Here is a 574,433-nt window from a genome sequence, read left to right as displayed (position 1 = left end):
GGTGAACTCAGTTTCCTTGGGACACCCCCCCAATAGCTGACTTGAGCTCTGGCTTCTGGGGCCCACAGTACTCAGCCCACCCCCTTCCCAAAAGAAGGGGCCCGGGGTCCACCGCCCCTCCCCCAGTCCCACCTATGCACCCAGCACATGGGCCGACTTCTTCCTTTCCACCATCTGGATGTCTCAGGCGCTGGCTGGGATGTGGGTCACCAGGGAGTAACCTGGAGGACACATGACGGGCGGTGAGCAGTGGGGGCCGCCTCTGGGTGCCCTCCATGGCGGCACCATCCCCCAGGGAGGACGAAGCCCAGCTGGGGGATCACCACCAAGTGAGGGAGGGGCAGCAGCTGCCTGTGGGCTGGCCCAGTCTCCACAAAGGTGAACAACACTTGAAACAGGTAAGGGCATTGTGACGTAGTGGGTAAGGCTGCCGACTGCAACTCCAGCATCCCATATGAGTGTCAGTTCAAGTCCTGGCTGCTCCACTTCCAATCCAAGTCTTTTTTAGTGGCCTGGAAAAGCAGCAGAAAGCAGCCTGTGTCTGGGCCCCTGCCACCCACATGGGAGACCCCAGCCGTTGGTTCACCCTCCAATGGCCACCGTGGCTGGCGCACTGTGGCTGGCGCATCGCGCTGACCCGAAGCCAGGAGCCAGGTGCTTATCCTGGTCTCCCATGGGGTGCAGGGCCCAAGCACTTGGGCTATCCTCCACTGCACTCCCGGGCCACAGCAGAGAGCTGGACTGGAAGAGGGGCAACCGGGACAGAATCCGGTGTGCCAGCGCCTCAGGTGGAGGATTAGCCTAGTGAGCCGCAGCGCCGTCCAAAAACACTGACTTTCAAATGAGTAAATCTTAAAACACACACACAAACATTTAATAAACCCATATTGTCTGCTACAAATCCATTGTTTGCAGAGAATTCTGGAGAATGATTTGGGATTTAGAGCAGGTTTGCATGATGGAGGAGGGAACTTAGAACAGCAACCTGCCAGTGACCACAAAAAGTTTAGGGGATTCTTGCTTCACGTGGATATAAAGAAAATTATCTCATTCAGCTGGTCGTATAAGTGTTGACAGAAAAGCTCTCTTCCTCTTAAAAAAGAAAATCTTGAAATGAACAGCTCTCACTGGACTGAGTTTCTTGGCACACTGCTAAATCTAATGCATCTCTCTGTGCCTGGTACTCAGTGTGTTTGACACGGAGCAAAGGGTCAGAGTGCCCTAGATGAAGGGGTAAGTGACCATTCAGCCAGGCCCAGATGGAGGCCTTTAGAGGCCTTGAAGACGTCGGGGTATACCCACCATTCCTGTTTAAAGCTCAGTGTTAAGTGTAAGGAAATCCAGTTTTGTTCTATTTTATGAAATATTAGATGTCAAGTGCTTTTGGTGTCTGGCTTTGCTGGAGCCTGCACCTGCCCAGCTCTGCCTATACCCTATCTTCCCAGTGAGCTCCTAAACTGCCCCCACATGTCCTGCCAGGCTAGTATATCGTGAACACAGCCTCAGACAAGGTGAAGAGTGTACCTTCTTTTAAGAAGCATTTTGATGTCATATTGAAACATTGCAAACATAAAATTTGAAGCTAGAGTTGGAACACTAAATTTTTTTCTAAGTTTATTTTTATTTTACTTGAAAGACACAGAGACAGAGAGAGGATCTTCTGTACACTGGGTCTCTCCTCCAAATGCCTGCAACAGCTGGATCTGGGCCGGGGAGAACCCAGGAACTGGGAGCTCTATCCAGGCCTCCCACAAGAGTGGCAACCACCCAAGCATTTGCCTTGGGCTGGCGCTGTGGTGCAGCGGGTTGACGCCCTGGCCTGAGCGCTGGAATCCCATATGGGTGCTGGTTCTAGTCCCGGCTGCTCCACTTTTGATCCAGCGCTCTGCTGTGGCCTGGGATAGCAGTAGAGGATGGCCCAAGTCCATAGGCCCCTAAACCCACACGGGAGACCCAGAAGAAGCTCCTGGCTTTGAATCAGCACAGTTTCGGCCATTGCGGCCAACTGGGGAATGAACCATTGGATGGAGGACATCTCTCTCTCTGCCTCTCCTCTCTATGTGTACTATGACTCTCAAGTAATAAATAAATAAATCTTTTAAAAAAAAAGTGGGAGTTTGCCACTACGGGGTTGGGGGGTAGAGGTAGAAGGCAGATTGCAGAAGAGTTGGGCGCTCTTTGAAGCCTCTGGGAACCTTCCTCTTATCTGTTTCACTAGCTGCCCCGTGCAGCTTATCTGTCTGCCAGGTGCTTTGCAAGGAGTCTGGAAGGGTCTGGTTTAGCACCAAGGGTCTCACTAAAGGGAGAAATGGGGTGGGGGGAGAAGGGGCGACATGCCCTATTTAGGGATCCATTACACACCCGCTACATTCTTTCTTAAAACTACAGCTTTGGGGAATAAAGCACTAGAACATAAACATGATAAGAAAATAAAGAAAAACAAAATTATACATTACCTGAAAAAATAAAGGGAATAGAAAATATCAAGAAAATTCAAAAATAAAGGGAATAGAAAATATCAAGAAAATTCAATTAAGAACTACAAATATCGCAAATGACCACATTCACAATAAGAATATCTGCTCAAGTTGATACTGCAGTTCTAATCACTATATAAAGCTGTTTCTAAAAAATAACTCATCAGGGGCTGGAGCTGTGGCATAGTATGTTAAAGCCTCTGCCTGTAGTGCTGGTACCCTATATGGCTGCTGATTTGAGTCCCAGCTGCTCCACTTATGACCCAGCTCTCTGATGATGGCTTGGGAATGCAGTGGAGATGACTCAAGTGCTTTGGGCCCTGCACCCACATGGGAGACTTGGAAGAAATTCCTGGCTCCTGGCTTCAGACTGGCACAGCTCTGGCTGTTGGGGCCATTTGGAGAGTGAACCAGCAGATGTTAGACCTCGCTGCCTCTCCCTCTGTGTCTGCACTACTTGGAAAGGGAAGACTGCCAGTACATACTTTGGAGACCAATGGGACATGCAAAGTGCCTGCTGTCTCCTTCTTGGTGAAGTTGTAAGGAAGTGAAAGTACTAAGATATGTGGTTCCTCTGTTTATAGAAACAGACCTGCAGGAGCACAAAGGTCATTTTAGAGATAACAACCTGGTGATGAAACTTAAAGATTCAATATATTGTAAAATCCACACTAGATCATCAAGTGAGATGCTTCTGTGCAAATAAATAAGCCCACATTTTTGCTGTCCTCACAGCTGAAACGCTCATGATGACAAACTGCAATGTAATTTTCATGGGCACATTTTTCAAGTTAACAATTGAATGCCAAGAACAATCTTCCAGTATCTTTGTTTAAACTATTGTTTAAATGATATCACTGGGTCTCAAGTGCACATACATGAAGTAACTACACTGGCCATTCAGAAATATCCAATCATTCTTCTGTGTACTCCCTACCACACTGCTGGGTGAGCAAACCTCGGTATCAGATATGCTCCTAGTGAGCATATTTTACTGTGAATTCTGTTAGAGAAATGACTCTGGCATATGTGTGCAAATATATATGCACACGTATGAAAGCAAAATGGACCTCTTCCTTCTCCACATAGAAACTATGTGCAGTATTTCATTAGTACCTTAGGTGATGCAACCAAGATTATACGTAGCATTTACAAACATATTACTTTTGATGGCAAGGCAGAATATCAATGCTCCCCACTCACCTGTTCTGCATTTCTGTATATGGGCCACCATGAGTGAAGATGGAGGTAATCCTACTGTAACATGCCCTAGGGGTTTCTGTCTCTATGTACCTCATATCTATCGGTGGGTTCTTGGCCCTTTTACCAAGAACAAAGAAGTAAAACAAAGTCAAGATTCAAAGACAAAATATACCTATCTGTATTTAAATGAGCAACATTTTCCTCTGATGAGACATTCTTCCCCTCATTCTGAAGTTACAGATACCAGTTTCTTCTTTATCCCATAAGTGAAACAGAAAAGGCAAACTAGCATTAGATTTAAAAATTTAGGAGCTTTCATTCTTGTCTAAACCATTCCTGTTTTAAAAACTGTTGAAATTTTCACATATAGCTAAAATTTCTAATACCCGCGCTTTGCAGATGCTGTTGTCGCCCGCAGCTGCTCTCCGTCAGCCATGGTCAACCCCACCGTGTTCTTCGACATCGCCGTGGACGGCGAGCCTTTGGGCCGCGTCTCCTTCTAGCTATTTGCAGACAAAGTTCCAAAGACGGCAGAAAACTTCCGTGCTCTGAGCACCGGAGAGAAAGGATTCGGTTATAAGGATTCCTGCTTTCACAGGATTATTCCAGGGTTTATGTGCCAGGGTGGTGACTTCACATGCCACAGTGGCACCAGCGGCAAGTCCATCTATGGAGAGAAGTTGGAGGATGAAAACTTCCTGCTGAAGCACACAGGTCCTGGCGTCTTGTCCATGGCAAACGCTGGGCCCAACACAAATGGCTCCCAGTTCTTCATCTGCACTGCCAAGACTGAATGGTTGGATGGCAAGCATGTGGTCTTTGGCAGAGTGAAAGAGGGCATGAGCATTGTGGAAGCCATGGAGCACTTTGGGTCCGAGAACGGCAAGACCAGCAAGAAGATCACCAATCCCAACTGTGGACAACTCTAATGCATCTGAGTTTTACCTCACCCACCTGACCATTCCTCTAGCTCAGGAGAGCGCCCTCCGCCCCATCTGCTCGTGACGCCCTGAATTGTGCTCTCCCTGCAGGTCTTTGGTTCCGTGTTTTCCTTACTTCCCCTCCAAGTCTAGTGGAATTGCAGAGTTAAAAGTTATGATTATGAAATAAAAATATAAACAACAACAACAACAAAAATTTCTAATACCCAGCAACTAGGAAAACACTTGAAAACCCTAATGTTAACTTCCTATAAAATGTTCCCAATGCACTGAGCCTGAGGTGTGTATAATATGAACATCAAAGTGTTATAGTTTGTCTTTTAATTTGAATGAAGACAAAGTTACAGTTTGAATTATCATGATGTACAATAACTGAGTTTTTTCTTTTCCTTTGGGAAGAAGTCTATCCTTCAAAATGAGATTATATTTTCCCTCAAAATCTGGCCAATTTGAGACTCATGCTACTCTAAGGGCCACCTCTTGTAAGATCACCAATATTCCAGCCCTTGAACTGCTAGAGGAAGTTTATGGGCTACAAGTTTATTGAACTGAGTCTTTGTGATTAGAGGCCACATTGTCTCCGGTATTAATCCGGGAAAACCACCTAGGACAGGAGCTACTGTCTGTCATCTGCCTCTTCCTCCCCCTGGACCCTCCTGTGTTCACCTGAGGCTTTGTCACTCAGGCCTTAGCTTAACCTGCTCTTCCTCACATTTCTGCTCCTACCAATGTTCGGCAGTCCACTTAGGCCTTGGCTGAGCTTGTCTGTATAGTTTCCTAGTTTCTTCATGCCAGTCCAATCTGCAAGCAAGGAGAAGGCCACAGTCTGCTTCCTCTCATGGTTCCTGCTACTTGGAAGGCTGTCAAATGAAAGCCTCTAATGTAACTTAGGATGGCAGTGTTGCCATCTGCTCCTTTATGAGTACAATGGTCCTCTTGTTGCACAGAATGGCCAACTAACTATGTAACCTGATTGTAGGGTGGAACAAGTCACTAACATCTAAAAGTTACTATCTGGGGCTTTAGGGGCAGCAAACTTACTTTGCCTGATCCATTGTTGCCTTACTTACCTCTGCAATTTAACTTCTTTGAGTCATAGCATCTGGCTCAACGACAAATTCAGGATGAATTCCTAGATTACTTTCCTTATCTACTGGCTCTTCCACCTGTACTTATTCCTATGACTTCTTCCATTGTTGATTTCCCCTTAGCTCTGAGGAACAGGTAGGTATGGCATCCTAGTCTTTCTCAGGGAAGGGTGCAGAGGCCAGAGAGCTGCTTACATAGCCCCACCAAGTCATTTGTTCCTCTGCAGAGGCTCACAGCCCAGGTGGCCATTGGTATCTGGAGCTGTGAACAAAGTGCCAGCTCAGCAGGATGAGTCTCTGGAGGAAGGCTGAAGTGTGATAGGGAAGAATTATTTCGCTAGCTACTTGATTTTCATTAGAGGGGGTTAGTATGGTAGTGAAACTCTGCAGCTTCACAGGCAAAAAAGCAGAATATGTGTGGGTGGGCAGATGAGTTAGGGATCTACTTTCCTTTTGTAGATTTTGTTTTGAACATCATAGTGAACTCCTAACCTCAGCTTTAGTGTCCTGGAACTTCATGCTTTTCTGATCTCTCAAAAAATAAACCTGTAGCTCCCTGAGTCATGTTAAACCTAACTGCTGGGGTATGTGGAGTGGGATCCTCTGCAGACTTCCTGACAATATCCATTGATAGTATTCTGCTCCACATCCCACTCAGTCTCAAGGTTCTAAACCTCTCCAGAATTCTGGGAGGCTGGGGCAATCTGCCCAGAAAACTCCATTCAGCTTGGATTGTGGTTTCCTCTGTCTCTGTCCATCAGCTTTCTACCATCTAGGTATATACAGTTTTCTTGATCACCCCTTGCCCTCTCATTTGTTCTTGCTGTGGGTTCACACCTTTAAAAATGTCCCTTTACTGGTATGTGGCAGGGAAGAGAACAGTGTGCCACCTTTCTTTGGAACAGTCCCAATGGTTTACAGAGATCTGACCCTGTGGACTTGGGCAGAAATGAAGAAAATGAGATTAAAGACCAGAACAGTCAGAGATGAGGTGAACTTTATTTCTCTGGGCCATGCACATTTGGGCATCCAGCACAGGGACTGACTCTACTCTGGCAATGCTGGGTGTGGCTGTTGTCTTCTCCCAAGCCCCACATTTTAGCCTTGCACTGTGTGATGTCACTGTCGATACTGAGGTGGAAGCAGCTCAGTCTCTAGTCATGGAGTTCAGGTTAGACCTTGAAAGGAGGAGCAGACATGGAATATTTGTAGATCCTTTGCACGTGGGGCATGCACAGAGTCATTTGAGGGACCAAAGGAGGGTCCATGCAGGGCAAGTCTGGCTATGGCAGCCATCCTTGTCCTTTCTGTCCAATGTGGTGAGCCTGCCCTCCGAGATCCAGGAGACTGAAAGACGCAGCAGTTCCACACAAGTGCTTTTATCCATGATTGCCAGGCTTTCACTATTCCAGAAAATTAAGAATCATTGATTTAATCACCTGCTTTTCATACTATTTCCTGGAAGTTGTCTGATTATCTAACTTGGATGGCTTTTATGTCTACTCCAATCTTCTTTCCTTTAGAGCCTAACAAGAATGATCTAATTGAATGATCTAATTGGCCACATTCTTGTTAGGCTGTCCCAACCTCATTTTCAACTCAGCCTGACTTCTTTTCATCTCTGCATTGTCCAGTGTTAGTAAAAATCTACTAACAAAATCAAGTTCATCTTGCATTACTAGTCAGGTAATGTCTCATCCCCTTATCTGCCTGTTTCTGCAGTCTTCTCTTATCCCCACTATTACCTCTTGGTAATTCTGCATCCACTAACCCATATACCTTGCTGAAGGCAATAAATTCCCTCGACTATGCTCCCTATTTGAAATTAAGCTCAATGCCCTTCCCTCACCTCGAAATCCTATCTGGTGTCTGCATCTACAGGGACAGTTACTGCCTGGAATAGTTCTCCTTCTGATACTTAACAACTGGATAACTGACCCATGCATTTTTTTCATATCCAATCATCTTTTGTTGGATATAGTAAGTCAGCCTCCCCTTCCTCCTGTTCCCATTTGACCTGCCTTTTCCTCTCTAGTTCTGTGACCATCTCGCTCTAGAACTCAGTCCTTCCTTGTCAAAGTGTTGAGGTTTCTTGCTGGATTTCCTTCCCTGTCTCCTACAGTCTTCTCTCCCCAAGGTGATATTCCACTTGGAAAGAAACTACTACAAACAAACAGCTTGCTTAGTCTCTTCCTCACTGGTAAAACCATGACTCACTGAGCCATTTATTCAAAGTTCCATAGAGACAAGAAGACCAGTCTCCTGTAACACCTGAGATGGGTAACGGATTTTCAAATAAATAAATAAATCTTTAAAAAATGATTAAGGGATCAATTCAATAGGAAGATGTAAGTATTATAAACATATATGCACCTAATTACAGGGCACCTGGCTATTTAAAATAAATGTGAAAGGATTTAAAGCAAGTCTTAGACTCCAATACAATAGGACTGGGGGAATTCAATACTCCACTTTCAGCAACTGACAGATCAACCAGACAGAAAATGAACAAGGAAACAGCAGATTTAATCAACACTTATAGACTGAATGACCTAACAGATATCTACAGAACTTTTCATCCTACAGTTGCAGAATACACATTCTTCTCAGCAGTGCATGGAACTTTCTCTAGGATTGACCACATACTAGGCCATAAAGCAAGTCTCAGCAAATTCAAAAAAATAAAAATCATACCATGCATCTTCTCAGACTGCACAGAATGAAGCTGGAAATCAGAAACCCAGAAATCTCTAGAGCATATACAAACACATGGAGACTGAACAACATGCTCCTGAATGGACAATGGGTCATAGAAGAAATCAAAAACTTTCTGGAAGCAAATGAAGATAACAACAAAATGTATCAAAACTTATGGGATTTACCAAAAGCAGTAAGAGGAAAGTTTATAGCAATAAGTGCCTACATCAAGAAATTAGAAAGAAACCAAGTAAATGAGCTATCAATGCATCTAGAGAATCTAGAAAATCTACAGCAAACCAAACCCAAAACTAGCAAGAGAAAAGAAATAATTAAAATGAGAGGAGAAATCAACAAAATTGAATCCAAAAAAATCACAAAAGTCTGCAAAACAAAGAGCTGATTTTTTGAAAAGATAAAATTGACACACCATTGGCCCAACTAACCAAAAGAGAGAGAAGACCCAAATCAATAACATTAGAGATGAAAAAGGGAATGTAACAACAGACACCACAGAAATACAAAAAATCATCAGAAATTACTACAAAGTGCTGTATGCCAACAAACTGGGAAATCTAGCAGAAAAGAACAGATTCCTGGACACACACAGCCTACCGAAATTGAACCATGAAAACACAGAAAACCTGAACAGACCCATAACCAAGACAGAAATTGAATCAGTAATAAAGGCCCTCGCAACAAAGAAAGCCCAGGACAGGATGGAGTCACTGCTGAATTCCACAAGATATTTAAAGAAGAACTAACTACAATTTTTTTCAAGCTATTCAAAACAATTGCAAAAGAGGAAATTCTCCCAATTTATTTCTACGAAGCCAGCATCACCTTAATTCCTAAACCTGAAAAAGATTTAGCAGAGAAAGGGAATTACAGACCAATTTCCCTGATGAACATAGACACAAAAATTCTCTTTTATTAAGTCTAGCCAATAGAATCCAATGATACACCACAACAATCATCCACCCAGATCAAGTAGGATTTATCCCTGGTATGCAGAGATGGTTCAACATTCTCAAATCAATCATCGATTGACAAAGTGCTGAAGAAAAACCATATGATTATCTCAATAAATGCAGAGAAAGCATTTGATAAAATACAATGCCCTTCCATGATGAACACTCTAAGCTCTCAGAGGCACAGGCAGCCAAAGCCAAAATTAAAAACTGGAATTACATCAAATTGAGAAGTTTCTGTACAGCAAAAGAAACAGTCAGGAAAGTGAAGAGGCAACCAGCAGAATGGGAGAAAATATTTGCAAGTTATGCAACTAATAAAGGATTAATAACCAGAATCTACAAAGAGATCAAGAAACTCCACCACAACAAAACAAACAACCCACAATGAAAACCCTTTTTTAACTCAAATATAAAACTGATGTTTCATATTTGATAAAGCATTCTTATCAACATGTTCAGAATCATTATTGTGACAAGACAGAATCACCTTTCCTATGTCAAGCAACTTGGTGATTTTATATGAATTTATTTTTTTTTAATTATGATAAGGCCAGCGCCGCAGCTCACTGGATTAATCCTCTGCCTGCGGCACTGGCACCCCGGGTTCTAGGCCTGGTCGGGGCACCGGATTCTGTCCCAGTTGCTCCTCTTCCAGTCCAGCTCTCTGCTGTGGCCCCAGAGTGCAGTGGAGGATGGCCCAGGTCCTTGGGCCCTGCACCCACATGGAAGACCAGGGGGAAGCACCTGGCTCCTGGCTTCAGATCAGCGCAGCACACCGGCCACACTGGCGTAGCAGCCACTTGAGGGGTGAACTAACGGGAAAATGAGGACCTTTCTCTCTGTCTCTGTCTCTCACTGTCCAGTCTGCCTGTCAAAAAATAAATAAATAAATAAAAATTATGATAAAATACACAAAATGTAAATTTTAGTAAAAATGTAGTTCAAGAGAATTAAACATATTCAATGTGTGAAACTCATCTCTAGAACTTTTTATACCCAATAACATTCCATTTCCCCTTCCCTTCAGCCCCTGGAAACCACATTTTACTTTTGATCAACTTGACCCCTCTACCTATCATGTAGGATACAGCATACTTTAAAAGCAGCAAAAAGAGGTCTGTCACACAGAGTACACCCAGCTCTGGTTTTAGTAAGCGCCTCCACACTGACTCTACAGCCTATGTTCTTCCCACTATGTATTCTTCAGTCACTCCTTCACTCAGAACAAGGATTTTAGAACTGGGTACATCAGGGAGACACAGTGTTAAACATGGGAGTTGTGTGGACATTTCTGTAGTTTCCTATTTGTGTATTCCTCAAGTTAGCTTTGTTCTTTGGCTTGAACAGCTCTTTCCCCCTTGTCGTTTTGAGAACACCCACCCAATGTTAATATGAGCTCAGGCATAACCTTTCAAAATCCATCATTCCACACACTACAGGCCTTAGTCTTATTTTTCTTTGTCCCAACACCTTATTTCTTGGAACCCTATTCCAAGTACTGCACCATTCCAGTGAACTCACCTTTCTGGCCTTCTGTGGATCTAGCCTTAGTATTAGACCTACCCTGGATACCACCAATGAAAAGATCATGGTTACATGACAATCCAGGGAGTAACTGTGTGCTGACTGGACACAACCTACATCAATCACCTAATAAGAAAGATTTATGAAGGATTCATAAACTTCTCCCACCTTAAAGTACCTATCTAAAGTGAAAATAATCTTTGTCTATTTTACAGCAAAATATGTATTAATATATGCACTTATTTATTTCTAAATTACTTGAGAATAAGAAATGTATCTGATCCATCTTTGTGTTCCCAATACCAGGTACAGAATGGATATATGAGTGCTTTGGCTGAATGCCAATCAGTGAACCCATGGTTTCCTCTGCTCCAACCATTAATAAACCTTTACACCATTCTGAAACATAATCAGACATTATCACATGTTGGCTGAACTAGATAAGGACTTTTACCAGTTGGCCTTGTGAATCAAGCCTAGGTCCCTTGTCCCTTATTCTAACATGACTGAGAAAGCCCCTGATGTCTTCAGTACATTCCTAGAGATAAAACAAAAATCAACCATCATTTTGCTAAGAAGCCACAATGTTAGACTGCAGATAACTAGCAAGACACTTAGTGCCCTGCCAAGTGAGCGTTCATCCTGGGCCCAGCAGATCAGCAGACCTCTTCCCATACAGAGCTGAGGCTGGGGCAAGGCAAAGGCTCACTTTTTTATTTATTTATTTTTTTCTCTTTTACAGTTTTAATTCTCTTCAGAAAAAATTTAAAAATCTCTCAGGAGTTTGCCCTGTTTTAGTACTTGGGAAGTCCCAACCCTATGTATTAACAAATGTGTAGCCTGCTAGTAGGTAAAAGTAATCACATACAGTATTGGGATTTTTTTTATGTTCTTTTTTTAACTTTTATTTAACAAATACAAATTTCCAAAGTACAGCTTATTGATTACAGTGGCTTTTCGCCCTATAACTTCGCTCCCACCCGCAACCCTCCATCTCCCACTTCCTCTCCCATTCCATTCACATCAAGATGCATTTTCAATTATCTTTATACACAGAAGATCAATTTAGTATAGATTAAGTAAAGCTTTCAACAGTTTGCACCCACACAGAAACACAAAGTGTAAAATACTGTTTGAGTACTCGTTATAGTATTAATTCACATTGTACAACACATTAAGGACAGAGATCCTACTTGAGGAGTAAGTGCACAGTGACTCCTGTTGTTGACTTGACAAATTGACACTCTTGTTTATGGCATCAGTAATCACCCTAGGCTCTTGCCATGAGTTGCCAAGGCTATGGAAGGCTTTTGAGTTCATGGACTCTGATCTTATTTAGACAAGGTCATAGTCAAAGTGGAAGTTCTCCCCTCCCTTCAGAGAAAGGTACCTCCTTCTTTGATGGCCTGTTCTTTCCACTGGGATCTCACTTGCAGAGATCTTTCATTTAGGGTTTTTTTGTTTTGTTTTGTTTTGTTTTTGCCAGAGTGTCTTGGCTTTCCATGCCTAAAATACTCTCATGGGCTCTTCAGCCAGATCCTAATGCCTTAAGGGCTGATTCTGAGACAGATAGAGTTAGACAGTGAGAGAGTGACAGAGAGAAAGGTCTTCCTCCCATTGGTTCACCCCTCAAATGGCTGCACCGATATGAAGCCAGGAGCCAGGTGCTTCTCCTGGTCTCCCATGCGGGTGCAGGGCCCAAGCACTTGGGCCATCCTCCACTGCACTCCCAGGCCACAGCAGAGAGCTGGCCTGGAAGAGGAGCAACCGGGTCAGAATCTGGCACCCCAACCGGGACTAGAACCTGGGGTGCTGGCACCACAGGTGAAGGATTAGCCAAGCGAGCTGTGGCGCCAGCCAAAGGCTCACTTATAAATAGAAGTTGTGATCCCTTTAGTTTCATTTTTTTCCTTACCCCCAAAAACACAATCAAATTGCTGAAAACCAAAAATATAAGCATCTAGGCCGGCACCGCGGCTCACTAGGCTAATCCTCCACCTTGCGGTGCCAGCACACCGGGTTCTAGTCCCAGTCGGGGCGCCGGATTCTGTCCCGGTTGCCCCTCTTCCAGGCCAGCTCTCTGCTGTGGCCAGGGAGTGCAGTGGAGGATGGCCCAAGTGCTTGGGCCCTGCACCCCATGGGAGACCAGGATAAGTACCTGGCTTCTGCCATCGGATCAGTGCGGTGCGCCGGCTGCAGCGCGCTGGCCATGGCGGCCATTGGAGGGTGAACCAATGGCAAAAGGAAGACCTTTCTCTCTGTCTCTCTCTCTCTCACTGTCCACTCTGCCTGTCAAAAAAAAAAAAAGGAAAATATAAGCATCTAGAGGCAAACAAAGGGACACTGTAGAGAATAACAAATATAGTATTACATTTTTAAATGGAGTTTGGATATTCTTCCATTGTCATATAGATTACAATCAGCTTGTGAGATCCAAGAAAACATCTATGGAGGTTGATGAGTAGCATTGTATTGTATCTGTATATCAGCTTGAGGAAACTTTTTTTAAAAAAATAGGTCATTCCAATTATGGTATTGTGTGAGTAGGATTTAGACATTTTCTTGCCTTATAGATTCACCTCCTGGGGTAGAGGCAGCAAACAGAGAGCCTGAAACTTTACAGCTTTGATGAGAACACAATGAAGGGGCATACTCCCTTCTTGCAGGGAGAAAATCCTGGGCATGATTTTGGAATCCACGATAGAGAAAAAGAACCTGGGATTGAACTGGGCCCAAACAGCATCCACAAACATGACCCCAAATAAAGCAGTAAAACAAACGGCACTACAAATTATTAATCCCCTTCTATCTATACCACTGTTCCTGTGTTCTCTATCCTCTCAGGACTCATCATCTCTTTTACTACTTGAACTCAGAACAACAAAACTTACCCTCCTGAGACTAGAGTAGACGATTCCTCTCCTCACGGTCCCCTCATCACTGGTCCTATATCTTGCTCTGTGGTTACACAAGTAGACCACAGTTAGAGAGTCTGGTGTAGGCACGTTGTTCTTGCAGGAGAGAAAATCAGTCATGTCTGGAAAAACAGGAAGCGGGTGAAGGTACTTTGGCATCTGCAGAGAGAGAGAGAATGAGACGGAGATGAAAGCAAAATACAGATAGCAGTCACCTAACCAGGCTCTGTTCACAGGAAGGGGTCCTGTAACTGGCTGAGATAACATTTCAGGATGAGAGTTGACTTGCCATCGCTCTGTTCCCTATACCCACCAGGTCAGGCTGCTCAGATCCAGAGGTTTTTCAATTCTGAGCTTCAAAAGAACTGTCCCAGAAGGAGAGAAACTCTGCCCGGGATGAGATTTGTGAATCCTGAAGTCTGGAAGGGTGGCTGGATTTCCATCGACTAGGACAGTGCATGTAGCTATTAAGCAGGGCTGTTAGGAGGGGTTGGGGCTAAGACAGAGGAGTAACGGGAAAGGCGAGGAAAATGCACATGGCGGTGACTGGGTGGTCCAGCTGGAACACAGGAAGAGCTGGGCATGGAGAGAATTAAGGTTGGATAGTGGTAAGAGTTGTCATTAGTCAGAGGGAGGAAAAAAGTCGGGCAGAAAACAGTTAGATGTGGATCATAATGGAGAATAGCATCAGCACCAACAAAATGAGGTGAATAGGAAGCACGGGGGCTTATGGGACAATAGTAGGGAGTACTGGAAAGACGGTGATGCCCGGATGGGTGATTTGAAGGAGGGCGATACTGGCATGCAGGAACAGAAAGAGGGTGAGACCAGGGTGAAGGATCAGGACGGTGTGGCTGGTGTGAACCTGCAGATGGAGCAGGACACTGGGCTAAAGTATCAGAACAAGGGTGAGGTTGGGGCACAGGGCCAAAAGGAGGGTGAGGAGGGGACAGAGACCAGAAAATCTGAGATAACTTTTTTGTCATTTGTTTTAAGACTCTGTTAGTTGCTCATCTTGTCAAAAATGAAAATGAGTAACTGTAATTTTCCAGGCCAACTGTAGCCTTTATGTCATGCTCGACCACCATTGTTGCATGACATAATGCCCATTATGAAATACAGAGGTCCATCTCCCCAGGCTACAGTGTGAAGGCCCCACTCACCAAGAATGTGGCCCCATGGCATAGGTTGAATAGTGAGTACGGGACATGTGGATAGGGAACAAGTGGATCTGTAATCACAGTCCCTGTTCTTGAGATAACACAGTTTTGACTCTCAGTTACCAAAGGGAATGGACATGCTTAAGGGGTCAGGGCCCCTTAGGAGAGAGGTTCTTTTGTAGAACTGGGAAACAGAGGAAGAAGTCAGTGTTATAGAAAGTGCAGTCCCTGTCCTTCGTGCTGAACCAAGGTAATGAGGATAGATTGAGAGTCTATTGACAGATGAAGACAGTAACACAGTCCGTCTCAAGTACTACTATCTTGGTGAGTGAGGGCAGCCTGTGGTTTTTAAAGAGGCTGTACAAGAGGTTGGGCTGCTGAACCAGTGTAAAAGCCTGTTGCAGGTCTCATAACAGTATATCCCAGATGTCAGTGCAATTTCATGAGAAACTTGCTTTATGGCCTGACCTCATTAGGAGGAGGGGATAGCAGCATGCTCTGCAAAAACTAAGTATTCAAAATCTTATTTCACTGGTATCTGAAAGAGACAAAGATTTGTGTTGAGCCTCCTGTGTTTATCAATCAGGATGAAGTCCACTCAGCCAAAGCCCATGCTTACTGTGTGTGCCCTTAGTCATTTGTCACCTTTTCATTCTGTTAAATTGAAACCTCTGGTCCTGCTGACCAAGGAGGGCAAGATTACTTCACAGCTTCAGCCACAATCTCCCAGAAAGGACTTGAGGGATGACCTTTACTTCTTCTTCTTTTTTTAAAAGATTTATTTATTTATTTGAAAGAGTTACAGAGAGAGAGGAGAGGCAGAGGAAGAGAGGTCTTCCATCCGTTGGTTCACACCCCAGATGGCTGCAATGGCCAGAGCTGGGCCGATCCAAAGCCAGGAGCCAGGAGTCTCTTCCGGGTCTCCCACATGGATGCAGGGGCCCAAGGACTTGGGCCATCTTCTGCTGCTTTCCCAGACCATAGCGGAGAGCTGGATCAGAAGAGGAGCATCCAGGACTAGAACCGGTGCCCATATGGGATGCCGGCGCTCCAGGCCAGGGTGTTAACCCACTGCACCACAGCGCCAGCCCCTGATCTTTACTTCTTTACCTCACCTCTTGAACACTACAGTCACTTGGTCGGCTGCGTGACTCCTACTTGGATCCTGTAACTCAAGGCAGAATCTAAAGGACAATAAGGTTCACAAGAATGTCTCCCTCCCCCAATCCCTCCCTCCTGCCAGAGACCCCCCATAACTGTGGGAGATCCACTCATGACCTCTCATATCCCCTTGCAAAACAGCTTACAAAGAAGCTTGCTAAACAGGATAAGCAAAAGGCCTATAAGGCTTCTGGAAAGCTCCTGGAAGCAAGTTCTCTCTCCCACCAGTGGCAACTTCCCTTGACAACCAGATAAAAGCCCAGCCCTACATGTGCCCTGTGTGCAGTCTCTTTGCAAGAACAGACTGCCGCCCCTCTGTGCTTCAATGAAACAACCTGTCTCTGTTGAGGTTGGTCCCTGTCTCTTTTCTCCACTCCTTTCTGGGGGATACAAAAAAATCAGAACCCTGAGGTGTTCATAACCTGATAAAAGCTAGTAGAATGGCTGCCAACTCCTGAGTGTTAATGACTAGGTGTGGAGCCAGGAGCTTCATCCAGGTCTCCCACATGGGTGCCATTGGCCTGAACATTAAGTAATCTTCTGCTGATTTTTCCAGGCCATTTGCAGGGAGCTAGGTCAGAAGTGGAGCAGCCTGGACGTGAACTGGTGCTGACATGGGATGCCAGCATTGTAGGCAGAGGTTTTACCTGCTATGCCACAATGTCAGCCCCAAGTGTGGACTGTTGTTTACTACTTAAGTGATTCCAACTATTTTTTATAGTTTAGAGTGTGCAAGGCTTTAAAAAAAAAGAATATTTATTTGAAAAACTGACAGAGAAGGAGGGAAAGACAGACATCAAGATTTTCCCCAAATGGCTGCAAAGGCCATGGCCAGGCCAGGCTGAAGCCAGGAGCAAGAAAATCTAACCAAATCTCCAATGTGAGTTGAGGTGGCCCAAGTACTTGGGGCATCTTCAGCTGCTCTACTAGGCACATGAGCAGGAAGCTGGAGAGGAAGCAGAGCACTCAAGACTTGAACTAGCACTCCAAAATGGGATGCCACCATTGCACACAAGTCTTAACCAGTGTGTCACAATACCTGGCCCACTATACACATCTAATACTTCTTTCCTTAAAATTTTCCTAATTTTTTTTCTTTTTTGGTGTTATAATAAATAAAATTTGGTTAACTTGTGTACTGGTTTTGTATCCTCCAACTCTGCTGAACCCATTTTACAGCTCTAATGTTTGAAAATTTCTCAGGATTTTCTCTATATATGACACTATCAATCGAAAATACATTAGTTTTTCATCTCCCTTTGTAATCTTATTACTGAAAGTCTGGTCCTTGCCAACGGTATTGAATCAGAATAATGAGGAGGAGGTTTGAGGATAAAGGAAGGAGGAAATTCAGTCCACTGATGATAAGGAGGGCAGTAGACTGAAAGTCTCAATAACTATCATCTTACCCTGTGAAAGTGGTCTGGGCTTTTAAGGAATGCAAGAGAATTTGAGCTGAGAACATGATTAATGGAAAAATCAGGGTCAGATAATCAGGTCCTGAAGCCAGTGGCTGGCCTGTTTTCTTTTCAACTTAATACTTCATTAATTTTTTGAGATAATATTTTAGATTTACATTACAGTCAATGAATTAATGATCTACTAAAATAGACTTCAATGTTCAGAAACAAATAGGCAAGGCTGGTGCTGTGGTGGAGCAGGTTAAAGCCCTGGCCTGAAGTGCTGGCATCCCATATGGGTACCGGTTCTAGTCCTGGCTGCTCCTCTTCTGATCCAGCTCTCTGTTATGGCCTGGGAAAGCAGTAGAAGATGGCCCAAGTCCTTGGGCCCCTGCACTCATGTGGGAGACCAGGAAGAAGCTCCTGGCTCCTGGCTTTGGATCAGCACAGCTCCGACCGTTGCAGCCATCCGGGGGAGTGAACCAGCAGATGAAAGTCCTCTCTCTCTGTCTCTACCTCTCTCTGTAACTCTTTCAAATGAATAAAATAAATCTCATTAAAAAAAGAAAATAGGCAAGGCCTTTTAACAGTAGAAAAATACATAGATCTTCAACTTCAATCCTATGAAGTAAATTTTAAAGTAGTCACAAAATAATTGGAGCCATGAGTACATAATTTTAAATGATTTTTAAATGTAAGAAACACATCTACTAAAACGTGTTTCAAAATGTCTACCCATATAAATTCCCATTTTTGGCCAGCACTGTGGCTCAACAGGCTAATCCTCTACCTAGCAGCGCTGGCACACTGGGTTCTAGTCCCAGTCGGGGTGCCGGATTCTGTCCTGGTTGCCCCTCTTCCAGGTCAGCTCTCTGCTATGGCCTGGGAGTACAGTGGAGGATGGTCCAAGTCCTTGGGCCCTGCACCCCATGGGAGACCAGGAGAAGCACCTGGCTCCTGCCTTTGGATCAGCACGGTGCGCCGGCCGCAGTGCGCCGGCCACAGTGGCCATTGGAGGGTGAACCAACGGCAAAAGGAAGACCTTTCTCTCTCTCTCTCTCTCTCTCTCTCTCTCACTGTCCACTCTGCCTGTCAAAAAAATTTCCCATTTTTATAGAAATGTTTTCATTGGCTCTTGAATTTTTAAAAGTATAGAACAGGGGTCATAGCTGTGGGGACTGGGGATTTCTCCCTCTGACAAAAACCCCCAGAGGCACACTGGCTGCCAGTGCCTCCACTCCCCTTATTCTGGGAAGATGGCACTTTCCCACCTATGGAGTTCTGTGGGCGTCTTGCCTACCTTCAATTCGCCTGCCCACCGGGATTCAAAGTCGATGGAGACTATGGGTTTCTCCCTCTAACAATACCTACAAGAGGTGCACAGGCTGCCACAGCCTCCACTCGCCTTATTCTAGAAAGGCAGCATTTCCCTGCTGGGGAAGGGGGGCAGCAATGTGTCCTCCACACACAAAGTGGGTTCTGCCCCCTGACTCGTCTGCCTGGAATCAAAGTCAGTGAGGACCACGAGTCTCTCCCCCAGACATGATCACCTGTGGAATCCTTTCCCCTCACTCTGGGAACGCGGCCTCACTGCCAGTCGCTGGCTGCAGGAACCACCAGCCACGGGAGTTGCTGGTGGTGTACAGCCAGCTGCTGCATGTCTGTGCAATCCTTGCTGCTCCATAGAGCCTCTCTTCTTACTGTAAATTCTCACTGGAAAACCTCTCCAACTATCTCCATGGGACACAGATCCTCTGTTATTCTCTGGTATTTTCCCGTGATCAAAATCAGCACACTCTTCCCTACTCAACCATCTTAAAACCCTGGTTAGTTTCTTAAAATCATATTTTATATGTAATAACCATCAATTTTTCTTTTAATGGTCCTCCTATTCTCCTTTAACACTGAGATCTAAATTTTGTTCCAGTTTTAAGTTAACCCACATAATAACCACTGCCCAAAAATCTAGATTGATATGAAAATACAAGCCTTCAATTTTTGGTAAAAGAAACAGGTATAAAATGAACATGCACTGTTTTGTGGTCATAATCCTATGTATAATTTCAGTTACACAATTCATGTGTGCATACACTATGTTGAGATCTACCACTTTATCATTTATATTTAGTAGAGAGAGACACGATTCCTTGAAAGCTAACTGAATCACTCCAGGCTACTCCCAGATACATTTACCTGGGAAAGCTCAGGCGGAAAAGTTGATTCTGCTCTAGGGAAGTCTTTATTCTGGGGACACAGAGATTATCCACTGGGATTAGCTGGGAGTCCACTCTTAGGAGTATTATATGTGGGAAATCTTTGAAAATAAAATCATATGACATCCTACCTTTGGGATGTTTTCAGAGAGGCATTGCTATGATTATCTCACCTTGGGAAAAAAGTATAGGAATAGGTTCAGATGGGGTGCTATGTTTAAAATACATTTCAGGTGAATCAGAGGGATCTTTGCAATGATTCAAAAGATTCACAACTTAAAAATCATCATTGCACTTTGTGTCCCTGAGTCCTAGCAAGCAGCTGTGCTCAGGACCCAAGCCCTCTGACCAGGTCTTGGGACAAAATAAGTGACAAGCATTCTTCTCCTGCTGTTTTTAGCATTGGGGCTCTGCAGCATCAGCTCGCACCTTCTAGGTGAAGAGCACTCAGGATAAAGTCCACCTCTGCCAAAGCACGGCCTGCTTACTTAGCTGAAGGTCTGATACTCAGCCCTACCTCTACCAGTGCCCTGGGAACAAGAGATTACTCCTAGGAGGCATCCTGGCACAGGACAGTCATTTCAACCCATACATCCCATGCATCTCCAAGAGAACAAACCTATATTAGGAGATGAACAATGTTGAGCTCAGAAACACGGACAACCATCTGGATATACAACTTGCTTCCTTGCTGCACATCCAATCAACAGTGTTCCCACTCTGTGCTTAAAAAAATACTCACTTGTTTTAGTCAAAAAGAAGAGATACAGAGAGACACACAGATATCTTCCATCTGCTAGTTCAATCACCATATGCCTACAATAGCCAGGACTGGAACAGGCCATAGCCAAGACTGGAACAGGCCAAAGCCAGGAGCCAGGAACTCAATCCAGGTCTATCATGCCAGAGGCAGGGACTCAACTCCTTGAGCCATCACCTGCTGCCTCCCAGGGTGCATATTATTAGGAATATGGAATCAAATATGGATACAGGATTCAAACTAAGGCTCTGCCATATGGAATTCAAGATGTCCCTTAGGACATCTTAACCACTATGACAAATGCCCACCCCTCAAGGCCTCTTTTGACATGACTTAGTTCGACAGTACCCACAATATGCAAAGCCAAAGGAGCAATGGAAGACTTCTGGTAAGCTATGCTATGGTTTGGATATGGGCTGAGTGCTTCCCTTGAGGGTTCATGTACAGAAAGTATGGTCTGCAGAATGGCAATGTGAGAGGTTACGGGGCCTTTAAGGCGTGGGGCCTAGTGGCAGGTAATGAGAGCATGCAGGCATCACTCTTAGAAGAGAAAGGTGCTGGTCTCATGGAGTGAGTGAGCTATTTTGAGCACTGGTTGTTATAAAGCCAGGCGCTCCATGCACTTGACCTTTCTGCACATGGCTGGTTCATTTTCCGCTGTTCCATGACACCATGAGGCAGCCAAGAAACCAAGCAGATGGGGATGGGGGTGCCTGATCTTGGGCTTTCAACCTCTAAAATGGACTTTTCTTTAGAAAGTACTCTGATTCATGTATTTTGTTAACAGCCACAGAAAACAGACTAGTACAAGCTGCTTCCTACCCACGCCTCTAACCTGGGAGAGCCATATGCATGATATGCTGGGAGTTCTCGAGTTACTGGAAGACTTAATTTGTTTCCTGTATCTTTCAATAGCTAAGACTCTGTGCCTAAACTTTCCACTGGCCATTATATGCAATGAAATCATTCAACTGTACGCATGGATTGAGGACCTCCTGGGTATCTGATGCTGAGGCTTTGATGCACGCACACAGGAGAGTGATCATATCTTCTGAATTCCAAACCAAGTCACTGACAAGTGAGGTGCTGATGACAGCAAGAAGTGGTGAGAAAGGTTTGGTCTGTGGGGTCAATCGCAACTGAGTGCAAATTCATTTCTTCAATCTAGCTCTGTGGCCTTTAACATCCTAGAGCTTTGCAGGACATCTTTTCTTTTTATTTATTTATTTATTTATTTATTTATTTATTTTTGACAGGCAGAGTGGACAGTGAGAGAGAGAGACAGAGAGAAAGGTCTTCCTTTGCCGTTGGTTCACCCTCCAATGGCCGCCGCGGCCAGCGCGCTGCGGCCGGCGCACCGCGCTGATCCGATGGCAGGAGCCAGGAGCCAGGTGCTTTTCCTGGTCTCCCATGGGGTGCAGGGCCCAAGCACCTGGGCCATCCTCCACTGCACTCCCTGGCCACAGCAGAGGGCTGGCCTGGAAGAGGGGCAACCGGGACAGAATCCGCCGCCCCAACCGGGACTAGAACCTGGTGTGCCGGCGCCGCTAGGCGGAGGATTAGCCTAGTGAGCCGCGGCGCCGGCCTGCAGGACATCTTAATCCCTTATCCAAACATGTTCTTCCCCGCTGTCTATTAGGATTTTTGTCATAATAAATGTGTTGCATTCCAGTTCAAAATGCCAGCTGGCTGGCAGTTTCTGATCCTTCCTTTTCCCTTGTACAAGGTCCAATGGGGGGAAGAGAATTTCACAAAGTAGTGGTCATAGTATCACACTTAGCAGGATGAGGTGCTGCAGTGAGCCAGCAAGAGAAGCAATGGGGGAACAGCATTCCACTTGATGTTTAAAGAAGCCAGTGTAGGAAAGCATCACACTTAGTGAAACAAGCCAGTCCCAAAAGGACCAATGCCATATGTTCTCCCTGACTTGTGATAACAAATAGAGCACACAAAAGGCAAGATATAGAAGTGAAATTGACACTTTGAGAAGCAACGACTTGCACAGCCCTTGTCCCGAATGTTGAGGAAGGATTTTTTTCATAATATTTGTTGAATAATCATATATGTATAAAGTTAATTGAAAATAGATGTTAGTAAAAAATAAGAATGGGAATAGGAGAGTGAGGAGGAAGAGGGGTGGAAGCGCGGATATGGTGGGAAGAATCACCATGTTCCTAAAGTTGTAATTATGAAATATATGAAGTCTGTATTTCTTAAAGATTTCTGGGGGAAAAAAAGAAGCCAGTGTACATCACCTAGAGAGTAATTACACTAAAATGAATCAAACCTACGCAGCCAACTACCAGTTCCCAAGAGAAACACAGGAAAGGGAAACCTGTTAATCGGCACCAAGGGGTATACTCAGCAAAACCCCAATCATGGCAGACTCTGTAGTACAAATGATCAGGCTTCTTCTCCTAATAACACTGAACTTAATCTCCATCTCCCCTGTGGATGGCAGGAACCCAACTGTGTGAGCTATCACCTGCTGCCTCTCAGGATTTGCCTCAGCAGGAAGCCAGAGTCAGGACTGATATAGGGCACAGATATCTTCACATGTACCTTGACTGCCACTAAGCCAAACATCCCCTCTATGGTTAATGTTTTAAAGTCATGATATTGTGATAAGGTATTGTGATTATGTGAATAAAAATGACCTCTTCCATTAGAAGTATATAATAAAATATTTGCAGATAAAATGAAAATGATGTTTGGAATTTGCTTTAACATAATCTCTGAGGAGAGGGCTAAAGATGAAACAGGGGGAGGGGAGTGATGGTCATATATGGAAGATCAAGAAGAATGACAGACTCCTAACCTGAAGTTAGAGACCAACACCACAGTGCCTTTTCCAAAGGAAAAAATATTTTTAGCCTGAATTTTGATGGGGAATGTGAGGATAACTTACTATTAGAAACACATAAAACTACATAGATGAAAACAGGCAACTATTAACTCTAGGAAAAACAAAGGTTGTAGAGGGAGGGAAAGCATTTTTTAAAATACACTTACTCATAATAGAAGCACTAAATGTTTTAAAATGAAGGTTACGTTGGGAAGTATTTCTGTGTGTAGAAGGTCAGACAGAGTAGTACATTTCTAACACTGGGCAATGCGGCTACATACAGCAGCATGAACACACTCTGGAGGCACATGTAGCTAAACATCTAAAGCAACAGGTGTGTTCCTGGTGGGAAGTGGAACGCTGTTTTTCACTTACAACATCTATAATGCAACCATGTATACAAGCAGGGTTTTTTCTATTTATTTCATTGGGGTGAAAACCAGGTAACATAAAACTTAACATCTTGAACATTTTACATTGGTGACACTGAGTACACTCAACAGTTGTGCTACCATCACCCATGCCCCTAACTCTTCTCATTTTATAAAACTGGAACTCTGCACCCATTAAATAATAGTCCCCCAGCACCTGGAAACTACCATTCTGCTCTGTCTCTATGACTGGGACTACTCCAGGCACTTTACACACTGCAATCATGCAACATTTCTCTTTTTATGATTGGCTTATTTCCCTTAGTAGAGTGTCGTTAAGGCTTTTCTTTGTTGCAACATGTTGTAACTGCCTTTTTTCAAAATTAAATATTATCCCATTGTAAGCATATATCACATATTATTTATCCAACCATCTGCCAATGGACACTTGTCATTTTCACATCTTTGCTATTCTGAATATTAATTAATGCTGCTGTGATTAATGCTGCTATGAACATGGATGTACAAATATCTTAAGATCTCACTTTTTTTTTTGACAGGCAGAGTAGACAGTGAGAGAAAGAGACAGAGAGAAAGGTCTTCCTTTTCCGTTGGTTCATCCCTCAATGGCCGCTGTGGCAAGCGCACCGCGCTGATCCAAAGCCAGGAGCCAGGTGCTTCTCCTGGTCTCCCATGTGGATGCAGGGCCCAAGGACCTGGGCCATTCTCCACTGCACTCCCGGGCCACAGCAGAGAGCTGGACTGGAAGAGCAGCAACCGGGACAGAATCCGGCACCCCGACCGGGACTAGAACCTGGGGTGCCAGCGCTGCAGGAGGAGGATTAGCCTATTGAGCTGCAGCACTGGCCAAGATCTCACTTTCAATTATTTTCAGAACATAACAAGAAACAATTATTGAATCATATAATTCCATTTTTATGTTTCTGAGAAACTGTGATACTGTTTTCCCAAGGGACCATACCATTTTACATTCCCAGTAATAGTGTACAAGAGTTCCAATTTCTCGACATGCTCACCTCACCAACACTTGTTATTTTGTCTTGGCTTTCTCTCTCCCTCTCTCTTAGAGTAGCCATCCTAATGGATATGTGTAGCTTTGATTTGCATTTCCTAATGATTAGAGCTGGTGACCTTTTGGAAAGTATTTTTCAGATAAATACATGATCTACAAGTATTTCTTCCCATTGCATAGGCTGTCTTCCTTCTGCTATTATTGCCCTTTTTAAATTATTTTTTATTTTTTCACTTATTTTTAAGGAATACAAATTCCATAAGTACAGCTTTAGGCATATAGTTACTCTTCCCACAATACCTGCCCTCCCACCTATACTCCCACCCCAACCCTCCTCCCTCTCCCCTTGCCAGTCCCATTCTCCATTAAGATTTATTTTCCATTAACTTTGTACATGTAAGACCAACTCTATACTAAGTAAAGATTTCAACAATTTGCACACACACACACACACACATAAAACTGTTTGACAACTAGTTTTACAATTAACTCTCATTTTACAATTCATTAAAGACAGAGGTCCTGCATGGGGAGTTCTTAATTTAACAATTAACACTCTCATGTATGATGTCAGTGACCACCCAATGCTCTGACATGAGCTGCCTAGGCTATGGAAGACTTTTCAGTCTATAAACTCCATCAGTATTTATACAAGGACATAAGCAAAGAAGTTCTCCCCTCCCTTTAGCGAAAAGTACATCCTTCTTTGATGGCCCCTTCTTTCCAATGGGGTCTCACTCAGAGATCCTTCATATAGCACATTTTTTAACCACAGTGTCTTGGCTTTCCATGCCTGAAATGCTATCATGGGCTTTTCAGCGAGACAAGGAAGACTTAAGGGCTGATTCCTAGGTCAGAGTGTTACTTAAAGTGATTCTCATTCTGTAAGTCAGCTGTATGGAGAGCTTCCCATGTTGGAATATTCTCTCCTTTTAAATTCTATTTATTATTATTACCAGACACTTGATCCTATTTATATGATCACTTGAACACTTAATCCTATCTATATGTTCACTTTAACACTTCATGTGATCACAATATTTTTCTTTAATTTGCATGTTTTAATTTCAGTGACATCCAATATGTATATTGTATATTTTTTCTTCTGTTGTCTGTGATTTTGCTGTCATGTTCAAGAAATCTCTTCTGAATTCAATGTTACAAAGGTTTTAACCAATGTGTACTTCTCTTTCCCTTTTTTAAGATTTTTTAAATTTATTTATTCAAAAGAGAGTTACACAGAGAGAAGAGAGGCAGAGAGAGAGGTCTTCTACCTGATGGTGCACTCCCCAATTGGCCAAAATGGCCGGAGCTGCACTGATCTGAAACCAGGAAACAGGAGCTTCCTCCAGGTCTCCCATGTGGGTGCAGGGGCCCAAGGACTTTGACCATCTTCTACTGATTTCCCAGGCCATATCAGAGAGCTGCATCAGAAGAGGAGCAGCTGGGACTAAAACTGGCACCCACATGGGATGCTGGTGCTCCAGGCCAGGGCGTTAACCCACTGCACCACAGCACCGGCCCCCACCAATGTACACTTTAAAGAGTTTCAATAGCTTCAGCTTTTATATTTAGGTCTTCGATCTACTTACAGTTAGTTTTTGTACATGTGTAAGAGTTCCATTTCATTCTTTTATATGTGAATACTCGATTTTCTCATCCCCATTTGCTGAAAAGACTCTCCTTTCCCTTTTGAAGGATCTTAGCACCTTTGCTGAAAATCATTTGACTTACTCATATATGCCAAAAGTCTATTTCTGGCTCTCTATTATATTCCACTCTATATTCTAATGCACACTTTTCTTTACACCAGTACTATGGTGTTTTGAAATCAGAAAGAATGAGTACTCCAACTTGATTCTTGCATTATTGTTTTAGTCTTCAGGGTTCTCTGAGATTCCACATGAATTTTAGGATAATTTTTCTTTTTCTGCTAAGATGTATTTGGGGTTCTGATAGGGACTGGGTTGAATCTGTAGATCACTGTTGGCACATTGATGTTTTAGCACAATCAAGTCTTTCAATCCATGAATATGGGATGCCCTACCATTTAATTACAGTTGACTTCTCATCAGAAACCCTTCAGGCTAGGAGAGAATGTCAAGATACATTCCAAGTCTTAAGAGAAAAGAACTGTCAATCAGAATAATGCACACTGCAAAGCTCTCATTTATGAATGAAGGTGAAATAAAGGCCTTCCATGACAAACAGAAATTGAAAGAATTTGTCACCAGTCATCTAGCCCTACAGAAATTGCTTAAGGAGGTGCTGCACACAGAAAAACAGAAACATGGTCATCACTACCAAAGAAGGGAAAGGAAAGAATCTCCCAGTAAAAGCACAACGGAAATCCAAAGTAAAAAATAGGAATATTTATGGGAAAATGGCAAGGCAAAGTCATTACTTACCAGTAGTCACCTTGAATGCAAATGGCCTCAACTCTCTAGTTAAAATACAGACTGGGAATGGATTAAAAAAACAAAACCCATCTATTGGCTGCCTACAAGACACACATCTCACCAAAAAAGATGCATGCAGACTGAAAGTGAAAGGATGGAAAAAGATATTCTGTGCTAACACAAACCAAAAAAGAGTTGGGGTAGCCATCCTAGTATCAGACAAAATAGACTTTAACACAAAAACTGTTTTTAACAGAGACAAAAATAACAATAATAAAGACCCTCCCAACAAAGAAAAGCACAGGACTGGATGGCTTCACTGCTGAATTCTATCAGATATTTAAAGAACTAACTCCAATTCTTCTCAAGTTATTCAAAACAACTAAAAGGGAGGGAATCCTCCCAAATTCTTTCTATGAAGCCAGCATCACCTTAATTCCTAAACCCAGAAAAAACACAACAGAGAAAAAAAACTATAGACCAATTTTTCTGATGAACATAGACACAAAAATCCTCAAAAAAAAATCTAGCCAATCAAATCTAACACATCAGAAAGATCATTCACCCAGACCAAGTGGGATTTATCCCTGGTATGCAGGAATGGTTCAACATTTGTAAACCAATCAATGTGATAACATCACATTAAAAAACTGAAGAATAAAAATCATGGTTTTCTCAACAGATGCAGAGAAAGCACTTGATAAAATACAGCATACTTTCATGATGAAAACTCTAAGCAAACTGGGTATAGAAGGAACATTCCTCAACACAATCAAGGAAATTTAAGACAAACTCACGGCCAGCATCATATTGAATAGGGAAAAGTTGGAAACATTCCAACTGGAATCCAGAACCAGATAAGGATGCCTGCTCTCACCACTGCTATTTAATATAGTCCTGGAAGTTTTAGCCAGAGTCATTAGGCAAAGAAAAGAAATCAAAGGGATAAAAATTGGGAAAGAGGAAGTCAAACTATCCTTATTTGCAGATTACATGATTCTGTATATAAGGGATCCAAAAGACTCCACCAAGAGACTACTGGAACTCATATAAGAGTTTAAAATATAAAATCAATACACAAAAATCAACAGCCTTTGTATACACAGAAAATGCCATGGTTGAGAAAGAACTTCTAAGATCAATCCCATGCACAATCACTACAAAATAAATCAAATACCTTAGAATAAATTTAATCAAAGATCTCTACAATGAGAATTACAAAACATTAAAGAAAGAAATAGAAGAAGATACAAAAAGTTGGAAAAATCTTCCATGTTTATGGATTGAAGGATAAATATCATCAAAATGTCCATTCTTACAAAAGCAATTTACAGATTCAATGCAATACCAATCGAAATACCAAAGATAGTCTTCTCAGATATAGAAAAATGATGCTGAAATTTAAATGGAAACATAGGAGACCCCCAAATAGCTTAAAGCAATTTTCTTGGTGTTTTCATTATTTATTTGACAGAGTTATAGACAGTGAGAGAGAGAGACAGAGAGAAAGGTTTTCCTTCCGTTGGTTCACTCCCCTAATGGCCGTTATGGCCGGCGCTGTGCTGATCCAAAGCCAGGAGCCAGGGGCTTCTTCCTGGTCTCCCATGTGGGTGCAAGGGCCCAAGCACTTGGGCCATCCTCCACTGCCCTCCCGGGCCACAGCAGAGAGCTGGACTGGAGGAAGAGCAACCGAGACTAGAACCCGGTGCCCATATGGGACGTCGGTGCCGCAGGCGGAGGGTTAACCAAGTTACCCATGGCCCCATCCCCACTGAAAGCAATCTTACATCAAATTGAGAAACTTTTTATTACAAAAGAAACAGGAAAGTGAAGAGGAAACTGATAGAATGGGAGAAATTATTTGCAAACTATGCAACTGATAAAGGATTAATAACCAGAATATATAAAGAGATCACAAAACTCCACAACAACAAAACAAACAACCCACTTAAGAAATGGGCCAAGGACTTAAATAAACATTTTTCAAGAGAGGAAATCCAAATGGCCAACAGACAAATGAAAAAAATGCCTAGGATCACTAGCCATCAGGGAAATGCAAATCAAAACCGCATGAGGTTTCACCTCACCCCAGTTAGAATGGCTTTCATACAGAAATCAACAAACAACAAATGCTGGCGAGGATGTGGGGGAAAAGACAGCCTAATCCACTGTTGGTGGGAATGTAAACTGGTAAAATCAATATGGAAGACAGTATAAAGATACCTCAGAAATCTGAATATAAATCTACCATATGACCCAGCCATCCCACTCCTGGGAATTTACTCAATGGAAATGAAATCAGCATATTAAAGAGTTATCTGAACTCCCACGTTTATTGCAGCTCTGTTCACAATAGCTAAGATATGGAATCAACCCAAATGCCCATCAACTGAAGACTGGATAAAGAAATTATGAGACCTGTACACCATAGAGTATTACACAGCAGTAAAAAAAATGAAATCCTGTCATTTGCAATAAAGTAGATGAAATTGGAAAACATCATACTTAGTGAAATACACCAGTCCCAAAAGGACAAATACTATATGGTCTCCCTGTTCTGTCATAACTAATAGAGAACCTAACAGGTTAATCTATAGAAGTAAAATTAACACTTTGAGATGCAATGACTTTGAATAGCCCCTGTCTCAAGTGTTGAGGAAGTTGGTTTTTTTTTTTTTTTTTTTGACAGGCAGAGTGGACAGTGAGAGAGAGAGAGACAGAGAGAAAGGTCTTCCTTTTGCCGTTGGTTCACCCTCCAATGGCCGCCGCGGCCGGTGCATCATGCTGATCCTATGGCAGGAGCCAGGAGCCAGGTGCTTTTCCTGGTCTCCCATGGGGTACAGGGCCCAAACACCTGGGCCATCCTCCACTGCACTCCCTGGCCACAGCAGAGGGCTGGCCTGGAAGAGGGGCAACCGGGACAGAATCTGGCGCCCCAACCGGGACTAGAACCCGGTGTGCCAGCGCCGCTAGGCGGAGGATTAGCCTAGTGAGCCTCGGCGCCAGCCCAAAAGTTTTTTTTTCTATACAATTTGTTGAACTCTTTACTTAGTATAGAGTAAATCATGAAAATAGATCTTAGTAAAAAAATATAAGAAAAAGATGGGTTGGAGTTTGGATGGGAGGGTGGGTACAATGGGAAGAATCACTGTATTCCTAAAGTTGTATTTATGAAAAGAATGGAGTTTGTATTCCTTAAATAAAAGGTTTCTGGGGAGGGGAGAGTCAAAATATCCAGCTTTGGAGGGAACACTGTGCATAACAACTATGCACATAGTTGTTATGGACATAGAATTCCACATAGAAGGCCAGTGCCGCGGCTCAATAGGCTAATCCTCCACCTTGTGGCACCGGCACACTGGGTTCTAGTCCCGGTCGGGGTGCCAGATTCTGTTCCGGTTGCCCCTCTTCCAGGCCAGCTCTCTGCTGTGGCCCAGGAGTGCAGTGGAGGATGGCCCAAGTGCTTGGGCCCTGCATCCACATGGGAGACCAGGAGAAGCACCTGGCTCCTGGCTTTGGATCGGCGTGGTGTGCCGGCCACAGTGCACCGGCCACAGTGGCCATTGGAGGGTGAACCAACAGTAAAGGAAGACCTTTCTTTCTGTCTCTCTCACTATCCACTCTGCCTGTCAAAAATTAAAAAAAAAAAAAGAATTCCACATAGAATGGAAATAAAACCAAGAACTTGGACAAAGATAACGGGAAATAGTGGCATCTTTGAGGAGTGTGTTACAGACCACCTAACTGCACAGCAGATGTGGTCATGTTTGTAGTGGAACACAAAATTAGTACAGAGATAAGACAACAGGACAACCTTAATATTCATTTCTTGCATCTGCTTGAAATGTACCTTTTTTTTTTTTAAAGAAAAATGTATTTCTTTGAAAGAGATAAAGAGGGAGAAACAGAGAGAGAGAGAGAGAGAGAGAGGTCTTCCATCCACTGCTTCACTCTCCAAATGGCCACAACAGCCAGAGCTGGGCTGATCTGAAGCCAGGAACCAGGAGCTTTTCCAGGTCTCCCACGCAGGTGCAGGGACTCAAGGACTTGGGCCATTCTCTACTTCTTTCCCAGGCTGTAATAGAGAGCTGGATCACAAGTGGAGCAGCCAGGACTGGAACCGGCACCCATATGGGATGCCGGCACTGCTGGCAGCTTTGCAAAAGGAGTAGCATGTTTAATTCATTTCACAGATGAGTTCATCTTTCAAAAGTTAGAAAAAAATACTGAACTTAAGTGTGAGCCACAAGAATAGGGTAGGGGGGCCCACATCACGGCATAGTGGGTAAAGCCGTCACCTGCAGCACCAGCATCCCATATGGGCACTGGCTTACATCCCAATCCAGCTCCCTGCCAACAGCCTTGGAAAGCAAGGAAGAATGGCCCAAGTGCCTCAGCTGTGCACCCACATGGGAGACCCAAAAGAAGTCCTGCCTCCTGGCTTCAGATTGGCCCAGCTCCGACTGCTGCAGCCATTTGGGGAGTGAGCCAGTGGATGGAAGATCTCTCTTTCTCTCTTAGTCTCTCTCTGTAACTTTGCCTTTCAAATAGATAAGTAAATCTTTAATAATAATTAAAAAAAGAATAGGGTGGTAATTCAGCAATGACAAGCATATTTTGGGAGGAGTGACCACTTGGCACAGTTAAAGAGAAAACATCATTAAAAATTGTTTTCAAGCAATTTCAGGGGTGGGTCTTTGGTAAAGGGGATAAGCTGCTGCTTGGGACACCCAGATCCCAGATCTGAGAAGTCTTGGATGCCGTGCTTCCTGCTAATGCACCTGGGGAGAAGCAGTCGATGGCTCAAGCACTTGGGTCCGCGCACCACCCATGTGGAAGGCTCAGATCAAGTTCCTGGCTCCTGGTTTCAGTCTGGCTCAGCGCTAGCTGATGCAGGCACATGGGGTGAGAACCAGCAGATGAGAAATCTCTCTCTGTCTCTCTCTCTTTCTCTGACACTATGCATTTAAATCAATACATTATACACACATATGAACAAAAACAAATTTGAGACAGAAGGAAAACTGATATAGAACTAAAGAGCTCTTGAAATGTAGAATGGTTTTACAATTCTTAAACGAAATTCATGGGGCCAGCGTTGTAGAGCAATGGGTTAAGACACTGTCTGACATCAGCATCCCATGACCTGCTTATTTGAGTCCTGGCTGTTCCACTTCCAATCCAGATCCCTGCTCATGTGCCTGAGAAAGCAGCCAAAGATGGTCCAAGCGCATGGGCCCCTGCCACCCACATGGAAGATATGGATGAAATTCTAGGCTCAGGGCTTCATTGTGTTCATCTGGGGAGTGAATTGGAGGATGGAACTCTGCCTTTCAAATACATAAAATAAATCTTTAGAAAGATAAAATTCTGACTTATTTTCACAAATAATCACAGAGCAAAAAAGGAGAAATGCATCTACAGGAAGCTCTGGCTAATCTGGAAACTGTTTTTGATGTGTTAAACTTTGAAAGTCCACACGTAAACCAAAGAACAAGGTGGTGGCAGAGAGAATGCCCAAGGCACAAAACAAACTGAGGCTGGGGTGGGCATTTGGCCTAGCAGATAAGCTGCCTGTTGGGATGCCCACATTCCATAACAGAGTGTCTGGCTTCAAGTCCCAGCTCCACTCCTGATTCCAGCTTCCTGCTAATGTGTACCTGGGAAGCAGCAGGTGATGGCTTGGGTCCTTGTCATCCATGTGGGATCCTGGATTGAGTTCCCAGCTCCTGGCTTTGGCCTTGGCCCAGCCCCAGCTGTTGTGAACATTTTCGGTATGAACCAAAGGATGTTACCATCTGTCTGTATCTCTCGAATAAATAAAAATTTAAAAAATTAAAAATAAACGAAGGCTGGCCCCCAACATACATACACACACATCAATGTGTACATACATATTTATTATCTAGTTAAATATATACTTAGATATTATATTCACTAACAACATGTCATTAGGTTTATATAACTTATGTAAATACGTATTTTTAGCCATGTTCAAGAGCGATAAATTGATAGCACATGGTTTAAAGTGGTGATGGAATTTTTTTTTTTTGAATCTTAGATTTGAGGGGCCAGCACTGCAGTGCAGCGGGTAAAGCTGCTGCCTAGAGTGTTGGCTTCCCATATGGGCACTGGTTCTAGTCCCAGCTGCTCCACTTCTGATCCAGCTCTCTGCTATGGCCTGAGAAAGCAATAGAAGATGGCCCAAGTCCTTGGGCCCCTGCACCCACGTGGGAAGACCTGGAGGAAGCGCCTGGCTCCTGGCTTTGGATCGGCACAGCTCTGGCTATTGCGGCCAAATGGGGAGTGAACCAGCAGATGGAAGTTCTCTCTCTCTCTCTCTCTCTGCCTCTCCTTCTCTCTGTGTAACTCTGACTTTCAAATAAGTAACTACATCTTTAAAAAAAATCTCAGATGTGAAAGGTTCTCATTTGAGGACAGAACCAACTGTTGGGAAATCTCTCCTTACATTGAGCAAAATTGACCAGCCTCTCCCTGCTGCCGCAGGAATTCACAGATTTAAACACCAGAAGGGATTCTGCCTGTCTCAGAAGTCACAGAGCACACTGCTGCCATTCAGTGGGTACTATACGTGGCAAGAGATCAGGCATGAAGCAGCAGCATCTGTTGGCCACATGGTGGCCTGGAGAATGTATCCCCATCAGAAGAAAATTTAATTCAAATTCAAAATTTAGGTACTGTGTTTCCCAAGCAAAATACCTTCAGCTTCCCCCTGAGGGCCCCCAGTTTGCAATCCCTGCTTCAGAGGGTTTATGAGACTCAGAAAGGCAACATGATTGGCTCCAAACCTTGAACCAACCAGGAAAAACACACAGAAGATGTTAAATACCACATACAATCACCCAGCTTGGCTGACACCATAACCCGACTCACACGCTGAGGGTTCCAAATTGGTTTTTCCATTCGAGTGGTTCTACAGAAACAAACTTTACCTTGGGGATGTGAATTCACCACGAACCTAATCATCGCCTTCAATACTGCTTCATTCAGAGGGGTACTCTCCAGACAAGGGTTCCAGGCCCATTCTGGCTGCTCTGGTCAAGGCCACGTCCACTGGGTCCCCAACACCCAAGTCTGCTCAGGTGAAAGAGTAAGAAGAGGGGCTGGTGCTGTGGCATAGCAGGTAAAGTCGCCGCTTCCAGTGCCGGCATCCCATATGGGTGCCGGTTTGAGTCCCAGCTGCTCCACTTCTGATTCAGCTCTCTGCTATGGCCCGGGAAAGTAGTAGAAGGTGGCCCAAGTCCTTAGGCCCCTGCACCCGCGTGGGAGACTCAGAACAAGCTCCTGGCTTCTGGCTTCGGATCGGCACAGCTCCTGCCATTGCAGCAATTGGGGAGTGAACCAGCGAATGGAAGCTCTCTCTCTCTGTCTCTCTCTCTCTCTGCTTCTCCTTCTCTCTGTGTATCTCTGACTTTCAAATTAATAAGTAAATCTTAAAAAAAAAAAAAGAAAGAGAAAAAGAAAACAGATCCACCTTCTCACTGGAATATCTTCTGTTTTCAGTTTTTTTTTTTTTTTTTTTTAACAGGCAGAGTGGACAGTGAGAGAGAGAGAGACAGAGAGAAAGGTCTTCCTTTTTGCCGTTGGTTCACCCTCCAAAGGTCGCCACAGCTGGCGCACTACGGCTGGCGCACCACGCTGATCCGAAGGCAGGAGCCAGGTACTTATCCTGGTCTCCCATGGGGTGCAGGGCCCAAGCACTTGGGCCATCCTCTACTGCACTCCCTGGCCACAGCAGAGAGCTGGCCTGGAAGAGGGGCAACCAGGACAGAATCCGGCGCCCCGACCGGGACTAGAACCCGGTGTGCCGGCGCCGCTAGGCGGAGGATTAGCCTATTGAGCCGCAGCGCTGGCCCTGTTTTCGGGTTTTAAACCTGTGCTATCCAACCCATGTTCTATGTATTCATTCTAGAGATTGATTTTTAACTATCTGCTTACTCGTTAACTCAAGAAAAGTTGGCCAGCCCTAAGTACAACTAATATCAAAGGATTTCTCGGTACCTGCTTGCCCTGAAATTTGTTGCTTCCTAATTTCTCTGGGTCAGGGAGAGAGAATTCAAACAGCTGGGCAGAAAACTCCTGGAGTAAAAACAAGAACTGGAGGGGACTGGCAGCACAGGCTTCAGTTCAGGGCTCGGCTGGGGCTGGGGATTAAGTGAGAGACGCTCCTGTGAGCTGGGCCTCACATCCCTTAGATTCACGCTGCAAAGCTGAAGTCTGCTATCCTGGCTTTCTTGTAGCCATAACATCCACAGCAATGCAAAGCTGACAGGTGAACATGACTCCAACAGCTGTGGGAGTTCCCTGTGTGCCTTCCAAATTAATAAGAAATAGGATAAGAATGCTATTGTGAAATATTTTAACTTTTTTGGAAAATGAGCATAGAACATATCAGTTCTGTACTAGGGTTCTCTATATCAATATTGCCAAAATATTTAAGGAATTCAAGTGTATTCCCTGCCAATATATCCTGCCTTTAACAGTAACATTTTACTATAACTCACAATTTTCTTAAGAGCAAATGTAAGAGATTTAATAATAAATGATACTCTTTTCAGTATGTTTATCTAAATTGGTCATCAAAACAACCCAAAAGCAAAAATTATAACAAATTCAAATGAAACAAATTTCACTTTGGCTGCATAGGAATTAGTCTTTAAAATAAATTTCTGTAACATTAACTAAGAGCTAAGCTTTCTAACAAATTCTTCTTTAAAGACTTTATTTATTTATTGGGGCTGGAGCTGTGGCATAGTGGGTTAAGCTGCCAGCTGCAGTGCCAGCATCCCATATAGGCACTGGTTCGAGTCCTGGCTGCTACACTTTCAATCCAGCTCTCTGCTATGGCCTGGGAAAGCCGTGGAGGATGGGTCTAAGTCCTTGAGCCCCTGCACCCACATGGGAGACCACAAGAAGCTCCTGGATCCTGGCTTTAGACTGGACCAGCTCCGGCTTTACAGCCATTTGGAGAGCGAACCAGCGGATGGAACACCTCTCTGTCTATGCCCCTCTGTAACTCTGCCTTTCAAAGAAGTAATAATACAAAATAAATCCTTTTCTTTTAAAAAACTAAAACATCAAGAGCTAATCTAACAAATTTTTAGGGAAATTTTATTCATTTACTTGAGAGACAGAAAGGTCTTCCCTCTGATAGTTCACTCCTCAAATGGCCACATCGGACAGAGCTGGGCCAATCTGAAGCCGGAAGCTTCTTCTGGGCCTCCCACGCAGGTGTAGGGGCCCAAACATTTGGCCATCTTCCTCTACTTTCCCAGGCAACAAGCAGAGTGCTAGATTGGAAGAGGAGCAGCAGGGACTAGACCTGGTGGCCATATAGGATGCTGGCGCCACAGGCAGAGGATTAACCTACTGCACCCCAGCGCCAGCCAGTGCCAAACTCTGACATTAACCCACGACAAAGATTTAAGGCTTTTTCCTCCCCTTGTCTCCTCATTTGTAAAGACACTGACCATTCCAGCCTTTCTTCCAGGATACTAGATGCATGGGTATAAAGTGAAATACAGAAGATAATCGGCTTTTTCACCTCCATCATTGCTACAAAGGCTCGGAAGTGCAAAGATTCTACAGAAATGACTTTTACTTTCTGCACTGTATTAAAATATTGCAAAGTATTTGTTATAAACACCGAGGATTGGACCGCACAGGGCTGAGAACGGCTGATCTAGGGGTGTGGGTGCATGAGTGAAAATGAAATGTACACAGCATATCCATTCTTTCTGTGTGTTGCTTTAGGGTCCCAGCGTGTGTCTATGAATGACCGATGACAAGTGCGTTAGATTGGGACACGTACGCACGCGCTGACGTGTGTCACACTCGAGCTTCCCGGTCTCCCGAGGGCTGTGTGAGCGGGGAACGGGCGGAAAGGCTCAGGCGGGCAGCGCTGTCTGCGACCCCAAGGCCAACACGGATGTCGCTGCTCTTGCACACGCGGTCTGCCTCGTTTCCTCCTTACACTTCCCTAAGTAACATTGTGAACGGACCCACACCCGCAGCAAACGCTGAGAGCAACTTCTCAGACACGCACAAAGGAGCTGAGCGCACAAAATGTTCTGGTCATGACGCAAACTTTTCTAGAAACCTAAGCGTTCGCTCACACCTGAGTCTACAGGAATCTTTCCCAGGCCAGGCGCCGGCGTCAGCGCGGAAGTTTCTAGAAAGCCCGAGGGCGCCATGACAGGCTGACCTGGGCAATGACCCCGGGGCTACGCGGAAACCGGCCTTGCCTGCAAGTACCAACAGCTAATTTGGCAGAGGGGACTACACACACACACTCACGGGCCCCGCACACGGAGACACGCACACGAGTGGGCCAGCTGTCCACCGAAAAACCAAAACCGGTACCTGTAGCCGGGGAAGCCTGTCCGAGAACAGGATGAAGGGACGAGGTGCGGCCGGAAAAATGGACCAGTACCTCTAGGACAGGTCCACGACGGAAAAAGAACCCAGGAGCGACACTAGGAAGTAACGTCCCTGGCGGTCCACCTCCTTTTATGGGGTTTGCCCCAGGGTCCCGATGCAACAGGTGCGTCACGGGGAGCCACGTGGTGTAACTGACAAGCAGAGGGGCGGGGCGGTGGCTTGTGACTTGTGGCGCCACAGACTTCACTAGCTTCGTGCCTCTCCCTTATCAAACCCAGAGGCCAGCGGTGGTGACAAGGGGCCACCATAACTCAGGTAAAAAGACGAAACTCGGAGACCCCCGCCCGGTTCCCGCCCGAGGGCGGCGGCGCCCCGCAGTGCGTGCACAGCCAGGTTCAGGTCCTGCACCCCGGCCGAGATGGGGCAGGAACGCGGGTGCAGGGAAGCAACGCGGGGCGCCCCGCCGTGGGCCCCGAGAGCACGCGCGTCCGCGAGCCCGCAGGAGACGCCGCAGCCGCCCGACACCGCCCGTGAGCACCCGCAGCCGCGCGGCCACGCCGGGGTCTCCGCCGACGGCGAGCGCGGGGGCAGGGGGCGAGGTGGGGCGGGAGGGAGGACGGCGGCGGGAGACCCCGCGCCCGCGCAGCCCCGCACTCACCCGCCTCCCCGCGGGCTCGGGGCCGAGGGAGCCCGCGCCGCCCGCGCCTCCTCCGAGGCCCGGGACTGCGCTCGGGGCCTCTCCCGGGCTGAGGGCGGCCCGCGGGGCGTTCTCCTCAGGACGCGCGGGAGCGCGGGACACGGGGGACCTGGCTGGGCCCGCGCCTGGTTCCGTGCGCTGCTCCGGGCCGCGCCACAGACCCCACCGCCACCGCCGCGAGAGTGCGGGAGTGCGGGCGGCGCGGGAGCCGGTGTTCGGGGCGCGGGCCCGGGGCGGCGCGGGTGACGGGGGCCGCGGGAGAGCGGGAAACGGTGTTCAGGGCGCAGGTGATGGGGGCCGCGGGAAGCGGTGTTCGGGGCGCGGGCCCGGGACGGCGCTGGTGACGCGGGCCGCGGGAGGCGGTGTTCGGGGCGCGGGACCTGGGCAGCGCTTATGACGGGGGCCGCGGAAGCGCGGGAGGCGGTGTTCGCCGGGGGGTGGGGGGTGGGTGGACCGCGGGAGGCGGTGTTCGGGGCGCGGGCCCGGGGCGGCGCGGATGACGGGGGCCGCGGGAAGCGGCGTTCGGGGCGCGGGCCCGGGGCGGCGCGGGTGACGGGTGCCGCGGGAAGCGGCGTTCGGGGCGCGGGCCCGGGGCAGCGCGGGTGACGGGGGCCGCGGGAGGCGGTGTTCGGGGCGCGGGCCCGGGGTGACGGGGGTCGCAGGAGAGCGGGAAACGGTGTTCGGGGCGCGGGTGATGGGGGCCGCGGGAGGCGGTGTTCGGGGCGCTGGCCCGGGGCGTCGTGGGTGACGGGGGCCGCGGGAAGCGCGGGAGCTGGTGTTCGGGGCGCGGGCCCGGGGCGGCGCGGATGACTGGGGCCGCGGGAAGCGCGGGAGCTGGTGTTCGGGGCGCGGGCCCGGGGCGGCGCGGGTGACGGGGGCCGCGGGAGGCGGTGTTTGGGGCGCGGGCCCGGGGCGGCGCGGGTGACGGGCCCTCTGGAGCCGGGGCTGTCCTGGACGCGGGAGGCGGCTACGCGCAGAGGCTGGGGTGGCGCCGCGGGGTGTCGGGCCGCCAGGCTCCCAGACGTGGAGATGCGGGCAAGAGGTGTCAGGCCTCGCTTCGTTTGGTCTGCGATATTTTCCCACTCTTTGAAGCTTAGAGACCTTATGAGGAGTAGAAGAGAAAGGGGTCTATGCCGGTGGGTGCACAGGATCCTCCAAGACGTGGATGAATCACAGAGGAAATGGGAGTTAGTTAGTAAGGAGCAGAGGCCGGCCCTCGGGGGGTGCTAGAACATTCCTGGGAGCCTCTTGATCCATCTGTTTCACTTGCACGTTTTAATCATCTGTGTGCTACAACGGAACATGACCGGAACCACCATGGACATCTCTGATACTGGTTTGAGAAAGTGATGCCTACTTGGGGGGTGAACCAACGGAAAAAGGAAGACCTTTCTCTCTCTCTCTAACTCTGCCCATCCAAAAAATGAAAAATAAAAAAAGAAAGTGATGTCTAAGGTGTGAGCATCCATGTCTTTGCCAACTTCAGGCCAAGTGCCAGAATCTACCACTGGGTCATCACATGCCACAATTTGAATTTATTTTTGTTTGAACTTTTCTTTTTCTTTTTTTAAAGATTTATTTACTTATTTAAAAGGCAGTTTTAGAGAAAGAGAAACAGAGATAGTCCATTTGCTGGCTCATTCCACAAAGGCCGGAAACCCTGGGACTGTGCCAAGCTGAAGCCATGAGACTGGAGCTCCCTCCGGTAGCAGGGGTAAAAGTACTTGGACCATCTTGTGCTGCTTTCCCAGACACATTAGCAGGGACTTCTGTTGGCACTGGAGCAGCCAGGACTCCAAATGGTGCTCATATGGGACTCCAGCGTCCCAGGCAGAGGCATAACCCAGAGTGCTGCAGTGCCAGGCCCCTTACCTGAAATTTTCGAAGGGGAAAACACAGCCTGGTATTTAAATTTGAAGCGGTCCCAGCTGACTTTGTCTATTTTTTCCTCACCATGTTCGAACACTAACTAAACTGGCCAACCTTGGGCTGTCAGCATAAATGACCACTCATTAGGATGCATTCCCAGCCACCCAGCCAGAGCCAGCTTCCCAGTGACTCCCTGAAGGGCTCATCAGGGCTTGTCTTTGCCTTGTTGCCTGTGCACTGCCACTCCGAGTTCAGCTCAGTGACAGCAGACACCTGCCTCCTTCAAGTCTCTCACTAAATGGCACTCCCAGTTCACCTCAGTAATGACAGACACCTGTCTCCTTCAAATATGTCACTAAATGACACGTGGGTGGATCAGAATCAACAGATCACTGCGTGAAAGGTGGTGGATCGACCCTGACCGTCTTACTTGAACCAGAAAGATGAGGCCTGTATTCTCTTGGCCACAGTTGATGAAAACCAGTTGGAGAATTCAAAGTGGCTGTGTTTCTGGAAGGGGGACTTTAACTCCGAAAGTATGCCCGGGAGTTTGGTGTAGCAGAGGCCCCCTCCTAGCACTGCCTGCCCCTAGAGCAAGGGCACATGACCCAGTTCTGTCCAGTGGAGCTTTAGAGAAAATTCACCAGGGGCTCCTGGGAGAGACTTGAAAGTTTGTGTTCCACCTCCACAACTTAAGGTCAGCTGAACATGTAGCTGTTAAGCCATGCAGCCTGGCTTAGGCAAACCAGGCCTCTGGTGCATAGAGTGATTCAAGCACCAAATAGCGGTGTGCAAGGACTGACGGTAACAAGGTACCACAGACTGGGTGCTTAAACACAGAAATGTCTTGTCTCGCAGTTCGGGAGCCTGAAGTCCAAAATCAAAGTGTTGTCAAGACCAGGTTCTTCTGAGGGCTGTGAAGGAGGGATCGCTCCAGCTTTTCTCTTTGACCTGCCAACGGCTGTCTTCACTGTCATGTGATATTCTCCCTGTGCACCTGCCTCTCTGCGCAGATTTCCCCGTTTTGTAAAGGTGCTAGTCATGTTGGATTAGGACCTGCTCTAATGAACTCATTTTAACTTGAGTACCTTGTAAAGACTCTGTCTCAATAAGGTCACACTCCAAGGTACTTTAACAGGAATTTTGAAGATGACACAATTCACACAGCTTTCTGTATACTCATTAGTCTTTGTTTTAAGGGCTCATTCATGTAGGCTGGGCTGGGGTCAACTAGTGAGGCAGCCAATGGAAACTTATGCAGGATGTAACTAGAGAGAGAGAGGCAAGGCTGGCTTGAGTGCCCATGTGCTCCATTAGGAGTGGACCTAGGCAAACCTCCTGGGGCTTGCAGGGAAGCACAGTGACTTACACTGGACAGCAATGAAGTTAAGTCTTATTACAGGGCAGGACCACCTGTCAGTGGGATTATCAGCAGGAATTTTCATGAGAGAAAAGTTCATGGAGTCTTAGGGCATCCTAAAGACCCAATTCACCGATTCCTAGCTTCCCTTACAGATCAGGACCATGCGTCAGAGACGTCCAGCCTGTTACCTCCCTGTGCCTGAACTTATTTCTCAATGACACCCTGTGGACCAAGGCCCGTGGTCTACAAATACAATGGCTTCTTCTCCTTAGACTGTGACCTCCTAGACATTCATTTACTCAGTGAATGCCTTTGCATACCAACATGTGCCGGGTACTCTGTTGGCAGAACTGGGTTATCAGTTTAAGTCCTGGCCAAAAAAAGAAAAAAAAAATGCCACCCAGGAGACTCTATTCAGAATCCCTGGAACACAGGGAATGGGCATGGAGCATAGGAAGCAAAGGAGCAAGTGCAGAAAAGGAGGAGTAGATGGGTAGGGGTGCATGATGTGGGCCCTTTAAGCCGTGATAGAGACTGACATGTTATTCCAAGAATAAATAAATAAAAGCATCATGTTCTGATTTGTGTTGTAAGACAGCCATTCTGGTTATACTGTAGAAATCGAATGCAGAGGTGCAAGAGTAGGAAGAGTAGTAACAAGGCACATTAGGTAAGGTTCCCTGGGAGACAGACTCCAGGATCAGATGTTTAGAGCCCCGGGGCCCGGAGGAGGATTCCTTGGGTGCTCTTAGAATCTCCGTATTTTGTGATAACTGTGACAGGTGAATCACAGTCTGGCCAGGCCGAGGCAGCTCAGGGCTCAGACCCTTCAGAGGCAGCAGTGTGGGTCGTCCCACTGCCAAGCATCTGAGGCCAGAGACCAGCCAAGGTCTGAGGACACAGAATGTGTGAGCAGCTGTGCCATCCCCCAGACCTTCCAGGTGAGAAAGGACAGGGAAGGGAGAAGAGGCAAGAGGAACAGGAACTTTCGAACTCATCGGGCCCCATCATAAGCCGGCTTTGCCTTCTCTGAGCATGGCCTGAGTTGCTCTTGTGTCTTGTGGGTGCTTCCCGGCTCTTCAGACACCTCGCCTCACTGGTGCCTTCCTGGGGCCTCCACCCCTCTGAGAGCAAGCTTCTCCAGTGTGGTTCTAGTCTCGGCAGTGGGGCAGGTCAGTCCAGCTGCCACCTGCCGAGGTCCTGCAGCTGCCCTCCCACCTCCACCTCCCGCCACCTGCGGATTTCCCCCCACTGGTCCTTAGGCAGCGTTTCCATGGCATTTGCCCAGGGCATTCTGTGCTCTCCCACCTCCACCTCCTGCCACCTGCAGATTTTCCCCCACTGGTCCACAGGCTGCATTTCCATGGCATTTGCCCAGCACATTCTGGACATGAAGGCCTGTCCTCAAGTAGGGGTCAGGCACCTGTCCGCTCCGTCCTCCTCACCTCCAGCCACAGGGCCGAGGACACATGTTCAGCTCTCAGTGGTCTCCTCCAGGAAGTACCTGTTCTCCTCTCCTCTCTCAAGGGAGGCTGGGAGTAGAGGTGTGGGAGTGGAAGTGACTGATGTGGCTCTCTCCCTGGCAATCCACTCATTTCCCTTCTCTAACTGCAACATGGGGGAGCTGGGTAATTGACTTTCTAGTTACTACCATTACATTTTAATTAATTGATTTGTTTGAGAGGCACGTGCACACTGACATACATACACAGATGTCTTCTATCCGTTGGTTCACTCTCCAAATTCCCACGACAGCCAGAGCTGGTCCAGGCTGAGGCTAGGAGCCTAGAACTCCATCCAGGTCACCTATGTGTGTGGCAGTGGCCCAAGTACCTAGACCATCTGGTGCCTTCCCAGGTGCATTAACAAGAAACTGGGCTAGAAGTGCAGCATCCAGGACTTGAATTCCTGCTCCAATATGGGGTACAGGTGTATGAATCAGCAGCCTAACCCACTGCACCACAGCAGTGGCCCCTAGAAAGACTTTAACCTGGAAAAATAATGGAGAAACTTGGATTCTGAGAGGAATACACAAAGCTAGCCAGCAGTACTGTCAAAAGGCAAGAGTACTCAATGACAGGAAACACTTCCATCCTTAGTTCCTGCTACCTCCAGCTCTTTTCCACACAGCAGTAAGAGGCATCTGTAAAAATCTGTGTAAATCTGAATGGAACTTGGAACCTCTCAGGACTTTACACTAAACTTGGAATAAAACCCCCAAACCCCCTGGATGATCTCACTCCTACTCACTGGGTCGTCCCTCGTGTCAACTACATGCTCCCTTTGCTCTCTGTATTCTGTCAATACTGATCTGACTTTCCTAAAACCCCATGCTTTTGACAACTTCAGGATGTTTCACTTCTGGTTCCTTCTGCCTGGTTGGTTGGACCGTTTTCTTCACTGGTCCCAATAGAGTTGAAGCTTTTTCTCACCACCTTACCTACAGTTATTTGACCTTGATCTCCGCACTCTCTGTTTCCTTCATAGGACTCATCTGAATATAAGTTTTTACTTCTTATTTACTTGTTTATCATCTGCCTTTCACCCAAGAGTTCAAGCTCAGTGCGGTGAGGCTTGATCTCTGCCCTGTTTTCTGTTGAACTGCTATTCCCCATGGCTGATACGGGTAGATGGGTGGATGGATGGATGTGTGGGTGGATGGATGATGGATGGATGTGTGGGTGGATGGATGATGGATGAATGGATGAGTGGATGTGTTACTAGATGCTAAGTGGATGGATGGATGTGTTGATGGATGAATGGATCTGTGGATGAGTGGATGGATAGAGAGGTGGATACAGAGGTGAATGAATGACTAAATGGATGGATAGCTAAGTCTTCCGAAACCTTGACTTTGCTTTCTCTACTGGCACTAGCAAGCTCTTATTTAACATACAGTTTGTTTGAATTATGCTGTGCTGGGCACTGCTCAAAGTTTCTTGGCACTTCACAGCTGGAGAGAACCAAAACAATTAGAGACAAAGCAGGAAGTGATTCGACATGGAGGAGAGGTCATTTTTTCATTCCTGAATAACTACTGCAGAAATAACAGCTGTTACATGACTTGTTTTAGAATTTAAGATTTGCCTCGCCAAAAAGCAAAAAGGCCAAAAGCCTAATTTATTTGTAAAAGTGATTATACACACTTTCTGTGTGTGTGTGTGTGTGTTTATGCATGTGTGGCCTCTGCATACACAACAGAAGGATTCAAGGCTCACAGAAGTTTCATACCACGTGCTTCTTTGTGTAAACGGAATGTTCCTACTTTTCAGAATGCCAAAAAATTCCAGGCAAATCTGGAAAATCTGTTTTTGTCTAAAACCTCTTCAAGCACTTTCTCAAAGATTTATGATGTCTGAGAAATATTATATTTCGAGACATTGAAATCCAAGATGGGCAAAAATTAGAAAAAGTCATTGGAAAGAATTCTCCCTCTCCACACCATTCCACCTCTAAATGTGTTATTTCGTGTGGGTCTAGGAAAGTATGTAGGAGAGGAAAAACTCCTCTTACCTAACTATACAGTTTATAGCAAGGTGATCCTAGACAAGGAAACAAAGGCCCATGACAAAGCCACCGAAATGGTTGAGGAATGACAGCAAAGAAAGGACCACCACAGGCAGAACCAAGGTGAGCCTGGGTGCAAGATTGCACTTGTGATGAGTAACAGCCTTGACTTTGCATTCTTTTTTATTTTTTAAGGATTTATTTTATTTATTTGAAAGAAAGAGTTACAGAGATAGGTAGAGCCAGAGAAAGATAAATGTCTTCCATTCTGCTGGCTCACTCCCCCAGTGTCCGCTGTGGCCAGAACTGAGCCAATCCGAAGCCAGGAGCGTCTTTGGGTCTCCCACGCGAGTACAGGGGACTAAGGAGTTGTGCCATCTACTGTTTCCCAGGCCATAGCAGAGCCGGATCGGAAGAGGAGCAGCCAGGACTAGAAATAGCGCCTATATGGAATGCCAGCGCTAAAGGCTGGGGCTTCAACCCACTGTGCCACAGTGCCAGCCCCTGACCTTGCATTGCATTCTTAATTATCTGGATTCAAGTCTAGGCATGATCACTCTCTGACTATAGAGCCTTGTTCCTTGTTCTGTATAAGTCTCTGTCTCCTGCCTTGTACAATTGAAATGATCATCATAGATATTTGTAATACTGCTATTATGAAGAATAAATGAAAAGCCACTGTGCATAAAGTCCTTAGCACAGCACACCCGTTAGAAAGCCCTTAGTGCCCAGGAAGCATGCAATAAATATCCACCACAATCACTTGTCAAACTCAGCACCATGCAATAGAGAAATAATTGAAAATTAAATGGATGGAATCAATTTATGTTTTCAAGGCTGGTATTGTGGCACAGTGTGTTAAGCCATCGTTTGGGACACCATCATCCCATATCAGAGTGCTGGTTTGAGTCCTGGCTGCTCTACTTTTGATCCAGCTTCTTGCCTGGAAAGGTGGCAGATGATGGCCCAAGTACTTGGGTCCCTGCCACCCATGTGGAAGTCGGGGATGGAATCCAGAGGGAGTTCCAGGCTCCTGGCTTTGGCCTGGCCCAACCCTGGCTGTTGCAGGCACTTGGGGAGTGAAATAGAAGATTGAAGATTCTCTCTCTCTCTCTCTCTCTGTGTGTGTGTGTGTATGTCTGTCTGTCTGTCTCTTCCTCTCTCTAAAACTCTACCTGCGAGTCTTACAGGAGACTGTCTCCCGACCACAGGATCAGAGGGATTTCTTGCCATACCCAAGGTTCCTTCTAGAAGCCAGACGCTGAATTAACACCATCAGAGACCCAACAAGTTCACACTTCTCCCACCTGGGAGATGACCCTGCTACAGCAGTGTTTTCCTGCTTTCCCGCCTTTGCATGCCGCAAGGAACCAGCAGAGGGCAGCCTGGTACTTTGTTCATCGCGTCTCTGCCGTGGGCGCTGAGAAGGGCAGCGGGCGAGGTTGGGAGTCTGTGAGGAGGACTTGGGATGAGGCAGGCAGAGGTGGGGATTCCAGCGATGCCTCAGATCCTTCCGACTGCTATTTGGAGGGCCCTCGCGATTCCTTTTCCAGCTCAAAGGGTGATCTGCACAATGTGAATGGTGGCGTCACGCACACACCGTGACTAACATTTGAGCAGTGCCCGTCTCCTTTATCTAATATAGCATGAGCTCTCTGACAGACTTTTTAAAAATAGTCTTTTGTATTTTTTGAAGATTAAAATCTATTTGAAAGACAAAATGACGGAGGGGGGACCCACACACTGTGATAGGTAGAGATCTGCTGGTTCACTCCCCCGGCGTTCACAACAGCCAGGTCTGGGCCAGGCTGAAGTCAGGGGCCTGGTCCTCGTCCGGGTCTCCCACATGGGTGGCAGGGGCTCAAGCACTTTGAGCCATCCTTTGCTGCCTTTCAGGGACATTAGCAGGCAGCTGACTTGGAAGTGGAGTGGCCTGGGCTTGAACCAGCACCTCAGGTGGAATGCTGGATTGCAATGGTGGCTTACCCTGCTGTGCCACGATGCCAGCCCCTCTCTGACAAAGTTTTTTAAAAAATGCTTGTCTTGGGTTGGAGGGAAGTTATGGGGGGGGAAAGCCATTATGTCCATAAGCTGTACTTTGGAAATTTATATTCATTAAATAAAAGTTTAAAGAAAGAAACTGAATAGTCCATAACTTAAATGTATGACAAAGATGAAATATGCCTCTACATAATCACAATAAAAAGTCTGCAACCATTAAAAAAAATGCTTGTCTTACGTAGTTGGATGGTACTAAGGAGTCCTTGTTTGCAAAATCTGAACCTTCTTAAGCAATCTTTGCTTAAGAAAAGGCTTAGAATTCCAAGTCATTATTTCCACAATTAAATAACTTTGCACAGAGTGTGGCATCTCTGAGGGAGAACCAAATCCTGCAGATACCAAAATCACATCTCTGATGACACAGTTAAGTAACAGAAATAAACCATCACGTGGGTCAGTTTTTCCTTCCAGCAAAAAGTATAGACTTATTTCAATCTAAAAGGAGAGTTAGATAGCATTTAGACAATTGGATGATTATAGTGGAGTTTTTTTTTTTTTTTTTTTTTTTTTTTTTTTTTTTTTTTTTTTGCCTACGCTAACAGATAATGTACATATACTCCTTAAGGAGTTTTTTAAACATTGTGAAAATTAGTTACTTGCAATAAAAGGTATAAAAATAAAGGATTCTGAATCACATCTATTATTATGTTCACTTGCTGACTTCTCATTCCCATATTTACTACATTAACTGTTTGCTGGGGGCCATGTTTGGGAAGGTGGCTGAGTTACTGATTAACATGCCTGCCTCCCATGTCAGAGTGCCTGGTTCAGATCCCAGCTTCTCTGCTTCTAATCCAGCTTCCTGCTGATGCACACCCTGAGAGGCAGCGGATGATGGCTCAAGTACTTGGGCCCCTGCCACCCAGGGATACCCAGATTGAGTTCCAGGCTCCTGGCTTTAGCCTGACCCAGCCCTGGTTGTTGCAGGCATTTGGGGAGTGAGCCAGTGAATGGAAGATCTCTGCCTTTCACACAAAATGAAAAGTGGGTGAATTTTTTTTTTTTTTTTTGACAGGCAGAGTGGACAGTGAGAGAGAGAGACAGAGAGAGAAAGGTCTTCCTTTGCCGTTGGTTCACCCTCCAATGGCCGCCGCTGCAGCCGGCGCACCGCACTGATCCGATGGCAGGAGCCAGGATCCGGGTGCTTTTCCTGGTCTCCCATGGGGTGCAGGGCCCAAGCACCTGGGCCATCCTCCACTGCACTCCCTGGCCATAGCAGAGAGCTGGCCTGGAAGAGGGGCAACCGGGACAGAATCTGGCGCCCCAACCGGGACTAGAACCCGGTGTGCCGGCGCCGCAAGGTGGAGGATTAGCCTATTGAGCCACGGCGCCGGCCCGTGGGTGAATTTTTTAAGATACATTTACTGGATATCTTGTCTGTAAGAGGCCTTTGCTGGTTCATGGACATAGGAAGATGGTCCTTTCTCAGAATCTTTTAAGATTTACTTATTTATTTGAAAGTTAGAGTTACAGAAAGAGGGAGAGACACAGGGAGATCTTCCATCCACTGGTTCACTCTCCAGATGGCCACAATGGCCTGGGTTAGGCCAGCCTGAAGCCAGTAGCTGGGACTGTCTTCCAAGTCTCCCACGTGAATGCAGGGGCTCATGCACTTGGGCCATCTTCCACTGCTTTTCCCAGGCCATTAGCAGGGAGCTAGATCAGAAGGGGAACAGCTGAGATGTGAACTAGTGCCCATATGGGACACCAGTGTCGCAGTTACTTATCTGCTATGCCACAACATCGGCCTGCCTACTCAGAATCTTAGAGCGCGGAGGGATGTGGCATTTGAGATGGTCCTGAAAAGACAGATGCATCTGTAGATGAATAGATATGTAAATGAAATGTTACTCAGCCGTCACAAGAAGGGAAGTCTCAGGCCCCAGATGAGCAAGCCTTGGACACGTCACACCACGGGAAGTAGCCAGAGTGACAGTTCATTCTGGGTGTGACCTGACTGGACCAAGTGGTACCCAGATCAACAGTATTTCTGTGTGTGTCCGGGGGGCTGTTTCTGGAGGACTTTACATGTGAATGGTTGGATCGGGTAAAGTGGGTGGCTGTGTCCTAGACACGTGTTCATTCCTTGGGCACTGAGGTCTTAAATAGAACAAATGGTAGCAGAAAGAGGAATTCTCCGTGCCACCCCCAGCACCCCTTGCTTTTGTTTGCTCTTGTGCCAGGGACAGGAGTCTGTGTCTAGCCTGGGGTATCCACCATCGACTCCCCTGGTGCTCTGTGGGATACACCTTGGCTCTCCTGAGTCTGCAGTTTACAGACAGCTGACGTCACACTCCCTACAATTGTATGAGCCAATTGCTCATAATAAATTCCTTCACATATATACACACACATATACATACATAAATGATACACGAGTGCCTCAAAAATGCACATGATCTTTTAATTCCCCATTTTCCATGAAATTTTTAGGACTCTCTCATATAACCCATTGGCTCTGTTTCTCTGGGGGAATGCAAATACAATTAGATGCAAAACGACCACTATTTTATGCTTCTACTCACATGAAGTATCTAGAATTGGTGAATTCATGCAAACAGAAGACTGGGGCTGACTTTGTGCAGCACCTTAAGTCACCACTGGGGATACCTGCCTCCTACATGGGATACCTGATCTGAGTCCTGGCTGTTGTGCTTCCAATCCAGCTCCCTGCCAGTGTGCCCCCTGGGAAGCAGTGGGTGATGGTTCAAGTACTTGGGTCCTTGCTATCCACATAGGGGACCCGGATGGGGCTTCCAGCTCCTGACTTTGACCTGGCCCAGCACTTGGCTGTTGTGGGCATTTGGGGAGTGAACCAGCAGACGGAAGATATCTCTGTCTCTCTACCTTTCAAATAAAAAGAGAACAAATAAATAGAAATGTTTAAAACCCAGTGGATTCCAGGGTCCCAGCAGCTGAGGGGAAGGGCAATGGAGAGTTACTGTTTAGTAGAAAGCATTCTGGAAATGGATATGGTGGTGGTTGGCAGCACTAGGAATGTTCTTATGACACTGAATCATATTCTTAAAAATAAACAGTAAGTTTGATGTTCTGTATACTTCACCGCAATAAAAAAAAGTGTTTTATAAAAGGGAAGACAGGCAGAGAGCTTGTGAGTGTCCACTGGGATGCTCTGAGCAAAAGCTACAGCGACAGCAAAGACTGCGGGGACAGGACAAATGGAGGAAGCTCAGTTCTGGCAGAAACAGAGCCCCACGGGTACCCGATTTGCAGTCATGGCCACACGAGGCTGCTGGGGCCCTGGGCAGGTCTGAAAGAGTGGGTGTGGGCAGCGGTTCGAGTCCTGCTGGCTCCAGGCCCAGGCCGAGACATCCAGGGAGGTCCCACTCACCAAGCAGAGAGCCTGCTGGGAAACGTGATTGTAGATCCCACGCAGACAGCAAGGGGCCAGGAGCAGCACTGGGCATGTCTGGCCAGAGCTGGGGAGGCCCCAGAGTGTCGTTTGTTTGGGGAAGTAAGAAGCACAGAGGGAAAGCGAGCAGAGCCAGCACTCGCTAGCTCTCCTGCCGCAGTGCTGCCAGTGCCCTGGGAGCCTTCCTCCTGGCGCCTGGGCTCTCAGCAGCCACTGACAGTGAAAGTCTCAGGGCAGTGCTCAGGGCCTAGGAGATCTGACCAGGCCAGTGGCCATGGGTCCCCAGGGTGCAGGAACTGACTCCAAGCCACCCCAGATGCTGGGCCCGGGCTGCTGATTGGCTGTTGATAGGATTAGCTTGGTACCTGGGGAGCCGCACAGAGTTAGCAAAGACGGAAGAAGGTGCTGGGATCACAGGAAACAGAGGGAGGATGTGGCAGAAAAGGCTGCCAGGAACTGTAGGGTCAGACTGGACAAGTTTAGTGCCAGGGTGAAGAGTATGGCTCGAATGCCAAGGCAGAAAATTCCAGAACAGGGAAATGGCATAACTGCCGTGAGAACCCTGCCAGGGCAAGTGTTTGGATGCCTCTTGGGATGCCCACATCCGACATCAGAGGCATGGGTTCAAGTCCCAGCTCCTCAGCTCCTGATTGCAGCTTCCTGCTAATGCACAATCTGGAAGGTAGCAGGTGGTGACTCAAGTGTGGATTCACCCACACGGGAGACTGAGTTCCTGGCTTCTGGCTTCAGCTTGGCCCAGACCCAGCTGTGGTAGGCATTTGGGAAGTGAACCATTGGATAGACGATCGAGCAATCTCCCTCTCTCTCTCTCTTTCTCTCTCTCTGCCTTTCTAATAAAGTAATAATTTTTAAAAATAAGGAATAAAAGCCTTTAAAAAATTACCAGGGGCCGGCACTGTGGCACCCGGGGTTACACCACAGTCTGCAGTGCCGGCATCTCATATGGGCGCCAGTTTCAGTCCTGGCTGCTCCACTTATAATGGAGCTTCTTGCTATTGCGCCTGGCAAAGCAGGGGGAGGTGGCCCAGATTCTTGGACCCCTGCACCCATGTGGGAGACCTGGAAAAAGCTCCTGGCTCCTGGCTTTGGCCTGGCCCAGTCCTGGCCTTTGTGGCCATTTGGGGAGTGGGCCAGCACATGGAAGCTAGCACGCGCTCTCTCTCTTTCTCTTTCTCTCTCTCCCTCTCCCTCTCCCTCTCCCTCTCCTTCTCTCCTCCCTCCCCTTCTCTCCATAACTCTGCCTTCAAGTAAAAATAAATTTAAAAAAGCTTTTAAAAATTAATCTGGTATGTAAGGTGGTTATATGAAAATACATTTAAAAATTAGTGGAAAATGGAATTAAAAGATGTTTCTTTTGGTGCAAAATAATTTTAAATCCATGCATTGCTTTTTCAAGTAAGCATTTTCCTTAAACTTTTTTTTTTTTTGAGGTTTGTTATTCATTTTAAAGGCAGAGAGAGAGAGAGAGAGAGAGAAAGAGAGAAACTGACTTCCATCCACTGAAAGGTGCTTGCAACAGCCAGGGTTAGGCCAGGCCTAAGGCAGGAGACTGGAACTCCATCTTGGTCTCTCAAGTAAGTGGCGGGGATCCAAGTATTTGAGCCATCACCTGACACCTCCCAGGGTGCGCGTTACTGGGAAGCTGAATTGAAAGCAGAGCTGGGATTCTGTACCAGGCACTCCTGTATAGGATGCGGCATCCCAAGTGCAGAGCTAGCCCACTGTGGCCTCACACCGACCCTTTTCCTTAAATTTCCTGAAGATCCCTCTATATGTGGGTTTCAGCTTTTCTATGGCACCAAAACAAATTTGTCTTTTAATTCCATTTTCCACAAACTTCTGGAATTCCCCTCATATAAGAATCAGTAAGTAGACTGGTGATAGTAACAGAATTCATGGGAGAAATGAATGGAGGATTAGGTGTATAAGTTATTTTTTGTTGGAGAGAGTGAAGTGTGTTGCAGTTGTTTTCCGTGTTTTAATTTATTGCAGTCATTTATAAGTGAAATGCAAATGTATTCATTTTTCATTATAAATATTATACTCATCCTAGGAAATTTGAGAGATAAAAATAGAGGTTAGAAAATGATATTCCCCTCAGTTTTTCCTGCACCAGGATAACCACCACTGATATTTTAGTATATTTCCTCTAAGTCTTTTTTTTATAGTGTCACTTTTAATGTGGTTTTGCCTATTTTTTTTCTTTAAGATTTATTTTATTTATTTTAAAGACAGAGTTACAGAGATAGGTAGAGACAGAAAGGTCTTCCATCTGCTGATTCACTCCCCAAATGGTCACAATAGCCGGAGCTGAGTCAATCCAAAGCCAGGAGCTTCATCCAAGTCTCCCACGTGGGTGCAGGGGCTCAAGGACTTAGACCATCCTCTGCTGCTTTTCCAGGCACATTAGCAGAGAGCTGGATCGAAAGTGGAGCAGCCAAGATTTGAACCGGCGTCCCTGTGGGATGCCAGCACTGCAGGCCGAGGCTTTAACCTGCTGCATCACAGCGCCGGCCCCTAAGTCTTTTTTTTTTTTTTTTAAGATTTATTTACTTGTTTGAAAGTCAGAGTTAGAGAGACAGAGAGTTAGAGAGAGAGAGATCTTCCATCCGCTGGTTCACTCTCCAGATGGCTGCAATGGCCAGGGCTGAGCCAGGCTGAAGCCAGAAGCCAGGATTTTCATTTAGGTCTCCCACATGGTTCAGTGGTCCAAGCTCTTGGGCCATCTGCTGCTGCTTTCCCAGACACATCAGCAGGAAGCTGGATCGGAAGTGAAGCAGTCAGGACTCGAACCGGCACCCGTATGGGATGCTGGTGTGGCAGTCGATGGCTTTACCTGCTATGCTACAACTCTGCCCTCCCCACCCTGTGTTTTGCTATACCTAGTTATATACATTGTTTTCTTGTTTTCCTCACATAGTTGTGATTGTTATGAATACAATTTTGGGGGCCTGACACTGTGGAACAGAGGGTTAAACTCCACCTGTGGCACCGGCATCCCATATGTGTGCCTGTTCTGGCTGCTCTACTTCCAATCCAGCTCCATGCTGATGCACCTGGGAAAGCAGCAAAGGTGGCCCAGGTCCCTGGGCCCCTGCACCCACGTGGGAGACCCAGAGGAAGCTCCTGGCTCCTGGTCTCACTCTGGCTTAGTCCTGGCCATTGTGGCCATTTGGGGAGTGAACCAGCAAATGTAAGATTCTCTCTCTCTCTCTCTCTCTCTCTCTCTCTGGCTATGCCTTTCAAATAAATAAAATTTTAAAAAGAATGCAATTTTGTATCAGTTTTTCACTTTATACAGTCTTATTTTCTAGTGAGAACTTGTAGTGGTTAAGAGTATAGACCCCAGAACCAGACTGCCCAAGTTCAAATCCAACACCTGCCATCAGCCATCTGGGTGACAGCCTCTCTGCGCCTCAGTCCCTCCATTATAAAATGGTAGTAACCGTGGTAATGACATCAGAATGGTTAGGACAGTTAAATGAGTTAACATTTAGAAAGCTTTTAGCATCTGGCATATAGTATCTCTATGTGTTGGGCATTTTACTAAGCAATTATAAACGTGTGAGATATTTGGGAGTTTTTTTTTTCTCAAAACGAAAAGTAGATGAATTCACAAAGAATTATGCTGTCATTAACATTTACAGGAAAGCAGGAATAATGGTTTTGGAGGCAGCAAGGAATCTATCTATCTATCTATCTATCTATTGATTAGAATAATCTATTGATTGAATCACATTGAAGTCCAGACAAAAAACAACAGGTGGAAATACCTTGGAGCGCTTGGAAGTACAGAAGAGAAGTTGGGAGCAGACATGGATTTAGGGGCTATCTGCCTAGAGGTGCCAGATGATATAAGAAACAAGGTCACTAAAGGGAAAGGAACTGTTGAGCTGAAAACTGAAGAGATGTGTTTAGGGGTGCAGCTGGGTCACAGGCCAGTTGAAATACAAATGTATTTAACATTTGAATGAAAGCAGGGCAGCTGTCATGGCTCGGTGCCTTAAGCCAGCTTGGAGTGCATACATCCCATATGAGAGTGCTGGTTTGAGTCCCAGCCGCTCTACTTCCAATCCAGTTACCTGTGAATGCACCAGGCAAGCAGCAAATCAGATGTCAGGTACTTGGGTTCCTGTCACTCATGCTGGGGAGACCCAGATTGGGGTACAGGCTCCCAGCTTCCCGCCTGGCCCAGACTTGGCTGTTGCAGCCATTTAGGGAGTGAACAAGAGACAGGAGGTCTCTCTCTCTCTCTCTCTGTAACTCAGAGAGGGAAGTTTGGTCAGAGAAGCCAAATGTGTACCCAGAGAAAGGTCCTCTGATACCTGCCCCTTCCTCATCTCCTCGCCTTGCAGATGCTTGGGGACCACGGGGTCCTTGTACTGCACAAGACAAAAAGCAAGCGTCTCAATCCTCACCACAATATGTTATTCTTATGTTACAATTTATTAAAAAAAAATTTGTTGATGCCACTTGAAAGGCAGAGGGAGGGAGAGAGATCTTCCATCTGTTGGTTCACTCTTCAAATGGCTGCAGGAGCCAAGGCTGGATCAAGTTGAAACCAGGAGTCCAGAACTCAATCCAGGAAGGGCTCCAGCTACTTGAACCATCACCTGCTGCCTCCCAGCGTGGGCATGAGCAGGAAGCTGGACTGGAAGCAGGGCTGGGGAATTGAACCCAGGAACTGCGTGTGATCTGGGATGCGGGCTTCCCGAGTGGCATTTTAATCACCACAACCCACGCAGTGTGAGAGGTTCTACGAAGGTGCAGGAGTTAGAGCACGGTGCAGAGTGGAGCTTGACAAAGAGGATGTCAGTGTTTGAACAGATAAGAGGAGTCTGAACACACACAGAAGTACCCTGATATGCAGAGGAGGGTCCAGGAAGAGCTCCTGTAGGGTGATGGGGACAGGAGTGGGGTCAGAGTGGAGTCTGCAGGTGAGAGACACCAACCCTGGACACACACACACACACACACACACACACACACACACTGGGTCTAAATCCCAGGTCAGCCACCTCTTAGCTAGGAGGCCTTGAGGCATGTCCTGCAGAGGTCAGTTTCTGTATCTGTAAAAGAAATGAAACAAGAGTGGCAGTGATATTTTTACGTCCCCATCTTGTTGGACAAATTCCTATACCCTGTATGCTAGCTATTTTTATTCTGGATCACTAGACCAAGGTGGGACAGATAATCTTGGGAAAACCCAGTGACAGAGAACAAAATCTACCCAGCTTCATCAGCTGTGACTAAGCAGCCAGACAGGCAGCTCCAGGGAGCCTCGGGCCTGCTTTAATTTTTCATTGGCCTTATCACCCTCTGATTAGATGTTTGTATATCATGTGCATTACACATTTATGTCTTATGCATATATAATACGATCAACCTTCCACCATTAAAAGCGTAAGTTACCTGATAACAGACAGCTGGATCTGTTTCCTTCATGGTCAGCACAACAGTTTTCAAAGTCAGGAACTAGAGACGCATTCCTTGTAGGGAAGCTTGTTCAAACCTGAGGCTGATTCCACAGGACACAGCACAGCCAGGGAGGGGCGGGTGGAACAGAGGCCTTCGTCCAGGAAAGGCCGTGGCTGGCTGAGGTGGGGTTCTTGCTGGGGGAAGCCAGGGGATGAAAGAAGGGCGGAAACCAAGGGTGGAAGTTCAAGTCGCAGGGACGTGAGCCGCTGCTTTCTCTCTGGAATGTTCCGGGAGGGTTTCATGGGGCCTGGGCCAGGGAAATGCAACCCTGTATGGATGTGTTCCATTGTGTATCTCTCTTCTTGTTGATTTTTTTAATTCATTGGTCTAGTTTAAAAATACAGATCACAATGAAAGTGATTGCTTCTCATGGTTTCTTATTTGTCTAATCTGTTCCATCATTTTTCTGCCTCTACTCGGGTTTTTTTCTGAGTTAAAATTTCAGGACTTCATCCATGTGGATGGGGAATGATCTTATTATAGGAACCCCACCTTCTTCATTCAGTGATTGTCCTGGTTTCTGACTTGTTCATTCAGACATCATGCCGGTTTCTTGCGTTGGACAGCATCAAGAGGTTGCTTCCTTCCCTTTTCTGGCATCTTGAGTGTTTAAGAGTTAACTCACGAAACAACTCTGTTGTTCCTGACACTGCCCTCTGTGGCTTCCCCAGAGCCTGGGTGAGGTGCCGTGGAGGAGGGCCGGGCCGAGCAGGCCTCCTGGATTTACACCGCAGATGCTCACAGATCCCAAAGTACTTCTATCTCTTTCGCAAACTCAGTTGCCTCGAAATCCCCTCCTTTTGTCGTTTTAAGCACGGTGCGGCTTTCTGTGCTCCACCCTTCTGCCATGCCCACAGCGTCCCCTGGGCACTTTTGCAGCCCTGCCAGCCTAGTTTTGCAGGTGACACAGAGGAGAGCCCCTGGATTTAAGTGATGCTGGGTTCCCATCCAGCTCCGCTACCTCCAAGCTGAATGAGTTTCCTCAGGTTGTCTGACCCCAAGCCTCAGTCTCCCCACCTGTGAAATGGGTGTCATGATAACACTGCCTCGGAGAACAGCTGTAGGCATTAGCAGAAAAAGTCCATCCAAGGCTTCTCAGGATGGAAGCTGGGCTAAGCAAGTGTGTTACTTTTCCCGAAGGGGTCTCACACCCAGGTTTTAAATGTCACTTACCCAGCATCCTGAGGCTCAGCTATGATTCGAGACACAAAGATATTAAATGCAGTTTCCATGAACGAGGTGGTGATTGCAACTTCAGACTCTTCATTCCCAGCCTTGGCTGTTTCTAACAGGTTAAGTTGGTTCTCAGCAAAAACCAGGAGATAACCACTTTTTTCATGCAGCGCCCGATGTCCCCTCCTCACATTTGCTCACTGCATCCTGGAGCCTTCGTCCTCACACTAAAACCTTCACAGGTGGAGCTTAACATGTCACCCTCCTCTGGCATTTGTACTTTATCAGTGATTTCTTTTTGTAAAAAAAATATTATTTATTTGACAGACAGAGGGTTATTTCCCATAGGATGGTTCACTCCCCAGATACCTGCAACAGCCAGGGTTGGGCCAGGCCAAAGCCAGGAGTCAGGACCTCCATCTGGCCTCCCACGAGGGCGGCAGGAGCCCAAGGACTTGAGCCACCACTGCTGCTCCCCAAGGTGTGCATTGGCAGGGAGCGGGACCTGGAGCAGAGACGGAGCTGGAACCCACACCTTCTGTTGTGAGACGTGGGCAGTCCAGCTGCGTCTTCACCACTGACCAGACACCCACCTCCAGTGCATTTGTTTAAACACCAGAAGGCCCTCGAGGGGCGAGGAATGGGTGTCTAAAGGAAAGTGTAGGCTGGCAATGCTGAGCAGGGGCCTTCGCAGGGAGTGCACCTTTTATCACCGCCTGTGGTGGACAGAATAACGGCGTCCTAATCCTTGGAAGCTGCCATCTTGCCCCACAGGGGGAAAGGGTGGCAATGAGCTGTGGCGGTGCCTTCAGCCTCTCCCAGGCAGACTGCAATCATCGGTGGGTCAGAGTCAGGAGGAGATGGAGAGAGAGACAGAGAGAGAAATGGGGGGGGTGGTTGAAGGTGTTGTGGGATCTGGGGGTGTTCCCAGCTGGGTTGGTTCCCAGTGTGTGTTTTGGTGCGAGAGACAAGTTCAAAGCAGAGGCACAGATAAAGTGCAAGACTGGGAGTGAGATCTGTTTAAAGGTACTAAAAAGAGCACACCCTCAGAGATAAACAAGGCAACCTCCTGGGGGAGAACTGCTCAGTTACGTCCTTATCAGCTGGAGGGGGCGGGGTGGTGTCCTAACTGAATCCACAGCTGGGATGGATTTGGCAGGGTTCACTGTGCGTGGTGATCTCTGGGGAGGTCTCATGCCGTCTGCACGCAGAGCTCACATATACGTGTTCATCACGGTGTCTTCTGCCTGAGCGGGGAGTGAGGCTCAGGTGCATTATGGGAGCATGGCTGTGCAGAACCGGCATGGAAGGGGGTGGGATGTTAGCAGCACCCGGTTCAAGCAAGACAGCTGGCAGCCTCTGAGCACCACTGCTGCCTCTGAAGATGGAGGAAGGAGCTGCAAGCCGGTGACATCAGGCAGTGTCTAGAAGCTGGGAATGAAAGGAAATGACCCACGCCCCAGACTTTCTGAGGACACCTCGGGTCCAGGACATCTGGCCTCCCAGGCTGAGAGAGAACACACTGGCATTGTTCTCAGCCACTGTGTCTGTGGTGACCTGTTCCATCAGTCACAGGAAGCTAACACACAGTTCCTGCTCCCTCCGTGGTCAGGCCAGCTCTTCTTCCCCGCTCTGCTCCCACGTGTGCATGATTTCAAACACAGATCCAGGGCACGTGGTGCTGTGCACGTGTTGCAGAGAGAGCTCTTGCTCACAGTCAGTGCAGAGTTTGTTCGTGAAACCCTTGACTTGGGCTGCCCAAGTGTGCCTGGCCAAGGGCACAAGCGAGAGCTAAGTCCAGGCCAAGTCACATCCCCGAGCAAGGAGAGGCATTTGCCCAGAGGAGGGGACACCTTTTTCTCGTTTGCCCAAAGGCCCCAGATGGACTAGCAGCGTGCTAGAACACTGATCATGGTTCCACCCAGGACCACTGGGTGTGAACTGTTCCAGTTACCAGTTTGGATGGCAGCTATAATTGATTAAATAATGCACCTCTTGGGCCTTCAGTTCCTTTGATGAAGAAGGAGACTCCAGATGCGATGAACTCACTAACCTTATTCCAGCCTGCTGGCCTTCCCCTCGCTGTTCCTCAGGCATGCATCTCCTGCCTCAGGGCCTTTGCACTCACTGTGTCCTCCTCCTTCCTTACCTCTCTGCTAAGCCACTGGAAGGGCATCTAACCGGACAAGACTCCGTTCATCAGTCACCCTACTCAGTGGCATCACCCTGTGCTTTCTTCCCTCACTCCACTCAACTGTCTTCCTATTTCTTCTCACTAACATTGCCCCATGGGAATCAAAGTCCAGAACACTGTTTCATGCGCCATTATAGCATCCCCCAGTACCCCCTTGCCTGAGCACATAGGAGCTGTTCAAGAAACAGTTGCTGGCTGGCGCCGCGGCTCACTAGGCTAATCCTCCGCCTTGCGGCGCTGGCACACCGGGTTCTAGTCCCGGTTGGGGCGCCGGATTCTGTCCCGGTTGCTCCTCTTCCAGTCCAGTTCTCTGGTGTGGCCCGGGAGTGCAGTGGAGGATGGCCCAGGTGCTTGGGCCCTGCACCCCATGGGAGACCAGGAGAAGCACCTGGCTCCTGGCTTAGGATCAGCGCAATGCACTGGCCGCAGCACACCGGCTGCAGCGGCCATTGGAGGGTGAACCAACGGCAAAGGAAGCCCTTTCTCTCTGTCTCTGTCTCTCTCTCACTGTCCACTCTGCCTGTCAAAAAAAAAAAAAAAAAAAGAATGAAATAGTTGCTGAATGCATTGGCATTTCTTATTTTTCAAGCTAATTAATTCATTTTCATTTATTTGAAAGGCAGGTGCACGCACACACACACACACACGCTCACATTCAGATCTTCCATCTATTGGTGCTCTCCCTAAATGCTCACAATAGCCAGGGCTGGGCAAGGCTGAATCCAGGAACCCAGAACACAACTCAGGTCTCCCACCTGGGTGGCAGGGATCCAAGTACTTGAGCTGTCACCTGCTGCCTCCCTGGGTGTGCATTAGCAGGGAGCTGGATCAGAAGTGGAGGCTGCTTGGTTAATCCTCTGCCTGTGGCACCTGCATCCATTATGGGCACCGAGTTCTAGTCTGGGTTGCTCCTCTTCCAGTCCAGCTCTCTGCTGTGGCCCAGGAAGGCAGTGGAGGATGGGCCAGGTGCTTGGGCCCCTGCACCCGCATGGGAGACCAGGAGAAAGCACCTGGTTCCTGGCTTCAGATCAGTGCAGCGCCGGCTGTAGCAACCATTTGGGGGGTGAACCAATGGAAGGAAGACCTTTCTCTCTGTCTCTCTCTCCCTCACTATCTAACTCTGCCTGTTAAATTAAAAAAAAAAAAGGAAAGGAAAGGAGAGGAGAGGAGAGGAGAGGAGAGGAGAGGAGAGGAGGGGAGGGGAGGAGAGGAGAGGAGAGGAGAGGAGAGGAGAGGAGAGGAGAGGAGAGGAGAGGAGAGGAGAGGAGAGGAGAGGAGAGGAGAGGAGAGGAGAGGAGAGGAGAGAAGTGGCGGCTGGACTGAAACCCCGGCACTCCGGTATGGGACGGGGACATCCCGAGCAGTTGGCTTACCTGCTGCGCCGCAACGCCCACCCCATAGTTAACCTGCCTTGCACAGCAGCACTTTTGCATGTTTCATAGTGTGTGTGTGAGAGAGAGAGAAAGAGAGAGAGAGCAAGCGAGCACACGGAGTGGAGTGGTCAGTTCGTGCTCCTTGACATCATGGAAGTGACGGGGAGGTGAGAGTGACGAGTGCTCTGGCCCTTTCTTGCCGTGTCAGTTTTCTAGGATGTGGCAGAATGAGGAAAATCACAACATGAGACATCTGCCTAAAATCGTAATATTCTACGTGACCCGTCTCCTCCCTGCCCCTCAGCGTCACCTGGAAATCTGCTAATTCTTGACAAACTGTTGCTGACCCATGAGAAGCGCTCATGCTCACAAATTCCTTCCTTTTCCCTCCAGACCCCAAGTTAGTACTGGAGAAAATGCCATGGTCCCCTCTGTCCTCAACCCTCCCGTGACTTCCCTGTGCTGGTCCAGCTCTGGGCTGCAGCCTCCCGCCCCTTCCGCCCAGGGGTGGCACCTGTTTAGATGCCCCAGTGTGGAAGCTCGCCAGCTCCCTGCTCTTCTGTGCCCATTCCTTTGGTCTGCTCACTTTCACTCAGGTGTGCGCCAGGGCAGCCGGGTCACCGCATGCCAGTCCTCTTAGGGTTCTTTCTCGTTGTAGCAGAAATAACTTCTGCCTCTGCTGCTTCACTCCTTAGACGGTGAGGATCCCTGGTTGGGGGAGGTCTAGAGAGGGAGCCGTGGCCACAGAGACGCGCACCGTATAGTTTTTGCTGTCCTCGACTCCTCGTAAGCAGTGAGTCTTTTCAGTGTGTGTTCCTTGACAGGAACTCCATGGCGCTGAGTGGCTTTCCCTGGGAGATTGGCATCTGTTTAACATAGCATGGTGGCAGACACCTGACCCAAAGCCACCACCCCCTTCCCTCGCCGGTTCAGCAGCGGCCACTCAGACACTACAGACTCACGTTTGCAGTGTCCCGAGGGAATGCTGAACGTCTGACTGGTAGGGTCCTCTGTCAGCGACAGGCAGAAAGATCTGGAGAGAAACTGAAGTGCGAGTGCTTTCCGGGAAGACAGTAACTATCGCCATCCCAAGGGCTTTGTCCCCACATGGCTGCATTGCGGGCCTCTGAGACAGACAAGTTCGCCATCTGAACACGGTGGGAAGTTCACTAATTCCGAATGGAAAAATTAATCAGCTCAGAAGAGGATGGGTGGGATTTATGTCTTCCTCCTTTTCCTGTCAATTAGAGGGACATGGTTCAGGTGGAAAGACGGCTTGGCAAGAAGTCTGAGCGTCCAAAGAATGAGAAGAGCTAAGTTGTGGCCACCCAGAGAGGAGGCCCCCCAGGGAGCCCCGCAGAGGGTGCGTGAGGGCATTCGATTGGTGAGATGGCGTCCAGGCTGCTGCCGTCACAACAGGGCATCAGGGGCCAGTGGTCCCTGGCAAGTGCTGTCTGCAACTTTGCAGCCATGTGTGACCAGGGGCAAATTTCCATCAGCAAATCGCTGGTGTCTGCTCTGCCCAAGCCAAGGTCAATGTCGTGTGGTGCACAAGCTGAGGCTGGGAGAGGACCAAAGGGCATTTACAAGAATGTCTAGCTTTTCCCACAGTGTGAAGGACAGCAAAACAGGAAACCCCCCAGGGTGCAGGCCCCAGTCTGCAAAGACAGAAGCATGCTCTGTGTAAACACCGTCTGCAAAGCTGCCCCGGCCACTTCCCTTTCACTGAGTGTGCATCACTCCCCCTTCCTCATCCTTTCTTTCTCTCCTCCTGTTGTTCTCAACCTGTTTCATTTTTTCCACTTTTTTCAACTCCTTCTTGTGTTCTCTCTTTTTTCTTTTCTTTTCTTTTTTTTTTTTTTTTTTTGAAATTTATTTATTTTGGGAGTCAGAGTTGCAGAGAGAGAGACAGAGAGACAGAGAAACAGAGATCTTCCCATCTGCTGGTTCACTCCCCAGATAGCCACAACAGCCAGCGCTGGGTTAGGCAGGAGCCAGGAGCTTCTTCCAGGACTCCTATGTGGGAGGCAGGGGCTCAAGTAGTTAGGCCATTATCCACTGCTTTCCCAGGCCATTAACAGGCAGCTGGATTGGAAGTGGAGCAGCTGAGACAGGAACTGGTGCCATCTGGGATGCTGGCATTGCAGGCGGTGGCTTTACCCACTACACCACAGTGCCAGCCCCTCTCTTTGCTGTATTTTAAAATTCATTCATTTTTCTTTTATTTTAAAGACAGAATGACGTACACACACACACACGCACACACACAAATCTTCCATCTGTTTGTTCACTCCCCAAATACTCACAACAGCCAGGCCAGATCTAGGAGCTGAGAACCCCATCTGGGGCTCCCATGTGGGTGACAGGGACCCAAGAACTTGAGCCATCACTGCTGTCTCCCATGGTGTGCAGTCCAGAAAATTGGATCAGAAACAGGGCTGGGACTTGAACCAGACACTTCAGGGTGGGATGCCAGCATTACAAGTAGGGTCTTAACCATGAAGACAAAATCCTGCCCCAGGTTTCTGTTTTCTTATTCTCTTTCCTTGTTTTCTCTCTTAGCCTCTCCTTCCTCCTTAATTTCTGTTGTCTACAGCAGGCGGTAAAGAGTTCTGGATCTAAAGTCCTCACCATCTGAGATTGGATAAGGATTTTAAGTCAACTTCATTCACACGACGGCAGCAACTGTCTTTTTTTTTTTTTTTTTTTTTTTGACAGGCAGAGTTAGACAGTGAGAGAGAGAGAGACAGAGAGAAAGGTCTTCCTTCTGTTGGTTCACCCCCAAAATGGCTGCCACAGCTGCCACGCTGTGCTGATCCGAAGCCAGGAGCCAGGTGCTTCTCCGGGTCTCCCATGCGGGTGCAGGGCCCAAGGACCTGGGCCATCCTCCACTGCACTCCTGGGCCACAGCAGAGAGCTTGACTGGAAGAGGGGCAACCAGGACAGAATCCGGCGCCCCAACCGGGACTAGAACCTGGGGTGTCAGCGCCACAGGCGGAGGATTAGCCTAGTGAGCCACGGCTCCAGCCAGCAACTGTCTTTTAAACATTTATAGGAACTTGATCAAGGAAGTGCTTAGGGTAAAACCTCTTCTGTGTTCTCTGCATTGTCTGCTGGAATTAGAGGAGTATTAAAAATGGCACCATTGGGGTCGGCGTTGTGGTGTAGCTACATTGTGCCCAGCCTGCGATGCTGGCATCACATATGGGTGCCAGTTTGAGTCTGGATGTTCACTTCCAATCCAGCTCCCTATTAATCCATCTAGGAAAGCAATGAAAGATGGCCCAAGTGCTTGGGACCCTGCCACCCACATCGGAGACCTGGAAGAAGCCCCTGGTTCTTGGCTTGGGCCTGGCTCAACCTTGGCTATTGTGGCCATATGGGGACTGAACCAGCAGATGGAAGATCTTTCTATTTCTATCTCTCCTTCTCTGTAGCTATGACTTTCAAGTAAATAAATAAGTCTTTAAAAAATGGCACTGTTATTATACTCATTTGAGATAAATATAATTTAAGAACTTGGAACTTGTAGATATTTCTGCATGATTTTTAAAACTTGGCTAAGGTATGTGGTTGATTCATATATGAGGTAAATTGATGTTATTTATAATTTTTTATATTTCAAAAGGTTTTTCAGAATAGCTGACATCGTACATCATAGCCGATTATCATAGTACCCAGGATATAAGGTTTCGCCATTATAGTTGCAAAGGTGACTAATCACTCAGGTTGTTGAAGCAATTATTTGATGAGGTTGAGTTTTTAACAGATGTCAACAGCACACCTGTGTTCCCTCTTCTTTTTGGAATATTTTATGAATTGTGTTACAGGGAGCCCTGGTGTGAATTCCAGAACCCTGCAGGAAATGCCGGTCCCAAGCGCGATATCCCCTGTGTTGCCACAGCCCTTGCTGAGTAGCCCCGTGCCCATGTCTTGTTGACAACCTGTCATAGCATGGCCTGGATCCGAGATCCACTTGGCCCCATTCCCGCCAGTGACCTAGATGAGGCCCCCACCAGTGGGGTGCAGGGTGCTCACGATGGCTCCTTGGGAGTTCTGGACCCCATCAGTGTGGTGGGTCCCAGGTGAGGGTACCCAGTGTTGCCTGCACAGTCACCCTTTTGCCCCGAAGGGAGGTTCTGACTCATTTCTCTTCTCCATAGGAATGCCTCCAGACCATGGAAAACGTGTGAGTCAAGCAACACACAGTGTCATCTTCCAAAGACAAGATGGAAATAGAGGTTCGCTTGAACTTTTCAGATGTCTGCTCTACATGATGCCGACAGCAAACACTTGGAATCCTGAGTGGACTCAGCACCGTATGCACGGGACATGTTATGAGCTCCTTATAAATGTTGAATAAGTGCACAGAATACAGCAAGTAGGTTCCAATGACATTCTAGAAATTCAATATTGATAGAGAGACTAAGCTGAAAGAGTAAAACTTAAGAATTAAATTAATTTAATGGTAATTTAAGACTTGCTATTTACTGTATTTGGAACAAATAATTAAGTAAAGTCAAAATATCATCAACATATGAACCTTCACTAAAGAATATTAAATGAATCACAAATCTAAAGTATGCAACAGCAAACATTTTTTTCAGATAGATTAAATGACAAGATATATTCAGAAGTGCATCACTTTTTTTTTTTTAAAGGTTTACTGATTCATTTCAAAGGCAGAGCAACAGAGAGGGAGGGAGAGACAGAGAGAAAGAGACCTTGTAACCTCTGATTCACTCTCCAGATGCTCACAACAGCCAAGGCTGAGCTACACCAAAGCCAGAGCCTGGAACTCCATCTGGGTCTCCCACTTGGTCCATCTTCCGTTGACTCCCAGGTGCATTAACAGGGAGCTGGATCAGAAGCAGAGCAGCCGGGACTCAAACCAGCGCTCCAATATGGGCTTCTGGCATTGCAGGCAGCAGTTTAATCTGCTGTGCCACCATGCCAGCCTCCTTTTCTTTCTCTAATAGTTCCATTGAAGTCCACTCGCCATACAATAAACTTCATGCATTTTAAAATACACAATGCATGATTCTTGATACAGGTAGACACCCTTGAAGCCATCAGTATGTCAGATAATGTGTTCATCACCCTTGAAAGATAGCCCTCGTTGTTTTGTAATTCCTCCCTCTCACCCTGTCCACTCTCTCCCCAGGCCCAGGAAACCTCTGAACTGCTTTTTGTCACTCTTGATTGTTTTGCATCTCCTAGAATTTATGTACATATACAGAATGGCCTCTTTTTTGTCTGGGTTTTTTCACTCAGTGTAATACAGTGCTGCTGTGTGTGTCAATACTCCACTCATTTTAAATGCACGCCTGCTGTTCCATTGGGTAACTGCACTGCAGTGTGTTTCTCCATTTATCTGTTTGGACATTTGGTTTGTTTCCAGGAGCAAAGTCATTCCAGAGGCAGGCGCTGTATCACAGCAGGTTAAACCACAGCTTGGTACACCTGCATCTCATACCAGAATGCCTGGGTTCAAGTGCTCACCACTCTGCTTGCAATCCAACTTCCTGCTGTTACATGTCCTGACAGGCAGCAAACGATGGCTCAAGTAGCTGTTAGGTCTCTGCCACCCCTGCAGGAGACCTGCATAGAGTTCCAGGCTCCTGGTTTTGGCCTGGCCCAGCCCTGATTGATGAGGGCATTTGGGGAGAGAATCAGCAGAAGGAAGATTCCCTCCCTCTCTCTCTCTCTCTCTCTCTCTGTGTGTGTGTGTGTGTGTGTGTGTGTATTGTTCTTGAGAAAGCAGTTATATATTTATTGTTGGTGTAGCATGCTTTCCAGTGTAGTTTTACCATTTTTCATTCTTACCAGCTGGGTATGAGAATCTTACTTGCCCCACATCCTCTCTAACACTTGGTGTGATCAGTAAGTTAAATTTTAGCCAGTCTAGTGGGCATCACATTGGGGTTTTAATCTGTACTTTGTCAATGACTGATGATACTGAATCTTTTCATGGACTTTTTGCCATCTGTGTATCTTTCTTATTTATTTATTTATTTTTGAAGATTGATTTATGTTTTCAAAAGGCAGAGTTACAGAGGCGGGGGGGGGGGGGGGTGGAGAGAGCAACAGATGCCATCCAAGGTTCACTCTGCCAAATGGCCTCAATGGCTGGGACTGGGCCAGGCTGAAACCAGGAGCCAGGAACTCCATCCAGGTTTCCCATGCAGGTGGCAGGGGCCCACGCACTTGGGCCATCCTTCACTGCTTTCCCAGGCACATTAACAGGGAGCTTGATGGGAAGTGCAGCAGCGGGGACTCGAACGAGCACCCACATGGGGATGGCTTTAACCCACTGTGCCACCATGCCAGCCACTATATATCTTCTTTGGTGAAGTGAATGTTCAATTATTTTGCCGTTTTAAAAATAAAATTGTTAATTTTCTTATGATTGAGCTTTAAGGGGTCCTTATGTGAGCATACTTCAAAAAGTTCCTGGAAAATGGAATTAAATGATAAATTTGTTTTGGTGCAAAATATTTTTGAAATCTCACTATTTCATTATATACCTTTTTTTGCTTTGGAAAGGGCCCTTGTAAATTCTAGACACAAAACCTTTATCAGATTTGTGGTTTGTGGTTTGTTTTTTTGTTAAGATAACAGTGTAATTCGGCTGGCACTGCGGCTCACTTGGCTAATCCTCCGCCTGCGGCACCTGCACACCAGGTTCTAGTCTCGGTTGGGGCGCCGGTTCTGTCCCAGTTGCTCCTCTTCCAGTCCAACTCTCTGCTGTGGCCTGGGAAGGCAGTGAAGGATGGCCCAAGTCCTTAGGCCCCTGCACCTGCATGGGAGACCAGGAGAAGCACCTAGCTCCTGGCTTCGGATCAGCACGGTGCACTGGGGGTGAACCAATGGAAGAGGACGACCTTTCTCTGTCTCTCTCTCTCACTGTCCAACTCTGCCTGTCCAAAAAAAAAAAAAAAAAAAAAAAGAAGAAGAAGAAGAAGAAAACAGTGTAATTCAAAAAGTGTAAGTTATTCATTTTGATGCATTTCTATTTATCAGTTTTTTCCCTTTATGGATCATATCTAAGATATATTTGCCCAATCTAAGGTCATAAATATTTTCTCCTAGAAATTTTCTTTGAGAAGTTTCTGTTTTATGCTGTATCTGGTTATAAGAGCTGTTCTGAAGGAATTTTTGCATATGTCACATGGTGTGAATCAAAGCTCATTTTTCTGCACATATTTATTAAATTATTCCTGCACTATTTTTGAAAAAAAAAACTTTCTTTTTATCATGGAATTTCCCATGTGTTTTGTTGAAGATTTACTTTTGGGTTCTGTTGCATTCTACTGATCTACCTGCTTGATTATGCTCTGTTTTTATTTTTTTTAAAGATTTTTTTTAAGATTTATTTATTTATTTGAAAGAGCTAACACATAGAGAGGCAGAGAGAGAGAGAGAGAGAGAGAGAGAGAGAGAGTATTCCATCTGCTGGTTCACTCCCCAATTGGCCACAACCACTGGAGCTACACCCATCCGAAGCCAGGAGCCAGGAGCTTCTTCCGGGTCTCCCATGCAGGTGCAGGGCCCAAGCATTTGGGCCATCTTCTACTGCTTTCCCAGGCCATATCAGAGAGCTGGATCAGAAATGGAGCAGCTGGAACTCGAACTGGCACCCATATGGGATGCTGGCACTGCCATGCCACAATGCCCACCCCAATGCTCTGTTTTTATTCTTTAATTTACAAGTTTTGGGTTTTTCTACTTCAATAAGAAAATGGAAAACTTCATTAAAAGCTATCATCAATTAAATTTTAGAGAGGATTCATCTTGGAGAAATGTTTGCTAATACAGATTGAGGTTTGGGATTTGTTTTAAAATAATCTAACCAACTTTTTAATTTTTATTTTTTTTTACATATTTATTTATTTGCAAGTCAGAGTTACACAGAGAGAGGAGAGGCAGAGAGAGAGGTCTTCCATCCGGTGGTTTACTCCCCAGTTGGCCACAATGGCTGGAGCTGCACCCATCCAAAGCCAGGAGCCAGGAGCTTCCTTGGGGTCTCCCACATGGGTGCAGGGGCCCAAGGACCTGGGCCATCTTCTACTGCTTTCCCAGGCCAAAGAAGAGAGCTGGATTGGAAGTGGAGCAGCTGGGTCTCAAACCGGAGCCCATATGGGATGCTGGCGCTTCAGGCTAGGGCATTAACCCACTGCGCCACAGCCCCAGCCCCCTAATCAACATCTATTATATAACTGGGGATTCTCAGTGGCCTCACACTTCTCCCTTCTGTATCTTCCTTTGATTTCCTGCTTCCCCTAAATTCTTTTTGGCTTAAATGTGTGTATTTGAGAGAAAAAGAGAGCATTCCTGTCTGCTGGTTCACTCCCTCAACAGCCAGAGCTGGGCCAAGTGTGAACCAGCAGCAGCTGTTCAGTCCAGGCTTCAAACGTGGGTGGCGCATGGCTGCCTCCTTGGGTCTGCATTAGCAGGAAGCTGGAGTTAGAACCTGACACCAGGAGCAACAGTGGGGGAAGTGGACATCTTTAACACTTGCCCTACACTTCCCTAAACTCTCATCTCAGCCTCGTGTCTCCTATTCCGTGTGGGCTCTCCCTTGCCTGTGTGATGATTCCAAAACGTATCCTCATTTTAGAGAGAAAGAATTTAAAGCTGCCAGAAGCTACCTTGCTAGAGAATACAGCAAGAAGACCTCATCACAGGGGCCAGTGTTGTGGGTAAGCCGCTGCCCGTGATGCTAGCGTCTCATATGAGCACCAGTCCACGTCCCGGCTGCTCCACCTCTGACCCAGCTCCCTGCTGATGGCCTGGAAAAAGCAGTGGGAGATGGCCCAAGTGCTTGGACCTCTGCCTCACACTCATGGGAGACCCACGTAACTCCTGGCTCCTTGCAGGCGTACACCTTCCGGATAGGTTAACGCCGGCGAGACCTCGGAGACACCAGACGCGTTTATCGGCTTTTCAGCTTTCACTTTATTTTTCAGCAGACTCGCGTTACATGTCGCGAACGCCCGCCCTGTTACCGGCATTCATTCACAACTCATTCATTCACAACTCCTTCATTCACCACTCCTACTTACTACTCGCATTCATTCACAGCTCCCGCCTGTTACCGGCGTTCATTCATAACTCCCGCCTGTTTCCGGCGTTCATTCACAACTCCGCCTGTTACCGGCGTTCATTCATTACTCCGCCTTTTACTAGCGTTCATTCATTCCTCCGTCTTTTACCAGCGTTCATTCATTCACTCCCGCCCACCGTCCACCTATTTATATATATCATTCACGGAAAACATGTTACCAACTAAGTGTGGGAAACATGCAATAACAGGATGCTTAAAGTCAAAACAGGATCTTGCAATTAGCAACGGGCAGGGTGGAAAAAGCCCAGCACTAAACTTCTTGTCGGGAGCGGCACAGCTGGCCAGGCTGTCCCGTTCCCCGACAGCTCCTGGCTTCAGTTGTGGCCATCTGGGGAATGAACCATCAGATGGAAGATCTCTTTCTCTCTCTCTAACCCTGCCTTTCAAATACAATAAAATAAATCTTGAAAAAAGAACTCACCATGAAATGCCCAAACTTGGGATCTGCTGGATTCAAGAAAGTTATGACTTTAAGGGCATAAGCTGGGGCAGCAACACCCTGGGGCTGAGCTTGAAATGGAGCTGCCTGGGCTTTGCCGAGTACCCTGTGGGGACAGTAGCTGGACACCACGGCCGGTGGGCACCACCTTACACTCTGAGCCTTGCACTGGTGCAGAAGCCATGTGCACTGGTTCCGTAGCAGCCTCCGCAGTTTGCGTTGCCACCCTTTCCTGGGCTAGCACTGTGCGTGAGGGGTGCAGGTGCTCCTAGTGAGTCACGTGATCGCGGGAGCCGTCACCGCTCTGCAGCCGCTGTGTTGCTAGCGTTCTGTGGATTGAGGTATTTAATACTTTCCATGAGTCATGCAATAAAGTATCGCAGAATAGGCTTTGTCTTCCCAAATGCCATCAGAGTTTTCTAAACCACAAATCTGATCATTTCATTAAAAAAAAAAAAAAAAAAAAAAAAGCTTTGGGGGCCGTCACTGTGGCGCAGCAGGTTAACGCCCTGGCCTGCAGCGCCGGCATCCCATCCCATATGGGTACGAGTCCCGGCAGCTCCTCTCCCCATGCAGCTCTGCTATGGCCTGAGAAAGCAGTACAAGATGGCCCAAACCCTTGGGCCCCTGCACCCGCATGGGAGATTGTCGCTCCCCCTCTTCGCGGAGGAAGGACACAGGACCCTGCGCTGTTCTTTTGTGTGCTCGGCCCTTCCCGGGTTTGCTGCTGGTCCTTCCCGGGCTGGCTGCCGTCCTTCCACCTCCGTGGAAGGGCGGTTCTCCCTGCCACATTCCCCACTTCCGCGGGGGAGTGGCACACCGCTGGCCGGCTCTCTCGGGGGCTGCTCAGATGTTCCTCTTAGATGTTCCTGGTGCATGTTGTCTCTCCTCCTTTATAGTCCTCTTCCGCCAATCCCAACTCTGCTACCCACACGCCGAGTATGCTGCTCTCCTCCAATCAGGAGCAGGATCAGCTCCTGCAGGTCATCACTCAAGTTGGCGAGAGGCAGCTGCGTAGAAGCTGTTTCCTCCTCTCCCAGCGCCATATTGTGGGAGAGCAGATGCATAGAATAAGTCTTAATTCCAGTAACTCAGTCTAGTCCGAGTTGCTCCCCACAGGAGATCCAGAAGAAGCTCCTGGCTCCTGGCTTCAGATCGGCACAGCTCCAGCTGTTGTGGCCACCTGGGGAATGAACCATCGATGGAAGGCCTCTCTGTCTCTGCCTCTCCTCTCTCTGTGTAACTCTGACTTTCAAATAAATAAAATAAATCTTAAAAAAAAAAGCTTTGTTTATTTCTTTGAAAGAGAGAGAGGGAGGGAAGAACTGGGTGGGGATGAGGAGGGTGAGCAGGATCAACCATCTGCTGGTTCAGTCCCCAGATGGTTGAAATAGCCAAGGCTGGACTAGGCCAAAGCTAGGAGCCAGGAATTGCATCTCCCATGTGGGTGGCAGGGGCCCAAGCGTTTGGGTTGTCATCTGCTCTTTGACAGGTGCACATCAGGACTGCTCCAATATGGGATGCTGGAGTTACAAGTGGTGACTTAACCAGCTGTACCCTTCAAGTCGTGTTTTTTTTCATGAAGCCTGATGAAGCTCCTTAGCCTCGGCTTCATGTTCACTTCTTTTCTCATTTTAGAAAATCCCTTAAGAGCTTGGGGCTCCTGGACATGTGATAATTCATCCTCCTCATGTGCATGGATTAGGAGTTGGATTTTGCTGCCTGTTACACACACCCGATGGCACGGGCTTAACCAAGTTTTTCTCACACTTTACAAGAAATCTGGGAGTGGACAGTCCTGCGCTTGTTGAGCTGTTAGGGAAGTTTTAATGGAGCCAGATTTCTCCTGCTCGTTATTAAAACCTGCAGCCACTCACACCAGCATACACGGTAGAGCTAAGAGCTCAGACCACCTGTGTCAACTACTGGCTTAGAGGATTTGAGGTCAAAGACTGCATATAGAAATATCCAGTTCACCAGGACTTAGCTGTTGGTGCTGGGAAGACCCTGCCCATGGCAAAGAGTGTAACCAGCGAGTAGCTTCCCTGTTGCTTTGGGAAGTTTTCCACGTGAATCTGTTACGGTAACAGTCACCTTCAGCTATGGTTACTTAGGAAGACCCATGGCAAAAGCGCCACCTTGCTAGGTGCACCTGCCCTCAATTAGTTAAGTCCTGAACTTGGCTCCATCCAAACCAGATGAAACCAGTTAAGTCTAAACTCAGATTTAAATCAAATTAAACAATTTGAGTCTAAACTCAAAGTCCTGTAAGCATTCTTCCTTGATGGTCCTACACCGGGACATTGCTCAGACTCTGTGAAGCAGTGCGCCTGAGTGAGGTTGTGTTGTTACTGTGAAATACACAGAAATTCCTAAGGCAGTCGGGAAAAGAGCAGTATTTAATATTTCTATGTCAGTTCAGTGTTTCAACAAGATCTATTGCTTTAAATAATCTTTTTATTTATTTTTTTTATTTTTTGACAGGCAGAGTGGACAGTGAGAGAGAGACAGAGAGAAAGGTCTTCCTTTGCCGTTGGTTCACCCTCCAATGGCCGCCGCGGCTGGCGCGCTGCAGCCGGCACACCGCGCTGATCCGATGGCAGGAGCCAGGTACTTATCCTGGTCTCCCATGGGGTGCAGGGCCCAAGCACTTGGGCCATCCTCCACTGCACTCCCTGGCCACAGCAGAGAGCTGGCCTGGAAGAGGGGCAACCGGGACAGAATCCAGCACCCCAACCGGGACTAGAACCAGAGATTCCCATCCACAGATTCGCTCCCCAAATGCCTGCAATGCCACCAGAATCAAGAGCTGAGACTAGAACCCCAGTGTCCCGTGGGAGTGGCAACATCAACTGCCTGAACCAGCTGCCTGAGAGGTCACTGCTGCCTCCCAGGGTCTGCATTAAAGGAAGCGGGAGTGAAGAGCCAGAGCCAGGTATTGAACCCAGGAAGTCTGATGCAGGGTGTGGGCGTCTTAACCACCAAGTTAAATGCCCACTCCTGGGGCTGGCATTGGTTGCAGTGGTCCAAGCCACCACTTGGGATGCCTGCATGCCATTTCAGGGTGCCAGTTTGAGTCCCAGCTGCTCTGTTTCCGATCCAGCTCCCTGCTAAAGCACCTGGGAAAGCAGTGGATGATGGCCCACGTGCTTGGGCCCTGACCACCCACACGGGGGCCCTGGATGGAGCTCCTGGCCCCTGACTTTGGCCTGGCCCCACCTCAGTCGTTGTGGGAGTGAACAAGTCAGTGGGAGTTTCTCTCTCTTTCTCTCACCCCCTCTCTCACTCTGCTTTTCAAATAAATAAATACATCTTTTTAAAAATCTGTTTGCCCCTTTTTAAAAAATCTTAATGTGGCTACTGAATAATTTAGAATTGTATATGCAGCTCTGTTGGACAGAGGTGGCTTAAACTATAATTTTTTAAAAAGTTTATTTATTTGAAGGGCAGAGTGACACAGCGAGAGTATGAGACAGGCACACACACACACACACACACACACAGATCTTCTATCCACTGGTTCAGGTCCCAAATGCTCACAACAGTTGGGTCTGGGTTCAGCCAAAAGCAGGAGCCAGGAACTCTATCCAGGTCTCCTGCATCGGTTGCAGAGGCCCAAGTGCCTGGGTCGTCTTCCATTGCCTGCACATTAGCAGGACACTGGATTGGAAGCAGAGCAGTGGGAACTTGAACTGGAACTCTGATATGGGATGCTGATGTCACCATATCACTGGCCCACCCCCAATTTTAATTTTAATTGAGTTGATTATGTTATTGCCTTACGGTGGCTCTTGATATATCAATATGTATCTTTTTATAACAATATGTATAGCAAATATTTCTCTTCAGTTCTGTAGCTAACTTCTACCTTGAGTCACAAATCCCCCTGATATGCAAAAGTTGTACATTTTTTAAGAATCTGCCCATAAATTTCTTCACTGCTTTTGGGTTTTGTGGCCTGCTAAGGAAACCTTTCACCACAACAAGGTTACAAAAATAGCTTCCTGTGTTTCCTTAAAGTCATTCTTTCTTTAACATTTACTTTTTTAAGATATCTGGAACTGATGCTTTTGTGTGTTGTGAGACAGGAAGTTTGTAGCTTGTTATTAAATTAGAAGATCCATAAATAAAGAAAAGAATACAAGTCGGATGTGAATGGTTGGATGTCGTTTCAGCGAGAGACAGTTGTTTGAGCGTTTGTTACAAATGTAACCCAATTCTCTGAACACCGTTTATGGCGCCTTCTCTTCTCCACTGCTGTTGAGTTTTCTCTTTTTCCATGAACCACAGCATTTCTGTAGCACGTGAAGCACGATGACTCTCGGTGTCATCCACACACGTGCTCATTCGTGCACGAGAATCTCACCATCTCAATCACCTGGGAACGTTTCTATGTCTAGAAGAGCAGTCCTCTTAGAAATCGTGTGCACAGCGTGCCCTGTCAGTGACCCTCAGAATCAGCTGGCCGACACACACATCAGATCCCGTTAGGATTTTCATTGAGGTTTGCATTCAGATCTGGCTGAAAAGCCCATGAGACTATTTCAGATATGGAAAGCCAAGACACTCTGTCAAAAAAAAAAAAAAATGACCTAAATGAAAGATCTCTGCGAGTGAGATCCCAGTGGGTGATTACTGATGCCATAAACAAGAGTGTCAATTTTTTAAGTCAACAACAGGAGTCACTGTGCACTTACTCCTCATGTAGGATCTCTGTCCTTAATGTGCTGTACATTGAGATTTAATGCTGTAACAAGTACTCAAACAGTATATTTCACTTTGTCTTTCTATGGGGGTGCAAACTGTTGAAATCTTTACTTAATGCATACTAAACTGATCTTCTGTAAAAAAAAAAATTATCAATTCCCAACTTGACTCTCACTGGGATTAAACATGATAATAGGTCTGATCTGATTTCATCATCATTTAAAAAATCATCTATTATTTTTCACTTTATGTTTCTGTGTGGGAGCAAACTGTTGAAATCCTTACTTAATGTATACTAAGCTGATCTTCTGTATATTAAGATAATCGAAAATGAATCTTGATGTGAATGGAAGGGGAGAGGGAGTGGGAAAGGGGAGGGTTGCGGGTGGGAGGGACGGTATGGGGGGAAGCCATTGTAATCCATAAGTCGTACTTTGGAAATTTATATTCATTAAATAAAAGTTTAAAAAAATGTGGACTTTTGGAAATATTAATGTTATTATTAACATGCATATGCAGGAACACAGTATATCTCTTCATTTATTCATGTCTTCTCTTAAAATAAACTCATCCCTTTTTTAAAAAATAAATTTATCTTTTAATTCTATTTTTTCTTTTTTTGGAGTTTATTTTTTAACTTTTATTTAATAAATATAAATTTCCAAAGTACAGTTTATGGATTACAGTGGTTTGCCCCCCATAACTTCCCTCCCACCCGCAACCCTCCCATCTCCCGCTCCCTCTCCCATTCCATTCACATCAAGATTCATTTTCAATTCTCTTTATATACAAAAGATCAATTTAGAAAAGATTTCAACTGTTTGCACCTACACAGAAACACAAAGTGTAAAGTACTGTTTGAGTACTAGTTATAGCATTAATTCACATTGTACAACACATTAAGGACAGAGATCCTACATGAGGAGTAAGTGCACAGTGACTCCTGCTGTTGACTTAACAATTGACACTCTTGTTTATGGCGTCAGTAATCTCCCTAGGCTCTTGTCGTGAGTTGCCAAGGCTGGAAACCTTTTGAGTTCACCGACTCTTATCTTGTTTAGACAAGGCCATAGTCAAAGTGGAAGTTCTCTCCTCCCTTCAGAGAAAGGTACCTCCTTCTTTGATGGCCCGTTCTTTCCACTGGGATCTCACACACTGCCCCAAACAGTAGAGTTAATTCTATTTTTTCATGAACTTTTTTGTTTGAGATTTATTTACTTGAAAGGCAGAGTTACAGAGAGAGAGAGAGAAAGAGAAAAAGAGAATCTTCCATTTGCTGGTTCACTTCCCAAGTGGCCACAACAGCCTAGGCTAGGACAGGACAAAGCCAGGAGCCAGGAGCTTTATCGAGGTCTCCCACATGGGCGCTAGGGTCCAAGTACTTGGGCCACCTTCTACTGCTTTCCCAGGCACATTTAGCAGAGAGCTATGCAGAAGTGGAGATGATGGCATCCTAGGTGGTGGCTTACGCACCCTGTGCCACAATGCAGGCCCCAAGAAGTTTTTATGTAAACAGCTCTTGTTGCTATTGTGAATTTTTGTTCTTTTTTCATGTGTGCCTCTTTATTTGTTTCTTTTTTTAATATCTATTCTTTTTTTTCTTTTTGAGACAGCATATCTTTAATTTACATTGCCAAAGGCTTAATGCTTCATTAAGTAAAGAGATCAACAAATAAAAAGTAAAAAGACCCTATAGTCCAGTAGGAAAATAGGTGAGGGCTGTAAACAATAATCAAATGAAAACATGTTCAACTTCACTCATATAAGTACACTCTAAAAGGTCATAAAATCATTAAAACAATAGTAGAATATAATTTTTAACAATTTGACAGAGATTTAAAACAAATTGACAGAACGCTGCATTGTGCCTGAGCAAGTACAAACAGAGGAGAACCACACATTGATAAAATTTGACACTCCTTTATTTGCTAGAAGTCAAGAACAGGCTCATGCCCTAAAGAACTCTCAATCCCAAAGCTCAAAGCAACAGGGTTTATAAAGGCAAAAACCGCCTTTCCGTCTGCCGGCAGCCATCAGGTAAGCCAGGATGGGCGTGTACAAGTACATCCAGGAGCTATGGAGAAAGAAGCAGTCGGACGTGATGCGCTTTCTCCTGCGGGTCCGCTGCTGGCAGTACCGCCAGCTCTCGGCGCTGCACAGGGCGCCGCGCCCCACGCGGCCCGACAAGGCGCGCAGGCTGGGCTACAAGGCCAAACAAGGTTATGTCATCTATAGGATTCGTGTGCGCCGTGGTGGCCGCAAGCGCCCGGTTCCCAAGGGTGCGACCTACGGCAAGCCTGTCCATCATGGCGTTAACCAGCTCAAGTTTGCACGAAGCCTTCAGTCTGTTGCCGAGGAACGAGCTGGGCGCCACTGTGGAGCTCTGAGAGTCCTGAATTCTTACTGGGTTGGTGAAGATTCCACGTACAAATTCTTTGAGGTTATCCTCATTGATCCATTCCATAAAGCCATCAGAAGAAATCCTGACACCCAGTGGATCACCAAGCCAGTCCACAAGCACAGGGAAATGCGTGGGCTGACATCTGCAGGCCGCAAGAGTCGTGGCCTTGGAAAGGGTCACAAGTTCCACCACACTATTGGTGGTTCTCGCCGTGCAGCCTGGAGAAGGCGCAATACCCTCCAGCTGCACCGTTACCGCTAACTCAAGTAATGTTTGTAAAATTCATACCTAATAAACCATTTAGGACAGTCAATGTCTGTTTAAAGGTGTTATTTGTCTGTTAAAACTAGTCTGCCAATAATTTCATGAATGCTTTGTCAAATTATGAAAGTTAAAAGTACAATAATGTTTGGAGACTGGTGTATCTTGTTTCTAATAAGGTAAACTTTCATCTTATTAGGGGATTCATGTGTCAGTGTTTAAAACATGCTGTGTGGTAAAATAGGTGTAAAATAAACTCTTTAAAAGAGGAAAAAAAAATAAAGGCAAAAACCACAAGGAGGGGAGTGGAAATGCATGGTTGCTAGGGTCAAGCTGACCTAAAAGCATATGCAAATCTAATATCAATTGTAGTCTTGATAATACCAATTACAGTCTTGACATTAGTCCAGGTACTGACCTAAATCCTGTGTGGGGCCGGCGCCGCGGCTCACTAGGCTAATCCTCCGCCTAGCGGCGCCGACACACCGGGTTCTAGTCCCGGTCGGGGTGCCGGATTCTGTCCTGGTTGCCCCTCTCCCAGGCCAGCTCTCTGCTGTGGCCCGGGAGTGCAGTGGAGGATGGCCCAAGTGCTTGGGCCCTGCACCCCGTGGGAGACCAGGAGGAAGCACCTGGCTCCTGCCATCGGATCAGCGCAGTGCGCCGGCTGCAGCGCACCAGCAGCAACGGCCATTGGAGGGTGAACCAACGGCAAGGGAAGACCTTTCTCTCTGTCTCTCTCTCTCTCACTGTCCACTCTGCGTGTCAAAAAAAAAAAATCCTGTGTGGGGCATAGACCAATTACAATCGTGATGTTAATCCAGGCACAGCCTGTCTGAAGCTTGAGCAGTCATGCTAGAGGATGTCTGTGTTTTGCCAAGCAGGATGCAGAGCACTGTCATGGTCTTAGTTTTAGACCCTAGTTAGTCCAGACCATAGTCTCGCGGTGGGGGTGCGTTCTCAGGGTGGAGTCTCGGGTGCTCTAACCTGGAGTCCCTGCTGTCAGTCAGGCGTCACTTCAGCTGCACTTGCAGCCTAGCAGTACACACCGGCATTTCTTTCTTCCTGCATTTATTTCATTAAAAAAATTAGCTCCCACATATGAGGGAGAACATGTGTTGTTTGTCTTTCTGCGTCCAGCTTATTTCACTCAACATGATGCCCTCCAGTTGCAAACATTTTGCCACAAATGGTGGAATTTCACTCTTCTTTACAGATGAATGATATTCCACTGTGTACAAATACCACATTTTCTCTATCCATTCACCTGTTTTTTAAGATTTTATTTTTATTATTTATTTGAAAGTCAGAGTTACACACAGAAAGCAAGAGAAGTGGAGAGAGAGAGAGAGAAAGAGAGAGAGAGAGGTGTCTTCCATCCATTGGTTCACTCCACAGTTGGCTGCAATAGCTGGAGCTGTGCCGATCCAAAGCCAGGAGCTTCTTCTGGGTCTCCCGCATAGGTTCAGGGCCCCAAGTACTTCCACTGCTTTTCTAGGCCATAACAGAGAGCTGGATTGGAAGTGGAGCAGCCCAGTCTTGAACTGGCGCCCATACAGGATGCCAGCATAGCAGGTGGCAGCTTTACCCCATATACCACAACGCCAGCCCCTGTCCATTCATCTGATGATGGACACCTGGATTGGTCCCACATTTCGGCTGCTGTGAGCAGTGCTGCTGTGAACATGTTGGTGCAGCTATCTCTCTGATTCACTGTGTTCAAGTCTTTTGAGTATATACCCAGTAGTGGGCTTACTGGAGCACATGGCAAGTCTAGTTCTAGTTCTTAAAGAAATCTCCACCCTGTTTTCCACAGTGGCTGCACTAACTTACATTCCAACCAATAGCATATAAATGTTCCCCGCTGGGGCCAACGCTGTGGCATAGCGGGTAAAGCCACTGCCTGCAGTGTCTGCATCACTTATGGGCACTGGTTCGAGTCCCAGCTGCTCCACTTCCAATCCAGCTCTCTGCTACGGCCTGGGAAAGCAGTAGAGGATGGCCCAAGTCCTTGGGCCCTTTGCACCCACAAAGGAGACCCAGAAGACTCTCCTGGCTTCGGATTAGCGCAGCTCCGGCCGTTGTGGCCAACTAGGGAGTGAACCATTGGAAAGAAGACCTCTCTCTTTTTCTGTCTCTTTCTCTCTCTGCCTCTCCTTCTCTCTCTGTGTAACTCTGACTTTCAAGTAAAATAAATAAATTTTTAAAAAAAGAAAGTTCCGGGGCCAGTGCCGTGGCTCGCTTGGTTAATTTTCTGCCTGTGGCTCCGGCATCCCATAGGAGCACCGGGTTCTAGTCCTGGTTGCTCCTCTTCCAGTTAAGCTCTCTGCTCTGGCCTGGGAGGGCTGTGAAGGATGCCCCTGCACCCACATGGGAGACCAGGAGGAAGCACCTGGCTCCTGGCTTCGGATCGGCACAGCGCCAGCTGTAGCAGCCATTTGGAGGGTGAACCAACGGAAGGAAGACCTTTCTCTCTGTCTCTCACTGTCTATATTCTACCTGTCAAATAAAAAAAAATAAAAGTTTAAAAAGTTCCCCGCTGTCCAATTCCTTGTCAGCATCTGTTGCCCTCTGTCGTTTGGGTAACAGCCGTGCTGACGGGAGAGGGGAGAGCTCATTGTGGGAACTGATGCTCTTTTCTCTCCTCCTCAAGTACATCCCAGTCCAACCACTGCTCTCCACAGATCTCCCCGCACACCTGGCTCCCATCCTGGCTGTGGCCTGGCCCAGCTCTGGGCCATTACAATGGGCATTAGGGTATTGAAGAAGTAAGTCGAAGATTCTCTTTCTCTCTCCCCCCTCTCTCTTTCTTTCTCTCTCCCTCTCAAATAAATAATGATTTTTGAAAATTAATAGGAAGTGAACAGCTATAGAAGCAGTCAGGGAAAGTGGCCCCAACACTACGTGCAGGAAAGAGACGTGCATCCAGTGCTTTAGGGAAGACTGTTCAGTTCGACAGTACATGTTTATCAAACACCCGCTTTGTGTGCCGGGTGCCGGTCTGGCAGCGGTCACCACAGAGTCCCTGCCCACAGCCACGGAAGCCTGATGGGGACACGGAGACCTGGAGCCCGGCCAAAGCTTCAGATGACTGCTGCCCCAGTTGACAGCTTTGTGAATTTTTATTTATTTATTTTTATGTAAATGGGAGAGAAAAAGAGAAGGTTTTTGCCATATGCTGGTTCACTCTCCAAATGCCCACAAAGGCAAGGAATAGGCCAGACTGAAGCTAGGTGCTAGGAACTCAACCAGAGTCTCCCACGTAGGTAGCAGGGACCCAGCTGCTTGGGCTATCACTGCTGCCTCTTGGGGTTTGCATTGCAGGGAGCTGGACTCAGGAGCCAAGCAGGGACTTGAACCCAGGCACTCCAATATAGAATGTGGGTGGCCCACGGGGCATCTTAACAGCTGCACCACACATCTGCCCACCAGCCTACATTGAGATTGCAACCTTGGGAGCCACCCTAAACCAGAAAATTTTAACTAATCTGCTCCCCAATTTCTGACCCCTCTCCCCTACAACTGAGATTCAAAAAATGTTATGTTAAACCCCAAGTTTTGGAGTTGTTTGTTATACAACAATAGGCAATGAATATAATTTTAAAACGCATTTTATCTCATTGCAACAGGCATTTGGAAGGGAAAGAAAATGTATGCGCTTAATCTGTCATCTTGAACCAGAACCCAATCATTTGAACAAAAAACACTTATAAAGTTAAAAAAAAATAAGGTTTAGAAGTAGAGGTCCAGAAAGGAAAAATTTTAAATATAAAATTCCACAGAACATTTTAGCCCCCATCAGTGTATATGTGTCGTAAGGTAGAAAATCATTTGCATCAAAACAAATAAACCTGAACACTGGGGGAGATGGAAGAGAGCAAGGAGGTGAAACTGTCGCTTGGCAATGAAAAAAAAAAGAGAGAGAGAGAGAGAGAGAGAGATGAAACAGCTGCTTGGATCAGACCCTGGAGCCACCTTCTCCCCCAGGACAGAGTTGCTGTGTGGGGTTGACTGTTCCCTGGAGGCGGCAGGGGGTTGTCTGTGGATGCGTCCTTTTTGTAGGTCTGGATCAAGTTTTACTGACAGTTCAATATTTTGCTTCAGCACATTCGGTGTTAATTCCTCTCCTTTAGTTGTTTTAAAACTCTATCTTAGGAATTCTCCTCTTTAACTTCTTTTCTCCCCACCTCATTGATTCTCTCCTCCAATCCTCTCTCTTGCCCTCTCATGCCCCACTCCTCACCTAACACAAAATTTCTCGCAGCCCAAATGTCACTAGTTCATGACAGTTTAGAGGTTCGTGAGAATGCTCTACATTTCTTCTGTTTCCAGATCTAAGTATTGATCCCAGCCACATTGCACTTGTTCTCTCTGAAAAATGTATCCACCCAGGCCTCTCGTCAAATGCAAACTGTTTCTTCAAAAAAACCTTTGGAGCAAAATTAACGTTCTAAGAAATGAGATTAAAATTGCTTGCACTGCCAAGTTTTGAGCAGACGTCAGTTACATTATTTCCTGTGTTGTTACAGCTTCACCAGTGTGTGATGTTGCCTAATGGAACATCACAGAACTGCCTGCAACCTTTTCCTGTTATTTGAGTGTTTCATTTCAGCTGAAAATTTATGGCCCCTGTAATTACAGACCTCAGGAATCTGAGCAGGGAATTCCAGAACGCTAGCATTTCAGCACATTTTGTTCAATCAGGTGGATCTCACAGTGTCATAACGAAAGACTGCAGCCCGGACACAGATGTGTCCCACTCGACGTGAGTGTCAGCTGCTGGACACTCGGCGTGCTCCGTGTCCCCTCTGTTTCCTCTGCATACAAAGCAGATGTAGTATCCACTCTGCAGAGTTCTGCGAGGGTTAAGTGTGGTGCCATACTGCAGAGTATGTACCACATTTTTAAAATGAAACGTTGATTTTGTACACACACATACACAAAGAATGGAACAAGCTTTTCCAGCTATAAGAATTTTTAAATTTATCTATTGTTATTTATTTTAAAAGTGTGGGGTGGGGAGAGAGAGAGAATTTCCCACCCACTGATTCACTCCCCCTATCCCCACAGCAGCCAAGGCTGAGCCAGGCAAAAGTCAGGACCTGGGAACCGTCTGGGTTGCCCACGTGGGTAGCAGGGACCATTTGAGCCATCACCTGCTGCCTCCCAGGGTGTGTGTTAGCAGGAAGCTGGAACTAGGAGCCCATCATGACTCAGACCCAGGCGCTCTGATAAGGGATGCAAGCATCTACGATGACAGCTTCGCATCCCATAGAACACCCACCTCTCTGGTGTAAGGGTTTCCAACAGCTGATACTACTCCTATTCTAAATCACCATTAAGATCCTAAAATGCATATAAACTGCTAACTGTGAAACAGTAACTTTAAAACTTCCATGCATCAAAAAATTGTAAATCACACCCCTTCAGCTTTAATTTGTGTCATTTATTATTAAACGGAGTGAGGGCAGAATATAGTTAGGCGATCACTAAGGGAGACGGCTGGGAAATAGAAACACCACATCCAAGGTAAGCCTTTTGCAAATCATTCACTACACACACACACACACACACACACACACTTGACAATTGACAATGCATTTGTCTCAGTTACTACCCAGGTTGCTTAAAGCGTACTGTTAGTGAAGCAAAGATCTGTAGATCGCTCCCTTTCTGCAAGAATAAAACCTCCCCAGCGTCTTCTGGCGGTTGGAAGAGGGACCAGGGGAGAGGGCAGGTGGAGTAACCCACACCAGGACTGCAGCTGCATAAACAGAGCAGGCGCCTGCTCACTGAGCTGCGACTTAGCGGCACCACATCCCCTTGTACACTATAGGGTGGAACGTATCACTTCTCAATGTCGAAAACCTGGAATTAGCACCTGTGACTTTAGCAATCCCAAGAGAGGAAATGTGGGAATAAAAGTCCTCATTTTCTGAGTAAAGATAATATTTTTATAGAAGCGAGCATTTGGCCTGGCAGTTATGACACTGCTTGGGATGCCCACGTCCCATATCCAAGCATCTGGATTTGGGATCTGGCTCCATTGCAATTTCAGCTTCCTGTTAATGTGCGGTGGCCTGGGAGACAGCAGGTGATCACTCAAGTATCTGGGCCCTCGCTATCCACGTGGGAGAGCTAGATTGAGCTCTGGGCTCCTGGCTCTGGCCCGGCCCAGCCGCAGCTGTTGTGGGCATTTGGGGAGAGAGCCGGCAGATGGAAGGTATTCTCCGTCTCTCCCACCCTCTCCTCCCTCTCCCCCCCTTCTCTCTCTCCACTTGCCATCCCCTATCTCTCTGTATCTCTCTGCCTTTCCAAAACAAAATAAATAAATAAATAAATAAATACCATACAAATTAAAATCACTTTTCTAAATATCCTCTTTAGCTTGTATTAAAATTTCCATTGCAGGCCGTCACCACGGCTCACTAGGCTAATCCTCCGCCTAGCGGCGCAGGCACACCGGGTTCCAGTCCCGGTCGGGGCGCCGGATTCTGTCCCGGTTGCCCCTCTTCCAGGCCAGCTCTCTGCTGTGGCCAGGGAGTGCAGTGGAGGATGGCCCAGGTGCTTGGGCCCTGCACCCCATGGGAGACCAGGAAAAGCACCTGGCTCCTGGCTCCTGCCATCGGATCAGCGCGGTGCGCCGGCCGCAGCGCGCTGGCCGCGGCGGCCATTGGAGGGTGAACCAACGGCAAAAGGAAGACCTTTCTCTCTGTCTCTCTCTCTCACTGTCCACTCTGCCTGTCAAAAAAAAAAAAATTTCCATTGCAAGCTGACTGGCTAAAATATAAGTGAGTGAGACCAAGTATTGGAGTTAAATATTGCACAATGAGATTGAGTGCATAGTTATTGCCTTACAATTCATGTTATAATTTATTTGAAATTATTTTAAGTAGTTCCCAGAGTCTTTCCCTTGCATTTTATGTAGGAACTTGCCCTTAGAGGTGTATGATGGTGCTTTAAACAGTTAATGAGAAAACAGAACTGGGCACCAGCATTGTGGCACAGTGAATTAAGCCACTGCTTCTGGCATCCCTTATCAGAGTGCCAGTTCGAGTCCTGGGTGATCCACGTCTGATCCAGCTCCCTGCTAATGCACTTGGGAAGGCAACATAAGATGGCCCAAGTCCTTGGGCCCCTGCCATCCATGTGGGAGACCCAGATGGAGTTTTTGGCTCCTGGCTTTGGCCTGGCCCAGTCCTAGCTATGGCAGCCATTTGGGAAATGGATAGAAGCAGCAGATGGAAGATTTCTCTCTTTCTGTCTCTCTGTCTCTGTCTTTCTGCCCCACCCCCTTGCTCTGCCTTTCAAATACATAGACTAAAAACTTTAATTAATTAAACAAGAATAGGGGGCTGGCGCTGTGGCACAGCAGGTTAACGCCCTGGCCTGAAGCACCAGCATCCCATATGGGTGCCTGTTCTAGTCCAGGCTGTTCCACTTCCAATCCAGCTCTCTCCCATGGCCTGGGAAAGCAGTAGAAGATGGTTCAAGTCCTTGGGCCCCTGCACCCATGTAGGAGACCTGGAAGAAGCTCCTGGCTCCTGGCTACGGATGGGCACAAACCCCAGCCATTGTGACCAATTGGGGAGAGACTCAGCCGATGAAAGACCTCTCCCTCTCTCTTTCTCTCTCTCTCTTTCTCTCTCTGTAACTCTTTCAAATAAATAAATCACTAAAAAAAGCAAGAATAGGACTAAAAGAGGTTTTTCATAGTACACAAATATTTTAAAATACACATATAATACATCTCTTCCATGAATATTTTGAAGATGCTTTGTATGCAAGGATTTCAAAATTTTTTGCACTGGAGCCAGCACTGTGGCACAGTGGGTTAAAGCTCTGGCCTAAAGCGCCGGCATCCCATATGGGTGCCAGTTCTAGCCCCAGCTGCTCCTCTTCCGATCCAGCTCTCTGCTATGGCCTGGGAAAGCAGTAGAAGATGGCCCTAGTGCTTGGTCCCCTGCACCCACATGGGAGACCCAGAGGAAGCTCCTGGCCTCGGATCGGCACAGCTCTGGCCATTGCGGCCATCTAGGGAGGGAACCAGCAGATGGAAGACCTCTCTCTCTGTAAATCTGTCTTTCAAATAAATAAAATAAATCTTTTAAACATTTTTTTGCACCAAAGTAAACTCATCTTTCCATTTCCTATGAAATGTTGAAGTGCTGTCTCACTTATGGGAGGCCCCTCCCCTCAGAGCCATTAGCGTAGGGAGGAAGAGGAGGAGAAAGCCACCGAAGGCAGGGTCCACTCAGTGAGGAGCCACGGAGCTGGGAAGTGGCAGAAGACCTAACTGAGCTTCAGTCCTTTATCAGGTGCTTGCTGAGCACCTACTCTGTGCTGCATCTTGAGTGCTCACTGAACTTCCAGTGAACACACAGGACTTCAGACTGTCCCCTGTGCTACCCAGTGACTAGTAGGCTGCACTGGAGACTCAGGGAGGTCAGCTTCAGACATGGAGGGTGAGGAAGGCCTGCCCAAGGAAGTAGCGATCCAAGCTGAGAACAGGAAGAGGAGGAGTCAGCCCTGTGAAAATAGTGGGGGAAGATCACCCCCACAGGACAGAGTACCTCCTCTGTGAAGGCTCCCAGGGGGAAGAGGAAGGGGTCCCCATAACATCTTAGTCCACAGCATTTTGGTGTAGATGGAATACGATAGACAAGGTGAAGACTTGTAAGAGAGGAGGTGAGAGACACAGAGACAGTGCTAGTTGGGCAGTGAAAAATACAGATTTTGCTTTGGGGTGTGATGGCCGCTGTTGTGGTAAGCAGGCAAGTGAGATCTGTGGTTGATGCGTGGAGAGAGGGGAAGGCAGACAAGAGTGGGGAGCAGAGAGAGCGCAGGAGGAGCCATTCGCACAACTCCAGAGAGAGGGATGGTGGCAGCCCAGAGGAGAGTGATGGCAGAGGAGAGGGAAGAGGCACAGTTCCTGCTGGGTTGACTGTGGGGGTGAGGGAGAAGGAGGAAGCACAGATGACTCCCAGGTTTCTGTTAAGTCGTGAGTGGGCTACCCCTGGCTAGGATGGGGAGTCATGAGCCTGGTGATGGGGGTAGATGTTTGGCCTAGTGGTTAAGTCCTTACCTGGGACACCTGCATCGCATACTGAAGTGTCCGTGTTCAAGTCCTGCTTCCTAGTCCAGCTTTCTGCTTATGTGCACCCTGATGGCTCAGGTACTTGGGTTCCTGCCGCCCACCTGAGAGTCCTGGATGGAGTTCTAGGCTCCTGGCTTCCACTGGTCCAGCCCTGGCATTTGAGGAGTGAACCCATGGCTGGAATATTGTGTGTGTGTGTGTCCATCTGCCTCTCAAAGAAATAAAATGAAATCTTGAAGAGTTTGGTTTTGGGGAAAGTGAAGGACCAAAGGCCATGGCCCTGTGTCTGCCTGGACGTGTGGTCGCATTTGAAGGGACTAGGGCTGGGACAGACTGCACCTTGCCACCCCCTGCAAGGACACCACCTCTCAAACCTGTGGTCTTGCAGCCACACCTTTCTCCCCTAGGTCCTTCACTTCCTCATCCCAGCCATCTCTGCTCTCTCATCTTCTTGAAATCTCCACTTTCCTAAGCCCTAGCAGTCCTCTTCTCACTGGCCTTTGTGCTACCTTACACTGAACCTGTGCTCAGCGACGTGGGCCACGTACTCAGCAGCACTCTCAACTCCCCGTGTTTCTTTTTCCTTCAGAGTCATCCCTTCATTTCAAAAAAAAAAAAAAAATGGGATGCCCTATTTGTTGGGGAAGCATAGTTTTATTGCTAAAACCTGAAGCCACCTCTGTAAAAAATTATCTGTGCTTCCATGGCACTGTCCCTTTCATTAATGATAGTTTCAGTTGCAATGTCCAAGATACAGGGTTGAGCTCAGATGGGGAGGGAAGTGAAGAGATGGCCTAAAATAAGCCGACCCTTCAGGAAGCAAGGTCTTTTGGACACAGCTCTAAGAGAGCTGATTGACAGCGTGGGAGGTAGTTTGCCAACTGGGGAGTCTATAAACTTGGTTGCTCAGATCCTGTGTTTGAGTGGAGTCCTCACAAGCCATGCAGCTCTGTCTTTTCCCTCGGCTTCCCTGGGTCTTTGCCCTCACCCCTCATTTTTTCTGTTTCTTCTCCTAACATTTTCTGTTTTTTTCCAGACTGAATAATTTCTATTTGTTTGTGTTCAAATTCACAGGCTCTTTTTTCTACCTTTCCAATCTACTGTGAAGACCATCCAGGGGTTTTTAAAATTTTAGATGTTAAACTTGTTGGCTCTAAATTTTCCATCTGATTTTTCCTTAAATAGCTTCCTTCCTGCTACTAAGATTTTTCCCATCTGTTCACCTTTTATGACCAGCTTTCCCTTTAATCTCTTGAACATGTTTGTATCTTTATTAGCTGCTTCAATGTTCATGTCTGCTAATTGCAACCCTTGAGTCACCTCAGAATGTATTTCTGTTGGCTGGTTTTTCTTTTACTTGTGCGTTACATATCCCTGTTTCTTTATCTTCATAGTAATTTTTTATTGTATATAAGACATTGTGACTGATACATTCTAGACACTTTGGAATCTCTTATATTTCTTGAAGAATACTGACTTCAGTTTCAACAATCAGATAAGTCATTGCTGATCCATTTGTGGAAGCCTGGTGCTACATGGTTTTAGGAAAAGGTCTATTTTGGATTTACCCTTAATCCTGGCGTTAACCCCTTAGTCCTGGAACATAGTTCTTGCTTGTAAAATGAGGCCCTTGGATTGCAAAGAGACTCCGGATGTGTTTACCAAGCCCTTCTAACTTGCAGGTTTCCAAATCGCAGCTTTGTTTGCTCTGCGGTAGCAGCTGTAATCCATGGGAGCTCTTTAGCCTTTCAGATACAGATTCCTGCTGGGCTCCTTGGAGTTCGCCCCAAGTATGAACAATTCAAGTCAGCAGAGGCTTTGGAGAGAGCTGAGATCCACCTTTGGTTCCCTCTACTGCAGGCTCTCCACCCTCACTATCCAGCTGCCCAAGCAACCCCATGTGTCATCTCTGGCCCCCAGACCAGCACGATGATGGCTTTCTGCTTGAGTTCCAGCCACCCCATCCTGCGGGGCCAGGACTGTCCCAAGAGGAAAAGCCGCGTCGCTGACGCGCTCTCCCGGTTTCTGCCGCTATGTCATTCTCCAGTGCCTCCAACTCTTGAAAATCTGTTCCGCAGTGGAAGTTGTGGCCTACAGAAAGGCTAGCCCAGTAACAAGCTACCGCACTGTTGCCAGTCCTGACACTCGGTGAGACGTGTTCTTGTTGGTGACTATTAGCAGAAATGTGTTTAGTAGATGCTACGTGGTATCTCCACTGGTAAGCAAGGAAGAGCATCTCCCTTCATAGTCTCCTTCCTCCTCACATCCCCTCAAAGAAGGAGGGAAAAGGCAGTCTGCCCTGAACAAAAGTGGAAATTCATAACAAAGAGAAGAGGAGAAAAGTGCTCACGGTCAAAGAGATTTAGCTAAGGAGCTGGGAGTGGCCTTCACACCTTCATATTTGTACTGCTCCTACTGGACAAGATGAGAGTGGTAAAGCATCTTATAAAATGTTGAAAGGCAGAGAGAGAGCTAGGAGAGAGGTCTTCCGCCCGCTGGTTCACTCTCCAAATGCCTGTAACAGCCAGGAGCCAGGAGCTCCATCCAGGTCTCCACTGTGGGTGGCAGGGGCCATCAGCTGCCGCCTCCCCAGTGTGCATTATTAGGAAGCTGCAGTTGGAAGCACAGACAGGACTCAATCCCAGGCACACTGATAGGGCAGGAGGGCATCCCACTGTGCCAAAAATGCCCGCCCCGTGTCATTGTACGCTAGTGAGGCTTACAGAAATGTGTGTCTATCTTCAGCTACAGAAGAACCTCGTTCAGATTTACGTTTTGATAATTTAAATTAGAAGTGATACTCAATTTTGCTTTATTAAGGAAAAGTTTCTCAACTGAGGAACTAACAGAAATGTCAAAAGCATTAGTAAAGCAGTTGGCTTCTAAGATAACATGCAAAAATCACTGCTTTCTAAACAAAATACACAATGAAAACATCAAGGAAGAGAGACAGCATTCACTCAGTCACCCACAAGCCAGAACCACAAAATCGGGGCTGGCTTTGTGGTGCAGCAGGTTAAACCTTCACCTGTGAGGCTGGCATCCCGTATGAGCACTGGTTCGAGTCCTGGCTGTTCCACTTCCAGTCCAGCTCCCTTCTAATGTTCCTGGGAAGGCAGCAGAAAGTGGCCCAAGTGCTTGGGCTCCTGTCATCCCCGCGGGAGAACCGGTGGAGTTCCAGACTCCTGGCTTCAGCCTGGCCCAGCACCAGCCTCTTGCTGCCATTTTGGGGAACCAGTGGGTGGAAGATCTGTCTCTAACTCTGCCTTTAAAATAAATAAATCCTTTTAAAAAGTGCATAATCTTTAGGAACTAGTAAGGCAGTATTCCAGGAATATGGAATTTGTTTTTGTTTTAGAGTAAGCAATGATTTGAAGTAATAATAGTCTTTTTTTATTTTTATTTTCAAAACATTCTTTTTTTCTTTTTTTTTTCTTTAGTAAATATAAATTTCCAAAGTACAGTTTATGGATTACATTGGCTCCCCCCCCCACATAATTTCCCTCCCACTCGCCCCCCTCCCATCTCCCGCTCCCTCTCCCATTCCATTCACATCAAGATTCATTTTCAATTATCTTTATATATAGAAGATCAATTCAGTATATATTAAGTAAAGATTTCATCAGTTTGCCCCCACACAGAAACACAAAGTGTAAAAATACTGTTTCAGTACTAGTTATAGCATGAAGTAATAATAGTCTTTAAGTTAATAAATAAATCAACAAAGATGTTCCAATCAGAGGAGAGGAAGCAGGCAATATGACTTGAGCTTCAAAAAATAGCCCAGATTTTCTGGAGAACAATAGAACAAAGCAATACCTTTTATAGTACATTTAAAAAAAAACTGTATTTATTTGAAAGGTAGAGTGACAGGGAGAAAGGCAGAGAGAGAGAGTGAGAGAGAGAGCTCTTCCAACTGCTGGTTCACTCCCCAAATGCCTGCAACAGCCAGGTCTGGGCCAGGGCAGAGCCAGGAGTGAGGAACTCCATCCAGGTCTCCTACCCGGGTGGCAGGCATCTAAGTACTTGAGCCATCATCTGTTGCCTTCCCAGGTACATCAGTAGGGATCTGTAAAGGAAGTGGAGCAGCTGGGACTCAAACCGGCACTCAGATATGAGATGGTGAAGAGTTAAAATTGTATATGTGCGGGTGTAAAAAGTTAAGCTTAAGCTTACAGGTTTAAACCTTCCTGGTACAGCTGTAAAAATAAGACAGAGTGAAGTAGCACCTTGACAGTAGGGATTCCATTTTGGAGCACTTGAGACTCCATTCTGAGAAAGCACCCCCCACCGTGAGACTCTGGTCTGTAACTATGATCTCAAATAATCGGACAATAGCAGTGCACTACATCACCCTTGGCAACACACAAAAACCCCCTAGCATGATTGCTCAAGCTTAAAAGTAGAAAGGTTGCACCTGGGTTACCTGGGCTAATAATGAAGATGTGATTTGTCTGTGTCTTACATTAATGTCAAGTCCTAATTGCTGATTGTAATATTGTAACTGGTATTGTCAAGATTATGATAAATATTAATTTCACTTAGGTTTTAGGTTATGTTGACCCCAGTAACCATATACTCTCTTTTGATTTTATGTACTCTCTTTTGATTTTAGCAACTGTGTATAGCAACCGTGCATAGCAACCATGTATTCCCCCCTTCCCGGTTTTGCGGTTTTTGCCTTTATAAACTCTAACCTTTGGTTATTCGGGGCTGCTCTGCTCATGATGATCAGACAGCCCCAGCATGCTGGATAATCAATAAAGCTTCCCCTTGCTGTTTGCATAAGAGATGTCTCTTGGTGACGTTTTTCGGGCAGTCGACTCTAACAATGGCAGCCTCATAAGCTGTGCTTAACCCACCACACCACACCACCATCCCCTACGGTACATGTTAATTTTTAATTATTATTATTTTTTATTTTATTTATTTATTTGAGAGTCAGAGTTACAGAGAGAGAGAGAGAGAGAGAGAGAGAGAGAGAGGTCTCTCATTCGATGGTTCATTCCCTAGATGGCCGCAACAGCCAGAGCTGTGCCGATCTGAAGCTGGGAGCCAGGAGCTTCTTCCAGGTCTGCCACGTGGGTGCAGGGGCCCAAGGACTTGAGCATCTTCCACTGCTTTCCCAGGCCATAGCAGAGAGCTGGATGGGAAGTGGAGCAGCTGGGTCTCAAACCGGCACCTATATGGGATGCCGGCGCCTCAGGCCAGTAAAGTCTTTCTAATGTAGCAGAAAAGTACATCAGCTTTTCCTCTCTGAGGCAGAAAATGAGATCAGGAATACGAAGTTTATCTCTTTGGAAAAGAGATCCACTTGTTCTTGTTGTAATTTGGAAACGCCCCTGAGTCTGATTCACGAAATCATTCATCAGGAATTGTGGAGGTGGATTCCAGAGCTGCACACCAGTGACCGAGCAGCAGGGACAGCGAGTGCCCTGAGCCACCCTGAGAAGCGGCGGCAAGCACACACTTCCAGGCTCGAAAGCTGCCGTGAACCCTGGCTGCACACGGGTTTTCATTCAGTCCTGCATGTGCTCCGTGAGTTCTTCCCCATCCGTGCTTTTCTCCTTCCCAGCGCGAGTGCCCACCCCGGTTCTGCACTCAAGAACTCCTTCCCAGCCTTTGTCCAGCTGTAGCCAGGTGGTGACCTCCTTGTTCAGGTGAGTGTCCAGCCAGATGGTTGGGCCCTGAACTTTCTCCTGCTGCACCTGCTCCACGTACATGGCGTCTGTCTCTCTGTGACCCTGAGCTACCTTGCCGGTTTGCTGGCCTTTGTGGTGTCGCCGAGTCACCGGGACCTCGTCCTTGCACGTGGCCTGGCGTGGGTGTTGTACTTCTGCCCCAGCACCTGGGAAGACAGGGGAGATGACCTCTTTCTGCACACCCCTGTGTGAGCAGGGAAAGTGGCGTTTGTGAGTGTTGCTGCAGTCTGAGGTCAGGAAAAGGTTAGACTTTCTGACCACTGGGCACCAGAAATCAACTGCTAATCAAAAAGCGGTTGCTTGTAGGGAAAAGTCTCAAGGCAGATGCATTTTTTTTGTCTGAACTGTGAGCAGAAAAGCTCAGATTTCTACCATAGTTTATTCCTGAAACTTATGAATTTGGGGCCGCTGCTGTGGCACAGAGGGTTAGGCTGTTGCCTGTGCCACTGGTTTCCCACATCTGAGCACCAGTTCGAGTCCTGGCTGCTCTTCTGATCCAGCTCCCTGCTAGTGCACCTGCGAAAGCAGCGAAAGATGACCCAAGTGCTTGGGTGCCTGCCACCCACGTGGGAGACCCAGAGGAAGCTCCTGGCTGCTGGCTTCATCCCGGTCCAGTTCTGGCTGTTGCAGGCGTTTGGAGAATGAACCAGTGGATGGAAGATCTTTCTCTATCTCTCTCTTTCTCTGTCACTCTGCCTTTTAAATGTGAATTTGAACACTGCACCTTTGCATGTAGGTAAAAGTCAGTTCTAAATAGATTTGATTTTAATTCATTTTTTCTTTCAAAATTCAAAATTAAATCCAAAGGCTGAAGTTTTGTGTTAGCCATCCACCAATACTTTATGATATTAATGAAGAACTAGAAGATTGAATCAAAATAAGAAAAGTATTCATGATTCTCAGGACAGAACAACTTTGTCCATGAGAACAAGAACTTCTTTGCTGATTGAATGTGGATTGAAGACTGAATCAATTTCTACAACTGAAAGATACAAAAGCATTTTCTCATTCCCCAGCTCAGTGGACTGGGGGAACCCCGTGCTAAATGCCATTTCTTTTCTTGTCTCTTGTAAGGCATCATTATCTCAGCTATTTTTGGTCCGTGGAACCCTTGCAGTCACCCCCGTTCTGTGTCACACCATCAGTGCACACGCACGCGAACACGCTGTCAGAGCACAAGGGCCGCTGGTGTGTCCCGCCTCAAGACTGTCGCTCGCAAATCCGAGTTTCACCTGGTTCTCGACTTGAAGACGTGTGTTCTGACCGTGTCCCTAGACCACCTGTGCAAAGCTTCACACCCAGCAGCAAAAACAGAACACTTGCTGGAACAATGGAAAAGTGAGGGGATGGTGTCCATGAAATAAGTGATGGGATCAACAAAGCAGAACGCAGACGAGTCTGTGAATTTGGGTCTTTAAAAATCACCCATGAAAATAAAACAAATCGCAGGCTTTCCTTTTTCTCTCTGACACCCTTCCGTTTAGCCTGTGCATGTGGAAGTTCTTCACCGCGTTGCTATGCCGGTCGGCCAGTGTCTCGTCTCTTACGGTCAAACAAGAAAAAAGACAAATATTTTCTTTCCCCCAGCTGCAAATCTTTTTCATTCTTTTGCTGATGTCAGTCAAAATGAGTTTTGAATACGTTCGGTAGAAGGTGGAATATTCATATTTTTAAGCTCTCTTTCCAAAGCAGCTTCCCACAATTGAGTGAAAGTTTTTTTTTCTTTTTACCTCTGTGGCAAGTTGAAGTCAGAACCTGAGAAGCTGAGAGACCGTGCCCAGTGTGGGCTGTGCTGTATGATGAGCTATTTTTACCCCAGGCTTGCAGCCATCTGGTTTCCCTGCAAAGATGCCCGTTGGTATTTCTCAGTGCATGCAGCTGGTCACATGGGTTCTTTGCCCAAGTAAAGGCTGCTGACCCGGGGAGGAATGTGTCCACACTGCGGGCATCGCAGGACCTCGCCATGCGCTGAGCCCTGGCCTTCCTGCAGCTGAAAGCTGGAGTGAGTTCCCTCTTCCATGGGAGCTGACAGCAGAGAGAGCCTGGGAGCTGGGATTCACAAACCCCGTGCGAACCTGCGGGGACTGACCCAGACCTGTCACACGACCCCTCCACCTCTGGCTACTCTGCTTTGCCGGTGGGAGCAGTGGATCAGGTGAAGTTTAGGGAACTGAAGGCCTGGTCACAGCAAAACTATGCCGTGGACAGGCAGCTTTTTGTAAAAAAATAAATAAATAAACAAAAATGCATGGCCAAAGTTGACGCTGGGGAAGGGATCCATTGTCTGACTGCTCCACTAGCCTCCGCCCTCATGGTGGCCGTCACAGCACCATCAGGAAAAGTGTCTCACCGTCCTGGACCCCTTTGCTTGTCGTCTTAAGGACTGGACTGTGGGGAGCAAACCGGACTAGACTGAGTTACTGGAATTAAGACTTATTCTATGCATCTGCTCTCCCACAATATGGCGCTGGGAGAGAAGTAAACAGCTTCCGCACAGCTGCCTCCAGTTCAACCAATAAACTGTAGGACTTGCTACTGATTGGAGGAGAGCAGTGTACTCGGCGTGTGGGCAGCCGAGTTAGGATTGGCGGAGGAGGACTATAAAGGAGGAGAGAGACGGCATGCACCGGGAACATCTATGGGGAACATCTAAGGGAACCCGTGCAGCCCCCGAGAAGAGCCGGCCGGCGGTGTGCCGCTCCCCTGCGGGAGTGTGGAGTGTGGCCAGGGGGAACTGCCCTTCCACGGAGGTGGAAGGAATAGTAGCCAACCCGGGAAGAACCAGCAGCAAACCCGGGGAGGGCCGAGCAGACGAAAGAACAGCGCAGGGTCCTGTGTCGTTCCTCCACGAAGACGGGGAGCGACATAATGGTGCCGTGACTCGGATATGAAGCCTAGGCAGGGTTTAGTGTCGCTCCTCCACGAAGAGGGGGAGCGACATAATGGTGCCGTGACTCGGATAGGAAACCTAGGACGGATAAAAAACTTAGGAGGGAAGAAACGGGAAGAAACGGGAAGAGCTGGGAAAATACCGGAGAGAGAGACTAGCAAACAGCCTAGGGAAAAGCCAGACAAAAAGGGTGCCGGAAGAAGCTATTGAAAGCCTAGGCATAGACTCAGATACGGACTACGGGGGGAAGCTGGGAGAAATCTCTAAGGTCGAAAGCGAAAGTGAAAGCTAGAACAAACAGACTCGGATGCGGACTGTGGGGAGAGGCCAGGAGAAATGAGGGAGGAATATCGTTGGAGGAAAGTTTGGGGAAACATACCGGGTAGAGAAAAATGTTAGGGAAATTGAAGCCGCGGGGGGCAGGCCAAGGCGGAAACGGAAGCCACTTTGGGGTTCTCAAGTTAGCCCGGGAATAGGGGGCGAAAAGTTGAAACCAGAAGCTGAAACGTAAGCCAGATTGGGATCCGTCTGATTAGCCCGGGGAGCAAAGGACGGGAAGCCAGATCGTGGGGCGGAGACGTATGCTGGGTTGAATTCGCCAGGCTAGCCCGGGGAACTTAGATTGAATGCTAGTGGCGGACACGTAAGCTACGCTGTGTTACTCGTGGAAGCCGCCGCGTGCAGAGAGAGCACGGGGCGTGAATAGATAGGGAACGGGGCTGGCGTAGGCCGTGGTGCAGACGTGAAGGGCGTGGAGACCGCGGAGCGCGCGAAGCCAAGCCGCGCAAAGCCGGGAAGCTGCGCAGATGAGAGAGGCGCGCGGGCTGAAGCGGCTCAGCCGGAAAGCTGCCGAGAAGTAGCCTCGGGGCGGGCAGCGGGAAGCCGCAGGGATAAGAGAAACAGAAGTTTAGAAGTAAAAGAGAAATAGGAATGCTGGAAGATAGAAGTAAAATGGGAGAAATAGGAATGCCCGGAGATAGAGAAATAGAAAGGCCTCCCTACAACACTGCAATGTGAGAGCTTGGATTCGGTCTGCCTGATTAAGTGAGGCGATGAGCACGATGAGCACCTGCGGCGGCTAGCAGCTTATGCGCCGCAGGTCACCGAAGACAGGCACGAATTAACATCAGTAAGGCCTCCCCACAAAAAGGCAATGAGAAGGCTTGGATTCGGTTTGCCTGATAGGGCTTGTAAGCCCCTGCAGGCTCGACCAGAGCATGCGCTGCAGGGCACCGAACACAGGCACGCATCAGCGCCTAAAAACCTCCTCACAACATGGCGAAGAGAGGACTCGGATTCGGTTTGCCTGATTGATAGGACTTGTAAGAGCCTGTGGCAACTCTAGCAAGTAGAGCAGAGTGTGTGCCGCGGGACACCGAAGACAGGCGCGTATCAACGCCAAAAAATAAAAAGAAAGGGGGATCTGTGGGGAGCAAACCGGACTAGACTGAGTTACTGGAATTAAGACTTATTCTATGCATCTGCTCTCCCACAATATGGCGCTGGGAGAGAAGTAAACAGCTTCCGCACAGCTGCCTCCAGTTCAACCAATAAACTGTAGGACTTGCTACTGATTGGAGGAGAGCAGTGTACTCGGCGTGTGGGCAGCCGAGTTAGGATTGGCGGAGGAGGACTATAAAGGAGGAGAGAGACGGCATGCACCGGGAACATCTATGGGGAACATCTAAGGGAACCCGTGCAGCCCCCGAGAAGAGCCGGCCGGCGGTGTGCCGCTCCCCTGCGGGAGTGTGGAGTGTGGCCAGGGGGAACTGCCCTTCCACGGAGGTGGAAGGAATAGTAGCCAACCCGGGAAGAACCAGCAGCAAACCCGGGGAGGGCCGAGCAGACGAAAGAACAGCGCAGGGTCCTGTGTCGTTCCTCCACGAAGACGGGGAGCGACACTGGACCTGCAGGGCTACCAGTCGCCATTTGGAGAAGTGTCGGTTTCTTTACCTTATCAACGCCTTTCAACCCGGCGACTATTTATAGAGTGCCTGAACCAGCGCCCTCTGGCTTGGCAGGTGCCACAGATGGTGGCAGGCGGCCCAGCAGCTGCACTCTGTTCAGGGGTCCTTTTATTCCGCCATCCTGATTTATGTGCTACAGGCCTTTGGGTGGCAGTGCCCACTGGAAAGAAAACTGCAGATAATTAAAATGGGATTGTCCGAATGAAAGTAAGAGAAGTCCACAGACTTCAGAACCTTTCCGTGCATTCTCACGCCCACTGACACACACAGTCCTCGGCGGTCATCTGTGTGACAGGTTGTCACAGCCAGGGAGCAGTGAGAGAGAGCAGTGAGTTCGTGCACGCATCGGAGACGTAGAGGGATGGGCGAGGAGAGCTTTCTCTTTAAGGAAGTTCTCTCTCTTTCTCTAAGTGTATTTCTTTACTTGTATTTGAAAGGCAGAGTGGCAGGAAGGGAAGACACACACACACACACACACTCACAGAAGGAGGGAGAGAGAGCTCGCACCTGCTGCTCACTCCCCAAATGCCCATACAGCCAGGGTTGTACCAGGAAACTCCAAGGGATGCACTCACCAGAGCTCTGACATCGCACAAAATGCACCCAATATCTCTCCGAGTTTTTCAGGAAAGCAAGTGTTAATCTTCCGTATCTCCACAGCTAAACGCCGAAATGCCTCCAAAAACAAGTAATAGCTTACAGTCATAGTTCAGTGCAAGCAAAGCATTTAAAACACGTTTCTATAAAGAGAGCTTATCTGCAGGGTTTCGGGTAATAGCTAAGCATTTTGGCTTGGACATGAGGCAGAGACAGGGTTGATTCCTAGCTCTGCCACATACTGATCATTTAAACTGGGGCGGGGCTGGCATTGTAGTGTGATAGGTTAAGGTGCTGTCTGCATCACCTTATGGGCACTGGTTCAAATTCCTGGCTGCTCCACTTCCAATCCAGCTCTTTGCTGTGGCCTGGGAAAGCAGCAGAGGATGGCCCAAGTCCTTGAGCCCCTGCACTCAAATGGGAGACCCAGATGAAACTCCTGGCTCCTGGCTTTAGCTTGGCCCAGCCTTGGCTTTGCAGCAATTTGGGGAGTGAACCAGTGGATGGAAGATTCTCTCTCTCTCTCTCTCTCTCTTTCTCTAACTCTGCTTTAAAGAGTAAATGAATACATTTTTTCTTATTTTTTTAAGATTTATTTATTTATCTGAGAGGGGGAGAGAGAGAGAGAAAGAGAAGGGGGGAGGGAGGGGAAGAGAGAGAGAGAGGTCTTCCATCCGCTGATTCACTCCCCAAATGCCCACAATAGCCAGAACCAGGCTCAATCCAGGAACCCTGAACTCCACCCACATCTCCCATGTGGACGGCAGGGTCCCAAATACTTGAGCCATCACCTGCTGCTTCCCAGGGAGTGCCTTAGCAGGAAGCTGGATCAGAAGCAGAGATGAGACAGCATCCCAGGCACTCAGATATGAGACGCGGGCGTCCCAGGGTGGCTTAACCTGCTGCACCATGGTCCCTGCCCCCAATTATTTTACTTTGAAATAGTCTTCCTCCACCCTAATCTTCCTAAAGTACCATTTTCCTCAAAAACAAAAACAAAAAATCTTATAACAAGTCCTACTGGTTTTGGGGTCAGGTCCAAGTTTCTTGGCCCGGAAGTCTAGGTCTTTCCATGATTGTCCAATCCCTCCGCCCCTGCCGAAGAACTGTTTTATTCTGAGCTGACATCCCCGAGTGTGTACAAGCACACGGCTCATTTCTGCCTCAGAGATGTTCCTCTCCTCGTACCCCAGAATTCAGCACCCCCCACCCCCGCTAAGATGCCTTCTCACCAGGTCAGACTTCTCTCCCTCAACTCATTTCTTGTCCGTTGCTCTGTGATCGTCTCCAGCGACACTGACTCCTGTGCATGGAGACACCGTGGGCGATTAGGAGACATACATAAAGGCCCCCCACGCCCACCCCGTGCCTAAACACATTCCTGCCCTAAGCCATCCAGGGGACAGAAGAATACTTTGGAAAGATAAGCTGTGTATCTGTATACAACACTCTGCGTTTTGCATACTTAGCACCCCATCTGAATTTATACCCTGAATCTGTTTTATTGCAGCCATCTCTGCCTCCTGGCTCACCCTGGGGGCCCTCGTCTACACACTAACTACATTAACTTAAGATGTGAAATCTTAGGCCAGCACTGCGGTGTAGTGGGTAAACCTGCTGCTTGCAGTACGCACATTCCCCGTGGCACTGGTTCCCGTCCCAGCTGCTCCGCTTCCAATCCAGCTCCCTGCTGATGGCCTGAGAAAGCAGCGGAGGATGCCCCAAATGATTGGGCCCCTGCACCCATGTGGGAGACCCAGGAGAAGCTCTTGGCTCCTGGCTGCGGATCATCCCAGCTCTGGCTGTTGACGCCATCTGGGGAGTGAACCAGCAGATGGAAGATACTCTCTAACTCTGCCTTTCAAATAAATAAATAAATCTTAAAAAAAAAAAAAAAAAAGAAAGAAAGTGAACCAGCAGATGCAAGACTCTCTCTCTCTCTCCCTCTCCCTCTCCCCATCTCTCCACTGTAAATCTGCTTTTCAAATAAATAAATAAGTACATCTTTTTTAAAAATTATGCTGCTTGGGATGCCTGTACTTCATATCAGAATGTCTAGGTTCGAGTCCTGATTAATTTTCTGATTCCAGCTTTCTGCTAATGCACACCCTGGGAGGCTGCAGGTGATGGCTTAAGTAGTTGGGACCCTGCCTCCTGTGTGGGAGACCCAGATGGAGTTCCTGGATTCTGGCTTCAGGGCTTTGACCTGGCTCAGTGCCAGCTACTGTGGGCATTTTGGAAGCAAACCAGAGGACGGAAGATCTCTCTGTCCCGGTCTCTCAAGTAAATGTTAAAACTTTCTTAGAAAAAAAACCTAGGGGCACTTCAGCCAGGGAACCCCAGCTTGTGAAGTAGCCTGGCTTCTGGGGGTGCAGCCTGACGCACCGCACGCTGCTCCTGGCTGGGGCCCCCATGGTGAGTATCTCAGTGCAGTCTCTCCTTACCGGTGTCTGCAGCCGCTGTGAGCCACTGGCGCCTCTCGGGTTTCAGGCAGGGTCTGCTTTCCAGGTCAGCACCGATTAATTAACAGTGCTCTGTAGCAGAGTTTCCGGGGTGACCCAAGTAAGCCAAGGGAACCGTGCTGGCCTCGCCCCCGGGGAGCTCCACGTGGTGAGCACAAAAGGACGAGGCTTAATTGATTGTGAATTCCTATCCACTCATCTCCAGCTCGAAGCGTATTTTTTTCCTCCAATTTTTCTCTGTGTCCGCTCTGCATGTAACATACTTATCCCAACCATATGTCTTAACAGGTGATGTTCTTTAGGTCTCTTCTTACATAATGAGTATGGCTAAAAAGTGATGATGAGACCACTTTTTAGAAAAATATTTATATATTTGAAAGGCAGAGAGAGAGGGAGAGCACCACAGGGAGAGATTCCACCCACTGGCTCACTCCCCAAATAGCCTCAACAGTCAGGGCTTGGCTAGGGCAAAGCCAAGAACCCCAAACTCGACCTTGGTCTCCCCCATGAGTGGCAGGGACCCAAGTGTCTGGGACCATCGTCTGCTGTCTCCCAGGCCCATTAGCAGAAAGCAGCATTGGAAACTTGGGGCAGCTGGGCCTTGAACCAGCACTCAGAGATGGGTGCAGATGTCCCAAGTGGTGGTTAACCTGCTGTGTCACATGCTTCCTTGGGACTGGAGTTGTGTGCTTTTTTTTTGTACTATGCATAAATGTTTTCAGTCTATATTCATGCCAGAAAGATGTTTTGTCTTTTTTATGAAAGTTAAATTCAACTAAAAACATTATTTTCTCATCCCAAGTTCAAACACTACAGATATGAAGAGTGTTTTAAAATTACTCTGGACTACTTCAGATTTATAGCTTTCCAGACTCGGGAAATTGGAAAAAGACGATTATTTGGTTTCGATGAGAATCTAGGAGTTTTCTATATCTCTATATATCTATATCTATCTATCATCTTTCTTTGTACTTCAAACAATTCATAAGAAAAAGACTTAAAAGCATTTAGGCACAGAAACTTTTGAGATCCATGCATCTAAGGGGGTATTCAAAAAGTTCACGCAAATGAATATTATGAGAAAAGCAAGCCAGGGCAAGGGAGTTCATTGTCATGGATATGCAAATAGCCCCTAGTTCATTTCCCTGCTGCAAACAACAGATAGTGCCATTCCTGCACATGCGCACTTCATAGCATTTCGAGGGTCAGTCAACAGTAGTTGCAGGACTGGAACTGAGTGTGGTGATGGTGACAAAGCATTTGTGTGATCTGATGCGGCAGCAGGAAGTGCAGACCTCAAGCCAGATCCTGGGAAAGCAGGAGTAGTGGCAGGAGCTGGCAGGAACTTGTCCCTACCAACAAAGCGCCACAGCCAACACAGCCAGACGCGAGCGTGTAGTCCCACCTGGTTGTGTTCATGAACTTGTAGCAAGGGAGAGTGTGCTAAGACACCACAGAGGCCCTCAGCAAACAAAGGAAGAGCAGAGTTATTTTAGGATTTGGGAGAGGGGGTGGGATTTGGGTGAGATTGGGAGGAAGCAATGCTGGGATGGACTCAGCAGAGTAAAGTTGTGCACAACACTTTCATAACATTTAGTAATTGATTGACGTGAGATTTGGCTTGAAAGATTCAGAGCCCCATTTCCTTGGGAACTGTAGAGTTAGGATAAATGTGGCCTTCTGTGTCCCCAAATCCCTGACCTGAAATTCTGCACCTGGGCTGGACACCACGGCTCCTCCCTGTGTCTGGTGGCTCACGGGCTGCCAGTGGTCTAGGCAGTCAGAGGAGGCAGGTCCATTCGTAGGGATATTCAAATAACAACCTCTCTGACCATACGATTTTGGAGATCTTTTGGTGTCAACCGACAAAAGCACTTTTTACAGAGTCATACTGGCAGGATGAAAAGGAAACCTCTGGTGGAGGCAGCAAGAGATGACAGATGTGACACTCTAAAGGTGGTTCCAGGGGTGGGCATGGTGCTAACAGCGGGTTAGGCTTCCAGAGATGGAAGCAAATCTTCAAAGGAAATTCAGTCACTCAGTGACTTAGAAAACAGTATTTATTTACTTAATTTATTTGAAAGGCAAAGAGACAGAGCTCTTTCATCTGTTGGTTCACTCCCCAGATGCTCACAACGGCCAGGCTGAAGCCAGGAGGCAGAAACTCCACCTGGGTCTCCCACGTGGGTGCTTGAGCCATCATTACTGCCTCCCAGGGTGCCAATTAACAGGAAGCTGGAATCGGGAGTGGAGCCAGGCTGGAACCCAGGCACTCTGCACAGGATGTGGACATCCCAAATGGCATCTTAACCACTGTCCCACACACCCACACCCACTCCTCATTCAGTGACTTTTAAAAGTCCCTCACCGAAAATATGATCACAGAAGGGCTGAGGAAACTGGGTTTAAGAAAGGGTGCTGTGAGTCCCGCCTACACAGTTCTTCAAGGTCATCCTCATGGAGGGTCTCCCAGGGCACTGGGAAAGTCCCAAAGCTAAAGGGCCTTGCAGCCTGCCCAGCTCCACCCAGAAATGCAAATCACCTAACTGGGAAAACATGTTGGATCATGGGAATACTCACCCTAACCAAGGAGAGACTGACGTTACAAGTCTAACCTCAGCCTATAGCCCATATTGTAGCAGTAGGCAGCTTCTAGTTGTCCTGTCTCCTACTCCATTATAGCGTGTTCAATAAGTCTAACTCTGCTCACTCTGACTTCTCTGATGAACTCCTCTGCACCTGTAATGCTGTCTTCAGTGGGTCGCTCTCTGGGACAATCCTCCTCAATCTCATGGGGGAGGCAGGCAGGCATCAATAGGACCAGGAGGGGTGGTGGTGCTGTGGCATAGCAGGTAAGGCTGTTGCCTGCAGCGCCAGCATCCCATATGGTCACTGGTTTGACTTCTGGGTGCTGTACTTCTGATCCAGCTCCCTGCTAATGTACCTGGGAAAGCAGCAGAGGATGGCCCCACTGCTTGGGCTCCTGCTACCCACATGGGAGACCCTTAGCTTCTGGCTTCAACCCAGCCCAGCTCTGTCCGTTGAACCAGGGGATGGAAGACCTCTCTCTTTCTCTCTCCCTCTCTGTAACTGCCTTTCAAATAAATGCATCTTAAAACACACACACACACACACACACACACACACACAGGAATAGGAGGGCAGCTGGATGAGAGAACTCTAGCATTTGGAGGGTCTGACCTTGACTGGACAAGGAGAGGGCCGAGAGGTGAAGACACTGGTTTGAGCAGTAGTCACGGAGAGGGTTGAAAGGCTGAGGACACTGGTTTGAGCAGCAGTGGGCGGGAGGGTGGCGAAAGGGAATATCTAAGGCACGGAATCATCTGTGCCTCTGCAGATGGGGTAGAGTGTGGCTGGATATTCCCTGAGACCAGAGAAGACGCACTGGTTAGTAGCACTGGCTGCAAATGTTGAAATCCTGCCCCAGAGGAACACAGGGAGAGGGCACAGGGCCACGCCTCACCTCTCCACCAACAGAGCAATCTGCATGAAGCAACTAACAGCACCAGAAGCTGCAAGGCCTGGCCCAGACCCTGACAGGGACACTCAGATGTTCCAAGTGCAGGTCTCTAGGGACATCAGACATTCCCCCAGGAGCAGGGACGTGCAAGCTGTAGTCACTGGCCAGGCTCAGGGGGCAAACTGTTTTGGCCACAGCTCCAGGCGGCATGAACACACTGTCCCTAGAGTCTTTTCCCTCGCATTGCACAGGAGCTTGGAGGACATCTGAGGGGTGGGGGAGAGGAGGAGCCCTTTCCTCTTTATGGCCCGGGGAACGTTGGCATCGGGAGCCCGGCTGCAAAGTTGGGGTAGGCCTATGCTGCTTGAAGCGTGGATCACAGTCGTGACCTTTGAGTATAAACCGATGACCTTAAACACAGCATGCGTCCTAAACTGACCAAAGGATCTTTATGGCCCGAGCGCCACCAGGAAAGTGAAGCGTTTGTCCAAGTTCTCTGCCAGGACGGGCTGCAGAGCTCCCATGCCTGCTTCCCTCCCACTCACCCTACTCTCTGGTCTCGTCTGAGCCAGGGACAGTGGGCTGCTCACTGGCACTCCCCAACGTGGCAAGTGCATTTGCTCTCTGCAATGAGTTGAGGTCAAGAGGTGCACTTCAGACAGGGACAAGGCAAGCCCAGGGAAGAGCTGTAGGGCAACGCCAAGCTGAAGCCAGCAGGGACAAGGGCAGTGGTCTGGGCACCGAGTGGAGGAGACAGGTTGCCGGTCACCACCACGACCTTTGGCCTCGGTGCCTGGGTCTTGATTTGACTGTAAAAAGCGGTGAAGGCTTCCACAGAGCAGGATATGAAGTCCTATTCAATGGGGACTGAAAAGTCGGGGCACAGTGTGTGCCTAGCCGGTAAAGTGCCCTTGCCTCTTCTCCAGGGAATCCCTGCCCCCTGGTGGGGACAGAGCCTGGCAGCCATGCCCCGCCCCCTGCACCCCATCCCTCATCATGGGTGATGGGGTGGGGGCAGCTGAGCCAACTGTATTTTCTCTCCATAGAATCTGGGATTAGGGGGGCCAGCACTGTGGCATGGTAGGTTAAGCCTCCACCTGTGGTGCTGGCATCCCATATGAGCACTGGTTCAAGTCCTGGCTGCTCCACTTCAGACCCAGCTTCCTGCTAATGGCCTGGGAAAAGCAGTGGAAGGTGGCCCAAGTGCTTGGGCCCTTGCACTTGCATGGCAGACCCAGAAGAAGCTCCTAGCCCCTGGCTTCAGATTGGCGCAGCTCCGGCTGCTGCAGTCATTTGGGGAGTGAACCAGTGGATGGAAGACCTCTCTCTTGGTCTCTCTCTCTCTCCCTCCCCCCCCCCCCCCCCCGTAACTCTGCCTCTCAAACAAATAAATCTTAAGAAGAAAAAGAACCTGGGATTAGGTCAAGGATATGGGAAGCTCTGTCACACAGACATAGGGGTCATGAAAACTTGTTTATTTTTAAGATTTATTTATTTATTTGAAAGGCAGAGAGAGAGAGACAGAGAGAGAGAGAGAGAGATGGATCTTCCATCTGCAGGTTCACTCCCCAAATTCCTGCAACAGCCACGGCCAAAGCCAGAAGTCAGAAACTCCATCTGGGTCTCCCACGTGGGAGGCAGGGACTCACATACTTGGGCCGTCCTCTGTTGCCTCCCAGGTGCATTAGCAGGGAGCTGGATGAGAAGCAGAGCAGCTGGGACTCGAAAAATGGGAGGCGGCATTGCAAGCTGTGGCTTAAGTCGCTGTGCCACAAGCCAGCCCAGACAGTGAGACTTCAGAGCAGAAACGTAGACAGTGCACCAGGTTTGGAGACACACAGAACCCAGCTGAGGCTGCCTCATGGTTTAGCAGGTCCCGGCTCCCGGCCTACCTGAGGACAGACTTACTATTCGTCGTTGCAACTTTTGGCTTGCTTGTGATTATCAGCTGGGCGGGCTGAGATACTTGGACACACCCTGGCTTCCAGCATTTTGTCTTTGTGGCCCTGCCACAGGACCTTCTCAGTGTCTGCTAGTGTTGGAAGGTCAACTGATGAAGATGCAGAAGGCTATGCCAGAGAGGAGAAGACAAGGCTAAACGGAGAGTCGATCTCTCTTCCAGGGGCTTCTGCCCACGTGGGAGACCCGCACTGCAGGCAGCAGTTTCACCCACCACGCCACAGCGCTGGCCCCACACATCACTTTCTTCCTGCCTCCGTTTCCCTATGCCCTGCAGCTTTGTCAAGCTGGTGTTTCCGTGTTGAGGTGGCATTTCACATCTCTTTTCTCCCTGAAGTGTTTTGGAAGTCTGTTTCCGTTCTTCCGGTTGCTTTTTTCTCCTCTTCTTTGTCCTCTCCGCTCTGTGAGTTTATCTGTTTCCCAGTTCCAATCTGTCTCCTCACAAGCACAACTTCAAGTCTGTCTTGTTTAAGGCTGCACTCTGAGTGCTTAGTATCAGGTGATCGATACGGGTTGCATGTTTGACAAGTAAATGAATAATCTCAGAGATAAATGATTTTATCCCAAAGAAAGGATGTTAATGGTGGAATTTCAGGCAATGTTGTAGAAAAAAAAAAACTCTTGGGTGGTATTCTTTCTAATTTGTTCATAGTAGGCAATGCTAAATTCTTCCTTTCCCCACTTTGTACATAATTTTAAAAATATTTGGATGTTAACTCTAATTCACCTGCTCAGATTTCTTATTTTTTTTTTAAGATTTATTTATTAATTTGAAAGGCAAAGTTACAGAGAAGCAGAGAGAGCGAGAGGTCTTCCATCTGCTGGTTTACTCCCCAGATGGATGCAAGGGTCGGATATGCGCTGACCTGAAGCCAAGAGCCAGGGCCAGGAGCTTCTTCCGGGTCTCCCATCCAGGTGCAGGGGCCCAAGGACTTGGGCCATCTTCTACTGCCTTCCCAGGCCATAGCAGAGTTGGATCGGAAGTGAAGCAGCTGGGCCTGGAACCAGCGTCCACATGGGATGCCGGCAGTGCAGGTGGCAACTTCATCTGCTATGCCACAGAGCCAGCCCCCGGGGTTCCTGTTCTAATACAAATTTTTGGGCTACTGTTTAGGTTTCTGTTTAAGAGTTGTTTTTTTTTTTTTTTTAAAGTTCATTGTTAGGTACTAAGGTCATTTTTTCTTCCAAAGAGCTTTACTTTATTCTCAGGAATTAAGAGGAAATAAAAAATTTGTCCTGTTTTTTGAATCAGCTTCTGTGGTCTTTGTTTTTTGAGAGGCAGAGAGACAAAGAGCTCCCATCCTCTCCTCTCCCCAAATGCCCATTAACAGCCAGGCTGTGGGTGGCAGGCACCCAACGACTTGGGCCGGCACTGCTGCCTCCCAGAACCTGCACCAGCAGAAAGCTGGGATAGGGAGTGGAGCTGGGACTTGGACCGAGGTAGCGGATGTGAGTGTCCACACGGGGCCAAACACTTGCCCCCAGAATGTGCTTTTGATGCTCCTCAGCTAACAGGGGTGTCTGGAAGTCAGGCAGGGCTGGTTTTCCAGAGGTCAGAGCTGGGACTGGAAGCCGGGCACTTTGGCAAGGGAGGCAGGCATTGTCACTGCCGGGCTGGATGCTGGCCCCCAGCCTCACTTGGTGTAGATGTCAACCGCACATTCCTCTCTTTCCCTAGGCTTGATTTTCGTCAACCGCCTGTTTCTTTCCCCCTTCACTATTATACAATTCCCAGAGTTGTTGGGGGAGGTGCCTGGCTTAGAACTCCAAGGCAGCTGGAGAGAGTGAGGGCAGGTGGGGTTGGAGAGCTCAGATGAGTGTAATTATGGGCCATTGATACTGGCCGTTTGGTTTCCAAAGTCTGTTGTCACGTTTTTGTTTTAATACATTATTTCTCCTGCTTAGCACTATTCAGAAAAAAACCCTTTTTTTGGATGCTTGTATTTATTTGAAAGGCAGTGTGGGGGAGGAGGGGAGAGAGAGGGAGGAGGGAGAGGCAAAGAGAGAGAAAGGGAGAGGGAGAATGAATCACATATCTGCTGGTTCACTCCCCCCAGATGCCCACAATGACCAGGGCTGGGCCGTGGGGTGACCAGGAGCCAGAAATCCCATCCAGGTCTCCCCCATGGGTGGCAGGGGCCTAAGCACCTGGGCCACCCTCTGCTGCCTCCCAGGTGCACCCGCAGGGAGCTGGATTGCAAGCACAGGGGCTGGTAAACGCTGTCACTTTCTTGTCTTCCTTGTAATTTCCGGCTTCAGCTGAGCTTCCCGATTTGTATCTGCGGAATTTCTTTCTGCAGCTTGACTTCTTCCTGGCTGTTTTTTTTTTTCGCGGCCTTTGCAGGCTTTTGCTCTCCTTGGCTCACATTTGCAGGGCTTTTCAAGGGGCCGAAGGGGTTGACTGCTCATGGTTTTTGGTGGCCCCCAGGTGTCCAGCACGTTGACTGTTACTGTACTGAGGAGGAACCCGTCCCCTGGAGACCCTCCTCCCAATTTTTAACATTTTTTAATTAAAAAAAATTTTTTTTTACCATTCTCTATGTCTTACAAATTTTTTTTACCATTCTCTATACTTACTCATTTTTCTATTTGTTTTTACCATTCTCTATACTTCTCTAATTTTTTTTTCTGATTACGAAGAGATGCAGGCTCACTAAGGATCTAAGCAGCCACGTCACCTATCTCACCTGGGTGACAACACCTGCAAGGCTGCGAAGCCTCGGGCGGCGTTTCCAACAACGCCATTCTCCGCGTTCACACGCAGCTCTACGGCCAGCGGGCGAGCGAAGCTGGGGGGTCCTGGGCTCCCCCAGACAAGCAGCGCACCCCACAAAGGCCCGGGAACCTGCGGGAAGAGAACCGGGCGGCCGGGGGGCGGAGTTAGCGCTGACTGCGGCTGGGAGGGCGGAGCCTCACCGCCGTCACCAATCAGGGCTCCGCTTTGTTTTCTCCGCCCGGCCAATGAGGGAGTTCCACCGGAGGGGCTGTCTGCGAATTTGAGACGCCTACCGTGGCCGCAGCCTATCAGCAGGCGCCTCTGACGCAGCGTCCGCGAGGCTCCCGCCCCCCGCGGGTGGCTGCGGCCACGCCCCCGCGGCCTCAGCACCGCCCCCCCGAGGGAGGGGGCCCAGGCGGTTCCTCCCCGGGCTGGAGGTGGGGGCCGCCGGGCTGCCGCCGGGCTCCAACGTCTGCGCCCGCCGCGGAGTCGCCGAGCCCGCGGGCTGCTGATTGTTCCCTTTGGCGGCGCCTCCGGAGCTGCGGGACCCGGGGACTCGCAGCGGCCGGAGCGAGCGCGCTCCCCCACAGACCACCGCCCGCCGGGAGCCAGGTACTTGGGGGGCGCGCGAAGCCGAGGCGCGGGGTCGGAGCGCGGGTTTGCAAGGTCGGCGGCGGCCGGGCCGAGCGGGGCGGCGGGGCCCCTCGCCCTCCGGGAGCCTCTCCCGGCGCCGGCACCTTGCGCGGCGGTGGGGGTGGGGTGGCGCGCGTGCAGGTGCGGGGCTCCGCGGGACGCGGGCGCGGGCTCCCGGCGGGTGGGAGAGCCGGGAGCGGGGAGCCGGAGAGCGGGGTAGCCGGGTGCGGTGTGTGTGTGCGCCTGTTTCTTCCCCGCCTCGGGTCATGTTGAGGCGCCCTGCGGCGTGCGGGGTGCTCGCTGACGTCTTCCACTCGTGCGCTGCGGTTAGAAACTCAAAGCGGCCTTTCCCGCGAGCTGGCCCGGGGGCTTCCCCCGGCGTGGACCCCCGTGGCGTGGCTCGCCTGTGGGTGGGCGGGGCGTGGGCCCCGCCCCGGGGGACACCTGGCCTTCCCCGGGTGTGCCCGGGTACACCTGCGCCCAGGTACACCTGCCACCCGGGCGGCGATACTTTGCCCGTGGTGGAGTATCAGCGAGTTTGCCTCACGGAGGGAGAAGCCCCACGCGCAGGGTGTCTGCAGCGGTGGCCCCCGGGGAGAGACAGCGTGCCGTCCACGCGGGTTCACTTGGGTCCCGCGAACTGCGTGTCCCTGGAGGGCGTCTCCCGGGGACGCTCAGGGCTGTGCGCTCCTGGTGAGGCCCATTTCACAGCTGACAGCTCCGCAGGCCTCGGATTCCCGCCCTGTTTGACCCCTGAGCGCCTTTAATCCCAGGGCTGGGCCAGGGTTCCCACAGCCCAGCTGAGCTCCTACACCCAGATCTGATCACGTGGGTCCAGGTGATTTGCAAGTAAAGAAATCCTGGTTCTTAGGGCTTGTTCCCTTGTCTCTCCCCCCACCCCCACCACCCCACCCGCAGTTTGCTAAGATGTTTGGAATTTCACCAGAAAGGTAATTTTCCACACAGGCAAAAAGAATCCAAACCAAACACAACTTAGTGTTCTTGTGTGCAAATCTGTGTTTTAAATTTTGGGAAGTTTACGTGGTCTGGCTTCTGAATTGACTTGAAATAGTATGGTAAACGCGGATGGAGCCTACTGCACTTTGACTTCTGGCTTTGGTGTGTGAAGTCTCGATGTTTGTAGAGGGCGGAAAGAATAATTTCCTAATTGGAATAACTCAAGGGTGTGTGGGGGTCAGGGTGGAGCTGGCGTCCACGCTGGGGTGATGTCAAGGTTTCGGAAGCTCCAGGGTACTGCTGGGTTATCCGCCCACTAATGTGATTAGTTATAGGAACAAGGGCGTGCCTTGTGGATGACTGGATGGGAACTCCACTGAGGGGGAAGCAGTCCCTAGTTTGCCCCCAACCCGTGCAGTCTGCTACGTGTTGCACGCACATTTTGGCATTACTTCCGCAGGCCTGTGGGGTGTAGCTCTGCCTTGATTTCCCTGCTGGCTTATTTATGCTTGGTCGCCTTTTCCTTAACGTTTTACTCTCCTGTCAAGTTAAAGCTGCCAGCGCCCAAGCACACATTTCCATTAAGAATCCTGCCGCCTCTGTTAAAGGAAACAGTTCTTCTCCTGGTGACTCCAGCCTGGTCATCCAGTTTCTGTTGGTGAAGTACTTGCCTGGATTCTTGCCTCACAGCCCCCAGATGCTCCCTGATTTTCAAGGATTCTGATTTGTTTCTTCTCCCTCTTTGCCCTCCCTCCCCCTCTGTCTCCATTAAAATTAATCAATCACAACATGACTTGGCTTCCATTAGAGGGTGCACTGGATGCTGCTAATTGGAGATTTCAGATAGTTTTTTTTTCCCCTCTTTTTCAAGATTTTATTTATTTATTTGAAAGAGAGAGAGAGATTGAAGGAAGCTTCTCCTGCTGGTTCACTCCCCAAGTGGCTGCAACAGCCAGGACTGAGCTAGTCTGAAGCCAGGAGCTTCTTCCAGGTCTCCCACATGGGTGCAAGGGCCCAAGCACCTGGGCCGTCTTCCACTGCTTTCCTAGGCCACAGCAGAGAGCTGGATCGGAAGTGGAGCAGCTGGAACCGGCGCCCATATGGGATTTACCCGCTACGCCACAGCACCCGCCCCCAAGACGATTCTTTTTCTTATAAACATTTCATGGTCAGAGATGCAGACATACTGCAACATATCTGTCATCACTGCACTCAGAATTGCCATGAGTACCTTTGTCCCTTCAGGGGATTTTCTGAAATGAAATGATGTGGAAGGAACAAGTAGCTTAACTTAAAGTAAAGGAAATTGTTAGTAATTTCAGAAAAAGCCCCTGCTAAAAAGCTCTTTAGTTCTCCCTGTGGGTTAGGAACCCAGATCAGAATGTAGATTTATTTGTCTTTATTATGCATTCTTATATATTTTTAAATGGATTGTGTTTTATTTAAATCTACATTTTTAAGGATTTATTTATTTGAAAGAGTGATGGGGTGGGGGAAGGCAGAGTGAGACAATTTTTTTTTTTTAAGGTTTATTTATTTACTTGAAAGAGTTACACAGAGAGAAGGAGAGCAGAGAGGCAGAGAGAGGTCTTCCATCTGCTGGTTCACTCCCCAATTGGCTGCAACAGCTGGAGCTGCCCTGATCCAAAGCCAGGAGCTAGGAGCTTCTTCCAGGTCTCCCATCCAGGTACAGGGGCCCAAGGACTTGGACCATCTTCTGCTGCTTTCCCAGGCCACAGCAGAGAGCTGGATTGGAAGTGGAGCAGCCAGGACTCAAACCAGTGCCCATATGAGATGCCGGCCCTGCAGGCAACGGCTTTACCCACTACGCCACAGCGCCGACCCTGAGACAGATCTTCTGTCTGCTGGTTCCCTCCCCAAATGGCAACAACTGCAACTGGGCCAGGCTGAAGCCAGGAGTCAGGAACTCCATCCCATGTGAGTGGCAGGGACACAGCACTTCGGCCATCCTCTGCTGCATTCTCTGGTGTCTTACTAGGGAGCTGGATTGGAAGTGGAGCCGCTGGGCCTTGCACACTGGGCTCTGATATGGGATGTTTACTGGGTTACAACACCTGGCACTTGTAGGTTAAATCTTAGGTGCATTGGGACAGAGCTCTGGGGACACTTTGCTTTCTTAGATGACTGATTCAAGTGGCAAAGTGGGTGTATAGTGAGATTATTTGATACCTACTAGGAACGGATGCAGAAGTGAAAATTTACTTTTCTAGGCATGTAAAACTTTCTTGAACTTTCATTTGATAAATATATTTTTTTATTATAATATGTTTTTTGAGGATTTACTTATTTATTTGAAAAGCATGTTACAGAGAGAGAGAGGCACAAACGCAAGAGAAATCTTCTATCTATAGGTTCACTCCCCAGATGGACGTAATGACTGAGTTTGCCAGGCCAAAACCAGGAGCCTGGAACTCCATCTGGGTCTCCCATGTGAGTGGCAGGAGAATAAGCACTTGGGCCATCATCTGTTCTTTTCTCAGGCACATTAGCAGGGAGCTAGATTGGAAGCGCACCAGCCGGGACTCAAATCGGTGACCCTGGTACTCATATGGAATACTGGCATTGCAGGCGGTGGCTTAACCTGCTGTGCCACAGTGCTGTCCCCACTGTAATCATATTAATAAGCGGCTTGCTTAACTTAATAAAAGAGAAGGGAAGTGTTCGTCTCTCTGGCTGCTGATAGGAGCCCGTCAGGCCAGGCTGGTGACAGAATGAATAGGAAACAGCTGTTGCTTTGATAAAAAGCCATATACATCCATTTTCAGTACGGACACGGCAATGCTCAAGCCGCGGGAGGACCCTCGGGGATGGCTGCATTTTGTGAGGTGTTCCAAGAGCACACTGGATCAGAGCTGAAGCCAGACGAGCTCTTTCGGTGGTTGGCGCGTGTTTATTTCCTTAGCCCTGACACCAGGCTGGGGAGGAGAGTCCTGGTAATGTTTCTTAGAAGTGCGCCTGGTTCCAGGGTGCTGGCGACGTGCCAGGGGGAATTGGAAGCAGGCTGCGTCTTCCAGTGAGGTGCTTCTTGGCCATGTGGCCAGGCCGTGGTGGGGCACGGAAAGGCTGGTGGTCGTGAATAGCTGGACGTGTGACAAAGCCACCCTCAAGTCAGCTTCTCTCTGAAGACTTCATGCTGGTCTAGAAGCATCTTAAGTCAGGTTTCTTTAATTTAGAGGTCTGTTCTATTTATTTGGAGGTCAGAGTTAGAGGGAGAGATGGAGAGAGTGAGTGAGTTATCTTCCATCCGCTGCATCACTCCAGCCAGGAACTCCATCTGGCTCTCCCACGTGGGTGGCTGGGCCATCTCCTGTTTTCCCAGGCGCATCAGCAGGGAGCCGGATCCCCTAAGGAGCAGCCAGGACTTGCAGGCAGTGGATGCCTGGGTTTATAACACGCCTGTGGTCCAGCCTGGGGCTGGGTACTCTTCAGTCTTCAGAGGTGCAGTTTCCTCTCTTGAAGAAAGTAGAATCCTGACTGGCGCCGTGTCTCACTTGGCTAATCCTCTGCCTGTGGCACCGGCACTCCGTGTTCTAGTCCCGGTTGGGGTGCTGGTTCTGTCCCGGTTGCCCCTCCTCCAAGCCAGCTCTCTGCTGTGGCCCGGGAGTGCAGTGGAGGATGGCCCAAGTGCTTGGGCCCTGCACCCTCATGGGAGACCAGGAGGAAGCACCTGGCTCCTGGCTTTGGACTGGCGCAGTGCCGGCCGTAGCTGCCACTTGGGGGATGAACCAACGGAAAAAGGAAGACCTTTCTCTCTGTCTCTCTCTCTCTTACTGTCTAACTCTGCCTGTCAAAAAACAAAAAAGGTAGAATCCTGAGCTCTATAAAACGAATGAGCAGTGTGCAGGTGAGTCAGACTTTCAAGCATTCTCTGGTTTCCAGTATGTTCTCGAATTGCGGTTTGGGCTGGAGTGCACTTTGGTTTCTCAGCATCTTTGTCTTCCCCCACCCCTTTGAAAAAGCCCCTTTTAGGAATAGATCCACTGTAATCCACACAGGTCACTGGGCCTGGGGAGAGTGAGCTTGTTGTCTCGACACTTGGAAACGGCAAGGACCAGGTAGGAGGCTACAATATGCAGGTATAGGTGAATGGCAGGGATATTCCGGGTGCCTTTTCCTGTAGTGCATCTGGTCAACCCTCCATCTCTTTGCTTCTGCTACAGTAACAAAGTGGCATCTGTACTGACCAGATTTCCTCCTACCTGATAATAACTGTGCGTACACCTTAAAATTAGTTACCATGAATCATATAGAGAGGATTTGAAGAAGGAACATGTGCATCCGGTTCCATGAAGATCCTGTGCCACTTTATATAAGGGACGGGAGCATCCATGGATGTTGGCGTGGGGTGTGTGTGGAAGATTCTGGATCCAGTCTCCCATGGACACTGCGGGATGACTGTGTCGGAGCAGCCTCTGATGTGTCCTCAGGTGCTGCTTAGCGAGACTCATGATAACAAGGCTCTCTCTGAAAGACGGTTCACCTCTGTGTGTATTCAAAAGCGGTTCGAGTCCTGAGACTGAAACATTCCGGAGCGCTTTCACTTCTTTTTTGGCAATGGAAGTTTGCTGAAGGGCTGTAAGAATTTGGAGTCGAGCCCGGGGTTAAAAAGGATTATGGCATCACAGCCTGAGATCTGTCAAGCTCCTCTGGAGATCCTCAAACTATTTTTTTGCCCCTTCCTAATATGGCTCTGATTTTGCTTCCCAGGAGTCGGCGGGTCGGCCCTGACCTCCACGCTCCTTGCCATTTCTGAGTTTGATTCAGCACCCAGGAAGGGCCTGTGATAGCACACTGTGGTTAGGTGGTGTGCTCAGGGTGCAGGCCGGGCATTAGGGCAGGTGTGGGGCAGAAGTTGGTGGGCTGTGGGTAGTGAGGCAGTAAATTCACATCACTTAGATTTGCATGCAGTCATTTTAAATTGGATAGCAATGTTACATCTTGGGATTTTCAAAATGGGAATCCTTTGGCCCTTAACATTCAGCTTGGTATGAAGAACTGAGACCCCCTGGTTCTGGAACATTCGCATGGAGGACTGTGCAAGCTGGGTTCCTGGGTGTCTGACAGCAGATCTAGGTGGGTCCTGACAGTTTGCAATTTCTACTGCCTTCCAAGGTCATGGTGGTGCTACAAGTTCAGGGACCACGCTGAGTAGAATAGGGGAGAGCTCCCAGAAGTTTGTGAAAAAACTAGGCATGGATTTCAAAAATGTTTTGCCCCAAAATAAACATACCTTTTCTTTCCATTTTCCATGAACTTTGTGTAGTACCTGAGTCTGAGTGGTTGATGTCAGATTTGAACTTGAAACATCAGGGTCTGAATCCCTGCTCTCTCACTGACCTGTTCTTTAAGTGAGTTTTTTTTTTTTTTTTATTGATTTATTTGAGAGGCAGAGTTAGAGAGATTGATCTTCCATCCATTAGTTCACTCCCCAAATGGCCAAAACGGCCAAGGCTGGGCCAGACCTAAGCCAGGAGCCAGGAGCTTGAGCCATCTTCTGCTGCTTTTCCCAGGGGCCATTAGCAGGGAGCTGGATTGGAAGTGCAGCAGCCAGGACTCAAACTGGTGTCCATATGGGATGCCCATGCTGCAAGCAGCAACTTAACCTACTGCGCCACAGTGCCAGCCCTACTCAGGCAAGTTTGTTAGCCTCTGTTTTCATCTCAAAGGCGAACATGTTGCATTATGTTGTGTGTTGACTGAGCTCAAAGGTGTAAGAACAGTGGCTGGTAGGCACCCAGTAGTATATGAAATAAGTAGAATTCTGAGTTTTATAAAATTGAGTTGAGATCTTTAAGGACAGGGATTTTATATTAATCCTCATTTCCTAGCTCTGTGCTGGGGAGGGCAGGGGGCAATGCAAGTACTCAATTACTATGTAATGAGTGAAAGAAAAGTTTGTGAATCTTTTCCAGAAACATTTAAAAAATTCATTATATAATATATTTTTAATTTATGTATTTCCAACTTTTGAAAGGCAATGAGATGGAGAGAGAATAGGGAAACAGACACAGAGAGAGAGAGGGAGAGACAGAGACAGAGGGAGAAAGAAAGATCTTCTGTCTAGTGGTTCACTCTCCAACTGGCTGCAACAGCCGGTGACAGGCGAGGCTGAAGTCAGGAGCCCGGAACTCCATCTCAGTCTCCCAGACACACAGCAGGGGTCCCAAGTGCTTGAGTCGTCATCTTTTGCCTCTCAGGGTGTGCACATTAGTTAGCAAGCTCGATCGACAGTGGAGTAGATGGGACTCGAACCGGGTACCTGGACATGGATGCGGGCGTCCGGAGCAAGACTCAAGCCACTGCACCAAACCCTGGTTCCCCTAGATGGAGAATTTTGCTGTTGGGGGTATGCTTCCATTCCACCTTCTCCAAAACACACACACGTGGAAAAGGTGGACTGGTTGGGTCAAAGCATGCTGGACCCTCATGCTAATCCTCGTAGTCGGCTCTTTGTTGTTCCTGCGAGTTAAATTACAGGAAGTGTCCGAGAGTCGTCCTCATGACAGTCTTGACCCCGTCCTTGGTGACCTTGAAGGCAGACAGTCCTTGGAGCTCCCTCCTGCCTGAGTGCTGAATGCCCGATTCATTTTATTTATTTATTATTTATTATTTTTTTTTTTTGACAGGCAGAGTTAGACAGTGAGAGAGAGAGAGAGAAAGATCTTCCTTTTTCCGTTGGTTCACCCCTCAAGTGGCCGCTACGGCCGGTGCATTGTGGCCGGCACGCTGTGCCAATCCGAAGCCAGGAGCCAGGTGCTTCTCCTGGTCTCCCATGCTGGTGCAGGGCCCAAGAACCTGGGCCATCCTCCACTGCACTCCCGGGCCACAGCAGAGAGCTGGACTGGAAGAGGAGCAGCTGGGACAGAATCCGGTGCCCCAACTGGGACTAGAACCCGGGATGCCTGCGCCACAGGCGGAGGATTAGCCTAGTGAGCCGCAGCACCGGCTCTGATTCATTCTCTTTCTGCAGATCCCCGGGAGCCCACCCCTCTTAGCATTGTTCTCTGCAATCACTGGTTTTATCTGCTTTGTATCACATTCTTATCATGATGTTACTTGTTGCCTTTTTATGGTTTCCCTCACTATGGGGGGGGGGGGGCTTGACCTTTGCTATTGGTGCTTAGCAGGGGCACACGATACTGGTAAGTCAGGTTCAACAGAGGGAGGTGCGATGTGGAGTCATCTCCTTCTGTCCATCCCCAGAACACACCCCTGTTGTGGCTCTGTGCACAGTCTCTGCTTTATTTCACTGTGTCTGTCCCCATCCTCACCTGTCCCCATGCCTATCTGTCACGTGTATGCATCATTGCATTACTCGCGCCAGATGGTTACCGGAATGTCTGTCCTGGGTTACACTCTCTCCAGCTGCTGTCTGCCACAGTGTCCTTGCTGGCACTCGTGACTTTATAATTTTTTCCGATCTGATGCAACAGGTGGAGCCGTTCTTGTTTGCAGGTCTCTGATTGCTAACGTGGCTGGGTAACTTAGCACTTGCTGATTAGCCTTGTGGGTATCCCCTTTTGTGCCCTGGGCATTTAGATATTCTTGGCCTTGTTTATAATTTATTAGGCTTGCCTAGCTGCTTCTTCCTTTTCTGTCCTAAGATACAGGAGATGTTTGGTATTTTCTAGATGTTAGTCTAATTTTAGCTGTTGCAAATATCTTATTTTTTTTTATTTGACAGATAGAGTTATAGACAGAGAGAGACAGAGAAAAGGTCTTCTCTCCGTTGGTTCAGTCCCCAAATGGCTGCCATGGCCGGCGCTGCATTGACCTGAAGCCAGGAGCTGGGTACTTCCTCCTGGTCTCCCATGCGGGTGCAGGGGCCCAAGCACCTGGGCCATCCTCTACTGCCTTCCTGGGCCACAGCAGAGAGCTAGACTGGAAGAGGAGCAGCCGGGACAGAACCCGGTGCCCATATGGGATGCCAGCACCGCAGGCAGAGGATTAACCAAGTGAGCCATGGCGCCAGCCCCGAGGAAATACTTTTCTACTCCTGGTTAACAAATGGATGTTTCAACATTTTCTTTACTGAATAACCTAGTGGTATGAATTGCTGCCTCTATTACATATCAAGGTATATCCCCATCCGTGATGTATTCTGATCAGTTTATTCTGTTGTAAATCCACAGTGCTTTTTGTTTTTAATGTTTATGTATTACTTTTTTTTCTAAAGATTTATTTTATTTATTTGAAAGACAGTTACAGAGAGAGGTAGAGCCAGAGAGAAAGAGATCTTCTATCTGCTGGTTCACTCCCTGAATGACTGCAACAGCTGGAGCTGAGCTGATCCAAAGCCAGGAGCCAGGAGCTTCCTCCAGGTCTCCTACACGGGTGTAGGGGCCCAAGGACTTGGGCCATCTTCTACTGCTTTCCCATGCCATAGCAGAGAGCTGGATAGGAAGTAGAGCAGCCGGGACTTGAACCAGCACACATATGGGATGCATTTCCCAACCAGCTGCCCTGGCTTTTTAGAAGTAAATCTCGAGGGACCTGTTGCAGGGTACTGGAAGGCTGCCGCTCTGCCCTCCGTGGCCCTGCTGAAATGAACTCACTGTCCACCTCCATGGCCATGCACAGCGTGAGAAACCAGGGAAGAGTGGAGGGGAGGGGCGGGGGCTTCTGGAGGCCACTGCACAGGGGGAGTAACTGGGTTTTAGGGAAACTGAGTGAGCCCAAAGCACAGACAACAGCTTCTCAGAGATTTTCCTGGGAGTTGAAGGACAGACAGTAGCGTGGGACAGAGTCTCATTGAGGTGTGGTGCCATTGCTCAGTCTTCCCTCCCGTGATATGGGTGCAATCCCTGGCCATTGAGATGTCAGGTCGGAGGAAGCCCGAGACACCTGCGTTCCTTGTGGAAGAGCTTCCTTCCATCACTCAAGGGGGCTTCGAGAGGGCGCTCCTGCCTGCACCTGGGGAGAAGGCAGGGGGTGTCGGGGGAGGTTAGAGTGACCTGGATTCTCAGACAGTCTCTGAGGCCTTCCCGTGTTCTGGAATCCACGGTTCTCGGCCGCCAAAGCACCACACTTCGGGGTGTCGTTTTCTGAGCCCTGACACTACCAGTATAAGGAGAAAAAAGTAGCTTAGTGCATTGGGAATTTAAAACAATGGTAGAGGAGCTGGCGTTGTGGTGCAGTGGGTTAAGCCACCACTCACAATGCTGTCTTCCCAGATGCCAGCGCCTGTTGGAGTCCTGGCGGCACTCTTCCAGCCCAGCTGCCTGCTAATGTCCCTGGGAAAGCAGGGGACGATGGCCCAAGCACTCAGGCCCCTGCTACCCATTGAGAGCCCAGGTGAAGCTCCTGGCTGTTGGCTTCAACCTGTTGCGGCCATTTGGGGAGTCAATAAACACATGCAAGATCTTTCTCTCTCTCTACCTTTCCACCTTTCCACCTTTCTCTCTCTCTCTCCTTACCTGTGTCTTTCCCTCTCTCTGTTTCTCTGCCTTTCAAATAAATAAATATCTTTAACTATATATATATATATATATGAAAAATAGTGGGAACATCTTAGGGTTGTTAAAGGATTTGGAATTTTTCTGAACTAAAACTATTTTTTGTGCCTTTAGAGTCATGTATATATGGCATAGAATTATCCTTTTAAATGTTTTGACTTCTGAGAGCAGATTTGAAAAGGTGTAAGGCCAGCCTTGCCTTCAGGGTACTTCTAGTAAAATAAAGTGGGCGAGAAGTTGACATTTATTATTACATGAATTCGAAACTGGGTAGAATGAGTTAACAAATAAAAGTTAAATTTGTCGCGATATACAAGGTTGAAAACCCCGGTGATAGAGAATTTAGAGCTTTCTTTGGGAGAAAAAGACGCAGTAGGTGATGTGGATCCTCTGGTGGACAAGTCTTGCGGATCCTAAGAGGTTCTGGGTGGGGCTTGGAGGAACAGGGCTGGGAAGGCAGAGCCCAGAGCCACCCGCTGCAGGCTTTGCTTACTTTACTCCTGCTGCTGGCCAAACCTGTTTTACACTGCCCCTCCCACCCCATTCCTTTTCTTGGTCTTGAGTGCTTGCTGAATACACAAAGCCTGCCACTGGGACAGCACAGGAGGGTGTGGGTGTCAGTGGGCACCTGTGAGCCCCTCCTGGGGGCTGTGATGGCTGCGCCCCAGCGGCAGGTGGAGTCACGCACACCCTGTGTTTTCCTGTCCTCTTGTCTATTTCAGAATGGGCTCCTTAGTGAAGCACCCAGGTATGCACTGATTGTTAGTAATCTCATCAGAGCTATTTAGTTGCAAGGGGTCGAGAGGGAAAGAGATCCATCTTCCATCTTCCATCTGCTGGTTCACTCTCTAAATGGACACAACAGCTAGGACTGGATCAGACTTTGAAACCAGGATCCAGAAACTCCATCCAGATCTCCTCCATAGGGGCCCAAGCACTTGAGCCATCATTACAGCCTTCCCAAGTTCACGAGCAGGAAGTTAGATTGCAAGTGGAGCAGCTGGGACTTAAACCACTACTCTGGTCTGGGATTTGAGCATCGCGTCCTGGGTGGTGGCATAACCTGCTGTACCATCTCTTTCAAATGGCGGCTTAACCTGTTGTGCCACAACGCCAGCCCCAGTGCCTTGCACTTTATAAAACACCCACTGTGATTTTGATGTGGCATCTCTGGTTCTAGGTCATTCTCACCTGCAGATGAGTCTAAAACTGGGTAATGATAGGTACTCTTGCTTTTGCACGTGGGGCTGAAAGTGTCTCTTGGGACATGAACAATATTGCAAAATTCCTTATCCAAACGGACGCATTGCTGCCTGTTCATTTTGGACTTCATAAAGGCTTTGGGATGCTTTAACAGAAAAGGACAGAACTGCAGTTTACAAGTTCCAGCGGCCACGGCCTGATCCCCTGCTCTACTGCAGGCCCAAGGTGAGGCCTCCTTCGACGGTCAGGCTGAATTCCCCTAGCAGCCCTGTGGGAATTGTTAGGTCCATTCTACAGATGGAAAAACTGAGTCACAAGGCAGTTAACTAGTTTGCCTTTGAGTCATAGAACCAGGAAGCAGCGAGACCAGGATTCAAACCCAGGCCAGCCCTGGTCCTGTGGAGTGGAGACCAGTGTGTGAGCTTTGCATTCTCATTGGGAGCTTCCTCTCCTTTGAATGAATTTGATCTTTCCCTCTCTGGCTTTGTGTATTAATCTGCATAAGCACGAATCTCACTTGGTTTGATTTTAGTGCTCTAAATTTTCTGTTTTCCACCGAAGCATACCCCTTTGAGTCAGAAGTTTGCCCAGAAGCTGAGAGACCCCTCAAAAAACAGCTCACTGCAGGCATGATACTGTTTGGGGTCTTACGTTTGATTTAATGGATTAAAAGCCATTTTCCATTGCATGTAATTGACATACCAGGAAGATGCATCATTTTTTTTATGCCGACCCCTGAATCACACTATCAGCTTTTTGATGCTACAGTGAAATTCCTGAGACAGGCTCCTTGAACTCACAGTGTTAGAGGCTGAAATTCCAAATGGCATGATACAGACAGTAGCAAAAGCTTCATGGTGGATGTGGGGCACCTGCAGAGAGAGAGGGAGGGAGGGGTGGGGGAGGGAGGTAGAAGGAGGGAGAAAGGGAGAGAGGAGAGGAGGGGAGGGAGGGAGGGGGAGAGAGGAGAGGAGGGGAGGGAAGGAGAGGGAGAAAGGAGAAGAGTGAAATGGACAGGCCCCAAATCAGGCTTCCCCTAAGGTTTATTTTTATTTATTTGAAAGACAGAATGACAGAGAGAAAAGACAGATCTTCAATCTACTGGTTCATCCCCCAAATGGCTGCAACTGTAGGTGCTGGGCCAAGGCTGAAGCCAGGAGCCAGGAACCCCATTTGGGTCTCCCACATGGAGGCAGGGAGGCAGGGACTTGGGCCACCTGCTGGTGCTTTCCCAGGACCATTAGCAAGGAGCTGAATCTACAGCAGAGCAGCCAGGACTTGAACCAAGCTCCTATGTGGGATGCCGGCATTGCAGGTGGCGGCTTAACCCACTGCAAGCAGTGCAGCTGTGTGGCTGAGCGCTGCTATCCTAGGTAGGTGGACCCCAACCCCCCCTTCCACCCACCCAGGCCACTGTGCCTTGGAGTCTACTCCATCCCTGTTGGATGAGCCAAAGGTGCAGGGACACTCTGGGAGGTGGGCAGCCACTGGGCTGAGACGTCCCCTTCCTTGGGGCTGGGTTCCCAGGGAGGCGTGCACCTGCCAGCAGTCATGCCGGGGTGACATCAGAGATGCACTGGAGCATACAGGAGCTCCCCGTGCACTTCCTGCTGCACGCAGACAGCAGGTTCTGCTGGGTCTTGCACGCTGCTTTGCTTGCCAGGGCCCTCACTGCGGTGAGGAAGAAGGGTTGAGTTCTCTTTAACAGTGACTCTGCCCGTCATCTTGCAGGGCCCTGGAGAATTTGCCTCCACTTCCCTTCCTTGTTCCACCCGTGTCCATTATCGCCCTGGCACTCAGCCAAAAGCCTTAAGGCTGTTGTGTGCCCTAGTAGCTAAGGAGGTGGATGCTCACTGCAGGTCGGCTGAGCGTCTCCAAACCTCAGTTTTCCTATCTGAGGTAGCCTGGTCCCCATACCTGCTGCGAGCAAAAGTCGCGTTCTTCTGTCAGATGACACAAAGCTCTTAGTATGGTCCCCGGCACACATTGAAGCCCATACGTGGTGAGAACTGGTCACTATTCACAGTATTGATGTTAACAACCCTGGAAAGCTGATTGTTCCCATCTGTCAAGTTGGTGACCAGCGGCTGGCATCTCCTCCTGCCTCATCGCAGGGTGTCCTGCTGTCATTTTTCTTCCTGTGTTACTGTTGCTGCCTCCGGGCCCCAGTATTTGTGACAACACAGCAGTTACAATGTCTTGTTGCTGTCTGTGCTCTCTCTGGTCTAGAAGTCATCATCCCTTTTATTTTATTTATTTATTTTTTATTTTATTTTATTTTTTTTATGTTGAAAGAGAGCGGGAGAGAGAGAGAGAGAGAGATCTTCTATCTACTGGTTCATTCCTCAGATGGCCACACTTGTCAGTGCTGGGCCAGCCTGAAGACAGGAGCCAGGAGCTTCATCCCATGTGGGTGGCAGGGGCCCAAGTACTTGGGCCATCTTCCACTGGTTTTCCCAGGTGCATTAGCAGGGAGCTGGATGGGAAGTGGAGCAGCCAGGACACAAACCAGCACTTATATGGGATGCCAGCGTCGCAGACAATGTCTTTACCTGGTGCGCTGCAGCGCCAGCCTCCTTTATATCATCCTTTATAAAAATGCCTTTGATGCCTCGAATCTCACACACGAGGTCTAAATTGCTGTTTGCATTTAGAGTCTGTACTCTTGAGGCCTAGATGTGGTCATTTTCCACTATTTATTTTTTTCATTATTCTATGCATTCGTTTCTGGCCAGATTACTCAGCCTGAATGTAGACTTGAATTTTGGGGGATTTGATGATGAGGAGGAGAAATTATTGGAGATGTCTTTGAAGTTTGGGGTTTTCCCATCATCTAATATCCCTGGTGCGTGCCTTGTGTAAATGATTAGTGTGTAAATGCATGGATTTCTTTCTTTCCTTCTTTTTTGTTTTTAAATGTATTTGAGAGACAGAGAAAGAGGGAACTCTACCATCTGCTTGTTCACTCCCAAAATGCAACAGCCTCTGATTGGGGCTGCAGCTGGGGAGTCAGAAACTCAGTCGAGGTCTTTTCCACGTGTGCGATAGAAGCCCAGTCACTTGAGCCATTGCCCTGCACCTCTGCATTGGCAGGAAGCCGGAGTCGCACCCTGGAGGTGAGACTTGAACCCAGCACTCCCGTGCAGCATGTGGCCATCTCAGTCACTAAAGGCACAGCAGGTGTTTAGGGGCAGCCGTTATATCACGGCTTGGGACACCAGTGCCCGAGTTCAAGTTCCAGTTCTACTCCCAGTTTCAGCTCCTGCTAGTGCATTCCCTGGGAGGCAGAGGTGATGCCTCAAGTACTTGAGCCCCTGCCACCCATGGACGTGGTTGACCTGGATTAAGTTCCTGGCTCCTGGCTTCAGCCTGGCTTAAGCTGGCTCCGAGGTGGCTGCTGTAGGCATCTGGGGAACAAACCGGCAGACAGGAGCGCTCTCTGTCTCTTCCCCGTTCGTCCCTCTCCCCATCTCTCTCCGTCTCTGTGCTTTTCAAATGAAATGTAAAGTGTAAAGAAAGAAATCCTGTGCATTTCTGTTGTGAGCAAACGACGAACCTGCAAAACCAACTCTGAGGTTCAAGTCTTAGCAAAAGCGAGTGAGTCGCTGGCAGACCGTGTGGCCCACGATGCTGGCTTTGGGGGAGGGACTTAGACGGGGGAGGGAAAGGCTGGGGGTGAGTGGGGAGGCCATACGTTATTATCTTGTTCCCCTTGGCTTCCTGGAGAGATACTGATGCTCCTGTCATTTCCTGGTTCCTTCCCCATAGATTGGCTGTGGGAGCCATTCTATTTCTAGACATATTTTAGGAGCCCCAAATAGAAACTGGCCGCTCGGTGGACGTCCGCCTCCCCCTGCTTGCCCTAGAGTTAATTGGGAAAGGCACGTCAGGTATGTTTTCAGTGGTAATTTCATGACGTCAGAGATTTGAGTCCTTTAAAAAAAAAAAAACAGTTGGAGGGCAGGTGTTTTGGTGCAGCGTGTGAAACTTTTGCCGCTTGGGCCACACACACCCCGTATCAGAGTGCCTGGTTCGAGTCCTGGCTACTCCGCATTTCTGATCTATTCCTGGGAAGCCACAGATGACGGCCCAAGTACTTGGGTTCCTGCCACCCACATGGGAGACCTGGATGAAGCTCCTGGCGCCTGGCTTCAGTCTGGTCCAGCCCTGGCTGTTGTGGTCATTTGAGGAATAGACCAGTGGAGGGAAGATTCTTTCTCTGTGCGTGCCACTCTGCCTTTCAAATGAATAAGTAGATCTCTTGCAAAATGGGTGAAGTTTCAGGAATATTGACTAGCAAAGTGAATACTCTAAACACACATCTGACCAGAAATTAACAGTGACCTAACTCTTGGGCCTATTTGTTTCGAATTATTATTAGTGAAAGCAATGAAACAAGCCGGCGCCGTGGCTCAATAGGCTAATCCTCCACCTTGCGGCGCCGGCACACCGGGTTCTAGTCCCGGTTGGGGCGCCGGATTCTGTCCCGGTTGCCCCTCTTCCAGGCCAGCTCTCTGCTATGGCCAGGGAGTGCAGTGGAGGATGGCCCAGGTGCTTGGGCCCTGCACCCCATGGGAGACCAGGAAAAAGCACCTGGCTCCTGGCTCCTGCCAGGATCAGCGCGGTGCGCCGGCCGCGGCGGCCATTGGAGGGTGAACCAGCGGCAAAGGAAGACCTTTCTCTCTCTGTCTCTCTCTCTCACTGTCCACTCTGCCTGTCAAAAAAAAAAAAAAAAAAAAAAAAAAAAAAAAAAAAAAGCAAGCAATGAAACATTACAGAAAAAGTTGAACTATACTTTGTTCCCCTTCCTGATCCTATTCCCTTTTTTCTCCAAAAATGATTGCTAATACAAATTTGTGTATATCCTTTCATCATTTCTTGAACACAAAAACATTTATTTATTTATTTATTTGAAAGGCAGAGAGACAGAAGAGACAGAGACATCTTCCATCTGATGGCTGCAACAGTCAGGTCTGAGCCAGGTTGAAGCCAGGAGCTAGGAATTCTGACTGGGTCTCTCACATGGGTGGCAGGGGCCCAAGCACTTGGCCTGTCACTGCTGCTGCCCAGGTGCATTAGCAGGGAGCTGGGTCAGAAGTGGAGATGCTGCTGTCGCAGGCGGCTGCTACGTCACAGTGCCAGTGACGGGCCCTCCCACTTTCACACACAGGTCCACCTTTTTTTTTTTTTTTTTTTAAGATTTATTTTATCCTTTTGAAAGAGTTACAGAGAGAGGTAGAGACAGGATTCTTCGGACTGCTGATTCATTCCCTAAATGGCTGCAAGAGCTGGAGCTGAGCCAATCCAAAGCCAGGAGCCCAGAGCTTCTTTCAGGCCTCCCACGTGGCTGTAGGGGCCCAAGGACCTGGACCATCCTCCACTGCTTTCCAAGGCACATTAGCAGGGAGCTGGATTGGAAGAGGAGCAGCCGGGACTCGAATCGGCACCTGTATGGGATGCTGGTGCTGCAAGCCACTGTGCTCCAGCGCTGGCCCCTAGGTCCAGTTATGATCGGCCTGGTCTGTGTGAATGGAGCCGCTCTCCTTTCCATGTTTAAGGTGAGGAGCTGTGGGTTCCCACGGTTGGCCATCCTGCTTTGTCCGTCTGTTCACCTCTGGCCCGCATTCTCCAGCTGTTGCTTCCCTGAGCGTGTCCTCACTTGCATCGCGTTGTTTTCTTAGGGGACTTCTCTCCATCAACTTGCAAGGGCTCCTCCATTCTATCCCAGATCGACCAAATGGCCTGGGGCAAATTGTCAGTCTTTCTAAGACTGCATTTCTGCATTTGTCAGCCAACGTGGGAAGAACAGCATTTCAGGTCTGTGGCTGTAGCAGACTCTATGTCAGCATGCAGCCGATTCTGTCGCTGGCACAATCAGGCGTTAAGCCCATTATTTTTAATCTTATCTAGTCTTAATCCCTTTGCCCAGATTTCGTTGATGTTTATATTGTTTTGCCCTCTGAGTATCCAGATTTTACCCTTTTAGAAACATAAGCCTGTTGTGTAATGAGATCCATCTCTTTGGTCCTTATTCTCTTCTCTTAGAATAAAATCTGTACTTGCAAGACAAGTGTTCCAGCAAATAGACACACCCATCCGATGGCATCTTTCCAAAGTTCCTCATCTGTAGTGTCTTGTTTTTTGTATATTCTACTCATTCTTTAGTAATCCTTCAAAGACTCTTTTTGCCACACCAACTTTAATATATTATTTTGTTTGTGTAGTGCTATCTTGTTGGTTTACTACCTGAACACAGGAGCTAGTTCTTCATCCCAACTATAGCTTCCTTCTGAGCTATGGCTCCTATTTTGGCTTAGTGTTTAGCCTAACCAATACCAAGCATCTATTATGTTTCAATAAAAGCTTCATCCTTGGTAGTGTTTGTGCTCAGGGTAGAAAGCATGTGACAGTCTTTCGGTTGGGAATATTTAAGGGGCCAGCATCATGGTGTAGTAGGTTAAGCCTCTTCCTGCAGTGCTGGCATCTTGTATGGGGGCTGGTTTAAGTCCCGGCTGCTCCACTTATGATCCAGCTTCCAGCTAACACACCTGGGAAAGCAGTAGAAGATGGCCCAAGTGCTTGGGTTCCTGCACCCACATGGAAGACCCAGAGGCAGCTCCTGGCTGCTGGCTTCAGATCGGCCCAGCTCTGGCCATTGCATCATTTGGGGAGTGAACCAGCGGATGGAAGACCTTTCTCTCTGTCTTTCCCTCTCTCTGTCAGTAACTCTGCCCCTCAAGTAAATAAATTAATCCTTTTTGAAAAATAAGGTGAAAAAGAAGGATATTTAACCAAACAGTGAGTACTGTGGAACTTCCATGCACGAAACGCTGTAGCAGGATCAGTGGTTGACAAGATAGGCAAACTTTCTGCATATACAAACACAATTTTTTCCAGTCTCAAATTGTTTTATTTACTGTTTATAAATTAAAAGCTGTTACTATATGTGTTTTTGACATACAGCAATTGCACGTCTGTGGGTACAGCATGGCGTCTCCAGCCATGTAGACGGCATGCAGGGATCCAGTCAGGGTAGCTGGCCTCTCTGTCACCTCGGACTCGTGTCATTCCTTCCAGGATGCACTTTTTTAGTTTAAAGAGTGTTCTTTAGAGTTGCTGTGTAACCAGCAGGTGGGCGGCTTATTCTCAGAAGCATTGCTCAGGAGTTAGAGAACAGTGGCTTGGGCCAGCCTGTTGGTGGCCCAACCGTGGTCAGTTGGTGGACTCAGCAGTGGCCAGTAAGACTTCTGACTCGGCCGTCCGTTCCTTGAGAGAGGATCAGTTATTGGGAGAGCATGTCTCAGGGAGGTGGTGGAAAGAGATGTTCATCTTTTAGACAAAGATTTATTTATTTATTTGAAAGGCTGAAAGACAGAGGAGAGAGAGAAAGATCTTCCATTTGCTGGTTCATGCCCCTAAATGGTCACAATGGCTGGGGCTGAGACAGGCCAAAACCAGGAGCCTAGAACTCCATCCAGGTCTCCCACGTGGCTGGCAGGAGCCCAAGGACTTGGGCCATCTGCTGCTGCTGTCCAGGGTGTGCATTAACAGGAAGGTGGATTGGAAGTGGAGCAGCCAGAACTGGAAGGTGTTATAAGAAGTGTTTTAACCCACTGTGCCACAGGTCCCTCCCCAGCCCCCACAACAATTTTTTATTTAGTTTAATCCTTAGACTCTAAGTTCCTAAGAAGGCAACTACAAAGGTTTTTATGTTTGTATATGTCCATGGTCTGTCTCTGGGCTTTTCAAATAATAGGAATCCAGGAAAATCGGGGTGAGCTCAGTCTGTTGAAATGCTGAGGTCCAGAGTGAGGAGGCATTGTTGGAGCCCAGAATTCACCCTCAGTGGTCATCTCTAAGATGCCGTCCCCAGGGCCTGTTGCTACCTGAGACCCACCATACCAGGAGTGCCTGGTGTTGTGGTGTAGCAGATAAAGCTGCTGCCTGCAGCACTAACTTCCCATATGGACACTGGTTCAAGTCCTGGCTGCTCCTCTTCTGATCCAGTTCCCTGCTGTGGCCTGGGAAAGCAGTGGAAGATGGCCCAAGTGCTTGGGCTCCTGCTATCCACCTGGGAGACCCAGCAGAAGCTCCTGGCTTTGGACTGGCTCAGTTTTGGCTGTTGTGGCCATTTGGGAAGTGAACCTTCTCTCTCTCTCTCTAATTCTCTTGTAACTCTGACTTTCAAATAAATAAATAAATAAATATATTTTTTAATCTGGGTCATGGCATCCAGATTGAGTTCTAGGCTTCTGGCTTTGGCATAGCCCCATTGTGGGCATTTGGGAGTGAAGCAGAGGGTGGGAATTTCTCTTTCTCTCTCTTTAATGAAAGCAGGCTGAAATATTATGGGAAAGACAAAACTTGAGAGTAGCTTATGGTTGCTGGTTATTTATGCTGCAACATTTGATAGCCTTGAGAGTGCCGGGAGGGACTGGAAAGAGCATGAGGTCCCAGGCATTTAGGCTCCTTCTCCCCCTGGCAGGCCCTGCTACAGGGTCCGAGTTCTGTGGTTTGTGCTGTGTAGGCCCCGTGTCAGCATTGGGTGGTGGATAGGATTGTCCCATAAATCCGTTTTCTCAGTGGTTCTGTTAGTCTGGGAGTCACTCTTGTAATGTATTAGAAAATCGGTAAATTTTATGAAGCTGTTCCTTGTTTGTTTTGTTTCCATGGTGTTTCTGTTTTGTGGAATTATTTTTTAAAATATTTATTTATTTATTTATTTATTTATAAGCCAGAATTAAAGCGAGAGAGAAAGAGAGAGAGAGAGATCTTCCATGTGCTGGTTCACTTTCCAAATGGCTGCAACGGCCAGAGCTCGGCCGATCCGAAGCCAGGAGCCAGGAGCTTCTTCCAGGTCTCCCATGCGGGTGCAGGGGCCCAGACACTTGGGCCATCTTCTGCTGCTTTTCCCAGGCCACATTAGCAGGGAGCTGCATCAAAGTGGAGCAGCCAGGACTGGAATTGGTGCCAATATGGGATACTGGGGCTGTTGATGGAGGCTTCGCCTGCTGCGCCACCCCACCAGCCCCTGTGGAATTCTTTTGATAACTAATAACGACAGGACAGAGTTTGTTGAGTGTGGATCACTATAGACGGTAGTACTTTGTGATTAACATCCTGCGATGAGTGTGGATCACTATAGACGGTAGTACTTTGTGATTAACATCCTGCGAGTCACAGGAGGGAGCTCAGAAAGTTCATGCATATTCATAGGCTGGCACAACTTCGCGGTTTTAAAAAAATGTTTTTGCACCAAAACAAACATTGTTTAATTCCATTTTGGAAATCCCTTCAGGGATATGGATAGAAATCCGTGGAGTGTAGCCCACACAGAACTCCGTGTTGTTCACGCAACAAGGGATTGTGTTCTGCAACCGGGAGGGGGCTCCTTTCCTTGTGTTTGCATCCTTTGCTGCCGTTGGCTTTGAAACGGACGTCTTTTAAGTGTTTTGCTGTTCCAGGGTTATCTCTTATCGCTTCAGCAGGAAGGCGAGTGTGGCTGAGTGAACTGGAATGTGAGGGTGGGGAGTCTCCTCATTTCACTGAGGTTACTCTTCCCTGGCTGAGTCACCACTAGGGTGGGTCTCCCGTTACCTGGTAACCACAGGACCTACGAGGTCAGCTGTGACATCTTGACCAAATACCAGAGTATTCGGTTCTCAATGCTTTTAATCTTTCTGGGACTGTGATCTCTTCCTAGATAGATTTCTTTTGTAATTGTGCTGTAAGGCCCACAAGAGGGCCTGGCGATGTGGTGCAGCAGGTCAAGTCCCTGCTGCTCCACTTCTGATCCAGCTCCCTGCTAATGTGCCTGGGAAGACAGTGGAAGATGGCCCAAGTGCCTGGGCCCCCGCACCCATGTGGTAGACCCAGTGGAGTTTCAATCTGCTGTGACCATTTGGGGAGTGAACCAGATTATAGAAAATTTCTCTCTCTCTCTATTACTCTACCTTTAAAATAAATCTTTATTTAAAAAAAAAAAGAAAGTCATAGAAGTTGTTTCCTGGTTATTTTGGGGCACATCGACTTACAGTTTCTTTTAGACTCTGGATGCCTTTGGCATTGTTTGATAGCATTTATTTTTGTTTGTGCTGTGAAATGATACTGTGGGTTGTCCCACTTGATCTATAACAAAATCATTATTTTTCATAGGTGATAACAGATGAGTAAGATTTAATAATTAAATGTAGCAGATTACAAAATGAAACTATGCCAGCTTCCCCACACACAGGGATTTCCCCCCAATATCCTTTTCCTTTTCTGTTCTCTCTCTCTCTCTTTTTAAAGATTTATTTATTTGAAAGGCAAAGTTTCAGAGAGGCAGAGGCAGAGAGAGAAGTCTTCCATCTACTGGTTCACTCCACAGATGGCCACAACAGCTGGAGCTGGGCCCATCTGAAGCCAGGAGCCAGGAGCTTCCTCCAGGTCTCCCATGCGGGTGCAGGGACCCAAGGACTTGGGCCATCTTCTACTGCTTTCCCAGGCCACAGCAGAGAGCTGAATCGGAAGTGGAGCAGCCGGGACTCATACTGGTGCCCAATAGGATACCGGCACTACAGACAGAGGCTCTACCCACTACGCCACGGTGTTGGTCCCTTTTTAAAAAAAAATCTTTACTTGTTGTTAGCAGAGTTTATATAAAATTAAAACCGAAGCACGTCTTCAGGTCAGCTCAGTTAATGAAAGGTGCAGTCCAGTAAAAGGGGTCCTTTACCTGCATCTGATAGTTGATGATTCTCCAGCACTTACTACTGGGACCAGCTCGTCTTCTAGAAGACATTTCCAGCCATGAATATATGTTCTATTTTTGTTACTGGAGGCTCTATGAATGCCTTCCCTCTGTTCATCACTCTGTGTACATGTGTGTATTATTGTATTCACATGTAATATGTACAGAGGTAGAGTTCTATAAAATGACTTACTTTTGTAATTTTTTTCTATTTTTTGAAGTTTTATTTATTTGAAGTGCAGAGTGATAGGAGCCATACACGATACACACACACTCATGCACATATCAGATCCATCTTCCATCCAATGGTTCACTCCTCAAATGCCCACAACACCAGGGCTAGGCCTGGAGCCAGGAACTCCATCTGAGTGTCCATGTGCTTGGGCCGTCATGTGCTGCCTCCCACACACACACTAGCAGGAAGCTGGATCAGGAAGTAGAGGCGGGACTCAAACCAGGCGCTCCAGTATAGGATGCGGGAATACCAAATGGCAGCTTAACTGCTATGCTACAATGCCTGCCCCTTAAATAAACTTTTAAAAAATAAATAAAACACATACAGAACAGTGCTGTAAGTGCACAGTGTCGTGAGTTTTCAGGAATTGGCCACACCTGTGTACATGGCATGTCTGGGGATTGTGTTTCAGAGATAACTTCCCTTCATATGTGTGATGGGCACATGCATCCATTCAAGTCATACATTTTAGTTTGGCAGGGAGTGTGTGGTTCTTCCTACCTCAGCTGCTTTTCAGGTTTAGGTGCTCATAGTCAAGCTACATGGACTGAGGCCACACACACACACATGCACATGCACAGAGCTTCCACCCATGGGTTCACTCCCCAAATGCCTTGGGCCATAAGCCAGGAACTCAACCCAGGCCTCCCACCTTGGTGGACTTTAGTGATTGGCCATCACCTGCTGCCTTAGAGCACATATTAGCAGGTAGCTGGGATCGAGGGTGGAGCTGGGACTTGAACCCAGATACTCCAGTGTGGGACGCAGGTATCCCAACTGGCAACTTCACCACTGTGCCAAATGCCTGCCCTGCACACTGGGCTCTGCACACTTGCTTCCCTCAGCTCCCTGTGAGCTGCGTTCTCTCACTCTATATCAGTGTCAGCCCCGCAGCTTTCCCAGAAGAACCTTAGCCCTGCCTTAGGGCTCTCGTGGAGGCCGGGGGATCTGTGTATGTTTAGAGACTTCTGAGCTAGGCTCCCCGGACCCATCTGAGGGAGGACAGACACCTCTGAGTGTCTTCTCACAGTCTTGAGGGCAGCAGAGCTCAAGGACAGGCAGATCATGCATTATACTAATTATATTAAAATACAGTCCTGGATCAAGCCCGCTTAGAAGGAGATCAGTATCTACATCACGGTTTAAGGGCATACAACGAGCTGTTACAGAGTTGTCAGTCACCGTGCTCTTAGCCAGAGTGGTCATGGCTAACACTGTGGAAACCTCCTGAAGGTCTCAGAGATCCATGGACCCCACCACCGAATGTTCTGAGTTCTCAAGGGAGAGCAGGCGGGTTTCAAGGGCTCACGGCGGCTGTCTGTCCTTAAGTGAAGTATCCTCGGGTTCCTCCGCTCCTTCCAGACAGATAAGCCGCACACACGGATGGGGAAAGGCGTGTTGAGGGCTTGTTGCTTGGACTCTGTTTGCTAGAAGCTGTGTTCATGAGCTGCCTGTGGGTTATGCCCGTGATCTGTTTAATAGGATGCTTAAGAAAATGAAAGCACCCCAGCTGCAGATCATGGCGAGGTGGGTCAGGTCTGCCTTTACCGTGAGTCCACTGCACCCGTATCGCCAGCCCCAGTCTTTAGCTTATGATGGTGCTAAGAAGTCCAAAGGGCGGATGATCGGGGTGACCCCACGAGGGGATCCTGACGTCACTCACTGTCACTAGAGGAAGAGTGACGTGCACTTATTCCCAAGGGCTGTGGTCTTCAAAACCACCCTTAAGCTTCCTAACACCCTTCCCCAGAACAGCAGCCGGAGCAGTGCAGCCTTGGTGTTGGAGGAACTCCAGGTCGACAGGATGCCCCAAGAGGTTTTTAAATTGTGGTTTCTGGTCATTTTTATGCATCTTTGCCGATTAAGATTGAACTCTCATTTCTTACTGAACACCGAAAAGAAGCACGGTGGCTGTTAGGTAGAGCCGTGTAGATGGAGTGCTGACTCAGGCAGACAGGCCTCCCGTGGTTCAGCACCAGGAGGAAGGTGGAGGGTGCTACCATGGGGTTTCCTTTTCTCTTTCTCTCTCTCTCTTTCTCCTTTTTTTTCCCCATGAAGATCAGGGTTTGTAAACCCAGACAGTTTCAGAACTGTGGCGTTTCCTGTGCATTGTGGTTAGGAACATGCAGATGTGTTGGGTGTTAGATCTTGCCAAATGCAAGTGTAGCTGGAGGTTTTGTCAGCTGCGATTTGCCTGACCTTCACCTCTGTGTGTGTTGAGGTCCCTGTGCTGGTCAAGGACAAGCTCAGATACCTCCTCATCCTCACCCTTTGACCTGCACTGGCTGTCTCCCGGGCCGCCTGGCATCTGCCAGCCTCCACCCACCAGACGGAGGCGTTGAAGTGGATCTCGGGATTCATCTGGTTGCTCTGTTAAGCTTTGCAGGTGAGGAAACCTGGCTCCTAGAGGAGCAGAGACTGGCCGTGGCCACATCGTTGTATCTGAGTGAACCCGTGAAACCAGACTGCCCCCTGGCTCCAACGCCTGTCCCTCCATAGCCTCGCAGTGTGTCCCGTGAGAGTACCCCAACCCAAAGCTCTGTATATCAGTCACGGCCGGAAATGAAATTCCAGCTTTTTGTAGCTCGCCGTGCTGCCACGTAGTTTTCTGCTTAAAACTCTTGCAGCCTTGCAGCCCCGTTTCTCTGCATCGCCCATGAGTTGACGTTAGTGGTGATTGAGTTAGGAGTGATGCCGCATTCACTTCTTTTATGGCGCCATTGAAGGAGACGAGACAGAATGGCCACCGCAGGGGCTCACATGCGCTTGGCCCCAGATTCTTGTGGCGTTCAGTTCAGATCAGCCACAGTCTGTTGGGCATTTGCTGTTGTCGCTCGCTGTTGCGGGCATTGAACAAGCACTGTGTGGCACCTGCTGCCTTGGCGCCTGGGAAGGGAAACCTAACTCCTTCGTGCTGCCCTTCCCTTCTCATTCCTAGAGCAGGATTACGACAGCCTCCTGCAAGCCCCTCCATCAGTCCGGTGAGCACAGTGTGTACAAGGAAGAATTGACAGCATCACTGATTTCATCGGCTCTTCCACATGCAGGAAGCTGTTCGTGTGTGGAGTCATCAGGACAGGAGCTTGTTTACAATTCGTTTATTTACTTATAAGAAAGACAGAGATCGAGAGAGAGAGATCGAGAGACAGAGAGAGAGAGAGAGAGAGAGAGAGAGATCTTGCAGCCACTGGCTAACTTCCCAAATGTCAGCATGAGGGAGCCAGGAACTCCATCCAGGTCTCCCACATGGGTGGCAGGGACTCAAGTGCTTGAAACCATCTTTTGCTGCCTTCCCAGGCACATTAGCAGGGAGCTGGATGGGAAGTGGGGCAACTAAGACTTGGACCAGGCCCTCCAATGTGGGTGTCCCAAGTCACAGCTGAACCCACAGCACCCCAACAGCTTCCCCATTGGCATCTCATTTTCTCTTTTCTTTTCTTTTCTTTTCTTTTCTTTTCTTTTCTTTTCTTTTCTTTTCTTTTCTTTTCTTTTCTTTCTTTCTTTCTTTCTTTTTTTTTTTTTAAAGATTTTATTTATTTATTTGAGAGGTAGACTTACAGACAGTGAGAGGGAAAGACAGAAAAGTCCTCTGTCCGTTGGTTCACTCCCCAAATGGCCGCAGTGGCCGGAGCTGTGCCGATCCGAAGCCAGGAGCCAAGTGCCTCCTCCCGGTCTCCCACGCGGGTGCAAGGGCCCAAGGACTTGGGCCATCCTCTGCTGCTTTCCCAGGCCATAGCAGAGAGCTGGATTGGAAGAGGAGCAACCGGGACTAGAACTGGTGCCCATATGGGATACCGACACTGCAGGCAGAGGATTAACTTACTGTGCCATGCACCGGCCCCAGCATCTCATTTTCTATATAGTCGGGTGCTGTACCGTGACACTTACACCAACGAGGCACTGACTACATTGTGGAGGCCCCATAGGATTATAATGGAGCTGAAAATCCCTTCTAGCCAGTGATATCATGGCACCCTAACACTGCAGCTCAGCGTGTCACTCATGTGTGTGGGGTGACGTCAGCACAGACAAACCTGTTCTGCCAGCTGTGTGAAAGCACAGCACATAGAATTACTCCCTGTGCCTGATACGTGGTGGTGAGACTGTGCTACTGGTTTATGAATTCCTAAGAGTACACTTTTGAGAGTTGCCTGTAATTAAAAAAATAGTGTATCCAGGGACACCCTGTTTAGGCCAGCAGCAGGCTCCCACAGCTCAGGCTAACTGCATCTCCCGTGTGCATGCAGAGCCGTGTCCAGTGCCTGACCTAGGTTTGCTCTCAACAAGGCCTTCCTAAGAGTGCATTCCCGCCATTCACCAGTGTGCCACTGTTTGAATCGGTACTAATGGCAGCTTGTGAACTGGATTTTTTTCTTTTCTTTTTCAAAAATGTACAAACTGAAAGTCCCACCCTCAAGGAAGTGCCTTGGAAGGTGGGTCAGTGAGAGTGACATAGTGGCCGGGAGGCACTGTTAGCAGTGGTTAAACCCCTGGGCTGTGCTACGCTGGGCCAGCTGCTCACCTGCTCTGTGCCTCAGTGTTGTTCTCTGTGCATTAAGGACCCAAATAGACTTCATGCTTTGTGTGGGTGGAGGGGCAGTGAATGAGTTGATACGGGTGAGTTATTTGTAATACTTTATTTTCTTAAGACTTATGTATTTATTGGAAAGTCAGAGTTAGAGAGGGAGGGGTAAAGAGAGGGAGCGAGAGAGAGAGAGAGAGAGAGAGAGAGAGAGAGAGAGAGAAAGAAAGAAAGAAAGAAAGAAAGAAAGAAAGAAAGAAAGGAAAGAAAGGAAAGAAAGGAAAGAAAGGAAAGAAAGAAAGAAAGAAAGAAAGAAAGAAAGAAAGAAAGAAAGAAAGAATATCTTACATCCATGGGTTCACTCCCCAAATGGCTGCAATGGCCAGGGCTAGGCCAGGTGGAAGCTGGGAGCTTCACCTGAGTCTCCCGTGTGGCTGCAGGGGCCCGAGTACTTGGGCTGTCTGCTGCTGCTTTCCCAGATGTATTAACAGGGAGCTGGACTGGAAATGGAGGCAGCTGGGAAACAAACTGGTGCCCATATAGGATGCAGCTTAACCCATTACACCACAGTGCGGGAACTTGGAATACTTTTCGTTAGAAATACTACCAATGTTCTGCAGAAAATCTTGGTTTTGCTATACAGAAGAGTAAATAAAAAACTTCAGTAGAAGTTTATTTGTAGGAAGTCCGAGTCTCCTTTACTGAACACATCAGCCACATATCCATACTATGCAAGTGTTTGCTGGGTGCAGACCTTAGGGGAGAGAGAGAGAGAGAGAGAGTGAGTGAGTGTGTGTGTGTGTGTGTGTGTGTTTTGTGGATTAGGCAAAGTCCGCGATTTGTTGGGGAGCGCTCTTCGCCCAGCTCTGATGAGAAGGCAGCAGTCTTTGCAGCAGTTTGTTTCCTGAATCCCAGTGAAAGGCAATGAGAAGTTGTGGGCCCAGCAGATGGTGCTGGCAAAGGGAAGCCTTGACTCTTGTCCTGCTAGGTGGCTTGGTGCGCTCGCTCGCTGTTGTTGATACCTCTGAAGGAACAGGGCTTTTGTGAGTTGGAAATGTTGGCTGCTTTTCCCCAATCGTATTTATAGTAGGAATGCTTTCTTAGCATTTAAAACTGGGATGCACATTTCAAAAGGGCCTACCAGGTGCTTTTGCACGCGGTCCCTGCTTCTGTTTGTGTGGTCAGATTTTCTCTCCTTTGCTTTCCATTCCAGCCGCACCTGCCTGGAGCCCCCTGGGCTCTCAGCTCCTGCGGGACCTGCTCTGGCTGCAGGACCCCCACCTCCTCGCCACCCCCTCCTGCCTGCCTGCGCCATGAGGCGGGTCTCCATTTACCTTTACCTTCGTAGGGAAATGTCCCCTTCCACCCACACTCCTTATCCATCAAGTAGTCCCACGCACATTCCCAGCACTGTGTCCGTCACGTTTGCTGGTGTCCATTGGTCAATTATTTATTTGGCCACTGTGTGAATTTTCTCTTCTTCGCTCTCCAGACCGTGAGCTATGTGAAGCCAGGGCTGGGCCAGTTTTGCTCACCACCATATGCTGAGCCCCTGAAGGCCGTGCCTGATCGGAGTAAATATTCCAGCATTCCTGAACTCACTGAGTGGCTCCAATGAATGCAGACATCCGCAAATGCTCTCTGCAAGGGGCCAGACTGCAACTATATTAAGCGCTGCAGCATGGGGGTGCCTGTTGTAGGACTCTCCTCTGCCCCTGTGGCACAGGCAGCCGCACACAAAGTGCGCAGGAATGAATGAATGAACCAGAAGGGAATGAATGATCCAGTGCCCCTGGATTTCTGGACAAAGTACAGGCCTTGTGCTGCGGTGTGCCGGGCTCTGCCCACACGTGGTTTGCACGTGGAGTGGTTTGACTCCCCCCCATTTAGGACCACATTTGATGAGCCTCCTGTTGAAGTTTTTTTTTTTTAATTTTTAATTTTTCAAAAACATTATTTATGTATTTATTTTCATTTTATTTGGAAGGCAGAGAGACAGCCAGACAGATCTTCTATCCTCAGACACCTGCAACAGCCAGGACTGAAGCAGGCAGAAGACAGGAGCCGGAGCTGGTCTCTCACGGAGGTGCCGGGGACCCACGGTCTTGAGCCATCACCCGCTGCCTCTCGGGGTATGCATTAGCAGGAAGCTGTGTCAGAAGCAGAGGAGCCGGGGCTCAAACCGGGCACTGTGGTATGGGATGTGGGTGTTGTAAGCAGCGACCTAACCACAGTGCCCAATGCCTGCTCCGACAGCGATGCCTTAGAACAGAAGGCAGCCTAAGCAAGTCAGTGATAACCAGAATTGACTGCAGCACGAAACCCCTTATTGAGCACTGACTGTATGCAGTATGCACTGGAAACCAGGACACAGAGCTAACGCTGAGCAGACGCTTACTCATTAAGTAGCGTGAGGAGCAGTGCGAAGCCCACAAGTCAGCTGGCCTCATACACAGGGACACGAGTGAGGTTAGAGGTAAACCAGGTGTCTGAGGGAGCCGGAAGGGGCAGGACTGTGGAGCAGGAAGACCAGGTTTTAAGAACAGTGATTGCAGAAGGGAGAGAAGGCTCTGTGCCGTGTGTTATCTACACTCTCCCCTTTCTCTTTATTTAAAAGATTTGAAAGAGAGAGAGAGAGAATCTTCCATCCACTCATTCACTCCCCAAATGCCTGTAACAGCCGGGGCTGGTCCAGGTGGGAGCCAGGAGCTTCTTCCTGGTCTCCCACATGGGTGCAGGGGCCCAAGCACTTGGGCCATCTTCTGCTGCTTTCCCAGGTGCAGTAGCATGGAGCTGGATCGGAAGTGGAGCAGCGGGGACTTGAACGGGCATCACAGGTGGTGGTGTAACCTGAGCCACAATGCCGGCCCCCCCACAACCCCTTTTTCTAGTTCTTTGTGGCAGAGCTCTAAAGAGGATATTGTATGGACCTGAAGCTCACAGTGTGCTGGGAGATCACGGAGGCTGACACCTGCATTTGAGGATGTGGAAGCCTTTATCGGCAGAGCTGGACTCGAGTTCAGATGCCTGCTCTCCCTGGCTGTTGACGTGGGCAGGTGTTGGGTCTCCAGGTTGGGAGCGCTGCAGGTGCAAGCCTGTGAGAGAGTGTCACTGGCCACTCAGAGCCGAGCCCTTGAGCCCGGGAGCCTTCCAGCAGTGCTATGGCTGTATCGATGGTGATGAGCTCCAGAGCCGGCTTGGGGTTGTTCCAAAAACCCGTTCTTTTCTCTCCTAGCTTCTTATTTTTTTCAAATTGAAAAATGCAGGTTGTGTCAGCGTTCATTGATTGGGAATGGGTGTGTGGCCCGGTGATGAAGGTACCCACGTCTACACTGCAGTGTCTGGGTTCAGTTCCCAGCTCCAGCTCCTGATCCCAGCTTCCTGCTACCGCAGACCCTGGGAGGCAGCAGGTGAGTGATGGCTCCGGTACCTGGGTCCCTGCCACCCAGCTGAGTTCTGGGCTCCTGGATTTGGCCCAGCCAAGTGCTGGCTGTTACAGGAATTTGTGGGGGAGTGAAACAGCCTGTGGGGCTCTCTGTCTGTCTCTGGCTCAAGGAAATAATACAAAAATGTACTGATCTGACTTGATTAAGCTAGGAAGCCTGTGGTATGTATTTCTGGGTTATGGAACAGTAGCATAGATACATTATTAACAGGCTGAGTGATTTATAGGGATTTTACACTTAGAAACTATCCATTTGGGAAAGAGAAAAGTAAAATTACAGCTTGTTTGGATGTGAGAGCCCTTGATGGGCACTAAGCTCGTGACTGTTCTTATAAACCACCCCCGTGCTTTGTATTTTTTTTTTTCTTCATTTACCCAGTGTTTTTTCTCACATCTTCAGTTTTTGGCTCCTGTCTGCCGGTCTTTAAAAGCAGCATCAGCAGCAATAAACAGACCCTGTGCTAGGAACCTCTGGGCACCGCTCTTGCCCGCTGTCACGCGTGACTCCCTCTATGGGCTGTGTGTGCTCATTGCCTCTGCTCTCATCTGGGCACCGCTCTTGCCCGCTGTCACGCGTGACTCCCTCTATGGGCTGTGTGTGCTCATTGCCTCTGCTCTCAGCCTGCTGCTGCTGCTTAAAGATTTATTGATTTTTTTGAAAGGCAGGGTTAGAGGCAGAGGCAGACAGAGAGAGAGAGAGGTCTTCCATCCGCTGGTTCACTCCCCAAATGGCCGCAACAGCTGGAGCTGCACCAACCTGAAGCCAGGAGCTAAGTGCTTCCTCAGGGTCTCCTTCATGGGTGCAGGGGCCCAAGCACTTGGGCCATCTTCTGTTGCTTCCCAGGCCACAGCGGAAAGCTGCATTGGAAGGGGAGCAGCCAGGATGTGAACCGGTGCCCACATGGGATGCTGGCACTGCAGGCAGAGGCTTCACCTGCTACACCATGGTGCCAGATCCCTCAGACTGTTTCTGAAATTCTGTCTTTCTTGCCACATCCAACTTCTTCTTCTTCTTTTTTTTTTGGACAGGCAGAGTGGACAGTGAGAGAGAGAGACAGAGAGAAAGGTCTTCCTTTGCCGTTGGTTCACCCTCTAATGGCCGCCGCAGCTGGCACGCTGTGGCCGGCGCACCGTGCTGATCCGATGGCAGGAGCCAGGTACTTATCCTGGTCTCCCATGGGGTGCAGGGCCCAAGCACTTGTGCCATCCTCCAACTGCACTCCTGGGCCACAGCAGAGAGCTGGCCTGGAAGAGGGGCAACTGGGACAGAACCAGCGCCCCGACCGGGACTAGAACCTGGTGTGCCGGCGCCGCAGGCAGAGGATTAGCCTAGTGAGCCGTGGCGCCAGCTCATCCAACTTCTAAGACCTCATCCTGAGCACGGCCTTTCCCGGCAGCCCCTCTCCGCCAGACCCACTGCTCGGGCTGGCATTCGAGATCATTCTTGTCCCCTCTAACTCCTACTCATACGCTAACATTTACTGTGATTTCCTCCCAGCTATAATAAACAGTTTCCGCGGCAGGTTCTGTGCCTCCCACTTCCATATGTTCTCCAGGCTGTTGGGCACACAGGGTAGATGAATGCTTGCTCTCTGTGCATTTCTTTGTGAATTTGAAATTCTTTTTTTTTTTTTTAAAGGCAGAGTTGCAAAGAGAGAGAGGGAGATACCCAGAGAAAGTTTCCATCCACTAGTTCACTCCCCAAATGGCCACATTGCCAGGGCTGAGCTAGGTTGAAGCCAGGAGCCTGGAACTCCATCTGGGTCTCCAACATGGGCTGTTGGGGCCCAAGCACTTGGGCCAATCTTCTGCTGCCTCCCCAGGTGCATTAGCTGGATAGAAGTGAAGCAGGCGGGACTCCACCTGGCACTGCCCATATGGGATACTGGTGTCTCCAGAGACAGATCAGCTGTGCCACAACATTGGCTGAAATGCTGAAATGACGTTTTATTTTTAAAATAATCCCAATGCCACGGCTGACTTTTTTTTTTTTTTTTTATGTCCATCCTGATTCTGAGATTGATCAAGGCAGACACATCCAGAAGCAGTGGGCGCTGTCACTGTTGTCCCATCTGCAGGGTCTAGCGATTCAGGGTTGAGCACCTGTGTGTCTTCCTGCCTGCATTGCTCCATCAGCCCTCCTGACTTGTAGCCAGGTTGCACACGAGGCTCCTCCTTGCTTCTCTTCAGTGGATCTTGGGTGCAGTGAGGACTTGGTGCATTTTCCCACTGTGTGTGTGTGTGTGTGTGTGTGTGTGTGTGTGTGTGTGTATCTCTCTCTTTCTCTCTTTCTTGCTGCAAAGTATGCCCTCAGCGTAGGGCCTGGGTCCTCCCTATAATCTTTGGGTCCCATGTAGATAGGTCCCATTCAGTAAGACTAAATAGGACTAAAACCAGGCACCTAATCAGTCCTGAGAATAGTAGAAATATACTAGACTGTCCTTTGTCCAAGGTCGGGCAAACTGCAGACTTTGTAAACTGGTCACCTAAAACTCGTGAGGCCCAGGGATCCCTGAGCCGTGACAGATGTCCCCTGGAAAGAAAGGACTGGCCCTAGGGCTCAGTTCTCACAGTGCCCAGCAGCCAAGGCCAGCTGGGTGTAGTGGGGGAAATGCCCAGTGGATCCACAAAGCCAGAGCACTCTCTAATAGACACCTGGGGGAGGAGGACACAGGTTGCGTGCCCTGAGTGCACCTTGGCCATCAGTGGAAGGGGTGGGGTTACAGGAAGCAGGGGGAGTTTCGGGAGGGGCCGGTCCCTTGGGGAAACAGATGTTTCTGGAGTGCTGGGGGCTGTGGGCAGGACGCAGTGGTGCGAAGAAAGTCACGCCAGGGTTTGAGTTAAGGCGTGAACTTCCCTTCAGGAAGGTGAAACACACTGTTCTAGAATGTGTAACTCTGGCTATTTAGGGAGCATGGGTTTTGCCTCCTGATGTGCAGCTCGGACCGCTTGAGGGTTTTTGTTGGTGTACATGCCACGCAGCCCCAAGTCTCCTGCCCGTTTACAGAGATAGCGTTGAGGAAGATGGGGCAGGTGGAGCCAGGGGATCTGGACCTGCCCCTGTGTTCACTCCCCAAATGGATAAACTATTTAAAAATCTGCTTAGGGGCCAGTGCTGTGGCATAGTAGTTAAATCTTCTGCTTACAACACTGGCATTCCATGAGGGCGTCAGTTCGTGTCCTGGCTGCTCCACTTCCAATCCAGGTCCCTGCTAATGCTCCTGGGAAAGCAGCAGCAGATGACTCAAGTCCTTGGGCCCCTACACCCATGTAGGAGACCCGGAAGAAGCTCCTGGCTCCTGGCCTCTGCTTGGCTGAGCCCCAGGTGTTGCAGCCAGCTGTAGAGTGAACCAGTGGACAGAAGACCCTTGCCTCCTCTCACTGTCTGTAACTCCACCTCTCAAATAAATAAATAAAAATCTTTAAAAATAATTTAAAGTGAGCCGGCGCCGCGGCTCACTAGGCTAATCCTCCGCCTAGCGGCGCCGGCACACCGGGTTCTAGTCCCGGTCGGGGCGCCGGATTCTGTCCCTGTTGCCCCTCTTCCAGGCCAGTTCTCTGCTGTGGCCCGGGAGTGCAGTGGAGGATGGCCCAGGTGCTTGGGCCCTGCACCCCATGGGAGACCAGGAAAAGCACCTGGCTCCTGGCTCCTGCCATCGGATCAGTGCGGTGCGCCGGCCGCAGCGCGCCGGCCGCGGTGGCCATTGGAGGGTGAACCAACGGCAAAGGAAGACCTTTCTCTCTGTCTCTCTCTCTCACTGTCCACTCTGCCTGTCCAAAAAAATAAAATAAAAAAAAATAATTTAAAGTGTTTATTTCTACAATGGAAGAATTGAACCTAATTAAATTTTATTTGAAATTAGCTTTAAAGCTTAACAAAAGTAATTTTCCCAAATCCCCTTAATCACATATGAACATAATTTTCTAATTTACCACATTTCTAGAATTTTATTATGTTAAAGTGAGTACTTTGTATCTTCCTATTTTACCTACTAAGTAACCTGAATTTTTTCCCATGGGATTATTTTAAACATTCTTAGAATGAAGGTGACTTAAAATGATTTGAAAAGTTCTCCTCGGGAACTCTAAATGCCCAAGACCTCTTTAGATCTCGCTGTTCTGTTGGAGTTACTTATTTTCCCACCCTCTCAAGAAGCTTCTGGGTCTGAGGTTGGCAGGAGCAGGTTAGTGCGATAAATGTAGGAGCCTGCAATGAAGAGTGCCCGGGAGCTAATGGTTAAAGACCAACCCTGCCCTTGACCTTGCCTGCCTTGGTAACCCTCCTCATCCTCACCCTCAGCGCCTGGTTTTCAGAGAATGTTGTCCTTGGGAGCGGCGATACCAGACTGTTCTGGGACCTAAAATGTCCATTTTATGTTGAATAAGATTTTAACGTTTGGGGTTGGCATTGTGGCGCAGTGGGCTAAGCTGCCGCCTGCGAAGCCAGCATCCTGTGTGAGCACTGGTTTGTGTCCCGGCTGCTTCACTTTCCAATCCAGCTCCCTGCCTAGGAAGGCAGCAGAAGATGGCTCAAGTGCTTGGGTCCCTGCACCCATGTGGGAGGTGTGCACAGAGTTCCAGATCCACGCCTGGCCCAGCCCCAGCCCTGATTGCCGACATTTGGAGAGTGAACCAATAGATAGAAGATGTCTCTTTCTCTCTCTTGTCTCTCTGTCTCTTGCTCTCTGTGTCTCCCTCTCTCTCTGATACTCTGCCTTTCAGATACATAAAATAAATCTTTAAAAAGATTTTAATTTTTTTAGAAAAAGGTTTATTTATTTTTACTTGAAAACCAGAGTTACAGAAAGAGAGACAGAGAGCGTTCATCTATTGATTCACTCCCCAAATGGCCTCAATGGTCAGGGTTGGGCCAGGGCTGGACAAGCTGAAGCCAGGAACCAGGAGTTTCTTCCAGGTCTCCCAAGTGGGTGGGAGCATTTGGGCCATCTTCCACTGCTTTCCCCGGCAAGTTAGCAGGGGGCTGGATCAGAAGTGGAACAAGGGGACTAGAACCAGTGCCCCTTGGGATGCCAGATCGCAGGTGGGGTGTTCACCAGCTGCACCACAGTGCTGGTCCCAAGACTTTAATTTTTTTTTTTTTAAACAGTCTGCAAGAGCTAAAGCAGCAGCAGAATTCCTTCATGAGTTCAGTTGTAACTCACACTGAGTCACGGAGCTATTTATAGGGTCATGCAATTAGCCGTGAAGTGCGGGCGCATTCTCGTGCTCAGAAACACGGATCCTGCTAGTGTGCCAGGGAACTCTGAGCGCTGGTAGACACCAGTGGCGAAGGACAGTGGAATGTTTTCCTTCTCAGCGATATTCTTGGTGGGCCTGTTAACGAACAGTGCAATCACAGAGGGACAGCTCTGGTCCTGGGCATTGCTGCAGATGCATCCACTGAAGTTAGCCACTGGGGTTTACCTGATGCTGTTGCCAGAACCCTGGAAGACGTGGGTGCCTGGGAAAGGCAAGGTTTTGTTTGGAAGATACAGAAGCGCACACTGAGTTTTGACGTATTCATTGTGCTAAGTGCATATGTGGAAGCAAGTAACAGGCTGTAAAACACTGTACTCGTTTGTTGATGTAGCTGTTAGAATAGAAAGCGTGAAGCTTGTTCTGCAGTCTTAGTTGTCTTATGTCTTACTCGTGGAGAAGCTTTTATATAAAAGTTTGCTGCAAATTTGACTGCTGTACTGAATGATGTTATAAAAACAGTGACTCTAACAGTGCCATAGCCCTGAAAGTTTCGTTCAGACCCCAGATTTTTTTTTTTTTTAATTTTATCAAAGAGATGGAATCTCTATACAAATACCTGCTGTTCCATAACTGAAGTGTGAGTTGACGAAGCTGAGTGTCTGTCAGGAGTTTGTGTATTTGAATGGTGATTTTCAGTTTGTAGTTTTGTGGAGGGATGGTTACACTGAAAGAGTGTTTCCTTAGGGAAAATGGTATGATCAAAATGACACAATTGAACATCCCGATGAACTTAATACTTTACAAGGACTGTGTATGTATGCATTACTTTTTATTGACAGTTTATTGATTAAAAGCAAAAATTTAACTGGGGAACAGTCCTATTAAAAATGGGCTGTTTACTTCTATTTCTTGGGCCCGGCGCTGTGGCACAGCAGGTTAACACCTTGGCCTGAAGTGCCGGCGTCCCATATGGGCACCGGTTCTGCTCCCGGCTGCTCCTCTTCCCATTTCTGCTATGGCCTGGGATAGCAGTAGAAAATGGCCCAAGTCCTTGGGCCCCTGCACCCACGTGGGAGACATGGAAGAAGCTCCTGGCTTTGAATCGGCTCAGCTCCGGCCATTGCAGCCATCTGGGGAGTGAACCAGCGAATGAGAGACCTCTCTCTCTGTCTCTCCCTCTCTTCTGTAACTCGTTCAAATAAATAAAAATTAAATCTTAAAAAAAAAAAGGACCAGTGCTGTGACGCAGCTGGTTAAAGCCCTAGCCTGAAGCACTGGCATCCCATATGGGCGTCAGTTCTAGTCCCGGCTGCTCCTCTTCTGATCCAGCTCTCTGCTATGGCCTGGGAAAGCAGTAGAAGATGGCCCAAGTCCCTGGGCCCCTGAACCCACATGGGAGACCAGGAAGAAGCTCCTGGCTCCTGGCTTGGATCAGCTCAGCTCCGGCCGTGTGGCCATCTGGGGAGTGAACCAGTAGATGGAAGACCTCTCTGCTCTACCTCTCTAACTCTGTCTTTCAGATAAATAAATCAATCTTTAAAAAAAAAGGTTTATTTTATTTTATTTGAAAAATAGAGTGGGAGAGACAGAGACAGAGAGAGACAGAGATCTTCCATCTGCTGGTTCACTCCCCAAATGGCCGTAACGGCCAGAGCTAAGCCCATCTGAAGCCAGGAGTCAGGGGCTTCTTCTGAGTCTCCCACATAGGTACAGGGTCCTAAGGACTTGGGCCGTCTTCTGCTACTTTCCCAGGTGCATTAACAGGGAGCTGGACTGGAAGTAGAGCAGCCAGGTCTCTGTCCGACGCCCATATGGGATGCCAGTGCAGTAGCCTGGGCCTTTAACCCCCTGTGCCACAGCCCCACAAAACATATTTATTAAGGAAGGAATAGGAATAGGAGAGCCTATTGAATTTTTGATTGTATCGTATTTGATTATATATCAAATGATTATAAAAATGATTTTAAATTCTCTCTCTCTCTGACATTCTGCCTATCCAAATAAATAAATCAAGAGATCTTAAAAACGAAAAAACGGGGGCCAGCATCGTGGCACAGCAGGGTAAGTGACCTCCTGCAATGCTGGTTTCCCATATCTGAGTGCTGGTCTGAGTCCCAGCTGCCTCACGTCTGATCCACCTCCCTGCTGATGTGATTGATGTGATGGTGGCCCAGGTGCTTGGGCCCCTGCTGCCCATGTGGGTGACCCGGGGTGGGGTTCCAGGCTCCTGGCTTTGACCTGGCTCAGCCCTGGCCATTGCAGCCATTTCAGAGAGTGAAGCCAACGGATGGAAGACCTCTCTTTCTGCCTCTTTCTCTGTAGCTCTGCCTTTCTGAGTAAGTGAATGAATCTTTGCATGTTTTTTCACCTTCTGTGGACAGAGTTTTATTGCTGATCCAGGTCCATGAGAGACGTGCAGAGCTCAGGAGTGGAGCCTTTCCAAGCACGGGACCTGATAGTATGAGAGTTATGTCCAGGGAGCAAACCTGGGTTTGCATGAAAATACCTGAGCAGGTTGTCTTGGGACATGTATTTGTCTCTCTTCCATCACCACAGCGAAACAGCTGAAGCTGTGTGCATGGCACGACGGGGAAGCCATAGAGCAGGGGAGGGCCAGCAAAGCCCCCCGAGTGGGCCCCACCTGTCACTGCTCCCTCTCTCCACCACCATCCCCACGCCGAAGACCGAGCTCTCCAGGCACTTAGACCGTGCAAACCACACTGGGGAGTTTTGTATTCCATCTTTTCCCGCATGCTTCGGTTTTCAGTGTTGTTAATTGTACAATAAGACTTGTTTCACCAGGCCCTGGCTTCCTGCCAGGCCCCGGATGAATGATAGGACACCCCATTTGTGCTGTGATGTGAAACATCAACCTGTACATGTTGCTTCTCGGTGCTCTGCGGACTCTGCCACTGTTGCTGCATTTTCACCTTCTGTGACCTTGATCTCACTAATCCAGAACCTTCTAAAGGGTTGTAGAAATCTCTGAAAGTCGTAGAGTTCCTGGGAGGTGTTTTTTTTTTTTTTTTTTGGTATTAGTTTGTTATTACCACAGTGAAATACCTAAGAAAATCTACTTGTGGAGAAAGGAGGTGGATTTTGGAGGTTTGCAGTCTCCGATCCAATGGTTCTGGTGAGGCTGGAGGAAGATGGGGTGGGGTGTGTGCAGAGGACGGGGTCTCGGGTAGAGCCGGGGAGCAGGCAGAGTGCTGGGCTCAGCTCGGCTTCTATAACCAAGCCTCTCATGGAACTGCCTTCCTAGGGCACTCCCTGGGATCGAGCGTGCACCCTCAGTACCATCCACTTAGGTCTGTGGGGTCTACGTGTGTGCACGTGTCTGGGAGCCATCTCCTGCTTAGACCGTAGCCCATCTGTGTCCTTTCTGTGGACCAGGCTGGCATGGCTCAGAGGACTTCCAGTGACCATGGCCAAGTGTGGTTACCTGCATAGCCCTGGGTCTTTGTATTCATTTGTTTATTCTCAGCGTACAAGCGGCAGGCATCTCTCTGTGCCGGGTATTGTAGAAGATAATTATTGGGACTGTCGCTGTGGCATAGCGGGCCAAGCCTCCACCTGCAACACTGGCATCCTATATGGGTGCCGGTTTGAGCCCCGGCCGCTCCACTTCCAATGCGGCTCTCTGCTTATGTGCCTGGGAAAGCAGTGGGTGATGGCCTAAGTGCTTGGGCCCCTGCACTCCCTTGGGAGACTCAGAGGAAGTTCCTGGCTGCTGACTTCAGACTTGCCCAGCCCGGGCTGTTGTGGCCATTTGGGGAGTGAACCAGTGTGTGAAGGAGCTCTCTCCCCCTCTTTCTCTCTGTAACTTTGCCTGTTGAAAAAAAAAAATAAATCTTTATAACAATAACAATAGCAATAACAACAAAAACAAGATAGCTATTTATCTTTCCTTAAGGAATTTATAATTCAACGGAAGAGAAGGACACATAGGTACTTACATAAAGGTATAAGATACAATGATAGATTACATGGGTCCTAAGGTTCAGGATGGAATTGTATGCCATAGTTGCTGTTTAATTTTTATTTTTTTCCCTCCATTTTTTAAAAAGATTATTTATTTGAAAGTCAGAGTTACACAGAGAGGAGAGGCAGAGAGAGAGAGAGAGACAGACAGACAGACAGAGGTCTTCCATCCACTGGTTCACTCCCCAGTTGGCTGCAATGGCCAGAGCTACGTCGGTCCAAAGCCAAGAGCCAGAAGCTTCTTCCAGGTCTCCCTTGTGTGTGCAGGGGCCCAAGGACTTGGGCCATCTTCTGCTGCTTTCCCAGGCCATAGCAGAGAGCTGGATGGGAAGAGAGCAGCCGGGATTAGAACCAGCGCTTATGTGGGATGCTGACCCCGCAAGCCAGGGCATTAACCCGTTGCGCCACAGTGCCGGTCCCTTCCCTCCATTATTAAAAATGATTTTATTTCATCTGAAAGGCAGAGTTACAGTCAGAGAAGGAGAGACAGAGAAAAAGAGAGTTCTTCCCTCTGCTGGTTCACTCCCCAAATGGCTACAATGGCCAGGGCTGAGCCAGGAGCCTGGAACTCCATCCAGGTCTCCCACATAGATGGCAGTGGCGAATTAACAGGAAGCTAGATCAGAAACTGATGGGACACTCATGGCAGGGACTCAATCCCAGGCGCTTAGCCTGCTGCACCACTACGTCCACCCTGCTATTTAACCTTCCTAAGAGTGTTGTTTTATTTTAAAAACATGTTTGTTTGTTTTGATTTATATCAAAGGTGGAGAGAAAGAGAGAGAGATTTTCTATCTACTGGTTCACCGTCCACATTTCTGCAACAGCTGGGGCTGGGCCAGGCCAAGGCCAGAAGCCAGGAACTACATCTAGGTCTCCCAGGGGGGTGGCAGGGACTCAGTATGTGGGCCAGCACCTGCTGCCTCCCAGGTACATTAGCAGGGTGCTGGATTGGAAACAGGCTCCATCTCATTCCTCTGTGGGATTGTCAGTATCCCAAGTGGATAACAAGAAAACAATAATAAAAAAAAGTCTTGTTTTTTTTTTTTTTTTGCCTCAGGTTTTAATTATGTAAGATTTGAATACTCATTATGAAATTTTAAAAAGGACAAAGAATATAGACTAAAAATTTAGTCTCATTTTACATCCCAAACCCCCCACCCTGTTTGACTTTTAGTTGTTCATTTATTTTATTTTTTAAGATTTATTCATTTCAAAGAGTTCCAGAGAGAGATTTTCTAATAGTTGGTTCACTCCCAGGTGGCCACAAGGACCAGGGCTGAGGCAGACAGAAGCTAGGAGCTCCATCCGAGTCTCCCACGTGGGTGGCAGGATCCCAGACACTTGGGCCCTCTTCCGCTGCTTTCCCAGGCCATCAGCAGGGAGCTGGAATGGAAGTGGAGCAGCTGAGACTGGAACCGGTGCCCATATGGGATGCCAGCACTGCAGACAGTGGCTCTGTCCCATCCATCACAAGCCGGGCCCCTCATTTACTTTCTTCTGTAAACTGTTGCCTGATTGGTGGGCATTTGAGCCCCTTACTTTTTGCTTTTCCTGCTGTCAGCCATCCTTATTGAGTTCCTTTGCACCTGTGTATGAGCATGCACGGGTCGCGAAGGCTCTGCAACAGTGTAAGCTCACCTGTTACTTGGTTTTCCGTGAGCATTCTGACCTCCCCTTGAACCTGCCGCGCCCTTGAGTACGTTACCTCTACGTACTGTTGAGGTCTTTGGCCTAATAGACTTTTTTTTTTTTTTTTTTGATAGGCAGAGTGGACAGTGAGAGAGACAGAGAGAAAGGTCTTCCTTTGCCGTTGGTTCACCCTCCAATGGCCGCCGCGCCAGCACGCTGTGGCTGGGGCACCGCGCTGATCCAAAGACAAGAGCCAGGTACTTATCCTGGTCTCCCACGGGGTGCAGGGCCCAAGCACTTGGGCCATCCTCCACTGCTCTCCCGGGCCACAGCAGAGAGCTGGTCTGGAAGAGGGGCAACCGGGACAGAATCCGGAGCCCCGACCGGGACTAGAACCTGGGGTGCCAGTGCTGCAGGTGGAGGATTAGCCTGTGAGCCGTGGTGCCGGCCATGCTTAATAGACTTTTATTCCAAACCTAACTGAAAACTCAAAAGGCTGGTGGAGTGTGGGGTTGGCCCTCACCTTGTCTACTTGGGGTCTGCAGAGGTCGGTCCTGTGGCTGCATTTGACCTTGGCTGCGCTTCAACTCCCTCCGTCCACCTTCCCCTCCTCTCCTGCCACTTGTACCCCCGTTGCTCCCATGGCATCGAGATGTGCTCCTTCCCACATTGTCCCACATTCCAGAATTTCTCTTTATACCGTGCCGCTGGTGTCTTGTTGACCTGACTTGGGCACAGTCCCGCTTGTCAGGTTGGGGGAAATGGAGCAGGCGTGTCTGTCCAGTAAGTAGCGTTTTCAGCATTCCATTCCTGGATTCCCAAAGTGGATTTCCGTAGAGTGAGATTTCACTGGTCCCCAAACAAGTAAGATGCAGACTGTTTAGGATACTGCTAACGTCTCCCAGAACTCCCAGAACACAGGTGTTCATTCTATAAACTTGAGCAAGCGCTCTCTTGGATCCAGAAAAATGTCCCATTGAGCTCTGTGATTGGCGTTTTGTTATAATAGGCAGAGAAAAAATAGTTCCATAATAAGCTTGTAGAGTTAAGAAGAAAAGAGTATCCCTTTTCTATACATTTTTTTTTAAACTTAGTTCCTTGGCATATGGAACAATGAGGACACAATAATCCAGAGGCTAGGGACAGTTGTGGTGCAGCAGGTTTAGCTGCTCCTTGGGACACCCGCATCCCACATCGGAGTACGTGGTTTGAGTCCTAGCTACTCCCCGCTCCTAATCCAGCTTCCTGCTAATGTGCCTTGTGGGCAACGGCAGATGGCCCAAGTACTTGGTTCCTGCACCCACGTGGGAGACTTGGATGGAGTCCATGGCTCCTGACCCAGCCCTGTCTGTTGCTGTAATTGGGGAATGAACCAGTGGGTGGAAGACCTCTATCTGCCTCTGCCTTTGTCTCTGTCTCTCCTCTCTTTATCACACTGCCTTTGAAATAATTAAGTAAAGAAATAATCTTTAAATATTCAGAGCACAGAAGGGATAAAATGCAGCAATCCCCAGTTTCCATTTTACAACAAGTTCGTGTTTGTTAGTTGATACAGCTTCCTTCTAGAATCTTCCTTCTCTGCCACTATTCGATACTTGTTCTCAGAGCCACAATCCAGAGCTGTTTCTTAGTTTGCCCCGTAGGAGGTTCTCCCCTTCATTTTGTGCAGATTTCTGGATTGCATGAACCCATGGGTTCTCCTCGAAGTTGTGTGTGTCCATGCATGCCTGCGTGTGTGTGTGCGTGCGTGTGTGTTGGGGCACGCAGCCTGGTTCCCCGCCAGTTCTGAGCTGCAGTGAGTAAGGTGGCAAGTTTCATCTTGTTTCAGCTCTCAACCATTCTTGTGGTTGTGAGACGCACCCACCGTGTAGATAGCAGATTTGTTCCGCCCAAGCTTTGGTTCTGAGCTAGACCTGATTTCTAGTTATCTGTGTCATCCTTATTAGTTACATTTTGGATACATCTGCTGGGTAGGTTTTAGTAATTAGTCTCTCTTTTTTGCTTGTTATTTAAGGAACCGATTTAGGAATTCTTGGTACTAAAAAAGATAAGATCAAGCGGTTAGCTCAGGATGAGTCAGTACAGTTTCATTAGTTGCATTTGGCGTACTGTTGCAAAATTACTACTTAAGAGCAAGAAGACAATCCCTCGCCGGAACCTTTGTTACCGTAATGGCCTTCCTGAACAAGCTTTTATCTTCTTGGGCCCTTTCTTCCCTCTTTCCATCCCAATTTGTTCTTGAGGGATTAGGACAGAGAACGCTTAGTGCTCCAGCAACCCAACACTGCCATTTAGCCAGCTGCTCCCGACTTGCACAGCCATGATTCCACTGCCAGCGATTTTAGCTAGTTTGTGAAATTAGCAGCCTTAGAATAAATGTTCCCCCCGCGGTTTACAGGAGAGGAAAAAAGAGTCTTTTTGAGACATCGGTCACAGTGTCTTAGTCCAAGGAGATTTTATATCTGTATCTATCTATATGTATAGATATATATCTATAGTGCAATTGAAGATAATTCACAGAGGAGTGGATAAAGCAGAAATAGCCCATGTGAGGTCTCCAGGGGTCGTGCTGTGTCACGTGCAGGGAGAAGTTAAGGAAGTGGATTTTATTGTTGTGAATTTTCACAGCAGCCTGGGGGGGGTGGTGGAGAATTGTGAGCGTTTCTCCACCAGGGTCTTCGCAGGGTTCCTGGGTGTAGACATCAACGTGTGCTGTCTTTTCTCTTTTCTCTTTCTCTTTTCTTGAGGTTGGCCCCAGGTCTCAGGTGCTGAGAGATCAAAGAACTCCTGGTTTGTAGTCTCCCTCATCTTTGTAGTTTTTCGTGCTTATCTCCTGAGCTCTCCTGGCTGCCTCTTCTCACTCTGGCAACCTGGGGAGGGGGGGCCATTTGTGGCCACAAATCCTTCTGTCATTGCTGTCACTTTCCCCTGGAGGGCTTATCTTTTACGGAAAATCAGAAACCATCCCGATCTTCAAAGAAATGTAGATGAGACACGGAGAAGATCTCCTTTCTAGGAAGTGCAGCAGCTGCTAGCCTGGGGGTTTCAGCCCTGGGGGGGGGGAGGGGGGAGGGAGGGAAGCTTTTGCTGGTTGATGTCACTTAAACAGGTTCCACTTTTAAAGAGCCCTAAGCCTGTTGATCTCCTCCTTAAGCGTTGATGTGGTTGCCCTCTGACACTGGGTTGTTTCTTGCCTTTTTTTCTGCTGAAGAGGACAGTGACTTCCCCGCAGGTTGCCTGCAGAGTGGCCAATCTGGATGGGAGACCGAGAGATGCCAGCTTCCCATGGTACAACCCAGGCTTCAGTGAGACCTGGTTTTCACACCTGTTAGAAAGCTGGGACATTCCTAGTCTTCCTGCTGGCTTAAAAACTTTTTTTTTTCCCAAATAGTCTTAAAATTTATTTGATTTTTGGGCCGGCGCCACGGCTCACTAGGCTAATCCTCCGCCTAGTGGTGCCGGCACACCGGGTTCTAGTCCCGGTTGGGGCGCCGGATTCTGTCCCGGTTGCCCCTCTTCCAGGCCAGCTCTCTGCTGTGGCCAGGGAGTGCAGTGGAGGATGGCCCAAGTGCTTGGGCCCTGCACCCCATGGGAGACCAGGGAAAGCACCTGGCTCCTGGCTCCTGCCATCGGATCAGCGCGGTGCGCCGGCCGCAGCGCGCTGGCTGCGGCGGCCATTGGAGGGTGAACCAATGGCAAAGGAAGACCTTTCTCTCTGTCTCTCTCTCTCACTGTCCACTCTGCCTGTCAAAAAAAAAAAAAAAAAAAAAAAAAATAAATAAAAAATTTATTTCATTTTTGCTTATTTGAAAGTGTGTGTGTGTGTGGGGGGGGTGTCTTCGTTGTACCCCCCACCAACCCTCCCCCCACCCAGTTCACTCTCCAAACACCTACAACAACCAAGCTGAAGCCAGGAGCCTAAAACTCCATCCGGGTCTCCCATGTGGGTGGCAGGAGCCCAAGTCCTTGGGCCATCACTGCTGCCTCCCAGGAGGCAGTGGAGCGGGGACTCCTCCCTGGTGGCTGGGGGCATCCTGACTGCTCATTCGGTTCCACCTCTCCTCCCTTTCGCGAGGGAAGAAACCTCGCGCTGATTACAGCGAAGACAGCTCAGATGGCCTCTGTCGGAAACCTCGGCCGCCACGGCCCAGCTTGAACTCCTGAAGCTAGGAACAGAACCGCACAGTTCCGTCTCCATCTGCAGAGCCTGAAATTCAGAAGTGGGATTGATCTTAGGATAAGGACATCTGGATGGATATGCTTGTCATTTGGCATTCTCCATTAATAAGCCATGTAGGCTCTTGCCACATGTTAACAGAATTCTGAATACTGGCACAAATAGACCAGGCAGTGTGGTAAGTTTTTAAGCTTTTTATTCAGTGAGAGCAATGCCTAGGAGAGTGTCGGCCCTATCTGAGAGAGAGAGAAATCTGGATTCATACCGAGCATAGAAGCCAGCCACGTTGAGGAGCATGCAGGCCAGGAAACCTGGAAGGGCTGGGCCCACCATGTTCCAGGCCTTTAATCCACTTCCAAAGGGGAGTGGTTAATTAGACTGATTGGCAGGTGGGCACACAGGTGTGGCCAGGTAGGGGCATGAAGTCACACAGGGGGTGTGGTGAAGGCATGGTCTTCCAGCTCACAAACCTAGTAACCAATTTTATCCTATATGCCTGCCTACAACGCAAGCACTTTGGCCACTTTCCACTGTTTTCCCAGGCCAGTAGCAGGGTGCTGGATCAGAAGTAGAGCAGCTAGGACTCGAACCGGTGCCCGTATGGGATGCTGGTATTGCAGGCGACAGCTTTACCCACCACACCACAGTGCCAGTCCCCAATAATTATGTGATAGCTAACAGCAGTGTGCAAGTCATGTCCCCAAAGGAAAGTCTCGCAAAGCTCCAGGCCCATTGTCGTGTCTACAGTGGAGTTAGTGTTAGTTTCTGAAATCGCAGAGGCAAAGCTGAAAACCAGACCAGGAACTGGCTTAAGCAAGTCTAGGCTAAAAGTCAAAGACGAGAGAAGTCTCTGAAGTTTGAATAGAGGGTGCTGGGGAATGTGGAGGGGCCTCAGGTGGGTGGTGCAGGCGTGCCAATGCCAAAACACCTTAGTTCCCTGCAGATGTTGCGGGTAACTACAAGAAACGATTCTTCCGTTACATTTCAATGTAAGTCGATCAACGCACTGTTGCACACCTGTTTGATTATTTCCTAGGGTAGATTTCTACAAATTAAATTAGTGGATCAGAAATTATTACTTTCCAGAACTATAACGTATTATCATATGGTTTCTTTTTAAAATAAAAAAGGCATCTCCTCGAATTAAGTCCATATTAAATGTCTACTTTTATTGCCAAATTCTGTATTTATTAGCAGTGTATATTCTTTGAGCCTTCACAGACTTTTTTTTCCAAAGCTAGGGAGGGAATGTTTCTTTTAAGGTTACCTTACTTTTCCTTTTGAAAAATAAAATGATGGCGCCCTCTGCTGATTTTGAAAGGAATTGCTGCATAGCAAATGATAACAGATTTGAAAAAGAGCATGTGCGTTTCTTTCTCTTTATTTTAAAGATTTATTTATTTGAAAATTGGAGAGACAGAATCTTCCACCTACTGGTTCACTCCCCAAATGGCTTCATCACCCAGGACTGGGCCAGGCTGAAGCCAGGAGCCAGGAGCTTTTGGGTCTCCCATGTAGGTACCTGGGGCCAAAGCACTTGGGTCATTCTCTGCTGCCTTCCCAGGCCATGAGCAGGCAGCTGGATGGGAAGTGGAGCAGCTGGGACATGAACCAGCGCCCATATGGGATGCCAGCACTGCAGACAGCGGTTTAACCTGCTGTGCCACACCGACAACTCCATGTGCGTTTCTGATTACCCTCGTACTGGCCATGTGGCTAGTTTTGGGCACACCGCCTGGTGCCAGGGGTTCTGATGGCATCCATGGGTTAAACCCACCCTCAGAAGCAGGCAGGGAACCACAGGGGACCAGTCCACAGAGACGTGACATGGCATTCCTGCTCAGGGATGGCGTCGTGCAGCAAATTCGAAGGTAGGCACCAACGTGAGACACAGGCAGGCTCAGAGGGCGTGTGTCACCACGCGTGTCATCGCAGGGGGGCTGCCGAGCCACCGCTGGGTTTGCTAGGGAGATGAAGTTAGGATTGGGGGGTGCAGAGCATGGTTCCAGTACACGCAATGAGAGGAACACAGAGGCTTGGGTTTACCGTGATCAGTTAGCAGTTATGTGCAGTGGGTTAAAACAGGAAGCTTAAACGTCTTGATCAATATGCAGAGACTGGTTCTCACGGGGAAAAGCCCGACTTGATACGGAGTTGTGCGTATTACACATGAGTGGTGCTTTGAGAACACGTGTTTCATCATTGTTGATAGCTTCAAAAATACACGTGTAAATATGCGCAGACACAGCCATTGTGTGCTGTACTTAGTGTAACTTTTTAAGGCTGGCCTTTGAAAATACTTAATTATAAGTTCATTATTATGACATCAATATTTAACAAACTGGAATTGATTTTTGGGAAGCTTAACAAACTGGAATTGATTTTTATTTGAGGTTGTATTTTTATTTGAGGTTGGGGAGAGGTCTTTTATCAGCCCATTTACTTTTATCTGCCCAATAGCTAGGTCTGGGGTCAGGCTGAAGCCAGGAGCCAGGGACTCCACCTTGGTCTCCACGTGGGTGGCAGGGGCTCAGGCACTTGGGCCACCTTCTGCCGCCTTGCCAGGCACATTAGCAGGGAGCTGGATTGGAAGTGGAGCAGCCGGGACTTGAACTGGTGCTCACTGTGGGATGCTGGCTTCGCGAGGGATGGCTTAACCTGCTGTGCCACCATGCAGGCCCTGAAAGCTTGTTTTTCGACAGCTCTGGTGCAGAGTCTAGGAAACTGATGAAGCTAGACGGTTTGGGTGATCTGTGTTGTCCAGTCGGTGTTCGCTGGTACCCAGCTTCCTCGCAGATGCTTCTAGCAAGGAAAGAACAGTTGCATTAAACCACGCAGCACTAACCAGCACCCAGGAAACAGCAATGAAAACACCTAGAGTGAATTATTTATGTTCTTTAAAAATCACACTGCTTGGGCCAGCGCTGTGGCACAGTGGGTTAATCCTCTGCCTGCGGCGCCAGCATCCCATATGGGCGCCGGTTCTAGTCCCGGCTGCTCCTCTTCTAACCCAGCTCTCTGCTGTGGCCTGGGAAAGCAGTAGAAGATGGCAGAAGACCTTGGGCTCCTGCATCCACATGGGAGACTGGAAAGAAGCTCCTGGCTCCTGGCTTTGGATCGGTGCAGCTCCAACCGTTGCAGCCATTGGGGAGTGAACCAGCGGACAGAAGACCTTTCTCTCTGTCTCTCCCTCTCATTGTCTGTAACTCTACCTCTCAAATAAATAAAATATTTTAAAAAAAATAAAAATCACACTGTTGATTTTTACAAACGAGCAGTCTTTCAGTCATTATGGACTTGGCCTTGCTTGAGTAGCCAACAACCCGGATGACAAATGATTTCTTGCTCATACTGTATGTCCTTTGCTTGCTGCTGGCGTGCCCTGCTCCCTGTCGGGGACTTGAGCTGAAGGAGGGGCCGTCACCCAGGACATTTGCATCTCCCTGCAAGTGACCAGCGACCCCTCTTATTCTGTTGGCCATGGTGAGCCTTAAGACCTCAGCTAACCTCAGGTGGGTGGAGTGTAGTGTTTCTCTATGATGGGATGGAGAGGTCAATGAAATATTTGCTAGTGGCACTATTTTGTTTGTTTTTTTTAAAAAATGCAGTTAGAAAAATTCCCTAAATCGACAGATATGGCCAAGTTCCTTCCACTGGTGACTGCAATAGCGGTTGGCTTTTGTGCCTGTGACTTGGTGATGCCACAATGCCAGTCTGCAAGTTCTCTGATTGTTTTTCTCCTGGGTTGTGTCGGCTATTGAGTCCATCTACTGACGTTTTCAGTTCATTTACTGTACTGGTAAGCTCCCAGCTTTTGTTTGGTTGCAGTAGTTCCTGTCTCTTGGTTGACACGGTTATTCTTGTTCATGCATTGTTTTCCTGATTTTGTTTCTATTTGCTCATTGAGCATCCTTTATCTTTTTTTTTAAGATTTCTTTATTTGAAAGGCAGAGTTATGGGGGTGTGTGTGTGGAGGGGAGACAGAGTCAGAGAGATCTTCCATCCACTGGCTCAAACCCCAAATGGCCACAATGCCCAGAGCTGGGCCGATTAAAAACTAGGAGCCAGGAGCTTCTTCCTGGTCTCTCGCATGGCTGCAGGGGCCCAAATACTTTGGCCGTCCTCTGCTGCTTTCCCAGGTGCATTAGCAGGGAGCTGGATTGGAAGTGGAGCAGCCAGAACTTGAACCTGGATGCTGGCACTGCAGGCAGCCACTTAGGGTGCCACTCCACAGTGCCTGCCCCAGAGGGGAGATCTTCCACCTGCTGGTTCACTTCCCACAAATGGCCGCAACTGCCAGGGCTGGGCCAGGCTGAAACCAGGCACTCCTGCGTTGTGGGCATCCCAAGTAGCATCTTAACCACTACTCCAAATACAAGTCCCTAAATTCCACTCTGTGTAATTACATGTATACCACTTAGCCACATGTTGCCTTTTTTGACAGTGTTAATTTATGAAGATTAAGATGTTAGCAGTAATATAACCAGTGAGTCACTTTTTTTAATTTTTGTTTTTTTTTAACAGGCAGAGTGGACAGTGAGAGAGAGAGAGACAGAGAGAAAGGTCTTCCTTTGCTGTTGGTTCATCCTCCAATGGCCGCCGCGGCCGGCGCACTGTGGCTGGCGCACTGCGCTGATCTGAAGGCAGGAGCCAGGTATTTCTCCTGGTCTCCCATGGGGTGCAGGGCCCAAGCACTTGGGCCATCCTCCACTGCACTCCCTGGCCACAGCAGAGAGCTGGCCTGGAAGAGGGGCAACCGGGAAAGAATCCGGTGCCCCGACTGGGACTAGAACCCGGTGTGCCGGCACTGCAAGGCAGAGGATTAGCCTAGTGAGCTGTGGCGCCGGCAACTTTTTTTTAATTTTTAAAGACTTATTTATTTACTTGAGAGGCAGAGTTACAGACAGAGAGAGGGACAGAGAGAGAGAGAGAGGACTTCCATCTGCTGATTCACTCCACAAATAACTGCAAGGGCCGGCGCTGGGACAATTTGAATCCAGGAGCCTGGAACTGTCCAGGTCCTCCCACATGGGTGGCAGAGGCCTTGATACATGGGTCATTTTCTGCTGCTTTCCCAGGCGCGTTAGCAGAGAGCTGGATTGCAAGTGGAGCAGCTAGGATTCCAATATGGGATGCATCCCAAGGTGTAGCTTCACCTGCTGTGCCACAGCACCGGCCCCCCTATCTTGCTGTCTTTAGACCATTCCCCAGGTGGCTTTTTTATCCAATAAACAGGCCTCCAAGTGACCCTGTTCCCTCTCAGTATAAGGGAGCCTATCTGAGAAGGGTTTGTTGATAGAAACCCAAATGGTAGACATTGAATTTTCTGGGTTTCCATGGGGGTAGGTGCCCAAGCATGTTGGCCATCTTCTGCTTTCCCGGGCCTTAGCACGGAGCTGGATTGGAAGAGGAGCAGCCGGGACTTGAACCGGTGCCCATATGGGATGCCGTCACTGCAAGGGGAGGATTAACCTACAGCGCCGGTCCTCAGTGGGTCACTTTTAAAGACATTCTGTGAGATTGATTGAGAAGTCTGTTCTTGCGTGTGTTATCTTACTGCTCCATGAGATTTCTAAAATGTACCTGTAGAGCATTTTTCTTGGGTGGGATAACCCATAGTTGGATTCCTGAGCACAATTATTGTCTGCTGATGATGGACAGGCTCTTGATGGGACTCAGTTTATCACAATGCCAGTTAACCAGCAGTTTTCATGTTCTGGAACACTCTCCCAGATGGAGAGGAACCGTGTTTGGGAGTTACTTGGTCTCTTACTCCTAGGCACGAAGTACATGCTGTTTTTGTAGGTGAAGTGACTTTTTTGCTGTACTGAGAACTCCGCGCTCTGTGGCAGACACTTGCAGTTCTGCGGTTGGCCACTAGATGTCACGAGTGCCCTAGGAGCAGGGCAGGTCACCCAGTTGGGTAGAAATGGAACGTTGGGAGCTCCCAGACCCGTGTTTCCACATGGTGGATGCCAGAAGAACCTGATACAGTGTGATATATAGAAGCAAGGTACAACTGGAATAATGAAATTTCAAAAATAAGCCCTTTTAACGGAGAGCTGCAGTGGTTCCACCGGGTATTGTAAATGCGTCAGGTGCACGGGGTACTGGTGTTGCATTCCTGGCACTGAGGTTCGACCTCTCTTTTATGGAAAGTCGGATTGAACTTCCATTTAAGAATATTCGGTAATCCCTCTCAGGACACACTGCAACAGCTGGTATTTTTGTGTTGTAGTAAATCGATCCCATACAACAGTCAGTAATAATTATGGCTGGGTTCTGACAGATTCCAAAGCATTTTCAATAAATTTAGCCAAAGAAAATAACATCACTGCTACAAAAAAAAAAAAAAAAAATTAACTCCGTTTGAAAGTTAAAACTCACAACACTGCTTCGTTTCATAAAACACTAAGTGTTTTGCTGGTTAGGAATCTATCACACCCTTTGTTTTGTTTTGTTTTGTTTTAATCTATCTCTTCTTGGGGCCGGCATTTTGCCGAGTGTGTAAGATACTGGTGGAGGCATTGCATCCATATCAGAGCACCTGGGTTCGAGTCCCAGCCCTGTTCCCGGTGATTCCAGCTCCCTGCTCACGTGCATCCCGGGAGGCAGCAGGTGACGGCTCAAGTGCTTGGGTCCCTGCCACCCACATGGGAGACCCCAGTTGAATTCCGGGCTCCCAGCTTCAGCCTGACCCAGCTCCAGCTGTTGTGGGCATTTGAGGAGTGAAGAGTTCTCCCTCTGTGTGTCCCTCTGTCTCTGCAATAAAAGAAGAATAAAAAAAAATCTACTCGTGTACGTTCTGAGAAAATAGTGCATTTATGTTTAGAAGATGATTTCTCTGTGGCTTTGGAAAAAACGTAGCCGTGAGTTCTTTATGAAATGAAACACGAGATGCTTAAGGCCCTCACATATGGCGACGTCAGTTTGAGAGGCTGTTTTGATTTGGAAAGCGAGGTCTTTAGTTTGAATGGAATGTGAATGCACCAAATTGTATCAGATTTTAATTTCGCTTGCCGTAACAGCATAAATTGGTTTATTATATGGCGTATGTGGCTTATAAAAGCCAAACATTGTAAGTTCTTGAGGCCACAAAGAAAGTGTTGGGTTTCGTAGTATGGATTATATAGTACATATGTATAGATTATATAGTATGCGTGTTTCCATAGTCATAGGAACAATCTATGCCACTCAAATAAGGAGTTTTCGGATGGCAGAAAGAGCTTGCATTGTATATACACACACGTATGATACATACCTACCTGGATCTATACATGTTTATTGCCTTGTATATGTGTATATACACATGTTTATGTGTAGACATGTATATGCTTACATTTTACAAATTTTTTTATGAAGTTAATTCTTGGATTTCTGAATACTTTATTTTATTTTATTACACACAGAGAGAAGGAGAGGCAGAAAAAGAGGTCTTCTAACTGCTGATTCACTCCCTAATTGGCCGCAGTGGGCAGAGCTGTGCCTATCTGAAGCCAGGAGCCAGGAGCTTCTTCCCGGTCTCCCACACATGGGTTCAGGGGCCCAAATACTTGGGCCATCTTCCATGCTTTCCTAGGCCAGAGCAGAGATTGGGAAGGGAGCAGCCAAGACTCAAACTGGTGCCCATATGGGATGCTGGCTCTGCAGGCGGCGGCTTTAACCCACTACACCTCAGTGCTGGCCCCACATTATACAAATTTTGATAGGTTTTTCTAATTTTTTTTACATGGTCGGCATAAGTGTGCTTATATCTTACACATTTTAATGGATCTTCCTTTTTTTAGTTGGCAAAACCAACATTTAACATCGAATGCATTCTTTGAATATTCATGGTCCATTTTGGACTTTGTTGAGTTTGAATTCACTGCAAGCCCATTGTTGTGTAAGGAGCATCTTTGCCACTTGGAGGCTGACTCCTGATTGTTGGAATCATTTATGGAAGTGCAGCTGGCTTTGGCCTTTTCAAGCTACTAGGGAAATCGGCTTCAGCAGTGGGCATGAGTGGACCCTCACTTTGTCTTTTTCTCCCACCCCTTTTTTTTTTGGTTGTTGTTGCTGTTTTTAGCTGGGCCGTTTATATTTTTCCCCTGGTATTTGAAATAACCATCCTTTTGTTAGCGCTCTGTGACGTCACTCTGGAAAGCAGAGATGTCCCAGCACCGAGTGCGGTCCAAGGTGATGGCCTCTGCTCGGCCTTGGGACAGTTAGAAAGTGCATTTAGAAGGCTTCCAGAGGACCTCAGCATTCGGGTTTTTTTTTTTTTTATTTCAAGAAGAGGTTGACCAGCCCCGTTGTCTTTATTCTGTGATGTGAATCAGCAGCTTGCAGACTTCCAGAATTGGAGTGAGCCAGTTTTCCTCCATGTCCAGGTTTCTCTTTCTCCGCTGTCACTAATGTATGATAAAATACGCTTCCAAATTTCTGACTATGCCAGGTAGAGAATTGGGGCAAATGCATTAAAAAATGAACTTGAACACATTGTGTGGTTCTTGTGAGTTTTTATAAAAATGTAAGTGGAGTGCATTTTCCATTATTAGGCGGTGGTGAACCAAATGTAAACCACATGGCCTCTTGCTAGGTGTCAGGCCAATGTAAATTTTAATCTCGCCGCGTTCTCCACTGTTTTCGTTTCATAATCTCATTACGTGCATTTAAAAAACCCTGGGCGTCTAGCGAGGACTCCTGGGGATCCCTGGGAATGTTTTGTTTTTCATTTGGATGTTGGTTATGAGCTGGTTGGCATTCAGAAAGCTCATTTATCTGTACATGTAGGTGCCCGTCTTGGTATGTTCAATAATTTTTTTTTTTAAAGAAATCCCAGTCATAGCAGCCGGGGTTTATTGTTTGCTCGCTGGGTGCCACGGTCTGTTGTATACCTCGCGTCCTGAGTTACCAGACGACCACTTGTAAGATTGACTCTGTCGTGCAAGGTCACGGCTCTAACAGGATTGCAGATTAGGCCAGTGCTGGCGCCCTGGCTCTTAGCTGTACCCTGAGCTGCCGCTGCTGGTTATTTTGGGATGTAATCATTCCTTAGGGCGGTTATTGAAAACAGTGCTCTGATCTCGCAAGACGCGAGCTGACTTTTGTGTAGTAGCTGGGGTCGTTCGGTTTGCTGTGGGTGACTGACACGTGTGTGAACCTGCGATACCATCTCGCTGCTTCTGCAAGGTCATGTGCTCCTCCAAGGTCATGTGCCGGCTTCCGATAGAGCACTCCGCCGTCGTCATGTGAGGATGAGCTGTCGAGCAAATACGGTTCTGTGTGGCCGAACAGCCTCTGTTGTGTGGGACAGGCTGTACCGCCTCTGTTCTGCATTAAGAAGTGGAGTTTAGAATTGTTACAGTAACAGCGGGAAAGAGCGTCTCAGGGCTCTCCCTGGATCCAATCAGAGGTCCCCAAACTAAATGTGAAAACCTTTAAGGAAGCCTCCATACCCCATACAGCACGCTTATGTTTTCCATTAGAAATCTGCGTGTCAAACTCAGACGCTCCTCCACTCACTGTTTGCCTGTAGCCTGTAGGAAAAAACACAGCTAAACTCTAGAAGCCAGTGATGGCTCTGGGGGTATGTGGAAATCAGAATTGTGATTTTGTTAAAGGATGTCCTATCTGAATGACACTATTTTTCTTTCTTTCTTTTGTAATGCAAGTGTTTCTTTTCTTTTTAGAGTCAGCCTTCAAGATCTGAGTCTTGCAGTGGGTGTGGCCACAGGCCGGGGACTGGAACTGCGTGTGGCTCGCCGGGGCCAGTGTGTGGAGCTGTGGCATCATGCCAGCCTTGGCCACGGGACCTGGTACTGACACAGGTATGCGAGCCCAGTGGGGCTGTGTCCCTGTCCCCTTTTCCTTAAATGTTCTTGTTCACAGTGGAGCGAGCATCGCCTTAAGTTAAGTGCAGACGGGTCCTACTTGGCTCTCTAGCTAACACGAGGGCCGTGAGCTCAGCTTGGGTCTGCCCTACTTCCAGAAAGGTAACCTTGGGCAGGGCTCTGGTGCGCCTGCTGTCCGCACACAGGAGTTACCTGGGTGACAGCGTGCATTTTAAGAGCAACCCTTCAGTGTTTTAAACATGCAAAATGTGACAGGTCCCACTACCCCCACATGGCCTTTCACTCACTCTTAACAACAGATAGGGACTTTTTACTTTTTTTTTTTTTTTTTTTTTTTTTTTTGGTGGCCACATTTGCCTCAAACTCTTACTTTTTTCTTTAAGGCAGAAAAATATTATGCCTACCGCAGGTGTAAAAACTATCTAGAAATTGCTGCGATGGGAGCCAATTAAAACTAAGAAACAGTTTCTACCTTGTTATGAGTGGTGAGGCTTGGAGATGCATCTACTGAATATTTTAAGAAGGGGGAAAAAAATCCCCATGGACACACGCGGGCATGTGTGCGTGTGCGTGTGCACGTGTATGTGTGTAGAATCCCCTCCTGCCTGTCTGGGTCAGGAGGTGGCTGGGACGGAGGCTGCCCTGGCGATCCTGCCGGCAGGACTAGGAAAACAGCACATGGGTGGGAGACCCCTCCAGGAAGCAGCGGCCCACGCGTGGGTGGCCCTGAGCTTGCGGGGTTGGGCTGTCCCTGGCCACCCTGCTCTCCCTAGCTGGGACAGCTGTCGCAAACTGGACGGTTGCAGCCACAGCACCCCTCACCTCCGGAGGCTGCTTCGCGGATTTGATTGTGTGTGGCCCGCGGGGTGTTACTTCGCCTCTTTCGTTTGCATCATTTGTAGGCATTCTTAACTGTTTTATCAGATTTTGTCCTGTTTTTATCCAGCACGATCCGTCGATTGTTCAATTACGTAGCATTTTTCTTTCTCAGGATGCTAATTTGGAAGCCAGGTCCTTTGGAAAAAAAAAAAATCCTTTTTCTTTTTCATGTTTATGTGGTCCCACATTGTATTTTTATATATTTACTGTATATAAAAAAATGAATGGTTTAATTTTGCAAAGCCATTTGGGAAATCATAGATAACATCGATTTGAGCTATAAATTTACTCTCGTAGGGTCTGGATAGATTTTATACCTTGCTATGCCCTAAAAAATATGCCGTGGTTTGGTTGAACACAAATCATTGTTGCTTACAAAGAACACAAGGGTAACAAAAATGGGGGTTTTATAGTTTACAGGGGTTCAGTGTAGGCGTCAGTTTTTAAAAATTGCCTAGGCCATTCAGAATTTTAAAAGGGCTTACCCCCCTACTAGGCTGCCTATCTGCCTTGCTTTGCTGTGTTTGTTGACCTTGAGTCGACACGGTGCCGCCGCGGTTATAGGAGCCCCAGAGCACAGCGCCGTGGACACCATCACTTGTGTGTCGTAGCCCCGTGGGTCCATGGCCGCACAGTGCCCGTGATGTTGTCCCCGGGAGGTCTCCAGTGGGCCAGAGGCAGAGTGAGCCTAGAGCTGCAGAAAAGCTCCCAGTGGGCAAAACGCTTCCAGCGTCAAACTCTGCCCGCTTCTCCCTCTGTCCCTTTGACTCCTTTTGCTAAAGGAAAAGAAAATTTAATTACACAATTCCCGCAGAAGAACATTCGCCTCTGCCTGACCTCGTTCTTTCTTTCTGTTTGATAAGTACCCTTCCAGAGTTTTCCTTGCATTAAACACATGTGGATGTACAGGAACAGTTTTGAGTCCTTTTAGTTTTCTTTGCCTTTTAAGCACTGAGTTTTATCAGAGCTTATGGATCCCACTCTCACTCTCTAGAATAAGCGTGTGTCCTGGAGGGGTATTTCCGTGGTATATGTAGCAGTGAGTGCGTTTCTGTGCGTAGTTAGCCCCGTATACATCTGTGTACCTGCGCAGCGTTGTGCATAGACTCCCAGCCTAATGAACCACTGCCCTGTTCACGAATCCCTCGTTTCCTCCCTTCTGTAAATACCTGCGAAGGGAAGATGCATGTGCAGTTAATGAGGCTGTCAAATCGCTCTCCAGAGTGGCTAAACTAATGAATGATTTACGGACAGCGCGTTCAAGATTCTTCCCGCCCCCCACCCCCAACACGGCTGCCAGCGCTCAAGACCTTCAGCCTGTATCATTTTTGCCAGTCCAGTGGGAAAACACGTAGCCCTTCGAGTGTGAAATGTGTGGGCGCTGCCGCCGCTGCCCCAGAGCCTGCCCCTCGTGTCTGATGGCCGCTCCTCTCTGAGTTACCCACCTACATCCTTTTTCCGGGATGGCACTGGTTTAGCGTTTTCTAATTTGTTGCTGGAATTCCTTTGTTGGTGTTCTGTGCGTGAATCCCTCAGGCCCTGGTAGGTTGAGCACCGTTTTGAGTGACCCAGTAGTTACCCTTCTGTTTTCTTTAAACGCTGTCATTAATTTTATGGACGTTGAGAACTTTCATGTGGTCAAATCACTCTTTTCTGTAGGACTCATGACTGTTTCTTTCTTTTGTTTAAGAAGGCCTGCCCCACCCCAAGATCGTGAAGATTTTTCTCTAAGGTGTTCTGATAATTTTACAAATTTGGTTTTGCACATTCGGAATTGTAATCCAATGGCAGTGTGTATGTGGAGAGAGAGAGGGGCAGTGGTCTAATTTGATTTTATTTCCCCACGGGGACTGCCAGTTCTCGCAGGGTCACTTAGGCAATAATCCATCTTTGCCGTACAGACTTGCAGTATCCCCTCTGCCATCCGCCAGCATCATGCATGTTTTGGGTTCTCTTTCTTAGCTGTGCTGATGTTGATCTTTTCCTACAAACATTTACGAGAGAATCTTTCAGGACAATTTTAGAATTACAGAAAAGTCACGAAGACTGTACAGAGTTCCAATATGCCTCACACCGTCTCTTCCTTTATTAGTGCCTTGGTTTTGGTTTTTCCATCAGTGACCCAAGAGCGATACGTTCTTATCGACTAAAACCTACGCTTTGTTCAGATGTCCTCGGTTTCCCCGAGCATCCGTTTTGTTCCAGAATCTTCCCTGGGATATCCTGCCACGTTCAGTTGCTATGTCATGTTAAGCTCCTCTGGGCTCTGCTGGGTTTCTCAGACTTGGCCCTGATTTTGGGGACGTGCGTTGGTCAAGGAACCTCGTCATAAGATTCCCGTCTGTTGGAATCTGGATGTTTTTCTCACAAGGAGACTGGGGCTGTGTGTTTCGGGGAGTGCCATGCTGTCATCTGGCCTGACACCGCTGTCCATGTCTGCACTGTAGTCTTTGGGAGGAAGTCTACATGCAGCCCACACTGCACAGGTAAAGGGTGAAGTAGCTCCAGAAATTATTTGGAAGTTCTGTCCTCCTCCTCCCTCGTGGGTTCCTGTCACTGGAGACTCGCGGGACATTGAGTCTGCCCCGTGCGGTTCAGTCCAGCAACGCCTTTCTGTATTCTGACGCTCAGGTTGTCCCAGCCCTGGCTGTGGGGGCCTTGCTGTTGAGTGCTTCCATCCTCTCCTCCCCCCCCCCCCCCCATCATGTGGCCTCGTTTGTGTGGCTCTCGTGTGTCCTCACGCTGGCGCTAGGGACGCCCCGGGCTCATCATCAGTTTTCCCTGCCCGGGTGCTGGAATCAGCCATGTCCCTGCAGAGCCCTGCTCTCTGTTAAAGAGAGTGAGCCTGGAAGCCAGGATCTGGGCGCTGGAGCTGCTGTCTCTTGTCTGCCCCTCCGCCGACAGAGCAGAGACGTGTATGTGAATATACCAACCTGTGTGTAAGCACACGTGTGTGTCCAGCGGTCGGTGTTTCTGGGTGTAGTCACTGGTGCAGCGTGGAGCTCAGTACGAATTCTCACTGCCGCCTCCAGCTCTCAGCTGTTAGCGCACAGACGCAGTCAGCGCAGACTCCCTCCTCGCTTCCCGGCAGACCCCAGCCGGCACGGCCCACCGCCCGCGTACTTCATGTCAGTCCTGGTCTCAGTGTCCACGGGATCTTCAGAAGGTTCCTGACAGAGGCGTGCTGTGCAACACTGCACGTGGATTTCGATGCTTGGCGTTACGATAAATTTACTTCTTCTTCTTTTTACAAACCTTTTAAGGACCCTCTTAAGACCATTCTCGTGAACACATAGGAAACAACCCTTCTCAGCGAGGGAGTGGATCTTGTTTTTATTCCTGCACAGTACGGGGCTGCTCATTCCTTTCCTGCATAAAACCTCTGTGAGTTTTGCTTTTCTAATTTCATTAAGAAGGATTTTTGCAAACAGCATATAATGTGAAACATAATATATGTGCAGAAACGCATGTAAAACTTTTATAAGTGCAGTTTTAAAAGTGGGTGTAAGACCCACGCCCACGTGACCCACCACCTAGGCGAGGAAATCGGACATGTCGAGAGCAACCGTGTTTTCCTTCACAGCTACCCTCTCCTCTGCCTCCTTAGAGGTGGACAGTAAAATAAATAATAAATAAAAACAAAGAGGAAAGAAAAGAGCAGAGCAGATTGTGGGGCCTATGTGGTGGCACAGTGGGTGAAGCCACCTCCTGCAACGCCAGAATCCCATGTCGGAGCTTCGGTTAGAGATCCAGCTGCTCCACTTCCACGTGGAAAGGCAGTGGAAGACGGTCTAAGTCCTTGGGTCCCTGCCACCACGTGGGAGACCCGGGGTCCTGACGGCAGCCTGGCCCCGCCCCAGCCATTCTGGCCATTTGGGGAGTGAGCCAACGGATGGAAGGTCTCTCTGTGTGTTTCTGTGTCTCCCTCTTTCTCTGTCCCACTGCCTTTCAAATAAATAGCATAATTTTTTTTAAAAATAAGATTCTTACCGCACAGCATATGTTAATAATGATTTTGTAAGCATTCCTAGGCAGTATACTCTAACTTTGCTTGTTGTTGAGCCTTATAAATACATGGAATTATGCCAGGTTTTTATTTTAGGTTTAAAATGAACATTTACTTTTACAATTTTAATTTATTTTAATTTATTTGAAAGGGAGTAAGCGAGCAGAGAATCTTCCATTTGCTGGTTTGTTCTCCAAATGCCCCCATCAACCAGGGTTGGCCCAAGCTGAAGCTGAGAGCTAGGAACTGCATGTGCATGTCCCTTGTGGGTGGCAGGGACCGAGTACTTGAGCCATCGCCTGTTTCACTGATCTGGAGCCAGGAGCTTCCCCCTGGTCTCCCACGCAGGTGCAGGAGCCCAAGGACTTGGGTCATCTTCCACTGCTTTCCCAGGCCACAGCCGAGAGCTGGATTGGAAGTGGAACATCCGGGACTTGAACCAGCACTGGCACTGCAGGCGGCGACTTTACCCACTATGCCACAGTGCCGGCCCCTCTTACATGTTATTTTAAGAGAAAAGAAAGGCAGTGCAGCTCCTATTGTACTGATCACTTATTTTTTTTAAAGATTACCGGCCAATTGAAAGAGAACAGCACACATCTTTGCACAGAAATTCTGGAAAATTTCCTTTTGCCTGGTTCCCAATAAAAAGAAAAATGCCCACTGTGTGGCTTTGCATCTTTCCCTGCGGGAAGAGCGTTTGCTTTTTGACCAGGTCTAGCTGAGAATAGGGAGTCCCCGGCCTGCAGGTTCAGAGCAGAAACACACTGCTGGCTCCAGCACGCCCTCCTGGCTCCTGCAGCACAGGCCTGGGCCCTCCTGCCTCTCCCCGTCCCAGCCAGCACAGTCGACACGGTGGGCTGCCACCGTGAACTTGAGAAATCTTTTTCCACTGGATGGCCGACAGTAATTTAAACATATACAGGGCTAAGCAACTCTGTAACTAAGCCCGCTGTGTAATTACCTTCCCACTAAACCCAGATCAAATTTATCTTGAAAGCAACCCATCTTTAATTAGGTTCCCCTGGGCGGCCACCGGCCAGCGCGCGTTCTCAGAGCGCCCCGACCCTGCTGTGCTGCTCGCTCAGGTGCCCAGCGGCACTCATGTCCTCCAACACCATTTTGCTGTGTGATTGGAGACTTCGGCTGTTTGTTCCCGACTGTGCCCTTAACTTGCTTTTGCCTTTTCCAGTGCTCTCAATCGATGCTGTGTGGGAGGTGGGCCAGGGTTCTCCCAAGTTAATGTTTTCCCGTGTGAGTGCCCAGCTGTTCTGCCGCGTCCTAGGCTGCAGGCTGGCGCTTCCCTGTGGCTTGCAGCCTTCACCAAAAGGTTGAGTGCGAGAAGAGGGACTGAGGAGCCTTGAGTGCGTTCCAGATCGCAAAGACATTGTTCCAACATTTCTTCTTTTCCTGTTGGTTCTTTTTTTCTTTCCCCTCTGTACACTCAGTATTAGATCAAGGACGCTTCCTGGTATGGTGGCTGCTTTTCTTCCCCCTTTTCCTTTCCTTTTTTTTCCCCCTTTTCTTTTAGTGACTAGCCTTTCGACTTTAAATTCTATCAAGTGCATTTGACTGTTCCAGGGGTCATCTGAATGGCTTCCTCTTAGTCCCCTGACCTTTAGCAAATTGTGTTGATGTTGGAACGTTAAACCAACGTGCACTTTGCCATTTGGTGGTAGTTGTAGTGGACTGTTCGTTTCGTAGACTGCTGGGTCTGGTTTGCTCGTCCTGTGTTTAGGATTTTGCAATCCGTGTCCAGGAGGGATCTTTAGCCTCTATGTCCCTTTCTCGTGCTTACATTTTTGCAGAGTCATGCTAACCTCTCACCGTATGCTGGGGAGGAGGGATCTTTCTTTTTGGAGAAGTTTGTTAGCTTACCTGTTAGGCTTGCTGGGACTGGAAATTGTCCTTTTGACAGAGTTTTGGCAGCTGGTTCGCTTATTGTAAACACTCTGGAGAACAGCCGTTCTATGCCTGAGTCGGTTTTGGTGATTTTGTTTTTCTAAGACTCAATCCATTTCATCAAAAGTTTTGAATTTGCTGTGAAATAATCACTTATAATATTTTATGTCTGTAGTTTCCGCACTGATGCTTTTAATTTGGTGCCGACCTTGGTAATTTTTACCCTCTCTTCTTCTCTCTGCTTAATTTTATTAGAGTTTTGTTGTTTATTAGTCTTTTTGCATGTACAGCTTTTGGCCTACTGTGCATTTGGTTTTATTTTGTTAACTTTTATCATTCTCTAATTCTTTGAAATACTGCATTTCATAAATACACAGTCTTCTTTCCTGTTACTAATCTTCACATTTACATATTTCTGAGATTATGTCATGCTATAATTTTAAAATATTTTCTAATTTCATTCAATATTTGTTTTATTTCATAATTAGTAATTGAATATTTAGAATGTTTTAAAATATCCAACTAAGGACGTAAAATTTTATTTGTTACTGATTTTTGCTTTAATTGATTTGTGGTCAGAAACTGGATTTGTATTATTTTAGTTCTTTGAACTTTTTTGGACTTATTTTAGTAATTGTTCTGTATGTGTTTAACAATAGGGTGCTTCAAAAAGTTCTTGGAAAATGGAATTAAAAGATTATTTTTTGCAAAATTTGTTTTTGAAGATTTGTTTATGTATTTGAAAGAGAGTGACAGAGCAATAGTGAGAGCATGTGTGCATAGGAGGGAGGGAGGGAGACAGAGAGAGAGAGACGGAGAGAGAGAGACAGAGAGACAGAGAGAGAATTCCATCTGCTGGTTCACTCCTCAAATGGCCACAGTAGCCAGGGCTGGGCCAAACCAAAGCCAGGAGCCAGGAGCTCGGTCTTAGTTTTCCACTAAGGTGGCAGGGAACCAGAGACTTGGGCCATTCTCCACTGTCTTCCCAGGCACATTAGCAGGGAGCTGGATTGGAAGCAGAGCAGCCAGCACTCAAATTGGCACTAATGGGATGCCCATATCACAAGTAGCACCCAAGCTCACTGTGCCACACTCCAGGCCCTGCAAACCATTTTGAAATCCATGCATTGATTTTTTTTTTTTTTAGATTTATTTATTTGAAAGAGTTACACACAGAGAGAGGTAGAGACAGAGAGAGAGGTCTTCCATCCACTGGTTCACTCCCCAACTGGCCGCAATGCCAGAGCTGCACCGATCCGAAGGCAGGAGCCAGGAGCTTCTTCTGGGTCTCCCACGCGGGTTCAGGGGCCCAAGGACTTGGGCCATCTTCCACTGCTTTCCCAGGCCATAGCACGGCTGTAGCTTTATACAACCCATATAAAGTATAGCAGAGAGCTATATTGGAAGTGGAGCAACTGGGACTTGAACCAGCGCCCATATGGAATGCTGGTACTGCAGGTGGCAGCTTTACCCCACTATTCTATAGCGCCAGTCACCATGCATTGATCGTTTATAATAATGCTTTTTGCACATTTTGAAGATCCTCCTTGTGTGCATTGATTTTAAATTTTTTTACACCAAAGCAAACTTACCTTTTAATTTATTTTCCACAAGCTTTTTTTGAAGTCCCCTCAGTTCTTGAGTTATTCAGTGTTATTTGCACGTTGCGGCCATTTTGTTGAATGAATCATCCAGGTATTCTGTGTTTTTATTGTTTTTGTTGTTGATGACCAAGAGAATCAGTTAACAAAAAAGTCTCCCTTAATAACTGTGCATTTCTCTTGTGGCTCTGCCGGCTTTTGTTTTCTGGATTTACAGTTGCTACTTTTACTGTTGAATTATACTTTTTTTTAAAAAAAAAAAAAAGATTTATTTATTTATTTGAAAGTCAGTTACAGAGAGAGGTAGAGACAGAGAGAGAGAGAGAGGTCTTCCATCCGCTGGTTTACTCCCCAGATGGCTGCAACGGCCAGAGCTGCACCGATCCGAAGCCACGAGCCAGGAGCTTCTCCCAGGTCCCCCACGCGCGGGTGCAGGGATCCAAGGACTTGGGCCATCTTTTACTGCTATCCCAGGCCAAAGCAGAGAGCTCGATGGGAAGAGGAGCAGCCAGGACTTGAACTGGCGCCCACATGGGATGCTGGTACTTCAGGCCGGGGTATTAACCTGCTGCGCCATAGCCCCGGCCCCTCTCTGGATAGTTCTAACATTTTCTTTCTCTGCGTCTCTGCAGTTTCACCATGATGTGTCTAGGTTGTGTTTCGCTTTCTGTGCCTTACTGAGAATTCTTTGGGCTTTTGAAATATGTGTATCCATGTAGTTTATGAATTCTGGAAAATCCTTTCCCATGGTCTTTTCCATTATTCCCTACATGCATTGCAGTTTCTCTTTCCTCTCTGGTATGCAGTTAAACACGGGTAAGTCTTGGCCTGAACCTGTATCTCCCATACTATGTGTCCATAGTTCCACCTTTTTGCTTTTTCATTTTGTTCTCTGTGTAATTCTCACCTATCTTCCATTTTTATTTTTGTTGAAAGATTTTTAAGCTAATTTACTTACTTGAGAGGCAGAGAGAGGCAGAGATACACGGAGAGATCTGACACCCACAGAGTCACTTCCCAAATGCCTGCCTCAGCTGGGACTAGGTCAGACCAGAGCCAGGAGCCAGGAACTCCATCCGCTCTCCCACATGGCTGGCAGGGACCCAAGCACTTGGCCCATCACCTGTTGCCTCCCAAGGGTGGGCGTTGGCAGGAAGCTGCAGTCAGAAACAGAGCCAAGGCTCACGCCAGGCCCTCTGTTATGGGATAGGGGGGGTCCTAAGCGGCGTCTTAACCGCTGTGAATCACTTGGCCCTTTTTGTCCCATTAATTGCTTTTGTGAGCTATAAATGACCCCCTTTAGTTGTTAGTATTAAGTTTCTAATTTCAGTGACACATATTGTTTATAAGAAGTTCTGTTGAGTTTCTTTTAAAAATGGTTAGCCAGTATTCAAGCTGTCTGCATCGTGGACCAGTCTGGTCAGGAGATGCTCTTCACCGTATTTCCTGCATCAAAACCACGATGCATTTGTCTTTAACGTGGTGGTCTCAAGTTGTACGGAATATGTCACCAAGATTCTCCCTACAGGACATTATTTAAAATCATGAAAATGGGCTTTATTGCTATTGTTAAGGACATGAAAATATTTTCTTTCTCATCTTTCATTAAAAAACAAAACAAAACAAAACAAAAAACCTTGTGATTTCTCCCCTTGATAATATGTCGATTTTTGTTGTGGAAATGTAAGGTCTTGAACTTGCTGGCTTTTTTTTTTTCCCAGTTGTTCCCTCAAAGAAACTTCTGATTTGACTCATGTTCATGAATTTTTCAGGTTCTTCCACAGCCACTCAAAACCATTAGGTGCCTAGGTGACTGCTAAGTGTTCCTTGTGAACAAAAGGTGACATGTGGATTGGCACTTAGGCACGGCTTATTTTTGTAGGTGTAGACAGACACTGAATCAGCACACCTATTCTCGTCCTTGTCACGGTTCGTAAAATATTTAGGAACCAAGCAAAAAAGCCCTCTCAGTGTAACAGGCATGGGTTTTCCAGGGCTGCAGAGAAATGTCACTGCTCTTTTCTCCTCTGTGCAGTGTGTCAACTTGTATCCTATCAAGAGTGCCCTCTCCGGTGCCGTAGTGCAGTGGGTTAATCCTCTGCCTATGGTGCCGGCATCCCATATAGGCGCCGGTTCTAGTCCGGGCTGTTCCTCTTCCAGTCCAGCTCTCTACTGTGGCCTGGGATAGCAATAGAAGATGGCCCAAGTCCTTGGGCCCTTGCACCCACGTGGGAGACCAGGAAGAAGCACCTGGCTCCTGGCTTCGGATTGGGGCAGCTCCGGCTGTTGTGGCCATTTGGAGAGTGAACCAGCGGATAGAAGACTTCTCTCTTTGTCTCTGACTCTACTTCTCAAATAAATAAATAAATAAAATCTTTTTTAAAAAGAGTGCCCTCTAGTGGCCAAGGAAGTGACTGCGGGCAGGTGTCCTGACAGCACCTGCTCTGCCAACTCAAGTGCCCTGGCTGTTAAGAAAAGCCTCCGGGGCCAGCACTGTGACATAGCAGAAAGAGCAGCAGCCTGCAAGGTGTCCCATGTGGGCACCGGTTCAAGTCCCAGCGTCTCCACTTCCGATCCAGCTCTCTGCTATGGCCCGGGAAAGCAGTAGAGGATGGCCCAAGTCCTTAGGCCCCTGCACTTGCAAGGGAGACCTGGAAGAAGCTCCTGGCTTTTGACAGGACCAGCTCTGGCCATTGTGGCCATTTGGGGAGTGAATGAACGGATGGAAGACATCTCTCCCCCTCTCTCTGTCTGTCTCTCTCTCTGCCTCTGCCTTTCAAATATATAAATAAATCTTTACAAAGAAAAGAGAAGCCCCCAGCAGTCATTCTAGGTAAGGATTTTGCCCGAGATTTTCATTCGCTGTTCGATATATGCATTTCATTTTGATGCTCATTTTATAGTCTTTTTGGAAATAATGTGCTGTAGCGAGCGCAGGCTTTACTGGGGGCTGTGTAGCTTACCCTTCAATTAAGTTTTCAACACTGAGATAAACACATATGATATAAAATTTGCCATTTTAACCATTTTTAAGCACACAGTTCAGGGCATCGACCACATGGTCGTGTGACCGTCACCACCATTTATAAAAAATTCTCGTCATCCCAAATGCAGGCTCTGTGTCCATCAGGAGGAGTCGCCCATGCAGCCACCCTTCTGCATCCTGTCCCAGCCTTGGTCTGTTTCAGGTATCTCATGGGCTTTCCATTTATTGACTGACTTGCTCCACTTTGAGTGTTTCTGAGGGTCACCCATGTTGTCTGTAGCACGTAGGAGAAATGTGTTCCTTTTTAATGCTTGAGTAGTATTCCACGGTAGGTATATATACTGCTTTTTGTGTAGCCATTTATCTGTTGGTGAACACTGGGATGTTTCCATCTTCGGGCTGTTGTGAATAATCCTGCAGTGAACATCACTGCACAGGCGCCTGACCAAGTCCTTGATTTAAATTCTGTGGGCAGGTGTCTGGGAGTTCAGTTTCTTGGTCAAACAGTAACTCTGTGTTTAGCTTTTTGAAGACTTGCCAAACTGTATCATTTTGTACTTCTACAGCAATGCATATAGGGGTTCCCGTTTCTTTACATTCTCATCAACATTTGTCATTTCCTATATTTTTAAGAACTTACATCCATTCTAAGTGTGTGACTTGGATCTGCATTTCCCTGGTGATGAATGACATCAAGTGTCTTTTCATGTGCTCGTTGGTCAATTGTCTGTTTTTATTTGGAGAAATGTCTATTCAAGTCCATTGTCCATTTCTAAAATTGGGTTGTCTTTTTAATGTTGAATTTTAGCAATTCTACATATATTATAAGTATTAAAAACCACCATTATGAATTAGTAATTTTTTTTTTTTTTTTGACAGGCAGAGTGGACAGTGAGAGAGAGAGACAGAGAGAAAGGTCTTCCTTTTGCCGTTGGTTCACCCCCCAATGGCACGCTGTGGCCGGCGCACCGCGCTGATTCAAAGGCAGGAGCCAGGTGCTTCTCCTGGTCTCCCATGGGGTGCAGGGCCCAAGCACCTGGGCCATCCTCCACTGCACTCCCTGGCCACAGCAGAGAGCTGGCCTGGAAGAGGGGCAACCGGGACAGAATCCGGCACCCCGACCGGGACTAGAACCCGGTGTGCCGGCGCCTATTGAGCCGCGGTGCCGGCCGTAATATTTTCTTATTTTGTAAGTTGTCTTTTTTACTTTCTTGATATTGTCCTTTGATGCACTGAAATTTTTAATTTTGAAGAAGTTCTGTTGTTACTTTTTTTTTTTAAGACTTTATTTATTTGAAAGGCAGAGTTAGAGAGAGAGGCGAGGCAGAGAGAGAGACATCTTCCATCTGCTGGTTCACTCCTCAGATGGCCCAAGGCTGGGCCAGGCCAAAGCCAGGAGCCAGGAGCTTCTTCCAGGTCTCCCATGTAGGTGCAGGGGCCAAGCACTTGGGCCATCATTTGCTGCCTTCCCAGGCACATCAGTAGGGAGCTGGATTGGAAGTGAAGCAGCCAGGACTCCAACTGGCTCCCATAGGGGATGCCAGTTCTGCAGGCAGTGGCTTAACCTGCTGTGCCGCAGTGCTGGCCCCCTGTTGCTGCTTCTTAATGACACGTGAAGAATCCACTTCCAAATCCAAGGTCTTACACATTTACCCCTATGTTTTCCTCTGAGAGTTTTATGGTTTTTAGTCTTACATTTAGATTGTTGATCCAGTTTGAGTTCATTTCTGTGTCTGGTGTGAGGTAGGGGTCCATCTTTCCTTTTAACCTGTGGAAATCCAGTTGTTCCATTACTGCCTGTGTAGTTCTCGTCTCTGTGTTGAGTGATCACTGGTTTTCATCCTAGAAGGCATTTGCCTGTGCTTTATCTGGGAGCTGTTTGTAGTAGAGCTCAATGTCCTTTGTTCAGAATTACTGGAAAGCTTTGGTGAGTTTATGCTTCTGCTGGACAGAATTTCTTCATTGGCAGAGCACTGTGGATAGTGGGAAACTGTTGGGTTAAATACAATCTAATTCTTACTGTTGTGTTTTGTATTCTAATTATTTCGGTCCTTTTTTTTTTTTTTTGATTGACTAGATGTGTTTCTGTTTTTCCCAGTACAGGTAGACTCACACTGTTTTTTTGTTTTGAGATTTTATTTATTTATTTGAGAGGCAGAGTTGTAGACGGAGGGAGAGAGGCAGAGGTTCACTCCTCACATGGCCACAACTGCCAGAGCTGGGCCATTCTGAAGCCAGGAGCTTCTTCCAGGTCTCCCATGTGAGTGCAGGGGCCCAAGCACTTGGGCCGTCTTCTACTGCTTTCCCAGGCCATAGCAGAGAGCTGGATTGGAAGAGGAGCAGCCAGGACTTGAACTGGTGCCCTTATGGGATGCCGGTGCCACAGGTGGAGGCTTAGTCTACTACGCCACAGCACCGGCCCCTACAACGTGTTTTAAGACTGGAATCCTCCATCAGGTGTGTGGCCTAGTAGTTAAGATACCGGTTATGACACCCCTGACCCACATCCAAGTACCTGCATCCTGTACCCACTGCCAGCTCCCAGTTAAAGCCTCTGGACAGTACAGACCCTGGAGGGCAGCAGTGATGGCTCAAGTACCTGGGTTCCTGCCATCCCCGTGGGAGACCCGAATTTAATTCCAAGCTCCTAGCTTTGGCCTGGCCTAGCTCTAGTCTCTGTGAGCATTTGGGGAGTGAGCCAGTAGATGGAAGATGCTCTTTAGCTGTTATTTCTCTGGTAAATAAACCAGTCAATTAAAAAGGCTCGTCAACTTATAAAAATATTCTAATCTCCTTGTCTTTCTCCCTTGATGGTGTTATTCTGAGGTCGGTCCCTGCTAGCGAATAGAAATGGATAACAGAAAAGGGACCTTTAAAATTAAACCACATTGAACAGGCGGTTAGATGGAGCATAGAGAATCATGGGGGAGAGAATCAGAACTTGATCCAGAAAAAGGAAACAAAACTGGGATCATATTCTTAATTTAAGTAAGTTGGAGGTGATAATCTCAACTCTGTGCCGAGTTATAGAACAGATAAAGAATGGATCCTGCCGAACTGTTATTAACATAAGATGCTTACAGCATTTTAATTGACTTTTCTGGCAAGATAATGAAATGGGTTATTTTAAACAAAAATAATTGAAGGCTTTGGTTTCTCTATAGATTTTTTTTTTAAACTTTGATATCCGTATCGTTCCTTTTTGATGTTCAGTACATTGTAAAGCTAGTTCGTTTTTGTCTTGCCTAGTTGTCAGCTGGCCAGGCTCTTTCACAGTCTAGTCCGTCACCATTACTGTTTGTGGTTAGATTTTCTCAGCTTTGAAAAATCCTGTATTTTTGCATTGTTGTTTATGGCATCTGAGACCAATGACGTTAGCGTAGTGGATCTGTCTGAGGTAGGAAGCTATGTTTGAAAGAGGCTTTGTATTAGACATTTATTTGTGTATTTGTAATTATCTTTATTTATATTTTCCTTTGTAAACTTTTAGCACTTCGGACTCAGATCGCTAATATTGAGGAGGCTGGGAACACCCATGTTTGTGTTTAAACAAAGATTTATTTTATTTTATTTGAAAGAGTTGGAGGGAGAGGGAATCTTCCATCTGCTGGTTCACTACCAAATGGCTGCAGCAGCCTGGCCCAGCCAGGTGGAAACCAGGAGCTTCATCTGGGTCTCCCACGTGGGTGCAGGGGCGCAAACACTTGGAATATCCTTTGCTGCCTTCCTAGGTGCATTAGCAGGGAGCTGGATTGTTAGTGGAGCAGCCAGGACAGAGAGAGAGAGAGGTCTTCCATCCACTGGTTCACTCCCCAAATGCCCGCAACAGCTAGAGGGCGAGGATTGTCCGGCCCTTGTGCCGTGTAAGGCACGTGATGTCATTTGATCTGACCCAGCCGAGGCAGCTGCAGGCGGGACTCAAAGTTCCATAGATCTGTTGCAGACCAAGTTCTGACATTGCTAATTTTGTGTGGGCAGCAACTGATGTTACAGATATCCAGGTGGCGCTTGGCAGCAAAAAGGCTCCCCACCTCCTGATTAAGCCCTCATTGGCTGTCTGCTGGAATGCATTAGCAGGAAGCTGGATTGGAAGCAGAGGTACCAGGACTCAAACCCAGGTACCCTAATACAGGCGTCCCTGGCGGTGGCTTAACCTGCTTCATACAACGCCTGCCCTGCACTACAGTGATGCCTGTGTGAGCCAAGCCTGAAATTCTGTTTGTCATTTTGTGAAATGTTTGGTTAACCTGTAATATCAGTACACGTGTGTGGGCCCTAGTGCAGTATTTCACTATCTCGACACAGTGTACTCTAATCAAAGTAGGCATCTGGCCTTTCCCTGTCTTTGTCTTTTCTTTGTGTTTGGACCCTACCAACACTTCTCTTCCAGTTCTTTGTAGCACGAAATCCATCACTGTGAACAGCAGCCACCCTCCTGTGCTGGGGGACTCCGGACCTTCTCTCTTCTACCCAAGAGAGGTCAGGGTTTTTCTGTAAGTGTTGCTGGTGAAACTAGGTGTGCATATGCAGAAGATTGCAATGAGACCCGGCCCCCAGACCGAGCGCCACTTCTCGCCCTGTACAAAACACAGCAGCCATAGATGGAAGATCTAAATGTGGGACCTGGGTAAACACTGCCTGGACGCTGCTGGCTTTTAGAGTGAGCCCCCCCAAAGCACAGACAACAAAAGCAAGACTAGGCAAATGGGATTATATCAGACCCAGAGCTTTCTCCACAGCAGAGGCAAACAGCCCACAGAGTGCAGAGACAGCTGACAGAATGGGAAAAGACGTTTGCACACTGTTCATGTGACAAGAGATTGAGATCCAGAACATTGGGGGTTTTAAAACAACTCAGTAACAACAACAACGAATACAAATAATCTAGTTAAGGTGTGGGCGAAGGATCTAGGAACTGATTTTGATTTTAATCTGTTTTTGTTAATAAATATATGGCTCCATATAATTGCAGTTGTGCAAAAGTACATTAAATTCCGAAATCCAAATGGCAGTTAGCAATCAGAAGTTAATTGGAGGGCTGGTGCTGTGGCACGGTGGGCTAAGCCTCCAGCTGTGGTGCCAGCATCCCATATGGGTGCTGGTTTATGTCCCGGCTGCTCCTCTTCTGATCTAGCTTCCTGCTGATGGCCTGAGAAAGCAGTAGAAGATGGCCTAAGTGCATGAGCCCCAGTACCCATGTGGGAGACCCGAAACAAACTCCTGGCTCTTAGCTTTAGGTTGGCCCAGCTTTGCCCATGGCAGCCATCTGGGGAGTGAACCAGCGGATGCAAGACCTCTCTCTCCATCTCTCCCTCTCTCTGTCTGGACAGAGACTCTACCTCTCAAATAAATAAGCAAAATCTTAAAAAAAAAAAAAAAGTTAATTGGAGGAGCTGTGAGAAGACATCCCCTCTGTAGCACTTGTACAATGTCATGTAACAGTGCTGGGACTGGTTTCTCCGAAAATCATGAGTGTATTGCAAATGTGAACATGAGTGCACAAAATCTTAGTGACTTTTCCTTCAGTGGTGCTGAATTCTTGGTGAGAGTGTCCTATGGACCATTTGAGAGGCCACTGGGGCCTCTACTGGACAGTTTAAGAGTGCTCTCCTGCTCTGATTACTCAGAGGCTTGGAACCCAGGAAGCAATTTAGAAATGCCCATCCAAGCCAGCGTCGCGGCTCAATAGGCTAATGCTCCGCCTTGCGGTGCTGGCACACTGGGTTCTAGTCCCAGTCGGTGTGCCGGATTCTGTCCTGGTTGCCCCTCTTCCAGTCTAGCTCTCTGCTGTGGCCAGGGAGTGCAGTGGAGGATGGCCCAAGTGCTTGGGCCCTGCACCCACATGGGAGACCAGGAGAAGCACCTGGCTCCTGCCTTTGGATCAGTGCGGTGCGCCGGCTGCAGCAGCCATTAGAGGGTGAACCAATGGAAAAGGAAGACCTTTCTCTCTGTCTCTCTCTCTCTCACTGTCCACTCTGCCTGTAAAAAAAAAAAAAAAAAAAAAAAAGCCCATCCTTGGGGCCAGTGCTGTGGTGTAGCAGGTAAAGCTGCCTGCAGTGCCAGCATCCCATATGTGCACCTGTTAGAATCCCCACAGCTCCACTTCTTGTGCAGCTCTCTGCTAATGCACCTGGGAAGGCAGCAGAAGATGGCCCAAGTGCTTGGGCCCCTGACATCCACATGGGAGTCCCAGAAGAAGCTCCTGGCTCCTGACTTTGGTCTGGCCCAGCCTTGGCTGTTGTGGCCATTTGGGGAGTGAACCAGCACATGGATGATCTCTCTCTCTCTCTCTCTCTCTCTCTTTCTCTCTTTCTCTCTCTTTCTCTCCATGTGTGTATGCGCATGTGTGTCTCTCCATGTACCAGGCACATTAGCAGGGAGCTGGGTTGGAAGTGGAGCAGCCAGGACCTGAACCAGAGCTCATATGGGGTGCTGGTGTTGCAGGCCGTGGCTTAACCCACTGCACTGCAACACCAGCTCTGTTAATACGAATTTTTTCAGTAGATTTGTATTTGAGATTCCAAGGATGTGATTGTTTTTCCTTTGAGGAGGGAACTTTCGGGCTGCAGGGTGAGCTGTCCAGTGACACTGGAGATCAGACCTTGAAGATGACTTAATTCAGTTAGAAAACTGTTGCAGAGCTGTCAAAAATCTTGTAACAATTTAAAAATAACCTGTTTGCCAACATTCACATTTAAGCATTCAACCTCTCTCTTTCTGTTAGAATGCTCTTGAATCTCTCAAGATTTTTTTAAAACTTATTTATTTGAGAGGCAGAAGGAGAGAGAGAGAGAGAGAGAGAGAGAGAGAGAGAGAGAGAGAGAGAGAGAGAGAGAGACACTTCCCACCTGCTGGTTTACTCCCCAGATGCCGGCAACAACTGGGGCTGGGCCAGACCGAAGCTAGGAACTCCATCCCTGTGGGTGGCAGGAACTCAGCCACTGGAACCATCATCTGCTGCCTCCCAGGGGATACATTAGCAACAAGCTGGCCCAGAAGCAGAATCACTGGGCCTCAAACCTGCACTCCCAAGCAGCAGAGTAACTCGGTGCATCACAATGCCTGCCTCACCCGTTCTTCGTCTCTGTTGGTTATGGCCACGGTCCTGGGAGAAAGCTCTCGTTCTCCTGTGGCATTCTGTGCAGCCAAAAAGCCATTTTCTGCTTCTCTGGTTTTCTCTTGCCGTTCCTCATGTCTCTGATTGAGGTTGGGACCTGTTGGTCTGTTACTTATCATGGCACACACGGAGATGGAGGATGCTGCCTGCAGCGTAAAACAAAATCCAGATCGACTTTTCAACCTGGTCCAACTCCACAAGGTGTGCTTCACTGTAAATGCATACTGATGGAAATAAGTCTCAGCCTAGGGTATTGTGCCGTAAAGCAAGTGCAGTGTTGTAGTTTTTCTAGCAGGTTCTGCAGGACTGGTTGATTGTACCATGAATGGCATCAGCTTTTGGAAAGGACAGCCATGGGCCGTCATTTGTAAGGGTTTTAGAGATAATTTTCACTTTGCTATGGCTTTTCTCTCTTGGGTGTGGACTGCAGAATATTAACATGCCATGCAAAACTAGACGAGGTGATTACGGATTGGAACCCGTTTCGAACTCAGAGAGGAAAGTGAAAGTTACACACAGGTGTGTGCACTTGCCCTCTCTCAGCTCATCTGATCTTGTAGACTTTTTAAGTTAATTGTGGAACGTGTTATTCAGCAAACCGCATTGTTTAATTGTTTAAATTGTTTTGCTCATTCACCAGCTCAGTTTGGGAAGTGCTTTCACAGGTCATTTGCAGCACGGGTCATTTGTCTTAGAGTGTAAGACAAAGAATGCTTCTGTCACTTGTACCCAAGTATTTCGGGAGTATAGCTACACTTGGAATCAAAACAGACTTTAAATGAGAAAAATCGAAGCCTGCTATGAATGGCACTGACTACCACTGATTATTTTACCTTTGACAAAGTGGAAAATTGAAAGCTTGGTGTATCCCATTTTATTAATATAATAAAATTTTATAGTGTTGTTCTGGGCTTCAATATATGTTCTTTAGTGTTTATTAGCCCTAGGTTATAGTAAAGCGTTTTTGGTCCTAACTCTGTCTACACTGTGCAGAATGCAAATAAAAAAAGAAAAAAAAACTAAGCAAAAACTCCAAGAAATACCTCGTTTGGCTTTTCTGCCTCTCAAGTCTCTCCCTGTGTCATTTCTAAATAGTTTGCTTGCTTCTGCTATCTAATATGATTGAACACAGAGCACATCTTTTTTTATCATTTAGCACAGGTTTATAGCTTCCCCAGACTTGTTCTAATAATGAAGCTATGAGGGCTATGACAAGAATGGCGATATTGAATTTCTCTAGACTCACAGTAAATTTTTCCGTTCTGATGTCAGGAATGCTGAGGCTGTGGAGCCGGCAAGCAGGGTGAATGTGTTCACTGTGGGAACACTCGCATCCAATTCTGAGCTGCTTGCTCAGTTAGGAGCTGCTACCGTCTTTTACAGAATATTCTGGGTTTCTTCAGAAGCAGTTTTCTGGAACTGCAAAAATGTCTTCACTTTTTTTTTTTTTTTAAATGCTTTCGTGTTTTAGATAGGCAGTTTAGGGGGGAATGAACGTCACAGCTTGGCATTATATCCATTTCTGTAGGTTTGATAACAACCTATATTTGTTCAAATACAGTGAAAAGGCAGAGGAGAGTGAGTCTTTGAAACGAAAGTTTCTTTATAACTGATGTAGGCGGGTCTGGATCTGTGGTCTTAGATTTTCAGATTATCTAAGTAGACCTGGACTGGGGCTCAGATGTGTTGCTTTGCAGAGTGCAGTGGAGATGGAAGGGAAGAACGGGTGTGATTCTCTGTTGTCCATTTAGTTTTGGTTAAAACATTTTTGGAACCAGGAGTTGGGGTGTTTCAATAGCCCTAGATCGTGTGGTGGCTAAGTATACATTGGCATAACTGTCCTGTTTTGTAATTTTTTTAAAATTCTCATCGTTTTAGACAGCTGACACTTTCCCCTGATTTAGCAGATTTTTAACTCTGAATTGGCCACCTCCCCCGCTCCCAGAGTCTTGTGTATGGGGCTGGCCGTGCTAACACTGCTGGACTGTGGCTGAATGGCCGTGGGTAACTTTGCCTTAAAATCTGGGCCTGATTCGTGGATCACCAAGCTTCCCGTTGAGTCTTCCTAGTGTCTTCGTGTTCTGCGAATACCTAACACACGTTTAAACCAACATCATTGACTTAAAGAGAGCCGCTCCCCTTCTCTTGCCTTCCCCGAAGCTAAGCTGAAGCTGCGAGCCTGGAACTCCATTGCCTGCTCGCCTGATGCCCCAAGCAGGCACAACCCACAGGGCCATAGGGGACAGCAGCAGCTGCTGCTTGAGGCTGAGAGTCATACCTGCGCTGTGACACCAGGCCACATCCCGTTCTGCCCTTCCACAGTCACCCCCTGCCCTCCGGTCCCGCTGGCCCCAGCTGAGCCAAGGCTGCTTCTCCAGGGGGCTTTACTGCTCTCTTCCTTACTCATTCCATATGAGCCAGCAGATGGGAGCCCTGTCGTCTCTCTGCCTCTCCAGTAAATAAAATCAGGTAATTAAAAATTAAATGATAGTCATACTCCTTGAGTCGAGGCTTGTTACGGACTGTTTGGGCCTACTGCTCCGAATTCAGCCTGGATTTTCTGAGTCTTAGTTTTGACAAAAAAGAGAGGACAGTAGTAGATACAGAATCGATCTGGTATCTAAGTGGACTGTTCTCCGCGCCCTTGAAGAGTTCGGTGCGCGCGCTGCGGAGGGATTGAGTGCTTTGAATGAACACCTGGTGTCAGGCGGGTCTGTTCCGAGGAACACCATCTCATATGGCAGCACTGGTATGCCACAGGGGGTCACATCCAGGGTGTGTCTTCATTATGTCTAAAACTGACAGTCTACCAGGAAGGGAAAGTCACTTATAATTATCTCAGTGCAAGGATTAGCATTCCTTTTTCTTTGGAAAAAAAATTCATGTATTTGAGAATTAGAGAGAGAGAGATGTCCTATGCACTGGTTCATTCCCCCGAATGTCCATGTCAGTCAGAGCTTGGCTAAGCTGAAGCTGGGAGCCGGGAACTCCATCCAGGTCTCCCACATGGTGGCAGGGACCCAAGCACTTGAGCCATCACCTGCTGCCTCCCAGGGTGTGCGTTAGCAGGGCGCTTCCGTCCTCCTTCTGACTCTAGATTCTACTGTTTGTGTCTAGACCGAGCCAGGCTGGGAGATGCAATCAGTCTTTGTTCCTCTCCGATTCACACTTTCCCCACCCAGTACCCGGAGCCTGTGGCTGCCTGTCCTTATAGTCTATTACAAAAGCCATTTTCCTGCCTCAAGGGTTTGCCGTGGCATAAACTTACGATTTGTAGCGTGTCTTTTGAATAACTTGGGCATGCTCACATATTTTAGCTTTGATTTTTGTTTAAAAGACACTGCCGTGGGTTTTAAGCAAAGTGAAGCATCTTTCAAAGCTTTGCAAAAATACCTCTCCCCCAGCCCCCCAGTCCTTGTCACTGTTCTGTGTGGTTAGTACCCCTGCACCTGCTCTGCAGATTCACGCCTTTGTCACAGGGCTGTGAGGTCAGGTCTTCCTGTACCTATCCTGTAGCAGGCGGAATGAATGCACAGGGAACCCGTCCTGTAGCAGGCGGAATGGATGCACAGGGAACCCGTCCTGTAGCAGGCGGAATGGATGCACAGGGAACCCGTCCTGTAGCAGGCGGAACCCGTCCTGTAGCAGGCGGAATGGATGCACAGGGAACCCGTCCTGTAGCAGGCAGAATGGATGCACAGGGAACCCGTCCTGTAGCAGGCAGAATGGATGCATAGAGAGCTTTTCTCTTTTGGCCAGTTGCAGAACTGGCCTCTGTATCTGTGCCCATTGGCTCGGGTCTAAGCATCTACCCCAGAGCTGAGGCGGGTTTTTGGCGCCCCTACATGGGTGCCTCCTGGTGCCTCTCTGCTTCCCTTGGCTCCACCTTGGGGAAGTGCTCTGTGCAAGTTCTCAGAGCCCAGTCACCACCTCTGCTTCCAACTTGGTAATATCTGCTGTGTTCCCCTCGTCCCGCCCTGGGCTCCCCAGCCTCGCACAGGGCGATCACTCACTGAGAGAGCAGCGAGGCTAGGAGAGGGGCAGGAGGACTTGCGAAGCCTGGCAGAACCCCCCGGAGTTGCCAGCTACCTGAGTGCACCCCCTTTGATGTGTTAGGTTGTGCTGAGCCCGCCTGGGGCTTTGGGGCCAGCCTGTCACTGTGATCGGTAATTTCAAGGGTCCCGGAAGGAGTGGACTGTGACAGCAGTGGCGCAGTCATCAGGAAGCTGATTAACTGGAGCGTTAGCGTGAGGGTGCTTGGATAGGATTTCACTTCAGGGAACAGCAAGCAGCAAATCCCCTGTGGCCAGGGCAGAGTTGCAGGGAAGGTTCTGAACTATGCCGCTGGAAAAGAGTCTGCATCAGATTGACCCCCAAGCCTAATTTTGAAGATGCTAAAAGTGGAGTCTATCCTGTCAGAAGCACAGGGGTGTAGAACAGGAGTGCAAGGAGTTGTCTCCTGTCACTTGGGATTTTTTTATCCAGATAAGACATGGAGAACGACTGGATGCAGATCCTGCAGATGCGTGCAGGTGTTGGCACAGCTGGTAAACCTCCAAGTGGAGCTCCTGCATCCCATGTCCTTGAGTCCCCACTCCACTCCCGATTCCAGCTTCCAGCTAATGGCGCACGCTGGGTGGCCTCGGTGGAGTTCCCAGCTCCTGGGCTCAGCCTGACCTAGCCCTGGCTGTTGCAGGCATTTAGGGAGTGAACCTGCAGATGGAAGAACTCTCTCTGCGTATCTCTGTTTCTCTTCCTGCCTTTCAAATAAAGATGCGTACATACATGAATGAATAAATAAATTAAAAATAGGTCCTGCAGATGGCCCTCTTGGACCTTAGAATTAGTGAGTGAATGAATAGTGGTGAATTTCTGGATCAAGGAGAATGCAAGCTTCAGGTTTTCATGTGGCCAAGAATTTATGACCTCCCTGGATTATTCATTTTTCCCTTCTCCCAACCTTCTTCTCTTTAAATTTTTGAGTTTTTAAAAAGTTTTATTTATTTAAGAAGGAGAGACAGAGAGATCTTCCATCTGCTGGTTCACTCCCCAAATGCTTGCAACAGCCAAGTCTGGGCCAGCTGAATCCAGCAGTTCTAAACTCAACCCAGGTCTCTCCCATGAGTGGCAAGGACCCAACTACTTGAACCGTCGACCTGCTGTCTCCCAGGAAGCTGTGAGTCGGGAATGGAGCTGGGGCTTGGAGCCAGGCACTCTGATGCAGGACTGGCCATCCCAAGCAATGTAGCTTAACCACAGCACCAAATGCCAGCCCCTCCTCCCTGCCTGGCTCTCAGCAGGTGCATGATTACTCCACAGGGGAGTAGTAACCACGTCTCCCTCCCCCCAACACTCCCTCCCTGACCTGCCCTCTCCCCCCTGGGACAAGAGTGAGCTACTGCGTTTCCACCCCAAGTGGTCCCCTGCCTGCCAACCTGCTGAGGGAGCAGCTCTCTAGCAAACGCCCCCCACCCTGCATCACCAGAATTTCTCCCCGTAGTGCACCCTGGCCGTTCGCACACGAATTTGCTACTGGTGGTTTTTTTCATCTCCAGAAAGTGTCTTTCCCCTGCTTCCTTTACAACCAGCAGTTTTCTCTTCCTGAGAGTTGGCTGTGGTCGCCGTCTCCCACGTGTCTCTTCCCATTTTCAGTTTTCTCGGCCAAAGTTGAAGCCCTTGGTGGAGTCTCAGTGCTCACGGGGCTTGCTTCGTTCATGGCATTAACGCTGTGGATCGTTCGTTCTTCCTCGACACCCCTGGTTTCTGGCTCATCGCCATCCTGGTCCTTCCCTCAGTGGCTGTGCGTCTCCTCCTCTCTTCTGCCTCTCCAACCCTGAGACTCCTCTGCTGTCTGCACCACGCACTCGGGCAGTCTCAGGGCTTTAAACACCATGCATATGCCAGCCTCCCCCCCCCCCCCCCCAGCAGTCACACCGTCAGCCCACCCTGCCCCGGTGAGCTCCTGACTCCCAAGTCTCCCTGCCCACTGCATCCCTGCTGGTACCCAGGAGGTAGGAGGGCACCCAGTGAGTTTATGGAAGATAGAATTCGAGGCCAGTGCCGTGGCTCACTAGGTAATCCTCCACCTGCGGCGCTGTCACCCCGGGTTCTAGTCCCGGTCAGGGTATTGGACTCTGTCCGCGCTGTCACCCCGGGTTCTAGTCCCGGTCAGGGTATTGGACTCTGTCCCGGTTGCTCCTCTTCCAGTCCAGCTCTCTGCTGTGGCTCGGGAGGGCAGTGGAGGATGGCCCAAGTGCTTGGGCCCTGCACCCGCGTGGGAGACCGGGAGGAAGCACCTGGCTCCTGGCTTCGGATCAGCGCGGTGCGCTGGCCACAGTGGTCACTTGGGGGATGAACCAACGGAAAAAGGAAGACATTTCTCTAATAAAAAAAAAAAAGAAAAAAAAAAAGAATTCGAAGGTGAGTTCATTTCAGTACAAAAAAAAATTGAAATCCCTGGCTAGTTTGCTCCTACCACCCTTTTTATGAACTCTTCGAAGACTCTCTGTAGTCATGGCTTTAAAACACGTTCACACCAAAATAAACTGATCTTTCAATATTGTTTTGCACCCTCGTGTTTTAAATTCCCCGTGTCTAAAACAACTTCCCCATTACAGTTGATGATAACTTAAAAAATAGCCTTGCAGTGTTTGATGCCCGTCTGTTTTGCACAGGCCTGTTCCGTCCGACAAGATTTCCTGTTTCATTCTGCCCTCCCAGTCGGTCCAGAGTTTGAATATTTCTCCCAGGGTTCAGCAGCTGCTACCTGGGGCCAGGCAGCCATCCCTTCCTGCTGGGTTTGCCACTCCGACCCTGGCACCTGCTTCTCTGTCTCTGCCATGGGCTCCCTGCCGCGTAGGCTCCGTTCAGCAGCCTGACCTCTAAGTCAGATCTCATCCCTCCTTTACGCAAAACCCTGCAGTGGCCTTTTCTCTGTGAAACAGAAGCAGAGGAGGGCGCTGTGGTGCAGTGGTTAAGGCACTGCTGGAGAGGATGCCTGCATCCCGTACCCGAGTGCCGGGTTCCGGTCCTGGCCCCTTCCCTTCCACCTGGCTCCCTGTTGAAACGCACCCTGGGAAGCAGGAGGCGATGGCCCAAGTGCTTGAGTCCCTGCCACCCCTGTGGGTGACCTGGATGGAGACCTGGGTTTCTGGCTTGGGCCCTGGCCCAGCTCCACCTGTTGTGAGCATTTGGAGAGTGAACCAACAATGGCAGCTCTCTCTCTCTCTCTCTCTATGCCTTTTGGATAAAATGAAAATAAATAAGTAAAATGTTTAAGAAATAAAAGTGAAAATCCGCCCAGGATTAGTGCAGGCCCCGTCCTCTCTCACAGCCTCTCCCTGCCTCTCCGTCTGTTTCAGACACAGTAGGTTCCTGCCCTTCTTCACATACCCCAGCTTTCCCTGTCTCACAGGTTGGTTGGTTTGTGTCTAATGTAGTCTGATCCCTCTGCCTGAAATGCTTGTCCATTGTATCCCCAAGTGGCAACTCTGCCTTCTTCTGCTCTCTGCTCACGCGTCCCTGGCTCCTTGTGGTCCACCCTGACCACCTGACTTGGCTAGGTTGGTGGCGCCCGGTTGTCTGTAATCCACCTCACACAGGGCTGTGTGGTCTTTCTCTGATCGCTCTTGTCACTTACTGCGTAGTGTACCTGGGATGCTTATCATCTGTCTTTGCTGTGGAAGACAAGAGTAAAGATTTTTTTTTTTTTAAACAGGCAGAGTTACAGAGAGAAAGGTTTTCCTTCCATTGATTCACCCCCCAAATGGCCACTACGGCCGGAACTGCACTGATCTGAAGCCAGGAGCCAGGTGCTTCTTCCTGGTCCTCTATGCGGGTACAGGGGCCTAAGGACCTGGGCCATCCTCCACTGCCTTCCCGGGCCACAGCAGAGAGCTGGACTGGACTAGAAGAGGGGCAACCGGACTAGAACCCAGCGCCCATATGGGATGCTGGCGCTGCAGGCAGAGGATTAACCAAGTGAGCCACGGCGCTGGCGCCGGGTAAAGATCTTTGTCTCTGGTTCACTGGTGGATCCTCAACCCCTTGAACAATGTCTGGTGAGAAGAACTCCCAGTGGCCAGGAAATGCTGTGTTGAGTGAATGGTTATGCCACCAAGTGACCGCTGGCCTTATCAGCATGACCGGTACTGGCCGTTGGCAAGCTTCCTTGTTTCCTAAGTCCATAGGAGGCAAGTTCTGTGCTCTGCTTGACTTTGCTTTAATCGTTTGCTAGATGAAGCATTGCTTTGTGTGTTAATGTCGTCTGCCTTTCCCCCCTAATTATGTTCCATTGCCCATTTTGCTGGGGTTTCTTTTATCTTCCAGTGTGCTTCATAGCAATTGCTTGCTTGTTACAAACAATTTTTAGCAGTTTCCAACCTGAAAATCTTATTTGTTATAAAATCTATCAAATGTTGCAAAGTCCATTGTCATGCTAGGCAGAGCTTTTTTTTTTTTAAACTCCAACATGCTATAAATATCTGATAAAATCTTCTGGCGTGATCCAGCTATAACCCTAGGTTTGGCATTTAGTTTTTCCTCTGTAGGTAGCCCTTGAGATTCTGGGGTAGAAGATTGAAGCCGTGTGGCATTATGAGAGGAGGCATCAGGCAGAGCGGAGTTCAGGCACTGAGTAAACCACCCACGGGCTTACTGCACATCGTCCTGGAAATGGGGTCTGTGACAGCACCTGCGTGGGGCACTGAGTGAGTCAGAACCTGTGAAGTCCATACCGAGGCGAGGTCTTCAAAAAGTTTATGGAAATTGCATAATGTGGAGAAAAAAAAAAAAACAAAGCTTTCTCGTGCCAAAGCAAGCATCTTTTCGTTCCATTTTGCACAAACTTTTTGAAGTGCCCTGGTATATGCTGTAGCTAAGTATTAATTATGATTAATAATGCTAACTAGGCATTGCTACCGATAATAATTATTACTAAGTATTGTTTTAGGGCGCTTTATCAGGCTGTGGTAGGAGGGCTAGATTAAAGGCAGGGTGGGATGGGAAGAGGCATTGTTTTTAATAACTGGCTTTATTAGGCCAGGTGAAAATTGTTGGAGCCCCAACTATGACAGTGAAACTTACCCACAGTTACAAGTGCTGTGCTATGTCCCAGGAGGTTGAGTAATTTTATTAAAAGGTGATGAAATCTTATTAATCCAAAATGACAACCCTTTGTAATTATCTTCATTTTTTTTTTTTGAAGAAATACTCTTTAAAAACGCTCTTTGGACCCTCAGTGGCTCACATGATGCCCCCAGTGTTGGTGAGGTTGGAGTCTCTCTCTCCAGCATTTGCTGATTCAAATGCCAGTGTCCTCCAGAAACACTCTCACAGACATGCCCCCCAAAATAATGTTTTCCCGGCAATCTGGGCATCTCTTAGCCCAGGCAGGTTGACTTGTAAAATTAACCCTCACAGGAGTGCTATTGAACTTGGAACCTCAGCCTAATTAATGCCTCCCAGCTGAGCTGTCGGGGTCCAGGCCGGGAACACCTGAGAATGGGCAGGCACTGTGAGCAGAAGCCTTTGGTGTAGTCGTGTTTGCCCTTCACTGATCACTGTTAAGTATTTTTTCATTGTGCCCCCAATTCCAGCCACCCTGAAGCAATGGCAGGAAGACAATATCCTTCCCCGCTAGAGATAAGAGGCACCTCACATCCACACACGTCACACCCACATGCACACATGCACACATGCACACACATGTGTGAGCACACACGCACAGCAGATTGAGCCGGTTACCATTTCATTGCCTCTTATCCGCAAATCCGCACTTTGCCTGCTCTGTGCCCTTTTCGCTGCAGGCACGGTTGCTAAGGCCCGTCAGTAGAGGGTGCTGGAGGACAGTGCAGGACTGGCGGTCCATGTGCTGCGTGGGGGTGCGGCCATAGTCACCTGCCTTGATCGTGAATGACATCCTGGGGTCAGATTCCCAGCACATCCCGGAGCGTCCAGGGTCTGACTTCCTAGCTCTGATCGCCCGCACCCTGGAGGGTGCCGGGTGGTGATGGAGCAGCTCTGACTCGGGGGCCCAGCCGTCTGGTGAGCTGCAGACACCCCCACTACGGAGCCCCGAGTCCCAGCCCCTCTTCCAGGGCTGCTTCCTCCCTGGGTGCTGTCCTGCTGCCTGGGTGTTGGTAAACCGTCACTTACATTAAACTTTCCCCATCCTAGTTACTGCCTCACTCCCATCTTCAGATTGGACAGTGGCTGGTGTGCGAACATGCAAAGCAGAAACTAGGTGCTGAGTGTTACAGACATTCGATGCACTAAAAATATGTGGATTTACATAATGATGATGATGATTCTCATGATTTTTTTAAAAGAGATTATTTATTGATTTGAAAGGCACATATAAAAAGAGAGAGAAGAGAGGGAGATCTTCCATCTGCTGGTTCACTCCCCAAATGGCCACAACGGCCAGCACTGGGCCAGGCCAAAGCAGGAGCCTGGAACTCCATCCAGGTCTCCCACAGCGGTGGCAAAGGCCTAAATACTTGGGCCACCTTCCACTGCCTGCCCATCCACATTAGCGGTGAGCTGGATTGGAAGTGGAGCAGCGGGGGTGGGAACGTGGCACTCGCAGGGGATGCTGGCATCGCAGGCAGCAGCGGCACCTGCTAGACCACAGCGCTGTGGCCCAGCTTCCGTGGCTGTTGCTGGATTTCCCACTCACGTGGCCTCCAACCTCAAGTGGTCCCTTCTGGGCCCTGTTTTCCTCCTTTGAATTCCAAGTTCAGCATTTTCTGCCTTGCCTTGGTTGCATCCCGTGCATCGTAATCAGGCTGGCCCTCGGCATATTTTGGTTTTGCCGAGTTGCTACCTTTTTTCTCAGGATAGGAGATACACAAATTTGGGGCCGGCATTTGTGAAAAATGTAAATAAAATGGTTGTGTGAACCGTGCAGGTGGGGGCCAAAACAAATACTGTCATGACTGTATTTTCCCTCGGAGGTAAAAGCATGTTTTCCTAATGCAATTGTAACCAGATGTTTTCAGGAAGCATGAGCATTTTATCAATGAGATGTTTGAATTATGAATTAAGCAATTAAGAAATCATTGATTGGATGTCTTTCAATGGGAGCTTCCATATCTGTGTGTTTACTTGGAAGAAAATGTGTTTTAAATATTTTTCTGGGAAAATAGGAGAACCTCATGTTTTGGACTGCTCTCTCTCTGTCTCTGTCTCTGTCTCTCTGTGTGTGTGTATGTATGTGTGTGTGTATGTGTGTGTGTGTGTCTGGTGTCTTCCCAGACTGTGGGGTCTCTGGGGGCCGAGGGAGTCCTGCCTTCTACACTTGGCTGTGTCCCCAGTGACCAGCACAGTTCTCCAAGTACATTCCTCAGCCTCCGTGGTTGCTGATTCTTAGGCACATGGCCTGGGCAGGTTACCCCGGCCTGCATCACATGTAATGGACAGAAACCTGTGGCCCTGGGTGCTGTAGGCTGAGGAGCCCAAGGTGGGAGGGGCCAGCAGCTGGCAAAACTTTCTGGTCACGTCACCCCCATTGGACGGAGCAAGCGAGGGGGTACAGAATGGCAGTGAGAGTGATCTATCTCGCTCTTCAGTAAGGAGCCCACTCCTGAGATAACTGACCCACTTCTGAGACAACCAACCCATTCCTGAGATAACCAACCTGTCCTGGAGATAATTAACCCACTTCTGAGATAACCAACCTGTTCCTGAGATAACTAACCCACTCCTGAGATAACTGACCCACTCCTGAAATAACTAACCCATGCCCAAGATAACCAACCCATTCCTGAGATAAGCTGTTCCTGAGATAACTAATCTACTCCTGAGATAACCAACCCATTCCTGAGATAACTAACTCATACCTGCAATAACTAACCCACTCCTGAGATAACTGACTCACTCTGAGGATAACTGACCCACTCCTGAGATACTAATCCACCCTTGAGATAACCAACCCACTCCTGAGGTAACTAACCCATTCCCAAGATAACCAACCCATACCTGAGATCAACAACCTGTTCCTGAGATAACTAATCTACTCCTGAGATAACCAACCCATTCCTGAGATAACTAACTCATACCTGCAATAACTAACCCACTCCTGAGATAACTGACTCACTCTGAGGATAACTGACCCACTCCTGAGATACTAATCCACCCTTGAGATAACCAACCCACTCCTGAGGTAACTAACCCATTCCCAAGATAACCAACCCATACCTGAGATCAACAACCTGTTCCTGAGATAACTAATCTACTCCTGAGATAACCAACCCATTCCTGAGATAACTAACTCATACCTGCAATAACTAACCCACTCCTGAGATAACTGACTCACTCTGAGGATAACTGACCCACTCCTGAGATACTAATCCACCCTTGAGATAACCAACCCACTCCTGAGGTAACTAACCCATTCCCAAGATAACCAACCCATACCTGAGATCAACAACCTGTTCCTGAGATAACTAATCCACTCCTGAGATAACCAACCCATTCCTGAGATAACTAACTCATACCTTCAATAACCAACCCACTCCTGAGGAAACTGATCCATTCTTGGGATAACTGACCCACTCCTAGGATAACTCACTCACTCCTATGTCTCTGGCTTAATCCTTTTTTTTTTTTTTTTTTTAAGATTTATTTATTTGAAAGGCAGAGAGAGAGAGAGAGATCTTCCATCCCTTCTCCATTCTTGAAGACAGAGCCTTCAGGGCCATTACCTTCCCGTGGGTCCCACCTGCCTGCACTGTTGTGTTAGGGATGCAGTTTCTAACACGTGGACTTTAGGGGATGCGTTCAGACCCTGGCCCAACCCTAACCCCCCAGTTGCTCCTCCTTCCCCGCAGCCTCTGCTGACGATACGGCCCTCCTTTGCAGGATTTGAGCCCCTTGCCTCTGCAGCAGTGGTTACTGGTGCACCTGCCTGTGCTGGCCTTCCCTGCCGTCCACGCTCCAATGACAGGCGCCAGGGCTGCTGTGTCTTAGGTCGCGAGCCCTGAACAGTGTTTGATCATGGCTGCCGCACCTGCTTGGGGAAATGAATTCTTCACCAGCTTGAATGGCTACAGGATGCTGGGGAACTGAGTATGTTTAGGTCAAAATTTAGAAAATAAACCCTGCCACCTAAACTCCTGTTACTTGTATTCTGAATCTCTAGGACCAAAACTATTTGGATTTCATGGTATAATTTGCTATTGGAACTGTAGAAATTGAATCCCAGGAGCGTTTGCAAACACGTGTCACAACCCAGACACATTTTATGAATGGGCTAGGGAGTTTTTTTAAGGGCCTCCCAGATCTCTTTGAAGTGGCTGTCTGGTTACCTTCATGGAGACTGCACACACCTCTGGCCTGGGAGCTCCTGTAACTGTGTCGAACCGCAGGTTGGCACTGTCCTGTGTCTTCCGGCTTCAGTCATGGTTACCAACGCGGTAGCTAATGGGAGGAACTGCTCTTGTCCCCAGGGTGCCACATTGTGGCAAAGAAATTAGAACTGCATCAAGGTAGCAAAAAAGCTGGTAACTTAGGTTCATGAGCTTCAGGTGCTAGAAAAAAAAATCAATAAAAATCAATTAAAACCCATGCAAGAAATTTGTCTGGAAAAGTTGCATTTGAAAGGTAAGTTCATTTTGTCACAAAACTGTTGGAAGCTGTGCATCGTTTTTTTCTTGAAGACCCCTTGTGGCCGTGGGTACCCTTGTAATATGGCTTATCCCCACAAACCTTAAGCAGTACTTGGGTAGAGTTAACACTTTCCATATGTAAAACACTAGGGTGGCTTATTTCTTAGTGTGGCAGCGTACCCAGTTGGAATGTATAGTTAAGCTGTTGTGTTGACTTTGAACCTTTCTGTTGATTTGGCGTGTTTGTTATAGTGGAAGCAGTATTAAGGAAAAGGACAGCACAACTTTCCACTGGTGCCAGCCATGGTGCTAAACGCTGCCATGTGTGTATTCCATTGGGTTCTCACAACAGCTGTATTTATCGCAGTTCTTTCTTCTGGGTCAGTAGATAGTTCTGATTCGCACGCTGCTGTAAGAAACAACCCAGAGAGAGCCCACGTAGCCCGTACCCATCTCCTCCAGCACTGACGTCTTAGTGGGCTCCAGTAGAAAGCACCATAAGTAGGAAGCTGTCATTGGGCCAGGCCTCTGTGGTTTGGATGTGGCGTGTGTTGGAACTCCCAACCACGTTGCAGCCATGCTGGGGGGTGGGATCCAGCAGGGGGTGATTAGCTCATGGGAGCGCCCCCTCCCCCCCATAAATGGATCCATGCTGTTAGCATAGGAGTGGGCTGCGCACCGTGAGAGCGGCCTTGCTGTCAAAGTCAGTTCTGCCACTTTGTGCTTGCTGGCCCTTGCTGGCTTTCTAGCCCTTCTGCCTCTGCCATGGAATAACACAGGACAGTGGCCCTGAAAAGATGCCAGCCCCTCAATGTGACTTCCCGACTTCCAGAGCTGTGAGCCGAATGGGCTTCTATTGCCTGAAACTTACCTGTTCTGGGATATTCTGTTGTAGCAACCTATTGTGGACCAACGCATGGCCCTCATTCAGATTTCATCAGTGTTCTGTGTGCTCATTTGTGTGGGTGCATGTGTGTTTGTATATTTACATTTTTTTAAAAAGATTTATTTATTTGAAAGAGTTAAGAGAGGGAGGGAGGGAGGGAGGGAGAGAGAGAGAGAGAGAGAGAGAGAGAGAGAGAGAGAGAGAGAGAGAGGTCTTCCATCTGCTGGTTCACTTCCCACATGGCACAACAGCCAGGGCTGAGCCAGACCGAAGCCAGGAGCCAGGAGCTTCTTCCAGGCCTTTCATGCGGGTGGTAGGGGCTCAAGCCCTTGGGCCGTCTTCTGCTGCTTTTCCCAGGCTCATTAGTAGGGAGATGGATCAGAAGTGGAGCAGCCAAGTCTCCAACTAGCACCCATATGGGATGACAGCATCACAGGCCGTGTCTTTACCTGCTACAGCATAACTCCGGCCCTGTGTAGTTAAAGTTCTGTGCAGTTTTACCGCCTGTGCAGGTTACCATTGCTTTTCAAACACACGAGGGAAACAAGCATAGGTAAGTTATTTGCAGTGCTCTCTGTATGCGTGGAGCTGAGGTTTGAATAATAGTAATAATTAATAACAGCGTCTGAAACTCACCAGGTTGTACATATTGAGAAATTACCCTTCCCGGTTGCCCCTCTTCCAGGCCAGCTCTCTGCTGTGGCCAGGGAGTGCAGTGGAAGATGGCCCAAGTGCTTGGGCCCTGCACCCCATGGGAGACCAGGAGAAGCACCCGGCTCCTGGCTTCGGATCAGCGCGGTGCACCAGCCGCAGCGCGCCAGCCGCGGCGGCCATTGGAGGGTGAACCAACAGAAAAAGGAAGACCTTTCTCTCTGTCTCTCTCTCTGTCACTGTCCACTCTGCCTGTCAAAATAAATAAATAAATAAATAAATAAATAAATAAATAAAAGAGAACTTACCCTTTGGTACTATACTTTTAATCCTTCCAACATTCCTCTTTGTAGAATGGTTTTTTTTTTTTTTTGAGTGAGGGGGGTGCGCTAAATATAGTCCCTAAGGAATGTTTGAATTTAATCAAAAATTAAATCCTTCCAACAAGGATTTCATGTAAATTGTTTCACAGTTGAATTAGTATCTTTAATTAAAGTCACATATTGCCAAGGAATAGGTCATTATTTTTACAGCTCCTGGAGTCAGCAACAAAATACTGAAATTCCATCCCCCTCCACCTCCTTTTTTCTTTCTCTTTCTTTCTTTTTTACATAATTTCACGTTTTGAACCTTTGACCTTAGCCAACTGACCTTGGTGATTGTTGATTACTTTTCTATTTATATAAAAATATAATGAGAGCTGTATGATTACAGATTGAGTTAGGTCGAGATAGCTTAAAAATAGTTTTATTAAGTTATAAATGAGAGTGCGTATAGGCAGAATGCCAGGTTTGGAAGGGGATAAATGAAAGCCACCGAAGATTGGGAGAAGTTTGTTTTTTGTAGAGTGGTTTTTTGTTTTGTTGTTTTTTTTTTTTTGAGTGGGGGGGGGCACTAAATACAGTCCCTAAGGAATGTTTGAATTTATTCAAATTTCCCAAGTAACCTATCTGATTTTCAAAGTGGTACCTCAGTGTGTCTGATGGTGAATGCCCACTGATTAGCAGAATATTATAATGCTTCAGGAAGATCATAGACCAATCAGCAGCCCGTAAGTTACCATTCCTTGCTCGTTAAATATCTTGTAAAGCTGTCTCTCGGATGCACAGCACCACTTATTCAGATAAAAATAACAGCAGTGCCGTGTGCTGAGATCCCTGGAGGTCCTGCTGTTTTTGTAGACGGCAGACAGAAATAAAAGGAATTTTGTCCTTTTTACCTCCTGTAATCCCAGTGGAAAATGAAACATGTGCTACGAGTTGATGCTGACTCCTGCCAGGTCCCCTCCCTAAAGAGGCTCGGGCGAGCCCTGTTGCAACACGCCTTGGACAGAAGTCTGCCGGCCTCTGATGGAGATGGATGGTTTAGGTAGCGCGCTACCGAGGAACACTGCACTACTGTGTACCCCAGGGCGCTTCGAGGAGCGGGGAGGGGCGCCTCCTGTCACTTGCATCTGTTACCTTAACTCTTTCAGGGGTGTGAGATCAACTTGCCAGACTTTGAAATTGCCCTGCCCCGCCCCACTCAGAGCGCCAGCACCATGTGGGTTGATTTCATCTGACTGGGTAGAACTTTGGCTGTTCCACCGTGCAGATGTTCTCAGAGCCATGTGTTATAGGAACACAATTTGTCCTGGGAACTACAAAGCCGTTTTTCATGGGCCACTCGATCGCTTTTCTGCTCTTCTAAGGAAGTTTTTCCTATTCGTGACTCACTGCACTCTCTGGCTAAGGCGGAGAGAAATGTAATAACAATCAGGGAAAGGAATGTGCGCGCTTTTCTTCCTTCTCGAAAACCTGTGCACGCTTTCTGTCTTGGTTACGTAAACTCGGACGACCTAGCACGCCGACAACAGTGGAAGGTAAAAGACTGGTCCCTGAACGCACACTTCTCTGGAATCTGAAAAATCAAGAAAGCCCCCCTCGCTTCTTGGGGAGAAGCGTTTTGCTCTTACGGCTCAGAGCACAAGTCCAGGAGGGAGGGCGGGTTCCAGCCGTCACTGCCACACACCTTCAGCGAAATTAATGAGATCACCCTGAGCTGACGCTCTGTTTTATTTTCATTTTATAGGTCTGTGTGAGCTGTTGGCTGCTCTAGCAGCACAGCTGCAGCCACATGTGGACAGCCAGGAAGACCTGACCTTCCTCTGGGACATGTTTGGTGAAAAAAGCCTGCATTCACTGGTCAAGGTAAACCCTGCCCATGTCAGGTTCTCTTTGCAAAAAAAAAAAAAAAAGGCATATGGAAAAATGTTTTGCACGCCATGTAGTAAACCAGAGATCGAATTGTTGCTCCCTGCAAAAACAAGACAGCCTCTTTCCATTTCACTGACAGGCGTGGAAATTGTTAAAGATTCTACCAAAAATACCTAGATGATTTCACTTAATGGGGGTGATCCGGCTGTGCCTACTAATACAGCAAACATGTGGTTGCTTTTGTTTAGGAAAAGCCTATGAAATAGTAGCAGGAAGGCTTACACTCCTCGAAGGTCAGCATTCACGAGCTGGAATTTAACTTAAATAAATAAATGTTCACCGTCCAAACGAGCAGGAATATATTTTCTGAGGTCAAGAATGGCAGCAGTTCAGTAGCCACATTCATTTAAAATAATTTCCTTTAACAAAGTCAACTGAAATTCTAGTAAGCTGTTCCCTTCCCCTGGCACAACTCCACCGAAAATGGTATTTTGTAGATAAATAACACCGAGGCGAAGTATGAATAAAAACCGTTTTTGGAGACAGTGGTAGGAAAGCATCACGGCTTGAAAATGATCAGCCACCAGGAACCAGATCCGGGCGCAACGCTGGGAGTCATCAGGCCTCTTAAAATAGGAAACCGAGAGCGAGAAGCTCACTGGAAAATAGGCCACTCTTGCTTCTGGAAATATGAATTGCATTTCTCTCGTTTTGCTCGGGCTGAAAGGAATCGAGAGTCTTTCCTGTGTCCGTAGGAGGTGAAAACCTCTGCCCCTGTGTTCCTCCGGCCCATAATTAATTAGCCGAATTTGTTGTGGTTGCCTGTCACCACACGAGGCCTTTCCTGGAGGTGCAGCGTTTCAAAGTGAGCGAGTTTGGAGTTGCTGATTGCTTCTCAGAATGGAATAGTTCTGTTTTTTTTTTTTTTTTCTTTTGTTTTTGTTTTTTTTTTTCCTTGCTACATTTTCTGAAATTTGTGTGACAATTCTCTAGGAGTGAAAGTGTCCACATGTGACATTTTCCTAGCGCAATACATGGAAAGACAAGAATGTTCATTTATTTGTTTTTCCTTAACAACAGAATTGCCAGGGTGCTGTGTTTCATGAGTGAATTTTAGGTTGTGAGCTGCTCTCTGGGTATTGGTTGGGCATGGTCTCAGGATTGTAACTGATGATGCTTACGACTTGGTGAGGCCGTCCCAAAAAATAATCCTGTGAAGATTGGAAGTACACCAGCTAGGGACCTATTTCTATTGATTTGATCTTTTGATAGGAGGAATAAAACATATTTGAATTGCTGTTATCATCCTGTAATCATCAAGTAGACATGCCCCCAAGTGACGAATGCTTTCTCGCTAGTATTTAGCCACAGTATAGTTGCTATCTCAGTTTTCTGACCTGGAAAGTGGAAGTCATAATGCCCATTACCAAGGTTGTGTCTAAGTTTCAAATAAAGACCTCAGTTCTTCCATGGTCGTGTAGCTTAAGCAAAATTTAAGCAGTATTAAGTGTTGAGGAGAAAGTGACACGGCTTAAAGATGTACAAAAGCTACAGAAATGGTTGTTATTTTTTGTTTAAAAAGTGAAACTGGTGCGTGAAAACAGTTCTTAGTTACACCGGCTGTCGGGTTTAAGTGTAGGCTGTTTTCCAAAGTACATGTCAGTGATAGGTGGGTGGGGGGCATACAGGAGGGTGGTGGTGTCCAGTTTCTTAAACACGATGAAGCAGACCACTCGATGTTGTCAGTACTAACACAGTACTAACGCAGTCTGAATGTTTTCCTCTAGTTACAAGAAAGTGTCCTTTTGCAGTTGTTTTTATGACATTCCTCTAGTGCACTCTGGCCTGCCATCGGACGCAGACTTGCAGTCCTATTTGTTTCAGCTGCGTAAAGTCTGAATGCATCCAGGAAGCACGCTCCTGGGATTGCAGCTCTAAACCACCCAGCTGTGTTCCAGGCGCCTCTGCTTAAGGCTGGCAGGGTAGAGACCTTCCACCTTTCTGCGTGAATCTTTGGAAAAGACTTGGCTTTTAGGCTCTTTTGCCTGCACTTGCAGCTGTGATGTAGAACTGGGTGGACGCAGTGTGCCCCTTTTATTCTCACATGCACCTTCCGTAGCCCTTGTGTTTTGTGTTTATATAAAACAAATTGTAAATCACATCACAGTATGAAATACTTTTGTTGTAACGCGACATACACATAAGAAGAGATGATTTGGGTACGACTGACAGTCGGCCTGACAGGGACAGGTGCGGCCCAGTGCCTCCGCCCAGGAGCCACTCTCCGGCAGGAACCCCGCAGGATAAGACAGTGTCTATGGAAAGAAATAGTTACCCTATAGGATGTCAGCTGGGGATATTTTTTAAAAGAAAAAGGTTCAGATGAGCAGTTGAAGAATAATAAAGACTTTGAGCATGAGATTTTAGAAGTATCAGGAGGAAGGCAGCACTGAGAAAAGAGAAGAACAGATAATCGATGGAAATACACACATTTACAGGGGTGGCAAGACGAGGATATTAAAATCTTCATGACCTGGTGACTAGGATAGCCTGCCCATGAGTGAGACCTGTGTTTCTGACCCAGCTTCTGCAAATCTACAGGCCCACGATGCATGTAATTGTGTCCTTTTTTTTATTTAAGGTTTATTTATTTATTTGAAAGAGAGAGAGAGAGAGGTCTTCTATCCAGTGGTTCACTTCCCAAATGGCTCCAATGGCTAGAGCTGTGCCGATACAAAGCCAGGAGCCAGGAGCCTCTTCCAGGTCTCCCACGTGGGTGCAGGGGCCCAAGGACTTGGGCCATCTTCTACTGCTTCCCAGGCCATAGCAGAGAGCTGGATCAGAAGTGGAGCAGCCGGGACTCTAGCTGGCACTCATACGGGATGCTGGATCTGCAGTGCCAGGATGCACTCCACCACAGTACCGGCCCCTAAAATTGTGTTTTAACCACATTTCTCGACTTCCTCTCTACTTGTGTTTTTCCCTGATGAGATTTCCTAGTTTAAATTTTCTTTTGCTCGGTTATGTTATGAGTCTGATTATACATGGATTTCAAGAAATTTTTATGGCAAATTAAACTTACCTTTTAATTCTGTTTTTCCATGACCCTTTTAATTAATTCCCCTCGTGTTTTTGTGATCTTGTTTAAATTTATTTTACAGCAAGATGTGGCATAAAGACATGCTTAAATATTGTATTTCTTTTAAATAACAGTGCTAGTTCTGTTTGCTCAAGAGGTTTTTGTTCCTAACTCACAACTGTGTTGGAGTTCTAGGATAAGACTGTGAAATTGTTAGGACGTGTTAAATGGTTGCGTCTCTTCCTCTGTTTTTTTTACGTAGTCTTATATCTGTTTGAGGGTAGAAGGAAGAAAACGCATCAATCTGAATTTTATCTTTTTGGAGATTTTGAAGCATTTCCACAAACACAAGTTGCTATTTTGGAGAAAAATTTTTTCTAGTATGGTTGAATTAGTATGTGTGTTTCTGTGATGCAAGTCTTAAAGGGCTAAGGGTGAATACTCAGCTAGATTCTTTTTTTTTTTTTTTTTTTTTTTTTTTGACAGGCAGAGTGGACAGTGAGAGAGAGAGACAGAGAGAAAGGTCTTCCTTTTGCCGTTGGTTCACCCTCCAATGGCCGCCATGGCCGGCGCGCTGCGACCGGCGCACCGCGCTGATCCGATGGCAGGAGCCAGGAGCCAGGTGCTTTTCCTGGTCTCCCATGGGGTGCAGGGCCCAAGCACCTGGGCCATCCTCCACTGCACTCCCTGGCCACAGCAGAGGGCTGGCCTGGAAGAGGGGCAACCGGGACAGAATCCAGCGCCCCGACCGGGACTAGAACCCGGTGTGCCGGCGCCGCTAGGCGGAGGATTAGCCTAGTGAGCCGCGGCGCCGGCCTAGATTCTTTTTTTTTTTTTTTTAACAGGCAGAGTGGACAGTGAGAGAGAGACAGAGAGAAAGGTCTTCCTTTTGCCGTTGGTTCACCCTCCAATGGCTGCCGCGGCCAGCGCGCTGCGGCCGGCGCACCGTGCTGATCCAATGGCAGGAGCCACGTGCTTCTCCTGGTCTCCCATGGCGTGCAGGGCCCAAGCACTTGGGCCATCCTCCACTGCACTCCCTGGCCACAGCAGAGAGCTGGCCTGGAAGAGGGGCAACCGGGACAGAATCCGGCGCCCCAACCAGGACTAGAACCCAGTGTGCCAGTGCCGCAAGGCGGAGGATTAGCCTAGTGAGCCGCGGTGCCGGCCTCAGCTAGACTCTTATAACATTGGATCATGGCTTTAACTTTCATCATTGCTTGATTGATTTGTGTGCTATTTGCTGAGTCCTTACTCTGTACTGTTCCTGAACGGATCCCTAGGACTCAGATGTCCACCATGGCAGGTGCAGTCCCTGGCCTTGTGTAGTCTCCACTCCAGTTTCCCAGAGGGGTTACCCACAAGAGGTGAGCTACTCCATAATAAATCATGCTTAGGGCTTTCTTTTTCTAAGAGGTACAAGGTGCCCAACCAGCTCAACAACTGGTCCCAGCGAGCGGCCCATGGCAGCTTTGGTGTCTTTGGCATGAACTTGCCATGTTGAATGGGAGTTGCTCATTCATGGACATTCATGGGAGCGGTTGGGGATGGGGGGGATAGGGCAGGCCAGGGTGAGCCCAGTCCCTCCCGTGGAGGCTGGCAGCTTCTGTGGCTGGTGTGTGAAGTGAGGAAGGCCATGGGCAGCACAGTGTGGCAGGAAGGGTGAGCAGAGGCCAGTTTTTGAATGGCTTGTGAACCACATAGGGTGCGTAGACTTAATCCTAAGACAGTGGGCAGCATTGCATTGAAAGGCATAAAGCAGCAGAGTGAAGGTAGCATATTTTTCTTGTGGAAGTCCGTCGGCCAGCTGTCTCCAGTAGGGGGCATGAGATGTCCAGGTCAGAGATGATGGTGGCAAAATGTTGGGAGTGGGGAGTGGATTTGGACTTGGGAGAGGGGGCCTGGTCTTCAGCCTGGGCTCAGCAGCCTGTGTGCTGGTTATGAGCGTGTTGAAACTCCTCCTGCTGTGACACCCAGCCAGTGTATAAGCCTGGCTACTGGGGGTCAGGAAAAGGGATCCAGGAGATCTCCAGAAGCTGCAAGATCCAGGTACTAGATCTTACCTATGCGAACTCTCTTCAGAGGAGACGAAAGGTGATTTTAGTTTTCCTTATGTTGATTGGCTGTTTGGAGCATGAGCCAATATCCCACCGGATAATACCAATCTTGAACGGAGCCTAATTATGTCCTAGGTTAGAGATACTGGACCTGGGAGTAAGGCTGCCAGGTAAAATACAGGAAAACATCCAGTTAAATTTGAATTTCCGATACATAATGAGTATGATATTGATGTTTTCATTTGGGAAACCCAGCCACTCCGTTAGGGATAGTCATCAACATTTAGGTGGAAACAGATTTGTCAAGTTATAATTGAGTCAACCCATTTAAAGCATCCAATTCAGTGGGCTTTAGTATATGAGAGTTGTGTGGCCATTACCACGATTTGAATGTTTTTATTACCTCCTTGCTGACCCCTGCCAAGCCCTGCGTCCTCTCTTTAATCCCAGCCCCAAGCAGCCTTGGATCTTCTCTCTGCATTGACAGAGACAGGTCACATGTGTGCTTCACTGACTGGCTGCCATCGCTTAGCCTGCTGGTTTTTTTTTTTTTTTTTTTTTTTTTGACAGAGTGGATAGTGAGAGAGAGAGAAAGGTCTTCCTTTTTGCCGTTGGTTCACCCTCCAATGGCCGCCGCGGCTGGCGCGCTGTGGCCGGTGCACCGCGCTGATCTGAAGCCAGGAGCCAGGTGCTTCTCCTGGTCTCCCATGGGGTGCAGGGCCCAAGCACTTGGGCCATCCTCCACTGCACTCCCTGGCCACAGCAGAGAGCTGGCCTGGAAGAGGGGCAACTGGGACAGAATCCAGCACCCCAACCGGGGCTAGAACCCGGTGTGCTGGCGCCGCAAGGCGGAGGATTAGCCTAGTGAGCCGCGGCGCCGGCAGCCTGCTGTTTTCAAAGTCCGCCCACATGCTAGCCCGCACCAGTGCACCGTTCTTTTTTGCGGCCACATAGTACCGTGTGTCGTACCGAGTTCTGTTTACGCTTTTAGTCATTGAAGCACACGCAGGCTGTGTCCCCTGAGGCTGTTACGAATTACTGTTGCACAGAACCTCTGTGTGCACATTTTTGTTCCTAGTTTTCGGTTCTCTTGTGTATGTATCAGGGAGTGGAACAGCCGAGTCAACTGATACATCCATGCTTCACGTTTAAGAACCTGCCCAACTCTTTCCCAGAGATGCTACTCTGATTTGTTTTTCCATCTGCAGGGTATGACGGTTCTGATTTCTCTGCATCCTCACTGACATATTTTTAAAGTTCATTTATTTTTATTTGAAAGGCAGAGTGTCTCACACACACACACACACACACACACACATATCTTCCATCCACTGGTTCACTCCCCAGATGACCACATGGCCAGAACTGGACCAGGAAGAGCTCAGGAACTCCATCTGGGTCTCATACGTGGATGGCAGAGACCCAAGTACTTGGGCCATTATCTGCTGCTTCCCAAGCAAATTAGTAGGAAGCTAAGTGGAGGTGGGACTCCATCCCAGGCACTCTGATATGTGGTATTCCCCCCAGCAATGGCTTAACCATTGCACCACAGTGCCTGTCTGTACCGCATATGTGAGTATTTATACACACACACACACACACGCACACACACACACACACATATATATTTAAGATTTATTTATTTATTTGAAAGGTGTGTGGGGGGGAGGTCTTCTATCCACTGGTTCACTTCCCAAATGGCTGCATTGGGCAGAGCTGTGCCAGTCTGAAGCCAGGAGCTTCTTCCGGGTCTCCCACATGGGTGCAGGAGCCCAAGCACTTGGGTCATCTTCCCTGCTTTCCCAGGCCATAGCAGAGAGCTGGATCAGAAGTGGAGCAGCCGGAATTCAAACTGGTGCCCATATGGGATGCCAGCATTACAGGCAGTGGTTTTACCTGCTACACCACAGTGCCAGCCCCGCACCAGATATTTTTATCTGAGTTTTTGATTCCACCTACCCTAGTGGGTACGTAGTGACATTGTGATTTTGACTTATATTTTCCAGATGACTGAATGATGCAAGCCATCTTTTCATGGTTATCGGCTACTTGTGCATCTTTGGAGAAATGTGTGTTGGATTCCTTGTCAGTTTTTCCCCATTAGATTCTTTTTAGTGAACAGACTTTCACTTTTTAGAATGGTTTTAAATTTACAGAAAAGTGAAGCAGGTGGCATGTATAGCTTCCAGAATATTCCTTCTGCCCCAGTTCCCCTTATTATTAACCTCCTGCATTAGTGTGGTATGTGCATAATTAATGAACCAATATTGATCTCATTATTGCGTGAACTTGGAGTTCACTCTGGGCAGTTCTGTGGGTTTTGACAAATGCGTAGTTGTGTGTCTACCATTGTGGTATCATACAGAATAGTTTCATCTCCCTACAAACTCCCTCTACTTTCCCATCCCCTCTCTCCACCTTGGCAAAACTGATCTTTATAGTGTTTGAACTGTCTTATCTTTTGCAGAAGTCACATAGTTGCAGTCAAGTGCAGATAGCAGGTAACCTTTTCAGATTGGCTTTTGTCACTTAGAAATATGTATTTAAGGTGCCAACTAGTCTTTGTAGGGCTTCAATCCCTCCTTGCCTAGCTGAGTAGTCTTCCATTCTAGGTATGTGTCACAGTGTGTTTCATCATTCACCTGTGGAAGGTCGTGTTCATTGCTTCCAGTTTTGAGCACTTACATATGAGGCTCCTGTAAACATTTGTGTGCAGGCTTTTGTGTGGCTGTAGGTTTTCAACTCTTTGGGGTAGGTACCAAGGAGCAGGATTGTTAGGTCCTATTTGGGTCATGTGGTAAGAATGACTTTCTAAGAAACTTCCAAATTGTCTTCTGAAGTGACCCTTAGCATTTTCACTCACACCACTAATGAATGTGAGCTCCTGTTGAGTGATGAAACACTTTAAATTGTTTTTTTAAAAGGTGTGAGTATTGTGTCTTCGTTGAAATGTTTGCATATGAATAGCCTGTTGTTCTAAAATCATTTGTAGAGAAGGCCATTATTTTTCCATTAAATTGTCTATCCTCTTCAAAAGTCAGCTGATTTTATTTGCTTGGGTCAGTTTCTGGGTGCTCTTTTACATGCCATTACCGATTTCTCTCTTCTTTCACCTTTTCTATGCTGTATTGATTACTGAGGCTTTAAAGTAAATCTTCAGTTAGGGTGGTGTCAGTCCTCTGACTTTTTTCTTCTGTATTGTGCTGACTCATGTGAGTCTTTTGTCTTTTTTTTTTTTTTTAACATTTTATTTGTTTACTTGAAAGACTTACAGAGAGGCAGAGGCAGAGAGAGAGAGAGAGGTCTTCCATCCACTGATTCACTCCCCAAATGGCCACAACAGTTGGAGCTGTGCCAAACTGAATCTAGGAACAAGGAGCTTCCTCTGGGTCTCCCATGTGGGTGCAGGGGCCCAAGGACTTGGGCCACCTTTTACTGCTTTCCCAGGCCATAGCAGAGAGTTGGATCGGAAGTGGAGCAGCTGGGACTCAAACCAGAGCCCACATGGGATGCCAGCACTGTAGGTGGTGGCTTCACCCATTATGCCTCAGTGCCAGCCAGCCCCCTTTCGCTTTTTCATAGAAACTTTAGAATCCATTTGCCATTTTCACAAAATAACTTCCTGGGATTTCTATTAGGTTTGCGTATTTTCAAGATCAATTAGGAATAGTTGGCTTCTTAACAATATTGTGTATTCCTGTCCATAAACATGGTACAGCTCTCAATTGAGATCTTTGATTTTTTGAAAACCACAGTTTTGTATTTTCTTATTTATATTTTGCACATATTTTGTTAGATTTATACTTAAATATTTATTTTGAACACTGTAGCTTGGAAATGATACTATATTTTTAATTTCTGATTTCAGTTGTTCAGTGCTGGTATACAGGAAAGCAGTTGACTTTTGTATATTAACCTTGTATCCTGCATTCTTGCTATAATAGTTTTTTAGTGTCCAGAGTTTTCTTGTTGTTTGGGATTTTCCTATAGAGTCAATCACATCATGTGTAAACAAAAATAACTGTATTCTTTCTTGGTCCGTATGTCTTTTGTTTATTTTCATTGTCTTATCACATCAGCCAGGACTCTACAATGTTGAATAGCAGTGGGGGAGGCTATTCTTGCCTTGTTACCAATCACAGAGGAAAATTATCTAGTTTCTAATCAGTAGTGCTATGTTAGCTGTAGATAACCTGTACATATTCTTTACCAAGTTGAGGGAGTTCTTTCTGTCATTAGTTTGCTGAGGTTTTGTTTTTAAAATCATGAATGGGTATTGAATGTTTTTGGTAAGTACTGATATGATCATATGATTTTACTTTTTCAGTGTTGCTGTTATGGATTACATTAATTCTTGAGGTTGAGCCAGCCTTTGCAAACTTGTAATACATCACACTTAATTAATCCTATACATTGCTGGATTTTATTTGCTAATGTTTTATTGGGGATCTTTGCATCTGCTTATACAAGAGTCTGTGGATTTGCCTCCTTATAATGTCTTTGTCTGATTTTGACAGTAGAGTAATACTGGCCTTGTTAGGAAAATGGCTCAGTTTTATCTATGGTGCGATCTACACCCTGACAACCATCCTAGGTTCTAGACCCCACCGCCATTGCTGGAAGCCAGGTGGCCACATGGCCCAACCACCGCTGTCAAGCTCCACCCCCATCCTAATGGGATTTGCTGCTCCTGCTTCCCTGCCCGCCCTCTGGCGAAGTTTTAAAAGGACCTGTTCCTGAACACGTGGCTCTCTCTCTTACAGTCTCTCTGTTCTCTCTTGGCTTCTCTCTCGATCCCCTCTCCTCTCCTTTCCCTCTCTCGGCTGCTCTCTGCTCTCTGCTCTCTCTCTTCTCTCCTTGCTAGCTCCTCTCCTCTCTGTCTCTCTCTCTCTCTTACACTCTCCTTTCTCTTTTTCCTTCCTCGCCCCTTCCCTCCGGTCTGCAGGTTTTCCCCAATAAACCCTTTCCTTTACTCCAGTGTCTGGTGTGTTTTGTGGCGGCCTTACATTAGTGCCGAAACCCAGGACCTTACGGGCCTCACAGGATAAGCTAGGAAGTGTACTCTTTGTTTGATTAACTTTTTTTTCTCCCTAACAGAGATAGTAGAGAATTGATAAAATTTATTCCTTACATGTTTTCTAGAATTCATCAGGGAAACCGTCTAGGTCTGGTGCTTGTTGTTTTAGAAATCTATTAATTTTTGGTTCAGGTTCTTTAACAGATACTAGTATAGACTTATTCAGATTTTTAAATTTCTCAATTTTCAAATTTGAGAATTATTCATAATAATGCTTTGTTGTGCTTTTATTGTCTGTGATGGTGCCTCTGTCATTATTGGTGTTAGTAATTCCTGTCTTCTTTCCCTTTGCTTGACTATCCTGGTTGTAGATTTATCAATTTATTGATTTTTAAAAGAAACAGCTTATGATTTTGCTGTGTTCCTGTTTTCTTCCTCTCTTTCTTGTTTTAGTGTCATTGAGTTCTGCTCTAATTTTATTATCTTTTCTGTTTAGTCTTCTTTCTGTAGTTTCCAAAGCTGGAGGGTTAGATGATCAGTTTTAGATTTTCGTGTTTTTAATATCTGCATTCAGTGATATAAATTTCCCACTAACCACTGCCTTTGCAACATTCTGTAAATCTTGATGTTACATTTTCATTTAGGTAAAAATATTCTTCAGTTCTTTGGAAACCAGCATTGTGGAGCAGGAGATAGAGCCACTGCCTGTGACACTGGCATCCCATATGAGCACTAATTTGAGTCCCAGCTGCTTAACTTCTGATCCAGCTCCCTGCTAGTGCTCCTGGGAAAGCAGTAGAAGATGGCCCAAGTGCTTGGGTCATTGCTGCTCACCTGGGAGACCCAGATGGAGCTCCTGGCTCCTGGCTTTGGCCTCGCTCAGTCTTGGCCATTGCAGCCATTTGGGTAGTGAACTAGCGGATGGATGGTCTCTCCCTCTCTCTGTAACTCTTTCAAATAAATGACATAAATATTTCACCCATGTGCTGTTTAGAATCATTGTTTACTCTCTAAATGCTTGGAGATGTCTCCTGCTGTGTTTCTGAGAGTGTGTGCTGTATGATTTCCATTTTTTTTTTAAAGATTTAGGTTGTGATTTATAGCCCAAGGTGTTATCTAGTTTGGTGAGTATTCCATGTGAACTTGAAAAGAATGCATATACTGCTATTATGAGAGTAACTTTCGTAAGTGTTAGTCAGATGGGGTTGATTGATGGTGTTACGTTCAGCCATATCCTTACCGATTTTCCTCCCTGCCGGATCTGTTATTTGCCTGTGGAGGAGTGTTAGAGTTTCTGAGCACAGGTTGAGTGCCCCTTATGCGAAGTGCTTGGGACCCAGAGGCGTTTAAGATTCTGCATCTCTGTGAATTGTTTGCAGAGGCTTCCCTGGTTGGACATCCCTAATATGAAATCCAAAATGCTTTGAAATCTGAAACTTGTTGAGTGCCATGTCGGATTGTTGTACTTGGTGTGCTCAGCCTGTATGGTGATGGATTTGTTCATTGGTCCTTGAGTTTTATTAGTTTTGCTTCATGTATTTTAATGTTCTATTGTTAGGTGCATACACAGTAAAGATGGTTGTGTCTTCTTGGAGAATAATCTTGGAGAACTGACCATAATCATTATGTAATGCCTTTCTGTGTTCTGTATTTTTGATAATCTTCATTTTGAGGCTCCTGAAATACACACACACACACACACATACACGCTTCTGCTTTCTTTTGGTTAGTATTATTGTGGTTTATCTTTCTCCTTCCTTTTTCTTTTTAGCTGTCTGTACCTTTATTTAAAGAAAATTTCTTATAGACAAGATATAGCTAAGTCTTCCTTTTTGTCTACTCTGACAGCCTCTTTTCATTGGTTTATTTATACCATTCACATTTGGAGTGATTGTTAATATAATTGGGTTAATATTTCCCATGTTGACAACTGATTTTCTTTTTTTTTTTTTAACAAAGAAGGAATAGATCCTTTTATTTATTTATTTATTTTGACAGGCAGAGTTAGACAGTGAGAAAGACAGAGAGAAAGGTCTTCCTTCCGTTGGTTCACCCCCAAATGGCCACCACGGCTGGTGTGCTGCGCCAATCCAAAGCCAGGAGCCGGGTGCCTCCTCCTGGTCTCCCACGCGGGTGCAGGGCCCAAGCACTTGGGTCATCCTCTACTGCACTCCCGGGCCACAGCAGAGAGCTGGACTGGAAGAGGAGCAACCGGGACAGAACTGGCGCCCCAACCGGGACTAGAACCCGGGGTGCTGGCGCCACAGGCGGAGGAATAGCCAAGTAAGCCGTGGTGCTGGCCAACAACTGATTTTCATTCTTTACATTTATTTATTTTGATTGCTCTCTTTCTGTCCTCTTTTTTTTTTATTTCTTTTTAAAGGTTTATTTATTTATTTGAAAGGCAGAGTTAGAGGCAGAGAGAGAGGGAGTCTTCCATCCACTGGTTCACTGCCCAGATTGCTGCAACAGCTGGAGCTATGTCGATCCAAAGCCAAGAGCCAGGGGCCCAAGCACTTGAGTCATCCTCTACTGCTTTCCCAGGCCATAGCAGAGAGCTGGATCGGAAGTGGAGCAGCCGGGACTCGAACCCATGCCCATGTGGGATCCTGGCACTGCAGGCTGCAGCTTTATTTGCTATGCCACAGCACTGGCCCCTGTCCTCTATTTTCAGTTGAACCTTTTCTATGATTTCATTTGTTTTGCTGCCTTAGCATTTCTACATACTTTTAATTTTTTAACTTTAATTTTGAAAATGTTTATGTAAGAGAGAGGCCGGCACAGTGACTCACTAGGCTAATCCGCATCCTGCGGCACCGGCACCCTGGGTTCTAGTCCCGGTCGGGGCGTCAGATTCTGTCCCAGTTGCCCCTCTTCCAGGTCAGCTCTCTGCTGTGGCCCGGGAGTGCAGTGGAGGATGGCCGAAGTCCTTGGGCCCTGCACCTGCATGGGAGACCAGGAGAAGCACCTGGCTCCTGGCTTCAGATCAGTGCGGTGTGCCGGCCGCAGCGCGCCGGCCGCGGCGGCCATTGGAGGGTGACCCAACGGCAAAGGAAGACCTTTCTTTCTGTCTCTCTCTCACTGTCCACTCTGCCTGTCACCAAAAAAAGAAAAAGAGAGAGAGGGCTCCTGTCCTGTAGTTCATTCTCAAAACGAAACCACCTGGCCCCCAGCTTCCTCTCCCACGTGAGTGACAGGAGTCCTCACCAGGCCCTTTCTGGGTATGCACTGGTGGAAACCTGGTGTCCGGAGCAGGGTCGGGTTTCACACCCAGGCCTCACAATGTGAGGTGCTGGCCCTTCCCTGGCATTTTAACTGCTGGGCCAAGCACATACCTCCAACATAGTTTTTAAATGAAATTTTTCATGTTTGTCATATGTCAAACATATGTCTTTGTTCCGTATGTAATGCAGGTCCCCTTTCAAGCCACACTCCCCTGTTTCACAGGTAGTACAGGTGTCGCGTGTCAAAGCAGTCTCAATTTTTCCCTTCCCATCCACTGTAACACTGCTGCCCTTCTTTCATCTGCACGTTAGTAACCCAATACTATTTTTTTTGCTATTATTGCTTTGAATAATATTGTTTCATTTTCATTTATTCGTTTTCTGACCTTCAATTCTCTGTGTAAGTGTCTGACCTATGGCTTTTTTCCTGTCTCTCTGAAGAACTTCTCTCTCTCTCTCTCTTTTTTTTTTGTTTTTTGTTTTTTTGGTTTTTTGACTGGCAGAGTGGATAGTGCGAGAGAGAGACAGAGAGAAAGGTCTTCCTTTGCCGTTGGGTCACCCTCCAATGGCCGCCGCGGCCAGTGTGCTGCGGCCGGGGCACCGCGCTGATCCGATGGCAGGAGCCAGGTACTTCTCCTGGTCTCCCATGGGGTGCAGGACCCAAGCACTTGTGCCATCCTCCACTGCACTCCCGGGCCACAGCAGAGAGCTGGCCTGGAACGGGGGCAACCGGGACAGAATCTGACGCCCCGACCAGGACTAGAACCTGGTGTGCCAGCGCCGCAAGGCGGAGGATTAGCCTACTGAGCCGCGGCGCCGGCCAAGAACTTCTCTTAACTTGTCTTGAAAGACAGGTCTACTGGCAGTAAATGCCTTGAGTTTTTATGTGTGTGAATGAATTTGTTTTCACGGGGGCCGCTGCTGTGGTGTAGCGGATAAAGCTGCTGCCTGCGACAGGCCAGGTTCTCGTCCCGGCTGCTGCACTTCTGATCCAGCTCCCTGCTAATGCTCCCGAGAAAAGCAGCCGAGGATGGCCTCAGTGCTTGGGCCCCTGTCATCCACATGGCAGAGTGGGGATGAAGCTCCTGGCTCTTGGCTTCAGTCTGCCCAGCTGTGGCCATGGTGGCCATCTGGGGAGTGAACCAGCGGATGGAAGATCTCTCTCTGTCATTCTATCTCTGGCTTACAAAATACATAAATAAATCTTTAGAAATCGCTTTTATTCCTCCCTCATTTTCATCTCACTGGGTAAAGAATTTCAGAGTGGTGGTTTTTTCTTCATCACTTCAACTATTCCACTTCATTCTCTCATGGCTTCTAGTTTCTGATGAGTCTTCCGGGGTGATTCTTAGCCGGGTCTTCTGGAGGTCCATGGTCCTGCTAATCCTCCAGTGGCCTCTTTGGAGATTTTTATCTTCGTGTTTAGTTTTCTGCAGTTTGAATGTGATAGGCCAAGGTATAGCTTCTTTGGCGGTTACTTTGCTTGGTATTCGTTGAGCTTCCTGGATTTGTGCCCCAGTATTAGTTTCTAACTTTGGAGAGAAAGTTAGAAAAAACCATCATTACTTCAGGTGTTTCTTCTGCTCTTTTCTCTCCTTTTTTTTTTTTTTTTAACTTGTTTTTCTCTCTGCTTCTGACGTTCCTGTGATATATACGTCACACCTTTTTTTTAATTTTTTTTATTTTTTTGACAGGCAGAGTGGACAGTGAGAGAGAGAGACAGAGAGAAAGGTCTTCCTTTGCCGTTGGTTCACCCTCCAATGGCCGCTGCAGCCGGCGCGCTGCGGCCGGGGCACCGCGCTGATCCAGTGGCAGGAGCCAGGACCCAGGTGCTTTTCCTGGTCTCCCATGGGGTGCAGGGCCCAAGCACCTGGGCCATCCTCCACTGCACTCCCTGGCCACAGCAGAGGGCTGGCCTGGAAGAGGGGCAACCGGGACAGAATCCGGCGCCCCGACCGGGACTAGAACCTGGTGTGCCGGCGCTGCTAGGCGGAGGATTAGCCTAGTGAGCCGCGGCGCTGGCCACGTCACACCTTTTGTAACTGTCCTTGGGACAAGTTCTCTTCCTTGTTTCTCTTTGCATTTCGGTTTGGGAAGCTTCTGGTAGCGTATCTTCAAGCTCTCCCTGGGCACGTGCAGTCTCCCGATGCACACATCAAAGACAGTCTTCATTTCTGTCCCAGTGTTTTTTATTTCTCGTGTTCCACGTCGCTCCTCTCTCAGAGTTTCCGTCTCTGTTTCACATTACTCATTCTCTCTTGCCTGTTGTGTGCTGTTCCCGTTAGAGCCCGTCGTATACTAATTAGTCCCCATTAGATTAGTGGCATACTAATCCTGCTTGTATTAAATTCCCTGCTTCATAGTTCTAAAACCCGGGTCCTGTCTGCGTCTGCTTCGGATCCTCGGGTTGTCTCGTCCGACTGCGTTTCCCTTGCTTTTTATCATGCCTTGTAAATTCTTGTTGAAAGCGAACCGTGATATATGAGGTACCAGGCACTGAGCTAATTAGGCTGTTAGTGTGAGTTTTTATGTTAATACGGCTTGGACCTGGGCTGTGTTTAGCGTTCACGGGAGCTGTCAGTGCCAGGGAGCTTGGCTTCCATCATGCCTTCCCCGGCCCCCTAACCTGGTGCCTTTGGGCGCCTGTAGAAGTCTGTCTGCAGATCTGCGTCTTGTAGCTCTCCCAGTTCTAATCCTCTGACACTTTATTGGAGCCCCGCTGATGGTGATGAGTTGTCGGGGAGAGGAAATGTTCCATAATCTTTTAATTAAATGTTAGTGTTTTACCGGCCCGAGTCCCTTCCCGGGCTGTGACTTTCTGAGGCATGTGTTAGCCGCTTTTTTGTTTGCTTGTTTGCTTTTTGTTTCACTCCGTTAGGCGAGGCAAAATGATAGAATGGGGGCTGGCGCTGTGGCATAGCAGGTTAAGCCGCCGCCTGCAGAACCGGCATCCCATAAGCGCGCCATTTCGTGTCCCAGCTGCTCCACTTCTGATCCAGCTCCCTGCCTGGGCCCTTGCCAGCGTGTGGGAGACCTGGAAGAAGCTCCTGGCTCCTGGCCTTGGATCGTCCTAGCTCTGGCCGTTGCATCCATTTGGGGAGTGAACCAGTGGATGGCAATCTCTTTGTCTCTCCCTCTCTCTCTCTGTAACTCTGCCTCTCAAATAAATAAATCTTTTAAGAGTGATAAAATGAGTTATAGTTGTCTCATTCATTACCTTTTCCTCACATCAAGCAAAGCTCTGGGAAAGCAGTATTTGCCTGCCCTTCCTCCCTCCTCCCTCCCTCCCTTTGTTAATTTGAAAGGCAGAGGGGCGGAGAGAGAGAGAGAGAGAGAGAGAGAGAGAGGGAGAGATCTTCTATCTGCTGATTCAGCAAACCCCACCCCCCACCCCCAAAGGCTGCAGTGGCTGGGGCTGGGCCAGGCTGAAGAGCCGCGAACTCCATCCAGGTTTTCCACCTGGTTGGATGGAACCCAAGCCCTCGGGGCATCTTCTGCTGCTTTCCCAGATACGTTAGCACGGAGCTGGGGGGAAGCAGAGCAGCTAGGTCTCAAACCAGCGCCCCGATAGGGGATGCCGGTGGCACAAGTGGTGGCTTAACTCCACTGCACCACAGCGCTGGCTCCAAAGCAGTTTCCCTCTGAGGGCAGGGCCTTGGTCTGCAGAAGGCTCTAGGCATCTGTATGGCGTGTGTGGTGAAATGGCTCCTGTTCCTTTCCCCCGGTGGAAACAGTAGGGGATTTTCCCCCTCTTCACCTGTGAGAACTTGGTGGGGCTCTCGGAGGAAAATGGGGCAGGAGCCCTCCGAGGCCGGCCCCCAGCAGCCCCCCCAAGTCTGCATTCAGGGTCCCTGGCTGCGGCAGCTTCTGCACCCGCTGAGCCCACCCCCACCCACACCCATCGCTCTAGGGTTTTACCTGTGTTTTCGGGTCTCTGTTCAATCTGGGACAAGCCGTCGCTTTTTCAGTGTGCTCTGCCTTCTTGTTATCAGGACTGCAGTGGTGACTTCCAAAAGGTCTTTGCGTGTTGGAGCCGACCCGGGAGACTCCCGGTGCCAGCCTTCCAGTTTGGTTGTTTTCCTTCATATTACTGACTTTGTAAGAGTTTCTGTCTTCACTGTGGACACAGGGTCCTCATCAGGTGTATAGTTTGCAAATCTTCCCTCACATTGTGTGGGTTATGTGTTTTCCTTTCTGGTGGGGGCCTTTTGGTGGGTTTCTTTCTGAACTTGAAAACTTTGCAAATTAAGCTAAAAGGAATTCACTTTGCTTCCTGTCTTGATCCGTTTCATTCAAAGAAAACAGGGCTCCACACACCTCAGTAGAAGAAATCATGGGCCGGCGCCGCGGCTCACTAGGCTAATCCTCCGCCTAGCGGCGCCGGCACACCGGGTTCTAGTCCCGGTCGGGGCACTGGAGTCTGTCCCGGTTGCCCCTCTTCCAGGCCAGCTCTCTGCTGTGGCCAGGGAGTGCAGTGGAGGATGGCCCAAGTGCTTGGGCCCTGCACCCCATGGGAGACCAGGGTAAGTACCGGATCAGCGCGGTCTCTGAGGGTGAACCAACGGCAAAGGAAGACCTTTCTCTCTGTCTCTCTCTTTCACTGTCCATTCTGCCTGTCAAAAAAAAAAAAAAAAAAAAAAAAAAAAAGAAGAAGAAGAAGAAATCATGGCTATGTCACGGTTAATCTTTCTTTCCTCTAAATTCTGTAATTTATTGACCAGTCTGCTCTAAACCGCAGGACTACACATAACCTCGTCCAGGTGATAATCTCTTAGCTGCCTCTGTCTACTCCTTTATCCTAACAAAGATGAACACTCTTTTGGGGTAACACAGATTCCCAGTTTTATCTGTAACATGACAGGAATCCCCACTGCTTAATATCATGGAGAAATTGTATTTGTAATCCAAAATACCCAGTTCCTCTTCTAAAGCATGTCCTGATTTTTAAAAAAATGTTTATTTGTTTTTATTTATTTGAAAGGAAGAATGACGGTGACGGAAAGAGCGAGTGAGAGAGAGGAAAAGAGAGGGAGGAAGGGAGGGAGGGAGGATCTTCCACTTGCTGATTCACTCCCCAAATGCCTGAAGCAGCCAGGGTAGAGGTGGGCCAAAGCCAGGGGCCCAGAACTCAATCCTGGTCTCCCATATGGGCATCAGGGACTCAAGTCCTTGGGTCTTCATCTGCTTCCTGCCAGCCTGCACGTTAGCAGGAAGCTGGACCAGGAGCGGAGTCAGGACTCAATATGGGATGTGGGCATCCCAGACGGGCAGCTTAACCCACTGCACCACAGTGCCCAGCCCTGAAATGTTGATTTTCATGACATCCCTGAAGTTGTGGGCATTAGCTGAACTAGTAGGAGAAAAGTGTGAAGGTTTTAATGCCTGTGAATTCTGGTTAAACCTAAAAGTGAATATCTTAGTCTTGAGTCCAAATGAATTCTGAACCTATGCTCATAGGGCCACTTGTGAACAAAAATATACTTTTAAAATGTGATTATCTCCAACCTGGAAATTTGAGAAAGTGGAAAACCAGTTTGAGGGTTAATGCCTGATCTCCCGGTCTTTCAGTAATTCACATTTTGTTAATAATTAGCGCCATGAGGTTTCCCTTGAAGTAGTTACTTCCAGGTTAATTGATATAGTCAAGTTATTAACAAAAGAAATACTTCTACTGAGCTCTGATTTCATAAATTCCTCCTTTAAGGCACTTCAGTTCCTCTCGCTTTTTTTTAGTCTAGGAGCAGCAAAAGGCATCCCGCTAAGAGGCAAAGGACACTTTTGTGTAGTCGTGAGTCAGATTTAAGGCTCAAAGAGGATTTCACACGACACTGGGCCGACACAGACTGTGCCGTTTGGGGCAGGGAGGGATGACTTGCGTCTGAAATACTGTTTGCCTTGGGTGGGAGGAAAAAGACAGCCAGACGTCGTGAGTGACACGTGCCCACCTGTGTGACGCCAGGCACCCTTGGCTGTCCGCAGCTGGTGAGGGCCCTTGGCCAATCAGAGGTGACCGTGCAGCCAGCCATGTCGGAGCAGCCGGAGGAAGTGCTACCTTCATTAGCGTGTGCATGTTTGTTTTTTCTCAGGTGCAGACAAGTGGAAAGGCCGCTGAAGACAGGAATTCCTGAGCCCCTGGGTCAGCTGTTGCCCCTTTTCATCATCCTCTCAAAACAGCGGCCATGTGCCGTCCCCTTCTGGACTCTGGCTTGGGGTGGGGCTGAGGGGGATTGGAGCCAGATGAGGGAGCACTTGATGAGGCTGCTGTGTCTTCCTGCAGGCATTGGCATGGCGTGTTAGGGAGGGATTGGAGACCCATTGGCTGCTCAGTGCCAAAGCAGCCATCTTCTGCTTGGGTGCATCTGTGATTCAATCACGGAGAGTCTGCATGCTCCCCCAGAAACAAGCATGGGGCTTTCTAGAAGTTCCCGACTTAGGAACAGTTCGTTCGCGACCTGCATGAAGTCAGGGAGTCTCCCACACCCCGACTTCCTGTCTAGGTGGTTTCTGTTTCTCTCTGGTTGTGGAGAATAGGAATTCCAGTAGGGAGGGAGGCTGTGTCTGTGCACATTCCACCCAACAGTGGGGTTGCTGGGCCAGGGAGATGGCTTCTGCCACCACACGCGGGCTTGCCAAGGCTCTCCTAAGGGATTGCCCATATCCGGTAGAAGGACCGGGTGGGTGAGGTGTGTGTGTGCCCCGGGTTTTTCCCTCTGGGTCCCAGTCTCCAGCTTGCACAGTTTTGGGTCCAGGCTCTAAGGCAGGGCAGGTGGCGGCTCACATCCCACTGCCAGGCAGCACTGCACAGGGTGGTCCTGGCACCCACATTGGTTCTCCAAGTACGTCGACCCCGGGACATTTTGGAATCATTGCAAACAAATCAATCTCCATGATTTGTTTTCCTCTGGCTAAGAAATCTTAAGACATCTCAGTTCTTGTCCTCACAAACTTGCTTGGGGGAGATGGGGTGACTTCTTTTATTCTATTTAAATTATTCTCTTAAATGTTTATTTATTTATCCATTTATTTATTTATTTAACTGAAGGTGGGATGGGGGGAGAGAGAGAGAGAGAGAGAGAGAGAGAGAGAGAGAGAGAGAGAAAGAGATTGATTGATTGATCTGCTGGTTCACTCTCCAAATGCCCACAACAGCTTAGACTGGACCAGGCTGAAGCCAGGAGCCAAGAACTCCATCTGAGTCTTCTACATGGATGACAAGGACTCAAGCGCTTCAGCCATCATCTGCTGTCTTCCTAGGTGCATTAGCAGGAAGCTGGATTGGAAGCTAAGCAAGCTGGGACTCGAACCAGTGCTCCAAAATGGGATGCCAGCATCAGAGGCAGTGGCTTAACCCGCTAAGTCACAACATCAGCCCCAATTTAAATTATGTATAGGATATCTAACTGAATTGCAGTGATTTCTGTATAGAATGGAGAAGCATCCATTTCTAATGTGCTCCGTACAGAAAGCTACACTGTGTCTGATAGGAGTCCATGTGGAAGTGACTGACTGCATAGGCGTTAAGAAGAAAGAGGGCCTAGACAGGAGAGGACTGGGATGGGATGTGGCACGGAGGACATGTGTACAGGCTGTTGCACACCTCTCACAAGTTCTGTCCAAGGAAAACTCAAGGTTAGATGTGGCACAACAGGTAAAGCTATAGCTTGGGATGCCGCATCCCATATCTGGGTGCCTGGAATCAAATAAAATCTCTGGTTCCCTTCCATCCTCCTGCTAACGTACGCTCAGGAAGGCAGGTGATGGCTTAAGTGCTTGGGTCCCTGTCACCGATGGCAGACACCCAGATGGGGTTCAGCCTTGGCTTAGCCCTAGCTGTTGTGGGCATTTCTTGGGTGTATGTAGCCAGGGCTGGGCAAAGCCTTAGCCAGGAGCCCAGAACTCCACCAGGCTCTCCCACGTGAGTGGCAAGACTCAAGCACTTGAGCCATCATCTGTTGCCTCCCTGGGTGCACTTTGGCAGGACGCTGGATTGAAAGTGGAGGCAGAACTTGATCCTAGGCATTGTGATATGGAATGTAGGTGTCCCAAGCGATGGCTTACCCTGCTGTACTACAAGACCCATCTCCATAATATTGTCATACTATTTTACTTCACTGCCTTACTTGCCTTATACACTAAATGGGGATATTACTAGTACTGACTTTGCATGGTGGTTGTGAGCGTAAATAAATTACTACATGAAATGTGCTTAGTGTCTGGTACCTAGTAAATCATCATTATCTTCCTCCTCCTCATCCTCCTCCATCGTCATCCTCCTCCATCGTCGTCATCCTCCTCCTCCTCCTCCTCCTCCTCCTCCATCGTCGTCCTCCTCCTCCTCCATCGTCATCCTCCTCCTCCTCCATCGTCATCCTGAATTTCTCGTCTTGGATTTTGTTAGACATGAGATGCCAGGGTTCCCACCCTTTGACTACGTGGTTTTTCCGGGATGACATTTTCTTGCCTTAATACATTTTTGTCCTTGCCTTTTAATGTCCTTGGTCTTATTCTATAAAATCACAGTGAAAATCAGTGCAGTTCATGATTAGGTGTTCCTGAAAAGTCCTCGAGTTGGCTAAGTGCGCTAACTTCTCCTCCACTTTCAGGATGTTGTGGAATACTCGGAGCATTCAAAATGAGAGGGAGAGAGAAAGTGTTGCCCAAATGTGACTCTTCCTGTTCCTTTGCTTCACCTGCTAGAGGTAAACTCCCAGCTGGAGTTTAGATTCACAAATAGCATGAGCTGTTCTTTTGTCTGTTTTAAACTTTGTTCTGTGAAGACTTAGCACATACAGTTGCTTTCAGCCTGTTTAGTTTTTGCTGGTACAAAAAGCTCTTATGCAGACATTGATGTTGCTACATTTGGCATTACACAAAGACGAGATCACAAGTGATCTGTTCTCTGGGACCCGTGTAGTGGTGCAGTGGGTTAAGCCACTGCTGCAGTGCCAGCATCCCATATGGGCACCAGTTCGAGTCCCAGCTGCTCCACTTCCAACCCACCTGCCTGCTAATGTGCCTTTGGAAAGCAGTGGATAGCAGCTCAGGTGTTTGGGTCCCTGCTGCTCACATGGGAGAACCAGACTGAGTTCCTGGCTCCAGGCTCCTGGCTTCGGCCTGGCACAGTCCTGGCCATTGGCGCCCATTTGGGGAGCGAAGCAGTGGATGGAAGACTTCCCTTTCTCTCTCCCTCCCTCTCTCCTTCCCTCCCTCCGTCTCTGTAATTCTGCCTTTCTCAAATAAATGCATCATTTAAAAATATTCTGTTCTCCTGCTAGTGAATAATATTTTCAATGAAAGTTGTCCTATGTGTCCACAAGTCCCATGTTCTGAGACCATCTTTTTGTTGTTGTTGTTGTTGTTGTTTCCTTTATTTGAAAGTCAGAGGGGAGAGAGAGGGAAGGAGAAAGGGGGGAGGGTTTATCTTCCATGCACTAGTTCACTCTCCAGAACGCTGTAATGGTCAGCACTTGGCCAGGCCAGAGCCAGGAGCTTCTTCCCATCTCCCATGGGGTGCAGGGGCCCAAGCACTTGGGCCATCCTCTGATGCTTTCCTAGGCGCATTAGCAGGGAGCTGGATTGGAAGTGGAGCAACCCGCCGGTGCTGCAGGCAGGGACTTTACCCGCTGCTCCCCATCGTCACGTCCACGTCACTGTTAGAGGTCCTGCAGTGTATGACTCGTGTGTACATCCCTTTGAGAACCTGTGTGACTCTCCCTCAGCCTCGCCCCCAGGAGAGGAGTGGCTGGGCCTGGGGATGTGCACCCTGCAGTTTGCTAGTTTGCGCTTCTGAGTGATCCGACCAAATTCCAGTAGGAGGGTGCCAACAACTTCCCGTCCACTTGCTAACAGTCCAGCCTGCATTTTGTCCAGCAGGACCATCTGCCGTGATGCCTCCTCATTCCAGTTTTCTGTTTACCTAAAGACTGAGAGTGGTTTTGGGGGCCAGCTTCCTTTGTACACCCCGTGCCTGTTCCCCTCAGCCCCTTTGGGTCATTTGCCTGTTCCAGTTGATTTATGGGAATTCCTTTCCGTGTTCTGATCCCGGGTCCCTGTTTATATATTCTGAATAACTCCAGGTGTGTGCTGCTGCCCCTCCTCCCGGTCATTCATCCTAAGTGTGAAAACGTACATCCATACGGAAAGTCTGCCTTCTGTCTGAAACGCAGAAGGAAAGGGCGCATTTATGGAGACACCGTGCAACCCGGGGAGCTAGTCTGGGAGGCTGAGGCGGGTGTAGCCCCCGGCCAAGTCTGAGGTCTGGTTTATTTTTATGTGCTAGCTCCCAAGGGCTCCCCTGGTGCCGCCGCGCTGATCTCATGTTCCCCTTTGGTGGCGAGCATCTATATCACGTTTTTTCGCACCTGGCCCAGTAATGGGTACAGTGGTTCAGGGAGTGAAGCTCCCCTGGGCAGGGTGTGTGTGTGGTTTCTCCTTGCTACATCCATGTCACCCCAAGCATCCTAGATGCTGGGGAGAGATTGCTTGACTGAGAGGATTTGCGTACTGAAATATCAGGGTTATGCACAGAGAACTGATGAATGTAGTTTTTTTTCCCCACCTACTCGTTTGTTTGTTTGTTTGTTTTTTTTTTTGACAGAGTCAGACAGTGAGAGACAGAAAGGTCTTCCTTTCATTGGTTCACCCCTCAAATTGCCACTACGGCCGGCGCTGCACCGATCTGGAGCCAGGTGCCTCCTCCTGGCCCCCCTGCGGGTGCAGGGCCCAAGCACTTGGGCCATCCTCCACTGCCTTCTTGGGCCACAGCAGAGAGCTGGACTGGAAGAGGAGCAACCGGGACAGAATCCGGTGTTCCATCCGGGACTAGAACCCGGGGTGCTGGCGCCGCAGGCAGAGGATTAGCCAAGTGAGCCGCGGCAAATGGCCCACCTACTCATTCTGACATCTTTATGACATGACAATACATTTTTTTTATCCAGCTGGTTTAAAATGGAAAGTTATTGTTAATAGGTCAGTTGTCACTATGTCCTATGACTGACAGGTCAATAAAGGAAGTAGGAATTAGGAGTGTTGAGTGGTGATCATGGTTTAGAAGGAACACACCATCCAAGGAAGCAGTTGAATTACATTGGTCTTATGGCTTTCCATTTTCACATAAAATATTTTTAAAATCTTCAACATTTTTAAATTAAATATTTTTAGCAGTTTCAAAATGTTACTTAAATATCTCATTATAATTGATTGTATAAATAATATATTAGTGTAACTATTATTAATAAAAATCCTGCAAGTGAAATTATACGATTTTGTGTAAATTTCAAATTATCTATTGTCAGTCAAAAAAGTATTTCATATCTTTATCTGTCTATCCACCCATTATCCACCCATGCATCCATCTACCTGTCTGTCCATCCATCCATCCATCATCTGCCTGTCTACCCATCCACCTATCCATCCACTCATCTACTCAACTATCCACCCATCCATTCATCTATCCACACATCCATTCCTCCACCCACCCATCCATCCACCTGCCTATCTACCCATCCATCCATCCACCCAACCATCTATCTATCCCTCTATCCACCCATCCATCCACCCATCCACACATGCATTCATCCACCCACTCATCACCCACCCACTCATCACCCACCCATCACTCATCCATCACCCATCCATTCATCCATCCATCATGTTCTAATGTTCACAGATGCATGTGAGATTGGTCTTCCCTGCCCTTTGATGTCACTTATGGTCACATGACTGGTGTAATCAAGAAAACTTAGGTGGATGTAAAACGTGTCCCTGATGGTCAGAAGCCTTTAAGAGGAAGACACTGGGGGCCGGCTCTGTGGCACAACAGGTTAAGCCAACGCTTGCAGCGTGTGCATCCCTTATGGGTACCAGTTCAACTCCCAGCCACTCCATTTCTGATTCAGCTCCCTGCTAATGCACCTGGGAGGGCAGCAAGCAAGGGTTTCCTGAATCAAAGTACAACACACACACACACACTCCTGATGCAGAGCCTTCCTACTTACCAAAAATCATGTAGCTTTCAATGTCAAACTGTGTATTTTCATAGGCAGTCAGTATTTTAATTATAACTTCATATTCTTTTGTACCTTGGAGGCATAGCCTGCATAATAACTTTTTTCCTCATACTTTTTCTTTCTGAGAAGGCATTTTCAGAATTAAAGGGTGTTAACTGCTAACATGAAAACTTGCTTGTGAATTTCCTCTATTTCAATTGGTTGGTTATAAATGATCTAGATAGTAAAAATGGGATTTTCATCCCCTGACGCAGTTGAACATGCGTCTTTGGCTTTTCCTTTGAATAAATCTCTAGTTGGTCCCCCTGGCGTGCTTGGTGAATTTGGGTAATGTCTCCAGATACCTTTCAATCTGAGGTGCTTCCACTAGATGGTGCCCATTGCTTTAGGAAGCCCGAGACTCAGCCGGGAGATGCTTGTCCGTCTGTCAGTCCACTGGGCTAAAAAGAAAAGAAACAAACCCGGGCCATAGCCCTGTGAAAAATGCTTGTGAAATTTCCTTGGGTCGCATAAAGAGCTTTGTGGCGGTGGTATTTATGATTAATAATGTAGTTTGTTTCCAAGGGATGGAAAATGTTACCTGGCTCATTGACGTAAAAGGTATTCAAATGCATGTCACGCGTCGTGTTAGGTGATGCGGCTCCGGTGGTGAAAGCCTGTGTGGGGGTTGACGTTGTGGTACAGTGGGTTAAGCTGCTGCCTGTGACGCTGGTGTCCCATGTGGGCGCTGGTTCGGCAGAGTCCCGGCTGCTCTTCTTCTGATCCAGCTCCCTGCTGATGTGCCTGGGAAAGCAGCAGAGCATGGCCTGAGTGCTTGGGGCCCTGCACCCACGTGGGAGATCCAGATGGAATTCCTGGCTCCTGGCTTCATCCTGGCCCAGCCCCAGCCATTGCTGCCACTGGGGAGTGAACCAGCAGATGGAAGATCTCTCTCTTTTTCTGTCTCCCTGTCTCCATGCATCTTAAAAAAAAAAAGAAGAAAAAGAAGAAGAGGAGGAAACAACTTGCATGGTGGTCTCTTGGAATTGGTCCTCAAATAATCACTTACTTAAGTCTAAAATGATAACTGAGATGCAGACAGGTCCTTGGGGCTTAAATTGTCTGTTTCCAGATAGTAGACAGAGGTGGCGGTGGCGTTTGCTCTGATTCAGGGAGTTTTGGTAAGTAAGTGGCCGCGGAGCCCGTTGAATACCATCCCCTCTAAAGGCTGCCTGAGAATTCACCAGCCAGAGTAAAGGAGGCCACGGGTTGGGGTCGGGGGCTCCTCGTCTGCTTTTGACCCCAGCCGTTGTCCTGTCTGGGCCCTTGTGTCCTTTGCTTCTCACCTCTTTGGTGAGTTACGTCCCCTTTGCGTTTTTTCTACCTTTCTGCACACCCTCTTCGGCCGATCTTAGTCTTTCTGAAGCAGGAATCTACCTGTCATCCTCTGCTGTTGCTCTCTGATCCTCCCCTTAGCTTTTGCTTCCCTTCTGCCTGTTGAGTTTCTTAAAACGCGCTGTCAGAATCTGAATTGTGATCGGTTTGGGTTGGGTGCCTCTGTTCTCTTTTCGTAACATCCTAGTCTTCCTTCATGGGTACAGTGTGGAATCTTTCTGAGGACAATTCAAGTAAACCCCTCATGTATGGGTTGCTCGCTTGGTTCCATGTGCTTTTCAGAGTTCCAAGTACCTTGTTTAGTTCTGTCTGCAACCCTCAGAGATATGCAGAGTTATAGAGATTTATTTATTTATTTGAAAGTTGGAGTTACATAGAAAGGGAAGGAGAGGCAGAGAGAGAGGCCTTCCATACGCTGGTTCACAACCCAGTTGGCCGCAACGGCCGGAGCTCACCAGTCCGAAGCCAGGAGCTTTTTTGGGGTCTCCCGCATGGGTGCAGGGGCCCAAGCACTTGGGCCATCTTCTACTGCTTTCCCAGGCCACAGCAGAGAGCTGGATTGGAAGAGGAGCAGCCGGGACTCGAACTGGTGCCCATATGGGGTGCTGGCACTGCAGGCAGTGGTTTTACCCTCTATGCCATGGTGCCGGCCCGGAGTTCTGTGCTTTTAACCTCAGGCTGTTCTGCTTGCTGGTGGGTGGAGACTCAGTGGCTTGGTGTGGGTTATATTTTGGGTTCTCTTCCTTTTGCTCACAATCCCTGTTTACTCTGGGATTTTTTTCCTCCTGGTTTCTCTGCTTGGTGTTTACCCAGCAGAGACTCCCTGCAAATGTCGTCGTCGTCTTTGTAAAGTGAGATGCTAACAAGCCAGAGTAGAGGCTCCCTATTCCTGGGAGGACCGGGGCTGGTGGACTCTCTGCAGCTGTGGTTTGCGACTCCCCATGACGTTTGCTGGTATCTGGAGACAGTCGCGACCTCAGCGTATTAAATTAAAATCCTGGGCTCACATTTTATTTTTAGCTCGTTACTTCTTCAACTTAGGGCATAAAATGTTTCTTTCTGATGCTGGGAGGCAAGAGCCACAGCTCAAGTAATCGGGTTCCTGGCCCCCGCATGGGACACCTACATTGAGTTCCTGGCTCCTGGCTTTCAGGTGGAGGCCCTCTGAGGCATTTGGGGGAGTGAATCAGCAGATGGGAGCTGTTCCTGTTAGCCCCTCAAATGATAAATGTTTTTAAAAACCAGCCAATTCCTCAAAGCTGGAATTAAAAAAAAAAAAAAACCTTTATGGGTAGTTTTGCCTGTTTGTGGCATTGTATTTAAAGAGAGCCATAAACGGCTGCTGCATATACCTGTCTACTTTTTTTCCAAGTGTGTTTATGTAATTTATTTATTTTATGATTGGATGCATTCATTTTTGTTGCTGCATAGTATTCCATTCTATAATTGTGGTGCAATCCACCCATTCACCTGTTGGGGGATGCTTTGGCCGCTGGTGGCCTCTCAGGGTCTGCGCTAGCAGCAAGCTGGGAGTGGGAGAGGGAGCCAGGAACCCTGATAAGGGACATGGACATTTCAGCTGGTGTCAGCCATGTGCCTTCCCTCACCTGGAACTTCCACAGCTTTACTTGTAGGGTTTTTTTTTTTTTAAAGATTTATCTATTTATTTGATTTATCTTTATTTATTTGAAAGGTAGAAATACAGAGAAGGAGAAAGAAAGAAGAGAGATAGATAGATAGATAGAGATATATAGAGAGAGACCTCTTCCACCTGCTGGTTCACTCTCCAGATGCAAAAGCCATGGCTGGGCCTACCCGAAACCAGGATCCAGGGCTTCTTCTGGGTCTTCCACATGGGTACAGGAGCCGAAGCACTTGGACCATCTTCTGTTGTTTTCTCGGGTGCATTAGCAGAGAGCTGGATCAGAAGTGGAGCAGCCAGGACTCGAACTGGCACCCATATGAGAGGATGGCGCTGCAGGTGGAATCTTAACCTTCTACAACACAGCACAGGCCCCTGTAGGTCTTTTGTTTGTTAACAATGCCAGTTTTATTTCTTCAATCACGGTCTCTATTCTGCCTGTATATCTGTCCATCATTTTGGTCATATGGCTCCGTCTGGGATCTCCAGTGCAGTATGGAGTGGTGTTTGGATAGTGGATCTCTTTGTCTCTTTTCCCAGCCTTCTTCCCTGTCATTATCCCTCACCCATTGCTCTGCACCTCCCCTCCCGTGTGTCCTGCTCGCTTTCATTCCCCCGGGAGCAGTCTCTCCCCTGGCTCTCTCCTTTTACATAGGAGCTTCTACCACTGTCTTACCTCCCCCTGCCTTCTGTTGGATTTTTTAAAGACACTTTAAAAGATTTCATTTCATCTCAGCAAACCTATGATAAGTGGGCAACCCCACAGTGTGGAAATCCTTATAGCCCTAGGAGTGTTGAGAAGATTAAAGGGATTAATTTAATCATCTATATGGTGTATACATTCAGTGTTTGCTGATTTTATAATTAGCAGTAGTATTTAGAGAGTGCCATGTTCATTCACCCAGCAAAGTAAATAACTATTTGAATAAAGTATTAAAACTGGCAGTGATTAAAAGAAAAATGTGGTACGTAAGTATAATTTATTACCATTTACTCAGATTTTTGGCAAACACGAGTAATTAGATACACAAGAAATAATCAGTAATATAACCAGTATAATTCCTATAGCTTGGAAAGTATTTCTTTTCAATGTTAAGGTCTTTTTTTTTTTTTTTTTTTTTAAAGATTTATTTATTTGAAAGAGTTACAGAGAGAGAGGTCCAATGGTTCACTCCCCAGTTGGCCACAATGGCCAGAGCTGCGCTGATCCCAAGCCAGGAGCCAGGAGCCAGGAGCTTCCTCCAGGTCTCCCACACAGTACAGGAGCCCAAGGACTTGGGCCATCTTCTGCTGCTTTCCCAGGCCACAGCAGAGAGCTGGACCAGAAGAGGAGCAGCCGGGACTAGAACTGGTGCCCATATGGGATGCCAGCGCTTCAGGCCATGAATGTTAAGTTATTTTGTGTTTCATCAGATTTATTTTTCTCCTTTAGAACCAGATGAAAAGTGTTATTTCACCTTAGCTAGAAAGTCAACTTTGTGCCACTGCTCATGTTTGTCACACCCACATGGCCTGGGTCAAGGTAGTAAAACCCGAGACCTTCCATAGGAGAAACACGGTATGAGGAAGCCTAGGGCGGAGCAAGCGTCTGGATCCAAGTAGGAGTTTACTACTGAGGCCGTTTATCCTGCATCTAAGTCAGCAGTGAAGATAGAATAGGGTAGGCATGCATCCCTTCTTGCGAGTTTTTTTTTTTTTTTTGGGGGGGGGGCGGTGTCATACAATTCCAGCAGCACCTGTTTCTAAATCACACCTCATCATATATTTATTTCCGCTGAATTTTAAAAATCCATGGCATGTTGAGGTCCTGACTTGATTTTGATCAAAGAAAAGCCTGAGACTCATAGGACAGTTTGATTTGGTGCCTTTGCAGCTCCACGAACGTGTGATGCCAAGGGCTGTGACATTGTCCTCTCCGAAGGCCACTGCAAGGCCATCGCATCCTCTGGGGTCTGGTGGTGTGTGAGGCTGGCCGAGACCCGAGCACACGCTCTCGTGCTGCCGGGGCAGTAGTGGCTGCGGCTTTGGTGAATGTACGGAGTGCATCCAGAGGAGGACTGAGCCACGGTGTTAGGGTGACTGCAGGCACCCACAGACCAGCCAGTCTTCCCCTGCCTCCTTTTTTCCCAAGGTGCACTCTCTGGAACACAACCTGGGCCAAAAACTCAGCCGAGCCAGCAAGAGGAGACAGAGCAAAGCCGTAGAAAGTCTGCGAGGAAGGAAAAGTGGGTAAGGTCACAGGAGCAGTGTTCCAGCATCTAGATGGGTGGGCTTGTGTGACCCAGGGTTTGTTTATCCAAGGAGCCCACAAAATTCTAAGGTCAGCTCCCAAGCTTAAAGTATGATGTGGTTCAAAAGCTTGGCCCCATGCATGCACCTTGAACAGCGTCCATGTTACAGGTATCAGTGCGTGTACGAGAAGGCCTAGCTCAATTCTGCTTTCCCTTCCTGTGTGATCATGTGTTTTGCCTTTTGTGTGTGTTCTTACTCTTTAAATTCTCTGCTCGCTTACAGTTCACTTGGCCTCTGTCACAGGCTGCCACCAAGCCTAACTAGCAATTTTTTTCCCCTTAGCCATTAAAATATAAAGTTGTAAGGAAAATAGCCTTTTTCCACAGCACAGAATTCTGAGGTTAAAAATAAAAAAAAAGGAAGAAGTATACACAAACATTCTCCTTACTTTCCCTCTGGTTTTCTTTCTTTTCCCTCACGGACGTCTGTTTATTTTCTTTTTTTGAGAAAATTGGTTAAAAAGCGAGGTAGAGGCAGACACCTAGCATGGCGGTGAAGACTGCCCAGGACACGAGCATCCCACGTCTCTCGTCTGGGAGGGCCTGAGTGTCAGTGCCAGCTCCTCTCCTAGTTCCAGCTTCCTCCTGATGCAGACCCTGGGAGGCAGCAGATGATGGCTCAAGTAGTGAGAGACCTGGGTGGAGTTCCTGGGTCCCGGCTTCAGCCCCAGCCACTGTGGGGAGTGAAGATCTATGTGTGTGTTTCTGTCTCTCTGTCTCTCTCTGCCTTTCAAATAAATAACATAAATCTTTTTTTTTTTTTACAATTCCTACCTCACACCATACATTAAACATAATTACTATTTTTATAAGCATTCCTAGGCAGTATACTCTAACTTTGCTTGTTGTTGAGTTTTATATAAATAAATGGAATTATACCAGGTTTTTTTTTTAGGTTTAAAATGAATATTTATTTACTTTTACAATTTTAATTTATTTGAAAGAGGGCAGAAAATCTTCCATTTGCTGGTTCAGTCTCCAATTCTCCCAGTAACCAGGGTTGGTCCAAGCTGAAGCTGAGAGCTGGAAACGCCACCCGGGTCTCCCACGTGGGTGGCAGGGACCCCAGCACTTGAGCCATCACCTGCTGCCTATTGGAGCCATGTGGATGGCTGAAGCTGTGTAAATCTGATGTTGGCTAACTCAGAATATAGATTGTAGTGATAGACCTGTTACCTCCGGCTGTGAGAGAACATGTTTCCCAGTCTCTCACCCGAGTTGGGCTCTGAAAGGGACGAACTGAACAAAACGTATAAATGACGTCACACCCATGAGCTGAGGGTCCGAGATGATTGGGGCTGAAGAGGCAGATATGGTGGGAAATGTAACTTTTGAAGATGGAATCCTTAAAATAAAGAGCTCAATGACTAAAATTGCAGATTAGGTATCCCTGGGCAAAATTTGTGAACTTGAAAATGTGTCTGTGTGTCTGATGGCACTAGCCAGAGAGGAGGCATCTGTGTGTTATAATTACACAGTAATAAAAGCGGTGGGAAAGGCAGGATGAGAGGTGTGAAGATTAGGGTTAGAGCATCTCACCCGGGCTGAGCTGGAAACCCAGAAAACAGAGAGAGAAAGGAGGAGAGAGGACATGAGAGGCAGAGTGCTGTTGAGTTCCTCCTAGAGCGGAAGAGAGGCCAGGACTACAGTCAACAAACTCAACGCACTCCTACCACAGTCAGCACACATGCACACTTACACACATGTGAAATCAGACACATTCACACACGTGAAATCAACACAGACATGTGAAATCAAAACACATGCTTACACACACGTGAAATCACACACTTACACACATGTGAAATCAGTACACTTACACATGTGTGAAATCAGACACATTTACACACATGAAACCGACGCACAAAACCGACATACACATTCTCACACATGTGGAAGCAACATGCGTGAAAACACATGCTTACACACGTGAAATCAACACACATGTTTACACGTGTGAACTCACATCTCACAGACATTTGGAGAGTGAACTAGTGGATAGAAAACATTTTCTCCCTCTCTCTCCCCCACCCTCTTCCCTTCCTCCTTCTCCCCTCCCCTCCTCCCTCCCTACCTTTCTCCTCCCCTCCCCCTTTCAAGCAAATAAAAATAAACCTAAACAAAGGAGTTGAACTGATACATTTTAAAATAAGGGGTAAAAGAGCTGTAGAATAACCACTCATCGCCAGCGCCGTGGCTCAATAGGCTAATCCTCCGCCTTGCGGCACCAGCACACTGGGTTCTAGTCCCGGTCGGGGCGCCGGATTCTGTCCCGGTTGCCCCTCTTCCAGGCCAGCTCTCTGCTGTGGCCAGGGAGTGCAGTGGAGGATGGCCCAGGTGCTTGGGCCCTGCACCCCATAGGAGACCAGGAGAAGCACCTGGCTCCTGCCATCGGATCAGTGCGGTGCGCCGGCCGCAGCACGCCGGCCGCGGCGGCCATTGGAGGGTGAATCAATGGCAAAAGGAAGACCTTTCTCTCTGTCTCTCTCTCTCACTGTCCACTCTGCCTGTCAAAAAAAAAAAAAAAAAAAAGAAAACAAAAACAAAAACAAAAAAAAAACACTCATCTCCCGCAGAAGGCAGGGACAGAATAGGGAGAAGCAGGTGCCAGTAGTACAGACAGAGAATGAAGAGTCCAGTGAAGCCAGGAATCAAGAGGACTGTAGCTCAAGATCCAGTTCACAGATTTCAAGGGGAGCAACGTGAAAGCCATTAGGGCAAGTCATTTGAAAACCTCGATGAAATGTGAGAATTTCTAGAAGAAATAACTTTCAGAATTGGCGAGAAGAAGCCTGAACTCAAGATTAGATAAAGAAAGCATCAGGTTCAAATGTCTTTACTGCTGTAGTCTGCGCCTCTCTCAAGGATCCTCCTCAGAGTCTTCCAGAAAGTATGATGGTACCTCAACAAGTTCGTGGAGAACAGACAATGTTACGTTTGTTTTGGGTGAAAAAAGAATCTGGAACCCATGCACAAAGACCTCTTGCATGCATGGCTTTCAAGTTTTTGGCACCAAAGTAAACCTCTTTTAATTACGTTTTGCACAAGGCTTTTGAGGCGTCCTCCTATGGAAAGCGTGTGTCTCTCAGGCCATGAGACTTGGCCTGGCCTTGATACAAGAGCCCGACAACAGTATGAGTGAGCAGCATTCTAGGTCAGCCCGAACTCCTGCAAACACAAGTCAAGTCGCCAGCCAGGGAAAACCGGCAGAGAGGCTGTGAGTCACATACTGTAACCGGGTTGGGTATAACATTGGGAAAAATGTATACCTGCTACATATAATTATTCTCATGTAACGAAGGCAAAGTTGATCATGCGACTATTTATTTATTGGAGACATACACACAAACACACACAGAGCATGCTCCCCTCTCTAGTTCACTCCCCAGCTCTCTCGGCAGCTGGAACTGGGCCAGCCTGGGAGGCGGGAATGCCATCCAGGTCTCCCACGAGGCGGGGGCAAGGACCCAGCTACTTGAACCATTACCTGCTGTCTCCCGGGCTTTGTATTAGCAGGAAGCTGGAATTGGGAGCTGAGCCAGAAATCGAACCCGGAAATGGCTCCTTGGCCACCGGACCAAATGCCCACCCCGGCGTTTCGGGAGGATCAGGAAGGAGGACCCTAGTAAAATCTACGATAATCTGTATTCTCAACGGGAAAAGCTGAAAGCATTCCTGTGGACTCAGAAGCAGGGACTGCCATTAAGACACCCGCGTCCCACATCATAGTGACTGGGTTTGAGGCCTGCCACTGGCTCCTGCCTCTGCTAATGCAGGCCCTGAGAGGCAGCAGTGACGTCACACGTAGTTGAGGCCCTGCCACCCACGGGAGGCCTGAATTGAGTTTCCAGACCCTGAATTTGGCCCTGACTTCCCTCAGTCATTACAGGCATCTGAGGAGTGAACCAGCAGATGCGAGTGCACGCTCTCTCTCTCTCTTTTCTTTCTCAAATAAAAGTATTTTTAAAAAGATGTATTAATTTACTTGAGAGGACAGAATTACAGATAGAGAACGGGAGAGACAGAGAGAGTGATCTTCATGTACTGGTTCACCCCCCAATTGGCCTCAATGGCCAGAGCTGCACCAATCCGAAGCCAGAAGCCAGGAGCTTCCTGCAAGTCTCCCACGTGTGTGCAGGGGCCCAAGGACTTGGGCCATCTTCTGCTTCCCCAGGCCACAGCAGAGAGCTGGATTGGCAGTGGAGCAGCTGGGACACAAACTGGGATGTCGGTGCCACAGGTGGAGGCTTAGCCAACTATGCCATAGCGCCAGCCCTCCAAAAACATAATTTTTTAAAAAGTCAGCAACAAATACAAAATGCTTCCTATCAGCAGTTTTAAAAGCAAACACCTTGAAAAGGAGATTCTCAGGTTGACTGTAGGATGGGACACTGGGAGAAGTATTGGAAAGGAAGAAGGGTAGCTGTTGTCATTCACAGGATACCCATTGTCCCCACATAGCCCAGTGGGGGAGTTGGTGCTGGGTGGCCAACCATGAGGCCTAAATTTTAAAAATCTGTGGTTTCTGATTCTCAGCAACCGACAGAAAATGAAATCCAGCATTTTTTTTAAAACAGTGTTTACAGTAGTATCAAAACCCTGGAGTTATCTGGGTGTACATGCCCAGGAAAGTTGGGAGAGTACTGAGACACAGACAAGTGGAGAATGGTTCTGTCTCCTTGATCTAGAGGGAGGCTGGCTGTGCAAACCCAGGGCTCCACTTTGGAGGGCCCCAGAGCTTCAGGGTGAGTACAGGAACCCCAGACAGATGCCACCCAGAGCCTGCACCCACCCGATGGTGTCAGGTGTCAGACATCAAGGTTTGTTTTAAGACTATGAAAGTGAACGCATGGGCCAGGAGCTGGAGTGCTCTGAGCTACAGCTGCGGGTGTTGGGAACCAGACAGCACAGTCAAGAAAGAAGGATGCTGACAAAATAGTTTACCCATTTAAAAAGAGTAGGTTTTGGGATTGGCATTGTGGCATAACAGGTAAACATCTGCTGGCATCCACAGGGTCGTTGGTTCAAGCCCCCGCTGCTCCACTTCTGACCCAGCTCCCTGCTGTTGTCCTGGGAAAGCAGTGGGAGATGAGTGCTTGAGCCCCTGAACACACATGGGAGACCCAGATGCATTCCTGACTCCTGGCTTCCGCCTGGCCCAGCCCTCGCCATTGCAGTCATCTGGGGAAATGAACCAGCAGATGGAAGATCTCTCTGCCTCTGTCTCTCTCTTTCTCTCTCTGCAACTCGGTCTTTCAAATAAATAGAATAAGTCTTTTTTTTTTTTTTTTAAACGTGTAGGTTTGGATCCCTACATTACTTTATAAATGAAGTCAGTTCTAGGTGGACTGTAGGTCTAAATATGAAAGGCCAGACTTGGAAACTCTTACAAGGTGAAACGGAAAAGTATCTTTTAAAAAAAATAGTGTGAAAATTTACTCCATTAACACTTAGAACTTTATTGCCCATAAATAAGTGAAAAGATAAGTGACAGATTGAGAGAGAGAATTCTAACACTTAGAATTGACAAAGGTCTGGGCCAGTGCTGTGGTGTAGTGGGTAAAGCCGCCGCCTGCAGTGCCAGTATCTCTTATGGGCACGAGTTCGAGTCCCAGCAGCCCCACTTCTGATCCAACTCTTTGCTATGTCCTGGGAAAGCAGTGGAAGATGGCCCAAGTCCTTGGGCCCCTGCACCCATGTGAGAGACTCGGAAGAAGCTCCTGGCTTCGGATTGGCACAGTTCCAGCCATTATGGCCAATTGGGGAGTGAACCAATGGATGGAAGACCTCTCTTCCTCCCTCCCTCCCTCCCTCTCTCTCTCTGTAATTTTGCTTTTCAAATAAATAAATCTATAAAAAAATTGACAAAGGTTCAATTTCATAAAAGTATAAAGAATACCTCCGAAAGGGTAAGATAAATACTTTAAGAGAAAAACAGGGGGCCGGCGCCGCGGCTCACTAGGCTAATCCTCCGCCTAGCGGCGCCGGCACACCGGGTTCTAGTCCCAGTCGGGGCGCCGGATTCTGTCCCGGTTGCCCCTCTTCCAGGCCAGCTCTCTGCTGTGGCCAGGGAGTGCAGTGGAGGATGGCCCAGGTGCTTGGGCCCTGCACCCCATGGGAGACCAGGAAAAGCACCTGGCTCCTGGTTCCTGCCATCGGATCAGCGCGGTGCGCTGGCCGCAGCGCGCCGGCCGCGGCAGCCATTGGAGGGTGAACCAACGGCAAAGGAAGACCTTTCTCTCTGTCTCTCTCTCTCTCTCACTGTCCACTCTGCCTGTCACAAAAAAAAAAAAGAAAAAAGAAAAAAGAAAAACAGGGGACAGCACCAGAAACATGTAGGGCCCCGCGGACATAGAAAATAGCATCTCTGTTGACAAAAATTGAAGAATTCTGTTAATACCAAGTGTTGTTGAACCTGAGGATCGACTTTAAATTTTACGAGTGAGGGGCAAAGAAGTAAGTGTTTTGGAAAGCAAGTTGGTGTCCACTGATTAAGTTAAAGATGATTTCCCGAGTCCCAGTCATTGTTTTCATGGGAATACACGTTAGGAAACCGAAGCAGAAGCAGATGTGGTACTCAGTCTCGGGTACTCTGCTAAGGGATGCAGGGGTCCCAAGTGATGGCTTAAGCCGCTGCACCCACAATACCTGCCCCTCAAAATGCTTTATTTTTTTTTTAAAGATTTTATTTATTTGAGAGGTAGAGGTACAGACAGAGACAGACAGACAGAGAGAAAGGTCTTCCATCCACTGGTTGACTCCCCAAATGTCCACAGTAGCTGAAACTGGTCCAGTCCAAAGCCAGGAGCCAGGAGTTTCCTCTGGGTCTCCCACAAGGGTGCTGGGGCCCAAGCACTTGGGCCATGTTCCGCTGCTTTCCCAGGCCATAGAGAGGAACAGCTGGGACATGAACCAGTGCTCATATGGGATGCTGGTGCCACTCTGCCGGCCCCTCAAAAATGCCTTTGTACGTTCTCATTTGATGTGGTGAATGGATCATGGCTGCCCTTAAAATGTCTCAGGCCCAGGTAAGTCCAGTGCAAGCACGAGAGCCTTGTGATAGGGGAGAGAGTTGAGTGGAAGCCTAGAGATTGGCAGTGGGGTGAGCGCAGGGGTTCTTAGGATGAAAAGCTTTTGTACCCTATTTCAGTTCATTGGAATCAGGTCTCTAGGTGGGGCCCGCATCCACAAAGACGAGATGACTGGGGAGAATAAAGACAGAGGGAGGAGGCCCTGGGGAGCTCTTCTGGGGACTGCCTACCAAACTCGGGAGATCCTTGCTGCATAATGAACGTGCATCCTGCTCGCCCCTCTTCCCACACCTGTGCTTCTCTGGGCCCCAGTCCACCTGTCCACCTGTCCACCTGTCTCAGCAGGCCCCTCTTCACCTGTGAGGACAGGTGTGGGGATTCAGGAAGGCTGCTATTTTATCTTCATGTTCCCGAGAAACGGGGTCAGTGTTTGCTGGGCTTCGGCTTGAGATTTTTCTCCTCTGGTGCCGTGCGTTTTGAAAAATTGTCTACCATTTGCTCATTCCAGTGGGATTTTGAGCAGAAAATGCGGGCGATTTGTGAGCTCAGTTGGCGGCTGTGAAACACGCTCGCTGAGAAGGCTGTCCTTTCGCCCCTCGAGAGAGCAGTCCTTGCATGCTGCGACCCAAAGCTGGGTTCACGGTGGTTTTGATGTTAAGCACAGGTTTGGTTTGAACTGGCCGAGGAGGAGATTTCAGAGGAGGAGAATTTGATCGGCTCAGCCGTGGAGGGTGAATCCAGTTGCAGTGTGCATTGTGCTGTGGATTTCTGTGAGCCTGAATGATGTCAGGGGCTGGCGCTGTGGTGCAGCGGGTTTAACGCCCTGGCCTGAAGTGCTGGCATCCCACATGGGCGCCGGTTTGAGACCCGGCTGCTCCACTTCTAATCCAGCTCTCCGCTATGGCCTGGGAAAGCAGTAGAAGATGGCCCGAGGCCTTGGGCCCCTGCACTCACATGGGAAACCCCAAAGAAGCTCTTGGCTTCAGATTGGCACAGCTCTGGCCTCTGTGGCCAGTTGAGGAATGAACCAGCAGATGGAAGACCTACCTACCTCTCTCTCTCTCTCTCTCTCTCTCTCTCTCTGTCTCTCTCCCCCCGTCTCTCTCTCTCTCTCTCTCTCTCTCTATAACTCTTTCAAATAAATAAATAAATCTAAAAAAAAAAATGATGTCAGTGATTGTGTCTTACACTCCTGGGAATTTGAAAAGAATGAGGTTTTTTGTGCCTTTTGGTATGAATCATGAATCATGAGGTTGCTTTAAACCTAGTACAGTGCTGTAAGAATTTTATAATTTCATTCCTCTAAGTACATCTTAACACAAACATATAGAATTTTTCTCCAGATTTATTTATTTACTTGAGAGGCAGAGTTGCAGATAGAGAGAGGGAGAGACAGAGAGAGAGGTCTTCCATCCGCTGGTCCACTCATCAAATCGCCATAGTGACTGAACTGCTTTCCTGTGCTGTAGCAGAGAGCTGGATTGGGAGAGGAGCAGCCAAGACACAAACCAGCACCCCCTCTAAGTAAGTTTTGACAAAAACATATACAATTCTAAGGACTTTATTGAGTGACAAGGTGGGAAAATGGTATCCTTAGAAAACTGAGTTTTCACATTTCATTAGAAATAAATTGGAAAACATATTTAGCTTACACTTTGGAAGTCTGGTTAGGTTTGAAGGGGATAGGAGACATTGTTTTGAAACAAGATTAAAACAGTAAGTTTTGTTCCGTATTCCTGTATATTACTGGTTTTTGGTTTTTGCTGCCTGAGAGGTATATTTGACTATTCATGTCTGCCAAGGTTCCTTTGCAAGGGGGGACGTCATGGTCTTGGTGAAAACATGGAATTGAAGGATAAGTCTGTTCTGCTTTGAAGCAAATTTGAAATCCATGCATTGTTTATTCATGTTATGCACTTTCTGTGAACTTTTTTGAATTCCTGTCATATGCATGGGTTTCAGAACTTTCTGCACCAAACTTATCTTTTAATTCCCTTTTCCATGAACTTTTTGAAGTATCCTCATATAATAGCAGCTTTGACTTTTCTGTTTAAAAAATGAATTCACAGTGAGAAATGTTTTTCCTAGGAAGATAAACATTTTAGGTAACTCTGCCAGGAATAAGGGCGGCACGGGGGCCGTGTAGAACATACACCCTGGGAGAGGGGCGTGCTGTTTTTTGGGATGTGCTGCAATATATATTTGAATGCAATAAAATATCCCAGCTGTAATGATAGCAAGGCAAGGAAATAACACTCTATTTTATTATTCAGAGAAGAAAAAATAGGACAGCATTTTAGAACATGAAAATAATGTGCAAGAAAAATACCACGTTGAAAAGCTTGCCTAAACATGCAGTAAAGGATAGCCTGGAAAGATGATGCCAACAGCCACGGTCAATGCCAAGGGCGCGTGGTCTGGGGCAGTGAGGTCCCTGGTGCTGACCGTGACAGCCAAGGGCCAGAATGAAAGGCGTCAAGGAAGGTCTGGAAGAAACGTAAACGAGACATTAAAGGGATTGGGCAAACTGGAGTTCATGAAATGCTAAAGCCTGCTCTAAGCGTACTAGTCTTTTCTGTAAAGCTTCCTGTCACCACTTGTCAGACCTGCAGGTCACCATTCTTATAGAAAAGTGCCACCTGGCTCAGAGAGTGACACACTGTCTCTGGGCTGGGCTGGGGATTCCAGGTCAAATGCCAGAGTCTAAAGAAAACGTGCGTAAGATGAAAAGTTTCATCACCGGTGCCGGGTCGTGTGATTTCACTGTGAGCTGTGCAGCCATGAAGAAATGTCCCATTCCCTTTCATTCCCTGCGTGTACCTTGTGATATACAGCAGTGGTTCCCAGTGTGTGGGCTGTGGAACCCTGCGGGTACCTGAGACTGCTGGGGGATGATGGGGAGGGGTATACGAAGTCGAGACTATGTTCATGATACGATGACCCTGGTTTTCTCACTGGGTTAGTGTTTCTGTGTATGGTTTAAAAAAAAAAAAAAGCACTGGTGGGTAAAAGTGCCATCATGCAGATCAAGACCAGGGCACCTGCACAGCTGTCAGTGAGTCCTCAAGTTCATTGCCATGCCCTCACAGGAAATCTAGTACACGCCAGTGTTACTGATGTGCTTTTTGAAGCAGGAAAAATTATTGATTTCCTGCAATCTTAACCAGTGAGTATGTGTCTTTTTACTATTTTTAAAAAAGATTTATTTATTTATTTTATTTATTTATTTATTTATTAGAGAGGCAGAGGCAGAGAGAGAGAATGTGTGTATGTGTCGGCTGGGGGGGAGGGTTGGTCTTCCACTCACTGGTTAACTCCCCAAATGGCTGCAGCATCTGGAGTTGGGCCAATCTGAAGCCAGGAGCCAGGAGCTTCATCCAGGTCTCCCATGTGGGTGCAGGGGCCCAAGTCCTTGGACCATCTTCTACCATAACAGAGAGCTGGATCAGAAGTGGAGCAGCTGAGACTCAAACCAGCACACACGTGGGATGCTGGCACTGCAGGCGGCTTTATCCACTACGCCACAGCACTGACCCCCTCTCAGATCTTTTTAATGTAGAAAAAACGGGAAGTTTCCTGAAAGCACTTTGGTGCAAACCAGACTTGTGGTTGTCATGGGGATGAACAGCCACGGGCTTAATTTGTGATCTCCAGTGTGTGATTTGTTCATAGCACACCTAGACACACTCTTCTTAGTCAGGTTCAGTGGTATTGGAAGGCCTCCCCCCCCCCCAAACACCTGAAATGAGCCTGTTCTTGCAAAAACAATGATAAATATTGTCAAGCATAAAACGCAAGCTCTCAAGCAGATACTGGAATTTTGGGAAAGTTGTGTCTGCTTCCGTGAGGTAAGCATTTGGGAAATCTGCGTGACTCAGTAAGGCTGTACTTTCCAAATGACCCATGTGCACTAGAACCGAATCGTGCTTGGGCAGGAGAGGTTAAGAGAACGCAAGGACGACGGTTGGCTGATGTGATGGGCAGTGGAAGGCTCGCGGGTGTGACTGCGGAGTTCACACCGCACCTCTGGAGTTTGGGTGTGGTATCAGCGGAAGCCTCTAATTACCTGGAAAGTCTACTGAAATATTTCTCCTGGGCGAGGCCTGTTTCACGCACTGCATTTCACCAAAGCTGCTTGTACCAGCAGATTGAAGGCAGAAGCAAGGGGCATCCAGGTGTTCTTTTCAGCACAGAGAAGAGATGTTTGCAAATTTGTGAACCAATGTCACTTTTCCAAAATATCTGTTTTGAAAAAACATTTATTTTTTACAATGTTGTTTAGGCATACTTATGTTAAATGAACCCACATATTTAAACAAATAAATATAAATACATTTATTTAAATAAATTAATTGGAACAAATTTATTTTAAGTGAGTCAGTGTATATATATATATATATTTTTTTTTTAATTCCTGTTTTTACTTTCAGTACTGCAATACCAACACAGGTTGACTATCCCTTACCCAAAATAGTTAGGACCAGAATTGTTTTCAGATTTCAGAGTTTTTATAGATTTTGGAATATTTGAATAGATTTTACTGGTTGAGCATCCCTAATGCAAAAAATCTGAAAATATTCAATACACCAAAATCCAAGAGTGTCTGAGCACCACGTCAGTGCTCAAACAGTTTTGGATTTTGGAAGATTTAGAATCTTGGATGTCTGGGTCAGGGGTGCTCAACAACTTAGACAAAACCCAGGTAAGAACTCTTTGGGACATGCCCTGATTTTAAGAGATTGAAAGGATCTCAAGACCGATGAGTTCTCAGAACTCTTGATCTTTATACTGTTGTAGCCAATTACTGAACGAACGACTCAATTCAAGTTAAGAGGCAGTCTTACTTTTCTCCAGTTGTGGTGGCCAAAATGTGTTTCACCCCAGCTAAGTTTCCTATCTGTCTCTTTTTTATTTGACAGGTGGAGTTACAGAGAGAGAGAGAGAGAGACAGAGACAGAGACAGAGAGAAAGGTCTTCCTTCCATTGGTTCACTCCCCAAATGGCTGCTACGGCCAGCGCTGCGCCGATCCAAAGCCAGGAGCCAGGTGCTTCTCCTGGTCTCCCATGCGGGTGCAGGTGCCCAAGCACTTGGGCCATCCTCCACTGCCCTCCCAGGCCACAGCAGAGAGCTGGACTGGAAGAGGAGCAACCGGGACCAGAACCCAGCGCCCATATGGGTTGCCGGCGCTGCGGGAGGAGGATTAACCAAGGGAGCCATGGCACCGGCCTCCCATCTGTCTCTAACACAAAGTCTCTAGCTCCCAAGACCTTTCCAGCTATTAGAAGGTCAGCTTCATACTGCTGCTGTCATGTCTGACTTAGCTCTTCTCCCTCCCTGGTGCTAGCTGGTAGGGGAGGAGTTGTCAGGCCTGGCACACAGTGTGTGTGCCTTCATCTCCGCTTCCCCAACTTCCCCAGCACTCTTTGGGAAATGGACCCGGTTTAGTTCTGCAAAGAGATCCAGCTCTTCCGGGGCGCTGGGTTTGGGAGATGAAAGGGAAAGGTACATTTCTGTCCTAACAGCCGCATGGTCACTGCTTCTCCCGCTAGCACGGGCTGGCGTCCTTCGTCTGTGTGGCAGGTGCCTGCACCTTGCGTCTTGCCCAGGATGCACAGTTACAGGGCTGTTGGCTGGATGATCAGCAAGGTGGCTGGAGCCCAGCTGCCTTCAGTGGGGTCCACATGACCCCTGGGAAACCCCAGCATCCTCTGGAGGCCATGCAGTAGTCTCCCCCATCGTCCTCTGTCTTTATTCTGCTGTGTCTCTCCTCCTCCCTCCTCCCTCCTCCCTCCTCCCTCCTCCCTCCTCCTCCTCCCTCCTCCTCCCTCCTCCCTCCTCCTCCTCCCTCCTCCTCCTCCCTCCTCCTCCTCCTGCTCCTCCTCTTCCCTCCTCCTCCTCCCTCCTCCTCCTCCTCCCTCCTTCTCCTCCCCCCTCCTCCCTCCTCCCCCCTCCTCCCTCCTCCTCCTCCCTCCTCCTCCTCCCTCCTCCTCCCTCCTCCTCCCTCCTCCTCCCTCCTCCTCTTCCCTCCTCCTCCCTCCTCCTCCCTCCTCCTCCCTCCTCCTCTTCCCTCCTCCTCCTGCTCCTCCTCTTCCCTCCTCCTCCCCCCTCCTCCCTCCTCCTCCTCCTCCCTCCTCCTCTCTCCTCCCTCATCCTCCCTCCTCCTCCTTCCTCCTCCTCCCTCCTCCTCCTCCCTCCCCCTCCCTCCCTCCTCCTCCCCGCCCCCCCATAACTAGGTAGGCACAAAAGACCAGTCAGCTGGGCTGGAGAGTGTCTTTTCCATCCTTGTGTCTGCAGGCTCCTGTTCTCTGTTCTCTGTGAGAGATTCTGTCTTAGAGATTTACCCCTGTTAACTTGACTCTTCGCTGGGCTGTAGATCTTGTCTTCTGTTCTGCTGTTTTGGTAAGAGTTTTCTCTGGGCGGGGGAGAGGGGTCCCTTAAAGTTTATGGAAATCTCTATTGCACAGAAAATCTATGCATGGATAATAATGGAGATGGCTGGTGGTTAGGTTTCAGCCATTTTTTTAGGCTCCAGAGAGAGGTATATATTTCCAGTTATTGGAAGTTTCCCTTAGAATGTGGCACACTTAATTCTTTTTCCTCAAGTCTGGGCACTACTCTTAAGTTTTGGGGCAAGAAGGGAAAAAAAATCACACTCATCACCCCCTTATGCTGTGATCCCAAAGCCTTACCAGGTGTCCCAACTCATGACTCATGCACTAATGACAGATACCACTTTGGAGCACCTGTTTTATGTGAGGTATAGGGATGCAGCGGTGACATGGAGGGAGGTTGTCCCTCATCGGTAAATTTCATTACCCGTGGGAACGGGGGTAAGCCAATAAGTACAATACCGCTGTAGATACAAAGTCTGATCATGGAAATGAACTAAAAGTGTGGGGAGCTGTCAGAACTCATAACAGAAGAGCATTAGTTTTGATTGCATTGGAACATTGGGGAGTTTGAGTGACATCTCAGCTGTGACCCGAAGATGGAGTGTAGATACCCCCCCATAGCTGGGAGAGCCCAGTGAGTCTGAGGCACTGACATAGGGCTCCTGTGGCTGGGTCTTGGGGTGGAGTGGTTTGAGATAGAATCCAGCAGGTGCTGGGCCGTGCTGGGCCCCGGAGCGAGCTGAAATCGGCACAGATACCTTTAAGCTCTAGTGCAACAGCAAGCCGCAGAAGGGCTCGTGTCAGGAAGTGACAGCCGATGTACGATTGCCGGAGGGGTTTCCACCGTCAATGCAGGCGGTTGCTGTCCAGTCCCCATTTTCCATTCAGTCATGCTGGAGTGCGCGCTCCACTCCCAGCCCAGGTCCTAGCTCATCTGAAAACTATGTGAGTTTCCTCAGCAGTGTCAACACAGTTAGGGACTGTGGGCAAAGGGTCTGTAACTTGCCATCGGGAGATGAGAGCAGACCACAAGGAAAGCTGTGGGTGATGCTGTCTCTGAAACCATTCCGACGGTGGCTCTTTTTTTTTTTTTTTTTCTCTAAGATTCTTTCCGTGTAGCTGTTACACTTTTCCCTGCATGAAGATTTCATTGTTCTCTCCACTGACAGAGCCTTCTCCTTTGGGAACAGGCCAGTGAGAGCTGTGTGTTGGCTCTGGGATGGTGGCTTACCCCACTGTTAATAAACATGTGGATTGAGTTCTTCATCCCAGACCTCTGCCTGCCTGGAAATCTGATGGCGATTCTTCTTTTCTTTCGAGATTCATTTATTTATTTGAAAGGCAGAGTTACAGGGCAGGGGGGAGAGATCTTCCATCCAGTGGTTCACTACCCAGATGGCTGCAATGGCCAGAGATGGACCAATCTAAAGCCAGGAGCCAGGAGCTTCCTACAGGTCTCCCATGTGGGTGCAGGGGCCCAAGCACTTGGGTCATCTTTCACTGCTTTCCCAGGTGCATTAGCAGGGAGCTGGATTGGAACTGGAGCAGCCAGGACTTGAACCAGCAGCCACAGGGGATGCCGACACTGCAGGCAGCAGCTGTACCTGCTACGCCACAGCACTCGCCCCTCACTGATTTTTCTCTGCTTCCTCTTGCATACTCGCCCTCAGTTGCCACTTACTGTGGTCATGATCTCTCTTCTGCCTCTGTCCAGGCATACTTCGTTCAGGCCCCGTCTCCTTTTACAGAGGGGTGGTTTAGCATACTCAGGGATGCATTTTCTCTGTGCAACAGCCAAGGCCACCAGTTCTGCTTTGACTTCTGTCTTTTGCTCATGCTGTATGTGTCGTGCACCATGATGTCATCAATGGAGACGGTTCTTTCTTTCTTCTAGAACTATCAGCGGAAGGTAGAGGGCAGGCAGGACCATTTCCTGGGTAGCTGCTGCTTTCAGGGAGAGAGCCTGAGGGTCTTTCAATGGAGACTTGAATTCTGACAGTTAACTCCTGTAGGAGGCGCTGTTCTCCTGTCCTAAGTATGCACAGCCCAAGGCTTAGTGAATGAAGTGCATCCTGCGTTGTGGAGCAGCAAGTAAGGGGCAGAGCTGGGCCACGCCCTCTGATGCCTTTGACTTTGAGGCGCTCAGTCCATGACACTGATACCCTTTTCACACTGTGCAAATCGTATCAACTCCACAAGTTTATTTTTCTTTGTCCTTGTCCGTTTCTCCCCGTGTGGCTAGCAGTAAAATCCCTAAAACGTCGGGGGCCTGTGTGCGTTCCTGGGGACTAGCGAGGGAAACAAGAGCTGGGGAGGGGACCTCCTGCTGCACGGAGTGAGCCCGGGAGGACTCAGCAGTCACAGGCGCCCAGCAGTCACGCGTCCTGTTGGAATTTCTTACCCCGAAGCAGTCTCCCCCTAACTGGCTTCCTGTTTCCAGTCCCCATCTGCACACGGACGTGGAGCAAAGCACATCCCTCGACCGTGTCTCTCCTCTTCTCCCATGGCTTGTTATTTTTTTAATGGATAAAGTCCAAGCCTTTCAGCAGGAATCAACCATCTGTGTTCTGGATTATTTTCCTAGAAGAATACATGTAAACACTTTTGTGTATGGGGGCCCGCCGAGAGATACCCCTGAATTCTCCTGGCCCCATGGGGGTCCTGGATACCTGACTCCCCACTTTTTAAGGCTGTTCATTTTTGTCCCTAAACAGTTTTTATTTTAAAGCCATAATTGTAATAAGTGTCAGTTAAAATGTAAACTGTGAACATGTGTGTGATACAATCAATGGCTATGAACACGTGTGATATAATTACGGCTGTGAACATGAGTGTGCCGTAACTGAAGGCCGTGAGCATGTGTGTGATGTAATTGATGGCTATTTGTGGGTATATTAAAACCTGTCCAGATTCCTTGACCTGATTGTTAATACCATCCCCTACCATCATAAAAAACTGAACGGTTTCCAGCTCTTCAGTGATCATTGAAATATGGGTGGGGCTGGTGTTGTGGCATAGTGATTTAAGCCTCCGCCTGCAGTGCCGGCATCCCATATGGGTGCTGGTTTGAGTCCAGGCTGCTCCACTTCCGATCCAGCTCCCTGCTAATGGCCTGGGGAAAGCAGCAGAGAATGGCCTAAGTGCTAGGGCCTCCGTACCAATGTGGGAGACCTGGATGGAGCTCCTGCCTCCCGACTTGAGCCTGGCCCAACCCCAGCTGTTGCAGCCATTTGGGGAATGAACCAGCAAATAGAAGATCTCTCTCTCTCTCTCTCTCTCTCTTGCTCTATCTCTCCCTCTCTCTGCCTTTCAAATAAAAAATAAAAAAAATTTTTTTTAAAAAGGAAACATGGGTATTTGGAGTGGCAGATCTGGTCATTGTCAGGCAACGAAATTTGTGTAATGGGAAAAATGGGGTTAATAGATGAGCTTAGTTTGGTGCAAAAAGTGTTGGAAGTGAATGCATAGCTTTTTTTTTTTTTTTCAGGGAAAGAGTTTATTGGTGGGGAAACCTGACAGACCAGAGGGAAGGGGCGAAGAAGGAAAAGAAGGAGAGCGTAAGAGAGGTCGAGAGAGAGAGAGAGAGATCAGGAGGCAGAGAGAGAGGGTGAGACAGGGAGAGCCAGCCATGTATTCAGGAACAAGGTCCTGTTACACCTTTCCCTGGGGGCGGGGCAGGGGGTAGGGTGAGCAGGGAGGCAGGAGCAGCACATCCCATTAGGATGGGGGTGGAGCTGACATCGGTGGTTGGGCTGTGGGGTCACCTGGCTTCCAGAGCCCAGGATGGTGTCCAGGGTATAGATCGCACCGCAGATAGGACTGCACCATTTTACTAGCATTCCCCTCTTTTGTTTTTTATAAACAAGAGTTGTATGGGATTACATCAGCCCCAAAGTCTAGGAGGGGTAAAGGGATGATGATCAGTCTTTAGAGCTACTTCCTGCTGACTTGGGGCAACAGGTACTCTCTGCTGGCATGGGGTGATGTCTCAAGCCATTGTCTCCTGGGTGGGAAGCCGAGTATATCCCTGTAGCAGCATTTGGTTGACTGCCTGCTTGGTGAAGGCCTTGGTTCGTTCCATCATCACTTCCTATAAACACTTAAACAGACACGGTAGTATAAAAGACAGGGTAAGAATAGCAACCAGTCATCCTAAGAGTGGCATTATTAACCAAATAATGAGAGGATTTCATGGAAGAGTGGAAATGGGGGGTGGCTCTCTGGACCCTTGTGCAGACTGTTTGATGGACATGGTTTGAAGCTAATCCCAACCAAAACTGGGAGAAAGGCCACTCATCTTTTGTGGGTAGAGGGGTTTGTCTGTAGAGAAATTCTGAACAATCATACAACATTGAGTGGGGGAGAGGACCATCAATACACACAGGTCAGGAGTAGAGCCACTGATCTAAGAGTAGAGGCTATGATTATAAAGTAAAGAGGCCCAAGTGGGCTAGACAGGGTCTAGAACAAAGGACAGAGTCATTATTAGAGGACCTAAGAAAGGTGCTGTCTAAGCCATGACTAAGTTCTCCAACTGAGAGGCAAATAGAAACAGAAGGGGCCTGATAATCATCTGGTGGGCTTTAAGGCCTTGGCAGTTATGAGGCCCAGACCTATCTATCTCTTCCCATGGGGTACATCCTAAGAGAGGTGTGAACCTCCTTGGGGAAGGCACCCTGTTGACCTCCATTACCTAGCTGGCCTGGGAGGAGAGCTGGCCAGGTCAAGGCAGGTGGCATCTTCTGCCTGCAGTACACACATAGCTTTTTGTAATAAAACGCTCCCTGTGATCTTTCTGCTGCTCCCTCGCATGCACAGATACTGGGTTGCTTCACAGTGGGACGGATGACGTCCTTCTGTGTAACTCCAGTTCACTTTTGTTGTTGTAAGAAATGTTGAACGCCCCGGCCCCGCCGTTCTCCGGGATTCTGTTCTGAGAACTCAGGGAACCCGATCTGTGGAGAATGTTCCGAGAAGTGATGTCAAATGGAATCACGACGTTTTTCAGCCGAAATGGGAAAGGCGGGTGGCTTGCTGCTTTTCAGTAGTCTGACGGACGTCTGAGTTATTTTTAGTGCTTCTGTTTTGCAAGACTTTATAGCCATGCCCCTCGGGAGAATTACTCCTCTCTGTAGGGATTTGCCCAGCTGTGTGCTTTTTAGCTGTCCTTATGAGCACAGTTGCGCTCACCAGTTCGGCATAACACAGGGTATCTAAGCACAAAAACCTTGTAAGCATCTCTGTTTTGACTTGAGAAATTAACTCCCAATTAGGCAAACTATTATTTTCAACAACAACAACAACAACAAATGCACTGAAATTCAATAAAACATCTACCAAATGAATCGCAGATGTGAAAGGTCTTGCTCCTAAGGGCACCCCTACAAATGCACCTGCAATTTTCCCCCTGAAAATAAAAAGAGATGTTTCCCCCCTTTCACAATAATATTGCTGGAGAGAACTGGCTGCTGGCCTCGTTAGAAGTCAGAATTTACTTACATTAATTAATCAGTTTGGGGCTAGCTTTATGGCACAGCAGGTAAAGCTGCCGCCTGCAATGCCGGCATCCCATAGGAGTGCTGGTTTGAGACCCAGATGCTCCGTTTCTGATCCAGCTCCCTGCTAATGCACCTGGGAAAGCAGCAGAAGATGGCTCAAATGCTTGGGCCCTTGGTGTGCACACAAGAGACCGGAAGGAGTTTCTGACTCCCGGCTTAAGCCTGGCCCAGCCTCAGCCATTGCAGCCTGTTGGGGAGTGGAATCTTCCAGCAGTTGGAAGATCTCTCTCTCTGTCTTTCCTTTCCCCTCCCCTTCTTTGTCACTCTGCCTTTCAAATAAAGTAAACAATAAAGAAAATAATAATCAACTCAGCCTTCCTGCCCGAAGCATCTAGAAATGCTGGGAAGAAACTGCAGACATTCTTTTTAAAAAAAAAAAAAAAAAAGATTTTATTTATTTATTTGAGAGAGGGACACACACACAGAGAGATCTTCCATCTACTTGTTCACTCCCTAAATGGCCTCAACGGCTGGAGCTGGGCTGATCCAAAACCTGGAGCCAGGAGCTTCTTCTGAGTCTCCCACTTGGACCATCTACCACTGCTTTCCCAGGCCTTAGCACAGATCTGGATCGGAAGTAAAGCAGCCGGAACGCGAACCAGTGCCCGTATGAGATTGCCCGCGCTGCAGGCGGAGGCTTATCCTACTGTGCCACAGCGCCAGCCCCAAGAGCTCTCTCATCTTTGAGCCACAGGAGTAAAAATGATATTCATTAAAAAGAAACCAAAAGTCTGTGGATAGGTTCCTACGAGTGTAGACACAGTTTAGGAGACAACAGCGAGCCGGCGTCGCGGCTCACTAGGCTAATCCTCTGCCTTGTGGCGCCGGCACACCGGGTTCTAGTCCCGATCGGGGCACCAGATTCTGTCCCGGTTGCCCCTCTTCCAGGCCAGCTCTCTGCTGTGGCCAGGGAGTGCAGTGGAGGATGGCCCAGGTGCTTGGGCCCTGAACCCCATGGGAGACCAGGAGAAGCACCTGGCTCCTGCCATCGGATTAGCGCGGTGCACCGGCCGCGGCGGCCGTTGGAGGGTGAACCAGTGGCAAAGGAAGACCTTTCTCTCTGTCTCTCTCTCACTGTCCACTCTGCCTGTCAAAAAAAAAAAAAAAACAAACAAACAAACAAAAAAAAGAAAACAAAAAAAAACAGTGATGTGGAAGATAAACAAGAACAATTCCCAGACTTGAGAAAGATGGGTTGAGATACAACAACTTGGTTTTCCAATTTGGGTTGCTGGTAAGGTGATTCTAAAACTAATTGAGAAGCTTTGCTTTACGAGCTATCAAGAATGTAGGTTAAACTATACTAATGGCTTTGGCTCAGGTAGAGACAAATCAGTGGTCACAGCAGGTACCGATACAGACAGTGCTATGGGAGAGTTTGGTAAATAGCATCAGTCAGTGATGAGCAGATTCAATAGTGCCATCTTTTTTTTTTTTTTTAAGCTTTATTTATTTATTTGAAAGTCAGAGGCAGAGAGAGAGAGAAAGAGAAAGGCTTCCATCCTCTGGTTCACTCCCCAAATGGCCACAGTGATGGGAGCTGTGCCGATCCAAAGCAGGAGCCAGGAGCTTCTTTCAGGTCTGCCACGTGGGTGCAGGGGCCCATGGACTTGGGCTACCTTCTGCTGCTTTCCCAGGCCACAGCAGAGAGCTGGATAGGAAGTGGAGCAGCCGGGACTTGAACCTGTGCGCATATGGGATGCTGGCACAGCAGGCGGCGGCTATATCCTCTTGAAAAAGATAAAATTCCTCATGGGTGTGAGTTAAGATGAGCAAAGAGGCCCGCGTTGTGGTGCAGCAGATTAGGCTGTTGGCTGTGATGCTGGCGTCTCCTATGAGTGTCAGTTCAAGTCCCGGCTCCTCCACTTCCAGTCCCACCCCCTGCTAATGTGCCTAGGAAAGCAGCAGAGGATGGCCCCAGTACTTGGGCCCCTGCACCCATGTGGGAGACACGGATGGAGTTTTGGACTCCTAGCTTCAGCCTGGCCCAGACCTGGCCATTGTGGCCATTTAGGGAGTGAACCAGAAGACCGAATCTCTCTCTCTCCTTTCTGTCTCACTTTATCTCTCTCCCTCTCTCTCTTTAACTCTGCCTTCAAATAAATAAATCTTTTTTTTTTTTTTAAAGAAGAATTGAGCAAAATGTTAATACTTTTTCAGGATCACTGGACAATCTGTTTCTTACATTAAGATAAGAAATACTTTGTTAAGATATAAAATGTATAACTGTAAAGAAAAAGCTATGTTTCTTTGTCTATATTAAAATACCAACTGTGTTTGCCAGTGTATTATATCAGGTAGAATAAAAATTGACAAATCGTCCCTAAAATATAATGGGTTAAGTACTATCCCTCTTGGTAATCACTTGCCGCTCTGGGGGGCTTTCCTGCCCAAGGCCATGGTCATTTGGATATTAGTAATGTTCTCAGGGCACACACAATTATTGCTTAAAAATTAACCTGCTGTAGATTTACTGAATTTCAAGTCCCACCTACGGTTGCCTTGGCAGGGCCAGACCAAATGATTTCTCAGGCTTTGTTGAGCCCCAGGTCTGAACGTTCCTCCTCTTGATTTAGGGGACATGCCAGGTTGGTGCCCCCACTCCCCTTCACATGGCGTCTTGGAGACTCAGGTTCTTTCTAGCTGGTGGCTCTGCCGTGTCGGAGGCCCTTGTCATGGGCCTGGCGCAGTTTTATTAGTAGGCATCTGGGAAGGGAACTAGTGGATGGAAGATATCTCTCTGGCTCTCCTTCTCTCTCAGTCACTCTGCCTTTCAAATAAATAAATAGAAAAGAATAAATTTTTAAAAAGCAGAAGAATGACTCAAGGTAAAAATAGAAAAGTGAAACATTAGAAAACAGTGGTAAGACTGGTAAGTCTCCAAGGTGATTCAGAAGAAACCAGATTTAACTGATGAAGAAGGAAAACCAAGAAAGCACGTACACACACCAAATAAAAAATGGTCGTGGAGAAAAAATTAGTTAAAAATTTTCAAAAAATTTGAGGACTAAGCTGCTTAAATAGATTTAGAAAAAAAAATTTAAAGATTTATTTATTTATTTGAAAATCAGAGTTACACAGAGAGGGAAGGAGAGACAGAGAGAAAGAGGTCTTCCATCCACTGTTGCACTCCACGGTTGGCCACAATGGCTAGAGTTGCGCCAATCCAAACCCAGGAGTCAGGAGCTTTTTCCAGGTCTCCCATGTTGGTGAGGGGCCCAAGAACTTGGGCCATCTTCTATTGCTTTCCCTGGCCATAGCAGAGAGCTGGATTGGAAGTGGAGCAGCTGGGACTTGAACCAGCACCCATATGGGATGCTGGCACTGCAGGCGGTAGCTTTACTCATTATACCACAGCATCAGCCCCGAAAAAAAATTTTTTTAAACAACCAGATAAAAATAATTTTCTAGGAAAATACCGCTTTGTGCAGCTGAGCCTAAAGAGACCGTCAACTCTCAGTGGAGAAATTCCCATAAAACAAGCCAGAGGAAATTAAGTTGGAGATAAAGCTGTTCCCCCAAATATGTCAGACGCGGTTGTTTTTGCCAGGGAGCGCGCTCAGGTCTTCAGAAAAGACCGCGTTCTGGTGATGTCGACCCGTTCTCAAGAGGGTCTTGTAAAAAGACAGCGGGCGTGCAGAGTTTCCAAAGTAGCAAAATGAACATGGCATTGGTACCCAAACCCCGTGAGGACGGGGCCAGAAAACCAGCGTCAGCCTCTGTTGGGGATACTGATGCAGAGCTTCTGCATACCCCACTAGCCAGTGGAGTGCCGCAGCAGGTCCCAGCGGCAGGGTAGGAGCTGCAAAGACAGTGCGTGACGCTGAACGCTCATTCTGTTACAAAACCCTTGATGCGTGGAGACTGCGTGGGTTCTGACCTCCCGGGATGACCCAGGTCTTTGGCAGCCACACTGCTTCCCGTTCAAGGCAGGAAGAAAAGGAAGGTGTGTGCTCTCCTGTTGCTTTCCTGGAGGTATTGAACAAGGAGGTTAGCCAGATGACACTGGTGGTGTGAAATTGGAATGCAGGCTACGGTTAGCACTGTCGCCTCTGCCTCCTCTTTATTGCTGCTTTTCTCTCCTGACCTCTATTTGGGTTTTTTTTCCCCCTTTTGGAAAAAAGAGCACTATATTTTTAAAAGAGGAGCCAACTATTACTTTTTAATTCCTAAACAACATAATGTACAATTTCCAGCTCTTTCTGGCTATAATTGTGCCCCCCAAGTAGTTCTTCTTTTCAAAGGTTTATTTGTTTATTTGAAAGGCAGAGTTAAAGACAGGGCTGGGCCAGGCTGAAGCCAGGAGCCAGGAGCTTCATCTGGGTCTCCTGTGTGGGTGCAGGGACCCAAGCTTTGAGCCATCTTCCACTGCTTTCCCAGGTGCATTAGCAGGGAGCTGGATCAGAAGTGGAGCAGCTGGGACTTGAACCAGCACTCATATGGGATTCTGGCATCACAGGTGGCAGCTTAAGCCACTGCCAGCCCCCTGAGTATTTTCTTGTTTATTACTCAGCATCTCACCGTCAGGTTTTAAGTGAAGAAGGTAGGTGGTTGGTGTGTGTACGTCTAGTTCTAGACTGGGTTCTGATATTAACATACTAGAAATTCACATGACTGAGCACTGTACCTCCAGTGCTTTTTTTGTACTTAGAAGCCAGGAGATGTATTCTGGCTTTGTTTTATGTCATCATTCAGACAGCCGTGGTGGAGTCTTGCAGTCCCATACCTCTGCACACCATCAAGAGCTTTGAAACAAATTAGTGCCTTGGGACTTGTTAAGCTTAAAGGTTCGTCCTCCGGTGATTGAAGCTCCATTTTAACAGAGTTCTACTTTCTTTGTATGTGTCACTCACTTTCGATTATTGGCACCAGAGTCCCTCCGTAAAATCAAACTTCTACTTTCAGGCGGTAACGGTAGCTCTCTTTTGAGAATCAGTCGTATGGAAACATGACTTCAATTTTAACTTTTTCTGATTACACAAATAATTTTAGAAAACAAGCCCATATGAATATTTAGTAGCACGTAATATACCTGGAGTTGGAACTGCCCTTTGCTTCATGGTGTACTTTAAATATGTCAGCATGTCATCATTAGCAGGCGCTTACTCGGGAGTGACCGTATGTCTCTCCGTCGTATGAAATTAATTTAGCCAGGGTCTCTTCTCGGCAAACATCTGCAGCCTTGGCTCTGTTTTTCTTCCAGCCCTCTCTCTCCTTCCTCCTTGGGTTACTCATGGGAGAAAAATGAAGTAGGCTGTTATGTCGTGGTTGAACCTGCAACGGGAAATGTTTAGTTAAAGCAAATGAGATTTTCAAGGTTTGGCTGTACCTTATGTTTAATCGTCGTTGCTAGTTTGCTTATTGATATTTCAGCCACATCTTTGGTTCTCTGTCTACTGCCTTCACAAATGTTCCCACTCAGGGAAATGTGCCAAACTGCCTCGCGGTGGATTTTTCTGGAATGGGTAACTTACAGAATTTAATATAAAACGATGTCCTATTTTATCATGGGGAAGCTACTAGCCACATGTGGACATCAAGTTTAACTTACCTTAGGTTAAGTGAAATAAACTCAGTTCCTCAAGTGTGCTATCCACAAGTGTCTGTGCGCGATGCTCACACGTGGCTAGCAGCTCCCTTACTGGATGGCAGCTGTAGAACACAGTGGGTGGACTTTATAGAACATTCTGTCGGCCAGCCTTGGAGTCAAGTCCATCCTGTGTTGATACAGGCAAGTCTAGGACCACTGGGAGGTGTCAGAAGGAAGAGCTACTTGGATGTGTGGAAAGACACCATCAGGTTCCTCTGGGGGTGGAAGACAGTGGCTCCCGTCTGTCCTGTGTCTGGGTTCACACCCTCCATGCCCCTGACACAGGTCGTATCTGTCCATGAGACGGTGAGTGAAGCCAGGAAGGAACACATTTTAGACTCCTTAAAGACTGTAGGACTGGTTTTACTGACAACCAGTATATAAGTCATAGAGACACATGGCGTGCTTTGCTAAGTATGGGCCTCTGTATTTATTATGGCAAGGAAGCACACACTTGGGCCAAGTTATTGTAATCAAGTCAGATGAGGTTAGGAGAGGGTAGGCTCAGTGTTCTGGGATGGTGCCTCTTGAGATGACCTGACTCTTGATGGTTATTTAAACAAACAAAAAGAATTTAGCTCTTAGGATGGTTGGTTTTTAGGTTCTGCTTCCTTGGTGTCTCAAATCAAATCTGGACTTTTTTATTGCTTGTATTTTTTTTTTTTTTTGAAGTTGTTTACCTTGATGCGATAAGGGTTTGCAGATTCCAAGATACGAAGTAGAAAACCTTGGCCAAATTATTATGGTAATGTCATAAGTGTCAAAATCCTCTCCCTGGTGCCAGACGTTAAGTTCCCTGGTTGCCAAGAAGGTAATGGAATCCTCTCTCAGCAATCACATCTGGCTAATCAGAATAAAATCTATCTTGCAGACTTTTACAAGGGAGTTTGGTTGGCTCTGAGTGTAATTAGGAGTATATACTTGGTACCTGTTAAAAACAGGCAATTGTGAGGTGCAACTGGTTTGCACGTCTACTGGGGAGTAGTTTTCTTCAGCTCTGAAGACGCTAGAGTGAGTGTAAAATGGTAAGGACACCCACGCAAGAGCTGCGATGGGTGAATCTGGGAGACTGACAGATCCACATTTGCCACAGCATCTCCCATTTCTTAATGCTGTACTGCTGCCTAACTGCATTAAAACAGATTCTTGTTTTTCTGTTTCTTTTTTCATGGTGATGACGAGTGAACGACCAGAATGCTTTTTTAAAAATTTATTAATGTCATTGTTTTATAAATGATATTATTTAAGCTAAATAGCTGTAAGACTCCTTCGGCTCTTTTCTAAATTTGAATTTGGGGGAAAATGGGCAATTGGAAGCAAACGCTGAAGAAATGAGGGGAGCAGTGAGCTTGATCGGGTGCTGTGGACTTGGCGCCCACGTGTGCACAGCGCCAGTGTCGCCCTCGTCCATGCCAACCTGTCAGAATGTGGCTGCCAGTTTATGCTGCACCGTACTCGTAATTTATGTCCCTAGCAGGAATGTAAGCTACAGCTGATGCTTGAGGCACTGAGGCAGTGGATCTTAGAAATTCTACGTGTTAGAAAATGGACGTCTGCCGGCGCCGCCGTAGCTCAATAGGCTAATCCTCTGCCTGCGGCGCCGGCACCCCGGGTTCTAGTCCCGGTCAGGGCACCGGATTCTTTCCCAGTTGCCCCTCTTCCAGGCCAGCTCTCTGCTGTGGCCCGGGAGTGCAGTGGAGGATGGCCCAAGTGCTTGGGCCCTGCACCCGCATGGGAGACCAGGAGAAGCACCTGGCTCCTGGCTTCGGATCAGCTCCTGGCTTCGGATCAGCGGAAAAGGAAGACCTTTCTCTCTGTCTCTCTCTCTCCCTGTCCACTCAGCCTGTCAAAAAGAAAAAAAGAAAGAAAAGAAAAGAAAACAGAAGTGTTTATCCAGGGGAACATCAAAGGCTTTGTTTTTATGTGAATTCCATTTGATGACCCCATGTTGGATACACTGGACCAGAGTGACAGATGAATTCCACGGGCACATATGTGCGTGCGCACACACACACACACACACACACACCTGTGTCATCTATAGGTTTACAGAATTGCATTGCTTTCATTGAGAATGTTCTAGGGATTGGGCTGCATGTGCAATCTTTAAAATATTTCAATACCTGAGATGGTTTGCCAGCAGGCAAACTGACACTCATTTGATTTTCTTCCAGATTCACGAGAAACTCCACTACTACGAGAAGCAGAGTCCCGTGCCCATTCTCCACGGCGCGGCAGCCTTGGCCGGTGACGTAAGTGTCCGAGACGCGTCTGCCCCAGACCTGGCCCAGGCAGAACCCGTCGCAGTGCCGACAGATGCAGGCAGTCCTAGGACTGCAAACCAGGAGAAGCTGCGAGAGTTTCCAGAAGTCCTGTCATCACTCAGCACATGCTGATATTATGTTGATTTTCATTGACTTTCCTGTTCTGAAGATTCTGCTTGTGGGCAGTGCTCTTGTCCCACCGTTGTAACTGCGTTACAGCAAGTGTAGGCTCCACACCCTGTGGCTGCGCAGGAGCTGTCAGCTCCCAGTATACTGAGAATACCATAGACAGGCGGAATGCTTTGGAGAAATACACAAATGAGATCGCTGTGTTGCTGCCAGGACTGAAAACAGACAGATGCTGGTATAGGAACGAGACATACCAAACACATAAAAAAAAAAAAAAAAAAAAAAGACAGGATTATTTTTTAAATGGATTATAAAACACAGTAATGATTTATGGATATTAGACCTTTCCAAATTACCTTCATAACCAAAAAATAAATTTTAGAAGCAGTTGGCATTGATGGAGTAGTTAATTTCCTGTAGCTATAATTTTATTTTGAGCCCAGAGGAGGGGCACTCACTTGCTGATTCTTGCTGTTAACTCTGGGACGCGGATGAATTGAGAGCACACCTGGGTAAACTAAAAGGCTGCTAAGCCCGGCGAGATGAATGTTGAGTGGGAAGGCAGGTTTTAGCGATACCCTGCAACACACTCGTAGCTTTTTTATGTTGAGTTTTATTAGGATAAAACATTTAATCAGTTTAGTAAAATACGAGGGCGGTCGCAGGATGTTCAAAAGGACCACCTTCAGAAAGTGGATTTTCTTTGATATATTTTCTCTGTTCTGTAGAAAATAAAACGGTAACATGATAGACAACCCATGTGGTGCACTGTTTGTTTAGCCTGCAAACATTTCCCCTCCTGTTTTGTTGCAGAGGTTCTAAGCGTGTTTAATCCATTGAGTCCCAAGTTTTCAATCCTGTGAGTGTTTCAGCGGCATACTATGTATTCTTACAGTGCTGTGATTGATTTATTGCTTGATTTAAGTCAGTGTAGTTGTGCTACATATGGAAAGATGGGACTTAGCGGGTTAGTATGCAAGCTCACTTTGCATTTTAGAGCCAAAACTTGGGAAATGCAGGTGAATATAAATGTAGATGCGTGGTTGCAGCAATAAGGGGCAGTTGCCACACAAGAAAACCCAGCTTTAAAACGTGGACTGCTAAGGCCTTTAGAGGTGTGTAAAAGCCAGTGAGATTGACGCCCAATCGCATTACAGCAATACTGCTCTTAAAAGTGCGACTCTCCTGGGTAAGTGTCAACCGTAGAACTCACGGGACTTGCCCAAGGAATCTATTTATGTGTGACAGTGTATTATTAGGTTTTATGTGGCAAAAGAGTGGAAAGAACCTTTGTCTTTTTGTAAGTTTACCATTGTGCCTTGAAATGGCACAAGCAATCTTTGAAGTGTAGTGAATGAATCTGGCACTTTTCTCCCATCTTAAATTTTTATGTGTAATTTATATTAGGTCCTTCTTTTAGAAGTGAAGTCCTTTTTTTTTTCAGAGATAAGAACAACTATTTTTAGCTTGGTAAAAACAGCAGAGTCAAAAGAAAATTTCATGCAGTGTTTTAAGAAGGTTTTTTTTTTTTTAAATGGGAATATATATATATATATATATATATATATATATTTGAACGATATACTCCATAGTAAATAATTTGAAAGGTTTTTCCCGTTTAAATCTTGCATTGCTACTTACAGGAATGATACGGCCCTTCCTATAGTTCTAAAACCGGGTAGAAATCTTGGTAGAAAGACCTCTTAATGGAAACCACGAGGCAGGTTCTACATTCCAACAACCTTCTCTTTAGATAGAGCCAGCAAAATGGAAATTCTTGCCACTACAGTCAAGTGCAGTCAGCATTTTTTGGTACCTGGGTAGTTGTCAGCCTCTTACAGGTCACTTTATGATTAATTCATTAACACTGAACAGACTTCTTAGTCGGTGTAGATAAACATAATAAAAGTTTCAGACCGTTTGCTCTACTGGGGCCATTCTAGTTCTTTCTACCCCAGCTCTAAACACCATAGCTCCCGTGGGCTTTTGGAAAACCCTGTGGGTTTCACCACCTCGTTCAGAAGATTTTTTTTTTTTTTTGGTGCGTGTGTGTGCAATGTCAAAGCCTGATCCAGGCCTTTTTACCTTTTTACAAGTAGTCCTTTGTCTGCGTGCAAGAGACCATTCATGTAGACGAAGTGCTGCATTTGCCCTCGTTGCAATAAATCAGAAGCCGATCCAGCTGATAGGATGCCTTGAGCTGCCCTCAGCAGAGAGCCTGGGCTTGGCTCTGGCCTGGGAAGAAGAGCTCTGATGGATGGGTCTGATGTCTTTCCCGCTGGTCTCTTCCCAAGCAGTGGGAAGCGGCAGCCCTGAGCACGATGGGAGCCCCGCGGTTGGCTGCCGGGACCGCACGGTGCTCACTGCAGGCTACTGATGCCCGTGTCATCTCCCTTGCAGCTGGCCGAGGAGCTTCAGAGCAGGCCAGGCAGCAGCGAGATCCGAGAGCTGTTGAAACTGCTGTCCAAACCCAACGTCAAGGTGAGGCTGCGTTACGCCCGTGACGGACACCTTCCACAGGGACCGCTCTCTGAGCCTGCAGAGGAATTTTGTTGTGGGTATCAGTTTTCAAGTAAATGTGTTTTCAAATAGTGCATAGTATTTTAATAGCCCAGATCCCATTAAGGAAAAAGAGTGAATCTTTTGACTACAATGTTGTGAGAAACTTAGAAGATATGTTCGTTGGGAAGCTCGGGATTTAAGTTGGCAAATGGTATGTAGCTTCAGGGTCATTTTCCTTTAAATGAAGGTAAGAGCGCAGAATACAGAACCTACTAGCAATTTTGCTAAGGTTCATTTTACTTGGCCACTGTGCATTCTCATATATTTGGCAAATAAAGTCTACTGTTCTATGGAACTGTTTCAGCGTTCCTCTTCTTCCTCCTCCCCATATTTCGCTCTTCGGTAGACTCGGAACACTGCAGAGCAGAGTGGTGTTCTGATTCCAGGTCCCAGTGTGGTCAGGGGGCTGGTGCAACAGTTGGGGTGCTACATGGGGCTCCTCGGTCCCAAACCTGAGCGCCTGGCCATGTGTCCTGCCTCCACTTGCAGTTCCAGCTCCCTGCTAATGTGCACCCTGGGAGGCGGCGGGTGATGTCTCCAGTGCTTGGTTCCCTGACACCCACTTAGGAGACCCACTTAGGGAGTGAACCAGCAGATGGAAGCTCTCTTTCTGCCTGTCCATCTCTGTCTCTCTGCCTTTCAAATTAAAAGTAAAAATTATAAAATGCCAGTAAGTATTGCTAGACAAGGCTTCAATTCTCCCATCCATTTCCTCCAAAATGTATCACTTATTTTTCTTCCAAATGCGATGAGCCTACTGAAGGCATTTCAAAATGTTCTTGGTATTATTCTAATGTCATTAGTGCGTGAGATCCTGTAAAATAAACATTTTGAACTTGCATATAAAATATGCATTATTTTTACGGGTCAAAATTGCATCTGAAATGTATAGTGATACAGTTAAAATGATCACTGAACTTCCAAGGATTATTGGTAAGCATACATGAAGTGTTGAATGAAACTTTATGACCAGATTTTAAAACAGGTTGTAATCTTCTTTGAGAGATGTCCTTCGGAACCATGCTGTATTTGGTCTGAAATTTATGTTCCAAAAAAACGAGATAGTGTGAAATGAAAGATGAAGGAAAAACACACATGAACGATAGTACCTACTCTCTGTATGTCAGTGGAAATGGTACAGGACTGTAGTCTTGTAGAGAGTGATTGGATACCTTAGTAAAATGAAGGTAGTGTACTTCCAGTTATTCAGAAGATTGATTGCGTTTTTGTTCTAAAGGAGCAGGATCGGGTTAGGGTAGAAAAGTTGCTTGAAGTTGAAGGAATGTGGGCAGACGCTGAGAGTTCCAGACAGAGAAATGCTGAAAGATCTCTCCTTCCGTCTCAGATGTCCCGTGTGAAGTTACTGCCAGCCAGAGCAGGGTCAGGTTGGTGATCTTGGCTTGGGAATATTTGAAGTGAAAGGGATGTTCCGGGGAAAGAAAAGCGATTTTGCAATTCTGGTATTCTGTTCACTGGTGTTTGAAATCAGCGTAGCTAAACTAGATTATACTGGATGAAAGCTGGCGTTTGTCTACTGAGGGAAGGTGTGACTTAAGCTGGTATTGGGACGGTAGATTTCATAAAATTGCTCCACACTGAATAATTAAATTGTAGTATGTGGGAGATAATTTAGATGGGTAATTTTGATGATTTTTTGTGATCATACAGCAGTGTGACCAAAGAATGGGTGAGGGGGAAATCTGCATGAAGTCTGTGCATATGAGAAATAGGCGTAGACAGCGGATGAGACTCCACACACCAGTGCTGCAGTTGGCAGTGGTAACTTGGAGCTAGCCAGTCTCAGGAGGATGTGTCTTTCTTCTCTTTCTGACCTAACAGTTAACTTTGCTTTCCTTGAAGTCATTTATGTGAGCTGCCATCACCTCAGATCTCACTTCTATCAAAGCTCAGCCCCAAATACATTCTAAACTGTTTCAGAACAGAATCAGCCAGTCCTTTTTCTTTTTTTCTTTTTCTTTTTTTCTTTTTCTTTTCCTTTTTCTTTCCTCCCCTGCCCTCCCCTCCCCTCCCCTCCCCTCCCCTCTCCCCTCCTCTCCCCTCCTCTCCCCTCCTCTCCCCTCCTCTCCCCTCCTCTCCCCTCCTCTCCCCTCCTCTCCCCTCCTCTCCCCTCTCCTCTCCCCTCTCCTCTCCCCTCTCCCCTCCCCTCCCCTCTCCCCTCTCCTCTCCTCTCCTCTCCTCTCCCCTCTCCCCTCTCCCCTCCTCTCCCCTCTCCTCTCCTCTCCCCTCTCCCCTCCCCTCCCCTCTCCCCTCTCCTCTCCTCTCCCCTCCTCTCCCCTCTCCCCTCTCCCCTCCTCTCCCCTCTCCTCTCCTCTCCCCTCTCCCCTCCTCTCCCCTCTCCCTTCCCCTCCCCTCCCCTCCCCTCCCCTCCCCTCCCCTCCCCTCTTTCTTTTCTGTTCTGTTCTATTCTGTTTTTGTCCTGGGAAGGAAGTGAAATATTTGCTGTTTTATTTTTCTCATTTAAAGCAGAAGTGAGGTTTGATAGAAGATGGCATCTATACATTTAAGTGATCACCAAATTGCAATTCTGATGTGTTCATATGAATAATGTTCATTTTTCTAAGATTTATTTTATTTACTTGAAAGGCAGAGTTACAGAGAGAGGGAGAGACAGAGAAAGAGATCATTCATCCTCAGTTTCACTGCCCAGAAAGCCACAACGGCCAGGGCTGGGCCAGGCCAGCGCCAGGAGCCAGAAGCTTCATCCCGGTCTCCCATGAGGGTACACTGCTTTCCCTGGTACATTAACAGGGAGCTGAATTGGAAGTGGAGCAACCGGGACTTGAACTGGCACTGATGTGGGATGCTGATGTAGCAAGCGGCAGCCCTACCTGCTATGCCACAGTGCCGGCCCCATGAGTAGTGTTCCTTCTAATGGACAAGGGAAATTATTTATTTTAAAGATGGCTACTCTATTTTCAACATTTAATTCACTGTTCAAGAAACCTGAGGTGTACCTCCAGAATAATAGGACTTTAAAAAAAAAAAAACACACAGATAGATGAGAGCTGTTCAAAAAGTTTACAGAAAATGGGTTTTATGGAAAAACTGAATTTCAAAAAATTTTTCATACCAAAGTAAATGTAACTTTTAATTCCATTGTTCCGTGAACTTTTTGAAATATTCTCGTGGACTGTCAAAGAAGCAGTCACTGTGTAAAGATATCATGCGTGTCCCACAGGTTTACCACATCGTGGGTTCTTTTTTTAAGGATTTATTTATTTATTTGAAAGGCAGGGCAACAGGGAGATACAGGGAAGTTCTCTGACTTACTTCAGTGATTTGTTAGTATCATTATAGACAGATTTTCCTCCATTCTTAGGTATTTCTTCCATGCCTACTGTGTGCCGGGTCATCTGGATACAACTTGTAGTAGCAGTCTGTTGGTTAATAAAGGGGTAGGAGACATAATTGGGTAAAAAAAGGAATTCGTGAGTTCCGGCGCTGTGGTGTAGCGGGTAAATCTGCCACCTGCAACCCCAGCATCCCATACGGGTGCCTGTACATGTCCCGATCCAGCTCCCTGCTAACGTGCCTGGAAAAGCAGTGGAAGATGGCCAAGTATTTAAGCCCCTGCTACTGGTGTGGGAGACCCGGATGAAGCTCCTCCTGGCTCCTGACTTGGGCCTGGCCCAGCCCTGGCCATTGTGGCCTTCTGGGGAGCGAACCAGCAGGAAGGTGTCTGTCTGTCTGTCTCTCTTTCTGTAACTCTTTCAGAGTAAATAAATCTTTAAAGGAAAAAAAAGGGAGGAACACATGGAAATGATGTGGAACACACAGGAAAAGCACCAGATTCAAGCCTAGGCGCTGAAGGAGGTTGACGGAGGAGGTGACTCACAAACTGAGAGCTGCAGATGGGGCCCGAATGGACAGGCGGCAGCAGAGGACTGTGTCCGAGTGGCAGAAGCCCACACAGAAATTAAACGCACTCAGCCTGAGGCTAGGAGGTCGTCTCCATGTCACAGCTGGAGCTGGGCAGTCACGCCTGCAGAGCAGGGCCCGCCCAGGGGGGTCTGGTCTATGCTGTAGTGCCGGCATGGCTGTCGGTGACCTCTCTTTCCCTTCTAGTCATTTCCCTGTTTCAGTGATAAATTAATTATATGGCCATGTAACCGCATATGCAAGAGACTAGATTTCCTCCTAAGCGCAGGGAACAGCCATGGAAGGGATTTAGGCAGGCAGGAGACACCCTCACGCCCATTGTCACCCAGACAAGTGTCTGAGGTAGAGGTGGCATGGGGCAGGAGGACTGGGGTTCTGAATGCAAGGAAGGAAGCTTCTAGAAAGAATTGAGGTGGACTGTGATATGGCCCTAATGGAGGAAGCAGGGCATGGGTGGCTTTGAAGGGTAACTGGTTAAATCATTTGGGGAAAAATAAGAAAATTGTCTGCTGGAATGAATTCCAGCAAGATTTGAGATTTAAGTATGAAAATATTGAACCAGAGAATAGTGGCAAGAAAGTTTCTCTATCATAAGATAGAGAAAAAGTATTCAGAGCCAGAGACAGAAGGACACAGAAACATGTATACACACGCACACACATGTGCACACACATACAAAAAAATAACGGAGAAGCTTAAAAAAAAAACCCTGTAAGTGAAGTTGAAAGGAATATATCTATAGAAATGATTCATGATGTTACCTCCTTTTTAATTTTACCGTTTACACAGTGACTTGATAAAGACTTAAATTCAAATAAGGTTTTTTGATAATACATGATTATATTTAAAGATTATTTATTTATTTGAAACAGTGACAGAAAGAGATGGAGAGAGATTTTTCCTCTGCTGGTTCACTCCCCTAAATGGTCACAACAGCCGGGGCTTGGCCAGACTGAAACCAGAAGCCAGGAACTCCATCCGGGTGTCCCACATGGGTGACGGTGACCCAAGCACTTGAACCATTATCTGCTGACTCCCAGGTACATTAGAAGGAACTAGTTAGGAAATGGAGGCTGGGTTCAATCCCAGGCACATTAATAGGCCACGTAACAAGCAGCGGCTTCCCCCACCACACTTACACAGCCTGCCCCTATGATTATATTTCTTTTTCAAGATTTGTTTATTCATTTGAAAAATAGAGTGACAGAGAGAGGAAGATCTTGTATCTGGTATTTGTCTTTTCTATGTCTGGCTTATTTCACTCTACATAATGATCTTTAGGAAGCCAGGAGTCAGGAACTCCATCTGGGCCTCCCACCTGGGCAGCAGGGACTCAAGTACTTGGGCCCTCATCCACTGCCTTCCAGGCCCAGTAGCAGGGGGCTGGATGGACAACATGGAGTACCTGGGATTTGAACCAGGCTCCTGTATAAGATGCTGCACCACAACACCTACCCCGTGTGTTGTTTTTATTACTGCATGGAGTAGTCTTATTTGTCTCTGTCTCTCGCTCATACCCATGTGCCTGCAGCATAACAGGCTTCCAGTACATTGAATTCAATGTAATTATTAAATGTTGCAGGTTTTTGTTCCACTTTAGCCTCTTCTGTCTCCTCAAATAATTCTGTAGTGTCTGCAATAGTTGGGCTTTTCCCTCATGTTCTCTAACTCACAGTGCACCACACTGGGGTCCTGTTCACGCTCTCCTTAGGAGTCTCTTCAGATAAGTGCTGAGACTCTTCTTGAACCATCTGTGCCCTTCAGCTCTCCAACAGCTGGGAAACGGTTTGTCATTCTGTAGCAATAGTCTCTCCTGAGGACTGTCAAAGATTGAAAAATTTTGTCCAGTGTGAGTTGATCAATCTGTTACCACACTAAAAAAATTATTCTTATTAAGTCAACAATGTCTACAAAATCTGACCTTACTGTTCAAGTCTTTTTTTTAAATTAATTAATTTATTTCAAAGGCCGAGTTCAGAGAGAGAAGAGGTAGAGAGAGAGAGAGCTTCCATCCACTGCACTCCCCACAAGGCAACCATGGCCGGGACTGGGCCAGGCCAAAGCCAGGAGCTTCTTCTGGGTCTCCCACATGGGTGTAGGAGCCCAACTACTTGGGCCATCAGCAGTGGAGCAGCCGGTACTCGAACCAGTGCCCAGATGGGTTGCTGGCGTTGCAGGCGGTGGCTTTTCCCACTGTGCCACAGCCCCAGCCTTTCAAATCTTGAAGGGTAGAAGAAACGACAGATGGTGAGAAAAGGGGGGATGTAGTGAGTAGCCCAGCAGAGAGAAGCGAGTGTGACTTTACCTTCCAATGGTGAAGTCAGCAAGAGCGGTGGTGCTACCAGGGGGGCACTGCTGAGGGCTGCTGACTGACTTGTCTCGAGACTGCTTCCGGGGGAAGCAGAGACAGTCATTCTGAAGTGAGAGAGGCGGATCGACCTTCTGCATCATCATTCTGGGGCTTGCTTTGAGAAAACGAAGTGACACCCTCCGCAGAACATGGCATCATTTAGGACGTCAGGGAGTGTTTTGTTTTGCTGAAAAGGTTAAAAAAAAAAATTTGTTGTACTTTTTTGATTTTTCGTAAGCATTCACTCCCCTGATGTTGCTCCCTGCAAGAGCAAGCAGAATGAGCTAAGGCTAAAGGAGGAAGTTAGGCGTCCTTCCGACGCTAAATGAGTGTCGCTCACGCGTCTGAGCTGGACACTGAATTCTGTGGCCCTGACAGATATGTAGACCATAGAGTTAACTCCAGGGGGTCCCAGGCAGTGAGAGTTTGTGAGCCTGATGACTTACAAGGCCACGTTTCAATTTCCTGCAGATCCTTTCGAGCAACAGGTAAACCCATCAGTTGGGATGGGGTGGTGGTTACGGCATATGGAAACACAATTTTCATCTCCCTTGTTGCCCTATGAAAGCAAAGTCTGTATATTGAAGAATAAGATCCCTACCGTGAGTATAGGAAAGTGGAACATAAAATGACTTGTAGTTGTCCAAAATATAAAGGCTGCTCACCAGAAATACTTGTAAAGCAAAGCTAATAACACAGGTGATCTTGATATCTATAAAGCTATTTTGGAATCCAAACATGGAAGTGAGTCCAGTGCTAAGGAGAAAAGAATATCTATGGCTATAACTTATAATATTGCAACTATAGTAATTACATTATTTTAAAATATTTTTATTAGCTGTCTCTATTTTTCTTTACTCTGGGCAACACAGTAGCTGTAGGTACCCAGATAATGGGTCTCTCTCGTGTTGCTCATTCCATGTTCCCATCTGCTGTGGTTTTCCTCTTGTCTAAAGACTTCCTACAGCATTCCCTGCAATGCATGTATTGATGCTGACATGTCTTTCCCCGCCCTTGTAAGTCTTTAGAAAGTCCTCGATGTTCCTTCATTTCTAAAAGATATTTCTGCTGGGTATAGAATTCTAGGTTGACAGTACTTGTGTTTTTCTTTTTTCTTTTCTTTCTTTTTTTTTTTTTTTAAGACTTTTTAAAAAGATTTATACTTTGTTTTATTTGAAAGGCAGAGTGACAGGAAGAGAGAGAAACACACACACACACACACACACACACACACACACACGGGGCGGGGGGAGATCTATCCATCTTCTGGTTCACTGCCCAAATGGCCGCAGCAGCCGGAGCTGGGCCAGGTTGAAGCCAGGAGTCTGGAACCCCATCCAGGTCTCCCGTGTGGGTGACAGAGGCCCATTGTCCACTGCCTTTCCAGGCTTGTTGGACCTGAAGCAGTGTTCTGATACAGGATGCTGGTGTCAGGCGGCAGCTTGGCCTGCTTCCCCACAACTCTGGCCATGTACTCATATTTTTCTTGGAGTTTTTTGAAGATGTTTTTCTGTTGTCTTGTGGCTCATATTGTTTCTGATGGAAAATTATGTCATTCTAAGTAATATGCTTTTTTTTCTTATGATTTTAAAATTTTCTGACTAATTTCAAGTAATTTGGTCTTATTTTTCTTATTCTTGGGAACTTTGAATTTTTTGGCACATATGGGCACATATATATATTTTTTAACCAAATTTGGAGCCTTTTGTTATTTTTTTAGCATTCCCTCTTTCTTTAGAGATGCCAATTTTAATACCATTTAATGTTGTCACAATTCATTAATGCCCCGTTCATAATTTTTCCATACATTTTTTCTCTATGTTTCTTTTTGGAGAGTTTATATTGCTCTGTGAGTTTACTTTTTCTTCTGCTTTGTCTAATCTGTATTAATCTCATGTGGTATACTTTTTTCATTTCCTACATCATATTTTTCATTTTAGAGCTTTGACTTAAATGTTTTTTATGTATTTCTTATTCCCTGGTCAGTCTTTCTCCAGCCTTTTTGAGATTTAGAGTATAGTTGTAAAAATAGCTTTTAACTTCCTTGTCTGCTATCTGTGTAATTTCAGGGTTTGGTTCCATTGCTTTTTTTATTATGTGTAACAGTCTCTGTTCTGTTTGCAGGCCTGGTAATTTTTGCTTGACTGCTGGTAATGAGTTGTACCTTGTTTGAGGCTGGATACTTTTGTGTTTCTATTGATAATATTGTTGAACTTTTTTCTGTTATACAGTTATATGGAAACATTTTAAGCCTTGATTTATTTGGTAAAGATTTATTTATTCAAAAGTCAGAGTTACAGAGAGAGCAAGAGTGGGAGAGCGTGCGAGAGAGAGAGAGAGAGTTCTTCATCCTCTGGTTCACTTCCCAAATGTCCCCAATGGCCAGATTGAAGCCAGGAGTTTAATCTGGGTCTCCCTTATAGGTACAGGGACCCAAACACTTGAACCATCATCCACTGCTTTCCCAAGCACATTAGCAGGGCGTTGGATCAGAAGTGGAGCTGCGAGGACTCAAACTAGCGCCTATATGACATGTTGGTATTTCAGGCAGTGGCTTAAGCCCATTACACCACAATGCCAGCCCCAATTTGCCATTTATTTATTTATTTCATATTTGCTTGATTGTTTGCTTTTAAAAGCTTTAGGTGAGACTATAGTGCGTTTAATCTTGGGCTGATTTTTTTTCCCTGTATTGAAACAGTATCAATGGTATTACTCTCCACCACACCATGGGAATTAATAATGTTTCCCCCTCTTGCTGGTGAAGTCAGGAACCATTCCCACCCTGTGCAAGTCTCAGGGACTGTTCTTATGGTACAGGGATTTGTCAGCTTGGGGGCTGATGAGACATGGGGGTCAGGTCATTGTTTGGGGGGTAGGGACTGTCCTGAGTGCAGCCATGGGTGGAGGTGCGTCCTTGGCCTCTGTGCACGGTCTGGGAGTAGCATCCCTGAGTTGTGACCACCAGAGGTGTCTTCAGATGTTGCCTGGGCATCAGACAGCCCATGGCTGGGAACCATCACGCCAGCCCTTGACGGTGCTTTCTTTCACACGTGTGCCGCACACAGGACTTGGCTCAGGAGTCCAGCAGGGCCTCACCCAGACCTCTGGAGTTCTGCTCTTCTTCCACTGTCTCCCCCGCGCACCTCAGCTCCTCGACTCCCTGCATTCCCAGTTTGCTTTTCCCACCTCAGGGAGACCACTGGGTTCCGTGGGGATTCCTGGCCCCCCGTTGCAGCCTGGAAGCCGTCTCTAAGCTTACGGGGCAGCCGTGGGCCCCCATCACTTATTTTTCTCTCTCAGTGATTGCTTCAGAACCCTTTTACTTATCTTTTTATTTATTTATTTATTTTTCGAGTGAGTCCCTGTTAATTTCATCCTGGCCTTTGTTTCTCATTTTGGTTTTTAGATTTTTTTTTTTTTTTTAATTTGAAAGAGTTGCAGGGAGAGAGGGGCTGAGACAAAGACATCTCCCATCTGCTGGTTCACTTCCCAAATGGCTGCAATGGCCAGGGATGGTTCAGGCTGAAGCCAGGATCCTCATCTCCTTCCGGGTCTGCCACGTGGGTGGCAAGGACCCAAGCACTCAGGCCATCTTCTGCTGATTTCCCAGGTGTGTTAGCAGGGCTCTGGATTGGAAGTGGAGCAGCTGAGGCTTGAACCAGCCGCCCACATTGGGATGCCAGCATCACAGGCAGCTGCTTAACATGCTGGCCCCCATTTTCATTCTCGAAAAATGCTTTTATGGGACCTTAATTACACAGACAACTAAAACATCAATTGTATTGACCAGTTCCTTATTTTTATTTTTTTTTTCTGATGGGGAAAAAAATTAGGGAATAAAATATCTGTAGAATTCCCTTGTTCCTGCTGGCTCATTGACAGTATATCTATAGCCTTGTCTCTCCCTCCACTGACCCTGCTCCCATCTGCCACCCTTCTCAGGAGAAACCAGGGGCTCTGCTGCCTCTGTAGTCTCCATCCAGGTCTCTCTCCCCCATCCTCCTACCCCCCCACCCACAGCTGTTTGACAGTTGGCTTTGAGAGTACTTGGCTTCCTACTTGCCATCATCGGGTCAAAACGGTAACACTCTTTGGGGGTCCTGGGTTTCGTTTCTATCCTAACCAACCTTTGAATTTCGTAGGCTTTGCTGTCTGTACACGACACTGTGGCGCAAAAGAACTATGACCCGGTGCTGCCACCCATGCCCGATGACATCGACGATGAGGAAGACTCCGTGAAGATCATCCGCCTGGTCAAAAACAGAGAGCCACTGGTGAGTTGGGAGTCTCCATCTCCCTCTCAGCTACGAGTGGGCACCACGGTGAAGCCAGATCAGGTGGCCGCGCACCGTGTATCTTCTCGACATCCCTCACAAATGGGACATGTGTACCTGAAGAGTATGATGTCCAGGAATGATAACGGAGCCCCATAAAGTGGCAGGCATTCTCTTGGTGATTGAGCAATCATTCTGAATATGCGTTCCCCTCCCACCCACCCCCCCACCCCCGGTTGACACCTATAAAGGAAAGCTCCATATGCCCCCAGTACAGATGATTGGTGCATAAGTGGTGCAGCTTATAAAAGAAATAGCTGTTGACCGTTCAGGCAAGCCAATTTATTCTCAACTAATGAAGAGAAATGTATCAGGTATCAGAGGTTTCAGATATAAATAGAACCACCTACTGTAGCGGCAGGATTTATTAGGACGTTGAACCACACCAAGGGGTCTGTGGTAGGGAGGACACTGCCACCCTCCCCAGCCCTGTCCTGATCCCCAGGCTCTGTGAGTGCGTCATCTGACCCGGCACAATGGGCGTGGCGTGATTACATTCCTGGTCTTAAAGACGAGGAGATTGTCCTGGATTATGCCATGGACCCCACCTAATCAAAAGGGTTCCCGCAAAAGTGAAAGGGGAGGCGGTGGGGTTGGAGCCCAAGAAAGAAGTTGGAATGACGGCGGCAGAGGCTGGGGTGATGTGGAGACTGGCACAGGGAGTGCGGGAGATCTCTGGAGACCGGCAGAGGCCAGGACTGCGTTCCTGGAAGGCTCTGGGTGGGAACTGTGCTGGCCCATGTCTCGGCGAGTGACACTGAGGCTCCGCGGTTACCATCCACGGCCGCCTCCAGCGCCCCCTGGTGCCGTGAACCGTGAAGACTCAGTGACAACAAAACTTCCTGTGAAAAACAGACCAGCTGGCAAGTCTTGGTCTGCAAATCTTCTGATATTTTTTTATCCCTGTAGCATCCATGTTGGCTTTCTGGCCTTCAGAGTGATGAGATCAGAAGTTAAGAAGTTTGTCTTCTTTTCAGCCACAAAATTGGGTTTCACTTAGCAGAGCAGCAATAGAAGATAAATCCAAGGCCTATCCATTATCTTTATGGAACTACATTCAAAAGAAACATCATTAAGTATCATTACTAAGCACTTGATTTTAAATGGACTCACCCTGAAATGCATTTTGTGTGTGTATGATCTGAAAGCAGATTGTTGGTACTGTGTTCAGTACTTTACATCCATTATATTTAATCCTTGTGGTGGGTATCATTTTTCTGTATTTTAAACCAGATAGCTATATCCAAAAAAGCAAAACACCTCCCCCTGCCCCCTACCCCATGTCACTGACAATGAGTGGTAGACTAGAACCCTGAACTCTTGATCTTCAAGTACTAGTTTTCCTTCTATACAGTATTATGTCTTTGTCATTTTTGCTAATTTTTATTTACTTGTGTGTGGTATATTGATAAATAACACTGGATACTATTACTCAAAAAAAACAAGTGAGTTTGCTTATTTGATAAGGGGATTGATTGAGTCCTTGTCACCCACCTCTGACATTCTAAGACTCTTTATATTTCTGATTAGGATTGTTTACTTTTAGTTTATAAAACATGTGATTTTCATCCATGCCTGTAAGTCTAGAAGAGTAACCTAAGTATCTCTCTTTTTTATTTTTATTTATTATTTTTTTTTGAGAGGCAGAGTTAGTGAGACAGAGAGAGAGAGAGAGAGAGAGAGAAAGGTCTTCCTTTTTCTGTTGGTTCACCCCCTAAGTGGCCACTACGGCTCGCTGCGCCATTCTGAAGTCAGGAGCCAGGTGCTTCCTCCTGGTCTCCCATGCGGGTGCAGGACCCAACCACTTGGGCCATCCTCCACTGCCCTCCCGGGCCACAGCAGAGAGCTGGACTAGAAGAGGAGCAACCGGGACAGAATCCAGCACCCCAACTGGGACTTGAACCCAGGGTGCCGGCACCACAGGCAGAGGATTAGCCTAGTGAGCCGCGGCGCCAGCCAATCTCTTGTTTTTATAATAAGAGTGGATGGCGGCCAGCGCTGTGGCTCGCTAGGCAAATCCTCCGCCTAGCAGCACCGGCACACCGGGTTCTACTCCCGGTTGGGGCGCCGGTTCTGTCCCGGTTGCCCCTCTTCCAGGCCAGCTCTCTGCTGTGGCCAGGGAGTGCAGTGGAGGATGGCCCAAGTGCTTGGGCCCTGCCCCCCATGGGAGACCAGGAGAAGCACCTGGCTCCTGGCTTTGGATCAGTGCGGTGCGCCGGCCACAGCGGCCATTGGAGGGTGAACCAACGGCAAAAAGACCTTTCTCTCTGTCTGTCTTTCTCTCACTGTCCACTCTGCCTGTCCAAAAAAAAAAAGAGTGGATGGCACTCACATAGGGTCCAGAGGAAGCTGTCTCAGGGACCTGTCGTTGAGAGTGACTCATTCTTGGTGGATTCTGCACATCTATTAATAAGAAATATTTTTGTTTGGATGAATTCAGCCTCTTAGGTATTAAAAGACTGGCTATACTGAGGACTTAGGTAAAACATTAGTAATAATTCTCTTTTTAAAAGCAGATTTATTTGAAAGGCAGAGTTACAGGGAAAGAGGGAGAGACAGAGATCTTTCATCCAGTGGTTCACTTCCCAAATGGCCACAACAGCCAGAGCTGGTCCAGCTGAAGCCAGGAGCTAGGAGCTTCATCCGGGTCTCCCACATGGGTGCAGGGGCCCATACACTTGGGCCATCCTCTGCTGCTCTCCCAGGCACACTAGCAGGGAGCTGGATGGGAAGTGGAACAGCCGGGACTCAAACGAGCACCCGTATGGGATGCCTGCATCTCAGGTAAGGCTCAATCCTCTGTGCCACAACACCGGCCCCAGTAATAATTCTTCGATCAGTGCTCCCAGGGGCCACAGTTTTTGGCGTGCTGGTTTGGTGAGCTGATATTTAGGCAGTCAAACACCAGCCTTTAACTTCCATGCCTCTGACCCACTGAGATTTCTCACAAGTTTTTCTGTAGCTGAACCTGCCGTAAATCTGTTTAAATAAAAAGAAGTTGAGTAAGCATAGAATGTGCTATGCTCATTTGTGGTTGACCGTATTGTCCCCTTTTGCTTAGAAGCCGGTTAGAACTCCCGGAGCTGGCTTCAGCTGGAGGTGGTAATTCTCTGTTAGCCTGCTTTTCTCACAGTTGATGGGATGGGACTGTGAGCTTGGGTCACAGCAGGAGCGTCCGTGCTCAGTTGGAGCTGAGAGGACCAAGCAATGCATGGGCAGGAGGACAAGAGCAGTCACTCAGTAGGAGTTTAGAAGAACTTTGCTTTCAGTTAGCTAGAATAGAAGGGAATTCAAGATAATCAAAATGTGGAGTTTCTTGAGGAGTCTGATGGAATGATAGTTGTTAAAAAGTGAATGTTTGCTAAGTGTGAAGATACAGTGTTTGTACATTTAGAGCAAGAGCGTCTCTCCAGATTGCTCATTCTCGTGCTAGTGGAATGGGATGCGATGTAGCAGCTGGGTAATGTACTTGAGAGCCTACTCGTCTGTATAACATTTAAGGTGTGTTAAAAAATGTTAATTCTACCTCATTTTATTCACAGTTCTCATTCTGTCTGCCCATTTTGTATATGAATTTAAAGGTTTTTTTCTCTCTCTAGTTTTCAGTTAATGATTTAAAACTTTATTGCCACACAATACTTCTACATGTGATACTCTGATGTGTATATACGTAATGTGTTTTTTGAAGATTGATTTATTTTAAGTGAAAGGCAAGAAGAGAGAGAGAGAAAGCGAGAGAGAGAGAGAGGGAGGGAGACAGAGATCTTCCATCTGCTGGTTCACTCCTCAGAAATGGTGCAACATCCCTGGCTGGGCCAGGCTGAAGCCAGGAGCCAGGAACCCAACCTGGTCTCCCCCGTGGGTGCAGGGCCCAAGCACCTGGGCCATCTTCTGCTCCTTCCCAGGTGCATTAGCAGGAAGCAGCCGGGACACCAACTGGCACTCTGATATGCGATGCTGGCATTGCAGGCAGCAGCTTAACCTGCTGCCCCACAGTGCCGCCCCCAGTGAACAATACATCGTAATCAAGGTGGGGTCACTAGTGTTTCCACCTCCTTAAATAGCAATCACTTGTTTGCATGTGGAGCCTATGGAGTCCTCTCTTTATAAATATGTAGCAAGCTGTTGTAAACTGTAGCCCGATACTGTGCTGTGTAGAGCACTAGAAATGATTCTACTTGTCTAACTCATTTTTCAGTTAATTATTTGAAAGTCAGTTTGGAGCAGGTATTGTGATACAGTGGGATGCCCACGGCTCTTACTGAAGTGCCTGATTTGAGTGCTGGCCGTCTTGCTCCTGATCCAGCTTCCTGCTAATAGACACCCTGGGAGGCAGCAGGTGGAAACTCCGATGGAATTAGAAGCTCCCGGCCCAAGCTCTGGGTGTTGCATCTGAGGCATGTGCCAACAGATGGAGTATTAGAAGATGGATCTCTCCCTCTCTGTCACTGCCTTCCAAATAAATAAATACAAATAACTAAAAATTTAAAAGTTAAAAATCTAAAGGTAGATTGGGAATGTCTAACCACGCAAATGTATGCAGGTAGTTTCTTAAAACTCTAGTTTTAGTTCTCAGTATTTAATGTAACCTAAAGTTAACTTAAATGTTTACAAGTTGCTTTACCTATAAAAATTGTTTTAACCATGATCTTCCTACTCAGTTACAATTTTATAGCTGTATTTAAAAAAATAATAAATCACCAAAAGCTTTGTCTAGAAAAATAGAACCTCTAACTGGAGTGGCAAAAATTCCAAAATTACTTGTTCTTATCCAGCTGTGTCTTTGGGGTATTGTCTTCAGTTTAACAGTTGCTGTGAAGGCAAAGTGAATAAACTCAAAGTTTAGGGGCTGGCGTTGTGGCACAATGGACTAAGCTCCTGCTTACAATGCCAGCATCCCTTCTCAGAGAGCTGGTTCGAGTCCCAGCTGTTCTGTTTCCCATCCAGCTTCCTGCTAATGCACCTGGAAAGACAGCCAGTGATGGCCCAAGTACTTGGGCCCCTGGCATTCATGGGAGAGACCCAGATGGAGTTCCTGGCTCCTGGCTTCAGACTTGCCCAGACTTGGATCCTTGTGGCCATTTAGGGGGTGAACCAGTGGATGGAAGATCAATCTCTCTCTCTCTCTCTCTGTCGCTTCACCTTTGAAATAAAAAATAAAATAAAAAAGAGATAAATTTCCCAAACAATAATAGCTTAAAAAATGCACTACACAGAGAGTTTAGAAATATTTTCCTGTCAATATCATTTGTCAAATGACATTTGCCAGCTTGGAGAGGTTATTGGAGCAGCCATGAGACTGCTAAAGCCTAACAAAAGGCACACGGAGAGATCCGGAGTCCAAGTGTCATCAGGAGAGTGAGTCCAAGCTGCAGAAGCAGAAAGAGACAAGGGGCAGAAGCCGAGCTGGAGCAGAATGATGTGCAGTGGGTCAGGAAATGTCCAGCAAATGATTCACAAAGAAGGCTGTGAGATTTAGCAGCCGAGGGGTAGCTTATCGGAGTCATTTAAGAATGCAGTTCTGCGGCTGGTGTTTGGCACAGTGGTTCAGATGCCACTGGCGATGCCCGCATCCCATGTTGTAGCGCCTGGGTTCCTGTCCCGGCTCCACTCCTGATTCCAGCTTCCTGCTAGTGTGCATCCTGGGAGGTAGCAGGTGATGATTCAAATGCTTGGGTCCCTGCTACCCGTGTGGGAGCCTTGGGTGGAGTTCGTGGTTCCTGGCTTCAGCCTGGCCTAGCCCTGGATGTTGTGGGCATTTAGAGAGTGAATCAGTGGATGGCAGTAAGATTAAAAAAAAAAAAAATAGTGCAATTCTGTTTATAAGATGCAATAATGGCCGGCACCGCGGCTCACTAGGCTGATCCTCCGCCTTGCGGCGCCGGCACACCGGGTTCTAGTCCTGGTCGGGGCGCCGGATTCTGTCCCGGTTGCCCCTCTTCCAGGCCAGCTCTCTGCTGTGGCCAGGGAGTGCAGTGGAGGATGGCCCAAGTGCTTGGGCCCTGCACCCCATGGGAGACCAGGATAAGTACCTGGCTCCTGCCATCGGATCAGCGCAGTGTGCCGGCCGCAGTGCGCCTGCCGCGGCGGCCATTGGAGGGTGAACCAACGGCAAAGGAAGACCTTTCTCTCTGTCTCTCTCTCTCACTGTCCACTCTGCCTGTCAAAAAATTAAAAAAAAAAAAAAATCCAATAATAACATGGTGACACGAGCACAGGCCGGACTGGGTAGTCTCAGTAGGCATGAGGATTCTGGCACTTGTTTGCTGTCTGTTCTGCAGTGACAAGTCACTGTATCAGCATTGGGTTCCTCGTCAGAAAACCAGGAGGGACCTCTTCAAATGTATTCTGAGCATCAGCTGAGATGCAGTGTGTTTGAATCACTCTAAAAGATGAGTTCAAAGCGTCATCTAAAGGTTACATGGAATGGTACAGGCCGAGGCCAGGTTAGTGCCATCATTCAGGGAAGAGTGGTCCCCTGCCCCCATTTGGCAGTAGAAGGAAGACAGGACATTAGTGTGAGGGGACTTGAGGCAGTAGGTAGACAGTGACGTGATCAGGATACAAGGAGCAAAGCTCCCCTCCCTCCCTTGTGAGTTTGGAGTGATCTGCATTTGACTTATCTGGAAAATTAACTTTTAGAGACAGCTGAAGAAGATGAAATTCTGTCTATTGGTGAGCGCATTTTGATCCTCAATTTTCGGTGTTCCCTGCCTGGATTGTCCTCTTGCTTCTTTGCAAACAGGTTACTGTATTTTCCTTAATGCAGACTTCTGTGCTGTATCCTGAAGGATTTGTGTCACTCAGGAGGAGCCGGGGAATTTGGATTTTAAGACAAGTCTGAGGTGTTCTCAATGCAAGGATTTCATAAGACCACACTGTGATCGCAGTTACTACAACGACTCAACCTGAGATTATGCTACCTACTGTTGAAAATTTGTAGGAGATGACGTTTTTACTTAAGGAGATCATCATAGTCTAACCTTAGCAGTTATCTCTCAGAAACCATTTTATAGAATTACCAAAAATCTAACCAGAATTTTAACCTCTCAGTCTATCCTGAACCTCTCTATGTAGCTTTCATTTTTTGTTAAGAAGAAAAATCACCTAGAATAAATTTGAAATAATAATGTTAAAAAATACGTAAGTTCCAAAATACTAGATTCAGTTTTAATGCGTTTTGCATTTACAAACAGTGCCATAAAAACATCAGCTTTTTAATTTTTAATGATTTATTTATTTAAAAGCAGAGTAGCAGAGAGAGAGGGGGAGAGAGAGAGAGAGAGATCTTCTATCTGCTTGTTCATTCCTCAAATGGCCACAATGGCTAGGGCAAGGCAAAGCCGAAGCTAGAAGCCAGGAGCTCCATCTGGGTCTCCCACACGGGTGCCAGGAGCCCAAACACTTGGGCCATCCTCCAGTGCCCTCCCAGGTGCATTAGCAGGGAGCTGGATCAGAAGCAGGGGAACCATGCCTCAAAGCAGAAGAGCTACTATGAGATGCTGGTGTCCCAAGCCCAGCTTAACCTGCCACGCCACAATGCTGGCCCCAGTCAGCTTTACACAGTCCCACACATATGTGCTTTGTATGATTGAGTGTTAATCTGATTTTCACACACTACGTTGCACTAATCACACATCAGGGGATTATGATAATGAGGGTCTGGAAGGCAATATGGAATTAGAAGTCTTCAAGCATTCAGGGTACACAATGAAGATTTGAGTCAAGAGGAGTGAGCTTCTCAGGTCTGTAGCTCACCCTCCAGGGAAGCAGAACCAGCAGACAGCAAGCGCAGCGCCCCATCTCTAACAAGGTGACCCTTCCGCGTTGGAGTGTTCCTTTCAGTCCACACCTCCTGCAAGTGCTTTTCGTCGTGTGGAGCTCTCACAAAAACATCTGTGTGTCAGTGACTCCCGGGGCTATTTCTCTTCCAGACCCTTTCTTCTGATCTTTAAATTTGTGTATCCATCTGTCTACTTGATTTTTACATTTGGCCGCCTAATAGGTATTTCAGTCTTCACATGTCCAAAAATAAACTGCTGATCTTTGTCCCCAAGTGTGTTCCACCCAGAGTCTTTCTTTCTTTCAGTTGATGGCAATTCCACCTCCCAGTTGCTCAGCCAAAACCCATCCAGTCCATCTTTGACTCTTCTCTTTCTTTGCGCATCCCACAGCCAACCCACTGGGAAATCCTTTTGGCTCCACTAACAGCACTTGCATATCCAGACCACTTTTCATCACCTGTACCCCTGCCAGTCAGCTCCAAGCCCCATCATCCTTCCCTGTGGATCCGGGCAGCAGCCTGCTCTGTGTGTCACTGCGTTCATCCTTGCCTTCTGCTGTAGTTTGAATGTGCTCTGGCCCTCAAACCCTGCAGACATTGAAGCGGCTAAGAGGCGGACCTAGTGGGACATCCTCAAGTCGCTGGGGGCGTGCCCACAGAAAGTAGTTCTCGTAAGATGGTTATAAAAGACGGTGTCGGGCCCAGCTGCTCACTGTGCCTCCTGGCACACTGCCGTCCGCCACCCTCACTGGGTGCCAAGCCAGTGGGGCCACCCAGTCTTGGACCTGAAAATCCCAGACTGAGTGGAATAAACCCTTCTCCTTATAAAGCTAGGTGCCTCGGCTGGAACCGTGGCTCACTAGGCTAATCCTCCGCCTTGTGGCGCCGGCACACCAGGTTCTAGTCCTGGTCGGGGCGCTGGATTCTGTCCCGGTTGCCCCTCTTCCAGGCCAGCTCTCTGCTGTGGCCAGGAAGGCAGTGGAGAATGGCCCATGTGCTTGGGCCCTGCACCCCATGGGAGACCAGGAGAAGCACCTGGCTCCTGCCTTCGGATCAGTGTGGTGCGCCGGCCGCAGCACGCCTGCCGCAGCGGCCATTGGAGGGTGAACCAACGGCAAAGGAAGACCTTTCTCTCTGTCTCTCTCTCTCTCATTGTCCACTCTGCCTGTCAAAAAAAAAAAAATTTTTAAAAAAAAAAAAGCTAGGTGCTTCAACATTTCTATGCAAAGCTAAGTAATAAGCGCCTGCCTTCAATGTGGGCACAGTAGGTGGAGAGTCTTCCAGATCATGTCACACCCCCTGTTCTCAACCCAGCATTTCACAATCCTCTCGTTCATCCAGAGGAAAAGCAAACTTCTTTTTTTAAAGGTTTGTTTATTTGAGAGGCAGAGTTACACAGAGAAGGAAAACAAAGAGAAGGGTCTTCTGTCAGTTGGTTCATTCCCTAGATGGCCGCAACAGCTGGAGCTGGGCCATGCCAAAGCCAGGAGCCAGGAGCTTCTTCCGGGTCTCCCACATGGATGTAGAGACCCAAGGACTTGGGCTATCTCCTACTGCTTTCCCAGGCCATAGCAGAGAGCTGGACTGGACGCCGGGATATGAACAGGTGCCCATATGGGATGCTGGCCCTGCAGGGGGAGGCTCAGCACGAGCCCCAAAACCAAGCTTAATCCCACGATTTCATAACCTGGCTCCCCACTGCCCTCCAACCTGGCCATCTCTTTCACCCTACTCCAGCCAACCTGCTCTCTGCTCCTCCCAGAACAGTCCATTCACAACCATCCACAGCACCTCCAAGCTGGCCACCTCTTCCACGCTGTCCCCTCGCTGACTCCCTCACTTGCTTCCAGGCTTTCTGGTTTCTAGTGTCGTCTTCTCAGCGAGTCCTCGTCACTTGTCATCCTCCTTCCCTCAGTCCCGGCTTCCTGATCTTCCCGGCTTACCTTGCCATGCCCATGTAGAATTGACTTATCTTCTCTCCGGCTGTCTGTTGTGAGGGTTCTACATAAGCTCGTGCGAAAATGAGGTTTGAAAGCCACACACAGTTTTTTCTAAGGAGTATTTTTCCATGAGCTTTTGGAAGTTCTCCCATAAGCATGGGTTTCAGATATATTTTTTTTTTGCATCAAAATAAACTTGCAGTGCCATTTCCCACCTTTGTGCATTTAAAATTTCACCTGCTTCCCTGGTTAGAACATAAGCCCTCTGAGAAGGCGGAAAGGGTTGTTCTCTTCACCAGGGTGTTACAGGCCTGAGTGCTCATGAACTTTTTTTTTTTTTAAGATTTATTTATTGATTTTAAAGGCAGAGTTACAGAGAGGCAGAGGCAGAGAGAGAGAGAGAGAGAGATCTCCCATCTGCTAGTTCACTCCCCAGAAAACTGCAACAGCCGGAGCTGCACTGATCCGAAGTCAGGAACCAGGAGCTGCTTCTGGGTCTCCCATGCAGGTGCCCCAGCCCAAGGTCTGGGCGCATCTTCTACTGCTTTCCCAGGCGCATTAGCAGGGAGCTGGATCGGAAGTGGCGCAGCTGGGACTTGAACCGGCGCTCACATGGGATGCCAGCATTGCAGACAGTGGCTTTACCTGCTATTCCACAGTGCTGGCCCCATCTCATTGCTTTAAAAGCCTTAAGACCATTGTCACCACTTGATGTGGGAATGTGGTATGCACACTCCAGGAAGGAAGGAATTTATCTCTAGGAGACAAGCTACCCACAGGGTAATGAACTCATGATGTTTTAGACAAAATGACCTCAGGAAAAGAATGTCATGGGGTAAACAGTACCAAATGATAATTAAGATTAAGAACAGAGTGTCTGGGGGGCTGGGGCGCACTAGGTAATCCTCTGCCTGAGGCGCTGTCATCCCATATGGACGCCAGTTCTAGTCCCGGTTGCTCCTCTTCCAGTCCAGCTCTCTGCTGTGGCCTGGGAGGGCAGTGGAGGATGGCCCAAGTGCGTGGGCCCTGCACCTGCATGGGAGACCAGGAGGAAGCACCTGGCTCCTGGCTTCAGATTGGCGTAGCTCCGGCTGTTGTGGCCATTAGGGGAGTGAGTGAAACAATGGAAGGAAGACCTCTCGCTCGCTCGCTCGCTCTCTCTATAATTCTGCCTGTCCAAAACAAACAAACAAACAAACAAACAAAACAAAAAACAGAGTGTCTGGTTAGATTGCCTTGGACAAGTCCTAACTTCACCATAGACTAGTAGTTTAATCTTAGACAACTTTTTGCCATTTGAGGTTCAATTTCTCACCCATAAAATACAGATAAGCCAATTCACATTACACTACTAGATTCTTTGGCCATTAGACATGCTTTGGCGGGAAATTTTGAAAAGCTCATTAAGGAGGCCGGTGCCACGGCTTACTAGGCTGTGGCGCCAGCAACCCCGGGTTCTAGTCCCAGTTGGGGCACCGGTTCTGTCCCGATTTCTGCTCTTCCAGTCTAGCCCTCTTCTGTGACCCGGGAGTGCAGTGGAGGATGGCCCAAGTGCTTGGGCCCTGCACCCCATGGGAGACCAGGAGAAGCACCTGGCTCCTGACTTCGGAATGGCGCAGAGAGCCATAGCGGCCACTTAGGGGGTGAACCAACAGAAAAAGGAAGACCTTTCTCTCTCTCTCTCTCTCTCTCTCTCTCTCTCTCTCTCACTAACTCTGCCTGTCAAAAAAAAAAAAAAAAGAAAAGAAAAAGAAAGAGAAAAGCTCATTCAGGAAAATGAAAACTGATATAATCAAACTAAATCATGATATGTATTTTAGTCAATTTGGCCCCCAAGTTAGCTGTTGAAATAAAAGCAGAAAATACCAATTGGTGGTTTTAAGGTTTCCGACCATGGGGAGAGGTCCTGCAACTCTTTGGCATCAAGTGCTTGCATTCTCAGGTAAAGTGCCACAGTATCATCCCATTGCTGACTTATTTGACTTTTACAGTTATCAGGTAAATATGTGATGTCTGTTCTCTATAAAACATACAAAATCACAAATGAATTCCTCCTGGTATTTATGTGTCGGGTCTCTAACGATATAAACGCACTCATTGATGAACGTGAGCAAAGTTCCACTTCTTGGGGGTGGGTTCTGCCACCACTTCAGGGTCACCTTCGTAGCAGTCAGATGCAGTGCCGGGAGGCTTTCTGAACCAAAGCCAGTTTCTTGGAAAGGAACCACGTAAAGGTTTTGAGCGTGGCCAACTTTTGCCCATTGTTCTGGTCAATCAGGGTTCCATTGGTTGGCATCCAGGTATTTGTAAGTGGAGAATTTGGAGATTCTTTGAGTCCATTTCCTAAGCTTACACCAAAGCATTAGTTCTCTTTGTACTAGGGACAGTCCAAGTTCCTGTGTTCTGGGTGAACAGATCTGGCTACCTGATTGCCGAGTTTTATTTTGTTTTGTTTTGTTTTTTTCCTCTTTCTTTGTCATTATCTCCGTGTTCCTGTTGTCTGATGGCTTAGTGTCTACAAGGCTCACCAAAGTGAAAAATCAAGGGACTGAGTATTAGTTTTCTTATTACTTACATCTTCGGTCTGTTCACATAAGCACCACCCTTCCACCTTCCTCATGAGTGATCAAGGCAAAATGAAATGAGAAAAACAAGCAGCATTCAAACATAAGGCACTCTTTACGATGGAAGGAAGATCCGGATAGACTGATTTTGCAGTTCTGAAGAAGTTAGAGATCTCAGCAGTCTCATCCTGCCTCATTCCCTTCCTTTCCTTTCATTTTCTTTCCTCTCCTCCTCTCAAGGGAGCTACCATCAAGAAGGATGAGCAGAGCGGCGCCATCGTGGTGGCCAGGATCATGCGGGGCGGAGCTGCGGATCGCAGTGGTGAGCAGTCAGCGTGCCGAGTGGGTGCTCCGTGCGTGGGTGCGCGTCTGGTAGAAATACGGCCGACCCGGCGCTGAGATCCTGCGGTCTCTGTTGCAGTGTGGGAATGTAGCCATGTGAGTGGTGGGAAAGGCTCAATCCCTGCCTTCCCAGGTTGCGTTCACGCTGGTCTCCGTGTCGCTGCTGTGCAAGGCGCCCCCGAGGGCCCGCGGCTTCTCAGCTCGCTGAGCGTCTGCTAAGACGCGGTGACCGGCCTTCCTAGACGGAGGCCCGGGCACTGGAGCCGTTGCTTGGCCAGCGTCATGACGGTGTTGTCATCTTGCATTCGTGGTGACGAGCATGGAATCAGAAGCCTGAAAAGTGTCGGCGCCTCCTTTCCAATCCTCATTAAGGGCCTTGCTTTCATGAGGGAAACCATTGCAAGTGACAGCTTCCAATTTCCCCGAATTGTCCACCCTGCAGGGCTCATTCACGTGGGCGACGAGCTCCGGGAAGTCAACGGGATCCCCGTTGAGGACAAAAGGCCCGAGGAAGTCATACAGATTTTGGTAAGGCGCAGGTTTGTTTTGAAGCTGCAATAAAAAGAAAATCGAAGTGCGTTGTTTCAGATGTTTCAGATCTGCTTTTGAAAAGCTGAATATCAAATATATTTGTTCCAGGCATAGAAGGCATGCAGGAAGAATGAAACTTTTTGTAATGTGTTGACGTCAAAGATACTTCATGGGTTTCCTCTGTTTCCCTGTGTTTTCTGTCTTCCCTAAGTGCAGTAGGGGGTAGTTACTACTCTGGTCGATGAATTGTCCCACCGCGGTGGACGTAATATCTTTATGTTTCACTGCGTTACCACCAGCACTGTTTCACCGCAAAATCCGCACTCCACAAAAGTCAGACGAGCCCGCAGAAACTGGAGCAAGCATCAGTCAGGTTCACGTGAACGGATGCTGCAGGCTCTGGGATTTTAAGGACTGATATAGTGATGGCTAAGTATCTGCTTGCATCTTTAAAAGTGCAGGGGCCGGTGCTGTGGTGTAGTGGGTAAAGCCACCGCCTGCAGTGCCGGCATCCCATATGGGCACTGGCACTGGTTTGAGTTCTGGCTGCTCCACTTCTGATCCAGCTCTCTGCTATGGCCTGGGAAAGAAGTAGAAGATGGCCCAAGTCCTTGGGCCCTGCACCCGCGTGGGAGACCTGGAAAAAGCTCCTGGCTCCTGACTTCAGATTGGTGCAGCTCCAGCCATTGTGGCCAACTGGGGAGTGAACCAGCAGATGGAAGACCTGTCTTTCTCTCTGCCTCTCCTTCTCTCTCCGTGTAGCTCTGACTTTCAAATAAATAAATAAATCTTTCTTTAAAAAAAAAAAAAAACTACACTAGAAACCTTAAAGCAATAAAAGAGACTTGAACTTGTCAAGACAGACAGCTGTATATATGGATGTTTAGTATATTATTAAAATGGCCTTTAATTTTTAAAAATAATCTTATTTATCTAATTTATTTTCACTTTATTTGAAAAGCAGAGAGAGAGAGAGAGAGAGATCTTCCCTCTGCTGGTCCACTACCTAAATGCCTGCAACGGCCGGGGCTAGCCCAGATCAAAGCCAGGAGCCAGGAACTCAATCGGAGTCTCCTAGCAGGGGCCCAAACACTTGAGGCGTCATCCTCTGCCTCCGAAGGTGTGCATTAGTGGGAAGTTTGATCAAAACTGGAGCTGGGACTGGAACTGGACCCTCTAGTACAGGATGTAGGTTTCCCAAATGGCGTGTTTGCACCAAACACCAAATACTCCATCCCTATTTATTTATTCTTAAACTCATTGGTTTGGGAGATGGCGAGAGAAAGAGAGCACATCCACGGGTGAGTGCCTCCCACCTGCTGGCTCATCCCCAGATGCCTGCAGTGGCCTGAGCTGCTACCTGTGGCTGACCCCAGGAGCCAGGAACCCAACCTCACCTCCCATGCGGGTGGCAGGCACTCATCCACTTGAGCCAGCACCTGCTGCCTCCCAGGTTGTGCATTAGCAGGGAGCTGGGACTGGGAACTGGAGCCAGGGCACAATCCAGCACTCCAGTATGGGACAGGGGCACATTATCTGGCATCGTAACCGCTAGCCCATACATCCCTAAGAAGGTGTTTTAAGTCAGCGGGAAGATGATAGCGGAAAGATTCATCAGTGGAATTAGATTAATTGATAACTCTGTTAGAAAAAAATAAAGGTGATCGCTGTTTTACACCACTCAAAAACAAATCCCCAAAAACTAAGTGTGTAAGTGAAAAACATAACAAATTCCACAATTAAATGTAGCATACAATTTTTTATAATTCTAGGGTAGAGAAAGAGTTTTTAACCTTGGTTCCAATAGGAAAATAGCAGTTGTGTCTGCCAGAATTTAAAGCTGTCTATACAGAAAAAAAAAAAAAAAAAAAAAAAGAATTCCACAAATAAACTTGAAAGAGAAGTAAGGTAATAGGAAAAATAGTATTGACTTATATGTATATAGAGATAATAAAAATCAATAAGGAAAACATTTGCAAGAAAATCAGTTACAGATATGCACAGTTTACAAAAGAAAACTTGGTGGGTGATGAACATTGTTCTTGGGATTTAAATGCCTGGAGTTTGCCCGAGTATAGGGAGATACACATGTTTATTTGCTTTGGATGATGGGATAAATTAATAAAATGTTTTAAGATGGCCATCTGAAACTCAAAATTTTAAATATATGTATTCTTTCATGAAGAAATTTAATCCTTGGGGATTAATCCTAAGGAAATAAATTGACAAAATATCTTTTTTTAAAGACTTTTTTTTTATTTGAAAGGCACAGTTACAGAGAAGGGGGGGGTAGGAGGGGGTGACATTGAAGTAGCACCTTTTTTTTTTTTTTTTTGACAGGTAGAGTTATAGAGTTATAGACAGTGAGAGAGAGACAGAGAGAAAGGTCTTCCTTCCATTGGTTCACTCCCGTAATGGCCGCTACTGCCAGTGCTGCGCCAGTCCGAAGCCAAGAGCCAGGTGCTTTCTCCTGGTCTCCCATGCGGGTGCAGGGACTCAAGCACTTGGGCCATCCTCCGCTGCCCTCCCGGGCCACAGCAGAGAGCTGGACTGGAAGAGGAGCAGCCAGGACTAGAACCCGGGGTGCTGGTGCCGCAGGTGGAGGATTAGCCAAGTGAGCCATGGCGCCAGCCTGAAGTAGCACCTTGACAGTAGGGACTCCATTTTGGAGCACCTGAGACTCCATCTTGAGAAAGCAGCCCCCCCCACCACCACCATGAGACTCTGGTCTTGAACTGTGACCTAAAACCCTCAGACAATAGCAGCCCCCTACATCACACTTGGCAAAGCATAGAAATCCCCTAGCATGATCGCTTGAGCTTGGAAGCAGATAGGCTGCACCTGGGTTAATGATAAGATTGTAATTTGTCTATGTCCCACATATAATTTAGGCCAGTACCTGGATTAATGTCATAATGTTATAATTGAACTTGTTAAGATTGTAACTGGTATTGTTAAGATTATAATTGATATGACTTTTGCATAGGCTTTAGGTCAGCTTGTCCCCAGTAACCACATATTGCCTTCTGATCTAAGCGACCATGTATTCCCCTCCCGATTTTGTGGTTTTTGCTTTTAGAAATCCTGTTGCTTTGGGCTTTGGGGTTGAGAGTTCTTTAGGGCATGAGCCTGCTCTCTGCCACTGGCAATAAAGGACCATCAAATTTTATCAGTGTGTGGTGCTTCTCTGTTTGCACTCACTCAGGTACAGCAACACAGAGATCTTCCATCTGCTGGTTTCTTCTCCAAATGACTACAACGGCCAAGTAGGAACCATGAGCTTCTTCCAAGTATCCCACATGGGGCTTGGGCCGTCTTCCACTGATTTCCCAGGTGCATTAGCAGGGAGCTGGATTGGAAGCAGAGCAGTCAGGACCTGAACCAATGTCCATGTGGGATGCCATGTTGCAGGCGGCGGTATACCACAGTGCTGGCCCCAAAAGAGCTTTGCAATATTTGGATACTGGGACCCATGTTAACCTAGAGGTTAAGACACCTGCATCCCACATCAAAGTGCCTGAGTTCAATTTCCACCTCAAGTTTCTGATTCCAGCCTTCTACCAATGCATAGCTTGCAAGGCAGCTGTGACAGCCCAGATAATTGGGCTCCTGCCCCACCATGTGGGAGACTTGAGTTGTGTGGCAGGCTCCTGGCTCCAGCCCTGTCCCAATCCCAGCTGTCAAAGACGTTTGTAGATTCAACCAACCAATGGCAGCTGCTTCTGTGTATCTCTAGCTCTCTGCCTTTCAAATTTTTTAAATATTTGGAAATTATCAGGAACGTTTCATTGACATTCATCCATTTAGACCTATATGACAGTAGTGGTAATAATAAAATCTAATAATGATTGATCTCTTTTTTTTTTTATTTTTTTTATTTTTTGACAGGCAGAGTGGACAGTGAGAGAGAGAGACAGGTCTTCCTTTGCCGTTGGTTCACCCTCCAATGGCCGCCGCGGCCTGCGCGCTGTGGCCGGCGCACCGCGCTGATCCGATGGCAGGAGCCAGGAGCCAGGTGCTTTTCCTGGTCTCCCTTGGGGTGCAGGGCCCAAGCACCTGGGCCATCCTCCACTGCCCTCCCTGGCCACAGCAGAGAGCTGGCCTGGAAGAGGGGCAACCGGGACAGAATCCGGCGCCCCGACCGGGACTAGAACCCGGTGTGCCGGCGCCACTAGGCAGAGGATTAGCCTAGTGAGCTGCGGCGCCGGCCGATTGATCTCTTAATGAACGACACTGTTGTAAGGATTTGACCTCCTTTTAAAAAACAAATCCTAGAAACGCGGGAGGGGATTATCGAGAAGACGGCTCTGTGCTTACCTATGCGATTCCATATGATATGGATTGTTAAGGTGCGTGGGTTACTTTGATGATAAGCAAAAGCTACACTATCGCCATTTCTAAAGAAATCACCTCTTTATCAAATTTTGTTGTTGGCACCACCCGGACTCCAGTTCTCGTAAATCGCCATGTTGAGCTGGAGTGCCTCCCCGGGTCTTGCCAGGGCCAACTCACTGCAACATTGCATACGCTTCGGAGACTTGAGCTTTAGCTCAGTGGAGTTCTGGTTTCCCAGCACACCAGTGAAGCGAGCTGCAGAGTTCTCTGAACTGCCCCCCACCCCGCCCCTTGCCTCCCGCCCTCGGCTCTTAAATATGTGTATTTAATGCTTCTGTGGAGATCTCAAGTTAGCAGGAATAAACAGATAATCAGAAATCATTGGGGCCAGCGCCGCAGCTCAACAGGCTAATCCTCCACCTAACAGCGCCAGCACACCAGGTTCTAGTCCCGGTCGGGGCACCAGATTCTGTCCCGGTTGCCCCTCTTCCAGGCCAGCTCTCTGCTGTGGCCAGGGAGTGAAGTGGAGGATGGCCCAAGTGCTTGGGCCCTGCACCCCATGGGAGACCAGGAGAAGTACCTGGCTCCTGCCATCGGATCAGCGCAGTGGCCATTGGAGGGTGAACCAACGGAAAAGGAAGACCTTTCTCTCTGTCTCTCTCTCTCTCTCACTGTCCACTCTGCCTGTCAAAAAATAAATAAATAAATAAAAAACATTGCATAAATACTTTTTTTTTTTTTTGACAGGCAGAGTGGACAGTGAGAGAGAGAGACAGAGAGAAAGGTCTTCCTTTTGCCGTTGGTTCACCCTCCAATGGCTGCCGCGGCCGGCGCGCTGCGACCAGCGCACCGCGCTGATCCGATGGCAGGAGCCAGGAGCCAGGTGCTTTTCCTGGTCTCCCATGGGGTGCAGGGCCCAAGCACATGGGCCATCCTCCACAGCACTCCCTGGCCACAGCAGAGGGCTGGCCTGGAAGAGGGGCAACCGGGACAGAATCCGGCGCCCCGACCGGGACTAGAACCCGGTGTGCCGGCGCCGCTAGGCGGAGGATTAGCCTAGTGAGCTGCGGCGCCGGCCAACATTGCATAAATACTTAAATATGGCTGCTGTAAATGCTAAAAAGAGAAATAGAGAATGACTGGAGAGTATTTAAGATGACACTTACCCTTATCTGAAATAGTGAAGATTTGGGGAGGGGAAATCAGCATAGACATTCTGTGTTTTTCATCCTTTAATTAATCTATTTTTGATGTTTTATTCACTGCCCAGAATCTCATTGATAGGACTGTTCTTTAAAAAATAAAATAGACTTATTTAATTATTTTGAAAGAGTGACGGGGCGGGGGGGGAGAAAGGTCTTCCATCTGCTGGTTCACTCCCCAAATGGCCGTAATGGCCAGGGCTAGACCAGGCTGAAGCCAGGATCATCCAGTCTCCCACGTGGATTCATGCACCCAAACACTTAGGCCATCTTCCATTCCTTTTCCAGGCTGTTAGCCGGGAGCTGGATTGGAAGCGGAGCAGCTGGGGCAGGAACTGGTGCCCATATGAGATGCTGGCATTGTGGGCAGCAGCTTTACCCCCTATGCCTCGGTGCCAGCCAGATGGGGCCATTATTCCTAATTTTCTTTGATGGGCATCGCCACTGGTAGAATCATGTGTTTAGGGATGGACTGCTGACAATTTGGGTATTTTATGTCAAACGACACAAAGGCTGATGCTTACATGTGCCTTGTTTTGGTAATTTAATGTGTTTATCTAAGACACTGTTCTTTCTTGTTTCTCTTTTGAGGTAGTGTGACAAAGATGTTGATATGTTTATTGGCATCTTAAAAGTAGTAGAAGTGGACCAAATGGTTTTGTTTTTATGGCTCATTTAGCAAACCTCAGACCTTTCTTACGTTTCAGGAATTTCTATCCCCAAATGTCTTCCGATTGGTCTATCTAAGATGGGAAACCCCAATTTTCCAATACTTTTCGCTTTCTGGGTATTTGATCTCAGCTTTCCCTGATTCTCGTCTTCTCACAACACTCTTTTGTCTGCTACCAGGCCCAGTCCGAGGGAGCCATCACGTTTAAGATCATTCCCAGCATCAAGGAGGAGACACCAGCCAAGGAAGGCAAGGTAATCAACTCTTTAAAAAAAAACACGTGTGGTCTGGGGTGGGCGAAGCCGCAGCTCCCCGAGTCACATGCAGCCGCTCTGGGACTGCCGGCTTGGCATCACAGCTTGTGGAAGTGTCCACAGTCGACTCTCAGAAGGCAGACCATTGCCACATCTCTCCCAGATGTTCATCAAGGCCCTCTTTGACTACGATCCCACGGAGGACAAGGCGATCCCATGTAAGGAAGCCGGACTCGCCTTCAGAAAGGGAGACATCCTGCAGATCATGAGCCAGGACGACCCGACGTGGTGGCAGGCGAAGCATGAAGGCGACGCCAACCCCAGGGCGGGCCTCATTCCCTCTAAGCATTTCCAGGAAAGGTGAGGCACAGGTGCACGGCACTAGCCCCTCCTCAGCTGACCCCTAGTTTCCTACAGAACACCCCTGCCCCGGAGTGCGGGTACAGATCACCCTGCGAAGGCTTTATCCCTTGAGTTTAAATTTCTGTTTTGTCTGAGCATGGATGAATGATGTCCAAAAATAATAGCACAGGACCAGGGTACCCTGGCTTTTGTATTATCGAAGCAAACAGAAAACAGCACATTGCTGTCTGCAGCCTCACTGCTGGGGGGGTGGGGTGGGGGTGGGTATGGGGGGGTGGGGGGTGGGGGGTGGAGCAGTTAGAGAAGATAATTTACACAGATCTGACAGTGGAAGATTTAGGTCTGAACTGGAATAACTGGAATTGTGTTCATGTTCACCCTGACTTCCAGGGTTTTGTTTTTTCTGCTGTTAAGACTTTCAGTATTCTGGTGCTGTGTTAACTTCCGCCCCATGCTCAAAATTGATCAGCGTGTCCACCTTCTTTCTTCCAGGAGATTGGCCCTGAGACGAGCAGAGATATTAGTTCAGCCCTTGAAAGTCTCCAGCAGGAAATCATGTAAGTTGGTTGATAAGGAGGCAGAGGAGCCAAGTCCTGCTGTCTATTTTTTGTTTTTGTATTTTGTGTCTGTTTTTTGTTTTTTTTTTTTATTTTTGCATGACTCATTAAAGCAGGTGCCTAGGGAAGACCGAGGGGCCGTGTTGCCTTGCAGTAGTTCTTGGTCAGGGCTGCTCAGGAACCAAGCAAATATGAAAGTCCCACGAGGAGTATGCCTGTCAGTCCGTGGAAGGCAGATGAGCGGGTGCTTTATAATCAGCCGTGATTCACTCTTTAAGGAAACCACGAGCCCCCACTGCCCTCTCTGATTTCCAGTCCTGGGTATTTTGGTGAATACTCAAGTCTTTTTCTTTCTCCCAAACTAGCAGACTTGGGCAAGATCTTCCTTGCTTATCCACAAATCATTGTAACTCTGACCTTTTGCCCATCTGTTCAGAGTCATTGCCAGAGTAGATCGAAAGAAAATGCGTAAGAAAAAGAGGCGGTGTTGGATGTCTGAGTGGCACCGCCTGGACGTGGGTGCATTTCCGTCCAGTTTACCAACGTAGGCCTCTTGCGGCTTTGTGAGTTTCCACGTCCCCACTCTCTCAAGTGCCCGTCCTGTAAACTCACCTCCCTTAAATGTTTCATGCTTCTAGGTCTTTAAGAGTTTTTTTTTTTTTTTTAAAGCTCTTTGTTCTAAGCGTGGAAATTATACATTAAAAAGTGAAATAAGCCAATAAACGGCCCTGGGATTTTACACCAACATCTGTTTTTAGTATCGTTGTATTTTTTTTTCTTCACATCTCCTGTTCTTTCTGTCAGCGTGTAGACGCGTAGAGCCCAGGAATCACATTAGAAAGAGAGCCAAACTGCAGCCGAGAATAAATCTCCCAGCAAGCGAGTACTTAAACCACGGCGCTGATGCAAAAGCCTGCTGGTTCTTGCTGCGTTAAGTCTGAGCAGACGGGAAAAACACTTGCCGCGAGCCAGGGGGCTTTGGAGTCGTGAGGAGGCTCAGCATCGAGCCTCACGTGGTTTACGAGTGGGGTGGCTCGCCACCGGCAGCCCCTGCAGCTGGAGGGAGCCTTGCGTTGTCCACCTGCCTTCCGCTTGGAGCCAGCATTGTACTGGGGGCCCACCGCGTTCCTTCCTAGTGTGCTTGGTACACATGGCCTCCAACTGGGGGAACTTGACGACTGGAGTGAAAGTGAGAAGGTCCTTGGACCTGAGACTCAGGACCCTAAGCCACTTCGGAGTGTATAATGTGGTATAAGTGTGATTTTCCGTCTGCTTCAAGTTTTGGATCAATGTGCATGTGTGTCCCTTGAAAGAAGTCAAGTGGATTGGCTTTTCGGTAGAGGCGTATGAATGTGGGAAGGGGTTTGTGTGTAGATATGAACTGTGATGGACGCCTTGGGTCTGCGATTTGCCTCATATCCTTGTCGTGTCAATATCTTAATATGTGCACCTGCGGGGTGTGTGGTCCAGGAGTGATCTTTACTGAAATGCCCCCTGCCTCTTCAGGACCATTCCGAAGTCATTCCTGGCCACCGTCCTCTTTCCTTCCTTCCTCTTCTGTGTCCCTGTCTTTTGTTGCAAAGCTGTATTTAAAGTCACCAAAAGATGCAGTGTTCGTTCTCCTACATATATGATGTTATTTATTTTCAACTAAATCTGGTCAAGATTATCCAAGTGAATCACGTGTGCATAGTAAATTTGGACTTGTTCAGAGAGACAGCAGAGTTGCATAAAAATTATAGAAAACTGGTGTTCTGTAACCCCCAAAGAGCTGGAATTTCAGTTGGAATTTCTTTGACTGTTATCTCCTAAACTTAAGAGTTATGCAAAAGTCATTGGGATTACGTCTGAACATACGAATGGCATTTTAAAGCACTTTAACCTCTGTGTTTGACAGTGGTTCTTTTTACATATTTATATAAAATATAATATGTATATATTTTATATATTTAAAAAACTAAACCCTTATATATAAACTAAATCTCATAAAGGTCACCTGGATTTCAACATTTGGCACTTAGGATCTTGGAATAGGAAGTTCATGTTATAATGTGCTTTGCTAAATTACAGATTTACGCTCTAAAGAAAAACAGGAAGTTGGTATAAAATCATTTATTTTTGTGACCTTGAATGCTAATTCATAGGCTAGGTTTTAAGAAGTTTTAGACTTAACATAAAATTTCTTAAAAAATAATGCTGTCGTGTTGGTATTTATAATTTTATGGGAAAAATATAGTCAAAAGTTTTACAAGTTTCCACCTAGGAAGATATTGTAAGGGTGGGATTTGGAAGGAAGGGTGAATTTAGTTATATAATCATGTGTCAGATGAAACGATTAATTTGTTCACTAAGTGACTGCTTGCATTACCATGAGTTGACTATTTGCTTCATGATGTGTTATTGTAAGTGGAGTTTGCATAGAGAAAAATTTCATGGAAGCTGATTCTGCAACTAGAGGGGTACAGTTATATCAGCATAGAAGTCAAAGAAGAATGGCCAGTCCCAGTCTTGTCATCTTGTGGTCTGGGTTTGTGCTGCAGCTCTGGGCCCTGGCCCTTGGGAGCCATGATGTGCAGCAGCCTCTAGGCTTTAAAATCTGCACTGTTACAGAACTCCAAGAACAGATGCAACTAACTGCTGGCTTCCTTCCTGCCCTTGAGAATCTTAGTACATCTCATATGTGCCCCAAAAACAAGCTTTGCAAACCGAATAGTGCCCTTAAAAAGTCAAACTTTCCTAAACACACAAATACCAACTTTTATAAAATAAAATATTCTTCACTCTTAGAAGCCTAACCTAGGATCTCATTCCTCTTCCTTGGGTATATATTATGTTTTGGAGCAGTTGGTTATCCAACAAAGAACCTTGCAGGAGGAGGACTTTGAACTTCTCTTTCTCTCCCTCATTCCTCTGATGATGGGTTTCCCCCATGAGGAGCTGGCATGAGGGCTGCAGACAGGGCTGCAGGGCTGCCTCTCTTGTGGGTTTTCTTCGCTGTGACCACCTTTAGGATAATTCCATAAAAGACACAGTTTATGGGCTCTGAAAATGAGTAAGGCCAGATCTCACATCTCAACCAGCATGGGAGAGTCGTTTCTCTTGGTAATTTGCATTTCTCCTGTCGATAAAATTTAAAGAAGTTTTCCTTTTTTGCCATTTAGAAGCATATATAGAAGCAATTTCATATTTGTCTTTAAGAAAGAAATATGTATTTCTTTATTTGAAATCTGAATGTACAGGTTAAGAATTATCTGTCTAGTGACATAAACATTAACTTTTTTAGGCTATCATTTATATTTAAATGCGTTATCTGTAACTTCAGAATGGATGGAGAGGGCCGGTGCCATGGCTCACTAGGCTAATCCTCTTCCTTTGGCACCGGCACCCTGGGTTCTAGTCCCGGTCGGCGTACCGGATTCTGTCCCGGTTGCTCCTCTTCCAGTCCAGCTCTCTGCTGTGGCCCGGGAGTGCAGTGGAGGATGGCCCAAGTGCTTGGGGCTTGGGCCCTGCACCCCATGGAAGACCAGGAGGAAGCACCTGGCTCCTGGCTTTAGATTGGTGCAGTGCGCCCGCCGTAGCAGCCACTTGGGGGATGAACCAATGGAAAAAGGAAGACCTTTTTCTCTGTCTCTCTTACTGTCTAACTCTGCCTGTCAAAAAAAAAAAAAAAAAAAAAAAAAGGAATAGAAAGAAGGCTCTTCTTGATCATGGAGCATATCTTACTTAGAACATTCAAGTATGATTTTACTGTCCGTGCTTTGTTTCTTTTTTTGGGGATCTCAAAAATATTTAGAAATTAGAAATTGGAAAATTTCTAACACGGCAGACTGGATGGATGTCATTTAAAATTTTTCTTTTGCAAAGTATCTCTCGTAAAATTCTTTTCATAAAAAGAAGCAAAAAAATGCACAGTATTTTGAAAAAAAAATTTTTACTGTAGAATTTGCCTTAACCAGTCATGATTATCATCACAGTATTTCACCAGAGCCAGAAGGTATCCTTTCTGATCACCTGATTGGTCCCAAGACAAAGTACATTGTAGGTTGAAGATCACAGTCTGCCAATCAAACAGCTCAAACACTGAGCCACAGAATAAATTTGCTGTGCCCGGTCCCGGTATTTTAGAGGCGGGGAAGCATTTAGGAATGCTGACGTCACACTGTGCTACAGGTTGTTGCCATAAAGCTTTGAAGTGGAGCACCCTGAAGTGGAGCACCCTCCTTGCTGTGACATCCCAGGCACTGGAATGCTTTCACACGACACGTTAATGCCGAAACAAATGGATTGCATATGTGGTGACGGCAGGTTTGCCGTTGAAAACCTGGTCAACCGCCTTAATGTTGGTGGCGCTTTGTGTAAACAGAAACACACGAGGTCTTACAGAGCACCTGCAGTACTCACCGACACTGTTGGAGAGAAGCCAGAGTGCAGCGTTGGTGTGGAAGGAGGCGCAGAACTCGGCTGTTGGTTTCACTTCCCCGTCGCCTATACCTGGAGCTGGTTGTGCTGAAGACCTGGCGGACCCTTAGCACTCGCCATGAAATGGTTTCTCTCTGCTTGTCCGGAGCGTTGCTCCTGAGATAGCCAGCTCCCAGGGGAGGGGCACTGAGACAGCCTGACACGGAGACCCAAAGCCACGCAGCAAAGAGCGAGTTGATTGACGGTTGGGACTTTGGTCTGTGGGATGATTGTTGCAGACTTTTAGGGGAGCTGTAGGTGGGGGTTGCAGCGAGCCCGCTCAGACCCTGTGAGTGATGGTCCCCCATGGAAGACACGGCGGGTTCTCCAGTGGGTGGGCGTCCGCTGCACCCAGCTCAGAGTGCTGCCCTGCTGTGCACTGGTCGACATGGCTGTTCACAGCATGTTTCCAGTCCGTTCTCTGGAGACGGCAGGCTGATGTCTGTGTGCTCCTGTTGGCCTCGCCCTTGGGACTTTTGGCAGTTTTCCTCTCCTGCTCATCCGCACTTGAAGATAGTGGAAGGTGGATGCCCGGTGGTGCTGGGGGAGGAGCTGGTCCCTCCCAGGTGGTGCTGGGGGGAACGCAGTTGGGGTATTGAGGCTGCAGGGAGAGGCAGAGGGTGAGGGCACCGGGAAGGAGTCAGGAAGAAACCTCTCCCGAGACTTTGTATGTGCTGGCCCAAGGCTTGTGTGGTCAAAAAGTGATTGTGGTATGATAGTGTGCATTGCGGTCGGACACGAGGGCTTCGGAGCAGCTGGAGTTACGTGGATCCAGACCCCTGGTTTGCCACTTAATGAGTGCTCTCCCATCTATAAAACGGAATAACAGTACTGAACTCAGTTGGCAAATTAAATGAGTTTTTGCAGGAAGAGATGTATAATTTGGGGCATGCTCGGGCTGACTTGCCCCAATTGGTAGAGTTGGAAACATACCAGGGGATTCCAATTCAATCCCATCAAGGTGGCATGTGCCAATGCCATCTCACTACTCCAAGTGATCAATTTCAGTTCACAATTGATCATAATGAAAGGACTAAGAGTCAAAGGGAGCACATAAACAAGTCTAGTATCTGCTAACACCAACCGATAGAATAAATAAAGGGGAGAGTGATCCAACATGGGAAGCGAGATACTCAGCAGACTCATAGAATGACGGATGTCCTGAATAGCACTCTGGCCTCAGAATCAGCCCTAAAGGCACTCGGATCTGGCTGAAAAGCCCATGAGAGTATTTCAGGCATGGAAAGCCAAGACACTCTGGCAAAAAGATCTCTGTGAGTGAGATCCCAGTGGAAAGAACAGGTCTTCAAAGAGGGAGGTGCCTTTCTCTGAAGGGAGGAGAGAACCTCCACTTTGACTATGACCGTGTCTAAACAAGATAAGAGTCGGAGAACTCAGGGGGCTTCCATAGCCTTGGAAACTCATAACTGGTGCATGGGGAGATTGCTGATGCCATAAACAGGAGTGTCAATTGGTAAAGTCAACAGCAGGAGTCACTGTGCACTTACTCCTGATGTAGGATCTCTGTCCTTAACGTGCTGTACACTGGGGCTTGATGCTATAACGAGTACTCAAACAGTATATTTCACTTTGTGTTTCTATGGGGGTGCAAACGACTGAAATCTTTACTTAATGTACACTAAACTGATCTTCTGTAAAAAAAAAAAAAAAAAAAAAAAGAAAGAAATTATCAATTCCCAACTTGACTCTCACTGGGATTAAACATGACAATAGGTCTGATCTGATTTCATCATCATTTAAAAAAAATCATCTATTATTTTTCACTTTATGTTTCTGTGTGGGAGCAAACTGTTGAAATACTTACTTAGTGTATACTAAGCTGATCTTCTGTATATTGGGATAATCGAAAATGAATCTTGATGTGAATGGAAGGGGAGAGGGAGTGGGAAGGGGGAGGGTTGTGGGTGGGAGGGACGGTATGGGGGGGGAAGCCATTGTAACACATGAGTCGTACTTTGGAAATTTATATTCATTAAATAAAAGATAAAAAAAAAATTAAATGAATTTTTGCATTTTCAGAACCGCGCCTTGCCTATGGTAGCAGCTGTGTAATTATCACAACCCTTTTCTGAGATCCATCTTTTAGAATCTTTCCTCTTTTTTTTTTTTTTTTTTTAACTTGCCTGTCTAAGGAAATCTGTCAGCTTGCTTTTCCCACCCAGGGTCCATTAAGCCTAATACTTGCTACTGGATACATGCATGCGTTTTTATTGTGGAAAAAAACTCCATATGCTTCCTAGCTAAAAATTGTATGGAGAAATCTCCTCTCCAGAATTTAGCCACTGTATTCATGACCTTTTATTAGAACTTGAAATATACAATGTGTAATATAAATTAAGCAGTGTTTATTTTTTTTATTGTGAGTTGGTGCTAGAGTGTTAGGTTTTGTTTTGTTTTGTTTTGTTCTCACAACTTGGCTATCATCATCTGATTTCCACAGCACCGAGTCCTTACCCGGGGGCGCAGTATTTGGTCGGTCTGTTCTCGCCAGAAGACTTGCACCGGGTACAGCTGTCTGCTTCGTCACCAGGCACGGGCTATTCAGTGTTAGCTCTGCTGGCATTGTTACTGGGGTGCCAGGCCTGGCTGGCCCAGCATCACACGGTTGCTTCTTTGTTTCACAGTCATTTGTTGTAGGTGCTGATGACACGGCCAGGTATTAAGAGATGGCCGTAAATGCAATGACAGTGTGGTTGGCTCAGACTGTGAGCCTGGGTGAAAATGGTCTGCTCGAATAGAACCATAGAACCGGCTCAGTTTGAGGCCCCCTGAGTATTTGAAAAGTGGACACAAATGGGATCCACTCTCCCTGCAGAGCCTTTGGCTGTGGTTTCCAGCTCAGAGTGAGACGAGCAGGGGGACTGCCCTGTGTCTGCTGTCCACTCTGCAGGCCTCGTATTGCGATAAGCTCCCCCTGGGCTCAAGGTCAGGTTTTTCTTTAGGCCAGGATTTTACCCATCCTTCCTGAAGGTGAGAATCCTAAGTCAAACTTAAATTGTAGATTTTGCTGTCTTCTTTGCTATCTTCTTAGCAATTGCAGACACACGTAGGATTACTTTTTTCACGTAGCTTTCGTCATCCTGTGAGCAGAATGAAAAGAACGGGTTCTGCCCGACCTCACTGGCTACGTGTAATAAATTGATCATTGTTAGGCTGTTGTCCCATTTAAGGAAAGGTAGACACGTTTGAAGGATGAAATGTATTGCATCTAAAAAAAATCCATTTCACCATTTTTCTAAAATGTCTTCAAAGTCTTGAACAGATTAACTTACAAATGGACTTATCCTATGAAAATAAATATCGTTCCCTCTTTGAAGGTATTATTTTAAAAAGTGCTGAAGCTTTTTCCTTTTTCTTCTGGTCAGTTATTCCCACTTGGTTGTTTAATTTCCTTGAATATTTTGCGTTCTTTTGAAAGTATTTACGTGTTTCGTAGAGCAAGGGTGCAGTGCAGTCTGAAGTGTGGTTCACAAATTCTGTTTATTTATTGCCTAATAATTTTGAAATTCATTTGTTTTTTTTTTTTCCCTCCCCTTTGGCTTTTCTAAGATGAGGAAACTGTTGAGTGTGGTAGGTAGATTTTGTTTCTTTCTTCTTGTTTCATCTTCCTCCTTTAATTGTATTTTCTGCACATTTAATCATTTCCTTTCTTGTTCCCTTTGTGCTTCTCAGAGGAAATTAAAGGTACATGTATAAAAACTGCCCGACATAGCCTGGTCATTTTATTTAGTGCACCTATGTGTGGGATCAGATTGAAGCTAGCAAGCCCGTTGTAAAAGAACTCCATTGCACATCCCACCTCCACCCTGGCATTTCAGTACCAGAGTGTGTGGTTGGATTCTGTCTCACAAAGAAACCTGCATTTTCCTTTTTTTTTTTTTTTTTTTCCTCTCCATGTAGCAGAAACACAGAATGTGATCTGAAATAGAACAGGGTGTTTTAGTGTTTTAATCTGCCAACACTCCCAAATGAAGGTGAGTGAGGAGAGCAGTGGTGAGGCCAGTAGCATCTCCTGCACCGTCTGGTTTCTGCTCAGTCGTGTTCTTAGCCCAGACGGATAGAAACGAAGACCAAAAACCAGCACAGCACCACTTCGTTCAGTTTGCAAGCTCTGAATAGCCCAGGAGTCGTTTAATTCTGAGAAACCGTATCATTCACGTTGAGAAATGCTTTTCCCTACTCTACTTGGGAGCACAGTCCAGACCTTACCTTACCCGTGACCCACTCCCCAGCACAGGCATCCCCCGTCCCTCCTGTCCACAAGAGGGGGGCGTTTGGATCTTAAGCCTTGTGTCTGTCCCCTTGGGCGGGAGTAGTGGAGCAACGTTTCAATGTTATCAGAGAGCTTCACTTAGAGCAGTCAGGTTATTTTGGGCATCTAGTGTTGTCCTTGTCTTAGTCGGGCAAGGAGAACCGTTTCAGAAAAGAATCTCTTGTAGTTTCCTGGGAGGCGCCTCCAGGAACCTCCGGATACACTGAAACTCAAGTCAAAGCAGCCTTGCGTGATTGACTTCGGACTCAGATGTGAAACAGAAAGTTTTACGTCTGGGAGTGACAGCGTGGATGGCTGTGCTCTGCTGTGCGTGCTGGGATTTGCTGTGCGTGCTGTGTGTTTAGCACCTGTGGCCGGGCTCCTAACTGTATTGTGCTTTATTTCTCGGCTTCTGTTCTGTGCGCTTTGCACCCACTCCGGAAGATGCCACGTTCCCTGGGCACGGCAGCGGAACCTACCTAGGTGAGCACTCGGCCTTGGGGGAGGATTTCTTGCTCTCTTCAAAGGCATGGTGTTATTTTGTTGTAAATGAGCACCTTTTAGAAGCATGCTCTGGCAGGTGCCGTGGCTCAATAGGCTAATAATCCTCCACCTAGCGGCGCCAGCACACGGGGTTCTAGTCCCGGTTGGGGCGCCGGATTCTGTCCCGGTTGCCCCTCTTCCAGGCCAGCTCCCTGCTGTGGCCCGGGAGGGCAGTGGAGGATGGCCCAAGTGCTTGGGCCCTGCACCCCATGGGAGACCAGGAGAAGCACCTCGCTCCTGCCATCGGATCAGCGCGGTGCGCTGGCTGCAGCGCACCAGCCGCGGCGGCCATTGGAGGGTGAACCAACGGCAAAGGAAGACCTTTCTCTCTGTCTCTCTCTCTCACTGTCCACTCTGCCTGTCAAAAAAAAAAAAAAAAAAAAAAAAAGAAGCATGCTCTGAGAGCCTGCAGGGGAAGCAGCTGTTGCTTTCAGGATCATTTTAGAAACTCCCTGGATTCTACTTCTTTGTTAGCTGTTGTAAATAATTTTGGATAGAGTAAGGAAAAACATCCCATTGGTGCTAAGTAACAACTCGATCAACAGCATATGGCCTTTTCTAAGTCATCTGGTGCATTGTGATATTCAAAGCTTTTAAATACCTTCATCTTTGATAACTTTTTGGTTCTATTTTCTTTTTCTTTTTTTTAAATTTTATATATTTGAAAGTTAGAGTTACAGAGAGAAAGGGAGACAGAGAGACATTTTGGACCATCTTCCACGGCTTTCCCAGGCACATTAACAGGGAGCTGGATTAGAAGTGGAGCAGCTGGGACTAGAACCGGCACCCATATCAGATGCCAGCACTGCAGGCCGGGGCTTTAACCTACTGTGCCACTCTTCATTAAGATTCATTTTTAATTACCTTATATATACAGAAGACCAACTCTATACTAAGTAAAGATTTCAACAACTTGTACTCACACAGACACACAAAGTATAAAGTACTGTTTGAAGATTTGAAGACAAGTTTTACCGTTAATTCTCATAGTACAACTCATTAAGGACAGAGATCCGACTGGCACCGCGTCTCAATAGGCTAATCCTCCGCCTGTGGCACCCGCATACCAGGTTCTAGTCCCGGTCGGGACACCGGATTCTGTCCCAGTTGCCCCTCTTCCAGGCCAGCTCTCTGTTATGGCCCAGGAGTGCAGTGGAGGATGGCCCAAGTCCTTGGGCCCTGCACCCCATGGAAGACCAGGAAAAGCACCTGGCTCCTGGCTTCGGATCAGCACAATGCGCTGGCCACAGCACGCTGACCATTGGAGGATGAACCAACGGCAAGAGGAAGACCTTTCTCTCTGTCTCTCTCTCTCTCTCACTGTCCACTCTGCCTGTCAAAAAAAAATTAAAAAAAAAAAAAAAAAAAAGAGATCCTAGATGGGGAGTAAGTGCACAGTGACTCCTATTGATTTAACAATTGACACTCTTTTGTATGACATCAGTGATCACCCGAGGCTCTTGTCATGAGCTGCCAAGGCTATGGAAGCTTTTTGAGTCTACAAACTTTGATATTATTTAGACAGGGCCATAAGCAAAATGGAAGTTCTCTCCTCCCTTCAGAGAAAGGTACCTCCTTCTTTGATGGCCCCTTCTTTCTACTGGGATCTCACTCACAGAGATCCTTCAAATAGATCATTTTTTACCACAGTGTCTCAGCTTTCCATGCCTGAAATGCTCTCCTGGGCTTTTCAGCCAAATCCAAATGCTTCAAGGGCTGATTCTGAGGTCAGAGTGCTGTTTAGGGCATTTGTCATTCTGTGAGTCTGCTGTGTGGCCTTCTTCCCATGTTGGATCATTCCCCTCCCCCCTCCTTTTTTTTGATAGGCAGAGTGAGACAGTGAGAGAGAGAGAGAGAGAGAGAGAGAGAGAGAGAGAGAGAGAGAGAGAGAAAGGTCTTCCTTCCATTGTTTTACCCCCCAAATGGCTGCTGCAGCCAGCACGCTGCGCGGATCCAAAGCCAGGAGCCAGGTGCTTCCTCCTGGTCTCCCATGAGGATGCAGGGCCCAAGAACCTGGGCCATCCCCCACTGCACTCCCGGGCCACAGCAGAGAGCTGGACTGGAAGAGGAGCAACCGGGAGAGAATCCGGTGCCCCGACTGGGACTAGAACCCGGTGTGCCGGCACCGCAGGCGGAGGATTAACCTAGTGAGCTGCGGCGCCGGCCCGTTTTCCCCTTTTTAATTCTATCTGTTGTTGTTACCAGACATTTGGTCTTATTTATGTGATCCCATTGACACTTAATGCGATGTCTATGGTCAGTTACACACTTTAATATGATCACTTTAACATATAAGATGACATTAGTACCACCCAGCTTAACAAGATTTGGAGTCCCATGACAAGTTTTTAGCTTTACCCTTAGGGGTAAGTCCGTGGAACTGTGTGCCTAACTGTACAGCTCCTCTGTCTCTTATTCCTGCTTGTATTTTTTACTGGGATCTATTTTCAATTGGATTTAAACACCTAATAATAATTCTGTATTACATAAGAAGTTCAACCAATGGTATTAAGTACAAAAAGAAAATTTACTCATTTCAGAAGAGTATAGTACACCAAATATTCCACCTCCCCTTAGTGCCTGGAAGCTGAATGGCTTAAAACAGCAACCTGTTTGTCTTCAGAACTCTGTGGTCATTTTGCAGATCTGATCTGGGCCAGCGTGGTGGAGCTTTGCAGCCTGTGATTGGGCTCAGCTGTTGATGTCCTGTGGGCAAGAGCAAGCCTCACCACCATGCTGGCATCCGTGTGGGAGGACATGATGAGATGCATGGCCATCAGTGCACACATCTGTTCCTCTAAGAGGTCAGGAACCACTGACCCTAAGGCCTTTGACCATTCGTTGGCTGATGATGGTGTTCACACCAAGTGGATGGATAGCTGTCACACAAAGCAGTGTCTGATGAGTAGAAAATGCTGTGACCAGAGAGGGGCTGATACCCCAGCCGGAGTAGGCAGGCACTCAGCCCCACAAGACTGGACACCAGTGCTGGACCTTCACTCAGGTGGACATCTAGGTAGCAGCTGGGGAGACAGGTGGAAGTGACAGTGTGGGAAGGGGTGAGAGGTGCAGAGCGCCAGACGTGGTTAACCTTGGGGGATGTGTAGGTGATGGGACTAGAAATTCAGTTTGGCTGCTTGGTAAGGTGAGACCTTCAATGGCAAGCCAAGGAATGGACTCCTCTCATAGTTTTCTGCCTGATTTTTGCACCCAGTGTTATTCTTTGTGTAAGATTTCATCCAAAATAATGGGTTCTAAATCTTTATCTGTCTCCTAGCATTTAGGACTTTCTGAAAGTGAACATTTAGTCATTTGATAGACTTTAAGTCCAGAAGCGAAGGGATGACCAGTTCTTTGGGTTTCTTTAGAGCAACTTGGAGCCACGGCTTGCATCAGAGAAATAATTCACCGGGGAGCCAAATTTGCAAAGTGTCAAGGAGTAGGAGAGGTGACAAAGGGTAACAGAGGTGGCAGAAGGAGTGGCGGAGGTGAGAGTGGAGGGGAGGTAGCAGTTGAATTCAGGGCAGTTCTCATGGAGGGTGGGGGGCGGCAGGAATGTCTACTGTCATCTGCGGGGTGACGGGGCTGACAAGAGGACCGGGTGCCTGAGAGAGGAGGTGATTGCTAGAGCCCTGGGGAGAGCAGGTGGGTGGGATGAGGGCCCCAGGAGCATGTCGGGCAAAAGCCTGTGGCATCAGCAGGTGAACTTCACCACGCAGACTTCCCAGCTCTTTGAAGTGGTTGCCTGGACGCCACTGTGCATCACCCAGTGAGTGACAGATGAGAACAGGGGACCAGCTCTTGGGAATATCATGAACCCCACCAATCCTGTCGACCTGGTAGCTGACAGACCATGTGCAGGACTGTGTTTAGAGGATCTCTTTTGTTTATTTCCATATCAACTTGAGAGATTGCCTATGAAGATTTCTGGCTCCTTTGGCACAAAGGAAGATTTGAGTCAGTGAGGCCTGCAATTCCTGATGAAGCTAAGTAGCTGCGGCTGAGCTACCCCCAGGCCCGTGAATGGGGCACGAACTCTGCAGCCCACCCCCACCACCACCCCACCCCCGTCCCCCAGCCCTTGTCATCTTGACCTTGTTGAGGCAGGATCACCCATTAGCATGTACTCGCATCTCTACACGCAACCTTGAGGAAGTTCGCCCAGGCACTCAAGAGAAAAATGCGACAACAAAGCTGCTCAAGGGTTGAATGTTGTACGGAATGCATGAGGGTGCTTCCAGAAAGTGGAAGTAATAGGTAAGTTTAGGGGCCAGCATGGTGACACAGTGGGTTAAACCACCACTTGCAACACCAGCGGAGTGCCAGTTTGAGTCCTGGATGCTCCACTCTTCTTCCTGCTAACACACCTGGGAAGGCAACAGAACATGGACCAAGTACTTGGGTCCCTGCACCCACGCGGGAAGCCTGGATGGAGCTCCAGGCTCCTGGCTTCCACCTGGTCCAGCCCTGGCCATTGTAGGCATTTGGGGAGTGAACCAATAGATGGAGGATTTCTCTCTCTTACTCTCTTTCTGTAACTCTGCCTTTCAAATATTTTTTTTAAATTCTGATGCAAAAGAAGAAAATAAAGAAAGCCGTGCATAGTTTCATAGTGGACATTTTCCATGGACTTTTTGAAGATTCCTCATGTTAACACTGTTTGCAACTTGGACTTCTCCTGCCTGACTGTTGAATCAGACTCTGGCTACAAGCACAGCTGTTCTCTCCGTTCAGCTCTGGGTCGCAGGCATGGTAGTGTCTCTTCTACACTTTACTGTGGCAAAGGCAGAAGTGTGGCCCTGGGGTTTTTAACGCACACTCGTCCTGAAACCATTTCTTTCATGTCTGAAGACTTGACTAACCTGTGCACCATGAGGTCTGTGCACCTAGAATTTCCTGTAGATGCCATAACGTAAGGGGACCTAGGAAGATAGCTTAAGAAGGGAGCGCACACAGAAAAGACTTTGTTTAAAAAGAATATTTCCTTTATGAGTGACATCATAGGACACATAAACTCAAAGTGTTTCTTATTTTAAGAAAATGCTCCAACTGACAACCAAAGATTAGAAGTTGGTTCTTTGTGGAACAGGCAAGTTTGATCATAAGACATTACAGTATTTAAATTCTTGAAGAATTGCTTCATTACAAAGAGATTGCACAAACTGATTATCTTGGAGGTTTCTGGTCTTCCCCAGAAAAAGTCAAATTCTGATAACACCTGCAGGTCTTACGTGTGTTGAAAAGCAGCCTCATAGTTTATCACACTAACAGAAATGCCAAGACTGTTTTGTGGTAACAGTATATGTTTATTAAACACCCTAAAATAGAGCGGGCTCCCAAAAGCTCATGGAAAATGCATATTATGAGAGAAACTGCATGGACTTCAGTGTTTTTGTTTTTGTTTTTTTTGCACCAGAACAAAATTAATTCCATTTTTACATGAACTTCTTTTTTAAAAAAATCATTTATTTTTTTATTTGAGAGAGGGGGACAGAGAGATTAGACTTCCATTCATTGGTTCACTCCCCAAATGCCCACAACAACAAGGGACAGGCCAGACTGAAGCCAGGAGTCACGGACTCCATCCAGGTCTCTCATGTGGGTGGCAGGTGCCCAAGTCCTTTTTCGCAGGTGCAACTATCAGAGAGCTGGATTGGAAGTGGAGCAGCCAGGACTCAACCTGGGGCTCCAGTAGATTGCGCAGTGCTCACTTAGCATGCGGTGGCTTAACCCACTATACCACAATGCTAGCCCCTCCGTAGACATTTTTATTTTTTTAAAAGATTTTATATATTGGCCGGCGCCGTGGCTCACTAGGCTAATCCTCCGCCCTGCGGCGCTGGCACACCGGGTACTAGTCCCGGTCGGGGCGCCAGAGTCTGTCCCGGTTGCCCCTCTTCCAGGCCAGCTCTCTGCTGTGGCCAGGGAGTGCAGTGGAGGATGGCCCAAGTGCTTGGGCCCTGCACCCCATGGGAGACCAGGAGAAGCACCTGGCTCCTGCCATTGGATCAGCGCAGTGCGCCGGCCGCAGCGCACGGGCCACGGCGGCCATTGGAGGGTGAACCAACGGCAAAAGGAAGACCTTTCCCTCTGTCTCTCTCTCTCACTGTCCACTCTGCCTGTAAAAAAAAAAAAAAAAAAATAGACAAGCAGATCAGCCCTGGTTGGCAGTTGTCGCTGGTATTTACAGAGTATAATTTGCTCGTAATACAATTTCCGAATTAAATATATATGCATTTACTGACTGCCTCTTGTATTCCAGACACTGTACTGGGCACCAGAGTTACCATAGCAACATCCTTGCACTCAGGCTGGTTCAAGAAGGCCTCCCCGAGGTCCCCTTTGAACAAAAGCCGGAAGGGAGCTGTGTGGGCTTAAGCATTCCAGGCAGCGACAGGATCACAAGGGAGACCAGTGTGGTCAGGTAGGGTGGACAAGGGTGGGGGTGATTGGAATTGAGGTTGTCAGGGTAACAGAATGGTCCTGGCCGGAAGGAGTGGGACTCTTCTTTTGTGTGAGACAGGAACTCTTTGAAGGATCCTGGGCGGAGCTCTGACATGACCTGGCTCACGTGGGTTCAGGTGCTGAGAAGAGAGTGTAAGGGAGCGAGGGCAGCGGCAGAGAACTCCTGAGTCTCAGTGGCCTCAGTGGAGGCGATGTGAAGGCATCAGTTCCCAGATGTAGTTTTATGTTTTGTTTTGTTTTGTTTTTTAATTAATTATTTGAGAGGCACAGTTACAGAAAGGTCTTCTATTTGCTGGTTCACTCCCCAAATGGCTGCCACTGCCAGAGCTGGGCCGATCCAAGCCAGGAGCTTCTTCTGGGTCTCCCACCAGGGTGCAGGGGCACAAGGACTTGGGCCGTCTTCTACAGCTTTCCCAGGCCATAGCAGAGAGCTGGATCGGAAGTGGAGCAGCCGGGACTTGAACCAGCGCCCATGTGGGATGCCAGCACTGTAGGCAGAAGCTTAACCTACCATGCTGCAACGCTGACCCTAGATAGATTTTGAAGGTAGCACTGACAGTATTTTCAGACAAATAGGAGTATCACGATGGTGTAGACAGTATTTGGAGTTAGAAGCTGCAAGAATGGAGCTCCCATTTACTGAGACAGCAGAGACTATGGGGGTGGGGTAGAGGACGTTTAGATGTTCTGTGTGGGACACAGTGTGAGGGAGACCTAAATGGAAATGTCAGCTAGGCAGATGGGCAGACAGCCCTTGAGTTCAGGCCATCAACTTGGGCGTCGTCCACGATAGACCATACTGGAAGCCATGAAGCTGGATGAGATCCCCAGGGGGATGAGCGTAGCAACGGGTAAGAAAAGAACTCCACGTCGAGGAGGAGGAAAAGCATGTGTGTGATTTTTTCCCCGGGAGCCAAGTGAATGCAGAACCTCAAAGGAGGACGGAGTGATTGACTGTGACAGATGCTGCCGAAGGGTCCCATGGGATGCGGAGTGAGCCGTGACCACAGATATCGCGACAGGGAGCTTCCTGGAGACCTTCCTGATCAGCGTGCAGAGCTTGGTTGGCTGGAAGAGCCTTGGGCAAAAAATCCAGCACCCTTTCATGGAGAGAGAAACGAAGACTGGAAGGGTCCACAGGTGGAATTTCTTGGTGGTCATGGGAGGTCAGTTTGGGTCAAGTCCTTTGACAGGCTAGACAAGGCCACATCCTGGAAGGAAGCCTGCTTTGCTCATAGTCTGCCAGTCTTAACGTTATTCTCATCCAAAATGTAGAAACATCCAGAGTTGTGTTCAACCAAATATCTGGGCACCGTGGCCGGATAAAGTTAGCCATCACTTTCTCCTCTCCTGCTCTGAATACGTCTGTGGTAGTTATGCATTGAGGAAGAATGTTTCCTCCCAAGATCTGCCATGTCTTCCACGCCAGATGTTTCTCTCACTAAAAGAATGTGTCTCAATGGCGCAGGTCAACCAAAACGGTTATAGCATTTTGGCCTCTGCATATCACGTACAGGGGCGTAAGATTTGGGGACCCAGCAGAACCTAGGAGAGAGAACCTCCTTCCCAGGTATGTCACAGCACCTGCACGCACGCAGGTTGAACAAGAAGGAACTCTGCATAATCTTAACATGTCTGGCTCACGTAGCCAGGGTCGGCTGGCCTCTGTGCTTGGTATGTGGCCCTTTTGTCTGGTTCTAAGGCAGCTCTGGAAAACAGACAAGGGAGTGCCAGAAATTTGACTTTCTTATGAGAGCTTTCCCAAGAACTACCTAGAAAAATATCTGAGATCATGTCTTACCTTAGGGCCTTACTTTTTTTTTTTTTTAAAGAAAAAAAGATATGTATTTGAGAGGCAGAGTTACAGATAGAGAGATGGAGAGACAGAGACAAAGACCTTCCATCTGCTGGTTCACTCCCCAGTCGGCCACAACGGTCAGTGCTGGGCCAATCCAAAGCCAGGAGCCAGGAGCTTCCTCTGGGTCAGCCATGTGGGTAAAGGGGCTCAAGCATTTGGGCCAGCTTCCGCTGCTTTCCCAGGCCACAGCAGAGAGCAGGATCAGAAGAGGAGCAGCTGGGCCACGAACTGGCACCCATATGGGATGCTGGCACTGCAAATAGGGGCTTAGCCCGCTGCGCCACAGCACTGGTCCCAGACCTTACTTTTTTTTTTTTGGGGGGGGGGTATTTATTTATTTATTTGCAAGGCAGAAGGAATGAGGGTGGGGATGGAGGGGAAGTCTTCTGTCTAATGATTCACTCCCCCAGTGCCTGCCAGGAGCCAGGAGCCCCATCTGAACCTGACACAATCTAAAACCTTGTGCCTCCTAGGCACGGTAGTGGGAAGTTGCCTCAGAGGCAGAGGCAGGACGTGATCCCAGGCCCTCTGAAATGGGCCACGGGCCTCCCGGGTGGCAGCTGAGTCCCCAAGGCCACAGAGCACCTTGCCTTTGTCCATCACCTGCATCCTCGCCTTGTGTTTGGTGAGTCACAGAAGGAACAGAAGTGGTCCACCCACAGACAGATCACCCTGGCACCAAAGGGGTGGCCCCCAGAAGCCACTTGTCAGCTTGATGAAGATAGCCCATTCGTTTGCACGTTTTTTCCAAAGTATCTACAGTTCAAAAGAGCGTATGCCAGTAGCCCTTCACCCGATGGCGAGTCCTATTTATGAAAAATGTATTCTGCACCAGAATCATCTTTGGTGGACAGTCTTGGAGAGAAGTCATCTGACAATCCAAGATGTGAACGTCAGTGTTTATAAGGCGGGCACTTGAAAGCTGGGTTCAGTAAGCCATCTGATAGTGGAGAACGTGTGCGCGGCGATTCTCAGCCGACGTGTGCCACACCTCGTTTCTTGTAAGTCAGAGTTTCATCAGTGAAGAAGATGTGCCCATTATCACTCGAAAGAAGGGAGGAAGGGGGCCTGGGCCATAGAAGTTACGTGGAGTTTGCAGAAAATACTGTAATCGTAACACGAGGGGAAACTTACGCCATCCCATAAATATGAATTGCAGAAAATTACATCTTTGAAAGTGGAACCCCCATACATCAAGGGCTGCCAGTGCATAAAGGTGGTGAAGCCGTTTATTTTATGCACACACACACACGATTGGGAATAATTCAGACTCTCCTTACAGGCTCTTGAAAATTGTGTTTCGCTTTGGTGGGTGGTGAGCAGTGGTCCCTCTCTGAACGTGTAACTGCTTCTTAATTAGAACAGTCAGCTTTAAAGGTACCCCTTTTCCTACGGTGCTGCAGAATCGTCCACACGAAAAAATAATTCTTTCCTGACATGGGTGGGAATGACAGAGTGTTTTCTTCTGGTGAATTCATTAATGCAAATTTTCCCTGATTAGTTCACAAAGCACTGTTTATCAGGTATCTGTTTTCTTACCTAGTTTCTCCTTGCAACCGGTCTCCTGAAAAATCCATTTTCCTCCACTTCTGCCCTTTGCTACAGTCCTACATGCATTCCTTTAAAACAAGATCAGTTTGGGGGCTTAACGGAAGTTCAGACTGCTTTTTTCTGTGCAACTCAACAAGTGTTGACCATAAAGTTAAATAAAAAACAAACTTGTCCATGCTGTTGTTTCTCTTAACTGTACTTAGTCACCTCATCCTGTCATTCCGTTTGTTTTTTCCTAATCCTGTTCCTTATTTCTCCCTGTTCTCTTCCATTTAAGTACCATTGATCCTCAATGTGTTCTGTTTTATAAATCCGGTAAACATGTCCGTCTGCCCCGATATTTGATCTTTTTGTTCAAGAATGTGACATAGGTAAATACAGTTAGGACCAAATTGTTTGCTGTAATATTTTGTCCAAAAAAAAAAAAAAAAGTTGAGACCAAAAGAACATTTAGAAGCATTCTTTCAGAAGTGGTTCAGGCTCGTTCTTGAACAAGAAGGAACTCTGCATAATCTCAACATGTCTGGAATACTACTTGGAAATATTTTTTCTGACAGAAAAAAAAAAAGGAAAAAAACCATTCCCAGAATTATAGGTTGCACGGATGGACTCAACTTACAAAAATATATATTAAAAATTCAAATCCAATTTTCCCTTCAGTTCAGAACTGTATTTTTATGTGCAATTTTATGTGTGCATACTGTATTTTTTTGCATAATTTTGGAAGTGTAAGTAAGAATTCATTTCTTTATTAGCTGGCTGGCAGAAAATTGGATCCTAATATGGTTTCTTTTTCTCTGTTTTAATGGGGATGCTGTGCTGAGCTTTAAAAATAATTGTGAGTGGTACCAGGAGCACTTTGAAGACGTGATAATTGTTTGCCTTGGAAATTGCTGGTTAATGTCTGATGTAAGCGCCCATGGTTTCATTCCACGCTTGCTGTGGCTTTTCGTTCCTTTTCTTTGCCCTTGAGATGGGCTGAAAGATTCACGCGGGTAGATAGCATTTGGACACATCTTTATGTTTTATTGGGAGCAACTGTGTGCCACTCCAGAGATGAATTTTCTGTTAATTTGTTTAAAACACTTTTTCTCCCTTTCTCCGTAACGTGACTGTAAGCTGTGACGACGTTAGCGCGTATGTCTTTGGTGTGGTGCTTGTTTCTTTTTCCAGCCGTGCGTTTATAAGGTGAATCTAGTCAACTGAGTACCCCAGCCTGCTGAGGGTCAGTGTTGCCTTTCTGCTCCGGGTAATCCTCCTTCCACTGTCTTTGCTTAGAGAACACTTTTAAATGTTCTTAGTTATCAACTTCATGGTCTCGGGTCAATTTTGATTGATGCACTGTGGGAGCACGATTTCAATCATAATTCTGTGTTCAGAGCCTGTGGCTAGGTCATTTTTTTACTTGTTATGATCTGTGCTAACAGCAGTGGCATTATATTCGAAAGGTTTATTTTTAATAGAACTTTTCAGTGTTTTGTTGTCAGAAATCTAACATTGTCTAATAATTTCCAGCTGCTTAGTTTATATTAATGTCTACATGGTTTTTTTTTTTAATCTTAAAAAAAGTTACTTTATACTTAAAAATTCTCTTCCTTGTAACGAATAAAGAGCTTGTTGAACCAGTTAAATATTTGCCTGGTCAAACCATCCCATAGTTTAAGAAGCAAAAAATAATTTACATACACTGCTTGTGGTAGTTTTTCCAACTACAACAAAATGAAATCCACACTATGGTGTATTTAAGGTGAGAAAAAAAAGAACTTAAATATTTATTTTTAACTGCTTTTAAGATACAAGCCGTTTTCTTGACCGCTTGCATCAAATAAGCGGATTTCTTTCACAAGCAGGAGTTTTAAATAAATCCATCTCTAAGCCTGTAATTTTTGAAGTACCTGTGAGCAGTGTAATTCTGTGAAGATTCAAGATATGCACTTAAATGACATGCTGTGAACATGTCATTTAAACATAGTAAAAGCGTATTTAAACATTAGAAATGCATAGTAGCCAATGTTGTTAGGAGAGTTGATTATGTAAAAGAAATATATAGTTGAAGATGGACTCTGTGTCATCTGAAAAGTTGCAGGAGGATAATGTAATAATATCCTCTCTCTCTCTGAATCGACAGCAAGCCCCCCATTCTCTCACTTTGACACAGTTTCTGGGGCTGTCCGTGTGGGTGGTAGATTACTTTGGCTTTCTTTGAGGGTCTTTTGTGTTAATGGATATGTTTATTCATAAGATGCTAATCATGCAGTTTTTATAAAATTGGAATTTTATGAACACATGAGATCATTAAACGCGAATGCTTACATTGCAGATTTACATTGAAGTTGCTCGCAGCAGCTGAAGAATATGGCAATTAGCGACTTTCCGTTTTATTAGTTTGGTTGTCAGATTTCCAAACTCTCAAGTCCTTTTCTTTTATATTCTCCTTTCTTCGATGAAAATCCTGGATCTTTGCCCGTCTTCCATGGTCCTTGATCTGTAGCGTTCTTATCCCAACATCTCTCTCTCTCTCTCTCTCTCTCTCTCTCTCTCTAAATCATTTCAATGGTTTTGCTCTCGTTGCTTTCTTCATGTTTGGATTTATCAACTGTCTGTAAGTGTTGTAAATACGCCAGCTTGACCGTAACCGCTTCAGTGTATTCACGGCGAGAGCTTCACTCTGGGATGTAATGAACACGGGTTTCGCGCTGCCTGTCTGTGTAGCCTGGCCAATGCTCCTGCCAGCGCTGGAGATCATTTGTCACACTGCTTGTAGACTGTGGACTCCGCTTTCGTCAATTTGTAAAATAATGCGACAGGATGAAGAGTTTGAAAAATAGCACAAAGTAATTACCCACAGCCCTCTCTAACGCAACCACTATCTGTTCTTTGTCTTTCTGTATTTCTGTATCCATACCAATTTTCGCATTTGTAAAAAGTGTAAAACTCTAGTGTAAATATGATTATTATATTCTGTCTAGCTTTTCCCATTATTATATCAAATGCGTTTTCATGGTGCTATATAATATTTCAAAATTTTTATTTATTTGAAAGGGAGAGTGACAGAGAGAGAGAGACAGAGAGATTTTCCATCTATTGGTTTGTTTACCAAATACACTCAGCACAGCCTGGGCTGGGCCAGGCCAAAATCAGGAGCCTGGAACTCCATCTGGGTCTCCCACGTGGGCGGAAGGGACCCAAGCGCTTGGACTTAGCTGGGGGCCAAATCAGAATTGAAGTAGCTGGAACTAGAACCGGTGCGCCTATGGGATGTGAGCATCACCGGTGTTAGCTTAATCGAACCTCCTGCCCTGCAGCCACAACGCTGGCCAAGAAGCTTATTGTAACAATGGTAACGACGTCTTAATTTACATATATAGGTACTAACACTTCTGATGGCTGATTTTGCGCAATGTGATGTTGTGAAATAGCTTTGGACATGACCAAATCACAGTTGCCCAAATTTACTTTTTTCCTTAAATGTCAAAGTCACATCTGAATGATGAGAACACTTGCAGAAATAAACCTCATGGTCCCCATTGTGAAAACTCCTTAAAGTATTTGAGAATAGTTTTTAGTGGCCACCGGCAGATCCTCCCTCCTTCCCTCCACCCTTCCTCCCTCTCCTCCTCCCTCTCTTCCTCACTTCCCTCCTGATTAACAGGTGATACTCCTACTGTTTTCCAGGGCACACTTTCTTGATTCAGTGCATGCAAGGGTTTACTGATGACATCAGGCTGTCAGCATTTCTCTCTCTTTTTTTTTTTAATATTTATTTATGTGAAAGGCAGAGTTTCAGAGAAGCAGAGGGGGAGAGGGAGAGGGAGAGTGGGAGGGAGGGAGAGAGAGAGAGGTCTTCCATCCACTGGGTCACTCCCCAAATGGCTGCAATGGCCAGAGCTGAACTGATCCGAAGCCAGGAACCAGGAGCTTCTTCCAGGTCTCCCCTGTGGGTGCAGGGGCCCAAGTGCTTGGACCATCCTCCACTGCCTTCCCAGATGCATTCGCAGGGACTCGAACCGGCACCCATATGGGATGCTGGCGCTGCAGGCTGTGGCTTTACCTGCAATGCCAAAGCGCCAGCCCCCATGTCTTACTTCTTTGTGCCTGGAGCCCTCTCTGGCGTGTGACACAGGAGTGTGAATGCCAGTCATGCCGGAGCTATGGCGCCCTGGAACCTGTCCCTTCTGTCCGACTGTGTTTGCTGCCTGTCCTCCAGGCCCTTCTCCCCGGAGCACCTTCAGGCCAGTGGCATAGTCACACAGGTCCTTGGGTTGAAACCAGAGGACTCTAAAATAATTGTATATCATTATATTTGGGAGGGAAAAGAACCTTCTACCAGAAACAACTGCATATGTTTTTGATCCCTAAATTAAGCTACCGCTCTTCCTTGATAATTTCCCTATGAAATTATTTCTCGCAGTATCAGCAGGTGCGTCATTTTCCCACGGTGCCTCTCCATGTGTAGGCGGGCATTTCCAGGTCTCCTTGTGGCTTTGTTTTGTCGTTTACCAGTTGACCCAGACAAAGCCTTGGCAGTCATTTCTTTATGACCCCCAAAAAGGCTTCTTAACAAACACGTGGACGGTGGCTTCCTGCCTCACTGGGAATAAAGTCTTCTACACGAAGCGCTTCGAGTAGGGCCTGTTATCTAGTAAGTTCTCAGTAAATCTCCACGGCTTGTGAGAGCGTGAGTGAAACACCGCCCAGGAATAACCTTTTTACTCTGCTGAGGTCATAGGCAGCAGTCTGATAGCGAGTCCACACATGTGCATCAACCCCAAGTGGTAAAAGGGATTGTTCTCGAAGTATTGCTGGGACCACGGGGTAATTATTTAGAAAAATATCAGATTACAGCCACACTTCACGAGCTTGAGCTCATGATCGCGCATGAGTAATTCCAGATGGGATGAAAAAAATTAAGTGTAAAGCCATACAACCTCCTTTTGAAAACCTGAGAAAATGTAGGTGAGTACTGACCAGAGCTAAGGGCAGGAAAGTCCTCACAACAGTGGCAGAAGTCACAAAGGAGAGAAATTGACAAGTTCAGACTCCTAAACGTTGTCAGTTTCTTCTTGTTAAAAGTTAGCAGGGAACTTGAAAAGCTTTAAACTCTTTGGGATAAGGCAAAGACCTTGCAATGACCTGACTAAAAGAAATGTGTGTGTGTGTGTTTATGAAGATCGGAAAATGATCGAAATGTGTTAATAACAGTTTGCAGAAGAAATAAGAATTGCAAATGAGTAACCAGCATAAAAAAGAAGTTCAACCCCTCTAGCAGTGAAAATAGCAACAATGTACAACTTGTCCCTTGTCACATCACTGAAGATTTTAAAGAAGCGTGGAGCAGTCCTTTTATGAGAGATTGGTGAGCTGAGCATTGTACCTGTCCTGGGTGAAAATGGACGTTGTTATTAACCGATCCGCTAAGCACTTGGCCAAGCTGTAACTTCTGGCAGTTTGTCCTAGTGAAATAAATCATTGTGCAATGAAGCTATCTACAGAGATGTTTATTGTAGCCTTATTGAAGGAAGGAGCAAATAGCAAGCCGCGTAAATATCCCTCTTTATATTTAAAACGTGTTTTACTGTAAACAGAGTTTGCAGTTAAGAGATTCATTAACCAGTCGCCATAAACAGTGTCTGCTGGAAAACATTAGGTCAGCAGGTTCCCTTAGCGATTTGGGGCCGACCTGCAGTTCCAGTCCTAACTCTGGAGTGACTTTGCTATTGTAATAAAGTAAACGTGATATTCCTTTCAAAAACACAAATCTCTAGCAGCTGTGGGTAAGCTCCCTGGAAAAAAAAAAAAAAAAAAAAGCCTGCCTGGAAAAAAAAAAAAAGTTGAGCCAATTATAAATTACAAAAACGTGAAATAGCAGGGAAAAATGTATTTTGTGTAAAACCATTCCCTTGCTCTAAGTTGCTTTTTAATGTTCCTTTTCTTTCCTTTAGATTTTTGTGCCACAACGTAAGTAGGTTCTGGGTTCTTTTTGGATTTTATCTAAAAGAGTCCTTGCTTGCTTTCAGCTGAAGTTCATAGTTCTTTTGGTCTCCCCTTTAAAAAGGGAACCAAGTATTATGATTGAAATATCTGAAGTATAATGATCCAAGTATTATGATCAGTAGCCCCCTTTGTTTTCTGACACAGAACTTGGTCTCCTTGAAGCTCACCCTTACGTTAGCCTGGGAGTTCGGACACGTCAATCATTATTTGACTGAAGCTTGGGCGTTCCAGCCTGTGTCCTGCCTAGAAGGGCAGGCCAGCTGCAGTCCCCTCTGGCTGCCGAGAGAGAACAGAACCTTGGAAGCAGTCTGAGAACTAATCACACACAGTACTGAGGCTTTCATGCCTTTTGGTGTAACCTTTGTTCTGGCTGCTTTATCGGCTGTTCCAGGCTGCGAATTTTCCTTTCTAGTTTTCTTACTCTGTGTGTATCTGCATACATGCACCTGTGTGTCTGAATGTAAGATATGGGTATGTAACTCTAGAACGTAGCTGAGCAGAGGAATAAATAACAGATTGAGATCAGTAGGAAAGATAAGAGGGAAGGATGCTTTTTAAATATGGTCACAGAAATATCTGCCAGAAAAGGAACCGTCAAGACACACTCGATCTTCCTGTTGTCTTTTCTCTCTCTCTTTTTAAAGACTGATTTATTTATTTGAAAGAGTTTCAGAGACAGAGATAAGAGGTCTATCCATCTCCCCCAAGTGACTTCAACAGCCAGGGATGGGCCAGGCCAGAGCCAGGAGCCAGGAACTCCATCCGGGTCTCCCATGTGGATGCAGGGGCCCAAGCACTTGGACCATCTTCCACTGCTTTCCCAAGTGCATCAGCAGGGAGCTGGATCTGAAGTGGAGCAGCTGGGACTTGAACTTGCGCCCCATGGGATGCTGGCGTCGCAGGTGCTGGCCTTACCTACTGCTCCACAGTGGCAGCTCCCTATTGTATCTTTTTAAAATTCCTTACCACTTAGGCCGGCGCCGCGGCTCACTAGGCTAATCCTCCGCCTAGCGGCGCCGGCACACCGGGTTCTAGTCCCGGTCGGGGCGCCGGATTCTGTCCCAGTTGCCCCTCTTCCAGGCCAGCCCTCTGCTGTGGCCCAGGAGTGCAGTGGAGGATGGCCCAAGTGCTTGGGCCCTGCACCCCATGGGAGACCAGGAAAAGCACCTGGCTCCTGGCTCCTGCCATCGGATCGGTGCGGTGCGCCGGCCGCGGCGGCCATTGGAGGGTGAACCAACGGCAAAGGAAGACCTTTCTCTCTGTCTCTCTCTCTCACTGTCCACTCTGCCTGTCGAAAAAAAAAAAAAAAAATTCCTTACCACTTAATAAGGTGCTTCAGGCATTTAACATGTATAGCATATTTCATCTGAGCTTTAATCTTAGCATCTCGTATCTTTCATAATATTTTTATGAAAATTAAAATAGATTCAATTAAAAGTGGACTGATGAGGCTCTTAGTTCAGTTCCTCTGTTTCTTGCTAGACACAGTTTCTGAGATTCCCCCGGCCACACAGCTGACAGATCAGCAAGGAAGCGTAGGTGCTGGACCAGACCGCCTGCCCCTCTCTCGCCGGTGACCAGGCAGCCACCTGCCTGCCTCTCTTGTTTCATAACCCAAGGATGAGGGGCTGAAGCTGGGGACCTACGTGGACTGCATGTGGTTGGTGGTTGCTACTGCGAAACTGCCGGGGATGAGTGCGTGAGTGACAGGTGCCACCTGTGCCCACGCTGAGGGGCCAGCCTGGTGACGTCCAGAGCTCCACCCAGCTCTAAGGCAGTCACCGGCACACTGCTCGGTCCTGCCATCTGCCTCTGAGAGTGTTGACTTGGGAAGGTGCAAAATGTGTCCTGCCTGCTTTGTTGCAATTTGAACGAGACAGGAATGACCATGTGGGTTTTTGTCACTGGGTGCTTAAATTCCAGTTGGTCAGCTTGCGGGTGAGCACCTGCTCTGTACAGAGCCCTGGATGGCTGACATCAAGCCATTGTTTAGGGCACGGTCCCCATCTGGGACAACGTCACCTCACTTCAGAAACCTCAGTACCGTCTCTCTCTTCCCTGCTCTGTCATTTATGATGAAAGGAGAAGCACCAGTGTGTTGCCAACATGCAGGCATTGTGATTCTGGGTTCAGCTGGGATTTGCTGGTGAGGAATCTTTCGGGTTTTCACTGTCGGACGTTATTTGCTTTGGACGACACATTTATGTCCCTGCTCCATCTGTTCCTGTGCCAAGAATCTGTAGCTCTGTAGTGAGCTGAGGAAACACTCCCTCAGACCTCCATCACAAGGAATACTCGTAAAGGAGTTTATATATCTTTTTTTAAAGATTTTATTTATTTATTTGAGAGGTAGAGTTATAGACAGGCAGAGGGAGGGGCAGAGAGAAAGGCCTTCCATCCGCTGGTTCACTCCCCAAATGGCCACAGCAGCCTAAGCTGGGCCCATTTGGAGCCAGGAGCCAGGAGCTTCTTCAGGGTCTCCCACCTGGGTGCAGGGGCCCAAGCACTTAGGCCACCCTCCACTGCTTTCCCAGGCCCATCATCAGGGAGCTGGATCGGAAGTGGAGCAGCCGGGACTAGAACCAGCTCCCATATGGGATGCCAGCACCGCAGGCGAGGCTTGGCCTATGAAGCCACAACACCAGCACAGGAGTTTATATTTCTAGCCGCGTATCCTATAATTAACTTCCAGGAGGCATGAGCCATGCACCTGATATTAGAACATTCTAGCTTTTCTAATTAGAACAAAAATAATTAACATTCATAGAACTTAGAAAATCTGCATGAGAATAATGAAGAGGTTGATTCAGGGGTCCAAGTGATGATAGATTATAATAGTTGGTTATTTTATGATACTGTCTATACTTATATCAAACCAAGCTAAAATGATTAAATTATTAGGTAGTTTAAACAACATATTTTTATCAGTCTAAAATCACACAAAATATTAGGGCAGTGGATTATGTGAGTTGTAACTTTATTTAAATTTGAACTACTATTTAAGGGATGACTATTCACAACTAGTTTATAGGAAATGAAGGTCAATGATTTCAGAGAGGCTGATGAGGCAGGAACAAATCTAGGGAAACATTAGTCCCATCTATTGAAAAGTCAGTTTACAGAGCTGGTAAGTAGCTTTGTTTATTGAAAATGTGCCTCTAGGGGCTGGTGCCTTGGCATAGTAGGTAAAGCCTCCGCCTGTGGAGCCTGCATCCCATATGGGCACCAGTTCAAGTCCCAGCTGCTCCACTTCCGATCCAGCTCTCTGCTAACTTGCCTGGGAAAGCAGTAGAAGATGGCCCAAGTCCTTGGGCACCTGTACCCGTGTGGGAGACCCTGAAAAAGGTCCTGGCTTCTGGCCTCGGATGGGCCCAGATCAGGCTGTTGCAGCCATTTGGAGAGTGAACTAGCAGATGGAAGACCTCTCTCTCCTTTTCTGTGTCTGTAACTCTGTCTCTCAAATAAATAAATAATCTTTAAAAAGGAAAAAAGGGGGAAAAGTATCCCTATCACTTTATATTTTATTAGTCACAGGCATTTTATTAATCGTTCTTCACAGAGTATTAGTAGCGATATGATATATATTAACTCCTTGGAATTAACATACTTTTATTATATTGAGTGGGCTTTCTGAGGAAATAACTAAAAGAATGGCAGATGTGGGGTCTGGGGCCAAACCAGAGCTCTGTCACACTGCATTGGAGCCTGGGCCAGCCGTCGGGAGTGAGAGAGCTGGGTGCAGAGGTGGCTGGGGACAGCTGAAGTCCCAGGAGACACCTGTCTTCGGGGTAATGGCCTGCAGATCTCGCTGCCTCTTGCGTGCTGTGGTGAAGACTCCGGGGCAGGAGGGGAACTTCCCCATGTCCTAGAAAACACGAGGAACAGCGGAACTTTCCCCCGTCCTTACCCAGGAGCTGGAACCCTTGCTATAGAGACCCCGGTGTGTCTCATTCCTGGGCCGCTTCACGTGTTTTTCTTCAGACTGCAGATCTGGGGCCACCCCTTTCCTTGTTTCAAATCTTTTCCCAATAATCTTTGCCCTCAAATAACTCCAGTATCCCTTCCAAGTCAGAATAACTCTTGGAAGGCTGTAAAAATGCATTATCAGATGAATTTTATCACTCCATTCTTAAGATCTTAACTGATTTTCATTAAACTCTGAATCCCTAAGCTGAGCTGTCTAACTCTGTGTTTAGTCACTGATAATTTTTTTTTTAAAACATAATTGCTGGGGCCGGCACTGTGGCGCAGTGGGTAAAGCCGCCACCTGCAGGGCCAGCATCCCACATGGGCGCCGGTTCAAGTCCCGGCTGCTCCACTTCCAATCCAGCTCTCTTCTATGGCCTGGGAAAGCAGTAGAAGATGGCCCAAGTCCTTGGGCCTCTGCACCTACATGGGAGACCTGGAGGAAGCTCCTGGCTCCTGGCTTTGGATCAGCGCAGCTCTGGCCATTGCGGCCATTTGGGGAGTGAACCAGTGGATGGAAGACTTTCTCTCTGCCTCTCCTTCTCTCTCTGTGTAACTCTTTCAAATAAATGAATCTTTAAAAAAAATTGCTTTTATTTTAAGTTTTATTAATTTCTCAAGTCAGTGGTAATAGTCACTATATTCATAGTTCCTAAAATTCACACATGTCTGTTCTAATGGTTTTTTCATTTCATTATAAAATACCTCAATTTTGCTTTTTTTAAAAAAAAATTTATCTTATTTAAAAGGCAGAGTAACAGAGAGGGAGGGAGACAGATTTTTCCATCCTCTGATTCACTCCCCAAATGCCCATGACGGGTGGGCCTCTGGAACTCCCATCAGACTCCCCCATGTGGGTGGTGGGGCCCGGGTACATGGACCATCTTCTGCTGCTTTCCCAGGAGTACCAGCAGGAGGTGGATCGGAAGCAGAGCAGCCAGAACTCGAAGCATCGCTCCAGTGTGGGATGCCAGCGTTGCAGGTGGCAGCTTAAGGTGCTGCTCCACAACTGGCACTAAGATGTCTTGCCTTTCTAAGACACTTTTATACCTAGCCAGTTTAACCCATATTCTTCCTAAAGAGAATATCCATTTATATATTTAAACATGTGCTTGCATATTATTTTATACTATGGTGCTGACATAGAATATAGATTCCATGTTTGAATAAGCACACTGTCTTCTCCTTGAAGTCTGGATTTGGAGCAAGTCTAAGTGTTAGGTGGAGAACTGATTGGCCCTGCTTCCTGAGTGCTTGATTGGCGTGTGTGATAATCCCCAGTCTTCTAGAAAGGAAATGAAACCAGAACGAGGCAGTAGCCAGCGGCACAAAAGACAATGAAATGGAGTTGACTGAGAAGAGAAACTTTAGCCTAAACTTAAGTACACACTAAATGACAGCTTAGGAGGGTTCTTTGCACAGACATGAAGTATACTTAAGTCTTTAAAATGGGAAAATGTAGCATAACCTGTGGATGGGCACACAGTGGAGACTGTGAAAGCTAGTTCTTCTTCATTGCAAATGCTTTAGATAATGAAAACAGAATTTCCGTGGGAGATAGTGAACCTGGCTCGGTTGGTTAGCCCTTCGCTGGGAATCCCATCAGAGTGGAGTGACTTCAGAGTTGCCCGCTGAGCCTGGTTCTCAGCCCAGCCCACACCGTGAGTTCCCTGATTTAGTTTGCTTTTCATTTAACAGTAGATGCTGTCTGTGCCACAGGTGTGTGTTTAGGTTATGCTTCAAATATTGATGCATGGGAGAATTTGTCATTTACATCTACAATGCTTTTATGGTGTCTTTAATTTTTTGAAAGTGTGTTCACCAATCCACAGTGAATATATTGGTGACTTCTGAGTGATTCTGCTTTATTATGGTTTCTTTATGATTTCTGAAAAGAATTCTTTATGACCTAGAACCAAATAAATATATATTATTCCAGGTATAAAAATTAAATATTAAATAGATATTTCTCTTACAAATGGCTGTCTTAAAAAGAAAAAAAAAATGCTGTCTTAAGAAATTGTGTACAATTTTTTTTTCTCTTGATGAATGCACTTATAATAGTGTTATAATGAATAAAATCTAACCTAGCTCTGAGAGGTTTTTTTTTTTTAATTTTTGCTTTTGGGGTTTTTTTTTGGGAGGTGGGGTTATTACACAATATATATTTCTCTCTTCTGTATTTGCAGCCGGCTTTCGAAGAAGCTTCCGGCTTAGTAGAAAAGATAAGAAAACAAACAAGTCCATGTATGAGTGCAAGAAGAGCGAACAGTACGACACAGCTGACGTGCCCACCTACGAGGAGGTGACGCCATACCGGAGACAAACTCACGAGAAATACCGGCTGGTCGTCTTGGTTGGTGAGTGCCGGCTTTCGCGTGTAAGTCTGAGTGACACACTGAGGGTCCAGCTTCAAGGTGCATGCTACCTGTGGCTTTCAAGCTGCAAGTCGCTCATCTTAAAGGCCTTTGTCCAGCCTGCACAGTGCAGTCTCCTGGCCTTTGGTGCTTGCAGGTCATGCAGAGACTTTAAGTCGTCCATGAAGAATGGATGCTGGTGGCACCTTCATGGGGCCCATGTAGGAGAGGGGACAGCAAAAACACTGTGCCTCTCTCAAGCCTCTGGTCCCAAGCAGTTTGCATAGGGGGGACTCACCTGGGCTCCCTGTGGCACTGAGACCTTCAGCACAATGAGCTGTCACGGTAGTCCTCCGGTATCTCCGGCTGCGCAGTCACTTGATGAAGCTGCATTAGGTAGTTAGGAAATGCGAGTCGGGGTGGGCATTGGTCCTGTAGCTTAGGACGCCCATGTCTCATCGTCGAGTGCCCGAGTTCTTGGCTACAGCTTCCTGCTAATGCAGACCTTAGGAGTCCGTGGTGATTGACAGCTCAAATACTTGGATTCCTGCCACCCACATGGGAGACCTGGATTGGGTTCCTGGCTCCTGAAAAAGCCTAGAGCTGGGGATGGTTGCAGGTGTTTGGGAAGTGGACCAGTGGACAGGGAGTAGCACAGGCTCTCCCTCTCTTTTTCTGTCTCTCAACTAAATAAGTAGACGTGTCAGTCGGTTTGACTCCCATTAACATCCCAAGCTTCCCCCTTGTCCAGCCTTCACAGATGTGGACAATCTCAGGCTTCCCCCGCCCTTGTTGCTCCTGTAAACGTGTGGTAAGAGATCCCAGCTCCCAGGACCAAAGCCAGTGACTTAAAGCAAAGGGTCATAATGCCTCCTGTTCACTGCTCTTTTTACCGGGGTGGCGAATGTCCTGCCCACGGGCCATATGCGGTCCTCAGAATCATTTTGTCTAACTGCCAAGGCAACCACGGGCAGGACTCGAAACTGAATGAATCTACAGCATGCTAAATTTTTTTAAGACTTATTTTATTTATTTGAAAGACAGTTAGAGAAGTAGAGACAGAGAGAGAGGTCTTCCATCTGCTGGTTCACTCCCAAGATGGCTGCAACAGCCGGAGCTGCGCTGATCCAAAGCCAGGAGTCAGGAGCTTCTTCCGGGTCTCCCATGTGGGTGCAGGGGCCCAAGGACTTGGGCCATCTTCTACTGCACTCCCAGGCCATAGCAGAGAGCTGGATCGGAAGAGGAACATCCGGGACTAGAACCGGTGCCCATATGGGATGCCAGCGCTTCAGGCCAGGGCGTTAACCTACTGTGCCACAGCGCCGGCCCCAGCATGCTAATTTTTAAGTTGACAATTGTGTGGGGGCCCGTGAATGATGTTGGCAGTATGCAGATGGCCACCCCTGCTTTATAAACCCGACGGCAGTCAAGTGGAAGGAGTCCTTTGAGAGGCTGCAGCACGTGGTGTCCATTTAAATAGACGGTTGGGGATTCCCACATCTTTCTGCACGGGAGGTGGTTGGTGGCGCCAGCAGCTGCTGGCATGGCTTGCATGATTCAGAAGTGTGGGTTCACACACACACATCCAAAGGAGATTCAGAATGCGCTGTAGCTGCAGGGTCCAGGTCTCCCCAGACCTCCCCTGCTGAATATTCCCATAGGTGCATTTGTTTGCATGGACCTTGCAGTGCCCGGCTCCCAAATAGCAGTGCACACATTCCCAGGCTCACGCACACGACCAGTGGCCATTGCATTAGAAGTCATCTGGACAGTGGGGTGGGCATTTGGCCTGGCAGTAAAACTTCTCACCAAGAAGCCCACATCCCACCCTGGAACGCCTTGGCTGGATGCCTGGCTCCAGGTTCCTGCCACTGTGCACCTTGGAAGGCACTAGGTGATGGTGACTTGGGTGGCTGTGTTCCTGCCACCCACGTGGGAGACCTAGATTGTGTTCTGGCCATTGCAGGCATTTGAGGAGTGAACACGGCAAATGGGAGAGGTGTGTGTGTGTGAGTGTGACTGTCACTCTGCCTCACAAGAAAGATACTTCTAAAAGTCAAGTTACTGTTTAGCTTGGTTTAATCATATGCACTTGGGCTGTCACATTTCCCTTTGCCCTTGACCTTGGGTCCCTGACATCTGAATGGAATAGGAACTTGTTTGTGGCAAAGAGCCTCTCTTTTCCATCAGGCCATTCCTCCCTCCTCTCACTGGATTCTTATACTCCCAGCAGGACCCTAAAGTGATGTACGTCCCACTCCAGCTGCTGCCCTTCCCCGACTGCTGTGTGGATTCCTTAGGTTTCCATGTCCTGCTTCTCAGAGAATCCCTGTGATCTCCCAACATGAGCAGGACCCTCAGCCCCCGGGTCAGTCCATCAAGCTTGCAGCCTCTCCCCCTGACCCCTACCCCGCTGTTCAGGCACGACCCCTCACTGTTCGTTCAAGGCCCCAGTGAGTTCCTAGAGCGTTCTAGGCAGATGGTCTCAGTCCAGCTCGCTCAGATCCGCCCACGTTTTCCACTGCCTGCCGGGGGTGAGTCTGCCATCACCGGGAAGCGCTCTGTGCTCCATCTGTTTGCTGTGTCCTTGGAGTTCAGAGAAGGCCTCTCAGGATCCACAGGCAGAAGCACTCTTGGAGAGGACGCAGTGGGCAGCGCCCCTGCCCTGCTCACAGACCTCCAGCCCCACCTCTAGGGCTACGCAGTTTTTACCTGTATTATGCTCACTGTGGATGTCTTTAATCCACAGTTTCTGATGGAATCAACAGCCTGGCTTTTTTTGGCGGGGGAGGGGCAGGGTGGCAGTGAGTCTGCGCTTCCTCCACGTCCCCAGGTGATATTGAGCTGCTGGGCAGAGGGACTGGGGAGTGTGTTTGGCTTTTGAGCCATTGCCGCTGGTTGTAGCACTGATGTCCATAGGTGCCAGGCTGTGCACACAGGCAGTGCCTTGTTGCTGTCTGACTTGGTGGTAGTGAACTGGCTGCAGCAGCGTACTTTGGCTTTTTGCTTCCCTTGGCGTTACATTTCAATGCTGGGCTTTCTCATGCATGTGTTACAGTGATGGCTTAACCACTGGGGGCGTAGCGGTTCAGGTACCTCTTGGGACAGCCACATCTCCCACTGGAGGGCTGGGTTTCAGTCCTGGCTCTACCAGATTCAGGCTTCCTGCTGGGTGCACCCTGGGAGGCAGCAGGCGATGGGTGCTCCTCATGTGGGAAACCTAGATTGGATTCCTTAGTCTCAGCTGTTTAGGGGAGTGAACTGGCAAATGGGACCCCTCTCTGTCCCTGCCTCTCAAACAAATACATAAAAACTTTAAAAAAAAAAAAAACCCTCACTTTTAATTGTATCTTAATTGGATATTGTGGATTTGCTCAACGATTTATGCTTTTTAGCCATTATTCTGAAATTTCTATAAGAAAAATTAACTTCCAAGCCCATGAGAGTATTTCAGGCATGGAAAGCCAAGACACTCTGGCAAAAGATCTCTGTGAGTGAGATCTCAGTGGAAAGAACAGGTCTTCAAAGAAGGAGGTACCTTTCTCTGAAGGGAGGAGAGAACCTCCACTTTGACTATGACCTTGTCTAAACAAGATAAGAGTCGGAGAACTCAAGGGGCTTCCATAGCCTTGGAAACTCATGACTGGAGCATAGGGAGATTACTTCCTCTGGAACTCTTTAAGCCCCTGACACTCTGCTTCCCTATTCATGAGCAGTATTTCTCAAGTTCATACAATTGCTTTAAAACATAAAGGACTTAATAACAAGTGCTGGTTTTGTTCTTTTTCTTGTGTTAGTAACACAGCTGAACAGTGGCTCCTGTGTCTTTCTAGGAAGGGCAGAGAAAGAAAAGCAGGGAAACGTGTCCTAAATCCAGCACCCCCCAGCCCCATGCCACGGGTTGGCCAGTAGGGGGCAAGCTTCTGCCCCACCCACTCCGTGGCAGAGAGAGAGAGAGAGAAGTCTTCCATCTGCCTGTTCACTCCCCAGATGGCTGCAGTGGCCCAGGTTAGGCCGAAGTCAGAAACCAGGAGCTCCATCCCGTGTGGGTGGCAGAGGCCCAGGCACTTGGGGCATCTGCTGCTGCTTTCCCAGACTCATTAGCAAGAAGCTGGTTCAGAAATGAAGCAGCCAGGACTTGAACTGGGCCCCAAATGGGGTGCTGGCATTGCAGGCAGCAGCTCTCCCCACTAGGCCACATCGCAGGCCCCCTGATTTGATTTTGTCTGGTGTTCTCAAAGCTGCCGGAAGCAATGCTCATCTTGAAATTGGAAGAGAAACGTGCCTGGGGAGGTACGGAGTATTGGTCTTTCCTGCCGATACCATAATACCACATGGTTCTTGTTGGGTTTAATGCCGAAGAAATGAAAGCAGATCAAGTTAGCATAATTAGCATAACTGGTGCTTCCTGAGGAATATTTTTCTCCTATTATGAAAGCAACAGGGGCTCGTGTTATGTCGCAGGGTGTGAAGCTGCCACCTACAACGCCAGAATCCCATGCTGGAGCACTGGTTTCAGTCCCGGCTGCTCAACTTCTCATCTGACTCCCTGCTAATGCACCTGGGAAAGGAGCAGATGAGGCCCAAGGGCTTGGGCCCCTGCCACCCACGTGGGAAACCCAGATGAAATTCCAGACTCCTGGCTTCAGCCTGGCCCAGCCCTGGCTGTTGCAGCCGTTTGGAGAGTGAACCAGCAGATGGAAGATCTCTTTCTCTCTCCCTGTCTCTCTGGATCACCCTTTCTTTCTATAATGCTGACTTTCAAATAAAGTAAAGTAATTTTGTTAAATATTTATTTGAAAGATGAGTTACAGAGAGAAATAGAGACAGAGAGAGAGGTCTTCCATTTGCTGGTTCACTCCCCAGATGGCCGCAACGGCCGGAGCTGTGCTGATCCAAAGCCAGGAGCCAGGAGCTTCTTCCGGGTCTCCCACGTGGGTGCAGGGGCCCAAGGACTTGGGCCATCTTCCACTGCTTTCCCAGGCCACAGCAGAGAGCTGGATTGGAAGTGGAGCAGCCGGGACTAGAACCGGTGCCCATATGGGATGCCGGTGCTTCAGCTCAGGGCTTTAACCCACTGCACCACAGCACCAGCCCCTAAAGTAATTTTAAAAAAAGAAAGAAAAGAACTCTTCCATCAGGGCTTGTTATGAGTTGCTTAGCTGCTGTTATACCTGTTGTGTAGTTTGATCGCGAGAGAACTTGAAGTTTAGTTTTATAAACGCATCTATCATTCCCAAACACAGAAATCCAGCCACGCACTAATACGATTGTGGGTCAAATAGAATAACATTGTTTTAAATGCCCCCCAGGGCAACAAAATAGTTCTTCAATATGATCAGTAGACTTTTTATAGCAGATGTCTGATCCCGGGCATCTCTGGAGAGTTCCGCGGATTCATCTTGCAATAAATCAGATGAACACGTGCGCCCCGCCCCAGGTAACAGAGGCAGCTTAGATGTGTATTGCAGACTCCAGGAATTCTGATCGTTTTCGCTGGATAGCGAGAGTAACGAGTCTGGCCAAAACCATTAAAAATGTCTGCAGGGAAATGTGGAGGAATTCTCGGGTTTAGCAGAACAGGTACATTGGAGGTGAACGCGTGGTAAAAGCTTCCTCCGTGTCAGTAGTGGGGCACATTGTGCCCTTTTCATGTTTGCACGAAACGCACAAGTGAGTAGTATTTGGCCAGTGCCAAAAAAATCTCTCCGATATATAATTTATGATTGGCCATGCATCCAAATAAGAATGGGTTTTGTCACTGATGCATTAGGCCTGTTGCCTGAATGTGCACTGTGATAAAACCAATTTGGCTTGTCTCCACCTACCTGTGCTTCTCCTTTTGAGGAGGTTCTTTCCCGATTGCATTATCTTTACCATGACCATCCTTTCCTGTAGAAGGTACCACCCACCTGTATTTAAATTATGAAATTGAATCTGGTATTCATCAGCCTTAAGAAAAACCAGGGTTTGGCCCTGTGGCATAGTGGGTAAAGCTGTTACCTGCAATGGCGGCGTCCCATACGGGTGCTGGTTGGTGTCCCAGCTGCTCCACTTCTGATGCAGCTCCCCGTTGGTGGCCTGGGAAAGGCAGTGGAAGATGCTCCAAGTGCTTGGGCCCCTGCACCCATGTGGGAGACCTGGAAGAAGCTCCTGGCTCCTGGATTTGGCCTGGCCCAACCCTGGCTCCTGTGGCTAACCTTGAGCATGGCACCTGCCCACCACACCCAGGCATCGCAGGTGCATGTGTCTTGTGACTCCCACTCCTTCCAGTAGTTCGACATCTGCAACAGCCCAGCAAGTGGGTGTGGTTTAAATAAATAAGCTAACAAGTGACTACAGTTTGCCAGTGAGGAAGACAACTGGGGAACAAGGTGGACACCATCTTTGCTAGCACAGAGCTCAGTCTGTTAGGGGAACAGGACAGCTGGCAACTGTGAGATAGTGTGGTAAGTTCTTCTGAGTGGGAATAAAGGAAACACTTGAACTTGGTATCTAACCCACATTTAGTGTGACTGTGAGGATTCCTTTAAAGTATATCTAAGCTGAATCTCAAACAATAAGCAAGAAGTGGGTAAGTGAAGAGAAGGCAGGAGTTTTCTTTCTTTTTTGGATAAAAATGGTTTAAGATATACTTTATGGGCCGGCGCTGTGGCATAGTAGGCTAAGCCTCTGCCTGTGGCACTGGCATTCCTTATGGGCACCAGTTCGTGTTCTGGCTGCTTCTCTTCAGATCCAGCTCTCTGCTTATGGATTGGGAAAGCAGTGGAGGATGGCCCAAGTGCTTGGGTCCCTGCACCTACATGGGAGACCCAGAGGAAGCTCCTGACTTCAGATCAGTCCAGCTCCAGCTGTTGCAGCCATCTGCTGGTTCACTCCCCAAATGTCCACAATGGCCAGGGCTGGGCCAAGCCAAAGCCAGGTGCTTCATCTGGGTCTTCCATATGGGTGCAGGGCCCCAAGCACTTAGGCCATCCTCCACTGCCTTCTCAGGTGCATCAGCAGGGAGCTGGGTCAGAAGTGGAGCAGCCAGGACTTGAACCACCCTGAGATACAGAGACCGTGCCATGTTCCAGAAAGCAGGAGAAATTGATGTCGCTTGCAAAGGAAGGAGTGGCAAGGATAAAGAGGAGGAGCTGTGAGTGTGGCTCATGGCATGCAATGAATATGCACCTTTTGCAAGAGTCACAGTTGATTCTGCACACACCACAGGAAGTGCGAGCGGGGCTGCCTAAGCCAGGATGGTGGGAACGGGAGCGAGCCGAAGCTGGAGGAGAGCTTAAGGTTAAGGGAAAATGGGGAGCTTTGTCATCCTCGTGTTCGGGTGGGAGAGGCCGTGTTGATACTGAGGAAAGGAGCTAGCAGCAAGAGGTGCGCTTTCGGAGAGACACCTGTAAGACAAGGTCTCAGAGGGGTCCCACTGGACACGAGGACAGAGGCTGGCCCAGCGGGGTGGAGAAGCAGAACTTCACGGGGAACTTTGGAGGTATCCCCCTGTTGGCTTCCATGTGCTCTGATGCGGTTGAGGTAGGACCCATCTGCTCATCAGATGTTTATTGAGAACGGGCTTTGGGAGCGTGGTAAATGGCACGATTCCTGCGCTCACAGCGCCCCTGTCTGATGGGGAAGACCAATGTCATATCCAGCGGATGGATGGGAGTGTTTAAGTCTGATGGAGGAGTTGTACAGGATACTCTAAAGACCAACGGGAGGGTGGCTTTTGAAAATGACCTCTCTGCCAGGGCTGGGGCCGTGGCTCACTTGGTTAATCCTCCACCTTGCAGCGCCGGCATCCCATATGGGCGCTGGGTTCTAGTCCCAGTTGCTCCTCTTCCAGTCCAGCTCTCTGCTGTGGCCCAGGAGGGCAGTGGAGGATGGCCCAAGTGCTTGGGCCCCTGCACCCGCATGGGAGACCAGGAGGAAGCACCTGGCTCCTGACTTCGGATCGGTGCAGCACTGGCCATAGAGGCCATTTGGGGGGTGAACCAATGGAAGGAAGACCTTTCTCTCTGACTGTCTGTCTCTCACTGTCTATAACTCTACCTGTCAAATAAATAAGTAAAAATTAAAAAAAAAAAAGAAGAAAAAAAGAAAATGACCTCTCTGCCACCAGACGTCACTGGAAGGAAATGGTTGGTGAGGGGTGGGCGTTTGGCCTGGCGGTTAACGCTCTGATTAAGACACACACGCACGTCCCACATCGTAATGCCTGGGTTCAAGTCCTGGCTCCGGCTCCAGACTCCACGTGCCTACTAAGGCAGACCCTGGGAGGCAGCTGTGACACTGAAACGATTAGATGCCTGCAGCCCATGTGTGGGAGACCTAGATTGAGTTCTTGGCTCCTGGCTTAGGCTGGCCCGGCCCAGCCAGGATGGTTGCAAGCATTTGGGGAGTGAACTGTCTGTCTCTATGTGTCTTGCTCTGCTTCTCAAGTAAATAAAGTACACAGGGGCTGATGAGTAGATGTGAGAGAGCTGTTAGGATGTTGTTTAAACTGGTGTTTTAAGCCACCGTTTGGGACAGCCACCACGAGTCCCAGCTACGCCATGTTTCTTGCTCATGCACCCCTGAGAGGCAGCAGGTGGTGGCCTGAGTGTGTCAACTCCCACCACCCACATGGGAGCCAGGTTGATTTCTTGGCTCTTGGCTCTGGCCTGGGCCGTCCCTGGCTGTTGCTGGCATTTGGGGGAGTGAACCAGCAGACAGAAGATCAGTCTCTTGTCTCTCTCTCCCCCTTTCACCCTCCCGGTCTCTCTCGCTCTCTCTGTTGCTCTGCCTTCCAAATAAATGAGTAACTTAACTTAAAAAAACTGGTGGCATCATGGAGCAGGGTCTGAATGATATTTAGGAGATCAAATCGGCATCCTTTGACAATTAACGGTAGAGGTGTGCGAGAGAAACAAGGCACGCTCCCAGGTGTGAGTAGCCAGGAGAATGGGAGGGGAGGGAGGTTGCCATTGCATGGACCTCTAGGAAATCCACCTGCTCGGGGAAGCGCAGATTCACTGTGGGAGCAGGTAAGACAATTGGCTTGTGTGTGGACACCCGCCTGCTGCTATCTTGGCTGTGAGGGTTTTCTGTACTAGCCCGGTGGGGGTGTGCTGAGGGGCCATGGACTGAGCATAGATGGGAGTTTCCTTGGCAAGTTTGGAAAAGCAACAGAGTTGAAGATACCAGCAGGCAGAAGAAGAGTCCTGATGTCCCGTGGAAGGGAAGCCGTGAGGGCTTTTGGAATTTTTATTGTTTTGTTTTTAATGTAAAGAAATAAAGTCCTTACGATCACAAGCAATGTCTGAATGAGAGACCCAAAAATTTCAGGGATTTGGTGTTACACTGGGAGGTGTGCGTTTGATGCTTTAGTATGAAGCAGCACCTGGCGATGCCTGGTTAGGGGTCGACATGACTGCAGACATCAGGGAGGCAAGAAGCTGGTGTTTTGGAGGGCGTTCCACACGGGTGCTGACATTACCCACGGTGCTGGCAGGAAGTAAGGCGCAGGAAGTGACTGGAGCCAGTGCTGAGGTCTTCCCTCTGCTAAAAAGTCATCACTAAAGTGGTGACTCAGCAGGATTTCTATAGATCCTAAAGTGCTGAGTCACTGCCTGAGAGTATTTAACTCCGCGGTAGGGGCAAAGCTCGGGCCATTTGTGTTCCTGTCTTCACTTTGAGAGTCTTGACACATTACCCTTATTTCCTTTTTTTTTTTTCTTTTGACAGGCAGAGTGGACAGTGAGAGACAGAGAGAAAGGTCTTCCTTTACCGTTGGTTCACCCCACAATGGCCGCTGTGGCCAGCGCGCTGCGGCTGGCGCACCATGCTGATCCGAAGCCAGGAGCCAAGTGCTTATCCTGGTCTCCCATGCGGGTGCGGGGCCCAAGGACTTGGGCCATCCTCCACTGCACTCCCGGGCCACAGCAGAGAGCTGGCCTGGAAGAGGAGCAACCGGGACAGAATCTGGCGCCCCGACCGGGACTAGAACCCGGGGTGCCAGCGCCACCAGCAGAGGATTAGCCTAGTGAGCCGCGGCACTGGCCCCCTTATTTCCTTATTACAATTGAGGTTGCCCACCCCTCCCCCCTTTTTTAAGACAGAGATAGAAGGGGGTGGGGGAGAGATCTTCCATCCACTGGTTCACTCCGCAAATGGCCTCAATGGCCAGGACTTGAACCAGCACCCACATGGAATGCCAGCACCGCAGGAGGGGGCTTCACCTTCCATGGCACAGTGCCAGCCCCAAGGTTGTTTCCTGATCACAGCCAAGTATGTCTGGTCCATGGTCTCTATCCAAGTGCAGTCCTTGTCCTGACACTCACCTGAGCTCCTCTGTGCCTTCACTGCCCTCCTTTTTTGCACCGAATGGGCCCCTGCCCTTTTAAATCCAAATGTATTAATAACAAGCAGGTGCAGACATCTGGCTTCGTTCGGGCTTCTGCTCCAGGCGTGCCAAGCATTTCCGTGTCGGAATCCCTATTGTTTTATTATCAATTACTTTTCTGGCTCTCCCATATTGCAGTTAGGGCAATATATTAACTTGGAGGGGGCGCTGTATGTGTTAGTAAGCTCCATTAGTCATTAAGTCCATCTCAGGGCATAAAAGGGATATTATGGAGTGTTTATTATAAAAGAGAGGGCTGAAAGCTGTTGGCTTAGACAACAAGGGAACGTTGCCAGTGCGCTGGTGCCGGAGCACAGCGTGGGGAGAGGCGGGAGGTGGTAGCGGGCGAGCTCCCCCCTGGGAGCAGGTGTTTTTTCGGTCCAACAGCAGGTCCCAATTCCTGCCCCCTTCAGCTGTGCTCAGACTTTGCCCTGCACGCGGAATGCACACCCTACTCTATTCTATCCACCTACAACGTGCCTGCCTTCTCTGAGAGAGAACCTCACTGTTTCCAAGGATCCCTCGCGACTCACCCATGTAGAAAGAAGAGATAGGCAAGAGAAAACCATCACCACTCTGTTATTCCAGAGCCCCCCCCCCCCACGCCCCGCCAGAGCTGTGAGAAGCTTGCAGATGTGAAGGGAATGCCAGGCATTTGGGACATCTGTCTTTCTAACATTTGAGTTCTGATTCCTCTTTGAAAAAACTGCTCTTTTGTTTATTCGGCAGTTTTGTGGTCCCAGTTAACAGGTGACTTCCTTTGAAAGCAGAGTTCATTTATCACCATTGATCATCTCCAGCCTTTAATAAATGCCTCGCTCAGTACGCAGGCTCAGTGTGCATGCGCCGGGTGATTTAAACGTGTGAGGCCTGTGCATGTTTTCAGATGCTTGAGGACCAACTGAAAATACACAGTGGAGCCAAGATCTTGAACATTCAAAAGGCATAGTTGACTTTGCATCCAAAGTCAAGTCCGGGTAAAAGGCTTTCTTTTATTAAAATCTAAAGATATTTAAAATTGAGCTTTTCCATGCTCTGGCTGTGCAACAGTGTTTTAGGCTTTTGTGGCTGCCCTTACTTGGGAATGGACTCAGATACGCTTTTAAGTGCGCTTTGTTTAAAACATTAATATTTCTGGGACTGGCACTGTGGCGTAGCAGGTTGGGCTGCTGCCTTCGATGCCAGCATCTCATGTGGGCACCAGTCGGGTCCTGGCTGCTTCATTTCTGATCCAGCTCCCTGCTAATGGCCTGGGAAAGCAGCAGCAGATGACCCCAAGTCCTTGGGTTCCTGCACCCACATGGGAGACCCGGAAGAAGCTCATGGTTCCTGGCTTTGGCCTGGCTCAGCTCCAGCCATCGTGACCATTTGGGAAGTGGATGGAAGATCGATCTCTCTCTCTCTCTAACACTGACTTTAAAATAAATAATTCTTTAAAAAAAAATCTTTTTAATTTTCATTCCAATTGCATATGTTTATGGGATACGGTATGATGATTCAATACATATATACAATGTATAATGATCAAGTCAAGTTAGTTAGCATCCATCTCCTTAAACATCTTTAAAAGTTTTGGTTTACTACTCAATAATTGTATTTGTAAAGCATAAATATTTCCAACTTTCTGAGGGAACAACAGAGACTTTAAAAAGTAAACAAGAGAAATGGATTTCTAAGAGAGAGTGAGCACTTGGCACAGCAGTTAAGGTACCATTTGAGATGCCCGCATCCCCTAGTGGGGTGCCTGGGTTTGAGCCCAGACGTCTCTGCTTCCCATCCAGCTTCCTGCTGGTGTGCACCCTGCAAGGGCACAGGCACTTGGGTCCCTGCCACCCGTTTGCGAGGCTCAGATTGAGTTCCAGGCTCTTGGCTTTGGCCTGACCTAGCCCTGGCTGTTGCAGGCATCTTGGGAGTGAACCCGTGGACAGAAGATGAGTCTCTGTGTCTCTGCCCTGCAAGTAATTTAAAAACAACACCAACACCACCAGCCCTCGCCTGGCCTCATGGACACCTGGAAATGATCTCTACTTAGGAGGCAAGGTCGAGGACCTGTTTGCCATCAGTCTTACAGGTTCACGTCAGGTGTAGAGATGTGTATGTGCCAGCGCCGTGGCTCACTAGGCTAATCCTCCGCCTTGCAGCGCTGGCACACCAGGTTCTAATCCCGGTCGGGGTGCCGGATTCTGTCCCGGTTGCCCCTCTTCCAGGCCAGCTCTCTGCTGTGGCCAGGGAGTGCAGTGGAGGATGGCCCAAGTGCTTGGGCCCTGCACCCCATGGGAGACCAGGAGAAGCACCTGGCTCCTGCCATCGGATCAGCGCGGTGCGCCAGCCATTTTGGGGGTGAACCAACGGCAAAGGAAGACCTTTCTCTCTGTCTCTCTCTCTCACTGTCCACTCTGCCTGTCAAAAAAAAAAAAAAAAAGAAAGAAAGAAAGAAAGAAAGAAATGTGTATGTGGTGCTGTGTGTGGTAATCGATCTCTGTGATTCTTTCAGGTCCTGTAGGAGTGGGGCTGAATGAGCTGAAGCGGAAACTGCTGATCAGCGACACCCAGCACTACGGTGTGACCGTGCCCCGTGAGTTGTGCCCATTTTACAGGGCAAGAAACTGAGACTGGGCGGTTATGGGGCTTGCCTGGATCGCATGGATCACTGGCAGGACATCTGTTCTCACAATACCTTACTCGTAGATTTTTATGGTGACTTTTAGCACACATACAACTTCACATTATTGTTTACAGATCTCTGAAATAGAAGTCCCACTATTCTGTTTCCCAAAATAAATGCTAATGTGTTCCAGAGTATTTCACCAGCTTTAGGAGCACAACGACCAAACCCACAGAGAGCCTACGGAGACGTCTTACGTTAGAAACTTTTCTTAATGACTTTTGGTAGGCACAAACTAGCAGATAGTGTTCAGCAGGCCATATAGTTCAGATTCGGTCGGTGGCTTTTCAGGACACGGAATTAAATCTGTTTTTGTAAAAGCAGTTTTCGTAGGCATTCTTACAAATGAAATGTGATGCCTGAGGCATTTTGATCTCCAGAATAAATGCCATTTGACTGCTTAATATGTTGATGTTAGAAAAAGCTGTCTGAAAGGCTAAATTGAAATGTTGGCTTTTTCAAGTGGTTTTGGTACTTTTTTTTTTTTTAAGTCGTTTGTGCCCTTAGCAATGTTCTCTAGTTTGGGAAGAGTTCAACTTTATTTTAAAATCACCATATTCTGTTGCGTCCAGTTACTTCTTGTTACTACATTTTTTCCAAATTGTTGTTTGTAATCATTTTCAGCCCTAAGTTACACGACTGCTGGTTTGTACCAGCAGAGATGAAAGTCAAGGAAAATGTGGAATTAGTTCCCTTTTTCCCTTCCCCCTTTAATTATTCACTTCTCTTACCAAAGCCCAGACGTGGTGTCCTCAGTAATTAGGACCGTTTGCACAACGGTCCTTCGGCCTACAGGTGACCAGCAGTGAAGAGGAGAAACTTAGGAGACACGAGCAGATTACAAAGAGCAAAATGAATTGATGCCTTCCCACTGTGTGCCCCTGTCTTCACTCACTTGGCCCTGCCAGCAGAGGTGGCCGTGCAGGGGACACTGTGTCCACTTGCCAGGGAAGGAGACATGCACAGGCAGGAGTCTTTGATCCCTTCTGGGTTCCGCGGATGTTGGCTGCACTTGGATTCTTTTTAAATTGTTATATTTTAAAGATTTATTTATTTATTTGAGAGGCAGAGTTACAAAGAGAGAGAGAGAGGTCTTCCATCTGCTGGTTCACGCCCCAGATGGCCACAACTGCCAGCGCTGTGCCAATCCGAAGCCAGGAGCCAGGAGCTTCTTCCCGGTCTCCCCCGTGGGTGCAGGGGCCCAAGCACTTGGGCCATCTTCTACTGCTTTCCCAAACCATCAACAGGGAGCTGGATCTGAAGTGGAGCAGCCGAGACTGGAACCGGCACCCTTACGGGATGCCAGTGCTGCAGACAGAGGCTTAACCTGCTACGCCACAGCGCCAGCCCCCAAGTTGTACCTGAATTTAAACCAGGTTTCATGAAAGCGCATCTCATGCTCCTCCCCCTGTGTGAGCCAGCAGCCCGTTATGGTCGCCCAGTTAGGAGTAGAAACATTTCTTTGGAAGGTGATAAATATCAAAAAGGCCAAGATGCGGATGTGACCCTCTGGGGTGGCTCTGGTGTTCCTGACTTGGGCCAACTACTAAGATGACATGTGCTTCTGAAGTTGTTCTGGAAGATGGAAATTTCCAGAAAGATTGTGGGGTTGGGACTCTTCAAAGAAACCCCCAAGTTAATCTTTTCCATTCTGATTCAAGTTTCTTCCCCTCCCCTCCCCTTCTTTTCTTGATTAATTGGTCGATTTTTCAAAAGAGAGAGACAGAGAAAGAGGTCATCCATCCACTGGTTCACTCCCCAAATGCCTGCAACAGCCAGGGCTGGGCCAGGCTGAAGCCAGGAGCCAGGACCTCCATCTGGTTTCCCACAGGGGTGGCAGGGGCCCAAGCACTTGGGCCATCTTCTGCTGCCTTCTTGGGCACATTAGCAGGGAGCTGGAGCGGAAGTGGAGCAGCTGGGACTTGAGCGATAACACCCACTCTGCTTTTTCATTTTCTTAATCCTGTCTTTTCAGAGGAAAATGTCTTAATTTCAATGAAGTTTCAATGTATCCTTTTTTTTTTTTTTTTTTGGTTGATATTTGCGTTCAGTGTAAAACTCCTCAGCTAGCTCAAGGTCACAAAGAAATTCTCCTGTTTTCTTTGAGAAGTTTCATGGTTTTACGTTTAGGTTCTTTCAAATCCATTTCAAATTATTGTTTGTTCTGTTGTTTAACAGGCTTGCCTTGTTCCTCATCTCAGGGGAACAAATTTCCATCTCTCACTGTTGAGTACCAGGGTGCTTCAAAAGTGTGTACAAAGAAGGCATTGAAAGATAACTTTGGGGGCAGGCACTTTGTGCGCTGGTTAAAATGGGGTTCCTGTCAGTGTGTGGATTCAAGTCCCGGCGCCATTGCCCATCCATCTTCCTGCTAATGTGCACCCTGGGAGGCTGCACTGATACCTCAGGTACTTGGATCCCTGCCACCCACTTGAGCAACCCAGTGGAGTTCCAGGCTCCTGGCCTGGCCCCGCTGTTGTAGGGATTTGAGCAATGAACCCGCAGATGGAAGCTCTCTCTGTGTGTCTCAAATAAAAGGAAAAGAAATAAGAAGCAAGCATTTTTTTTAAATGGCTGTTTGCTTGGTTTTTTTTTTTTTTTTTTTTTGGTGCTAACAATATGTGAAATCCATGCATAATTTTTTTTCATAACACACATTTTCCATGAATGTGTTGAAGACTCCTGTTAATGGGACTTTGTAAGTTCTGTTAGAATATTCTGCAGAATGTCGGTGTTTTTATCTTAGCAGGTAGTCCGCAGCTGACGTCTAGACTCTAAGTTCTCTATCTCATTTACCTTTGCTGTGTTGATTGGAGTCTGCCTGGTTCAAGGAGCGGTTTGAGCCTTGAGTGCATGATTCCAATTTCAGCTCAGTTCTACAGCTTTTCTACCTTGGTTTGGGGCGGGGGGGGGGGGGGGGTCTGTGCCTCTGTTATTGAGGCTGAGATTTGTGTGTTCTTAGTGCTCGTCTTAAAACCTTTGGGATGCTGATTTGAGTCTCAGCTGCATGGATGTCACCCAGGGGCTATTCTTAGAGTTGTGTCAGTTCACAGGGGGAAAAAAAAAAAAAGAAAGAAAGAAAGTAGCTCCTTCTCCAGTTTCCACCCCTCCTGCATCCCTGCCACGGCCCTCCACAGGGCTTCCTCCCCTCTCACCCCAGCCCAGTCTTTTCACCAAAAAAGACAGAGTTTCTTATGGAGCACAGCTGAAGAACATCCCACCACGCTGTTCTGCCAGTGATCCCTTCGTTTGGGGACAGAGCCACAGGGAAAAGGAAGTTAAACTCCTCCGCACAGCACACGGGCTGGCTCCCTCCAGGATCCACCTGCTTATCTCGAAGAGCTCAGAGCCCTTGAGTGGGGTCCTCAGTAGGAAGGAGGGGCTCCAGTGGGCTTGCACTCGCTGTCCTAGCACAGGCGCTGCTGGGTGGGGGTGGGGTTGGTTCTGCTCCTGTTTACTCTACTAACGGATAATCAGGAGCTGCTGAAAGACTTAGAAATGCATGGGGGCCTGAGAAGACGCCCTAGCACCTCTGCAGGGGAGGGGACGAGCAGCCCCTCCAGTCCGTGCGTCCAGGCAGGGAGCAGCTCTAGAGCCTGCCTCACAGCCTGGTGGACTAGGCGGGGGAGTCAGGATCAATAAATAGAGATAGTCAGAGGCCAGCGTTGTGCTGCAGAGGTTAAGCCACCGCCTGCACCTCCAGCATTCCATGTGAGCGCGGGTTCTAGTCCCAGATGGTCCTGCTTCCGAACCTGGTTCCTGCTAATGCACCTGGGAAAGCAGCGGAAGATGGCCCAGGTACTTGGGACTTGACACCCATGTGGGAGACCCGGATGGAGTTCCAGGTTCCTGACTTCAATCTGGCCCAACCAGGACACTGTGGCCATTTGGGGAGTGAACCAGGGGATGGAAGACCTCTCTCTCTCACTCTCTCTCTTTCTGGGTTGTGTGTGTGTGTTTCCCTCTTTCTCTGTAACTGCCTTTCAAAGAAATTATAAATGAAGAAAATAAAGTCTAAATTTTTGACACAATCTTATATTTTTCTTTGATTTGCTTTTGAACAGTTTAAAAATCCCATTTAAGAAAACCAAGTACATGTGGTGGTCTGTATTTCAGTATTTTCTTCGGGCTTTTCTAAACTCTTCTGCGTTCAATCACAGATACCACAAGAGCAAGAAGAAGCCAGGAGAGTGATGGCGTTGAGTACATTTTCATCTCCAAGCACCTGTTCGAGACAGACGTCCAAAACAACAAGTACGTGGAATCTTCTAGAACTCTTGGGCTTACTGTTAAGCACGTGCCTGTCTATCCAGTTATAGAAAGCCAAGGGTCCCCCTTCATTTGAAATGTATTTTTTATTTATTTTTTTATTTATTTATTTTTTCTGACAGGCAGAGTGGACAGTGAGAGAGAGACAGAGAGAAAGGTCTTCCCTTTTGCCGTTGGTTCACCCTCCAATGGCCGCCGCGGCCAGCGCGCTGCGGCCTGGGCACCGTGCTGATCCGATGGCAGGAGCCAGGTGCTTCTCCTGGTCTCCCATGGGGTGCAGGGCCCAAGCACTTGGGCCATCCTCCACTGCACTCCCGGGCCACAGCAGAGAGCTGGCCTGGAAGAGGGGCAACCGGGACAGAATCCGGCGCCCCAACCGGGACTAGAACCCGGTGTGCCGGCGCCGCAAGGCGGAGGATTAGCCTAGTGAGCCGCGGCACCGGCCTGAAATGTATTCTGGTTATTGCAGAATTGAAACCGACTTGAAAAAATCACGGTAATCCAGGGAGTAATTGTGTCCCATCTTCACGTGTGCTATTTATAACCTGGAGCTGCTGCTTCTCTGCTGCCCTGCGTGTGTCAGAATTAGTTACCAGCATGCGGAGAGGTTGCCTGTGTCTGACCTCTAGGCCACTACCCAGAGCTAACCATATAATCTAGATAGAATTGTGTTTTAAAAACTAATGAGCCAGGCCAGCGCCGCAGCTCACTAGGCTAATCCTCCGCCTGCAGCGCCGGCACCCCGGGGTTCTAGTCCCAGTTGGGGTGCCGGATTCTGTCCCGGTTGCTCCTCTTCCAGTCCAACTCTCTGCTGAGGCCCAGGAGTGCAGTGGAGGATGGCCCAAGTCCTTGGGCCCTGCACCCCATGGGAGACCAGGAGAAGCACCTGGCTCCTGGCTTCGGATCAGCGCGGTGCGCTGGCTGCAGCGGCCATTTGGGGGGGTGAACCAACGGGAAAAGGAAGACCTTTCTCTCTCTCTCACTGTCTAACTCTGCCTGTCAAAAAAACAAAAAACTAATGAGCCACCAGGTCCTATACCCCAGAGTCTCCTACAGCACCCCTCTTCTCACATGGGCGCTTTCACACTTGGAAACACGGTTCCATTTTTGGTACTCGCCTGTGCCGTCTCCTCCAGCAAGCTCTTAAGTTTTCTCCTCCCCCCCCCCCCCCAAAGGTTTTCCATTTGCTTAAGCATGAATATTTTAGGATATCAGACGCAGCGTGTATTTTAGTGCAGGATTGTGGGATTTTATTGAAACATCGAAATGCTTTTTGCGCCCTTGGCGCAGCCGTTGTGTTTTTATAGCACGTAATTGGCTGTCCTTGTTCCATTAGCCACCACCCAGCTCCCGTGGCTCCGAGGGCCTGTGTGGCTCCTCGGTCACGTGCAGCACAACTTCAGGAGTCTCTGTTGTCTGGCTTACTCCCTGTTTTATTGCGTCGCATTAGTTCTGAAACGGGGGGTGATGGAAAGCATAAGCGTGCCCCTGGACTGAAGTACTTTTCTTCTGCGTTAAGTGTAATCCAAGCAAGTGTTACTGATTTGGAAATATAAAATTGAAGATTTTTTTTTTAAGTTGACATTCTGAAGTACTTGGCTCTATTTATTTTATTAAACATAATAAAAAAATAAATTGCGTGTTCAGCCAAAATAGCTTTAACCTATGAATGATGCCTTGCCACCTATAATATTGTTTTAATTCACACAGGGCTCCAATGCATCTCTCGTTTTCTGTAGGTTCATTGAATACGGTGAATATAAAAACAACTACTACGGCACAAGCATAGACTCGGTGCGGTCTGTCCTCGCTAAGAACAAAGTTTGCTTGCTGGATGTTCAGCCCCATGTAAGTACGCAGTGACCTTGCGCTTGACCTGTGTGACCTCGTGCATGTCACCGGCACACTTAATGTGTACCAAGTCTGCAGTCTGCACGCGTTTCGGCTTCTACGGCACTTTGCCAGGATGTCAAAAGCATTTAAAGGTACATGGAGACATCTTTGGTGACAAAAATGCCTGTCAGGTTATTAGCAAACGGGAGTGGAGAAGACACCCAAGACCCGTGTTTGGGTTTGTAACTCTCGTTTGTGTTTGGTTTTTGTCAAGTAAGGCGACTCTTAGATATTTCTGTGTGTTAGTTTTAGTTACTTATTTATTTTGAAAGGCAGAGTGATAGAGGGAGAGAAAGAGAGATTTTCCATCTACTGCTTCATTCCCCAAAAATCCGCATCGGCTGGTCCAGGCTGAAACCAGGAACCAGAAACCCCATCCAGGTCTCCCATAATAGTGAAAGGGACCCAAGTACTCGAGCCATCTTTTGCTGCCTTGCCTGGAGCAGTAGCCAGGCGCTGGATCGGAAGTGGAGCAGCCAGGACTCCCCTGTGGGATGCCTGCGTGGCCCATGATGTCCTAACCTGCTGAGCCATGATGTGGGGGAGGGGAGGAGATAAAAATATTTTCAAATACAAGTTCAGCTCTCCAGCCTTTTTTTTTTTCTAAAGGTTTTTGTTACAGCTAGTTATCAAGGACCCTCTGGGTAATAATAATATCAAAAGACTTACTGAGTTTAGGGAATTCTCTCCCACACACAGGTAGATGGAAGGAATACAAAGGGCCCAGGGAGGTGAGTAGAAGTCACAGAAACCTACTGTGTTTTCTATGAATAATAGAAGAGAGCGGCTTGGAGGCCCCAAACACAAAGTGATGGAGAGGACAGGGGCAGGCCAGGACCCTGATTTGATCCGTGCACATTATATGCATTTTCTGCAATGTCACCCTGTACCCCCTCACACTAAGGTAATTAAAAAGTATGTATTTTTAGTCTATTGACTGTTAATAAAAATTGTGTTTAAGGAGGCGAAAATCCTAACTAAAGTGAGCTGAGCACCACACGTATCTAATTATCTATCATACCATATGCCATTCTGGTATGTGCAGTTAATGGTTTAACCCATTAAGTACCAACTTTTCAATTCTGCAATATTTAAGCAGCATACTATTTATTTCAGAGTTATCATAGTAGTAAATTTATTGCTCAATGTCAGTCTTTTTTTTTTAATATTTATTTCATTTAGAAGGCAGAGTTACAGAGAGGCAGAGAGAGAGAGAGAGAGAGAGAGAGAGAGGTCTTCCATCCGCTGGTTCATTCCCTAGATGGCCAAAATGGCTGGAGCTGGACCAATCCGAAGCCAGGAGCTTCTTCTGGGTCTCCCACGCGGGTTCAGGGGCCCAAGGACTTGGGCCCTCTTCTACTGCTTTCTCAGGCCATAGCAGAGAGCTGGATCAGAAGAGGAGCAGTCGGGATTGGAACTGGCGCCCGTATGGGATGCTGGCACTGCAGGTGGCGGCTTTAACCCTACGCCACGGCACCAGGCCCCTCAATGTCAGTCTTTACTGGAGTCCTGTGTCTACAATAGAACATACTCAGTAAAAGAATTTTCTCCTGAGCAAGCAAATGCGGTAACCATTGGTGTTAGGAAGAAATGCAAGTGGCTTTCTCCCTTACAGACAGTGAAGCACCTAAGGACGCTCGAGTTCAAGCCCTACGTGATCTTTATAAAGCCTCCATCCATAGAGCGATTGAGGGTGACGAGAAAGAACGCCAAGATCATCTCCAGCCGAGACGACCAGGCAGCTGCAAAGCCCTTTACGGTGAGTACGGGCACGTGCTGCGAGGACGCACAGCTGTCCCAGGAAGCAGCCCGCTGCCACCGGCAAGGCTGTCACGGGTGAACCTGTGGTCCAAAACTCTGCAAAGCGTGGACTTGGATTTGGGTACATGCTTCTTCAACAGTTGTGTCATAATTGCATTTTGTGCTTCCGTGAGTGGCTCTTCTGTTGTTACCTTCCCTGCCAACTCCCCCAAATGCCCGTCCTACCTGGCGCGGGGCTGGGCCTCAGCCAGGACCTGAGGACTTGGTCTGGGTCTCCCGCATGAGTGGCGGGGGACTGCTTGATCCGTCACCTGCTGCCTCTCCAGGTACACGTTAGCAAGAGGCTGGACTCAGCAGTGGAGCCAGGACTCAAACCCCAGCACTCAGGCTTGGGATATAGGATGGACATGGCCCAGGCAGTGTCTTAACCACTGTGCCAGATGTCCACTCCGAGCTCTTTGTATTAAACTGACTCAAAAATATTTTGTCTGCTACTATGAATATTTTGTCTGCTACTATGAATATTTTGTCTGTTATGCATACATATTAGATTTTCGTAGGCCAAACATTTATATAAAAAGGCTAATTATTTTCAGACCAGCCTTACTTTTAAATCTAAAAAGACCAAAGTCAGTTACTTTTAACTCATTTGTAATCTAGATGAAAACTGTTAATAGTGTGTCTTGTTATTTACTAATTTGCATCGATAATCATATTTGACACAATAAAAGTAAAAGCACCATTTGGGGTATAGGATACATCGACTAATATTAATATTCCACAATGAATATTACTGGAATTGGTGACTGTGATGTGTTAATGACTAGAATGGCTTCTACCCAGCCAATCAAAACACTTCCTGGCTTCAAAATGTGAACAGGAGGGCTCCTCAGACGCTCATAATGAGATTGGAAGGGTATGGCAACCACCCTCCGTAAATGCATCCAACTGGGGAAAGTAGCTTATGTTCTAAATTCCTTCCTATGAATAAGCATAAATAACGCAGCCAGGGGCTGCATCAGCACCAGTTCTTTTTCCCCATATCCCTGTCACACATAATGAGTTAGCGACTGCTCCTCTTAAATTCAGCATATGAGGGGGTTTTGACTGTTGGAGGATTTTAGTTCCAAGCTGATCAGAGAGGTAGTTATAGAAATGAGGGCCTGCGAAGAACTTGTGGTGAAAGAGGGTAATTTTTATTTCTGGCTGAGATGAAACACTGAACACTGAGCAGAGCAGCAGTAGATCAACCAGTGGTGGAATGTTTGCATGGCTGGGAAGTGATGTCATTGCCTGGTTAACCGATTTTTTTTGTTCCAATACTTCCTTCTGTAGGAAGAAGACTTTCAGGAAATGATCAAATCTGCACAGATAATGGAAAGCCAATATGGCCATCTTTTTGACAAAATTATAATAAATGATGACCTCACCACGGCCTTTAATGAGCTAAAAACAACTTTTGACAAATTAGAGACAGATACCCATTGGGTCCCTGTGAGCTGGCTGCATTCATAACTTAGGAAAATCCCCATAATTGGTTTTTTAATTGAGTGCATGGTTAAATCAGTTACCATTTTGGTGGTAGGGTTGTTTTTTTTTTTTTTTTCTCTGTATCACTGTCATAGCTGTACAATCTGGGTTAAAACCAAATGCCGGTTTTGTGTGTATCTTTTACAGGCTTATTTGAAACACAGTGTGTGAGTCTTAAGAGTCAGAATCAGAATTTGCACAGTCCTGTATTCCGAGCAAAACTCTGAAACCTTCTTGTAGTCTGTAGTAGAACTCTGTCTGGGCTAGATTTTTTTTTTTCCTTTTAAAGAGATGTAGCTGGAGACTTAAGGTAATACGGGACTTCGGTGCTTCATCCGGGCTCAGAGATGGGCACCACCGTGCAGTCTGCGCGTTAAGCCCTGGAAGACTTACCTGAGTGGCCTCGGGCAGCTCCAGACAGATGCGGAAGCTTTGCTGCTCTCCATGTGACCCATCATGGATTTGTCGGGGCTGGCAGGAAGGCAGAGGCCTCGCACAGGTCCCCCAGTGCTTCATACACAGCACGTTCACACTGTGTGCATTTTTACGGAGTCACCAAACGTTGACCTTGAGTGAGTGGCCTCGGCTTAGTAGCTTGGGAAGTCCTGGTGAGTGCACCAGCAAATATGCAATAAGGGAAAATAGATTTAAAAAAAAAATTGTGTATGCAACTAAAAACCCTTCCTTAAGGCTTAGGAAGAACGATGGGTACCTTGGGGCAAGAGATGATGACATGGGACATTTTCATTTGTAAATCCTCATGAGACCCTTTCTGAAGCCCCCAAAGGCCCCCAAAGTGGTGGGTTTTTAACTGACTTTGAATTTTCCCAGTAAATCAGAAGAACATGATTCCCATTCTGAAACATATGATATGACTAGAGAAAATGTCATCACTTTTCAAATACGTACAATGGATCACCATACATTTAAATTTCAGTAAGATAGGTCCTGGAAAAATGTTCATGTAACATTAACTTTTTTGTCACCAAAGCAATCGTTAACACCAATGAGACACCATCGTAACGTTGGCTCTTGTTAGTCAGAAGTTCAAGAAAGACTCTTAGATGGTAAACATCAAGATCTCTCGTTTTTTTTTTGATACTACTGATCTTCAGCAAGCAAATCTGATAGTTTAAAATATCAGAAATATCCGTATGCTCCTTAAGAGAATTCATGCTGCCAACAGGAGAGCATTGCATCTGTGACTTTTAAACCGAAAAAAGATTATTTTTTGTTGATCTGTAAAGAGAGTTTAAATGTCATGTTTAAAGAAAAATAGAATGTAGTGAAATTTTATATATTTATGAACTATTTGAAAGGCATATTTTTTTAATTTTTAGACGGGGCTATTCATAAAACAAATTGATTATATGTAAAGATGTCATAATTTAAAATACTAGTTTTGTAACTCGAAGTCAGCATTCCATGTAAATACTTTTCTTGCACAGATACAGCCACAAGTGCATTCGGTATTTGGTAGAGTTATGACTCGATGTCTGTAGACCTGCCAGCTCACCTGCGACAAACACATTCAGAAACTCCCCCTGTGGCCTGAGATGCATTCTCAGCAAAATCACCAGGTGATCAGACCAAGCGCTACTTAACCACAGCGTCCAAATAATGAGTTCCAAGTCGATGAGCAACAGTAGTTTAGTTTCAAAAACAGCAGGTGAGGGGGAAGGTCATCACACCTTGACTATGAAGCTATCGAATTGTACAGCAGATCTAAGAAAAGCACATGTCTTTGTTTGGGATGGAACATTTCAGTTCTTGAACACGGATGAGAATTTCCTATAGAGCAAGAACTTCCTGCACCAGGAATGGGGGTGCATGCAGCGAGTGAGTGATTTTGGCAATCCACGGCATAATGTAGGCAGTCCAGATTCTTTCTCCTTAAACATCGACAGTGATTTTCTTTTGAAAATTTTCACTTGCAGATAATCGCTTTGGTTCTTTCCTTGGAGGCTAGAGAGAGTGTGACGGTACTGGAACCTGTCCTTTTTGGTAGTACTGGTGGTGGTGGTGGTGGTGGTGGTGGTGATGGGGTGTTGCCAAAATGTGACAATCCAGGCCTCCTCCCTTTTTTTTTTGTTGTTGTTGTTGTTTTTAAGACCAGATCTAGAGAACAATATTTTCTTAAATAATAAAGAGAAAGCACTTTGGCAGTTTGAGAAATCAGGTAGTAGACATAGCTTTATCCATGGTGTTCACATATGGCCATCTTCATGTCTGCAGAGAGATTTCATTAAAATTTAGTGTGGCCTGGCCAGACCTGAAGGCCTGCTGATAACCACAGCAGAGGCCCCAGAACCGGTACTTCCTTCCCATGGCTCTCTTCTCCGGCGCGGAGATCAGCAGTGTGCCCTCTGGCCCAGCAGCAAGCTCCCAAGGCAGAGTGGCAGCCACTATTTGAGAAAAACAGGGGTGCTGGCTTTCATAAGCCATGTAATGAAAACTGAGAACCAAGAAGGAAATTTTGTGCTCTTGTGACTTGACAAATTAGAATTGGTGAAAAGCAAATAAAAAGAGGAAATTGAACTTTATGATTTTTTTTTTTTAACCATGACTTGACTAAGCAATATGGGAGTTCTTTCTTGGAATCTCCTGAGAGTGTGGAATGATTGAAATGTGTCAAAAGTGTAATAACTCACAATTGACAAGTATGTAAACTTCTCAGAGCTACAAAACATGTTGTTAAAGTCTTCCTGAAGATACAGATTTTTATTATTTATTTCCTTTTTGAGTAGTGAGGATTTATAAGTAAATGTAATGGAAAACCTTTGATCTTAATAAAGTATCTTGGAACAATGTATGTACTTAATTATTTTTCCACTCGTTATTCCACTCTATTACACTGTTAATTTGTTCTGTTACGCTGCTATTCGCTGTGACAGAGCAACTTTGCCTTTGTGCTGCGGTAGGAAGTGAATCATTTGAACTTGCCATAATGAAAACTGAATTTCCTGTTTCATTTCCCATCAAACACTTCTGGCATCCAGGTCACTGGAGACACAGAGCTCGCCAGCCTTCCTCTTCCCCATACAGTACAGTGTTGGAGCGTGTGGAGAAACGCAGTGGGATGGTCCTGACCAGCCCTGAGGGGGATACCCCTGCACCCTCTGCACCTTCAGGAGTCAGCGTGCTGCACAACCCTCGGCCTTATAAGTTGCAGATGGGCAACACCAAACTTCTCAGCCACACACACGTGGGAACAGACTCCACTGCTTCTGCAGGCAAATTCATTAATGCAGGTCTTGTAGCAGTTAAGAGCATGGGGCGTGGGGGTGGGCACACCTGCCCTTTGGGACACCCTCATCCCACATCAGTGCCTGGGTTCAAGTCCTGCATCCGCTTCCAGTCCGGCTGCCTGCTAATGTGCACCCTGGGAGGCAGCAGGTGATGGCTCAAGTGCTTGGGTCCCTGCCACCCATGTCGGAGACACAGGTGGAGTTGTTGGGTCCTGGTCCAGTCCCAGCTATTGTGGGCATTTGGTGAGTGAACCAGTGATGGAAGATTCATTCATTCTCATTATCTATCTGTCTATCTGTCTGTCTATCTATCTATCTATCTATCTATTGGTGAGTGAACCAATGGATGGAAGATTCATTCATTCTCATTATCTATCTATCCATCCATCCATCCATCCATCCATCTCGTTGTCCTTGGTTCTGCTTTTCAAATAATTTTTTTTTAATTTTATTCAAGGTAGAAAAATGTCATGTATTTCCTGTGTACAGATTCAGGAACAGAGAGATACTTCTCACCCTACCCTCACTTCCACCCACACTCCCACCCTTCCTCCTCCCTCTCCTATTCCCATTCTTAAGTTTTACAAAGATCTATTTTCAGCTAGCTTTATACTCATAAGATTAACCCTACACTAAGTAAAGAGTTCAACAAATAGTATGAAACAAACAAACAAAAAACTGTTCCTTAACCATTGAAACAAGGTAATGTAAATAATCATTGAATTTCACAATGTCAATTTCATTCCTATAGATTACCTTATAGGTACTCTATTAGTTACCACAGATCAGAGAAAACATGGTATTTGTCTTTTTGGGGCTGGCTTATTTCACTAAACATAATGGTTTCCAGTTATATCCATTTTGTTGCAAAAGACAGGATTCATTCTTTTTTATGGCTGAGTAGTATTCCATAGTGTGTGTATACCATAATTTCTTTATCAGTCATCAGTTGATGGACATCTGGGTTGATTCCATTTCTTAGCTATTGTGAATTGAGCTGCAATAAACAAGGGAGTACAGATCACTCTTTTATATGCTGATTTCATTTCCTTTGGGTAAATTCCCAGGAGTGGGATGGTTGGGTCATATGGTAGGTCTATATTCAGATTTCTGAGATACCTCCATACCATCTTCCACAGTGGCTGCACCTGTTTACATTCCCACCAACAGTGGATTAGGCTACCTTTTTCTCTACATCCTGGCCAACATTTGTTGATTTCAATGTGCAAGCCATTCTAATGGAGTGAGGTGAAACCTGATTGTGGTTTTGATTTGCATTTCCCTGATGGTTAGTGATCCTGAGCATTTTTTCAAGTGTCTGTTGGCCATTTGAATTTCCTCACTTAAAAATTGCCTGTTCAAGTCCTTTGCCTGTTTCTTACTGGACTGTTTTGCTATTGTTGAATTTCTTGAGTTTAAGACTGTACTTTTGGGGATCATTTCTATAGTGCAGATTTCTTGAGCTATTTATAGATTCTGGATATTAACCCTTTATCAGTGGCATGGTTTGCAAATGTTTCTCTCATTCTGTCAGTTGCCTCTTCACATTGCTAAGGGTTTCTGTTGCAGTGCAAAAGCTTCTTAGTTTGATATAATCCCATTTGTCAATTTTGGCCTTGATCGCCTGTGCTTCTGGGGTCTCTTCCAAGAAGTTTTTGCCTATGCCTATGTCTTGCAGAGTTTCCCCAATGTTCTCCAGTAATTTGATGGTCTCAGTCACAGATTTAGGCCCTTGATCCATTTTGAGTGGATTTTTCTGTAAGGTGTAAGGTAGGGTTCTTGTTTCATACTTGTGCACATGCAAATCCCGTTTTCCCAGCACCATATGTTGAAGAGACTGTCCTTGCTCCAGGGATCGACTTTAGCTCCTTTGTCAAAGATAAGTTGGGTGTAGATGTGTGGATTGGTTGCTGGAATTTCTATTCTGTTCCATTGGTCTACACGTCTCTTTTCGCCAGTACCAGGCTGTTGTTTTTTTTTTTTTTAAGATTTATTTATTTATTTGAAAGTCAAAGTTACACAGAGAGAGGAGAGGCAGAGAGAGAGGTCTTCTGTCTAATGGTTCACTCCCCAATAGGCCGCAACAGCCGGAACTGCACCAATCTGAAGCCAGGAGCCAGGAGCTTCTTCTCTGGGTCTCCCACACGGGTGCAGGGGCCCAAGGACTTGGGCCATCTTCTGTAATCCCAGGCCATAGCAGAGAGCTGGATCAGAAGTGGAGCAGTTGGCCGGCGCCACTGCTCACTAAGCTAATCCTCCGCCTGCGGCGCTGGCACACTGGGTTCTAGTCCCGGTTGAGGAGCTGGATTCTGTCCCGGTTGCCCCTCTTCCAGGCCAGCTCTCTGCTATGGCCCGGAAGTGCGGTGGAGGATGGCCCAAGTGCTTGGGCCCTGCACCCACATGGGAGACCAGGAGAAGCACCTGGCTCCTGCCTTCGGATCAGTGTGGTGAGCCGGCCGTGGCGGCCATTGGAGGGTGAACCAACGGTAAAGGAAGACCTTTCTCCCTCTCTCTCTTTCTCTCTGTCCACTCTGCCTGTCAAGAAAAGAAAGAAGTGGAGCAGTTGGGATTTGAACTGGCACCCATATGGGATGCTGGTGCTTAAGGCCAGGGTGTTAACCTGCTAAACCACAGCACCACCCCCTAGGCTGTTTTGATTATAACTTCCCTGTAGTATGTCTTATAATCTGATACTGTGAAACAAAGCTGATACTTCCAGCTTTTTGTTGTATAAGATTAGTTTAGCTATTGAGGGTCTTTTGTGTTTCCATATGAATTTTAGCTTCATTCTTTTCTAGATCTGAGAAGAATGTCATTGGTATTTTCATTGGGATCACATTGAATCTATAAATTTATTTTGGTAGTATGGACATTTTGATAATATTGACTCTTCCAGTCCATTAACATGGAAGATTTTTCCTTTTTTTTGTGTCTTACATTTTCTTTCTTTAATGTTTTATAATTTTCATCATAGAGGTCTTTGACATCATTGATTAAATTTATTCTAAGCTATTTAATGTTTTTGTAGCTATTGTGAATGGGATTGATCTTAGAAATTATTTTTACTTTTAATTATTTAAGGATTTATTTACTTGAAAGGCAGAGATACAGACAGAGTGAGAGTGAGAAAGAGAGAGAGATCTTCCATCTGCTGGTGATGGCCTAGGCTGAATCAGGCTGGAGCCAGGAGCCAGGAACTTCTTTGGGGTCTTCCAAGTAGGTGCAGGAGCCCAAGCACTTGGGCCATCTGCATCTGCTTTCCCAGGAGCATCAGCAGAGAGCCAGATTGGAAGTGAAACAGCCAGGAGTGCCCCCCCCCCCAATGCCTGGTCTTTAAAACACTCTTTAACATATTAGGGGCCCAAACAAGTCACGCTATAGACATTTGTTTTATTGGACTCCACTTTTTTTCCCTCTCCCTCTGGATAAAAGTTTAATCTTAAAATCCAAGTCTGAGAGAAAGTTGTTAATGGTTTTTGATTTATCATGATTGTGTTCTAACTTTGTTTGCCCCTTGGGCTTCTTGTCTGAGAAAACTGAAAGGCTGGCCAAACACTAGCCGAGTCTACCATTTGAACGTGGTAGCGTCTCTTTAATTGCTTAATTCCCCTTGGGCATACTCATGCCAGATGTTCATTTGTTGAGTCCTTGCTCCATGCCAGGCATTTTGCTAATTAACAGTAAGTAGCCTGTCTGCAATCATCAGCTCTACTCAAATAGAAAAGTTCTAAATAGAAATATATTTAGGTAACTCTGGAAACTGGCTACAAATCAATATAGTTATTGTAAAAATTAAAGAAAATGGTATATAGCAAAAGTAATGAGTATATTATTACTAGGAATCTAGAAAATACCAACATAGCAGGATAGAAGGAGGATATCGCACTTTTCTGCTGTGGCATAGTAGGTAAACCCACCCATGATGCTGGCATCCCATATGGGTGCTGGTTCCAGTCCCCCCTGCTCCACTTCCAATTCAACTCTGCTCGTCTGCCTGGGAAAACAGCAGATGGCTGTTTTCAGTTTTCTCAGACAAGAAGCCCAAGGGGCAAACAAAGTTAGAATACAATCATGATAAATCAAAATGCTTGGGTCACTGCCACCCATGTGGGAGACCAGGATAGAGTTCTGGGTTCCTGGTTTGGGCCTGGCCCAGCTCCAGTCATTGTAGCCATTTAGGGGGTGAGCGAGGAGGTGGGAGTTTCTCCTTCTCTTTCTCTCCTTCTCTGTAACTCCACCTATCAAATCGAATAAAATCTTTTAAAATAACTTTTCTAAATATAAATTTAAAAAGTGAATACTTTTTAAGAATTTGAAAGCAATCACCCGTGGGACTGAAAGTAAATATAAAAAGAGTTTTAATTTTCCCTGTTGTGGGTGTTGTGGCACAGCAGAGTAAACCTCTTGGGACATCCACACCCTATATTCGAGTTCCAGTTTGAGTCCCAGCTACTCCACTTCTGATCCAGCTCTCTGCTAATGCAGCCTGGGAGGCAACAGATGGCAACTCAAGTGCTTGGGCCTCTGCCATCCTCGTGGGACACCCAGGTGGAGTTCCTGGCTGTTGTGGACATTTTGGAAGTGAACCTGTGGAAGGAAGATTCATCTCTCATCTCCCCTCCCCTCCCCTCCCCTCTTCTCTCTCTCTCTCTCTCTCCTCTCTCTCTGTCCCCCTCCCTCCCTCCCTGTCTCTTTCAGGTACTTGAAAGTAAATGAACATTTAACACAAAGAGAATCCTTAAGGTGATATGACAGAAACAAGATCAAATGTGTCTCATACAACAAATATAAATGGCATAAATTCATGAATTAAGAGATTTCAGCAACAGCAAAAATTGAAACTAACCAGCTGTTTCCGAAAACCAAATGTTTCAATAAGATTGGTAACTGTGGGGAGCAATCCGGACTAGACTAAGTTACTGGAATTAAGACTTATTCTATGCATCTGTTCTCCCACAATATGGCGCTGGGAGAGAAGTAAACAGCTTCCGCACAGCTGCCTCCAGTTCAACTAATAAACTGTAGGACTTGCTCCTGATTGGAGGAGAGCAGCGTACTCGGCGTGTGGGCAGCCGAGTTGGGATTGGCGGAGGAGGACTATAAAGGAGGAGAGAGACGGCATGCACCAGGAACATCTATGGGGAACATCTAAGGGAACCCGTGCAGCCCCCAGAGAGCCGGCCGGCGGTGTGCCGCTCCCCTGCGGAAGTGGGGAATGTGGCCAGGGGGAACTGCCCTTCCACGGAGGTGGAAGGGATAGTAGCCAACCCGGGAAGAACCAGCAGCAAACCCGGGGAAGGCCGAGCAGACGAAAGAACAGCGCAGGGTCCTGTGTTGCTCCTCCACGAAGAGGGGGAGTGACATAATGGTGCCGTGACTCGGATAGGAAACCTGACTCGGATAGGAAACCTAGAATGGATATGAAACTTAGGAGGGAAGAAACGGGAAGAAATGGGCAAATATCGGAGAGAGAGACTAGCAAACAGCCTAGGGAAAATATCGGAGAGAGAGACTAGCAAACAGCCTAGGGAAAATACCGGAGAGAGAGACTAGCAAACAGCCTAGGGAAAAGCCGGACGAAAAAGGAGCCGGAAGAAGCTATTGAAAGCCTAGGCATAGACTCGGATACGGACTACGGGGGGAAGCTGGGAGAAATCTCTAAGGTCAAAAGCGAAAGTGAAAGCTAGAAACGGACTACGGGGGGAAGCTGGGAGAAATCTCTAAGGTCGAAAGCGAAAGTGAAAGCTAGAACAAACAGACTCGGATACGGACTGTGGGGAGAGGCCAGGAGAAATGAGGGAGGAATATCGTTGGAGGAAAGCTTGGGGAAACATACCGGGTAGAGAAAAATGTTAGGGAAATTGAAGCCGTGGGGGGCAGGCCGAGGCGGATACGAAAGCCACTTTGGAATTCTCAAGTTAGCCCGGGAATAGGGGGCGAAAAGTTGAAACCAGAAGCTGAGACGCAAGCCAGATTGGGATCCGTCTGATTAGCCCGGGGAGCAAAGGACGGGAAGCCAAACCGTGGGGCGGAGACGTACGCTGGGTTGAATTCGCCAGGCTAGCCCGGGGAACTTAGATTGAATGCTAGTGGCGGACACGTAAGCTACGCTGTGTTACTCCCGGAAGCCGCCGCGTGCAGAGAGAGCACGGGGCGTGAATAGATAGGGAACGGGGCTGGCGTAGGCCGTGGTGCAGACGCGAAGGGCGTGGAGACCGCGGAGTGCGCGAAGCCAAGCCGCGCAAAGCCGGGAAGCTGCGCAGATGAAAGAGGCGCGGGCTGAAGCGGCTCAACCGGGAAGCTGCCGAGAAGCAGCCTCGGGGCGGGCGCAGCCGGGAAGCTGCAGGGATAAGAGAAACAGAAGTTTGGAAGTGGAGTGAGAGAAATAGGAATGCTGGAAGATAGAAGTAAAATGGGAGAAATAGGAATGCCCGGAGATAGAGAAATAGAGAAATAAAAAGGCCTCCCTACAATACTGCAATTAGAAGGCTTGGATTCGGTCTGCCCGATTAGTGAGGCGATGAGCACCTGGGCGGCTAGCAGCTTATGCGCCGCAGGTCACCGAAGACAGGCACGAATTAACATCAGTAAAGCTTCCCCACAATGCAACAATTAGGAGGCTTGGATTCGGTCTGCCTGATTTAAGGCGGTAAGCGCCAGCAAGCAGCTCGACCAGAGTATGAGCTGCAGGTCACTGAAGATAGGCACAAACCAACACTAATAAGTCTCCCCCACAATACGGCAATGAGAAGGCTTGGATTCGGTTTGCCTGATAGGTTTTGTAAACACCTGCAGGCAGTTCTGGCAGAGCAGAGCATGCGCTGCAGGGCACCGAACACAGGCACGCATCAGCGCCTAAAAACCTCCTCACAATGGCGAAGAGAGGACCCAGATTCGGTTTTCCTGATTGATAGGACTTGTAAGAGCCTGTGGCAACTCTAGCAAGTAGAGCAGAGTGTGTGCTGCGGGACACCGAAGACAGGCGCGTATCAACGCCAAAAAAATAAAAAGAAAGGGGGATCTGTGGGGAGCAATCCGGACTAGACTAAGTTACTGGAATTAAGACTTATTCTATGCATCTGCTCTCCCACAATATGGCGCTGGGAGAGAAGTAAACAGCTTCCGCACAGCTGCCTCCAGTTCAACTAATAAACTGTAGGACTTGCTCCTGATTGGAGGAGAGCAGCGTACTCGGCGTGTGGGCAGCCGAGTTGGGATTGGCGGAGGAGGACTATAAAGGAGGAGAGAGACGGCATGCACCAGGAACATCTATGGGGAACATCTAAGGGAACCCGTGCAGCCCCCAGAGAGCCGGCCGGCGGTGTGCCGCTCCCCTGCGGAAGTGGGGAATGTGGCCAGGGGGAACTGCCCTTCCACGGAGGTGGAAGGGATAGTAGCCAACCTGGGAAGAACCAGCAGCAAACCCGGGGAAGGCCGAGCAGACGAAAGAACAGCGCAGGGTCCTGTGTTGCTCCTCCACGAAGAGGGGGAGCGACAGTAACCAAATGCCAGGCAAGTGCAAGCAAACAAAAAGCAGGAGGCAAAATAATGATATCAAGGAAGAATTTAATGTCCATTAATTGGGTCAAAAATCACTCTTTGTCCATCAATAGTGTAAGCCACAAAAGGGAGAGCACTGAGGCAGAAAGGAAGAATTGGGAAACATGGTCAACAAAACCACATTATTTGGTAATCTGCAAAAGGCTTATCTTAGGCCTTAAAGAAAAATGGTTATAGAGGGTCTGAATAATGTGGTTCCTCAAGCTGATCTTATGGTTTGAGATGAATGATTTGTACTGAAAGCTCAGACTATACCTCACTGAGCATTTTGAAAATGTTTTAAATTTATTTTCATTTATTTAAAATGCAGAGAGAAAGCCCTTTCATCCACCAATTACTCCCCCAAATGCTTGCAACAGCCAGGGCTGGGTCTGGCTGAAGCCATAGACGAACTCTAGGAGGGTCTCCCACATGGGTGACAGGAACCCAAGTACTTGCGCCATCACCTGCTGCCCCCCAGGGTGTGCATTAGCTGGAAGCTGGAATCAGAAGTAGAGCCAGGATCCAAGCCTAGGCACTCTGATGTAGGATTGGATGTCCTACATCACATCTTTAACCTCTGCTCCAAACACCTAGCTCCATTGAGCATTTACAAATCAGAATCCTAGTGTAGGCTAAACTAGAACTTCCTTAAATTCCAAAATGTTTAAATACTGTAAATTATGTTTTGTATTCACAGCCAAATAGAACTAGAAATGAATAACAAATAGAATCCAAAAATCTAAAATTTTTTAATGTTAAAGCATGCTGATCATTGGGCAGATAAAAATGAAATTGCAAACTATCCAAAAAATAACAATGGCACTGTCAGAATCTGCAGAATATGAGTAAAATTAACTCAGGAAAAATTTTCTCTTCAATATTTTTTTCTGAGAAATTAATATAAATAAACATTGGTTCCAGCAACTGGGGGAAAAGTAACATGAGTAATATTTTGGCTAGGTTATCCTATACACTGAATTTCCCGGGAATGCACTAGCATGTAAGTCAAAGGAAGATTATACTTCATTTTTTTCCTGAACTCTACCAGGAAGCCCTCACGGTTTTCTGGTGTGTAGGTCTTCAGCTGGGCATGTCTGCACGCATACCCACCCTGGCATGCACAGTAACTATCTGCATTTGATAGCTACTGTCTTCTAGGGAGACTTGCTTGAGCATGTCTATGTGAAAATCTGCATGGTTTCATTTTCAACAGATTTTCATTAATTTTCCCATCCATTACGATGAGGCATTTTTTTAATTCAGCAGAGTACATTAACTGTGGATTTTTATTTCAGGATAGCAGAACGATATTACACAATTTCTCTTAGGGGTAACGGGATAGGCTGTTGTCGCTTCACATGTACTTCTATTCAGGTCTCACCGATTTTGCACCTCCTGAATTTCACCACTCAACCTGTTGTAATGTTATAATTTGGTGTGATTAATATATAGCAGCATAAAAGTATCCTCAGAGACACTACTGGTATGAACAGACTGCTGAAATAGTTTTAAAGTTTTCCCAAAAAAACTAAGAGGATTAAATAAAATAATGTACATTAATACTGACCTAAATATTAACAGATTCAGCTGAGACAGGTGTTTGACCTAGTGGTCAAGACACCCGCCTCCCACATTGGAGTGCCCGGGTGTGATGTCTGGGTCTGGTTCCTGGCTCCAGTTTCCTGCTAATACAGACCCTGGGAAGCAGTGACGATGGCTCAAGTAGTTGTATCTGTACTCCACATGCAGACCTGGAGTTCCTAGCTCCTGGCTTTGTCCCAGCCAAGTCCCAGGCCAGTGTAGGCATGTGCAGCCAGGTGAACCAACACATGGGAGATCTCTCTCTCTCTCTCTCTCTCTCTCTCTCTCTCTCTCCTTCTGTCTGAATAATCTGTGGAAAGGTGGGAGGAATTGTGGAAATTTCTTTAACTAGATGGAGGTCTGCCCCTGCCAAGGCACATGCAGGCAGGACTTGAAATCCAATAGACCTATAGCAGGTTAATTTTTACATTGAAAATGTTGTATGGCCTGTGAATGATGTTATCAATATCCAAATGGCCCTTGGCAGAAAAAAAAGGTTCCTCACCCCTGAAGGGGATGCAAGGCCATTTGTGGTTTCTGGAAGAGCAGCTCTGTGTGGCTGATAGTTGAGATAGGTTTTCTAAAGAGGGAAAATAGCTTTGTAACTTCATACACTGAGCTCTTCAGCTGGTGAGAACATGTAAAGCAGGCTGCAGATACCTGCTAGGAGACTGACAGACCAAGTGTAACAAAAGCTTGGTGCCAGGTTCTCTTAGGCATCAAAGAAGGGGCTGGTGTTGTGGCCCCTTGGTGGGTTAAGCCACTGCCTGGGACACCTATTGGAGCGTGTTCAAATCCCAGCTACTCAGCTTCCAGTCCAGCTCCCTGCCCACTGGGAAAGCAGCAGAAGATGGCCCATGTGCTTGGGTCCCTGCACCCACATGGGAGACCTGGATGATGCTCCTGGCTTCAGTCTGGCCCAGTCCTGGCTGTTGAGGGCATGTGTGGAGTGACATGAGAAGGGAGAGGTTGAAGAGCGCTGGGGACAGGTAACTCCCACATGGAGGACTAGAGTGGAGGTGAGAAGGAGAGTGTTGGTAGGAGTGTCCAAGGGGCCTTCATTTTCTTCATAAATTAGGAATAATGAATTCTCAGAGTTGGTCTAGCTATTTTTTTAAGTAGCTTTTTTTTTTTTAAAGTGTCTTACCTTCCCTGACTGGCATAAAATAGCATTTGCATGTTACATTGCCTGGAATTCCTTGAGCTTAAAAATAAATAAAACTTGAGTTGTTTATTTATTTGGGAGGCAGAACGATCTCCCAGCTGCTGGGTCACTCCCCATATGCCTACAGTGGCCCAGGCTGGGCCAGGCTGAAGCCAGAAGCTGGGAACTCAATCCAGGAATCTCATGTGGGTGGGAGGAACCCAAGTACTCGAGCTGCTACCCCAGGGTGTGCATTGACAGGAAGCTGGAGTCAGGAGCAGAGTCAGGATTCAAACCCTGGCTCTCTGATATGGGATGTGGGCCTCCTGACTGGTGTTTGATCTGCTGTAGCCAACATCTGCCCTCTTTCAGTCTTAAGTGTCCAGGTACCCAGGCCAAACTGGCTTCAGTTAAAAAGCACTCTGCTCCTGTATCTGGATAGCCCAGGGTGGAGCTGGCTGGAGCTGGTGTTTGATGTCGGGGCTATGGCAACATTATCAAGACTTGGCTCTTTGTGTTTTGAGGCACAGGGGCTTAGCCTGGCTCCCTGGGTTTCCTTCCATGGACTGGCTGCACTCTCAGACAGGTTCTGTATTCGGGATACAAGCCAGCTGTACTAGGAACTCCCCGCAAGACAGCTGGACAACAGGGTGTCCTCTGGGAACTCCTGACGAAGTCCTGACTTTTCTTCCAATTGCTCTTCAAGGCAGACTCTGTTAAAAACCCAGATTCTGGGCCCCAGCTCAAGAGTGAGATGTGGGGTGAGGCCTTGCTAACAAGTTCCCAGGGGAGGCGCTGCCCCCAGGCCTGGGCCCACACGCTGAGAACCATTGATCGCCAAGCAGCCAGGGTCACCTCCACAGGGTTGAGGGCAGTTCCTGCCCAAGATGTGCTTGTCCAGGAGGGCATGTCTCTTATGGGAGGTGAGAGCTGGGACCACAGGGATCACCATTCCCTGTGCAAGACCTGAGTTTTTTTGACTTGTTGGATCTAGTAATAGGGGCAAATCTGAATGCAGAATGTAGGTTTATTTGTCTTAGATCTGAGAGGCAGAAAGAGTTCCCATCTATCGGTGTTACTCCCCCTCCCCCAAATACCTGCAAAAGCCAGAGTTGGGGCAGATGGAAGCCAAGAGTTGGGAACCCAGTCTGGGTCTCCCACAGGGTTAGCGGGGATACACCAACTTGACGCCTTCCAAATGTCAGGTTAGCAGGGAGCTGGAGTCCGGCACAAGGCCAGGACCTGAACCCAGGCACTCTGATATGGGGCATGAGTGTCGCAGTGGCGGCTTCAGTGCTGCACCAAGCGCCTACGTCTGTGGGTTAATCTTCATGTGAGTGTGGAAGCCCAGCTCCTTGTGAACACCTGGGAGGTTCCTTGCCCCAGGTTTGCAAGTCAAAGTTGAGTGTGCGATGGCCGGCGCCGCGGCTCACTAGGCTAATCCTCCGCCTTGCAGCGCCGGCACACCGGGTTCTAGTCCCGGTTGGGGCGCCGGATTCTGTCCCGGTTGCCCCTCTTCCAGGCCAGCTCTCTGCTGTGGCCAGGGAGTGCAGTGGAGGATGGCCCAAGTGCTTGGGCCCTGCACGACCAGGAGAAGTACCTGGCTCCTGCCATCGGATCGGCGCGGTGTGCCGGCCGCAGTGCGCTCGCTGCGGGAACCATTGAAGGGTGAACCAATGGCAAAGGAAGACCTTTCTCTCTGTCTCTCTCTCTCACTGTCCACTCTGCCTGTCAAAAAAAAAAAAAAAAAAAAAAAAAAAAGTCGAGTGTGCGGAACATTGTGGTGACAATCAGTTCTGAGTGTGTTCTCCAGCCCCTTGTCTTGGGGCGCTGCCCCTTCATTGGTCTTGATAGTTTTTGACTTTTATATCGATCATAAATCTGGGGCCTCTTTTCCATATTCTGGGAAAATGGACCCAAATCCACCCTAAATGATGCCAGTACCATATTATTTTGAAGGCTCAGGGCCTGGGTTCCTTCCATTGGTTTTGCCCTAACCTACCCCTCCCAGGTTTTCAGTTCCACAAAGCAATCACTTTTCTGCCACAATTCAAGTCTGCTTCACAGAGCCCCTTGTGGAATAGTATGACGACTAATCCCCGCGCGGGCCATCAGGGAAGGTGTCCTGAGTATGCAGAATTCACTGGAGAGGCTCAGGGGTGCGAAGATGGAGGAAGCCCAACAGGACCAGACCCCAGGTGTCCAAGGGTGCTGCCTGAGATGAAACTGACGAGATAAACAAGAGTCAGGTCACAACCAGCTTCCTGACATCCTCTAAGGATCTTAAAAGCAAAGGGGAGAGAGAAATCAGGCTGATGAGATGATCATGGCCAAGGCAATGGAGCCAAGTAGACAGATGTTGAAAGCTGTGGCATGAGCATTAGCAGAGGCGGCACAAGGGATGGGGACTGCGGGCTGTGAGAGGAGGGCGGCTAGCAGCATAGTGCCTCGGAGAGCCTGGAACAGGGTGGGGTGGGTGGGGAGAAGGGAGCTCAAGTTTACATATGGTTAAGCTTGAGGTGTCTGTGCAGGAAGCAGGTGCAGCTGGGTATGTGGATCTGAAGCTTCGGGAGAAAGAACCAGGCTGAAGTTGAGGATTTGGAAGTCCTCGCCGTACAGAAGGTGATCCAAGGATAGAGAACCACACAGAGAATGTGTAGAATGAGAAGGAAGAGAAGCCTGGAATGCAATTCTGAGAGTTGTCTGTGTTTAAGAGAGAGAAGAAAAGGAACAGCAAAGCAGACAAGCAGGGGACCTGCAAGAGAACCGCTCAGTGCCACTCGCTGCTCAAGGAGGGCGTGCCCCAACCTCCACACCAAATGCTGGCCAAACGCAAGTTAAGTCAGGTTGTGACTTAAGTCCTGGCAGTGAGATGCTTCTCGGTGGCCTCAGGTGGTTTGAATGAAGTGCAGGCAAGAATACAAGGTCGCAGAGGGTTCCTGAGTGAGTTAGAGAGGAGGTATTCAAAGCTCTCTGCATAAGGACTCCTAAGATATAAGTGGAAGCGTCTCATTGATCAAGGCATAGCCAGAAGAAGTGTGGGCAAGGTGCAAGTCCTAGGAGATTAGATCAGAGATGATGAGGCAGACTCTGGAAGGCTCCTTAGGCCAAGACAGGTGCTCTGGGGTTGAAGCTGAGTTGAGACAGAAGGCAATGGGAAGCCTTACTAGAGAAGTCATGCTTCGATTTGGGAGTAAACACAGCCCTTCTATCATAGCCAGAGAGGGTGAAGAATTTGTGAGTCAGAGGAAGGATGCTGTGGTTAATTTCTACTCAGTTTCTTCTGAGGTAGAGGGGGGAGGTGTGTGGTTACAGGTTGAGTGGAGTGAACCAGTGTGAGAGGTGTGTAGTTACAGTTGAGTGGAGTGAACCAGGGTGAGAGGTGTGTGGTTACAGTTGAGTGGAGTGAACCAGGGTGAGAGGTGTGTGGTTACAGTTGAGTGGAGTGAACCAGTGTGAAAACAGTCCTGGAGCCAGTGCTGCAGCTCACTAGGCTAATCCTCTGTCCAGCAGCGCTGGCACCCCGGGTTCCAGTCCCGGTCGGGGCGCCGGATTCTGTCCCGGTTGCCCCTCTTCCAGGCCAGCTCTCTGCTGTGGCCCGGGAGTGCAGTGGAGGATGGCCCAAGTGCTTGGGCCCTGCACCCCATGGGAGACCAGGAGAAGCACCTGGCTCCTGCCTTCGGATTAGCGCGGTGTGCCAGCGGCAGCACGCCGGCCACGGCGACCATTGGAGGGTGAACCAACGGCAAAAAGGAGGTATCATGGCAATGGCACATGAAGGACCTCTGGAAATCCACGAGACACTGGCTAAACTGTCAGACTGAATGTTGTTAGAACTTTACACATCAGGCAAAGACTAATCTAAAGAGTGCTTACTTGGAGCAGGTGTTGTGGCGCAGCAGGTCAGGCCCTCGTGGGACGTCCGCATCCACATCAGAGTGCCTGATCCAAATCCCAGCTCCTCCACTTCCAAGCCAGCTTCCTGCTAATGTGCACATTAAGACACAGCAGATGTTGGACCAAATAGCCTATGAGCCTGTGCCGCCCACAAGGGAGACCTGGACAGAGTTCCAGGCCCCTGGCTTCAGCCTGGCCTGGCCTCGGCTATGCAGGCATTCTGGGGAGTGAGCCAGCAAGTGGAAGATATTCTCTGCCTCTCTCTCTCTGTCTCTGTGTGTCTGCCTTTTCAAATAAATAGCTAAATAAAGAGTATTCGAGGAAAACAGCTAAATCTGGAAGACAGCAGTAAGCTTTGTGGTTGATCTTATTCCCATGGTCTTCTCCCCACCTCCAGAGTGACAACTCCACAGTGACTATTCTGTGGAACCTTGGAAACTGACATCCCTACCTTTGCAGTGGAAACCAATAGCCTAGGAGCCACATGAGAGGTAGGAATGGGGTTCGAACTCTCCCAAAGCCCCCTTTCCAGGCAGCTACCACTGTCCGACCCGCCTGGCAGCTCCCTGAGAAGTTTGGATTGTGTCGTTATTTAACCTAACCCAGAACTCTGCTCTCAATATGAGCAGCTCTCCCCCCAGGGCATCTGTGGAAACAACCAGTGGTTGTTGTTCAACAGTGCAGCAATACATTTAGCATGAATGAGGGAGAAAATGCACCAGGGGAAACTGGGAAATGAGATGTTCAGCAGGTGCTTTGGAAACTGCGGCTGTTTCTAGACACCTAGAGAGCCAGGCTTGCAGGAAGGACCCAGAAGGAAGTGACCTAGTGTATCACTCCTTGCTGAACTCAAGGCCCTGCAGAGGCAGGAGGTGAAGGCTAAGGCAGGGCTAAAGCTCTGTGTCAGAGCATTGAAGGCATGCCCTAACATGTCCTCTCATTAGCTGACCATGAAGCCAAGTGAACAGAGACTTCAGCTATTATGCACAACAAAGGATACAGATTTTACAAAACTAGTCCAGGAAAGCCACGTAGAAACAAAACCAAACATCAACAACAATAACAGAGCAGTTAGTGGGTGAATCTCCTGTGCCCATTTTTCATTAAAAAAATTAAGAGATAGAAATAAACAGGAAACATAAAAAAGCAATTAGTAGAAACTGCTTACAATAAGCTCAGACATTAGACTCCCTAGACAAACATTTAAACCAACTGTTATAAATATGCTCAAAGAACTAAAGAAAACTATCTCTAAAATACTAAAGAAAATTATGACAATCTCTCCCCCAAATAGAGAACTTCAGTAAGAGAAATATAGAAAACAGAAATTTAAAAAGGACTAGGATGTACAATAACTGAAATTAAAAATTCACTGGAAGATCCTAAGATTTGAACAATCAGAAGAGGAAATCATCAAACTCAAAGGAAATTATACAGTCCAAGAAATAGGCAAAAAATAATGGAAACAAAATGAACACGGGGTGGGCATCTGACAACACACCCATTGGGACACCCATATCCCACACTGGAGTGTCTGGGTTCAAGTCCCGGCTCTGCTCCCAATTCCAGCTTCCTGCTAATGTACAACCTGAGAAGCAGCAGGTGACGGCTCAAGTGGTTGAGTACTTACCACCCACATGGGAGGCCTGCATTGAGTTCCTGGCTCCCAGCTTTGACCTGACCCAGCAGTAGCCTTTGTGGGTATTTGGATTGGAGATTCATTCTCTCTCTCTCTCTCTCTCCCCTTCCATTCCTCCCTCCCTCATAAATAAACTTAGAATAAAATGAATAGAGCATCAGAGACCTGTGGGACAGTGTCAAACACACCAACACAGGTGCACTAGGAGTCCAACAGTAAGAAGAGAAAGGAAAGGGAGCAGACAGAATATTTGAAAGTTCAAAAATCTCAGCTGCAGGAGATGATGTGGCGCAGCAGGTTAAGCTGACGCTTGCAATGCCAGCATTCCATATCTTAGTGCCAGTTCAAGTCCCAGCTGCTCTACTGCTGATCCAGCTCCCTGCTAATGTGCTTGGGAAGGCAGTGGAAGATGGCATAGGACTTGGACTCCAGCTATCATATGTGAGACCAGGATGAAATTCTTGGCTCCTGACTTCAACCTGGCTCAGCCCTGGACATTGTGGCCATTTGGGGAATGAGCCAGTGGATGGAAGATATCTCTCTCTGTGTGTGTCACTGTGTCTTTTAAATAAATAAACAAACAAATAATTTTTCTAAAAAAAATCTCAACAGTAAAAATTTGAACATCCTACAACACCAAAGGCCCAATTTATGAGATAAATAACTGATAGCCGGGCTTCATTACCGTTAAGATATTCTGCTCTGTGAAAGACGCTCTTCCGAAAATGAGAAGACAAGCCACAAACCTGGGAGAACTATTTGCAAAAGACACATCCGATAAAGGACTGTTGCCCCAAATCTGCAAAGAACTCCTACAACTCAGCATTTGGAAAATGAACAAAGCAGCCAAAAATTGAGCAAAATACCCAAGCAAACACCTCGCCAGTGAAGTAATACAGATGGAAAATGAGCCCAGGAAAAGTTGCTCCTTGTCAAATTCAGAACAATGCAAACTGAAACAATGAGACACCTTCATATGCCTCTTAAAATGGCCAAAATCTAGAACACTGACAACGCCAAAGGCCAATTAGGATGTGGAACAACAGGATCTGTCATTCGTGGCTGCTGGTAATGCAGAAAGGTACATTTTGGAAGACAGCTTGGTAGTTGCCTACAAGACTAAACACAATTTTTACCTTATAATCCAGAAGTCATGTCCTTTGGTATTTGCTACAATGAGTCAAAAACTTTTATGTACACAGATATTCTACCCACAAATATTTTTTCTAAAGATTCTGTTTATTTATTTGAAAATCAGAATTAGAGAGAGAGAGAGAAAGAGATCTTCCTTCTGCTGCTTCATGCCCCAGATGGCCGCAATGGCCAGGGATGGGCCAGGGTCAAGCCAGGAACCAGGAGCATCACCTGGGTCTCCCACATGGATGGCAGGGGACCAAATACTTGGGCCATCTTCCACTGCTTTTCCCAGGCCACTAGTGGGGAGCTGGATCAGAAGTGGAGCAGCTGGGACTCAAACCGGCGTCCACATGGGATGCCAGCGCTGCAGGTGACAGCGTACCCCATGCACCACAACACTGTCTCCCTCCTCCACAAATGTTTGTAGCAGCTTTATTCATAATGGCCAAAACTTAGAAGCACCCAGGATGTCTTTTAGTAGGCAAATGGCTAAACTGTGGCCCAACCAGATACTGGATTTAATTCAAGTCTGGTAAGAAATGAACTATCCAACCATGAAAAGACAAGGAGTGTCTGTTTGGGCTGCTATAATTTAAAAAAACAAACAAACAAACAAACAAAACAATGACTTGGGTATATCCTAGGGGCCGGCATTGGTACAGTGGTTAAGTCACTGCTTGGGAGGCCTACATCCTGTATCAGACTGCCTGGTTCAAGTCCTGGCTTCTTGGCTTCTGATCCAGTTTCATGCACCTGTGGCTAGCAAATGTTGTCTTTGTTCTCAAACTTATCTATGCCAGTTATGCTTATTACAATTACATAGTTTAATTAAGTGTAACAGAATTAAGGGAACCAATGAACTATGATTATAAAAATAGGACATTTTGGAGTGGACAGTGTGGTGCAGTGGGTTATGCCACCATTTGGTATGTCCATGTCCCATATCCCCATGCTTTTTTAAAAAAAAAAATATTTTATTTATTTATTTGAGAGGTAGAGTTACAGATAAAGGGAGAGAGGGAAAGGTCTTCCATCCTGTGGTTCACTCCCCAAATGGCTACAACTGCCAGAGCTGGGCTGATCCGAAGCCAGGAACCAGGAGCTTCTTCTGGGTCTCCCACGTGGGTGCAGGGGCCCAAAGTAGTTGGGGGCATCTTCCACTGTTTCCCAGGCCATAAGTAGAGAGCTGAATCACAAGTGGAGCAGCCAGGACACGAACCAGCACCCATATGGGATGCCACAGCCACAGGCTGAGGCTTAGCCTACTATGCCACAGCGTTGGCCCCAATCCCTATGCTTCTGTCCACCTTGCTAGCACACTCTGGGATGCAACAGTGATGGCCCATGGTACTTGGGTCCCTGCCACCCACGTGGGAGACCCGGATGGAGTTCTGGGCTCCTGGCTTTGGCCTGGCACAGCCCCAGCATTGCAGCCATTTGGGAAGTGAACCAGTAGATGGAAGATCTGTGTGTGTGTGTGTGTGTGTGTGTGTGCACGCGTGCGCAATTCTGCCAAAAAATTCTTTTTTAAAAAACAGCTCTCAAGCTATAAAAATTGGGGTGAATTACAATCATTTAAAAGGATTCTTATATTCTTCATTGGGTCTTTGAATTCTTACTCCATCTTTTAAACATTTAAAAAAGAAGTTGAAATGTTAAATGTGTGGATGCATTGCAGCTAAAATTTATGTGGAAAAAAACCAAGCAGATAAAGCGCTTGTTTTCCCGAGTGGAGGTTTGAGAAATGCAAGTCCCTATGCTCTTCACACCAGGGTGGGCCCATTCCAGAGCTGTCTTAAGTCCCCTCATTCTCCCGGTGCCCCTCGCAGCCTGGTGCCTGGCACAGGTACCCAGCTGGACTTCCACTTAGCCGGCTTCTGTTGCCCGGCGGTGCGCTCTGCCCAAAGACCACTGGCTGAATGACAGCAGGGCACCCAGACGACAAGCCAAACGGGCCCTTTAAAAAATGTGCGAGGATCAAATGAAATATGACTTTAAGTACTGCAGCAGGCAACGCTGTCGAGATGGCGAGGAGCAGCCGGGGAGAATCGTGAATCTGCTGGCGATGAGCAGGGGCTTTGCGCAGCTGGAGAGGGTCCCGGGGCCAACCCGGCCTGAGGCAGGGCCCGCCTGAGGCAGGGCCCGCCCGAGGCACGACCTCACCAGAACACAGGGCGACGCATCCGCGCGCACAGACAGCACTTGTGTTGATCCTGGGCTCGGGTCGCCCTGGCATCCGTGCCTCGCCCCTTTCCCCGGTATGCTCTGTCTCGCTGGAGGACCAAACGCTGCAGATTCTGCCAAGCCCAGCAGACCCTAGTACATCACAAAGTGGAGGAAAGGGGGAAAAACCAGGATATTTCTCCCAAAAAGTTCATGGAGACCTCGAAGGAAGATATACTTTATTTGGGTGCAAAAAAAATGTTTGAATTCCATGTGCTGTTTTTTCCTAATACCCATCTTTGCACGTACATTTCAAAGCCTTCCCGAATCTGTCCAGGCAACATCTGACGCAGGAGAGTCGTCCCACGGTGCTGCTCTCTGATAACCTCGGCTCTTGGCAGCCTCAGGCTGGCTCAGGTGGGACAGGGGCTTCCCAGCCCGTGTGGACCCTGACGGGTGCGGGACACGGTGAGATGCTGCTGCCACGTCTGTTCTGTGTCTGCAGGTTTCTCGCCTGTGTGTTTCCCGCTGGCTACGTGCTCCGGTGACGATTGTCCTGCCTTGCATTCTCCAAGGTGATTCCATTTACGACTCGAAGCTACACTTCAACTTCTAAATGCACTTTCTTGTTTTCTAGTTATTACATTTTGGCCTAATAGTTTCCAAACACTGTTTTATTATGTTCCACGCTTAAAAAGCCACCTGGCTCTTCTCCCTTTCTGGTCTTTTTTGGTTAAACTATCTTTAAGCCCCCTTGCATGTTTTTGTAATGTGTAACACAGACTCCGTTACGACAGAATCGTTTCAAAAGACTTGTGCAGCTGGGAAGTTTTTGATGATTTCATTTTATAAGTCCTTTGGAATGAACGTGGGCATTAGGACACAATGACTACAACATCAGTTTAACAAGATCTGAGTGGCCTTATTTTTACAGAGAAGTTAACATTTCTAGACATGGCGATTCCAACAGTGGCTGGCTCTATAAGGCTTTAAAAAATAGAATTTAGCAGACGTATAAAATGGAAAAAAAATACAAACGTTGTCATAAATCTTGTAGACTAAAGTGTTTTTTGATTGCTTCGGAGAGAAACAAGATGAGATTGGCCAGGTGCTGTTTGCTAAAGCATAGGGTTGATGTTTCAACATCTCAGAGGGATCGAATGAAAGAAACCCAAGAACAGAGGTCACGTTGGAGGGGGAACTCCAGGGAGAAACGAGGTCCATCTGGACTCTCAGCAAGAAACAGGAAAGTACTGGGCCCACCAGAGTGCTGGAAACTGCGGAGCCTGGCAGGATCACCAGACCAGACCCTCCCTCTGGGGCGGGTGCCAGTCTGCACCCACCCTGGCCATGCCGCTGCTCCGTGGGGTTCACAACGGAGCAACGGGGAGCAGACGTGGGACCGCCTGGCTTTTGTGACTACTGTGGCGGCTGCATCAGTGACACAGGCCCCAGTGCTGTTGGTCTCCGAGGAATGATGACATGGACACAGCCCTCTCTCCAGTCCACACCCTGGCGAGCACCAGGAGACTCACGATGAGCCATGCCTCTGGGCCAGCTGAACTCTGCCAAAGACATACAGGTCTTTTTCTTGAGGGTCTTGGTCTTTGTAGATCGTGTGCACTTCATCCTCTGGAAAATACTTTAAAGGCTATTGAGTACCTTGGCTTTTCAAAAAAAATACACACACTTTTTTTTTAAGATTTTATTTATTTATTTGAAAGTCAAAGTTACACAGAGAGGAGAGGCAGAGAGAGAGAGAGAGAGAAGTCGTCCATCCGCTGGTTCACTCCTCAATTGGCTGCAATGGCCAGAGCTGTGTCAATCCGAAGGCAGGAGCCAGGAGCTTCTTCTGGGTCTCCCATGCAGGTGCAGGGGCCCAAGGACTTGGGCCATCTTCTGCTGCTTTCCTAGGCCATAGCAGAGAGCTTGATAAGAAATGGAGCAGCCAGGACTAGAACTGGTGCCCATATGGGATGCCAGCACTGCAGGCTGCGGCTTTATCTGCTACACCACAGCGCCAGCCCCATGTTTTTAAAATTATTTAAAAAGTTTTGTTCTTATGCTATTTGAAAGTGAGAGCAGAGCGAGAGTGAGCAAAAGAGAGAGAGAGAGAGAGACCTTCCATTCATTGATTGACTCCTCAGATGCCAGCAATAGCTTCGGCTGGGCCAGGTCAAAGCCAAGAGCCCAATACTCCAGCCCAGATCTTGCATTTGGGTGGTAGGAGGTCCAGCACTTGAGCTATGACTTGCTGACTTCTAGGGTGCATGTTAGCAGGAAGCCAGCTCAGAAGTGGAGGAGCCAAGAGTCAAACCCAGGCACTCTGCTGTGAGATGCAGGTGTCCCAAGGGGCAGTTTAGCACATTGCTACGACGCCTGCTGTATCTCTCATCATTTTTTAAAAGATTTATTTATTTATTTATTTGAAAGTCAGAGTTGCACTCACACAAACATAGTGAGTATTCATACCCATTATCATTTCTTTTCCCTTTGGCTTTTTTTTAATATTTATTTATTTATTTATTTATTTTTGACAGGCAGAGTGGACAGTGAGAGAGAGAGACAGAGAGAAAGGTCTTCCTTTGCCGTTGATTCACCCTCCAATGGCCGCCACGGCCGGCGCACCGCGCTGATCCGATGCCAGGACCCAGGTACTTATCCTGGTCTCCCATGGGGTGCAGGGCCCAAGTACTTGGGCCATCCTCCACTGCACTCCCAGGCCACAGCAGAGAGCTGGCCTGGAAGAGGGGCAGCCGGGACAGAATCCGGCGCCCTGACCGGGACTAGAACCCGGTGTGCCAACACCGCAAGGTGGAGGATTAGCCTTGTGAGCCGCGGTGCTGGCTCCCTTTGGCTTTTAAAAGCTGTGTGGTTTGACCACGTGACATCAGTATTAACTTCCTGAAGAGTTTCAAGAGTCAGAAACTTGAAGGACAGGGTGTGGCATTCTGGGAACCAAAGACTGGAGCAGCAAGTCCAGGGCCCATGGTGGTGGGGTGTTGGGAAGGAGAGGAGGTGGTTTAACCACATGGCACGTCATTTGGAAAATCAAACAAAACACCCATGGTTCTATAGCCACTACTGCAAATTTAGTGGGCTCCTAACCATGCATTGTGTTCAACTGTGTTTTTCACAGAGCTATGATCAGTGAATACACAACTTTGCATCCTGCCTTGTAAATTTGATGTCCATGTGTACGTGCATACTTACGAACAAAACTGCAAGATGGAGAGACAGACCTGCCATATTCTCATTGTGGACACATGATCGCAGCCACTGCAGTAAATGTTTGGGATTCCACTCTCAGGCTGCAAGTTCAGTGCACTTGTCACACAGGTGTGTTTGGAGACCAACATATATGACAATAAAGGGAGTTGAGGGCTATTGATGCCGCTTTTTAATTTCTAAGTCTAGAAAGTGCTATTGACTGAAACATAGACTTCTTCAACCTTTGCATTTTGTTACTATTTTAGTTCTTGATCAGATTGAATTAATTTTTACTGGAAAACTGAAAGCTACAAGTTCAATCTGATTATACACGATAACCTGGGGGGAAGATGACAGCATTTACTGCTTGAGGCACTTATTTCCAAGAATGTAGTTTTGCTAATTGAATTTCATGCTTTATTGAACTTTTTATGCACTAATTCAAGTAAAGTTAAGTTAAATACTTTACCGAAGGAAATTACAGAGACTGGACACTTTGCTCACATAATGCCAAGTACTGCACGGATCGTGTTTAATATTTGGATTGAAATAGTCATAGAAGTTGCTTCTAATAAATATTTAGCATAGATGATAAAAAGATTTTTAAAAAGAAAACCATCTGGTTGTCTTCATGATATATAAATTGGAATAAAATCTTGTATATCCCACACACAGCACTTCATGTGACTTATCCATTTATTGTTACCAAATCTGAGGTCAGCTATGGAGCTCAGCTTTCCAGTTATACTAAGACTGAGACATCTAAGACGTGTTTTAGGCCGCTTCCAGGAAGCTGAAGTGTTTGCCTAGCGGCAGACGACAAAGTTGGGCTCTCTTGTATTCTTTCTCCTATGCCTAGGGTCTCCTGGCTTTCCCGTGTCCAGGATAAAAGTGTAACCCAGTGAACTCTCCCCACCTACTTCCCTCCAATCTGGGGGCTCTGACTGGAGGGTCTGATTTGACCTGATTCCTCCCCAAGTCCTCCTGAATTCTTTTGTTTGCTGTGTTGACTTCCCTTCTGATCTCAATTTCTTTTGCTATCTAGCTGACACCCTGCTCCCTAGTGTAGCAAGTTTTAGAGTTTGGTAGACAATTTAGCCAGGTGATTTTGACACTCCTACATCAGATTCCAAGTTATCTGATTATAGCAATGCAAGAAGGAAGACTAACGTTTTTCCTGAACACGTGTTAAAGGCAGTTTTACTTACTGAGAGGTCTGAGGGTTATCTTGCTTGCCAGTCAGGAGCTTGCCATGAGAAAACCAATATGAATGGTCATTTATTCTTTCAGGTGGCGTCTGCACCGAACAGGGAACCGAAATTCCAGAATCATCTTCATTTCCCCTACTAGGCCTTGTTCATTTTAAATGACCAAATAGATCTGAGCTTTTTTTTTTTTTTTTTTTTTTTTTTGACAGGTAGAGTGGACAGTGAGAGAGAGAGACAGAGAGAAAGGTCTTCCTTTTGCTGTTGGTTCACCCTCCAATGGCCACCGTGGGCGGCACATCGCGCTGATCCGAAGCCAGGAGCCAGGTGCTTCTCCTGGTCTCCTATGCGGATGTAGGGCCCAAGCACTTGGGCCATCCTCCCCTGTACTCCCAGGCCACAGCAGAGAGCTGGTCTGGAAGAGGGGCAACCGGGACAGAATCTGGAGCCCCGACCGGGACTAGAACCTGGTGTGCCAGCACTGCAAGGCGGAGGATTAGCCTATTGAGCCACGGAGCCGGCCTAGATCTGAGTTTTTAAAATGACAATTTAACGGTTGTAACTTAAATACATTCTCAAAGTAACAAATAAGAAAGAGTACTTGATATTTAAATGCCCAACAATGTTTAAAATGGTTTGTTCAGATTCTCAGTAAAATATGAAATTTACTGAGTTTATTTTCATTTCTTTAATTTTTGGATCCATCCTGAATCAGATGGATTTATGTTTGTTAGTATGTTTAGTAGTAGCTTACTTGGAAAATTCCTAAGTCCTGCTGATTCGATTTTTTTTTTTTTTATTTGAGAGGCTGAAAGAGAGAGACACAGACAGAGGGAGACAGGAAGGCAGAGTGAGAGAGACAGAGAGCAGAGTGAGAGAGACGGAGGGAGATTTTCCAACCCCTGATTCACTCCCCAGATGCCCTCAACGACCAGGGCTGGGCCAGGCTGAAGCTGCGAGCTGAGAACTCAGTCCAGGTCTCCCACGTGGGTGGCAGGGACCCAACTTCCTGAACCATCACTGCTGCCTCCCAGAGTGCGCATTAGCAGGAGCCTGGAATAGAAGCAGGGCCGGGACTCAAGCCCAGCGTTCTGATAGGGCATGCAGCCATCCAAAGTGCATCTTAACTGCTATGCCATTCTTCCACTCCCCTGCTAACTGTTAGCCCATTGAGGACTAACCAGTTTTCTGCCTTAAAATATAGATTTGATTTTTTAAATATTTGTTTTATTTATCTGCAAGACAGTGTCATGGAGAGAGGTAGAGGCAGAGAGAAAGAGAGGTCTTCCATCCACTGGTTCGTTCCTCAAATGACCGCAATGGCTGGAGTTGAGGCAATCCAAAGCCAGGAGCCAGGATGTGAACCATCTTCTACTGCTTTCCAAGGCCATAGCAGAGAGCTGGATTGGAAGCAGAGCAGCCAGGACTCGAACTGGCATCCATATGGGATGCTGGCACTGCGGGCAGCGACTTCACCCACTATGCCCCAGCGCCAGCCCCATAGATTTGATTTTTAAGACAATCCCACATTCCTCCTCTAAATGCTGATGCAACCTGAATTTGTGAAGTCCTGGATATTCCTGGATTAAATGAAATATTTAAATTCTATTAAATCAGAGAAGTTTTTTAAAAACAATCGTATTGTTGAATAATTTTGTATAATATGATTTCTACTAAGAAAAGCATTTCTATGGGAGGAAAAAAAAGTCCTTACTGCTTAGTTTATTTCATGCAAAATCAACCCATTCTCCCTACATTGTGAAGACCTATAAAATCATTAATAGCCATGGCTAATATTTGCTAACAGTCACATGTCTTACCAGTACAAAAGTTTGAATTACTTGAGGAAGCCAAGGATGATTTATATAAGAAACAGATATTTGAATAATCATTTGAAACAATATTTTCCAAAATAGAATAAAAGAACTAATAAAGCTTGAAATTCTGACGTTGCTAAAATATCCCCCCAAAACATAGTTTCTATATGTAAAATACAACTGCTCTAGAGAAATGAGGAAGACGGAACTACCTGGGGAAAGTTTTGTATAGGTTACACATTTGAAATTAATAAGAGGGGCCGGCAATGTGGCGTAGCAGGTAAAGCCACCGCCTGTGGTGCCGGCATCCCACAAGGGCGCTGGTTTGGGACCTGGCTGCTCTACTTCCGACCCAGCTCTCTGCTGTGGCCTGGGAAAGCAGTAGAAGATGGCCCAAGTCCTTGGGCCTCTGCACCCGCCTGGGACACCTGCAGGAAGCTCCTGGCTCCTGGCTTTGGATCGGCGCAGCTCCAGCCATTGCTGCCTTCTGGGGAGTGAACCTGAACCAGTAGATGGAAGACTTCTCTCTCTCTTTGCCTCTGCCTCTGCCTCTGCCTCTGCCTCTCCTTCTTTCTCTGTGTAACTCTGCCTTTCAAATAAATAAGTAAATCTTGAAAAATTTAATAAGAAACATTTTAAAGGGTCTGAAAAAAGTATTCCTCTAATAGATCTGACTAGAAATATCTTTTTACTATGACTATTATATGACTCTTCAACACTTTTAACAAGTGAGTGAGGAAGCAATTAGAAGTAATTTTCACAATGAAATATATTACTATAAATCAACATAAAATTTTACTTTATATTTTATACCAATATAGAGTTACCAATAACCAATAGGTTTTTTTGCTTCAACCAGAAGATCCACACATTTCAAGCAAAGCACGTTTGTGATAAATTAATACTAATATATTCTGACTGATATTTATATTTGACAAGTTATTCCTAGTCTTCAAAAGAAATATATTAAAGTTCTTAAGTTCAAAAGGCACTTAGAGAAAATGGCCTAGGAAAAATTATAAAATGCGCAAAGTAAATGATCAATCATCCCACAGAAGATTAAAGACAGAAGCAAATGTGTTCAGTCTCATTAGTAGCATATATTAGCACATTCTATAAAAATACTCTCATCAGCAAAATTTAAAGATTGATAACATCCAAGCTTGCAAGGGCATGGATTATACTGGCAAGCTATGAAAAGATAGGATCTTGGCCGGCGCCGCGGCTCACTAGGCTAATCCTCCGCCTAGCGGCGCCGGCACACCGGGTTCTAGTCCCGGTTGGGGCACCGGATTCTGTCCCGGTTGCCCCTCTTCCAGGCCAGCTCTCTGCTGTGGCCAGGGAGTGCAGTGGAGGATGGCCCAAGTGCTTGGGCCCTGCACCCCATGGGAGACCAGGAAAAGCACCTGGCTCCTGGCTCCTGCCTTTGGATCAGCGCGGTGCGCCGGCCGCAGCACGGCGGCCATTGGAGGGTGAACCAACGGCAAAGGAAGACCTTTCTCTCTGTCTCTCTCTCTCACTGTCCACTCTGCAAGATAGGATCTTGGGGCTAGTGTTATGGAGCAGTGGGTTAAGCGGCATCCCATATGACTACCGGTTTTCGTCCCAGCTGCTCTACTTCCAATTCAGCTTCCTGCCAATGGCCTGAGAAAAGCAGTGAAGATGCCCTGAGTGTTTGGGCCCCCTGCTACCCATGTGGGAACCCGTATGAAGCTATTGGCTCCTGGCTCCAGCCTGGCCCAGTGTTTGCTGTTGCAACCATCGTGGTGTGTGAACCAATGGACTGAAGATCTTTCTGTTTCTCCCTCTTGCTTTATAACACTGACTTTCAAGATAAATAAATAAATCTTAAATAAAAAGATAGGATATCTTGGAAAAGTCATGTGTAGTGTGTAATTAAATGTTTAAATGCTCGTTCTTTAATTTAAAAAAAATTAACAATTTTATTTATTTGAAAGGCAAAGTGACAGACAGAGACAGACCAAGAGATCTCCCATCTGCTGGTTCACTCCCCAGGTACAAAAGCCAGGGCTGGGCCAGGCTGAAGCCAGGAGCCAGGAACTCAATCTGGGTCTCCCATATGGGTGTCAGGGAACCGAGTCCTGCAGCCATCACTTGCTGCCTCTCAAGGAACTGGTTAGCAGGAAGCTGGAATTGGGAGCAAACCCAGGACTGCAACCAGGCACTCTAACATGGGATGCTGGTGTCCCAACCCACATCTAAACCACTGCACTGAACGCCTGGTCTTAAATACCCACTCTTATCGCCACAGCAGTCCTACAGTCCTACTTTTAACAAATATATTGGTCCTCTCTGAAGGAAGCTTATTCTTCCCAGAGAATGCCCTAAGGATTTCCTTTAAAAGTAAATTTCCAAGGTAAATGAGCAACTCACAGCTGAAAAATCATTCAAAATAAAAAAGAAACAAATTATTATGATAACAGATAGGAATAGAGATACCCCCCAAAAAAACTCAAAAAATTTCAGATATTATGAAACACATATTATAAAATAATGTTTGGCATGTTTAAATAAAAGGTTTTAAAGTTTGCATACAATATGACAAACTATATAGAATGATCAATCAGATTCAACTAGGAACCAGATGGAGCATGAGAAATTAAGATATAATAACTAAAATGAACAAAAAACTCCCAGGATGGGGTTAACAGTAGATGGGACCAAGTTGAAGAGAGAATTAATGATCTCAAAGACAAACAGGCCTGAAAAAAATTATCCCAAATGTGCACAGATGCAAAATATAGGACAAGAAGATTATGAAAAATAGCAGCTAGAGTGGAAACGTGTCTATGAAAAGATCGAGAAGGAGAAGACAGACAAAACAGGACAGAAGTACTAAGAATAAAACAGTTGTGAGTGTTCTAGAACTGATAAAAACAACCGTCCAGATTCAAGAGCACAGTGAAAATCCAGCAGGATCCATACACAGAAAACCAACAAGCAGATAAATCACAGTGACACTGGAGAGCATCGAAGACGAGGAAGACCCTGCAAGGAGAAATATTACCTTCCAAGGAGCTCAACAAAAGCTCATGTCTTGACAGCAGCAAAGAGAGCCAGGAGACAGAATGACACACTCAATGTGCATAGGAAAAAATCTTCTCAACCTGAAGCTTTCTACTCAGAAAAAGTATCTTTTCTGCACAAAGCCAAAATGATGACATACTCAAGCCATCGAAAAGCGAGGAGAGTTCACCATGAGCAGACTTTGCCAAAGGAAAATCTAAAGAGAATGCTAGAGATAGATGGAAGATGATCTCATATTCAAAGGCTGAGATACAAACAGGAGTGGAGACAGACCTCCACTGGTAGCCAAGAGCAGGATTTAGATTCGTGCTCCAGTCTGAAACACCACCACCATCACCACCACCAAAGAACAGAGTGGCAAGCATCAAGAGTTACAAAAGCAGACGATACTGTGTTCATTCTCCTGATGATAGCAAATACTCCATATATGTCAAGACTCATCAAATTGCACAACCCAAGTATTTGCTGCTTATGGTACATCAGTCATCCCTCAATAATTATATTTTAAGAGAAACTGGAAAATAAATGGATGAATATAAATAACACAGAAGTAATATTAGTGTTTTAAGGGGTTAAATAAGGAATCTATATGCAGAATCATACTGGCATTTTATTCCAAAGGGAGATCCAAGTTCAATAGGGATGAGGATAATGTTCAGGAGGCATAGGTTAAGGTATTGATTAATTTGAGACTTTGATAAGTTAATAATGCATGCTTTGAAGGGGGAGTAAACACTAAAAAGAATCAGAGTACATAACTTCCGAACGGTAGAGGACAGTATAGAATTAGAAGGAAACACTCAATCCAAGCAGGAAGCAACAGAGGAGAGAAAAAGAGTCATAGAAAAGATGGGTGAAGGGTGGATATTGGGGTACAGTAGGCTTAGCTGCCACCAGGGACACCTGCCTCCCACATTGAGCACCAGTTTGAATCCAGGCTGCTCAGTTTCAGAGCCAGCTTCTTGCTAATGCACTCTGGGAGGCAGCGGGTGATGGCTCAAGTGTTTGAGCCCCTGCCACCTATGGAGATTCAGGTAAGAGTTCTGGGCTCCTGGCTTTTGGCCTGGCCCAGCCCTGGCAGTAGTGGGCACTGGGGGAGTCAAACCATGGATGGAAGATATCTGTGTCTCAGTCTTTTTAATAAATGTGGTTTTTTTTAAAGAACATATAGGACAAATAGCACAAAATAAGATGACATATAAGGCAAATGAATCAAATACCTTTATTAAACACAAAATAGTCAGGCTGTTTAAAAACTCAGCTACATTGTGTTCCAATCCACATAGCTATAAACTCCCAGAACAGCTTAAAGTAAAAAAAAAAAAAATGGAGATAGTTTATGACAATAGGAGTAAATACCAAGGAAATGTAACCAATTTAAACTTCTATGCACCTATTAAGGTAGCTTCAAAATACAAAAAGCAAAAGTGCTCCACATGATTAATTTTGGCCACCGACAGATAAGTGGAACTGTCGTGTGGCATTTCCTTAAATAAAGCCATTTTGTGAACCTTGCTCTCTTTCTTCTTATTTTTCTTCTTTCAGTTGGCTGACACATGGTCTTGATGGCTGCAGAGGGAGCAGATCCAGGACCTGGGGCCATGTGCAGTGGAATAGCCTGGGTCCCTCAGGGTTTGGCAGAGTGGAGACTTCCGGCAGCCCCCAACTCTTCTCTCCAGGCTGTTGTGAACAATCCATTTCTGTCTACGGAAGCCACTGTTTTGGGAGTCTGTTTCTCACAGCAGATCCCAGTCTTAGCTGATATAGAATGAAATGTATAGAAACCAAGGAAGTAGACACTTTGGCAAAGGAGGCAAAAAATCATCATGGCCTTCCTAATCCCCAAGTGTGTCTGAAATGTTATTGTAACACTTAGGAAGTCAACAGCACAGAAGAGAAAGTAGTTTCCTCAAATGACAACTGGCAATATATTGCATATGGTTTATTAATCTATGTTTCTGCCTCTTACTTGCAGGTAATCTGCCAGTTAGGAAGGAAATAGAAGATTAGAAGATTAGTTTGGTTCATTTAGACTTCCTTCCTTCCCCCCACCCCTTTTTTTTCCTACTTCAAGCACTTAATATCCAGGGAAATTGCCAAATGGCCCATTTGTGCTTAATATCCTCTATAGAAAATTTAATTGATTAAAAGGGGTATCCCCCAAAGAATATACACATTCTCGTTTCTGTTCTATAATATCTGATTACGAGGTGTTTGTGTTCCTTAGAAACTAGTTTTGTTCCTACTGCTGCTGCTGCTGTTTTTCAACCCAGTGACAAGACCCAGAGAAGAGTTACTCAAGCACAAACTCTTGCCAGGTACTATGGAGATGAGGAAGCCGACCACAGAGAGAGTCAAAGGAGGATTTCAATGTGGAAAACTCAAAGTCAGTGACCTCAGTGAACGGTTAGGATGCCAACTCTGAAAGCCAGTAGCCTATGGCACAATTTTTGATCCATGCAAATCCAAGTTGCCAAGACTTTGAAGGGATAGAAGACAGGGATAGAAGATCTCTGTCAATGAACCAAACAAGTGATCTCCAAATGGGTATGCATCAAGTCTTCTCCAAGATTTTGTGAGTGTAGGCAGATCATAGGAAATCAATTTCTAATGTCCAGATTCCTCCAACAACTTTCCTATCTAAGAATGTTCCTATGCGCAAGGCGTCATCCCAGTTTTCTTGTCCTACTGACTCTTGCACAATCGTCCTCCAACTTTATGAGACTTTGAGCTATGTTCCAGTCCATGAAATAAACAAGTCATCTCACCATAAGCCCTAGCATTTCTTTTCTTACAGATAAATCACATTGAGTGATAAAACTAATTTTCACTGCAAATAGCTCACCTATCATTTTATGATTTGAAAAGGGTAACGCTTTTGGCTTTTATCTCTTTGATGATATTACAGAGTCAAAGTGCAAAAACACCACTAGTCACCCAAAGAATGCTTCTCTTCTCAAAATAAGAAATATCCTGTCCTGCCATGGTCTCATTTGGTATGGACACATGATTTACTAAGCATCTGGAAGCCATTCTTTTAAGACGTCTTCAGTGTTTCCTTTGGTGTTATTGGGAGACATCACCCGGATATTATTAATCCTCAGTTTGTTTTTCCAAAATATCAAGTCTCACATTAAATCCTTTATTCTCCATGAGGATTTCTGGGGTAATCACTTCTTGGCTAGACTACACACTTTCTATATCAAATAACTTTCTCTACATTCCAGTGCATTTTGCTCTAAGTTTCTACTTTCTAAAGATTCAGAACAAGTGCTACTTGACATAAAATGGGTTTAAACACGCTTCACAGCATTCTGCAGTTTCTTCTTATTTAGATAAAACAAAGAGCTTAGAATTAAACAGTAAGACTCTAAATACAACAATTTATGAAAAAATTTAAAATAGCACAAAAAAAGAAGCCAATTGGAAACACTTAATCATTCATTTTGCAGATCATCCTGGATATTCTTGCTAGAGATGGAACATGATTATGTAATGAGAATGATGACCTACCCAAGGACACAGGTGATGAATGTTGAATACTATGATGAAGGGTGCTTTATCAGATCGCAATATTTGTTCCAATAATTTCTTTACTCTTTTATGGTGCTGTCACATATTTATTTATATCTTTTCAAGGCTTCGTGATGGACAAATAAGAACCTCCATCCTGACTTTGAACTTAGCCATAGGACTGTTTTGGTCAGTGGGTACAATACAATCAGAAACTTGCGAGTATCCGTGGAAGGGATCCCCTGTAATCAGGACATGCCGCAGGGAACCCTTGCTCGTGAACCTGGGTTCCAGAATGTGACAGATGCAGCAGACTCACAGCCTGGAACCAAGACCAGAAGACACAGCTTAAAGCAGAGCCACTCAGTCAGGACCAGCCTAGCCCAGCCAAACAGCAACTGAGTCTCCTGAGTGAGTATTAACACACGCATGCCACTGAGTTTGGAGGCAGGCTGTCAGGCGGCATCATTGCTGCAAGAGTTGACGGTCAGCTAAGAAGCTCCACTTCCTCTGATGGTCTGTGTTCACCTGGAGTGAGTTAGCCTTTGTGACCAATGGCTGGGCCTGGATAATGGAGCTAGACAGTGGCTGGCCTTGGTTCTTTTTGAGGCCTTGATTTTCTCCTGGCTGTTGATGAACAACAATTCTCATCATTCTCTTTAGTGTTGTATCAATGTTCCTGTATTCTGAAATTTCATGCTTTAGCTGCTATTGCTATTTTCTTTTTTAGATATTTTTATTGACTTCTCATTCTGGAAGAAGAGGGTGTAATTCCGTTATTCCCTACTCTACACAAATACTCTCCCTACTCCACCACCACCCGAATATCTGATGGGAAGGACTCTGAAACAGAACCATCTACAGATCCTCGCACTTAGGCTGGGTCTTCTTCCTGAAGGTGTAAGCCAGGTTGCCAGGGGGAGAAAGGTAACCAGGAGACAGGGCTGTTGCCTCTCAGCCTTCAGTGTGTTCGCGCTGTCAGTACAGTGTTCTCAGCTGTGCCTGGTGTTCGAGTTAGCAAGCTTTCTTTTGGGGAAGACGACATGGGGTCCGGTTACTCCTTAAATGAGACCTTCAAGCTGTCTTCCTGCTTCTAGCCCACCTGTACCCCGGCCTTCAGAGACGCCTCCAAGGTCTGAGTCTTCTGAGGCTCTGTGATTTGCAAATGCTTTATTTTTGTTGGCTTTGACGGCTTCGAGCTATCCAGTTTCAGCATTCTCCTCTCTGCTAAGCCAGTTCAACTCTTGTGTTTCTGTTCCCCACACTTTGTTGTTTTGGCCCGTCTCAGTCTCTCACATTGTCTTTCCCACTGTCAGTTTAGTAGGTTTTTGGAGTTTGTACAATGTCCACACTCAACTGGATTGTGGTGATGCAGCATGTGGGTTTAAAACACAGTGAATTCCATATTGTCTTCATCATTTCAAACTGTGAATACAATTTATTTTTCTAGGATTTCTTTCATGTAATGTGTGAAGCTCATGGCATGCTTCTGTGTCGCACCAAAAATTTAATTCCAAGATTCTAATGTTGATTATTTTCTTGCAAAAGCTTTCTAACCCAAAGGCCAACTAACTGTATTACATGTAAATAACAAGCAAGGAAAAAACATCTTTTCTCTGTGAAGTGCTTTAATTCAAAATGTTTAAGAATTTCACAATTTTAGAATCAAAAGTTGGATACATAAAACAATCCACTGTACACTGATATCTAATACATGACCTAATTTTAATTATGTATATATAAATGTACTTACATTTCCTTTGGCTATGGTTTTTCATATCACCTTAATTTTTTTTTACAGTGGGAACACAGGTTCATTGTACTATATCAAAATAAAAGAGGTATATAAACAAGGCATTTCTAAGGCAGTGTATATTATTGATTTGTTGTGTAACCATTCACAATGTGTACATATGCAAAAAAAAAAATGTGAGAATCCCGATCCAGCTCTCTGCTACGGCCTGGGAAAACAGTAGAAGATGGCCAAGTCCTTGGGCCCCTGCATCCATGTGGGAGACCTGGAAGAAGCTCCTGGCTTCCGATCAGTGCAGCTCTGGCTGTTGCAGCCATCTGGGGAGTGAACCAGCGGATGGAAGACCTCTCTCTCTCTCTGCCTCCCCTCTCTCTGTGTAACTCTGACTTTCAAATAAATAAGTAAATCTTGAAAAAAAAAATGCGAGAATTGGGGCCAACATCACAGTGCAGTGGTTAAGCCATTACTCTGCTTATTATCCAGACATGCTATACTAGAGCCTCGACTGTTTTGCTTCTTCTTTTTTTTAAAGATTTATTTATTTATTTGAAAGTCAGTGTACACACAGAGAGAAGGAGAGAGAGAGAGAGAGAGAGAGAGAGAGGTCTTCCATATGCTGTTCACTCCCCAACAAAGCCATGCCAATCTGAAGCCAGGAGCTTCTTCCAGGTCTCCCACGCAGGTGCAAGGGCCCAAGGACTTGGGCCATCTTCTACTGCTTTCCCAGGCCATAGCAGAGAGCTGGATCAGAAGTGGAGCAGCCGGGACTCGAACCGGTGCCCATATGGGATGCAGGCACTGCAGGCGGCGGCTAACCTGCTATGCCACGGTGCTGACCCCTATTTTGCTTCTGATCCAGCTCCCCGATACTGTGCCTGCGAAGGCAGAGGAGAATGGCCCAAGTGCTTGGGCTCCTGCCGCCCATGTGGGAGACCAGGAAGTAGTTCCTATCTCCAGGCTTCAGCCTGGCTCAGCCTCTGCTGGGGTGGCCAAGGCATGCAAATTGTTTCATTAGTTCAAGACAGAATAGATGATCCACGCCACAGCGAGGTCTCAGTCTCGCTGAGATCTAAAGTTGTGCAAGCAAGAGCAATTAGCCTACAGATTAAGACACCAGGTAAGGTGCCCAAGTCCCGCATGAGAGTGCTGGGTTTGATTCCTGAGTCCAGCTCTTGACCCAGCTTCTTGCATATGTAGACCCTGAAACACAGTGGTGATGATGCAAGTCACTGCGTTTTTGTCCCCCACACGGAGACTGGGACCGAGTTCCAACTCCCAGCTTCAGGCCTGGGCTGGCTGGCCCCAGCCATTGTGGGCATTTGGTGAGTGAACCATTGAATGGGAGTATTCTCTCTCTTTCTACCACTCAAACCAATTAATTAAAATGTAATGGTAGTAACCAGAAAGTCAATTACCAGGCTCCCCCATGTTGCAGTTAGGGAAGGGAAATGAGTGGATTGCCAGGGAGAGAGCCACACCAGTCACCTCCACTCCCACACCTCTACTCCCAGCCTCCCTTGAGAGAAGAGGGGAGAACAGGTACTTCCTGGAGGAGACCACTGACAGCTGAACACCTGCGCCACCCGGAGCCTCTGCGCGCAGTCGCCTCCCGCGTCCTGGGCAGCCCGGGCCCCCGAGGTCCCCGTGACCCGCGCCGCCCCGAACACCGCCTCCCGCGTCCGGGGCAACCCGGCTCCCGCGGCCTCGGTCACCCGCGCCGCCCCGGGCTCGCGCCCCGAACACCGCCTCCCGCGCCGCCCGCACTCCCGCACTCTCGCGGCGGTGGCGGTGGGGTCTGTGGCGCGGCCCGGAGCAGCGCACGGAACCAGGCGCGGGCCCAGCCAGGTCCCCCGTGTCCCGCGCTCCCGCGCGTCCTGAGGAAAACGCCCCGCGGGCCGCCCTCAGCCCGGGAGAGGACCGAGCGCAGTCCCGGGCCTCGGAGGAGACGCGGGCGGCGCGGGCTCCCTCGGCCCCGAGCCCGCGGGGAGGCGGGTGAGTGCGGGGCTGCGCGGGCGCGGGGTCTCCCGCCGCCGTCCTCCCTCCCGCCCCACCTCGCCCCCTGCCCCCGCGCTCGCCGTCGGCGGAGACCCCGGCGTGGCCGCGCGGCTGCGGGTGCTCACGGGCGGTGTCGGGCGGCTGCGGCGTCTCCTGCGGGCTCGCGGACGCGCGTGCTCTCGGGGCCCACGGCGGGGCGCCCCGCGTTGCTTCCCTGCACCCGCGTTCCTGCCCCATCTCGCCCGGGGTGCAGGACCTGAACCTGGCTGTGCACGCACTGCGGGGCGCCGCCGCCCTCGGGCGGGAACCGGGCGGGGGTCTCCGAGTTTCATCTTTTTACCTGAGTTATGGTGGCCCCTTGTCACCACCGCTGGTTTTTGTTTTTTAAATACATATTTATATCTATGTCTATATATACCTCCCACCCCCCCCCATAACGCTGCCCTTGCCATGTTCTCTCGGGCGTTCTAGAAACTTCCGCGCTGACGCCGCGCCTGGCCTGGGAAAGATTCCGGTAGACTCAGGTGTGAGCGAACGCCTAGGTTTCTAGAAAAGTTTGCGTCATGACCAGAACATTTTGTGCGCTCAGCTCCTTTGTGCGTGTCTGAGAAGCTGCTCTCAGCGTTTGCTGCGGGTGTGGGTCCGTTCACAATGTTACTTGGGGAGGTGTAAGGAGGAAACGAGGCAGACCGCGTGTGCAAGAGCAGCGACATCCGTGTTGGCCTTGGGCTTGCAGACAGCGCTGCCCGCCTGAGCCTTTCCGCCCGTTCCCAGCTCACACAGCCCTCGGGAGACCGGGAAGCTCGAGTGTGACACACGTCAGCGCGTGCGTACCTGTCCCAATCTAACGCACTTGTCATCGGTCATTCATAGACACACGCTGGGACCCTAAAGCAACACACAGAAAGAATGGATATGCTGGTACATCTCATTTTCACTCATGCACCCACACCCCTAGATCAGCCGTTCTCAACCCTGTGCGGTCCGATCCTTGGTTCTTTTATGACAAATATTTTGTAGTGCTGACTGGCTGTTTTGGACTCGGGATCTAGCTAACCGCCTGACCTGTCCAGTGTGGTTTACCAGCAGTGGACTGGCTGCAAAATGAAGGAACCAGGAAAGGAGGGTAATTGTCAGAAAGTGAGGCCTGGGCAGGGCCACGCTGGTCACACTAGCGAGTGTCAGGTGCTCCAGCCCTACGAGGGATTACTGTAAGCTTACCCACTCCAGATGCGGGCTCCCGGGCTGCGGATAAATTGCTTCACTAGCGATTCCATCAATTGGGGTGGTGTTCCAAAATGCTGAGCGCTTGTAAAGTTAAAACAAAAATTCCTCCAGCCTTTCTTTCGTTTATGTGATAGGTACAACCTGGAAAATTCGGGGTGTATTAAAACGGTGAAAAAACAGGTTGTGATTTTGCAGAGGCCCTAGGCTGTGGTGTTACCTGCAGTTTCTCAGCCAGCGGCTGCACGGAGGGTGCAGCAGAATTCTCCCTTCTTTGTCCTGTGCTGCTCTCCAGAGGAAAGCCTTGCCCCTCGGTCCTCATCACTTGCATGCCAGCAGTGTCCCCTTCCTGTTAACCTTGGTGGCTAGACATCTGTGCAATATCTTTGTATTGCTTCCCAGCAGGAAACACTGCCTTACGGAGAGCCCCGGTGCAGACGTCCTGTTATTGGATTTCAAGATTTAATACAGTACAGAAAGTAAAATCTCCCAAGTCATGGCTGTAGAATCTCTGTTCTCCGGAGCCTTTGTAATAACGATGGAAGGAAAAAAGCTGATTATCTTGTAACGGTAAAACCATGCATCCAGTCTTCTGGAAGAAAGGCTAGAATGACCAGCATGAACAACAAGTGGGAAAACAAGCAAGGAAAAGGCCCCAAGTGTTGGTTCTCAATTAATGTAAGAATGTGTCAGAGGCTCACTAGGCTAATCCTCTGCCTGCGGCGCCGGCACCCCGGGTTCTAGTCCCGGTCGGGGGTGCCGGATTCTGTCCCGGTTGCCCCTCTTCCAGGCCAGCTCTCTGCTGTGGCCTGGGAAGGCAGTGGAGGATGGCCCAAGTGCTTGGGCCCTGCACCCCATGGGAGACCAGGATAAGCACCTGGCTCCTGGCTTCGGATCAGCACAGTGCGCTAGCCGCGGCGGCCATTGGAGGGTGAACCAATGGCAAAAGGAAGACCTTTCTCTCTGTCTCTCTCTCTCACTGTCCACTCTACCTGTCAGAAAAAAAAAAATTTGTCAGAATGTGTGGCCCTTATTTAACATTACAGATAGTATCTTTTAAAAGATCTTCCAAAGTCTAATTCCTATTTTGCGAAACTGAATTTGTTTCTTTTGAATTTGTGTTAAGTTGTGCTGCTAAACTGTGTCGATAACCAATTTAGATAAACAGGCTAAAAATATTTTCCCTTATCTTACATCTCATACATTTGCTCAAGAAAATTGTGAATTACAGTAGAACGTTGCTATTATGGGCAAGATATATTGGCAGGGAATATAGCAGTTGGATTTTTTAAATCTTTTGGTAATATTGATAATTAGGGCCCTAAAGTAGAATTAATATGTCCTATGTTAATTCCCCCCCAAAATTAAAAATATTTCACAATAGCATTCTTATCCTATTTCTTACTAATTCGGAAGGCACACAGGGAACTCCCACAGCTGTTGGAGTCATGTTCACCTGTCAGCTTTGCATTGCTGTGGATGTTATGGCTACAAGAAAGCCAGGATAGCAGACTTCAGCTTTGCAGCGTGAATCTAAGGGATGTGAGGCCCAGCTCACAGGAGCGTCTCTCACTTAATCCCCAGCCCCAGCCGAGCCCTGAACCAAAGCCTGTGCTGCCAGTCCCCTCCAGTTCTTGTTTTTACTCCAGGAGTTTTCTGCCCAGCTGTTTGAATTCTCTCTCCCTGACCCAGAGAAATTAGAAAGCAACTAATTTCAGGACGAGCAGGTACCGGGAAATCCTTCGATGTTAATTTTACCTAGAACTCACCAACTATTTTGTTGAATTGATGAGTAAGTAGATAATTAAAAATCAGTCTCTAGGATGAACATGAGTTGGGTAGTTCTGATTTAAAATCCTGAAAATGTTCCAGTGAGGAGGTGGATCTGTTGTCTCTTTCTCACTCTTTCCACTCTGAGCAGACTTGGATGTTGGGGACCCAGTGGGCGTGGCCTTGACCAGAGCAGCCAGAATGGGCCTGGAACCCTTGTCTGGAGAGTACCCCTCTGAATGAAGCAGTATTGAAGGCGGTGATTAGGTTTGTGGTGAATTCACATCCCCAAGGTAAAGTTTGTTTCTGTAGAACCACTCGAATGGAAAACCAATTTGGAGGCCTCAGCGTGTGAGTCGGGTTATGGTGTCAGCCAAGCCTGGTGATTGTATGTGGTATGTAACATCTTCTGTGTGTTCCTCCTGATTGGTTCAAAGTTTGGAGCCAATCACGTAGCCTGAGTCTCATAAACCCTCTGAAGCAGGGATTGCAAACTGGGGGCCCTCAGGGGAAAGCTGAGGATAGTTCTCTTGGATAACAGAGTACCCAAATTTTAAATTTGAATTAAATTTTCTTTTGATAGGGGATATTCTCCAGGTCACCATGCGACCAGAAGCTGCTGCTCCACGCCTGATCTCTTGCCATCTGTAGTACCTGCCGGATGCCAGCAGTGTCCTCTGTGACTTCTGGTACGTAAATCTGTCCATTCCAGGGCAGCTATGAGGAGGGTGGCCAGTTTTGCTCAGTATAAGGAGAGATTTCTCAACAGTTCTGTCCTCAAATGAGGACCTTTCAAATCTGAGATTTAAAAAAAAAATTCTACCACCCTTTAAACGGTGTACTATCAATTTCTCTGTCTTGAACATGGCTAATATATATATTTACATAAGTTATATAAACCTAGTGATATGTTATTAGTGAACATAATATCTACATATTTAATTGTTAGGTATTAAATATATGCACATTGATTTGTGTATATGCATATATTGAGGGCCAGCCTCATTTTATTTTTAGTTTTTTAAATTTTATTTATTTGAGGGAGACAGACAGAGCTGTGATCTTTTGTTTCATGCCGCAAATGTTCACGCAGCAGCCAGGGCTGAGCCATGGCCAAAGCCAGGAGCTGGGGATTCAGTCCAGGTCTCCCATGTGGCTGTTCAGGGACCCAGGCCATCACCTGCTGCTTCCCAGGAGCATATCAGCAGGAAGCTGGAATCAGGAGTGGAGCTGGGACTTGAGGCCGGCACTGTGATGGGGAATGTGGGCATCCCAGTGGGCAGCTTAGCCACTAGGCCAGTGCCCACCCCGGCCTCAGTTTGTTTTGTGGCTCAGGTATTCTTTCTCCTACCACCTTGTTCTTTGGTTTTACGTGTGAACTTTTAAAGTCTTACATAACAAAAATGGTTTCCTGGTAGCCAAACCCTCTGAGTTTATTTGTGAGAATTTATTTTTTCTAAAGATTTATTTCATTTATTTGAAAGAATTACAGAGAGGGGGATAGAGAGTGAGAACAGAGAAGATCTTCCATCTGCTGGTTCACTCCCCTAATGGCCACAATGATCAAGGCTGGGCCAGGCTGAAGCCAGGAGCCTGGAACTCCATCCGGGTCTCACATGTGAGTGGTGGGCGCCCAACCACTCAGGCCATCTTCCACTGCTTTCCCAGGCACGTTTGCAGGGAGCTGGATTGTAAGTGGAGCAGCCAGGACTCAAACCAGTGCTCAGACGGGATGGCAGCGTCACAGGCAATAGCTTAACCTGCTATACCATAGTGCCTGCCCCATGAATTTCATTTTTCGAACTGCAAAACCGTAGTACATTTAAGGAGCTCTTTAGTTCTTTGGTTTGCTTTCTGTCTCAAATTTGCTTTTGTTCTTGTGTGTAAAGTTTATTTGTTTCAAAGGCAGACTGACACAGAAAGAGAGATCTCCCTTCAGCTGGTTCTCTTCCCAGATGCCTGCAACGGCCCAGGCTGGACCAGGCTGAAACAGGAGCCAGGAGCTGCATCCAGATCTCCCATGTGGGTGGTGCAGACTGAAGCACTTGAGCTGTCAAATACTGCCTCCCAGGTGCATTAGCAAGAAGCAGGATTGGAAGGAGAGGTAAGATTTGATCGAAGGCACTCTGATACGCACTATGGAGGCAGCCAGATGCAAGCGCTTGAGCCATTACCTGTTGCTTCCCAGGTGAGCGTGAGCCAAAAGAATTCATTGTTAAAACAGTCCTGGCCTGGTGCTGTGGCGTGGTGGGTAAAGCCACTGATTCAGGTCCCGGCTGCTCCACTTCCGATCCAGCTCTCTGCTGTGGCCTGGGAAAGCAGTAGAAGATGGCCCAAGTCCTTGGGCCCCTGCACCCATGTGGGAGACCCAGAGGAAGCTCCTGGCTCCTGGCTTTGGATCGGTGCAGCTCTGGCCATTGCAGCCAATTAGGGAGTGAACTAGCAGATGGAAGACCCCCCTCTCTCTCTGCCTCTCCTTCTCTCTCTGTGTAACTCTTTTAAGTAAATAAATAAATCTTTTAAAAAAAGAAAAACAGCCCTGACTACTTCCGTCTGACACACGCTCTGTGGCTTAGCTGCCGTCTCTTAGTGCACAGTTTAAACATTTATTTAACATGGGGAAGCAGCTCTCTGTCCAGACAGGATTCAGATCTGTGCATCCTTGTGTAAGGCCAAACTCATCAGAAAGGTTTGGGCTTGGAGTCTGTGCTTGTGTTCCTACCAAGCAGGGGTGTCTTAGATATTTGAGAAGATGGATTTTCTTCTGTGGACACGCATTCTCTCAGGCCTCCTGCGCTGTACGTGACCCCTTTTGTCGGTCTCAGCAGGTACTGATGAGAGTCTACTTATTTCTGTTTGTGACTTGACCTCTCATTGACAATGTCCATCTCCAGATGCGCCCTCTGTCGCCGTCAGTAGATGTGTGATGAGCTTTTTCGGAATTGGGCTAATCAGCATCTGCTACTGAAACTGGTCCCTGAGAAGGTTTTGCCTCTCACCAGGTCACCAGGTGGCAGCGTTCCTCGTGTGCGGGTCATTCCTAACTGCACACAGGCCCAGCACCTTGCACGGGTGGCCTGGTTCTCCGAAGGCTCATCCTCACATGTGTGTGCATCCTGCAGTCACCCCAGTCATTGCATCTCCATGCTTGTTTTGTGTGTGTGTGTGTGGGGGGGTGGTATCTCTGTTTGCCTTTTCCCAAATACCCGAGGTCTGTTCTCGTTACTGTTGGCAGTTGCTTTTGTCCTCGGCAGACAGGAGATCAGTCATTCCCTGATGCGCCTCAGCCTGGAGTGGAGTCCACAGGAAGTCGAGGACAAATGATGCCCTTTGTGGAAGTCCTGTCCTGCAGCGTGCCCAGAGCTGGGGTGCTTCAACTTTTCCAGAACAGAGCGTGGGAAACTTGGAGACAGAAAATCATTCAGAATCCCTGTGTGCAAAGCCCACGGGCTCGCCCCTTCTCTCCTCTGCAGACCTATGGTTGTTGAGTCCTGCCTGCTCCAGTATTGCTGTGTTTTAGTGGCACAGCTCACGCTGCTGTGTCTCAGTGGCGGGTATGAGTTGGGACAGAATTATATGCTGGTCGGAGGTCAGAAGTCTAACACGAATCTGTAGGGCTAGAAGTCACGGTATCGGCCAGGGTGGGCCTACGCACTTGCAACCCAACCCCAGCTGTTGTGGGCTATTTGAGGAGTGAAATAAAGGAACAGTAGAGAATGAACATTCTCTCTGTCTTGCAAATAAATACATTTAAAAATTATTTTTAAAAAGAAATAAAAAGTTAGGTCAGGTCTTCATATGTGTGCAGTCAGGACTATCAGTGTGTAATAAAAATGTAGACAGTTTAATAGAGTAACTTGCAGAAATCTATAGACACATCATTAATGTAAAAACAACTAAATATTTTTAAGTTACCCCCAAATCACTAAAATTGACAGCAATGCAAATCTAGGAGACCTAGTAACTTCTGCTCAGGAAGAGCCCATTTAGAAAAATTGTGTATTATCCTAAGTAAACCAGAGTGGGAAAATAACTCCTAGAGAGATGTTAATTTGTGCCTTTTTCATGGCTGTTTTGTTCGTAGCACAGCGTAGCCAAGAAAATTTCTAACCGCTAACCATTGTGGTGTAAAAATTTTATAAATAAAATAACATTAGAGAGTCCCAAAGCATGAATGAGCCTCTAGAGCTAGTGAGTTTTCTAAAAAAAGACTTCAGACACCAACACATTGTTAGAGAAACAAAAGTGAAGACTTTAGTTATTTGGGTTCAATTGTGGATTCAGGAAATTGCCTACCATTTCCTTCCTGCATGTAGCCTATGGTTGCTGGTGAATTTAAGGATTCAAGGCTCTGAGTGTGGATGAACGTGACAAGATGGATGAGTTTCTAAGCAGAAGTATTTAATTTTCTGTATTTTATGTAATGAGACATAGGAGTAATCTCGCTAAGTGTCTTAATTTTTAACTTCTACCTGGTATCAAGGTAACATAGCTTTCCTTTTTTGTTTTTTAAGATTTTATTTACTTATTTGAGAGGTAGAGTTACAGACAGTGAGAGGTGAGAGACCGAGAGAAAGGTCTTCCTTTCGTTGATTCACTCAGATGGCCCCAACAGCTGGAGTGAGGCCAGGCTGAAGAATAGATAAAAAAATAAAGACACACACCTTGTTATTTCTCACTGCACCACAAATTAAAATGAGGAGCTTTGGGCGATTGTCAGACACTCATTATTTGTTGCCAGAGACACAATCCTGAACGACATAGCAGTGTGTACTGAAGGTGATACTGCCGTCGAGTATTGGAACTTCCAGAAACACCACCTTGTGGTGGTGGTGGTGGTGGTGGGGACTCATTTGTTATAGTCTCTTGAAAAAAAAAATTCTACAACTTGGAAAGTAAAAAGTCCTATATACGACTTTGTGAAAACGTCACCCATTCTCCTTGGCCGTGATGCTACGCTCACATCACATCTCTGCTGATAGATGGCTCCATTTCTGACTTTGGTGTGTGGTTTAGAGAGAACCCTCGTGGCTCTGCAAAGCTCTGGCCATCCTCTGTGGCCAGGGCAAGGTCTGGCTCCACGCACTACCCTGGGTGCTAATCTGTTTCCTTTAAGAACAGGGTGGACCCTTCCTTTAGCAGAGAGAGAGAACCCTTCGCCATTTCCTTCTCAGCCACACGCGCTGTAGATTCATAGCCTTCCTTGAAGAGTTAGTCACTCAGCACTGAGGAAACTGTTTCTCCTCTCCAGTAGAGATAGAAGATGTTCTTGCGATCACCCAAACATGCAAACGGAATGCACTTGGTTGCCTGCTATAAATGCACCGTGAACGTTCCCTGTGAGTAGAAATCCCTAGTGGGAGGTAATGATGTGTTGGATGTATTGTGCTTTTGTAGAGTCATGACACCAGTGGGTCCTAGCTTTGAGATCCCTCAGTTCTGCCCAATAAAATAGGAGATGGGAAGGAAAACTGCCTTTTTTTAATTTTCAGCTCATTCTTCATGAGGGTATCTACACGTTGAGGTCACTTTCCTGGGCAAGGGTGAAACCTCGATGGTAAAGTTGAATTCAAGAGGGCAGTTAACAGATGCACGACTGAAGTCCATTAGATTCAACTTACTGTAGAGATTTAATACATAGACTGCTGCATATCTGGTCTGGCTAGTTATCCTTTATTGCATTTTGCTTCTCCTGCAAGGGTTGAGGTACAACCCTCGGTTTGAGCCCCAGGTTTCCTGGTGCGTTGCAGCTTGGTAGTCAGGTTTATGTCTTTCTTCGTAAGTCGCCTGGTATGTATTTTCCTCCGTCTTCATGAGACAACAGCATGAAGCTGAGAAGCTAAGATGCTGCAGGTGTGGTCCCTTGGCCTCCGTTCCCTCATCTCCCTTTCCCCACGCAGTCCATGCCTCAGCCCTGAGCCTTTTGTGCCCTTCTGGTAATGGAGTCCATTTCCTGTTGGAACGTCCACGCCATCCCTGCACTTGTCTTTGTCTCCGTCGTGTCAGCCTTCCCGAATTCCTCCCACAGGCATTTCCCCTCCTCAACCCAATGCAGATGGATTTGCATCGTTCTTGAACTTCTCCATGCTAAGCAGGGCTTTTGTATTTTTTTTTGACGTTCATCAAATTCTGCGTTCGGCATCTTGCGGTTCACATTTTACATTTATGTCAGCCTTGACCTTGAGCTGGTGCTGCTGAAGTTTCTTGTTGTAATCCTGGTGTGTGTGCGACAATGGTTAGACTGGCCTTTGCAACTCCAGCGCCAGCAGCCGCTGAGAGCAGCAGCAGTGTGAACAGGTGGAAAGTCTGGCAGTGGATCTGTCCCCTGTGAGATGCAGGCTGTTTTGGAAGTAACACTGGTGTGGACCCCAGGCGCGGGTACACACAGTTCTAGCGATGCGTCTTCTAAGGACATCAATATTTCTCCATCTTCATGTCCATTCTCATTGGAGTCAGTACGTGTGCATTTTACACAGTTGAAAAGCAAATGTCTTGGCTTTTGTCCTGGTAGGAAGCTTGATGGGTGTAGGTGTTGTGATACAAGGTAGCACATTATCATCAGTGTTCTTGGATTTAATAAAATCTCAGAAGCAGACATAAATTCTAGCTAGGTCATCAGAGAAAGCTTGATGGAAAAAATACACTTAAGTGGCTTTAAGGGATTTTTTAGTCTATGCTTATTGTCTGAGAAGACAAGGGTAATTTCCATTTATTTCTATTTTCTGCCAACTGACAGAGACTCCATAGTGAACACCCTGGCCTCAGACTCTCATGCAATGGAATAAGACTGCATGAGACATTCTTTATAAAATTACCAAACGTGGTGACCCTGAGGGTGGGAAGAAAATTTGGGGAGCTGGACTGCTGAAGCCAGCAGCTCTTACATCTGTTCATTCTGCTTTGAGTCCTCTATTTTAAAAGGAGACCCCTAAAAATTTGTTACAAACATTGTTTTCAGAATTTTAGGAAAAAAAAAACACAAGAAAAATGAATTCTGAAAGTTACTGTTACTGATCAACATATGTTTTATTGGAATAAAATTTTATCGGATTGATTTAGGCTGGTCCTAAAATTTTTAAAAATTTAGTTACTGTTGTGAGAACATTCTAGTAGGACTTAACTCATCTCTGGAGACCTTAAGTGACCTTGCTATGTTCAAAGACTCTTAAGATCATTGCATAAATTATAATGCAAATACTGCATAGAGTGTGTCTCTGAACTTGCTCATTTCCTGTTTTTTGGTAATGTTGTTGATAAATGATGTCATTTTTACATGGAGTAGATTTAATGTTACGTTCAACATGAATCATTAATTCCTTGATGTTTTAACTGCACTTTTAATTACAAAAAAGACATTCATCCTGGTAAACTGAAATGTGTTTGTGTGTGTCCTGTAGATTCTGTTTTAAAGCATTTACACTGGATTTTTAAAGAATTATTTCAGAGAAATATGTTTAGATGGAGGGACTGTGCCACAGGATAGCTGCTACCGTGACTCTCAGGAAAAGAACAAACAGGTTGGCCTCCGTGGACCATACCTCAGTGGTGTGTACGCTCCGGTTCAGTTTTCATATTTACAGATTCAGGACGCTTTCGACGGCTGCATCGTTATGGAACACTTAACAAAATGGAAGCTTAAAATTCCCACACTATTTGTTGTCGGGGCCAGCCCGTGGAACGCAGCCTGTTAACTGCTTGATGATTGGTTTCAGAGGATGGCTCTTGAAGCGTATGTCAAGGTCATCTCGGAGACAGAATCACAGGGACTCGTGTTAGGTGCTGGGGAGGCCACGCAGCGCCGAGACCTCGCCCATTCTTTGCCGTACAGAAGGAGTGTTCTTCGATGGTGTAAGTCATTTTTTCCAAAATGCAACCAACAAGCCAGTGGGCTGGGGTTCTTGGCGAGCCGTCCACAGACCCTGGGACAGAGAAGGAAGCCTCGTCGTAGCAGGTGGAGGCCAAACTGCTAGGAAACAGGTGTGAGAGTGGCCACTCCCCTTTACAGAATAGAAACCTCTGTAGCATCATCAGATACTACTTAGTTGGGAAAGACACGGAAGGAATGCAGAGGTGAGAGGTGAGGCAGGCCTCAGGACTGCAGCTCCCCTCCTGAGAGCAGAAGGGAGAGAGGGAAACAAGGCAGAGCTGGCGGGGAGCGCCCCGTGTCCCAGCTGGGACGCAGGCCTCTGTGCCGGCTGCTTGGTGCCCCAGGTGCCTGGAATCCATGAAGCTGGGGCCCATACCTGTGAGCAGTGGGTGCTACCAGTGAGAGCTTGCACCTTGGCACTCAGAGGAGGGTCCTCGGAGAGCAGACAGAGCCGGGGGTCCAGACCTTTACAGACGGGACACCGCCCTGGTTGGGGGCAATGGGGAGAAAAGAACACCTAGACGCTGGAACCCACTGTCAGGACTGGACGCAGCTGCCACCGCCTGGGGTAAAGGCCGTGGTTGGGGCGGCTGGGCAAGCCGACAGGTGTGTGTCCTGCCTCCCTCTGCTGGGGCATCATCTGCTTTGGCTTCTGCTGGCTGAGCCCAGCCTGACCTGGCCAAGGAGGAAAGCAGTTCTGAGAATTCCCAGTCCAGCGTCACAGAGCCGAGTCTGAGCAGGTAGGCGCTGGCCCGAGAGAGAAGCCGCTCATGGAGCCCTAGCCACACACGCCCGTCTCCCTGTGGTCACCGCCCTTAGCTGCGAGCGGCTCTGCTCTACATCATCCTGCCTAGGCCCTTCCTCCTGCGTGTGACACTCCCAGGCTGCTGCCTGCGCCCCTCGCTGGGGACCCAGCTGTCGCAGGGCTCAGCTTGCAGTGAGTACGGCCTGGTTGGGGTTGGGGCGAGTGCTGGTGCCTCCCCTGGTGGCGTCATCTCCTGTGCCATAGCCTCCGTGTTTCCCTCACTGGCATTGCCCTGCACAGGAAGAAGGTAGACAGCCTAAGCAGGATCTTGTGTTGATTTGCTTTGATAGTCTAGAGGAATGAAATCGTTAGAGAACAAAAGATAGAAGGAATGATTTTCTTCTTCTTCTTCTTTTTTTTTTTTTAAATCAATGCTTTCCCCTCCTGGAGGTGAGGAAATGTATTTTTTTAAAATTTTATTTATTTACTTGAGAGGCAGAGTTAGAGACAGAGAGAAAGGTCTTCCATCTGCTGGTTCACCCCCAAATGGATGCAACGGCTGCAGCTGGGCTGATCCAAAGCCAGGAGCCAGGAGCTTCTTCCAGGTCTCCCACGTGGGTACAGGGGCCCAGTCATTTGGGCCATCTTCCACTGCTTTCCCAGGCCATTAGCAGGGTGCTTGATGGGAAGTGGAGCGGCTGGGACTCGAACTGGCGCCCACATGGGATGCTGGTGCTGCAAGAGGAGGCTTCACCTACTGTGCCACAGTGCCAGCCCCAGAAGGAATGATTTTCTCTGATCTTCTAGATGTGGGCAAGCAGTCTTTGTTTCTCACGCACCCCACCCAGCCTTATCAGGTGTGGACACATCTAGATGTTTGCGTGCATTTTACAAACCAAAGATGAGGGCCATCAAAATGGTTCAAGAATCGCAACATGCAAAGCACACTACAGTTATATGTGCATTTATGTGTTTTATATATATATATATATACACACACATACATATATATGTATCTAGTTATGTATGACACATGCGGAAAATGCATATTATGAAAAAAAACCTTCATGGGTATAAAAATGTTTTGCACCAAAATACGCTTATGTTTTAGTTTCATTTTCTGTGAGTCTTCTGGCTTTGTGTATTCTATGGATAGTTGTATGATGTGTGTGTACCTATGTATTATATATGGCCTGTTATGCGAGAATAATAAGGGGAATGAGGGCAGGAACGAGACAGGAAGGGAGAGAGACAGAGGCAGCAGGTGGGGCACAGAGAGTTAGGCCACAGTAGCCCCAGGAAAATGACCTGTCTAGTAGCCGTGCTGCACACAGAGCCCGAGCAGGGCGTGACGGACACTGGCTCCCCCCCTACACCCCCAGGACCTGCAACTCTTCAGGCCTTTTATGACCTTCCCAGCTAAGGCTCTGGAAGCCACCATGCATTTTCTAGAAGACCGCGGAAGGCAGGGGGCTGGGTAGCAGACTGCCCCACGAGTGTGGGAGGGCCTTGGCAAGAGCTTGCTGAATGACTGAGTGACACGGAGTGAAGGGGCGGTGTTCTGCCCGTGCGTTCCTCGGACAGAGGGGACACCTGTGCCTGCGCCCAGGCTGTGATGGATGGATCTGGCTCTACCACTGCTTCCATTAACCACAGGACATTCTCACTCCCAAAGGACAGAGCGGATGAAGATAAGGGAATTAATTATGAGTGAAAAAGTGCGATGTATAAAGATGTCACATTTTTAAGAGCAAAATCAGCAAAATTTTCAGGAAATGTCTAAACAGGTAAGTTTTAATACTCTCTTGTGAACTTTCATAGCATATTAGTCGATTAAAATTTTTCTATACTGTAAGGAAACTGGAGAGTGATTTTGCCTATTTTTGAACATTACATTTGATTATTAGTTTGCTTCTCACCATATAAAATAAGTACTGTTACTGTAGCTGTTGAAAAAATGTTTTAGATTTTCTGTAGATAGCTGTCATACTTCAGATTGCTTTCCAAATAGGACATTTTTCTTCCTCTTTTAGCTAAAGCACCAACAACACAAGACTGGGCCCTTGGCAAAGCCTGGGCATTTTGATGGTTTTATCTTTCTGGGCCTCCGTGATTGCTTCTTTGTTTTTGACAGGCAGAGTTAGACAGTGAGAGAGAGAGACAGAGAGAAAGGTCTTCCTTTTCTGTTGGTTCACCCCCCAAGTGGCCGCTGTGGCCGGCGCATTGAGGCCGGCGTGCTGCGCCGATCCAAAGCCAGGAGCCAGGTGCTTCCTCCTGGTCTCCCATGCGGGTGCAGGGCCCAAGCACTTGGGCCATCCTCCACTGCCTTCCCGGGCCACAGCAGAGCTGGACTGGAAGAGGGGCAACCAGGACAGAATCCAGCGCCCCAAGCGGGACTAGAACCCGGGGTGCCAGCACAGCAGGCGGAGGATTAGCCAAGTGAGCCGCGGTGCCGGCCTCCATGATTGCTTCTAATGAGATTGTTTTCATGAGTGTGTCCATTGCACGTGCACAAGACTGTGTTACTTTTATTCCTTTCATGGTTTTTAAAGCAATGCCAGACACAGAGATCAGTCAAGGCAGTAGTTTGTGAAGTAAGATTCTGAATGAAGCTGACTGGCAACAAAAGGGGGTATGGGGTAAACGTCTGGCGTAGAGACTACGACACCAGTTAAGATGCCTGTGTCTCGCGCTCGGAGGCCTGGGTTCCAGTCGTTTTTTTGCTCCTGATCCCAGCTTCCTGCTAATGCACACCCTGGAAGGCAGCAGGTGGTGACTCAAGTAGTTGGGTTGTCGGGTTCCTTCCACCCTTGTGGGTGACCTGGACTGGGTTTCTGGCTGCTGGCTGCAGTCCCAGTCATTGTCTGCATACCCTGTCTTGTGTAGTCTCTCTGTTTACATCTGTCTGTCTGTCTCTGTTTTTCTGCCTCTCTAATAATAATACTAATATGGGACCCAAGAATGTAAGATCTGCAAGAAGTCTAATATGAAACCCATAAGCTTCAGGCTGCGTCTCCAGCGCATGGAGATGGAAGCCAGTTGCTGGTGGCCCCGTGACTTCCCGAGTGCGCAGCTCTCGGTCCTGGCACTGCTCTTGGTCGTCCTGTTGGAGCTCCTGCTTCCTGGATTCCAGTTTTATCTTGCAGATGTTATTTTGGTAAAATATATAGATAAGACAAAGTTTGCTGCTTTACTGGTTTTTTAGTTTGGTGGCGGTCATTACATTCACGGTGTTACACCACCGTCACTGCTGACCATTTCCACATATTTCCCATCACTTCCAACTAAAATCCTGTGACCCTAAGCAGTAATTCCCATTTCTCCTTCCCCCAGGCCTGTGGAGCCTGTATCTACTGCATTTCTATGATTGTGCCTGTTCTAGGTATTTCACATCAGTGTTTGCCCTTTTGTGTGTGTCCTTTGTCACTTAGTGTCATGTTTTCAGGGCTCAACCATGTGGTAGTATATATCAGAACTTCATTCCTTTTGAAGGCTGGGCAATATCCCTTTAAGTACATCCCATAATTTATCCATTCATCTACTGGTGGACACTGGTTTGTTTCCATCTTTTGTCTGTTGTGTATAATAACTGCTTACCAACATTGGTGGACCAGTATTCGTTGGAGAGCCTGTTTTCTGTTCTTTGGTGGGTGTTTACCTGGAAGCGGAATTACTAGATCATATGTTAATTCTGTATTGAATTTTGGGAGGAACCACCAGACTTCTCCATAGTGGCTGCACCGTTCCACATTCTCACCACGAGTACAGGGTTCTCCACATCCTCGTCCACACCTCTTATTTGCTGTTGTTTTGTTTTCATTAGAAACTATGCTAGTAATTTTGAGGTGGTATCTTGTGGTTTGATTTGTATCTGTCTAATGATCTGTGATATTCAGCATATTTTTATGCAGTTACTGACCATTCATATATCCTCTTTGAAGAAATAGCTATTCGTATAATTTGCTCATTTTAAAAAATCTGATTATCTTTCTGTTATTGAGGTGTAGGAGTTCTTAATATATTCTGGATTTTAGTCCCTTATCAGTTAGAAGACTTTAAAATATCTTCTCCTATTTCTTAGATTGTCTTTTAACTTTTATGATAATGTCCTTTGTGTATGGACATTTTTAATTTTAGTGAACTCTAATTTATCTGTTTGTTTTATTTTGTTGCTTGTGCTTTGGTATCATATTTGGGAAACCATTGCAAAATCCAAGTCATGCAGATTTGCCCTGTGTTTTCCTGTACTGATTTTACACTTTGGCTCTGAAACGTCAGTCTTTGGTCCATTTTAATTTTTGAATGTGGTATAAGGTAAGCTCCAGCTTCATCCTCCTGCGCAAGAGGAAATTCTTGCCGCATTGAGTGGTCTTGGCATCCTTGCCGATCATTGACTGTACATGGTGGGGGGGGGGCTTGTGCCATTGATCCAGCACCACACTTTCACACTGTGATAGCGTCAGAGTAGTTTTGAAATAAGGGAAATGTGAGTCCTCACGCTTTGTTCCTGTTTCTCAAGTCTGTTTTGGCTTTTCGGGGTTTGTTGACTCTCTACCTAAATTTGGGGCTTGGTTTTACCATTTGTGCAAAAAATGCCACTGGGATTTTGATATTTCATTGAATTTATAGATCGCTTTATGAAGTACTGTCATCTTAACAATACTAAACCTTCCAAGTCACGAGCAAGAGATAACTTTCCTATTTCTATAATTAATTTCTCTCAGCAGTGTTTGTAGTTTTCGGTGTATAAGTCTTTCTCCTCCATCAAATTCACTAAGTGTGTATTCTTTTTGATGCTGCTGTAAACAGAGTAACTTTCTAAGTCTCATTTTGGTTATTCACTGCTAGCAGATAGAAATGCAGTGCATTTTTAAGTGTAAATTAGATTTGGTTTTTGAGTGTTACATCCACGGTTGAATCCTGGGGCTGGATCTTGTGATGTAGCAAATCAAGCTGATGCCTGGGCTGCCTGCATCCTGTATTCTGATCCAGCTTCCTGCTGATGTGCCTAGGAGGCCGCACATAACGATGGCCCAAGTACTTGGGTCCCTGACACCCACACAGTAGACCGGGATGGAGTTCCTGGCTTCTAGCTTCAGCCTGGCCCAGCCCTGGTTCTTGTCATCATTCGGGGAGTCAACCAACAGACGGAAGACCCTTCTTCCTCTTGCTCCACCTTTCAATACATAAATAAAACTTAAATTTTACAAAAAGATTGAATCTTACAACTTCAATGAGATCATTTAACTTAGTTTGTCTGTGTGCGTGTGGATTCTTTAGAGGTTTTTACATAATGTATCTCAGCATCTGAGAACACAGATAGTTTTACTTCTAGCTTTCTAGTCCTGTGGTTTTAAAAATTTCTTTTTCATGCGTAATAACTGTGACTAGAACTTTCTGGGCCATGGTGTCTCGGAGTTCCTGACTGGAGGGAAAAGCTGCTATGCTTTCACCACTGAGTGTGGTGTAGCCCTGGGGTGTTCATCTAGGGCTTGATCATGTTAAGAAAGTCCCTTCTACTCACACCTCCTTTTCCGAGCGCACCCGTCGTTTGGTGGAGAGTCCTGGTAAAGAGGCGTGTCGGAGGGGAAGAAACTGAGGATTAGCGTGCTTTGAAATATCTATCTCCCCTCAGCTGTTGTTTCTAGAACAGTACTTGTCATGTGAAGTGGATTTTTGCTTAGCATTATAAAGGCCTTTTATCCTCTGTGACCTGTTTGCTTTGGCTTTTGCAGGCTTCTGGAGCCTTTAGGATCGGCTGTGATTTTCACGGTGTGGTTTGTACAAGTCCTTGTTTGTTTGTTTTTCATTAGTGGTGACTTTCAGCCCTGGAAAATGTTTTTCATGTTACAACTTTAATGATTTTTTCCTTCTCTGGTCTCTCTCACTAGTTGGATGTTGGGCCTCTGTGATTTGTCCTTTGATGTTTATTTTTCCCACTTGCTCCCACCATGGTTTGTCTTTCTGAAAACATTATTTTATTTTTTTGTTGTATGTAGCTTTAACATTTAAAGCTTCCATATTGTTTAAGTTTTGGTTTTTGATCTTTATTTTTATAGAATTTGGGTCTTGTTCCATGAATATACTATCTTCTCTCTTAGTATTATTGCTAATAGTACTTTTTAAAGTTTTATTTATTTATCTATTTATTTTTATTTGAAAGAGTTACAAGGGGTGGGGAGACAGAGAGAGGTCTTCTAGCGTCTGGTTTACTCCCCAAATGGCAGCAACGGCCAGGGCTGGGCCAAGCCGAAGCCAGGAGCAAGAAGCCTCTTCTGGGTCTCCTCTGTGAAGGCAGGGTCCCAAGCACATGGACCATCTTCTGCTGCCTTCCCAGGTGCAGTAGCAGGGAGCTGGATCAGAAGTGGGTCAGCCAGGACTTGAATTGGTGCCCATATAGGATGCCAGCTCTGCAGGTAGCCACTTAACCCACTATACCACAGCACAGGCCCCAGTTTTATTTATTTACTTGAAAGGCAAAGTGAAAGAGAGTGTGGTAAGACAGGGAAATCTATCTTCGGGTTCACCCTCCCAAATGCCTGCAATAGCCAAGGGTGGGCCAGGCAAAGCCAGGAGCCCAGAAATCCATCTGGGTCTCTTACGTGAGCAGCAGGAACCCACATACTTGGGCCATCATCTGTTGCCTTCTAGGCACGCTAGCAGGAAGCTGGATTGAAAGCAGAGGTGGGATTCAATTCCAGGCCCTCTGCTTTGGATGTGGGTGTCGCGAGCACAGGCTTAACCTGCTACTCTACAGTGCAGTGCCTGCTACCGCTAACAGTTTTTGAAGTTGCATTCAGGGTGGGAGCCAGGACTAAACTGCTAGGTCAAATGCCCACCTGAATATCATGAATTTTGACAGCTGTCTACTCAGTGTCCCCAATGAAGATGGAACATTCTTGTCACTCCAGAAAACTCCTTCATCTCCACTTTGATTTAATCTTCATCTCTCAGATGACCACTCTTCTGTCATTGTTAGTGTTGTCTGTGGTCGTCCTGTGATCATAATGCTGCATTACGTTTCCCTCAGGGTAATGCTTTTGAGATTCGCCTGTGCCTTCACATCTATCTTTAGTTGATTTTTTCGGTGGATGAGTAGCGTTCCATTGCATGGATATACCACAGTTTGTTTCTCCACGCACCTGCTGATGGACATACCGGTTGCTTCAAATTCCGGGCTGTTACAAAAAAAGCTGCTATGAACTTTTTTTGCACAAGTATTTGTATGATCATGTATTTCCTTTGCTCCTAAATAAAACCAAAGAGTGAAACGGCAAGGTGATATGGTAGTTGTGTATTTAATTTTTTAAGCAATTGATAAACTACATTCCACAGTGTTTGTAATGGTTCATACTCTTGATGGAGGTATAGGAGAAGCCTGTTCTTCCACATTCTGTCAATAGCTGATATGATCAGTCCTTAAGTTTAGACAACCTACTGAGAGAGTATTGTTATCTCATTGGGTTTTAATTTGCATTTCTTAATTAATTAATTTCCATTTTATTTGAAAGGCAGAGACAGAAAGATAGGCCAAGAGAGGGAGAGGGATTCCATTTGTGTTTCACTCCCCAAATGCCCACAACAGCCAGAGTTGGTCCAGGCTGAGACCAAAAAACGGAAACTCCATCTGGGTCTGCCACGTGGGCAGCAGAGGCCCAAATACTTGAACCATCACCTGCTGCTTCCCACGAAGCAGGAATGAATCAGAGAACTATGACGCAACCAGGCACTCAGCTGTAGGATGCAGGGGTCCCAAGCAGTGATCCAGCCTCTGTGCCGAATGCTTGCTATTAGTTTGATTTTTTTTTATTCACTCAGACCAAGTATCCACTGCTTTGCGTTTCTTGAAAGCATCCTTTCATATGCTTGTTTGTTTCATATAGCTTGTGTGATAAAATTTCTATTTGGATCTTTTGTAATTTTAAGAATGTGGTTGTTTGGTTACTTACGATTGAGTTGTGAGAATCTGTCTGTGCTCCTGGCACATGTAGTCTGTCAGATATGTGGTCTGTAAATATTTGGTCCTGGTTTGTGTCCTATATTTTCATCCTCAGTGTCTTTCAAAGACCAAATGTCCTCAATTTTGATGAAGTCAAATATGTTAATTTTTCTTTATCGCATTTTAGCTAATAAAACCTTGGCAAACCCAATATCACAAAGATTGATTTTCTCTAATATTTTCTTCTAGAAATTTAAAAATTTTATGTTTTACATTTAAGCCTGTGATGTGCTTCAGTTTTATTTATGTGTATGATATACGTATCAAAGTTCATATTCTTTTGCATATAGGTGTTTGTTCCAGCACCAATTGTCTAAAAAAAACCTGTCATTTCTCCATTTAATTATCTTTATATCTTTATAAAGCATCAGTGTTCCACATGTGTGAGAATGTGTTTGTGTACACTCTGTTCTGCTCTGTTGCTCTCATATTTGTCTGTTTTTACACCGGTGTCTCACTGGATTGATTACTGTAGCTTTAGAGAAAATTTTGATGTCAGAATCTGCCAGCAGTGTCCTTTCTTCAAGTTTGCTAGTCTAGGTCTTTTTGCACATCCATAAGATCATGAGTGCCCGCTTGTCAGTCCCATAAAAAGATGGAAGGAATTGTGATTGATGGATTGACTGTGTAGATGAATTCAGGGAAAACAGAAATCTGAGTAACACAGAGTTGTCTGATCCAGGGACACAGTGTGGCTCGCCTTTTGTTGAGGTCTTGTACTAGTTCCTCCTTATCTGTGGTTTGGCTTTCTGTGGTTTCAATTATCTGTGGCCAGTGGCGGTCCAAAAATACTAGGTGGAATGTTCCAGAAATAAATAATTCATAAGTATTAGATGGCAGGCTGTTCTGAGTAACATCATGCAGTCTCGCTCCACGCGTCTCCATCCTGCCCAGGACATGACGCATCCATCCCTTTATCTAGTGGGTCCGTGCTGTATGCACCCCCCGGGCTGTGTACTCGCGCAGTAGCCGTCTCAGTTGTCACAGTGATCATCGTGAATCACAGTGTTCGAGTGATCGTGATTTATCCCATCTTGACCCCAGAACACCAGCTCTGGTACAGATGCCAATGTCACAAGCAGTGGCTTAGCCTGCTGCTCCACATCTCCCCCTCCTGTTTTAGCAGGTCTTCTCTGACACCCATGGGGGCAGCTCTGGGGATACTGCAAGGTGGAGGGGAGAGTGTAGACTCCCCACGTGGTCCCTGTTGACTGCTCTGCTGGTGTAGACCGCTTCATTCCCTCTGGGCAGGGGTGGACGCTCAGGCTGCTGGCGCGCCTCTGGCCGGAGGGGAGAGTGCTTTGCTGAGTACCACCAGTGGAGCCCCCTCGTCACAGGGGAAAGTGAGCCCAAGACATGAGGAAGACTAATTTTGTTGCGTGCCTCGAAATCCTATGGTTTTGCTTTTCTAGTTTGTTGATCAGTGAATACATTAATTTTTCAGATATTGAACTCATGTTGAATTCTGGGATCCATCCCACTTAGTCATGATGTTTTTACCCCGTTGGTGTTTTTCTGAGGGATTCTGTACCTGTGGAGGATGTAGGTTGTTGGTCATGTTTTAACGTCTTTGTCTGGTTTTGATATCTGGGTAATGTGGCCTCATGAAATGAGTTGAGAAGTGTTCACTACTTCTCTCCTTTCTAGAATTCTTTGTGTTAGATAGAATTCACCAGTGGAACAATCTGTACCTGGAGCCTTCTTTGTTGGAACATTTATGAATTAATTCAAGTTCTTTCATAGATGCAGAACTATTCCAATTTCTCTTACAGGGCTTTGGTAGTTTGTATGTTTCAATAAATTTGTACTTTTTTTCTAACTTACCTAATTTACTGGCATCAAACCCAGGATTCCATCATGACCCTTTAATATCTGGAGAGTTTGGTGTGTTGACTCCTCTTTTTCATTCCTAAAATTTGTAACGTACGCCTTCTTTCTTGTTTTCCTTGATCAATCTGGATAGAGATGCAATCATTTTATTGACATTTTTCAAAGAACCAGATATTTGCTTCATTGGTCTTTCATTGACTCTATGATTTTTTGTGTTTGATTTGCCCTTTTTATTACATTTCTTAAGTTAGAAGTTTAGTTCAGTGGTTTAAGATCTTCATTTTTTTTCTGCTATAAATTCTTATGCTGTAAATTTAGTGGCAAGTGCTGTGTGCCATAGATTTTGATATGCGGCGTGTTTATTCACAACAGTGTATCTGATGATTTCTAGTTTAGTTAAAAGAAGTGGGCCTTTAAATGATTTTAGTTCCTTTACATGTGTTGAACGCTCGTTTTGTGGCTGAGGTCAAGGTCTGCTTTGGAAACTGTTGCCGTGTGCACTTCGGAAGAGTGCATTCTGGTGGGGGTGTGCGGCACATCTTAGGAGTGCCCTCAGGTCGAGCCGGCTGGTCCTATCCTTGCTGCTGCATTGCATTGGCAGTCTGCTCATGTTGTTGATTCATGAGAGGAGTTTTGAAGTCTCCTACTTGCGGACTTGTCTGCTTTTTCTTCTAGTTGTTTCTGCTTCATGTGTTCTGAAGTTCTGGTGTTGGGTGAACATACATATAGAATTCAGTCATTATGCACGCTTCTCTTTATCTCTGATATTATTTGCTTTTGAGGCTGTTTTGCTTGACTTTAATCTAGCCACTCCCATTTTCTTTTTATTATTGTTTGCATGAACACGTTTTTCCTCCAGCTCTTTATTTATTTTAAATATTTATTTATTATCTCATTTACTTAGTTTATCTGAAAAGCAGAGGGATGGAGAGAGAGAGCAAGAGTGAGAGAGATCCTCCATCTGCCGGCTCTCTCCCCAGAAGCCCACAACAGCCAGGGGTAGGCCGGGAGGAAGGCAGGAGTCAGGAGCTCCATCCTGGTCTTCCATGTGGGTGGCAGGGACCTGAGTACTTGAGTCACCACCTGCTGCCTGCCCGGGGACAATGGAGCTGAGATTCAAATCCGGGTCCTTTGGTATTGGATTTGGGCACCCCAAGTAGTGTCTTAACCCCTGTGCCAAACCTGAGCCTTCTATTTTTTTAAAAAATTTATTTACTTATTTGAAAATCAGAGTTACACAGAGAGAGAAGGAGAGGCAGAGAGAGAGTTATTTTATTCACTGGTTTACTCCCCAATTGGCAACAGCTGGAGCTGTGCTGATCCTAAGCCAGAAACCAGGAGCTTCTTCCGGGTCTTCCACGAGGGTGCAGGGGCCCAAGGACTTGGGCCATCTTCTACTGCTTTCCCAGGCCATAGCAGAGAGCTGGATCAGAAGTGGAGCAGCCAGGACTAGAACCAGCACCCATATGGGATGCCGGCATTGCAGGCGGCGGCTTTACCCGCTAAGCCACAGCGCCAGCTCCCGAGCCTTCTATTTTAGCACATATTTATCTTTGTGTGTAGTTTCTCTTGACTTGAAGTGGTTGTCTTTTTGTCATCCAGCTAGATGATTGTCTTGTCTTTTAATTCAAGTGTTTCCATTGTTTTCACTTGATGTAACTGATATAGTTTAAATTAAATTTACTTTCTTGCTAATTCTTTTCTATTTATCTCATGTGTTCTGTGTTTGTTTTTCCTCTCTTTCTGCACTTTTTGAAATCATTGACTTTTAAAAGTTACTATATTTTCATTACATTCCTCATTTATCACGTACGCTTATTTTCTTCATGGTTTCTTTGTTGCTCCCTGAGGACTTAGAGTGTGTATCTCTACCCTTCAGTAATATTTTTCACTTCACAAGTAGCTATAACCCCCTCAAAATGCTGCCATTTTTGGTTTAGATACTCATGTTATGTTTTAGAAGAATTGAAAGAATACAAAACATCTTTTATATTTATTTTTATAATTCCTACAGCTTTTTGTTTCTTGGTATGGGTCCATGCTTCTGTCTGGCATGCTATTCCTGATGATGGACGAAGTACCTTTCACATTCCTTCTGGGGCTGTGGCCAGTGAATTTTCTGTTTGTTTATTTGTGGAAGTCTTTATCTTTCCTTTCCTATTGAAATATATATATATTTCAGAAAAGTAGATACAAAGTAGGTATAAAGATATATAAAGTATATATATCTCAGTAAAGAATTTTGACAGGCTTTTACCTTTGTTCTTTTCAGTTCTTTTTTTTTTTAAAAAAAAAAACTATATTATTTATTTATTTGAGAGGTAGAGTTACAGAGAGAGAGAGAGAGAGAGAGGTCTTTCATCCGCTGGTTCACTCCCCAGATGGCTGCAGCAGCCGGAGCTGGGCATTGGGAACATCCTTTCAAGCATTCATCACGGGTGTTCAGCTCCAGCAAACCCCAGATAACTCAAGTGATACCGCTGCCAAGAGTGTTCTTAATCTTGTCTTTGCAAAGGAGGTTAAATTCGTTGATGAACAGCGAAAGGAAAAAGTTCAAAAGGTTCAGCTTGATGAGGCGCCTAAGAAGGGAGATGCTGCCGCCGACCCAGAGCAGAGCACGCTGAAGAAGAGCCAGACTAATTTTGGGAAGGATCAGATGACCAAGAGGTTACAGCCAACCTTAAACTGGAAGGCCACCGTCGATGTCAGAGTGTATGTTGACGACTGCTTGATGGGTTTTCCAACACATCTTTAGTAACCAGATATGGGCCTAAGTTTCCATAGACCTTCATTTCGTAGAAGAGACATATAGAGTCGATACTTGGACATCCCAGCTTTGCACAAATTGATTCTCTTCTGCTGCCTTCTATATGCCCAGCAGAAAGAATTTTTTTTTTACATTTTAGTTAGTGCATTTACCTGAAGGGCAGAGAGAGAGAGAGAGGGAGAGAGAGAGAGAGAGATCCCATTCACTGGTTCACTCCCAAATACCAGGAATGCTGGGTCTGTGTGGAGCTGGGCCAGACCAAAGCCAGGGCCACAACTCCTCGAGCCATCACTGCTACCCACAAGGCACACATCAGCAGGAAGCTGAAATGGGGAGCAGAGCTGGGACTTGAACTCAGGCACTGCGGAATAGGACGCGGATGTGCCAAGAGGCGTCCTAACCACTACACCAGACGCCTGACCCCAAAGCAGACAGATTCGGAGCACTGTGCAGGGAAGGGAAGAACAGAGTTCACTTTGGAGTACTTGGTGAGTGAGGATAAATAACATGCGAAGAAGAGGATGAAACACGTGGAGAAACAGCACAGGCAATGTAAGCTCCGCACGGGACTTCATGCAGTAGGTGCTGGAAGAACTTGGCGTGCTCAAAATTACATGCAGTTAATCAGAGAAGCTTCCATAGCGATGACGCTTCCCGCATGAGCGTAACTTTAACACAGGGTACTTTACAAAGCTTGTGGGCAACGGAATTAAAAGATAAATTCATGTTGATGCCAAAAAGCTTTTTTTTTTTTTTTTAAATATGTTATCCATTTGAAAGGCAGAGATACAGAGAAAGGTAGAGACAGAGAGAGAGGTCTTTCATCTGCAGGTTCACTCCCCAGTTGGCCACAACGGCTATAGCTGCACTGATCCAAAATCAGAAGCCAGGAGTTTCTTCTGGGTCTCTCACAAGGGTGCAGGGGCCCGATGACTTGGGCTATCCTCACTGCTTTCGCAAAGCCATTAGCAGGGAGTTGGGTTGGAAGTGGAGCAGCCAGGGCTTGAACTGGCACCTGTATGGGATGCCGGTGCTGCAGGTCAGGGCCTTAACCCACTGCTACAGCACCATCCCCAATGCCAAAAACATGTGCCATCCGTGTTTAGAAAGGATCCTGAAAATGTTCACGGAGAGTGCGAATTATGAAAAAAATTGCGGATGGGCATCAGGATTGCTTTATGTGAAAATAAACTTGGCCTTGAATTCCATTTTCCATGAACTTTTAGAATTGTCTCCATACAGTAAAAATGCTAGCATCTCAAAAGCGTTAATGAAGGCTCATGGATAGTGAGCACTGGTTTGCAGATGTAGGAAATAAAACTGCCTTCCCCCGGGACCCTTCGTAAACAGCCGACAAAGCCAAGGTTATGGTCCGTGCTCACTACACGCTGTGGAACCCAAGGCCCCCGGAGCACGCTGTCACCTGTGGCAAACCGCTCACGAGTTCCAGCCTCTGTTCCGTGTCACAGGATTGGGTGAAGACCTGGCTCGCAGCAGGGTGCACAGGGCCCTAGGCATTCTGAGAAGCACAGGGTTCTGGATGGGAGCCCCTAGAGAGCTGTCGGGAAGGAGTCTTCCGAAGAGGGGGACCCTCACACTCGTGGGAGTGCCATCCACGGTGGAGGGGGGGACCTCTGACAGAGCGACTCTGAGGGTGCATGCGCAGCTCCCAGGACAGAGGGAAGTTAGGAAGCACGTGGGAGTGCCTGGGGAGCCCAAGGGACGCGGCCAGCTGCCAGGTGGGGCTGGAACTTGTCATTGTTGGTGTCGGGAAAACACAGTGGGGCACAGGAGGGTGAGGGTATCTGTGTACATTCCCATCTTCTATTTCTATTATTTACCCGCATAAAGTAATACAGCAAATCTGTATACATTTATTTATTTATTTATTATTTTAGCCACAAACTCCCAGTAAAAGACACCCAAGTGGACAAACATGGAGAAAGACTTGACAAGGCACGGCCGTCTATCACCCTGGAAGAGCACCGCTGCCCCGGTGTGTGTCCCTCGGCGGGACAGCTTCCCTGCGGCCACCCCACACAGCCCTCTGCCTGTGACGTTAGGGTCCTGAGATCAGCACTGACACTCCTAGGGCTGGTGGTAGGTAGGAGAGTATTGGACTCCTTTGTATGTGCCAGAGAGGCTTGTGATGCGCCAGTAGGGATTCTTGCAGTGTAGGGATTTACTGGCTCAGTGTCGGGACCTCTCCCCTGTGTGCGTGGCCGGCCCTGCAGTTACATCATCTGTCGCACCTCCCTGTGCTCGGGCACTGCTGACTGCCAGTTCTGGTGTGATTTGTGGTCTTTCTCAATCAACCAGTGATCGGTAGGAGGCCGGCTAGCAAACCTCTTACCTGATGTCCAGTTTGGCCACAGAGGTGTCGTATCTGGTGGAGAAAGGTCAGCCCCTTTCATTAGAGAGTGTCAGGATGGGGGTGGGAAGAAATGGCAGAAATCCCATATTTTAAAGGTTCTATATGCAAGGGAAAAAAACTTGAAGCTACTCTATGACCTTTATGCTACTTTTCCTTTTATGACTCGCTATACTAAAGCACTGAATTTGTTTAACAATTTTTCAGCTACTTATTTTGAAACAGTTATGGGTTCACAGGAAGTTGTGATGATAGCACAGAGAGGTCTCAGACTCTGCACCTCCCTCCCCCCACCCCCAGCAGTTACATCCTGTTGTCAAACAGAGAGCCTGGGCTGGCCCCGCGGCTCAATAGGCTAATCCTCTGCCTGCGGCGCCGGCACCCTGGGTTCTAGTCCCGGTCGGGGTGCCGGATTCTGTCCCGGTTGCCCCTCTTCCAGGCCAGCTCTCTGCTGTGGCCCGGGAGTGCAGTGGAGGATGGCCCAAGTGCTTGGGCCCTGCACCCCATGGGAGACCAGGAGAAGCACCTGGCTTCTGCCATCGGATCAGCACAGTGCGCTGGCCACAGAGCGCCAGCCGCGGCAGCCATTGGAGGGTGAACCAAGGGCAAAGGAAGACCTTTCTCTCTGTCTCTCTCACTCACTGTCCACTCTGCCTGTCAAAACACACACACACACACACACACACACACACACACAGAGCCTGACGTTGGCACAGGGTGCGTGTCTTGGTCACGTGAGGCCAGCCTCCTTAGAGCTGCGCCCTCCCTACGCTGAGCTCCCTCGTGCCGCCGCCTCGCAGTCGCACCCACTGCTCTGCCCCCGCCGCCTTGAGCACTCCTGATCCTGGCCTTTGTTCATCCCTGCCCTTCCCTGGAGCCCCATCCAGGTTATCAGCTGGATCCGTGGTTTCTCCGCATGGCTGTGAAGCAGTCCGTGGCATACATGTGTAGCATGCGTCACCGACGGGGACAGGTCGGTTGTTTGTGGTTTGGGGCAGTTACAAGTCAAGGTCAGTGAACAGGCGTGTGCAGGATTTTGTATGAGTGTGTGTTTCTCTAGGATAAATGCCCATTGCCAGCACTCCATGGCTGCTGTCTGTAGAGCCAGCCTTTTCCAGGCAGCTGTATCCTGAATTCCCACCAGCGGTGGGTAAGAGACACGGTCTCTGCTCATCCCCGCCAGCACTTGGTGCTGGCCCTGGGTTTGGCTGAGCTCTTCTGCAGGCTGTGGAGTGGTGTCCCATTGTGGTCTTAGCACCTGGTAGTGATGTTGAGCACCTTGTCCTGCGGCCATTGGGGCTGCACTAATGGGCACTGGGGTGAACATGAGTCTCGGTGTGGCTTATTGTCGTTGTGCATTGGTTTTTTTTTGTTTTTTGTTTTTTGTTTTTTGTTTTTTGTTTTTGTTTGTTTGTTTTTTTTTTTTTTTTTGACAGGCAGAGTGGACAGTGAGAGAGAGAGAGACAGAGAGAAAGGTCTTCCTTTGCCGTTGGTTCACCCTCCAATGGCCGCCACGGCCGGCGCGCTGCAGCCTGCACACCACGCTGATCTGAAGCCAGGAGCCAGGAGCCAGGTGCTTTTCCTGGTCTCCCATGGGGTGCAGGGCCCAAGCACTTGGGCCATCCTCCACTGTACTCCCTGGCCACAGCAGAGAGCTGGCCTGGAAGAGGGGCAACCGGGACAGAATCCGGCGCCCCGACCGGGACTAGAACCCGGTGTGCCGGCGCCGCAAGGCGGAGGATTAGCCTAGTGAGCCGCGGTGCCGGCATTATTGGTTTTTTTTTCATGGATTGTGTGGGATTGGGTAGTTCTGGGTCAGGTGGAATTCTCCAGTGAAGCCATAGAGGCCAGAAGATTTCTGTTTAACCTGTAAAATCATGGATTAAATGACATTTATAGTTACAGAGCCTAAACTTACTCGTTTCATATTGGGAAAATTGTGTGCTGGTTTGTACTTTGAAAGGGATCACTTCATTTGATCCATGTTGCCAACTTTATGTACGTACAGTCTTGCTAGAAGTTTTCCATTTTATTGATCTTTTCAATAGAAGCAGCTTTTTGTTCTCCTGATGTATCGGATTGCTCTTCTGTTTCCAATTCTAGTTTCCCTTAGGTTCTTTGAGTGCCTGCGAAGAATGTCCTTTGTGCTGTTGGGTGGGTGCTCTGTCCACGGGGACTGAATCGCGCTGTTTGATAGCGCTGTTGCTTTCTCCTGCGTCCGTCCTTACTTTCTGTTTATTCTGTCAGTTGTTCCAGTCTTTCACTATAATTGCAGATTTTCCCCTGGCTCCTTTTCGCTGTTTTGCTCCATGCATTTTGTAGCTTTGTTATTTGGTGTGTGTATAGTTAGGGTTGCTATATCTTCCTTTTATCATTATGTAATGCCCCTGGTAACTTTTGTCCCTAAAGTCTACCTAATCTGATATTAGTACCAGAAATTCTGCTTTTTTGATTATTTTTGTATGATACATCTTTTTTCCTTTTTAATTTCAGACTGCCCATAGCATTATATTTGGATTGAGTTTCCTGTAGAAAATTTGCAATTGGCTCTTATTTTTTAATCCACTAAGCCAAACTCTGACCTGACATATTTAGATGATTTACCTTTTTTTTTTTTATTATTTGACAGATAGAGTTAGACAGTGAGAGAGAGACAGAGAGAAAGGTCTTCCTTCCATTGGTTCACCCCCTGATTGGCTGCTACGGCCGGAACTACGCTGATCCGAAGCCAGGAGCCAGGTGCTTCTCCTGGTCTCCCATGTGGGTGCAGGGCCCAAGCACTTGGGCTGTCCTCCACTGCCCTCCCGGGCCATAGCAGAGAGCTGGCCTGGAAGAGGAGCAACCGGGACTAGAACCTGGAGGATTAACCAAGTGAGCCACAGCGCCAGCCCCTTGTTTTTTTATTTTTATTTTTTTTTGAGATTTATTTAATTTATTTGAAAGTCAGAGTTACGTAGAAGAGAGAAAGAAAGGCAGAGAGAGAGAGAGAGAGAGAGAGAGGTCTTCGATCCTTTGGTTGACTCTCCAAATGACTGCAACGGCCGGAGCTGAGCTGATCTGAAGCCAGGAGCCAGGAGCCTCCTCCGGGTCTCCCACAGGGTTGCAGGGGCCCAAGCACTTGGACCATCTTCCACTGCTTTCCCAGGCCGTAGCAGGGAGGTGGCTTGGAAGTGAAGCAGCCGGGACTCGAACCGGTGCCCGTAGGGGATGCCAGCACTGCAGGCCAGGGCTTTACCCGCTACACCACAGCGCCGGCCCGTAGATGATTCACCTTTAATGTCATTATCGATGCGTTAGTACCTATGTCTGCCATTGCTTGGAAGCAGCAGGCATTTCTTTGGTGTGCTCTTTGCTCCCTTTGAAGTCTCTCCTTGTTGGCTTCTCGGGGACCTTGTTGGCTTCTTGGGGACCCACTCTAGGACAGATGGGGCTAACAGAAAACCCTCAGGTCCCCAGACTCTGCTTCCTCTCAGAGACATAGGATGTTTCTTGTATTTATAAATCCCAGGGTTTTAAACTGTATTTGATACTGAGCGGGAGGAATGGGGAAAAGCATAATTATGTCTTCTTTCCTAAATGAGTGTTTCGACCTAGTCAGACTTCAGTTAGGTGGAGAACTTCAGGATAAAGTTGTAATGTGCCCAAGCAACACCTGTTGCTCCTTGGTAAAAATGACAGCTTCTCTGTGTCCAGACTTGCCTCAGTGAACATGAAGAGGAGGTATGAGGGGGTCTTCGGGAAGTTCAGAGGGCGGCTGAGCGCCTCTTAGCCGTGGTCACGTGGCCTGCACGAGTCCTGTCTCTGCCTGGACTCCTGTCCCTGTACCACTCTGCAGGGTCTCCGTCTGAACAGCCCTTCTACTTTGCTCTTCCTTCTTGTTTTTCAGATTAATTAATTTATTTGAGAGGCAGAGTTACTAGAGAGAGGGAGAGACAGAGAGAAAGGTCTTCCATCCACTGTATTTCCCAAATGGCCACAATAGCGAGAGCTGGGCCGATCCCAAGCCAGAAGCCAGGAGTTTCTTCCAGCTCTCCCATGTGGGTGCAGGGGCCCAAGGATTTGGGCCATCTTCTACTGCTTTTGCAGGCCAAAGCAGAGAGCTGGATCGGAAGTGGAGCAGCTGGGATTCAAACCGATGCCCATATGGGATGTAGGCACCACCAGCAGTGGCTTAACCTACTATGCCACAGCACTGGCCCCTTGCTCTTCCTTCTAAGCCTTCTTCTCAGATCCCTTCATATTACAAGGAAATGAATTTCCTGACATCTTTGAGCTGTATACCAAGAGCCTCTACCCTCTCCTTCCCTGCATTTTATTAAAACCGCACAAAGGCAGCAGCCCTGCTTGGACTGTCCTTTGCCCCAGGCCCTCCCTAATCACGGGGCGGGGGGGTCTTCATCAACCAAAACTCCAAGAGGAAGGCTAGACTCAACCTTGGCCTGCCAGCTCCTTGGTTCCAGTGCCACTCACCATTGCCTCCTGTCCGTCAACCCACTCCTCTGGCCATTTCCTGAACGTTAGCACTAGGAGTGCTGTCCTTCCAGACTCTCCCCCTCACCTGAGTTAGTTTGTTTGTGTACTCATTTGCTCATTCATGCATGTTTCACTAAGTATTTCGTGAGTGCCATCTGCGTAACAGGTGCCGGAGCGATAGAAAACAGGGTGGCTGGAGTTCTTGCCCCCAGGGTGCTTTCTACACAACCTACAAGGAAAAACCGGAATGAGACATTTCCCATTAAGACGGAAGCTGTAGAGAAGTAGACAAGGTGCTAAGTTAGAAAATAATGGGAAACCAGGCAGTGTGTTCCCTGCAGAGTGGCTGGGATGGGATAGACCTACACAACTGTGCTTGCTGACGGCAGCCACATGTTAATGTTAGAATTAACTAGAAGGTGTGGAAATTTACTTGCTGTGCCCTGGGATCAGGGATACTGGGAAGTAATATCCAGATAACTGTCCAGGTTCACCATGTCTTCACGCGAGTGATGAGTAATCAGCTCATCAACAAGGAGACATCCTTGCGCATTTGGTGACATAGCAGCTGGAGCTGTGCTTCTGGGGCTGGGAGGTGGAGACGAGCCAGGGTAGCGAGAGTGCACCAGGGGCCTCTGCAGGCACGCCGGGCGTGTGGTGGAGCGTGGCTGCACTCGTCTGCAGGGATTGGCCCAGGGTTCCTGTGATAAAGCTGCCTCTGTGGCAAACACTAGAATGTGCCGTCCCTCATGAAACCCTGTGTGCCGATGTCCCCAGGAGCTGCTGGGTGACAGCTTGGTCCCCAGCCTGCCCGTTCAGGCCGCTGCTGCTCTTTGACGTCTTGTGCCTCTGCAGGTACTTAGCGTTCTCTTTCACATTAGGCATGTGTAGCACCGCCCAGTTAAACTTTCTGTGACCAGAAGACGTGGCCAGTATCTGAGCTGACCACTATGGTAGCTGCTAGCCATAAGGTACCAGTGAGCATTTAAAATGTGGCTAGTGTGATTGGAAGGTTGAATTTTTAATTTTGGTCAATTTTACCTAATTTGATGCATGTGAGTAAAGCTATGGAGAGCCACAGAGACCGATTGCTGTCATCGGTGCAGCCCAGCACTGGCAATGCCGTCCCCTTGTTTGTGCCTCGCTGTTCTCACCCTCATCGTTACCACAGTGAGAGCAATGGCACTGAACACCTGCTGTTGAGGCCGCTCCTCGTGTCAGTCTTAGCAGCCATTTCTAGGACTCAGAAGGTGTTGATACCTTATCTGTTGCTTTTAGGCACATTGCCAAAATATTATCCCTGTAACCGTGTTGCTCCTGTCGCTCATGGGTTTCCATTCGTTGTTTCTTGATTGTTCGTAGTAGGAGCATTGGTAAGAGTGAGGAGATTTTTAGTGAGGGCTCCTCAGAGAGCAAGGAGGGAGAAGAACCAGCTGATCCCCGTCAGGAAGCAAATGTGGATTCACCGACTGAATATTGGCAAATTCAGAAGCTGGTGAAATATTTAAAGGTAAGACCTTTTATACTATGTTTGCAATGTTCATTTTAAATTGTCTCCCAAAAATGTATGTTCTGCTCCCAAGGTTATTGTGTTTCTCTCAAATTAAGGGTGAGAAACATCCCTTAAATTAGCCTAACAGGAGGTCTTACTACCATGAGGGGTCAGGATTAGTCTTCAGGGAGCAGTCAGGCTGCCTGGTACCAGCCCTCTCTCCTGGCTTGAGCATGACAGACCAGTGCATGGGTGCATTTTATGATCAGTAGTGTGGCATGGGGAAGAGCATGGATTTTTGAAGCTGGATTTAGGTTCAGGTTTGGTTTTTTTTTTTTTTTAATATTTATTTATTTGAAAGTCATGGGGCTGGCACGGTGGCGCCGTACGTTAATCCTCCGCCTGTGGCGCTGACATCCCATATGGGCGCCGGGTTCTAGTCCCAGTTGCTCCTCTTCCAGTCCTGCTCTCCGCTGTGGCCTGGGAAGGCAGTAGAAGATGGCCCAAGTGCTTGGGCCCCTGCACCCGCATGGGAGACCAGGAAGAATCTCCTGTCTCCTGGCTTCAGATCTGCATAGCTCCAGCCATAGCGGCCATTTGGGGAGTGAACCAACGGAAGGAAGACCTTTCTCTCTGTCTCTCTCTCTCACTGTCTGTAACTCTACCTGTCAAACAAATAAATAAAAATATTTTTTAAAAAAAGTCAGAGTTACAGAGATAGAGGGAGAGACAGAGAAAGAGAAAGGGGGGGGGTGTCTTCTGTCTTCTGGTTCACTCCCCAAATGGCCACAATGGCCATCGTCGGGCCAGACAACTTTATTTATTTATTTATTTTTTAAAGATTATTTATTTGAGAGACAAAGCTACAGATAGAGAGATGGAGAGACAGGGAGAGAGGTCCTCCATCCTCTGGCTTATTCCTCAAATGGCCGAAAGGGCCAGAGCTGAACCGATCTGAAGCTGGAAGACAGGAGCTCCCTCCGGGTCTCCTATGCGGGTGCAGGGACCCAGACACTTGGGCCGTCTTCCTCTGCTTTCCCAGGCCACCAGCAGGGAGCTGGATCAGAAGTGGAGCAGCTGGGTCTACACGCAATGTCCATATGGGACGTCTGAGCTGCAGGTGGAGGCCATAGTGCCGGTCCCACAAATAAATCTTTACAAAAATAAAAATATTTTCAGATTTAAAAAAAAAAAAACATATGGGGCCCGGCGCTGCGGCTCACTAGGCTAATCCTCCGCCTTGCGGCGCTGGCACACCGGGTTCTAGTCCCAGTCGGGGCACCGGATTCTGTCCCGGTTGCCCCTCTTCCAGGCCAGCTCTCTGCTGTGGCCCGGGAGTGCAGTGGAGGATGGCCCAAGTGCTTGGGCCTGCACCCCATGGGAGACCAGGAGAAGCACCTGGCTCCTGCCATCAGATCAGCGCGGTGCACTGGCCGTGGCGGCCATTGGAGGGTGAACCAACGGCAAAGGAAGGCCTTTCTCTCTCTCTCTCTCACTGTCCACTCTGCCTGTCGAAAAAAAAAAAAAAAACATATGGACCGGCGCCGCGGCTCAATAGGCTAATCCTCCGCCTGTGGTGCCGGCACACCGGGTTCTAGTCCCAGTCGGGGTGCCGGATTCTGTCCCGGTTGCCCCTCTTCCAGGCCAGCTCTCTGCTGTGGCCAGGGAGTGCAGTGGAGGATGGCCCAGGTGCTTGGGCCCTGCACCCCATGGGAGACCAGGAGAAGCACCTGGCTCCTGGCTTTGGATCAGCATGGTGCACCGGCCGCAGTGCACCGGCAGCAGCGGTCATTGGAGGGTGAACCAATGGTAAAGGAAGACCTTTCTCTCTGTCTCTCTCTCACTGTCCACTCTGCCTGTCAAAAAATAAAAACAACAAAAACAAATGCTTATAAGAAGCAAATGCTAATGCTCAACTTGGAGATCTTTGAGAAGCCTCTTAATGATTTGACCAGCATCAAAGTAAAATGAAGAAATAGTTCTTTTTTTCTTTTTTTTTTTTAGTCTGGGACTGTTTGCCATAAAACCAACATCAATAGGATTTGGTAGAGCAATTAATGCTTTGTGTTTTAAAGTTTTATTTTAAGAATGGTATCCTGGAAATATAAGTATTTTCATATCATCGTCCGACTTTTAGAATGGTTTTTATTTATTTGGCGTTGGTTTTGTGATAATGCTCCCCTGGCTTGTTGCTTTCTGTTACCAGCCGACTATAGCAGGTGGGGACCATTTTTACATTTATCTCAGCGTAATTTGTGTCACACACACACTGGCTTACAGTGATAATAAGCTCTGTGCACTTACATGCGTTTACTGTGTAAGTTTTGTTTCTGTTTTTTTTTTTTTTTAAACAGATTACCTTTAACAATCTTAGCAGAACTCTGCCACACACACACTCACTGCTTGTTATGGAAATGACCATTGTTGTGATGGTGGCTTATTCTTAGTGCAAAACATGTAAATAAACTATTTATTTGGAGATGCTACTGGCTAACTTGCACTTGCAGGAACTTCTTGAAAATTCCCAAGAATTCCAGTTTCTGATTCCTGAATCGTGAAGATGAACATCTGCAGGGAATTTGGGAGCAGTAGCACAAGAGTGCAGCCGGATGTGGCTGTACACGTCTGCACAGGTGTTCCTGTGCACAGAGACTGGGTGGGTAGTGGCCTACCCAGCACTCCTGGTAGCCAGGGCCCAGCCTCCGGGCATCTGGGACAACTGGGCTCGCATGCCTTTGCCCCTTTACTGAGCCACAGAGCTACCCACAATTGCCTCTCCTCGCCTCTTAAAGAGCTCTGGGGAAAAACACTGGCAGCAGACGACTGCCACCCGCGGCGCTCTCAGGTGGGCAGCCCGAACTGGGCAGGGCCGTTGGCTCTGGGACACGGCTTTTGCAAAGAATTGCAGGCGCCAAGGAGCCCTGGTTTATTGTCTTCATTTCACTTCGTGAAAGGAACTAGAGAAGTGACAGGAGCAGGAACCCCCAAGATGGGCCAAGGGGGCAGAGGCTCTGAGCCCCGGAGAGCCATCTTGGATGTCGCAGGGGTTGGAATCGTGCCGCTGGTGAGCTCGTGGCCTTGGCCGGGTTGACTGACCTCTGACGGCTTCAGTTTCCTCATTGTGACGATGGAAAAAAAACAGACGTTCTCCCGTGCTGGGATTCCGATGAGTCTGAAATGAAACAGAACACACAGAAAACACTCAGCTCAGCACATTCAGTAACAGTTGGCGTTGATAATTACTGCTGTTGCCTGATGATTGTTATAGAAAACGTGTGGTGGAAAGTCAGGCTCATCCGCTCGAGCAGGTGGCCCTCGCTCTTCACTCCGAAGTTTTCTAGCAACCAGTCAAAGGAGGGAAATACAGTGAGTTAATGCAGCGAGGGAAAGACTTACCGTCCTAAAATAAAAACACACCGTTTGCCAATGAGGATAACTGATCCTGGTGCTAAGAGCAGAAGGAATTTTCTCCCTTAGGATCTAACGGGGCAGGCACGGAGTGAGGTAGTGAACATTCTTGTCCATACCCTCCCAGTGAACATGGCAAGAGCGATCCTAACAGCCTAATGATTGAGTAACGATCTCGAGTTTTCCAGCCATTTAGGATAAGCCTGTGCAGCATCAGGCCAAAAAGGGATGCCCTATTTCTGTCCCAGAACAGCTAAGGAAAACATTTATTGATGAAGTGCTACTCAAGCTTGCACAAGTTATTCATCAGTAAATCATGTGCAAATGTGATACTTTTGGCCAGACAGTAAATTGCTTGGAATTCTTATAGTTCCCACAGGTAAATATTCTTAACATAGCCAATAAAAGAAAAAATATATCTACAAATGATTTCAAGGTTTTTGACACAGATAAATGTTTTATATGGAGACACAAAAGGATATTAAAAGTCTGTGAAACGCAAAATTGAATGTCTCTAGGTGATCTCAAAATAAATATACCTGACATTTTAATTTATAAAATTATGGCTTAGATGTAGACTTCAGCTAGCACAGAAATGTCAATGTTGACCCGACTTTCTACTTAGCATTTTCCAAGTAGAGCAATGTCTGTGATTGCTGAAAAAAAATTTTGATGAGCTCATTAATACCCAAACAGGTCAGTGAACTATAGCTTATTATTTATCCAGAGCTATGAGCTCAGAACTTGGCCCCTACATAAAGGGAGTTTGCATTTAATTATTTGGCTTTGACATATGTTCATTTCGGTTTGTAAGTTTTATATATATATGTATATATATATATGGTCTTTTCATCTGGATTTTTAGAACACAATTCAGTTCTTCAATGAATGACTACATTGCATTTTCACTCATCAATCTTCCAGCCTCTCTTTGCCCCCATGGCTGATAAGCCCTCCTGTTCTGCCCCTTGCTAGTGGGATGCTAGTGGAGAGGTTATTTGTTTGTGTCACTTGCCAGGTGTCTTCCTGACCAACACACGTGGTGGGGAGCAGAGAGGACCGGGCGGCTCACTGCCGCTTCCTCTTGGGCGCTCGCTCCTGCCCTGAGCCGCCGTTGCTGCCCCTGCTGCTGCATCTCGGCTCACTTCACCCGGAAGTCACTGTTCCCACAGCTAGGGCTGCTTTCGAAGTGCGCAGGGAAAGCGGTTTGCTTTCGATCACTCCGGCGAAGGGAGGAGATGGTTTGTTCTGGTCTGTGCTCTACACCAATCCCATGAGTTGTTCTAAAGCTAACAGTGAGGTTCGGCTCATGTCTAAAGAAGGCACGTTGGAGAAGCTCTTTGAGAAATAGGACAGTTGTTTTGGGAAATAACGGATTTAATAGTCGTTGGATATTATGCACATTGACACTCGTGGGTGCTGCAGTAGAGAGAGGTAAAGTGTTGAAAGTGTCAGCGCTGGCTAGATCTGTGTTTCATACATGTCAGAGGAAGCATCCCGACCCAGGAAGACAGCGCAGAGAGCCTGTTGAAATCCAATTCCACGTGCATTGAGTGTGTAATTGAATGCTGTGTGATCAGTAAATCCAGGGGAGAAGTGGAGGATCTGATTGGTGAGCTTTTACGTAGTTTGGAAGGATCTGGGAGGCTGGATCTGGGATCATTTGCTAGGCTGTCACCTGAGGATACAATGTCTGCACCGTCTGGCCTCGGCTCTAGGCTCTTGGCTCAGCTCACAAGAGGCAGACCACCTGCGAAGGGCACAGGTCTGTTCCGAGAGCTTGCCACAGGCATGGAGCCATGCAGGGAAGTCCCGCAGGGCCGTTTCTCAGCCTGCCCCTCCTCCCTGTGAGTTTCTGCACCTGGGGTTTTCATCAGAGTCCACCCGGGAGAATGGGGACGATGAGCGCACTGACAGGCAGGTGAGGCCGGCAGCAGGTGGTCGCAGAATGACTCCGATAGGGGGCAGGTGTTTGGCCCAGCAGTTAAGCTGCCCCTCGGAACACCTGCATCGCTTATCAAAATGCCTGGGTTTCTGTTCTGGCTCCTCTGCTTCTGATCCAGCTTCCTGCTGATGTGCACCCTGGAGGCAGTGGATGATGGCTCAAGAGCCTGAGTTCACCAGATGGGAGATTTTCAAACAAAGTAAAAACAAAAGATGTAAAAAAAATTTTTTTAAAGAATAAATCTGGGAAGGGACAAGAGGCCACTGCCAAGGGAGCTGCACTGAGAGAGAGAGAGAGAGAAATCATCTCACGTTTGTCCTGTCCCCTCAACCCACAGTGGGTCGATGGGGGTAGCCTGGTTTGTGTACTCTGTGCGACCAAAGCCACGTGCCTGTCACTTTCCACGTGAGCCAGGGAGCTTGACAGTTCTTTTCCTCTGTCCACAAGTTGAGAATTTCCCAGGCCATGAAAATGGCAGATGCCTGGTGGTGCCTGTGGCTTAGCGGTGGCCGGTGCTGCACCCCAGAATGATGTCTGAAAGACACTGTGGTCAGCAGTGCCACCAGGCTGCAGGCGTCCACAGAGACACCCAGGGTGGGCACGTGTGGGATTTCCTCTCTGCGAGGGGTTCCTTGGCAACGCCATTTTTTCAGCTGGAAAGCTTTGCTAGAGACTTTTTTTTTTGGGAGGTGGGGAAGGGTGCTCGGTGTTTTAATGGTCATCCATGATCTGATTCTCTCTCTCTCTCTCTCTCTCTCTCGCGCGCGCGCGCGCACACACACACACACACACACACCCTTAATGGGTTAAAGAGTTCTAAGTGGAAATTAGAGGTTATGTGATTTTTTCACTGCAGGAATTTGATGTTCTTTGTGACCAATTACAGTTAATTAAATTCCTTTCCCCTTACTCGGGTTTTGGGTATGGGGTGGCAGGTAGTGTGATCCTTGTTTCGCTGGTGGAAAAGCTGAGAAATATTTCGCTCCAGGCCACACAGAAGGTGGCTGCGGGCCGGGACCGCGTCCAGCCTTCTATCTTTATAGCCTGTTGCCTGGTTGTTCTGTCCCGCCGTTAAGAAATGCAGGACCCAGGAGGCCTGCAGTGCTCACACTGTCCGCTTCTGTCTTCTGGATTTCTCCATCGAGTCGGAGCCTGAGCGGGGAGCGCTTCTCAGAAGGGAACTCCGCACCCCTTTTTGGAGGGCTGTGTTTTGTGGGGTTTCTACCTAAGGAGATGGAGAAGAGTTAGTGTAGAGTTAATTCTTGTTAAAAGAAACCTTTTGAAAATGAGAAACGGGCTTAGGCACTCAAATCGACTCCGGTAGTTAGGAAAATTAGTCCCACTTTCCCGAGAAACACTCTGTGAGTTAAGACATATGTTGCTGCACTGAAGTGAGTTAATTTGGAAAAAAAAAGTTTTAATGGCAAAGTAAAGAGGAGAAATTTGGTGCCGTTTTAAAAAAGTTACTTGTTCAAATCATAAGGTACTAAAAGCCCATTATCTTTTTTTTAGAGATTTATTTATTTTATTTTAAAGTGTTTCACAGAGAGAGGAGAGGCAGAGAGAGAGAGAGGTCTTCCATCCACTGGTTCACTCCCCAATTGGCCACAACGGCCGGAGCTGTGCCAATCCGAAGCCAGGAGCCAGGAGCTTCTCTCGGCTCTCCCATGTGGGTGCAGGGGCCCAAGGCCTCGGGCCATCTTCCACTGCTTTCCCAGGCCGTAGCAGAGAGCTGGATCGGAAGAGGAGCAGCCGGGCCTCGAACTGGCGCCCATATGGGATGCTAGCACTGCAGGCAGCGGCTTTACCTGCTACGCCAGAGCACCGGCCCCCAAATTCCATTACCTAACAGTTTCTACTCTGTAGACTCTGCATGTACGGTTTCATAAATACTGCTGGGTGAGAGGGGACGCGTTTTAAGCCCTTGGGTTACTCGACACATGTGTTACTTGTATGTTGAGATTGCCCAGGGAAGAGGAATTCATCTCCATTTATTTTTGTCACGAAGGAGAAGGAGGAAACAAGAGGGAAGTTCCTTATCTCCAGGGTGGAGTCTGCACTCCACAATTAAAGGAGAACTCCCCTGACCTCTTGGCGATCACAGATCAGTGTGGAGAGACAGAGCGAGGCTCATCAGGTGTCGGTGATGAGCAGTGCCGTCCCCACCAGCCCCACTGCTCAGAAGTGACAGGGCGTCCCTTCACGTTTCATTCTGGCCCAGCTGGGGCAGAATTAGACGGGACATGTGCTGATCTAGTTATTACCAATATTGTGATTGGCAAGAAACTTGATGTCTGAGCAGTTTTCTGTAATGAGCTGAGAGTATAATAGGTTTAGGTTTTCAGGGGGAATGTGTTGCTTGATGTACGGGGGTACTTCCACAAGTCCATGGGAAAATGGAACTAAAAAAAAGAAAAATACACATTTTCCCATGAGCTTTTTGAACACACAGCAACATTTATTTATTTATTTTTTGGTTCTTCACATTGAATTGTGCTTTTCCCCCTGAAATTTGAGAAAGCTAAATAGTTTGGAGACTATTCATCTTCCGTGTGTCTGTAAGGCTGGGGTCATCATTACTGTCCTCCTTTTCCCGCCCTGCCCTCTAGGAGGGTGTGGCCATCTCCACGTGCCTGCTGCTGGGTCTGGACAGGTGTAGCCCTTCTGCATCCCTGCTCCTGTCTGGGCTGAAGTTCTTACGATACAGTGCACACAATACACTGATGCACACTTGGGTAAAAATGCAAGCCACCCAGGAGAAGAAAACAGAATACCCCCTTGTTTGCATACAGAAATGAAATGATACTTCTGCTCATGCTGTATTTTGCTTTTTTATATTTAGTATTCCACCTTGGTGATCTCTCTTGTCTGCCTCAGGCCTTGTAATTACGAGATAGTATTTAATTATGTCATTACATCACTAGTTTTTTAAAAAAAGATTTGTTTATGTATTTATTTGAAAGATAGAATGAGCGAGAGAGAGGGGAGAGAGAGAGAGAGATTTACTTCCATCTGCTGGTTTACTCCCCAGATGGTTGCAAAAGGCAGGTCTGAGTCAGGCCAAAGCCAGGAGCCAGGACTTCCATCTGGGTCTCCCACAAGGACAGCAGGGGCCCGGGCACTTGGGCCACCTGCTGCTGCTTTCCCAGGTGCATCACCAGGGAGCTGGATCGGAAGCTTATATGTGTCACTGTCATCGCAGGCAGCAGCTTAATCTGCTGTGCCACAACGCCAGCCCCAGCAGCAGCAGCTAATGTTTTCATGTGCTCTTTGGATGTGTACACTCCCCGTAGGAGGCATTTGAAGGGGGAGCACGTGGGTTCGAGGCAGAGCTGTGTACGTTTCAGTTTGTGATAGCCCTAGTGGGGAGCTGTTGGACGAGTGATTTCTAGAACTCTGCTGTGCAGCACTGTGCCCGCAGAGAGAACTAGGTACTGTGTGTGAGACAGGTTTAAGGAGGGAGATCTCATGTTAAGTGTTCATAGTGCAAAGGTGAGGGGGCACAGGAAACTTTCGTGGGTGATGGATCTCTGTGTTCCCTTGGGGTGTGGGTGGTTTTGCAAGTTTCTGCGTATGTCCAGACTCATCAAATTGTGTATATTTAATGTGTGCAGTTTGTTGCATATCAATTATACTTCCACAAAACTTTTTTTAAACAGAAAGAATATGTATGTGCACCCTAAAATTTGAGAGACCTTACGTGAAAAATTTTAAGTATAGTAAGGAATAATGAAGAATAATAAACCAAGGGCGACTCCTTATAGAAAGCAAACATTAATTGTACTCAACCAGTGATATACCAGTGTTTTTCTGCACTGGGCACAGGGCAGAATCAGCCAAGGCTGTTAAAAATGAGAGCAAACAGACAGAGGACCTGGTGCCCGGGTAGCATTTGTGGAAGTTTTGATTGAATTGATCTGGGATACATTCTAAGCCTTTGTGGACTCTCAAATCTTCCCAGAGTATTAAAATTGTTCACCTAGAGGTAAAATCCGTTGTTGTGAATTCTTAATAATTAAAATTAAAAATAAATGTTCTGGCCAGTTCTGCTGGGGGGAATGCATCTAGCTTGCATTTGCATATCCCTGATTACTAACTCCTGAGGTTGTCTCATATGTCAGGTAGCCACTGTATTGCATTCCTTGCCAGGTTTTTTTTTTTGTGATTATTTGCTTTTTCGTTCTTGATGATGCAGACCAACCCTGTGGCTAATACACTAATTACAGATATAGTCTCATTTTTAATGTGTTTTTTAGCCTACTCTTTTGTACTTTTTGTCATTCTATCAACTGTTTTCTTCATGGCTTAGGAGCTGGATGGTTTTTCTGTAGCCCTTCCAGGAGGACACAAATATTTTCTGTCTCCTTCTGACGGTTTTATAGCTTTTTCAAGAAATGCTCAGATCCCTAATACATCTTGAACTCAGTCTATGTGGAGGGCAAGGCAGGCATGGGGCTGTCCTTTCTCCCTCTGGGCTAGGTGGCGAGTGTGTCAACACTGGCCATGGGTTCATCCTCCCTTCCCTGCTGGGGTCTGAGTGCTGCTTTTACCATGTTCCGCACGTTCTCACCCGTGAGAGAGTTTGTTTCTGGATCTTTCTCTGTTGCATTGATGTATTTTAGAATGTTCCCATGCCAGGTCCATACTGGTGTAGTCACTGTTAGTTCATGTTTGGTAGACCAGACAGTTTTTTTAAAAAAAATTCTAAATTTTTGCAAATCTTTCATTCTAGATAATCCTTAGAACTAAAGCATCCTGTTGGGATTTTGGTTATTTTATATAAATTTTTATATTACTTTTGGATTGATTGCAATTTTTTTTTAAAAAAAAAGATTGATTTATTTATTTGAAACTCAGAGGGAGAGAGAGGGAGAAACAGAATGAGAGAGATCATCCACCCCTAGTTCACTCCCCAGATGGCTGCAACAGAAGCCAGGAGCTTCTTCCAGGTCTCCCACATGGGTGCAGGGGCCCAAGCACTTGGGCCATCTTCCACTGCTTTTCCCAGGCCGTTAGCAGGGAGTTGGATCAGAAGTGGAGCACCCAGGACATGAACCGGCATCCTTATGGGATGCTGGCATTGCTGGCAGAAGCTTTACCCACTACACCACAACTCTGGTCCCCACTGTGATTTTAATGATGTTGAGTTATCTTGTTCAGGAATGTGGTGCGACCATTCATTTATTTGGTCTTTCATGTGCTTCAGTAAAACTGAATAGCCCTTTTTTGTATATATATCTAAAACACATCTTATGGGATGTAGTCATAGTTGTTTTGGTTACTACTATTTTGCTGACACTGACATGAATACAAAATTGAAGTGTTTGACTTGTTATTTCTATATTTAAGTACTGCCCTCGTATCTGGCCACTTTATCAGACTATCTTGATTAATTGTCATAATTGTCTGGCTTGTACTCCCGAATCTTTTTAGGACCACTTGTATTACCATAAAATTTTTCTTTACTTCAGTGACTAGCAGAGTCTGGTAAACCAGCGATTTTTATGAATGTCCCGTGGCTACTTAAAAAGAAGGGGTATGGAATCCTTACATTGTTCCTTACCCATTCCTGGTTTTAAAAAAAAATTATTTACCAGCTTTTCATAGGACACCTTTAGTCTCATTTCCTTAAGGGAACACACATACACACACACACACACACACACACAAACGCACGTGCAAATGTTGAGATAGGTTTATGGAAGATGGAACCTAAAGATAAATTTACTTGGGAGCAGAAAAAGTTTGAAACCTTACAGAGGTTTTTTATGGTAGACATTTCCATGAACTTTTCAAAGGCACCCGCTGTGTCTGCTTTCCATCCCACAAACAATCCCCCCCCCCTTTTCCCGGGGGTTCTGTGGAGTCGTGGGTCTTCGAGCACCGAGTCATCATCGGAACAAAACGGATTTGCAAACCCACAGCAGCCCAGCGACCGGTTTTACTACCTTGACTCGCAGGCCCGGGTTTCACTCCCTGTGCACACCTTCTCCTGGACCGCTCACAGCCAGCCTCCGTGCTGGGCGCCAGGCCCTCTGTCATCATTAGCAGGCAGTCACTGGCAGGCGCTCCCTCTGCTTACTCCGAGTGGCGTGCTTGGAGGCAGAACTGCTGAGCGTGTGCAAAGCCAGCTGGACGGCTGTGGGGTGGTTACGTTGCTTCCCGGGGGACAGGAGAGGCCTCGCGGTCCTGCTCCTGCATGGGCTGCGGTGCCTCTGGCACTCAGTTCGAATGATGGCCCCACACGTGTGTTCCCCACCAGAGTCGCATCCACCAGCTGCCAGTCTTTCCTTTTCTAAGTCCCTTGATGCCATCGAGTGAGGTCACCCCTGCCTCCTACTCCCGAGCTAGGCTCTTGCCTCTGGATCTTGCATTCCTGGACACCGGGAACGGTCTCCACGCGTCCATGCTTGCCCGCCGCAGCCAAGGGGACCTGTGCAGCCAAGAGTGGCCTTTGTAAAATGTCAGCAGCTCATGGGAGCCGTCCAAGAAATTAAGATTTAAAACTCTCAGCCTTGCCTCTGGGCCTGGCAGCCGCTGCCGCCCACCCAGTCCACTCCTGCAGCCCCTCTGCCACTGTAGTTCTGGCTACGTGGCCTTTGAGGGCTTAGCCATACCCCATGCACGGTTTGCTGCGACTAACTCTTCTCTCCTCCCAGATCGCACCCTTATTTCCTGTCTAGATCTCACTCAGACCCTCTTTCCCCAGAGATGATGTCCCAGGCTCCCTTCAAGCCCCCTCTTGAGTGCCTCCCAGTAGCCCCAGGCCCCTCTCTCCCGTAGCACCTCAGACGTAAAGTCAGTTATTTTGAGTGGCCTTGGCGAAAGTTGAAAGCTGTCTCCTCCCTGTGCCGTAAACTCCCCAGAGGCACGGAGCACAGCTGCTTCCGTCCCGCCTTGTCTGAGTCCACCTGCAGTGGCCGTTCTGGAGGGCAGTGGGGTCACAGAGCCAGCACCGGTGTCTCTGCCCTTCTGCAGAGCTCCACAGGTAGAAATTCCTTCTTCCTGTAGGTCTTAGCAACCTCCACAGATGGCTTTTTTTCTTCTTCCTTTCCTTAAATGGAGAACTTTCACCTCTTCACGTAAAGGAAACACTTCGCAGCCTCTCTTCGGCAGACGACACCTGCCCATCCCCATCGGCACTGGCTGTTAGACTTTGGGGCCGTTAGTGAGTTTAATAAAGGTTGTTAGAACACAGGGCTTGTGATCCCATGACAGCCCATCTGATAACAGAGGCAGATATTCAGAAAGAGAAACCGCATGTATGTAATTTTTATTATGGTATAATATTCTACTATAATGTTATTATAAGATAATTTCATAATATTAAAATGCTATTCTACCATGCCATTATAAAGTTATATTATTTATTTTATTATTGTTATTAAGTTCCCTGTGCCAATTTGGAAATTAAGCATTGTAGGTATGTATGTAGTAGAAAAAAAAATCACAGTGTGTATATAGGGCTTGGGACTGTCTGTGGTTTTAGGCACCCACTGGGGGTCTTGGAATGGGTCCCCTGTGGGTAAAGGGGGGACTGTTGGATGGCTCTTGTACCTATCTAGTACCTGTCGCAGTGCTTGGCAAATAACATGGAGATTCAGGCAGTGCGTGGAGACGTGCAATGAAAAGATAGGGCGTCTCCTCCCCCCCTTTCCGACGCTCCCTCGCTGTATGCCTGCGGCGTGTTTGCTGAGCAGAGAGCAGCGTGGTCCCTGCTGTGTACTCGATGACATTGTGCGTCTCAAGTTAGCAAGCTTTATGTCTTTACCCGCAGGGAGGGAGGGGCTCCGTGTGCCAGACAGGGTCAGACTGCCTTATTCCAAAGATTTGTCTTAAGGGTAATAAAAGAATTTGTTTAGCAAAATGTCCTCAATTCATCTCATCTTTCAAAAAAAAAAAAAAAAAAAACACGTAAGAAGCGAGTGAGAGAGAAAGCAGCACTGGGTCAGCCTCTGCATGTGTGAATGCTGATGGTGTGATGGTGACTGAGCTCACATCTCCCGGCCCTGGGAAGGAACCAGAGCCGGGCCTGCAGGGGCTGGAAGACAGCTCACAGAAGAATTGCATTCATTTCAGAAGCGGGAAAGCTCTGCGGAATCTAGTAAAAGAATATTTCACTCTATCTTCTCCACCTCTGAAAACCTCGCAAATGCAAGTGGGTGATCAAATGTGCAAATAAGTATTGGCAACTAATGACGTTCTCAGGGGACGTTTAATTGAAAAAGGAGCGAGTCTGGGTCGCGTGGCCTCCGTCGGATGTTTGCGGCGTCTGGACGAAGTAGCGTGAACGTTTGAAAGTCCTTTGACATAGCTGGTATTTAAAGAATAGCAATTGGCTAGCGTTTGTGGCACTGTATGTGGACTATTTTGGCTCCCGTCCTCCGGTATCCATTCTGAAAGATTTATAATCCTTTTGGGAGTGTGGTCAGTGACAAGAGTAGAACTAAATCCTGAAATGTGGAAAAACTAACTTTCCCTAATATAAAACCGTCCTGAAAAAAAAAAAAAAGAAAAATCCCTCAAGCCTGTGAATATGTTTCCAGATTTTCAGAAAAAGCTGGTGATGTACAGAAAGTTTTCTTCTATGAGGGTCTAACGGATAATGACAGAAGTGAATTGTCAGACCCATGACCTCAAAGTTGACCTGGAGCATATAATTCAAAGACAAACTCTTACCTGTTGGGCGTCTGCTGCAAATTAAGCAGCATTCAAAAGCAAAAAGTGTCATTGATTATAGTGTACATAGTGAAATGAAGCTCACAAGATAGAAACGTTCTAGAAGAGAAGAATGGAGATGATTTGAATAGGAAGCAAAGATCAGGCCAAATCTGCAAGCAGAGAAAATATTCCCCTGCAAGAAGAGCAGGGAGAAGTTTCCTGACCCTGCACACCTGCAGACTCCAGGCAGCTGTGTTCCTGGGGTAACAGGGCTGGAGGGGAGGCCCCGGGCAGGCAGGCATGAGGCAGGACCACTCCTCCTCCAGCGGCCTACGGCTTCTATTGCTTTCCTGCGCTTCCCCGTGAAGCTCTTGGTTTGAGGTCTCAGATCGCTAAAGAAGGAGCCCATCTTCCTGGCTCCTTTTAACCATTTAAGTTGAGAACAGAGTGACTCAATAGGCTAATCCTCCGCCTAGCGGTGCCAGCACACCAGGTTCTAGTCCCGGTCGGGGCACCGGATTCTGTCCCAGTTGCCCCTCTTCCAGGCCAGCTCTCTGCTGTGGCCCGGGAGTGCGGTGGAGGATGGCCCAAGTCCTTGGGCCCTGCACCATCATGGGAGACCAGGAGAAGCACCTGGCTCCTGCCTTCAGATCAGTGCGGTGCGCCGGCTGTGGCGGCCATTGGAGGGTGAACCAACGGCAAAAGGAAGACCTTTCTCTCTGTCTCTCTCTCTCTCTTTCACTGTCCACTCTGCCTGTAAAAAAAAAAAAAAAAAAAAAAAAAAAAAAAAAAGCTGCCTTTGGCTTTTCTAAAACAGAAATGCAAAGTGCTGGCGTGTGGGAGCCTCCTGTCCCCAAAGAAAGGAGTTTATGTAATAAAGACAAAGGATTTGTTGCATTTCAAAACCAACTGGTGACATTTCTCTTGATAGCAAGGGAGAAGGAGCTGCTGGAAGCTGTCAGAAGGGGACTTGAGTATTTTAAATGCCAGTGAAGGCTGTTGCTACTCTAAATGTAACCTCGAATAATGAGGACGGGGCTGAGAGTGGCCCTCAGACAGATGGGAAGTGGACACTCACCAGCATCACCACAGGACGTTCAGAGCACTGCCAGGAATGGAGGAGGACTTCCTTAAAAGGGGGAGGAGGGGAGGCTGAGCTCTCCACCTCTCCGTCTTCACTTCCGGATGCGTTCCCTGTAGCAGTCCTGTTTTAGCTTCTGGTTTTCAAAGCAGTAGAGTGCGCGCAATTCACAAGAGGGCTCAGGCTCGTGTGTGTGTGTGTGTGTGTGTGTGTGTGTGTATGACAGGAGGAAGGGAAGGTTTGGCAGCTTGTGTGAAATTTTCCCCCTTTCCTGTGTTAAGGCTGTTACATACTACCTGATTTATATGTAGCAAATGCCCATATATTTAAAATTTTGTATTTCTATACAAGCAAACTATGAAAGATATTTGTATAAATATAAATTTCAGATACATAGTTTCATAAACCTAATAGATCATACACATACATTGCTGATGCCTATAGAGTATTTTTATATAAACTTTTTATAAGATATAAAATTATACCTAGCATGCTTTATACATTATATATGATTTATATAAAAATGGCCTGTGTGTATATTAATTTATATATTTGATCTTGTACGTATATAAAATAGATAATGGCAAATTGAAATGATTAGCCAGTGAAAACAAGCATAATATGAAGGTCTCTTCCCTTAAAAAGAGAGGGAACCATTTGGGCTCTCGGTGCTGTGATTTGACGCAGGAATCAGAGGGCGTCTCTCACGAGCACCTTTTACAGAAACAGTTTAGTCCTAGCTCCAACGGCCACGTTACTTTTGTGTCTTGTGAACTTGGTCCGTTCCATGCTCGTGCCAGAACTCACCTGCGGCAAGTGCCAGCGGTGGCGGGAGCCGGACTGCGCTCTGAGCTCTCCCCTCTCCGCTCTCCCGAGGGTTTTCAGAACCCATCAGGACCCATGGGTGGTGCTTGAGAGTTCCTGCGGTGAACTCCTAGTGTCACTTCCTGCCAGGTCTGGTTCACTGATCAATCATTCAGTGCTTCTCAACCTTTATTTATTTATTTATTTATCTTTTTTTGCGTCTTGAAGGATGCTCCATGTTGGACCAGCGTCTCGCTGTCAGCATCCAGCATCCCTTCCCTCCTGCGCCCCACAGTCCTGGCCATCTCCAGGTTGTACTGGACATGCCAGCTCCTCGCAGCCCTCACTCTAGGGTCTCGAGAACCTGGATTTCTATACCACGTGGTTTCTTTTACTCCTGGTTCTTTCTCTGCTCCCACACCCTGATAGTCAACACCTTAAAACTTGAGCGTCGCCGGCGCCATGGCTCACTAGGCTAATCCTCCGCCTTGCGGCGCCGGCACACGGGGTTCTAGTCCCGGTCGGGGCGTCGGATTCTGTCCCGGTTGCCCCTCTTCCAGGCCAGCTCTCTGCTGTGGCCCGGGAGTGCAGTGGAGGACGGCCCAGGTGCTTGGGCCCTGCACCCCATGGGAGACCAGGAGAAGCACCTGGCTCCTGCCATTGGATCAGCGCGGTGCGCCGACCGCGGCGGCCACTGGAGGGTGAACCAACGGCAAAGGAAGACCTTTCTCTCTGTCTCTCTCTCTCTCTCACTGTCCACTCTGCCTGTCAAAAATAAAAAATAAATAAAAAAAAAAAACTTGAGCGTCTTCAAAAGCAGCAAAGGCTCCAGCCCATGTCCTTGCGTCCAGCCCCATGCCGCTGACCTCAAAGCAGCATCAGTTCCTGCAGGTGGAGGGCTCGGCTCCAAGACAGCCCTGCCCTCTGCCTGAGATGCCAGGCGCAAGCCCCAGGTCATTTCACCTGCGCTTCTGGCATTGACGTTCTGAGTTTAATTTACTGGAGCGGCTGCCAGCCAGCAGCCAACTCCTTATAGTACACGCAAGACATTATCCTTTGGAAGATGGTGAGGCTTTTAGGTTTTGTACACCAGGAAACTGGGTGAAGATCCCCTACATATTGCACTGTGTAAGAATAATTCCCAGGCATCCTCTACCTTACCAACACCCCCTCACCATAGACACTTCCATTCCTCACCGCCCTCCCGAGCCTCACCCCTTGCCTATCCTTAGTGTCCTGATCCTGTCTGACCTCCAGGCCCTTTAAGAGACCGCCTGGAAATGCCGACTCCTAACAGGAATGCTTTATGAAGGCCACATGGCTTTCCCATGCTTCAGCTCTGCACAATTCATTGAACAAATTATAGCCCACTCGGAGAATTTAAAGCGATGGAGCGTGCCGCATATGGGGAGACGCGTTTCCTAGCGCTGGGCTTCCTAACCGTTTCATACGTTTCTGCAGACACATGGTCTTAATGTTACCTTCCCCCGGCCTTGCATCTTCACAGGGAGGAAATCAGACAACTACGATGATGGTGCTGTCGTCCATGCGGGATTTCAACCTATCCCAGGAGACCTGCCAGTTGGCCATCAGAGCTGTGAGAGGCCTCCAAGTGTTAATCAATTTACTCAACATGGATGAAACCAAGTGTAAGGTGAGTGAGTGGCTGTGTCCTTGTGTTACGGCAATAGGTATCTTAGTTTCTATTCCAAGCTCCATTGGTCCCCCAGAGGTAAGAATTCAGAGAGGCATAAACACAGCACGCAAGTGAGAGTAGGCGTCATTTCAAAACAAGAGTGTGAACGTACACACACGGAGAGATTCCTGTCCTGAGTGGGCCAGGGAGCTGCCCGTGAGGAGACAGCATGTGCAGAGGCCAGGGAAAGACCTGAAAGCAAGGGGCAGCTGCCCACAAGGCAGGAATAAGACACTCCCCCACGAAACAGTCACCTCTATGAGGTAGTGAGTAATTAAATATGCCAACAAGGGGAAGTCCGGGTGGGATTGAGTGTGCATGAGTCTTTCTGGGAGTTTCATGCTGTCTCTGCATAGTTTAACTTGCACAGTGGCCATAATGGCGACTTCTGCTTCCTGGTGTAGGAGAAACAGGTGCCTCCTGGGAAAGTGGGTGTATGGATTGGCAGGTAGGCGGCGGCCTCACAATGCGGGCTCTCAGAAACTCTGAGAAAAAATCTTCCAGCTCGACTCTTCCTGCCTAATCTCGCTGCCTGCCTTGCCCCCTACCCACCGAGGACGTGGAGTTTGTTTCCTGCCCTGTGGGGGCTCTCAGCTCTAGGAGACAGTCCTTCCTGACCGCCTGGACCTTGCCTTTGTCCGCGGTGACTGCTGGGAGCCAGCCTGCTGCTTCTGTCTGCTGCACCGTCTGCTGGCTTCTCTCCTCCCTTGTCCACGAAGGGGTTCCCTCCCTATTCCGGCAGTTCGTCGGGCTTCTTGAAGGGTGAGCGTTCCTTTCCATGAATGAAGGGAAATACGGAGGATGTGTGTAACCCCTCGGGATGGAAACTATTTCTTAACAAAACTTAATTGGGGAAGGATTTTAGGTAGACTTGGAATTTTTAAAAACATAGCACCGGTTATGTCTTAAGTACTCACTCATATATAACTTTTTTTTCCCCCTGGTGTAGATTGGCTCATTAAAAATCCTGAAGGAAATCAGTCATAATCCTCAAATCAGACGTAATATTGTTGACCTTGGGGGCTTACCAGTTATGGTTAATATCCCCGATTCTCCACACAAGATCCTGAGGTGTTTGGCAGCCGAGACCATTGCAAATATTGCCAAATTCTGGCGAGCCCGGCAGGTGGTGAGAGAACACGGCGGCATCACCAAGTTGGGAGGCATCATCACCCTCCCCTCCCCAGTGGTGCCTCCCACCCCTCCCCACCTCTCCAGACCCCTCTTTTATCACACGTCCCTCGAAATTACTTTTGTATGTTTCTGCTAACGAGTGGCCCCAAAGCACGTTCAACCTCATCTCTCAAAAACGATGGAAAATGTTGACAGGGGACTGTGATGGCACCTACGGCATTTGCGTGCATGTGCGGTGGTGAGGAGACCTGTGCCATGAAAAGCAGTCTGGTGGCCCATGGCCTCTGATGTGGACACTCGGCTGTGAGGACTCCCCCAGGAAGACCGAGCTGTGGGCACTGCCCTTGTGTTATTGTTGATGAGGGAGCAGAGAGCTGAAAACAGCCCCGGTGTTAGCAAACTGTGATCAGTGGTAGAGTCTGCTGTTGATCCATAATTGACATCTAGAGTCAGCCGTCACTACGAGGGTTCCAGGTATATGAGGGTGCTTCCAAACCTTCGTGGGAAAAAATGGAATTCAAAGATAATGGGCATTTCTTGTGAACTTCTGGGAAACCGTCTTTAGTGGCAAGGAATGAAATGCATGATATTTGACATTACACAAAATCAGAACAGGATGGAAAACCATTCACATCTAGGAGCTTAACTTTGCAAGATCTACCTATCAGAATTGATTACAAAATGCAAATAAGTGCACACAATGGTTCCTAGGGGTTTTCTCTGAAGTGGCGACTGATTGTCTTTCTCTTCCCCACATTTGCCAGTTGGTCTTCTATGAGTAAATTTCACACAGATACTCAGAACAAAATGATTGTTTCGTTCTGTGACTGCCAGCCAAAGGAAAGAAACAGCATTCTGCTCTCCACCCTTGGCCTGTCGGGAAAGACCTTAAAGAGCAAATGCAATGTAGAAATGTGTTTTCATCTTCCCTAGTCACGATCAACGGACTCACGTCTCCTCATCTGCTTGTATCTCGCCAGATTGTCTCCTTCTGCACTGTACATTCCTGAACACAAGGGACATATCTGTAGATTTGTTTTTTTAAATTGAGAGACAGACAGATGCACACACACAGCACTTTTCCACTGGTTCAATCCTCAAAGGCCCAGGAGCTGAGAATTCAATCTAAGTCTCCCGTATGGTTGGCAAGGACTGAACCACTTGAGCCAGGGCGTGCATTGGTAGGAAGCTCTAATAGGGATTGGAGCTGGAACTTGAACCCAGGCACTCTTTGTTTTTTTTTTTTTTGACAGGCAGAGTGGACAGTGAGAGAGAGAGACAGAGAGAAAGGTCTTCCTTTGCCATTGGTTCACCCCCCAATGGCCACTGTAGCCGGCGCACCGCGCTGATCCGAAGCCAGGAGCCAGGTACTTCTCCTGGTCTCCCATGGGGTGCAGGGCCCAAGCACCTGGGCCATCCTCCACTGCACTCCCTGGCCACAGCAGAGAGCTGGCCTGGAAGAGGGGCAACCGGGACAGAATCCGGCGCCCCAACCGGGACTAGAACCCGGTGTGCCGGCACTGCAGGTGGAGGATTAGCCTAGTGAGCCGCGGCGCCGGCTCCAGGCACTTTTTTTTTTTTTTTTTTGACAGGCAGAGTGGACAGTGAGAGAGAGAGACAGAGAGAAAGGTCTTCCTTTGCCATTGGTTCACCCTCCAATGGCCGCCACGGCCGGCGCGCTGCGGCCGGTGCACCGCGCTGATCCGATGGCAGGAGCCAGGCGCCAGGTGCTTTTCCTGGTCTCCCATGGGGTGCAGGGCCCAAGCACCTGGGCCATCCTCCACTGCACTCCCTGGCCACAGCAGAGAGCTGGCCTGGAAGAGGGGCAACCGGGATAGAATCCGGTGCCCCGACCGGGACTAGAACCCCAGGTGCCGGCGCCGCTAGGCGGAGGATTAGCCTAGTGAGCCGCGGCGCCGGCCTTCCAGGCACTTTTAACATGGCATCCCGACCAGGGTCTTGACCACTACACCATTGCCTGCCCCAAGGCACGTGTCTCATTCATCATAGTCTTCCATAGCACCTGGCCCAGTACTTTATACATAAAGGGTTAATGACTGTCTGTTGGATTGACATGGATTTTAATGTGAATGTGTATCTGAGAAATGTGTAATTATTACTATTATCACCATTAATCAGCTAAAGTAATGAAACCATTATGTGGTAGCTTGATGTGACTTTCCACTGAAAATACACCCATTCAATTATAAGAATGAACCATGTCACCTAAAACTGAAATATGATTTTATGTTTGGTCACCTAGAATGAGTGGGTCTTCAGAGAGTTCATGGATAATGCATCTAATGAAAACTAGGTGTGAATTTCAAGAAATTTTGGAACAAAATAAAACGTATCTAATTCCACTTCCAAAGAACTTTTGGACATATCCTCATATGTAAGCTTTTGCACTTACCTAATTACGCTAATGACCCACATTTTAATAGACTTTTCAATGACAGCCAAATTAGGACCAAGGAAAGACCAATGCAGCAGACTTGTAATTGCTGGGTTGAGAACACGCTCTAGCTTGAAAAGAATGAGACTCCTAACTCACGCAGATCTTTAAATCTCAACATCATAATGGTACTTAGAGAGTGGAAACTTAATACAGTTAACTTGTCTGGAAGGTGGGGCTCCGAGAGGTCCTTAGGCAGCTGGAGGTGTGCCCTCGGACAGCAGTTCTCACAAAGGGAGGGGCTGTTAAACTCCTGAGCTGGGCCAGCAAACTCCCTCTACTTCTGTCCCGCCTCCGGATCCTCTGCACGTGCTCCTGCAGTGCCACCTTCCAGCCTCACCAGATGGCTGAACCAACGGGGCCTGCCCAGTCTTGGACTGTGAACCTCCTAGACCGAGAGCCGCAGTAAACCTCCTTCCTTCCTAAGGAGCTTGTCTTAGGTATTTCATTGCAGTGATGGAGAGTGATGGAAAGCTAACTGACCACATCAAGATGGGAGATCCAGTTTCCCATTACTAGGCACAGGGCAGGGAGTAGGTGACCTAAAGCAGGAATCTCCAACTAAAACGAGAGTTAAAGAGAGGACTCAATCCAGAAGTGGCCAGGTGTCCTCTGAGAGCGAGGGCAGTGAGGTCAGAGTCAGAGCAAGGCAGGAAGACACCAGGCACAGTGCACACCCCATAATGTCAGTACCACAGCCTGCTTCTGTGCTTCTCATAGGCATTTCAGTGGAGAACGTTCCAGACATTTCCCGAGTGGCTCTGTGTGTGTGTGTGTGTGTGTGTGCACGCACCAGGTACAGAACTGGGTGATGGGAATAGAAATAGATGTATGCTCTTGCCACAGTGAGTTCACAGCCTACCGGTAGTGTGGAGGGCAGGGGCAGGGAGAGTCTGGTCAAAGCTCAGGAATTCGGCTGAAGCCATTACTGGCATTGGTGGAGGAGCACGGCAGGGGAGGGCAGCAGGTTGATTCTCCCACAAGGAGGAGAGAAAGGCTGGGGAGAGCAGACTTGCTTTGCTGAATGTTGGAAGCTGAATGGGTCTTTGTTAGGCAGGGAAACGTATCAGAGGAAGATGAAGCTACATGTGTGTAGACCCGGAGCTGGGAGACAAGTTGAGGGTTTGTTGAAGCTACAAGTGGCTTTGGTGTGTCTGAGTACTGAGAAAGCTTGCTCAGCCTAATTATTAATACGTGGAAGGAGATACCCATATCCATGTGTTATTCTGAATATTTAAGTTCATATACCTAGGAAAACTGCCGAGCTGTGATCAAAGAGGAAAGGAAAATAGAAAATCTAGTGAAGAACCTGAACAGTGAGAATGAGCAGCTGCAGGAGCACTGTGCCATGGCCATCTATCAGGTAGGAAAACTCTCCCAACAGCCGCTCGTCTTCTTCCTCCTGTTGTTTAAGGCCATGCTCCTGAGTGTGTGGCCTCCTTTTCCGGAGCTGGGACTGTGGGGCCTGCCCCGTTGTACAAGTGCCCAGGGGAATTTGCATACACACCCGGGCCTGAGAATCACTGTTCTTCTGCAATGGCAGGTGCCGTACTTGTGTGTGGTGCCGAGGAACTTGCTCCAACACAGTGGAGCGTTTACATTTATAAAAGGCATATTTAGCTTCTTCTGTCTCCTAAAACAATGGACTCCATGTAAAACCGCTAACAAGTGCATGGCACCCCTGTATTGCTTTTCACACCTCCTGTTCTGATGCAATGATCTTGGAAAATATATCCCCTGCAAGACAAGATGGCGGGGTGACTGTGTGTGTGTGTGTGTGTGTGTGTCTTTCATTCTTGATTTACCTTTTTATTAGTTTATTTATTTTAATCTTCACTTTTTGGTTGTGAATTATAGATTTCATAGTACGCTGGGAAAACAGAGTAACATGTTCAGGAGGGAAAGATAGCCTTCACAAATCAGTGTCTGACTGCTGATGGTCAGGCCAACTCCTACATAATCAGAGTAGATTTCTAGAAAAAAGCACTTAGCATCCGCAAAGTGAGAGAGTGTGCTGAAAAGGCAGAGTCAGGAGATGAGAATTGGGCACTGGGCAGAGTGTTTAGGATGCTTTTTGGGATGGCTGCATCCCATGTGGGAGTGCCTGGGTCTGAGTCTCAGCTCGGCGCCGGATTCCAGCTTCTTGCTAACGGGCACCCTGGCAGGTAGCAAGTGATGGTTCATGTACCTGGGTCCTTGTCACCCATATGGAGACCTGGATTGAGTTCTGGGCTCCTGGCTTAGGTATGGCCCAGCCCTTGCTGTTGGCAGCATTTGGGGAATGACCCAGCAGATAGAAGATCATTGTCCATATCTTTTCCTTTCAACTAAATATAAAAAAACTAAACAATTAAAAAAAAGAGGCAGAGGAGGGATTTATTTGAGCAGGGGATTGTCATAGTCCACTTGGACTGCCATAACTGAGTACCACTGACAGAGGCTTAACCAATGGTCTGGGGTCTGGGAGTATGAGGCCAAGGTGCCCCATGGCACCTCTCCCTGAGGCCTCTCCCCTTGGTTTGTAGTCACCCATCTTCTTCCTGTGACTCCACGTGGTCTTGCACGTTCTTGTCCTTATGAGAAGAGAAGCCCAGGGGACGGAATAGTGATGAAACAGCTGAAACCACTGCCTGCAATGCAGCATCCCACATGGGTGCCGGTTCAAGTCCCGGCTCCTCCACTTCCAATCCAGTTCTCTGCTATGGCCTGGGAAAGCAGTGGAAGATGGCCCAAGTGCTTGGGCCCCTACACCCACGTGGGAGACCTGGGTGAAGCTCCTGGCTCCTGTCATCAGCCTGGCCTAGCTCCAACTGTTGGGACCATTTGAGTGAACCAACAGATGGAAGATCAACCTTTCTCTATCTATGTCTGTAACTCTGCCTTTCCAATAAATAAAATCTTTTTTTTTTTTTAAAGAGAAGCCCTATTGGATCAGGATCCATTCCAAATGACCTCATTCGTCACTGATTACCTCTTTAAAATCTCTGGCTTCAAATACAGTCATATTCTGAAGTACTGGGAATTAGAACTTCAATACATGAAGTTTGAGACCATAACGAGGACATATGGACTTGACTTGTTAGTATATGCCTCGGAAAGAATCAGAAATAATGATCAATTTAAAATTTTTTTTAATTTAATCTGTTTGAGAGACCCAGAGAGACAGACAAGAGAAAGATCTCCAGTCTACTGGTTCTCTCCCCAGACGGCTGCCAACAGCCAGGAGCTAGGAAGTCTAGCCACATGGGCTACAGCAACCCAGCGCCTTGGGCCATCATCTGTTGCTTTCCAGGGTGGGTCTTTGCAGGAAGCTGGAATTGAGAATGGACCTGGGGCTCAAACCTAGCACTCTGATATGCAAAGTGGGCATCCAAGCAGACGTCTTAACCACTGTGCTAAATGCCCACCTGCTGGTTACTTGTTTAAAAATTGCCATTGATCAAAAATCACAGCCAGAAAATTAAGATGACAGGGGCCTCTGTGGTGCCCTCAGTGAGGATCTCTCTCAGGGGCCCTCACAGCAGACTCCCGTCTGCCTCGCATGATGTCAGGAAACCACTGTGTTGCGCAGGTAAAAGCCACATCTGTAATAGATTCACCATCAGTAGGCTGTATAACCTGTGGACGGGCATCAGTTATTATTATTATTTCCATTAAACATGTAGATTGCTTTGTCCACATGAACTAGTCTGTAAGGGGGAGACCCTTGGCAGGGAGGGAGCACAGAAGCTCAGACCTGGAAGAAGCCATGGCCATGCAGTGTGGAGATTCAGGGCACAGGGCTGTAGCAGGTGCCCGGCTGTGGGTGCCAGTCTTACGATTTGCCAAGCTTCAGATCAGCCACTGAGCAGGAGGATGAAATGCTGTATACTCCATGGACTTGTGTGGATTGATGAGCGTGTTGTTGGAGGTTGGTCATTTTTTTAATGTGACTATTATCAGCTGACAATATGCAATTAATCCTTCTCTCTCTGTGTCGGTGATGATGAACCTAGGTTTCGGGAATACAATGCCACTGAGACTTTGGTGGGACTTCTCACGAATCAGCCCGAGGAAGTGCTGGTCAGTGTGTTGGAGCCTTGGGAGAATGCTGCCAAGAACACGAGACCGAGTCATCGTCCGGAGATGTGGCGGCATCCAGGCCCTGGTGAGCCTCCTGGTGAGAGTAAACCAGGCTCTCCTTGTGAACGTCACGAAAGCCGTCGGTGCCTGTGCGATGGAACCCGAGAGTATGGTGTAAGTAGCGCTGGGGACTGGAGGACCTTACAGGAGGGCGCCGCGGAGACGCGGGAGCGGTCTTAGGCACCGAATCCACAAGCTGGGAACTCCCCCTTGGTCTCCCCCGTGGGTGCAGGGACCCATGTACTCAAGCTATCACCTGTTTCCTCCCAAGTGTGCTTCCTCCCAGGAAGCTGGAATTGAAAGTGGAGCTGGGGCTCAAACCCAGAGCTGAGTGCTGACTCAGGTGCGCAGATCGTGGAAGGAAAAGCGTGTTGCGTAGTCACAAGGCTAACCAAATCATGACTAACTGAGCTGAAATGTGGCTTCAGAAGAGATGCGAGGCTGAGCTGGGAAACGTGGGGGCATTTGCAATATCCAGTGACCAGGTTCCCCTGTGGAAACCTTTCATGCAATCAGCAAATTGTGCCCTGCCTCCTGGGAAAGAATTATGTCCTCTAAGCAGTGAGTCTGCCTCCTGGAAAAGAATTATGTCCTCTAAGCAGTGAGCCGTTCTCCGTTGTATTTCCATCGTGTTCTCCTTTCTTATCAATTCATCAAGCATTTTTTGAGTACCTAAAAAGACCCGTGAACTGAGGAAGAAGAGACAGAGGATTTTAAACTCTGATCTTGGTACCTAAGCACATTGTTATCTAATTAGTAAGAAAAAACTTTAACTTTAACTGCGGTATAACTTAAGAAGAACAGCAAGGGGGCCATCATTGTGTCCCAGCAGGGTAAGCTGTCTTCCCATATCAGAGCTCCAGTTGGAGTCCTGGCTACTCAGCTTCTGATCCAGCTTCCTGCTAATGTGCCTAGGAAAGCAGCAAGTGGCCCAAGTACTTTGGCCTCTGCCACCCACATGGGAGACCTGGATGGGGTTCTGTGTTCTGCCTTTGTGGTAATTATGTATTTTATTTGAAAAGAGAGTCCGAGACAGACAGAGAGACCTTCCACCTGGTGGTTCACTTTTCAGTTGCCAAGAACAGCTGGAGCAGGGCCAGGCTGAATCCACAAGCTGGGAACTCCCTCTTGGTCTCCCCTGGGGGTACAGGGACCCACTACTCAAGGTGTCACCTGTTACCTCCCAAGTGTGCTTCCTCCCAGGAAGCTGGAATTGAAAGTGGAGCTGGGGCTCAAACCCAGGTACTCTGGTGTGGGAAGCAGGTATCCTGAGCCATCAACCAAATGCTTGCCTCTCTCGGTGACTACTGATTTCTTAATAAATATATTCAATTTCCTTTATATGGTTAGAATTCACCCTTGCAAAAACCCTACTTCTCTTCCTTAGCTTTAATGATGCTTCTACAATTGTTAGATCATCTAGTTGGCACCAGAAGAGACTTCTAAAAATTTTTACATTACTTTCCACAGTGGGCCTTCAACTCTTCTTGATATAACTATTTTGAGTAAGCTCTTATGTTTACTGACTTTTCAATTGAATATTTTCAAGGTAAGGCCGAGAAAAATGGCTATACTCTATTCTTACTCTGTATCTTAATGTGTCTATGTTTTGAAACAACAAAATAGGGAAAAAAATTCATTGGATAATAAGACCTCAGGGACCATGCATGTGATTAAGTTAGGGAGATGGGGAACCAAAGTGATAATTTTAAGACAGTACACAATGAGATGGCAGTAAATATGCATTAGTAAATATACAAAATGAGTCTGTAGACTTTTTTTATGAGAAGCTTATTTCTTGTCAGTAGTATGAAAACTACCAAAAAAAAAGATCAAAAGTAAAAAATGATATTCCTCCAGCCAAGGGAATGACAACAGCTCAAACTTATGAAACACACCTGACAATGCTTTGAACTCCTGAAGTGTGAGTAATATATTGAAAGCTCACACATGCCTCCTTAGATCAAAATTTCCCCACAAATAAGTGTCCTGGTCATTCAAAGCGTAGTCAGCTTTTTATTCTTTTTTTTTTAGTTTATATTTTATTTTTTATTTATTTATTATTTTTTTTTGATAGGCAGAGTGGACAGTGAGAGAGAGAGACAGAGAGAAAGGTCTTCCTTTGCCGTTGGTTCACCCTCCAATGGCTGCCGCGGCCGGTGCACTGCACTGATCCGATGGCAGGAGCCAGGTACTTATCCTGGTCTCCCATGGGGTGCAGGGCCCAAGCACTTGGGCCATCCTCCACTGCACTCCCTGGCCACAGCAGAGAGCTGGCCTGGAAGAGGTGCAACCGGGATAGAATCCGGCACCCCGACCGGGACTAGAACCTGGTGCACCGGCGCCGCAAGGCGGAGATTAGCCTAGTGAGCCGCGGCGCCAGTCCTTTTTTTTTTTTTTTTTTTTAAATAGAGCAGAGATTAGAGGGAGAAAATGGACCCTGAAAGAGGTGGAGAATTCCCCCCCCCCCCGAGACTTAGTTTTACAGTATAGAGCATCAGGAAGAGTGGGCCCTGAGGAACTGTCATTTTCTATTTCCACGACAGTCTTCTAGCCCCGAGAGAAAAGGGCACCAGGCACAGTAATTGCCAGAATGTAACACACTGAAACAACAAGTTTTAGAGATTTGGAGGGAATCGGATTGACTCTTTGAATGCTTAAAACGGTGAAGATGTGTTATCGGAGTAGAGGGAATGGCAGATTTTTGTGGCGTTGTGTTTAAGATAATTCTGTTGCAAAAGCGAACAGATAAATTCAGACAAATAAATATCCCACAGTCACAAAGCTATTAAGACAATGTGGGGCTGGCGCCATGGCTCAATAGGCTAATCCTCTGCCTGCGGCGCCGGCACCCGGGGTTCTAGTCCCGGTCGGGGCGCCAGATTCTGTCCCGGTTGCCCCTCTTCCAGGCCAGCTCTCTGCTGTGGCCAGGGAGTGCAGTGGAGGATGGCCCAGGTCCTTAGGCCCTGCACCCACATAGGAGACAAGGAGAAGCACCTGGCTCCTGGCTTCGGATCAGTGTGGTGCACCAGCTGCAGTGGCCATTGGAGGGTGAACCAAAGGCAAAAGGAAGACCTTTCTCTCTGTCTCTCTCTCTCAATGTCCACTCTGCCTGTCAAAAATGTAAAAAAAATAATAATAAAAAAAAGCTATTAAGACAATGTGGGCTGGCGCCATGGCTCACTTGGTTAATCCTTTGCCTGCAGCACTGGCATCCCATATGGGTGCCGGGTTCTAGTCCCAGTTGCTCCTCTTCCAGTCCAGCTCTCTGCTGTGGCACGGTAGGGCAGTGGAGGATGGCCCAAATGCTTGGGCCCTGCACCTGCATGGGAGACTGGAAAGAAGCACCTGGCCCCTGGCTTCAGATCAGTGCAGCGCCAGCTGTGGCAGCCATTTGGGGAGTGAACCAACGGAAGGAAGACCTTTCTCTCTGTCTCTCTCTCTCTCTCACTGTCTATAACTCTACCTGTTCAAAAAAAAAAAAAAAAAAAAAGACAATGTATTCTCTCTTAATAGTATAGCCACAAGAAGTCATACAAAGTTCAACAAAAGACTTTATAACAATTTTAAAAAGCAAATGGTCAGAGCTCAGAATACTAAAATCATTGAAATGGTAAAATTAAAAGCCTGAATAAAAACCAAAGAGATGTAATGAACACAGATGAAAACACAGACTGGAATGTGGTATATGGTAAATACAAAATTAAAGGAAAAAGAAAAATATATAAAAATGGTGATGGAGAAATTGGTATGGAACCCAAGGAGGTCCAACATAAACATAATTGGTATCCCTCAAGTGAACTACTGGCTGGAACCAGTGAAACACTGGAACCAATGGAACGTGATCTAAAACACAGGAGAAATACTCCAAATAGTCCTTGTGAAGCTGCAAGTGAGAAAGACCCCCAAAAGGGCAATAATATGCATACAGAATGGCCAATGGCAACACATGTCGTGACTAAGCTAAGTACAATTCAAATATAAGGGAAAAATCTAAGTGCATCCAGGAAAAAGAAGCTAGCCACTAGGGCAGATTTGCTCCAGACTTCACCGGATTTTCTGTAATGTCACACATTCTGAGGGAGAGAAAATACTGCCCAAGAATCTCATGCTGTCCACGTGGCCCTTCATAGAAGACAGTAACACATTCTCAAGCATACAAGGAGCTGGTGACTTTTTTTAAGATTTTTTTTTTTTATTTGAAAGTCAGAGTTACACAGAGAGAAGGAGAGGCAGAGAGAGAAAGAGAAAGAGGTCTTCCATCTGCTGGTTCACTCCCCAGTTGGCCAAAATGGCTGGGCTGAGCTGATCCAAAGTCAGAAGTCAGGAGCCAGGAGCCAGGAGCTTCTTCTGGGTCTTCCATGTAGGTGCAGGGGCCAAGGACTTGAGCCATCTTCTACTGCTTTCCCAGGCTATAGCAGAGAGCTGGAGCAGAAGTGGTGTAGCTGGGACTCAAACCGGCACCCATATGGGATGGCAGCACTGCAGGCAGTGGCCTTACCCACTACACCACAGTGCTGGCCAGGGAGCTGATGACTTTTGTCCTTACCAACTCTCCTTGAAAAACCACTTGATAACAGAAACCAATCAATCAAGACACAACTCAAAATAAGGTATTTCAGCTATTACCAGCTCACTCACTAGCATTTTCCTTCAGCAGATTACTGAATGGAGCCTTGATTACAAGATACACAAAATGGTTACAGTACTGCCACCCATCTCACTAAACTGTAGTAATGATTAAGTGAATTGGTCTATGCCAAGTGCTTGACATACAGTGCTAGGTAAATGTTGGCCAGTATTCTTTATGCGGAAGTAGCTTCGATTAATATTTTATTTTTTTAAAAGATTTTATTTTATTTGAGAAATAGAGTTACAGACAGTGAGAGGGAGAGACAGAGAGAAAGGTCTTCCCTCCGTTGGTTCACTCCCCAGATGGCTGCAATGGCTGGAACTGCGCAGATCCGAAGCCAGGAGCCGGGCGCTTCTCCCCAGTCTCCCACGTGGGTGCAGGGGCCCAAGGACTTGAACCATCCCCTACTGCTTTCCCAGGCCATAGCAGAGAGCTGGATTGGAAGTGGAGCAGCCGGGACTAGAACCGGTGCCCATATGGGATGCTGGCACTGCGGGTGGAGGATTAACCTACTGAGCCACCATGCTGGCCCCTCTATTAATGTTTTAAAATGTAAGACATAAATAGGAAATAAAAGCTTGACTGTGTAGTATCTATACTTCCTATAGATGAGGACTTTGTCACTTAATTCTGTTTTGCTTTTATATGGAGCTACTCACATAATTGAATTTGCCACAACATTGGGACAAGGGAGCCCTATTATATAGTGACTGATTCTCAACAGTCCCTGGAAATTCAGTTGCTTTGAGGGTGTGGCATAACCTTATAGATGAGCAGTTATAATTCAGGCCTTGTCATGCTATGTATGGATTTTGTTTTAAAGTCAGTTGAGTGTCCTTGAAGAGTTTTAGAGACAGGAAAACTCCTGAGGGGGTCATTACAGCCCAGTGGTGTGGGTCGCTTAAACTAAGCCTGTGAAATATAACAAAAGACAGTGACAGGTTAAGGAGCTATGAAGAAGGAGGCTGGTGTGTGGCCAGGCAGACGACTGAACGTGAGTTGTAGAGAGGAGCGCATGAGTGAGTGGGCAGAGGCTGATGATACACTTCCCGACCCAGGGTAGGCACAGCAGGGTTGGAGAAAGAAGACCGACTTTGGGAGAGGAAAGGCAGAAGTCAACTCGTCCTTCATACATTCGATGCCACACCAAGCACCAGGCTCAGGGTAGGCACCCGAGGAACATTGACTGCGTAAGAAAAGGGTGATGAGTTGGGGTAGCCCTGTGTAGACACCTAGGTTCCTGTGGGAATGGCTCCTTGCCAATTGCATATCCACTAAACAGCGCAGGGTAAGGGTATGGGTTGGACACACAGTGTTATGAATACTTGCTAACCAATGTTGTGAATGTGTGTGAGAGATTGTGATGGAGAGATGGGGGGAGGGGTGGCCAGCTTGGGACCAAAAAAAAAAAACCAAAACCAAAAACAAACCCTACTGCTCCTGAATCCAGTCTTGTGAGGAGAATAAATGGGTACAAGAGAGGAAACTTGGGAAGCAGCAGCAGGATCAGACAGGCAGTTGTGCAAGGGCAGAGGGAAGAGAGTACCTCAAGGACAGAAAGTGACCCAACGGGGCCCGTTCCATAGCAGAGCCTTTGCAGAGGAGGCCGGGACAGGCCTTCCTCAAGCAACCAGTGTTCATCCGTGCGAGTGAGGTTTTCCCACACACATTCTCCTAGACACACGAAGGCCGTTTTGGAGCACAGCACGTGGAGTTTGGCAAGAGTCCAGACAGCGTTCCTGTTGGCGTCGCAAGTCAGACTCCAGATACGGAGGATTCATTGCATCTTGGAGCTGCAAGTTAGAGGTGAGGGAAGGACAACTATTCCACCCCTCCGTGAGTCCCACATGCTTCATGGGTTAGGAACTTGTTTCAGTGACTAGCAGTTTTATGTCTTAGCAACTGGGCTGTGGCGGCTGTGGCAGCATCAACCTACACCCTCTTGTCACAGTTGTACTGACTTCAGGTACGAGAAGGCACCAGCAATTTTCGCCCCTTGTGTTTTTCAGTAAGAACAAGAAATACAATCTTAACAGTAAAAAGCTGGCTACAGCACCTGGCTCCTGGCTTCGGATCGGCGCAGCGTGCCGGCCGTAGCGGCCATTTGTGGGGTGAACCAACGGAAGGAAGACCTTTCTCTCTGTCTCTCTCTCTCACTGTCTAACTCTGCCTGTCAAAAAAAAAAAAAAAAAAAAAAGCGATCCTTATGAAATCAATGATTTTGTAAAACTCTTGGCTTTTTTTAGTAGTTTACACTTCTGCTTTTAAAAAAGTGATAAATTATTATATATTATTTATATATTTATATACATTATATTTATGCCCCTCCTTAGTTTTTAAAACAATAGATACCCTGATAAATAAGCTTATGAAAAAGTAAATTGATTCATGCTGAATTTTCCTTTGTTGACTTTTATTGTCTATTTGATATGTACAGAATTCATCTGGAGGTAATTTGGCCTTTAAGTATATAAAATCACACCAACATTGCAAAACAGCCATTAACACTTGTGTTCTGGGGAACATAATTTTCTAATAAAACACTATACAATTTCAAACATCTAAAAATACTCAAGGTAAAAACCTCCAGAAATATCTGTGATGCATTTTCCACACCTCAGGATCTCTACTTTCCTTTTTTTTTTTCTCAAGTTTCTTTTTAACTTTTACTTTGAAATAGCATTAGACTTACTGAAAATTTGCAAAAACAGAGAAATTACAGAGAACAGAGAGTTCCCACACACTCTTCACATCCTACACAGCCATAGTAAAATTATAGAAACCTTCCATTGTTCAAGTCCAAGTTTTTGACTTGGAATAGTGTTTTAAAGTTTTCTTCCTGTGGGTTTTGTTCATTTTTGTTCTGCTCATTCGTAAGTATTTAATCTTTGCTGATGGTGTCAGTGGGATTTTTATTTCCTGCAGTTATGTCTTTCAATTGTTTGTCCTGTGAACATTATTGAATTTTTGTGTCAATTCTATATCTTGCTAGCTTTTGGAATCTCAATTTTTATTAAATTTTTAAAACTTATATAAAGGGAGCAATTTTCACCAATTCCATATATACAGTTCTTAAAACATAATGATACATCCCACCCTACCCTCCCTCTCTCCCTGGAGTCTCTTAGTGAGTTCATTTTGGTTTGTTCTCCATGAGAAGTGGGGATGTCTCACTTGCAGACCATATAATGCCCACAAAATCCTTTGCCAAGGCAACAATAGGTGGGAGTCGAAATTCAGTAGATCAATAGCAGGTTGATTTCTAAGCTGATGATTTTGTATGGCCTGTGAATGATGTTATTAATATCCAGATTGCCCTTGGCAGAAACAAGGTTCCCCACACCTGGCTGGAAGTGGGTGCAAAACTATGTCCCATTGACCAAGTCTTGTTTCTTTCTTTCTTTCTTTTTTTTTTTTTTTTTTTTTTTTTGACAGGCAGAGTGGACAGTGAAAGAGAGAGACAGAGAGAAAGGTCTTCCTTTGCCATTGGTTCACCCTCCAATGGCTGGCGCACCACACTGATCCAATGGCAGGAGCCAGGTACTTCTCCTGGTCTCCCATGGGGTGCAGGGCCCAAGCATTTGGGCCATCCTCCACTGCACTCCCTGGCCACAGCAGAGAGCTGGCCTGGAAGAGGGGCAACCAGGACAGAATCCGGCACCCTGACTGGGACTAGAATCTGGGGTGCCGGCGCCGCTAGGCGGAGGATTAGCCTAGTGAGCCACGGCGCCGGCCCAAGTCTTGTTTCTGCAAATAAAGTTTTGCTGGAGCATAGTCGCATGCATGCATTTATTTGTGTATGTGGCTTTTGTGCTACAGTGGCAGAACTGAGCAGCTATGAAAGGATGCACAAAAACAAATACTATCTCAGTCTTTATAGAAAAGTCAGCTGAAACTCTGCATGAGGGGCATTTTAGAAAGAGTTGCATCCCTGTATAAATTCGTACTCTTTGAGTGGATTTTTCTTGTCGGGTTTCATTAGGTCACTCCCCAGCCCTACAGCGGTGAATAGCAGGGGAGATAGCAAGCCTCTTTGCCTTGCTTGGATTTTGGCAGAAATACCTTGAGTATTTCCCAGTGCTGTAAAGTAAGGGCTTTAGGTCTTTCGTATATCTGCGCTGTCCTGCGTAGTGGGTCAAGCAGAACTTGGCTCTCCAAACTCACGCAAGATGTTTCAGCTCCCACATCTTGGTGTTAAAGGACGATGGAGTAAGGGTGGAGACAGAGCGGGTCTGGTGGGCATCTTCAGGGCGTAGGGTGCTTGACCTCAACAGGTAGTTCTCACGGGAAGACCGGTTATTTAGGCCACATTTGGCCCATCATCTCTCTCTGTCTCTGCTTCCCTGTGCTCATTCCCCTGCCTGCTCCCTCACGGCCAGCCTCCTCCAGACACCAGCCCCATCTAGAACCATGAATCTCCCAACTGTGAACCAGAATGAGCCTTTTCCTTCCCAAGGAGTATGCGAAGCTAATCCAGAAATATGTGCTGACTTTTTCTAGAAGGCTTTTTTTTTTTTTTTTGAGCATTTCTAGAAGTCATGCTCCATCTGGTATCTGTTCATATGGCAAATGAATGTGTTTCTAGTAGCCGGCCCCGCGGCTCACTAGGCTCATCCTCCACCTATGGCACCGGCACTCCGGGTTCTAGTCCTGGTCGGGGCGCGGGATTCTGTCCCGGTTGCTCCTCTTCCAGTCCAGCTCTCTGCTGTGGCCAGGGAGTGCAGTGGAGGATGGCCCAAGTGCTTGGACCCTGCACCCCATGGGAGACCAGGAGAAGCACCTGGCTCCTGCCTTGGGATCAGCGTGGTGTGCCGGCCGCAGCGGCCATTGGGAGGTGAACCAACAGAAAAGGAAGACCTTTCTCTCTGTATCTCTCTCTTACTGTTCACTCTGCCTGTCACACACACACACAAATACGAATGCATTTCTAAACATTGAACCAGCTTTGCAACCCTGTTTTTTCTCATGCCAAGGGAAACTGTATTTACCATTGTGTTATTTAATGTTGTGTAGCAATACGCATTAATGATACTGTTCTGCGTGTTTTTGATTGTCTGTCATCTAGGCATCAGTGCTGTACTTGATTCACGGAAGAATCCGACGTTTTCGCCATGTTCAGTCCCCCGGAGTGATCTGTTGAGCCCTGGGACAATCTGAACTTTGAAGATGCGGTAGAAGTCTTGGCAGTCACGCAGGCCCACTTGTCTGTTGTTAGCTCTTGAGCAGCTGTCTCTGGTTCTTCCTTGGAACATGGTCTACCTATGCTTTCCACCTGCGTGCGGTCCAGATTTCCAATCTATGTTTCCTTAGTGAAGAAATTCTCAGTTTCGTTTAGGTTCTCAAATTTATTTGAATAGCAGTAGGCAAAGTAGACTCCTCCATTTTTAAATTTTGCCCTTTTCAATGATTATTTTCCCCTTGTCATTCTGACCAAGTTAGCTGGTATGATTTATCTATTTTGATTTTTCCCCCTGGAAAATGTAATTTTAGTAATTAGTGCAGTGCTGTTTACCTAATAGATTTCTCTCTTTCTCTCCCTCCCTCCTTCTCTCTCTCTCTAAAGGTTTCTTTATTTATTTACTTGAAAAGCAGAGCATCAGAGAAAGAGATATGCAGAGAGAAAGAGATTTTTTCATACTGCCGATTCACTCCCCAAATACTTGGCTGCAACAGCCAGGGCTGGATCAGGCTAAAGCTAGGAGTCAGGAACTCCATCCTCTCCCGTGTGTGTGGCAGGGGCCTTCTGTGGAATTCTCAGGCATATTAGCAAGAAGCCGTATCTGAAGCTGAGCAGCTAGGACTTGAATTGGCACTCTGATATGGGATGCTGGCACCCTAAGCTGTGGCTTAAATGGCTGTGCCACAATGCTGGTTCCAACCTTATAAACTTCTGCTTTTATCTTTATTGCTTTCTTTTCTAACTATTTTTTCAATTTTTTTCAGCGAGTTATTTAACTCCTTTTTAAAAAACCATCGAAGTAGTTTTTGCTATGATTTTCCTTTGACATGGACTTAAATGTACACTGTAGATTCTGATAGGCGACCTTTCATCATCAGATTTTAGAGGTTTCTTAATTTCATTTTACATTTCCATTTCAGCTCAGGAGGGTTGTTGTTTTGTTTTGTTTCATTCCGTTTTAAAGACAGAGATAGAGAAATCTTGCAAAACTGTGTTTCACCCCCCTGCCCGCAAATGTCTACAACAGCTGGGGCTAGGCCAGGCTAGAGCCGGAAGCCTGATACTCCATCCAGGTCTCCCACAATAGTAGCAAGGACTCAAGTATTTGAGCCGTCACCTGCTGTCTCCCAGGACACCCAGCAGGAAGCCTGGTCCAGAAGCCAAGGAGCCAAGAACCGGGAACCAAAGTGTGGAATGCAGACTTTCCCAAGCCATGGCTTAGGCATCTGAGCCAATTGCTTGCCCTTCCCACCCTGCCGAGGCGTTTTTTGATAGAGTTCCAAAAGAATTTTGTGTGTTTGTTTTGGTTAGCTATTTCCTTTCTGTCCGTTATACTGGGTTTTGGTCTGAGTGTGCTGATTATTTTATTTCTACTTTTGTAGCACTCCCTGATGTTTTCTCTCTGATCTACTGGAAGGTGAATGTTTGTGAGTATTCTGTAGGTGGTTGGGGTGAAGATACACTTCTTCCCTCGTAACAGAGTGTGGAGTGCATAGATACACATCTTCAGACTTACTGTGTTAGATCATCTCTCCCTACGTAATTTTGGGTGGTGGATCTGTCTTACACAAAAAATAGTATAATAAAATCTCTTAGCAGTGTTTCTGTCTGTGTCATCTTACATCTCTTGTGTGTTTTGTTTTGCTTTGCTTCTTAAATCAGGCGCTGTATTATTGGATACCTAAATGTTTCTAATGGTTGTGAATTCTGGTTTTTAGTAACCATGTACTTGACTTTGCCATGTTGAGTGCAGCCTGGCTTGCTTTCTGCTTGTGTGGTATCAGGGTCTTTCCCCTGACCTTCTTACTGCTTCTGTTGGCTGGGTTTATGGTGTTCTGCTTCTTTATTTTGTTTTTCTAAATCCCTTTGTTTAGGCATGTCCTTTTCCACAGTATATAGAGGGGCCCTACACTGTGTACCAAATTAAGCATAGATTTTGCTTTAATAAGTGGGTTGAAACCATTCACACTTATTGATATGACTAAAATACTTGTCCTGATGTTTAAAAATTGCTTATCTTTGTTATAATTGCTATAGATTTGTAGTCTTCGTTCTTTAAATATTTTATTGTTATTTAGAATGTTGTTTTTGAGAAGTCTGATGCTAGTTGAATTTACTTTTTCTCTGTAAGTTATTTGATCTTTTTGGTAAGAAGCCCTGAGGATTTGTTTAACTTTATAATTTTATGAGGTTGGTCTAAGACTTGATACTCATCAGCTGGTTAACCTGAAATGTAGATTATACAGGAAAGGCAGAATATGTGCTTTATTCTACCTTTTTTCAAACAAACAAACAAACAAACAATGGGCTGATGTTGTGGTGCAGCAGGTTAAGGTGCCACAATGCCAGCATCCTATATCAGAGTGCTGGTTCAAGTCCCAGCTGCTCCACTTCCGATGCAGCTCCCTGCTAATGGGCCTGGGCCAGCAGGAGAGGATGGCCCAAGTGCTTGGACCCCTGCCAATCACGTGGGAGACCAGGGTGGAGTTCTGGTTCCTGTCTTCAGCCTGGGCCAGCACAGTGTGTTGTGGTCATTTGGGGAGTAAGCTGGCTGATGGAAGACCTCTCTGTCTCCCCTTCAAATAAATCTTTAAAAACAAAACAAAACAATCAGTTTTCAGATAGATGGGTTGTGAGAGACCCTAGCAAACTCCAACTCCAGCAGTGATGAGATTTTTTGTTGTTGTTCAATAAGAACTCACGGATATTCATGGTTGTCTCCTCTGTTCTTTTACACAAAACATATGACATACACAATTTAAACCCTGAAATTCCAATGTCCTTAGTTTTCCATGACTTGAAAATAACCTTAAAATGCAAAGGTCAGTTTTCAAATGCAAAGAGTTAGATTTCATGTTCTTTAGAAGATAATCAAGAAAGAAGTGGTTCTGTTAGTATTCTGAAATGCCCGGGATGCTACGAAATTGTGCCTAACAACACGCCTAAGTAATATACTCATTTCCTACAATTTCTCATGTAAAATATTTTCCTTCTGCACATTGCAAAATAAACATTTGTTGAACTGATTGTTACATGGTCCAGCGTTATGTGATCGTGTAATGAAAGACTCTTTCATAGAACACATACACAAGGATAGAATTAAAACTTCCCATGGCGTCTGTAACTCGAAATTTCCTGTCTTCTGTGGTTCAAACGTAATTACGTTGCATTTACATAGTTTTTCAAAAGTTTTGCATTGGGTTTATTTGTTCTTTTTAAAAAGGAAAAAAAATAAAGCTGTGCTTGTTTGCATACAGAAGAGATTCAATCTCCTCGTGGCGGCTCAGCTATTTCTTTTGCCACAGAACCAATGTTTGTGACCTTTCAGGGTTTATACAAGACACAGAATATATGTTGGACGTGTTTGTATCAGTAAGAACATTCTTCCTTCCTTTCACATTTTCTTTTGTGTTTTCCATCTGGGTACTTTTAAAAGCATGTAGATTTAACAAAGGTATAGAAACGCCAAATGAAAAATAATTGAGTCATTTAATCTTCTGAACTTAAATGTTCCTTTTTGAAAAAAGATTTATTTATTTATTTGGAAGGTAGAGTTACAGAGGAAGAGAGAGACAGAGAGAGGGCTTCCATCTGCTGCTTTACCCCCTAGATGGCTACACCAGCCAGGGCTGGGCCAGGCCAAAGCCAGGAGCCAGGAGCTCCATCCAGGTGTCCCAACGTGGATAGTAGGACCCAAGCACTTGAGCCATCTTCCGCTGCTCTGCCAGGTGCATTAGTGTGGAACTGGATCGGGAGTGGAGCAGGCAGGACTCGAACCAGCACACATGTGGGATGCCGGCGCCGCAGGCAGAGGCTTAGCCTTCTACATACACCACAGCGGCAGCCCCTTTCTGTGAATTTTTGAAAACTGTTTATAGCGGTCCAAGACAGTAGTTTTCCATTTACTCCTTACAAGTCCCATTCTGTTTTCTTCTCGCCCCTCTTTTTATCTGTTCTCATGGTTCTCTAAATCTAATGTCCTGGACATGGCAAGTTTCTGTTTTGTGTTGAAGCCTAATCCTCACCGTGGGGATTTTTGCAAGTGGGACCTGTCACAGGTGATTGGTCGCGAGGGTGAAGGTCTCATGAGTGGAATTTGTGCCCTGTAATAGAGACCCTGAGATGACCTTGACCCTTCCACCCTGTGAGGTCATAGCGAGGAGACAGCCCTCACTGGACCCCTGGAACCTGCCTGCGCCAGACTCCAGAACTCTGCAGAATGTGCGTTTGCTGTTCCCAAGCCCCCCAGTCCTTGGCATCCTTTACTGCAGCCCAGACAGGCCGAGTCTCAGTGCGTCTTTCCTCTGCGGCTGCTTTCAAGACCTGCTCTCTGTCTCTGGGTTTCAGCACTCAACTGTGAGTGCATCGGTGTGATTTCCTTTGCATTTATCTGATAATGTTCGGGTTCAGCTGTGCTTCTTGAACCTGTGAATTCTTCTTGTCCATCAGTTTTGGAAAGATCTCAGTTATCACCATCAGAAATATTCTTTGGTCCTCTTTGCTCTTCCAGTTACACATAGGTTCTTTCATCTGATAGTCCACAGACATTGGACTCTGTTTTGTCTTTTTTCTTTTTCAGTTGGGTACTTTTTATTGTCTTTAAGTTCATAGATACCTTTCTCTGCCATGTCTAATTTGCTGTTAAGCTCAGCTGAATGAGTTCTTCTTTTCTGATACTAAACCACACACACACACACACACACACACGGTATATATATGTGTATATATAGAGAGAGAATATATACACACATGGCTATGCATGTGTATAGTTTTCATGTCTGGTTGTAGAACTTCCTTTCTGCTGGATCCAGTTATGACTACTTGTTTTTTAAAATATTTATTTATTTATTTGAAATTCAGAATTACGCAGAGAGAGAAGGAGAGGCAGAGAGAGAGAAAGAGAGAGAGAGAGGTCTTCCATCTGCTGGTTCACTCCTCAATTGGCCACAATGGCCAGAGCTGTGCCAATCCGAAGCCAGGAGCCAGGAGCTTCTTCCAGGTCTCCCACATGGGTGTAGAGGCCCAAGGACTTGGGCCATCTCCTGCTGCTTTCCCAGGCCATAGCAGACAGCTGGATCAGAAGTGAAGCAGACTGGTCTCAAACTGGTGCCCATATGGGATGCTAGCACTGCAGGTGGCGGCTTTACCCAATACTCCAGAGTGCCGGCCCTGAGTAATTTTGAAAAGTGCATAATCGTAGTCAACTTATATCACTGTGTCTTAGGGAAAAAGTTTTTAAAGATTTGTTTACTTAATTGAAAGTGTTAGAAAGGGAGAGATAGTGAAGGGAAAGAGATCTTCCATCCACTGGTTCACTCCCCTAAATGGCCACAGCTACCAGGGCTGGGCCAGGACGAGGTCAGGAGCCAGGAGCTTCACCCACATCTCCCACGTGGGTGCAAAGGCTTTAACACTTGGGCCATCCTCCACTGCTTTCCCAGGCACACTAGCAGGGAGCTGGCTTGGTAGCAGAGAAGCCAGGTCTCAAACCAGCGCCCATATGTGATGCTAGCGCTGCAGCCGGTGGCTTAACCCACCACGCCACAGTGCCAGCCCCGTAAAAAAGATTTTGTATGATCAAAGGATAGCTGTTTAGTGGGATGTCATTCAGGCATTCAGGCTCATACATAGACAACCAAAATCAAACCAGCAGTGGTACAAATACGGAAAAAAACGAAGAAAGATAATAGAGAAATCAGTAGTATATTCAGAATCTCTATCTATAGCCATGTATGTAAGGACCTATTAAAATGTAGGATATAATCACAGAGCATCCATGAAGAACCCAATAAAACTGGACTTCCTACTTACTTCTTTTAGAAAACCAAGGCAATTAAAAAATTAAGCGCAAAGAAAGTAAAGTACAAGACGCCAAGAGAAATAAAGAAATACTGCAGTTGTACCATCTTGTTGTGGATGGCTATTCTAAGCATGAGACCAAAATCATAAAGGACACAATTTACAAGTGTTTTAAAAAGATTTATTTATTTGAAAGTGTTACAGAGTGAGCAAGAGTCAAAGCATACACTCTGGAGAGAGATCTCCCATCTGCTGGTTCACTCTCCAGAGGGCCACAACAACTAGGGTTGGGCCCGGCCAAAGCCAGGAGCCAGGAGCTTCATCCAGGTCTCCCACATGGTGGCAGGGGCCCAAACACTTGAGCCATTCTCCGCTGCTTTTCCCAGGCCATAGCAGGAACATGAACCAGCGTGCATACAGGATACTGTCATCACAGGTGGTGGCATCACCCACCCTGGCAGCGCACCAGCCCCGCTCTGCAGAATTAATGGCTTGAAGTTCTACACGCCGAGGAAGAATAAAAGGAGAAGTAGGAGAAAGGTAATCACAAGCTGGTTATGAACGGGAAAGGATTAAACCTTTGTCCCGCACTCCTGGAGGAACGTCACGAGCTCTAGTTAACACGAGGAAGCTCTTCTTCATAGAATGACACAGGCTAGCAAGGTGAGAAGATGGGTGGAACTGGAGAAACCACTATTTTACAAATCCCCATAAATAACTCTTTTTTTTGACAGGCAGAGTGGACAGTGAAAGAGAGAGAGACAGAGAAAGGTCTTCCTTTACCCTTGGTTCACCCCACAATGGCTGCTATGGCCGGCACACTGCGCTGATCCGAAGCCAGGAGCCAGGTACTTATCCTGGTCTCCCATGGGGTGCAGGGCCCAAGCACTTGGGCCATCCTCCACTGCACTCTCTGGCCACAGCAGAGAGCTGGCCTGGAAGAGGGGCAACCGGGACAGAATCCGGCGCCCCGACTGGGACTAGAACCCGGGGTGCCAGCGCCGCAGGCAGAGGATTAGCCTATTGAGCTGCAGCGCCAGCCTCATAAAATAATTCTTTTAGGCCAAAATAATGAATGGGACGCTCAAGCTATGAGGCAGGGCAGAGTGTACTCAGAGTGGCACCATGGGGCCCACAGGTGCTTCTTCTCAGTGGACAGGGGAAACTGTCCCTTCACAGCAGGGAGATCTGGCAGTCCCCAGTGGGCTCCCATGACCCCACCTGGCGCTGCTAAGATTTGGACAGCTGGCCACTCTGTGCTCCTTGCCATGTTGCAAGCCTGGCATGAGACAGGCTCTAATTTAGTATTTACAATAGGAATGAATAATTCTTCTGGAGAGAAATTGCTGGAGTCTTTGTAATCCTAGTACTCACGCCAATCACAGTACTAGCTTCTTGCCTTACCACGGCCAAGAAATTAGTTTTTAAAGAAGCTTATTTTCATCTGCCTGAAAGAGAGTCAGACACAGAGAAAGAGAGACAAAGATCTTCCATCCACTAGTTCACTTCCCAAGAAGCAGCCAGAGCTGAACGAGGCTGAAACCAGGAGCCTGTCACTGCATCTGCTTCTCCTGTGTGGGTGGCAGGGGCACAAGCCCTAGACCCATCATCTCTGCCTCCCAGGGTTCAGTAGCAGGGAGCTGGAGCGGAAGCAGAGCAGCTAGGATCAGAGTGGCGCTACAGTGTGGGATGCGGCCTGATCCGCTGAGCCCCGGCACACCCCTCAGCCCAGAGACTCAGCGTGCCTTCCCAGATGAGCCACAGCACACTCCTCAGCCCAGAGACTGTTAGCGTGTCTTCCCAGATGAGCCACATCACACCCCTCAGCCCAGAGACTTAGTGTGCCTTCCCAGATGAGCCACAGCACACCCCTCAGCCCAGAGACTTAGTGTGCCTTCCCAGATGAGCCACAGCACACCCCTCAGCCCAGAGACTTAGTGTGCCTTCCCAGATGAGCCACAGCACACCCCTCAGCCCAGAGACTTAATGTGTTTTCCCAGATGAGCCACATCACACCCCTCAGCCCAGAGACTTAGCGTGCCTTCCCAGATGAGCCACATCACACCCCTCAGCCCAGAGACTTAGCGTGCCTTCCCAGATGAGCCACATCACACCCCTCAGCCCAGAGACTTAGCGTGCCTTCCCAGATGAGCCCCGGCACACCCCTCAGCCCAGAGACTTAGCTTGTCTTCCCAGATGAGCCCCGGCACACCCCTCAGCCCAGAGACTTAGCGTGCCTTCCCAGATGCTGTCACAGGCACAGCTTTTCTCCAAATCTGGTCTCCCGTAGCATCTTCAGAAAAAGGCAGAGGGAAATAGGACAGAGTTGAGGATTTGGTTTTTTCCTAGAATTCTTTCCTAATCAGTTTTTCACAGGGGTGATCACTTTTTTTAATAGAAAACTTTTATTTAATAAATATAAATTTCCAAAGTACAAATTTTGGATTATAGTGGCTTTTCCCCCCATAACCTCCCTCCCACCTGCACCCCTCCCATCTCCCACTCCCTCTCCCATCCCATTCTTCATCAAGATGCATTTTCAATTATCTTTATATACAGAAGATCAGCTAGTCTATACTAAGTAAAGATTTCAACAGTTTGCACCCACACGGAAACACAAAGTATAAAGTGCTGTTTGAGTACTAGTTATACCATTAATTTACATAGTACAACACATTAAGGACAGAGATCCTACATGGGGAGTAAGTGCACAGTGACCCCTGTTGTTGATTTAACAATTGACACTCTTATTTATAACGTCAGTAATCACCCAAGGCCCTTATTATGAGCTGCCAAGGCTATGGAAGCCTCTTGAGTTCACAGACTCTGACCTTATCTAGACAAGGCCATAATCAAAGTGGAAGTTCTCCGCTCCCCTCAGAGAAAGGTACCTCCTTCTTTGATGGCAGGGGTGATCACTTTAATTCTGACATACATCTCTGTTTTCCTTCTTCCTGGCTGAGTTGCTGACTTGGTTTCAAAAAATTTGTAGATTTCAGTTGCTTCTTTTCATGCTGTGTTTTAAGAACATTATGTTCTTTTAAGCTAACCATATTTAGCTTGAGCCGTCGTCCTACCATAGTATTTACCACTATGATTTTAGCAAATACTGGGAAATCTTTAGAAAACTTGCAGCCTTATGGTTTCAAAATTGGCATTTTGGTATTGCCAGCAAGAGGCCCTACGACCTTAACCATGCCCATGATATTGGCCCCAGCTGTTTGCAGTTCTTGACATGTGTGGCCTCAGTAGGCAGTCCAGCCAGCCAGACTTCAAAGAGTCTTGGCAAATGTTAATATAACAGAAGAGACCAAGAAACCTAACAAGCAAGTGCATGTTTGGGGGTCACCTGCTGTTGTTTAACAGCCAGCGTATGAACACATATTCATCTTTCTGGAGTTGTTATGCTGCCAACCAGGCAAACTTTACACAATACAGTCAGTTTGAAATATATTAATGCAGTTTTGTTTTATGTAAGATTCTATTGCCACAAAAATGGACAGAGCTAAAATACTATTGGAAACGAGTCCAGGGCAAGATGCTAATCAGATTGGAGAGTTATACAGAATGGGGCCAACCCACGGAAAATGGGTAGTGGGGTAAACTGGTGCTACCTGTGTGCTTATGGCTGACTGTACAAGAAACAGTAGTATTGGTGCCACCTGTGCGCTCATGCTGACTGTATAAGAAGCAGTAGAACTGGTGCCACCTGTGTGCTCGTGGCTGACTGCATTGTGATGAATTTCTGTGAAGATATACTTTCCACTTGGAGATGACTCCCAGTGAAACTTTACTGCTTGGATTTAGAATCTGAACATGTATCTTTAAATTTTTAAAAAAATTTGTTTTCATTTTATGTGAATGTCAGAGAGACAGAGACAGAGGCAAACAGAGAGGAGGGCTCCTCCCTCCTCTGGTTCACTCCCCACAAGCCCACAACAGCCAGGGCTGGGCCAAGCTGAAGCCAGGAGCCAGACCTCCATCTGGGCCTCCCACATGAGTGACAGGGACCCGGATGCTTGAGTTGTCAGCCGCTGCCTCCCAGGTCGCGCATTAGCAGGAAGCTGGAATGATGAGCAGATCCGAGACTCCAGCCCAGGCTCTCTGGGATGGGATGCGAGTGTCCTAAGTGGTGTCTTACCTGCTGTGCCAGTCACCTCCCCCAGATGATGGGTTCTTACCGCAGGAGGTGGAGCTGGCACAGGCGGAGGCTTGCAGTCAGGAGCAGAGCTCATGTGGTCTTAGCGTAGATTCGTGTCTCATCTCTGTGTTCGCATGGAAGCCAGCACGCATCCACTGCAGCCTGTATTATCCTAGATGACACCGATCTCCTTCACTCCCTCGTGCACCTGTGGAAAGTGGTGAAAAACGTGGGTGGGCCTGTGCACGTGCTCCCAGCGGAGGTGAAAAGCACGCTCGGTCTGCGTGCTTCAGCTCTCAGAGTGTAAGCCAGCGTCTTCCGGCAGGCCAGGGAGGATCCACTTTCTTGCCTTCTTTTTGCTTTGGGTTGCTGCCGCTGCTGTGTCAACTGGCCCCTAGGCATGGTGTTGAAGTACCTAGTGGCATTCCTAAACACAGGAAGCCGTACTGGCCTTACAGAAAAAGTGTGTGTGTTATGCAGGCGGCGTTCGGACATGAGTGTTACAATTCTGGTCGCCACAAGTTCAATGTCACTGGATCAACAGCGTGCTTGTTAAATACGGTGGCTCGAGACAGAAACCTGTAAGCCAAGGTTGGGTTATTGGTCAGCTAATGGAAGTGCTCTGACCAGTCACAGGAATAAAACTTCACACTTTAAAATGTCCATGGAAAATGGAAGGAAAAGACATTCATTGGGGCCAGCGCTGTGGTGCAGTGGGTTAATGCCCTGGCCTGAAGCTCCAGCATCCCATATGGGCACCGGTTCTAGTCCCAGCTGCTCTTCTTCTGATCCAGCTCTCTGCTATGGCCTGGGAAAGCAGTAGAGGATGGCCCAAGTCCTTGGGCCTCTGCACTCGTGTGGGAGACCCAGAAGAGGCTCCTGGCTCCTAGCTTCAGATTGGCACAGCTCTGGCTGTTGCAGCCATCTGGGGAGTGAACCAGCAGATGGAAGACCTTTCTCTCTGTCTCTACCTCTCTCTGTAACTCTGTCTTTCAAATAAATAAAGTAAATCTTTAATATTGTTTTTTTTTTTTTTTGACAGGCAGAGTGGACAGTGAGAGAGAGAGAGACTGAGAGAAAGGTCTTCCTTTGCCATTGGATCACCCTCCAATGGCCGCTGCGGCCGGCGCACCGCACTGATCCAATGGCAGGAGCCAGGTGCTTCTCCTGGTCTCCCATGGGGTGCAGGGCCCAAGGATTTGGGCCATCCTCCACTGCACTCCCGGGCCACAGCAGAGAGCTGGCCTGGAAGAGGGGCAACCGGGACAGAATCCGGCGCCCCGACCGGGACTAGAACCCGGTGTGCCAGTGCCGCAAGGCAGAGGATTAGCCTAGTGAGCCGCGGTGCCGGCCTAAGTAAATCTTTAAAAAAAAAAGATAAATAAAAAAAATGCAAAAACATTTTAAAGCCAATATATAGTTTTTTTTCATAATATGCATGTTCTATTATCTTAAAAATTGTTTAAAGATTTCAAAAATTTATTTGAAAGGCAGAGTTACAGAGAGAGAAAGAGACAGAGAGAGAGAGAGAGAGAGATGTTCCATCTCTTACTGGTTCACGCCCCAAATGGCTGCAATGGCTGGGGCTGGACCAGGCCAAATCCAGATTTCCCATGTGGGTGGCAGGGACCCAAAGTACTTGAGTGTCTCCTACTGCTTTCCTGAGTGCATTAGCAGGAGCTGGTTCAGAAGTAGAGCATCCTGGACTTGAACTGGGGTTTGAACTGGTGCAGGTGGCAGCTTAACCCACTGTGTCACACATTAACCTTTTGAGAACCTTCATATGCATAGACTTTCCCTAGGAACACCGGGGCAATGTTTTCTCCTCCAGGGTTTGCAGTGACTTCATAGAGTGTAATGAGAGTTGACGATTGGTCATTTCTGTATGCCTGGGAGTTAATGCTTGGTACATAATCAAGGTGTTCTATGAGAAAATTGCTTATGGGGATTGGGGAAGAATGACCCAGCTCCCTTAACGTCTTAAATACTGGGCTTGGGAAACTGAGGTTTCAATATCATGCAAGCAATGGGAAGCTATGGGATACCACTTCCCCATCCCTGGGAGTAGTGATGGTTGGGCTGTGAATTTTTCTTTTCTTTTTATTTATTTACTTACTTATTTTTATTTGACAGATAGAGTTAGACAGTGAGAGAGACAGACAGAGAAAGGTCTTCCTTCCGTTGGTTTGGTTCACTCCCCTAATGGCTGCTACGGCTGGAGCTATGCCGATCCAAAGCCAGGAGCCAGGTGTTTCCTCCCGGTCCCCCATGTGGGTGCAGGGCCCAAGCACTTGGGCCATCCTCCACTGCACTTCCCAGGCCACAGCAGAGAGCTGGCCTGGAAGAGGAGCAACCGGGACTAGAACCCGGCACCCCATATGGGTGCCGGCATTACAGGCGGAGGATTAACCAAGTGAGCCATGGCGCCGGCCCCGGGCTGTGAATTTTTCAACAAGTGTTATTTGCGGTGCTACACAGTGCCATGGACAAAATCAATGTTCCTGGGGCCTTGCTTTCAAGGAGCTGTTGCAGAAGCTGTAAAGTGTCCTTGGGAAAATTAATTTCAGAGAGATTTGAAGGATGTATTGAAACTGAGAGACACTGGAGATGGAGACAGAAAAAAAAAAGTTCTGCACCGCTGTCACAATCCTGATGGGCGACAGTGGAGGGTAGGATCTGGGGCCGGCCCCGAGGACCCGGGAAGCAGGGGCCGATGCCTGAGTTGTGGTGAAGTAGGAAGAAGTCCATGATTTCATGCAGGGGGTGAGGGAGGTGGCAGCGATAAAGCGGAACTCCGAAGCTTGGCACCCGTGACCTGTTAGCTTCTGTGTCGGCCAAGGTCTTTGAATAACGTTTCCCTCATGCAACTGCGCTGAGCCTGCTTTTAAGTCGTCAGTAATGGGGCCATACTCCTCCTCCCTTTTAACTAAGCAGCTGGTGGACTGTCTAGGGTTGGGGACAATACATCAAGTTTTGTATAGCTAATAGAGAACATTATGGTTCGTGGTGCAATTTTGCCCATGGTGGCCCTGGATTGAGCTGTCCTTCTCTCTTTGTGACCTGTAAATATGTGTCACCCAAATAACTGCTAGAATGGCAAGTTGTGACTGGCAGTGTAGAGTGAAGTATTATTGTTAAATCCACTGCTGCAAATGGGAGAGAGCTGGACACGTGCTCATTGTGCAGTTTTGTGTGAAAAAATACAGAGAAGCAAGGAATCATTGAAGCATTCATTGTCTTTTTTTCTAATGTATGGATTTATTTATTTGAAAGGCAGAGTTACAGAGAGAGAGGGAGAGACAGATCTTCCATCTGCTGGTTCACTCCCCACTTGGCTGCAGGGCTGGGACTGCACCAGGCTGAAGCCAGGAACCAGGAACTTCTTAGGGGTCTCCCACTTGGACGCAGGGACCCAAGCACTTGGGCCATCTTCTGCTGCTTTCCCAGGCATATTAGCAGGAAGCTGGATAGGAAGTGTAGCAGCCGGGACTCGAACCGGCGACCCTGTGGGATGCTGGTGTTGCAGGCGGTGGCTTTACCTGCTATGGCACAACACTGGCCCTGAGAAATAAAACTTTTTTCCTTGCAGCGTGATACTAACAGAATGCTTGACATGTAAAGAATGACTTGGTTAAACTTTGATTTCAAATATTTTCTCAATGCACTTTTTCTTACTGAAGCCATTTTTCTAAAGAGACGGTTTATGTCTTATTCCAGGCCATTTGCATCACCAATTATATAAGGCCTTATATAAGGCCATGCAGAGCTGAGCTGATGCCTTACTTGGAAACTTTGAAATAATGCTTTTTTTTTTTTTTTTGTTCCTGGTAAACTCATCTCAGATAATCAGGAAATGTAGACATTTCTCTGTCAATCTTCAAGGAAAAAAAAAATAAATTGAATGGCATTTCAAGCTAGTCATATTTCTTCCACCAGGGGCTAAATATTGCATGTGTTTAAATTCGTGTTGAGATGAACAATCAAAGGAGTTTTGATGCTCTTTATCTGTTTTCATCTGTGTCGAGTTGAATGTATCTTTGTGAACAAAGCCATGTTTGTGAAGGATATTAAGTTTGGCTTGGCCTTCTGAGCTGTGCGTTCTCGGCGGACCTTACGGTGAGGTTATGCCCCAGGGCTGATTGATGTATAAACAGAAGACAGATGGCGCAGGGATGATGCTGATGATAATTCATTTTTCAGCTAGCCACGGAGATATTTTGATTACAGTGTGTTTAAGCAATTATAACAGTCTGCAGTGTGAGTCTTGCTGGGAAGAGAGCACATGGAAAACAAGTTAGGTGTTATTCGTGCCCAACAAAAGGTGCACTGTGGTGTAATGGTTTTCATTCCCAATGCGAGATTAGGACCGGAGGAGTCTAAAATATGTCATACAGTAAGGTAAGTCAATTAAGCACAGACCAAATAAAAAAGGTAACTGCACAGTTTTGAGGGACAAATATTTGTTTTGGAAAGTATTTAGATGTGATTATAGGAAAGAAACCAGTATTTTTACATTTAGGTAACAGCCTGTGTACAGCCAATTAAAAAATGATGTGGTTTGATTTTTAAGTTTATGTGACTCGTAATGATCATGCAGCTTGCTCTCTGTGTCGTGAATTTAAAACTGAAATCAGAGGCTGACAATTCAACAGCATGGTGTAAGAAAAAAAAAACAAATGAAATGTCTAAAAGAGACAAGATTAGAAATAGAATTGTGTTGTGAAGAGGTGGGCTGTCTAAGTTTTCATTTGCGCTCACTGGTTGCACCTCTGCTTTTGGTTCCATGATAGAACAATCGATCGCTTGGATGGAGTCCGCTTGTTGTGGTCCCTGCTAAAAGATCCTCACCCAGACGTGAAGGCCAGTGCGGCCTGGGTCCTGTGTCCCTGCGTTGAAAATGCCAAGGTAGGAACAGACCGCAAATCAGTCCGCCCCGAACCTCTGATGCTGTGTTGAGTAATGCCACCAAGGTCACTCATAGCTTTTGACTTACTGGCGGTCAGGTGTATCTGGCGGAAAAGAGTGATGGGCCGAGTTCATGCTAAAATAGCTTTTGAACAGCGCCTTTTCCTAACGTGTCTTAAAACACCCAGTGAAGCTGGTCTCAGGGGGTGGTGCTTGTTGAGTTCCACCAGGTTGGTGCAATTGAAACACCTACCCCAGGAGAATCAGGGTGGAGAAAAGTTGTGTGTTCTTATCTCTTGGCGGGGGGGACAAGAAAATTGTATGTGCACGGTTTTAACAGGGAGTGACCGTGTGTGGGGAGCTCCTTCTGTGTTAGCTGTAGATAAAGGCCACTGACTTCTGCGTTACCTTGAAAGGCTGACAGGATTGCACCGAGTCTCATTTTCAGTGCATCAGTAAATACTGGACTCTAACATCTCCATCCCTTCTTTTAGCCCTCCATTTGTTAAATTCTGGTGTTTTCCTTAGAGATTTCAGACTCTTTAGACCGTGCACACTTGACATTTTGCTGTAGGTTTAGAGGTTGCCCTTGGCGGTGCTTGTGTGTGAAGCTGTTTCTCCCTCCTGCATGTTTCTGTCTACAGGATTGTTTTTCTGTAGTGAATTTAGCATGACGTGGATACTATCCTCGGTCGCGTTTTGTAAAAGGTGAATTGTGAAGTGTGGTAGGTGTAGAGGAGACAGTAAAGACTTGTTAATTGAACCATCTCTTGTTATAGCAAAAAATATAAGGAGCTGAAGTGTTGACCTACAGGAAAATGGACAATAGGATGATAATCTATACTTATGCATGCAAGGTAGCAGTGAAAAGTGAGTGCATTTCAGCAATGTAGTCATCACTGTAGATGATGAGCATTTTGAGCAAAATAAAAACAATTCGAAGAAATGGATATATAATATAATTCCTACTGAAGTTCAAAGGAATTTTTTATGTTTTATTTTTAAAAACATTTAATTAATTTATTTATATGAAAGGAACAGTGACAGAGAGAGAGATAGGGAGAGAGAGAAATATTGTCCTTTCACTGGCTCGCTCCCCAAATGGCTGCAACAGCCAGGACTGGGCCAGGCTGAAACCAGGAGCCAGGAACTCCATCCTTGTCTCCCACATGGATGTCAGGGCCCAAGGACTTGGGCCATCCTGCTCTACCTTCCCAGGTGTATTAGGAGGGAGCTGGAGTGGAAGTAGAGCAGCTGGGACTTGAACTGGCGCTCTGATAGAGGATGCTGGCATCACAAGTGATGACTTAACCCTGCTATGCCACAACACCGGCCCCCAAAGGAGTTTTTTTTTTTTTTAAGGAAAAATGTAAATGATATTGTTTGGAGGCAATAAAGAAGCTTCTTGTGAAAGAATAATTCTTGTTGGTGACTTGCATGAAGCAGCCCAGTCCTTCCTTTGTAAATATGAACAACCAAGATCACCAGATATTTAAGGAGGACTGATGGGATCAGAGGGTCAGTAGTAAATGGAACTGACTTCAGAGGAAATAGAAACAATGTGAGGAACACAATAGAACAATAAATATTAAAAATATCCCCTGAGACCCGAGAGCGAATCCTGTGTCCAGATAGGCTGTTACAAAAGAAAAGTGTTCACTGGTTATGCAAGGGATTTTTGGAAATTAAAAATTATTTGGCAAAATAATAAATTTAGTGGAAGGGGTGGACACCAGGCTCCACATGAGTAAGTAATTAATGTGGAAGAAATTCTGGAGGCTGGAAAACAAGTAAGAATGTAAAAAGAAAATAGGGCATGCAAACACAGAAAAAGGGAAAGGGCGATTGAGGGGAAAAAACTGTGATTTTCTCTTAAAGGCACAGTTGCCGTAAGCTGAATTGCTAGAGAAAAGCTTGTCTTCAGATTGAAAAGAGCCCCTTGGGCCAAGCAGGAACATAAACAGATAAAACACCGGTAGCAATGTACGGATTTTACCTTGGTGTTTCCAGAAATTAACGAAAAGAGAAAAGTCACAAGACAGCTTGAATCACACCAGCATTACACTCAACATCATCTGTAATACATTCTAGAAGAAAAATGGAACACAATCTTTACCCTCTTGTCGGGGGGAAAACATTTTTTATTTTATTCTGGAATTTTATATTCTGCAATAGTAGCATTCAGATGTGAATCTAGAGTGAAGACATTTTGCTTTTAGAAATGCCAGCACTCAAGAAGTTTATACCTCTTAAATCTTTTCTGGAAAAAAATGTACTTTAGAATATTTTCCAGCAAAACAAAAGATTCTAAGAAAGAAATAACATGGACTGTAAGACACAGAAACGCGCAAATACATCATTGGAATTTTCAGTCAAAGATGGTTTTGTGTTAATAATAGGATTAAATTTTAAAGAAGTCCTCTACAGGTAGTGGCATCAAATGAAATAAAAACAGTATTATTGCAGTAACAGTTTGATTCTAAAGTAACATTTGATTTACAAACATGTTAGGCAGGTGGGAGTTGATGTTACAGAAAGCAACTAATTCTCACTGGTCATTGAATATGTAAATTTCAGCACAAAATTTACCCATTACCATTGGTGAGGTACCATTTTGTATAGAGTGCATTTCCACCGAGTGCTGTTATGTGTGAATTGTATCCTTATGTGCATCTGTGTGTTTGAGAGGCTTTGCACTGCTTCTGTAGTCATTACTACGGTGCAGGCTTCCTGTGCTCGGTCTTGGGCTGAGCCCCTTTGTGCAGCCTCAACGTGATCCATCGTTCCTCACTTTTTGTTCCGGGCTGCAAAACCTGGACTAGATCCAAGGCTCCACCAAGAGCTCCTCTTTTCTGTTCCCTTTCTCTTGAACTTCGCTTGCTGTCTGCACACTTCCCCTCTCCCCCCAACTTAGGGTCTTCTCAAAAGGAAAGACCCCTCGACCCTTTCTTGTCTTGGGGGAAAGACGAGAAGAAGAGATCTCGGCGTGTTTGCGTCTCTCTCCAGGAACCTCACCCTCCTTCAGCTCACGTTTGTCATTAGGTGACCTGAGCAGAGTGGCGCATTAGGGAATGGACGAGTTGGGTGACTAGCGAGGTTATTGCAACAGCTGATTTGACAATAGTTAGAATGTGACCTAACACAGTGGTAGTGCGGTAGTGCGAGAGGAGAGAAGGGTCCAGGTAAGAGATAAATGAGAAGTGGAGTCAGAAATCGGTGGTTGGCTGCGGTGTTGGCAGTGTAGAGGAAGTCAGGGAAGATTCTCAGATTTTTTTTTAACTCTGATGACTGAGGATCTGACGTCACCTGTTCCAAACATGGGAAAGATGTGTTTTGGGCAAACGGTGGGGAATTTGTTTTCCTCTAAGCAGTGATGTCTGGCCATTTGGATTTGTGAGTCTAGATGTCAGGAGAAAATTCTGGACTGCAGCCATCAGCACTTGGGTGGTAGCAGACGTCTTGAGGACAGATGAATGACGGGAGCCAAGTGCCAGCGTGAAGCCAGAAAGGAGGACAGGAGTGAGGAACCAGGAGAGTTTGCAAGGAAGGCCAGGAAGCAGGGCCCTCAAGAAGGTGCAGGTGGGTGAGGGAGCCCCACAGCATCACTGGCCCGTAAGAGGACGATTCCCTTTGAACTGGAGAGAGGGTACATCAGAAGTGGGAAGTCAGTGGTCATTGGTCCTAGCCATTTCCATGGAGAGCTGTGCGTGTACTCCAGGTAGCACTGGGGTGAGACGTGATTTGGGAAGAGGAAGCGGAGAAAAAGATCAATAGTTCTTTCCAGTAGTTCAGCTGTTAAGAGAAGGAGAGACTGTGAACTCCAGAAGGTGCTCAGGTTTACAGAGTGAATAACATGGAGGAGGCCTGAGTGTGTGTGTGGTCTGTGTGTCTGTTTACACAGAGAGCGGGGCAGGTGTGGGGGGGGGGGACTGGCTCTCTATGGAACACCATGCAGAAGGACAGGTCTGGAGTGGGTAGTCCCCGAGTCCAGTGAGATGAAAGCCAAGAGACTTCTGGGAAGAAACACTGAAAGGATCAGCTCTTCTTTAATCCAGGGGTGGACACATGTCCATCACCTGTCTGTCTATCCTCTGTCCATCTGTCTGTCGGTGTAATGTACCTGTCATCTACTACCTCTTAGGTTTCAAATTCAGAATAAAGTTTTCTAAGGGATCTGAATGACTAAGGTGAATTTTAAAAGCTGAAGTCAGAGTTTTCCTGACAGCAGATGACAGATAAAACTGATTATTTCAACAATGAGGACTGATTTTTCTAATTAATATGGAAGTTGTTTCCACAAATCAAATGAACTAAATGTGCTGAGTCAAGACTTGGATGATGTGTATAATATCGTAAAATATATCTTGTGCACCTAAACTGATGCTGAATGTTTTTAGGTATCATTTCAAAATGGGTGAGGCGGACATGTAGCTTTTCAGATCCGAGCTGGGGTATGTGAGCAGACACTGTGAACACACCTGGTCTGGTACACCCAGTGTGGCCCTTGAAATGGAAAAGAGGAAAATGTTTACAATGTAACCTTCCCTCAACAACACAGCTTGACTTGCAAAGCTCTTGTCTTAATGTGAGACCCTGTTTTCCAGGGTGAGACGCTGAGTGCTGTGTGGATCTTCCCCTTTCTGTAGCCCTCTACAACCACACTCATGTCTCAAGGCAGAAGAGTGTCCCCGGGGAGGCATATGAAAGAAAGAGCTCCGGGGAAAGAAAGCACATTTATGTGCTCAGGTCGCTGGGTCCCTGCCACACACACCCCCAACACCACCTCCATGCCGGGGGGGACACCTGGATTGAGTTCCCAGTCCTCACTCCAGCTGTTGAGGGCATTTGCGGGGAGTGAACCAGCAGATTGGAACTCTTTTCTCTCTCTGTCTCTCAAATAAGTACAATAAATGGAGAGCAACTCATTATTCACACAGATCCCAATCAAGTCGTGGTCTTCTAAGACGGCTCTATCTAATGAAAAGGTCTGTGAGGATGAAAACATACCCAGCAGGTGCAGCATCCACTGCCATTGTGGCTGTGGAGAACTTGCAAGGTGATCCACACGACTGAGAAACTGAATCTTTAATCACATCTCGTTTTTGATCAGTTTAGATTTAAATAGCCGCATATGTCCAGTGGCTATTACTTTGGTTCCCAGATATAGGACAGCTGTAATAAAGAGTTTTGTTTGAGTGGCGATTGCTACAAGGAGTTCTAAAGCTCAAGGATTAAATAAATTTGTTTATGGTTGCATGTTAATTACATAACTTTTAGAAAATAAAAAAGAGGAAAACATTATATTTTTAGCAATCAGAGACAACTACTACCAAGAGTTAACAGGCTTCTTTTCCCCCAAGCCAAGAATTGTGAATGCGTAATTGTTTATAAAGGACTTTCCATATCACTAATTTTCTCTGTATAGTATTTTATTGTATGGTTATATCATTATTTATAGAATCAAATTTCCAATGTTAAAAACAGTGAGGTTAAGTGAAATACAGATTTCTTTGGAGCCTTTCTAAAATATTCTATCCCACAGGGAAGGGAAGGGAAGTCACCGCTCACCCATGGGTAGAATTTGAGCACAGCTCCCTCTGGGTGTGTTTTATAACGGGCATTGTGTCATAGGTTAGTGGGCAGTGTTTCCTCATTTTCGGGAGCTCATAAAGTGATAGTGCATTCTACAGGCAGCTGCCTCGTGGTGGAGATCACAGGGTCAAGGATACCTGAAACTGTGTACACTCACAGATGCTGTGTACTTGGAACTCTTTCAGGATGTCACAGGGCGATTACAATCCCATCCAAAACTTTTCCCACTTAATTGTATTCAAGTTAGCACTTTCAGTTAATTTTTGCATGTTGTCTTAATGTTTTTACCCGAATTAAAATCATTCTCATGTGAGGTTGTATGTTTTGAGGGAGAGTAGGGGCGGGAAATGGGTGATGAATGTGCCCCAGCACCCAGCCTGGATTCCAAAGAGATCCTGCCCATTCTCCCCACCCCTCCTCCCCTCCACTCCCCTGTTCAGCTTTTGAGGAAAGATCACCTTTTATTTTGCATGGAAGCATTCCCACATTTACCCCACACTGGATGCTTTTGCGAGTCATTTTAGTCTCGCTGTCCCATGATCGTAAGATCTGGCGTTATTTTGAAGCAGACAGCCTGTTTGTTGGGGTTGATGGCCTGCAGCTGAAGCAGCCGTTGTCAGAGCTGAGAGCAAGCAGAGAAGGAAGAAGGGTCGGCCCTGACTTCAGACAAGTAACTGCCCCTTCAGGGCGATACCACATCTGTCAGGCACGGGACTCTGTGTGTGTGTGTGTGCGCGCGCGCGTGCACGCACGCTGTGGACATGGTGAATGCCAACTGTTCAAAACAGATGTCATGCATTTTTTATTGTTAACAGCCTATACTTTAGAGCACATTTTCAGATCTATCTGTTACGAAAATGAGATGTGAAAATCGCTACTAGTGAACGCACTGCGTCTCGTCGGGAAATACTTCCAGCCGCAGTGCCAGAATCAAGACTTCTGCAATGAATTATGGGCTAACTGAGACGAAGACAAGTTGGCATTGCATTTGCATTGTTCTTACTGTGTTATTAGGTTCATAAAGCGGATGTTATGTGGCAATTTTACCCACCCCAAAATTGACATTTTCACCAGCAGATCAGTGTGTCTATTAGAAAGCTTAAAACTTCCCTTCATTTTGGGCAAGCAATTACGGTATATATAAAGAGACTTCAGAAAGTCCCTGGAGAGGAACTGACGTTGGGGCATAGCACGTTAACCTGCTGCCTGCAATGCTAGCATCCCACGTGGGTGCCGGTTTGAGTTCTGGCTGCTCCACTTCCAATCTAGCTCCCTGTTTATGTACCTGGGAAAGCAGTAGAAAATGGCCCAAGCCCTTGGGCCCCTGCACCCACGTGGGAGACCTGGAAGAAGCTTCTGGCTCCTGGCTTCAGCCTGACCCGCCCTGATCATTGTGGGCATTGAGCAGTGAAGCAATGGATATAAGATATTTTCTCTCTTTGCCTCTCCCTCTTTGTCTGTAACTCTTTCAAGTAAATAAAAAAAAATAGCTTTTTTAAAGTTCATGGAAAATGGAATAAAAAGTAAGCTTTTATTGTGGCAAAAAAAAGTTTTTGAAATCCATGTGTACTTGTAGTAGGTTTTGATAGTTCATCAGTGATAAAGAAAATTAGGAGGTATAAATGATACTTCTTTCCAGCTTAATAATCACCTGTCCGTTCTTTAGGTGTTCGGAAAATAAGAGTGTAAAATGGGATCTTTATTATCTGGGCTTTGTCAAACTTGAAAGAATCTTTAAGACAGGAAATAAGAATATTCAAGTACAAAGCTATGCAGGGCTGTTCCATCTATCAAAACCAAAGAACAGAAAGTCGAACTGAAGTGAATGCATCACCAAAAAACTCACTGTACGTTTTTAAATGAGCTTTATTTAAACATTTTATTTAAAAGTTTACCACTTACATCTTTTCTGCATTAGCTTAGGGATATTTTTATTTTCCTTCGGTTAAGATTTCTAAAAAGGATAGAGATTCTGAAATCTGACATCGGCGGTGAGGTTGTTTAGTCAATTTCATGAGCTGCAGGTCAGGGTTGCAGACTAATAACTGCTTTGTGAGAAAGGCGAGGGCTTTGTAAGTGGAAGTAAAAAGCTGTTCCTTTCAAAGGCATGATCAAACACATATTTTTGGAGAAAAACAGTGGTTAAACAGGTGTTCAGTGTTAGGAAGCTGTGATGTAAAGAATGCAACAACGGAATCTGGCAAAAATCCACGTATTAAATTCTTTGTTCTTAAGGAGCAAAACTAACTGCTGCAGAAAGTCAACTCGAATTTAGGCTCCTTGAATAATAGGATATTGAAAAGGAGCAGAATGTGTGACTGTGCCCTATCGCTAACACCCACGTTCATGCCTTTTGCAGACATGAGTAAGAATCATGTTCCTTTCTTAAAATACCTTTGCACTTTTAATATTTCTTTTTGTGAGTGTTGCAAAAAAGTGTGTACAGTGGTCTCCTTAACTTTTCTTTTCATTAATGAATTTTAAAGATTTTATTGAGAAAAATGGGAACGTTTGCATACATTTGCAAGAAGTGATTAGCATGATTCACATTTATAATCACCACCCCCTTATGCATTGGAAAGGAGCCAAGTATTCTTATTTTAAAATAAATACTCCTGAGCCAGCGCCGTGGCTCAATAGGCTAATCCTCCACCTTGCGGCGCCGGCACACCGGGTTCTAGTCCCGGTTGGGGCGCCGGATTCTGTCCCGGTTGCCCCTCTTCCAGGCCAGCTCTCTGCTGTGGCCAGGGAGTGCAGTGGAGGATGGCCCAGGTGCTTGGGCCCTGCACCCCATGGGAGACCAGGAAAAAGCACCTGGCTCCTGGCTCCTGCCAGGATCAGCGCGGTGCGCCGGCTGCAGCGGCGGCCATTGGAGGGTGAACCAGCGGCAAAGGAAGACCTTTCTCTCTGTCTCTCTCTCTCACTGTCCACTCTGCCTGTCAAAAAAAAAAAAAAAAAAAAAAAAGATCAAAAAAAAAAAAAAAAAATAAATAAATACTCCAAACGCACAAGCAGTCAGTTGTGGAATTAGCAAACTCAAACAATCTGTCTTCCAAATCAGTAATATATCCATGAGATCGTTTGGCCTTGTAACCTCCTTTGACTTAATTTTGCTACTTGTTTAGAAAATAATGTCTGGTTTCGAATTTTAATCTTGGAAGGGGAAGAAAAAAAAAAACTCCAGTAATTTCAAAACCAGTGACATAAGGATCTGCTCCAAACAGAGAAGCCAATCAGAGAAACCTGAGAATGATTTCCCAGAAGAGAAGAGAAGTTAATTTCGGTGAGGGTGGAAGACATGCTCGGGCAATCAGAGCCAGGACGGTGGAACGGGGAGTGTGGCTGGAGCCAGCTTCCTGACCACAGGTGTTGCACAACACAGCTGATCAAACAGGACAGAAACTTGACATCACTCTCTGCTTAACCTCAGTGCCTGATGAGCCATGCCCAGAGAGCCAAGGAGAACCTGGAGAAGGGTGTGCAGGGGTTTGGTTTCACACTAAGAATCCTGCTGTAAACACAGTTTATGACCTTGGATTTGGCCATGTCGGGGCTGTAGAATGCATAGCTGTCCAGCAGCATGCCAAAGGATCAAAACATAGTTTTAAAAGAAAAAAAAAAAAGAAACCTAAAAGCCTGTTTAAAATATATAGTCAGAGTTTGTGTTCTGTCCAGCTATTTGTGGTCTGCTATCATTTTTAGTTATCAAATAGTTTTAATATGCTCCTCATCCAGCCTCCAGTCCTAGAATCCAAAAAGATTAGGGGCCGGAGCTGTGGTATAGTGGATAAAGCTGCCACCTGCAATGCTAGCATCCCATAAGGGCGCCAGTTCAAATCCGGACTGCTCTACTTCTGATGCAGCTCTCTGCTATGGCCTGGGAAAGCAGTGGAAGATGGCCCAAGTCCTGGGGCCCCTGCACCCACGTGGTAGACCCAGAAGAGACTCCTGGCTCCTGGTTTCAGATTGCCGCAGCTCTGGCCGTTCTGACCAACTGGGGAGTGAACCAGCGGATGGAAGACCTCTGTGTATCCCTGCCTCTCTTTCTCTCTCTGTGTAACTCTTCCAAATAAATAAATCTTAAAAAAAAGAGTTATGTGCAAAATGCATGCCAGCCATGAGCTGCTTGTGAAACCACTTAGCCATTTAGTTTTGAAAGTTAGAGAAGGTTAGCAGTGACCAGTGTATTCAATCGCTGGTATTGTAGTCACTTCAGCCGAAAACCTGGGCTCACACACTGCTTCGCCGTCGTCAGAAACTCTGCCACCTGAAAAGTCATCAATTCAGACATCTGGCTGTGACGCCAGTTAGCCAGCCGGTTCTTTCCAGTCACTTGCTGCAGCACTTCTGTTCCACTTTGAGCCAACTGGGCCCCCATCTGTCGACTGCACTGTTTTCTCTATCCATGGGCCCTTCCCTTCTCATTCCCATCCTGGTACACCTTGCATTCTGTGTTGTGTCATTACACACAGCCCATTTCAAAGGAGCTCAAGTCCACTGCCCTCTTTCTGTCCCTGGTGTCTGCCCTGTTTACGGACACTTCTCTTTATCTTGACCGTAACTGTAGGCTGGGAGTTGAATTACTGGAGAAAATCACGTAACTGGGACAGTTACTTATCCTTTAAAACTCCTGATCAGCAGTTTCAGACTGGTCCCTGTAACAAGGTTTCTGCCTTGAGCTCGCTGCCAGTCCACAATGAGAAAGAACCTCTCCCGTCTCAGGAAATGGATAACTGCCCCTCCCCCACAGAAAGTTCTAGCCTAGAGTTTATTGAGAATGTGGCACCCAGAAGGTGGGCGGCACCTTTATACGAACATCTGTAAGATGCTGTACTTGGATTCATACCTGTTTTTTTAAATATATATTTATTTGAAAGTCACAGTTACACAAAGAGAGGGAGAGACAGAGAGAGAGAGACAGAGAGAGAGAGGTCTTCCATCCACTGGTTCAGTCCCCAGATGGCCAACACGGCCAAGGCTGGGTCAGGCTTCAGAAGCCAGCAGCCAGGAGTGTCTTCCAGGTCTCCCATGTGGGTAGCAGGTGCCCAAGCACTTGGGCCGTCTTTTGCTACTTTTTCCCAGGCCATTAACAGGGAGCTGGATTGGAAGTGGAGCAGCCAGAACTCAAACCAGTGCCCATGTCTGATGCCAGCTTTACCAGCTATGCCACAATACTGGCCCCTTGGATTTGTGTCTGTATCTATCCTCTGTTTTATTACTTTAAGGATGTTGTTTTAATTGCTTTCTACCCTTCATCATTCCGGGTGGGAAATAATTGTCTTATCTTTCATAACTGTCTCTGTTCCCTTAGGTCCTTCATCTCTGGCTTCTTTCAGGATTTTCCTCTTTTTGTCTCCTTGACTAAGTTTTATCCTTTTTGATGCTATTATAAATGGAGTTGCTTTCTTGCTTCCCAGTTCAGATTGGAGTGTTCAGATGGTTCGTGTGTAGAAATGCACTTGCTGTTTGTGTGATGATCTCGTATCATGCACCGTCACCAAGTTCATTTGTTAGTTTTTTCAGTTCTTATATGATACCTTTAGGTTTCTCTACATATAAGATCATGTCATCATGAAAGGACAACTTTGTTTTATCCTTTCCAATTTGGATTTTAAAATTATTTTTCCTGGACTACTTTTTCTCTGATTAGGGCTTCCAGTACTAGGTTGAATAGAAATGGTAAAAAAATATGGTATTAGACAAAAAGCTTTATGGCCTTTCACATTGAAAGTGATGTACAGTGTGATATGCATTAAGGGGTTTTCAAATCATTTTAACATAGCTTTCTTTTATTTCTAGTTTGTTGAGCTTCCCCCTGCCTCTTAATCATGAAAGGGTAATAAATCTTGCCACATGCTTTTACTGTATCAATTGAGAGGTGCTGGTTTTATTTTTCTGTAACCTTATGTTTGTGAACATGATGAATTATGCCCATTCGTGTTTGTATCTTGAACCATCCTTGTATTCCAGGAGTCGATTTTACTTTGTCGTAGCATATATCCATTTGCTATTGTTGTTGAATTTGGTTCACTAGTATTTTGATGTGGATTTTTACATCAATAATCACAAGGGATATTTATCTGTAGTTTTCTCCCTTGTTCCTGTAGTGTAGTAGTACCTTTGGCTTTGTTACCAGTAAAATGGTGGTCTTATACAGTGAATGAATTTGACAGTGTTACCTCTTCTTCAATTCCTAGGAAGAATTTGAGGAGTGTCTATGTTCATTCTTCTTGGAATGCTTGGTAGAATTCACTAGTGAAGCCAACTGGCCTGGGGCTTTTGTTTGTTTGGAAGATTTTGATTACTGTTTCAACCTGTATATTCATTTCTGTTTCTTCATGGCTCAGTCTTGGTAGGTTGTATGTGTCTAGGAATTTGCCCATTTCACCCAGGTTATCCAGTTTGTTAGTACCCCATTTCTCATAGTATTCTTCTACAATCCTTAATTTCTGTGAAATTTGTTGTAATGTCCCTTGTTTAACTTCTGATTTTAGTTATTTGAATCCCCCCATTTTCTTAGCCTAGCGAAAGGCCTGCCAGTTTTGTAGATCTTCTTAAATAACCAACTCCTTGTTTTTTTGTAGCTTTCTACGTTGTTTTTCTGTTTTCATTGCAATTTCTTCTTTGACTCAGTAGTTGTTCATACTTGTAAGTGTGTTATTTGATTTCCACATATTTGTGCATTTTCCAGTTTTGCTTCTGGAGTAGATTCCTGGTTTCATTCTGTTGTCTTTGGAAAAGATACTTTGAATGACTTCAGTCTTTTAAAAACAGTTTTCAGACCTGTTTTTCGCCCTAATATATGGTATATCTTGGAGAATGTTGAATGGACTCTTGAGAAAATTGTGTATCTTGCCATTGCCAGGTGGAGGGTTTCGGATATGTCAGGTCCAGTTGGTCTACAGTGTTGTTCAAGTCCTCTGTTTCCTAAGTTGTCTTCTCTCTCACTGTTGTGTTCATGTTTGAAAGTGGGATGTGGAAGACCCCTACAACTCACACGGGACTACCTGTTTCTCCCTTCATTTCTGTCAGTGTTTCTCCACTGCATATACTTTGGAGCACTGGTATTTGTGTGTGTGTGTGTGTGTGTGTGTATGTAATTATTATATCTATTTGACTCTATTAACAGTCTTTAATGTCTTTGTCTCTTGCAAGTTTTTTTTTTACTTGAAATCAGTTTTGTCAGGTGTTATTATGGCTATACCTGCTTTCTTTTATTACTAATTGCATGGCTGTGTTTTTCCGTCCTCTCATTTGAAGCCTAGATCTCCAGTGGCATTCCTGTAGACAGCATGTTGTTGGATGCTGATTTTTTTGTCCCTTCTTCCAGTCTGTGTCTTTTGATTAGGGAGTTACTACATTTATATTTAAAGTAGTCACTGATAATCACCACCTTTTACAAATTTGTCATTTTTATTTCTCTGTGTTTCACAATTGTCTTGTCTCTCAGTTCCTTCATTACTGCCTTTACATTTAGTTGATTTTTGATAGGGACTCATTTTTTATTTTCTTTTTTTTAACAATTTTTATTTTATTTATTTTTTATTTATTTAACAGAGTTACAGACAGTGAGAGAGAGAAACAGAGAGAAAGGTCTTCCTTCCGTTGGTTCACCCCACAAATGGCTGCTACAGCCGGCGCTGCAGGCCTGGTCTCCCATGCAGGTGTAGGGGCCCAGGCACTTGGGCCATCCTCCACTGCACTCCTGGGCCACAGCAGAGAGCTGGACTGGAAGAGGAGTGACTGAGACTAGAACTCGGCACCCATCTGGGATGCCACGACCACAGGCAGAGGATAACCAAGTGAGCCACAGCACTGGCCCCTCATTTTTAATTTTTTTCTCATTTCCTTTGGTGTCTATTTTATAGATTTCTTTTGGTGGTTACCGTGGGGATTATCTGTAATAACCTAAAGTTATGGCAGTCTGTCTTAAATTGGTAGTAACTTAATTTCAAATGCATGCAAATTCATGTCCCCCTTCCCTCACATAGCTTATGTTGTTGATGTCTCAAATTACATCTTTTTATATTGTACATATATGAGGGACCTTTTGAAAGTTTATGAAAAATTCTGCAGGGATTTCAAACTTTATTTTACCAAAATAAACTACTAATCTTTAAAACAAACAGATTTAATTATCGGAAAGGCAGAGTCACAGTGAAGTTAAGAGAGAGAGAGAGAGAGAGAGAGAATAGAGAGAGAATGGTCTTCCATCTACTGGTTCACTCTCCAGATGACTGCCATGGACAGAGCTGAGTCAATCTGAAGCCAGGAACCAGGAGCTTCTTCCACGTCTCCCCTGTGGGTACAAGGGCCCAAGCACTTGGGCCTATATCCGCTGTCTTCCCAGGCACATTAGCAGGGAGCTAGATCAGAAGTGGAGCAGCTGGGACTCATATGAGATGCTGCTGTCTCATGAAGCAGCATTACTTGATATGCCACAATGCCAGCCCCTTAATTCCATTTTTCTATGAATTTTTGAAAGTACCCCTGTATTTATAATTATTTTGTGCATGTCTTTTAAATCCTGCAGAAAATAAAATGTAGAGTTTAAAAATTGCTCTAATGTGTGATTTGCATTTGTCTATCTAGTTATCTTTGCCAGAGAACTTTGTTTTCTTCTGTAACTTTGGGTCACTGCCCAAAACCCTTTCATTCAACCTGTAGGACTCCCTGTAGCATCTCCTGCATAGCAGGTGTAGTGGTCGTTTCCTCAGTTTTTTGTTTTCCCTGGCATAATCTTAATTTTCCCCTCACTCTTGGACTACACTTTTGCCAGATAGAGCATTTTTAGTCGGCAGTTTAAATACATCCTCTCTCCATCTTCTGGCCTGCAAAGCTTCCGTGGAAAAACCGACTGATCTTCACGTTGGAGATGGGCTGTACATAAGACGTTGCTTTCCTGTTTGTCTGTGTCTTCCAAGAGTTTGAGTGCAGCATGCCTTGGTGTGGGGCTCTGTGCGCACGTCCCACCTGGAGTTCGTCGGACCTCTTGAATTTGTATATCCATGTCTTTCCCTCAGTTTTGAACCGCTTCAGTTATTGTTTCTTCTAAGCTTTCTGTCCCTTTCTCACATTGTTGTTTTTTTTTTTCCCTCCTCTGGCTTGACAACTTCAAATTCCCTATGTTCCTTTTTTTTTAAAATTTATTTATTTATTTATTTTTTATTTTTGACAGGCAGAGTGGACAGTGAGAGAGAGAGACAGAGAGAAAGGTCTTCCTTTTGCTGTTGGTTCACCCTCCAATGGCCGCTGCAGCCAGCGCACTGCACTGATCTGAAGCCAGGAGCCAGGTGCTTCTCCTGGTCTCCCATGGGGTGCAGGGCCCAAGCACCTGGGCCATCCTCCACTGCACTCCCGGGCCACAGCAGAGAGCTGGCCTGGAAGAGGGGCAACCGGGACAGAATCCGGCGCCCCGACCAGGACTAGAACCTGGTGTGCCGGCGCCGCTAGGCGGAGGATTAGCCTAGTGAGCCGCGGCGCCGGCCCCTGCCTATGTTCTTATTCACTGATTCTACCCCTTCCCCAACTCTGGCTGTCTGAGGCTGCTTTTATGTCCCTCCAGTAAACCTTTCAATTCAGTTCTTGTGCTTTTCACCTCCAGAATCTCTGGTTTCTATCTATAATGTCATCTTCTTGTTGATACCCTCATTTTGTCCATGTATTATTTTCCTGATTTTTGGGGGCTCTTTGCGTTTTTCCTTTAGCTTTCTGAATATGCTTAGGACACTCATTTCAGAACCTTTGTCCAGTAAATCTGGTGCACATGTCTTTGTAAATGTGGGTTATGAGAAATCATTTTGTTTCTGTAAATGCGCAGTACGTTCCCATTTCTCCATATGTCTTGAGATCTTTTGTTGAACTTGAAGCGTCTGAAGGAACATTCACCTCTCCCAAATTTTTCAGATTGGCTTGCGAGACCTAGAATTGTTAACGGCTCCTGAGTCTCAGGATCAACCTGTGTGAAAGCATAAGGTTTTCTCACGTGGCTTTTTGTTTTTTCCTGAACATGCATTCTATTTGTCTCTGTGCATGTCTGTGTGCGTAATGTTAAATTTTCTCCATACACACGACTGCTTGTAAATATATATTTTTTTGACAGGCAGAGTGGACAGTGAGAGAGAGAGAGAGAGAGAGAGAGAGAGAGAAAGGTCTTCTTTTTACCGTTGGTTCACCCTCCAATGGCCGCTGCAGCTGGCGCACTGTGGCTGGCGCACCGCGCTGATCCCAAGGTAGGAGCCAGGTTCCTCTCCTGGTCTCCCATGCGGGTGCAGGGCCCAAGCACCTGGGCCATCCTCTACTGCACTCCCTGGCCACAGCAGAGAGCTGGCCTGGAAGAGGGGCAACCGGGACAGAATCCAGTGCCCCAACCGGGACTAGAACCCGGTGTGCCGGCGCCGCAGGTGGAGGATTAGCCTATTGAGCTGCGGCGCCGGCCATAAATATTTTCATTTCCAAACGAGTGTCACCCTGTCTTCTTCTTGGGGTCTCGGATGCCGTGTTTTGTTCCTCTGCGTGCCTTCTCTCTGTAGCAGGTGTGTGTAATCGGCAGGCTCATGTAGCTTTCACGTGCCACAGAGCTTGCCAGTGACTTGTGCAGCTTCTGCTGTCTGAGGTCCTGTCTCGTCCAGAGCGTCCTGTCTCGGCCCTGAGCCAAGTCAGACAGAGGCCCGCAAGCAGCTCAGAACATTGCAAAAACAATTTCTACTCTGCCCCTTTGACTGGAGGTGAATTACAGTTAAGTTACGCTTTTTGAATGTACCATGCTGTGCTAGAAAAGAGGTGGAACAAATATAAGGAACTTTCCTGATGTCCTTAATGTGGCTTTTTCTCGGTTTGGCATTTTTCTTTTGCTGTCGATCTCTGGAGTGGCTTCCTGTGAAATCATTTGAGCCAGTCTGTGGCTGTTTAATGTTTCCGTGGGAAGGCATGGGTCTAAAGCTTCCAAATCTACCATCACCATATTTTCTGATAAGAAATCAGTTGTTGATCTTAGAGAGGTTCCTTGTATAAATAAGTTCATCTTGCAACTTTTAAAATCCTTTCTTTGTCTTTCAACAGTTTGACTACAGTATGTCTAAGTGTGGATCTCTTTGACTTTATCCTACCTGAAATTTGCCAAGATAATTGGACAGATAAAAGTTTTGCATCACGTGTGGGAAGCTTTTCGCCATTATTTCTTCAAATATTCATTCTGCTTTTTTTCTCTTTTTTCCATAACTCTGGTATGTGTATATTGGTGTACTTGATAGTGTCCCACAGGTCTTTTTTTTTTTTCCCAAAGAAGCCTTTTATTTAATGAGTACAAATTTCCTAAGTACAACTTTAGGAATATAGTGATTCTTCCCACCATACCCGCCCTCCCACGTCCACTCCCACCCCACCCCCTCCTCCCTCTCTCATTTCCAGTCCCATTCTCCATTAAGAAAAAAAAAAATAACTATTCCTCAACTGTCAACACAAGCGCTGTTCAAGTCATTGCTTCTCAAAAGTGTCAGTTTCACTTCTACAGATTTCCTTGTAGGTGCTCTGTTGGTTATCATAGATAGAGGAGAACCTTTGGTATTTGTCCCTTTGGGACTGGCTTATTTCACTAAGTATGATATTTTCCAGATTGATCCATTTTGTTGCAAATGACTGGATTTCATTTTTTTTACTGCTGTGTAGTATTCCATGGTGTACATATCCCATAATTTCTTTATCCAGTCTTCAGTTGACGGGCATTTAGGTTGATTCCCTGTCCTTAGCCATTGTGAATTAAACTGCAATAAACATAGGGGTGCAGATAATTCTTCTATTTGCAGATTTCATTTCCCTTGGGTAAATTCCCAGGAGTGGGATGGCTGGTCATATGGTGGGTCTATATTCAGATTTCTGAGGAATCTCCAAACTGATTTCCATAGTGGTTCTATCGGTTTACACTCCCACCAGCAGTGGATTAGGGGACCTTTCTCCGCACATCCTCGCCAGCGTTTGTCGTTTGTTGATTCCTATATGAAAGCCATTCTAACTGGGGTGAGGTGGAAGCTCACTGTCCCCCAGGTCCTGGAGGCTATGTTTATTTATTCATTTTGTGGGTCCTCGACAGAATAACCTGGATGGACCCAGCTGCGTGTTCACTGAGTCTCCTGCTTGTTCACACCTGCCGTGGAGGCCATCTATGGAATTTTCCATGTCAGTTACTGTACATTCTACTGAACTGAAACTTTCAACCTCAGGATTCCCACTTCACTTCATTCTCTCTCTAAACACAATTCAAATCTCTGCTGACGGTCGCTGTTTCCCGAGACATTGTAAATGAACCTTGATTGTGTGGGCATGGTTTCCTTTAGTTTCTTGTACATACTTATGCCAGCTGATTGAAAGTCTTCGTCCACTAAGTCTAATATTGAAAAGGCTGCCTTAGGTTCTGACCCTGGGTGAATTCTGAGGTGTACTGTTCTTGTTCTTTGAATGTCTCACATGTTTGTAAAAACCAATATTTAAAATAATAAAATGTGAAAACTCTAGAAACCGGACTTCTCCCTTCCCAGGGCTGTGTTAGCTGCTGCTTGTCTTACTTTGCTCTTGATGGTTTCTTACTGACTTGCGTGGACAGTTCTATGAGTTACATGTTCTACGTCATGTGACCCCTGGGGTCTCTGCTTAGTTAGATTATTGGCTGGCTAATGCATTGACATTAAATGCCTAGCGCCCTGAAGTCCCGCACCCTCGGCTGAGGGGCTCTGCACACGTGGCCCCCACTCAACACTGTAGCACGTTGCGGCTCCTAGACTTCAGTTCTGCCCCAACAGAGCCTCAAGGTCAGCCACAGGTGAGAAATCAGGGCCTTCTCAGATGGGTGTTTGCTGGGCACGCCCCCAGCCCTGCACACGTCTATGGCATTTCAGATCTTCAGGGACTTGTTGAGGTTTTGCAAAGCTCTCCATAAACAGCTCATTGCCAGTATTTTCTTTATAATTTTTTTTTTTGGCCCACCTCTTGTTTGTCCCAGCAGGCATGAACCACCTCTGGTCACATTAGTGTTAGATAATTGCCACTGATTTTTTTTTATTTTATTTTAATGAAAGGGCTGTAAGGATAGGGCTTTCCTCATTGAGCAAGCTCTGAGTTCAACCAGAAGCAAGCTTTGTAAATGGTGCTTTTCCCAGGAGTTGTCATATAGATCAAATAGTCTCTTGGAAAATGAGGCTTTTGGGGGAAAGCCCATATCCATTCTGTCATTCCTGTGGTCACAATGCTGAAGATTTCCCCAGATACTGTGGACACAAGGATTCTGGGTTTCAAGGCTGCTATGGAGCTGGAAAGAGGCAATTGGGAACAGGAAAAATGGGAATGCCACAAAGCTCACTGTTCTTACTGAGATCCAGCCAGTTCTTTTAAATAGAAGCGAGCCTTTCATTAAATTTGAGAGTTCTGATAAGAGGTTATTTTGCCAAATGTTATGCATTCTTGTTGCTATGGAGATCAGATTTTTTGGAGGGCCTTACCCCATCATTCCAGATGTGTTCCTCTGTCTAAACCTGAACATAGGCACATAGGCACTTTGATACAGACGCTATAATTTTGGAAGTAATAGCATCATGCTTTGGTAATCATCCAGAGAGGTGATTCTCCCCACTAGCTGCACATTCTAGCCCTGTTCAAATAAATCTATGGCATTGGGATTCACACCTGGGTGTGCAGATTTCTTTCTTTCTTTTTTTTTTTTTTTTAATTGATTTGACAGGTGGAGTTAGACCGTGAGAGAGAGAGACAGAGAGAAAGGTCTTAACTTCCGTTGGTTCATCCCCCAAATGGCCGCTACAGCCAGAGCCACGCTGATCCAAAGCCAGGAGCCAGGTGCTTCCTTCTGGTCTCCCCATGCGGGTGCAGGGCCCAAGCACTTGGGCCATCCTCCACTGCCCTCCTGGGCCACAGCAGAGAGCTGGACTGGAAGAGGAGCAGCCTGGACCAGAACCCGGTGCCCATATGGGATGCCAGTGCCACAGGCAGAGGATTAGCCAAGTGAGCCACAGCGCCGGCCACAGATTTCTAAGCTATCAACCCAGGTGATTATGGTGGGAAACCAGGGCTGCAAAACACTGACTCCTGTCTCAATTACTTTCAGATCCCACAACATAAAACAGAAACATAACACCTTATATTTGGGAAGCTTCTAATTTTCCAAATGAATCAATGAAGGAAAACAGTCAAAAATGTATTTTTGCCAACTCATTCTTCTTTAGATTTTAAAACAGCTTTGAATCTATAATGCTTGTTGCTACCCAAGTTATAACACATTCTTAAGAGTGAATGAGATGTGCAATTAATTTCAAGGGGTAATCCATGAGATTGATAGTTTGATTATGCAAACTATTAATAAAAATATATTCTCAAAATATTTTTTAAAAGATTTATTTTATTTATTTGAAAGACAGAGTTACAGAGAAGGGTAGAGACATAGAGAGGTCTTCCATCTACTGGTTCATTCCCCAAATGGCCACAATGGCCAGAGCTGAGCCAATCCGAAGTCAGGAGCCAGGAGCTTCTTCCAGGTCTCATACGTGGGTGCAGGGCCCCAAGGACTTGGGCCATCTTCCACTGCTTTCCCAGGCCATAGCAGAGAGCTGGAGCAGAAGAGGAGCAACCGGGACTAGAACCGGCGCCCATATGGGATGCCAGCGCTTCAGGCCAGGGCTTTAACCTGCTGTGCCAGCACTGCTGGCCCCAAAATAGTTTTTAAAAACACTGAAAACAGGTATAATATCATATGGCAGGCACCTTAATATAGGCTTTATATGTGTCATTTTTTTTTTTTTTGAAGATTTAGTTATTTACTTGAGAGGTAGAATTACAGACAGAGGAAAAGAGAAAGGTTTTCCATCTGCAAGTTCACTCTCCAAATGGCTGCAACGCCAGAGCAGAGCCAATCCAGGAGCCAGGAGCTTCTTCCGGGTCTCCCACGTAGGTGCAGAGGCCCAAGCACTTGAGCCATCTTCTGCTACTTTCCCAGGCCATAGCAGAGAGCTGGATTGGATGTGGAGCAGCCGGGACTAGAAATGACACCCAAATAGGATGCCGGCGCCACAGGTGGGTGCATAACCCACTATGCCAGAGCGCCACCCCATATATGTCATTTTTAAGAAACATGTGTGTGTATATATATATATAATTGTCATCTCTAGCTACCCTACTTTGCAATAGAACACCAGAACATCTATTTTTAATGGCCTCGGGAAGGAGATATTATTATCAGCTGCATTATACAGATGTTGGAGTTGAAGCTTAGAGAAGCTCAGTTCCTTGTTGAATGCCGCACTGATAATGGTGGAGCCCAGGTGTTCTCACTCACTCAAGGTGGGACTTAAACTCTTAGCACAGTGGTTCCCAAAGGGTGGAAGCAGCGAGAAATCTTCATGACGCTGGCTTTCACCACCATACGTTTTTACTTGGTTGGTATTGGATGCAACTGAGGTATCTTAGTCCATCTGTGCGGTTATAAAAAAAATAGCACAGACTGGGAATTTAATACATCTATGAAGAACAGAAATTAATCTCGTTCACTGGATATCTGCTCTCATGATTTGATCGACTGGAGAAGACCCCACGTGTTACAGTACCACATTGGTGATTAGCTTTCCGCACGTGACTTTCGGTGGGACATAAACATTCACACCATACACTTGAGCAAGAGAAGTTTGAAAATGCCCCAGGTCATTGCAGTGTGCAATATATTTTCTGCCTCCTTAAGGAATTAAAGGAGCCAAAAGGCTTGGATAAGTGATGTGCTTCAAAAGTACATAGATGGCTCACTTGGTTTCTGTAAGTATTATATAGAAATAAGTACATCTGGGGCCAGCTCTATGGTGTAGTGGGTAAAGCCACCACCTGCAGTGCCAGCATCCCATATGGGCGCCGGTTCAAGTCCTGGCTACTCCACTTCCAATGCAGCTCTCTGCTATATCCTGGGAAAGCAGTAGAAGATGGCCCAAGTCTTTGGGCCCTGAACGCACATGGGAGACTTGGACGAAACTCCTGGCTTCTGGCTTCGGATCGGCACAGCTCCGGCCACTGCAGCCAATTGGGGAGTGAACCAGTGGATGGAAGACCTCTCTCTTTCTCTGCCTCTCCTTCTCTCTCTCTCTCTGTAACTCTTTCAAATAATAAATAAACAATCTTTTAAAAAATGAAATAAGTGTATCTATTATATCTAAAAGCTTATCTCTATAGGAAAATCGTTGCATCCAAGTAATGCACCAAGGGATAGCTGGACATCCATCAGTGCAGGACAGGGCAGTTGCGGCTGCACAGTAGCTCACTTGTGAAAGGTACAGGGATGTCAGCTGACTTCAAAGCTCACTGTGGGGGACCAGCGTTGCGGCGATGGCATCCCACATGGGTGCCGGGTTCTAGTCCCGGATGCTCCTCTTCCAGGCCAGCTCTCTGTTGTGGCCCGGGAGGGCAGTGGAGGATGGCCCAAGTGCTTGGGCTCCTGCACCCACATGGGAGGCCAGGAGGAAGCACCTGGCCCCTGGCTTCGGATCGGCGTAGCTCTCACCGTAGCGGGCATTTGGGGGGTGAACCAATGGAAGGAAGACCTTTCTCTCTGTCTCTCTGTCTCTCACTGTTTAACTCTATCTGTCAAACAAATAATAATAATAGTAAAAAGCTCACTGTGAACACACAGAGCTAGGTGACTGCTGTAACAGCACCCACAGTTAGCTGCGCTAAAAGTACGGTGTCCGGATCCTGGAGGGAAAGGCCCCTCTGCACCCCGCTGTCGGCAGGTTTTGGGGGAAACTTGCATGAATAGGATCTGAGATCTGTGAAGACCATTTACTGTGAGAGTTGGCTAAAGGTACACAGCAGAGGACGATCAGACAGCTGCCTTCAAATATCAGGAAGGCATATGCCACGTGGATTGGGATGCTAACCATATGGGAAGGTGGGGAGCATCAGGCTTAACAAGTAAACTGTGGGGAAGGGGTCTCTGTACAGACTGGAGAACTGCCCTTGGTTAGATCTGTTTTTCTAGCATGACCCTGGTTTCAGGTGTTCTTAGGGTCATCCACACAGCTCACTGTGGAGAAGCACCTGCCTACCTCTGAACAGGACACTGTTTTACTGCCCTTCATCAATGGGTTACTCAATCCAGACCTGCAAAATACAGGCGTATAGAATATGCATTAGATGATATAAACGTACATCCATGCATGCATTACATAGATTTGTAACTACTAGCTGTTTCATGTAAATACTACTCACTTTGTTTAGCACCTTGTACTTGTTACAAACTTCTTTCCCATACGTCATTGGTTGAGAATGTCATGTAATTAACTCAGCAAGCCTCTGGACACACAAGTGTGCCTCACTATCCGGGCGTCCTCATTAATGGAATACTACATCTCACACAGGATTCACACGGGCACGGTCAAATGGAAAAACCACAGTTGTCTGTGATGTTCAAGCAAAACGGCTTGAGTTAGGCTCAGGGAAGTAGAGAAATCAGAACCATGGAATTTGCTTTCTTTTTCGGGCGATCCAGTTGAATAAATCTACCCTCAAAGTGTAATGCCTTTTTTTTTTCTTTTTGCTACGCGACTCTAAACTCATTTCTGTTATCCAAAAACTACTGTATTTTTCTTTGCATTCGTAAGCAAAGGGGGGAAATCATTGATATTGTGATTTTGATTTTTAGAGAGCTTATGCTTTGAGAGTGTGAGGTCATTCTAACTCAGCAGTGATGTTTGCGAAGCTGCGGGATTCCTAGGAGCAGCGTGGGATCTCACGGTGAAACAGCAGCACAAACAAAGTCTCTGTTCTTGCATCTGTAGAGGTGCTGCTAAGGCTTTTAAAAGGATTTGGTCTCGCTGAGTACACTTCTAGGACACAATTTGCCTGCTCAGTTTTGGTTTCCTCTGACAGGCTATTCTAATGGGAACGTAGGATTTTCGAACAATTTTAAGTGCAACATGCTATTTTAAAAACCTTCTCAAGCACCGTCTTTTGCATCATCCGCTCGCTCTGTGTACGACACAGAGCAGTTTTGTCCAGTTCCTCAGGCTACAATCTTTTCTTAACTCCTGCGCTGCTTGCCTTGCGCCTTAAAGTCGCTTGATGCAGGTTTCACCTCACGAGAAGACTGCCAGTTCTTTTTGCTGGAGGCAAGAGAAGGAATTTCATACCCGTTAATTTAATTGCTGTAAGCCAAAACACCCAGCTTTCTGTTTTATTCATTAATCTGTAAATAATGTCTTAATATTTTCCTCTTAGTTAAGTTTTAACCCAATGCCGTTTCTTTTCCCATTTTGTATTTTTTTTCATCTTATTTGTGTATTCTACTCGATTTTAATTTGTGCTTGACATCTTTTCCTACTGCTTCAAGCCTCCCTTTAATAGCACGATGAAGGTGTTTCATAGCCTCTCTCTCGGTGTGACTCTTTTTGTTTGTCTTAGGAAGTGGCACTGGGAGAGCAACTTCCTCTCTTTTGGGATTTTTAATCCCCTCCATCGTGAAGATTCTTTGGGTTATCATAAATACAATTGTGGGTGCTCTCAAGGCTGAGCGCGCGATGGACAGCGAAGCAATACTAAACGAGAGATCGGCAGTCAGGCCAAGGTTAGCTTTTAGTTTTGTCACTGCCCGTTCATGAACTTTGAGCTGTTGTGACTGTAAAATGAGGATGCCATCCCTCCTTAAGGCAGTGCTGTCGGTAACATTCAGGGAAGTCTTTTAGAAACTGCAAAAAAAAAGGCGCTTATTACCCACTACAGATCCACGTTTGAATTGTGCAGAACCAATATTGTACCAGTGGTGAAATTGGCCCCGGCTCATTTTTGAGATATGTGAGAAGGTGGAAAATGTGGTGAATTTGCCCAGTCGTTTAGCATTAGCGAAAGACAATTTTGGCAGAGTAATTACTTTTTCCATCCTCAAATATACTGTCTCCCTTTCCATGCAAGGCAAGACGTCATATGTTTAAAATCTTGACGCCTAAAAAAGAACAAAAAAAAAAAAAAAAAAAAAAAGGAAAGAAATGTCACCTTCACAACACGTCAGCAAGCTTTGGAGAGTCCTGTAGGCTCCCGAGTCTACCATTTTGCCCTCCCATAGACTGTAAACCTCACAAGACCTTGGTGAGCCGGGCCCAGGATCTCACTGAGCCCTTGGCTCCCAGCATCTCCTGCGAGGCACCTTAGGAAGGCCTTGGACCAGAAGCAGATATGCGCACTTTTGTCCCTTTTCCCAGTGCGGCCCCACTGCTGTGTCTCCACGAATGGGGCAGTGAGAGAACCTGGAGTCCTTAGTCTCAGCGGGGTTGACTCTCAAAGAGCAACACTGGTTTGATACTTGGCTGTGTATGTACTCCGTCACACAGAGCTAATGTGTTTCTTCTTTTCGGTGTTGGTGACTGGGGCTAGGTATCTTAAATATTTTTCTTTTTTTTTTTTATAATTCAACAGACATTTGGTAAAAATGTGCTCCATGCAGCCTGTCCTCCAAGTGAGAATCAAAGAACAAGACTGTGGGTGTCTCTGTTCTTGAAGAAGTCACAAATTAATGGAGGAGGGACCCACAGGAGAATCATCACAATATGCAATGAACATGGGACTAGGGAGGCCTTTGCCCGTAAGTCAGATTTTAGGGTGTCCTTGCAGAGTGGCCTCGCAGTTCTCTGAAGGCCCCAGGCTCTTCCCCGGGAGCTTCCTGTTTTCGCCATTCCCAGCGTGGCCTGTGTGAGTCCTTCTTACAAACCGGGAAACCTTCCCAGAAGATCCCTGGGAGGCATCATCTCAGACCTCACTGGCCTAAGGGGACCCCCTCAGTAAGGAACTGGGGTACAGCTTATGCGAAAGAGACTACTGGGAAATAAGACAAGAGGGGGGTTGACCCAGATTGGGCCAGTATTTGGCTGTCATGTGAATGATTTAGACATTGTCCCAAAGGGAATGAAGCCCACGGGGACTTTGAGAAACGAGCGGTCCTTTTGTGGGGGTCTGACCTTCGCTCTCAAGGCCATCCCCCAGGAATGGCCTTCTGAGCTTCATTCCCCAAGAATGGCTCACAGAGTCTGGCACTTGGAAGGCCATTCTGGCTTAAAATTAGAAGCTTGATTGGCATTTTCTCTCCTTGAGTAGATCATAAAACATAGCTGTTGAACGGTCTGGCGATAATTCTTTCCCTTACAAATGAATTGGTCTTTTTGCTTGGATGACCAAAATGCTTTTTTTTTTTATTACATAGGCCAACAGTTGTACCAGAATGTTTAGTTTGTTTGTATGTTCTCAGTTTTCCCAGGTATATATTATATATGCCCAGGCTTTATTTCAGTAGAGATTTTCTTGAATTGTCTTCTTTTTTTTTTTTTAATTTGCTATCTTGTACTTGTTTTTCTTCTGAGACTCCTCTCCATGTGTTCAGTCTTCTTTACCCTTTTGTACCCTTGAGTTTTTTCATGAACTCTTTGTCCATCTTTTTTCTTTTTTTAAGATTAATTTAATTTAATTTATTTGAAAAAGTTACAGAGAGAAGTAGAGACAGAGAGAGAGAGAAGTCTTCCATCCGATGGTTCACTCCCCAGTTGGCTGCAACGGCCAGAGCTGCGCTGATCCAAAGCCAGGAGCCAGGAGCCAGGAGCTTCTTCTGGTCTCCCATGTGGGTGCAGGGGCCTAAGGACTTGAGCCATCTTCTGCTGCTTTCCCAGGCCTTAGCAGAGAGCTGGATTGGAAGTGGAGCAGCTGGGATTTGAACCAGCGCCCATATGAGATGCTGGCGCCTCAGGCCAGGGCGTTAACCGGCTGCGCCACAGCACCGGCCCCAGTCCATCATTTTACAGTGTTCAAATCTTTATTTATTTACAGAGATCGCCCCCCCCCCATCTATCTCTTTATTCTTGCATTCTTTCTAGCTTTCTCATTTCCAAAAAAAATTTTTTTCCCACTTCTAATTCTTTGCGGATGTCTGTTTTTTCTTAACAGATCGCCTAATTTATAAACTTTAACCTCTCTAAGCGGTGTGTTCCTTTCCTTACTCTCAGGATTTCTCTCTCTCCTTTTGCCGCTGTTGTCTGTTTTGTAGCCAGGCAGGTCTGTCTCCCCCACACGCGTTGTCTTTGAGGGTGTTGTTCTGCTCGGTCTTCTCCGTAGTTCTAGTTCTTATCATCCATTGCCCCTTACGGAAGCTGCTCTAGTCTTCATTCTGCTTGGAGTTCTCCTGGCCTCTTAGAAGGGAGGCGTGGCCAGGACCCATAGGCTGTGTTCACCACCATGGCCTCTCTGCTGCCCTCCTCTTTGTTTTGTAAAAGCTGTCGGGGGCCGGCGCCTCCCTAGGCTAATCCTCTGCCGGGTTCTAGTCCTGGTGGGTTGGGGCACTGGATTCTTTCCCTGATGCCCCTCTTCCAGGCCAGCTCTCTGCTGTGGCCAGGGAGTGCAGTGGAGGATGGCCCAAGTGCTTGGGCCCTGCACCCCATGGGAGACCAGGATGAAGCACCTGGCTCCTGGCTTCGGATCAGCGCAGTGCGCCGGCCACAGAGCGCCAGCCGCGGCGGCCATTGGAGGGTGAACCAACGGCAAAGGAAGACCTTTCTCTCTGTCTCTCTCTCTCACTGTCCACTCTGCCTGTCAAAAAAAAAAAAAAAAAGCTGTTGGGACTCAGACCTATAGAATGTCCCAACACCACTAGGACCTGTGCCGATGGCTGTGACCATGAATCCCAGCCAGAGAAGCAGGTGTTGTGGCGCAGCGGGCTAAGTCCAGTTGCCCTGCTGCCTTGCCAGCTCCCTGCTAATGCCCCCGGGAAGGCAGTGGAAGACGGCCCAAGTGCTTGGGCCCCTGCACCCACCTGGGAGACCAGGATGGTGTTCCGGGCTGCTAACTTGGATCTGGCCCAGGCTGAGCTATTGCAGCCATTTGGGGAGTGAACCAGTGGATGGGAGATCTCTCTGTCTCTCCCCCTCTCTAGTCACTCTATCTTTAAAATAAATAAATACATATTTTTTTAAAAAAGCAGTAGCTGAAAAGTCTGCTCTCAGTTCTGCTGCTGTGGCTGGACCTTCTGGGCCTTCCCAGGCGCCTCTGCCCTCCCTCTGGGGTTGGCACTTTGTGCCAGCCTGTTTGTGCCTGGGCACCATTGTGGATACCTTGTTGCTTTGTTGTGTACATTGGCCCTCATGTTTTCTGTTTTGCTGTCCTAGTTGTTCCGTAACTAAGGAGATTTGAAAACTTTGCTGCTATCATCTTTCCATAATCCCTCCAGTTTTTCTTCAGAAAAAAAAAATTGTTCTGCAATTTTAAAATTGAAAAATGCATTAGGTCATTGACGCCAATAAAATCACCTCGAAAAATTGGGGCGAGGCTTTCGGCATGGCAGTTAAGACACCACTTAAGACGCTTGTATCCCGTATCCAAGTGCCTGGGTTCAAGCCTCCACTCTGCTTCTGATCCCTGCTTCTGATTCCAGCTTCCTGCTGATGCGCACCCTGGGTGACCCCAGGTGATGGCCTAAGAACTTGAGTCCCTGCCACACACCTGGGAGACTCAGGTGGAGCTCTGGGCTTCTGGCTTTGGCCTGGTCTCGCCCCTACTGTGGGCATTTCGGCGTGAACCAGCAGATAGGCCATCTCTGTCTCTCTGCCATTCGAATGAACAAAAAAGTAAATAGTAAAATAAAACAATCTTTTTAACTGGAGAAGTTGAGCTTTGGGGCCCTCTTCCGAAGTGTCCTGGAGCTCTGAGAAAGAGCCATGGTGTTTGCTTTTGAATGTACACAGCTCACATGATCATAGTGTTGTAGAGGAGCCTGGAGAGCAGACCGATCTGGATTCAAGTCCCACTTCTGCCGCTTGTCAAATTGCCTCTGCCTGTTCATTCCTTTCTCTTCATTTCCCTGGGGTTTCTGTTCACCCACAAAGTGGAAACCTTACTGCGGTTACAGCTGCCCCTACCAACTGCCTTGGGGTAATTAACTTTGAAGGCTGTTGGCTGTTGGAGGTTAATAAATGCACACTTGTAATCTTCTGCTTGGTCACATCCTAATGCATGGAAGGTACGATAAAATGACAACAGAGTATACGATTACAAATATAATCATTTTTTAAAATTATTTTGCGGCCGGTGCCGCGGCTCACTAGGCTAATCCTCCACCTTGTGGCGCCAGCACACCGGGTTCTAGTCCCGGTCGGGGCGCCGGATTCTATCCCGGTTGCCCCTCTTCCAGGCCAGCTCTCTGCTGGGAGTGCAGTGGAGAATGGCCCAGGTGCTTGGGCCCTGCACCCCAGGGGAGACCAGGAGAAGCACCTGGCTCCTGCCATCGGATCAGCGCGGTGCGCCGGCCGCAGCACGCCGGCCGCGGCGGCCATTGGAGGGTGAACCAACGGCAAAGGAAGACCTTTCTCTCTGTCTCTCTCTCACTGTCCACTCTGCCTGTCAAAAAAAAAATTATTTTGCATTAAAAGCCTTATTGTAGAGTAATAGAACAGCCATTAAATATTCTCAAGCTAAGTTGATGACGTCACTGGGACTTGTGATGCAGTGTCTGAGTCGTATTTAAGTTTGCTTTGAGAACGAGACTCTGCAACCATGTTGAGGAGCTGGCCTTGACCTTGCAGCCTGGCAGCCTGCACCGTTTACTAGAACCTTTCGGTTTGTTAATGCCTGCAGTGCGAAATTCCTTTTATAGCTTCCAGCCTGCAAACATCACACTCAGTGAGGGTGCATTGAGCAACTACTAACTGCTAGAAACCAGCACAGGCAGATGCCTTCTGGAAATTTCCAGTTCAAGGAAAAGGGAAAACACATGAGCCACTGCCAGACAGAGGGAGGTGGCCCTGGTACAGAAGGAGACGGTGTCTGAGCTGCACTTGACGTTCAGGAAGGGATTTCTGATGAGAATGGGGCCCTTACCTGGCAGCCAAGGGGTGTGTGGGCGTTTCCAAGCAGAGAGGAAGGCAGCCAGCCAGGCACGTGCAAAGGATGGGATGTGGGCACACAGCACACGCAAGGTGTGATACCTGAGAGACAGGTGCACAAGGCAGCACTCCCCACGCTGGCTGAGGTCCACACTCAACAGGAGAGCATTGAAAAAAAATCACGCATCTTTACAGGCCCCACCCGGACTTCAGGAATCGCATTCTCGGATAGTTAGTGTCAGGAGTCGGATTATTGGCTCACGTAGGGTTAGAGAGAAGGCAGGGCAGGTGAGGCTGCAGAGGAAACCCACGTGTGCGCCGCGAGGGGCTTGTGCGCCACGTTGTGGAGCTTGGTGCTTAGTCGAAGGGCAGAGGTTGCGAGGGGAGAATTTGGGGGACATTAGTGGATCAGATTTGTGATCTATAAAGATCGCCAGATTAAGATACAGCCCTGCCCTCGTGAAGGATACAGTCTCAGTTACAAGGTCAAACATCTTCAAGTTTCAGTTGTCACGACTAAAACGGAAGTCATCACCCACCTTGCATGGTTATTGTGAGGTTTAAATGGGACCTTTGGTATGAAACATGTGCTACAGTGCCCGATCCGCAGTGTGCATTCAGAAGGTGTTGATCTGTTACTGGAGAAAGCCACGGAGCCAGGTACTCGGTGGGCATTACCACCCAGCCCAGGCCGCCAGAGAGGTGTTAGCGTTTCTGTTCCAGCATCCCCCCCAGCACCCCTGGAAAGTCCTTTCCTTGCGTCCCGCTTTTCACACCCTTTGCCTCTGTGACAGCCTTCATGCTGGCAACGTGCAGACCCACACCCCCGACCTGCTTTCCTCTCCTGAGTTCCAAACCCACTTACCCAACAGGCCCCTGGGTATCTGCACTTACACATCTCTAGGTACTTTATCCAACTTGGGTCTTCTCAGGGCAGGCATCTGGCACAGTGGCTAAGAAGCTGCTTGGGACGTCTGTGTCCCATGTCGGAGAGCCTGGGTTAATGGCTGTGTTCCACTTCTGAGCCAGCATCCTGCTACTGTGCACTCTGGGAGGCAGCCGGTGATGGCTCAAATGCTTGGGTCCCTGCCACCCACGTGGGAGACCTGGATGGAGGTCTAGGATCCTGGCTTTGGCCTGGCCCAAATCTGGCTGTTGCAGTCATTTGGGGAGTGAACCAGTGGACAAGAAGTCTCTCTCCATGTTTCTATGTCTTTGTCACTCTTTCAAATAAATAGAATATATCAAACTTTAAAAATATGTGTAAGTTAGGGCCTCGAACCAAATACCACCCTTCCCCCGCCCAAGAGACGAAAGTGCAGGAGTCTTCATGGACGCACCCATAACTGGGGTGCTCCCATTAGTGCTCCCCAAGCCACGACCTCCAGACAGTCACCACCTCCATGCTGGACCAGTAGATCACCTCTGAATTCCCCACACCAATTTTTGCTTCCCCTAGGACTCCGCACCTTCTAGTCCTGAGAGATTTTTCTAAGAAACAAAATTGGTAAAAATCCTACCTCTCCAACCCCACTACCGAAACCCCTTCAGTGGCTTTCAAGTGCCCTTAAAATGAACCGTGCACTCCTCACTAAGCCGGATCAGACCCTTCAGGCTCTCCCCACCCAAGCCTCGTTGGCTCCCCCGCCCCCTTCCCTATTTTAATACTCTGTGTGGTGACCTAGACAGCAGGCGGCCTCCCCGCTCATGCTCAGATCCATCTCGCGCAATGCCTCGCCCTCCCAGAATCCCCCCGGGCCTTTTCCCCTCCTCACCAGGTGCCATTCATTGTACTTGTAAGTGTTTCATGCCCATCTTGCCCCCAGCTGTAAAAAGCATGACAGCAGAAAGAGTGGCTACAGTTCACGCTGTGTTCACGGAGTCACTCTGGGGATTTGCCTACTTGCTGAAATGCGTTTGTCACCGCCCAGTCAATACTCACCTTGCTTTCGTGGTCATGCTTGGGTGCACGCAGAGAGCTGAACAATTTAAGCTGCCCAGCACACACCTTCTCAGCTGAGGTTGAACCAGGCACTGCTTTTGGCTGCCACCTGAAAACAAGTGTCCATTCTCTGGCTGCAGCACACCCCCACTTTTTTTTTTAACATTTTTGTGCTTTTTATTGGTTATGTCACTGCTTGAAATGGTCCTAGACATGGAGCTGAAGTGTTGCCTGGCAGTCCTAAGAGTGAAAAAGCTTGATGTGCCCATGGAGAAAATACTCTGTGTCGTGTAACATTCCTGTTGGCCATGAGTTCAATGTCCCTGAATTAACAGCACCCGGGAAATGATGTGTCCTCTAAGAGGAGCACACACGTGCAGGGTTGTGCACCGATCAGGTGACGGAAATGTGCCCGGAGGCCTGCAGGAACCTAACCCTGGCTGCTGCTAGGGGCAGTGGGATGGTATTGGCCCATTCGTTGTCTGTGGTGACTGCAGAACAAAACGGGTACAGCGGTGAGGCACAGCAGGTTCAGCCACCGTTTGCAATATCAGCATCTCATACCAGACTGCCGGTTCGAGTCCCGCCTGCTCAGCTTCCAATTGAGCTCCCTGCTAATGCACCTCAGAAACAGCAGGTGATGGCCCAGGTCCTTGGGCCCCTGCCACCCATGCGGGAGGCCTGGAAGAATCTCCTGGCTCCTGCATTTTGTTAACTTCTGTGTCCTCAGTAGCCAACACAATGACTTTCACATAACAAATATTTGTTGCAATGGAATTTTGTAAGCATATGTGTTTTATGTGTAAATATATTCACTTACATATACATTCACATACACAGAGAAATTATATATGTGTGTGTATTATATATAACACAGATCCAAACTAAACTGAACGTTTCTTTGCTGCCAAATGTGTATCTCACAGCTTTATTATTTCTTTCTGCTTTTCTAAGAAAACCTAAGTAGAGGTTTCTTTTTGTTACTGCCTTTATCTCAACCTAGGATGCGGAGAAATGGTTGGTTCCTTTGTGGGTGGTTTGGAACTTATCGTCAGCTTACTGAAATCAGATAACCAGAAAGTTCTGGCTGCTGCTACTACCAGTGTAGCCAAGGACCAGGAAAATCTAGCTGTCATTGCAGACCCTGGAGTCGTCCCTTTATCATCCAAACTGACAAATACAGTAAGTGACACGGGTTTTCTTAAATGCATTCTGTCTCCCGGTATTGTGGGGTAGTGGCATCAACCAGGAGCTTAACATCCAGAGATCTGCAAGCAAGTTTAATATCCACCCCTCCTGGAGAGCCTGGGTCACCTCACTTACTTTCTCTGAGACTAATATATGCACAAGCGTATTTTAAACCGTAAAACATTCATAGGCGAGAGCCTTGTAAGAGAGAGGCTGCTTTTCATTTGCCCCTGGCAAGGCCGGTGGTGGCACATAGAAGTGCTGTTATGTAAGCCTTAGCTATCATCTTCCCCACCACCAGCCAGCACCATTGTCATTCTGAAGATGCTTGTGCAAGCCAGTGTGTCGATGGAAGACTCCGGCGATCCCTGTACTGTTTACCTAGAGCCGGGCAGATCATTGAGAGACAATGCCTTCACTGTGACCAGAGGTACTGCAGCAGAGCGTGGACTGCCATGTGGCAGGAGAGCCGTAGAGCAGAAATGCAAACGCTGGCAGGATGCTGGGTCTAGCAGACCTTTCATTTCTCAGAGAATCTGCCAGTTCAGGACAGCCAAGCTGTTGCCCAAAACAAGAGACTAGGACCACGAATACACACAAAGCAGTGCGCCGCTCGCTCGATCACCTTATGACCGCATGAGGTGATCACATACGAAAAGGAGGACCTGGTTTGCACAAAGCAGACAGACAGGAAATCAGGAAGACCCAAATCGCGTCATCGCATTTGCTGTACTGTCTTCTCCCTCTCGGGAAACAAGGCATTTTACTGATGTAGAAATATTCCTGGCCGGCGCCGCGGCTCAATAGGCTGATCCTCCGCCTTCCGGCGCCGGCACACCGGGTTCTAGTCCCGGTCGGGGCACCGGATTCTGTCCCAGTTGCCCCTCTTCCAGGCCAGCTCTCTGCTGTGGCCCGGGAAGGCAGTGTAGGATGGCCCAAGTGCTTGGGCCCTGCACCCGCATGGGAGACCAGGAGAAGTACCTGGCTCCTGCCTTTGGATCAGCGCGGTGCACCGGCCATTGGAGGGTGAACCAACGGCAAAAGGAAGATCTGTCTCTCTCTCACTGTTCACTCTTCCTGTCAAAAGGAAGGAAGGAAGGAAGGAAGGAAGGAAGGAAGGAAGGAAGGAAGGAAGGAAGGAAGATTCCCAGGGTGAAGGGGTAGCATGAGTCCGCTTACTCCAGTTCAGTGAAGTGTTCCTTTAAGACTGTATAATGGGGCGACGGGGGTGGGGGTGGGTGTGGGGCACTGTTAGCTGCTGCTTGGGGCATTCGCCTCCCACCTCAGAGCGCCTGGGTTCAAGTCCAAGATCCACTTCCAGTTCCAGCTTCCTGCTGTTGAGCACCCTTGGAGGTAGCAGGTGATGGCTCAAGTACTTGGGACTCCGCCACCCACATGGAGACCTGGATTAAGGTCTAGCTCCCAGCTTCAGCCCCACCCAGCCCTGGCTGTTGCAAGCATTTGGAGAACAGATCCAAGGATGGCAGATCTTTAGCTCTCTGTCTGTCTCTCTGCCTTTCGAATAAATAAATTCTTCTCAGCCCCATCTCTCTCTCTCTCCCCCCCCCCAAATAAATGAATTTTTAAAATTAAGAAGAATATACAGTCTTCTTTAAGTATTTTGATTATTAGACAACTTGTTGGTTTGTGGTTTGGGGTTGTCCTTGAGCGTGTGATGGATGTCAGACACCTGGTCAGCCTTCAGAAACTGAGCACGTGCAGGTCATGAAAAGATAACTCGGGACTGAGCTGTGGTCTGCCGCTGGCCGACCGAAACACCAGTCCCTTTGAGTCACAAACTCAGGGGCCAGCCGGCCCTCCTCTCCAGGCTCACTGGGATCTCAGTGCGTGATAAACCTGAAGGGACCTCACAGGGTCGTCACCATGCACACACACACACACACACACACACACCCTACACAAACAACCCCCCCCCCCATTTATTTTCCTTTGTGCAGAACAACGACAAATTGAGGCAGCACCTGGCAGAAGCGACTGCGCGCTGCTGCATGTAGGGCAGGAACAGAGTGGCTTTTGGCGAATACAGAGCGGTGGCCCCGCTGGTGGGCTAGCTGAAGTCCACCGACACCAAAGTGCACCGGGCAACCACGCAGGCCTTGTACCAGCTCTCGGAAGACATCGACAACTGTATCACGATGCATGAGAACGGCGCCGTGAAGGTACCGATGCGCGGCCCTCTGCTTTAGGCCAGGTTCAAGGTACCGATGCGCGGCCCTCTGCTTTAGTCCTGGTTCGGTCGGCAGAGTCTGGGAAGGAGCTTTGGTAAAGCAAAGGCGGTTCGGTCGTGGCTGCATTGGAGCCATGTGCTGCTGTGGCCTGCGCCATCTGAAGGTTGGGTGGAAAGCATGTAAGTGCACTTTAATAAAGTCATAATTTCAGAAATTGAATTTGATGGTGCCGACTGAACAGCAGAGGGACTGATGGAATCCGACTAAAGCTCTACAGTTTTGTTCACTTTTTTTTTTCAGGAATTTTTCATTTTGCATTGGCTTACAGTAGCTGTGGGTGTTTATGGGGTACAGTCTAGCATGTCAGTGCCTGTGTACAGCGTGCAGTGTGATCAGAGCAGGGCAGTCAGCGTGTCTGTCACCTTAGGCGTGCATCATTTATCTGCACTGGGAACAGTCAAAATCCTCTCCCCACTGTCTTGAAATAGTTCATTGTTGTCAACCAGTTATCCCACTGTGTTATATACAATCACAAGTTATCCTCCTACACACCTGTGCCCCCGTACCTGTTCACTGTCCTCTCAGGGCCCTGTCCCCTGCTCCCTTCCCTGGCTCTGGGAACCACTTTTCTAGTCTCTGCTACTATGAGAGCCCCTTTGTAGCTTCTGCATATACATGAGAACTTGAAGTATTTGTCTTTAACATAGTCTCCTGAAGTTCCACCTTGGTTCCTGCAGAGGGCGTAATTTCAGTCTCTTTTTTTCATAGCTGAATATATGCCACATTTTCTTTATTCTCCATCCATTTATCAACAGACGCTTAGGTTCGTATCTTGGCTGCTATGCACAGTGCTGCAATAAACGTGAGTGTGCAGATATTTTTCAATGCATTGAGTTCATTTCCTTTGGTCGTACACCCAGTAGTGGGATTGCTGGATCTCCTGATAATTATAGTTCTGATTTTTTGAGGTGCCCCTCTAGTGTTTTCCATGGAATTTGTACTAATTTGCATTCCCACCAACAGTGTGTGAGAGTTCGTCTTTTTCCACATCCCCACCAGACTTAGTTTTTGTCTATTTTAAATGTTTTTAAAAAGATGTCTTTATTTCTTTGAAAGGTAGAGTTACAGAGAGAGAGAGAGAGAGAGAGAGAGAGAGATCTTTCATCTGCTGGTTCACTTCCCCAGATAACCACAATAGCCAGGGCTGGGCCAAGCCAAAGCTAAAAGCCTGGACCTTCATCCAGGCCTCCCATGTGTGTGCAGGGGCCCAAGTCTTTGGGTCACCTCTGCTGCTTTCCCAGGAGCATCAGCAGGGAGCAGCCTGGTCAGGAGCTCCTGCCCATATGGAATGCCAGCCCTGCAGGTGACAGCCTAATCCGCTCTGCCACAATGTCAGCCCACCCTTCCGCCGCCCCGTTTTTGTTTTTTTGATAATAGCCATTCTAGGTGAAATGAGATGATGTCTCATGTTGGTTTTGATTTGCATTTCCTTGGTGATGAGGGATATGGACTTTTTTCCTCATGTATCTGTTGGCCCTTTTAATATCTTTTGAGAAGTGTCTGTGCAGGCCATTTGCCTGCTTTGATTGGGTTGTTGGAGCTTACGCTGTTGAGCTGTTGGGGGTCCTTGTGTCTTCTGGATGTTAGTCCCCGGCTGGGTGGGTGGTTCGCAGATATTTTTCCCCATTCTGTTGGTTGTTTCTTCACTCTGTTCATTGTTTTCTACACTGAGCAGAAACTTTTTCGTTTGGCTTTTGTTGTCTGTGTTTGCAGGTCGTATCCACAAAGTCTTTGCCCAGACTAACGTCCTGAAGTGTTTCCCCTATTTTTTGTAGTTTTGGGTCTTACATTTAAGTCTTTGATCTATTGTGGTTGATTTTTTTTAAAGATTTATTTTATTTATTTGAAATACAGAGTTACAGAGAGAGGTAGAGACAGAGAGAGAGATCTTCCATCTGCTGGTTCACTCTCCAGATGGCCGCAATGGCCAGAGCTGCTCAGATCCGAAGCCAGGAGCCAGGGACCAGGAGCCTCTGGGTTTCCCACGCAGGTGCAGGGGCCCAGTGACTTGGGTCATCTTCTATTGCTTTTCCAGACCACAGCAGAGAGCTGGATTGGAAGAGGAGCATCCGGGACCAGAACTGGCACTCATATGGGATGCCGGCTCCTCAGGCCAGGGCTTTCACCCAGTATGCCACAGCGCCAGCCCCGTTTGGTTGATTTTTATGCATGATGAGAGATAGGAGTCTAATTTATTTCTTCTGTGCCCAGCGTTCCCAGCACTATTTGTGAAACTATTATAGAGAGACTGTCCTTTCTGCACTGTGTACTCTTGTCACCTTTGTTGAAAGTCAGCCGGTGCCGCAGCTCAATAGGCTCATCCTCCGCCTTGCGGTGCCGGCACACCAGGTTCTAGTCCCGGTCGGGGCGCCGGATTCTGTCCCTGTTGCCCCTCTTCCAGGCCAGCTCTCTGCTGTGGCCAGGGAGTGCAGTGGAGGATGGCCCAAGTCCTTGGGCCCTGCACCCCATGGGAGACCAGGAGAAGCACCTGGCTCCTGCCTTCGGATCCACACAGTGCGCTGGCCGCAGCGGCCATTGTGGGGTAAACCAATGGCAAAAGAAAGACCTTTCTCTCTGTCTCTCTCTCTCTCTCACTGTCCACTCTGCCTGTCAAAAAAAAAAAAAAAAAAAAGTCAACTGACTTTACATATGTGAGTTTATTTCTAGGTTGTCCCATCCGTCTGTGTGTTTGTTTTTGTGCCAGTGCTTTGTTGTTTTGGTTACTATAGCTTTGTAGTACATTTTTATTTTAAATGTTATTTATTTGAGAGGTAAGAGGAGAGAGAGAGAGAGAGCTCCCATCTACAGGTTCACTTCCTCAGATGCCTACCAAGGTCCCTACAGGGGGCTGACGCTGGGGCTAAGAACTCAATCCTGATCGCCAATGTGGGTGGCAGAGAGCCATCACCTGCCTCCCAGAGTGTATAGCAGGAAGCTGGAGTTGGGAGTGGCTACAGGACTTGAACCCAGGCACCCTGATCCGGGGTGCAGGTGTCCCAGTCAGCAGCTCAGGGGCTGGGCCAGATGCCTGCCCGGCAGGGTGTTTTGGAGCCAGGTATTAGAACGCCTCCTGCTTTGTTCTTTTGGCTTAGGAATGCTTTGGCTCTTGAGAGTCTTTTGTGACTCCAGTTTTTGGCATAGGTTTTTTTCTAGCTCTTTGAAGACTGTCATGGGTAATCTGATAGGAATTACACTGAGTCCGTAAATTGCTTTGAGCAGTATGGACATTTTAATAATAGTAGTTTTTCCAACCTGTGATATGGGGTGGCTTTCCACTTTTCTTGTCCTCTTTAGTTTCTTTAATCAGTGTTTTCTAATATTCTTTATAGAGATCATTTACTTCTTTGGTTAGATTTATTCCTAGATATTTTAATTTTTTGTAGCTCTTGTAATTGGCATGGCTTTTTTCTTTCTTGGCAATTTCATCATTAGTATATAAAAAGCTGCTGATATTTATATGTTGATTTTGGATCCTGAAACCCTGCTAAATTTGTAAGTTCCATCGGGTTTTTGGTGGAGTCTATGTTTTTTTTTTTCCTAAATAGCAAGTAATTTTTTTAAGATTTATTTATTTATTTGAAAGACATAGTTACACCGAGAGAGAGAAGAGGCAGAGAGAAAGAGAGAGGTCTTCCATCCGCTGGTTCACTTTCCAGTTGGCCGCAGTGGCTGGAGCTATGCTGATCCGAAGCCAGGAGCTTCTTCCAGGTCTCCCACACGGGTGCAGGGGCCCAAGGACTTGGGCCATCTTCTATTGCTTTCCCAGGCCACAGCAGAGAGCTGGATGGGAAGTGGAGCAGCCAGGTCTCGAACCGGCGCCCATATGGGATGCCGGCACTTCAGGCCAGGGTGTTAACCCGCTGCGCCACAGCGCTGGCCCCTAGGTAGAAAGTGATTTTGCCTGCAAGCAGGTATAATTTTATTTTCCTGCTTTTTGGTTGCCCTTTACTTCCTTCTGTTGCCTTCATGCCCTGAGGAAGGCTTCCAGTGCCGTAGTAAGCGGGGCACAAAGTGGACGACATCCTGATGTTGTTCCTGATCTTTGAGAAGAGGTTTGAGCATTTCCCCGTTCAGTATGGCCTTCGCTGCGGTTTTGTCGTAGATGGCCGCTTTTGTATTGAGCCATGTTCCTTCTATACCTAATTTTGGGGGATTTTTATAACAAAGAGACTTTTTAATTTTATTGAATTCCTTTTCATCATCTAGTGAAATGATCCTATGGTCTTCTTTTTTTAAAATCCATATTTTTTTTTTGAGAGTCAGAGAGGTTCACTCCCCAAATGGCTGCAGTGGCTCCCAGCTGGGACCAAAGCTAGGAACCAGGAATTTGATCCAGATTTTCTGTGTGGTTGGCAAGGACCCAGCTCCTTCAGCCATTGCCACTAACTCCCCAGGTCTGCATGAGCAGGAAGTTCAAGTCAAGAGTAGGGCCAGGACCCAACCACTAGGACAAAGAGCTGCCACAGTGTGTGATTTTTGTCCATCATTCTGTTGATGTGATCCAGAACATTTATGAGTTTGTGTATGTTGAGCCATTCTTGCATCCTTGACATAAATCCCATTTGATCACGATGGATTATGTTTGATGTGCTTCGATTCTATTTGCTAGTGTTGTGTTGACAGTTTTTACACCTACATTCATCAGAAACTGGTCTATATAGTTTTTTTGTGTGTGATGTCTTTGCTTGGTTTTGGAATCCAGGTAGTTCTGGATTTGTAGAACAAGTCTTGAAGGCTTTCTTCCCTTTCAGATTTTCAAGACAATTTGAGAAGAATTGACGTCCGTTCTTCCTGAAAGGTTCAATCAAACATAGCAGTGAAGGTCTCTCTGGTCCCGGGCTCTTCTTTGTTGGGAAACTGTTCAGAACATCTTAAGATGCCTGTGTCCCCTATCAAGGGCAGCTCCAGCTGCCAGTGCTCTTGGCTGGTGCAGACAGGTGATGACTCAAGTACTTGAACCCCTGCCACCCACTTAGGAGACCTGAGTTGGTTTTCCAGCTGCTGGCTTTGGCCTGGTCCACTCCTGGATGTTGAGGCTACCTGGGGAGTGACCCAGCAAGTGGAAGCCTCTGTCTGTCTGCTTCTTGAATTGTTTTAAAAAGTAAACTTAAAAAACTAAAATAGTACCTCTTTTATGTAGCTTATTTCCTTGTACAATATAATTTCACTGTTTATTTCCTTAATTTGGAGCCTATCTCAACCAGATATGTTTACATCTTACACTTCCATACAAAATGGGCTTGATCTTTTAGACAGGAGTTAAAATCCCAGTTAATCATATCCAGTCGAGCCTAGATGTGCCAAATATGAAACATCTGAAGAAGAATAATACTCTGAAAATGCCAACTAGTCATTTTTTGAGGCAATTATTTTAATTTATCCTTCAAATCTATATTATGGTTGAAGACGATGATGTTAATTTTTCTGAAATTAAACCCAATTTACATTTAAATGTGTCAACCTTTTCATTATAAATCTGTTTTTATGGCACATAAGTTAAACCAAATTAGTTTCTTCAAGAAAAAATCTGGCATGAAAAGTACCTTTTAAACTAAGTAACAGTTTTTAAAAGTGAATTATAAAAATATATTGGAATGTTAACTTCAAGTTGCTAAAGACTGATAAAAATGCTGTCACTTCTGCATGACTATGTTCACACATCAAAAAAGAAGGCCCATCTGTCTGCTCTCTCTCCTCTCTCTCTCCTCTCTCACTCACTCACTCTACTCTGCACCCCCCAAATAAATAAATAATTTTCTTTTTTTTTCCAGGCAGAGTTAGACAGTGAGAGAGAGAGTGAGACAGAGAGAGAGTTATAGACAGTGAGAGAGAGAGACAGAGAGAAAGGTCTTCCTTCCATTGGTTCACTCCCCTAATGGCCACTATGGCTGGCGCTGCACCAATCCAAAGCCAGGAGCCGGGTACTTCCTCCCGGTCTCCCATGCGGGTACAGGGACCCAAGCACTTGGGCCATCCTCCACTGCCTTCCCGGGCCACAGCAGAGAGCTGGACTGGAAGAGGAGCAACCGGGACTAATACCCGGTGCCCCAACTGGGACTAGAACCCAGGTTGCCAGCGCCGCAGGTGGAGGATTAGCCAAGTGTGCCACGGCGCCGGCCCTAAATAATTTTCTAAGAGTTGGGTGTGGTTATTTACCAAAGCATTTAAGATTCCAATAAGAACGCTGCCATCCCCTATCAAGGTCCCTGAGTTCAAGTCCAGACTGCTTCTGATTCCAGCTTCCTACTAATGCACACCCTGGGAGGCAGCAGGTGCTGGTTCAAGGGGTCGAGTTGCTGCCACTTGGATTGAATTCTGGATTTTTTTTTTTTTTTGACAGGCAGAGAGGACAGTGAGAGAGAGAGACAGAGAGAAAGGTCTTCCTTTGCCATTGGTTCACCCTCCAATGGCCGCCGCGGCCGGCGCACCACGCTGATCCGATGGCAGGAGCCAGGAGCCAGGTGCTTTTCCTGGTCTCCCATGGGGTGCAGGGCCCAAGCACTTGGGCCATCCTCCACTGCACTCCCTGGCCACAGCAGAGAGCTGGCCTGGAAGAGGGGCAACCAGGACAGAATCCGGCGCCCCAACCAGGACTAGAACCTGGTGTGCCGGCGCCGCTAGGCGGAGGATTAGCCTAGTGAGCCGTGGCGCCGGCCGAATTCTGGATTTTGATTCCTGACTTTGGCTGGGCCCAGGCTTGGTGGTTGTGGCCACTTGGGGAGTAGACCAGCAGACAGAAGCTCTCTGTCTGTCTCTCCTCTGTGTCTGTCTCTCTGTCACTGTCTCTGCCCCTTAAATAAATGAATATGTAAGTAAAAATTTTAAAAGACAGCATTTCTAATTTAAAATAATATAATATGTTATTAAACAAGGGTTTCTACTACCGAGGATGCCGTAAGTGTTCAGTCAATAACAAATCTGGCTGGTGAACTGTTTGTCATGTAACATCTAGTTAGATAACTGCCAGTTCCTTTAATAACAGCATTGTGGCCAGCCTTATGGCATAGCAGGCTAAGCTTCTGCCTGGGGCACTGGCATCCCATATGGGTGCTGGTTAGAGAGCTGACTGCTCCACTTCCAGTCCAGCTCTCTGCTGATGACTTGGTAAAGCAGAGGAAGATGGCCCAAATGCTTGGGCCCCTGCACCCACCTGGGAGACCCTGAAGTAGCTCCTGGCTTCAGATCAGCCCAGCCCCAGCCATTGCAGCCATTTGGGGAGTGAATCAGAAGGTGGAAGGCCTTAGCCGGGCCGCGGCTCACTAGGCTAATCCTCCGCCTTGCAGCGCCGGCACACTGGGTTCTAGTCCCGGTCGGGGTGCCGGATTCTGTCCCGGTTGCCCCTCTTCCAGGCCAGCTCTCTGCTGTGGCCAGGGAGTGCAGTGGAGGATGGCCCAGGTGCTTGGGCCCTGCACCCCATGGGAGACCAGGATAAGTACCTGGCTCCTGGCTCCAGATCAGCGCGGTGCCCTGGCTGCAGCCGCGGCGGCCATTGGAGGGTGAACCAAGGGCAAAGGAAGACCTTTCTCTCTGTCTCTCTCTCTCACTGTCCACTCTGCCTGTCAAAAAATAATAATAATAATAAAAAAGAAGATGAAAGGCCTCCCCCCTCCTCCTGTAGGGAGTGGAGGAGGCAGGAACAGAGTGGTGTCTGTGGGGCCCCAGAGCCTTTCTTGGGTCATCTTTAGGTATCTCGGGGGCCTTGCCGGCTCATCTACAAGGCCGCTTCAAAAAAATTCTCAAAAAATTAAATCAGAAGAAAAGTTTATTTGAATGAAGAAAAAGTTTTTAATTCATGCATAGTGTTTTCATAATAGCTGTTTTCCATGAAATGTTTTGAAGATCCCTCGTATTTGCGTTCCTAACCACCTGTTGCTCCTGCTGGAGGAAAACTGACAAACAGGACCTTTTTTCTTTTCTTTTTTTTTTTTTTCTTCTTCTTCTATTTTTTTTTTTTTCATAAAATCACTCTGCAGGAATCCAGAGGCAGGACCTGCAGTCGGGGTGAGGAGCAGAGACGCACAGGCGGAAGTGGGTTCTCCTCCCCGTTTCCTGCTCCCCTCTGTGTCCCAGGCATCGCGGGACCAGCAGTAGGGAGCTCCCGTGGCTTTCTGTAAGCAAAGAGAAAGCCTGGGTGTGATCTGCTGGGTGTTACTGGAACAAACGGGGTTAGATGAAGAGGGAGATTCCATTAGCCGTGAGAAAACGCTTGGTATATCAGGTGATTCCCGCGGTGAATGTGTTGTAGTTAAATTTTATGAACTGAATTGAGAGACAGAGCGAGAGATGTTTCACCTGCTGATCCACTCCCTAAGTGGCCACCAAAGCAGGGGCTGGGCCAGGCCAACGCCTGGAGCCAGAACTCCACGCTGTCACCCACATGGCTTAGCAGGAAGCGGGAATCAGAGGTGAAGCCGGGCCTCAAAACCTAGGCGCTCGGATGCGGGAGGTGGCTTCCCCAGCAGCAGCGTAACCGCTGTGTCAAATGCCCGCCCCAGATGCCTTATAATTAGATGTGTAACTGCCAGCATTTCTGGAAACTTCGAATGCATAGAAGCTTTACCATTTATTTTAGCAAATTCCTGCCCCTTCCTTGTCAAACCTTTGCCATTGCTGCAAACATTCCAGTGGCAGCTGCCCACAAGCCAGCCTCGCCAATAGGCAGAGATACCCTGTCCCCCTCTTTGTAAGTATTTCGCTGTAGAATCACACGGTTTCCCCAACAGCAGGCCCGTTGTGCCTTGTGTCTTCCTCAGGCCCTTAATTTTAAAACAACGGCGAGGAAGCAGGCTTCAGGGTGGAAAACAGCGCATCTGAGTCGTCAGCTGGCCCCTGGCAGGTGTAAAACCGTGGTCTACAGTAGAAACAGCCTGTAAGCCACGAATGCAATACTGCGTTTCCTAGAAAAGATACAATTTTAGAAAAGACAAAAAGGAGAGGAAATCAATTTTAGTAACGTATTTATATTTAAGCTGAAATACCAGAAATATTATTATTTCCACATAGATTGGGTCTGTAAATTTGTCAGAAAACATTTTGCATTATCTTTCTTTTTCTGCACAAAGTCTTCAAAGTGCTGGACATAGGCAGAGCAGGCACTTCGTTAAGCCTAGCAGCTCAGACACCCGTGTCCCACAGCGCAGAGCCTGTGTTCGAGTTCTGGCTCCAGCTGCCGACACCAGCTTCCTGCTAATCCGGACGCTGGGTGGCAGAGGTGACGGCTCCTGGCTTCCGGCTTTATTCTGTCCCAGTCCCAACCATCAGCAGGCATGGAGTTAGGGAGCGAAGAGTGGAGCTCTCTCTGTCTTCAATTTCTGGATCTGTCTGTCAAATTGAAAAAATGAAGGCATGCCTTAAAATAAAAGACCTAAAACCTCAAGGCACGTTTTACAGCATATCTCAGCGCTCACTACGGCCAGCAGTTTGCTTAGCAGACAGAGCAGACAGCACAAGACCAGGTGCAAACTGAGGGGGCTGTTGGCAGGAGGCATCGCTGGAGAGGCGAGACACCACCACGAGGGTGGGTAAGATGCTTTTGGCAGAGTTTAGAGAAGCCTGGAAACGCTCACATGTCTACTTTGGGCCCACGTAAAGAGGAGGAAGAGCTGTCAAACTTGAGACGCTAGCAGGTTAACCAGGAGTTCTGGAAGCCAAAGGGAGGGTGCATTTCAAAAGGTTTTGTGGGTTAAACAGCGCTAACAGGTCAACAGGGGTTTCCTGACTCATTCAATCCTTCCCAGGGAAGAATCCCTCCAGCCCCGGACCCTGCTTGGGATAATTCAATCCTGTCCTCTCCATGACTGTACGGACTTCCTGATCAAAAAGAACACGCTCAGGGGCCTGCGGAGTTACAAGATCATGTGACTGTGATGCAAAGTTACTGGGAAGCCCATTGAGAACGCAAGACATCTGAGAGATTTGTACCAAAGCTTTTCGCTACTTAGAATATAAAAATAATAGCAGAGAGCAGTACGAGGAGGGGAAGAAATCAGAGGAGAAACTATAAGACAGGCCCTTCCCTAAGACAGAAAAAGTGATCAAATCGAAGGATGGCGAGCACTTTTAAAAGGCACTTATTTCCCCATGGTGACGTTGGATTTGTTTTTGCAAATGTGTGTAGCAGGCAAGTGGAAGCCCCATCATGGCTTATAACTTACAAAGAGGCAGGAAATTGAAGGGAGTGAGTGCAGAAAATACAACCAGAAGTGTGCCCAGTGTTGGCAGAAGGAGGGAAGAGCAATCAAGTGTGGGAAGAGCCAAAGGGTTGTCTTGTTGCCCGCTGGCCTCAGGATGTGACCCAGAGAGCAGGGAGACGCACCCCGAAGCCAGCAGAGGAAAAGAAGTACGTCCCTAGTGTCGGGGAGTCTAGCCAATGGGTTTTAGACCCTGTGCTCACCCAGGCACTCTCACTGAAATGTACTTAACGTGCTGTCTGAGGGGCTGGTGCTGTGGCGTATCGAGTTAAGCTGCCGCGGGTGATGCCGGCATTCCACATAGGTGCTGGTTCGAGTCTCGGCTGCTGCACTTCCGATCCAGCTCCCTGCTAATATGCCTGGGAAAGCAGTGGAAGATGGCCCAAGTGCTTGGCGCCTGCATGGGAGACCCAGAAGAAGCTCCTGGCTCATGGCCTGCAGCCATGTGGGGTATGAACCAGTGGATGGAAGATCTCTCTCTCTCTCAACTCTGACTTTCAAAAAAATAAATAAATCTTAAGAAAAAATGTTGTGGCACAGTGGGTTAATGTCCTGGCCTGAAGCGCTGGCATCCCATATGGGTGCCGGTTCTACTCCCGTCTGCTCCTGTTCTGATCCAGTTCTCTGCTGTGGCCTGGGAAAGCAGTGGAAGATGGCCCAAGTGCTTGGGCCCCTGCACCCACGTGGGAGACCCAGAAGAGGCTCCTGGCTTTGGATTGGCACAGCTCCGGCCATTGTGGCTATCTAGGGAGTGAACCAGCAGATGGAAGACCTTTCTCTCTGTCTCTACCTCTCTCTCAAATAAAATAAAATAAATCTGAAAAAACAAATAAAGGTATTGTGGGCATTCAGGTAGCAAGTCTTTGTAAGGACGTATGTTTTCCCTTTCTTACAGGTAAATATCTAGAAGTATATGTCCGACCATTTTTAGGAATCACCAAACCATCTTCCAATGTCGTTGTGCCATTCCCCCTTCCTACCAGAGCTATGCGGGGACACCGACACCTGCACTGGGTGTGTGTGGTCCGACTTCTGATTTCAGACATTCTCCTAGGCATGCGAGGGGATCTCATGCTTTCGATTCCTCTTTTCCTGATGGTTAATATGTAGAGCACCTTTTCCTACCTGTCTGTGCCAGCTGTGTAACTCCTTGGGTACGGTTCACATTTTCTGACCAGGTTTGAGTTGCTTGGTTTGTTTTCCTATTAATGAGTTTTGAGAGTTCTGTGTATATTCTGGATACAAGTTCTTTACCAGATGTGTAATTTGCAAATATTTTCTCCCAGTCTGTAGCTACTCTTTTCATTCTTTTAACTGCACCTTTTGAAGATCAGACGTTCTTGATGTTGATGAGGTGCAATTTATCTTTTTTTTTATGGATCATGCTTTTGGTTTCATATCCAAGAAATATTTGCCTAACACATGGTCACAGGATTTTGCATATTTTCTTCGGAAAGTTTTATAACTTTTGGTTTTACGTTTAGGTCTGTGATCCAATTGAGTAAACTGTCGTTTATGATCTAGGTATGAATTGAAGTGACTTTGGGGTGGATTTCAGCATCATTTATTGAAAAGACAGCTCTTTCTCCATTGAGTTTCTTTTCTTTATAAAATTCATTTATTTATTTGAAAGTCAGAGTTACACAGAGAAAAGGACAGGCAGAGGCAGAGAGAGAGAGAGAGAGAGAGAGAGAGAGAGAAAGGTCTTCCATCCTCTGGTTCACTCACCAGATAGCCACAATAGCTGGAGCTGTGCAGATCTGAAGCCAGGAGACAGGAGCCTCTTCTGGGTCTCCCATGCGGGTGCAGGGGCCCAAGGACTTGGGCCATCTTCTACTGCTTTCCCAGGCCATAGCAGAGAGCTGGATCAGAAGTGGAGCAGATGGGACTCGAACCGGCACCCATATGGGATGCCAGCACTGCAGGCGGTGGCTTTACTCGCTGTGCCACAGCGCTGGCCCCTCTCCATTGAGTTTCTTTTGTCTTTGAAAAAAATCTTTTGTATATTTTGTTCTATTATGATATTTTCTGTATTTATGCCAACACTTCACTGTCTTAATTACTATAGTTTCATAATATCATAATAAGACTTAAAGTTAGGTAGTATTAAGTCTTTCTATCTTTTTTTCTTTTTTAAAGGCTTATTTATCTTTTTTTTTTTTTACATTCTCTAGGCTATTCTAATTCTTTTACAGTTCCATAGGAATTGTAAAATTAGTTTACTAATTTCTATAGGAAATGGCTTGTGGGATTTGGTATTGGATCTATACATCTTTTGGGGGAAAATTGACAACTTAACAGTATTGAGTCTCCTGAACCATAAACGGGGTATCTGTTAGTTCAAGTCTTCTTTCATGCCCACCAGCCAAGTTTCATAGTTGTGTATAGGCCTTTCAGATATGTTCTAAGACTTGTCTGTATATCTTTAACGTTTGTGATGCCACTATAAATGGTATTTTAAGAATTTCAATTTCTGATCATTTACTATTATGACATAGAAATATAATTGAGTGTGTATGTTAATTTTGAATCTTTCAACCTTATTTAACTCACTTATTTGTTCTGTTAGGTTTTGGTAGGTTCCATTGTATTTTTCACATAGACCAAGAATTGGCAAACATTTTCTCTAGAAGGCCAGATAATAAATATTTTAGGTTTTACGGGCCACATACAGTCTTTCTTGCAGATTTTTTATTGCATCATCATTATTATTTACAATCATATAAAGATGTAAAAATCATTGTCCATTCTGGGAGCTGTAGAAAAATGTTGTGATTTGCCAATGTTTCACATAAACATCATGTCACCTGTGAATGGTTTTTCTTCTTCTTTTCCAACCTGGATGCTTTTTGCTTATTTTTCTTGCCTGATTGCACTGGCTGGAAACTCCTGAACTGTGTTGAAAAGAAGTGGTCAGAACAAATACTTTATTCTTATTTCTTATCTTGGGGGAATGCACTCACTCACCTTTAGTTTGACATTAGCCATAAGCTTTTCTCATTGATGACCTCTAACAAGCTGGGAAGTTCTCTTCCATTACTACTTTAGTGAAAAAAAATTTTTTTAAAGTCAGGAATAAATGTTATATTTTTGTCAAATGCTTTTTCTACATCTATTGAGGTTATTTATATATATATATTTTTTTTCTTTTTTAGTTCATTATTGTAAAGCACATTGTTTCAGTGTTAAACCAACCCAGCATTTTTGGAATAAACACATCAGGCCATGATGTATTATTCTTTTTATACAACTCTGGTGTTAGTTTGCTAAAATGATCAGAGTTTTGCATCCAGGTCCATGAAGAATATTGTTCTATAGTATTATTTTCTTGTAATGTTTTTTGTTTTCCTAGTAGGGTGAGGCCAGTTTTAATGGATGAGCTGGGAAGAGTTCTTTCACCTTCAATTTTCTGGGGGAATTTTATTTTATTGCTGTTATTTCCTCCTTAAGTACTTGGTAGAATTTATATGTGAAGCTATCTGGACATGAAGTTTTCATTTCCGGCAAGTTTTAAATCACAAAGGCAGCTTCTTTCATCAGTCCAGGGCTGTTCAGTTCATTTTCTTTCTTCTTGAATGAGCCTTGGTAGCCTGTGTCTTTCAAGGACACATCTCATCTGGGTTGTCCGAGGTTTTGGCATAAAGTTCTTCATACTTACGCTTTCCTTACAGGTGGAAACTGTAGTTACAATGGCTCTTTCAGTCCTGAAGTTAGTGAATTTTGTCTTCTTGTTTCTCGTCATCTTTTTTTTTTTTTTTTTTTTTTTTTTTTTTTTGACAGGCAGAGTGGACAGTGAGAGAGAGAGACAGAGAGAAAGGTCTTCCTTTGCCGTTGGTTCACCCTCCAATGGCCGCCGCGGCCGGCGCGCTGCGGCCGGCGCACCGCGCTGATCCGATGGCAGGAGCCAGGAGCCAGGTGCTTTTCCTGGTCTCCCATGTGGGTGCAGGGCCCAAGCACCTGGGCCATCCTCCACTGCACTCCCTGGCCACAGCAGAGGGCTGGCCTGGAAGAGGGGCAACCGGGACAGAATCCGGTGCCCCGACCGGGACTAGAACCCGGTGTGCCGGCGCCACTAGGCGGAGGATTAGCCTAGTGAGCCGCAGCGCCGGCCTTCTCCTCATCTTAACACAAAAATTCTGGCTGTTGCTTTATCAATTTTGTTGATCTTCTAGAAGAACCAGCTTTTGGTTTCACTGATTTTTCTTTATTGGCTTTCTGTATTAGATTTTTTTTTTTTTACAGGCAGAGTAGACAGTGAAAGAGAGAGACAGAGAGAAAGGTCTTCCTTTGCTGTTGGTTCACCCCCCAATGGTCGCTGCAGCCTGCGCACCACGCTGATCTGAAGGCAGGAGCCAGGTACTTATCCTGGTCTCCCATGGGGTGCAGGGCCCAAGGACTTGGGCCATCCTCCACTGCACTCCCGGGCCACAGCAGAGACTGGACAGGAAGAGGAGCAGCCAGGACAGAATCCAGCGCCCCGACGAGGACTAGAACACGGGGTGCCAGCACCACAGGCGGAGGATTAGCCTAGTGAGCCACGGCGCCGGCCTATTGGCTTTCTGTTTTCTAAGCTCATTGATTTCCAAGATCTTTATTATGTCCTTACTTCTGATTACTTAAAGGTTTCATTTGTTCTTGTTTCTTAAGGTGGAAACTAAGATAATGGCTTGATACCTTTATTCTTTTCTAACATAGGTACTTAGTGTTAGAAATTTCCCTCTAGTACTGCTTTTTTGATATGTGGTGTTTCATTTTTATTCAGTTAAAAATGCTTTCTGATTTCCTGTTTAATTTCTTCTTTGACCCATGGATTATGTCAAAGTGTATCATTCCATTCCTAAATATCTGGGCTTTTTTTCCAGTGACTTTTGTGTTATTTACATATGGTTTCATTCCATTGTTGTCCGAGAACATACATTTTGTCATCTGAATATTTTGCAAAATGTTGAGTCTTAGTCTGTGGCCCAGATACGGGTTGTCTCTTATTGTTCCAAGTGCCTTAGCAAAGGCTGTATCTTCTCATGTGGCTGGGTAAAGAATTCTGTGACATTTTAGAGGGTTCAGATGGCTACCTTCATGCTCAGTTAGCCTGTATCATCATTAATTTTCTGAGCATTTGTTCTGTTAATTATTGTGAATGTGTCAACTTCCCCTTGCAGTTCATCAGCCTTTTTCCTTCATGTATTTTGAGACTCTTCGTATCAAGTGTATAAATTCTGGGAACGGCACCATGGCACAGTAGGCTAAGCCTCCACCTGCGGTGCTGGCATCTCATACAGGCACCAGTTCATGTCCAGGCTACTCCTGTTCTGATCCAGCGCTCTGCTGTGGCCTGGGAAAGCAGTAGAAGATGGCCCAAGTGCTTGGGCCCCTGCACCCACGCGGGAGACCCGGGAGAAGCTACTGTCTCCTGGCCAACTCTGGCTGTTGCAGCCATTTGGGGAGTGAACCTATGAATGGAAGATCTTTCTGTTTCTCCCTCTCTCTGTCTGTAACTAACTCAACCTCTCAAATAAATGAATGAAATATATTTTTTAAATGTGTATAAATTTTCAGGAATATGTATTTCGTTCTCTCAACGATCCCTTTATCATAAAATGATCTGTTTTGGAATCTTTTTCTGCTACTGCTACTGTAGACGCTCCTGTTCTCTTTTTAATGGTATTAGCATGCCAGAGTTTGTAGATTTTCTATTCTTTTACCCTATGTGTGTCTTTTTTAGGTAAAGTGCACATTTCTTTTCTTTTTTAATTTGAAAGGCAGAGACAGAGAAACATCTTCAGCCTGTTGGTTCACTCCCTAAATGCCCACACTGCTGGGGCTGAGTGAGGTCAAAGCCAGGAACCCATAACTTGCTCCTGATCTCCGACATGGGTGGCAGGGACCCAAGTCCCTGACCCATCATCTGCCGCACACCGAGCGTGCATTAGCAGGAAGCTGGCTCTGAAGCCGAGCAGCCGGACACAGGGAGTGGGGGTCCCACGCAGCAGCCTCACTGCAGTTAATATTTGCTGGCAGCGTGTAGTTGGGGGTTCGTTTTATTCAGATCACAACCTCTGCGGGTCCTGGAGGGGGGGTGTTGAGGCCTCTCGTATCCTCTCATTTGTTTTCTACTTTTCCCACCTGTTCTTTCTCTTACCATTTGCCTGTCTTCTCTTGGGCTAACTGGACATATTTTACGATTCTGTTTTGTTGCCTTATTAATCAGGACACTTTGTTTCTGTTCTGGAGGTTGTGTTAGAATTTATAGGTATCCTATTGGACTGGGGCAAATGCCCTTCAGGTTCTATTGTACATGTAAACACAGTCTCAGATTCACACACTAGGCATCCACTTATGCCTTCTACTTCTGTGCCATTGCTGTCACACACATGATGACTCTTGGTGCTGCCAACCAAAAGTAGCATTGTTCTTGGTGCAGGCTGTCAGCGGCCAGTTATGTTTTACAGAGATTTAAATAAACAGGAGCAAGATGGTTATGTTTGCTGGCACTGTTATTTCCAGCATTTTTTTTTTTTTTTTGACAGGCAGAGTGAACAGTGAGAGAGACAGAGAGAAAGGTCTTCCTTTTCCGATGGTTCACCCTCCAATGGCCGCTGTGGCCGGCGCACCACGCTGATCTGAAGCCAGGAGCCAGGTGCTTCTCCTGGTTTCCCATGCAGGTGCAGGGCCCAAGCACTTGGGTCATCCTCCACTGCACTCCCGGGCCACAGCAGAGAGCTGGACTGGAAGAGGGACTAGAACCGGGACTAGAACCGGCACCCACATGGGATGCCGGCGCTTCAGGCCAGGGCATTAACCCACTGTGCCACAACATTTTTTCTTAAGGTTTATTTATTTATTTGAAAGTCAGAGTTAAGAGAGAGAGAGAGAGAGAGAGAGATCTTCCATCCACTGGTTCATGTCCCACATGGCTGCAACAGCCAGGAACCAGGAGCTTCTTCTGGGTCGCCCATGCCCGACCGGGACTAGAACCTGGGGTGCCAGCGCCGCAGGCGGAGGATTAGCCTAGTGAGCCATGGCGCCGGCCTCCAGCATTTATTTATTTATTTATTCCTTTCTGCAAGTGCAGACAGGCATCTTGTATCATTTTCCTTGTTTTAAGGACTTCTAGCATTTTTTTTTTTTTTGACAGGCAGAGTGGACAGTGAGAGACAGAGAGAGACAGAGAGAAAGGTCTTCCTTTGCCGTTGGTTCACCCTCCAATGGCCGCCATGGCCAGCGCGCTGCGGCCGGCGCACTGCGCTGATCTGATGGCAGGAGCCAGGAGCCAGGTGCTTCTCCTGGTCTCCCATGGGGTGCAGGGCCCAAGCACCTGGGCCATCCTCCACTGCACTCCCTGGCCACGGCAGAGAGCTGGCCTGGAAGAGGGGCAACCGGGACAGAATCCGGCACCCCAACCGGGACTAGAACCCGGTGTGCCGGCGCCACTAGGCGGAGGATTAGCCTAGTGAGCCGCGGCGCCGGCCAGGACTTCTAGCATTTCTTGTAGTGCAGCCTTTATATGTCTGAAAACTACTTTCACTTCATCTTTGTTTTTGAAAAATATTTCGACCAGCTGTAGGTGTATATGTTGCTTTTTATTCCCCTTCAGAACTTTAAACAGAATGCCCTATTTTATGCTCACTTGCATTGTTTTTGAGAAGAAATCGTTAATCATCCTCATGTTTGTTTACATGTGTCATCTTTTTTCTTTGGGTACTTCTAAGATTTTATCATGTTCACTGTTTTATTTTAAAGATTTATTTATTTGAAAGAGCTGCACAGAGAGAGGAGAAGCAGAGAGAGAGAGAGAGAGAGGTCTTCCATCCGCTGGTTCACTCCCCAGATGGCTGCAATGGACCGAGCTGCACCAATCCAAAGCCAGGAGCCAGGAGCTTCCTCCAGGTCTCCCACGAGGGTGCAGGGGCCCACGGACTTGGCCATCTTCTGCTTTCCCAGTCCACAGCAGAGAGCTGGATGGGAAGTGGAGCAGCCGGGCTCGAAGCAGCGCCCACTTGGGATGCCGGCGCTTCAGGCCAGGGCGTTAACCTGCTGCGCCACAGTGCCGGCCCTTTCACTGGTTTTGAGCAGTTTGATTTATAATGGATCTAGGTGTCGTTTTATTCATTTTTTAAGTTTATCCAATTATTTGAGCAGCAGACACACATACACACACACACATAAAGAGCAAGAGAGAAGAGAGATCTGCTGGTTTGTATCCAAATGCCTGTAACAGCAGGTAGCCAGGAGCTTAATGGGAGTCTCCCACATAGAAGACTGACAAGTCCTTGAGCCAACATCTGTTTCTCCCCAGTGCAGGGATTAGCAGGAAGCTGGAATTGGGAGTGAAGCTCCCACGGGCTGTCATAGGCCTGCCTGCCTTTTCTTCAGGTTCCTTGTCCTTCAGTTCTGTCGAGCTTCTGAGATCTGTGGGCTTGCAGTTTTCGGTACACTTTACCTACAGATACTTGCCCATTACCCCCTCTTTCTGCCACCCTTAGAAACTCCATTTCTTCCTGTGTTTGCCGCCTTGAATGCTCTGGAAGATCCTTGAAACTGTTCATGTTCCCAACCTTTTTTTTTTTTTTAAGTCTTTTTTTTTAAAGGTTTATTTAATTACTTGAAAGTCAGAGTTAACAGAGACAGAGGTAGAGAGACCCTGCATCTGCTGGTTCACTCCTCAGATGGCCGATGGCCGCAGGGATGAGCCTGAACAAAACCAGGAGCCAGGAGCTTCATCTGGGAGTCCCATGTGGGTGCAGGGGGTCCAAGCACTTGGGCCATCTTCTGCTGCTTTCCCAGGCCATCAGCAGGGAGCTGGATTAGGAGTATAGCCGCTAGGACTCAAGCCAGTGCCCACATGGGATGCCAGCATCACAGACGGGGCTTTACCTGCTACGCCGCAACACCCAGCCCCATTCCTCTGTGTTTTAATTTAGGTTTTATTTTTTTAAGCTAAAACTGCCCTCTGCTAGCAATAGGTTGTTTCTATTTCTATGCCTTCAAGCTCCCTCATATTTTTTCTGCCATTTCAAAGTTACCTTTATTTGTAGTTCCTGTGTTTTGCGTCTGCAACATTGTAGCTCCCTTCTCCAACTCTGAGTTGGGTATGTTTCTAGGTCTTGCCTCTGCTTAACGGAGTCTCTCTCCTAGCTTCTCGCACATATGTGTATGAGATCCAATTCTGAGTTTCTGGGTGGCTCACCATCCTTGGCTTTTCCTCTCATGATGATGCCAGATGTAGAGAATTTTAACAGGTTGAGTGCTGGATTAGATTTTTTTTTTTTTTTTTTTTTTTTTGGTGGTGGTGTATCTATAAATACTCTTTAGCTTTGTTCTAGGATGCAGTGATGTTACTCTGAAACAACTGGACCCTTTCCTTTCTTTCTTCCATGCTTGCTTTCTTAGCCAGTCTTGGGTGGGCTTAATTCCCCCCCCCACCCCCGCGCTGAGCCAGGACTCTGGGGTTTCCCACGTGGAGGGTACATTTTGAAGTCTTTTGCTCTGAGTGGTGGAACCACTTGTTCCTCATCTTGTGTGAGTTTCAGAGAAGAGATTGTCCCATCCACACTATCCCAGTGCTCCATTCTCTGCCCTCAAGTCGTCCTTGCTCACACGGGTGCTGATGCCAGAGGCACCTGCTATAGATCGCCAGGCTCTGCTTAGTCTGCCCTGAAGCGGGGAGGGTCACTTGGTGTCAATAGACCAGCCGCTTTACTCATTGAGTGTATTAGAATTAGGCATGAGGTCTTGTTTCCGGACAGCTATTTGCTACTTTTAAAGGAACTGAAGAATATCTGGCTTGAGCCATGCCATCCTTTAGTGGTTCTATTTACTAAACCCATTCAGAGCCACCTTTTTTGTCTTTATTTAGCACTTCTCCATGCTAGGAAGATTTACACCATTAAGAACTCTTGAAAGAAAAAAAAAAAGCGAAATCACCTTCGAGAAGCAATAACAAAGAACAGTTCTTGTTTAAATTGTTGAGGAAAAGTTTTCTTAGTTTTTTTTCTTCCTTCCTTCCTTCCTTGCTTGCTTTCTCTCCCTTTCTTTCTCTCTCTCCCTTTCTTTTTTCTCTCTCCTTTTCTTTCCTCTCTTTCTCTTTTTTCCCTCCTTCTTTCTCTCTTTCCCTTTTTTCTTTCTTCCTTTCTTCCTTTCTCTCTCTCTCTCTCTCTCTCTCTCTCTTTCTAGGACCAAACAGTGGGGGGGGGGGGAGATGTGGGAGGGCAGGTGTGGTGGGAAGGATTCCTATGTTCCTAATGTTGTATTTATGAGATACAAACAAATAAAAAAGCAAGGAAGGGGACCTTTATAACCCAACATATCCAAGATAGACCCTTGAAAACAAGGCCGTACTAAACAAAGCAGGAAAAAATCAGCCCCAGCCAGCCGCAAGGACTTCCTGTTCACTATCAGAGCAAACTTCTCCCCTTCAGATACCTGAATACCGTTCAAGTCCTTGGAGCGTCCCTCAAGCCTGGCTGTTGAGACGGTGGTGTCCTGCATCTGAGGACCTGGGCGCAACTCTTGGCTCTGCTCCTGATTCCAGGTTCCTCGGGACTCCGGCTTCTTATCCATGCAGATCCAGAAAAACAGCAGAAATGACTCAAGTAATTGGGTTTCCTACTACCCATGGGGTGGGGTGACTTCCAGTTTTGTTGGCATTTGGAGAGTAAACTGGTAAGGATGGGAGCTCTTTCTCTCTCTGTAAATCAAAAACAAAAACAAAAACAAAACAAAACCCTCTTGAGTAGCTTTTAAAAACCCTAATCTTAACCCTTTATGGTCTTACAGATTTGGTGTATTTAAAATTCTGATGCAAGAGAATGGCTTCCCCACGCCATTTTTCTTCGTGTTAAAGAGTCCTTCGCAAAAGCCTATGCCTTTGCCCTTAAGGCGATTCTAGAAACGTCCAGGAAGCACCAGGAGAAAGCCAGGTGTGCGTGGGAGGGGCGGAGCTCATGGGCGTCTCACCCCCTCCCCTGCCAGCTCTGTTCACTGTGGGAGAATTCCACGTTGCGTCTGCCAGGTCGTTGTCATCCCGTTTCACAGGTGAGGAAACCGAGGCTGTAGGGTTTCAGTAGCTTGCCCCTCCCCCATCACGCAGGAGGAAAGGACTCGGCACACCCGGGTGCCATGGGAGTAGGAACAGGGGTGGGGTACTGGTGCTGAAGACCTGAGCCTGGCTGAGAAACTCCCCCGAGGCCCAGCGCAGAGGGGCAGGGGGCTTGCGGGAGAGGCCGCTGTGTTCATGGCGGACAGGGTCTCCCCTCCTGTTACAACCCTTGCATCCTCTCCTGGAAATCGGTCCCAAGAGCTCTGCTTCTCTCCTCAGCTTTGATGACTGGCCTCTCTTGAAGCTTTCTGTAGAATCTTAATTATTGCCAGTTAGACATTATTCCCAGTGCAAATGATAGGATATGAAGTGAAAACCAGGTGGCTTTGTGGTATCTGAAGAGTCCTTTATATAGGCATCTGTTGTATCGTCTTTAAGAAGAGTAGCCTTTTCCCCACCCCAAAGGTAAGGATCTCTTAGTTAACATTCGTTAACTCAGTGAATAATGCTTCACACTGTGTGTGCCTGCGTGTGAGTATACATACACACTCAACATTTTTAGAATTCAGAAAACTGAAACCACAGAACCTGAACGCATGAGCTTTGGGCTCAATGTAAACCTTTTTTTTTTTTTTTTTTTTGTCATTACACATCAAGTTCATAAACCTACCCCTTACGTAAACTCTATTCCAAAAGTCCAACATCTTGGCAACTAACTACTCACCCTATGGTGTGTGGGGGTATTTTTTTTTATCAATTTTTTTGCTCCTAAAAATATCTCACGCCGTCACGGGGCACACATTTAGGTATTATAAATAGCATTCACTATATACTATAAAGAGGAAAATCGCCAAAGAAATCATACTGAAGCTCTCAAGGTCATCTCCATGAGCAAGCCCAGGAACCTGTTTCAATCAGTCTCTCAGGGTGACTGGGAAGCTCTGACCCACAGGAGTTTCAGTGGCCAGAGAACCAGACCGCCATCCCCAGTAGCTTGCACGATGACGCTGACCCCAGGGGTACAGAAAACGGCCTTTCCAAGGGGAAGGTCAGAAAGCCCCAGATGGAAAACATAGTTCCCTCGACAGATATTTTGCACTGAGAGTGCTCTGCTGTGTGACGTCACACTGAACAGGTGAGCACGGCCGTGCTCCGTGTGGAGACAGCATAGGTCGGTAGTTGTCAAACCAAGCTTTATGGATCCCCAGTGTGTACAAGACAGTCTATCTAGAATATTTGATAGTTTCTCCCACAAGTGAGGCAGCAATAAGGAATGTCTGCTAATACTATAAAAATGTGAGTTACAGTAGCTGAGAGGAGACCGGCTTGGCCTGTTACCTCGTCTAAAATACCATCTTCAAACTAGGTGCTCTGAAGATAGGAATCTAAGTTCTGACACTGGTGACAGGTCTGGGGCCAAGCCAAATCCTGGGTTCTGAAAGCGTGTCAAAAGGGATATGCACGGGAACATCTGACCGTCTTCTAGAACAGGGCATCTTGACCTTTATTGCTATCTGCAGAAAATAGGTGACACTTATAGGGCACACCACGGTAAAGGGTCAAGCAGCTTGTGGCCTGCAGGCAGCTGGCCTGGGGCGTTCCGTGTTCCCAGGCCTCTCCCTGCTGCCTGGAGCCACAGACTTGCCACTCAGAGCAGCAGCCTCACAGAGGAGCTTGTTGGAGTCACAGAACCCCAGACCTGCTGATCAGATCCTGCACTTTGACAAGATCCCCGTGGGAGTCAGGCGCAAGAAGTACATTCTGCTTGAACATGAACTTAGGGAACTTGGGGCAGGCATTTGAACTAGTGGTTGAGCTGCTAGTTGGGTTGGCCACATCCCACATGGGAGTCCCTGGGCTCGAATCTCGGCTCTGCTCCCAATCCAGCTTCCTGTTCATGGCACTCAAGTACTTGGGTCCCTGCTACCGTGTGGGAGACCTGGATGAGTTCCAGGCTTCTGGCTTGTACCTGGCCAGCTCCTGACTGTTGAGGACAGGAGCTCTGGCTCTCTCTCAAATAAATAAAACTTTTAAAACATTTAGAAGAACATACAGGCAAAAGACTCAAACTAGAGTATACCAAGATACATACATCTATGATGGCTGCTTTTATTAGCCAATCAGATATGAGGCAATTTTAACTTTTTCTATGAAGTTGACTTAGATGTCCATTAAATGTAATTTCTCCTTGTTCTCTTATACAACTTTTTCTATAAATTGCTGAAAAATCCTAATTTGGGGTAAGAACATGTGGTCACTATGACTTTTCTAAGCTCTTCTTAAATATTTTGTGTTATTAACCGAAACCATCATTCGGGCTGGAAGATTCCACCTCTCAGTATTAGCCATAATACTAAGGACTTTATATTTCAAGAGGGCACCATTTATTTTTTATTTTATTCATTTATTTGAGAGGTAGAGTTACAGAGAGAAAGCTCTTCCATCCGCTGGTTCATTTCCCAAATGGCCGCAACGGCTGGAGCCAGGCTGATTCGAAGCCAGGAGCCAGGAGCTTCCTCTGGGTCTCTCCTGTGGGTGCAGGGGCCCAAGCACTTGGGCCATCCTCAACTGGTTTTGCATGCCATAGCAGAAAGCTGGATGGGAAGAGGAGCAGCCAGGACATGAACTGGCGCCCACATGGGATGCCGGCACTGCAAATGGAGGCTTAGCCCACTACACCGCAGTGCCGGCCCCACCATTTTGTTTTATGGCCTGGGATCTGCTGAACACAAGCGGTGGCTGTTAGTATTCTTGACTGATTTGTTACTTCTCGATGCTAGATTGCCAAGTGACCTTTCGAGTGATGATGAGTGCATGGAGCTGTCACCGCAGTAGCGGCTCTCCCACCCAGGTACGGCGAGCCACACGCTGTCGCATCCCCTATGATTGTGTGCGGCACCGCCTGTTCACAGGCATCACTGGAGTCCTGGAGTGCTTTGTGCTTTGCCATCGATTCGAAGAGATCCTTTCCTCACTCTCAGGATTTTCCTAGATAGATTTGTCCATACACAGCTTGTTTCTGGTTTGTTCTAAGATGCTATTACACAATAAGGGGCTTCCACCTATTTTTTTTTTAAGTAAAATAGCAGCTTTATTTACAATAGCCACCCAGGCTGTAAACAACCCAATTGTCCGAAAACTGGAGGAGGGATCAGTGTGATACATCCATTACGTAAGCGCCCCACAGCAGCAAAGGAGCAGATGAGGTGTGGAGCAATCCCCAGGTCCCCCCACATGAGCACAAGGGCAGAGCGGTGGTCGCTTGCTACTAGGGACATCAGAGGGGAGGGGCCACAGAGGGGTTGGTGTTGTGACCCACATCTCCTGCTGGAGCATTGCTGCTTCTGACCCAGCTTCCTGCTAATGTGCCAGGGAGACCCGGATGATGGTCTAAGGACTTGGGTTCTTGCCACCCATGTGGGAGATGGCAGATGGAGTTTCTGGATCCTGGCTTTTGACATGGCCCAGCCCCAGGTATTGTTGGTATTTGGGGAGTGAACCAAAAAATGGAACGTGTTTCTCTCTGTCTCTCTGTCTCCCTCTCTCTCCTGCTCCCTCCCCCACTCCCTCCCTCCCTCTCCTCTCCCGCCCACTCTCTCTCTCTTTCTCTTTGTCATTCTGCCTTTCAAATAAATAAATAAAATAAAGAAATCTTTTAAAATTGAGGGGGGGCACTAGATATTTTTAGGGAATGACACAAATGTGCTGTATACTGATGGTGGTGCAATGTATGGTTTTTTTTAAAAAAGGGGCAGCAGTTTCTAATGTATTCCAGATATGGTTTTTCAGGTTATTTTAGATCCAGTTACTAGTTTATTCCAGAGAATTATAATATGTTATCATATAAATACATATGTATATATATATATATATAATCACAGACATTGTTTACAAGCTACACAGTGTTTATCCAACATTCTCAGAAATTTGTGAATGGATCATTTGAACATAAAACTTTTGTTTTAGAGTGGGAGTGAGTTTAACCTATTAAAAACAGTGTTGCAGTGAACATTCTTTTTAAAAATACCTATTTGAGAGGCAGAGAGACAGAGAGACACACGGCCAGAGAGCTCCTATGTGCCGGCTCCCTCTGCAGATGGCCGCAGCATCTGGGGTTGGGTCAGGCCAAAGCTGGGAGCTGGAAACTGGATCCGGGTCTCCCTCCTGGGTGGCAGGAGCCAATGACTCGGAACTGGAAACTCAAAATCCAAACAAATGAGTGAGCAGAATAATTCCCAGGCGTGCAGACAGATTGGAAAGGGCTGTGGAGACCCCTGCTTTGTGCAGGGAGTCAGAGCAGGCGCCTCAGCAGATGCGGGGAGAGTGGGGGGAGCGGGGCAGGGCAGGGCAGGGGGACATGCACATGCGTGGAGTTTCTGAGTCCTCCAGGAAGATCGGGGTGGCTGAGGCAGAGGGGTGGGGAGGGGGGACGGGGAAGACACCAGATGTGCTTGGGGCTGGATTCCATGGGGACTTTGCCAGTCGTGGTAAGGAATTGGGAATTTATTCTAAAATACAGAGAAGCCATCGAAAAATCCCAATTACAGCAGTGACACGATCTGACTTGTGTTTTTAAAAGCTTATCCTTGGAGGTGGGGAGGAGGAGGGGAAGTGCCCCTGGACAGCTGATAGCTTGTCAGTGCCTGAGAACATGGTGGCTGGGGTGGGCCTGTGGCTGGTGGTGAGACCTCCTACACAGGGAGTGCCTGGCTTCAAGTCAGGGCTGTGCTCCCAATTCCATTTTCCCCTTAATGTGCACCCTGGGGTGCAGCAGATGACGGCTCAAGTCCTTGGGTCCCTGCTACCACGTGGGAAACCCAGGTTGGGTTCCTAACTCCTGACTTGGGCCTGGTTTGGCCTGGCTGTTACAGGAGTTTGGGGAGTGAACCAGCAGATGGGGGACTGATTCTCTCTCTCTTTCTCTTTCTTTTTCTCTCTCTCTCTCTCTTCTGACTTTCAAATAAATGAAATAAAATTCTTAATTAAAAAAAATAAATAGCATCGTGGCCCAAAAGGGACTTCGATATGGATTGGACAAGAGATTGAGGGAATAGGCCGGCGCCGCGGCTCACTAGGCTAATCCTCCGCCTAGCGGCGCCGGCACACCGGGTTCTAGTCCCGGTCGGGGCACCGGATTCTGTCCCGGTTGCCCCTCTTCCAGGCCAGCTCTCTGCTGTGGCCCGGGAGGGCAGTGGAGGATGGCCCAGGTGCTTGGGCCCTGCACCCCATGGGAGACCAGGAGAAGCACCTGGCTCCTGGCTCCTGCCATCAGATCAGCGCGGTGCGCCGGCCGCAGCGCGCCGGCCGCGGCGGCCCTTGGAGGGTGAAGCAACGGCAAAGGAAGACCTTTCTCTCTGTCTCTCTCTCTCACTGTCCACTCTGCCTGTCAAAAAAATAAAAAAAAAAAAAGAGAGATTGAGGGAATAGACAGCATTGAAGGTGCAGCCACAAGCCTGATTTTTTTCTTTTCTTTTTTTTTTAAGATTTATTTATTTTTTGAAAGTCAGAGTTACACAGAGAGAGAAGCAGAGGCAGAGAGAGGAGAGGTCTTCCATCCGCTGGTTCACTCCCCAATTGACTGCAATGGCTGGAGCTGTGCTGATCCAAAGCCAGGAGCCAGGAGCTTCCTCCGGGTCTCCCACGTAGATGCCCGAGCCCAAGGACTTGGGCCATCTTCTACTGCTTTCCCAGGCCACAGCAGAGAGCTGGGTTGGAAGAGGAGCAGCTGGGACTCGAACCGGTGCCCATATGGGATGCGGGTGCTGCAGGCGGCGGCCCTACTCACCACGTCACAGCACTGGCCCCGTGTTTTCTTTTAACAGTGCTTCTCCTACAAAGAAGGAAAGCAACCCTGGTGATCCTAGCTTCTAAGCCCTTTTTTTAATTTTAAATCTCACCCAATCATTTGGAGTCACCCCTTTAATGGATAATTAGCAAATACTAGAATTGTAGCATCTTCGCAGTCACCAGTGGTGCAGGTGTCACTGTCCCACATCAAAGATGGGAAACTTCAGCTCAGTACAGCCAGTGACACGTCCAAGTTCCCAGGGACTCACAGTGAGATCCATCATGAGTAGGTGGGTCGCAAGCTACATGGATGACCAATCAGCGTGGGCAGAATGCTCGCAGGCCAGGCCGCAGCGGAGCCCTCTGACGATGCCGGGACAAGGGACCGAAAGGCCTTCAGCATCCCGCCGTCTGTGTCTCTTCTCACGTTGACTTTCTCTGTTTCCCCAGTTCCTCCACTGCTGCTTGTGGGTTTGCATACCCAGGCCCCCACGGATGCCCCTTTCAATTAAAATTAAAAAATAGATCTCAGGCAAGGGGATCAAATTGGCTCAATTTAGGAAAAGTACCCAGCACCTCCAGTCTAATCACCTGAGGACCTTTGAAAAGCGGCTTCAAGGCTTGCCCCTGGGTGTGAGGTGCAAGGCAGGCCAAGGGTGTTGCTGGCCAGCCGGGTGGGCACCTACTAGCAGGGCAAGCTGGGTTGGGAGATGCTAGACTGAGCGACCTGAGAACTTCTCAGCTCAGTAGACACCCACCGTCTTCTGCTATGGGGTTATTTAGGATGTTTGAGAGTTACAAAGATACCTTTTTTTCCCAAAGTTATTATTGCAAGTCTTTTGAAGATGTACAGAAGGCGTTTTACCCAATATTTAACGTCTAGAATGTTCCGCCTTATTTGTCAAAATGACAAATTCTCGCTGACAGCTTTGGCTAGTTTTATTTATTATTATTGTTTTATTTTTATTAAAGAGCTCTTTCATAAGGCAGGCTTTGTGAGTTAAATTGATGTAAATTATAAAATGTGAAAGGTAATTATTTGTAATTTTTATTGAAAATATTCCAGACTTAGCTGTTGCCAACTGCTAGTATAGATTTAGCATGCTGAAATTTAAACAGAATAACATTTGGCTCCTTTTTTTTTCCAAATACTTTGTGATTATATGCGGCGTACTATTATACTGTCAACCTGCGTTTAAGAAAAAGACATTCCTTTTCCATTTTGAATCTATGTGAAACAGTCTTCATTTCACGCACACACAAACCTGTGAAGCATTTACATGCTGGTGTTGGGATTTTCAACTTGGCAAATTGCAGATCCTCATTTGCATATCTGTCACTGTTGGCTCCAGACTTAAGTTGAAACCACAAGGCTTATCTGGTACTCATGCCAAGCTAGTGCATTTTTCCTTGCTTTAAATTAGTTGCTACTTAATGATTAAGCAAGACTGCACTAGAAGGGAAATAACACCGATGACAATAACATTTCCAAGTCACTGTCAGCCATACAAGGGGTCTTCAAAAGGCTCATGAAAAATGCGCATTATGAAAATGCTATGCGTGGATTTCAAATTTTTTTGCACCAAAATGAACTTTTTAATTCTGCTTTTTTTTCCCCAAACTTTCTGAAGGACAACTTGTACTACAAAGTCGGCCTGAATTTGTAGGGCTACTTGATAACCAAACACCTGCCCAAAACGTGTTAGCGTTCTGACACTCCATCATAACAGATGTCCATCTTTTATTTTTGGTTTGGTTTAGAGGAAACCATGAAGGATAAAGACCAAAGGGCATTTCCACGTGGAGCTGCCCTAGAGGCCTCCTGGGATGAGCGCTTTCCTGAGGTCGCTGAAGTTGGAAACCCTCACCTTCATGCTTGCTCCTGAGTGCGAGATTTTTGGAGATTGTTATTGTTTTTTATATTTCCCCATAAGCCCACTGCAGAATCACCACCAACTAAGAAAAAAAAAAAACCCACCAGGGTTGAGAAAGTATTGGGTTCCATGAAAATATGATTTGAGGCTACAGAGTTATTCCTTTTCTTAACATCATCGTGTGAGGAAAGTTAGGACCGCCGGGCTACATACGGAAATGGCAGTGCTGGGTAGCTTATCGCGTCCACGTGGGACAGTCCAGGAGTCTTAGGTTTAAGCAGGTTTGCATGTGCAGGTGTTGGGCTGGCGCCAGACAATGCTGATGCACATGGAAGAAGCCGCTGTGTCGCCGAGCTGTGGATCCCTGTTACCTTTTTTTTTTTTTTTTTTTTTTTTGGATGGGGGCGAGGGGAGGTGCTAAATAATCCAGTTCAAACAAATGAAACCCTGCAGCCAGCCCTGCACCAAGGATCACTTTCTGAAAAAGACAGACAGCTGGGGAGAGTCCAAAAAATGCACCCACAGTAGGGGCACGATGAAGCGTGTGCTGCTCCTCCTAATGGAAAAGACGGCTCCTGGCTGCGTGTGCCAGGTCTAGCCCGCACGCCAGCGAGTCGAGGAATCTGGCAGAAGCTACAGAGAGAGCAGTTCCATCTTTCATCTAGATTTCGTTCCTGTATTTATCTAGCATTCGAAAATTCCGGGAATGTCTTTTCCTTCCGACTCAAACCACAGAACCTCACCGCCGGCTTCTCGTCATTGTTGGGTGACTTACGGAGCAGTCAGTCTTTTAAGCCTGCAAGGATTATCTTCTTTCCATTGGAAATTTATGAAATGCACCAGCAAATGTTTATTTGCATTTTTCTGAAATTTATCCCAGGGACACCCCCCCCCCAAAAAAAAGGGTCTATTTTATTAATTGGCAGCCCTCCTGCTCTATACACAAAGGCAAGAGGCCAGCTCATTATTTTTGGCCTGCAGTTGACCCAAAATAGTTTCCTCGTATAAGAAGCTATTCACAGACGCTAAACGTAGGAATTACTACATTTCAGACTTCATGAGTAAGTCGTTTTTGGCACTCGGAAAATCTCTCCTGTTTTTCCCCGTGAAAACAGCAATCCCGTTATATACAGAAAGTAAACAGTGCTTGAATTAGCACATTGGTCTCTTTAATGTACCCCAAATATGCATGCATTAACACTCCCTTCTAAGACTCCTTTTTGTCCCTCCCCCCCACCACCTTCTTCAGGATCAATCAGTTTTTGTTATTAAAAAAAAAAAAAAAAAGAAACTACAAAACTCTCAAATGCTCCCAGCACCCTGTTAGTATTTTTCGACCTACCATGCCCAGGCTGTAAGATGGCTTTCTCTTTGCATGTCCCTGGGCACAACTCAGGAGTGCAGGTGCTAAACGAAGCTCCCCTCTCATTCTAAAAATCGGCCTAAGGCTGGCTCCTGCAAATTGAAATCAGGGCAGCTCCAGCTGAGGCTGAGGCTGAGGGGGAAGCAGACGTAGTGGCTCATGCAACAAGACAGGGTCTGTCTGTGCTGGCGCTGGCTTACATGACACTCGTGGGGAGAGCGCTGCATTTTCTGTTTACCAGCGGGCAGAAGCAAGAAGAGTGTTCTAAAGTGTGTGTTATCATTCTTCCTAACCGGGTTTAAATGTTGCATCCCTGATGGGCAAAACCACCCCAGCAGCACCCACCCCGATGCTCTGATTAAGGCACTGAAAACCGACGTTCAGTTCCATGTCTGTCCATGTACCTCCCCTTGTGGTAGGAAACAGCTTACAAGGACGCCTGCTAACTACTGCAAATGCTGCTATTTTCACTAGACCGTGAGTTCTCTGATTATGGGAAATCTGATCAAATTGCCGTGAAGACAAATTTCTAAAGCATTTTTTTCCTTCGGTGGCCGCTCGCCAATGGGACGACCTGTCGGAACAGGTCAACCCAACCTTTCTCCTTCCGTTTTGCGAACAAAAGCCTCCTTGAAAAGAACCGTCCTTGCCAAAAGTGTGCGGCCAGATTGCCTTGCCATGGGAACCGCACTTGAGTGTCGCCATGGTGATGCGGTGCGGTGGGCGGGAATCCGGGCAGCCTCACCTTGACTGAGACAGGCAGCAAAGATGCTGGTTGACGTTAAAGTGAAATGGCGTTGACAACACATTATCCCTTTGGCTGAGCACACGTTTCCGGCACCAAAATCTGCTCTCCGTTACGCTCTTACGAGTCCCAGAAGCCGCACCACGGGCCATCGGGCATCTGGAAGGGCCCATTAGCACTTGGTCCAGCTGTCCTCTGCAAAACCAGGGCAATTCTGTGTTGATGCAGACTTTGTAAAATGTGTATCTACTCGCATCGCATTTGTCTGGAATGCAGAGTGACACAGAGAAGAGACAGAACTCTTCCACCTGCTGGTTCACTCCCCAGATGCCCAAAACAACCAGGGCTGGGCCAAGCCCAAGTCAGGAGCCCAGAACTCCATCTGAGTCTCCGACACGGGTGGCAGGGGCCCAAGCACGGGAGCACGGGAGCACGGGAGCCGTCATCGCCTGCTGCTTCCAGGAGCACTAACAGGAAGCTGGATCAGAAGCTGGATCCCAGGCACTGCAGTGTGGGACATGGCTGTCCCAAGCAGGGGCTAAGCCTGCTGTGCCACAACCCGCCCCTCCACGGATACTCTTGAGGCTTTGTCTTGATCCACTCAGTATCGTCTTTGGGTTGGATATTTATCAAATCCGTGCTCCACCTGTCAGCACCATTTCAAGTATTTAACTTTGATAACTATTCAGTCAAATTCATAATTATTCACCAATGCCTTAAGGTCTCTACTCAGCTGGTAACAGTTACCACTGTTAGTCAAATGGAAACCACAACAGAGCTTAACTGTATCTTTCGTGTTCCTTGAAATCCTAAAAGCAGCAAGGCCCTGTTGTGAAAAGAGTGATTTGATAGTTGCTGTGGTTTGTCCCAAGGGTTCGTGCACCGGCAGTGTGGTCTCCCAGTGTGGTGAAGCCTTTCAGAGGTGTCCAACAGAGCCTCCAGCCACCACAGTCATCGGCCCTGTGAGCCTCTTTGCTTTATAAGTTATCCATCCTCAGGTGCTTTGTTCTAGTAACATATAAGGGACCAAAAGATCCTGTACCTCGTGGGAGCTACAGCTGCCGCAGGCCATTTCCCTGGAAGAAAAACATCAGAATTTTCGGATGCATGTTTTTGTCAGCTGCCGCAGTGATGTGCATGCAAAATGGGATGTTTTTTTTTAATCATTTTAGATGGCAGAGATACGTATCTCCGCCTACGTATCATGGAGGCAGCTGTCCACTAACAATCTCACTGACCAGATTTAGAAAACTGATAACATGAGGGATGACATGAAGAAAAGAAGTCCCAGGGAAATGAGTTTGTGTTTGGTGTCAGAGAGACCTGGGTTTGAATCCTTGCTGTGAGTGCTGGTGCCAGGCCACCCAGCGCCTCCAGGCCCTGTGTCCCCCTCAGTTCCGTAAGGACGGCAGTGTTTCACTCAAAGAGTGACAGGGAGAGAAAGAGAGGTGGAGCCTGCCTCCGCGTGGCTGCATGGGAATCTGCCCGTCATCAGGGGCAGATTCTGTCGAGCCGAGAGTATGGATGTGAGACAGGTAGATTTATAAACCGCTCCTGCTTGCACCTGACCCTGGGCCCTGATCCCGAGTCCTATACCACATCTTGAACCACGTCGGGGGGCAGATGATGAGTCCTTAGCCTCAAGGCGTTCAGGTGTGGACAGAATTTTCGATACTGGCCGACCACAGCAGGTCGGTCTCCTCAGAGCCCGGAAGCCGTGTGGACGGGCACACTCCGTGACGGCATGGAGGCACCTGACGCTCTCTCCAGAGCCTTCCGATCAGACTCTGCCACCTTCGAGAGTGGTTTTGTCTGCCCCAGCTTGGCCAGGATGCAGGGACCATGCACATTTTTACAAATCAGGGTGCCGGCCAGGCAGCCCTGCCCCTGCCCCTGATTGTGCGTTTGGGTGCGATCTGGGTGATTGTGTGAAAAACCTAAGCACGTCCTGCAGTTGCCAACAGTGCAGAGCTGGACAGCTCAGGGGATTTCAGGCCTCCCCCCACAGCTCAGACACTTTCTGCAGAAATGCAGGCTCTCAGAGATCATGTGACTCAGATACAGGCTTTCTGCCTGCAGAGTTTGGGTTGTTGGTAAGGAAGGCCACGCCATTGTTATTTTAAAGTTGTATTTATTTTGAGAGGCAGGTAAGACAAGACAGAGGGAGGTATAGAGATAGAAATCTCCAAGCCACTGGCTACCTCCTCAAATGCCTGAACCATCCAGGGCTGGGCCAGGTCAGAGGCAGACGCTGGGAAGTCCATCTGGGTCTCCCAGGTGGGCGGCAGGGACCCAACCACTTGAGTTGGCACCTGCTGCCTCCCACATCCACAATCGGCAGGAAACCGGAATTGAGAGCAGAGCTGGAACTGCAGCCGGGCCCTCTGAATACGGGGTGTGGGTGTCCCAAGAGGGAGCTTATCCACTGAGCCAAAAGCCCACCCCAGACATCCAGTTATTAAACGGGAGAATCACCGGGAAGCCTTGGCTTCTGTCTGCCCCCATCAAACCTTCTCTATAAAGGACTGAATAAATCCTTATAGATCTGCCAGTGTCCTGGTTCCCCTTAGCTTTGAACAAGGCCTTGCATGGTCTGGTCCCTGCCTGCCTCTCTGTCATCATCCCACTCCTTCCCATCCTCCCTTGTGGCACGGGCTGCGCCATGTCCACCCACCGGCAGCGTTCCTCTCCTGGCTCAAGACGGCACTTGGCTGGCAGTCAGAGACTGTCTCTCCGCCTGTCTTGAATGTGGGCAGGGCCGGAGGACAGGGTTCCCCAATGGGAAGTGAGAAGTGATGCGTGTCCCTGGTGTCTTGTCCTGCCTTGGGGTGCATGGGGACTCGTGGGTCCTTCCCCTGGTCCTGGCAGCTAACGGATATCGTCTGGGAGCCACAAACTGATGCTGGCACAGTGACACTGCCATCCCCGGCCACATGCACAGTAGGTTGAATCCCCATTGTCTGAAATGCTTGGGCCCAGAAGTCTTTGGGATATTGGATTATATTTTTAGATTTTGGGATAGTGTATACAATAATGAGACGTCGGGGCCGGCGCTGTGGTACAGTGGGTTAACACCCTGGCCTGAAGCACTGGCATCCCATATGGGCACCAGTTCGAAACCCAGCTGCTCCACTTCTGATCCAGCTCTCTGCTATGGCCTGGGAAAGCAGTAGAAGATGGTCCAAGTCCTTGGGCCCCTGCACCCATGTGGGAGACCCAGAAGAAGCTCTTGGCTGCTGGCTTTGGATCAGTGCAGCTCCAGCCATTGCGGCCATCTGGGGAGTGAACCAGCGGATGGAAGATCTCTCTCTCTCTGTCGCTACCTCTCTCTGTAACTCTGACTTTCAAATAAATAAAATAAATTTAAAAAAAAATAATGAGCTGTTTTGGTGATGAGAAGCAAGTCTGTCCGTCAGATTGATTTATGTTCCATGCACACCCTACACGCACAGCCGGAAGTTGATTGTATATAGTGTTGTTTAGCGAACCTACACTCTGTCTGTAGCCCATGTAGCACCATGGGGGCATGGTGCTCACACCCTGCTCTGCTGTCGGCACCCCCAGTGGTTCCAATTTCAGAACATCTCTGGTCTCAGATCTCTGGGTGTGGGATGGTTGGTGTGCATGGGGGAAAAGAAACTCTATCCTGCACTGAAACCAATGCGCTCGTGGGCCAGGTCTTGGCTATCGTTTGCTGCTTTTGGGTGGGGGAGCAGCCGCAGGCTGGGTGTCCGGGCTGCAGCAGAAGGGTCCTGGGTGTCACTCATCTGCTTGGCCGGCACCTTTGTGTGCTGCCCACCCTGCAGGGGACCCCACTCGGGGCCTTGCCCACCACTGCCCCTCCCCCTCCCCCTGCAGGGTCTTCCAGGTCCCCACCTTGCTCAGGGCCATCTATCAAGTGTCAGGTGGGTTCTTGCTCCTCAAAGAATTCACACTCACACTCACACACACACACACTCACACACACACCCTGCCCCCGCCTGTGGTCTTCTAGGACTTGCCCAACCCTTCCCCACTTTTGTAATAAAGCAACTGTGCAGTGACCGGCGAGATCCTTGAAAACAGAGCTGCACCCGCCCCAGAGCAGAACATAAAAGAAATGTGTTGAGTGAGGCAGGGAACTGTGCTGCCCGGTTTTTTTCTTCCTGCCACATAACCATAATATCCTAATATCAAACCACTCTGCAGAAGCGAAGACAAAAAGTATTTGCGCAGCGCTAGATGTTTAGAGTATCTCTCTTCCACGCGGCCACATAAACCACAGAGCTTAAATTGTTTATTTTAATCTCAAACAATACCGAGAGCAGCTGAGCTACTAGAGTGCACTTTCTTTTCAACTTTGATATTTTCTCTGCTGCGGGATTTCCTTTCTTCCCCTGTTTTTTTTTTTTTTTTCCCCACCAGTTTATACCCTGGAAAAGTAATGTGATAAAAATGAGCAATTATTGCGAAGCATGAGTATGGCCGAGCGTTAATGTTTTCAAATTGCTGATGATTTTTAGGGACACCACAAACTGGCCACACTGTCAGGAGAGCTTGGCAGTCGTAGCTGGCAGCAAGGAGTAGGTCTGTAAGTTTAGAAAGTGTTGCACCACCCTTGGGCCCGCACCTCAGAGTCACCTCCAAATATGTCATGGTGGTGTCGCTGGGGTTCAGAGCAGATGGAACCGCCCGTGACTACGTGTCGTGTGGTGTGAGAGACACTTCAAACAGCCTGGCGGGCCCAGAGAGGAGGCGCATCTGCTCCGTTAAGGTGGAAACTTCCTTGCAGATTCTACCTGCCACTGCCAAGCTGGAAAAAGCCTTTTGCAGCGAGATCCACTTCTTATAATAGGGAATAATTTTAAAAATTATTTCCGTTCCTTATCCCTTCAGTGATCATAAGGTTAACAGTCTGAGCAAGTGCATAGAGCAAAGCGATACAGTGGAAAAGAGCTGTTTCATTCTGAGGCGTGAGGGCTTTGGCATGCAGCGGGTCAGGAGGAATGAGAAAGACTTGCATCGTGAATGTCTGCTGTCAAAACGTGGCCTCGAGCCCTTTTGTCTTAAGGGTTAAGCAGTAAAGCTTGGGGGGAAACAGCATGACTGTTCACGAACTGCGCTAACAGGTAATGGTGCCATTTACTACCGTATCCCACGACGAGCAAGCTCGGTCTGTAGGTAGAGTGCCAAGATAAGTGTGAGAAAGTTTTGTGCCCAAGCAATTCAGAGGAAATGAGTGTGTGTGTGTGTGTGTGTTCGGGTCAGGTGCATATCTAGCACACGGATGTGTACCGTGGCAGCATTCTGCCAGGGTCGGCACCAGGAGCAGTCTATCTGGCCAATAAGGAGATCTGAAAGAGAACATTCACACTGAAATCCAGTCTGCATGTGCAGGTGAGCTATGAGAAAGAGCCAGGCACAGAGATCCAGACTCCTGGGGCCCAGGTAGAAAGAGACAAGTTTCATGGTGCCCCAGCAGAAACAAGCAAGAGCAACTAAAACCAACCAACAAACAAAAAACCCACCCCGGTATATTTGAGGATTGTGATTGAAACGAGTGAAGGGTTCAGAGGACTGGTTTCGAACGCATCTCAGCCTCCTTGGCTGCTGCAGCTGAAATAGACCGAGCACCTGAACCTCCACACTTGCAGGGGGAGCCCTGTGTTAGCCCGCAGGGATGCAAATGGGAGAGCCAGGGTCCAGCCTTCAGCAGGAGTCCAGTACGGTGCAGGGGAACAGGTGCCCCAAGCCTTGGAGACAGGCACCGAGGAGGCCGAGCCACTGGAGTTCCCCCAATACCTGCAGGTGGCAGGCAGGGGAGATGCAGGGTCCCAGGGAGTGCACCCCTTGGAAATGGGGGCAGTGGGCTAGGACGATGGAGCGCAGCGTTGAGTAGGGGCGTCATTTGAGGGCAGGGTGGCCCAAGGGCCAGGGATGACCACTCACACATCAGGGAATACCAGCATCAGGCATCCTAGGACCAGGCCAGAACAGCTGCTACCAGGTCTCCCATGTGGGTAGCAGGGGCCCAAGCACTTGGGCCATCCTCTTCTGCTTGTCCCAGGCCATTAACAGGAAGCTGCATTGGAAGTGGAGCAGCTGGGACACGAACCGGTGCCTCTGTGGGATGCTGGCATCGCAGGCTATGCCACAACTCTGCCTGGTAGCCATCATCGCCCTTGGTCCTGTTGCTTTCCGAGGGCCATGGCCTCCCCTTCTCCCAGGCCCACAGTGAGGGGAAACCCAGGGAAAGTGTCACGTCTGGTGGAGGTGGGATCATGATGCAGAAATGTACGGGTTTCTCATTTCCTGACTGGGGTTGCTAACACACAACGGTGTTTGCATTGGCATCAAAAGAGGGCAGGAGGCCCTTGAGGGAGAGCAGGGCCATCAGCGCTGCAGGCTGACACAGCATTTCCTGTAAAGGTCAGGAGGCGTCCAAGCAAGAGGCGGGCAGACTTCGGTTCAGAAGTGGCCTGGCTCTCAAGCCACAAGCAGCCCTGCCCTGCCCCTCCTCCAAGGGGCAAATCCATGTGTTCACAGGTTGACATCCTAAACCCTAAGGTGATGGAGCCTCCGAGAGGGCATTAGGGCGTGAGGATGGCGCTCCCAAGGATGGGATTAGCACCCTTGGAGGACACGGTGAGAAGGTGCTAGATGCTGTCCCCAAGAAGACAGCCCCTACCCCACCTCAGATGCCACATGGGCCAGCGCCTTCACCTGCAGAACCGTGAGAAACACGTGTCCGCTGTTGATCAGTCGCCTGGTGTGTGGCGATTTGTTGTAGCCCCCCTCCAATGGACCACGATAGTCCCCAACAACACAGGAGACCAGGGCAGGATTGTAATCAAATGCCAGCAGCCCCGGGAAGCGTCTGCTCCATAGGAGACAGACAGAGCTGAGCCCGGAAGCCCTATCTGAGCTTTAGTTGATGTCATGGCCAGGCTGAGTCCGGGGACTTTGGGCAGGTGCATTCAGACAGCTGGAGACAGCCGTCTGTCTGTACTCCACGTGAGGCTGGGGGAACACGGTCCCCAGAGCCACTGGCTTCCTCGGGCCTCGGCTTCTACACTCCGGGAGGGCTGGGCTGTGTCTTCGGGGTGGTGCCTTTAGCCCTGCATCCCTAGAGGCCAGCAGCCTCTCTGCCTGAGTGCAGAGGCAACGTGCGCCTGCCCACCTTCTCATCCTGTCCAGAAAGACCTGATTGGGGTGGGGGCGGGGGGGAAGGTCCAAAGAACAGCCTTGCCAGAGTAGGAGACATACTGAAGACAGATATACCACGACAAAATTAGCGACTCAAAAGTCTCAGCTCCAAGCTGATTTCAAAGATCAGTATCGCAGGGCAGACTTTATGAACTCCTCCATCAGGCAGAGCCGTTCTGGTTCTCGCAGGAGATCCTCAACGTACAAACCCTCTCCTACAGGTGCCCTTCAAAGGGGGCCCCCAAAGAGCCCCCTAAACAGAACTGTATCCCCATGCTGCCTAAAGTGCACAGAGCCAATTGACATATAATCTGAAATTTCATAAATTACACATTTGGATCTTAAGAAATCTCTCTCCTAAAATTGGTAAACACACATTTTCAAATCTGGGAACACTCAGTGAGGCCAGGAGGTCATGTGAACCTCTGTGGGGATGTATTTCCTGAGTCGCCCCTCCCAGTGCCTGGCTAAGACCTCACCTGGGCTGGTGGGGAGTGACAGCATTTAGGCCACCGTGCCGGTGGTGGCCGGGGCAACAGTTGGAAGAGAATGGCCATGTGGACTGAGTAGATCCAAGTGGCATAAGAGAGCCGCCGGCAGATTGCCATCGGCAAGCAGGAAGGAGAGGTGTTTGTAGTGGGAAAAAAATTCCAGAAAAGGAAGAAGATAGGAGGCCGAAGATCAGACCCCAGCTCCCGGCACCCTCTACACACACACACACACACACACACACACACCAGCTACGGAGATGCATGGATTTTTGTGTATCGTGGAATTGGAGAGGCTACTTCAGGGTCTGTATGGAGAACACGAGGGGACAGGCACAGCTCCAGAGCCCTGAGCCCTGGTTTCTATTCATATATTTCATTTTATCATACATAACGTTTGCCCATACGTATGTGCATTTCGTGGAAGACCTGAAGGTTATTTGGGGGAAAAAATGAAAAGGATTCCACTGGTTAAAAAAAAAAAAGAACATTGTTTTTCGCTTTTTTAAAAAATCGCTGGCCTAGATACTTGCAGTTCCGAAAAGCTTGGTTGGCGCCGGCCACATAGGTGGGGTCTGAACCGATGCTGGTCTCTGCCAGGGTGGGAAGCCTACGGTGTCATTCGGCGTCTCTCGCTGCAGTCAGAAGCCCTGGTGGAGGTGAAACTGAGAAGCCTTATTTTCTCTAAGTTTGGTCCAAAGAAGACTGAAATTAATACTTCGTGACATATTAATAGCATTTAGGTGGTTATCAGGACTTTTTTTTTTTTTTTTTTTTTTTTTTTTTTTTTTTTGCGAGTTGTTTGGCTTCTATTTTCTGGAAGTCATAGACAAGTTCTGTTAGAGGTTAGTTTCCAAAAAGAAGTGACAAGAGCACGTGGCGTACTCCTTCCAGCAAACTGGCCAAGGGAAGGAAACCATTCCCCAGATGGGCAGCAAATGCCGGCCCTCTGAGGTCCCCTGGAGACCTGCAGGGCACCATGGAGGGAGGGGCAGGGAGAGGCCCTGAGATGGAGGCAGAGTCCGCCGGGGCTTAAGAAAAGCCATCGCTGGACCAAAAGACACTTTCACTTACGGTCATTTCCCAAGAAATTAGTCATTTATTTTCAGCCTTCTGAGCTTGGTTCCAATTGAGTAGGAGCAGGGAAAGCTATTTCTTTGACATCGAAGAAGAAAAATTGTGGCCCTTTGCTCCAGCTGTGTGCCTTATTTTTTCCATATTAATCTGCTCTTGAAAGCTGAAACGAAATCAAAATAAAATTGGGAAAGTGGCTGAACTAAAGAATTTCTTTTCCCCTTTTTCATTTCTTTGGCTTCACTGCTTCTGGATAATATCTTTTCTATTTTTATCCCCATAGAGGATGAATTCCATCCCCAACAACGTATTTTAAATATTGCCGTGTCTTTGGTTGTGAATTCCTTCTACTGTGTCAACTTTTAGAGACAAATATAAGAGCAAACGTGAAATTAGAAATTTAGACTGGTTCTAACATTAAGGCACATTGTGGATATTATTGTTTATTTTAATATCTGTGTATTTAAGTTATCCTTAGCCTGGCCTTATATTAAACAATTGAGGAAATTTTTTCTTAGTTTGATAAGGTTTAATTCAACAGTTTTATATCAGTTTTTAGAAATTCTTAGCATTTCATAGAGCAAAGTTCAAAAGCAAATTCCTTCCAAGAAAAATTTCTTAACATAATTAAATTGTTTCCTAGTAAACAGTACAAATCTTTCATTGTTAAAAAAAATTTCTGTGTTAAATTACCCATTGTAAATGCATGAGTGCATTGATGTAGGGATGTGACAAGAACTTGCCTTCAGTATGTGCTGAAAACCTGAATCTACAGGCAGAAAAAGATCTCAGCCCCTCCCCCCGACACACCCACACTGCACTTCTATCTAGTCCCCTCCACCTGGTCCAGAGTGCTGCCTCCCCTGGCCCTGCCCGTCTTCAGTGACCTGTTGGGGTCTCCTCCCGCTGACTCACTCCTCCAGACTCCCCACATCTGCAGACATTGGCATCACTGGCACCGGCTAAACTTTGTCTCTCTCTGCCTAATGCCCATTTCCCACCTGCTCATTGACTGCACCCATCCCAGGGAGCCCACTGGCTGGGAGGAGCAACACTCTCTGAAGACCCTTTGGCACAGTTCTCCCTAGCCCCTCTGGCCCACTGCCATCTGGCATTTAACTTCAAAACTTCAGAGACTGCTCTATCAGTAATCTCTGGGGTTTCCAAGCAGCCAAGTCCAAGGGACTCTTTAGCTCTCAAGTTATTTCTCCAATATGAATCTGCTGGCTTCTGTCCCCCTCTTTGATTCCTGTGACTACGCAATGTCCTGGTCAGGTGACTTCTTATCTTTGAGGTCTTCATTTCTCTCTCACCAATCCACTTGTTTTAGCTTTTTAAAATTCATTATTTTATGTATTTCAGCGGCAGAGAGAGACAGAGACAGGCAGACAGAGGTCCCATCTGCTGGTTCACTCCCCAGATGTCCCTGGTATCCAGGGCTGGGCCAGGCTGAAGCCAAGAGCCAGGACATCCACCCACATCTCCCACATGGCTGGCAGGGATCCTAGCACACGAACATCACCTGCTGTCTCCCAAAGATGTGCTTTAGCAGGAAGCAGGAATGTGGAGGGAAGCCGGGACTTGAAGCCAGCTACTCAAATATGGGATTCAGGCATCTTAAGTGGCATTTTAACAGATCAGCCAGGTGCCTGCCGCTAAAATATTTTCAGTTGACTGGTGATCATTATGTATTTAGGAAATATAAAGTGATCTTCTGATAAGTGTATCTTATAAAAGATGACATCAAGCTAACTAATACATCCATCACCTCAACTACCAATCATTATTTTGTGGTGATAACATTTAAAATCTTCTTTTTTAAAGCCATTTTGAAATATGCAATACATGATTATTAACTACAGTCACCGTGCTGTCCAAGAGTTCTTTGAAGGTCATCATTGTGTGTAACTGGAACCTTGTAGCCTTTGACCAACGTCTCTCCTTTTCCTGTCCCAACCTTCAGCATCTGGTAACCACCACTCTCTGCTTTCATGGGTTCATTTTTTTTTTACACCAAAAAAGTGAGAGCGTGTGGTGCCTTGCCGTTCTGTGCCTCAGCATCCTCCAGGTTCGTCCATGGAGTCCCAAGTAACTGGATTTTCTTCTTGTTAAGGGGTGAATTTTTTTTTTATTATTTGAAAGTCAGAATTACAGAGAGAGAGGGTGAGAAAGTCAGGGAGAGAGAGAAAGAAGAGACATAGAGATCTTCCATCTGCTGGTTCATTCCCCCAGATGGCCTCAATAGCCAGGGCTGGGCCAGGCCAAAGCCAGGAGCCAGGGGCTTCATCCGGGTCTCCCACGTGGGTGGCAGGGACCCAAGCAGTTGGGCCATCTTTTGGTGCTTTCCCAGGCACGTTAGCTGGAAGCTGGATCGGAAGTGGAGCAGCCGAGACTCAAACCTGAGCGCACATGGGATGCCGGCACTATGGACGGCAGCTTTATCCGCTATACCACAACGCTGGCCCCTCCACTGTGTATTATGACACATTTTCTTTATCTGTTCATCTGCTGATGCGAGCTTTAGTTTTATTCCATAGCTTAGCTACTGTGAATAATGCTACAGTAGAGCTAAGAGTACAGATATCTCTCCAACATTCTGATGTCATGGTCTTTGGATACACACCTGGTATGGGACTGCCAAATCATAGGGTAGTTCTAGTTTTTACCATTTTTTAAGGTGAACAAAATGTCATGTATTTCATATATACAGAGTTAGGAACATAGTGATACGTCTCACCCTACCCTCCCTCCTACCCATACTCCCAAACTCCCTCCTCCTTCCTTTCTTATTTCTTTTAATTTTTATGATGATCTACTTTCAGTTTATTATATACTAATAAGATTAACCATACACTGAGTAAAGAATTCAACAAATAGGGGCTGATGCTGTGGTGCAATGGGTTAAGCCACTGTCTGCAATGCTGGCATCTCATGGGCACCGATTTGAGTCCGGGCTGCTCCACTTCCAGTCCAGTTCCCTGCTAATGCCCCTGGGAAAGCAGTGGAAGATGGTCCAGATTTCTAGGCTCCTACACCCATGTGGGGGACCAGGATGAAGTTCCTGGCTCTTGGCTTCGGACCGGCCCAGCCCTGGCCATTGCAGCCATTTGGGGAGTGAACCAATGGATGGAAGATCTCTCTCTTTCTCTCTGTAATTCTGACTTGCAAGCAAAATAAATAAATCTTTTTTAAGTTCAATAAATCAAAGAAAAAAACACTGTTCCTCAAGAGAAGAGAAAAGGGCTGTAAACAATCATCAAGTTTCAAAATGTCAATTTTGCTCATATGCATTACATTTTTTTTGTACCACAGAACAGGGAAAACATGGTATTTGGCTTTCAGGGACTGGCTTATGTCATCATGTGTAATGATTTCTAGTTGCATCCATGTTGCTGTAAAAGGCAGGATTTCATTCTTTTTTATGTCTGAGTAGTATTATATAGTATATATGTATATATATACATACACACACACACACACACACACACACCACATTTTCTTTATTCAACTAGTTGTAACTTTGGAGGAGCTTCTGTAATATTATTTTCCCGAATAATTGTATTAACTGTCCTTTGCACCAGTAGCGTACAAGAATTCCCTCGTCTCCACATCCTCTTCAACAGTTACTCCCCTTTTATCTTCTTAGTGAGGGCCATCCTAACAGGTGCGGGGGGATTTCACTACCATGGTTGTCACTGGCATCCTTCTGATGGTAGTGAACACTTTCTCATTTACCTCCCAGTCATTGTATGTCTTCTTCTTCTTCTTCTTCTTCTTCTTTTATTTGACAGGTAGAGTTATAAACAGTGAAAGAGAGAGACAGAGGGAAAGGTCTTCCTTCCGTTGGTTCACCCCCCAAATGGCCGCTACGGCTTGAGCTACGCCGATCCGAAGCCAGGAGCCAGGTGCTTCTTCCTGGTCTCCCATGTGGGTGCAGGAGCCCAAGGACTTGGGCCATCCTCCACTGCCCTCCCGGGCCACAGCAGAGAGCTGGACTGGAAGAGGAGCAACTGGGACTAGAACCCGGCGCCCATATGGGATGCCGGTGCTGCAGGCCAGAAAAGGGTCTAATTTTATTTTTCTGTATGTGGCTATCTGGTTGTCTTGAAGAACCTTAAAAATCAAACCAAGATGGAGTGACTTAAGCTAACACTATTAAAAACAAGAAGTCACCTTTGCCCCAAATAAAATTAAAGTTTAAAAATTACAGCCCTAAACTTTTTTCCCCCAAAGCTAAAATTAGGTGCAGCTATAAAAATAAGGGACCCTATGGTTAGCTAGCTGCGACACTTGTGCCTGGCTGTGCTAAGACCTAACCCAGTTTGTATACCTCCTAATACTCAAATAACGGTGTGGGAAGCGGAACGCTGCTCTCCCTCCAGGGGAACGAAGGGAGCGAGACGTCGTCCCCCTCAGGGTGAACAAGATGACGCTGACAGGGAAAGGAACTGCTGAAGAAGTGAACAACAAAATGGCAACGAGGTGCATGCCTCCCATGTGATCCCGTAGCTGATTGGATAGAGGACGCATGCCTTTCACATGATCAGCTCGCGGATTGGACTGCTGTGTGCATGGCCTCCCGTGTGATCCCGTAGCTGATTGGATAGAGGACGCATGCCTTTCACATGATCAGCTCACGGATTGGACTGCTGTGTGCATGGACTCTATAGTGCTTTTTTTTTAATTTTTATTTTATTTTTTTAATTTTTTTAATTTTTTTGACAGGCAGAGTGGACAGTGAGAGAGAGAGACAGAGAGAAAGGTCTTCCTTTGCCGTTGGTTCACCCTCCAATGGCCGCCGCGCTGCAGCCGGCGTACCGCACTGATCCGATGGCAGGAGCCAGGAGCCAGGTGCTTCCTCCTGGTCTTCCATGGGGTGCAGGGCCCAAGCACCTGGGCCATCCTCCACTGCACTCCCTGGCCACAGCAGAGAGCTGGCCTGGAAGAGGGGCAACCGGGACAGAATCCGGCACCCCAACCGGGACTAGAACCTGGTGTGCCGGCGCCGCAAGGTGGAGGATTAGCCTAGTGAGCCGCGGCGCCGGCCCACTATAGAGCTTTTGATTGGTCACTGCGGGTATATAAACCATGTGGCTCTGTGCTGGGGGCGCTCTCTGGACTCCCGAGTTCAGGAGGCCCGTCTGCACAGACGCCGAATAAATCCTCTTGCTGTTGCATCAGCTGGTCTGGACTCTGAGTCTTTGGGGTGTGCCTCTCGACGTGTTAGCATCCTCACTCCGAGAGTCTAACAGTCTGAACGCTGTTTATTGAAGAAACTGTCTTTTCCCCATTGTGTGTTCTTGGCACCTTTGTCAAAAACCAGGTCACTATAAATGCATGGACTTATTTCTGGGCTTTCTGTTATGTTCCATCGTTCTGTACGTCTGCTTCTAGCCTGGGCCGTGCTGTTTGACTGCTGTAGCTTCACAGTGGAGCCTGATACTTTAGGAACTGGCCTGTCATGGCAGTGAACCCAAAGCTTGGTCCTGCTGAGGCAAGCCCAAAGCCCAGGCCACTGAGGCCACCTGAGACTGACTGCACAGGTGCTTTGGCGGTTCAGACTGGGGTGCAGGCTGTGCTGTCAGGGGCAGGTGAGAGGTGAAGCAGATAATGTGAACACATCCTTCCCTCCTCGTCAGTGTGTCTTGTCTTATTTCTGTGCGACAGCCAGGTGCTGTGACCTCTCACCTGTCTCCTTAGCTCCGGTGAGGGCGTTTTCACGTGCGAGAGTTGGTCAGACTGAGTGTCGGTTGGGATGAAGGGCTGGAGACTCCTGTTGTCCACCTGGATCCGCCTCTCCTGAACGTCCATCCACTTGGTATACTTTTTAGAGAACACAAAATGTGTGATCACTGGGAGAAGTGCGGGGGGACAACTAGAGGCTAACAAACAGATGGGAAGAATGACAGCCGGAGCCCAGGGAGGAAGTTCACACTGGGCATTGGGAAGACAATGAAATACTTGGGACAAGGGAACGGATTAGTCCCATTTGCCTTTTAGACGTTACTGTGGCTTTGGAATGCAAGGGAACAGGGCTGGAGGATGGATTGGGCAGTAGTTCAGAGAGAGAGAACAGTGACATCAACTAGGGTCACAGCTAAGAGATGTAGAAAAATGACTGAGTTCAAGATGTCCTTGGGGGCCGGTGCTGCGGCTCACTAGGCTAATCCTCTGCCTGCGGTGCCGGCACCCCGGGTTCTAGTCCTGGTTGGGGCTCTGGATTCTGTCCCGGTTGCTCCTCTTCCAGTCCAGCTCTGTGCTGTGGCTCGGTAAGGCAGTGGAGGATGGCCCAAGTGCTTGGGCCCTGCACCCGCATGGGAGACCGGAAGGAAGAACCTGGCTCCTGGCTTCGTATTGGCGCAGCGTGCTGACTGTCGCAGCCATTTGGGGGGTGAACCAACGGAAGAAAGACCTTTCTCTCTGTCTCTCTCTCTCACTGTCTAAATCTGCCTGTCAAAAAAAAATTTAAAAAAAAAAAAGATGTCCTTGGGAGGGATGGCCTTTTGGGGTGTGGAGACTGAGAAAGGGGGCGGAAAGAGGAGCCCAAGGTCTGGCTGCGAGAAGAACATTGACGAACCAGAGAAGCCGTCTGTTTGTGGAAGAAAACGAGAGTTCCTTTGGGCCACGACGACGCTGAATGAACCTCTTGGACGACGTGAGGCAGAGATGGGGCGATCATGATCAGTAGATGTAGCTTTGAGAACTTCATAAGATAATGAGAGCAGGTGGCGCTGGAGAGAGGATAAGGGAAAAAGAAAAGTGAACATGTACCTTCAATGTGCGGAGCAGGAGGCTTCCACAAAAGCCAGCAGTTAGAATATGAAAGGGGAAGAAATTCAAACAGTCAAATCGGGAAAGTGTCATTTTCAAGTCAAAGAGAAGGCAGTATTGTAAGGCCAACGGCATGACCAATGGGACAACTGTGATTCACACGTAAAGTAAGACAGGAGCCAAATGTGCCCACTGGGTGCAGCGCAAAGTGATTACTGATGACCTTGAACATGGAGTGATGAAGGAGGCAGGGGGTGGAGGCCACTCTTTGAAACACCTGGCAGTGGAGGGGAGGGAGCTCAGGGAAGCGCTGCTGGTTTTTCCTTTCTTTCCTTGGTTTTGTTCCTATGCAGAGACAGTCAAGACTCTAGTATTGACACATTGGCAAGAGCAGGAGGCACCGAGAGGGGCCAGCGAAGCCCCTTGGAAAGAATGGGGGTGAAGGCGGAGTGAGCTTCAGAGAAGGCGGAGAGGGAGGTGGGTGTGCAGAGCGGGAGGGCAGGGTGATCAGCCAGAAGGGAGAGCCCTCTCCCTGTGACGGGTGAGGAGGACTGAGTGCACTTGCGGTGGAAATCCGTGAGTGCCTGGGCAGGGAGCTGGCCCTCCCCTTTCACTGCTATTCTTTTGATCTATAGGAAAATCTCAAATCCTCCTGTGTTTTCCAGCCCTAAACAAAGTCTAATTTGGGGAGGAGTCTAAATATTCTAACAGGTGTCATCAGTTTTCCTGATAACCTATTCAGTGACGAATTGCCTTGCTCTCCTGAGCCTGCTGGCCCAGCTCCTATGGGGCTGGTCTAGATAAAACAAACAAGCAAAAAAATTCTGGTTTGTTGTTTCTAAAGATTTGTTCATTTATATATTTGAAAGGCAAAGCAACAGACAGAGGGAGAGAAAGAGAGACATATCTTCCATCCACTGGTTCACTCCCCAAATGGCCACAACAGTCATGGCTGGGCCAGGCTGAAGCCAGGAGCCAGGATCTCCATCTGCCTTGAACCATCAGTCTCTTAGGGGCATTAGCAGGCAGCTGGATCATAAGCCGAGATGCAGGCACTCGAATTGGCACTCTGGTCTAGTTAAAGGATGCCAGCGTTGCAAGTGGCCGCTTAAACTGCTGTGCCATAACACCAGCCCCCCCCCACCCAAAAAATCCTATAAAGTCACTGTGTGTAAAGCCAAAATTAATTAGCTAATAAAACCAAAGGTTTGGAGTGATGGAAGGGAACGCACTTTGCAGGTTCAGAATTGTTTCTCAGACTGGGCGGGACTTACTAAATCCCAGCACGAATTCTGAACCAGGCTCCCATTCTCCCTGAGGATAACTCGGCTGTCTTTTCTCTGCCTTCTTTCCTTAAAAAGCAGGGAACTTCTCATGCTTCCTCATGAGAGTGTTCGTCTTCTCCAGGCTGCACCTTCTAAGCCAGCTCCAGAGCCTACTGGATGGAAAGCTTAGCCTACCTGTTCAGTTCCCGCAGGAGAGGAGAGCAGCCCCGCCCACGGCAGGAGGGCTCACAGGAAGAGGTCAGAGGCTGGGTACCGGAGGAAGCAGAGCCAGCAGTTCTGTCCACGGCTTGAGTGGGGGCTAAGGAGAGGCAGGGAGGGGTCCTAGGGCTGGGTTCACGGATGGAGACTTACGTTTTGGAGGAGTCAAGTTCAGTTAGCTTTATCCCACTCCGTTTGATCACTCTGTGTATACAACCTTCCCCCCAGGAAGTTTATCTCTTTATGTCCTTTCACACAAAATCTATGTAACAGTAGGAAACAGACACCACATGGAGTTTTAATCTCTCACCAGTGGCCAACAGCTCGAGATAAATGCAGGAACTAGAAGGGTACCTCAGAAAGGAAATGGAAGTAAAAGGAAAGTTTTAGTGTAAAAATATTTTGAAATCCCTCACATAGGTTTTTTGATAATACACATGTCCATGAACTTTTTGAAGACTCCTCATATGTCAGAGTTGATGTCAAGAGAACATTCTACTCAAGAGTCAGGAGGAAACCTGTAGATTGTTCCAGACAGAGCAGCAAATTGAACTTCCAAGTCCAGGTTCACGGCCCTTCTGGAATATGTTTACGTTGCATCCAAAGGACATAAAATGAATAAGTAAATAACAAAGACCAAGAGGCAGAAGGAGACAAAAGCAGCAACATTTTGCAAGTAGAAACTCAAATGGTAGAGTGTTAGTGGCCTAGCAGACTTGAAGAATCAAAACGCAAATTGGCCAGCACCTCGGCTCACTAGGTTAATCCTCCGCCTGCGGTGCCGGCACCCCGGGTTCTAGTCCCGGTCAGGGCGCCGGATTCTGTCCCGGTTGCTCCTCTTCCAGTCCAGCTCTCTGCTGTGGCCCGGGAAGGCAGTGGAGGATGGCCCAAGTGTTTGGGCCCTGCACCTGCATGGGAGACCAGGAGGACGCACCTGCCTCCTGGCTTCAGATCGACGCAGCGCACCGACTGCAAGCCAGCCATAGCAGCCACTTGAGGGGGTGAACCAACGGAAAAAGGAAGACCTTTCTCTCTGTCTCTCTCTCTCTCTCACTGTCTAACTCTGCCTGTCAAAATAAAACGCAAATTGACAATAGATGGGCTGGCATTGTGGTGTAGTACATCAAGTTGCCACCTTGTACAGCAGCATCCCGTGTGGGCACTGGTTCCTGTCCTGGCTGCTCCACTTCCAATCCAGCTCCCTGCCAATGCACCTGAGAAAGCAATGGAAGATGGCCCAAGTTGTTGGACTCCCACCACCCACATGGGAGGCCCAGATGAAGCTCCTGGCTCCTGACTTCGGGCTGGCACAGCCCTGGCCATTGCAGCCATTTGGGGAGTGAACCAGTGGATGGAAGATCTCTCTTTCTCTGTCTCTCTCTCCTTTCCTCTCTCTCTCTCTTTGCTCCTCTCTCTCTGTTCCTAACTGTGCTTTTCAAGTAAATAAATAAATTTGTTTTTAAAAACAAATTAAAAATTTAAAAATTAAAAAAAATTGATAGTTTGAAAAGCTTAGAACAAACTTGCTTTGTAATGTGAAAGTCTCAACATTCATAGGAACTAGCAGCACTAGTGCCACCGGAGCTGGTTGGTAAGGTGGGGACTACAGTAGCAGAGCTGAGTGGAAGCTTGAGTCCCACGACCAAGCCGTGCCCATCCCAACCCGGCAGCTGTCTGGAGAGGGTGAGCAGGATCTCTGGGCTGAACCTGCTGCCCTGGGAGTGTGAGAGCTCTACTGGAAAGAGTTAAGAGATTATACTTTGGCCGGGGGGGGGAGGTCAAAGGCACCCCTTCTTCCAGGAAGACAGCCCCAACCAGAGTTCGTGTTGATGAGCAAGTGAGGGCCGCCTTGAACTTGCTCTCTTCATGCAGCACAACCAGATTACCCAGCTCTCTGGCTTTAAGTGTAGCTCAGCGTTTCCATTCATCCAACAAGTCACGGACATCTTGAACATGGGAGACAGAGACCAAACCAAACAGAAACAACCAAATCCTCAGAAGAAAGGGTATATCAGAGAAGATAGTAATTTTATGATGAATATCCTCAGTGTGGAAGAGATGATATTGCGTCCATGAAACCAGAACAGGAGTCTACCAAAAAAAAAAAAAAGGTCAGGGAACCCCAAACTCGATGGAAGAGCTGGAAGTGTAGAGAATCTACCAAAAGTGGGACAAAAAAGACAAAGATGGAAATAGGAAAGGAAAAATAAGGAAATTAGAAAAGCAGAACAGAAGATGTGACATCCGAATGCAGGAAATAAAAGGAAATAAAATCTCCCAGATCCAAGGCACCAAAGTTGCCAGACTGAACGGACCCTCAGGCATGCAGACCGTGGACGAAAAGATACCGCATCATGAAATTCCAAGTACAGTGAAAAACGCCTAGAATCCTCAGAAGACGTGGAGATGGAGTGGGGATCGCTGAGGCCAACATGAAAACAGTTCCCTTGCACTTCCCAGCAGCCACACTGGCAACAGAAAGACAGCGGAGCAGTGCCTTCCACACTAAAAGAAAAATGATTCTAGCCAAGGATCCTGTACCAGGCAAACTGTTACGGCTGAGAGTTGACACGTGAGTCTGGGGCAGTTAACTTGTCTTGCACATTCTTCTAGAAGCAAGTAGGGGACACGGTTCTGCCAGTGTTGTCCTTTAGAAGGAGCATCAGTGCCCAGGTCATATTCTAGCCCTTATTTGGTCTTGTCTGGACCACATACTGATAGACTTCCTGCCTGGATCATTTTGCCCTGTGACTACGAGCCGTAGTGACACCAAAGCAGAAAATGCAAACAATTCTTCTGTTCTTCGTACTGTATTTACTTATTTGCATTTATTTGAAAAGCAGAGACAGAGACAGACAAACAGAGCGAGCTTCCAACTGCTGCTTCTCTCCCCAAATGCCTGCAGGGGCTAGAGCTGAACCAGGCCCAGGCCAGGAGCCAGGAACTCAGTCCAGGCCTCCCATGGGGGTTGCAGTGATACAAGCCCCTGGGCCATCCCCCGCTGCCTCCCAGGGTGTGCACTGTCAAGCGGCTGGAGTCAGGGGAGGAGCTGGAAACCCAGGTGGCAAGTATTCCAAGTGGCATCTTGACCACCAGGCCAAATGCCCACCTGTAGGGCCTGCGGTACCCAGTTGACATGACAGCCTGCCAAGGGTTCCGAAAGCTGGGGGCTCTGGCTCCTGGGGCTCCTTCCTTTCTCCAGAAGGAATTCTTGGAGCCAATCAAAGCAGCAGAACCCGGCAGGGTCCCAGAGGCTCCTCCGGGCCTGTGCCGCTCCTTGCACAGTGGTGCCTGCACACAGCTTGCACCGGGGAGTAGCGGCCTCGTTTCGTGAACACTCAGCACCCCTTGTTGTGTCGCCAATCACTCGTTCCTAGCATCAGGGCGAGCCTGTATAGGTGCTGAAACGGCAATGGCGAACAGCTACAGAGCAGCTGCCGTGGCCAGGCCGTGTTCTGACAGCTCTACAAATACAACTGTCCTTGCTTTTTGGAGGTGTCATAGATAAGTAACAAGCAGATGGTCACCAGTGGTGACTTCCCAAGGCCCATTCCCCTCTGCCTCGCCCCCATACATCGAACCTTTTGCCACCTCTGTTGCCTGCCTTTGAGAGGAGCTGCAGGCTGGGGGCAGATCTCGCCCTTGGGGGAAGAGATAACACTGATTGAAAATGCTGTCATCGGGCCAGCACTGTGGTGCTGTGGGTTAAGCCGTCTTGTGCGGGACCAGCATCCCATATGAGTGCCAGTAAGTCCTAGTTGCTCTGCTTATGATCCAGCTCCCTGCTAATGCACCTGGGAAGGCAGCGGAAGATGGCCCAAGTTGCCTGGGCCCCTGTGCACGCATGGGAGACCCAGATGAAGCTCCTGGCTCCTGGCTTTGGCCTGGCCTTGCCCTGGCCATTGCGGCCATTTAGAAAATGAACCAGTGAATGGAAGATCTAACTTTGACCTTCAAATAAATAAATCTTACAAAATGCTATCATCAGTAAATTTTGCTTCTCCATAGGCTTCTCCACATTCCTTTGCTTAGATTCAGTTTTCTCATTTCAACATTTCCCAACCCAGTAGGAAGACAGTAAAATCCTTGAACTACAAAATGCACCTGGGTTCTGATTAATCTTGCAAAATTGAGGTGATGGATTACTCTTCTGCTAGAGGACATTTCAGTTGTTTTATTCCAGTACTGCAAGAGGTGTGGCTGATTTCTCTTCCTTTAAACAACAGACATTCATAAATAGTAGCTGGCTTTGCCCTTCTGTGAGTGTTTAAAATTCCGACCACTTACCTATTCTTCCAACTTCTCCTACCTCCCATTTCAAGGATATTTCATTTATCTTATCTTTTATTTATCTTGATTGCATGCCTTTGCTCACCTGTAGGCCAGAGACTAACTCAGAGAAAGCCTCACTGTGAATAAAAACTGATCTGCTATCATCCGAACAGAGATGCATCGGTTCAAGTGCCTCTTGTTTTTTCCAATTGGACAGGACACCACAGGCCTTCTGTTAACATAGTTTCAATACAGCTAGACTAAATTTAGACCAATTCTAGCAGAGAGAAAGAGCAGACAGCAAATGTTAATCTTTCTACTCAGCAGTAACTTCCAACTCAAGGACAAAATGGTAGCAATAATAATAACCATCATGTATAAGCACCTGGTACACACAGTGTACATTCGGGAATCTCATTTAATCCCCACGTCCCTGCTATTAGGTAAGCACTATTAAAAATCCTCATTCTACTCATAAAAATACTTTGGCTAAGAAAGAGTTACCCCAGGTCACATACAATTAGGAAGCGCTAAAGTCAGGATTCAAACCCAGGCTTTCCAAACCCAAAGTGTGACCTCATGGAGCTCCTATGGTATGGAAACATTTTTCCCTAGGAAATTATCTTTTGTACTTTTTAAAATCTATCCAGTAGCAAAATGCAATTTGAACTAACCTTGTCCACTTAGATCTTTTTATCCATCTCTTGCTCTTTTCCTTAGCATCCTTACCCAGGAAACACAGATTTTTTTTTGTATTGAGGAGCAATTTGAATCCATTCCCAATGGCAATAGGAGCCTGGCCATGTCCTTTCCTGTAAAATGGAGCGCTGGGCAGAGCCCTCTAATCTCCTGACCCAGCCAACGATCAAGACATCCAATGAGGGGCCAGCACCAAGGCTCACTTGGTTAATCCTCCACCTGCCATATGGGCGCTGGGTTCTGTCCCGGTTGCTCCTCCCAGTCCAGCTCTTTGCTGTGGCCTGGGAGGGCAGTGGAGGATGGCCCAGGTGCTTGGGCCCCTGCACCTGCATGGGAGACCGGAAGGAAGCACCTGGCTCCTGGCTTCGGGTTAGCCTAGCTCTGTCCGTATCGGCCATTTGAGGGGTGAACCAACAGAAGGAAGACCTTTCTCTCTCTCTCTCTCACTAACTCTATCTGTCAAAAAAAAAAAAAAAAGACACCCAATGGTTCTAACAATTTTATTAGGTGGTAAGGGCTCTTTCTCTCTCTCTCTCTCTCTCTTTCTCTCTCTCTCTCCATGTCTGCTCTCAATACTGTAAACCCGATGCTTTGATCTCATGTCTGTGTGTCTGGACACGAAAGCTCACACCAGTAAAAGGCTCATGAAGAAAACACCATGGGAGGAGAAACTGACCCAGATGTGAGCAGAAGCCTACGAGAAGGGGTGCCAGCTCCAATAAGTAGCAGGTACTTTCAAGCCTTGGAGACATGGACCTCAGCTCACATCAGCTCTGTGTCTTAGAGACCATTTGTTGTCGCTATAACTGAATACCGTAGACTGGCTGATACCTACAGAACGAAGGGTGGTTTGGTTATGAAGGCTGGGACGGTCAAGATCAGACAGCTACATCCAACGGGGGCTGTGTCAGACTTCACTCAGGTCTCGCCTCCTCACCTGATGAAGCCACAGTTGCACTGGATTCAGGCCCCACCCTTATGGCCTCCTTTAACCTCACTCACCTCCCAGAGCCCTACCTCCCAACACCACAGTGGATTCAGTTCCCAGGATCCCTCATGCCTCACAGTGGAGGCCACATTCCAACAGGAGCCTGGGTGGGGACCTTGAAACCACAGCAGATGGTGGCAACGCGCTTCTGCCCCCTGGAGGAAGACAGCCACCATGGACCACGCCGACCAGCAAGCGTCCAGTGTGCCCTGAGGCCCTGGGCCCTGGCGAGCCCTCATATGAAACGAATTACCAAGGCTCGGAGTCTGGATGTGAAAAGAAACCGCGGTGGAGTCTCTGTCGGACTTGCCGCAGAAAGCCAGCCAAACCGAATAGCTGGGAAGGCATAGTGCTGCAGCCACACCACCATGCTAAACAATAAGACGGCAAAGGATTCACAGTCCGAACCAGCTGTGGGAACGCGAGATCTTTCCGGAAAACTCCCCACCCTCGGCACACAGGCAGGTGTTTCAGTGCCCAACCGGCCCTAATGAACTCTCCTGTTTCCGGTGCGTGTGCACCCAAACAATGTGGAGTCAAACCACAGGAAAATGTGTTGTCACTCAGACGGGTACATACTTTTCATGCAACTGAAACACTCTGTAAATATCAAAGTCAAAAAGGAACGCGGAACTCTGGGTCCCATGCTGCCTTTGTCCCGCAGGAGCAAGCTGTGAGCTACGGGTCACGGCTGCACGCTGAGGGCTTCAGACCAAAGCCTCTCCCCGCGGAGCCGGCGCTCGTGCGAGCCCAGTGCACGCACCGCCCGTCGTGCCTGTCCCCACGTCCTCCTGTAAAAAGTGACTCGTTTGAATGACGTTTTAAAGCGCTGTGTGCAATTAAGTTTTAAAGCGAAAGGGCTAATTTTCCTCCAGGGCATCTTATGAAACGCCCAATAAATTGAAAGTCCTCGGGTGTGTTTTGGAGGAGGGGGTGGATTAAACAGAGGAAAGGTTTTGAAAGGAACGAACACTTCAAAAAGGTAAACCTGGGGTGTTTTTCCCCTCTTCGCAATATTAAAAGTCTTTATAGTTGGAAAAGGCCTGTGGATGTAAAAAAAAAAAAAAAAGTGTCCATGCCATATGCACTTGTGCCAGTTTGCACCTCCCTTTGCTAAGCAAGGGATTCCTTTTAAGTGTCATTGTCACAGAAGATTGCAAAGCGCCCTCCAGGGCTCCGTGGTTTGGAAGCGCATTCTGCCCTTTCCCTGCCATGAGCTCCACTCGATCCAGGGTTCGGTACCGGGCTTCTGCTACGGGGATGTTTATGGGAGTTGTGCAGCGTTCTTCTGAATGCCCCCAGTTTGCTCGTGAAGTTGTCAGAAACAGCACACACATCCCGGAGCCTGATTCCAGAGCTACACACACGGAGGCGGATGTGAATGCGTGGTGTTCCCACGGAGGCTGGGGAAAGTCCCGTACCCCCGATTCGGTCCGGGAAACAGCAATGGGCTGATAGTCTGTCGCCCCTGGGCACCTCCACTGACAATCACGTGAAATTCAGGAAACACAGCCAACTCCCGGTCAGTGGCAACACCAAAAGGGTCCTGGGGGTGCTTCGCAATGGTCCAGCCGTTCATTCCCTGAGCCCACAGAGAGTTCTCAGCTTCCAGCTCCCACGCACTTGACTGAGGACGTTCCTGGCCACGTCCAAGGGGCAGAGCGGCGGAATTCTCCCGCAAAGAATAAATCTCAGCACCTGGCACAGAGCAAGCCTGGCAGCTCAGAGGACCCTCTCCCGCGATGCCAGCAGCAGGGAGCCCAAGGGGGTGCCAGCAGGTGGCTCCGGCTAAACCACAGGAAGCAGCCTGCTGTCCGCAACGTGGACCGTCCTAAGCCACATGTTTCCTCTTTTTATCTTTTCTTTTACAACGCTCAATCCTTGCTTGTACCATAGGCCTTTGGAACTGTGGCCTCCTGGGCTCTGTCGGTTTCGTTTTCAGGATGGAAATTCATCAACCACCAGAAGACAGATGGCAGGAAGCCCCCTGGCCAGTGCGAGGAACTCTAGCAGAATGGATTCCCCAAAGAGGACTAGCGGTCTTGGTGCATTGAGGGCTGGAACAGGGGCTGGGCAACCTGAGAGCAGCTGCGAGCCACTTAACCCCAAATGCATGCTCCCTGGAACGCAGAGCTCGCGGCCACGCACTGAGAAAAACACATCCGAATCCTTGCTCTCCTCCACACTCAGCCTTCACGTCTCAGCCCAGACTGGCTCCTCAGATAACCTCTGCACCCCAAGCCCCTCACCCCTTTCTCCAAAACAGGACTCCAGCTCCGCCTGACACGTCCTTTCTTCCTTCCTAACTCTTCTCATGGTCCCTTCCTGTCCCGCGAGGAATCCTCTGCCCTTCCCAGTACAAATTCTGCCAGCCCGTGCTTCTCCAGCCTCGCCTCTCACACGCCGCTGCTCAGATCTGGACACGGCTCGGCACTCATCAGGCACAGCATGAAGGGGAGAAGCTCCAGGGACACACTCACCCACCCACACACACACAGGAAGAGGCTGTCTTGTTTCCAAAGAGTGGTGGAAGGTGTGTGCCACCTCGGTCATCTTCCCCATGACCTTGTTGGTGGGTGGTCCTGTCAGACGTGTGCAGAGGTTGGGTCAGGAGGACCAGGAACCTGTCTAGTAAGTGGAAGAGTTGGAATGGAAAGCCAAGGTGCTGGGACCCCAAAGCCCACGCCATCGCCGACAACTGTTTGATCTTGCCTTCTTTCTTTCTTTTTTTTTACAGGCAGAGTTAGACAGTGAGAGAGACAGAGAGAAAGGTCTTCCTTCTGTTGGTTCACCCCGAAATGGCTGCTATGGCCAGCGCTGCACTGATCTGAAGGCAGGAGCCAGGTGCTTCCTCCTGGTCTCCCATGGGGTGCAGGACCCAAGGACCTGGGCCATCCTCCACTGCACACCCGGGCCACAGCAGAGAGCTGGACTGGAAGAGGAGTAACTGGGACAGAATCCGGCGCCCCAACCGGGACTAGAACCGGGGGTGCCGATGCCGCAGGTGGAGGATTAGCCAAGTGAACCGCGGCGCCAATGACCTTGCCTTCTTGATAGGAAAGAACTCACTGGCAGAAGGCAGTTGTCTCATAGTTAGAGTTCGCAGCTAGGCCTCCTTTTCACCTCTTCTCAGATTTAAGGAATAACAAAGGAGCAAAACTCTCAGAGGACCAGGGTGAGGTGGGCGTCAGGTGCAAGTGCTGTGTCTACACTCTGCTGTGCTCCACTTACCCAAACGACCAACGCAGGGCAAAGGGGGATGCCACGATTTCCACCTCTCCACATCTCATTTGCTTATGCAGATCAAGGTTTTCATGTAGCAGAGAGCCCTGGAATCCCAAGCAGAGCAGGGTCTGCAGATAACTGACATTATTCATTGTGGCGACTTGGCTGTAATAACTGTTACTACAGTAAGAAATATTGTCTATGAACCCCCAGCGCTGCAGAGAGAATCAGACCACACCCGTACTTGTCGGGGGCAACAAGATACAAATTCCGAATTCCAAGTGCGGTTACTTTCTTTTAAAAAAAAAAATTTTTTTTTTATTTTTTGACAGGCAGAGTGGACAGTGAGAGAGACAGAGAGAAAGGTCTTCCTTTGCCGTTGGTTCACCCCTCAATGGCCGCCGCGGCCGTTGCGCTGCGGCCGGCGCGGTGCGCACCGCGCTGATCAGATGGCAGGAGCCAGGAGCCAGGTGCTTTTCCTGGTCTCCCATGGGGTGCAGGGCCCAAGCACCTGGGCCATCCTCCACTGCCCTCCCTGGCCACAGCAGAGAGCTGGCCTGGAAGAGAGGCAACCGGGACAGAATCCGGCACCCCAACCGGGACTAGAACCTGGTGTGCTGGCGCCGCAAGGCGGAGGATTAGCCTAGTGAGCCGCGGCGCCGGCCCCCAAGTGCGGTTACTTTCTTACAGGGAGTGCCTGTCGCTCCCGCACAGTCCCAAAGCCGAAAAATCACGTTGCACTGTTACAAGAAATGGTCTAAACTTCATAAAGTGATAACCTGCTTTCAGAATGTTCTTTATGGTAAGGCGAGGTAGAAACAAATGAATGGGTTGAGTGAAACACTGAACTATGCTAAAAGTTGCAAGCTAGGAAAAGGATTGAGTGTGACTCCACATAGAACATGGAAGCCGTGGGTTTGGGTCACCAAGAAGAGCGGCTGCTCCGTTCCTCCTGCCCATGATGTTCCCCTTATTTCCTCTTCCTGCAGAAAGACAGGATGTGTGTGTGTGTGTGTGTGTGTGTGTAAAGTTACATAACAGTTGCATACTGACCGACATTCCAATGACCACACCCTGGAACTTGTCAGTCCTCAAAGCAACTCCAGGAAACCTTAAACTCCAAGTACTCTGCTCTGCAGCTGCCCTAGTTTCCACCTTCTTGCAGTACTCCCATCCCACTGCAACGCTTTTCCTGCTTCACCGACTCTCCTTCAAGTTCTTCCAGATCTTCAGTAGCCTCCTCCCATTTTCCTCATTCTTCCGGGCTGTAGTCAGTTTCCTCTGTCCCATTCCAGGGCCGTAATGACGCTGAAAAAAAAAAAAAAAAAACACTCCATAGCGCAAAGCTCACAAGGTGTGAGTTCACTAAACTGCCCTGTTTCCCTCACTTAGAACAGAGTGCAGTCATCTCTCTGTGTCTCTGGGGGGTTCATTTTAGGACCTCCCCGTGGTACTAAAACCCACGGACACTCGAGTCTGCAGTGGCGTAGTATTTGTGTGTGAGCTGCACACGTCCTCCCGTATTCTTTAAGCCATGTCTGGATTACTTATGATACCTTGTAAAACAGGTGTTGCACTGCATTGTTGAGGGCATCATCGTAAGACTTGCAGTCTGTCCCTGTGCTGTACAGATACAGATTTCCCCAGGATTTCCCACCTGCAGCTGGGGAGCCCACAGATACCGAGAACTGACCGTATTGCTCGCCTTGAATCCCGGAAGACTGATTTTGCCTTTTGTTTCTCTAGAATTCTGCCCCTCCTGGGTGGATCTCACAAGTTAGGAAATTAAAGGAGATAGCAAGGACTGGGACGCTGGCGCAGGCTTTGCAGGGCTAGAGACAGTGGCAGTCTTTGAGAGGACCCCACAGGAAATCTCCCGGCTGTGATGGACAGTGGGAGGAGCGGGGGAGGGGAGTGTGGGCGTGGCAGGCAAGGATTCTTCACGATCAGTGGCGCAGGACAGTCCTGGGGAGGAACCCACGTTTAGACAGAACCGTGTTGAGCTGGAGTTGGCCGTGAGGTTTCCAAGCAGAGAGGTCTGCTTCCTGGGCAGAGAGGAGCATCTGATTGGGTTTGAACTGAGAGTGGATTCAGTCGCTTTTTTTTTTTTTTTTCTTCACGTGCTATTATGCCGCCCAGTAGAGCTCAGGTACTGGTGAAGGCGTGGAGGAGACAGGGTTGGGGTGTTTGGGGGCCATGAACGGTTCTCCTGGGTGCATGTCAGAAGGAGGCCCAAGAAACTCGTGAGAGAATGATTGAGAGAATGGGTGACGGGCTCCAGACGGGCTGTGCAGCAAGTGAAGGCAGAAAACGCCTGCGAAAGTGCTGTTGACTTTGCAGATGGCAGGGAGGGCGCTGTGGGCAGAGAGGTCGCCGGGCGAATGGGGAGAGTGAGGCACCATTCGAGGGAAAGTGAGTCCCCGGGCATGGAGGGCTGGCGCAGGAGATGGGGGTGGGGCCATGCCTGGAGGCCCCTGTTGGATTAAGAGGAGTCTCACCTACAACCTTTGGAACATTGCACATTTCCCCATTCATAGGGAAAGAACTGTATCTGATTGGGTACCATTTATATCTGCATTTCATACCCTTTGCCGCCCACTTAAAATGATTTCCATGGCACCTGTAGACTAATGGCTGTGGCTGTGTCTCCCTTCTCCCCGTGCCCGCTATGCACAACAGCTTCTGCTGGATATGATAGGATCCCCCGATCAGGACCTCCAGGAAGCTGCAGCCGGTTGCCCTGGCTATGGATAAGATGAGGTACACCTGACGCCTGAACACAAAGCCACCGAATTGTGCGACAGGCAGGACGTGTGGCTCCTGTGGCCCAGGGAAGCGCACGGATGGCAACAGACAAAGGACACCTTTGGAGCAGGGATTTTCGTCCTGGTTGATGCTAAGGGCTGCGGGACGCAGTGTACTGCCAAAAGCTTTTGTGATGGTGTTGCAGGGGGTGGGGGTAGGGATGGGGACCCTGTGTTCAGTGACGCTTTTGCATTTGTGCAGTGGTTAGTAAAAGAGGCTCTTGACTGTCTGTGCCCCTTCTGTTCAACCTAGCGGACGCACTGCCGGGTCACGCCTGCACACAGCCCGCGGAAGCGCTCTGAGATGTGCCGAGCTCACGGGCTGCAGTAAAATGCAGCGTGGAGCGCAGCTGGCCTTAAAGTGACCATCCTGAGGTCATCCCAGGTGCGACCGAACACCTGTCACTGGCCCAGACAAGAGCATGTGCAGTGGGGGGGGGGGGTCTCCCCCTTGGTCTCAGTGAACATAAACAGTTGCATGGTTTATGTCTCTCCCAGGGACTCGCCAACACTTTTATTGAAAGGAATCTATGCGGATGCAAGGATAGTATTACTTCCCGTGCAATGGTGCTGAGTTTCTGAACTTGTTTTCAGCACACAAAGTACTTTTTTTTTTTTTTAAGTGGCTGCATTTTATCAGATTAAGAAACGTTAAAAGTCGCTTAACGAATCGCAAGTGTCACCTCGGGTGCTGAAATGTTTGGGAACTGACTGTCCCAGCGTGGAGAGACAGAGAGACAGCTCTGCAGGCATCAGCTGTGGGTGCTGGCGTCTCCGTTACTCCTTAAAGAGCAGGCAAGGAGGTTTCGCTGGAAACCGTCGGAGATTGTAGACCTAACTGAACTGAATGTAAATGACTTGTGTGAAATGAACGGCATGTACAGGATGAAGACCATACCAGTGGCAGATGCTCCGATTTAAAATCAAAAAAAGGCATTTCTGAGCATTTTAAGGTTTTGTAAAACACCAGCTCAACTCCCCTGTCAAAGGGGTTTATGAAAGACGATACCGTGAACAAGGAAATGGTATTAATGCTAACTTAGAGTAGATCTCTTAACTTTCAACGATAGTTATTTCCTTTTAAAAAGATATTTGGAGGCCGATGCTGTGGCGTAGAGGGCAAGACCGCCGCCTGCAGTGCCGGCATCCCACATGGGCGCCGGTTTGAGTCTTGGATGTTCTACTTCTGATCCAGCTCTCTGCTGTGGCCTGGGAAAGCAATAGAAGATGGCCCAAGTCCTTGGGGCCCTGCACCCACGTGGGAGACCTGGAAGAAGCTCCTGGCTCCTGGCTTCAGATCAGCCCAGCTCCAGCCATTGACGCCATTTGGGGAGTGGACAAGTGGATGAAAGACTTTTTCTCTCTCTCTCTCTGCCTCTGCCTCTATGTCACTCTGTCTTTCAAATAAATAAACAAATCTTTTAAAAAAAAATTGATTGTTTGTTTGTTTGAAAAGCACAGTGACAGAGAGAGAGAGAGGGAGAGAGACAGAGATCTTCCGTCCACTGGTCCACTCCCCCAAAGCCCACAGCAGCCAGAGCTAAGCCAGGCCAGCGCCAGGATTCAGGAACTCCATCTAGATCTCCCACGTGGGTGGGGAGGACCCAAGCCTGATCCATCCTCTGCTGCCTTTCCCAGGCTCATTAGCAGGGAGCTGGATCAGAAGCAGAGCAGCTGGGACTTGAACTTGGCAGTCTGCCGTGGGTTGCTGGCATCACAAGCGGTGGCTTAGCCTGCTGCGCCACGATGCCTGTCCTCAGCAGGAGACATTCGAATGCTGAAGTCACTGTTTGTGTTTCATAGCATTAAACACACGTCGAGAGGACATGGCCGCAGGAAGTGAGCAAACATGTCACTGTTACGTGGTTATCCAGGGGAAGCCTCTACCATCAGCCTCAAGTCACAGCTACAGAAAGAGCGGTGTGAATGCTGAAGGCAGCATGCTTGCTGGCAGGAGACTTGGGGCTTCTGTTGTGATGGTTAATAATAAACCCATCAGGGCCAGCACTGTGGTGCAGTGAATTAACACCCTGGCCTGAAGCACTGGCATCCCATATGGGCGCAGGTTCGAGACCCGGCTGCTCCACTTCCTGTCCATCTCTTTGCTGTGGCCTGGGAAAGCAATACAAGATGGCCCAAGTCCTTGAGCCCCTGCACCTGCGTGGGAGACCCCGAGGAAGCTCCTGGCTCCTGGCTTCAGATCAGCGCAGCTCCAGCCATTGCGGCCATCTGGGGAGTGAACCAGCGGATGGAAGACCTCTCTCTCTCCCCCAAATGTTTCTGATCCCGGCTCCCTGCTAGTGCATACCCTGGGATTCAGCAGATGATGGCTCAAGTGCTTGAGCTCCGGGCACCCTCGTGGGAGCTCCAGTTGGGATTCCTGGCTCGAGCTTCTACCTGGCCCAGCCTTCACTGTAGCTTACATCTGAGAAGCAAACCAGCAGGTGAAAGATCTCTGTGTCTCTGTCTCTGCCTTTCAAATTACTAAATTTGTAAAGAAAAAGAAACTAAACTCTTGGCAACAAAAATTAAATGAGGAATTTATTATATATTTCTGTGTAAGAATATATTTTTAAAAATTCTTAGATTAATCCCTTGGGATTAAACATGAGAAACTGAACTGAAATGGCTATTTGGGGGGTCTATGTTTGTGAACACTCCGATCTTCTAGAAAAATGCCTCAGCTGGTGCACGCACCCACAGCTCCCAGCGCTGTACCCGGGATCACACAGCAGTGATCCATGAGCTCACGCTGTGGGAGCACTCACTTTGCTTTTCATTGGCTTTTTGGTGAGGTCTTTGATTACCTTTGTTTGTTTTGTGTTGTGTGACGCTGACGTTCTTAATTTTCATTGTGAGTCTTGGGTGGTCAGCTTCTTTTCCTGGGTGCAGCCCTTGGTAAGGAACAGCTGTTTCAGTTTGGAAGGGAGCTGAGGTGGGTGGACTCTTACACGGATGCTCTTCCATCTGCCAGTCTCTTTACTCCGCAAGGTTTTAAAAACCGTCCCCTGGTCCTCCTGCTACCGGTGGTTAAGGTTCTTCTGCTACCGTCAGAATGATTTGCACTAAAAATAACTGTTTCTTTAAAAAGCGTTTGTAGCCGTGGAAGCGAGTGGAAAGTTAGTTTGCTTCGGGCCTGGCTTTGTAAATCCCGTTATTGTGTTCCCATTACACCTCTCTACGGCGTCCTGCGCAGTGCTGAGAGATGACCATTCAAAGTATCTGGAGATGTCTTTCCGCTAAGGACAGTGAGAATCCTGCGACTAGACAACCAAGCATGGCAAGTAAACCCTTTCCTTTTCTTTCACCCAATGGGGTTTCGTTGGACAGTAACATCTCCCAGTTCAAATAGCGCAAGTTGTCTCATCATATCCTATTAAGATGTGGCCACGGAATAATCCACATCCCTCTCCATGGTTGAATGAAAACAAACAGAAAATCCATTACCGCAAGTACACTGAATGCCTGCCGACAAGCCAGTGGCCCACATGTTCCTAAGTGTACAAAGTGGACCTCTCTCGCTAATGAGAACAGAGAAGAAAGGGCGCCAGATATGTGATGATAGCAGGAATGATGTTACTGCATGCAGGCGCGATCCTGACATCCTTTGTACTTGTGATCCCATTGGAAGCACAGCGGCACTGATGAAGCGGATGCTTCCCTAGCTCACTGGGCCGATCTAACTGAACGTGACCGTGCCACAAGAGCAGTCTGGACTGCGCGGGAAAGCCAAGACACTCTGCCAAAAAAAAAAAATGACCTAAATGAAAGATCCCTGCGAGTGAGATCCCAGTGGAAAGAACAGGTCATCAAAGAAGGAGGTGCCTGGGCCGGCGCCGCGGCTCACTAGGCTAATCCTCCACCTTGCGGCGCCGGCACACCAGGTTCTAGTCCCGGTCGGGGTGCCGGATTCTGTCCCGGTTGCCCCTCTTCCAGGCCAGCCCTCTGCTGTGGCCAGGGAGTGCAGTGGAGGATGGCCCAGGTGCTTGGGCCCTGCACCCCATGGGAGACCAGGAGAAGCACCTGGCTCCTGCCATCGGATCAGCGCGGTGCGCCGGCCGCGGCGGCCATTGGAGGGTGAACCAACAGCAAAGGAAGACCTTTCTCTCTCTCTCTCTCTCACTGTCCACTCTGCCTGTCAAAAAAAAAATAAATAAATAAAAAAAAAAAAAGAAGGAGGTGCCTTTCTCTGAAGGGAGGAGAGAACTTCCACTCTGACTGTGACCTTGTCTAAATATGATCAGAGTCGGTGAACTCAAAAGGCTTCCATAGCCTTGGCAACTCATGACAAGAGCCTAGGGTGATTACTGATGCCATAAACAAGAGTGTCAATTTGTTAAGTCGACAACAGGAGTCACTGTGCACTTACTCCTCATGTAGGATCTCTGTCCTTAATGTGCTATACATTGTGATTTAATGCTATAACTAGTACTCAAACAGTATTTTTCACTTTGTGTTGCTATGTGGGTGCAAACTGTTGAAATCTTTACTTAATGTATACTAAACTGATCTTCTGTATATAAGAGAAATGAAAATGAATCTTGATATGAATGGAAGGGGAGAGGGAGCGGGAAAGGGGAGGGTTGCGGGTGGGAGGGACATTATGGGGGGAAGTCATTGTAATCCATAAGCTGTACTTTGGAAATTTATATTCATTAAATAAAAGGTAAAAAAAAAAAAGAGCAGTCTGGAAATCCACATCAAAAGCTGTGTAATGCTGTGTGCCTTCTGAATTACATCCACTGGCTTATCTACAGTGGCCTTCACCGCGCTGTGCTTCCAGTGGTAAAAATGCCAGGAGACCTCGGGTTAGTGCAATCAGGGTTCACCACACCGCACCATGAAAACACGGTGCAGAATGGCGGGTTGTACACAGGGAGGTTTTCAGAGTGCACTGTGAGTTGCAAAGCAGACCCTGAAGCTGAGTAGACCCTGTGTGAACACGCAGTAAAAATTCTGTATGTGTAGACAGACAGTCACAAGGACAGAAGACCCTGGTTTTTGTCAAGCTATCAACAGGTGAATTTTTTTTTTTCTGAATGGTGGGTGAAGCATGGTTGTTGTCCATTCTTTTTGCTCATTGGTGTTTTCCACTCTCCTTTGCAGGGAACGTGAGTTACTTAAAAAAAAAAAAAAAAAAAAAACAGAGAGAATAAAAACACCCCTAATTAATTAATTTTATAGTTTTGTCATTGGGAACTTTTTTTCAAAGATTTTATTTATTTATTTGAAAGGCAGAGTTACAGACAGGCAGAGAGAGAGAGAGAAAGAGAGAGAGAGAGAGAGAGAGAGAGAGAGAGAGAGTCTTCCATCCACTAGTTCACGCCCCAGTTGGCTGCAACAGCCAGAGCTGCGCTGACCAGGAGCCAGGAGCCCGGAGCCTCCTCTAGGTCTCCCACGCAGGTGCAGGGGCCCAAGGACTTGGGCCATCTTCCACTGCCTTCCCAGGTGCATTAACAGGGAGGTGGTTCAAAAGCCAACAATCGAGACTCAAACTGGCACTCTTGGGATGCTGGCATCACAGGCCGTGGCTTCACCTACTGTGCCACGGTGCAGGCCCCGCATGCTATTTCTTTATGCTCTAATTCTTACGTTCATTTCCCCTCATTCCAATATTATGTTTTCCCTTTTATTTTTTTCCTCCACTCCAATCTCTCTGCATCTCCGGCTTCTACTCCCATTTTCTCTGACAAATGATTATTGCATTTTCTGGTTCTTAAGTATTTTATGCTTCAATTTCTGTGAACGCGGATGGTAAGTGGAAGTGTCAGTGGCTAACTCGAAGTCATGGAACAGACGGAGTCCCTGTCCTCTGCACAGTTTCAACTCAAAGTGACGTTTTCTTTATTTGCAACTGTCAAGACAAAAGGCAGCTTTTCTCTTTGCCGGTCCATGCCACCTTGATTTATTAGTTGATAAAAGACATCCCCTATGAATTACATAATTGACCCCCGGTGTTCCCAGTTAAGATTGGTCATTGCTGTTTGGCTTTATGTCCTAACTCATTTTCATGATGGCAGGCTTTGCTAGTGCATATCCATATGGTTCATATAGACTTGAGGAATCCTTAGCCAGTTGGCTGGCTCATGAAAGAAGATTTTATAACAAAAGGGAGTTGAGACAAAAAAGAGTACAGATAGATGAAATGCAAATTGTGTCTCACTGTTGGGGGAAACTAAAAACAAATGCTGACTTCTGCCAGTAGATTGGAAACATTAGCAATTATGAAAAAAAATGCATCATTTCAACATTTAGTCAATGAGGTATCTTACATTTTCTTGTTGCCCTGCCTGGAAGATGGTATGTACATTACACTTACAGCACTGTCCAATTCAAACTAGCCACAAGGAAAGTACTTAGTGGGCACATGTGGGCTGTGGCTGCCAGATTGGACAAGTCTTGGTCTGTCCACTTGGCTGAATGAAGGGCTTGGTTTGATTTTGTTTAACACAGTGGCTTCCATGTACTGAGTGTTAGTATTCCATGGGGTTATGCCAGGTTCTCAACCATCGGCTCCCGCTGGACAGATCTCCCCCAGGCTTCGGCCCCAAGGCACCGGTGGTGTTAAATCTGACTGCTCGCCCACCTCCCGCTCCCAGCTTCTCCACCCTTCTCTGTGCAGAGAGATGAGAGCCCTCACCAGCTTTGTCTCACTTGCATGTTGTGTGCACCTGGAGGGGAGAGGGCTCATGGGGGAGACTGGGTTTGTTCCGAAGGAGATGTGTTCCTGTTCCCTGCTTTGACGCCACTGCACGGTGTGAAGCCTCCTGGGACCCCTCGAATTCTCTTGTTCCTTACAGCAGTAAACAGCTGCTGACGCTGATTTAAAACAGGAAACGAGCCAACACATCCTGATGGCTGAGGTCAGTTCATTTGGATTACTTTCTTTTCTTTTTTTTTTTTTTTTTTTTTTTTTTTGACAGGCAGAGTGGACAGTGAGAGAGAGAGACAGAGAGAAAGGTCTTCCTTTGCCATTGGTTCACCCTCCAATGGCCGCCGCGGCCGGCGCACCGCGCTGATCTGATGGCAGGAGCCAGGAGCCAGGTGCTTTTCCTGGTCTCCCATGGGGTGCAGGGCCCAAGCACTTGGGCCATCCTCCACTGCACTCCCTGGCCACAGCAGAGGGTTGGCCTGGAAGAGGGGCAACCAGGACAGAATCCAGCGCCCCGACCGGGACTAGAACCCGGTGTGCCGGCGCCGCTAGGCGGAGGATTAGCCTAGTGAGCCGTGGCGCCAGCCTGGATTACTTTCTTAACTGATTAGGAGCTGCAACATGACGCTGGAAGGTGCCAAAGGGAGCGGGCAGGGATCATGAATGTGCGAGGCAGATGTTGGAGACAGATGTGTGGGGTCACTCCACTCCGAGTTCTAAGGCCGATCCTAGCCCATACCACCGGCCTGCATGAGGGGGTTTCCCGTGTGTGTGTGTGTGTGTGTGTGTGTCGGGGCAGGGAGGGGCGATGATATTGCTAACAGGAGGAAATTTCCTATTTATGCCCTTTAGCAGAGGGCATGCGTTTCAGAGAAGGGTTGCAGAATTGCGTACGAGCAGGAGAAAATCTTCCATTCCTCCCCAGGTTATGGGATGTGCCCGTGGCCCTTCAGCTCAGAACAGATGAGTGGGCCTGACCTGAATGTCTGCCTCCCACCATCGCCCACCAGGTACGTTTTAAGCGTACTCTGGCAACAAACAGACCAACAAACTAAAAAGCAAAACAGTGCATCTTGACTCAGACGTGGGGGAAGAATGATGGAAGTTCCTGTGCTTTCCGCGTGAAAATCTTGACTTTGCCAGTTCACAGCGTCTGGCCTCTCCAGCTAGAGAACAGCTCCCCTGGAGCACCTGCGACATCTGTCAGGCTCTTCTGCGTGGAAGGCTTCCTCTGGGCGACTGTCATATATTCGCAGACTTTATTTTGCAAGTCGCGTTTGTGACCCACCCCATTGCTGAGCAAGGACTCCTGTCCCGTGGGTGGCAGCACGCTACCCCCTTGCCCTGCAAGAAATTATCCGCGGCTTCCCGGCCCCACCAGTCGGAAGGCTGCAGGGTTTTTGAAAAACAACCAGCCAAGCAAGCAAACAGGAAAACCCACTCTGGAAATACTACAGGGAAAAAAAAAGAAACCCGTCCTATGGTATTTCTTTTTTTTTATTTTTATTTTTTGACAGGCAGAGTGGACAGTGAGAGAGAGAGACAGAGAGAAAGGTCTTCCTTTGCCGTTGGTTCACCCTCCAATGGCCGCCGCGACCGGAGTGCTGTGGCGGGCGCACCGCGCTGATCTGATGGCAGGAGCCAGGTGCTTTTCCTGGTCTCCCATGGGGTGCAGGGCCCAAGCACTTGGGCCATCCTCCACTGCACTCCCTGGCCACAGCAGAGAGCTGGCCTGGAAGAGGGGCAACCGGGACAGAATCCGGCGCCCCGACCGGGACTAGAACCCGGTGTGCCGGCGCCGCAAGGCGGAGGATTAGCCTAGTGAGCCGCGGCGCTGGCCCGTCCTATGGTATTTCAAAATACTGCCAAGTACAATCGGCCAAACTCATAGATAGGTCTGCTCGGAATATGCCAGAGCTCCTGCCCCGCCCCCACCTGTCTGTTCACCTCCAGGGAGTCCAGGATTGAGTCTGACCTTCGCGCCGGCTGCTCTGTTTCCTGACTTTCCCACCGTCGAAATAGACAATGTCTCCTTTCCTTCCAGACCTGTTAAATGGAGAATTTAGCAATGAAAATGAGTTTGCGGCTGATGCCACAGTGGAACCTCATGTTTCCTCCAAAAGCCACCTCACGCGGAGAAGCCCAGGAAAATATAAAACACGGGTGATGGAGGGGAATTCTTCGTAACCCGGGCTCCACTCCCAGTGATCGAAAGTTCTCGGGTCCACTAAAGTCTAAATAAAATCGGCCTGAGCCCCCACAATGAGTAGCCCCCGTTCTCTCAGTATTGGGATGCATCCATCCCATCAGCTTATGATCCCGACCGCTGCCTGACTGTCTACATTTTCAGATCTCACATCTCCCCTCCTTTTTTTTTTTTTTTAAAAAAAAGACATTTATCTGAAAGACAGAGTTATAGAGAAAGAGGGAAAGACAGAGAGACGGAGAGATCATCCACCCACTGGTTCACTCCACAAATGGCTGCAATGGCCACAGCTGGGCCAGGCTGAAGCCAGGAGCCTGGAGCTCTCTCCTGGTCTCCAGTGTGGGTGGTAGGGGGCCAAGCCCTTGAGCCAAGTTCCACTGCCTTCCCAGGTGCATGAGCAGGGAGCTGGACTTGAACCCAGTGCCCATGTGGTATGCTGGAACTGTGGGAAACAGCTTAACCCCCTGTGCCACAGATCCAATCCCTTTTATCTCTAAACAATATTCCTCAAATAAAATCTTAAAAAAAAAAAAATGGGGCCAGTGCTGTGGTGTAGTGGGCTAAGCGTCTGCCTGCGGCACTGGCGTCCATATAGGTGCCAGTTTGTCCTGGCTGCTCTACTTCTGATCCAGCTCTCTGCTATGGCCTGCGAAAGCAGTAGAAGATGGCCTGAGTGCTTGGGCCCTGCACCCATGTGGAGACCTGGAAGAAGCTCCTGGCTCCTGACTTCGGATCAGCCCAAGCCTAGCTGTTACAGGCACTTGGGGGAGTGAACCAGCAGATGGAAGATTCTCTCTGTCTCTCCCCCTCTCTCTCTGTAACTCTGACTTTCAGATAAATAATCTTTTTTTTTATTTTTATTTTTTGACAGGCAGAGTGGACAGTGAGAGAGAGAGACAGAGAGAAAGGTCTTCCTTTGCCGTTGGTTCACCCTCCAATGGCCACCGCGGCCAGCACACTGCGGCCAGCGCACCACGCTGATCTGATGGCAGGAGCCAGGTACTTCTCCTGGTCTCCCATGGGGTGCAGGGCCCAAGCACTTGGGCCATCCTCCACTGCACTCCTGGCCACAGCAGAGAGCTGGCCTGGAAGAGGGGCAACCGGGACAGAATCCGGCGCCCCGACTGGGACTAGAACCCGGTGTGCCAGCGCCGCAAGGCGGAAGATTAGCCTAGTGAGCCTAGTGGCGCCGGCCAATCTTTTTAAAATTAATTAATTAGCTAATTAATTGATTTGTAAAGTGGAGAAAGACACACACAGAGGTCTCCCCATTCTCTGGTCCACTCCCCAGATGCCTCTTACAACTGAGGTTGGGTCAGGCTGAAGCCAGAGGCTAAGAACTCAGTCCAGGTCTCCCCTGTGGGTAGCAGGGACCCAGCGACTTGAACCATCACCTGCTGCCTCCCAGGGTGTGCCTTAGCAAGAAGCTGGAATCTGGAGTGGAGCCGGGTCTCGAAGCCAGGCAATCTGATATAGGACGTGGCATCTTAAGTGACACCGTAACTGCTGTGCCAAACACCCACCCCAGGGCTTTCTGGGAAAAAAAAAAAAAGCCAGTTTCCTGAGGTCAACAGGAGTAGGAGATGTCGCTGATGATCCCAGGGTTGGGACAGCAATGCAACAGCTTTGCTCTGTCTCCGGCCACTCTCACGACCCAGACCCTGCCACTGACATCACAGCGCCTTGCGGGGGTTCTTCCTGCCTCATGTTTGCCTCGCCCACAGCTTCTCCCCGTTCCCAGCGCTCCCCCAAGGCACTGTTCTTACAGATACCGCTATTCCAGGACCAGTCAGCTCTTGATGCTTCCCACACCGTTGCTGCCAGCCATGGGTGCTTTCTTGGCTGGCATTGTGCCTGCCTGGGGCCTCCACTGACCTCAATCTGCCCTCTACAGTCTCTCCCCCTCCAGTAAGGCCAGCCTGGGCTGGTGGAGGTGGGGCTGGATCCCAGAGCACAACCAGGAGCATGCACACACTCTGGAAGCCTCGAGAAGCCCGGAATGGCATCTCCTCTGCCGCGTTCCACGGCTCACACGGGTCACCAGGCCTCCACCGAGAGGGAGCTGCAAAGTCACCTAGGAAAGCGTTGTGCAGATGGTGGGGGTGAAGGGACACGTGGGCCGAATCCTGGGTGCCCCTTGCCACAACCCTCCAGTGAGGCTGCTGAAAATTCTCTCCACTCAAAAGACTTTGCAGGCAGCTCTTACCTATGTGAGCTTCTTTTCCCCAAACATACAGGAAACTAAAGATAGTATGTGAGTGTGCAGGAGGAAGTGGGGTTGTGAAAACCGGAAGTCACCGTTTTAGGGGCAGGCGTGGCAGCAGCACCCACACCCCCTATGAGAGCACAGGTTGGAGCCCCAGCTGCCCCACTTGCCAGTGTGCACCCTAGGAGGCACCCATGTGGGAGACCCAAGAGGTGTTCCTGGTGCCTGGTTTTGGCCTGGCCCAGCCCTGGCTGCTGTAGGCATTTGGAGAATGGAAGTGGATACAAGTTTCTCTCTCTCTTTCTCTCTCTATCTCTCTCTTTCACTCTGCTTTTCAACTAAATAAAAAATAAACTTTAAAAAATGTGAAATTGTTGGTATTGTTTCATGTAGGATATATTCCTTTTTAAAAAATATATTTACTGGGGCCAGTGCTGTGGCACAGCAGGTTAAAGTCCTGGCTGTTCCACTTCCAATACAGCTCTCTGCTGTGGCCTGGGAAAGCAGTAGAAGATGGCCCAAGTCCTTGGACCCCTGCACCCATGTGGGAGACCTGGAAGAAGCTCCTGGCTCCTGGCTTCAGATCAGCTCTGGCCATTGCGGTCATCTAGGGAGTAGACCAACAGATGGAAGACCCCTCTCTCTCTTGTTCTACCCCTCTCTGTAACTCTGTCTTTCAAATAAATAAAATAAATCTTTTTTTAAAAATGTATATTTATTTCAAAGAGTAACAGGGTTGGGGGAGGGAGAGAGAAAGAGAAATCCTTCATCTATTCGTTCACTCCCCAAGAGGCCACAACAGCCAGGGTTGGATCAAGCCGAAGCCAGGATCCAGATTGCCAACCTGGTCTACCATATGGATGGCAGTAGTCAAAGCACTTGGGCCATCTGCTGCTTTCCCAGGCACATTAGCAGGGAGCTGGATCGGAAGTGGAGCAGCCGGGACTTGAACCAGTGCCCATATGGGACGCCAGTGTCATAGGCGGCAGCTTTACCCACCGCAACACAACGCCGTTCCCTAAAACTTTCTTTTTTTTTTTTTTTTTTTTTTTTTTTTTTGACAGGCAGAGTGGACAGTGAGAGAGAGAGACAGAGAGAAAGGTCTTCCTTTGCCGTTGGTTCACCCTCCAATGGCCGCCGCGGCCGGCGCGCTGCGGCCGGCGCACCGCGCTGATCCGATGGCAGGAGCCAGGAGCCAGGTGCTTTTCCTGGTCTCCCATGGGGTGCAGGGCCCAAGCACCTGGGCCATCCTCCACTGCACTCCCGGGCCACAGCAGAGGGCTGGCCTGGAAGAGGGGCAACCGGGACAGAATCCGGCGCCCCGACCGGGACTAGAACCCGGTGTGCCGGCGCCGCTAGGCGGAGGAGTAGCCTAGTGAGCCGCGGCGCCGGCTCCCTAAAACTTTCTAAAACCTAATTGTTTTGGGTCCAGGAATTGTGGTGATCATCTTTTTATCTTTGAAATGTGTTACTGTAGTGCCTTTAAGGTAAGCGTA

At 47.5% G+C, this 574,433-nt stretch overlaps 3 protein-coding genes, 4 long non-coding RNA genes and 2 pseudogenes across 13 annotated transcripts; 8 read left to right on the top strand and 1 right to left on the bottom strand.

Annotated features, from left to right (window-relative positions):
* The first annotated feature begins 4,070 nt into the window (after positions 1-4,070).
* On the top strand, positions 4,071-4,817 carry LOC100358630 (peptidyl-prolyl cis-trans isomerase A pseudogene; annotated as a pseudogene). The gene has a single exon (XR_016219401.1). The product of XR_016219401.1 is annotated as a peptidyl-prolyl cis-trans isomerase A pseudogene (transcript).
* Positions 4,818-37,757: 32,940 nt separating this feature from the next.
* On the top strand, positions 37,758-65,207 carry LOC149122816 (uncharacterized). The gene is made up of 2 exons (XR_016219400.1): positions 37,758-37,877; positions 64,835-65,207. It is a non-coding gene; the product is annotated as an uncharacterized LOC149122816 (long non-coding RNA).
* An 11,727-nt stretch (positions 65,208-76,934) lies between these two features.
* Positions 76,935-77,658, top strand: LOC100358370 (large ribosomal subunit protein eL15). Its single transcript, XM_002717298.6, has one exon. The coding sequence runs from the start codon at positions 76,992-76,994 to the stop codon at positions 77,604-77,606; it is 615 nt and encodes a 204-aa protein (XP_002717344.2). The 5' UTR covers positions 76,935-76,991; the 3' UTR covers positions 77,607-77,658.
* A 28,836-nt stretch (positions 77,659-106,494) lies between these two features.
* Positions 106,495-108,646, bottom strand: LOC138845074 (uncharacterized). The gene is made up of 2 exons (XR_011381800.2): positions 108,446-108,646; positions 106,495-106,843 (listed from the first exon to the last, which is right to left on the bottom strand). It is a non-coding gene; the product is annotated as an uncharacterized LOC138845074 (long non-coding RNA).
* A 205-nt stretch (positions 108,647-108,851) lies between these two features.
* Positions 108,852-348,442, top strand: MPP7 (MAGUK p55 scaffold protein 7). Of its 5 annotated transcripts, XM_008268037.5 has the most exons (18): positions 108,859-109,086; positions 164,341-164,478; positions 200,208-200,326; positions 257,768-257,845; positions 260,387-260,467; positions 270,944-271,075; positions 283,663-283,744; positions 284,207-284,292; positions 290,682-290,756; positions 290,920-291,116; positions 291,612-291,676; positions 300,852-300,890; positions 322,974-323,144; positions 336,011-336,091; positions 340,342-340,435; positions 342,190-342,298; positions 343,959-344,102; positions 345,440-348,442. In XM_008268037.5, exons 2-18 carry the CDS (start codon positions 164,442-164,444, stop codon positions 345,617-345,619), a joined length of 1,770 nt encoding a protein of 589 aa, XP_008266259.1. In that variant the 5' UTR covers positions 108,859-109,086; positions 164,341-164,441; the 3' UTR covers positions 345,620-348,442. The 5 variants fall into 5 exon arrangements, with proteins under 5 accessions (XP_051677551.1, XP_008266259.1, XP_089167982.1 ...); XM_051821591.3 differs by lacking the exon at positions 300,852-300,890 and having other exon boundaries at positions 108,852-109,086; XM_089311856.1 differs by lacking the exons at positions 300,852-300,890; positions 322,974-323,144; positions 336,011-336,091; ... (2 more) ...; positions 343,959-344,102; positions 345,440-348,442 and adding an exon at positions 299,705-299,748.
* Positions 348,443-350,299: 1,857 nt separating this feature from the next.
* Positions 350,300-350,389, top strand: LOC149122815 (small nucleolar RNA U3; annotated as a pseudogene).
* Positions 350,390-380,710: 30,321 nt separating this feature from the next.
* Positions 380,711-382,632, top strand: LOC149122814 (uncharacterized). Its single transcript, XR_016219236.1, has 3 exons — positions 380,711-380,790; positions 380,905-381,189; positions 381,509-382,632. It is a non-coding gene; the product is annotated as an uncharacterized LOC149122814 (long non-coding RNA).
* Positions 382,633-384,289: 1,657 nt separating this feature from the next.
* On the top strand, positions 384,290-390,010 carry LOC149122813 (uncharacterized). 2 transcript variants are annotated; one of them, XR_016219235.1, is made up of 4 exons: positions 384,290-384,523; positions 386,156-386,320; positions 387,672-387,787; positions 388,104-390,010. It is a non-coding gene; the product is annotated as an uncharacterized LOC149122813 (long non-coding RNA). The 2 variants fall into 2 exon arrangements; XR_016219234.1 differs by having other exon boundaries at positions 386,156-387,787.
* A 5,876-nt stretch (positions 390,011-395,886) lies between these two features.
* Positions 395,887-561,964, top strand: LOC149122812 (outer dynein arm-docking complex subunit 2-like). The gene is given in 18 exon segments (XM_089311277.1): positions 395,887-395,993; positions 405,054-405,188; positions 405,383-405,474; positions 408,388-408,673; positions 410,627-410,728; positions 416,935-417,082; positions 434,471-434,617; positions 435,609-435,914; positions 439,501-439,706; positions 442,244-442,314; positions 442,317-442,352; positions 442,355-442,484; positions 466,913-467,027; positions 497,104-497,174; positions 497,302-497,411; positions 499,453-499,631; positions 501,596-501,817; positions 561,749-561,964. Coding segments are annotated over 18 exon segments (2,538 nt in total). The 3' UTR covers positions 561,824-561,964.
* The last annotated feature ends 12,469 nt before the right edge of the window (positions 561,965-574,433 follow it).

The sequence above is a fragment of the Oryctolagus cuniculus genome, chromosome 13 (assembly GCF_051225735.1).
Source record: "Oryctolagus cuniculus isolate XC-2025 breed Fujian yellow rabbit chromosome 13, ASM5122573v1, whole genome shotgun sequence".
In the NCBI taxonomy this organism is placed as follows: Eukaryota; Metazoa; Chordata; class Mammalia; order Lagomorpha; family Leporidae; genus Oryctolagus; species Oryctolagus cuniculus.
Note: the sequence above shows the minus strand (reverse complement) of the source record. Positions and strands in the feature narration are given on the sequence as shown.

Coding starts and splice junctions, on each gene's coding strand:
- LOC100358370 (XM_002717298.6), top strand. CDS start 76,992: ATGGGCGTGTACAAGTACATCCAGGAGCTATGGAGAAAGAAGCAGTCG.
- MPP7 (XM_008268037.5), top strand. CDS start 164,442: ATGCCAGCCTTGGCCACGGGACCTGGTACTGACACAG. Junction 257,846..260,386: donor CGGCAGCCTTGGCCGGTGAC/GTAAGTGTCCGA, acceptor TCTCCCTTGCAG/CTGGCCGAGGAGCTTCAGAG. Junction 271,076..283,662: donor TCAAAAACAGAGAGCCACTG/GTGAGTTGGGAG, acceptor CCTCCTCTCAAG/GGAGCTACCATCAAGAAGGA.